Source organism: Chiloscyllium plagiosum, unplaced genomic scaffold, assembly GCF_037043375.1.
Source record: "Chiloscyllium plagiosum isolate Xiang-an unplaced genomic scaffold, Cpla_swu_hap1 HiC_scaffold_15, whole genome shotgun sequence".
NCBI lineage: Eukaryota > Metazoa > Chordata > Chondrichthyes > Orectolobiformes > Hemiscylliidae > Chiloscyllium > Chiloscyllium plagiosum.
This window is the reverse complement of record NW_028270153.1, coordinates 9,312,399-9,853,426: the sequence shown is the minus strand read 5'-3', so window position 1 is coordinate 9,853,426 and position 541,028 is coordinate 9,312,399. Positions and strand designations below refer to the sequence as shown.

At 44.0% G+C, this 541,028-nt stretch overlaps 2 protein-coding genes across 3 annotated transcripts; both read left to right on the top strand.

Moving 5' to 3' along the window:
- The first annotated feature begins 20,686 nt into the window (after nt 1-20,686).
- On the top strand, nt 20,687-44,369 carry sack1c (scaffolding CK1 anchoring protein C). The gene is made up of 4 exons (XM_043710868.2): nt 20,687-21,268; nt 25,933-26,100; nt 28,274-28,398; nt 41,654-44,369. Exons 1-4 carry the CDS (start codon nt 20,768-20,770, stop codon nt 42,489-42,491), a joined length of 1,632 nt encoding a protein of 543 aa, XP_043566803.2. The 5' UTR covers nt 20,687-20,767; the 3' UTR covers nt 42,492-44,369.
- A 223,861-nt stretch (nt 44,370-268,230) lies between these two features.
- unm_sa1614 (un-named sa1614) lies at nt 268,231-536,919 on the top strand. 2 transcript variants are annotated; one of them, XM_087994717.1, is made up of 28 exons: nt 268,231-268,517; nt 346,598-346,670; nt 348,698-348,843; nt 384,990-385,061; nt 385,931-385,980; nt 394,198-394,327; nt 399,577-399,662; nt 417,676-417,751; nt 426,675-426,761; nt 448,556-448,656; nt 455,657-455,726; nt 462,618-462,705; nt 464,154-464,202; nt 467,065-467,222; nt 468,121-468,254; nt 471,939-472,030; nt 479,019-479,205; nt 482,799-482,884; nt 487,546-487,661; nt 488,865-488,932; nt 489,981-490,088; nt 498,049-498,289; nt 501,365-501,562; nt 507,751-507,811; nt 508,892-508,950; nt 516,853-517,031; nt 528,278-528,400; nt 534,613-536,919. In XM_087994717.1, the coding sequence occupies exons 1-28, from the start codon at nt 268,392-268,394 to the stop codon at nt 534,685-534,687; spliced, it is 3,039 nt and encodes a 1,012-aa protein (XP_087850843.1). In that variant the 5' UTR covers nt 268,231-268,391; the 3' UTR covers nt 534,688-536,919. The 2 variants fall into 2 exon arrangements, with proteins under 2 accessions (XP_087850843.1, XP_087850842.1); XM_087994716.1 differs by having other exon boundaries at nt 268,232-268,517; nt 498,046-498,289.
- Nucleotides 536,920-541,028: the final 4,109 nt, after the last annotated feature.

Below are 541,028 nucleotides of genomic sequence, written 5' to 3'. Positions count from 1 at the left end.
CCTTGGGAGAGGGAGGCTGAGAGGAGATTAGACAGGTTTTCATAATCCCTAAGGGTCTGGGTAGAGTAGATCGGGCAACGCTGTTCCCCTTTGTAAAAGGATCAAGGTTTAAAAGTGATTTGCAAAAGAAGAAAGTGCAACATGAGAAAATACTTTTCCATGAACATGTTGTTCTGATCTGGAATGTACTACATAGCAAACTGGAGGCAGAGTCAACTGAGGCATTCGAGATGCCGTTAGATTTGAATAGAAACATTGCGCATGTGTCGAGAGAAAAGGCAGGAAAAGGTTAAGATGATCATTTGAAGAGCCAGTGCAGACATGATGGGCTGAATAGCCTCCTTCCGTGCCATGGCATTTCTGAGATTCTGAACTGTCCTTGGCCTCTTATAAACTAACATCTTTCAAATCAGCCATGTCATGATCTCCCTTTATAGCTGTAAAGATAGGGAGAGTGTACTCTCACACTGTTCCTCAGCTGTAATCACTAGAAGGAGAAAGTGAGGTCTGCAGATGCTGGAGATCAAAGTTGAAACTTTATTGCTGGAACAGCACAGCAGGTCAGGCAGCATCCAGGGAACAGGAGATTCGACGTTTCGGGCACAGGCCCTTCTTCAGGAATCTTCAGTAATCTTCTTCAGTAATCACTAGAAATCACGGATACGTTGGTGATTATTTTCCAGAGTTCGATAGATTCGGGATCAGTTCCTGCGGATTGGAGGGTGGTTAATGTTGTACCACTTTTTAAGAAAGGTGGGAGAGAGAAAACAGGAAATTAGAGACCAGTTAGTCTGACCTCAGTGGTGGGAAAGATGCTGGAGTCTATTATAAAGGATGAAATTACGACACATCTGGATAGTAGTAACACGATAGGTCAGAGTCAGCATGGATTTATGAAGGGGAAATCATGCTTGACTAATCTTCTGGAACTTTTTGAGGATGTAACTCTGAAGATGGACGAGGGAGATCCAGTAGATGTAGTGTACCTGGACTTTCAGAAAGCTTTTGATAAAGTCCCACATAGGAGGTTAGTGAGCAAAATTAGGGCACATGGTATTGGGGGCAAAGTACTAACTTGGATTGAAAATTGGTTGGCTGACAGGAAACAAAGAGTAGTGATAAACGGCTCCATTTCAAAATGGCAGGCAGTGACCTGTGGGGTACCGCAGGGATCAGTGCTGGGACCGCAGCTTTTTACAATATATGTTAATGATATAGAAGATGGTATTAGTTATAACATTAGCAAATTTGCTGATGATACTGAGCTGGGTGGCAGGGTGAAATGTGAGGAGGATGTTAGGAGATTACAGGGTGACCTGGACAGGTTAGGTGAGTGGGCAGAGGCATGGCAGATGCAGTTTAATGTGGATAAATGTATGGTTATCCACTTTGGTGGCAAGAACAGGAAGGCAGATTACTACCTAAATGGAATCAATTTAGGTAAAGGGGCAGTACAGAGAGATCTGGGTGTTCTTGTACACCAGTCAATGAAGGTAAGTATGCAGGTACAGCAGGTAGTGAAGAAGGCTAATAGCATGCTGGCCTTCATAACAAGAGGGATTGAGTATAGAAGCAAAGAGGTTCTTCTGCAGCTGTACAGGGCCCCGGTGAGACCATACCTGGAGTACTGTGTGCAGTTCTGGTCTCCAAATTTGAGGAAAGACATTCTGGCTATTGAGGGAGTGCAGCGTAGGTTCACAAGGTCAATTCCTGGAATGGCAGGATTACCTTACACTGAAAGACTGAAGCGACTGGGCTTGTATACCCTTGCATTTAGAAGACTGAGGGGATCTGATTGAGACGTATAAGATTATTAAAGGATTGGACACTCTGGAGGCAGGAAACATGTTTCCGCTGATGGGTGAGTGCCGAACCAGAGGACACAGCTTAAAAATACGGGGTAGACCATTTAGGACAGATATGAGGAGAAACATCTTCACCCAGAGAGTGGTGGCTGTGCGGAACGCTCTGCCCCAGAAGGCAGTGGAGGCCCAGTCTCTGGATTCATTTAAGAAAGAGTTGGATAGAGCTCTCAAGGATAGTGGAATCAAGGGTTATGGAGATAAGGCAGGAACAGGATACTGATTAAGGATGATCAGCCATGATCATATTGAATGGTGGTGCAGGCTCGAAGGGCAGAATGGCCTACTCCTGCACCTATTGTCTATTGTCAGTGCTAACTGACTCAGAACTGAAAGTAAGATGACTTTGTATGTGAGAGCATCTCATAATGAGATGTCATCTGGCAGTCTTAAATGTAATAACGTAAATGTTCCTGAGATCTGTGCTTGAAAAAGATAAGGAATATCAGACAGAAATGTTGGAATAGTCATGTGGAAAGATAATAAAGGTAATCAGAGTTTCAGCAGCAGATAGAGTCAGATCATGCTGTAGAGCTGGCAATAGATGCTCGTACTGATGGCATAAGGTCAAAAGCTTGTATTGGGATCAATGTAAAATAAAGATTGGGAACAGACTGGCTCTCCTTTAGAGAGGATTGCGGAATGGAGTTTGGAGCTGGAATCTAGAACTGATGGATTTTCTAATTGGAAGAAATTTCTTTCATCCAGTACCAAAGTAATCTAATTAGCAAAACTCAAGAAGTCAAGGGAAGTGGTAGTGTAGTACTTCGGGTGTCATTTGTGTACATGTGAAAACTAATATTGTCCCTTCAGATTGTGTCACTGAAGGAGAGTATGTAGATGGAGGATAGGAAGGATTGAGGATAGATTCTTGGAGAACACAACAGGATACGTTGAGAGACCAATCGGAGAAGTCATTACAAGTGATTCTTTGGCTATCATTAATTTACAAGAGCGTTCCCACCCAGTTGGACAATGGAGAGGTGTCAGTTAGGATGACTTGATCATTTTGTCAAAGGCTAAAGACACTGGCGATGAACAAGGAGGACAGTTCAGCCTTGTCACAATTAGATTGGAAGTAATTTGTGTCTTTAATAAGAGCTACTTTGGTACTATGGCAGAAGCAGTGACCTGATTGGAAGGATTTAACTGTAGAGCTTCAGAAAAGCTGGATAAAGATTTGAAAGGTGGCAAGTTATTATAGGACTTTGTTGAAGAAAAGGAAGTTGGAGAGGGGTCATATTTTGCAAAGGTGATGGCACTGAGCTTTTTTAAATGAATCTTTAGAGGTGGACAATGGTTAAAGAGAGAAGAACTATTAAAAATAACAGCTAACATGAAGACCCGGAAGGGAAGTTGGTTGATCAGCAGTTTAGTCCGATTGGATTGATTTGGGGTGGTACGGTGCCTCAGTGGTTAGCACTGCAGTCTCACAGCACCAGGGTCCCAGGTTCAATTCCAGCCTCGGGTAACTGTCTGTGTGGAGTTTGCACATTCTCCCCGTGTCTGCGTGAGTTTCCTCCGGGTGCTCCGATTTTCTCTCTCAGTCCAAAGATGTGCACGTCAGGTGGATCGGCCATGCTAAACTGTCTGTAATGTTAGGTGCATTAGGGGAAACGTAGAGAAATAAGAGATACGGTCAGGATTACTCTTCAGAGGGTCGGTGTGGACTTGTTGGGCCGAAGGGCCTGTTTCCACACTGTCGGGAATCTAAGTACTTGATTTATTATTGTCACGTGTACCTTGGTACAGTGAAAAGTTTTGTTTTGCATGCAGTACAGGTAGATCATACCATACAAAGATCATAGGATGATTGAACAGAGTGGGGAATACAAGTTACAGCTGCAAAGAAGATGCACAATCAACATTAGATTTGAAATTTGAGAGATCCATTCAGAAGTCCAGTAACAGTGGGGAAGAAGCTGTTCTTGAACATGTTGCTATGTGTGTTTAACCTTTTGAGGGAACAGAGCATAATCTCCTGGACAGGTGAAGCTCAGTGAGGTCTTAAGGTGAGTAGGGCAGTGACTAAAGAATGAGATGAGTTGAGAGGACAGGTGGAGTGTGAAAGGAAGCTCCGTCTTTAATTTTTCTTTTCAAGGGAATGCAGCCTGGTGTCAAAATATTACTCCTGTAATGTTCTGCCAAACTACTACAGTCTACTTCAAGGCAAATACTGAGGTACTGTGCCCAGAACGGAAAAGATTCCTCCAAATGGCATCTAACTGAGGTTCTGGATAACTTGCTCTGTATGGTGAGGCTACGTCAGGAGTACAGTGTACAATATCGGTCTCCTTATTTACCAAGGATAAATGAGTTGGAGGTAGTTCATACAAAGTATAGCAGACTAATTTCAGGAGTGAAGCATTTGTCTTATGGGAAAGACTGGTCTTGTGTCTGTTAAGAGTTTAGAACAGGAAGAGGTATTTGATTGAAATATGTATGATCCTGGGGAGTCTTGACAGGACTGATATGGAGAGAGTGTGGCTGTTATGGGAGAATCTAGAATTAGGGGCCATTGTTTAAAAATGAGGGGATGCCTATTGACAGCTGTTAGATTTTTTTCTCACAGAGTCATGAGTCTGGAGAGGCAACGGAAGCTAAGTCACAGCGTCATATAGCACCAAAACAGACCCTTCGGTCCAACCTGTCCATGCCAACCAGATATCCTAAATAAATCCAGTCCTATTTGCCAGCATTTGGCCCATAACCCTCCAAACCCTTCCTATTCAGATACCCATCCGGGTGCCTTTTAAATGTTGTAATTGTACCAGCCTCCACCACCTCCTCCGGAAACTTATTCCATACACGTACCACCCTTTGAGTGAAAAAGTTGTCCCTTAGATCCCTTTTAAATCTTTCCCCTCTCACCTTAAACCTATGCCCTCCAGTTTTCAACTCCCCTCCCCTCCCCTCGAGAAAAGACCTTCCTTGAGTATTTTTAAGGCAGAGGTGTGTAGGTTTTGTTTCATCAGGAAGGGGTGAAAGGTCATTATGGGGAGGAGGCGAGAATGTGAATTTAAAATTACTATCCGATCAGCCACGATCCAAGCTCAATGGGCCTAATGGCTTTGCCTTTCTTGTTCTGTGTATCCAATCCTGTCGGATGACATTCAGAGAAAGAAAGTAGAAGGTATGGGCAGGAAAAGAGGTGGAAATTGTGATGGGGATAGGTGTTCCACTCAACGAAAGAATTATGTTTTGTACACACTTCCAGTTTTCCATCCCAAGGCTCATTTTCCACCTTGTGGCTGATTGTGGTAATGCGGTGAAAATAACAAATGCCTCGAGGCAATTTAAAGTGGAACTTCAGCAGTCTCCTAGCTTTCTGCATTTGAAATACTGCAGAAGTACAGAGCAAACTGCATCCCAGGAAGAAAAGACAAATTGCCAATCGATCCCATAGAAAGCAAGATGGTTATGTGCTACTGGTCATTCACTATCTTAAACAGAAAGGCCACCTTATTCCAGACTTATCCCGTTTCCCTACTCCAAGTTACCTTCACTCCATTACAAGCACGTCAGTGTTGGAAGATTGTGGTCTGAGCCTGAATCCTGGATGTGATTGGTGTTTCTGTGCAGCATTGAAGGGAAGTTGCATTGTCAGGGATCCTCTCCTTTCACTGTTAAATTGTTGGAGAGGGTGGGGGGCAGGGACAACCCTTTGGCACTTTTCCCAGCTAGCATTGCTCCCTCAAGCACCCAGACCAATTTAATTGGCCATTGCTTATCTCACTGCTGTTAGCTACTGTCTTTGTTTAAATAAATAACAGTAGCTGTTGCTCAGCAAATAACTGAACAATTTGACATGAGGACTTTCTGAGAGGTGTGATATGCAGCAACAATAACTGGCATATAACAACAAGACACCCTTAATGTGTAATGTCAGAGCGTAATCAAACAAAATTTATCATCAAAGCATAGAAACGAATATCATGACAAGCTGCTGAAACCTTAATAAAAGGAAAGGAGCCTCACTGGTGTAATCATTCCCTACACATGGCAGCTTCTGCTGTGGCTGTATTCCCAAGTCTTGTTGACTCGGCTTCAACTCCATTTGGATGATTAAGACACACCCAGGGGACTCCAGACAGTAATGAAGCCAGACAGGTTTTCCATCCCTGAGCAGGTATTAGTCTGGCAATGCAGGAGTTTGGAAGACATATGATTGTGGGTTTGTTTATGAAACAATAAGCTGTTTTTAATGCCAGTGGGAGAATACTTTGCATGTCACACCTGTTCAATTCTGAGAAATATTTGACAATTCTGTTGGTTCTTTCAGGCAGCCCCAAAGGCTTTCCAGCCTACCCGGGTACAAGTGAGTCTTGGCGATAGTGAGGACTGCAAATGCTGGAAAGTCAGATTTGATAAAGTGTGGAGCTGGAAAAAGCACCTTGGGTCAAGCAGCATCAGAGGAGCAGGAGAGTCGACATTTCAGGTCGGAACTGTTCATTGGGACCCTTTAAAGGTTCAGACCTGAAACGTGGAGTCCCCTGCTCCTCTGATGCTGCTTGACCAGCTGTGCTTATTCCAGCTCCACACTTAATCACCTCGCAGTTGGTTCCTATTCAGGGGAAGAAGTTGGCTGTTTCATGGCTAACTGGTAAGTGGCAAAGTCAACATCCAATTCCAAAGGTTTAAACCAGTATAGGAATAGGGATAATGTTAACAAAGCAAGTGAAAAAGAGAAGTAAAAAATTGAATAAAATAACTAAGAGAGTTAATTAAAGCATGGTGGCTCAGTGGTGAGCACTGCTGCCTCACAGCGCCAGGGACCCGGGTTCAATTCCAGCCTCAGGCAACTGTCTGTGTGGAGTTCGCACATTCTCCCCGTGTCTGTGTGGGTTTCCTCTGGGTGCTCTGGTTTCCTCCCACAGTCCAAAGATGTGCAGGTCAGGTGGATTAACCTTGCTAAATAGCCCATAGTGTTCAGGGATGTGTAAGTTAGGCGCATTAGTCAGGAGTAAATGTAGGGGAATGGGTCTGGGTGGGTTACTCTTCGGAGGGTCGGTGTGGACTTGTTGGGCCGAAGGGCCTGTTTCCACACCGTAGGGATTCTAATTCTAAAAGCACATTAAGGCAGGTGATGTGTCATGGCTGTAGCATGTAGGCGCTCCTGGATGCCAGTCAAATCCTGGATAAATATATCTGCAGTAAATGCTTCCTGCTCCAAGAGCTTTGGCTCAGAGTTTATGAGCTGCAGACACTGGGATACATCAGGGAGGGGGCAAGGTTTTCTGGAGATTTTGTACCAGGAGGCAGTCGCACCTGTTAGGATAAAGTCTTTTGATTTTATCAGTTGTCAGAGAGAGAGGAGGTACAGCTGTAGATCTGAAATGTAAGGAGACCCAGAGGCAGAGGTGCAGGAGCCTCAGAGTTTGCAATTGACCGACAGAATTGAGGATCTCTCAGCTTGTCTGGATGAGAGTGAGAGCTCTAGGATGGATGAGCTAACTACCCATGGCACTGCGATACAAAAATCCAATCGAGTTGGGGGAACAAATTGTAATGGCAGTGAGGGACGGTATAGTGTGGGAGATTGCTGCTGTTCCTTGCAGCGAAGAGTGAGAGCACATGGGGGCAGTGTTGCTTGCTTTGTGCCGGGGTACAGGGTATCTGAGGAGGGTTATTTGACCTGAAACATTAACTCTGATTTCTCTCCACAGATGCTGCCAGATCTGCTGAGCTTTTCCAGCGATTTCTGTTTCTGTTGCAAGATAACTGCTCAGAGTGGAGAGGAAGTTAAACTGGGAGGGAGAGAGTCCAGTTGCTATAGCCGGTGTAGGTATCCACATCAGAGGCAGATCACAAAAAGGGGTTCTGCAGTCAGTGTAAGTAGGCAAAACATTAAGAAGCAGTACCTCATGGGTGATGATATCCAGATCTGAACTACAAGCAAATTAACATAGGGAAAATACGATTAAAACAATGAACATATGACTCAAGGGTTGGTGGAGGGAAAGTGAGTTCCAGTTCGAGGCATTGGCACCATTACTGGGAAAACTGGGGTCTGTGCTTTTAGGACAGCACTAAATGTTGCCAGGGTCAGTGTTCTAGTGAGTTACATAATGAAGGCAGTCGAGAGGATTTTCATCTAAATAGTGGGGAAAGGGTTCAAATCTGAAAAGATGTCATAAACCTAACAGCAGAGACAAAGCAAGAGAGGAAGGTGGGAAATGTTAACCAGCATGAAGTAGGAAGGGATAGGGATCACGGATCCAAATGTAAATCAACAAATTAGGCTGAAAGGTTTCAAAACCAATAATAGGTCCACACTAAAGGCTTTGTAACATAATGGATGTCGTATTTGAAGCAAGGCGAATGAACTGAGTGCAACTAGAAAAAAAAGGACCATATATATTTGTGGGAGACTCAAATTTTTTAGACTTTTTTAAGGTTAAATTTATCGGGATCGACTATTAAATAGATACTACTTTTGAGGGGCTGAAATTCATGCTACAGGCCAAAATATTGTATTATTAGCAGGAGCTCACTTGATCTCTAAACAAATGAAGATAAAACACAAAAGGAGGTTGTCACCTGACTCTGACCTGATGTGTCATAAACTTTCACGCCAAATTCTTCCATTTCCCTCCGTTTCCTCTCATCTACTCTTGCTTTAGTTTTTTCAAACTAACGTTTTAAGCCTTTATTTCTGCTATTAAAAAGTTATCAGACATTTGACTCCCACACTCACCAATCATTGTAGTTGTGAGAAATCATCAACAGCTGCACGTCCAATCAAATCCTGCAGGAAGGAAGGAATAAACATTTTGTAATGCTGTGAAACAAGAGCAAAGCTGTAACAATACAGAATCAACTTTTACACGAGTTATGTGGAAAACATTTGACTATTACTTGGGTATGTCCGGTACATTGGGGAGCCCTTGCTGCAGAATGATACATATTGGGATCTGAATTTTGAAGTGCATGTGTCCCTTAGGAGGAAGAGGAAGCTAGAAAAAGTATTCTCAAAATACAGAGGGCTGACCTAGGTTCAGGAAACCAGGACGAAGAAGTGGTTTGGGTAAAGAGACAAAATGATGTAAGCAAGAAGTGACTTATGTAAAGGCATCCTGACTTATCACTTATACAGGGCATTGCTGAGACCACATGTGAAGTACGTGCACATTACTGATCACTGATTTGAGGAAGGATGTAAATGCATCGGAGGCAGTTCAGAAAAAGTGTTGCTAAACTAATAGCTATAATAGAAGGGCTTGTCTTTTAATAGGAGAAAGTGAGGACTGCAGATGCTGGAGATCAGAGTCGAAACGTGTGGTGCTGGAAAAGCACAGCAGGTCAGGCAGCATCCGAACATCAGGAGAATCAACATTTCAGGCAAGAGCTCTTCATCAGGGCTCCTGCCCGAAACGTCGACTCTCCTGCTCCTCGGATACTGCCTGACCTGTTGTCCAATTCCAGCACCACACTTATTGTCTTGTATTAGGCCAGTTTGGTTTCCACAGGAGTTTGGAACATATGAAGAGACTTGATCCTGAGGGGTCTTAACCAGGTGGATGTGAAGAGGATGTTTCCTTAAGGGAGAATGTACAACTAGACGTCACCCATTTAAAGCAGAAATTAGATGATTATTTTTCATGGTGAGGTTTTGGAACTGCCTTCCCGACAAATTGGAAGCAGATCTTGGAATATTTTTGTGGCAGAGGTGGATGGATTCTTGTTAAGAAAGAGGGTGAAAGGTTATCAGGGCGAGACAGGAATGTGGATTTGAGACTGCAGTCAGATTGACCATGATCTTTCTGAGCGGCAAAGTAGTCTGAAGTGACAGAATCGTCTACTCCTGTTCCTTGTTGATACGTTTGATCAACTCTTGGCTTGATCTTCTGCCAATAATTTTAAATTTATAATTTTTAAAATTTCAGTCTTCAGGGAATTGAAAATCTTGTTTGTCTGCATTCTGTTCTGCCCTTTACTTAAGGGAGAGGAAAGATTTTGTGGTGATGCACTGTTGAAAACTGGCAAGTCATCATCAGCAAATATTTTTTATTGTGAGTGATGCAGTACATGATTTCTGTCAGTAGGAGGGTGTAGTGAGCTTCCATTAATGCCCAGCAAACACAGACTCTGGGGAAGGGAGAATGGGTAGAGCTCAACTCCAGAAATCACTTGCCAACCACTTCTTGGTAACGATGAACTTTGTGTTTCATGTGACAGCAATACATCTAATCAGCAATGCAAAACTCAAAATATTTCACTGACACCGAAATGCTTTGAATTTGAGAAAAGGACAAAATGTGCTTCTTGTCCCCAGTTCATCGCCTCCAAATGATCTTTAAAATGGGGAGGTGATGGCCCACTGGTATTATTGCTAGATTATTAATCTAGAAACTCAGCTTATGTTTTGGGGACCTGGGTTCAACTCCTGCCAAGATAGATGGTGGAATTTGAATTCAATAATAATCTGGTATTAAGAATCTACTCATGACTATGAGTACATTATCGATTGTTGTGAAAACGCATCTGTTTCACTAATGTCATTCAGGGATGGAAATCTGCCCCTCCTCATCTTGCTCTGGCCTGCATGTGACCCCAGATCCACAGCAACGTGGTTCACACTATAACTGCCCTCTGAAATGACCAAGCAAGCCACTCAGTTCAAAGGCAACTAGCAATAAAAGCTGACCAGCCAGTGATGCCCACATCGCATGAGTGGATAACAAAATAGGAGGAAGGGAGCAGGATGGGGTTAGGGTGGGAATTCCGGAGTTTAAGGTCAGGGCAGCTACAGACACAGCATGCCAAAGATAGAGTGAAGAGAACAAGGATAGCCAAGAGGCAGAGGTCAGAGGAATATCAGTGAAATGTGTCATTACAGTCCAATCTTAGCTGAGCTCCTTAGATCTTTTTTGTTTCTATGCAATTTATATTGAACTGGGTCCTGCATCTTTGAACAGCCTGGTTATTTTGAAAGCTTGGGAAGTTAAATGTTTCAAAGTCTTTAAACATGACTCTATAGGAACTGAGTAAATGTGAAGAGACAAAAGGAAAGAGGAGGTTAGGCCTCTGTTCTTCAGCCTCGAGAGATGAAAGGGCAACAGTGGATATTGATTTGAAATGAATAACCATGAGGTGGGGCCGGGGGTGTTTTCAGTGGGCAAGTTGAGGGCAATGGGCTTAGTGAAGATTTGATGGAATTTTTCCAAATTCTTGATATTTAATTGATAAGAATGCTGATTATACCAGTGACACACTCTGATCTGCAACAGAAACTCACAAAGGAAAGGCTGAGCAAATATTCCAATTGAGCTGCACATGTAGGTGGTGAATTTACACACCAGACCCAGGCAGGAAGCACTATGCATTGAGTACAGAGCTCAATGATCAGCCACTAAAGGTGAAGCAGGTTCAAGGAGTCAAACGGCCTGTCTTGATGTTTCCACGTTACATGGCGGGTGGTGCAAAATATTGTATTTGTGCTAAAGTGCGTCTACACTCTCAATTGTTGTTTGTTGCAGTCACGTTAAATTGTGTCTGTGGATTCTTGAACATTACTGTTGGGAAATAATCATAATTGCTTATTAAAATTCTTCAGAGATTTTGGTTTATTGGCATCTCTCTTTAAAAACAGTAGATAATAACATCCAAGCAGACCATGCCTCGTTTGTGACTAATATTACACACCACATGATTTCAGTCTCAGCTCGAACTCAGTCCAGACCAAACCATAAAATTTTCCAAAGCACTTTACAACCAATTAAGTGCTTCTGAAGTATAATGTGGGACAGTCAAAATACCAACAACAACATTCCTCAAACAGTAAATACTTCCTCAGGTCTTTTCTCCAGCAATCAATTCAGAGTCGTCATTAGACTCTTAACCCCAGGTTTTCATTAGGTTCAATTTCCATGGTAGGATTTGAACCTGGTCCACAGGATATTACCTGGGCCTCTGGATTAACAGTACAGCAATAATACCACTAGGCCACCATCTTCCCTAACAGAACATAAATGTTGGCAGTAAAACAGTAAATTAAACAATGGATTGACTCCCTTTCAAAAAAAGAGAGAATTCATATTGTAACTGTTTCATTTTCCATTATTCTTCCATTGGATAAAGTTAAAAATCACATAACAGCAGGTTCGAGTTCAACAGGTTTATTTGGAAGCACGTATCTCCCCATATCCATGGGTGATCTGTTTCAAGACCTACTGCGGATGCTGAAAACTGCAGATAGTAGTGAACCTTATCATTTAAATGAGAGACCCCTGGAATTATTTCTGGAATGTTCCATATAACATTTTCCGGCTGTGGTAAACTGCAGGTAACTGAAACAGCAGAAACCGAATCCATGGATACTCGGGGTTCTACTGTACTAGCTTTCAGAGCGCTGCTCCTTCATCAGGTAGCTGTGGAGCAGGATCATAAGATGCAGAACTTACAACAAAAGATCACAGTGTCATGCAAGCAACTGATACAATATATTGAACAAATGTAGATTGCTGTCAAGAGTGTGGTGCTGGAAAAGCACAAAAGGTCAGGCAGCTTCCGAGGATCAGGAGAATCGAAGTTTCGGACAAAAACCCTTCATCAGGAAGGCCCTGTCTCAACTGAGGGCCACACTCTCTCAGAACTGCAAAGGACCCCTGCTGTTTTACATCCTCGGGAGAATTCACACACTTATCAAAACGCTTTTTCTACACCATATCGAACATCAAAACTGTAGGTGCAGCAAACTTTTGTGTACCATGCCAATTTGGATCCAAACCTAGATTGCTGTCAAGTCTTTCATCTTTGAGAATGGGTTACAGGTTTCGGTTCGTTCATATGTTCAATATATCGTATCAGTTACAGGTATGTCACAGTGATCTTTTCCTTTACATTCTGTGTCTTATGATCCTGCCCCACTAATTACCTGATAAAGGAGCAGCGCTCTGAAAGCTAATACTTCCAAATAAACCTGTTGGATTATCACCTGGTCATGTGTGATTTTTAACTTTGTCCACCTCAGTCCTACACCAGCACCTCCACATCATGGCTTCCATTGGATAGGTATTTTTGGCAAGACCAACATTTTCAAAGTTTGTGAGAAGATTTGTAGCTCAGGTGCTCGTTCTTGTGATTCTGTTCGCCGAGCTGGGAATTTGTGTTGCAGACGTTTCGTCCCCTGTCTGGGTGACATCCTCAGTGCTTGGGAGCCTCCTGTGAAGCGCTTCTGTGATTTTTCTCCGGCATTTATAGTGGTTTGTCTCTGCCGCTTCCAGTTGTCAGTTCCAGCTGTCCGTTGCAGTGGCCGGTATATTGGGTCCAGGTCGATGTGCTTATTGATTGAATCTGTGGATGAGTGTCATGCCTCTAGGAATTCCCTGGCTGTTCTCTGTTTGGCTTGTCCTATAATAGTAGTGTTGTCCTAGTCGAACTCATGTTGCTTGTTATCTGCGTGTATGGCTACTAAGGATAGCTGGTCGTGTTGTTTCGTGGCTAGTTGGTGTTCATGGATGCGGACCGTTAGCTGTCTTCCTGTTTGTCCTATGTAGTGTTTTGTGCAGTCCTTGCGTGGGATTTTGTACACTACATTGGTTTTGCTCATGCTGGGTATCGGGTCCTTCGTCCTGGTGAGTTGTTGTCTGAGCGTGGCTGTTGGTTTGTGTGCTGTTATGAGTCCTAGTGGTCGCAGTAGTCTGGCTGTCAGTTCGGAAATGCTCTTGATGTATGGTAGTGTGGCTAGTCCTTTGGGTTGCGGCATGTCCTCATTCCATTGTCTTTCCCTTAGGCATCTGTTGATGAAATTGCGGAGATATCCATTTTTGACGAATACATTGTATAGGTGTTCTTCTTCCTCTTTTTGCAGTTCTGGTGTACTGCAGGGTGTTGTGGCCCTTTTGAACAGTGTCTTGATGCAATGTCTTTTGTGTGTGTTGGGGTGGCTGCTTTCGTAGTTCAGGACTTGGTCTGTGTGTGTGGCTTTCCTGTATACCTTTGTGATGAATTGTCCGTTAGGCGTTCTCTGTACCATCACGACTATTATAGGACAAGCCAAACAGAGAACAGCCAGGGAATTCCTTGAGGCATGACACTCATCCACAGATTCAATCAATAAGCACATCGACCTGGACCCAATATACCGACCACTGCAACGGACAGCTGGAACTGACAACTGGAAGCTGCAGAGACAAACCACTATAAAGGCTGGAGGAAACATCAAAGAAGCGCTTCACAGGCGGCTCCCAAGCAGTGAGGATGTCACCTAGACAGGGGGCGAAACGTCTGCAATACAAATTCCCAGCTTGGCGAACAAAACCACAACAAAGACCAACATTTGTTACCTGTCTGTAACTGCCCTCAAACAGAGTTTGAGGGCTTGCTAGGCCATTCGAAGTGCAGTTCAGCTGCGTGCCTGGAATCAGAATCAATTACAATATAATGGCTACCATTATTAAAACTGGTTTATCCTTTTAACTTCCAAGTTTATTATTGGAATTTAAATTCTACAAACTGCCATAATGTGTTTTGGACCTTATCACCTGCTTGACCTTTAGGATTATTCAATCAGTGACATCACCATTATGCAGCCACCTCCCCTACTGGTGAGTTACTGTTATTTGGGAATGAATAGTTCGAGGTCGAGGGGTGACCTTACAGAGTTTATAAAATCATGAAGGGCATGGATAGGGTGAACAGAAAAGGTCTTTTCTCCAGGTTGGGGAAGTCCAGAATTAGAGGGCGTAGGTTTAGGCTGAGAGGGGAAAGATATAAAAGGGACCTAAGGGGTAACTTCTTCACGCAGAGGGTAATGTATATATGGAATGAGCTGCCAGAGGAAGTGGTTGAGACTGGTACAATTGAAACATTTTAAGAGGCATCTGGATGGGTATCTGAATAAGAAGGGTTTAGAGAGATATGGGCCAAGTGCTGGCAAATGGGACTAGATTAATTTAGGATATCTGGTTGGTATTGACATGTTGCCCGAAGGGTCTGTTTCCGTGCTGTACATCTCTATGACTCTGTAATCAATTCAGAATCTAGCACTATCCAGTCAAGAGTAACGTATTGTGTCTGTGACTTTTCCAATGATTAGGTTTATTTCAATTGGTTTCAGTCTAGCTTCAGCTGCCTGCTGTGGATAGTATTTTGACTTGGAGGCAAAATGCAGTTGCAGTTGCCTCTGCAACCGTATCCTCAGCTTCCTGACCTCACAGACCACAATCAGTGAAGATAGACAATGACACCTTCTCCATGATAACACTCAACACTGGAGCCCCCGAATAATGCATTCTCAGCCCCCTACTGTACTCCCTGTACACTCACGACTGTATTGCCAAATTCCAAATAAATGCAATCTACAAGTTTTAGCGAGTTTTGAGAAGATTACCGTGCAAAATACCAGGCAAGGACTGTAACAAACACTACCTTGGACAAACAGGCAGAAAACTAGCCACCAAGATACATGAACATCAACTAGCCACAAAAAGATATGACCCTCTCTCACTAGTATCCTTACATACGGATGAGGAAGGACACCACTTAGACTGGGACAACACATCCATCCGAGGACAAGCCAAACAGAGACATGCACGAGAATTCCTAGAAGCATGGCATTCCATCCAGAACTCTATCAACAAACACATCGAGTTAGACCCCATCTACCATGCCCTGAGAACAGGAACAGAAGTGACTTCACCACAGGAAATAACATCACCACAGGAAATGACATCACCAACCCAAAGAAACCCAAACATATAAATAGAAAGCAGGAATTTTCAACAGGGCTTCGCCTGAGGCCCACTGAAGATGTTACCTAGGAGGGTGATGAAACGTCTGGAAATGAACCTTCCAGCTCAGCGAGCAAACCTACATCCAAAATCTACAAGTTTGCTAATGACATCACCATGATAGGATGGATATCAAACAACGAATGAGTCAGAATACAGAAAAAAGATAGAGGGCTTGGTGACCTGGTGCAATGATGTTATAAATCACATAACACCAGGTTATAGTCCAACAAGTTTATTTGGAAGCACTAGCTTTTGGAGCGCTGCTCCTTCATCAGGTGGTTGTGGAATATCAGAACTTAAACACAGAATTTATAGTAAAAGTTTACAGTGTGATGTAACTGAAATTATATATTGAAAAAGACCTGGATTGTTTGTTAAGTCTCTCATCTTTTAGAAAGGGCATGTTGGTTTCAGTTCTTTCAAATATAAATTCAGAAATTTCTTAAAGTTACATTCTCAAGTGAACTTTAACAACAGGTGCCAGATAATGCATTGAAAGTGTGAGGTGCCCTGTGTGAGACTGTCTGTGCCCCAATGTTCAGACTGATTCTAATCTAAAAAAGGGATTTACAGAATCTTACATGAATTCATGCTGTTTTTGAGCAAAATAAAATGTAATTCTGCAAGTACAAATTCACCCCACAAATGTACGTGTGTGTGTGTGTGTGTGCAGGGGGGTACGAGTGTCTGTGAGAGGGTGCGTGTGTGAGTGTGGGAGTGTATGTGTGAGCGTATGAGAGAGGGCTTGTGTATGTGAGAGGGTCTATGTGAGTGTATGGGTCTGTGTGTGCCTATCGTGTAGTGAGGTCACCTGTAGTGAGACAGGAACCCAAGGTCCCGGTTGAAGCCATCCCCATGGGTACCGAACATGGCGATCAGTCTCTACTCAGCCCTCTGCATTGTTGCCTATCCCAAAGTCTGCCTCGGAGACTCTGCTGTAGCATGGTGCAGTGGTGAGACCGAGCAGAGGCTACGGCAATGAATGAATGGGCACCGCACAACAATCAACAGACCAGAGTGTTCCCTCCCAGTTGGAGAACACTTCAGCAGCCTGGGACACTTGACCTCGGACCTTCAGGCGACAGTCCTCCAAGCCGGACTTCAGGACAGGCAACAACGAAAAGTGGCCGAGCAGAGGCTGATAGCTAAGTTAGGTACACATGGGAATGGCCTCAACCAGGACCTTGGATTCATGTCACACTACAAGTGACCCCACTGCACTACGCACACACACTCCTACAAGCCCTCTCTCATATGCTCACACATACACCCTCTCACAGACTTATACCCCTTTACACTCATACATATACACATACTTTCTCACAGACACTCATACCCTCCTGCACACACACAAGTTTGTGAGGTGAATTTGCACTTGCAGAATTATAAGTAATTTTACTCAAAAACAGCACAAATCCATGTAAGATTCTGTAAATCCCTTTTTTTAGATTAGAATCAGTCTGAACATTGGGGTATAGACAGCCTCATACCTTCAATGCATTATCTGGGGCAATATTGCGCCTATTGTTAAAGTTCACTTAGAGGTGTGCAGCATGGAAACAGGCCCTTCAGTCCACCATGCCCTGTAAATTTTCACCCCGATGGGACTTGAACCTACAATCCCTAGCTTAGGAGGCCAGTGCCTTATCCATTAGGCCACTGGGGCAGCCTTGAAAATAAAACTTTAAGAAGGTTCTTGAATTTACATATGAAAGAACTGAAACCAACATGGTCATTGTTATAAATTCTGTGTTCTGCGACCTTATACTCCACAACCACCTGATGAAGGAGCAGCGCTCCGAAAGCTAGTGTGCTTCCAATTAAACCTGTTGGACCATAACCTGGTGTTGTGTGATTTTTAACTTTGTACACCCCAGTCCAACACCGGCATCTCCACATCTTGGTGCAATGATTCTCTCTCTCTCAATGTTGGCAAAACAGAAGAACTGATCATTGAGTTCAGAAAGAAAGTTAAAAATCACACAACATCAGGTTATAGTCCAACAGGTTTATTTGAAAACACTAGCTTTCAAGGTGTTGCCTCTTCATCAGGTGGTTGTGCAGCTGGACCAGAAGACACAGACTTTGTAGCAGAAGGGTTACAGTGTCACAGAGTTGTCATGATATATTAAACAAACGTGAATTAAGTCTTGCATCTTTTAGGATTGGATATGCTGGTTTAGACTCTTTAATATGTACATTCGAGAACTCCTTTTAAGTTACATTCTCAAGGTGGCTTCAGTTTATCTAACAATAGGTGTTATCTTAGCTCAGACTATGTATTAAAGGTGTGAACTTAAAGTCTGTCCCAATGTTGAGTTTTATTTCTAAAGTGGGACTTACAGAATTTTACATGGATTTATGCAGTTTTTGAACAAAATAAGATGTAATTTCTGCAAATACAGATTCACCTCATAAATTTATATGTGTGTGTGTGCTTGAGAGACAGAGTGTGTGTGTGTATGTGAGTGTGTGTATGTGGGTGTGGGTGTGGGTGTGAGTGCATGTGAACAGGTGTGTGTGTGTGTGTGAGTGTGATGGGATATAAGCCTGTGAAAGGGTGCATGGGTGGATGTGAGTTTGGAACATGCATGTGTGTGTGCATGGGAGAGAGCCCGTGTATGACAGAGAGTCTGCGTCAATGTGTGAGTATGTAGGAGTGTGTGTGAGAGTATGTATGGTGCAGTTGGATCGCCTGCAATGTGACATGAACCCAAGGTCCCGGTTGAGGCCATCCACATGGGTATCGATCTTGGCTATCAGCCTCTGCTCGGCCACTCTGTGTTGTTGTCTGTCCCGAAGTCTGCCTTGGAGGACGGTCACCTGAAGGTCCAAAAAGGACAAAAATTCAGAGAGAGGGGAGGACACGCCTCCACCTACATCAAGGGAGTGGAGGTTGAGAGGGTAGAAAGCGTCAGGTTCCTGGGAATGATGATAACTGACAACCTGTCCTGGACTTGCCATGTAGGTGCAATGGTCAAGAAGGCTTAACAACGCCCCTTCTTCCTCGGACAGCTCAGGAAATTCGGCATGTCCACAAGGACCCTCACCAGCATTAGCAGATGCATCACAGAAAGCAATGTATCTGGGTGCATCATGGCCTGCTACAGCAACTGCTCTGCCCAGGACCGTAAGAAACTACAGAACATTGTGTGCACAGCCGAGACCATTACGGCATCCACCCTCCTATCCAGGGACTCTATTTACACAGCTCACTGCTGCAGAAAGGCTGCCAACATCATCAAAGACCCATCACACCCGGTAACGATCTCCTACAACCTCTTCCATCAGGTAGATACAGAAGCTTGAACCATGCACCAGCAGATTCAGAAAGTTTTTTCCCTGCTGTTATTAGACTGATGAATGGACTCTCTAACTTCAAATAACGTTGATCTTGTTAATGTTAAAAATCACACAACACCAGTTTGCCTAATGTACATCCTGTGCAGTGTAACCTGTCCAAACACCACCCCCCGCCCCATGATCTCCATGTCCTTGCTCACTATGATCTGCTGTACTGCTTGCAAACAAGGCTTTTCACTGGACATAGGTACATGTGACAATCAATCAAATCAAAAAAAGAACATTGTCAATCCAAATCCCACTCTAGTAACTCGAGGGTAAAATCAAAGTGGACAAAGGCGGTGCGATCTTGGGCTGACTGTTGCTTTGATAAAAGGTAAAGCCATCATAGTCCTCGCAGACCATGGGGCTGTTCTCTTGTTAAAGATAGACAACTGTTGATAGTTTAACCTGACAATCAGCACACCTCAGACAAGGGAGCGGTCAGGAAGAAGAGTCCTTCATGGTAACCTAAACCAGAGTGGGAATTAAACCCATGTTGCTGTTAGCACATTAACCAGCCAAGCTAAGGACAGCTATTCTCACTTATCTATCAGCATTCAGTGCTTTTGCCTGCTGCGGTGAGCTCATGAAGGGCTTTTGCCCGAAACGTCAATTTTACTGCTCCTCGGATGCTGCCTGAACTGCTGCGCTTTTCCAGCACCACTAATCCAGAATCTGGTTACCAGCATCTGCAGTCATTGTTTTTACCCTGTTTCAGGGAATGAACCAGATCAGCCACACATTGGATTTCATGATGATTGTGACCTCAATAGGAGGGAGAGTCAAATTCCTTCCCCAAAAATTAAACAGAAGTTGCTGGAAAATCTCAGCAGCTCTGGCAGCCTCTGTGTAGGGGAATCAGTTAACGTCTCGGGTCCAGTGACCCTTCCTCAGAACCTAAACATTGAATTCAGCCTCACATCTTGCCGCACTGGGATTTGGTACCATGACTTTTGGAATAGACCTCAACCAATTGCATTTATACAGCACCTTAACCATGCCAAGGTGCTCCACAGGAGGAGAATATCACAAAAAAAAAGAAACTGAGCTAAAGAAGGAGACATTTGAGCAGATGATTCAATAGCTTGATTAAGAGTAGGTTAAAGGAAGGGTGATTTAGGGAGAGAAACCCTGAGATCTAACCTGGGCAGCTGAAGGTGCACAGTCATTGGTGGTGTGACTGAGGAGTGAATGATGTGGAGAATGGCCCTTTGGGTCTATGCTTGCCAAAAACAAGGACCTACCTATTCTCATTCCATTTCCAGTACATGGACACCCAACCTTGTCACCTTGGCACCGCAAGAGTTCATTCAAAGACTTCCTAGTTGTCCTCAAGGTCCTCTCTATGAAGCGCAAACACCAAACTGCTGTTGGGGGAGGGGGAAGAGAATGTAAGAGAAATGAAGAACAAACCTGATTAAGGAGCGGCGCTCCGAAAGCTAGTGCTTCCAATTAAACCTGTTGGACTATAACCTGGTGTTGTGTGATTTTTAACTTTGAACATAATGTGATTTGCTCTGAAGAAGGGTCACTGGGCTCTTGTTTTCTCTGTTGCTGAGTTTCTCCAACAAACTCTGTTTGCTTTATTCCCGGGACTGAAAGGAAGATTTCGGGTTACCCTGGGAGGAATTTTGGATGGTTGTGTTCAGATCCGGTTGGTCGGCAGGTGAACAGGTGGGAGGTGTGGCTGAGGATCAGTTTCAGCCTCTAGGGAATGAGCTGTATTATTCAGTACTTGTTGCAGGGAGTGGGGAGAGAGAGAGACATAGTTCCCTGCTCCAGCACTGAGGTGGAGTGGCCAGAGACAAGGAGAGTTTGACCAAGATGATGAATGTGAATGGGAACTTACTGCCCAAAGGCAGTTCCCGCAAGCCCCTGGGGAAGCTGGCTCAGAGGTTGCTGGAGGTGAAGAGTTCCTATCGACAGAGCTCCGGCTTGGAGCTCAGTCACAGCGAGGTGGCCAGGCTGGCTACAGACGCGCTGCTGGAGTCCGGGCCCGCCGCTTACCGCCGGGCACTGGCTAGCGAGAAGGAACTGAGCTTCCTCTCCGAGCAGGAGATCGCCTACATCAGCCAGAGGGCCGGAGTGGCCAGGCTGGCCGAGGCCGGCTGTAGTGACTGGGAAGCCGGGGACACGCAGTCGGAGCTGGCCTCGGGCACCTACTTCCCCATGCAGTCCGACTCCGAGGCTCCTGTCCTGGACCTGGGCTGGTCCAGAGGCCACGGCAGTGTCTGTCTGCCCTCGGATACCCAGGTCATCTTCCAAAGAGACAAGACCCACAGCATCAAGGACACCATCCGGCAGCTGCTCAGCAAAGCCAAGTCGGTAGGTGCATTGTCTACTTTCCCCAAGATGTGGAGGGGTCAGTGTTGGACTGGTGTCGACAAAGTTAAAATTCACACACCACCAGGTTACAGTCCAACAGGTTTAATTAGAAATGCAAGCTCTGTATTCCCTGTTGGACCATAACCTGATGTTGTGCACTTTCAAGTGTTACAACTGAAAGGAAGTAGCAGATATTACCTTTAGCATGAAGCCCATTTCCCCCAGCCCCTTGTAAGACCCATTGATCCTACTCCCCTACTCTTTCTCCCTAACCCTGCATTCGTTAGCAAGTATTTATCCACTGTCCTTTGGGAAGTTTAGTTTTGGATTTTCTTCCACCTCGCTTTTCACCAAAAACACACTCCTGTCCACTATGGTTCTTCACTCACTGCCCTCTGGTTGCTGTTGAACCCTCTCCCTGGAAACAGTTGCTTTTGCTCTATCAACATTAGGATTTTGACCATTTCTGGTAAACCTTCCTTCAGCATTTGCAGAGACTAATTCTTTCCAAACTGTTTGTGTAACTGAAGTGCCTCAACCATCATGGATGGGTCCTAAGATCGAACATGGGCACAGAATGAGCTCAGGGTTTAGTGTGATGTTCCACCGCAATCAACATGGTCAGAAATCACACAACACCAGGTTATAGTCCGACAGGGAGTTGTTTAAAATTACAAGCTTTCAAGAGCAGCTGTTTCGTCAGGTGACGTGATTGTCAAAATGGACAGAATAAACAAAAGAGTCATCACAGCAGAATAAGCTGCTTCCTTCCTCCAGAGACAGTGGATTGCAAAATCTAGGCATATTTAAGGCAGAGGTTGATTTAGATTGTTGATGACCAAGAGGATTCTCGGGAATGTAGAATTGAGATTAAAATCTCTTTAGCTGTGATTTTATTGAATGGTGAAGCAGGGTTGGAAGGGCTGAGCAGCCTATTCCTGTTCACATATTTGTACAAATAGCCATGCATCTACTCCAGTCCTTCTCAGAGATGTACAGAGACATCCTTCTTGTTTCATTTAACGTTTCATTTGAGTCCTTTACAAACATCTGAGCTTCCTGTTTGAGGTGTTTACTTTTTGTTTATTAAGTGAAATGACATCCCAGGATCTGCTTCGCAGTCGGAACATCAACTTGTTGCTGAGTTTTCGCTCCCATTGGTCCCTTGCAATCCAATTGCCCAGCTTCCCAACCTGGTCTTTTTCACTCTTATTTCGAATTATGTTTAATTCATATATTATCAATCCATTTTATAGTTCACCCTGAATGCAGCAGCCCAGAAATGTGCATTGCAGTTGAATTGGTTAAACAGAATACATGGCGCTATAAGCACCTCATGCTACCTAAATGAAGATTAACTGAAGAATGTAAATGTATATAGATTGCCTATATGTATATTTGTATTATGTTAAACATATTACCTGTCTACCAAGCGCCAGTAACGTTTAGAACTCTTTGGTTGTTTGTTTGTGTTGAATGACTGAATGAATGAATTGAATTTATTGTCACGTGTACTGAGGCACAGTGAAAAGCTTTGTCTTGCGAGCAATACAGGCAGATCACAGCATTAAGTTGCATAGATAAGTAAATAATATGTAAACAGCGGCAAAAACAAAAAACACAGGCACAGGCGAATGTTAAGAGTTTGTGAGTCCATTCAGTATTCTAACAGTCGGGTAAAAAGTGTTACAAAACCGGCTGATGTGTGTGTTCAGGCTTATACTTATGCACATACTTAATGTCACAATTAGTTCATGTTACAATTTCGCAATTGGATTGAGATATGTAAGAGTGCAAAGTACTCAATTAAGAAACAGAATTTTTGTACATTATCCAAAGTCCACTTTAAAACAGTTAGTAATGTACTTCGAGGCATTTGTCAAAAAATGCCTTTCTGCAAAAAAAATTAAAATACGGCCTGTGTGGTTTTACTGGTTCCAATTTTTTGCTTTTTTAAAAAAAATTCTTTCATGGAATGTCAGCAAGTTGTTGCCCAAACATAATTTCCCTTGAATGGAGTGATTTATTCAGCCACTTCCAGTGACATTCCATGTCAAGGAGGCCAGGCCCATTTTTCCTGACCCCAGGAACATCTCCAACCTCAGCAGGTGAAGGCACCTTGAACCTGGGTATCAACAATGGACAACAGAAACATCACTGCCACCTGTTGGCGGCTGTTAAAGGTTGCCCTTTCACTCCTGTCCGTTTTTGACGTGTGTCCTGAATCGTATAACAGGACGTGCAGATGGTCCGACATGACTGTAAAAAGGTCAAAGGATCAGATGTCCCAGTTCTGGAGCAAATTACTTTGGCTAATGAGGCAAATCTTGGAGGATTCTGAGACAAAAAGGGGATCCTGATGGTTATTTCACCGCCGAGGGATCCCTCCCTTACTTCAGTTTTTGTAAAAGTATACCTTGTTCATAAACTGTCTAAGTATGTTACAAATGGGACTTTGAAGAAGATGAAATAAAACACAACTTTTCTCCATTGAACAAGTTGCATTCTTATATGCTTCAATCCAATTGCTGTACATGTGATGCTTGCTATATCCATTCAGTGACAAGTATTCAGCCCAAGAGCTATTTAAGAGGAACCAGCCTCTCAGTGTACTATCATTGACAGTAGCCTTTCCCCAGTGCACCCTCGCAGCAGCTTTCACAAGCTTTAGACTGTTCCTAGACCCTGGAATGTGCCTGTCTGCAACACATGGTTTCTTTGCATTGGAAAACCAGAAAGTATCAGATCGACCAAAGAGCATTTCTCATCAAGTTCACGATTCTCTAGGGATCTTGCTGTGCATCTTGGGAACAGACCAGAGATCAGAATCTTCTCCTCCCTTCATTAACCAAGTTCTCTACAGTTTACCAGCTCTAAGGAACTAAGGTTTAGTATTGGGCCCTGACTTTACAGATGCAGCAATTGTACATTTTGTGAACAAAATTCAGCACATATGGATTCCCAGACCAACTGTTCTGCGAATTCATCCCCTCCGGAAACTTCCTGATTACTTTACAATAGCTTTTAAAGGTACATCTCTGCAGGCACATTTTTCTACAATATATTTGCTTGAAATAAAATGTACGTCTAGCCTCAGGTTTGAATTCCTGTGAACTCTGGCTGATTTTTTTCAAAGTGATGGGTATTGGCTCATTGTTCATTTGTTCATCTGTGTTATTTGGTGTGACATTGGGCAGGGCGAGTAAATTAAAATGCACAGGCGGGAGTAGTTGCTGAAAACTGTGTGGTGAAGTCAGCGGCCAAAGAGCTGGCCCTCGTTGAGCATCGGATGACAATATTAGCCAGGTCCCAGATTGTGGATGTAAGTTTGCTCACTGAGCTGGAAGGTTTGTTTTCAGACGTTTTGTCACCATATTCGGTAACATCAGTAAGCCTCTGGTGTTATGACCTGCTTTCTATTTGTGTTTAGGTTGTTTAGGGTTGTTGATGTAATTTCCTGTAGTGATATGCCACATTAACTGCTGTGGGAAATGCGTAGGGACAGAAGTGGCATTGGGGTGATCCTCTCCATAATTTGGCTCAGATTGAGGAAGTGCTCGCTTGATTGCTAACGATGCCCCATTTAACTGGACAGTGGTGACACTTGTGAATGAATAAATTGGAAACCTGAATGAAGAGAAAAATTAGGAGGGGAAGGGGGGGAGAATTGGGTAGGATCTTGATAAAGATGAGTTAATGAGATTTTGGGACAGACTTCCAAAGCGTTAGGATTGACTGAAGCATGGCAGCCATTGGTGGGTCACGTATGAGCAAGGTCAACACGATGGAGCACAGTCAGAAGAACCAAGAGTTTAATAGGTTTAAAGGCTGAAGTATGTGAGGGATAGGGAGAAGGAGCTCATAGATCATGTCATCACTTTGGCTAAAATAATAAAAGGATTAACATTTTAAATTTGAGGTATTGAGGAGCCAGAAGAGGATGAGTGAATGATTGGGTATTGGTTTTAAGGATTTAGATAAATGATCGTTTATGGAGTGAACAATGGAAGATAATTTGAATGCTCCATGAACTGGCCACAGGCATAACTGATGGTTTCAGCAGCAGACACAGCTGAAAGGAAAAGATAGAGAAATAGTCACAAAAAGTATTAAATGGAAAGTTATTTTAAAATAAAAAAAGCTTAGTCGGAGAATGGTTGGATGTGGAATAGTCTGTCACAGAGTGTTGCTGAATCAATGTCTCTATATCTTTATTGTGGGAATTAGGTAATTGCTTGGCAGAGAGGGATATAATGGGGTATGGGAAGCAATGGAATAAAGGAGCTGAGGTGAAGGAAAGGACTGATGGTCAGTTTCTGGGTTGTGACAATGTATGATCTGATCTGCCTCAAATATAAAATTCACTGATCAGATTTTAAGATGTTTTGCCATCTGTCATCTCGAGCAATTTAAATTAATTGCTGCTTTTTCACTGTTCCATGCAGTTGCTTTCATTCAGGCTAATTATCTCCTGGTGCTCCTTCTGCTGTTTTAAATCCAGGGAGAAGGTTTGAAACTGTTCAAAAATTACTGTTGGAGCCACCTTCACGTGCTATAGTGTTTGTTTCTACTGTGTTTTCAACAAGTCCTTTTGAAAAAGTAGGAAGGATGTATAAGAATGGAATTGGTGTTTCTTAATTGTTCATGCCCTCTTTTCTTTGCAGCTCATTGCGATTATGATGGATCTGTTCACTGATGTTGACATATTTTGTGATTTGTTGGAAGCTTCTGCGAAGCGAGGAGTCCCCGTCTACCTACTTCTGGACGAAACTAACCTGGAACACTTTATGCTAATGTGTGATGAGCTTGACATTCAAAAGGATCACGTGACTGTAAGTGTTTCTTGCTTATCCAATCTTGTGTCAACAGGAAATGGTGATTCTTTTCTAAAACGGCAAGCTTCGTTTGTGGTAGACACCTATTGTCTCAAGGCACATCATAAGTTGCTGCAGAATCTTTGTTCAATATTATACCAAAATTCCCAATGCAAGAGGACTGTTGTCAATGGCTGCTCGGTGATGTTGTGTTAAACATGACGTCAGGTTAAACTAATCCTGATAGATAGAGCAGGCTCAAGGAGCTGAATGGCCTACTCTTCCTTTTTACTCTGTTCCGATGAAAGCAAGAAAACCAGGAAGCTATTCAATCCCTTCAGCCTGTTCTGTTATGTAATGAAGAGGACTGTGGGAGAAGGCAGGGCAATGGGATTGGAAATGGACTAGGAGAGTTGTTCTTGGAGAGAGCCAGCAAGTGGTTTGCAAGGTCTCCTGTCTTGCCATAACCAATCCAGAATTTTATCCTGATTACATCATTAGATAGAAATGGAGGCATGGCTTCTTTGGCAAGATGGCGGCAGTCAGGCAAATTCTGGAGCAGAGGCTGGCGCTGGGGGGAGCAGAGGGGAGTGAGTCCCGGAGTGAAGGCCAGGGCAGGGGGAGGGGAATGAGTCCCCGAGCGGAGACTGAATGCGGTGCGGGGGGGGGAGTGAATCCCTAAGAAAACTTACCTCTGAGTAGCTGAGAGTTGGTGTGGAGTGGACTGGAGGCTTGGGGATGGTTGTTGGACTAGGGCCTGGCGTGGGTGGTCAGACCACGTGTGGAAGCCCCTGCGCTGAGCTACTACAATGGTAATATTTATTTGTAACTTGTTTATCTGACTAACGTCTCTCCCAGAGGTGGGGAACCTCTTCATGTTGGAAGGCCACATTGTAATCTAATAAGACCACATCCAAGACTTACCAATAGCCCTTATGACTTACCAATTTTTTAATTGTGGCAGTCAGTCTGTGAGGATTATTTAGTTGAATTTTCTTTTACTCTCTGCTATTTTAAATACATTCATTTTAAGATTAAAATAAAAATAATAAAGGATGAAAAAAATTAATAAAAAATAAAAGATTTGTTCTGCAAAATTTGGATTCATTCAAAAGGCCACACACAATGGCCGAGAAGGCTTCATGCGGCCTTAGGCTGCAGGTTCCCCACCCCTGGTCTATCTTTTTAGTTATGTCTTTTGTATTTAAGATCTGTAACTGGATCCTTTGTACCTAAGATGGCACCAAAAGAGGCAACATTCTAAAACTTTTCACTCGCCTCCTGTACTTCTGTACTCGAATACACATGACAGTAAAAGGTATTCTAATGCCCAGGGTTGTGATACATCAGGAGAATGCATCTTGCATTGGAAATACCAACAGTGAGATCATAGTGGGCGGCACGGTGGCACAGTGGGCGGCACGGTGGCACAGTGGTTAGCACTGCTGCCTCGCAGCGCCAGAGACCCGGGTTCAATTCCCGCCTCAGGCGACTGACTGTGTGGAGTTTGCACGTTCTCCCCGTGTCTGCGTGGGTTTCCTCCGGGTGCTCCGGTTTCCTCCCACAGTCCAAAGATGTGCAGGTCAGGTGAATTGGCCATGCTAAATTGCCCGTAGTGTTAGGTAAGGGGTAAATGTCGGGGTATGGGTGGGTTACGCTTCGGCGGGTCGGTGTGGACTTGTTGGGCCGAAGGGCCTGTTTCCACACTGTAAAAAGTCTAATAGTCTAGTCTAATCAGTACAGATCTGTGAAAGGTGATTTGTGGCAGAGAAAGTAATGAGAGTACTGAGGAAATTGCCACTCTCTGGAGGACTGGTATCTGATGCCCTTCAGTGTGGTGTGGGCATTTAACATTAGCCACTCCAGTGGCTGATCAGGAAATCCATCAGTACTCTTTGGCTGGACTAAAATTAGATTGTGATATTGAACAAATAGAAACACTGTCTTAACTAGTAAATATTTTTCAGGAAACTTGGTGCGATTATAAAAATCTTTGGATGTCTACCAGACCCAGACCCATCTTAGTGGGTTTCTTCATTCTCTAACAATGGTGTAGAGTTGGTTTCACTCCGTACCAGGCAATTACAAAGTCAATTGTTGTTTGAAGTTCAAGTGGAGCACCAGAGGCTGAGTTTTACAGCTTGATTAACCTCTCTCCCAAATACTCATACAGTATATTTTCCTCTTCCAGAACATGCGGATCAGGAGCGTGGTGGGAGACACATACTGTACAAAGTCTGGGAAAAAGTTTAGTGGCCAAGTCCTGGAAAAGTTCATGATAATTGACCTGGAACAAGTGGTGGCAGGTTCATACAGGTAAATAAAGAGCACATGATTTACACTGAATATTTCAAATTATTGCCTTATCAATCTTCCCATGCTTTCTTCCTAACTGCTGTCATTTTAACATGTACTCATGCCTTTAATTTCTCCAAGTATTGAAATGATCAGTACTCTCTTAGCCAGACTTCCACCTTCTATTCTTCAGAGGAATCAGCTTATCCAAATTTCCTCCTTGTAAAGACTCTATTACATTCTCCCAGATTATCCATCTCTGTTACATCTGTTACAATGATGCCACCTTCCGGAAGGGGGGTTTCAGAAATGTCCAATTTTTTACCTCCACCTACCATCGTGCTTCACAGGACCCTCAGCCATGTTCAACTCATTTCCCTCGTTTCTGCCCTTGCCCTTTCTCTTCCCTCCCATAACAGTGACAGGTTCCTCACTTTCATTCCCCCAGCATCCACATCCAGAGAATCATAAGCCGCCATTTCTGCCACCTCCGACGGGATGCCACCACCAGACACACATTCCCCTCCCCTCCCTTGTCAGCCTTCTGCAGGGATTGTTCTCTCCAGGACACCCTGGTCCACACCTCCTCCTTTCCCAGTACCTCCCCCCCCCCCCCCCCTTACACCTACTTATACAATACATGCCCATACATTCCTCACTACCCAAGGTGAAGCAGTGCTATACCTGCACTTCACACAATCTACTCCACTGTATTTGCTCCTCGCAATGTGGTCAGCGAAACACACACTACGTTCTGTTTGCAAAAAAGACCCTGAGCTTCCAGTTGCCTGCCACTTTAACACCCCACCCTGTTCCCTGGCTGAGATCTCTGTGTCGTGTTTTCTGCAGTGCTCCAGCGAAACTCGGTGCAAGCTGGAAGGACAGCACCTTGTTTTCCACTTGGAGACCCTGCAGCCTTCAGGACTCAATATTGAGTTCAACAATTTCAGGGCTTGGGCATCTTCTCCCATGCCCTTACCCCAACCCCCATCCCCCACACCTGTTGTGACATAGAGTCATACAGCACAGAAACAGAGCCTTTGGTCCAACCAGTCCATGCTGAAGATAATCTTAAACTAAACTACCCCACCTGTCTGTTTTCAGTTGATTCAGCAATGGTCTGCATCCTGGTGAATCGCTTCTGCACCCTCTCCAAAACATCCACATCCTTTTGGTAATGTGGCGACCAGAACTATACGCTTTATTCAAAATGTGGCTGAACCAAAGGCTTACACAACTGTAACATTACCTGCCAACTCTTGTACTCAATACCCCGCCCGATGAAGAAAAGCATGCTGTATGCTGCCTTGACCACTCTACTGACCTGAGTTGCCACATCCAGGGAACAATGGACCTGAACACCCAGATCTCCCCATACATCAATTTTCCCCAGGACTTTTCCATTTACTGTATAGTTTGCTCTTGAATTGCATCTTCCAAAATGCATCACCTCACGTTTGTCCAGATTGAACTCCATCTGCCATTTTTCTGCCCAACTCTCCAATCTATCTATATTCTGCTGTCTTCTCTGACAGTTCCCTTCACTATCTGCTACTCCACCAATCTTAGTGTTAACTGCAAACTTGCTAATGAGGCAACCTACACCTTCCTCCAAATCATTTATGTATTTCACAAATAACAGTGGTCCCAGTGTATGTGAATATAGGTTGTTGTAATATGACACTTCAGTTCCCTAAACTCTATCTTTAATATTGCAGCTTAGCCTCAGTGTTAGGAGACTGTTTCAAAAGTACAATTTCACAGTTTCTCTCCCCTCCTTCCCAAATCAGACCGATCTGAAATCCGAATTGGCTGCACTCCACTTTTTATAGATTAGTATCAGGAGTGACATTGGCCTTGTCCCAAGAAAGGAACTCAACAAAGATACCGAGAAGGTGGAAGGGAGAGCGTGTGTTAGGCTTCCATTGACATCTGTGGCTATTTCATTTTAAATGTAATTGGATCAACAAAATTACTGAATTTAAAATATATCCCATTGGCTGTAGATACACTGACTAGACATTACTGGTTGATCATGATCAGGTTTTGGGGAAAGATGGAGTTAATCAGGATGACAATTTCCCACTTTGTACAGAGTATTGGTCAGAAGGTACAACTTGGCTTCTTACTACTGGTTAGCACTGTTACCCAGGTTCAAGTCCAGCCTTGGATGAATGTCTGTGTGGAGTTTGCACATTCTCCCCGTGTTTCCGTAGGTTTCCTCTTGTAGTTCAAAGATGTGCAGATTAGGTGGATTGGCCATGCTAAATTGCCCATAGTGTCCAGGCATGTGCAGGTTAGGTGGGTTAGCCATGGGAAGTGCAAGTTTACAGCGATAGGGTGGTGGGATGTTCTTTAGAGGGTCAGTGTGAATTTGATGGACCACGTGGCTCACTTATCCACCGTAAGGATTCTGTGATTCTTTTGGGCTTTTTTTTTTGCTGCTGGAAATCTTGTTTTTTTTAACTGAATGAATTAATAGTTTTTCCTTCATTTTACCCCACCCTTAGCCTGAGGTCATGGTGACTGAATGCATTACACTGTGTGGTAGTAAGGAAGTGAAAAAGGCCATATAGGGATGGGCATAATATTATGGCAGTGCTAGCAAATTAAGTTGAGACTGTTGTTTTCACATGTTCCAGCCAGGTCTCAGTGCTTCACCTCAGTTAGTGAAATGGGACTGGAAACCATTCACAATTACTGCTCTGAATTGTATTTTAGATTCTGCTGATTGTGATTTGCTGATTAGTGTCAAAGTTCAGTGGATATTTGAATGGAGAGAATCTGAGAGGGGCACTTATTGACCAAAAAACACTAAAGAACTGGCATTTTTATGTCTTTCAAAACCTCTGAGCTTTTTAAAAAAAATTATAGAATCCCTACAGTGTGGAAACAGGCCATTTGGCCCAACACGTCCACATTGACCCTCCAAAGAGTATCCCACCCAGACCCATTCCCCTACCCTACAACCCTACATTTCCAATGACTAATCCATCTAACCTGCACATCCCTGTACTCTATGGGGTATTTAGCATGGCCAATTCACCTTTTCTGCACATATTTGGACCGTAGGAGGAAACCAGAACACCCAGACATAAATGCAAATACACTCTGAATTTTGTATTCTCGTTAAAAAAATACCTATAGAAGTGGGGTTTGCTTGCTGTTATGTAAGAGGAGCAGATCAGTGAATATGCATTACTGAGCTGATATCAACTTTGTTTAGTGAATTGTAATTTTCAGCAATACTGTCCCCACTGTTTACAATCGCCATTTATAATGGAGCGACTGTCAATTAATTCCTGATGAAGGGCTTTTGCCCGAAACGTCGATTTTACTGCTCCTCGGATGCTGCCTGAACTGCTGTGCTTTTCCAGCACCACTAATCCAGACTGTCAATTAATGTAAAACACTACTGATCATTGATTGTCAATGTAAGAGTCAGTGCCTAAGTTGTTGCTTGTAATTAATACATTAAGTGGAGGACAATGCCAGGTCATACTCCATCCTTAGATACCTAAAAGGCTCTGTTAATTTCAGGCAAAGTCAAGCAGTTTCAATCAGCTGCTAACAGCTGATTTGGGTGGGATTCTGTCCGTGAAGTGTAACTGTTAATATCTTGTTAAAAAGAGACTGTTCCCAAATGGAGACTTTGCTACTTAAAACGTTGTTACTTTGTTGTGTCCATGACATTTAATGGGAACTGTACAGATAAGCACAAAACATCAAAGTAAAGCTTTGTGTCAGCCTTCAGGCTAAGATGTAAATCTGTGGATGGGCATTATTTAAAATAAACCTGGGAAGACCAGATCCTGTTGTGCTTGTTCAAAAGTGATGAGTCAGGTACGAGTCCTTTTTTTTAAAAAAAGGAAAGCAGTATTGTCTTTGGGTAATCCTTATTTTTAAATGAGTCATGGATAAATGAACTGTATTATTTGAAATAGTGAATGTTGTTGCCAGAGGTACTTTGCATTTTTAAAGAGTGGGAGAAATCCCATCAAATAGATTGCTGAGGCTGGGACCAGTGAAGGTGTCAATACTGAGGTCACCAGGTTTTTGTTGGTTATGTTGTAAAGGTGGGTCAGTTACCCATACAGCGGCACGATGCTAACATCTTTAGCTGAGTACTCCTGAAGTACTCCAGTTAATGATCTGAGGATGTGAGTTCAAATCTCGCCATAGCTGCTATAAGTGATGTTAAGCTTGAAAGGGTTCAGAAAAGATTTACAAGGATGTTGCCAGGGTTGAAGGACTTGAGCTACAGGGAGAGGTTGAACAGGCTGGGGCTGTTTTCCTGGAGTGTGGGAGGCTGAGGGGTGACCTTATAGAGGTTTATAAAATTATGAGGGGCATGGATAGGATAAATAGCCAAGATCTTTTCCCCCGGGGAGGGGAGTCCAAAGCTAGATGACATACTTTAAGGTGAGGGGGGAAAGATTTAAATGGACCTGAGGGACAACCTTTTCACGCAGAGGGTGGTGCATGTGTATGGAATGAGCTGCCAGAGGAAGTGCTGGAGGCTGGTACAATTACAGCATTTAAAAGGCATCTGGTTGGGTATATATATAGAAAAGATTTAGAGAGATATGGGTCAAGTGCTGGCAAATGGGACTAGATCAGCTCAGGATATTCAGTCGGCATGGAAGAGTTGGACCAAAGGGTCTGTTTCCGTGCTGGACAACTCTGTGACTTTATGCCAGCCAGTGGCATTCAAATTCAATTAATGCATCAAGAATATAAGATTATTGATAGTTGTTTAAAAACTCAACTGGGTTCATTAATGCCCTCGCAAGCCACTCAGTTCAAAGGAAGTTAGCAACAATTCAAGGCCTTGCTAGTGACACCCACAGTCCATGTGGAAATAAGGGAGGAAAAGTTGACTTTATCATATAGCAGTAAGGGACTGAGTCTTTAACATCCTGATGCTGTGTCCCTTACTGGAAAGAGTTATTAAGCCCAGTATTGTGCGATCTGATTGGTTACAGAGACTGTCACTGCCCTCAGTTGATTCGGATTTAATAACACACGTTGACTTGGCTCCTTTCCTCTGTCACACTCATTAATCCTCAAACAATCAACTCCCTGATGCAATCAGCACACCTTGCTTTAATGAAAAACATACAGCTGAACCCAACCACCCACCCAAACAAAAGGTACATTAAACATCAGGAGACTTTTTTTAAAAAAGCGTTAAAAATATACACCAGTCCTAATGCAGCTGGGAAGGAAATAAAAGTAAGGTTTCCTATATCTGCCTTTTACTGTAAATGCCAGTTTGTACAGAACTAGGATGATTTAGATTTCATTTTAACCTGATTTTAATAATTGATCTCCAACCACGCTATGTTTCAGTACTGAAAGAAGCCATTATGCCAGTGTGCCGAGCTGACATTTTGAAAGAGCAATCAAATTACTTTCACATATACCACCTGTTTCCCACGTAATCCTGCATTTTCCTCCATTTCAAGTATTCATCCGATCCCATTTTGGAACTTATTCTTCATAGAATAATAAAATAAGTGAATCTGCTTCTGAACAGTACATTCCTAATTCATTTCTCAATTCATTTCCCAATTCAATGCATTACAAAAAAAAACTTCCTGTCTTCCCCCTCCACACCCTCTGCTTGTTAATCAAATAATCTTCAATCCACACCCTCTCATTGCTGATCCTTTTGCCAATGGGAACCCACAAATGGTAATAGAAGCAAACATAAGTGAAGGAAATTTTGTCCCATCAGTGAATAATTGAGAAGTGACTGATCCAGTTACCAGTTAAAGGGACTCTGTGAATTGAGGACATTAAAGGTGTGTTTCATATGTGCTTTGGGGCTCGTGACACCCATTTTTAAAAGATGTAGGTAGCAATAAAGTTTCAAAAACAAAAACAGAAATTGCTGGAAAAGCTCAGCCGGTCTGGCAGGGTCAGTGAAGAGAAATCAGCATTAACGTTTTGGGTCCAGTGACCCTTTCTCCGTTTGATTAACTTTGATTTCTCTTCACAGATGCTGCCAGTCCTGCTGAGCTTTTCCAACAACTTCTGTTTTTGTTTATGATTTACAGCATCTGCGATTCTTTCAGTATTATTCAGGAAAGTTTCATAGAGGGCAGTGTATGGTTTTAAATGGTATATCTTCTGGCTACACATTTGAACAGGAGGTCAGTGCCTTTCACATTGTTACCCTCGGCGCAGTGGAACTGAAAGGTGGTGCGCCTATTATTGCCACCCCTTCTTGCAAACCCCGCCCCCACCACCACCCCCACTTTCCTCCCACACTCCCTGCAACCTATCATCAATAAATTTTATACGTGGCACAGGTCTAGCCTATTCCCAGAACCTGTGCCGCTGCAGTCACCCGGGCCATCTTCCAGTTTATATGGAGGTCAAAGATGGACCGGGTCCGAAGGGACTCGCTGTACAAAGATCTGGGCAATGGGGGAAAAAATATACCCAATGCCACCCTCACCCTGATGGCCACCTTTGTTTGTGGCTGCATCAAGCTGTGCGTGGATCCCCGGTACGCAAACACCAAGTGTCACTACGTACTGAGGTTCTACCTGTCCCCGGTGTTGCGAAGGATGGGCCTGGCCTCGCTGCCGCGGAACGCTCCGAGTAGTTGGACCGTTCCGTATCACCTGTCCTTTGTGGAGAAGTTTATGAAGAAAAACACCTTTGACCACAAGTCCATCAGGAAGTGGTCAGCACGTAGTGTCCTTGAGACCCTTCGGGAAAAGGAGAGGGCGGATCCTATTGAGCGGTTCCCTGAGCAGACTGTCAAAGCCATTTGGCAGAATGCCTCATCGCCAGAACTTTCCAACAAGCACCAAGACATGGCTTGGCTGGTGGTGAGAAGGGCTCTGCCTGTGAGATCCTTTATGCACGCCCGGACTCTCAGCCACACCGCACGCTGCCCTCGAAGCGGCTGCGGAGGGTACGAGACTGTCACACACCTCCTCCTGGAATGTGCCTACGCAGAAGAAGTCTGGAGAGGAATGCAGTGGTGTTTGTCGAGGTTCGTCCCGAGCAGCGCCGTGACGCGGGACTCCGTGCTCTATGGCCTGTTCCCCGGGACGCACACCGAGACGGACATCAACTGTGCCTGGAGGATCATCAACTCGGTGAAGGACTCTCTCTGGGCGGTCCAAAACCTGTTGATCTTCCAGCTGAAGGAGTTGACCCCGACTGAGTGTTGCAGATTGGCACATTCCATGGTCCAGGACTACGTGTTGAGGGATGCGCTGAAGCTTGGGGCAGCTGCCGCCAAAGCGCGGTGGAGAAAGACCACCATGCAATGTCTGCCTGCCTAAAGAAGAACAGGGGTCCCACGCAGTCATTTGGGCTCTGCTGACGCCTCAGCTAAAAATGTAATCGTACAGACCTGTAAATAGGAATGATTACTCTGTTTCGGTATGCAAACAAATGGAATGTTTACATATGTATGGCATGTCCAGTTGTATAGATCGTCAAAGTATTTTATGAATAAAATATATTTTTGAAATTAAAAAAATCATCAATAAATGTCAATCCTTGTTGGAAATGCACATATGCAGACGTTGGGTAAACATAGGGCCAGGCTTCAAGGTGATCCACTGCACAGCTAAGTAGAACTGCGGGAGTGCTCCATTACCTAAGATGCTGCTTTTGAAAGGAGTCATTAAACAACCATTGTCTCCAGTAGACATGAAAGATCTCTCAGCACTATTTCAAAGAAGAGCAGAAACTTCCTTCTCAGTTTCGTGGCCAATATTTACGACTCCACTGACACCTACACCAGACTGCCTGGCCATTGATACATCACTATTTGCTATATGCAAATTGGCTATGTTTCCGACATTGCAAAGGTTCCTCAGCTTCAACAGCATGTAATTGGCTTCGATAAGCACTTTGTGATATCCTGGCAAGGTGAAAGGTACTACATAAAGGCAGTGCTACCTTTCCATGTCCCAGACCTCCAAAAAGCTGAAGTCCCTTCACTCCATCATGTTTATGAACTGGGATCTGACAGAAAAGTAGATTTGTATTTTAACTTCCACAGCTCGGTATCTATCAAACTTTGACTGAAAATGCCAAAGCAATGTTGGGATTGTATCCTGTGAACTGTTTGTATGTCATACACAGGAACAAATGATTCATAGATCACAAGTTACTAGCAAAATGCCAAGAACCTGATCCCACACACTTACAGGCTCTCTGTTTAGATCTGATCTACATTGTGTTTAATTCTTCCTTAAATGATGCACGGGAACCCAGATTACAATCAACCTTACTTTTTACCTCCGGTGGGAGCCCACAGATTACCAGGTCTATTGCATTCAATTTACAAAAGCTGTGGTAGGATTGATCTCAAAATGTATTGGTTGCTAGTCAACCAGTCTAGCCACTGGGTTGCTGATTGTGACAGATTATAACTTCAAAGCAATTGAATAGAAAGTAGTTAAAAATCGCTCAACACCAGATTATAGTCCAACAGGTTTAATTGGAAGCACCAAACTTTCAGAGCGCCGCTCCTTCATCAGGTGGTTCAAGAAAGTGGTGCCTGAACAATTTGTTTATGTGTATCAAAAACATGTAGGGTCCCTAACCCACGCCTCCCCACTATAGGAAGGATTTTGTGAAATGTGAAAGGATTCAGAAAGGATTTACAAGGATGTTGCCAGGTTTGGAGGGTTTGAGCAATTGGGAGAGGCTGACTAGGCTGGGGCTGCTTCCCTGGAGCATTTGAGGCTGAGGGGTGACCTTATAGAAGTTTATAAAATCATGAGGGGCATTGGATAGTGTGAATAAACAAGGTCTCTCCCCTATTGTGGGGAGTACAAGTTTAGAGAGGAAAGATTTAAAAGGACTAATGGACAACTTTTACACGCAGAGGGTGGTGCGTGTATGGAATGAGCTGCCAGAGGATGTGGTGGAGCCTGGTACAATTACAACACCTAAGAGGCATCTGGATGGGTATATGAATAGGAAAGGTTTAAAGGGATGTGGACTGATGGGACTAGATTTATTTAGGATATCTGGTCAGCATGAACAAGTTGGACAACCGAAGGGTCTGTTTACGCACTGTACATCTTGTGGGCAGGAACCTCAAACCAATAGTCCTATAGCTCATCCACTTACTTTACACATGCCTGGACACTGCAGGTGATTTATCATGACTAACCCACTGAACCTGCTCATCCTTGGACTGTGTCAGACACGGGGAGAATGTGCAAACTCTACACAGACAGTCACCTGAGGCTGGAATTGAACCCAGGTCCCTGGTACTGTAAGGTAGCAGTGCTAACCACTAAGCTACCATGCTGCCCTTTACATCTTGAAAAGTACTTGATTTGGCTATAAACCATCTCATGCTGTCCTGTAAGAATCATTCCTTCTGCTCAGCAGCAACTATCAATGTCAATAAGAGATATCATGGAGTAATGTTCTGTGAACCAACAACTGTTAAAGTAGCACCCGTAGGAACTAATTAAATGCACAGAGGACATTGCTCAACACTTGAGTCATGATCGTTCATGAAAAGAAAATTAATTTGCCTAACAAGTTGAATTCACAGCAGTTGCTATTTTGACCTGGAGCATGGGAGCTGGCTCCCCTTCTCATCTGTAATTTGTCAAAGAAGCAACTATTTCAAAATGAAAAAGAGAAGTTTTATTGGGTGGCACGGTAACTCAGTGGTTAGCACAGTTGTATCACACCCTCGGGGCGTTTAGTTCAATCCCAGCCTTGGGTAACTGTCTCTGTGGAGTTTACGCTTTCTCCTTGTTTCTGCTGGGTGTTCCAGCTCCCTCCCAGAGCTGGTTAGGTTAGGTAGATTGGCCATGGAAATGTAGGGGGGAAATAGGTTTTTGTAGGATGCTTCTCAGAGGGTCAGTGCAGATTCAATGGGCTCAATCTTTCTGCACTGTAGGGTTTCTGTCTTTGCAAATAAAATGGCGTGTTGTCAATGAGCTCACCAGACTTATGTGGCTACAGTTATAATCCTGGGCCATCAACCCAGAGGTGGGGAGGTCATATCCTGTTGGGAAACTGAATTCTGTAAATTCTGGGCTGGCAGCAAAGGAACTAAATATGAAACCTGCAGGATTTTCTTAAAGACTCAATTAACCAACGGATACTTTGCAGAGGGGATACATGGTTTGTGTAATCCTTAATGCCCTCTCAGTGTAAGAAACATTCCCACCTTGGGGCAACTGGTGATGGTGGTAAATAAACACCAACACCACCAATGTCTAGGAAATCATTAAATGGTCAAAATAATGTGAAATCTTTGTTCTGTAACAATAGATGCTTTCTTTTACTGAACTTAGCTTTTATTCTGAAAAAGAAACCTTAAAAACCCATGAGATGCAAATCAAACGTCCCTCCACCACAGGAATGATGTTGGCGTTGTTTATTTTAGATATTGTTAATCTGATGGTAGCAGGGCCGTGCTTTCCTATCTCGGCATGTTGTAGTTTATAATAGATCATCCTAAAATGGGCGATTAGCTAAAATTCCCATGGCTATTAAAGGGGAGCTTAGTTTCGACACAGTCTTTGCAGGAGCTGGATTAGTGAATCATTTGGATCAATGTTGTGGAATTAAATGAAAAAAAATACAACATCATTTGCCCAGCATCTGAACAGGGGCCCAATCTCTCTGACCCAAAGTAGGTTATCCTATGAGGACAGGTTAAATTGGAAAGGTTTGTTTCTGCTGGATTTTACAAGAAGGAAGTGTGTCTTGATTGAAATGTGTAGAATGCTGAATGGCCTTAACAAGGTGGGCGTGGAAAGGATGCTTCCTATGGTGCAGAACCATTGGGCACTGTTTAAAAATTAGGGGTCATCCTTTCAGGATAGAGATGTGAAGATGTGTTATTTTCCTCGGGAGGGGAGTACGCCATTGGAACTCCCCACCTCAGAAAGTGACGTAGGCAGGGCATTGAATATTTTGAAGTCCGAGAGAGATTCTTGTTAATCAAGGGTTATCAGGGATAGATGAGACTGTGGACTTCAAAGCACAAATAGATCAGCCAAGAAGGGCAGAGAATGCTGAAGGGGTTGCATGGTTTACGTCTGCTCCAGTTTTGTATCTTTCTTCATTCATTCATGGTCTGTGGGAATCACTGGCTGGGTCAGTATTCATTGCTCTGAGAGCAGTTAAGAGTGAGCCACTTTGCTGTAGGTCTGGAGTCACATCTAGACCAGACTGGGTAAGGATGGCAATTTTCTTCCTGAAAAGGCATGAGTGAACCAGATGAGGTTTTCCCCCAACGATTATTTAGTGGTCATTATAATACTCTTCATACCAGATTTTTTAAAACTCAAATTCCACTATCTGCTATGGCAGGATTTGACTCCAGATTAACTCCAGAATATTAGCTGGGTCTTTGGATTAATCCACTACTGATAGTACCAATAAGCCATTGCCTCCCCTGTGAATCCTCTCCTTCCATTTTCATTTAGCCACCAATTTATACTGTTCTTCAATGTTGACACAGTCTGCTTTAAAAAACAATTTCAGCTCCACCACCTGACACACAACGCTGAGGGGGAAAAATGTACTGGGTGCCCTCAATCTCCTAAGTTTAATCATATTTATCTCACCCTGTGTGTGATTGCCTATTTTAGTAAGCAGTTCATGGGCATAAATTGCACAAGTCCCCAACTTGGATATAGGGACTGAGGCCTTTCTTTAATCTCTGTATGAGAGCAGGTGTCTATCAAGGTGAATAACTGTGCCAGCAGAAATCCAGGGAACTGCTGGAACAGGTGCCAAACAGGTGCTGAAGTGCTGACTGGTGGATATTGCAGCCAGTCAGCGATCAGCTCTGGTGAGAAGCTAGATGTCCCTTTGCAGGGGATCGTAGGGTGGGGCAAAGGTAGGCCACTGTTTCAGTTGCCACTCTCTACTCCCCATCTATGCCCACAGTTGCCTCCAGATTGAGGGAATTGGAGTACCACTCCTGCAGGCAGGGTGACTTGCTTTCCCTTTTGGGAAGGAAGGTAACTGGATAAGTGGCAGATTTAGGCTTTAAAATGATTATTAATTGGTAGCATTAAGGTGTTGGATCGAGAAGTTCACCCACGTACCTTCCTGTCAAAAACTTATTTGCTGAGGTGATGAGGAGTGGGTAGGTATCTCTCTGGTGCCAATCCACCCCATGATCTGGCTTTCCCTCTACTTGCCCTGTCATTTCTAGAGGGGGGAATGTTCTGTCCCAACAGGAGCCCAAAGAACTCTGTCATTGAAACCACAAAGAAGTGGTGTCTGAAGGTATGGAGCTCACTTCCTTATGGTGGGGATGTTGGATGGAGACACAACCCTTTATTAGGGCCAAATGAGTGCAAATGTCTTCATGTTCCTGCCTACTGCTACCCACACTCTCCTTTTAAAGGACTTTCCTTGGAAGTTAAAGCCAACAAAGTGGTATCCTGATTATGATGCTTTTTCACAGGAAGCTCATGTGGGACATGCATTAGATGTCTGCAGCTAGCTAATCTTGCCCTAGCTATGCCTATAGATTTCGGGCATGAATGACCGGTTTAGCCTATCTCATCTTTCAACCCCAACTGAAAGAGATATTCCGTCTAAACATGACATGTATTTGATAATCCAAGTGGAGCTAATACCAGCAGAAACATGCTTAAAAATGAAAAGATTTATGATGTTGGTAGTATTGTGACACTGGTAAGATGGTGATAACATTAATATCATTGGAAGAAAGTTCTCAAGGGAGTCTGGGTACCTCTCATATGGAAAAATGGAGTCTTCCTTACCTTTGCATACATGTTGCAAGCAGGTAGCTCTGTGTAGTGTTGGCAGAGGATTCAGACTAGATAGACCACATTTGACTACAAAGGTGGTGTGGTACAGTGGCTCAGTGGTTGGCACTGCTGCCTCACAGCAGCAGGGACCCAGGTTTGCTTCCAGCCTTGGGTGACTGTCTGTGTGGAGTTTGCACATTCTCCATGTGTCTGCATGGGTTTCTTCCAGGTGCTCCAGTTTTCTCCCACAATCCAAAGATGTGCAGGTTAGGGTGAATTGGCCATGCTAAATTGCCAACAGTGCTCTGGTGTATAGGTTAGGTGCATTAGTCAGTGGTACATGTCGAATAATAGGGTAAGGGGATGGGTCTGGGTGAGATACTGTTCAGAGGGTTGGTGTGGACTTGTTGGGCCAAATGGCCTGTTTCCACACTGTAGGGATTCTATGATTGTTTAATCAAAAACACCTAATCATCTACAAGGCTTTCATGTGCTGAAAGATAATTGACCATATGTTTCTTTCTTTCTAGCTTTACCTGGCTGTCGGGACAGGTGCACCTCAATTTTGTCACAGTATTGACAGGACAGATAGTGCAAGCATTTGATAATGAGTTTCGATGCCTTTACGCAGAGTCGAAACCCCTTGAACGTTTCTCCTCCTCAGCAGATGAAGATCTTTCTTATTATACATCCAGACTCCAGATTCTTCCAGAGCACCACATGATGAATGAGAGGCTGGTGGAACCTGTCCATTCCAATCCATCCAGCAGCCAATCCGGGAGTAGTCCTCGCAGTGTCATACAGTTGACTGCTTCAGCTACTAAAGCATTCTGGGAACGCCAGCAAATCAGCCCTTGTGCTTCCAATAACTCTTCCGACATTGATTGTAAAATCAAAGACAGTGGCAAATCAATCAATAATCCAGCCCATGACCCATTGGCTAGGCAAAGTGGGTTAGGCTTTTATGATGCAAATCCTAACAATGTGCACAGTATGCATTATCCAGTCAACTCTCACTTTCAAAGTCAAGGGGTAGATGTCCAGCAAAGAAGAACTCCTGTGGTCCCAACTCGAACAACTAAAATGCCAAAGGATGACTTCTCCGAAGCAAGAAAGCCAACCCCTCCGTCGTCCCCACGACTGCGGCTGGATTGCTCCCCAAGGCTCAATCAGAGAGAGACTGTTCGTCGAGCTGAAGAGTCTAATGACTCCAGCAAAGATTTATGCAAACCCTCCGGGGGATTTACACGGTCTGGAAATCGACTGACCCTTGGTCACAGTAAATTAGAAATGATGATGGAATATAATGATAAAATGAAGGCCAAAAATGTTTACAGCAGGTTTCAGTTAATGAAACACGGCCCTTAGGCTGGTGATGGTGGATCTGACAGCGATTTCTTCAGACACTTTCCTGCATAAACATTCCTTGATTGTCCAAAGTTGCTGTGTTGAGTGAAGAGCCAGTTTCCACCAAATTTCTTTTCCAATCTTGGGAGGTATGTGCTACGTGGTCAGATAGTGCCAACTCCATGGAATGAAGGCTTCACAGGGTTACCCTGATTTATATGCACGTGGATAGTGACAATGACAGGTGACATTGTTAATCCTTTAAATCAGTGTCATCACCAAAATAGAGGTCTTGCCTCATGAGGGGGTACCACTGATTCCAATCACTTTCCAAATGTGGGAGAGCACTTCTATTTCACTGACTACCCAATGACAGCCTCCCAGAAAACCAGCGATGCCTTTCTTTGGTTTGTATTTATTAGCAGAGGGATATTTGGGCACACACATTGCTCACTGCTATGCAATATTTCTTTCTCTTTGGGCTTCTTATTGTCTCAACATGTAGTATTCTCGCCTCCGACTCAAAGTTGTAGGTGGAAGATGCACTGCACACACCTAGACACATTATTTAGTCTGACACTCCTGGTGCATAGTTGAGGGAGTCTGTGTGCAAGTGAGTTGTCATGTTCCCTACCTGACAGTAGTGACTCCACTTCAAAACTGTAAAACACTTTGAGATATTCAAAGGATATGAAAATGCTGTATAAATGTAAGTTTTCTTTAAACCATGTACACAGTGTCAAATCTCTCATCTCAAAAGTATGAGAGCGTTTATTTTCAGAAATGTTAGCCTTTGAAATATGTGTACAATTTCAATACACGTTGTGACAAGAGATGCTCTTTAATAAGGATCACAAATATGATATTTCTGCCTGTAATCAGTAGGTTTTGTATATATTTCTTATTCTTGGATTGTATATTCCAATTAAAATAAAATACTCAGTAGCGAGCTCTCATGAGTTCAAAACCAAAGGTTATTGGTTCTCAGTTACCCTGAATTCATGCAATGTTGGTCTCACACTCAGTCTCATGTATAGATGAGTGCACACAAAGATTGGATACAGTAGAGATTGAGCACCTTCACAGCATTGAATTCAGTCTGTAATGTATGATCTCCAGTCTCTAATGTGATGGGCCTCTTTAAAGGGAATTAAGGGTCAGCCACAATGGTGTGAGACTGGAGTTCACATATAGGACTGAGAAATGACGATGGACTTCCTTCTGTAAAGCACATCAGGGAACCTGTCAGGTTTTTATGAGAAATTTGAAATTGAACTACACAAAATGAAACAGATTTGAACAATATATTGCTCTTCCTTCCCTCCTGTTCCTACTGAAGTCTGCAGGCTCTGACTTATCAAACATGTGCAGGTGTCAGACAGAATCGTTGAAACACAATTCTCTTTCAATTTAATTTCTATATTTTTCATCATCTGGAAATTCTAGCTTTGGAAGCCTATCTTCCTAGGAATAGGAGAAAGTGAGGACTGCAGATGCTGGAGAGTCAGAGTCGAAAAGTGTGGTGCCACACTAGGATTGTCTCAAAACTTAAATCATCATCTCTTTGAAGACCATGATTTTGCCAGACAATTCTTAATTGGGCTGGATTTATTTCAACATACCGACATTCCCCCTTTAAGTTATTTTGTGCTTGTTTGTACCTTTGTCCTTGTCTGGCTAGACCTGATTTATTACGAACAGTGTTTCCCAAACACTCCCACTAAAACATACTCCAGTTACTGCCCCACTTCTTCCTTTGTTCCCTAGAATGAGATCCAGTAGTGCTGTCTTTCTCTATGGAATGATCAAAAATTTCTTTGGTGCACATTTCAGGAATGCCTAACTTTGCCTTTGAACCTGTTACTGTCCCGTTCTATATTAAAATAAAGTCAATAGTGTATCATCTTGCTATTTGTGTTAACTTCAGACCAGAGAAACTTGTTTCTCTACTTGTTTCATGACTCAGAGCGTGTAGAAACACACACACAGAAACCTACGCGTGTATGAAACTGTTCCTCGAACTTCTATTTATACACAAGGAGCTGATCAAATATCCGCATTGAGTAAGCATTGTGATCGGGACAAAGGAAGTATCTTCGATCAAAAGCTCTTATCCCAGCAGCCGTTTCTAGTCAGACACTGATAATTGTTAGCTTTTTAGAGAATCTTACAACCAATATCTCCCACAACCATCTGCTAAAAGTGTGTAAATAATGGTAAAAGTTGACTCCTATAAGAAAGGAAGGAGTTGATCGACTAATTGACAGTGTTCACAAGTAATTTCACTTTATGTCATATGAGATAAAACCTGCTCATAAACTGGGTCATGGACATATCCAGAGACTTCCCTATATTATGAACAATGTTCCCTCTAAGCTCTCATCTGCTCCAAGGGAATTGAGAGATAAATAGCAGATAGGCCGCTCCACCCTCCCCACCGCCCTATCATAATTACCTCCCATCTGCACATCTGCATCCATCTATTGCCATCCCACCCACCTTTCCCCCCCCACCCACCCACCCACCCACTCCCAATCCCCCACTTATCTCTCAGCCCCCTTCCCCCTCCACATTCCTGATGAAGGGCTTATGCCCAAAACGTTGATTCTCCTGCGCCTCAGACGCTCTCTGACCTGCTGTGCTTTTCCAGCGCCACGCTTTCGACACTTAACATCTGTATGCAATTATTTATCATGGATTCTCCAAAATAATGTTAGAGCTAAATGGGTTAAATTATGCCTGAAGATTACCAAGATGTGGCTATATTCCCTTGAATATATAAGGCAAGTTAATTGGCATGTTTAAGAAAATTAAAGGATTTGATATGGCAGCTAAATAGAACCAATTTTTTGTTTAAATAAAGTCCAACAGACTGCTGGCCAATAAATTGCTGACAGAATTGTCAGAGTATGCAGATGTTTCTTGCCTCAGGGATTGCTAGGCTCGTGTATAAAGATAAAAAGGCAACAGGTTTATTAGCAAAAGGCTCAATTGGAATCAAAGGTTGGGGAGATCTTACAGCAGTAAACAGTTGAGGAGAAAGTGAGGTCTGCAGATGCTGGAGATCAGAGCTGAAAATGTGTTGCTGGAAAAGCGCAGCAGGTCAGGCAGCATCCAAGGAGCAGGAGAATCGACGTTTCGGGCATAAGCCCTTCTTCAGGAAACGTCGATCCATCAGGATTCCTGAAGAAGGGCTTATGCCCGAAACGTCGATTCTCCTGTACCCTGGATGCTGCCTGACCTGCTGCGCTTTTCCAGCAACACATTTTCAGCAGTAAACAGTTGGAGAGATATCTGGAACATTATCTGAAGCTGCACTCAAGGAAGAACACTGTCATGGACGAAATTCTGGAAAGCATAGAACACCTGCCTGTCTTTGGGGAGTTGGATGTAGAACCCACAGTGGAGGAGTTTAGCAAAGTTGTTGACTCAATTGCCATGGGTAAGTTCCAGGCATTGCTGTTTTTGTGACTATCTAAACTCATCAAGCATATGGCTCTGCTATAGCTTTTGAATCAACTTATGTCTCTGATGGAGACAGAGGGAAATGAGTAACGATAATACAAAGATTGTTCCTGCACAACAGGAAGAGCATGGGAAAGTTACTTGCCACGGTACATACCACTACCATGTACAACTGCACAAACCTCCTTGCACTGGAGGTCAGTATATCATTTGGCTTCCTACTTGCTTGCAGGACCTAAAACTAACTCTCATTGATTCATGAACACAGAAACCTGGGTTCCTTAGGATACCCACCCTCTCACCATTTAAGAAATGTTCTACCTTTCATGTTTTTTCTACCAAATCGAATAGCTTCATAACTATTCTCGTTATATTCCACCTGACAGGTTCTATGCCATTCACTGAGCCTGTCTAAGTATCCCTGAAGCCTTTTTATAATATCCACAAACTTAGCTTCCCATCCAGTTTGGTACCATCAGCAAGTTTGGAAATATTACAATTGGTCACATTGATATAGACTGTGGGCCAAACACCGATTCTTGTGATAATCTGCTAGTAGTAGCTGCTATCCTGAAAATGATCCTATAGTTATCAATTCTCAACCCCGACAAGTATTATTACCCAATTCCACATGTTTTAATTTTATTTACTCAGCCTTTGTCAACAAGATCCCTCCTGGTGGGCTTATCCAGAAGATTAAGATGTGTGGCATCCATGGTGACTTGGCTGCGTAGATTCAGAATTGACTTGCCCGGAGTAGGCAGAAAGTAATTTGGAAGGGTGTTTTTCAGGCTGGAGGCTGGTGACGAGTGGTGTTCTGCAGGGACCCATACTGGGACCTTTGCTGTTTGTGATATATTTAAATGACTTGGATGAAAATGTAGATGGATGGGTTAGTAAGTTTGGAGATGATACAAGATCTGTGGAAGTATGGATAGTGTCGAATGGTGTCAAAGGATACAGCCGGATATAGGTCAGTTGCAGATATGGGCAGAGAAATGGCAAAGGAGTTTAATTTGGGTAAATGTGAGGTGCTGCACTTTGGGAGATCAAATGTGAAGGAAACGCACACAGTTAATGGCAGGACCCTGAACAGTATTGATGTACAGAGGGATCTTGGGGTTCAACTCCATAGCTCCCTGATAGTGGCCCCACAAGCAGATAGGGTGGTAAAGAAGGTGCATGGCATTCTTGCCTTTATTGATCGGGGAACTGAGGACAAGAGTTAGGATGTCATGGTGCAGCATTATAAGGCTTTGGTTAGGTCACACAGAGTATTGTGTTCAGTTCTGGTCACTACATTACAGGAAGGATGTGGAAGCTTTGGAAAGGGTGCAGAAGAGGTTTCCCAGGATGCTGCCTGGATTCAAGGGAATGAGCTACAAGGAGAGACTAGAAAAACATGGATTGTTTTCTCTGGAGTGGGTTGAGGCTGAGGGGAGACTTGATCGAAGTCTATCAATTTATGAGAGGCATAGATAGGCTTGGCAGTCAGGATCTTTATCCCAGAGTTGAAATGTTTAAAACTAGGGGCATGTGTTTAAGGTGAGGGGGGAAAGTTTAAAGGAGATGTGAGGGGCAAGATTTTAACACAGAGAGGGGTAGGAGTCTAGAACACACTGCCAGGGGTGGTGGTGGAGGCAGATATGATAGGGGCATTTAAGGGACTTTTAGATAAGCACATGGACATACGGGGAATGGAGGGATATGGACCAAGGGCAGGCTGAAGGGATTAGTTTCATTTTGTGTCAGGTTTAGCACAACTCCATGGGCCGAAGGGTTGGTTCCTGCGCTGTAAATGTTCTAAATCCATGAATCTAAAATCCACTTTTGGTCCTTAATCAATGCTACAAGTAATATCTTCAAGAAACTCCAGCAAGTTTGTTAAATTTCCATTCTTCAGATTTACGACCCTATTCTCAGAAAAAAACTATAATTTATACAAACTTAATGCAAAAATCAATCATATTATGATCACTATTTCTCAAAAGCTTCTTTATTGCAAGGTTATTTCCAATTCTATTATTTGGAAAACTATTTCTCATTATACAGCACCAAATCCAAAATAGCCCAAACTCTAGTTAACTCTTCCATGTACAGCTCTAGAAAACCATCTGACACATGTGCTTTTGGTAGCTATGTGTATTAAGAGATATAATACTTAGATGGATGTTAATATATAAGAGATCCTCACTGCCTTCTCTTAAACATATTACCTACCTGTGTTTGTCTGTGTGTCTTTCCTTTCTTTCTATCAGGGTTAATACATAATAAAGTTCCTTTTTCTTTCTCTTAAGACAGTCTTGATAATTGGCTCCTTCATGTTCTAGAAAACTACTGTGACAAATGTATGTATAACAAACAATTTAAGAATTTTTTAAAATCCAAACAAGACTGGTGATAAAATAGGGGTCCAATTGCCCATTTTTACCTGATTATAACAGGGTAAGTTGAGTTTAATGGACCAGCCATGATACAATTGAATAGCAGTAAAGCTATCAAAAATTTGAAAGGTCTACATTTGTTATTGTGTTTATCCATTTAGAACAATGAGCTGTTTTATTTATCATTACCAAAACTGCTCTGGTGCGCTACAATCTATAGACCTGTCACCATCTCTTGAGATGGAGAGAAGTAAAAAGAAAGTCATTGAGAAAAACAGAAACACAAACAACTTTATGTGGGAGTAGAATATAACTGAGCAATAGATTAAACTTTGTAAATATTGTGTTTCCAAATGTTATGGCCACAAGTCACGGACTAAATCATTCCTGCTGAGGCCAGTCAATTGATGAAACCCTTCAATAACTCATTCAACAAGAGACCTGTAGTAACCTTTAGCATCCTACCAGCTATACCTGAAAGCTGAGCAGAATAATCCATGCAGCATTTTAAAGAAAATCAGTTCAGGTTCACATGTGGTTGCACTCCTGAATGTCTTATTAGCTCTGCATGCTGTTTTTTTAATCTATGATTGATAACAGTTGTATTTGGCAGGGATTTCTCATTGTCATGTAGGTGAATTGGATCCAATGTGAATTGTTTGCCTTAGAGCTAAGTGAATTAAGGGGTGAGCATTTTGAGAGAGTAAGTGAGGGGGAAAGGTTTCCATTGGAAAGAAACTCAGTAATTAGAAAACACAGAATTAAAATAATTGGGGAAAAGAAGCCAGGAGGAAAAATGAACTTTATATTTTAAAATTATAACTTTATAAGGTTTTTAAGATCAGGAATGCATAGCCTGTTAGGATGGTGGCACCAATTCAATAATAATTCTCAGGGGGGCATTGAATACATAATTACAAGCTAAACATTTGAATGGCTATGTGAGAGGAATGAGTAAATGGGGTCAGTTGGAGGGCTGCCCCACACAGCTGGCACATTGGGCTAACTGAGTTCCTGTGCAGGACATTTTCTGGTCACGTCTTTGCTGTCATTCTCAAAGTTGTATGGAGTTTGTTTTTATTCATTCACTGGATGAGGGTATCGCTGGCCAGGCCAGCATTTATTGCCCATCCCTAGTTGTCTAGAGTAAACCACATTTTTGTGGGTTTGGAGTCACATGCAGACCAGACCAGACCAGGTAAGGCCGGCAGTATCCTCGCTGGGTAGTGAACATGTGGGTTTTTCCAACAATCGGCAATGGATTCATGGTCATCATTAGACTCTTCATTCAGTTTTTCTTAATTGAATTCAAATTCCACCATCTGCCATGACGGAATTCAAATGTGGATCCCCAGAAGGTTATCTGTGCCTCTGGATTAACAATCCAGCAATACTGTCACTAGGCATCGCCTTCCCAGCTAATGACCTTACTGTAACTAAACAACAATCAAATGAATAATCATATATGTGAGTCCATAATAAGTCTTTAGATAACATAGTGCAGCAGAAATAAATACAACCATATTGCACCTTTCATTATGTTGCAGTACTATACTATCAGTTAACTACTTCTGAACGGTACATACCACTATCATGTAAAGTAAGTGATCACATTGTGTTGTTTAACTCGGCTGATGCATGTTAAGTAGCCATACAGCTCACCGGAAGATGAGAAGCAGCATTGACCATCTTGATGTGACTTTTTTGCACCATACGCATGTGCCATTCTTCACCTGCTTGCCAGAATAATGTGTAAACCATTTTCAATATGATTCCAATCTGCTCTTGCACAATGTTTCCATGCTCCAATTCTGCTAGAGATTACCAGTAATGAGCAGGCATAGAAACTGTTATGTTTGATTCAACATTTCTGTTTGTTTCTCCACAGATACTGCTGGGCCTGCATTTCCAGCATTTCCTGCTTTTAATCGCTGAAACTTTGTCTGATTTTTATCTCCTCTTTCTGTAGCCAGGAACCAAATCCGTTCCTAATGCTGTTCAGACTGAGCTTGCTTGACTGGGTCTAGACTGGAACAGCCCAGTGGTTTAACTTACATATTTCAAGCTATAACTTAACTGTGAATCACAGTCCTGGGTAATTCCTCTCTTTGTTAATAATACACCCAAGAAAAAAAAGTTTCACGTCATGGTTTATAAGGTTGCCAGAAGAGAATTATTACATTGCAGTTGTAGGTATATAAAGTAACAGTTAATAGGTATTCTTATTGACAATTCTGTCTTCAAAGATACTGGGCTACAGTAAATCTGCCTTCTGAAGACATTGGGATGTGCTGCTACTGTCAGAAGGATTTGCTGAGACACAATTCGATGGTGTAAGGCCATTTAACTTTGTCTAAAGTCAGTTAAAATCTTGTGAGTTAAGATCCCACTTAAGGTTTGTCACAGTAGTTGTCATGTAAAATTAGCAATTTTTTAATAATAAGAAATATGAAGCTAGAGGTCCAATTAATCACATAATTAATTTTCGACCAGACCTCTGACATCATCGTCCTCAGATTTGTTTTGAAACCTACGCAGATTTATTTCCTTTGATAATAACTTTAGTCTGGCAGTCTGAGGGAAAGCAGACAGCGAGTAGCTTTTCCATTTCCGATACTAGACAGAGACCCTGAGGGAAAAGACAGCGTAGCAAGACAGTTACCAAAAATCAGTGGGACAATAGGTCTGGAACAGAAACAGCAAATGCTGGAGATACTCAGCAGGTCTGTTAGCATCCGAGGACAGAGAGGAACTGAGTTAACATTTCGAATTAGTGTCCCTTTGTCAGAACTGAAAGCAGCTGTGAAATGGTGGTATTTATGACAAGGTGTGGCTGGAGGAATGATGAATAAATGGAGGAAGTGCTCAGAGAGAGAGGGAGAGAGGGAGAGAGAGAGAGAGAAAGGAGAAGCAGACAAAAAGGTTGCTGATGATAAGTCAGGACAGAAACAGATCACTTAAATTTGCCTCTGAGCTGAAGTATTTATCATGATATCAGCACTTCCCATTTTAGGATGTTCAATGTAACCTTAATGTAAATATAAGGGGAGGTGACGGCTGAGTAAAATTATTGCTAGACTGTTAATCCAGAGAGGTAAAAGCAGGTAAAAACAATGACTGCAGATGCTGGAAACCAGATTCTGGATTAGTGGTGCTGGAAGAGCACAGCAATTCAGGCAGCATCCGAGGACAGGCAAAATCGACGTTTCGGGCAAAAGCCCTTCATCAGGAATAAAGGCAGAGAGCCTGAAGCGTGGAGAGATAAGCTAGAGGAGGGTGGGGGTGGGGAGAAAGTAGCATAGTTAATCCAGAGACACAAGAAATGTTCTGGGGACCCATGTTTAAATAGTACGATAGCAGATGGTGGAAATTGAATCAAATACAAATTAGGGATTCACAATCTCATGATGATCATGAATCCATTGCCGATTGTCAGGGAAAGTCCATCAGGTTCAGTAATGTCATTTAGGGAATGAAGCTGTCACAGCTCCCTCACAAACACAGACCCTCTATATAGCAGCCCCTCACTATCACAGGCCCTCACTGTCACAGCCCCTCACTATCACAGACCCACACTGTCACAGCCTCTCACTATCACAGACCCTCACTGTCAAAGCCCCTCACTATTACAGACCCTCACTGTCACAGGCCCTCACTATCACAGTCCCTCACAATCACAGACCCTCACTGTCACAGTCCCTCACTATCACAGACCCTCACTGTCATAGATCCTCACTATCAGAGACCGTCACTGTCACAGCCCCTAACTATTATAGCCCCTCACTATCACAGCCCTCACTATCACAGCCCTCACTGTCACAGTCCCTCACTGTCACAGCCCCATACTATCACAGCCCTCACTATCACAGCCCTCACTGTCACTGTCCCTCACTGTCACAGCCCCTCATTATCACGGCACCTCACAGTCAAAGACCCTCACTATCAGAGACCCTCACTATCACGGCCCCTCACTATCACAGCACCACACAATCAAAGACCCTCACTATCACAGCCCCTCACTATCACAGCCCCTCACTATCACAGACCCTCACTGTCACAAACCCTCACTATAACAGCCCCTCACTGTCACAGATACTCACTATTGCAGCCCCTCACTATCACAGCCCTCAATATCGCAGCACCTCACTGTCACAAAATCTCACTGTGACAAACCCTCACTATAACAGCCCCTCACTGTCACAGACCAACACTATCACAGCCCTTCACTGTCACAGCCTCTCACTATCAGAGACCCTCACTTTCTCAGCCCTCACTATCACAGCCCTCACTGTCACTGTCCCTCACTGTCACTGTCCCTCACTGTCATTGTCCCTCACTATCACAGCCCCTCACTATCATAGCCCTCACTATCACAGCGCCTCACAATCAGAGACCCTCGCTATCGGAGACCCTCACTATCACAGCCACTCACTATCACAGCCCTCACTGTCACAGCCCCTCACTGTCACAGACCCTCATTGTCACAGTCCTCAATGTCACAAACCCTCACTATCACAGCCCCTCACTGTCACAGATCCTCACTATCCCAGCCCCTCACTATCACAGCCCTCAATATCGCAGCCCCTCACTGTCACAGAACCTCACTGTCACAAACCCTCAGCTATCACAGACCAACACTAGCACAGCCCCTCACTGTCACAGCCACTCACTGTGACAGACCCTCACTGTGACAGATCCTCACTGTCAAAGCCCCTCACTCTCACAGCCCCTCACTATCACAGCCCCTCACCGTCACATCCCTCACTATCACAGCCCTCACTGTCACTCCCTCACTGTCACAGCCCCTCACTATCACAGCCCCACACTATCACAGCCCTCACTATCACAGCCCTCACTGTCACTGTCCCTCACTGTCACAGCCCCTCACTATCACAGCCTCTCACAGTCAAAGACCCTCACTATCAGAGACCCTCACTATCACGGCCCCTCACTATCACAGCCCTCAGTGTCACCGCCCCTCACTGTCACAGCCCTCACTATCACAGCCCCTCACTATCACATCCCCTAACAATCAAAGACCCTCACTGTCACAGACCCTCACTATCACAGCCCTCACTATCAAACCTCCTCACAATCAAAGACCCTCACTATCACAGCTCCTCACTATCACAGCCATCACTGTCACAGCCCCTCACTGTCACAGCCCCACACTATAACAGCCCCTCACTGTCACAGATCCTCACTATCCCAGCCCCTCTTTGTCACAGCCACTCACTATCACACCCCTCACTATCAGAGACCCTCACTATCACAGCTCCTCACTACCACAGCCCTCACTGTCACAGCCCCTCACTGTCACAGCCCCACACGATCACAGCCCCTCACTATCACTGCCCCTCACTGTCAAAGACCCACACTATCACGGTCCCTCACAGTCACAGACCCACATTATCACAGCCCCTCCCTGTCACAGATCCTCACTATCTCAGCCACACATTGTCACAGCCCCTCACTACCAGAGACCCTCACTGTCACAGACCCTCACTGTCCCTCACTATCAGAGACCCTCACTATCACAGCCCCTCACTATCACAGACCCTCACTGATACTAACCCTCACTATAACAGCCCCTCACTGTCACTGACCAACACTATCACAGCCCCTCACTGTCACAGCCCCTCACTATCAGAGACCCTCACTTTCACAGCCCTCACTATCACAGCCCCTCACTGTCACTGTCCCTCACTATCACAGCCCCTCACTATTTACAGCCCTCACTATCACAGCCCCTCACAATCAGAGACCCTCGCTATCAGAGACCCTCACTATCACAGCCCCTCACTATCACAGCCCTCACTGTCACTGCCCCTCACTGTCACAGACTCTCATTGTCACAGTCCTCAATGTCACAAACCCTCACTATCACAGCCCCTCACTGTCACAGATCCTCACTATCCCAGCCCCTCACTGTCACAGCCCTCAATAACGCAGCCCCCCACTGTCACAGAACCTCACTGTCACAAACCCTCAGCTATCACAGACCCACACTAGCACAGCCCCTCACTGTCACAGCCACTCACTGTGACATACCCTCACTGTGACAGATCCTCACTGTCAAAGCCCCTCACTATCACAGCCCCTCACTATCACAGCCCCTCACCGTCACATCCCTCACTATCACAGCCCTCACTGTCACTCCCTCACTGTCACAGCCCCTCACTATCACAGCCCCACACTATCACAGCCCTCACTATCACAGCCCTCACTGTCACTGTCCCTCACTGTCACAGCCCCTCACTATCACAGCCTCTCACAGTCAAAGACCCTCACTATCAGAGACCCTCACTATCACGGCCCCTCACTATCACAGCCCTCAGTGTCACCGCCCCTCACTGTCACAGCCCTCACTATCACAGCCCCTCACTATCACATCCCCTCACAATCAAAGACCCTCACTGTCACAGACCCTCACTATCACAGCCCTCACTATCAAACCTCCTCACAATCAAAGACCCTCACTATCACAGCTCCTCACTATCACAGCCATCACTGTCACAGCCCCTCACTGTCACAGCCCCACACTATCACAGCCCCTCACTGTCACAGATCCTCACTATCCCAGCCCCTCTTTGTCACAGCCACTCACTATCACACCCCTCACTATCAGAGACCCTCCCTATCACAGCTCCTCACTACCACAGCCCTCACTGTCACAGCCCCTCACTGTCACAGCCCCACACTATCACAGCCCCACACTATCCCAGCCCCTCACTATCACAGCCCTCAATATCGCAGCCCCTCACTGTCACAGAACCTCACTGTCACAAACCCTCAGCTATCACAGACCAACACTAGCACAGCCCCTCACTGTCACAGCCACTCACTGTGACAGACCCTCACTGTGACAGATCCTCACTGTCAAAGCCCCTCACTCTCACAGCCCCTCACTATCACAGCCCCTCACCGTCACATCCCTCACTATCACAGCCCTCACTGTCACTCCCTCACTGTCACAGCCCCTCACTATCACAGCCCCACACTATCACAGCCCTCACTATCACAGCCCTCACTGTCACTGTCCCTCACTGTCACAGCCCCTCACTATCACAGCCTCTCACAGTCAAAGACCCTCACTATCAGAGACCCTCACTATCACGGCCCCTCACTATCACAGCCCTCAGTGTCACCGCCCCTCACTGTCACAGCCCTCACTATCACAGCCCCTCACTATCACATCCCCTAACAATCAAAGACCCTCACTGTCACAGACCCTCACTATCACAGCCCTCACTATCAAACCTCCTCACAATCAAAGACCCTCACTATCACAGCTCCTCACTATCACAGCCATCACTGTCACAGCCCCTCACTGTCACAGCCCCACACTATAACAGCCCCTCACTGTCACAGATCCTCACTATCCCAGCCCCTCTTTGTCACAGCCACTCACTATCACACCCCTCACTATCAGAGACCCTCACTATCACAGCTCCTCACTACCACAGCCCTCACTGTCACAGCCCCTCACTGTCACAGCCCCACACGATCACAGCCCCTCACTATCACAGCCCCTCACTGTCAAAGACCCACACTATCACGGTCCCTCACAGTCACAGACCCACATTATCACAGCCCCTCCCTGTCACAGATCCTCACTATCTCAGCCACACATTGTCACAGCCCCTCACTACCAGAGACCCTCACTGTCACAGACCCTCACTGTCCCTCACTATCAGAGACCCTCACTATCACAGCCCCTCACTATCACAGACCCTCACTGATACTAACCCTCACTATAACAGCCCCTCACTGTCACTGACCAACACTATCACAGCCCCTCACTGTCACAGCCCCTCACTATCAGAGACCCTCACTTTCACAGCCCTCACTATCACAGCCCCTCACTGTCACTGTCCCTCACTATCACAGCCCCTCACTATTTACAGCCCTCACTATCACAGCCCCTCACAATCAGAGACCCTCGCTATCAGAGACCCTCACTATCACAGCCCCTCACTATCACAGCCCTCACTGTCACTGCCCCTCACTGTCACAGACTCTCATTGTCACAGTCCTCAATGTCACAAACCCTCACTATCACAGCCCCTCACTGTCACAGATCCTCACTATCCCAGCCCCTCACTGTCACAGCCCTCAATAACGCAGCCCCCCACTGTCACAGAACCTCACTGTCACAAACCCTCAGCTATCACAGACCCACACTAGCACAGCCCCTCACTGTCACAGCCACTCACTGTGACATACCCTCACTGTGACAGATCCTCACTGTCAAAGCCCCTCACTATCACAGCCCCTCACTATCACAGCCCCTCACCGTCACATCCCTCACTATCACAGCCCTCACTGTCACTCCCTCACTGTCACAGCCCCTCACTATCACAGCCCCACACTATCACAGCCCTCACTATCACAGCCCTCACTGTCACTGTCCCTCACTGTCACAGCCCCTCACTATCACAGCCTCTCACAGTCAAAGACCCTCACTATCAGAGACCCTCACTATCACGGCCCCTCACTATCACAGCCCTCAGTGTCACCGCCCCTCACTGTCACAGCCCTCACTATCACAGCCCCTCACTATCACATCCCCTCACAATCAAAGACCCTCACTGTCACAGACCCTCACTATCACAGCCCTCACTATCAAACCTCCTCACAATCAAAGACCCTCACTATCACAGCTCCTCACTATCACAGCCATCACTGTCACAGCCCCTCACTGTCACAGCCCCACACTATCACAGCCCCTCACTGTCACAGATCCTCACTATCCCAGCCCCTCTTTGTCACAGCCACTCACTATCACACCCCTCACTATCAGAGACCCTCCCTATCACAGCTCCTCACTACCACAGCCCTCACTGTCACAGCCCCTCACTGTCACAGCCCCACACTATCACAGCCCCACACTATCACAGCCCCTCACTATCACTGCCCCTCACTGTCAAAGACCCACACTATCACGGTCCCTCACAGTCACAGACCCACATTATCACAGCCCCTCCCTGTCACAGATCCTCACTATCTCAGCCACACATTGTCACAGCCCCTCACTACCAGAGACCCTCACTGTCACAGACCCTCACTGTCCCTCACTATCAGAGACCCTCACTATCACAGCCCCTCACTATCACAGACCCTCACTGTTACTAACCCTCACTATAACAGCCCCTCACTGTCACAGACCAACACTATCACAGCCCCTCACTGTCACAGCCCCTCACTATCAGAGACCCTCACTTTCACAGCCCTCACTATCACAGCCCCTCACTGTCACTGTCCCTCACTATCACAGCCCCTCACTATTTACAGCCCTCACTATCACAGCCCCTCACAATCAGAGACCCTCGCTATCAGAGACCCTCACTATCACAGCCCCTCACTATCACAGCCCTCACTGTCACTGCCCCTCACTGTCACAGACCCTCATTGTCACAGTCCTCAATGTCACGAATCCTCACTATCACGGCCCCTCACTGTCACAGATCCTCACTATCCCAGCCCCTCACTATCATAGCCCTCACTATCGCAGCCCCTCACTGTTACAGCCCCTCACTGTCACAGCCCCTCACTATCAGAGACTCTCACTTTCACAGCCCTCACTATCACAGCCCTCACTGTCACTGTCCCTCACTGTCACTGTCCCTCACTATCACAGCCCTCACTATCACAGCCCCTCACAATCAGAGACCATTGCTATCAGAGACCTCACTATCACAGCCCCTCACTATCACAGCCCTCACTGTCACTGTCCCTCACTGTCATTGTCCCTCACTATCACAGCCCCTCACTATCACAGCCCTCACTATCACAGCCCCTCACAATCATAGACCCTCGCTATCGGAGACCCTCGCTATCACAGCCCCTCACTATCACAGCCCTCACTGTCACTGCCCCTCACTGTCACAGACCCTCATTGTCACAGTCCTCAATGTCACAAACCTTCACTATCACAGCCCCTCACTGTCACAGATCCTCACTATCCCAGCCCCTCACTATCACAGCCCTCAATATCGCAGCCCCTCACTGTCACAGAACCTCACTGTCACAAACCCTCAGCTATCACAGACCAACACGAGCACAGCCCCTCACTGTCACAGCCACTCACTGTGACAGACCCTCACTGTGACAGATCCTCACTGTCAAAGCCCCTCACTGTCACTGTCCCTCACTGTCACAGCCCCTCACTGTCACAGCCCTCACTGTCACAGCCCCTCACTATCACAGCCCTCACTATCACAGCCACTCACAGTCAAAGTCCCTCACTATCAGAGACCCTCACTATCATGGCCCCTCACTATCATAGCCCTCAGTGTCACTGCCCCTCACTGTCACGGACCCTCATTATCACAGCCCTTCCTATCATGGCCCCTCACAATCAAAGACCCACACTATTAGAGACCCTCACTATCACAGACCCTCACTAACACGGCCCTCACTGTCACAGACCCTCACTGACACAGCCACTCACTATCACAGACCCTCACAATCAAAGACCCTCACTATCACAGACCTCACTGTCACAGCCCCTCACTGTCACAGACGCACACTATCACAGACCCACACTATCACAGACCCACACTATCACAGACCCACACTATCACAGACCCTCACGGTCACAGATCGTCACTATCCCAGCCCCTCACTATCAGAGACCCTCACTGTCACAGCCCCTCACTATCACAGCCCCTCACTGTCACAGACCCACACTGTCAGCCCCTCACTGTCACAGCCCCTCACAATCAAAGACCCTACTATCAGAGACCCTCACTATCACAGCACCTCATTACCACAGACCTCAATGTCACAGCCCCTCACTATCACAGACGCACACTATCACAGACCCTCACTGTCACAGAACGTCACTATCCCATCCCCTCATTGTCACAGCCACTCACTGTCACAGCCCCTCACTATCACACCCCATGCTCTCACAGCCCTCACTATCACAGCCCTCACTGTCACTGTCCCTCACTGTCACAGCCCCTCACTATCAGAGACCCTCACAGTCAAAGACCCTCACTATCAGAGACCCTCACTATCACAGCCCCTCACTATCACAGCCCTCAGTGTCACCACCCCTCACTGTCACAGACCCTCATTATCACAGCCCCTCACTATCACAGCCCCTCACAATCAAAGACCCTCACTATCAGAGACCCTCACTATCACAGCCCTCACTATCACAGCCCTCACTGTCACAGTCCTCACTGTCACAGCCCCTCACTGTCACAGATCCTCATTATCCCAGCCCCTCTTTGTCACAGCCACTCACTGTCACAGCTCTCACTATCACAGCCCCTCACTATCACACCCCACGCTCTTACAGCCCTCACTATCACAGCCCTCACTGTCACTGTCCCTCACTGTCACAGCCCCTCACTATCAGAGACCCTCACAGTCAAAGACCCTCACTATCAGAGACCCTCACTATCACAGCCCCTCACTATCACAGCCCTCAGTGTCACCGCCCCTCACTGTCACAGCCCCACACTATCACAACCCCTCACTGTCACAGACCCACACTGTCACAGCCCCTCACTGTCACAGCCCTCACAATCAAAGACCCTCACTATCAGAGACCCTCACTATCACAGACCCTCACTATCACAGCCCTCACTGTCACAGTCCTCACTGTCACAGCCCCATACTATCACAGCCCCTCACTGTCACAGATCCTCATTATCCCAGCCCCTCTTTGTCACAGCCCTCAATATCACAGACCTCACTATCACAGACCCTCACTATCACAGCCCTCACTGTCACAGTCCTCACTGACACAGCCCTCAATATCACAGCCCTCACTGTCACTGTCCCTCACTGTCACAGCCCCTCACTATCACAACCCCACACTATCACAGCCCTCAATATCACAGCCCTCACTGTCACTGTCCCTCACTGTCACAGCCCCTCACTATCACAGCCCCTCACAGTCAAAGACCCTCACTATCAGAGACCCTTAGGATCACGGCCCCTCACTATCACAGCCCTCAGTGTCACCGCCCCTCACTGTCACAGACCCTCATTATGACAGCCCTCACTATCACAGCCCCTAACTATCACAGCCCGTCACAATCAAAGACCCTCACTATCACAGACCCTCACTATCACAGACCCTCACTATCACAGCCCTCACTATCAAAGACCCTCATCATCAGAGACCTTCACTATCACAGCCCCTCACTATCATAGCCCTCACTGTCACAGACCCACACTATCACGGTCCCTCACTGTCACAGACCCACATTATCACAGCCCCTCACTGTCACAGATCCTCACTATCTCAGCCACACATTGTCACAGCCCCTCACTACCAGAGACCCTCACTGTCACAGATCCTCACTGTCCCTCACTATCAGAGACCCTCACTATCACAGCCCCTCACTATCAGACCCTCACTGTTACTAACCCTCACTATAACAGCCCCTCACTGTCACAGACCAACACTATCACAGACCCTCACTGTCACAGCCCCTCACTATCAGAGACCCTCACTTTCACAGCCCTCACTATCACAGCCCTCACTGTCACTGTCCCTCACTATCACAGCCCCTCACTATTACAGCCCTCACTATCACAGCCCCTCACAATCAGACACCGTCACTATCAGAGACCCTCACTATCACAGCCCTATCACTATCACAGCCCTCACTGTCACAGTCCTCAATGTCACAAATCCTCACTATCACGGCCCCTCACTGTCACAGATCCTCACTATCCCAGCACCTCACTATCATAGCCCACACTATCGCAGCCCCTCACTGTCACAGCCCCTCACTGTCAAAGCCCCTCACTATCAGAGATTCTCACTTTCACAGCCCTCACTATCACAGCCCTCACTGTCACTGTCCCTCACTGTTACTGTCCCTCACTATCACAGCCCCTCACAATCAGAGACCATCGCTATCAGAGACCCTCACTATCACAGCCCCTCACAATCACAGCCCTCACTGTCACTGTCCATCACTGTCATTGTCCCTCACTATCACAGTCCCTCACTATCACTGCCCTCACTATCACAGCCCCTCACAATCAGAGACCCTCGCTATCAGAGACCCTCGCTATCAGAGACCCTCACTATCACAGCCCCATCACTATCACAGCCCTCACTGTCACTGCCCCTCACTGTCACAGACCCTCATTGTCACAGTCCTCAATGTCACAAACCCTCACTATCACAGCCCCTCACTGTCACATATCTTCACTAACCCAGCCCCTCACTATCACAGCCCTCAATATTGCAGCCCCTCACTGTCACAGCCACTCACTGTGACAAACCCTCACTGTGACAGATCCACACTATCACAGCCCCTCACTATCACAGCCCCTCACTATCACAGCCCCTCACCGTCACATCCCTCACTATCACAGCCCTCACTGTCATTGTCCCTCACTGTCACAGCCCCACACTATCACAGCCCTCACTATCACAACCCTCACTGTCACTGTCCCTCACTGTCACAGCCCCTCACTATCACAGCCCCTCACAGTCAAAGACCCTCACTATCAGAGACCCTTACTATCACGGCCCCTCACTATCACAGCCCTCAGTGTCACCGCCCCTCACTGTCACAGACCCTCATTATCACAGCCCTCACTATCACAGCCCCTCACTATCACAGCCCGTCACAATCAAAGACCCTCACTATCAGAGACCCTCACTATCACAGCCCTCACGATCAAAGCCCCTCACAATCAAAAACCGTCACTATCACAGACCCTCACTATCACAGCCCCTCACTATCATAGCCCTCACTGTCACAGCCCTCACTGTCACAGCCCCACACTATCACAGCCCCTCACTGTCACAGAACCTCACTATCCCAGCTCCTCTTTGTCACAGCCACTCACTATCACACCCCTCACTATCAAAGACCCTCACTATCAAAGACCCTCATCATCAGAGACCTTCACTATCACAGCCCCTCACTATCACAGCCCTCACTATCACAGCCCCTCACATTCAAAGACCCTCATCATCAGAGACCTTCACTATCACAGACCCTCACGATCACAACCCTTCACTGTCACAGTCCCACACTATCACGGTCCCTCACAGTCACTGACCCACATTATCACAGCCCCTCACTGTCACAGATCCTCACTATCTCAGCCACACATTGTCACAGCCCCTCACTACCAGAGACCCTCACTGTCACAGACCCTCACTGTCCCTCACTATCAGAGACCCTCACTATCACAGCCCCTCACTATCACAGACCCTCACTGTTACTAACCCTCACTATAACAGCCCCTCACTGTCACAGACCCTCACTGTCACAGGCCCTCACTGTCACAGACCCTCACTATCACAGCCCCTCACTGTCACAGCACCTCACTATCAGAGACCCTCACTTTCACAGCCCTCACTATCATAGCCCTCACTATCACAGACCCTCACTGTCACAGACCCTCACTATCACAGACGCACACTATCAGAGACCCTCACTGTCACAGCCCCTCACCGTCACAGCCCCTCACTATCACACCCCACGCTCTCACAGCCCTCACTATCACAGCCCTCACTGTCACTGTCCCTCACTGTCACAGCCCCTCACTATCAGAGACCATCACAGTCAAAGACCCTCACTATCAGAGACCCTCACTATCACGGCCCCTCACTATCACAGCCCTCAGTGTCACAGACCCTCACTGTCACATACCCTCATTATCACAGCCCTCACTATCACAGCCCCACACAATCAAAGACACTCACTATCAGAGACCCTCACTATCACAGCCCCTCACTATCACAGACCCTCACTGTCACAAACCCTCACTATAACAGCCCCTCGCTGTCACAGATTCTCACTATCCCAGCCCCTCACTATCACAGCCCTCAATATCGCAGCCCCTCACTGTCACAGAACCTGACTGTCACAAACCCTCACTATAACAGCCACTCACTGTCACAGACCAACACTATCACAGCCCTTCACTGTCACAGCCTCTCACTATCAGAGACCCTCACTTTCACAGCCCTCACTATCACAGCCCTCACTGTCACTGTCCCTCACTGTCATTGTCCCTCACTATCACAGCCCCTCACTATCATGGCCCTCACTATCACAGCCCCTCACAATCATAGACCCTCGCTATCGGAGACCCTCACTATCACAGCCCCTCACTATCACAGCCCTCACTGTCACTGCCCCTCACTGTCACAGACCCTCATTGTCACAGTCCTCAATGTCACAAACCCTCACTATCACAGCCCCTCACTGTCACAGATCCTCACTATCCCAGCCCCTCACTATCACAGCCCTCAATATCGCAGCCCCTCACTGTCACAGCCCCTCACTATCAAAGCCCCTCACTATCAGAGACTCTCACTTTCACAGCCCTCACTATCACAGCCCTCACTGTCACTGTCCCTCACTATTACAGCCCTCACTATCAGAGCCCCTCACAATCAGAGACCATCGCTATCAGAGACGCTCACTATCACAGCCCGTCACTGTCACAGCCCCTCGCAATCAAAGACCCTCACTATCAGTGACCCTCACTATCACAGCCCCTCACTATCACAGCCCCTCACTGTCACAGCCCCTCACAATCAAAGACCCTCACTATCACAGACCCTCACTGTCACAGATCCTCACTATCCCAGCCCCTCATTGTCACAGCCACTCACTGTCACAGCCCCTCACTGTCACACTCCTCAATGTCACAAATCCTCACTATCACGGCCCCTCACTGTCACAGCCCCTCACTATCAGAGACTCTCACTTTCACAGCCCTCACTATCACAGCCCTCACTGTCACTGTCCCTCACTGTTACTGTCCCTCACTATCACAGCCCTTCACAATCAGAGACCCTCGCTATCAGAGACCCTCGATATCACAGCCCCTCACTATCACAGCCCTCACTATCACAGCCCCTCACAATCAGAGACCCTCGCTATCAGAGACCCTCACTATCACAGCCCCATCAATATCACAGCCCTCACTGTCACTGCCCCTCACTGTCACAGACCCTCACTGTCACAGCCCTCACAGTCACTGTCCCTCACTCTCCCAGCCCCTCACAATCAGAGACCATCGCTATCAAAGACCCTCACTACCACAGCCCCTCACTGTCACAGCCACTCACTGTGACAGACCCTCACTGTGACAGATCCACACTGTCAAAGCCCCTGACTATCACAGCCCCTCACTATCACAGCCCCTCACCGTCACATCCCTCACTATCACAGCCACTCACTGTCACAGCCCCTCACTATCACAGCCCTCACTGTCACTGTCCCTCACTGTCACAGCCCCTCACTATCACAGCCCGTCACAATCAAAGACCCTCACTATCAGAGACCCTCACTATCACAGCCCTCACTATCAAAGCCCCTCACTATCATAGCCCTCACTGTCACAGCCCCTCACTGTCACAGCCCCTCACTGTCACAGCCCCACACTATCACAGCCCCACACTATCACAGCCCCTCACTGTCACAGAACCTCACTATCCCCGCTCCTCTTTGTCACAGCCACTCACTATCACACCCCTCACTATCAAAGACCCTCACTATCAAAGACCCTCATCATCAGAGACCTTCACTATCACAGCCCCTCACTATCACAGCCCTCACTATCACAGCCCCTCACAATCAAAGACCCTCATCATCAGAGACCTTCACTATCACAGCCCTTCACTGTCACAGACCCACACTATCACGGTCCCTCACAGTCACAGACCCTCACTATCACAGCCCCTCACTGTCACAGATCCTCACTATCTCAGCCACACATTGTCACAGCCCCTCACTACCAGAGACCCTCACTGTCACAGACCCTCACTGTCCCTCACTATCAGAGACCCTCACTATCACAACCCCTCACTATCACAGACCCTCACTGTTACTAACCCTCACTATAACAGCCCCTCACTGTCACAGACCATCACTATCACAGCCCCTCACTGTCACAGCCCCTCACTATCAGAGACCCTCACTTTCACAGACCCTCACTATCACAGCCCTCACTGTCACAGCCCTCACTATCAGAGACCCTCACTTTCACAGCCCTCACTATCATAGCCCTCACGATCACAGACCCTCACTGTCACAGGCCCTCACTGTCACAGCCCCTCCCTATCACAGCCCCTCACAATCAAAGTCCCTCACTATCAGAGACCCTCACTATCACAGCCCCTCACTATCACAGCCCTCACTGTCACAGCCCTCACTATCAGAGACCCTCACTTTCACAGCCCTCACTATCATAGCCCTCACTATCACAGACCCTCACTGTCACAGGCCCTCACTGTCACAGCCCCTCACTGTCACAGCCCCTCACAATCAAAGTCCCTCACTATCAGAGACCCTCACTATCACAGCCCCTCACTATCACAGCCCTCACTGTCACAGCCCTCACTATCACAGCCCTCACTATCACAGCCCCTCACTATCACAGACGCACACTATCACAGACCCTCACTGTCACAGGCCCTCACTGTCACAGCCCCTCACTATCACACCCCACGCTCTCACAGCCCTCACTATCACTGTCCCTCACTGTCACAGCCCCTCACTATCAGAGACCATCACAGTCAAAGACCCTCACTATCAGAGACCCTCACTATCACAGCCCTCACTATCACAGCCCTCACTGTCACTGTCCCTCACTGTCACAGCCCCTCACTATCAGAGACCCTCACAGTCAAAGACCCTCACTATCAGAGACCCTCACTATCACAGCCCTCAGTGTCACCGCCCCTCACTGTCACAGATCCTCACTATCGCAGCCCTCACTATCAAAGACCCTCACTATCAGAGACCCTCACTATCACAGACCCTCACTATCACAGCCCTCACTATCAAAGACCCTCATCATCAGAGACCTTCACTATCACAGCCCCTCACTGTCACAGACCCTCACTGTCCCTCACTGTCAGAGACCCTCACTATCACAGCCCCTCACTGTCACAGACCCTCACTATCAGAGACCCTCACTTTCACAGCCCTCACTATCACAGCCCTCACTGTCACTGTCCCTCACTATCACAGCCCCTCAGTATTACAGCCCTCACTATCACAGCCCCTCACAATCAGAGACCGTCACTATCAGAGACCCTCACTATCACAGCACTCACTGCCACTGCCCCTCACTGTCACAGACCCTCATTGTCACAGTCCTCAATGTCACAAACCCTCACTATCACGGCCCCTCACTGTCACAGATCCTCACTATCCCAGCCCCTCACTATCACAGCCCTCAATATCGCAGCCCCTCACTGTCACAGCCCCTCACTATCAAAGCCCCTCACTATCAGAGACTCTCACTTTCACAGCCCTCACTATCACAGCCCTCACTGTCACTGTCCCTCACTATCACAGCCCTCACTATCACAGCCCCTCACAATCAGAGACCATCGCTATCAGAGACGCTCACTATCACAGCCCGTCACTGTCACAGCCCCTCGCAATCAAAGACCCTCACTATCAGTGACCCTCACTATCACAGCCCCTCACTATCACAGCCCCACACTGTCACAGCCCCTCACAATCAAAGACCCTCACTATCACAGACCCTCACTGTCACAGATCCTCACTATCCCAGCTCCTCATTGTCACAGCCACTCACTGTCACAGCCCCTCACTGTCACACTCCTCAATGTCACAAATCCTCACTATCACGGCCCCTCACTGTCACAGCCCCTCACTATCAGAGACTCTCACTTTCACAGCCCTCACTATCACAGCCCTCACTGTCACTGTCCCACACTGTTACTGTCCCTCACTATCACAGCCCCTCACAATCAGAGATCCTCGCTATCAGAGACCCTCGCTATCACAGCCCCTCACTATCACAGCCCTCACTATCACAGCCCCTCACAATCAGAGACCCTCGCTATCAGAGACCCTCACTATCACAGCCCCATCACTATCACAGCCCTCACTGTCACAGCCCTCACAGTCACTGTCCCTCACTGTCACTGTCCCTCACAATCAGAGACCATCGCTATCAAAGACCCTCACTACCACAGCCCCTCACTGTCACAGCCACTCACTGTGACAGACCCTCACTGTGACAGATCCACACTGTCAAAGCCCCTGACTATCACAGCCCCTCACTATCACAGCCCCTCACCGTCACATCCCTCACTATCACAGCCACTCACTGTCACAGCCCCTCACTATCACAGCCCCACACTATCACAGCCCTCACTATCACAGCCCTCACTGTCACTGTCCCTCACTGTCACAGCCCCTCACTATCACAGCCCGTCACAATCAAAGACCCTCACTATCAGAGACCCTCACTATCACAGCCCTCACTATCAAAGCCCCTCACAATCAAAAACCCTCACTATCACAGACCCTCACTATCACAGCCCCTCACTATCATAACCCTCACTGTCACAGCCCCTCACTGTCACAGCCCCTCACTGTCACAGCCCCACATTATCACAGCCCCTCACTGTCACAGAACCTCACTATCCCAGCTCCTCTTTGTCACAGCCACTCACTATCACACCCCTCACTATCAAAGACCCTCACTATCAAAGACCCTCATCATCAGAGACCTTCACTATCACAGCCCCTCACTATCACAGCCCTCACTATCACAGCCCCTCACAATCAAAGACCCTCATCATCAGAGACCTTCACTATCACAGCCCCTCACTATCACAGACCCTCACTGTCCCTCACTGTCAGAGACCCTCACTATCACAGCCCCTCACTATCACAGACCCTCACTATCAGAGACCCTCACTTTCACAACCCTCACTATCACAGCCCTCACTGTCACTGTCCCTCACTATCACAGCCCCTCACTATTACAGCCCTCACTATCACAGCCCCTCACAATCAGAGACCGTCACTATCAGAGACCCTCACTATCACAGCCCCTCACTATTACAGCACTCACTGCCACTGCCCCTCACTGTCACAGACCCTCATTGTCACAGTCCTCAATGTCACAAACCCTCACTATCACGGCCCCTCACTGTCACAGATCCTCACTATCCCAGCCCCTCACTATCATAGCCCTCACTATCGCAGCCCCTCACTGTCACAGCCCCTCACCAGCAAAGCCCCTCACTATCAGAGACTCTCACTTTCACAGCCCTCACTATCACAGCCCTCACTGTCACTGTCCCTCACTATCACAGCCCTCACTATCACAGCCCCTCACAATCAGAGACCATCGCTATCAGAGACGCTCACTATCACAGCCCGTCACTGTCACAGCCCCTCGCAATCAAAGACCCTCACTATCAGTGACCCTCACTATCACAGCCCCTCACTATCACAGCCCCACACTGTCACAGCCCCTCACAATCAAAGACCCTCACTATCACAGACCCTCACTGTCACAGATCCTCACTATCCCAGCCCCTCATTGTCACAGCCACTCACTGTCACAGCCCCTCACTGTCACACTCCTCAATGTCACAAATCCTCACTATCACGGGCCCTCACTGTCACAGCCCCTCACTATCAGAGACTCTCACTTTCACAGCCCTCACTATCACAGCCCTCACTGTCACTGTCCCTCACTGTTACTGTCCCTCACTATCACAGCCCCTCACAATCAGAGACCCTCGCTATCAGAGACCCTCGCTATCACAGCCCCTCACTATCACAGCCCTCACTATCACAGCCCCTCACAATCAGAGACCCTCGCTATCAGAGACCCTCACTATCACAGCCCCATCACTATCACAGCCCTCACTGTCACAGCCCTCACTGTCACTGCCCCTCACTGTCACAGACCCTCACTGTCACAGCCCTCACAGTCACTGTCCCTCACGCTCCCAGCCCCTCACAATCAGAGACCATCGCTATCAAAGACCCTCACTACCACAGCCCCTCACTGTCACAGCCACTCACTGTGACAGACCCTCACTGTGACAGATCCACACTGTCAAAGCCCCTCACTATCACAGCCCCTCACTATCACAGCCCCTCACCGTCACATCCCTCGCTATCACAGCCACTCACTGTCACAGCCCCTCACTATCACAGCCCCACACTATCACAGCCCTCACTATCACAGCCCTCACTGTCACTGTCCCTCACTGTCACAGCCCCTCACTATCACAGCCCGTCACAATCAAAGACCCTCACTATCAGAGACCCTCACTATCACAGCCCTCACTATCAAAGCCCCTCACAATCAAAAACCCTCACTATCACAGACCCTCACTATCACAGCCCCTCACTATCATAGCCCTCACTGTCACAGCCCCTCACTGTCACAGCCCTCACTGTCACAGCCCCTCACTATCACAGACCCTCACTATCACAGCCCCTCACTATCACAGCCCCTCACTATCACAGACCCTCACTATCCCAGCCCCTCACTATCATAGCCCTCACTGTCACAGCCCCTCACTGTCACAGCCCCTCACTGTCACAGCCCCACACTATCACAGCCCCTCACTGTCACAGAACCTCACTATCCCAGCTCCTCTTTGTCACAGCCACTCACTATCACACCACTCACTATCAAAGACCCTCACTATCAAAGACCCTCATCATCAGAGACCTTCACTATCACAGCCCCTCACTATCACAGCCCTCACTATCACAGCCCCTCACAATCAAAGACCCTCATCATCAGAGACCCTCACTATCACAGCCCCTCACTATTACAGCACCTCACCGTCACATCCCTCACTATCACAGCCACTCACTGTCACAGCCCCTCACTATCACAGCCCCACACTATCACAGCCCTCACTATCACAGCCCTCACTGTCACTGTCCCTCACTGTCACAGCCCCTCACTATCACAGCCCGTCACAATCAAAGACCCTCACTATCAGAGACCCTCACTATCACAGCCCTCACTATCACAGCCCCTCACCGTCACATCCCTCGCTATCACAGCCACTCACTGTCACAGCCCCTCACTATCACAGCCCCACACTATCACAGCCCTCACTATCACAGCCCTCACTGTCACTGTCCCTCACTGTCACAGCCCCTCACTATCACAGCCCGTCACAATCAAAGACCCTCACTATCAGAGACCCTCACTATCACAGCCCTCACTATCATAGCCCCTCACAATCAAAAACCCTCACTATCACAGACCCTCACTATCACAGCCCCTCACTATCATAGCCCTCACTGTCACAGCCCCTCACTGTCACAGCCCCTCACTGTCACAGCCCCACACTATCACAGCCCCTCACTGTCACAGAACCTCACTATCCCAGCTCCTCTTTGTCACAGCCAACCACTATCACACCCCTCACTATCAAAGACCCTCACTATCAAAGACCCTCATCATCAGAGACCTTCACTATCACAGCCCCTCACTATCACAGCCCTTCACTGTCACAGACCCACACTATCACGGTCCCTCACAGTCACAGACCCTCACTATCACAGCCCCTCACTGTCACAGCCCCTCACTACCACGGCCCCTCTCAGTCAAAGACCCTCACTATCAGAGACCCTCACTATCACGGCCCCTCACTATCACAGTCCTCAGTGTCACAGACCCTCACTGTCACATACCCTCATTATCACAGCCCTCACTATCACTGCCCCACACAATCAAAGACCCTCACTATCACAGCCCCTCACTATCACAGCCCTCAATATCGCAGCCCCTCACTGTCACAGAACCTCACTGTCACGAACCCTCACTATAACAGCCACTCACTGTCACAGACCAACACTATCACAGCCCTTCACTGTCACAGCCTCTCACTATCAGAGACCCTCACTTTCACAGCCCTCACTATCACAGCCCTCACTGTCATTGTCCCTCACTATCACAGCCCCTCACAATAATAGACCCTCGCTATCGGAGACCCTCACTATCACAGCCCCTCACTATCACAGCCCTCACTGTCACTGCCCCTCACTGTCACAGACCCTCATTGTCACAGTCCTCAATGTCACAAACCCTCACTATCACCGCCCCTCACTGTCACAGATCCTCACTATCCCAGCCCCTCACTATCACAGCCCTCAATATCGCAGCCCCTCACTGTCACAGAACCTCACTGTCACAAACCCTCAGCTATCACAGACCAACACTAGCACAGCCCCTCACTGTCACAGCCACTCACTGTGACAGACCCTCACTGTGACAGATCCTCACTGTCAAAGCCCCTCACTATCACAGCCCCTCACTATCACAGCCCCTCACCGTCACATCCCTCACTATCACAGCCCTCACTGTCACTGTCCCTGACTGTCATAGCCCCTCACTATCACAGCCCCACACTATCACAGCCCTCACTATCACAGCCCTCACTGTCACTGTCCCTCACTGTCACAGCCCCTCACTATCACAGCCCCTCACAGTCAAAGACCCTCACTATCAGAGATCCTTACTATCACGGCCCCTCACTATCACAGCCCTCAGTGTCACCGCCCCTCACTGTCACAGACCCTCATTATCACAGCCCTCACTATCACAGCCCCTCACTATCACAGCCCGTCACAATCAAAGACCCTCACTATCAGAGACCCTCACTATCACAGACCCTCACTATCACAGCCCCTCACTATCAAAGACCCTCATCATCAGAGACCTTCACTTTCACAGCCCCTCACTGTCACAGACCCACACTATCACGGTCCCTCACTGTCACAGACCCACACTATCACGGTCCCTCACTGTCACAGACCCACATTATCACAGCCCCTCCCTGTCACAGATCCTCACTATCTCAGCCACACATTGTCACAGCCCCTCACTACCAGAGACCCTCACTGTCACAGACCCTCACTGTCCCTCACTGTCAGAGACCCTCACTATCACAGCCCCTCACTGTCACAGACCCTCATTGTTACTAACCCTCACTATAACAGCCCCTCACTGTCACAGACCAACACTATCACAGCCCCTCACTGTCACAGCCCCTCACTATCAGAGACCCTCACTTTCACAGCCCTCACTATCACAGCCCTCACTGTCACTGTCCCTCACTATCACAGCCCCTCACTATTACAGCCCTCACTATCACAGCCCCTCACAATCAGAGACCGTCACTATCAGAGACCCTCACTATCACAGCCCCTCACTATCACAGCACTCACTGCCACTGCCCCTCACTGTCACAGACCCTCATTGTCACAGTCCTCAATGTCACAAACCCTCACTATCACGGCCCCTCACTGTCACAGATCCTCACTATCCCAGCCCCTCACTATCATAGCCCTCACTATCGCAGCCCCTCACTGTCACAGCCCCTCACTATCAAAGCCCCTCACTATCAGAGACTCTCACTTTCACAGCCCTCACTATCACAGCCCTCACTGTCACTGTCCCTCACTATCACAGCCCTCACTATCACAGCCCCTCACAATCAGAGACCATCGCTATCAGAGACGCTCACTATCACAGCCCGTCACTGTCACAGCCCCTCACAATCAAAGACCCTCACTATCAGTGACCCTCACTATCACAGCCCCTCACTATCACAGCCCCTCACTGTCACAGCCCCTCACAATCAAAGACCCTCACTATCACAGACCCTCACTGTCACAGATCCTCACTATCCCAGCCCCTCATTGTCACAGCCACTCACTATCACAGCCCTCACTATCACAGCCCCTCACAATCAGAGACCCTCGCTATCAGAGACCCTCACTATCACAGCCCCATCACTATCACAGCCCTCACTGTCACAGACCCTCACTGTCACAGCCCTCACTGTCACTGTCCCTCACTATCACAGCCCGTCACAATCAGAGACCATCGCTATCAAAGACCCTCACTTCCACAGCCCCTCACTGTCACAGCCACTTACTGTGACAGACCCTCACTGTGACAGATCCACACTGTCAAAGCCCCTCACTATCACAGCCCCTCACTATCACAGCCCCACACTATCACAGCCCTCACTATCACAGCCCTCACTGTCACTGTCCCTCACTGTCACAGCCCCTCACTATCACAGCCCGTCACAATCAAAGACCATCACTATCAGAGACCCTCACTGTAACGGCCCCTCACTATCACAGCCCTCACTATCACAGCCCCTCACAATCAAAGACCCTCATCATCAGAGACCTTCACTATCACAGCCCCTCACTATCACAGCCCTTCACTGTCACAGACCCACACTATCACGGTCCCTCACAGTCACAGACCCTCACTATCACAGCCCCTCACTGTCACAGCCCCTCACTACCACGGCCCCTCTCAGTCAAAGACCCTCACTATCAGAGACCCTCACTATCACGGCCCCTCACTATCACAGTCCTCAGTGTCACAGACCCTCACTGTCACATACCCTCATTATCACAGCCCTCACTATCACTGCCCCACACAATCAAAGACCCTCACTATCAGAGACCCTCACTATCACAGCCCCTCACTATCACAGCCCTCAATATCGCAGCCCCTCACTGTCACAGAACCTCACTGTCACGAACCCTCACTATAACAGCCACTCACTGTCACAGACCAACACTATCACAGCCCTTCACTGTCAAAGCCTCTCACTATCAGAGACCCTCACTTTCACAGCCCTCACTATCACAGCCCTCACTGTCATTGTCCCTCACTATCACAGCCCCTCACTATCATAGCCCTCACTATCACAGCCCCTCACAATAATAGACCCTCGCTATCGGAGACCCTCACTATCACAGCCCCTCACTATCACAGCCCTCACTGTCACTGCCCCTCACTGTCACAGACCCTCATTGTCACAGTCCTCAATGTCACAAACCCTCACTATCACCGCCCCTCACTGTCACAGATCCTCACTATCCCAGCCCCTCACTATCACAGCCCTCAATATCGCAGCCCCTCACTGTCACAGAACCTCACTGTCACAAACCCTCAGCTATCACAGACCAACACTAGCACAGCCCCTCACTGTCACAGCCACTCACTGTGACAGACCCTCACTGTGACAGATCCTCACTGTCAAAGCCCCTCACTATCACAGCCCCTCACTATCACAGCCCCTCACCGTCACATCCCTCACTATCACAGCCCTCACTGTCACTGTCCCTCACTGTCATAGCCCCTCACTATCACAGCCCCACACTATCACAGCCCTCACTATCACAGCCCTCACTGTCACTGTCTCTCACTGTCACAGACCCACACTATCACGGTCCCTCACTGTCACAGACCCACATTATCACAGCCCCTCCCTGTCACAGATCCTCACTATCTCAGCCACACATTGTCACAGCCCCTCACTACCAGAGACCCTCACTGTCACAGACCCTCACTGTCCCTCACTGTCAGAGACCCTCACTATCACAGCCCCTCACTGTCACAGACCCTCATTGTTACTAACCCTCACTATAACAGCCCCTCACTGTCACAGACCAACACTATCACAGCCCCTCACTGTCACAGCCCCTCACTATCAGAGACCCTCACTTTCACAGCCCTCACTATCACAGCCCTCACTGTCACTGTCCCTCACTATCACAGCCCCTCACTATTACAGCCCTCACTATCACAGCCCCTCACAATCAGAGACCGTCACTATCAGAGACCCTCACTATCACAGCCCCTCACTATCACAGCACTCACTGCCACTGCCCCTCACTGTCACAGACCCTCATTGTCACAGTCCTCAATGTCACAAACCCTCACTATCACGGCCCCTCACTGTCACAGATCCTCACTATCCCAGCCCCTCACTATCATAGCCCTCACTATCGCAGCCCCTCACTGTCACAGCCCCTCACTATCAAAGCCCCTCACTATCAGAGACTCTCACTTTCACAGCCCTCACTATCACAGCCCTCACTGTCACTGTCCCTCACTATCACAGCCCTCACTATCACAGCCCCTCACAATCAGAGACCATCGCTATCAGAGACGCTCACTATCACAGCCCGTCACTGTCACAGCCCCTCACAATCAAAGACCCTCACTATCAGTGACCCTCACTATCACAGCCCCTCACTATCACAGCCCCTCACTGTCACAGCCCCTCACAATCAAAGACCCTCACTATCACAGACCCTCACTGTCACAGATCCTCACTATCCCAGCCCCTCATTGTCACAGCCACTCACTATCACAGCCCTCACTATCACAGCCCCTCACAATCAGAGACCCTCGCTATCAGAGACCCTCACTATCACAGCCCCATCACTATCACAGCCCTCACTGTCACAGACCCTCACTGTCACAGCCCTCACTGTCACTGTCCCTCACTATCACAGCCCGTCACAATCAGAGACCATCGCTATCAAAGACCCTCACTTCCACAGCCCCTCACTGTCACAGCCACTTACTGTGACAGACCCTCACTGTGACAGATCCACACTGTCAAAGCCCCTCACTATCACAGCCCCTCACTATCACAGCCCCACACTATCACAGCCCTCACTATCACAGCCCTCACTGTCACTGTCCCTCACTGTCACAGCCCCTCACTATCACAGCCCGTCACAATCAAAGACCATCACTATCAGAGACCCTCACTGTAACGGCCCCTCACTATCACAGCCCTCACTATCACAGCCCCTCACAATCAAAGACCCTCATCATCAGAGACCTTCACTATCACAGCCCCTCACTATCACAGCCCTTCACTGTCACAGACCCACACTATCACGGTCCCTCACAGTCACAGACCCTCACTATCACAGCCCCTCACTGTCACAGCCCCTCACTACCACGGCCCCTCTCAGTCAAAGACCCTCACTATCAGAGACCCTCACTATCACGGCCCCTCACTATCACAGTCCTCAGTGTCACAGACCCTCACTGTCACATACCCTCATTATCACAGCCCTCACTATCACTGCCCCACACAATCAAAGACCCTCACTATCAGAGACCCTCACTATCACAGCCCCTCACTATCACAGCCCTCAATATCGCAGCCCCTCACTGTCACAGAACCTCACTGTCACGAACCCTCACTATAACAGCCACTCACTGTCACAGACCAACACTATCACAGCCCTTCACTGTCAAAGCCTCTCACTATCAGAGACCCTCACTTTCACAGCCCTCACTATCACAGCCCTCACTGTCATTGTCCCTCACTATCACAGCCCCTCACTATCATAGCCCTCACTATCACAGCCCCTCACAATAATAGACCCTCGCTATCGGAGACCCTCACTATCACAGCCCCTCACTATCACAGCCCTCACTGTCACTGCCCCTCACTGTCACAGACCCTCATTGTCACAGTCCTCAATGTCACAAACCCTCACTATCACCGCCCCTCACTGTCACAGATCCTCACTATCCCAGCCCCTCACTATCACAGCCCTCAATATCGCAGCCCCTCACTGTCACAGAACCTCACTGTCACAAACCCTCAGCTATCACAGACCAACACTAGCACAGCCCCTCACTGTCACAGCCACTCACTGTGACAGACCCTCACTGTGACAGATCCTCACTGTCAAAGCCCCTCACTATCACAGCCCCTCACTATCACAGCCCCTCACCGTCACATCCCTCACTATCACAGCCCTCACTGTCACTGTCCCTCACTGTCATAGCCCCTCACTATCACAGCCCCACACTATCACAGCCCTCACTATCACAGCCCTCACTGTCACTGTCTCTCACTGTCACAGCCCCTCACTATCACAGCCCCTCACAGTCAAAGACCCTCACTATCAGAGATCCTTACTATCACGGCCCCTCACTATCACAGCCCTCAGTGTCACCGCCCCTCACTGTCACAGACCCTCATTGTCACAGTCCTCAATGTCACAAACCCTCACTATCACCGCCCCTCACTGTCACAGATCCTCACTATCCCAGCCCCTCACTATCACAGCCCTCAATATCGCAGCCCCTCACTGTCACAGAACCTCACTGTCACAAACCCTCAGCTATCACAGACCCACACTAGCACAGCCCCTCACTGTCACAGCCACTCACTGTGACAGAACCTCACTGTGACAGATCCTCACTGTCAAAGCCCCTCACTATCACAGCCCCTCACTATCACAGCCCCTCACCGTCACATCCCTCACTATCACAGCCCTCACTGTCACTGTCCCTCACTGTCATAGCCCCTCACTATCACAGCCCCACACTATCACAGCCCTCACTATCACAGCCCTCACTGTCACTGTCTCTCACTGTCACAGCCCCTCACTATCACAGCCCCTCACAGTCAAAGACCCTCACTATCAGAGATCCTTACTATCACGGCCCCTCACTATCACAGCCCTCAGTGTCACCGCCCCTCACTGTCACAGACCCTCATTATCACAGCCCTCACTATCACAGCCCCTCACTATCACAGCCCGTCACAATCAAAGACCCTCACTATCAGAGACCCTCACTATCACAGACCCTCACTATCACAGCCCCTCACTATCAAAGACCCTCATCATCAGAGACCTTCACTTTCACAGCCCCTCACTGTCACAGACCCACACTATCACGGTCCCTCACTGTCACAGACCCACACTATCACGGTCCCTCACTGTCACAGACCCACATTATCACAGCCCCTCCCTGTCACAGATCCTCACTATCCCAGCCCCTCATTGTCACAGCCACTCACTGTCACACCCCTCACTATCAGAGACTCTCACTTTCACAGCCCTCACTATCACAGCCCTCACTGTCACTGTCCCTCACTGTTACTGTCCCTCACTATCACAGCCCCTCACAATCAGAGACCCTCGCTATCAGAGACCCTCACTATCACAGCCCCTCACTATCACAGCCCTCACTATCACAGCCCCTCACAATCAGAGACCCTCGCTATCAGAGACCCTCACTATCACAGCCCCATCACTATCACAGCCCTCACTGTCACAGACCCTCACTGTCACAGCCCTCACCGTCACTGTCCCTCACTGTCACAGCCCCTCACTATCACAGCCCGTCACAATCAGAGACCATCGCTATCAAAGACCCTCACTACCACAGCCCCTCACTGTCACAGCCACTTACTGTGACAGACCCTCACTGTGACAGATCCACACTGTCAAAGCCCCTCACTATCACAGCCCCTCACTATCACAGCCCCACACTATCACAGCCCTCACTATCACAGCCCTCACTGTCACTGTCCCTCACTGTCACAGCCCCTCACTATCACAGCTCGTCACAATCAAAGACCATCACTATCAGAGACCCTCACTATAACGGCCCCTCACTATCACAGCCCTCACTATCAAAGCCCCTCACAATCAAAAACCCTCACTATCACAGACCCTCACTGTCACAGCCCCTCACTATCATAGCCCTCACTGTCACAGCCCCTCACTGTCACAGCCCCTCACTGTCACAGCCCCACACTATCACAGCCCCTCACTGTCACAGAACCTCACTATCCCAGCTCCTCTTTGTCACAGCCACCCACTATCACACTCCTCACTATCAAAGACCCTCATCATCAGAGACCTTCACTATCACAGCCCCTCACTGTCACTGTCCCTCACTATCACAGCCCTCACTATCACAGCCCCTCACAATCAGAGACCATCGCTATCAGAGACCCTCACTATCACATCCCCTCACTGTCACAGCCCCTCACAATCAAAGACCCTCACTATCAGTGACCCTCACTATCACAGCCCCTCATTATCACAGCCCCTCACTGTCACAGCCCCTCACAATCAAAGACCCTCACGATCACAGACCCTCACTGTCACAGAACCTCACTATCCCAGCCCCTCATTGTCACAGCCACTCACTGTCACAGCCCCTCACTGTCACAGCCCCTCACTGTCACAGACCTCACTGTCACAGCCCCTCACTGTCACAGACGCACACTATCACAGACCCACACTATCACAGACCCTCACGGTCACAGATCCTCACTATCCCAGCCCCTCACTGTCACAGCCCCTCACTATCAGAGACCCTCACTGTCACAGCCCCACACTGTCACAGCCCCTCACTGTCACAGCCCCTCACAATCAAAGACCCTCACTATCAGAGCCCCTCACTATCACAGCCCCTCACTATCACAGCCCTCACTGTCACAGCCCCTCACTATCAAAGACCCTCACTATCAGAGACCCTCACTATCACGGCCCTCACTGTCACAAACCCTCACTGACACAGCCCTCACTAGCACAGCCCCTCACTGTCACAGCCACTCACTGTGACAGATCCTCACTGTCAAAGCCCCTCACTATCACAGTCCCTCACTATCACAGCCACTCAATGTCACAGCCCTCACTATCACAGCCCTCACTATCACAGCCCTCACTGTCACAGCCCTCACTGTCACAGTCCCTCACTGTCACAGCCCCTCACTATCACAGCCCCACACTATCACAGCCCTCACTATCACAGCCCTCACTGTCACTGTCCCTCACTGTCACAGCCCCTCACTATCACGGCCCCTCACATTCAAAGACCCTCGCTATCGGAGACCCTCACTATCACAGCCCCTCACTATCACAGCCCTCACTGTCACAGACCCTCATTGTCACAGTCCTCAATGTCACAAACCCTCACTATCACAGCCCCTCACTGTCACAGATCCTCACTATCCCAGCCCCTCACTATCACAGCCCTCAATATCGCAGCCCCTCACTGTCACAAACCCTCAGCTATCACAGACCAACACTAGCACAGCCCCTCACTGTCACAGCCACTCACTGTGACAGACCCTCACTGTGACAGATCGTCACTGTCACAACCCCTCACTGTCACAGCCACTCACTGTGACAGATCCTCACTGTCAAAGCCCCTCACTATCACAGCCCCTCACTATCACAGCCCCTCACCATCACATCCCTCACTATCACAGCCCTCACTGTCACTGTCCCTCACTGTCACAGCCCCTCACTATCACAGCCCCACACTATCACAGCCCTCACTATCACATCCCTCACTATCACAGCCCTCACTGTCACTGTCCCTCACTGTCACAGCCCCTCACTATCACAGCCCCTCACAGTCAAAGACCCTCACTATCAGAGACCCTTACTATCACGGCCCCTCATTATCACAGCCCTCAGTGTCACCGCCCCTCACTGTCACAGACCCTCATTATCACAGCCCTCACTATCACAGCCCCTCACTATCACAGCCCGTCACAATCAAAGACCCTCACTATCAGAGACCCTCACTATCACAGACCCTCACTATCACAGCCCTCACTATCAAAGCCCCTCACAATCAAAAACCCTCACTATCACAGACCCTCACTGTCACAGCTCCTCACTATCACAGCCCAACACTATCACAGCCCTCACTATCACAGCCCTCACTGTCACTGTCCCTCACTGTCACAGCCCCTCACTATCACGGCCCCTCACAGTCAAAGACCCTCACTATCGGAGACCCTCACTATCACAGCCCCTCACTATCACAGCCCTCACTGTCACTGCCCCTCATTGTCACAGACCCTCATTGTCACAGCCCCTCACTGTCACAGATCCTCACTATCCCAGCCCCTCACTATCACAGCCCTCAATATCGCAGCCCCTCACTGTCACAAACCCTCAGCTATCACAGACCAACACTAGCACAGCCCCTCACTGTCACAGCCACTCACTGTGACAGACCCTCACTGTGACAGATCCTCACTGTGACAGATCCTCACTGTCAAAGCTCCTCACTATCACAGCCCTCACTGTCACTGCCCCTCAATGTCACAAACCCTCACTATCACAGCCCCTCACTGTCACAGATCCTCACTATCCCAGCCCCTCACTATCACAGCCCTCAATATCGCAGCCACTTACTGTCACAAACCCTCAGCTATCACAGACCAACACTAGCACAGCCCCTCACTGTCACAGCCACTCACTGTGACAGACCCTCACTGTGACAAATGCTCACTGTCAAAGCCCCTCACTATCACAGCCCCTCACTATCACAGCCCCTCACCATCACATCCCTCACTATCACAGCCCTCACTGTCACTGTCCCTCACTGTCACAGCCCCTCACTATCACAGCCCTCACTATCACAGCCCTCACTGTCACTGTCCCTCACTATCACAGCCCTCACTGTCACTGTCCCTCACTGTCACAGCCCCTCACTGTCACAGCCCCATACTATCACAGCCCTCACTATCACAGCCCTCACTGTCACTGTCCCTCACTGTCACAGCCCCTCACTATCACAGCCCCTCATAGTCAAAGACCCTCACTATCACAGCCCTCACTATCACGGCCCCTCATTATCACAGCCCTCAGTGTCACCGCCCCTCACTGTCACAGACCCTCATTATCACAGCCCTCACTATCACAGCCCCTCACTATCACAGCCCGTCACAATCAAAGACACTCACTATCAGAGACCCTCACTATCACAGACCCTCACTCTCACAGCCCTCACTATCAAAGCCCCTCACAATCAAAAATCCTCACTATCACAGACCCTCACTGTCACAGCTCCTCACTATCATAGCCCTCACTGTCACAGCCCCTCACTGTCACAGCCCCACATTATCACAGCCCCTCACTGTCACAGAACCTCACTATCCCAGCTCCTCTTTGTCACAGCCACTCACTATCACACCCCTCACTATCAAAGACCCTCACTATCAAAGACCCTCATCATCAGAGACCTTCACTATCACAGCCCCTCACTATCACAGCCCTCACTATCACAGCCCCTCACAATCAAAGACCCTCACTATCAGAGACCCTCACTATCACAGCCCCTCACTATCACAGACCTCACTGTCACAGCCCCTCACTATCACAGACGCACACTATCACAGACCCTCACTGTCACAGATCCTCATTGTCACAGCCACTCACTGTCACAGCCCCTCACTGTCACAGCCCCTCACTATCATAGACCTCACTGTCACAGCCCCTCACTGTCACAGATGCACACTATCACAGACGCACACTATCACAGACCCTCACGGTCACAGATCCTCACTATCCCAGCCCCTCACTATCAGAGACCCTCACTGTCACAGCCCCACACTATCACAGCCCCTCACTTCAGAAACCCTCACTGTCACAGCCCCACACTATCACGGTCCTTCACAGTCACAGACCCACATTATCACAGCCCCTCACTGTCACAGATCCTCACTATCTCAGCCACACATTGTCACAGCCCCTCACTACCAGAGACCCTCACTGTCACAGACCCTCACTGCCCCTCACTATCAGAGACCCTCACTATCACAGCCCCTCACTATCACAGACCCTCACTGTTACTAACCCTCACTATAACAGCCCCTCACTGTCACAGACCAACACTATCACAGCCCCTCACTGTCACAGCCCCTCACTATCAGAGATCCTCACTTTCACAGCCCTCACTATCACAGCCCTCACTGTCACTGTCCCTCACTATCACAGCCCCTCACTATTACAGCCCTCACTATCACAGCCTCTCACAATCAGAGACCCTCGCTATCAGAGACCCTCACTATCACAGCCCCATCACTATCACAGCCCTCACTGTCACTGCCCCTCACTGTCACAGACCCTCATTGTCACAGTCCTCAATGTCACAAACCCTCACTATCACAGCCCCTCACTGTCACAGATCCTCACTATCCCAGCCCCTCACTATCACAGCCCTCAATATCGCAGCCCCTCACTGTCACAGAACCTCACTGTCACAAAGCCTCAGCTATCACAGACCAACACTAGCACAGCCCCTCACTGTCACAGCCACTCACTGTGACAGACCCTCACTGTGACAGATCCTCACTGTCAAAGCCCCTCATTATCACAGCCCCTCACTATCACAGCCCTCACTATCACAGCCCCTCACAATCAAAGACCCTCATCATCAGAGACCTTCACTATCACAGCCCCTCACTATCACAGCCCTTCACTGTCACAGACCCACACTATCACAGCCCTTCACAGTCACAGACCCACATTATCACAGCCCCTCACTGTCACAGATCCTCACTATCTCAGCCACACATTGTCACAGCCCCACACTATCACAGCCCCTCACTTCAGAAACCCTCACTGTCACAGCCCCACACTATCACGGTCCTTCACAGTCACAGACCCACATTATCACAGCCCCTCACTGTCACAGATCCTCACTATCTCAGCCACACATTGTCACAGCCCCTCACTACCAGAGACCCTCACTGTCACAGACCCTCACTGCCCCTCACTATCAGAGACCCTCACTATCACAGCCCCTCACTATCACAGACCCTCACTGTTACTAACCCTCACTATAACAGCCCCTCACTGTCACAGACCAACACTATCACAGCCCCTCACTGTCACAGCCCCTCACTATCAGAGATCCTCACTTTCACAGCCCTCACTATCACAGCCCTCACTGTCACTGTCCCTCACTATCACAGCCCCTCACTATTACAGCCCTCACTATCACAGCCTCTCACAATCAGAGACCCTCGCTATCAGAGACCCTCACTATCACAGCCCCATCACTATCACAGCCCTCACTGTCACTGCCCCTCACTGTCACAGACCCTCATTGTCACAGTCCTCAATGTCACAAACCCTCACTATCACAGCCCCTCACTGTCACAGATCCTCACTATCCCAGCCCCTCACTATCACAGCCCTCAATATCGCAGCCCCTCACTGTCACAGAACCTCACTGTCACAAAGCCTCAGCTATCACAGACCAACACTAGCACAGCCCCTCACTGTCACAGCCACTCACTGTGACAGACCCTCACTGTGACAGATCCTCACTGTCAAAGCCCCTCATTATCACAGCCCCTCACTATCACAGCCCTCACTATCACAGCCCCTCACAATCAAAGACCCTCATCATCAGAGACCTTCACTATCACAGCCCCTCACTATCACAGCCCTTCACTGTCACAGACCCACACTATCACAGCCCTTCACAGTCACAGACCCACATTATCACAGCCCCTCACTGTCACAGATCCTCACTATCTCAGCCACACATTGTCACAGCCCCTCACTACCAGAGACCCTCACTGTCCCTCACTATCAGAGACCCTCACTATCACAGCCCCTCTCTATCACAGCCCTCACTGTCACAGCCCCTCACTATCACAGACGCACACTATCACAGACCCTCACTGTCACAGAACCTCACTATCCCAGCCCCTCATTGTCACAGCCACTCACTGTCACAGCCCCTCACTATCACACCCCACGCTCTCACAGCCCTCACTATCACAGCCCTCACTGTCACTGTCCCTCACTGTCACAGCACGTCACTATCAGAGACCTTCACAGTCAAAGACCCTCACTATCAGAGACCCTCACTATCACAGCCCTCACTATCACAGCCCTCACTGTCACAGATCCTCATTATCCCAGCCCCTCTTTGTCACAGCCACTCACTGTCACAGCCCCTCACTATCACACCGCACGCTCTCACAGCCCTCACTATCACAGCCCTCACTGTCACTGTCCCTCACTGTCACAGCCCCTCACTATCAGAGACCCTCACAGTCAAAGACCCTCACTATCAGAGACCCTCACTATCACAGCCCCTCACTATCACAGCCCTCAGTGTCACCGCACCTCACTGTCACAGACCCTCACTATCGCAGCCCTCACTAACACAGCCCTCACTATCACTGTCCCTCACTATCCCAGCCCCTCACTATCATAGCCCTCACTATCGCAGCCCCTCACTGTCACAACCCCTCACTATCAAAGCCCCTCACTATCAGAGACTCTCACTTTCACAGCCCTCACTATCACAGCCCTCACTGTCACTGTCCCTCACTATCACAGCCCTCACTATCACAGCCCCTCACAATCAGAGACCATCGCTATCAGAGACCCTCACTATCACATCCCCTCACTGTCACAGCCCCTCGCAATCAAAGACCCTCACTATCAGTGACCCTCACTATCACAGCCCCTCACTATCCCAGCCCCTCACAATCAAAGACCCTCATCATCAGAGACCTTCACTATCACAGCCCCTCACTATCACAGCCCTTCACTGTCACAGACCCACACTATCACAGCCCTTCACAGTCACAGACCCACATTATCACAGCCCCTCACTGTCACAGATCCTCACTATCTCAGCCACACATTGTCACAGCCCCTCACTACCAGAGACCCTCACTGTCCCTCACTATCAGAGACCCTCACTATCACAGCCCCTCTCTATCACAGCCCTCACTGTCACAGCCCCTCACTATCACAGACGCACACTATCACAGACCCTCACTGTCACAGAACCTCACTATCCCAGCCCCTCATTGTCACAGCCACTCACTGTCACAGCCCCTCACTATCACACCCCACGCTCTCACAGCCCTCACTATCACAGCCCTCACTGTCACTGTCCCTCACTGTCACAGCACGTCACTATCAGAGACCTTCACAGTCAAAGACCCTCACTATCAGAGACCCTCACTATCACAGCCCTCATTATCACAGCCCTCACTGTCACAGATCCTCATTATCCCAGCCCCTCTTTGTCACAGCCACTCACTGTCACAGCCCCTCACTATCACACCGCACGCTCTCACAGCCCTCACTATCACAGCCCTCACTGTCACTGTCCCTCACTGTCACAGCCCCTCACTATCAGAGACCCTCACAGTCAAAGACCCTCACTATCAGAGACCCTCACTATCACAGCCCCTCACTATCACAGCCCTCAGTGTCACCGCACCTCACTGTCACAGACCCTCACTATCGCAGCCCTCACTAACACAGCCCTCACTATCACTGTCCCTCACTATCCCAGCCCCTCACTATCATAGCCCTCACTATCGCAGCCCCTCACTGTCACAACCCCTCACTATCAAAGCCCCTCACTATCAGAGACTCTCACTTTCACAGCCCTCACTATCACAGCCCTCACTGTCACTGTCCCTCACTATCACAGCCCTCACTATCACAGCCCCTCACAATCAGAGACCATCGCTATCAGAGACCCTCACTATCACATCCCCTCACTGTCACAGCCCCTCGCAATCAAAGACCCTCACTATCAGTGACCCTCACTATCACAGCCCCTCACTATCCCAGCCCGTCACTGTCACAGCCCCTCACAATCAAAGACCCTCACGATCCCAGACCCTCACTGTCACAGCCCCTCACTGTCACAGACGCACACTATCACAGACCCACACTATCACAGACCCTCACGTTCACAGATCCTCACTATCCCAGCCCCTCACTATCAGAGACCCTCACTGTCACAGCCCCACACTGTCACAGCCCCTCACTGTCACAGCCCCTCACAATCAAAGACCCTCACTATCAGAGACACTCACTATCACAGCCCCTCACTATCACAGCCCTCACTGTCACAGCCCCTCACTATCAAAGACCCTCACTATCAGAGACCCTCACTCTCACGGCCCTCACTGTCACAAACCCTCACTGACACAGCCCTCACTAGCACAGCCCCTCACTGTCACAGCCACTCACTGTGACAGACCCTCACTGTCATTGTCTGTCACTCACAGTGACAGACCCTCACTGTGACAGATCCTCACTGTCAAAGCCCCTCACTATCACAGTCCCTCACTATCACAGCCACTCAATGTCACAGCCCTCACTATCACAGCCCTCACTATCACAGCCCTCACTATCACAGCCCTCACTGTCACTGTCCCTCAATGTCACAGCCCCTCACTATCACGGCCCCTCACATTCAAAGACCCTCACTATCGGAGACCCTCACTATCACAGCCCCTCACTATCACAGCCCTCACTGTCACTGCCCCTCATTGTCACAGACCCTCATTGTCACAGTCCTCAATGTCACAAACCCTCACTATCACAGCCCCTCACTGTCACAGATCCTCACTATCCCAGCCCCTCACTATCACAGCCCTCAATATCGCAGCCCCTCACTGTCACAAACCCTCAGCTATCACAGACCAACACTAGCACAGCCCCTCACTGTCACAGCCACTCACTGTGACAGACCCTCACTGTGACAGATCCTCACTGTGACAGATCCTCACTGTCAAAGCCCCTCACTATCACAGCCCCTCACTATCACAGCCCCTCACCATCACATCCCTCACTATCACAGCCCTCACTGTCACTGTCCCTCTCTGTCACAGCCCCTCACTATCACAGCCCCACACTATCACAGCCCTCACTATCACAGCCCTCACTGTCACTGTCCCTCACTATCACAGCCCTCACTGTCACTGTCCCTCACTGTCACAGCCCCTCACTGTCACAGCCCCATACTATCACAGCCCTCACTATCACAGCCCTCACTGTCACTGTCCCTCACTGTCACAGCCCCTCACTATCACAGCCCCTCACAGTCAAAGACCCTCACTATCAGAGACCCTTACTATCACGGCCCCTCATTGTCACAGACCCTCATTGTCACAGCCCCTCACTGTCACAGATCCTCACTATCCCAGCCCCTCACTATCACAGCCCTCAATATCGCAGCCCCTCACTGTCACAAACCCTCAGCTATCACAGACCAACACTAGCACAGCCCCTCACTGTCACAGCCACTCACTGTGACAGACCCTCACTGTGACAGATCCTCACTGTGACAGATCCTCACTGTCAAAGCCCCTCACTATCACAGCCCTCACTGTCACTGCCCCTCAATGTCACAAACCCTCACTATCACAGCCCCTCACTGTCACAGATCCTCACTATCCCAGCCCCTCACTATCACAGCCCTCAATATCGCAGCCCCTCACTGTCACAAACCCTCAGTTATCACAGACCAACACTAGCACAGCCCCTCACTGTCACAGCCACTCACTGTGACAGACCCTCACTGTGACAAATGCTCACTGTCAAAGCCCCTCACTATCACAGCCCCTCACTATCACAGCCCCTCACCATCACATCCCTCACTATCACAGCCCTCACTGTCACTGTCCCTCACTGTCACAGCCCCTCACTATCACAGCCCTCACTATCACAGCCCTCACTGTCACTGTCCCTCACTATCACAGCCCTCACTGTCACTGTCCCTCACTGTCACAGCCCCTCACTGTCACAGCCCCATACTATCACAGCCCTCACTATCACAGCCCTCACTGTCACTGTCCCTCACTGTCACAGCCCCTCACTATCACAGCCCCTCATAGTCAAAGACCCTCACTATCACAGCCCTCACTATCACGGCCCCTCATTATCACAGCCCTCAGTGTCACCGCCCCTCACTGTCACAGACCCTCATTATCACAGCCCTCACTATCACAGCCCCTCACTATCACAGCCCGTCACAATCAAAGACACTCACTATCAGAGACCCTCACTATCACAGACCCTCACTATCACAGCCCTCACTATCAAAGCCCCTCACAATCAAAAATCCTCACTATCACAGACCCTCACTGTCACAGCTCCTCACTATCATAGCCCTCACTGTCACAGCCCCTCACTGTCACAGCCCCACATTATCACAGCCCCTCACTGTCACAGAACCTCACTATCCCAGCTCCTCTTTGTCACAGCCACTCACTATCACACCCCTCACTATCAAAGACCCTCACTATCAAAGACCCTCATCATCAGAGACCTTCACTATCACAGCCCCTCACTATCACAGCCCTCACTATCACTGCCCCACACAATCAAAGACCCTCACTATCACAGCCCCTCACTATCACAGCCCTCAATATCGCAGCCCCTCACTGTCACAGAACCTCACTGTCACGAACCCTCACTATAACAGCCACTCACTGTCACAGACCAACACTATCACAGCCCTTCACTGTCACAGCCTCTCACTATCAGAGACCCTCACTTTCACAGCCCTCACTATCACAGCCCTCACTGTCATTGTCCCTCACTATCACAGCCCCTCACAATAATAGACCCTCGCTATCGGAGACCCTCACTATCACAGCCCCTCACTATCACAGCCCTCACTGTCACTGCCCCTCACTGTCACAGACCCTCATTGTCACAGTCCTCAATGTCACAAACCCTCACTATCACCGCCCCTCACTGTCACAGATCCTCACTATCCCAGCCCCTCACTATCACAGCCCTCAATATCGCAGCCCCTCACTGTCACAGAACCTCACTGTCACAAACCCTCAGCTATCACAGACCAACACTAGCACAGCCCCTCACTGTCACAGCCACTCACTGTGACAGACCCTCACTGTGACAGATCCTCACTGTCAAAGCCCCTCACTATCACAGCCCCTCACTATCACAGCCCCTCACCGTCACATCCCTCACTATCACAGCCCTCACTGTCACTGTCCCTGACTGTCATAGCCCCTCACTATCACAGCCCCACACTATCACAGCCCTCACTATCACAGCCCTCACTGTCACTGTCCCTCACTGTCACAGCCCCTCACTATCACAGCCCCTCACAGTCAAAGACCCTCACTATCAGAGATCCTTACTATCACGGCCCCTCACTATCACAGCCCTCAGTGTCACCGCCCCTCACTGTCACAGACCCTCATTATCACAGCCCTCACTATCACAGCCCCTCACTATCACAGCCCGTCACAATCAAAGACCCTCACTATCAGAGACCCTCACTATCACAGACCCTCACTATCACAGCCCCTCACTATCAAAGACCCTCATCATCAGAGACCTTCACTTTCACAGCCCCTCACTGTCACAGACCCACACTATCACGGTCCCTCACTGTCACAGACCCACACTATCACGGTCCCTCACTGTCACAGACCCACATTATCACAGCCCCTCCCTGTCACAGATCCTCACTATCTCAGCCACACATTGTCACAGCCCCTCACTACCAGAGACCCTCACTGTCACAGACCCTCACTGTCCCTCACTGTCAGAGACCCTCACTATCACAGCCCCTCACTGTCACAGACCCTCATTGTTACTAACCCTCACTATAACAGCCCCTCACTGTCACAGACCAACACTATCACAGCCCCTCACTGTCACAGCCCCTCACTATCAGAGACCCTCACTTTCACAGCCCTCACTATCACAGCCCTCACTGTCACTGTCCCTCACTATCACAGCCCCTCACTATTACAGCCCTCACTATCACAGCCCCTCACAATCAGAGACCGTCACTATCAGAGACCCTCACTATCACAGCCCCTCACTATCACAGCACTCACTGCCACTGCCCCTCACTGTCACAGACCCTCATTGTCACAGTCCTCAATGTCACAAACCCTCACTATCACGGCCCCTCACTGTCACAGATCCTCACTATCCCAGCCCCTCACTATCATAGCCCTCACTATCGCAGCCCCTCACTGTCACAGCCCCTCACTATCAAAGCCCCTCACTATCAGAGACTCTCACTTTCACAGCCCTCACTATCACAGCCCTCACTGTCACTGTCCCTCACTATCACAGCCCTCACTATCACAGCCCCTCACAATCAGAGACCATCGCTATCAGAGACGCTCACTATCACAGCCCGTCACTGTCACAGCCCCTCACAATCAAAGACCCTCACTATCAGTGACCCTCACTATCACAGCCCCTCACTATCACAGCCCCTCACTGTCACAGCCCCTCACAATCAAAGACCCTCACTATCACAGACCCTCACTGTCACAGATCCTCACTATCCCAGCCCCTCATTGTCACAGCCACTCACTATCACAGCCCTCACTATCACAGCCCCTCACAATCAGAGACCCTCGCTATCAGAGACCCTCACTATCACAGCCCCATCACTATCACAGCCCTCACTGTCACAGACCCTCACTGTCACAGCCCTCACTGTCACTGTCCCTCACTATCACAGCCCGTCACAATCAGAGACCATCGCTATCAAAGACCCTCACTTCCACAGCCCCTCACTGTCACAGCCACTTACTGTGACAGACCCTCACTGTGACAGATCCACACTGTCAAAGCCCCTCACTATCACAGCCCCTCACTATCACAGCCCCACACTATCACAGCCCTCACTATCACAGCCCTCACTGTCACTGTCCCTCACTGTCACAGCCCCTCACTATCACAGCCCGTCACAATCAAAGACCATCACTATCAGAGACCCTCACTGTAACGGCCCCTCACTATCACAGCCCTCACTATCACAGCCCCTCACAATCAAAGACCCTCATCATCAGAGACCTTCACTATCACAGCCCCTCACTATCACAGCCCTTCACTGTCACAGACCCACACTATCACGGTCCCTCACAGTCACAGACCCTCACTATCACAGCCCCTCACTGTCACAGCCCCTCACTACCACGGCCCCTCTCAGTCAAAGACCCTCACTATCAGAGACCCTCACTATCACGGCCCCTCACTATCACAGTCCTCAGTGTCACAGACCCTCACTGTCACATACCCTCATTATCACAGCCCTCACTATCACTGCCCCACACAATCAAAGACCCTCACTATCAGAGACCCTCACTATCACAGCCCCTCACTATCACAGCCCTCAATATCGCAGCCCCTCACTGTCACAGAACCTCACTGTCACGAACCCTCACTATAACAGCCACTCACTGTCACAGACCAACACTATCACAGCCCTTCACTGTCAAAGCCTCTCACTATCAGAGACCCTCACTTTCACAGCCCTCACTATCACAGCCCTCACTGTCATTGTCCCTCACTATCACAGCCCCTCACTATCATAGCCCTCACTATCACAGCCCCTCACAATAATAGACCCTCGCTATCGGAGACCCTCACTATCACAGCCCCTCACTATCACAGCCCTCACTGTCACTGCCCCTCACTGTCACAGACCCTCATTGTCACAGTCCTCAATGTCACAAACCCTCACTATCACCGCCCCTCACTGTCACAGATCCTCACTATCCCAGCCCCTCACTATCACAGCCCTCAATATCGCAGCCCCTCACTGTCACAGAACCTCACTGTCACAAACCCTCAGCTATCACAGACCAACACTAGCACAGCCCCTCACTGTCACAGCCACTCACTGTGACAGACCCTCACTGTGACAGATCCTCACTGTCAAAGCCCCTCACTATCACAGCCCCTCACTATCACAGCCCCTCACCGTCACATCCCTCACTATCACAGCCCTCACTGTCACTGTCCCTCACTGTCATAGCCCCTCACTATCACAGCCCCACACTATCACAGCCCTCACTATCACAGCCCTCACTGTCACTGTCTCTCACTGTCACAGACCCACACTATCACGGTCCCTCACTGTCACAGACCCACATTATCACAGCCCCTCCCTGTCACAGATCCTCACTATCTCAGCCACACATTGTCACAGCCCCTCACTACCAGAGACCCTCACTGTCACAGACCCTCACTGTCCCTCACTGTCAGAGACCCTCACTATCACAGCCCCTCACTGTCACAGACCCTCATTGTTACTAACCCTCACTATAACAGCCCCTCACTGTCACAGACCAACACTATCACAGCCCCTCACTGTCACAGCCCCTCACTATCAGAGACCCTCACTTTCACAGCCCTCACTATCACAGCCCTCACTGTCACTGTCCCTCACTATCACAGCCCCTCACTATTACAGCCCTCACTATCACAGCCCCTCACAATCAGAGACCGTCACTATCAGAGACCCTCACTATCACAGCCCCTCACTATCACAGCACTCACTGCCACTGCCCCTCACTGTCACAGACCCTCATTGTCACAGTCCTCAATGTCACAAACCCTCACTATCACGGCCCCTCACTGTCACAGATCCTCACTATCCCAGCCCCTCACTATCATAGCCCTCACTATCGCAGCCCCTCACTGTCACAGCCCCTCACTATCAAAGCCCCTCACTATCAGAGACTCTCACTTTCACAGCCCTCACTATCACAGCCCTCACTGTCACTGTCCCTCACTATCACAGCCCTCACTATCACAGCCCCTCACAATCAGAGACCATCGCTATCAGAGACGCTCACTATCACAGCCCGTCACTGTCACAGCCCCTCACAATCAAAGACCCTCACTATCAGTGACCCTCACTATCACAGCCCCTCACTATCACAGCCCCTCACTGTCACAGCCCCTCACAATCAAAGACCCTCACTATCACAGACCCTCACTGTCACAGATCCTCACTATCCCAGCCCCTCATTGTCACAGCCACTCACTATCACAGCCCTCACTATCACAGCCCCTCACAATCAGAGACCCTCGCTATCAGAGACCCTCACTATCACAGCCCCATCACTATCACAGCCCTCACTGTCACAGACCCTCACTGTCACAGCCCTCACTGTCACTGTCCCTCACTATCACAGCCCGTCACAATCAGAGACCATCGCTATCAAAGACCCTCACTTCCACAGCCCCTCACTGTCACAGCCACTTACTGTGACAGACCCTCACTGTGACAGATCCACACTGTCAAAGCCCCTCACTATCACAGCCCCTCACTATCACAGCCCCACACTATCACAGCCCTCACTATCACAGCCCTCACTGTCACTGTCCCTCACTGTCACAGCCCCTCACTATCACAGCCCGTCACAATCAAAGACCATCACTATCAGAGACCCTCACTGTAACGGCCCCTCACTATCACAGCCCTCACTATCACAGCCCCTCACAATCAAAGACCCTCATCATCAGAGACCTTCACTATCACAGCCCCTCACTATCACAGCCCTTCACTGTCACAGACCCACACTATCACGGTCCCTCACAGTCACAGACCCTCACTATCACAGCCCCTCACTGTCACAGCCCCTCACTACCACGGCCCCTCTCAGTCAAAGACCCTCACTATCAGAGACCCTCACTATCACGGCCCCTCACTATCACAGTCCTCAGTGTCACAGACCCTCACTGTCACATACCCTCATTATCACAGCCCTCACTATCACTGCCCCACACAATCAAAGACCCTCACTATCAGAGACCCTCACTATCACAGCCCCTCACTATCACAGCCCTCAATATCGCAGCCCCTCACTGTCACAGAACCTCACTGTCACGAACCCTCACTATAACAGCCACTCACTGTCACAGACCAACACTATCACAGCCCTTCACTGTCAAAGCCTCTCACTATCAGAGACCCTCACTTTCACAGCCCTCACTATCACAGCCCTCACTGTCATTGTCCCTCACTATCACAGCCCCTCACTATCATAGCCCTCACTATCACAGCCCCTCACAATAATAGACCCTCGCTATCGGAGACCCTCACTATCACAGCCCCTCACTATCACAGCCCTCACTGTCACTGCCCCTCACTGTCACAGACCCTCATTGTCACAGTCCTCAATGTCACAAACCCTCACTATCACCGCCCCTCACTGTCACAGATCCTCACTATCCCAGCCCCTCACTATCACAGCCCTCAATATCGCAGCCCCTCACTGTCACAGAACCTCACTGTCACAAACCCTCAGCTATCACAGACCAACACTAGCACAGCCCCTCACTGTCACAGCCACTCACTGTGACAGACCCTCACTGTGACAGATCCTCACTGTCAAAGCCCCTCACTATCACAGCCCCTCACTATCACAGCCCCTCACCGTCACATCCCTCACTATCACAGCCCTCACTGTCACTGTCCCTCACTGTCATAGCCCCTCACTATCACAGCCCCACACTATCACAGCCCTCACTATCACAGCCCTCACTGTCACTGTCTCTCACTGTCACAGCCCCTCACTATCACAGCCCCTCACAGTCAAAGACCCTCACTATCAGAGATCCTTACTATCACGGCCCCTCACTATCACAGCCCTCAGTGTCACCGCCCCTCACTGTCACAGACCCTCATTGTCACAGTCCTCAATGTCACAAACCCTCACTATCACCGCCCCTCACTGTCACAGATCCTCACTATCCCAGCCCCTCACTATCACAGCCCTCAATATCGCAGCCCCTCACTGTCACAGAACCTCACTGTCACAAACCCTCAGCTATCACAGACCCACACTAGCACAGCCCCTCACTGTCACAGCCACTCACTGTGACAGAACCTCACTGTGACAGATCCTCACTGTCAAAGCCCCTCACTATCACAGCCCCTCACTATCACAGCCCCTCACCGTCACATCCCTCACTATCACAGCCCTCACTGTCACTGTCCCTCACTGTCATAGCCCCTCACTATCACAGCCCCACACTATCACAGCCCTCACTATCACAGCCCTCACTGTCACTGTCTCTCACTGTCACAGCCCCTCACTATCACAGCCCCTCACAGTCAAAGACCCTCACTATCAGAGATCCTTACTATCACGGCCCCTCACTATCACAGCCCTCAGTGTCACCGCCCCTCACTGTCACAGACCCTCATTATCACAGCCCTCACTATCACAGCCCCTCACTATCACAGCCCGTCACAATCAAAGACCCTCACTATCAGAGACCCTCACTATCACAGACCCTCACTATCACAGCCCCTCACTATCAAAGACCCTCATCATCAGAGACCTTCACTTTCACAGCCCCTCACTGTCACAGACCCACACTATCACGGTCCCTCACTGTCACAGACCCACACTATCACGGTCCCTCACTGTCACAGACCCACATTATCACAGCCCCTCCCTGTCACAGATCCTCACTATCCCAGCCCCTCATTGTCACAGCCACTCACTGTCACACCCCTCACTATCAGAGACTCTCACTTTCACAGCCCTCACTATCACAGCCCTCACTGTCACTGTCCCTCACTGTTACTGTCCCTCACTATCACAGCCCCTCACAATCAGAGACCCTCGCTATCAGAGACCCTCACTATCACAGCCCCTCACTATCACAGCCCTCACTATCACAGCCCCTCACAATCAGAGACCCTCGCTATCAGAGACCCTCACTATCACAGCCCCATCACTATCACAGCCCTCACTGTCACAGACCCTCACTGTCACAGCCCTCACCGTCACTGTCCCTCACTGTCACAGCCCCTCACTATCACAGCCCGTCACAATCAGAGACCATCGCTATCAAAGACCCTCACTACCACAGCCCCTCACTGTCACAGCCACTTACTGTGACAGACCCTCACTGTGACAGATCCACACTGTCAAAGCCCCTCACTATCACAGCCCCTCACTATCACAGCCCCACACTATCACAGCCCTCACTATCACAGCCCTCACTGTCACTGTCCCTCACTGTCACAGCCCCTCACTATCACAGCTCGTCACAATCAAAGACCATCACTATCAGAGACCCTCACTATAACGGCCCCTCACTATCACAGCCCTCACTATCAAAGCCCCTCACAATCAAAAACCCTCACTATCACAGACCCTCACTGTCACAGCCCCTCACTATCATAGCCCTCACTGTCACAGCCCCTCACTGTCACAGCCCCTCACTGTCACAGCCCCACACTATCACAGCCCCTCACTGTCACAGAACCTCACTATCCCAGCTCCTCTTTGTCACAGCCACCCACTATCACACTCCTCACTATCAAAGACCCTCATCATCAGAGACCTTCACTATCACAGCCCCTCACTGTCACTGTCCCTCACTATCACAGCCCTCACTATCACAGCCCCTCACAATCAGAGACCATCGCTATCAGAGACCCTCACTATCACATCCCCTCACTGTCACAGCCCCTCACAATCAAAGACCCTCACTATCAGTGACCCTCACTATCACAGCCCCTCATTATCACAGCCCCTCACTGTCACAGCCCCTCACAATCAAAGACCCTCACGATCACAGACCCTCACTGTCACAGAACCTCACTATCCCAGCCCCTCATTGTCACAGCCACTCACTGTCACAGCCCCTCACTGTCACAGCCCCTCACTGTCACAGACCTCACTGTCACAGCCCCTCACTGTCACAGACGCACACTATCACAGACCCACACTATCACAGACCCTCACGGTCACAGATCCTCACTATCCCAGCCCCTCACTGTCACAGCCCCTCACTATCAGAGACCCTCACTGTCACAGCCCCACACTGTCACAGCCCCTCACTGTCACAGCCCCTCACAATCAAAGACCCTCACTATCAGAGCCCCTCACTATCACAGCCCCTCACTATCACAGCCCTCACTGTCACAGCCCCTCACTATCAAAGACCCTCACTATCAGAGACCCTCACTATCACGGCCCTCACTGTCACAAACCCTCACTGACACAGCCCTCACTAGCACAGCCCCTCACTGTCACAGCCACTCACTGTGACAGATCCTCACTGTCAAAGCCCCTCACTATCACAGTCCCTCACTATCACAGCCACTCAATGTCACAGCCCTCACTATCACAGCCCTCACTATCACAGCCCTCACTGTCACAGCCCTCACTGTCACAGTCCCTCACTGTCACAGCCCCTCACTATCACAGCCCCACACTATCACAGCCCTCACTATCACAGCCCTCACTGTCACTGTCCCTCACTGTCACAGCCCCTCACTATCACGGCCCCTCACATTCAAAGACCCTCGCTATCGGAGACCCTCACTATCACAGCCCCTCACTATCACAGCCCTCACTGTCACAGACCCTCATTGTCACAGTCCTCAATGTCACAAACCCTCACTATCACAGCCCCTCACTGTCACAGATCCTCACTATCCCAGCCCCTCACTATCACAGCCCTCAATATCGCAGCCCCTCACTGTCACAAACCCTCAGCTATCACAGACCAACACTAGCACAGCCCCTCACTGTCACAGCCACTCACTGTGACAGACCCTCACTGTGACAGATCGTCACTGTCACAACCCCTCACTGTCACAGCCACTCACTGTGACAGATCCTCACTGTCAAAGCCCCTCACTATCACAGCCCCTCACTATCACAGCCCCTCACCATCACATCCCTCACTATCACAGCCCTCACTGTCACTGTCCCTCACTGTCACAGCCCCTCACTATCACAGCCCCACACTATCACAGCCCTCACTATCACATCCCTCACTATCACAGCCCTCACTGTCACTGTCCCTCACTGTCACAGCCCCTCACTATCACAGCCCCTCACAGTCAAAGACCCTCACTATCAGAGACCCTTACTATCACGGCCCCTCATTATCACAGCCCTCAGTGTCACCGCCCCTCACTGTCACAGACCCTCATTATCACAGCCCTCACTATCACAGCCCCTCACTATCACAGCCCGTCACAATCAAAGACCCTCACTATCAGAGACCCTCACTATCACAGACCCTCACTATCACAGCCCTCACTATCAAAGCCCCTCACAATCAAAAACCCTCACTATCACAGACCCTCACTGTCACAGCTCCTCACTATCACAGCCCAACACTATCACAGCCCTCACTATCACAGCCCTCACTGTCACTGTCCCTCACTGTCACAGCCCCTCACTATCACGGCCCCTCACAGTCAAAGACCCTCACTATCGGAGACCCTCACTATCACAGCCCCTCACTATCACAGCCCTCACTGTCACTGCCCCTCATTGTCACAGACCCTCATTGTCACAGCCCCTCACTGTCACAGATCCTCACTATCCCAGCCCCTCACTATCACAGCCCTCAATATCGCAGCCCCTCACTGTCACAAACCCTCAGCTATCACAGACCAACACTAGCACAGCCCCTCACTGTCACAGCCACTCACTGTGACAGACCCTCACTGTGACAGATCCTCACTGTGACAGATCCTCACTGTCAAAGCTCCTCACTATCACAGCCCTCACTGTCACTGCCCCTCAATGTCACAAACCCTCACTATCACAGCCCCTCACTGTCACAGATCCTCACTATCCCAGCCCCTCACTATCACAGCCCTCAATATCGCAGCCACTTACTGTCACAAACCCTCAGCTATCACAGACCAACACTAGCACAGCCCCTCACTGTCACAGCCACTCACTGTGACAGACCCTCACTGTGACAAATGCTCACTGTCAAAGCCCCTCACTATCACAGCCCCTCACTATCACAGCCCCTCACCATCACATCCCTCACTATCACAGCCCTCACTGTCACTGTCCCTCACTGTCACAGCCCCTCACTATCACAGCCCTCACTATCACAGCCCTCACTGTCACTGTCCCTCACTATCACAGCCCTCACTGTCACTGTCCCTCACTGTCACAGCCCCTCACTGTCACAGCCCCATACTATCACAGCCCTCACTATCACAGCCCTCACTGTCACTGTCCCTCACTGTCACAGCCCCTCACTATCACAGCCCCTCATAGTCAAAGACCCTCACTATCACAGCCCTCACTATCACGGCCCCTCATTATCACAGCCCTCAGTGTCACCGCCCCTCACTGTCACAGACCCTCATTATCACAGCCCTCACTATCACAGCCCCTCACTATCACAGCCCGTCACAATCAAAGACACTCACTATCAGAGACCCTCACTATCACAGACCCTCACTCTCACAGCCCTCACTATCAAAGCCCCTCACAATCAAAAATCCTCACTATCACAGACCCTCACTGTCACAGCTCCTCACTATCATAGCCCTCACTGTCACAGCCCCTCACTGTCACAGCCCCACATTATCACAGCCCCTCACTGTCACAGAACCTCACTATCCCAGCTCCTCTTTGTCACAGCCACTCACTATCACACCCCTCACTATCAAAGACCCTCACTATCAAAGACCCTCATCATCAGAGACCTTCACTATCACAGCCCCTCACTATCACAGCCCTCACTATCACAGCCCCTCACAATCAAAGACCCTCACTATCAGAGACCCTCACTATCACAGCCCCTCACTATCACAGACCTCACTGTCACAGCCCCTCACTATCACAGACGCACACTATCACAGACCCTCACTGTCACAGATCCTCATTGTCACAGCCACTCACTGTCACAGCCCCTCACTGTCACAGCCCCTCACTATCATAGACCTCACTGTCACAGCCCCTCACTGTCACAGATGCACACTATCACAGACGCACACTATCACAGACCCTCACGGTCACAGATCCTCACTATCCCAGCCCCTCACTATCAGAGACCCTCACTGTCACAGCCCCACACTATCACAGCCCCTCACTTCAGAAACCCTCACTGTCACAGCCCCACACTATCACGGTCCTTCACAGTCACAGACCCACATTATCACAGCCCCTCACTGTCACAGATCCTCACTATCTCAGCCACACATTGTCACAGCCCCTCACTACCAGAGACCCTCACTGTCACAGACCCTCACTGCCCCTCACTATCAGAGACCCTCACTATCACAGCCCCTCACTATCACAGACCCTCACTGTTACTAACCCTCACTATAACAGCCCCTCACTGTCACAGACCAACACTATCACAGCCCCTCACTGTCACAGCCCCTCACTATCAGAGATCCTCACTTTCACAGCCCTCACTATCACAGCCCTCACTGTCACTGTCCCTCACTATCACAGCCCCTCACTATTACAGCCCTCACTATCACAGCCTCTCACAATCAGAGACCCTCGCTATCAGAGACCCTCACTATCACAGCCCCATCACTATCACAGCCCTCACTGTCACTGCCCCTCACTGTCACAGACCCTCATTGTCACAGTCCTCAATGTCACAAACCCTCACTATCACAGCCCCTCACTGTCACAGATCCTCACTATCCCAGCCCCTCACTATCACAGCCCTCAATATCGCAGCCCCTCACTGTCACAGAACCTCACTGTCACAAAGCCTCAGCTATCACAGACCAACACTAGCACAGCCCCTCACTGTCACAGCCACTCACTGTGACAGACCCTCACTGTGACAGATCCTCACTGTCAAAGCCCCTCATTATCACAGCCCCTCACTATCACAGCCCTCACTATCACAGCCCCTCACAATCAAAGACCCTCATCATCAGAGACCTTCACTATCACAGCCCCTCACTATCACAGCCCTTCACTGTCACAGACCCACACTATCACAGCCCTTCACAGTCACAGACCCACATTATCACAGCCCCTCACTGTCACAGATCCTCACTATCTCAGCCACACATTGTCACAGCCCCACACTATCACAGCCCCTCACTTCAGAAACCCTCACTGTCACAGCCCCACACTATCACGGTCCTTCACAGTCACAGACCCACATTATCACAGCCCCTCACTGTCACAGATCCTCACTATCTCAGCCACACATTGTCACAGCCCCTCACTACCAGAGACCCTCACTGTCACAGACCCTCACTGCCCCTCACTATCAGAGACCCTCACTATCACAGCCCCTCACTATCACAGACCCTCACTGTTACTAACCCTCACTATAACAGCCCCTCACTGTCACAGACCAACACTATCACAGCCCCTCACTGTCACAGCCCCTCACTATCAGAGATCCTCACTTTCACAGCCCTCACTATCACAGCCCTCACTGTCACTGTCCCTCACTATCACAGCCCCTCACTATTACAGCCCTCACTATCACAGCCTCTCACAATCAGAGACCCTCGCTATCAGAGACCCTCACTATCACAGCCCCATCACTATCACAGCCCTCACTGTCACTGCCCCTCACTGTCACAGACCCTCATTGTCACAGTCCTCAATGTCACAAACCCTCACTATCACAGCCCCTCACTGTCACAGATCCTCACTATCCCAGCCCCTCACTATCACAGCCCTCAATATCGCAGCCCCTCACTGTCACAGAACCTCACTGTCACAAAGCCTCAGCTATCACAGACCAACACTAGCACAGCCCCTCACTGTCACAGCCACTCACTGTGACAGACCCTCACTGTGACAGATCCTCACTGTCAAAGCCCCTCATTATCACAGCCCCTCACTATCACAGCCCTCACTATCACAGCCCCTCACAATCAAAGACCCTCATCATCAGAGACCTTCACTATCACAGCCCCTCACTATCACAGCCCTTCACTGTCACAGACCCACACTATCACAGCCCTTCACAGTCACAGACCCACATTATCACAGCCCCTCACTGTCACAGATCCTCACTATCTCAGCCACACATTGTCACAGCCCCTCACTACCAGAGACCCTCACTGTCCCTCACTATCAGAGACCCTCACTATCACAGCCCCTCTCTATCACAGCCCTCACTGTCACAGCCCCTCACTATCACAGACGCACACTATCACAGACCCTCACTGTCACAGAACCTCACTATCCCAGCCCCTCATTGTCACAGCCACTCACTGTCACAGCCCCTCACTATCACACCCCACGCTCTCACAGCCCTCACTATCACAGCCCTCACTGTCACTGTCCCTCACTGTCACAGCACGTCACTATCAGAGACCTTCACAGTCAAAGACCCTCACTATCAGAGACCCTCACTATCACAGCCCTCACTATCACAGCCCTCACTGTCACAGATCCTCATTATCCCAGCCCCTCTTTGTCACAGCCACTCACTGTCACAGCCCCTCACTATCACACCGCACGCTCTCACAGCCCTCACTATCACAGCCCTCACTGTCACTGTCCCTCACTGTCACAGCCCCTCACTATCAGAGACCCTCACAGTCAAAGACCCTCACTATCAGAGACCCTCACTATCACAGCCCCTCACTATCACAGCCCTCAGTGTCACCGCACCTCACTGTCACAGACCCTCACTATCGCAGCCCTCACTAACACAGCCCTCACTATCACTGTCCCTCACTATCCCAGCCCCTCACTATCATAGCCCTCACTATCGCAGCCCCTCACTGTCACAACCCCTCACTATCAAAGCCCCTCACTATCAGAGACTCTCACTTTCACAGCCCTCACTATCACAGCCCTCACTGTCACTGTCCCTCACTATCACAGCCCTCACTATCACAGCCCCTCACAATCAGAGACCATCGCTATCAGAGACCCTCACTATCACATCCCCTCACTGTCACAGCCCCTCGCAATCAAAGACCCTCACTATCAGTGACCCTCACTATCACAGCCCCTCACTATCCCAGCCCCTCACAATCAAAGACCCTCATCATCAGAGACCTTCACTATCACAGCCCCTCACTATCACAGCCCTTCACTGTCACAGACCCACACTATCACAGCCCTTCACAGTCACAGACCCACATTATCACAGCCCCTCACTGTCACAGATCCTCACTATCTCAGCCACACATTGTCACAGCCCCTCACTACCAGAGACCCTCACTGTCCCTCACTATCAGAGACCCTCACTATCACAGCCCCTCTCTATCACAGCCCTCACTGTCACAGCCCCTCACTATCACAGACGCACACTATCACAGACCCTCACTGTCACAGAACCTCACTATCCCAGCCCCTCATTGTCACAGCCACTCACTGTCACAGCCCCTCACTATCACACCCCACGCTCTCACAGCCCTCACTATCACAGCCCTCACTGTCACTGTCCCTCACTGTCACAGCACGTCACTATCAGAGACCTTCACAGTCAAAGACCCTCACTATCAGAGACCCTCACTATCACAGCCCTCATTATCACAGCCCTCACTGTCACAGATCCTCATTATCCCAGCCCCTCTTTGTCACAGCCACTCACTGTCACAGCCCCTCACTATCACACCGCACGCTCTCACAGCCCTCACTATCACAGCCCTCACTGTCACTGTCCCTCACTGTCACAGCCCCTCACTATCAGAGACCCTCACAGTCAAAGACCCTCACTATCAGAGACCCTCACTATCACAGCCCCTCACTATCACAGCCCTCAGTGTCACCGCACCTCACTGTCACAGACCCTCACTATCGCAGCCCTCACTAACACAGCCCTCACTATCACTGTCCCTCACTATCCCAGCCCCTCACTATCATAGCCCTCACTATCGCAGCCCCTCACTGTCACAACCCCTCACTATCAAAGCCCCTCACTATCAGAGACTCTCACTTTCACAGCCCTCACTATCACAGCCCTCACTGTCACTGTCCCTCACTATCACAGCCCTCACTATCACAGCCCCTCACAATCAGAGACCATCGCTATCAGAGACCCTCACTATCACATCCCCTCACTGTCACAGCCCCTCGCAATCAAAGACCCTCACTATCAGTGACCCTCACTATCACAGCCCCTCACTATCCCAGCCCGTCACTGTCACAGCCCCTCACAATCAAAGACCCTCACGATCCCAGACCCTCACTGTCACAGCCCCTCACTGTCACAGACGCACACTATCACAGACCCACACTATCACAGACCCTCACGTTCACAGATCCTCACTATCCCAGCCCCTCACTATCAGAGACCCTCACTGTCACAGCCCCACACTGTCACAGCCCCTCACTGTCACAGCCCCTCACAATCAAAGACCCTCACTATCAGAGACACTCACTATCACAGCCCCTCACTATCACAGCCCTCACTGTCACAGCCCCTCACTATCAAAGACCCTCACTATCAGAGACCCTCACTCTCACGGCCCTCACTGTCACAAACCCTCACTGACACAGCCCTCACTAGCACAGCCCCTCACTGTCACAGCCACTCACTGTGACAGACCCTCACTGTCATTGTCTGTCACTCACAGTGACAGACCCTCACTGTGACAGATCCTCACTGTCAAAGCCCCTCACTATCACAGTCCCTCACTATCACAGCCACTCAATGTCACAGCCCTCACTATCACAGCCCTCACTATCACAGCCCTCACTATCACAGCCCTCACTGTCACTGTCCCTCAATGTCACAGCCCCTCACTATCACGGCCCCTCACATTCAAAGACCCTCACTATCGGAGACCCTCACTATCACAGCCCCTCACTATCACAGCCCTCACTGTCACTGCCCCTCATTGTCACAGACCCTCATTGTCACAGTCCTCAATGTCACAAACCCTCACTATCACAGCCCCTCACTGTCACAGATCCTCACTATCCCAGCCCCTCACTATCACAGCCCTCAATATCGCAGCCCCTCACTGTCACAAACCCTCAGCTATCACAGACCAACACTAGCACAGCCCCTCACTGTCACAGCCACTCACTGTGACAGACCCTCACTGTGACAGATCCTCACTGTGACAGATCCTCACTGTCAAAGCCCCTCACTATCACAGCCCCTCACTATCACAGCCCCTCACCATCACATCCCTCACTATCACAGCCCTCACTGTCACTGTCCCTCTCTGTCACAGCCCCTCACTATCACAGCCCCACACTATCACAGCCCTCACTATCACAGCCCTCACTGTCACTGTCCCTCACTATCACAGCCCTCACTGTCACTGTCCCTCACTGTCACAGCCCCTCACTGTCACAGCCCCATACTATCACAGCCCTCACTATCACAGCCCTCACTGTCACTGTCCCTCACTGTCACAGCCCCTCACTATCACAGCCCCTCACAGTCAAAGACCCTCACTATCAGAGACCCTTACTATCACGGCCCCTCATTGTCACAGACCCTCATTGTCACAGCCCCTCACTGTCACAGATCCTCACTATCCCAGCCCCTCACTATCACAGCCCTCAATATCGCAGCCCCTCACTGTCACAAACCCTCAGCTATCACAGACCAACACTAGCACAGCCCCTCACTGTCACAGCCACTCACTGTGACAGACCCTCACTGTGACAGATCCTCACTGTGACAGATCCTCACTGTCAAAGCCCCTCACTATCACAGCCCTCACTGTCACTGCCCCTCAATGTCACAAACCCTCACTATCACAGCCCCTCACTGTCACAGATCCTCACTATCCCAGCCCCTCACTATCACAGCCCTCAATATCGCAGCCCCTCACTGTCACAAACCCTCAGTTATCACAGACCAACACTAGCACAGCCCCTCACTGTCACAGCCACTCACTGTGACAGACCCTCACTGTGACAAATGCTCACTGTCAAAGCCCCTCACTATCACAGCCCCTCACTATCACAGCCCCTCACCATCACATCCCTCACTATCACAGCCCTCACTGTCACTGTCCCTCACTGTCACAGCCCCTCACTATCACAGCCCTCACTATCACAGCCCTCACTGTCACTGTCCCTCACTATCACAGCCCTCACTGTCACTGTCCCTCACTGTCACAGCCCCTCACTGTCACAGCCCCATACTATCACAGCCCTCACTATCACAGCCCTCACTGTCACTGTCCCTCACTGTCACAGCCCCTCACTATCACAGCCCCTCATAGTCAAAGACCCTCACTATCACAGCCCTCACTATCACGGCCCCTCATTATCACAGCCCTCAGTGTCACCGCCCCTCACTGTCACAGACCCTCATTATCACAGCCCTCACTATCACAGCCCCTCACTATCACAGCCCGTCACAATCAAAGACACTCACTATCAGAGACCCTCACTATCACAGACCCTCACTATCACAGCCCTCACTATCAAAGCCCCTCACAATCAAAAATCCTCACTATCACAGACCCTCACTGTCACAGCTCCTCACTATCATAGCCCTCACTGTCACAGCCCCTCACTGTCACAGCCCCACATTATCACAGCCCCTCACTGTCACAGAACCTCACTATCCCAGCTCCTCTTTGTCACAGCCACTCACTATCACACCCCTCACTATCAAAGACCCTCACTATCAAAGACCCTCATCATCAGAGACCTTCACTATCACAGCCCCTCACTATCACAGCCCTCACTATCACAGCCCCTCACAATCAAAGACCCTCACTATCAGAGACCCTCACTATCACAGCCCCTCACTATCACAGACCTCACTGTCACAGCCCCTCACTATCACAGACGCACACTATCACAGACCCTCACTGTCACAGATCCTCATTGTCACAGCCACTCACTGTCACAGCCCCTCACTGTCACAGCCCCTCACTATCACAGACCTCACTGTCACAGCCCCTCACTGTCACAGATGCACACTATCACAGACGCACACTATCACAGACCCTCACGGTCACAGATCCTCACTATCCCAGCCCCTCACTATCAGAGACCCTCACTGTCACAGCCCCACACTATCACAGCCCCTCACTATCAGAAACCCTCACTGTCACAGCCCCACACTATCACGGTCCTTCACAGTCACAGACCCACATTATCACAGCTCCTCACTGTCACAGATCCTCACTATCTCAGCCACACATTGTCACAGCCCCTCACTACCAGAGACCCTCACTGTCACAGACCCTCACTGCCCCTCACTATCAGAGACCCTCACTATCACAGCCCCTCACTATCACAGATCCTCACTGTTACTAACCCTCACTATAACAGCCCCTCACTGTCACAGACCAACACTATCACAGCCCCTCACTGTCACAGCCCCTCACTATCAGAGATCCTCACTTTCACAGCCCTCACTATCACAGCCCTCACTGTCACTGTCCCTCACTATCACAGCCCCTCACTATTACAGCCCTCACTATCACAGCCTCTCACAATCAGAGACCCTCGCTATCAGAGACCCTCACTATCACAGCCCCATCACTATCACAGCCCTCACTGTCACTGCCCCTCACTGTCACAGACCCTCATTGTCACAGTCCTCAATGTCACAAACCCTCACTATCACAGCCCCTCACTGTCACAGATCCTCACTATCCCAGCCCCTCACTATCACAGCCCTCAATATCGCAGCCCCTCACTGTCACAGAACCTCACTGTCACAAACCCTCAGCTATCACAGACCAACACTAGCACAGCCCCTCACTGTCACAGCCACTCACTGTGACAGACCCTCACTGTGACAGATCCTCACTGTCAAAGCCCCTCATTATCACAGCCCCTCACTATCACAGCCCTCACTATCACAGCCCCTCACAATCAAAGACCCTCATCATCAGAGACCTTCACTATCACAGCCCCTCACTATCACAGCCCTTCACTGTCACAGACCCACACTATCACAGCCCTTCACAGTCACAGACCCACATTATCACAGCCCCTCACTGTCACAGATCCTCACTATCTCAGCCACACATTGTCACAGCCCCTCACTACCAGAGACCCTCACTGTCCCTCACTATCAGAGACCCTCACTATCACAGCCCCTCACTATCACAGCCCTCACTGTCACAGCCCCTCACTATCACAGACGCACACTATCACAGACCCTCACTGTCACAGAACCTCACTATCCCAGCCCCTCATTGTCACAGCCACTCACTGTCACAGCCCCTCACTATCACACCCCACGCTCTCACAGCCCTCACTATCACAGCCCTCACTGTCACTGTCCCTCACTGTCACAGCACGTCACTATCAGAGACCTTCACAGTCAAAGACCCTCACTATCAGAGACCCTCACTATCACAGCCCTCACTATCACAGCCCTCACTGTCACAGATCCTCATTATCCCAGCCCCTCTTTGTCACAGCCACTCACTGTCACAGCCCCTCACTATCACACCGCACGCTCCCACAGCCCTCACTATCACAGCCCTCACTGTCACTGTCCCTCACTGTCACAGCCCCTCACTATCAGAGACCCTCACAGTCAAAGACCCTCACTATCAGAGACCCTCACTATCACAGCCCCTCACTATCACAGCCCTCAGTGTCACCGCACCTCACTGTCACAGACCCTCACTATCGCAGCCCTCACTAACACAGCCCTCACTATCACTGTCCCTCACTATCCCAGCCCCTCACTATCATAGCCCTCACTATCGCAGCCCCTCACTGTCACAACCCCTCACTATCAAAGCCCCTCACTATCAGAGACTCTCACTTTCACAGCCCTCACTATCACAGCCCTCACTGTCACTGTCCCTCACTATCACAGCCCTCACTATCACAGCCCCTCACAATCAGAGACCATCGCTATCAGAGACCCTCACTATCACATCCCCTCACTGTCACAGCCCCTCGCAATCAAAGACCCTCACTATCAGTGACCCTCACTATCACAGCCCCTCACTATCCCAGCCCGTCACTGTCACAGCCCCTCACAATCAAAGACCCTCACGATCCCAGACCCTCACTGTCACAGCCACTCACTGTCACAGCCCCTCACTGTCACAGACCTCACTGTCACAGCCCCTCACTGTCACAGACGCACACTATCACAGACCCACACTATCACAGACCCTCACGTTCACAGATCCTCACTATCCCAGCCCCTCACTATCAGAGACCCTCACTGTCACAGCCCCACACTGTCACAGCCCCTCACTGTCACAGCCCCTCACAATCAAAGACCCTCACTATCAGAGACCCTCACTATCACAGCCCCTCACTATCACAGCCCTCACTGTCACAGCCCCTCACTATCAAAGACCCTCACTATCAGAGACCCTCACTCTCACGGCCCTCACTGTCACAAACCCTCACTGACACAGCCCTCACTAGCACAGCCCCTCACTGTCACAGCCACTCACTGTGACAGACCCTCACTGTCATTGTCTGTCACTCACAGTGACAGACCCTCACTGTGACAGATCCTCACTGTCAAAGCCCCTCACTATCACAGTCCCTCACTATCACAGCCACTCAATGTCACAGCCCTCACTATCACAGCCCTCACTATCACAGCCCTCACTATCACAGCCCTCACTGTCACTGTCCCTCAATGTCACAGCCCCTCACTATCACGGCCCCTCACATTCAAAGACCCTCACTATCGGAGACCCTCACTATCACAGCCCCTCACTATCACAGCCCTCACTGTCACTGCCCCTCATTGTCACAGACCCTCATTGTCACAGTCCTCAATGTCACAAACCCTCACTATCACAGCCCCTCACTGTCACAGATCCTCACTATCCCAGCCCCTCACTATCACAGCCCTCAATATCGCAGCCCCTCACTGTCACAAACCCTCAGCTATAACAGACCAACACTAGCACAGCCCCTCACTGTCACAGCCACTCACTGTGACAGACCCTCACTGTGACAGATCCTCACTGTGACAGATCCTCACTGTCAAAGCCCCTCACTATCACAGCCCCTCACTATCACAGCCCCTCACCATCACATCCCTCACTATCACAGCCCTCACTGTCACTGTCCCTCTCTGTCACAGCCCCTCACTATCACAGCCCCACACTATCACAGCCCTCACTATCACAGCCCTCACTGTCACTGTCCCTCACTATCACAGCCCTCACTGTCACTGTCCCTCACTGTCACAGCCCCTCACTGTCACAGCCCCATACTATCACAGCCCTCACTATCACAGCCCTCACTGTCACTGTCCCACACTGTCACAGCCCCTCACTATCACAGCCCCTCACAGTCAAAGACCCTCACTATCAGAGACCCTTACTATCACGGCCCCTCATTATCACAGCCCTCAGTGTCACCGCCCCTCACTGTCACAGACCCTCATTATCACAGCCCTCACTATCACAGCCCCTCACTATCACAGCCCGTCACAATCAAAGACCCTCACTATCAGAGACCCTCACTATCACAGACCCTCACTATCACAGCCCTCACTGTCACAGACCCTCACTATCACAGCCCTCACTATCAAAGCCCCTCACAATCAAAAACCCTCACTATCACAGACCCTCACTGTCACAGCTCCTCACTATCACAGCCCAACACTATCACAGCCCTCACTATCACAGCCCTCACTGTCACAGCCCCTCACTATCACGGCCACTCACAGTCAAAGACCCTCGCTATCGGAGACCCTCACTATCACAGCCCCTCACTATCACAGCCCTCACTGTCACTGCCCCTCATTGTCACAGACCCTCATTGTCACAGCCCCTCACTGTCACAGATCCTCACTATCCCAGCCCCTCACTATCACAGCCCTCAATATCGCAGCCCCTCACTGTCACAAACCCTCAGCTATCACAGACCAACACTAGCACAGCCCCTCACTGTCACAGCCACTCACTGTGACAGACACTCACTGTGACAGATCGTCACTGTCAAAGCCCCTCACTATCACAGCCCTCACTGTCACTGCCCCTCAATGTCACAAACCTTCACTATCACAGCCCCTCACTGTCACAGATCCTCACTATCCCAGCCCCTCACTATCACAGCCCTCAATATCGCAGCCCCTCACTGTCACAAACCCTCAGCTATCACAGACCAACACTAGCACAGCCCCTCACTGTCACAGCCACTCACTGTGACAGACCCTCACTGTGACAGATCCTCACTGTCAAAGCCCCTCACTATCACAGCCCCTCACTATCACAGCCCCTCACCATCACATCCCTCACTATCACAGCCCTCACTGTCACTGTCCCTCACTGTCACAGCCCCTCACTATCACAGCCCTCACTATCACAGCCCTCACTGTCACTGTCCCTCACTATCACAGCCCTCACTGTCACAGCCCCTCACTGTCACAGCCCCTCACTGTCACAGCCCCATACTATCACAGCCCTCACTATCACAGCCCTCACTGTCACTGTCCCTCACTGTCACAGCCCCTCACTATCACACCCCCTCATAGTCAAAGACCCTCACGATCACAGCCCTCACTATCACGGCCCCTCATTATCACAGCCCTCAGTGTCACCGCCCCTCACTGTCACAGACCCTCATTATCACAGCCCTCACTATCACAGCCCCTCACTATCACATCCCGTCACAATCAAAGACCCTCACTATCAGAGACCCTCACTATCACTGACCCTCACTATCACAGCCCTCACTGTCACTGCCCCTCACTGTCACAGACCCTCATTGTCACAGTCCTCAATGTCACAAACCCTCACTATCACAGCCCCTCACTGTCACAGATCCTCACTATCCCAGCCCCTCACTATCACAGCCCTCACTATCACAGCCCTCACTGTCACTGTCCCTCACTATCACAGCCCTCACTGTCACTGTCCCTCACTGTCACAGCCCCTCACTATCACAACCCCTCATAGTCAAAGACCCTCACTATCACAGCCCTCACTATCACGGCCCCTCATTATCACAGCCCTCAGTGTCACCGCCCCTCACTGTCACAGACCCTCATTATCACAGCCCTCACTATCACAGCCCCTCACTATCACAGCCCGTCACAACCAAAGGCCCTCACTATCAGAGACCCTCACTATCACAGACCCTCACTATCACAGCCCTCACTGTCACAGACCCTCACTATCACAGCCCTCACTATCAAAGCCCCTCACAATCAAAAACCCTCACTATCACAGACCCTCACTGTCACAGCTCCTCACTATCATAGCCTCACTGTCACAGCCCCTCACTGTCACAGCCCCACATTATCACAGCCCCTCACTGTCACAGATCCTCACTATCCCAGCTCCTCTTTGTCACAGCCACTCACTATCACACCCCTCACTATCAAAGATCCTCACTATCAAAGACCCTCATCATCAGAGACCTTCACTATCACAGCCCCTCACTATCACAGCCCTCACTATCACAGCCCCTCACAATCAAAGACCCTCATCATCAGAGACCCTCACTATCACAGACCTCACTGTCACAGCCCCTCACTATCACAGACGCACACTATCACAGACCCTCACTGTCACAGATCCTCATTGTCACAGCCACTCACTATCAGAGACCCTCACTGTCACAGCCCCACACTATCACAGCCCCTCACTATCAGAGACCCTCACTGTCACAGCCCCACACTATCACGGTCCCTCACAGTCACAGACCCACATTATCACAGCCCCTCACTGTCACAGATCCTCACTATCTCAGCCACACATTGTCACAGCCCCTCACTACCAGAGACCCTCACTGTCACAGACCCTCACTGCCCCTCACTATCAGAGACCCTCACTGTCACAGCCCCTCACTATCACAGACCCTCACTGTTACTAACCCTCACTATAACAGCCCCTCACTGTCACAGACCAACACTATCACAGCCCCTCACTGTCACAGCCCCTCACTATCAGAGACCCTCACTTTCACAGCCCTCACTATCACAGCCCCTCACTATCACAGCCCCTCACAATCAGAGACCCTCGCTATCAGAGACCCTCACTATCACAACCCCATCACTATCACAGCCCTCACTGTCACAGCCCCTCACTGTCACAGAACCTCATTGTCACAGTCCTCAATGTCACAAACCCTCACTATCACAGCCCCTCACTGTCACAGATCCTCACTATCCCAGCCCCTCACTATCACAGCCCTCAATATCGCAGCCCCTCACTGTCACAGAACCTCACTGTCACAGCCACTCACTGTGACAGACCCTCACTGTCAAAGCCCCTCACTATCAAAGACCCTCACTATCACAGCCCTCACTATCACAGCCCCTCACAATCAAAGACCCTCATCATCAGAGACCTTCACTATCACAGCCCCTCACTATCACAGCCCTTCACTGTCACAGACCCACACTATCACAGCCCTTCACAGTCACAGACCCACATTATCACAGCCCCTCACTGTCACAGATCCTCACTATCTCAGCCACACATTGTCACAGCCCCTCACTACCAGAGACCCTCACTGTCACAGACCCTCACTGTCCCTCACTATCAGAGACCCTCACTATCACAGACGCACACTATCACAGACCCTCACTGTCACAGAACCTCACTATCCCAGCCCCTCATTGTCACAGCCACTCACTGTCACAGCCCCTCACTATCACACCCCACGCTCTCACAGCCCTCACTATCACAGCCCTCACTGTCACTGTCCCTCACTATCACAGCACGTCACTATCAGAGACCTTCACAGTCAAAGACCCTCACTATCAGAGACCCTCACTATCACAGCCCTCACTCTCACAGCCCTCACTGTCACAGATCCTCATTATCCCAGCCCCTCTTTGTCACAGCCACTCACTGTCACAGCCCCTCACTATCACACCCCACGCTCTCACAGCCCTCACTATCACAGCCCTCACTGTCACTGTCCCTCACTGTCACAGCCCCTCACTATCAGAGACCCTCACAGTCAAAGACCCTCACTATCAGAGACCCTCACTATCACAGCCCCTCACTATCACAGCCCTCAGTGTCACCGCACCTCACTGTCACAGACCCTCACTATCGCAGCCCTCACTAACACAGCCCTCACTGTCACTGTCCCTCACTATCCCAGCCCCTCACTATCATAGCCCTCACTATTGCAGCCCCTCACTGTCACAACCCCTCACTATCAAAGCCCCTCACTATCAGAGACTCTCACTTTCACAGCCCTCACTATCACAGCCCTCACTGTCACTGTCCCTCACTATCACAGCCCTCACTATCACAGCCCCTCACAATCAGAGACCATCGCTATCAGAGACCCTCACTATCACATCCCCTCACTGTCACAGCCCCTCACAATCAAAGACCCTCACTATCAGTGACCCTCACTATCACAGCCCCTCACTATCCCAGCCCGTCACTGTCACAGCCCCTCACAATCAAAGACCCTCACGATCCAGACCCTCACTGTCACAGCCACTCACTGTCACAGCCCCTCACTGTCACAGACCTCACTGTCACAGCCCCTCACTGTCACAGACGCACACTATCACAGACCCTCACGTTCACAGATCCTCACTATCCCAGCCCCTCACTATCAGAGACCCTCACTGTCACAGCCCCACACTGTCACAGCCCCTCACTGTCACAGCCCCTCACAATCAAAGACCGTCACTATCAGAGACCCTCACTATCACAGCCCCTCACTATCACAGCCCTCACTGTCACAGCCCCTCACTATCAAAGACCCTCACTATCAGAGACCCTCACTCTCACGGCCCTCACTGTCACAACCCCTCACTGACACAGCCCTCACTAGCACAGCCCCTCACTGTCACAGCCACTCACTGTGAAAGACCCTCACTGTGACAGATCCTCACTGTCAAAGCCCCTCACTATCACAGTCCCTCACTATCACAGCCACTCAACGTCACAGCCCTCACTATCACAGCCCTCACTATCACAGCCCTCACTGTCACAGCCCTCACTGTCACAGCCCTCACTGTCACAGTCCCTCACTGTCACAGTCCCTCACTGTCACAGCCCCTCACTATCACAGCCCCACACTATCACAGCCCTCACTATCACAGCCCTCACTGTCACTGTCCCTCAATGTCACAGCCCCTCACTATCACGGCCCCTCACATTCAAAGACCCTCACTATCGGAGATCCTCACTATCACAGCCCCTCACTATCACAGCCCTCACTGTCACTGCCCCTCATTGTCACAGACCCTCATTGTCACAGTCCTCAATGTCACAAACCCTCACTATCACAGCCCCTCACTGTCACAGGTCCTCACTATCCCAGCCCCTCACTATCACAGCCCTCAATATCGCAGCCCCTCACTGTCACAAACCCTCAGCTATCACAGACCAACACTAGCACAGCCCCTCACTGTCACAGCCACTCACTGTGACAGATCCTCACTGTGACAGATCCTCACTGTCAAAGCCCCTCACTATCACAGCCCCTCACTATCACAGCCCCTCACCATCACATCCCTCACTATCACATCCCTCACTGTCACTGTCCCTCTCTGTCACAGCCCCTCACTATCACAGCCCCACACTATCACAGCCCTCACTATCACAGCCCTCACTGTCACTGTCCCTCACTATCACAGCCCTCACTGTCACTGTCCCTCACTGTCACAGCCCCTCACTGTCACAGCCCCATACTATCACAGCCCTCACTATCACAGCCCTCACTGTCACTGTCCCTCACTGTCACAGCCCCTCACTATCACAGCCCCTCACAGTCAAAGACCCTCACTATCAGAGACCCTTACTATCACGGTCCCTCATTATCACAGCCCTCAGTGTCACCGCCCCTCACTGTCACAGACCCTCATTATCACAGCCCTCACTATCACAGCCCCTCACTATCACAGCCCGTCACAATCAAAGACCCTCACTATCAGAGACCCTCACTATCACAGACCCTCACTATCACAGCCCTCACTGTCACAGACCCTCACTATCACAGCCCTCACTATCAAAGCCCCTCACAATCAAAAACCCTCACTATCACAGACCCTCACTGTCACAGCTCCTCACTATCACAGCCCAACACTATCACAGCCCTCACTATCACAGCCCTCACTGTCACTGTCCCTCACTGTCACAGCCCCTCACTATCACGGCCCCTCACAGTCAAAGACCCTCGCTATCGGAGACCCTCACTATCACAGCCCCTCACTATCACAGCCCTCACTGTCACTGCCCCTCATTGTCACAGACCCTCATTGTCACAGCCCCTCACTGTCACAGATCCTCACTATCCCAGCCCCTCACTATCACAGCCCTCAATATCGCAGCCCCTCACTGTCACAAACCCTCAGCTATCACAGACCAACACTAGCACAGCCCCTCACTGTCAAAGCCGCTCACTATCACAGCCCCTCACTATCACAGCCCTCACTGTCACTGCCCCTCAATGTCACAAACCCTCACTATCACAACCCCTCACTGTCACAGATCCTCACTATCCCAGCCCCTCACTATCACAGCCCTCACTATCACAGCCCTCACTGTCACTGTCCCTCACTATCACAGCCCTCACTGTCACTGTCCCTCACTGTCACAGCCCCTCACTGTCACAGCCCCATACTATCACAGCCCTCACTATCACAGCCCTCACTGTCACTGTCCCTCACTATCACAGCCCTCACTGTCACTGTCCCTCACTGTCACAGCCCCTCACTGTCACAGCCCCATACTATCACAGCCCTCACTATCACAGCCCTCACTGTCACTGTCCCTCACTGTCACAGCCCCTCACTATCACAGCCCCTCATAGTCAAAGACCCTCACTATCACAGCCCTCACTATCACGGCCCCTCATTATCACAGCCCTCAGTGTCACCGCCCCTCACTGTCACAGACCCTCATTATCACAGCCCTCACTATCACAGCCCCTCACTATCACAGCCCGTCACAATCAAAGACCCTCACTATCAGAGACCCTCACTCTCACAGACCCTCACTATCACAGCCCTCACTGTCACTGCCCCTCACTGTCACAGACCCTCATTGTCACAGTCCTCAATGTCACAAACCATCACTATCACAGCCCCTCACTGTCACAGATCCTCACTATCCCAGCCCCTCACTATCACAGCCCTCACTATCACAGCCCTCACTGTCACTGTCCCTCACTATCACAGCCCTCACTGTCACTGTCCCTCACTGTCACAGCCCCTCACTATCACAGCCCTCACTATCACGGCCCCTCATTATCACAGCCCTCAGTGTCACCGCCCCTCACTGTCACAGACCCTCATTATCACAGCCCTCACTATCACAGCCCCTCACTATCACAGCCCGTCACAATCAAAGGCCCTCACTATCAGAGACCCTCACTATCACAGACCCTCACTATCACAGCCCTCACTGTCACAGACCCTCACTATCACAGCCCTCACTATCAAAGCCCCTCACAATCAAAAACCCTCACTATCACAGACCCTCACTGTCACAGCTCCTCACTATCATAGCCCTCACTGTCACAGCCCCTCACTGTCACAGCCCCACATTATCACAGCCCCTCACTGTCACAGAACCTCACTATCCCAGCTCCTCTTTGTCACAGCCACTCACTATCACACCCATCACTATCAAAGACCCTCACTATCAAAGACCCTCATCATCAGAGACCTTCACTATCACAGCCCCTCACTATCACAGCCCTCACTATCACAGCCCCTCACAATCAAAGACCCTCACTATCAGAGACCCTTACTATCACGGTCCCTCATTATCACAGCCCTCAGTGTCACCGCCCCTCACTGTCACAGACCCTCATTATCACAGCCCTCACTATCACAGCCCCTCACTATCACAGCCCGTCACAATCAAAGACCCTCACTATCAGAGACCCTCACTATCACAGACCCTCACTATCACAGCCCTCACTGTCACAGACCGTCACTATCACAGCCCTCACTATCAAAGCCCCTCACAATCAAAAACCCTCACTATCACAGACCCTCACTGTCACAGCTCCTCACTATCACAGCCCAACACTATCACAGCCCTCACTATCACAGCCCTCACTGTCACTGTCCCTCACTGTCACAGCCCCTCACTATCACGGCCCCTCACAGTCAAAGACCCTCGCTATCGGAGACCCTCACTATCACAGCCCCTCACTATCACAGCCCTCACTGTCACTGTCCCTCATTGTCACAGACCCTCATTGTCACAGCCCCTCACTGTCACAGATCCTCACTATCCCAGCCCCTCACTATCACAGCCCTCAATATCGCAGCCCCTCACTGTCACAAACCCTCAGCTATCACAGACCAACACTAGCACAGCCCCTCACTGTCACAGCCACTCACTGTGACAGACCCTCACTGTGACAGATCCTCACTGTCAAAGCCGCTCACTATCACAGCCCCTCACTATCACAGCCCTCACTGTCACTGCCCCTCAATGTCACAAACCCTCACTATCACAACCCCTCACTGTCACAGATCCTCACTATCCCAGCCCCTCGCTATCACAGCCCTCACTATCACAGCCCTCACTGTCACTGTCCCTCACTATCACAGCACTCACTGTCACTGTCCCTCACTGTCACAGCCCCATACTATCACAGCCCTCACTATCACAGCCCTCACTGTCACTGTCCCTCACTATCACAGCCCTCACTGTCACTGTCCCTCACTGTCACAGCCCCTCACTGTCACAGCCCCATACTATCACAGCCCTCACTATCACAGCCCTCACTGTCACTGTCCCTCACTGTCACAGCCCCTCACTATCACAGCCCCTCATAGTCAAAGACCCTCACTATCACAGCCCTCACTATCACGGCCCCTCATTATCACAGCCCTCAGTGTCACCGCCCCTCACTGTCACAGACCCTCATTATCACAGCCCTCACTATCACAGCCCCTCACTATCACAGCCCGTCACAATCAAAGACCCTCACTATCAGAGACCCTCACTCTCACAGACCCTCACTATCACAGCCCTCACTGTCACTGCCCCTCACTGTCACAGACCCTCATTGTCACAGTCCTCAATGTCACAAACCCTCACTATCACAGCCCCTCACTGTCACAGATCCTCACTATCCCAGCCCCTCACTATCACAGCCCTCACTATCACAGCCCTCACTGTCACTGTCCCTCACTATCACAGCCCTCACTGTCACTGTCCCTCACTGTCACAGCCCCTCACTATCACAGCCCTCACTATCACGGCCCCTCATTATCACAGCCCTCAGTGTCACCGCCCCTCACTGTCACAGACCCTCATTATCACAGCCCTCACTATCACAGCCCCTCACTATCACAGCCCGTCACAATCAAAGGCCCTCACTATCAGAGACCCTCACTATCACAGACCCTCACTATCACAGCCCTCACTGTCACAGACCCTCACTATCACAGCCCTCACTATCAAAGCCCCTCACAATCAAAAACCCTCACTATCACAGACCCTCACTGTCACAGCTCCTCACTATCATAGCCCTCACTGTCACAGCCCCTCACTGTCACAGCCCCACATTATCACAGCCCCTCACTGTCACAGATCCTCACTATCCCAGCTCCTCTTTGTCACAGCCACTCACTATCACACCCCTCACTATCAAAGACCCTCACTATCAAAGACCCTCATCATCAGAGACCTTCACTATCACAGCCCCTCACTATCACAGCCCTCACTATCACAGCCCCTCACAATCAAAGACCCTCATCATCAGAGACCCTCACTATCACAGCCCCTCACTATCACAGACCTCACTGTCACAGCCCCTCACTATCACAGACGCACACTATCACAGACGCACACTATCACAGACCCTCACTGTCACAGATCCTCATTGTCACAGCAACTCACTGTCACAGCCCCTCACTGTCACAGCCCCTCACTATCAGAGACCCTCACTGTCACAGCCCCACACTATCACAGCCCCTCACTATCAGAGACCTCACTGTCACAGCCCCACACTATCACAGCCCCACACTATCACGGTCCCTCACAGTCACAGACCCACATTATCACAGCCCCTCACTGTCACAGATCCTCACTATCTCAGCCACACATTGTCACAGCCCCTCACTACCAGAGACCCTCACTGTCACAGACCCTCACTGCCCCTCACTATCAGAGACCCTCACTATCACAGCCCCTCACTATCACAGACCCTCACTGTTACTAACCCTCACTATAACAGCCCCTCACTGTCACAGACCAACACTATCACAGCCCCTCACTGTCACAGCCCCTCACTATCAGAGACCCTCACTTTCACAGCCCTCACTATCACAGCCCTCACTGTCACTGTCCCTCACTATCACAGCCCCTCACTATCATAGCCCTCACTATCACAGCCCCTCACAATCAGAGACCCTCGCTAACAGAGACCCTCACTATCACAACCCCATCACTATCACAGCCCTCACTGTCACAGCCCCTCACTGTCACAGAACCTCATTGTCACAGTCCTCAATGTCACAAACCCTCACTATCACAGCCCCTCACTGTCACAGATCCTCACTATCCCAGCCCCTCACTATCACAGCCCTCAATATCGCAGCCCCTCACTGTCACAGAACCTCACTGTCACAAACCCTCAGCTATCACAGACCAACACTAGCACAGCCCCTCACTGTCACAGCCACTCACTGTGACAGACCCTCACTGTGACAGATCCTCACTGTCAAAGCCCCTCACTCTCACAGCCCCTCACTATCACAGCCCCTCACCGTCACATCCCTCACTATCACAGCCCTCACTGTCACTGTCCCTCACTGTCACAGCCCCTCACTATCACAGCCCCACACTATCACAGCCCTCACTATCACAGCCCTCACTGTCACTGTCCCTCACTGTCACAGCCCCTCACTATCACAGCCCCTCACAGTCAAAGACCTTCACTATCAGAGACCCTTACTATCACGGCCCCTCACTATCACTGCCCTCAGTGTCACCGCCCCTCACTGTCACAGACCCTCATTATCACAGCCCTCACTATCACAGCCCCTCACTATCACAGCCCGTCACAATCAAAGACCCTCACTATCAGAGACCCTCACTATCACAGCCCTCACTATCAAAGCCCCTCACAATCAAAAACCGTCACTATCACAGACCCTCACTATCACAGCTCCTCACTATCATAGCCCTCACTGTCACAGCCCCTCACTGTCACAGCCCCACACTATCACAGCCCCTCACTGTCACAGAACTTCACTATCCCAGCTCCAGTTTGTCACAGCCACTCACTATCACACCCCTCACTATCAAAGACCCTCACTATCAAAGACCCTCATCATCAGAGACCATTCACTATCACAGCCCCTCACTATCACAGCCCTCACTATCACAGCCCCTCACAATCAAAGACCCTCATCATCAGAGACCTTCACTATCACAGCCCCTCACTATCACAGCCCTTCACTGTCACAGACCCACACTATCACGGTCCCTCACAGTCACAGACCCACATTATCACAGCCCCTCACTGTCACAGATCCTCACTATCTCAGCCACACATTGTCACAGCCCCTCACTACCAGAGACCCTCACTGTCACAGACCCTCACTGTCCTCACTATCAGAGACCCTCACTATCACAACCCTCGCTGTCACAGCCCCTCACTATCACAGACACACACTATCACAGACCCTCACTGTCACAGAACCTCACTATCCCAGCCCCTCATTGTCACAGCCACTCACTGTCACAGCCCCTCACTATCACACCCCACGCTCTCACAGCCCTCACTATCACAGCCCTCACTGTCACTGTCCCTCACTGTCACAGCCAGTCACTATCAGAGACCATCACAGTCAAAGACCCTCACTATCAGAGACCCTCACTATCACAGCCCTCACTATCACAGCCCTCACTGTCACAGATCCTCATTATCCCAGCCCCTCTTTGTCACAGCCACTCACTGTCACAGCCCCTCACTATCACACCCCACGCTCTCACAGCCCTCACTATCACAGCCCTCACTGTCACTGTCCCTCACTGTCACAGCCCGTCACTATCAGAGACCATCACAGTCAAAGACCCTCACTATCAGAGACCCTCACTATCACAGCCCTCACTATCACAGCCCTCACTATCACAGCCCCTCACTGTCACAGATCCGCATTATCCCAGCCCCTCTTTGTCACAGCCACTCACTGTCACAGCCCCTCACTATCACACCCCACGCTCTCACAGCCCTCACTATCACAGCCCTCACTGTCACTGTCCCTCACTGTCACAGCCCGTCACTATCAGAGACCCTCACAGTCAAAGACCCTCATTATAGGAGACCCTCACTATCACAGCCCTCACTATCACAGCCCTCACTATCACAGCCCTCACTTTCACTGTCCCTCACTGTCACAGCCACTCACTGTCACAGCCCCATACTATCACAGCCCTCACTATCACAGCCCTCACTGTCACTGTCCCTCACTGTCACAGCCCCTCACTATCACAGCCCCTCATAGTCAAAGACCCTCACTATCACAGCCCTCACTATCACGGCCCCTCATTATCACAGCCCTCAGTGTCACCGCCCCTCACTGTCACAGACCCTCATTATCACAGCCCTCACTATCACAGCCCCTCACTATCACAGCCCGTCACAATCAAAGACCCTCACTATCAGAGACCCTCACTCTCACAGACCCTCACTATCACAGCCCTCACTGTCACTGCCCCTCACTGTCACAGACCCTCATTGTCACTGTCCTCAATGTCACAAACCCTCACTATCACAGCCCCTCACTGTCACAGATCCTCACTATCCCAGCCCCTCACTATCACAGCCCTCACTATCACAGCCCTCACTGTCACTGTCCCTCACTATCACAGCCCTCACTGTCACTGTCCCTCACTGTCACAGCCCCTCACTATCACAGCCCTCACTATCACGGCCCCTCATTATCACAGCCCTCAGTGTCACCGCCCCTCACTGTCACAGACCCTCATTATCACAGCCCTCACTATCACAGCCCCTCACTATCACAGCCCGTCACAATCAAAGGCCCTCACTATCAGAGACCCTCACTATCACAGACCCTCACTATCACAGCCCTCACTGTCACAGACCCTCACTATCACAGCCCTCACTATCAAAGCCCCTCACAATCAAAAACCCTCACTATCACAGACCCTCACTGTCACAGCTCCTCACTATCATAGCCCTCACTGTCACAGCCCCTCACTGTCACAGCCCCACATTATCACAGCCCCTCACTGTCACAGATCCTCACTATCCCAGCTCCTCTTTGTCACAGCCACTCACTATCACACCCCTCACTATCAAAGACCCTCACTATCAAAGACCCTCATCATCAGAGACCTTCACTATCACAGCCCCTCACTATCACAGCCCTCACTATCACAGCCCCTCACAATCAAAGACCCTCATCATCAGAGACCCTCACTATCACAGCCCCTCACTATCACAGACCTCACTGTCACAGCCCCTCACTATCACAGACGCACACTATCACAGACGCACACTATCACAGACCCTCACTGTCACAGATCCTCATTGTCACAGCAACTCACTGTCACAGCCCCTCACTGTCACAGCCCCTCACTATCAGAGACCCTCACTGTCACAGCCCCACACTATCACAGCCCCTCACTATCAGAGACCTCACTGTCACAGCCCCTCACTATCACAGACGCACACTATCACAGCCCCACACTATCACGGTCCCTCACAGTCACAGACCCACATTATCACAGCCCCTCACTGTCACAGATCCTCACTATCTCAGCCACACATTGTCACAGCCCCTCACTACCAGAGACCCTCACTGTCACAGACCCTCACTGCCCCTCACTATCAGAGACCCTCACTATCACAGCCCCTCACTATCACAGACCCTCACTGTTACTAACCCTCACTATAACAGCCCCTCACTGTCACAGACCAACACTATCACAGCCCCTCACTGTCACAGCCCCTCACTATCAGAGACCCTCACTTTCACAGCCCTCACTATCACAGCCCTCACTGTCACTGTCCCTCACTATCACAGCCCCTCACTATCATAGCCCTCACTATCACAGCCCCTCACAATCAGAGACCCTCGCTAACAGAGACCCTCACTATCACAACCCCATCACTATCACAGCCCTCACTGTCACAGCCCCTCACTGTCACAGAACCTCATTGTCACAGTCCTCAATGTCACAAACCCTCACTATCACAGCCCCTCACTATCACAGCCCTCAATATCGCAGCCCCTCACTGTCACAGAACCTCACTGTCACAAACCCTCAGCTATCACAGACCAACACTAGCACAGCCCCTCACTGTCACAGCCACTCACTGTGACAGACCCTCACTGTGACAGATCCTCACTGTCAAAGCCCCTCACTCTCACAGCCCCTCACTATCACAGCCCCTCACCGTCACATCCCTCACTATCACAGCCCTCACTGTCACTGTCCCTCACTGTCACAGCCCCTCACTATCACAGCCCCACACTATCACAGCCCTCACTATCACAGCCCTCACTGTCACTGTCCCTCACTGTCACAGCCCCTCACTATCACAGCCCCTCACAGTCAAAGACCTTCACTATCAGAGACCCTTACTATCACGGCCCCTCACTATCACTGCCCTCAGTGTCACCGCCCCTCACTGTCACAGACCCTCATTATCACAGCCCTCACTATCACAGCCCCTCACTATCACAGCCCGTCACAATCAAAGACCCTCACTATCAGAGACCCTCACTATCACAGCCCTCACTATCAAAGCCCCTCACAATCAAAAACCGTCACTATCACAGACCCTCACTATCACAGCTCCTCACTATCATAGCCCTCACTGTCACAGCCCCTCACTGTCACAGCCCCACACTATCACAGCCCCTCACTGTCACAGAACTTCACTATCCCAGCTCCAGTTTGTCACAGCCACTCACTATCACACCCCTCACTATCAAAGACCCTCACTATCAAAGACCCTCATCATCAGAGACCATTCACTATCACAGCCCCTCACTATCACAGCCCTCACTATCACAGCCCCTCACAATCAAAGACCCTCATCATCAGAGACCTTCACTATCACAGCCCCTCACTATCACAGCCCTTCACTGTCACAGACCCACACTATCACGGTCCCTCACAGTCACAGACCCACATTATCACAGCCCCTCACTGTCACAGATCCTCACTATCTCAGCCACACATTGTCACAGCCCCTCACTACCAGAGACCCTCACTGTCACAGACCCTCACTGTCCTCACTATCAGAGACCCTCACTATCACAACCCTCGCTGTCACAGCCCCTCACTATCACAGACACACACTATCACAGACCCTCACTGTCACAGAACCTCACTATCCCAGCCCCTCATTGTCACAGCCACTCACTGTCACAGCCCCTCACTATCACACCCCACGCTCTCACAGCCCTCACTATCACAGCCCTCACTGTCACTGTCCCTCACTGTCACAGCCCGTCACTATCAGAGACCATCACAGTCAAAGACCCTCACTATCAGAGACCCTCACTATCACAGCCCTCACTATCACAGTCCTCACTGTCACAGATCCTCATTATCCCAGCCCCTCTTTGTCACAGCCACTCACTGTCACAGCCCCTCACTATCACACCCCACGCTCTCACAGCCCTCACTATCACAGCCCTCACTGTCACTGTCCCTCACTGTCACAGCCCGTCACTATCAGAGACCATCACAGTCAAAGACCCTCACTATCAGAGACCCTCACTATCACAGCCCTCACTATCACAGCCCTCACTATCACAGCCCCTCACTGTCACAGATCCGCATTATCCCAGCCCCTCTTTGTCACAGCCACTCACTGTCACAGCCCCTCACTATCACACCCCACGCTCTCACAGCCCTCACTATCACAGCCCTCACTGTCACTGTCCCTCACTGTCACAGCCCGTCACTATCAGAGACCCTCACAGTCAAAGACCCTCATTATAGGAGATCCTCACTATCACAGCCCTCACTATCACAGCCCTCACTATCACAGCCCTCACTATCACAGCCCTCACTGTCACTGTCCCTCACTGTCACAGCCACTCACTGTCACAGCCCCATACTATCACAGCCCTCACTATCACAGCCCTCACTGTCACTGTCCCTCACTGTCACAGCCCCTCACTATCACAGCCCCTCATAGTCAAAGACCCTCACTATCACAGCCCTCACTATCACGGCCCCTCATTATCACAGCCCTCAGTGTCACCGCCCCTCACTGTCACAGACCCTCATTATCACAGCCCTCACTATCACAGCCCCTCACTATCACAGCCCGTCACAATCAAAGACCCTCACTATCAGAGACCCTCACTCTCACAGACCCTCACTATCACAGCCCTCACTGTCACTGCCCCTCACTGTCACAGACCCTCATTGTCACAGACCCTCACTGTCCTCACTATCAGAGACCCTCACTATCACAACCCTCGCTGTCACAGCCCCTCACTATCACAGACACACACTATCACAGACCCTCACTGTCACAGAACCTCACTATCCCAGCCCCTCATTGTCACAGCCACTCACTGTCACAGCCCCTCACTATCACACCCCACGCTCTCACAGCCCTCACTATCACAGCCCTCACTGTCACTGTCCCTCACTGTCACAGCCCGTCACTATCAGAGACCATCACAGTCAAAGACCCTCACTATCAGAGACCATCACAGTCAAAGACCCTCACTATCAGAGACCCTCACTATCACAGCCCTCACTATCACAGCCCTCACTGTCACAGATCCTCATTATCCCAGCCCCTCTTTGTCACAGCCACTCACTGTCACAGCCCCTCACTATCACACCCCACGCTCTCACAGCCCTCACTATCACAGCCCTCACTGTCACTGTCCCTCACTGTCACAGCCCGTCACTATCAGAGACCATCACAGTCAAAGACCCTCACTATCAGAGACCCTCACTATCACAGCCCTCACTATCACAGCCCTCACTATCACAGCCCCTCACTGTCACAGATCCGCATTATCCCAGCCCCTCTTTGTCACAGCCACTCACTGTCACAGCCCCTCACTATCACACCCCACGCTCTCACAGCCCTCACTATCACAGCCCTCACTGTCACTGTCCCTCACTGTCACAGCCCGTCACTATCAGAGACCCTCACAGTCAAAGACCCTCATTATAGGAGACCCTCACTATCACAGCCCTCACTATCACAGCCCTCACTATCACAGCCCTCACTTTCACTGTCCCTCACTGTCACAGCCACTCACTGTCACAGCCCCATACTATCACAGCCCTCACTATCACAGCCCTCACTGTCACTGTCCCTCACTGTCACAGCCCCTCACTATCACAGCCCCTCATAGTCAAAGACCCTCACTATCACAGCCCTCACTATCACGGCCCCTCATTATCACAGCCCTCAGTGTCACCGCCCCTCACTGTCACAGACCCTCATTATCACAGCCCTCACTATCACAGCCCCTCACTATCACAGCCCGTCACAATCAAAGACCCTCACTATCAGAGACCCTCACTCTCACAGACCCTCACTATCACAGCCCTCACTGTCACTGCCCCTCACTGTCACAGACCCTCATTGTCACAGTCCTCAATGTCACAAACCCTCACTATCACAGCCCCTCACTGTCACAGATCCTCACTATCCCAGCCCCTCACTATCACAGCCCTCACTATCACAGCCCTCACTGTCACTGTCCCTCACTATCACAGCCCTCACTGTCACTGTCCCTCACTGTCACAGCCCCTCACTATCACAGCCCTCACTATCACGGCCCCTCATTATCACAGCCCTCAGTGTCACCGCCCCTCACTGTCACAGACCCTCATTATCACAGCCCTCACTATCACAGCCCCTCACTATCACAGCCCGTCACAATCAAAGGCCCTCACTATCAGAGACCCTCACTATCACAGACCCTCACTATCACAGCCCTCACTGTCACAGACCCTCACTATCACAGCCCTCACTATCAAAGCCCCTCACAATCAAAAACCCTCACTATCACAGACCCTCACTGTCACAGCTCCTCACTATCATAGCCCTCACTGTCACAGCCCCTCACTGTCACAGCCCCACATTATCACAGCCCCTCACTGTCACAGATCCTCACTATCCCAGCTCCTCTTTGTCACAGCCACTCACTATCACACCCCTCACTATCAAAGACCCTCACTATCAAAGACCCTCATCATCAGAGACCTTCACTATCACAGCCCCTCACTATCACAGCCCTCACTATCACAGCCCCTCACAATCAAAGACCCTCATCATCAGAGACCCTCACTATCACAGCCCCTCACTATCACAGACCTCACTGTCACAGCCCCTCACTATCACAGACGCACACTATCACAGACGCACACTATCACAGACCCTCACTGTCACAGATCCTCATTGTCACAGCAACTCACTGTCACAGCCCCTCACTGTCACAGCCCCTCACTATCAGAGACCCTCACTGTCACAGCCCCACACTATCACAGCCCCTCACTATCAGAGACCTCACTGTCACAGCCCCTCACTATCACAGACGCACACTATCACAGCCCCACACTATCACGGTCCCTCACAGACACAGACCCACATTATCACAGCCCCTCACTGTCACAGATCCTCACTATCTCAGCCACACATTGTCACAGCCCCTCACTACCAGAGACCCTCACTGTCACAGACCCTCACTGCCCCTCACTATCAGAGACCCTCACTATCACAGCCCCTCACTATCACAGACCCTCACTGTTACTAACCCTCACTATAACAGCCCCTCACTGTCACAGACCAACACTATCACAACCCTCGCTGTCACAGCCCCTCACTATCACAGACACACACTATCACAGACCCTCACTGTCACAGAACCTCACTATCCCAGCCCCTCATTGTCACAGCCACTCACTGTCACAGCCCCTCACTATCACACCCCACGCTCTCACAGCCCTCACTATCACAGCCCTCACTGTCACTGTCCCTCACTGTCACAGCCCGTCACTATCAGAGACCATCACAGTCAAAGACCCTCACTATCAGAGACCATCACAGTCAAAGACCCTCACTATCAGAGACCCTCACTATCACAGCCCTCACTATCACAGCCCTCACTGTCACAGATCCTCATTATCCCAGCCCCTCTTTGTCACAGCCACTCACTGTCACAGCCCCTCACTATCACACCCCACGCTCTCACAGCCCTCACTATCACAGCCCTCACTGTCACTGTCCCTCACTGTCACAGCCCGTCACTATCAGAGACCATCACAGTCAAAGACCCTCACTATCAGAGACCCTCACTATCACAGCCCTCACTATCACAGCCCTCACTATCACAGCCCCTCACTGTCACAGATCCGCATTATCCCAGCCCCTCTTTGTCACAGCCACTCACTGTCACAGCCCCTCACTATCACACCCCACGCTCTCACAGCCCTCACTATCACAGCCCTCACTGTCACTGTCCCTCACTGTCACAGCCCGTCACTATCAGAGACCCTCACAGTCAAAGACCCTCATTATAGGAGACCCTCACTATCACAGCCCTCACTATCACAGCCCTCACTATCACAGCCCTCACTTTCACTGTCCCTCACTGTCACAGCCACTCACTGTCACAGCCCCATACTATCACAGCCCTCACTATCACAGCCCTCACTGTCACTGTCCCTCACTGTCACAGCCCCTCACTATCACAGCCCCTCATAGTCAAAGACCCTCACTATCACAGCCCTCACTATCACGGCCCCTCATTATCACAGCCCTCAGTGTCACCGCCCCTCACTGTCACAGACCCTCATTATCACAGCCCTCACTATCACAGCCCCTCACTATCACAGCCCGTCACAATCAAAGACCCTCACTATCAGAGACCCTCACTCTCACAGACCCTCACTATCACAGCCCTCACTGTCACTGCCCCTCACTGTCACAGACCCTCATTGTCACAGTCCTCAATGTCACAAACCCTCACTATCACAGCCCCTCACTGTCACAGATCCTCACTATCCCAGCCCCTCACTATCACAGCCCTCACTATCACAGCCCTCACTGTCACTGTCCCTCACTATCACAGCCCTCACTGTCACTGTCCCTCACTGTCACAGCCCCTCACTATCACAGCCCTCACTATCACGGCCCCTCATTATCACAGCCCTCAGTGTCACCGCCCCTCACTGTCACAGACCCTCATTATCACAGCCCTCACTATCACAGCCCCTCACTATCACAGCCCGTCACAATCAAAGGCCCTCACTATCAGAGACCCTCACTATCACAGACCCTCACTATCACAGCCCTCACTGTCACAGACCCTCACTATCACAGCCCTCACTATCAAAGCCCCTCACAATCAAAAACCCTCACTATCACAGACCCTCACTGTCACAGCTCCTCACTATCATAGCCCTCACTGTCACAGCCCCTCACTGTCACAGCCCCACATTATCACAGCCCCTCACTGTCACAGATCCTCACTATCCCAGCTCCTCTTTGTCACAGCCACTCACTATCACACCCCTCACTATCAAAGACCCTCACTATCAAAGACCCTCATCATCAGAGACCTTCACTATCACAGCCCCTCACTATCACAGCCCTCACTATCACAGCCCCTCACAATCAAAGACCCTCATCATCAGAGACCCTCACTATCACAGCCCCTCACTATCACAGACCTCACTGTCACAGCCCCTCACTATCACAGACGCACACTATCACAGACGCACACTATCACAGACCCTCACTGTCACAGATCCTCATTGTCACAGCAACTCACTGTCACAGCCCCTCACTGTCACAGCCCCTCACTATCAGAGACCCTCACTGTCACAGCCCCACACTATCACAGCCCCTCACTATCAGAGACCTCACTGTCACAGCCCCTCACTATCACAGACGCACACTATCACAGCCCCACACTATCACGGTCCCTCACAGTCACAGACCCACATTATCACAGCCCCTCACTGTCACAGATCCTCACTATCTCAGCCACACATTGTCACAGCCCCTCACTACCAGAGACCCTCACTGTCACAGACCCTCACTGCCCCTCACTATCAGAGACCCTCACTATCACAGCCCCTCACTATCACAGACCCTCACTGTTACTAACCCTCACTATAACAGCCCCTCACTGTCACAGACCAACACTATCACAGCCCCTCACTGTCACAGCCCCTCACTATCAGAGACCCTCACTTTCACAGCCCTCACTATCACAGCCCTCACTGTCACTGTCCCTCACTATCACAGCCCCTCACTATCATAGCCCTCACTATCACAGCCCCTCACAATCAGAGACCCTCGCTAACAGAGACCCTCACTATCACAACCCCATCACTATCACAGCCCTCACTGTCACAGCCCCTCACTGTCACAGAACCTCATTGTCACAGTCCTCAATGTCACAAACCCTCACTATCACAGCCCCTCACTATCACAGCCCTCAATATCGCAGCCCCTCACTGTCACAGAACCTCACTGTCACAAACCCTCAGCTATCACAGACCAACACTAGCACAGCCCCTCACTGTCACAGCCACTCACTGTGACAGACCCTCACTGTGACAGATCCTCACTGTCAAAGCCCCTCACTCTCACAGCCCCTCACTATCACAGCCCCTCACCGTCACATCCCTCACTATCACAGCCCTCACTGTCACTGTCCCTCACTGTCACAGCCCCTCACTATCACAGCCCCACACTATCACAGCCCTCACTATCACAGCCCTCACTGTCACTGTCCCTCACTGTCACAGCCCCTCACTATCACAGCCCCTCACAGTCAAAGACCTTCACTATCAGAGACCCTTACTATCACGGCCCCTCACTATCACTGCCCTCAGTGTCACCGCCCCTCACTGTCACAGACCCTCATTATCACAGCCCTCACTATCACAGCCCCTCACTATCACAGCCCGTCACAATCAAAGACCCTCACTATCAGAGACCCTCACTATCACAGCCCTCACTATCAAAGCCCCTCACAATCAAAAACCGTCACTATCACAGACCCTCACTATCACAGCTCCTCACTATCATAGCCCTCACTGTCACAGCCCCTCACTGTCACAGCCCCACACTATCACAGCCCCTCACTGTCACAGAACTTCACTATCCCAGCTCCAGTTTGTCACAGCCACTCACTATCACACCCCTCACTATCAAAGACCCTCACTATCAAAGACCCTCATCATCAGAGACCATTCACTATCACAGCCCCTCACTATCACAGCCCTCACTATCACAGCCCCTCACAATCAAAGACCCTCATCATCAGAGACCTTCACTATCACAGCCCCTCACTATCACAGCCCTTCACTGTCACAGACCCACACTATCACGGTCCCTCACAGTCACAGACCCACATTATCACAGCCCCTCACTGTCACAGATCCTCACTATCTCAGCCACACATTGTCACAGCCCCTCACTACCAGAGACCCTCACTGTCACAGACCCTCACTGTCCTCACTATCAGAGACCCTCACTATCACAACCCTCGCTGTCACAGCCCCTCACTATCACAGACACACACTATCACAGACCCTCACTGTCACAGAACCTCACTATCCCAGGCCCTCATTGTCACAGCCACTCACTGTCACAGCCCCTCACTATCACACCCCACGCTCTCACAGCCCTCACTATCACAGCCCTCACTGTCACTGTCCCTCACTGTCACAGCCCGTCACTATCAGAGACCATCACAGTCAAAGACCCTCACTATCAGAGACCCTCACTATCACAGCCCTCACTATCACAGTCCTCACTGTCACAGATCCTCATTATCCCAGCCCCTCTTTGTCACAGCCACTCACTGTCACAGCCCCTCACTATCACACCCCACGCCCTCACAGCCCTCACTATCACAGCCCTCACTGTCACTGTCCCTCACTGTCACAGCCCGTCACTATCAGAGACCATCACAGTCAAAGACCCTCATTATAGGAGACCCTCACTATCACAGCCCTCACTATCACAGCCCTCACTATCACAGCCCCTCACTGTCACAGATCCGCATTATCCCAGCCCCTCTTTGTCACAGCCACTCACTGTCACAGCCCCTCACTATCACACCCCACGCTCTCACAGCCCTCACTATCACAGCCCTCACTGTCACTGTCCCTCACTGTCACAGCCCGTCACTATCAGAGACCCTCACAGTCAAAGACCCTCATTATAGGAGACCCTCACTATCACAGCCCTCACTATCACAGCCCTCACTATCACAGCCCTCACTATCACAGCCCTCACTGTCACTGTCCCTCACTGTCACAGCCACTCACTGTCACAGCCCCATACTATCACAGCCCTCACTATCACAGCCCTCACTGTCACTGTCCCTCACTGTCACAGCCCCTCACTATCACAGCCCCTCATAGTCAAAGACCCTCACTATCACAGCCCTCACTATCACGGCCCCTCATTATCACAGCCCTCAGTGTCACCGCCCCTCACTGTCACAGACCCTCATTATCACAGCCCTCACTATCACAGCCCCTCACTATCACAGCCCGTCACAATCAAAGACCCTCACTATCAGAGACCCTCACTCTCACAGACCCTCACTATCACAGCCCTCACTGTCACTGCCCCTCACTGTCACAGACCCTCATTGTCACAGACCCTCACTGTCCTCACTATCAGAGACCCTCACTATCACAACCCTCGCTGTCACAGCCCCTCACTATCACAGACACACACTATCACAGACCCTCACTGTCACAGAACCTCACTATCCCAGCCCCTCATTGTCACAGCCACTCACTGTCACAGCCCCTCACTATCACACCCCACGCTCTCACAGCCCTCACTATCACAGCCCTCACTGTCACTGTCCCTCACTGTCACAGCCCGTCACTATCAGAGACCATCACAGTCAAAGACCCTCACTATCAGAGACCATCACAGTCAAAGACCCTCACTATCAGAGACCCTCACTATCACAGCCCTCACTATCACAGCCCTCACTGTCACAGATCCTCATTATCCCAGCCCCTCTTTGTCACAGCCACTCACTGTCACAGCCCCTCACTATCACACCCCACGCTCTCACAGCCCTCACTATCACAGCCCTCACTGTCACTGTCCCTCACTGTCACAGCCCGTCACTATCAGAGACCATCACAGTCAAAGACCCTCACTATCAGAGACCCTCACTATCACAGCCCTCACTATCACAGCCCTCACTATCACAGCCCCTCACTGTCACAGATCCGCATTATCCCAGCCCCTCTTTGTCACAGCCACTCACTGTCACAGCCCCTCACTATCACACCCCACGCTCTCACAGCCCTCACTATCACAGCCCTCACTGTCACTGTCCCTCACTGTCACAGCCCGTCACTATCAGAGACCCTCACAGTCAAAGACCCTCATTATAGGAGACCCTCACTATCACAGCCCTCACTATCAGAGACCCTCACTATCACAGCCCTCACTATCACAGCCCTCACTATCACAGCCCCTCACTGTCACAGATCCGCATTATCCCAGCCCCTCTTTGTCACAGCCACTCACTGTCACAGCCCCTCACTATCACACCCCACGCTCTCACAGCCCTCACTATCACAGCCCTCACTGTCACTGTCCCTCACTGTCACAGCCCGTCACTATCAGAGACCCTCACAGTCAAAGACCCTCATTATAGGAGACCCTCACTATCACAGCCCTCACTATCACAGCCCTCACTATCACAGCCCTCACTATCACAGCCCTCACTGTCACTGTCCCTCACTGTCACAGCCACTCACTATCAAAGCCCCTCACATTCAAAGACCCTCACTATCAGAGACCCTCACTATCAGAGACCCTCACTATCACAGCCCTCACTGTCACAGCCCCATACTATCACAGCCCCTCACTGTCACAGATCCTCATTATCCCAGCCCCTCTTTGTCACAGCCACTCACGATCACAGCCCTCACTATTACGGCCCTCACTAGCACAGACCCTCACTGTCACAGCCACTCACTGTGACAGACCCTCACTGTGACAGATCCTCACTGTCAAAGCCCCTCACTATCACAGCCCCTCACTATCACAGCCCCTCACCGTCACATCCCTCACTATCACAGCCCTCACTGTCACAGTCCCTCACTGTCACTGTCCCTCACTGTCACAGCCCCTCACTATCACGGCCCCTCACAGTCAAAGACCCTCACTATCAGAGACCCTCACTATCACGGCCCCTCACTATCACAGCCCTCAGTGTCACAGACCCTCACTGTCACATACCCTCATTATCACAGCCCTCACTATCACAGCCCCACACAATCAAAGACCCTCACTATCAGAGACCCTCACTATCACAGCCCCTCACTATCACAGACCCTCACTGTCACAAACCCTCACTATAACAGCCCCTCGCTGTCACAGATCCTCACTATCCCAGCCCCTCACTATCACAGCCCTCAATATCGCAGCCCCTCACTGTCACAGAACCTGACTGTCACAAACCCTCACTATAACAGCCACTCACTGTCACAGACCAACACTATCACAGCCCTTCACTGTCACAGCCTCTCACTATCAGAGACCCTCACTTTCACAGCCCTCACTATCACAGCCATCACTGTCACTGTCCCTCACTATCACAGCCCCTCACTATCATAGCCCTCACTATCACAGCCCCTCACAATCATAGACCCTCGCTATCGGAGACCCTCACTATCACAGCCCCTCACTGTCACAGCCCTCACTGTCACTGCCCCTCACTGTCACAGACCCTCATTGTCACAGATCCTCACTATCACAGCCCCTCACTGTCACAGAACCTCACTGTCACAAACCCTCAGCTATCACAGACCAACACTAGCACAGCCCCTCACTGTCACAGCCACTCACTGTGACAGCCACTCACTGTGACAGATCCTCACTGTGACAGATCCTCACTGTCAAAGCCCCTCACTATCACAGCCCCTCACTATCACAGCCCCTCACCATCACATCCCTCACTATCACAGCCCTCACTGTCACTGTCCCTCTCTGTCACAGCCCCTCACTATCACAGCCCCACACTATCACAGCCCTCACTATCACAGCCCTCACTGTCACTGTCCCTCACTGTCACAGCCACTCACTGTCACAGCCACTCACTGTGACAGATCCTCACTGTCAAAGCCCCTCACTATCACAGCCCCTCACTATCACAGCCCCTCACCGTCACATCCCTCACTATCACAGCCCTCACTGTCACTGTCCCTCACTGTCACAGCCCCTCACTATCCCAGCCCCTCACTATCACAGCCCTCAATATCGCAGCCCCTGGCTGTCACAAACCCTCACTATAACAGACCGACACTAGCACAGCCCCTCACTGTCACAGCCACTCACTGTGACAGACCCTCACTGTGACAGATCCTCACTGTCAAAGCCCCTCACTGTCACTGTCCCTCACTGTCACAGCCCCTCACTATCACAGCCCTCACTATCACAGCCCTCAGTGTCACCGCCCCTCACTGTCACAGACCCTCATTATCACAGCCCTCACTATCACAGCCCCTCACTATCACAGCCCTCAGTGTCACCGCCCCTCACTGTCACAGACCCTCATTATCACAGCCTTCACTATCACAGCCCCTCACTATCACAGCCCGTCACAATCAAAGACCCTCACTATCAGAGACCCTCACTATCACAGACCCTCACTATCACAGCCCCTCACTGTCACAGACCCTCACTATCACAGACCCTCATCATCAGAGACCTTCACTATCACAGCCCCTCACTATCACAGCCCCTCACTGTCACAGACCCTCACTGTCACAGCCCCACACTATCACAGCCCCTCACTATCACAGCCCTTCACTGTCACAGACCCACACTATCACGGTCCCTCACTGTCACAGACCCACACTGTCACAGCCCCACACTATCACAGATCCTCACTGTCCCTCACTGTCAGAGACCCTCACTATCACGGCCCCTCACTATCACAGACCCTCACCATCAGAGACCCTCACTTTCACAGCCCTCACTATCACAGCCCTCACTGTCATTGTCCCTCACTATCACAGCCCCTCACTATTACAGCCCTCACTATCACAGCCCCTCACAATCAGAGACCGTCACTATCAGAGACCCTCACTATCACAGCCCCTCACTATCACAGCCCTCACTGTCACTGCCCCTCACTGTCACAGATCCTCACTATCCCAGCCCCTCACTATCATAGCCCTCACTATCGCAGCCCCTCACTGTCACAGCCCCTCACTATCAGAGACTCTCACTTTCACAGCCCTCACTATCACAGCCCTCACTGTCACTGTCCCTCACTATCACAGCCCTCACTATCACAGCCCCTCACAATCAGAGACCATCGCTATCAGAGACCCTCACTATCACAGCCCCTCACTGTCACAGCCCCTCACAATCAAAGACCCTCACTATCAGTGACCCTCACTATCACAGCCCCTCACTATCACAGCCCCTCACTGTCACAGCCCCTCACAATCAAAGACCCTCACTATCACAGACCCTCACTGTCACAGATCCTCACTATCCCAGCCCCTCATTGTCACAGCCACTCACTGTCACAGCCCCTCACTGTCACAGACGCACACTATCACAGACCCACACTATCACAGACCCTCACGGTCACAGATCCTCACTATCCCAGCCCCTCACTATCAGAGACCCTCACTATCACAGCCCCTCACTATCACAGACCTCACTGTCACAGCCCCTCACTGTCACTGACGCACACTATCACAGACCCACACTATTACAGACCCTCACGGTCACAGATCCTCACTATCCCAGCCCCTCATTGTCACAGCCACTCACTGTCACAGCCCCTCACTGTCACAGACGCACACTATCACAGACCCACACTATCACAGACCCTCACGGTCACAGATCCTCACTATCCCAGCCCCTCACTATCAGAGACCCTCACTGTCACAGCCCCACACTATCACAGCCCCTCACTGTCACAGACCCACACTGTCACAGCCCCTCACTATCACAGCCCCTCATTATCACAGCCCTCACTATCACAGCCCTCACTGTCACAGTCCTCACTATCACAGCCCTCACTGTCACAGTCCTCACTATCACAGCCCCACACTATCACAGCCCCTCACTATCACAGCCCTCACTATCACAGCCCCTCACAATCAAAGACCCTCACTATCAGAGAGCCTCACTATCTCAGCCCCTCACTATCACAGCCCTTACTGTCACAGCCACTCACTATCACAGCCCTCACTATCAAAGCCCCTCACATTCAAAGACCCTCACTATCAGAGACCCTCACTATCACAGCCCTCACTATCACAGCCCTCACTATCACAGCCCTCACTGTCACAGTCCTCACTGTCACAGACCCTCACTATCACAGCCCTCACTATCACAGTCCTCACTGTCACAGACCCTCACTATCACAGCCCTCACTGTCACAGTCCTCACTGTCACAGACCCTCAATATCGCAGCCCCTCACTGTCAAAGTCCTCACTATCACAGCCACTCACTGTCACAGCCACTCACTGTGACAGACCCTCACTGTGACAGATCCTCACTGTGACAGATCCTCACTGTCAAAGCCCCTCACTATCACAGCCCCTCACTATCACAGCCACTCACCGTCACAGCCCTCACTATCACAGCCCTCACTATCACAGCCCTCATTGTCGCAGTCCCTCACTGTCACAGCCCCTCACTATCACAGACCAACACAATCGCAGCCCTCACTATCACAGCCCCTCACTGTCACAGCCCCTCACTATCACGGCCCCTCACAGTCAAAGACCCTCGCTATCGGAGACCCTCACTATCACAGCCCCTCACTATCACAGCCCTCACTGTCACTGCCCCTCATTGTCACAGACCCTCATTGTCACAGTCCTCAATGTCACAAACCCTCACTATCACAGCCCCTCACTGTCACAGATCCTCACTATCCCAGCCCCTCACTATCACAGCCCTCAATATCGCAGCCCCTCACTGTCACAGAACCTGACTGTCACAAACCCTCACTATTACAGACCAACACTAGCACAGCCCCTCACTGTCACAGCCACTCACTGTGACAGAACCTCACTGTGACAGATCCTCACTGTCAAAGCCCCTCACTATCACAGCCCCTCACTATCACAGCCCCTCACCGTCACATCCCTCACTATTACAGCCCTCACTGTCACTGTCCCTCACTGTCACAGCCCCTCACTATCACAGCCCCACACTATCACAGCCCTCACTATCACAGCCCTCACTGTCACTGTCCCTCACTGTCACAGCCCCTCACTATCATAGCCCCTCACAGTCAAAGACCCTCACTATCAGAGACCCTTACTATCACGGCCCCTCATGATCACAGCCCTCAGTGTCACCGCCCCTCACTGTCACAGACCCTCATTATCACAGCCCTCACTATCACAGCCCCTCACTATCACAGCCTGTCACAATCAAAGACCCTCACTATCAGAGACCCTCACTATCACAGACCCTCACTATCACAGCCCTCACTGTCACAGACCCTCACTATCACAGCCCCTCACTATCATAGCCCTCACTGTCACAGCCCCTCACTGTCACAGCCCCACATTATCACTGCCCCTCACTGTCACAGACCCTCACTATCACAGCCCTCACTATCACAGCCCCTCACTATCACAGCGCCTCACTGACACAGACACATACTATCACAGACCCTCACTGTCACAGCCCCTCACTATCACAGCGCTCACTATTGCAGTCCCTCACTGTCACAGAACCTCACTGTCACAAACCCTCACTATCACAGACCCTCACTGACACAGACCCTCACTGTCACAGCCCTTCACTGTGACAGCCCCTCACTGTGACAGACCCTCACTATCACAAACCATCATTGTCATAGCCCCTCACTGTCGCAGCCCTCACTGTCACTGTCCCTCACTGTCACTGTTCCACACGATCACAGCCCCTCACTATCACAGCCCTCCCTATCGCAGCCCCTCACTGTCACAGCCCCTCACTATCACAGCTCCTCACTGTCACAGACCCACACTGTCACAGCGCCTCACTGTCAGAGACCCTCACTATCACAGCCCTCACTGTCACAGACCCTCATTGACACAGCCCTCAATATCACAGCCCTTCACTATCACAGTCCCTCACTATCACAGGCCCTTACTGTCATAGCCCCTCACTATCAGAGATCTTCACTGTCACAGACCCTCACTGTCACAGCCCTCACTATCACAGCCCTCACTGTCACTATCCCTCATTGTCACTGTCTCTCACTATCACAGCCCCTGACTATCACAGCCCTCACTGTCACTGTCCCTCACTGTCTCTGTCCCTCACTATCACAGCCCCTCACTATCAGAGACCCTCACTATCACAGCCCCTCACTATCACAGCCCTCACTGTCACAGCCCCTCACTGTCACAGACCCTCACTATCACAGCCCTCACTGTCACTATCCCTCACTATCACAGCCCCTGACTATCACAGCCCTCACTATCACAGCCCTCACTGTCACTATCCCTCACTGTCACAGCCCCTCACTATCAGAGACCCTCACTATCACAGCCCTCACTGTCACTGTCCCTCACTGTCACTGTCCCTCACTATCACAGCCCCTCACTATCAGAGACCCTCACTATCACAGCCCCTCACTATCACAGCCCTCACTGTCACCGCCCCTCACTGTCACAGACCCTCACTATCACAGCCCTCACTATCACAGCCCCTCACAATCAAAGACCCTCACTATCAGAGACTCTCACTATCACAGCGCCTCACTGACACAGACACACACTATCACAGACCCTCACTGTCACAGCCCCTCACTGTCACAACCCCTCACTATCACATCCCTCACTATCAAAGACCCTCACTATCAGAGACCCTCACTATCACAGCCCTCACTATCGCAGTCCCTCACTGTCACAGAACCTCACTGTCACAAACCCTCACTATCACAGACCCTCACTAGCGCAGCCCCTCACTGTGACAGCCCCTCACTGTGACAGACCCTCACTATCACAAACCATCATTGTCATAGCCCCTCACTGTCACAGCCCTCACTGTCCCAGCCCTCACTGTCACAGCCCTCACTATCACAGCCCCTCACAATCAAAGACTCTCACTATCAGATACCCTCACTATCACAGACCTCACTATCACAGCCCCTCACTATCACAGCCCCTCACTTTCACAGCCCCTCACTATCACTACCCCTCGCTATCAATGACCCTCATTATCAGAGACCTTCACTATCACAGCCCCTCACTATCACACACCTCACTATCACAGCCCCTCACTATCACGGCCCCTCACTATCGCAGCCCCTCACTCTCACAGACCCTCACTGTCACAAATCCTCACTATCACACACTCTCACTGTCACAGCCCCTCACTGTCACTGTCCCTCACTTTCACAGCCCTCACTATCACAGCCCTCACTGTCACTGTCCCTCACTATCACAGCCCTCACTGTCACTGTCCCTCACTGTCACTGTCCCTCACTATCACAGCCCCTCACTATCACAGCCCCTCACTGTGACAGAAGCTCACTGTCACAAACCCTCACTGTCACAAACCCTCACTGTCACAGCCCCTCACTGTCACAGACCCTCACTGACACAGCCCTCAATATCACAGCCCTCACTGTCACTGACCCTCACTGTCACAGACCCTCACTATCTCAGCCCTCACTATCACAACCCCTCATTATCAAAGACCCTCATTATCAGAGACCTTCACTATCACAGCCCCTCACTATCACACCCCTCACTATCACAGCCTCTCACTGTCACAGACCATCACTGTCACAGCCCCTCACTTTCAAAGCCCCTCACTATCGCAGGCCCTCACTCTCACAGACCCTCACTGTCACAAATCCTCACTATCACACACTCTCACTGTCACAGCCCCTCACTATCAAAGACCCTCTTATCAGAGACCTTCACTATCACTCCCCTCACTATCACAGTCCCTCACTGTCACAGAACCTCACTGTCACAGCCCCTCACTATCACAACCCCTCACTGTCACAGCCCCTCACTGTCACAGCCCCTCATTATCAAAGCCCCTCACTATCACAGACCTTCGCTGTCACAAACCCTCACTATCACAGACCCTCACTGTCACAGCCCCTCACTATCAGAGACCCTCACTATCACAGCCCCTCACAGTCACAGGCCCACACTGTCTCAGCCCCTCACTGTCACAGCCCCTCACTATCAGTGACCCTCACTGTCACTGTCCCTCATTATCACAGCCCCTCACTGTTACAGACCCTCACTGTCACAGCCCCTCACTATTACAGCCCTCACTGTCACTGTCCCTCACTATCACAGCCCCTTAATATCACAGCCCTCACTATCACAGCCCTCACTGTCACTGTCCCTCACTTTCACTGTCCCTCACTATCACAGCCCCTCACTATCACAGTCCCTCACTATCACAGCCCATCAATGTCACAGCCCCTCACTATCATATTCCACTGTCGCAATACCTCACTCTTACAGCGCATTGTTGTTTAAGCTGTCAATCACCTTCAGAATCCTGCATGTTTCAATGAGAGAATTTATCCACTGGAGGTGCCAGCATTGGACTGGGGTTGACAAAGTTAAAAATCACACAACACCAGGTTATAGTTCAACAGGTTTATTTGGAAATACAAGCTTTTGGAGCGCAGCTCCTTCATCAGGTAGCTAGTGACGTAGGATCATTGGACACAGAATTTATAGTAAAATATCAAAGTGTCATGCTACTGAACCTCACACCTTTACTCATTGTCTGAGCTGAGATATCACCCTTTTTTATAAAACCTTAAGTTATCTCAGGACTGTGACTTGAAAGAAGTTCTGGGATTTACACATTAATCAATCAAACCTGCATCCCCATTCTAAGTAATTAAAGACTTAACAGCAATCTAGGTTTGTTTAATAAATTACATCAGTTTATGACACTTTGATCTTTTACTATAAATCCTGTGTTCAATGATCCTATCTCACTAGCTACCTGATGAAGGAGCAGTGCTCTGAAAGCTTGGACTTCCAAATAAACCTGTTGGATTATAACCTCCTACTGTTTTCAAAGCATCTTAAAAAGTTACGTTAGAGCCCCCTCTTGTGGTTATGGGTACTAAATGGGAATACCCTGCTGCAGAGTTGAGATAATGTTTGACTGTGTTCTTAATATACTCTGAGTCAATAGATGTGAAGCAGGTCAAACAGCAACCGAGGTGCAGGAAAGTCAACGTTTCAGGCCGAAACCCTACGTCAGGACTGATGAGGGGGAAGGATTCCACAGTAAATACCGGGCGGGAGCAAATGGTGGGTTGGAGCGCGGAAAGGATGGGGCGGATGGTGATAGATCGATGCAGGAAGGGGGTAACTGTGGTTGGTCAGTGGGAAGGGTAGAGCAGATAGGTGAATAGGAAGATGGCTAGGTTAAGTCAGGTCAGGGAGGCGGGGAGGAGACGGAGGGGTTGATGGGACTTTGAAGCTGGTGAAGTCAATGTCAGGGTCATTGGGCTGTAAGCTCTCCAGGTGAAATACAAGGTGTTGTTCCTCCAGTTTCCATTTGGCCTCACTCTGGCAGTGGAGGAGGCCAAGGATGAATCTGTCGCTGGGGGAGTGGAGGGGGATTAAAATGGATGGTAACCGAAAGGTCAGGTTGGTTGATGCGTGCAGAGGGCAATACTCCACGAACCAGTCCCCAAGTCTGCCTTTAATCTTCCCGATGTAGAGGAGACCACAATCAGGAGCAACCGATACAATTGATCAGGTTGGATGAAATGCTGGTGAATCTCTGCTGGATCTGGAAGGATTGTTTGGGGCCTTGGATGGAGATGGGAGGGGACGTGTAGGGGCCGGTCTTTCAGAGCCTCTTAATATACTCTGCCCTGAGGAGAATGTTGGGTGCTACAGTGATTGCACTAGTGCTTCACAGCACCAGGGAGCCAGGTTCGATTCCACCCTCAGGTGACTGTGTGGAGTTTGCACATTCTCCTTGTGTCTGCAGGGTTTCCTCTGTGTGCTCCAGTTCCCTCCCACACTCCAATGATGTGCAGGTTAGGTGGATTGGCCATGAGAAATGTGGGGTTACAGATCTGGGTGGGATGCTCTTCAAAGGTCCTTGACGCCTTAATGGGCTGAATGACTGCAGGGATTTTTCTGCACTGCAGGGATTCTTTGATTCTCCAGTCTGTTCATATAACCATAATCCCTCAGCCCTGACCCCATTCCAGTAATTATCTTCTCTATCCTCTCACAAGTCTTCATGTGTTTAATAAAGTCTGAAACAAGAATGTAAAACCGAGACAAATCATTGGATATGCTGCCAAGAGAATATCATATTCAATTATTGGGCTCTCACTTTAGGAAAGAATTGAATGCAAAAGGATGTAAGAAGAATGTTTTATGTAAGCTACATTTTTAATTTGTTTATGATTCATTCATTACTTCCACCATTTCAGTTCTATAACTGTCTGTCAGTCTGCTTGTAAATTTTCAAAAACTAAAGGATAATTCCAATGAAGGAAGAATGGAATCATTTTTGGTGAAAATTCAGATCTGAACCCTGGAATTTTTAAAAGGATACATTAACATGAGGAGACAAGGAACATTGATGTTTTATTTTAAAATAGTGTGGCTTGTTTAATTTAGAATGTTGTTTATTGATTTAAAATGTTATGGGTTGTCTCAGCCACTGTGGTGCTACTCGGCGCAATTGTCACCATAAGGGCAGAGTTTTCAGAGCAGCTTGTTGGAAATGGGTTGGTCTGAAGCCTCCTCAGAAAGATGGAAGCGCCCATTAAAAAATATTTCCTTCTTTCAGCTTCGTTGTTACAGAGGGATGAATTTTACTAGAAATCGGATAAGCATCAATGCTGGGGAGTTTCATCAAGTGTATCTCTCTGCCAGCCCCACCATGCTTTCTTTTGTGATCTACCCAAATCCACCTTTAGAGCATGGTTCAATGGCTCATCTTTCTCCTGCCTGCCACTGAAAGTACTGACCACTACCAGGATTCCCAAGATTCCTAGGGCAGACTCCACCTCTGAAACTCAGCTATGCACTTGGTCAGGCTCTCTCAGTCCATAGTTGCCAGCACAGTTCCTGCCAGTTTCACCATGTCAAACAGAGGGACATTGAAACTCCACTTCACAGAGGAGAGCTTGGAGATCCCTGTAAGCAGGGATACATGTAGCTGTTACCCATGGAGTATGCCCTGGGATATTAGTGATTGGTGTCTAAGATGGAGGGCCAGAGGAGGAAATCTGGTGATCTGGAATTGTCATGTTGCTGCTATGACTTTCATGTCAGGAACTGTCACCATGTAGTTTCAATCCAATAGGAGGGTGAATGGAAAACTGCGTATCAATAAGCCTAGACGACATCATAATTCAGGGTGTTAATGCTGGTTAATGTATGCAGTTAGGCATCTCACTGCTCACTAGTGAGGATCTCATCTTGCCTTTCAACATTTGGTTGGGAAATAGGATTGTTTTCTCTCAACATCAGGATCCTCCCAACTTTCTTGCCATTGCCCACGTAGCTGAATGGCTGGGAATATTCTGGTGAAGCTATAGCATTGGACTTAATACATGCTAAACAATGGAAGCAACGTGCAATAGATAGGACAAACTGATCCTAGCACCAATGGATGAGGATCTGCGCTCTGCAGTCCTGCCACAGTGAGTCATGAATGATAGAACATAGAAAACATAGAACATAGAAAAATACAGCGCAGTACAGGCCCTTTGGCCCTCGATGTTGCGCCGATCCAAGCCCACCTAACCTACACTAGCCCACTATCCTCCATATGCCTATCCAATGCCCGTTTAAATGCCCATAAAGAGGGAGAGTCCACCACTGCTACTGGCAGGGCATTCCATGAACTCACGACTAAAGAATCTACCCCTAACATCTGTCCTATACTACCACCCCTTAATTTAAAGCTATGCCCCCTCATAATAGCTGACTCCATATGTGGAAAAAGGTTCTCATGGTCAACCCTATCTAAACCCCTAATCATCTTGTACACCTCTATCAAGTCACCCCTAAACCTTCTTTTCTCCAATGAAAACAACCCCAAGTGCCTCAGCCTTTCCTCATACGATCTTTCTACCATACCAGGCAACATCCTGGTAAACCTCCTCTGCACCCGTTCCAGTGCCTCCACATGCTTCCTATAGTATGGTGACCAAAACTGCACACAATACTCCAGATGCGGCCGCACCAGAGTCTTATACAACTGCAACATGACCTCAGGGCTCCGGAACTCAATTCCTCTACCAATAAAAGCCAGTACGCCATATGCCTTCATTACCGCACTATTTACCTGGGTGGCAACAGATCTCTATCTGTATACATGGACACCAAGATCCCTCTGCTTATCCATACTACCAAGTATCCGACCATTAGCCCAGTACCCCATCTTTTTGTTACTCTTATCAAAGTGAATCACCTCACACTTACCTACATTGAACTCCATTTGCCACCTTTCTGCCCAGCTCTGCAACTTATCTATATCCCGCTGTAACTTGACACATCCTTCCTCACTGTCAACAACTCCACCGACTTTCGTATCATCCGCAAACTTGCTCACCCAACCTTCTAGCCCCTCCTCCAGGTCATTTATAAAAATGACAAACAGCAATGGTCCCAAAACAGATCCTTGCGGAACACCGCTAGTAACTGCACTCCAAGATGAACCTTTACCATCAACTACTACCCTCTGTCTTCTTCCAGCCAGCCAATTCCTAATCCAAATCTCCAACTCACCCTCAATGCCATACCTCCGTATTTTTTGCAGTAGCCTACCATGGGGAACCTTATCAAACGCCTTACTAAAATCCATATACACCACATCTACCGCTTTACCCTCGTCTACCTCCTTAGTCATCTTCTCAAAGAATTCAGTAAGGTTTGTGAGGCACGACCTGCCCTTCACAAAACTATGCTGACTATCCTTGATCACATTATTCCTATCCAGATGTTCATAAATCCTATCCCTTACAATTATCTCTAAGACTTTGCCCACAACAGAAGTGAGACTCACTGGCCTATAGTTACTAGGGTTATCCCTACTCCCCTTCTTCAACAAGGGAACCACATTTGCTATCCTCCAGTCTTCTGGCACTACTCCTGTAGACAAAGAGGACATAAAAATCAAGGCCAATGGCTCTGCAATCTCCTCCCTTGCTTCCCAGAGAATCCTAGGATAAATGCTATCAGGCCCAGGGGACTTATCTATTTTCACCCTTTCCAGAATTTCCAACACCTCTTCCCTACATACCTCAAAGCCGTCCATTCTAATTAATTGTGACTCAATATTCACAATATTGATGGTGGACAATAAATGACAAACAGGAGGAGCAGGCTCCATACACCTCTCCATCCTCAATAAAGGCGAAGTCCAGCACATAGGAACTCACGCCCGTGGTAAGCTCTTCATGCGGCACGGTGGCACAGGGTGGCACAAGGTGGCACAGTGGTTAGCACTGTTGCCTCACAGCGCCGGGTTCAATTCCTGCCTCGGGCAACTGTCTGTGTGGAGTTTGCACATTCTCCCCGTGTCTGCGCAGGTTTCCTCCAGGTGCTCCTGTTTCCTCCCACAGTCCAAAGATGTGCAGGTTAGGTGAATTGGCCATGCTAAATTGCCTGTAGTGTTAGGTGTAGGGGAATGGGTCTGGGTAGGTTGCTCTTCGGAGGGTCGGTGTGGACTTGTTGGGCCCAAGGGCCCATTTCCACACTGTAAGTAATCTAATCTAATCTACTATGTAGGGAATCACAGTCAGTTCCTGGAAGGGTGTTCAGCTGCAGCTATTGACTCACTGTGTTTAGGAGCTGGACATGCAGGTGGACTCATTGTGGAGCATTTGTGTTGCTGAGATCATTGTGACAGTACATTCAATGAGGTGGTCCCACTGCAGATAAAGATTGCACAGGCAGGTAGGGATGGGTGACCACCAGCAGAGTGGTCTCTGCTTGACCATGCCCATCTTGAAGGAAATGCAGTTTTGGATATAGTTCAGGGCAATTTTCTCAGGGGGTAATAGCAGGAGCCAGGTCCACTGATGGCTCAGCTGCACAAGAAGGGAGGAAGAAAATTCACAATGCAATAGTGAAAGGGGAATCGTTAGTAAGGGGAGCAGACAACGGCTGCAGAAGAGACTCCAGGACGTTATCCAGCTCTGAAATAACCTTATTCCTGGTTAGATACTTGGAAACTGTCCCCATACCGATCACAGTAAAGATGGACTATCATATGCATCAATTGAATCATAGAATCCCAAGAGTGTGGAATCAGGCCATTCGGCCCAACAGGTCCACACTGACCCTCTGAAGAGCATTCCACCCAGACCCATTCCCCCACCCCATTGCTCTGCATTTCCCACGATAAATGCATCTAAACTACACATCCCTGAACACAATGGACAATTTAGCATGGCCAATTCAACCAACCTGCACAGTCTTTGGACTGTGGGAGGAAACCGGAGCACCCGGAGGAAGCTGACACAGACACAGGGAGAATGTGCAAACTCCACACAGACAGTCGCCTGAGGCTTTTTGACTTTATTACCTGAGAATTGCCGTGGACTATAAATGATTTTAAAAAAGGATGGTGATGACCAAAAATAGCTGCTGTGATTACTTGAAAACCTAGGCAACTTGCATCAAATATAGAAAACCAGCTGCCTCAGAATTACCGTTTCAATCAAATGACACAGAAACCCAGTGGGTCATCGAGAAAACTGCATCATTTGTTTTACTTAGAAGGGTATGATAACTGCACATGGTGAGAAATAAAAGGCAGCATACAACTGTCCAGCTTGAATTGAAACAATGACATGGACACCAGAATCCGTAAAGAAAGGATGTAGCAGCAAGCAACCTTTGAAGAAAAAGAAAGAAAAAGCAAAATGGCTTTTTCTCTCTCTCTCTCTTTGTCTCTCTCTACTGCAGATACCAGTCCTGGTGAAAAGGCACAAACCATCTGGAACTTCAAGCTGTGTAAAATTTGCCACTACCCAAGAAATTGGTCAATAGCTTAACAGTTGGACTCAGATCTTCATTCTCACAACCTTAGGCACTCTTAAAGGCTTATGTCCGAAATGTCGATTCTCCTGTTCCTTGGATGCTGCCTGACCTGCTGTGCTTTTCCAGCAACACATTTTCAGCTCTGATCTCCAGCATCTGCAGCCCTCACTTTCTCCACTCTTAAAATTAAGCCTAATTAATCTGGGCTTAATTCTTCCATCTATTTATATGCAGTTTCTTATTCGCTCCCACAATGGAGAGAAACATGATGACAACAATCCCTGACATGAAGTTCAGAGCAGGTACTTGGCAGTTCCACCTTGGACAGTAATCCCCAAAACCTCAGGGTATGGTCCATGGGCAGCGAAAGCTTGCTCCACTGTCCACAGAGATTGGCATCAGACGCATACCAGCTTCTCAGGGCTTGTCACTCACTCTCTTAGCACTCACTCACTGCACGTTCTTGGATGCTCAGAGCATCTCTGCCTTGATCTGCACTTTGCCACCTCATTCAGAACCGACAGGTTTAACAGCTCTTCTGTCTTGCCTTGCCTGTTAGTGCTGTTACAGAGTCAAACAACTTGTCGTGGTTACTATAGGACCATTAGAAATAGGAATAGAAGTGACAATTTTCCCCATTGAGTCAATAGGTCATGATTGTTCTGATATTCTGCAAAGCCACATTTATGAATTATCCGCATAATCCTTGATTCCCTTACTGATTAAAAATCTGTCTCAGCCTTGAATACATAAACCAGCCTCAACAGTCCTCTGCAATAAAGAATTCCAAAGATTCATAACTCTGTAAGAGAGAAAATTCCTCCTCATCTGTCTTAAAAGTGCTTTCCCTTACTCTAATATCATGCCCTATGGTCTGAGATTCTTCCACATGGTGAATGAAATTTCCTGCATCTAACCTTTCCTTATAAGACAGTCATCCATATCAGCATAATGAATCTTTTTTGGACGATATCCAATGCCAAGTCTATATTTCCTTAGATCAGGGTCCAGTTCACAGTATTCCAGCTGTAGCCTAACTACTGCCTTGTATAGTTTTAGCAAAATATCCCATCTTTTATATTCCTTGCCCTTTTGAAATAAAAGTCAACATTCCACTTGCCTTCCTTGTCACCCACTGAATTTGGATGCTAACTTTTTGTGATTCATGGACAAGGACGTCCAAGTCCCTCTGTTCTCTTGCTTTCTGCAGTTCTTTCTTCATTTAAATAATAATCAGCTCCTCTATTCTTCCAGCCAAAGTGTATTTCTTCACATTTTCTCACATTATATTCCATTTGCTAAGTTTTTCCTCTCTTATATAAACTGTCCATATCTCTCTTAAGATTCTTTATGCCATCTTCACCACTTGCCTTCCCACCTATTTTTGTGTCATTGTAAACTTGGCCATTTACTTTCCTCATGCAAGTTATAATATAAATTGGAGGTAATCATAGCCACAGTACTGGTCTCTGTAGTTAATCACTAGTTACAGGTTGCTATCTAAAATGCCCCTCTTATGCCAGCTCTGTTTTTTATTAATTGGCCAATCTTCTATCTATGCTAACATGCTTCCTCCAATGCCATGGGCTTTTATTTTATTAGGTAGCCTAATAAGTGGTATTTTTAGATTCCGTACAGTATGGAAACAGGCCCTTCGGCCCAACAAGTCCATACCGACCCTCTGAAGAGTCACCCACCCAGACCCATTTCCCTCTGACTAAAACACCTAACACTATGGGCAATTTAGCGTGGCCAATTCATCTAACCTGCACATTTTTGGACTGTGGGAGGAAACCGGAGCACCCAGAGGAAACCCACGCAGACACGGAGAGAATGTGCAAACTCCACACAGATAGCCACCCGAGGCCAGAATCGAACCTGGGACCCTGGTGCTGTGAGGCAGCAGTGCTAACCACTGAGCCACCATGCCGCCCAATATCTACTGAAAACCAAAATATATTGCATCGAGTGCTTCCCCATTGTCTATCCTGCTTGTTAACTCTACAAAAAATGACAGAACATTTGTTAGATTCCTGATGAAATGTTTATGCCTGAAATATTGATTCTCCTCTCCTCGGATGCTTTTCCAGCACCACACTCTCGATAGGAAATATATCAGGTATGATTTCCCCTCATGAAACCATACTGACTCTGCATAATGATTATTATATATATCGAAATATACTGCTATTAGATTCGTTATAAAAGACTCTAACATTCTTCCAGGAACAGATATTAAGCTAAATGACCTCTAGTTACCTGTTTTTAGTCTCATTCCCTTTTTGTATCAAAGTGTTACATCAGCAGTTTTCTAATCCTTGGGGACTTTTCCAGAATCTAAGGATTCTTGGAAGATTACCACAGTACATCCATGAGCTCTGCAGCTACTTCTTTTTAATGTCCTCGGATTTATCTCAGGAGGTCCTGACGCAGGTGTGTGTCTTTGCCAGGATTTGGGATATCTGCTGTAGACTGGAGAAGAACTTACACTGGGAATAGGAGGATTGTGGTCCACATTGGTACCAACAGCACAGATGGAACCAGGAAAAAGGTTCTGCTTAGGCAAGTGGACAGCTAGGGGCTAACTTGGAAAGCAGAACATCAAAGGTGAACTACAAGCAAATTGGTATAGGGTCTACTGGATTTGAGAGTAAAATGCATGGCTCAAAGATTAGTGTGGGAGAAATGAGTTTCAACTCATGGGGCACTGGCATCGGTACTGAAGAAAGTTGAAGCTGTACCATTGGAATAGTCTTTCCATGATAGATAATTGGAAAGACAAAACAGAGCAAGGCTTATATATACAATGGTAAGGTCCTGGGGAGTGTTACTGAACAAGGAGACCTTGGAGTGCAGGTTCATAACTCCTTGAAAGTGGAGTCGCAGGTAGATAGGATAGTGAAGGCAGCGTTTGATATGCTTCCTTTATTGGTCAGAGTATTGAATATAGGAGTTGGGAGGTCATGTTGCAACTGTACAGGACATTGGTTAGGCCACTTTTGGAATATTGCGTGCAATTCTGGTCTCCCTCCTATAAGAAGGATGTTGTGAAACTTGAAAGGGTTCAAAAAAGATTTACAAGGATGTTGCCAGGGTTGGAGGATCTGAGCTATAGGGAGAGGCTGAACAGGCTGGGGCTGTTTTCCCTGGAGCGTCGGAGGCTGAGGGGTGACCTTATAGAGGTTTACAAAATTATGAGGGGCATGGATAGGGTAAATAGACAAGATCTTTTCCCTGGGTTGAGGGAGTCCAGAACTAGAGGGCATAAGTTTAGGATGAGAGGGGAAAGATTTAAAAGGGACCTAAGGGGCAACTCTTTCACGCAAAGAGTGATGGGTGTATGGAATGAATTGCCAGAGGAAATGGTGGAGGCTGGTACAATTACAGCCTTTAAAAGGCATCTGGATGGATTTATGAATAGGAAGAGTTTAGAAGGATAAGGGCCAAGTGCTGGCAAATGGGACTAGAATAGGTTAGGATATCTGGTTGGCATGGACGAGTTGGATGCAAGGGTCTGTTTCCATGCTGTATATATCTACGACACTATGACTTACGTAAGTAGGTGACAACATAGCAAATGTAGTGTAATGTGGGAAACTTAAACTTACCTACTTTGGCAAGAAAAATAGATAAGTAACAAATTATTTAAATGAAGAAAAATTTCAGAACTCTGATGTGGGAGGATGTGGGATCCCTGGTGTATGTAGTTAGTATCCAATTACAGCAAGTGATGAGGAAGGCAAGTGGATTGTGTCATTTATAAGGGGAAAGAGAGTAACAAGTAGGAGGGTTTTGCTATAGTTGTACAGAGAACTAGTGAGGCCACATCTGGAGCACCATGTACAGTTTGAAGCTCCTTATTGAAGAAGTGATGGAAATGCATCAAAGGCTGTCCAGAAAAGGTTCATTCGCCTGATACCTGGGACAAAGTTGTGGGTTATCTTAAGAGGAAAATTTGTACAGTTTGAGTTTATTAGGAGAAAGTGAAGACCACAGATGCTGGAGCTCAGAGTCAAGAGTGTAATGCTAGAAAAGCACAGCAGGTCAGGCAGATTCCGAGGAGCAGGAGAATCGAATCAGGTTTCCTGATGAAGCACTTATGCCTGAAACATCGATTCTCCTGCTCCTCGGATGCTACCTGACTTGCCGTGCTGTCCAGCACCACACTCTCAACCCTGACAGTTTGAGTTTATGCCTATTTAATTTAGAAGATTGCAAGGTAACGTTATTGAAGCATATACAGGCTTGAGGATACTGAATGGATATTTTCAGTTGGAGGGGGAGACAAGAGCTAGGGATAGAGATGATTAGAATTTATACCTGTTAACATTGCTGTCTCTCTTTTATCACTATTATCACTGCCTGTGTATTTTGCTCTGGACACCCTCACTTCCTCTTCCCCTTCTTAACAGGATAAAAACCACCATTTTCCATCTACTTATAGTTCTCAAGAAGAGTCATGCTAGACCTGAAATATTAATTCTCTTTCTCTCTCCACAGATGCTGCCAAACCTGCTGAGCTTCTGCAGCACTTTCCATTATTCTTTCACTTAATGATCACTTGCCGTTTATGGGTCCTACTGTACAAAATATGAGTGCCACATTTCCGACATTAAAACAGGGATTATACGCCAAACATTTCATGGACTATAAACAGTTTGGGATGTACTGATGTCATGAAATGTACTGGATAGGTACCAACATTTCACTGAATATCTACCTAAGTTAGTTTTAACACTTGATCTAAAATGCAGTACAATACATACACAATACCGCACAGGATTGTTCTCCTGGTTTATTTATATTGCTTCAGTTCTTGAGTCAGTTATTTCTCCAGAGGTTCCTGGGAGCCTCTGAGTTAATGAGACTGCTGCTACAGGCAATAAGTCAGATTTATTATGTTTCATCTGTTTTGTCGGACAGTTGCCATCAGTTAACGATCTTCTCGTCCAGAGGACACACTTTGAATTTGATATATTGTCACAAGGCATCAATCAGAAAGCCACCCTGGCCAAGAGATGTTTTATCAAAATAGAGATCGAGAACACAAATGCTTGATAGTACAGGAACTCCAAAAGCTTTTATTTTAAAATTTGCCTGTTTGAAAATCATTATCCTCCTCTTTGTTGGATATCAGACACTTGGGTACCTGGGATGCAAGTAACTAGAATGTTGTGCTGATGTGACTATGCATTCCTTTTCCTTCTACTCTTTAAAAAGACCCATTTTCTGACTGAATTCATGATTATATTATATAATTCCATTTGTGACATCATCTTGCTACCATCAATAACACCATTTCTATCTATAGCACTTTTTATAGTTACAGAAGAAATCTGCTGCAGTACTGCTGTGTAGTATATTGCTGACAATATTGAGAACTAGGACCTGATAGTTTCAGTAGCAAACATTTCAGGCCTGTACTTAAATCAAGTAGCTGGGCCTGTAGGGGATGATTTGCTACAGTATGAATGGGAAGCCACACCTGTATAAACAGCCTTATGTATAACCAGATAGAGCTCTCATTTTGGCTAGGCAGAAGTGAGGACTGCAGATACTGGAAACCAGAGTTTAGATTAGAATGGGTGCTGGAAAAGTACAGCAGGTCAGGCAGCATCCGAGGAGCAGGAAAATCGACATTTCGGGCAAAAGCCTTTCATCAGCTTTTGCCCATAATGTCGATTTTCCTGTGCCTCGGATGCTGTGCTTTTCCAGCACCACTCTAACCTTGACTCTGATCTCCAGCATCGGCAGTCCTCACTTTTGCCTGTGAGATACGGGCCAAACACAGGCAAATAGGAATGGTTCAGTTTGGGATACCTGGTCAACATTGGCAAGTTGGGCCAAGCAATCTGTTTCCATGCTGTATGACTCAAAGACTCTAAGGCCACTCAACCCATAGTGTGGATGCCAGCTTTCTAATATCAACACATTATCTTACTTTTATTCATCAACCTCGAAGACCTTATTCTTCAGACAATGATCCAATTTCCATTTTCGAGAGCCTCAAATGAATCTGCCTCCAACAGATTCTCTGCCAGCTACATAAAATAAACTTCACCTCATATGCCTATGGCTCTTGGAGTCATAGAGATGTACAGCATTGAAACAGACCCTTAGGTCAAACTCGTCCATGCTGACCAGATATCCCAACCCAATCTTGTCCCATTTGATAGCACTTGACCCATATCCTTCTAAACCCTTCCTATTCATATACCCATCCAGATGCCTTTTAAATGTTGTAATTGTACCAGCTTCCACCACTTCCTCTGGCAGCTCATTCCATACAAACACCACCCTCCGTGCAAAAACGTTGCCCCTTAAGTTCCTTTTCAATTTTTTCCCCTCTCACCCTAAACCTATACCCTGTAGTTCTGGACTCCCCCAACCTATGAAAAAACCTTGTCTATTTACCCTATCCATGTCCCTTATGATTTTATAAACATGGTTACAGAGATGGTGCTGGAGGAAGGGTTTTGGATTCCTGGATAATTGGGGCTCTTTCTGGAGTAGGTGGGACCTCTACAAACAGGATGGTCTTCACACGAACCAGACGGGTACCAATATCCTGGGGGGGATATTTGCTAATGCTCTTCAGGTGGGTTTAAACTAATTCAACAGGGGGATGGGAACCAAAATTGCAGTTCTAGTATACGGGAGTTTGAGAGCAGTGAAGTCAGAACTAAGATTTCAAGATCGCAAGAAGGCACCAGCAAGCAAGAAGTTGGTTTGAAGTGTGTCTATTTCAACTCGAGGGGCATCAGGAATAATGTGGGTGAACTTGCAGCATGGCTTGTTACCTGGGATTTCAATGTTGTGGCCATTTCAGAGACATGGGTAGAATGGGGACAGGAATGGTTATTGCAGGTTCCGGGATTTAGATGTTTCAGAAAGAACAGAGAACAGAGAGGTGTAGCAAGGACAGTGTTATGGTTGCAGAAAGGATGTTTGAGGACTTGTCTACAGAGGTAGCATGGGCTGAGGTTAGAAACAGGAAAAGAGAGGTTACCCTATTGGGAGTTTTCAATTGGCTTCCAAATAGTTCCAGAGATGTAGAGGATAGGATAGCAAAGATGATCCTTGATAGGAGCATGAGTGACAGGATAGTTATTATGGGGAACTTTAACATTCCAAATATTGACTGGGAATAATATAGTTTAAGTACTTTAGATGGATCAGTTTTTATCCAATATGTGCAGGAGGATTTCCTGACACAGTATGTAGACAGGCCAACAAGGGACGAGGCCACATTGGATTTGGTACTGGGTAATGAACCTAGCCAGGTGTTAGATTTGGAGGTATGTGAGCACTTTGGTGATAGTGACCACAATTCAGTTATATTTACTTTAGCAATGGAAAGGGACAGGTATATACCACAGGGGAAAAGTTGTAGCTGGGGGAAAGGCAATTATGAAGTGATTAGGCAAGATTTAGGATGCATAGGATGGGGAAGGAGACTGCAGGGGATGGGCACAATTGAAATGTGGAGCTTATTCAAGGACTGGCTACTGTGGGTCCTTGATAAATATGTACCGGTCAGGCAGGGAGGAAGTTGTCGAGCGCGGGAGCTGTGGTTTACTAAGGAAGTTGAATCTCTTGTTAAGAGGAAGAAGAAGGCTTTTTTAAAATAAATATTTGAATAAATATTTAAATATTAAATAAACCTTTTTAAATCTTTTACAAAACATCTATATACAAAAAAAGAGCAATACCAAAAAACAGAAAGATAGAGGCAGTACGACAATGTCATATTATAATACAATTGGTAATGAACCACCTGCTATTCTACCAGAGCAAACCTATCTACTTAACTTAAACTAAACTGCAAACAAATTAAATTCACTGGATTCAAATTAATTTAAATTAAATTATATCTCACCATTTTATTCAATTTTACTCACTACACCTCCACTGAGGCTCCCATCCCCGGGAGCACCAGTAATTGTACCCATATTCTTTTCCCCCAGCACCCCCCTCTCAGAGTTCCATGGGCGTCCAGACTGATTCCCATGGCTATACCACGGCCCTAATTAATGTTGCTGATGCGCCTGGGTCAATGTAATTTAGAAAGGGCCGCCACGTCTCGTAAAACTGCTCCGTTTTGTGGTACACCATATTTGTGAGGTAGTCTTGGGGGGAAATGCTCCATCACCAGTCTACACCACTCCATAAGACCTGGTGGTTTTTCCAATGTCCAATTCATTAAAATGTTCTTCCCCACACAGTGGGTAAGAATGTTACACAATCTTTTCCTGTGTTCCCCCAGAGAGGGCAAATTTGGCAACCCTAGAAGAAGAAATACCGGATCCACATTAACTTCGATCCACAGGACGTGCTTTAACTCCCTTACTATAGCACTCCAGTATCTCTGGATCTTAGAACATGACCAGTAGCAGTGTGTAAGAGTGCATATATTAATTTTACAAGTGACACTCCTCTCTTGACTTTAGACAGCCTCTCTGGCGCCATATGAGCCCTGTGTAAAATCTTCAATTGTATGGCCTATGCTCTGCTTATATACTGAAATTTTCCTTCCATTTTCCCATATATCTTCCCATACTTCCAATGAGATATCCTCTCATAGCTCTCAATTCCACATCCTACAGACTCCCTCCATGTCCCCTAAGGCATGTACCTTCTGTAAATGATACAAAGTACTAACTGAAAAAGTGCCTGTACACTGGGGCACTCTTTTCTCTGCGTCTAACTTGTAAAAGTGAGCTGGGAGCATGGTCTTCCTCTCCTCCTTATCTGAAAGTCCTCGAAAAGGTCCCTATTGGACAATCCATATTTCTGACTTAGCTGGCTAAATGACATCAAGACCTCTCCATTGAATAAATCTCCCAGACAAGAGATTCCCTTATTCTCCCATAACTTAAAGCTGGAGTCCATTGTACTAGGTTTAAGTCCTGGGGCTCCTGCCAATGGGGTAGACAGTGAGGTTTTAAGCCAATTGCCCTCGTCTTGCCTCATTATCCTCCCGGCTTTCACTGTATTTAAAATGATTGGATTCTCACACTGCTCAGTCACGGATTTCATCTTATCCATAAATAGTAGATTAACTAGAGGACATCTCGACTGCGAGGCTTCAATATCAAGCCAAATCAACTCCGAATTCCCCCACCCAGTGACCAACATATGCTGACAGGGCACTTATTTGATATCTCTTCAAGTCCGGAAGATCCACCCCTCCCTCACCCTATGAAAGCTGCAATTTGGTAAGTTTAATTAGGGGGTGCATCAAATAAAAGAACCTAGCCAACCATTGAGCCTCCGTAAGACTTGTCTAGGTAGCAATAACGGGAGCATCCTCATGGAACGGTAATCCCTCCCACTGCTGCAAATCCTGTCTTATTCCTACTAATAGTTGTACATGGTTAGCTTTATACAGCTGGTGGAAGGCAGGGGTAATAAAAATCCCCAAATACAAAAAAACCTTTTGACGACCAGCTAAATGGGAACTGCATTCCATCCTTCAGATCAGGCACCTCCACTAATCCCCCCACCGGCATGGCTTCCGATTTTGTAAAGTTGATCCTGTAACCCGAGAAACCACCAAATAAATTAATTGCTTAAATCAATTGAAGAAGGGAGTCCTCCGGATTGGCCAAGAGCAAAAGGACATCATCAGTGTATAGGGTGATCTTATGCTCCCCCATTCCCACCCTTGGCACCACTATTTCAGGATCCCTCCTGATAGCCTCAGCTAATGGCCCAATCCCAAGGTAAATAACAGTGGTGAGAGAGGACACCCTGTCGACCACCTCTCCCAATACTAAAGTTATCTGACTTCGCACCATTTGTGATGACTGCTGCCTTAGGATCATTATAAAATACTGCCAGCCACCTGGCAAAGGCTCCCTCCCAAAGTGCTCTAGGACCCCAAACAGGTACGGCTATTCTATCCAGTCAAGCGTCTTTTCTGTGTCTAGTGAGACCACCAAACCCCGGGATCAATTTTTGTTGGCATACCTGCACTATGTTCAGTACCCTCCTGATATTGTTGGAGGAGCTATGGCTCTTAACAAAACCCATCTGATCTTCTTTTATAATATGGGACAACACCTTTTCCAACCTCAGGGTCAGCATCCTTGATAGAATTTTACGATCTACATTCAACAGTGAAGTTGGTCTGTATGAAGCACATTTTTCGGGGTCTTTCCCCTTCTTTAAAATGAGGGCGATATTAGCCTACCTAACAGAAGGTGGCAGACAATCCTGTGCATATGAATAGCTATACATCTCCAGAGGTGGCTCCATGAACACATTTATGAATTCCTTGTGAAATTCACTTGGGAATCCATCTGGCCCCGGTGCTTTGCCACCCTGGAGATGCGTTATTGCTTCCTGCACTTCCGTCATAGGCACATTCAACAGGGAAACCTATTCCGCGTTTATACTGGGGAGGTCCAGGTTCTCAAAAAAGGACTGCATTCCCATTGTACCATGTTCATCTCCCTCCGACCGATACAGCTCTGTGAAGTATCCCCTAAATCTAACATTGATCTTCTTTAACTGACGGGTAACCCATACCAGCCTTCTCTCTAACAGACATAATGGATTGGGAAGCTTTTTTCTTTCTAACCAGTTACGCCAGATATCTACCTGGCTTATCTCCAAATTCAAACAGTCTTTGTTTAGTGAAGGAGACTTCTTTTTTTTGCCACCTGTGTATGTAATGAGTCGAGAGCCGCGCGGAGGGCCCTGACCCACTGCATCTTGACCAAAGAGAGCCTATTAAAATACGTTTCCTCGGCTATCTGCAGCCAGGTCTCCAGCATCCATTGTTGCTCCTCCCTCTGCCTCTTTCTAGTCATTGAATCTGAAATGATCAGGCCTCGTAAATATGCCTTAGTGGTCTCCCAAAGTATTGCCAGATTACTGGCAGTATCCGAGTTGATACCCCAGAACACCCTGAACTCTCTTGTAAAGTACTTAACAAATTTGCTATCCCTTAACAGAATTGGGTCCATGCACCAGTGCAGTGCATCCATTCCACCACCCTTGATTTTAACTTCTAAATACACTGGCGCGTAGTCCAAGACAGTTATATTCCCAATTTTGCACACTAACGTTCTGTCCAAACAATCCAATGGCATGAAAAACATGTCAATTCGCGTATGGCACTTGTGTGGGTTAGAATAGAAAGTAAAGTCTCTTCCATTAGGGTAGAGATGCCTTCGCACATTCACTAATCCCAACTTCTCACACATGTCCACCAACTGTCTAGATTGTGTGGGCTTACCTGCTGGGCCCCTTGGCACCCTGTCAACCTCAGGATCTGTTAAGCAATTAAAAATTCCCTCCTATGATTGTGCAGTGCACCCCAAGACCCATTAATTTAGTGACTGCATCAATTAGAAATTTAAGAGGGTGTGCTGGGGGACAATACACATTCAGGATGGCATAGTCTTCTCCATGTATTAGAGCTTTAAGAATGATGGACCACCCATGTTCGTCCTTAATTTGCTCAGTTACCTGGAATGGGAGATTCCTTCTTACCAGTATAGCCACTCCTCTACTCTTGGAGCTAAAGGAGGAGAAGAATACCCGATCATAAACCCCCTGCTGCAGTTTCAGATGTTCCTTATCAGTTAAAGGCATCTCCTGCAACTGGGCAATGTCCACCCTTTCCTTCCGAAGGCTTGACAGCACCTTCTTTCTTTTAATGGGGGAATGGCTCCCTTTTACATTCTAGGTGCACCACCTGAATAAATCACTAGCCATGGCCATCCAGGCCACCCCTTGGTTTCCCAAGAGGAGGAAGGTTATCTGAGGTGCGGCGAGTGACAAAGACATTAACTCAATAAAGTCTAAAAACTACTACAGCTAATAAACTAATCACTACGTTTAACTTAAGCAAACACCCAAATAACCCCTAATTTACCAGAGATCTCTCCCCTTGCCCATTGGAGGCACTCCTCCCAATCCTTGCTACCACCCCAACTCCCTCTAGCTGAGGCCGTGCTCTAGCCCCAGACAATTCACAACGGAAGAAAACCTGTTATTTACATTCTGAGAGTTAACAATGGATGCCCATTCCCCCCTCCACACATCTTAACCACAGGTATAACCACCCCCCCAATCCAAAAACAAAAGGACAGCAGTTAAAAAAAAGCCTTAGATAATACCCAACCGACCGATATAAGAAATAATTTTACATCAAGGTAGTATGCATCAAGCCGATAACCACAAAAAAAAGTGAGAGTGGAGAAAAAAAGGGGCAATTTAAAAATTTTTTAAATCCCATACCATTGTCCATAATGATGCCCCTCCCCCCACCCCTACTCAAGTCCTTTAATTCAGAAAATTCACAAAGTCCTTTGCCTTTTCTGCAGAATCAAAATTATATACTGGCCCTCCATGAACGAAACGTAATACGGCTGGGTACCTCAAGGAATATTGAAAGTTCAGGTCCCTTAATTTTCTTTTAACTTCAAATGCCCTTCTCTTCTTAATTAGGGCTCCTAAGAAGTCCTGGAAAAACATTATTCTTGAGCCTTTGTACATTAAAGTCTTTGAATCTCTTCCCAGTTTTCTTGCTGTTTCAATCCCTAACTGTTTTTCTTTGTAATGCAAAAGTCGCATTAAGACAGCGTGGGAGCACGGGTCCAGCCCCAACTTGCGCATTGTGATCCAGTGGGCCTGCTCCACACTCAATAGGCCCGACTCCAACTCCAGCCTCAGGAATTTCGGGAGTCACTCCTCTAGGAAGTCGACGAGGTGCTCGCCTTCCTCGAGTTCTGGAAGACTCATGAACTGGAAGACACATGCTCCTGAAGGCCCCAAACCAGTGTTTGGATCCTTCCTCCCGAGACCTCCACCATGGTTTCCAATACCGCGGTCCTCTCCTCCACTGCCTCCATTCTTCAGTCCAACAATTGAATCTCCTGCTCATGCTTTCTCAGCATGGCAGATAGTAGTTCCACCGCTGCCTCAATCTTCTCTCGGAGTTTGGCAAACTCCGAAAACTAACTGCTGCTGCCCCATTAAATCCAAAGGGGCCACCCCGGGATTGAGCAATGGCTGCAGGCACCCCCGATGCAGTAGGGGAGTGCCCTTCCTGCTGTACTCCTTTAGGCCCCTTTCCTTTAGTTCCTTTCATTCTGGCCTTAAAGCTGTCGCACCACAATTTTAGCAGCTCCAGATGTTCAGCAAGTTTATATTGGCAGTTTTTTTTTCTCTGAGGGGTGGATGATGAGTGGGGTAAAGGTCCACCTTGCCAGGAGGTATGATACAGAGTCCAGCAGAGCAGACCATTCAGATCACCGCCATCTTGGATCTTCAGAAGAAGAAGGCTTATATTAGACTGAGATGTGAAGGCTCAGTTAAGGCGCTTGTGAGTTACAAGTTAGCCAGGAAAGACCTAAAGACAGAGCTAAGAGCCAAGAGGGGACATTAGAAGTCATTGGCGAATAGGATCAAAGAAAACCTTAAGGCTTTCTTTAGGCATATCAAGAATAAAAGATTGACTAGAGTAAGATTAGGGCCAATCAAAGATAGTGATGGGAAGTTGTGCGTGGAGTCAGAAGAGATAGCGGAAGTGTTAAATGAATACTTTTTGTCAGCATTCACACTAGTAAAAGACAATGTGGTTGAGGAGAATACTGAGATACAGGCTACTAGACTAGATGGGAATGAGATACATAAGAAGAAGGTATTTGCAATTCAGGCAAGTGTAAAAATAAGTCCCCTGGGCCGAATGGGATTTATCCTAAGATTCTCTGGGAAACCAGGGAGGAGATTGCCGAGCTTTTGGCATTGATCTTTATGTCGTCATTGTCTACAGGAATACTGCCAGAAAACTGGAAGATAGCAAATATTGTTCCCTTTTTCAAGAACAGGAGTAGAGACAACCCTGGTAATTATAGACCAGTGAGCCTTACTTCAGTTGTGGGTAAAAGTTTAGAAAAGAATAAGTTGATTATAGATAGTCAACACAGTTTTGTGAAGGGTAGGCCATGTCTCACAAACCTGATTGAGTTCTTTGAAAAGGTGACCAAACAGGTGGATGAGGGTAAAGCGGTTGATGTGGTGAATATGGATTTCAATAAGGCATTCGATAAGGTTCCCCACCATAGGCTTTTGCACAAAATAGGGAGACATGGGATTGAGGGTGATTTAGTGGTTTGGATCAGAAATTGGCTAGCTGAAATAAGACAGAGGATGGTGGTTGATGGGAAATATTCATCCTGGAGTTCAGTTACTAGTGGGGTACCGCAAGGATCTGTTTTGGGGGCCACTGTTATTTGGATGAGGCATAGAAGGATGGGTTTGTAAATTTGTGGATGACACTAAGGTCGGTGGAGTTGCGGATAGTCCTGAAGGATGTTGCAGGTTACAGAGAGACATAGGTAAGCTGCAGAACTGGGCTGAGAGGTGGCAAATGGAGTTTAATGCAGAAAAGTGTGAGGTGATTCACTTTGGAAGGAGTAACAGGAATGCAGAGTACTGGGCTAATGGTAAGATTCTTGGTCGTGGAGATGAGCAGAGAGATCTCGGTATCCAGGTACAGAGATCCTTGAAAGTTGCCACCCAGGTTGATTGGGTTATTAAGAAGACATACGGTGTGTTAGCCTTTTTGGTAGAGGGATTGAGTTTTGGAACCATGAGATCACGTTGCAGCTGTACAAAACTCTGGTGCTGCCAAATTTAGAGTATTGCGTAGAGTTCTGGTCACCGCATTATAGGAAGGATGTGGAAGCTTTGGGAAGGGTTCAGAGGAGATTTACTAGAATTTTGCCTGGTATGGAGGGAAGGTCTTATGAAGAAAGGCTGAGGGACTTGAGGCTGTTTTCATTAGAGAGAAGGTTGAAAGGTGACTTAATTGAGACATATAAAATAATCAGAGGGTTAGATAGGTTGGACAGTGAGAGCATTTTTCCTAGGATGGTGATGGTTAGCATGAGGGGATATAGCTTTAAACTGAGGGGTGATAGATATAGGACAGATGTCAGAAGTAGTTTCTTTACTCAGAGAGTAGTAGGGATGTAGAACACACTGCCTGCAACAGTAGTAGGCTCACCAACTTTAATGGTATTTAAATGGTCATTGAATAGGCAAATGGATGAGAATGGAATACTGTAGGTTAGATGGCTTCAGATTGATTTCACAGGTTGGCGCAACATTGAGGGCCGAAGGACCTGTACTGCGCTGTAATGTTCAATGTTCTATAAACCTCTATAAGGTCACCCCTCAACCTCCGATGCTCCAGAGAAAACAGCCTTGGCCTATTCAGCCTCTCCCTGTAACTCAAATCCTCCAACCCTGGCAATACGCTTGCAAATCTTTCTGAACCCTTTCGAGTTTCACAACATCCTTCCTATAGCAGGGAAACTAGAATTGCAAACAATATTCCAACAGAGGCCTAACCAATGTCCTGCACAGTTGCAACATGACCTCCCAACTCCTACACTCAATGTTCTGACCAATAAAGGACAGCATACCTCTTCACTATCCTATCTACCTGTGACTCCACTTTCAAGGAACTATGAACCTGCACTCCAAGGTCTCTTTGTTCAGCAACATTCCCCAGGACCTTACCGTTAAGTGTATAAGTCCTGCCCTGATTTGGCTTTCCAAAATACAGCACCTCACATTTATCTAAATTGAACTCCATCTGCCACTCCTCAGCCCATTGGCCCATCAGATCACGATCCCATTGTTCTCTGAGGCAACCTTCTTTCCTGTCGACTACACTTCTAATTTTGTTGTCATCTGCAAACTTACTAACTATCCCTCCTATTTTCACATCTGAATCATTTATATAAATGACAAAAAGCAGTGGACCCAGCATCGACCCTTGCGGCACACCAATGGTCACAGGCCTCCAGTCTGAAAACAACCCTCCACCACCACCCTCTCTGTCTTCTACCTTCGACCCAGTTCTGTATCCAAATGGCTACCCTAGAGTGGAGGATTTCAGCACTGGGGGCATATTTTTAAGGTGAGAGGAGAAAGATTTACAAAAGACATGAGGGGCAATTTTTTTATACAGAGAGTGGTTTGTGTGTGGAATGAACATTAAGGGAGGTTGTGGATGTAGGTACAGTTACAACATTTGAAAGACTTTTAGATTAGTACATGAATAAGAAATGTTTAGAGGGATAGGGGCCGAGTGCAGGCAGATGGGAGTAGTTTAATTGGGGATTCTGTTCGGCATGGGCTAATTGGACTGAAGGCTCTGATTCGTGCTGTCTGACTCTATGACTGTATGATATCCTTTGAAGCAGGTGGTTGGATGCCATCAACGAGTTCCTGCTTTGACTCCCATCTCAAGAATCCTTGGCATTTAGATTGTTGGTGCGGGTCGGTAAGATAAGAAGTTACATATTAACGCAACATGGTCATTAACAAAAACTGATCCCCCTTCATAGGCAACTCACTGCTGCCTCACAAGAAACTTGGCTCAACATCCCAGTTGCATAAGAAAAACAATAAGTTACTCCCAATGTCGAGATAGGCTTCCTGGATGTCTCTCATGATTCATCCACATTTCTTGTGATAGCCCACATCATTCAGGCCCCTATAAAATTCAACCCACAATCGTTTTTAATGACCCAATGATTTTTCACCAGGGGTGCCCACCGCAAGGCCCTGGAAATTGATCTCCATTTCCTGGCATATTCAAGCAATTCTGGTTGGTTGGCAACCCCTAGGTAATGGTGCAAATGAATGAAGCACAGCTGCTCGGGAGGTCCCACTGTCAGATTTATAAAGATGATTATACAACATCACAGCCATGCTCCATAATCTAAATTGCTGCTGCAGGCTGATTGCACTCTGTCACATTTTAGCTGCGTATGGGAGGGAGGATTTGGCAAGCAGACATTCACGTTGTAACTGACATAGGCAAAAACATTGTGTCACAGTACCATTTAGGGCAAATGTACACCACACTGTAAAAACGATGTAATCACCACAAATAACAGTTGGCCTTTTTTTAATAAGTGATAATTATATTCAGCTGTTTGAGTGTTCAAGGGTTGGTTGTGTTTAATGACAGATCAAATTGTTGCTTTATTATTATTGTGGCAGAGCGACCGAGCTAACTACCTGGTAACTGCATATCCATCATTCTGCCAGACACTTCTCTTTAATAACCCTCTTCTAATGGCCTGCCTGTCACTTCAAGGTTACTTTGATCTATTCAAAGCTAAGCACACAATGATCGCCCTGCTGGATTTGCCTTGGAAACAGGGTAATCAGTAAATGGATTAGTGTGGTCAGATTTAAGTTAAGAACTAATGATCGAATTCTGTGCTATTTTGTTAAACTAAAAGTCTGCAAAAGTGTGTGTGTAAAGGATCCTGCGACACAATGGTAGTGTCCCTACCTCTAAGCCAGGAGGCGTGGGTTCAGGTCCCAGCTGCTCCAGCGGTGTGTAATAATATCGCAGAACAGGTTGATTAGAAAAACCGTTCAGAGTGAGGACTACTTCACATTCACTGAAAGCAATTATTTTCATTTCCTTCATAAAATATTCCCCAGAGCTGTGCATAAAGACTCTTGTGGTGCTGGGGGTAGTGTCCTTACCTCTCAGCTAGGAGTCCTGGGTTCAAGTCTGATCAGCTCAAGAGGTGCGTCATAATATCGTTGAGCAGTTTAATTCAAAATGCTGTGACAGGAGTGTTCATGTGGTGCAGTGGTAATGTCCTTGCCTCTGACCCAGGAGGCCCAGGTCAATCCTGACCTGCTCCAGAGATGTATACGAATATTGTCTAGGATAATATGACTGAACAGGTTGATTAGAAAATATATAAATGCTGTTACAGGACACCAAGGTCACTGGCCAAATCCATTAATCATTTGATCTACAAAACAAGCTGGAAACATTCCACATGTCCAGGAAGAGGGCAAGAGGGTAACTAATGGATTCTTGTCTTCTGGAGGTGGTGAGCTTGGAGGCAAGAAGAGCACTTAACTAGGCAGAAGGTGACCTGCCCAGACCCCTTCCCAGCTCTTCCCAAATAAGGTTCAATGCAAGAATGCCTATGGTTGACCTTCCTGTCCCACCACCAATTAAGGTCCTGAAATGGCTAATTGAGGACCACAGACAGGTTTCAGCCCACCGCTGCAGGGGTTAATCTAGCTGCAAGCTATGCACAGTGCCCAACAGTTCAAGCAGTTCGGGCAGTTTGTGACTGCAAGCAGTCGGTTTCTTTGATCAAAGGCAATCAGTGGTTGATTGAGCAACTGCCCATGGAGCCATTTCCCTGCCCTGCTTTATGAACCCCTTGATCTACTCCCTGTGACCCTCCAACCTCCTCCCTTTGTGGAAGTTATGTTACATTTGATGGGCCTTCCCTGGAAGAGACAATGCAAGTCTCTCACTAAATCCCCACCCAATTGCCTCGACCCCTGATGCCTCAACAAGATTCCATCCAAAGTTTCCAGTCAAGGACCTTTCATTAGTTGTGACGAGAGGTCATCGCCCTGAAACATTGAGTGGACTCTCACAGGAGGAGGCAGATGTGAGCTCTGGTGAAATGTGTAGCTGAAGCAGACAAGAAGTCTAGTGAGGCCAATCTCAGCTTTTACATTTTTCTCAAGACATGTGGCAAGTTCCTCATTAGGCAATTAAAGGGGATTTATTGCCTGTTAAATACATTGTAAACAACACAACTTGCCTCAATAATATCAGTTTCCAAAATTACGAAACAAGCTAAGTGTTGAGAAAGCCTGATATGAAAAGCAGAGAAGGTGCCTGGCCAATTTAGTTTGTTGCTTGTTTCAAATGTCCTCCATGTTGGACACTGGCATCTCAGGGCACATTCCATGGGCTCTGCCACATATACCCTACACTCACAGATATTAGCAACTCATGATCAAAACTGGAGTGAAATCTCCAGCAAATTGCAGTTAGTGGAGTAGAGTCACATAGCATGAATTATGCACTTAAAATTAATTCTAGTCACATACAGTAGAGCTGAGGATTGACAATCATCTCCATCCTGGCCAGGTCTTGTTACGTCACTGTACATGCAGCCACATTTTATCCATCAGCAAGGTTTTGGAAGATCAATTATAATTGGGGTAAGTGATTTGATGGGACAATTACCACCTGAAAATTACAATGCAGTTATTGGGAAAATAACTAACCTCTCAGCTGCTTCCACAGAATATCTTGTTTCCAATCCCAATCAATTCTCTCCCCTTGCGGGTGCTTTAATTGCAATCAGCAGCTTGTTGTAATGTGTTGGTCTGCTGCCTCTTCTCAACCCATTGAGTGCAGAAGCAAGTTTCCAGCTGGTTAATGGAATAACAGACAGTCAGCTCAACAGAACAATTCAGCTCATCAGCAGTGTTTGAAAGACAGGGTTAATTTTCCTAGAATTTAAATGCACAGCAACTGTACAAACAGATGTTAAGGTAATCAGCAAACACTTCCTCCATTCTTAGGTAACTTGGCAGAAGTAAAATGCCAAAATTTTGAAACATATTACTGATTAAAGTAAATGTTTAGGCAAGTAAAGGACCCCTAACTTCATTAATTTGAAGATTGAAAGGTTTATACAATGGAAATGTTTTTAAAAATGTTTCTACTAGCATGTAGGTCAGTGACGAGAGGACACAAATTTAAGATATTAAAAAGAATCTCCACATCCCTCCTGCAATGTTTTTATTAATTCAGTAAGCTGTTAAGATCTGAAATGATTTTTTTTTATTCTTTCATGGATATGAGCATCACTGACATTTATCGCCCATCTGTAATTACCTTTGAGAATGTGGTAGTGACTAGTCTTATTAAATTGCTGCAGTCCATATGAGGCAGGTACACCCACAGTGCTGTTGCTTCAGGATTTTCAACAGGAATATTGATATAGCTCCAAGTCAGAACAATGTGTAGCTTGGAAGAGAACCTGCAAATAGTTGTGTTTCCAGAAGGTTGCTTTCTTGGTTTTTCTGGCTGATAGAAGGCATAGGAAAATGCCAGGCTTGTTACAGACGCTGTCACTCAGGCATATAAACGCTATTCCATCACACTCTTGTCTAGTGTCTATGATCCAGTTAAGTTTCTGTTCAAATGTAACCTCCAGAATGCTGATAATGGGGGATTCGGTGATGGTAATGCCATTTAACATAATAGGGAGATGATTAGGTTAGATTGGAAATAGTCATTGCCAGACATTTATGAGGCATGAATGTTATTTACCATTTATCAGCTAAGCCTGAGCATGGCCGAAATCTTTCTGCATGCAGACATGGACTGCTTTATTATTGGACAAATTGAGAACCTGTAAGTCAAGTGATAGGAATAAAAGGCGACATTTGCAAAGCTATAACAAAGAAAAGGATAACACTTTCAAAGGGGCCTCAGTTTAATATCCCATCTGAGAGAAAACATCCTCGACTGGCCAAATAGCTTGTTTCGATGTTCTATGATTCTAAAGTAGAAAAATCTGACCAAGGAATATTGCACTCTCAGATGAAAAATGTAGGGTTTTTTATTGGATTGTGTTTAGCGATAAACTATTTGTCCAATCTATAATAGAATCTGTATTCCACCTTCCAGCTCCCTAACCCTGTAAATTGATAATGAGGTGACCTCTTAATACAAAGACAATCCACACGGTCATACAGCTACTCAGAGATAGATAAAACAATTTCGGAATGTTAGAGCTGGAGTAGATCATTTAACCCTTCATTCCTGTTCTGCTACGAAATTATATCATATCAGACCTGCAGCTTATTGTATTGTTATATCGCCTTCACTAACCTCCGATGTGCTGAAAATACTTTTCTGAAGTGCAGTCACTGTTCTCATGCAGAATTCAAGACAGCCAATTTGCAATCAACAAGCAAGTGTGATAATAGCAAAATAATTTGTTAAAAATTAATTAAAGATAAATATTGACCAAGGTACCAGAGAGAACTTTGCAATTTTCCTTTGAAATATTGCAGTGCAATCCTTTATATTCAAGTGGGAGAGAAAGGATCTCTGTTTAATATCTCATCTGAAAGGCAATAACTCCTACAGTGTGTTATTGGTACCCATGAGGTACCCATGAGAATGGCCTCAACCAGCACCTTGGGTTCATGTCACACTATGACATGACCCACTACACTTTATACTCCCTCACACACACACACACACACACTTACATACACACACAGACCCTCTCTCATACACATGTTCTCTCTTACACACACAAATACACCCCTCACACTCACCCATGCATGCAACTTCTCACAGGCCTATGCCCCATCATACTCACACACACACTTTACCAAGCTTGCATAAACGCAAACACACACTCTCTCACGTGCTCTCATGTGCTCTCACACACATACACTCACATTCACACACTCTCTCTCTCTCTCTCTTTGTCTTGCACACGCGCACACATATAAGACTATGGGGTGAATTTATATTTGCAGATACATTTTATTTTACTAATTCTTAGAATGGGACTATGTGAGACAAATTGATCTTTTGGGAGGATCCTTCAATCATGATGATTCTGGCCAGGATACTCCCAAATGCTTATGTTCCAGGGTGAGGAGGGATGAACCTGCTCTCTTTCTTAAATCAATCCATCTCTAGTTGGTCACAACAAGGTTAACTTAAAAAAAACTTCCCTTATGAATAATTTTGTCCATCCAAATGTATTTGTTTTTAACGGAGTAAAATTGACCAGGATTTCTTGAGTTAAAGATAGAATGAGTTTATTAGCTAATAACTGCAAGGGGTGACAATCCATTGTTCCTTAAGGAGCTTTGTTAAACAGGCACTGAATTTATATCCGCAGTCATCTTTTGGACATATGACCTCTTTCGTAAAACATATGTTGTAATTAAAAATGTTTGAGACTGTAGCATGGAAGATGAAACTATGTAATATCCTATCACTGCTACTGCAACATTATCGATGCGATTTTTAGCATTTATTATCTGGATAATGTCCAATGGTTGATATAGAATTATGAAACAGTCAATGGGTTTGGACAATATCATAAATTGAAGTTCTGAGCCTAACAATGCCATGACAAGATTACTAGGAGCAATCCAATGGTCCCAAGTTATTGGCACAAGAAGTGGGCAATCCATTTTATCTGCTTTTACGATGTCTTTGACCTGCAGCTATGAACTATGAAATGGGCAACAAACGGTAATTGAGAGTCACCAATATTTCTCTTTGCAGACCTTAAGCCTACAGGACAGTTCGCAACCATAATTTACATCTTTAACGTGCCTTACAGGGGCCGAATAAGATAACCTTTAACACTGAGCCAAAGGAGGAAACATTAGAACTGGTGACAAAAACTTGTCTAAACAAATAGACTTTAAATTAGGGTACCAAAGGAGGGAAAAGCAGAGAGGCTGCAAGATTAGCGGCAGGTTTTGCTGCCTATGGTAAGATGAAGGAAGTGCTAGATGGACAAGAAGTCAAAAGGAATGAAGTGTTTCTGAGGCTTGTAAGGCTGAATAAGTTTGTAGAGTTGGAAAAAAAGACAATACTGTGGAGATTTTTGAGCATGGGGATGAATATTTAAATTCTAACTATAAAATAAAAACATTGTTGGGCTTAGAGCCAATGTAGGTGAATGAGTAGAGAGATAATGGATGAATAGCACCTGATACAAGTTAGAATACTTTAAGATAGTCAATAAATACAATTAGAAGACTTTGTTTTGCTTTCATCATCTGGACAGAGAGCAGACAGAACATTTCATCTTGCCCACTGTCGGAACACCCCAATTTAATTCATACTTTTATGGTATCTGTTCCAGAGCAAACTTTCCCCAGTAGCCATTATTGCTTCAAATGGAATATTCAAAGAAAAGCATTATTAACTCAGTATTTGAACCTGGCTGAACCCATACGGAATTATGCTACAAAGATCAAAGAAAGAAGGACAGTACTACTGATCCTTGAAGTTCCAGCAATTATTAGTCACTATATTTAGAGTCTGGTTCATAATTATATATTGCAAAGTAACACTGCATGTGTATGATTTCTCAGATATTATTTGTATTTTTAAAATATGGACATTTATATATTATAGTTGTTAAGTCTCAGAACCTTACAGCACAGATGGAAGTTGTTTGACCCATTGTATTTGCACCAATGATGATAGATGGCAATATGATAACAACATTAGTGATGTCTACACTGGCTCAGTCACGTTTGACATATGGATGAAGGCCATACACCCAAAAGTCTTTTTTATGGTGAACTGATCACTGGGTTATGACTCCTTCACTATATGTCAAGGGCACTGTGGCTTAGTGGTTAGTACTGCTGCCTCACAGCACAAGGGACCCAAGTTTTAGGCCTCAGGCAACTGTCTGTGTGGAGTTTGCACATTCTCCCCATGTCTGTGTGGGTTTCCTCTGGGTGATCCAGTTTCCTCCCACAGTCGAAAGATGTGCAGGTTAGGTGGATTGGCCATGCTAAATTGCGCATTGTGTTCAGAGATGAGAAGGCTAGGTGCATTAGTCAGGGGAAATGTAAAGTAATAAGATAGGGGAATGGGTCTATGGTGGGATACTCTTCAGAGGGTCAGTGTGGACTTGTTGGGCAAATGGCCTGTTTCCACACTGTAGGGATTCTAAATTCTTTAAAAAAAGTTCTAAATACCTGGATACCTTGCAAGTGAGATAAGAAGATTGTAGACATCAGGACAGACAGTTGGGAGACAGTCACTGATAATTTTGACATCTGGAAGCTGACTGTTTGGAAAGGCATTTGAAGAGTCAAGCAGAAATGAACAGATCAGCTGGCTGAGAGGGCCCAGGCAAAACTCAAGCCAGAGAATTTTGCTTCTTAGCCCAATGTCTTCCTCTGCAGCAAATATATCAGAAACTGCAACACCAGAGCAAGGTTCCTGAGACATACCAGGTGACACTTAACATAAATACCTAACACATGCAGGGCTTATGCCCAAAACGTTGACTCTCCTGCTCCTCAGATGCTAATTGACCTGCTGTGCTTTTCCAGCTCCACACTGTTCAATACTTAGCATGGAGTTGACCACTTGTATAAAATTGCAAAGATCTGAATGAGTTAACATCAAGGAGTGCCATAAGCACTGAAAACAAAAAATGCTGGAAATCACAGCAGGTTAGGCAGCATCCATGGAGAAAGAGCAAGCTAATGTTTCGAGTCGAGATGACTCTTCATCAGTGCTGACATGAAGTGTGAAGAGGGAAGCATTTATGCAATAGCATGGGAGGGTGCGGGGTTGGAGTGCTGGGGGAGCAAGGGTGCTGATAGTGCAGATTAAATGATTGGAATGTAAGAACGGCAGAACAATGGTGTTCTAACTGTCAGTTTGGAAATAACAGTCCCTCTGGAGTGGGAGGGGAGGGGGGGGAGGAGGTGAGAAAAGATGTGGTGACAAAGAATGTGACAAGTAAGCTCAAAGGAAGGGAAGTGCCTTAAGCATCATCCACTGTGGTGATATCATGTAGACTTGTGGGCAAAACAATGCTAGATTCCAGAGCAGTAAGACCGACTGTCCTGGTCCTCCTATAATCTCTGTGACAATGTATATCATTGTAAATGTAACTGGTAACTAGCTTCTAATATGTGGTAAATACTTCCTGTTCAATACAAGAGCCTCATCCAAGGTGTACACCATCTTATGAGAGAGAAAACTGTCACACCTGGTTCTTAGAAAGAGCTATCCATATCAACATCCAGCCCAAATCCTGCTGTGTTTCTCCATAGTCCTGTAAATAGAATAGAATCCCTACAGTGTGGAACCATGCCCTTCGGCCCAACAAGTCCACACAGATTCTCCAAAGAGTACCCCACGTGTACCAATTCCCCCTACACAATATTTATCCCTGGCTATTGCACCTAACCTACACATCCCTGAATACTATGGGCAATTTAGCATGGCCAATTCACCTGACCTGCACATCTTTGGACTGTGGGAGGAAACTGGAGCACCCAAAGAAAACCCACGCAGACACGGGGAGACTGTGCAAACTCCACACAGACAGTTGCCCGAGGCTGGAATCGAACCTGGGTCCCTGGTGTTGTGAGGCAGCAGGCACCACTGAGCCACATTGCCGCCCTGCTTTCATTTTCAAATGTACAACCAATTCCCTTTTCAATTTTACTGCTGAACCACCTTTTCAGGTAGAGCATTGCAGATCCTCAGAACTCATGGTGTCGGCAATTACACAGAAACAGCTCTCTGGTTTTATTACTACCAGTTCTAATTGCCTTGCTATTTAAAGTCTTCAGCAATCCTTAGGGTGCTTATGGGCAAAGAAAATTGAATGAGCAAGGATGTATTATTTTCCTGTTGAAGTGAAGGACTGAGTCCACAGTGTTGGTGATCACCAAGAATGGAAAGGTAGAAGAGAAAATCTAGGATATCCTTATGGGTGACAAGTTTGGATTGTGAAGCACTGTCCACTTTTCAAACATGAGAATATAGTCGAATGATAAGGAATTACATAGGCATAAGGTGCTCAAAATAACTGAATTATAATTGAATAAATCTGGATTTTTTTACTGTCAAGATGTAAGTTGAGTATGTTATTTACTGTAGGAGAAAAAAACGTTTGGATGAATATTAACAATAGCAGCATTGAATAAATAAATATTATTGAGATGTGTTTTTCTACACCAAGATCAATCAACATTTATTGTTCATACTTTCCAGTTCCATTGTCAGTGGATATAAAGCCAAGTAAATAACCTCACCAGGAAGTTATTTAACATGGTGAGGATTAGATTTGAGATGGTACGTGATGTGTGTTATAGCCTAATAAGTACTTCAGTGATAGCATTGGCTTAAAATATGACACTAGTTTTAAACTTGTGACATTAAAAAACCCTAAAATACACTGATAGGAAGGTAAGATTCAGGTTGTACTAGCTGAACGCAAGTCAAAAGGTTGTGTTATTGCAAGTATTTGTTACAGCTGAACTAAAGCACATTATACATTTCTGATTACTTGATCAAGGATGAATGGCATTGTCCTTGAAGGTAAGTTATAGTCATAGAGTCATACAGTACAGTAAAGGCCATTCAGCCCATTGAGTCTGCACCAACAATAAGCTAGCAATTATTATCAACCAAACTTATTGAGATTGTCTGAGATCAGAGTTGTGCAGAAGTTTAGGAAAGATAGTTTTGTTGTTTGTTGAAAAAGTACTTTGAAGCAACTCTATTGATATTTTCATGATTATGAGAAAGATTCTCAGTCAGTTCAACATTGTTCTCAGTGTTCAAAGGTTAGTAAAACTGAAAATCTGAAGTTAAGGTAATAAAGAAAGTCATTCAAATTTCATTAATGGTTCAGTAGGTTAGGTCAGTAAGCAGCTGAGGCAAGGAAGTCTCTAGAATTGTTTTTGTTCTCTTTTTGGTCAGCTGGGTATTTGTACAAGGAAACATTTAATAAGTTTAAAAGGCTTTGAAGTGAGCCACGAAGGTATCCGTAAGCTAAAATGCATTTGCACAATGTAATATCCCCACTGCTTCCCCAAATGTGCATAGGAATATGATTGAAATTTAGCTTATATCAAAAATACTATTCTATAAAATCAAAAATCCTTCTTGAGAAATAAACCAATGCAACTAACAAAAATCAACAAAATCTGCCCAAAATCTTTCTCCTAAAATGAGTAAGCACTACTTTAAGAAAACTCAATCACAAACTCTAGAAAGTAAATATTAAACATGCCTGTTTTTTTTAAAAAAAATCTTTATTATTATCCCACTTTTGGAAATACTTGACAAGTTAGATCTTTGCTATGCTGTGGCTTGACAGACCATAATATTTTTAATGAATAGAATGTTTGGAAGAACAAAGGGAAAGAAAATTGAAATTGAAAATCTTCATCATGTGAACCTGAACAAATTAAACACAAGTTATAATGACTAAATAGGTAAATCAAACAGGTCAGGTAATGATTCTGAACCCAATACATACCACATACAATTCTATCTCTCAGGAAGAAAATGAAAAACAATGTATTATCTGACAAATTGTGGTTGAAACCCCACAGACTGAGTACTAAATGGCTGATATGGAAACACCAATACAAAACCAACTTTAAGTGACACTGTGAGTCATTAACTCCCTCCAAAACTCTGTCTTCTTCACAAGGGATTCCAATTCTTCACTTTTTAAGATTAAACTTAGACTGTCCCCAAAGCCTCTCAAATTCAGACTGCCTCAATCACAGCTCATGTCTTGATAGCTCAGGCAGCTTGAGATCTTGTTCCTTGGGTTCCCAAGACTGCACCCAAGCTTATAATTATGTTATGACCAGTCCTGCCGTGAGCTTCCCCAATCCATTACAGTTCCAACAGGTTACTCCAAATCATTGGGCTCCCAGGTGAGGAGGGATGACCTGGCTCTCCCTCTTTAGGAGAAACTGAGGACTACAGATGCTGGAGGTCAGTCAAGAGTGTGGTGCGAAAAGCACAGCTGGTCAGGCAGCATCCGAGGAGCAGGAGAATTGACATTTTGTGCAAAAGCTCTTCATCAGGAACGAGGCTGTGAGCCAAGGGGGTAGAGAGATAAATGGGAGGGGGGATGGGGCTGGGGGGAAGGTAGCTGAGAGTGCGATAGTTGGATTCAGGTGGGGGTAATAGTGATAGATTGGAGAGGGGGATGGAGCAGATAGATGGGAAGGAAGATGGACAGGTCATGAGGGCCGTGTCAAGTTGGAAGGTTGGATCTGGGATAAGGGGGGGGAAGGGAAATGAGGAAATTGATGAAATCCACGTTGGTCCTGTGTGGTTAGAGGATCCCAAAGTGGAAAATGAGGCGTTTTTCCTCCAGGCATCGGGTAGTTAGGGTTTGAACATAGATCGTTACACTGCAGTACAGGCCCTTCGGCCCTAGATGTCGCATTGACCTGTAAAACCAATCTGAAGTCCATCTAAACTACATTATTCCATTCTCGTCCATATGCCTATCTAATGACCATTTTAATGCCCTTAATGTTGGGAGTCTATTACTGTTGCAGGCAGTGCATTCCATACCCTTACTACTCTGAGTAAAGAAACTACCTCTGACCTCTGTCTTATATCTATCACCCCTCAATTTAAAGCTATGTTGCCTCGTGCTAGCCATCACTATCCGAGGAAAAGGTCTTTCCCTCCATGCCAGTCAACATCCTAGTAAATCTCCTCTGAACCCTTTCCAAAGCTTCCATGTCCTTCCTATAGTGCAGTGACCAGAACTGTACGTAATACTCCAAGTGTGGCTGCTGCATGACCTCATGGTTCCGAAACTCAATCCCTCAACCAACAAAAGCAAACACACCATATTAACAACCCTATCAACCTGGTTTGGCGATGGAGGAGGCCCAGGACCTGCAGGTCCTCGGCAGAGTGAAAGGGGGAGTTGAAGTGTTCTGCCATGGGTGGTGGGGTTGGTTGGTGCGGGTGTCCCGGAGATGTTCTCAGAAGCATTCTGCAAGTAGGCATCCTGTCTCCCCAATGTAGAGGAGACCACATCGGGAGCAATGGATACAGTAAGTGACGTGTGGAAGTGCAGGTAACTCCGATGGATGTGAAAGGATCTTTTGGGGCCTTGCATGGAGATGAGGGGGGAGGTGTGGGCACAGATTTTGCAATTCCTTCAGTGGCAGGAGAAGGTGTTGGGAGGATGGGTTGGTGGGTGGCGTGGACCTGACGAGAGTCATGGAGGGAAGTGGAATACAGATAGAGGTGGGGAGGGAAATATACCTTTGGTGTTGGGGTCTGACTGTAGGTGGTGGAAATAATGGAGGATGATCCAATGTATCCAGAGGTTGGTGGGGTAGAAGGTGAGGACTGGGGGGTTCTGTCCTTGTTGCGGTTGGAGGGTTGGGATTCGAGGGCGGAGGTGCGGAATGTGGATGAGATGCGCAAGAGAGCATCATCGACCATATGGGAGAGGACATTGTGGTCTTTGAAGAAGGAGGACATCTGGTGTGTTCTGTGGTGGAAGTGATCCTCCTGCGAGCAGCAGAGGCAGAGGAATTGGGAATAAACGATAGGGTGAGAGGTAGTGTAGTCCAAGCAGCAATTTGAGTCGGTGGGTTTGCAGAAGATGTCCATGTTGAGTTGGTCACCATTGATGAAGATTGAGAAGTCCAGAAAAGGAAGGGAGGTGTTAGAGATGGTCGAGGTGAACTTAAGGTCAGGGTGGAATGTGCTGGTGAAGTTGACGAACTGTTCAGCCTCCTCATGGGAGCATGAGTTGATGCCAATACAGTCATCAATGCAGCGGAGGAACAGGTGGGGAATGATGCCAGTGTATCTGCAGAAGATGGACTGTTCCACATACCCAATATGTGGGTGCCCATGGCTACCCCTTTGGTCTGTAGAAGTGAGAGGATTCAAAAGAAAAATTATTAAGGGTGAGGACCAGTTCAGCCAAACTAATGAGAGTGTCTGTGTAGGGGTACTGATGAGGATGTTAGGATAGAAAAAAACGGATGGCTTGGAGGCCCTGGTCATGGTGTATAGGGACTGGATGTCCATGGTGAAGATGAGCCATTGGGGGCTGGGGAAACAAAAGTCTTGGAGGAGGTGGAGGTGAGTTCAGTGGGGCAGGAGCAAGCTGAGATGATGGGTCAGCCGAGGCAGTCAGGTCAGGCTTGTGAAGTTTGGATAGGAGATAGAACCAGGCGGTGCGGGGTCCGCAGACTATGAGGTTGGAGGCTGTGGATGGGAGATCCCCTGAGGTGATGAGGCTGTGTACGGTCTGGGAGATGATGGCTTGGTGATGGGAGATGAGGTCATGGTCAAAGGGGCGGTAGGAGGAGGTGTCTTTGAGTTGGTGCCTGGCTTCAGCGGTTTAGAGGTCAGTGTGCCAAACTACCACTGCACTTCCCCACCCCCCCACCTTGTGTGCTGGTTTGATGGTAAGGTTGGGGTTGGAGCAGAGGAAGTGGAGAGCTGTGTGTTGTAAGGGTGAGAGGTTGGAGTGGAGGAGGGGGGTAGACAGGTTGAGGCAGTCAATATCCTGGCAGCAATTGGAAATAAAGAGATCGAGGGCAGGTAACAGACCAGCACGGGGTGTTCAGGTGGATGGGGTGTGTTGGAAGCAGGAAAAGGGGTTCTCGGAGGGTTGGCTTGGTGGAAAAGATAAGCCCAGAGGCAGAGGTGGTGGAAGAAATGTTCGATGTCACAATACCAGATGGCTTCCTTCTTTAAAGACCACAATTTCTCCTCCCACATGGTCGATGGTGCCCTCCAGCACATCTCCTCCACTGCCCACACCTCTGCCCTTGAGTCCCACCCCTCCAACTGCAACAAGGACAGAACCCACGGTCCTCACCTTCCACCCCACCAACCTCCTGATACATCATATCATCCACCGCCATTTCCGCCACCTACAGTCAGAACCCACCACCAAAGATATATCTCCCTCCCCACCCCTATCTGTGTTCCGTAAAGAGCATTCCCTTTGCAACTCTCTTGTCAGGTCCACGCCACCCACCAACTCACTCTCCCCTCCTGACACCTTCTCCTGCTACCGTAGGAATTGCAGAACCTGCGCCCACATCTCCCCCCTCACCTCCGTCCAAGGTCCCAAAGGAGTGTTGCGCATCCATCAGAGTTTTACCTGCACTTGCACACATGTCATTTACCATATCCATTGCTCCTGATGCGGTCTCCTCTACACTGGGGAGTTAGGGCACCCACTTGCAGAACATTTCAGAGACCGTCTTCAGGACACCTGCAACAACCAACCCCACCGCTCTGTTGCCAAACACTTCAACTCCCCCTCTCACTTTGCGAAGGACATGCAGGCCCTGGGCCTCCTCCATCGCCAAACCCGAACTACCCGACGCCTGGAGGAAGGACACCTCATCTTCTGCCTTGGGACCATCCAACCACATGGGATCAATATGGATTTCACCAATTTCCTCACTTCCCCTCCCCCCACCTTATCCCAGATCCAAACTTCCAATTCAGCACTGCCCTTTTGACCTGTTCTACCCTTCCTACTTCCTTCCCACTATATCCGCTTCACCCTCCTCTCCAACCTATCACCATTACCCCCCACCTTCATCTACCTATTGCACTCTCAATTCCCTTCCTCCCACCTCCTCCCATTTATTTCTCCACCCCTGTGGCTCACAAGCCTCATTCCTGATGAAGGGCCTTTGCCTGAAACGTCGCTTCTCCTGTTCCTCGGATGCTGGTTCTCCCTCTTTATTTACTCCCCTTTTCTTAGTCATAACAGGATTAATTTGTCTTTTCTTGTGGGTACCTGTCTCCCAGACCAAAAGAATTGATGTTGTGAAAAGACCCTATTTGACTTGGCTTTTTTGATTTAACAAAATGTGAATCTATTCCGAACGTGAGAGAAATGATAATGCAACATGTAAAACAGAGATTAGGATAAATAGCAAGTTTTAAAAGATATCTGGATTAATTTCTGAATCATTGATGAATGAGAGTAAATCATTGTGGCCATTACATGAAACAGTATCTTGAAAGTTGAATTTGATTGTTGTAGTTATTTTGAAATTGCTGCTCTCACTGACTGAAATTCTTCAGCTACTTTCATTATGATGCTGTCTGGCTGATCACACAGAGGAAGAGAGTGTATTTTCCAGTTTTATCTGTAATGTCGGGATGTTTGATGGCTATTCCAAGTTGTAAGCTTCACAGCATAAATAATCTATAACATAGCATGATTTGGAGATGCCGGTGTTGGACTGGGGTGTACAAAGTTAAAAATCACACAATACCAGGTTATAATCCAACAGGTTTAATTGGAAGCACTAGCTTTCAGAGTGCTGCTCCTTCATCAGGTAGTTGTGGAGTACGTTGCTATAAATTCTGTGTCTTACAACAATGTACTACACAACCACTTGATGAAGGAGCGTCGCTCCAAAAGCTAGTGCTTCCAATTAAACCTGTTGGACTATAACCTGGTATTGTGTGATTTTTAACTTTATAATGTAACATGTCTGGTCACTAACACAGATGGCCAGCAGCAGTCAGTTTTTAAGTCCTTTTTTTGTATAACTCCAGAAGGGAAAAACACAAACATGTCTGCAGGAGATGGTCTTCCAACTGAGAGGGAATGTGGGTAGCCAGCCTGATATCAACTCTTATTTTTTACTCTGTTTGAAGGTTCCTTGACTCTGAACAAGTACAAAATTCCATTTTTCAACACAAGACTATCAGACTGAATTTGCATTGTTAAAAATCACACAACACCAGGTTATTGTCCAACAGGTTTATTTGGAAGCACTAGCTTTCGGAGCGCTGCTCCTTCGTCAGGTGGTTGGTACCTAAAGAAGGAGCCGCACTCCGAAAGCTAGTGCTTCCTTTGTACACCCCAGCCAACACCAGGTCCTCCACATCATGAATTTACATCCATTGCCATCTTTTGGCTCCAGTAATTTTTCTTTTAAAAAAAACATATTGGAATTAAAAATTCAAATGTCCATTTGCACATAGAGATTCTGGTTCATCATCATGACAATCACCAGCACAATTTCAGCTTTTGTCACCAGCAACATCGCTGAGCTGCCACTGAAATTATCCAATCGTTTTAGATTAGATTACTTACAGTGTGGAAACAGGCCCTTCGGCCCAACAATCTACACCGACCCTCCAAAGAGCAACCCACCCAGACTCATTCCCCTATATTTACCCCTTCACCTAACACTATGGGCAATTTAGCATGGCCAATTCACCTAACCTGCATTTTTCTTTGGACTGTGGGAGGAAACCGGAGCACCCGGAGGAAACCCACGCAGACACAGGGAGAATGTGCAAACTCCACACAGACAGTTGCCCGAGGCGGGAATTGAACTCGGGTCTCTGGTGCTGTGAGGCAGCAGTGCTAACCACTGTGCCACCGTGCCACCCGTGAACTGTATCAACTGCATCAGGTAAGCTCATGGGCTTCCCACACCTCTGCTCCTGACTGCAAAGAACTAACAATGACACCCAATATACTGATTGTAATAAGAGCATCCAGCTGGACCACATAGAACATGAGTTCCCTGATTGGGATTGTTAATCTGGTCCATTCAGGGAGCACTGGCTGACAGAGAGAACATAGAACATTGAACATTATAGCGCAGTACAGGCCCTTTGGCCCTCAATGTTGTGCCAACCTGTGGAACCAATCTGAAGCTTATCTATCCTACATTATTCCATTTTCATCCATATGGTTATCCAAGGACCATTTAAATGCCCTTAAAGTTGGTGAGTCTACTAATGTTGCAGGTAGTGCGCTCCATGCCCCTACTATTCTCTGAGTAAAGAAAATACCTCTGACATCTGTCCTATATCTATCACCCCTCAATTTAAAGCTATGTCCCCTCATGCTAACTACAACTATCTGAAGGAAAAGGCTCCCACTGTCCAATCTATTTAACCCTCTGGTTATCTTATATATCTCAATTAAGTCCCTTTTCAACCTTCTTCTCTCTAACAAAAACAGCCTCATGTCCTGATTTGGAGATGCCGGTGTTAGACTGGGGTGTACAAAGTTAAAAATCACACAACTCTAGATTATAGTTCAACAGGTTTAATTGGAAGCACACTAGCTTTCGGAGCGACGCTCCTTCATCAGGTGGTTGAGAGGGAGCAGCACTCCGAAAGCTAGTGTGCTTCCAACTAAACCTGTTGGACTATAACCTGGAGTTGTGTGATTTTAAACTTTGTAGCCTCAAGTCCCTCAGCCTTTCCTCATAAGACCTGTCCATACCAGGCAACATCCTAGTAAATCTCCTCTGAACCCTTTCCAAAGCTTCCACATCCTTTCTATAATGCAGTGATCAGAACTGTCTGCAATACTCCAAGTGCAGCCGCACCAGAGTTTTGTACAGCTGCAGCATGACCTTGTTCGTGGCTCCAAAACTCAATCCCTCTAACAAACAAAAGCTAACATACCATATGACTTCTTAACCACCCTACCAACTTGGGTGGCAACTTTAAGCGATCTATGTACATGGACACCGAGATCTCTCTGCTCATCTACACTACACTAAAGGTGGTAGGTGCCTGGAATGCATTGCCAGCAGAGGTAGTAGAGGCAGGCATGGTAGATTCATTTAAGATGCGTCCGGGCAGATGCATGAGTAGGTGGGGAGCAGAGGGATACAGATGCTTAGGAATTGGGCGATAGATTTAGACAGTGGATCTGAATCAGCTCAGGCCAGGAGGGCTGAAGAGCCTGTTCCTTGGTTGTAAATTTTCTTTGTTCTTTGTTCTACCAAGAATCTTACCATTAGCCCGGAACTCTTTATTCCTGCTGCTCCTTCCAAAGTGAATCACCTCACACTTTTCCACATTAAACTCCATTTGCCACCTCTCAGCCCAGCTCTGCAGCTTATCCAAGTCCCTGTGTAACCTGCAACACCTTTCAGCACTATCCACTATCCGCAAATTTATTAACCCATCCTTCTATGCCCTCATCTAGGTCATTTATAAAAATGACAAACAGCAGTGGCCCCAAAACAGATCCATGTGGTACCCCACTAGTAACTGAACTCCAGGATGAACACTTCTCATCAACCACCATCCTCCGTCTTATTTCAGCTAGCCAATTTCTGATCTAAACTACTAAATCACCCTCATTTCCTCGCCTCTATAGTTTGTGCAGTAGCCTACCGTAAGGAACCTTATCAAACACCTTATTGAAATCCATATACACCACATCATCCGCTTTACCCTCATCCACCTGTTTGGTCATCTACCCTTCACAAAACCATGTTGACTATCTCTAATCAACTTATTCCTTTCTAGATGATTACAAATCCTTTCTCTTATAACCTTTCCCAACACTTTACCACAACTAGAGAAAAGCTCACTGGTCTATAATTACCAGGGTTGTCTCTACTCCCCTTCTTGAACAAGGGACAACATTTGTTATCCTCCAGCCTTATGGTACTATTCAAAGGTTATGCATTCTCTTCCCTGGTTTCCCAGAGAATCCTAGGATAAATCCCATTATGCCCAGGAGACTTATTTATTTTCACACTTCCCAGAATTGCTAACACCTCCTCCTTGTGAACCTCAATCCCTTCTAGACTAGTAGCCTGAATCTCAGTATTCTCCTCAACAACACTGTCTTTTTCTAGTGCGAATACTGACGAAAAATATTCATTTAGCACTTCCCCTATCTCCTCAGACACCACGCCCAAATTCCTACTACTATCCTTGATTGGCCCTAATCTTTCTCTAGTCATTCTTTTATTCATGATATACCTATAGAATGCTTTGGGGTTTTCCTTGATCCCTATGTCCCCTCCTGGCTCTTCTTAGTTCTCTCTTTAGGTCTTTCCTGGCTAACGTATAACTCTTAAGCTCCCGAACTGAGCCTTCACATCTCATCCCAATATAAGCCTTTTCTTCCTCTTGACAAGAAATTCAACTTCTTTAGTAAACCATGGCTCCCTCGTTCGACTACTTCCTCCCTGTCTGACAGATACTTACTTATCAAGAACACGCAGTAGCTGTTCTTTGAATAAGCTCCACATTTCTATTGTGCCCAGCCCCTGCAGCTTCCTTCCCCATCCTATGCATCCTAAATCTTGAATAATTGCATCATAATTGCCTTTCCCCCGGCAATAACTCTTGCCCTGCTTTATATACCTAGCCCTTTCCATCGCTAAAATAAACATAACGTGGTCACTAACACCAAAGATAAAAAGGTGTGTGTCAGAGATACTAACACTCTGGTGCCTGATTCTGTATGCAGTCTATAGTCAAAAACTAGACGAAAATGAGGACTGCAGATTCTGGAGATCAGAATCGAGAGTGTGGTGCTGGAAAAGCACAGTAGATCAGACAGCATCCGAGGAGCAGGAGAATCAAGGTTTCAAGCATATGCCCTTCATTAGGCTTCCTGATGAAGGGCCTATGCCTGAAACATCGGTTCTCTTGCTCCTCAGACGCTGCCTGACCTGCTGTGCTTTTCCAGCACCACACTCTTGACTATCATCAAAAATTGTTCATGTGTAAATAAAAGATTACTTGGCAACGAGTTTCTGAGCTCTGTGGAGGTCTTTTTAGTCTGAACCTATTTCCACAGCACCAAAGCCCACTTCATAGACCACAAGATATGTGAGCAGAAATAGACCATCCACTCCATAGAGTCTGCTACGCCATTCAATGAGATCACGGTTGATCAGATAATCCTCAACTTCACTTTCCTACCTTTTCCCTGTAACCCTTGATCCCCTTTCTGATTAAAAATCTTTCTAAATCAACCTTGAATATACTTCACAACCCAGCCTCGACAACCTCGGGGGCAGGGAAATTATGATGCGGTGAGGCACGACTTAGGATGCGTGGCTTGGAAAAGTAGGCTTCAAGGGAAGAGCGCAATTGATATGTGGAGCTTGTTCAAGGAGCAACTATTGAGTGTCCTTGATAAGTATGTACCTGTCAGGCAGGGAGGAAAGGGTCGTGTGAGGGAGCCGTGGTTTAATAAGGAATTGGAATCCCTTGTTAAAGGGAAGAGGGCGGCCTACGTAAAGATGAGGCGTGAAGGTTCAATTGGGGCGATTGAGAGTTATAAGGTAGCCAGGAAGGATCTGAAGAGAGAGCTAAGAGCAGCAAGGAGGGGACATGAAAAGTCCTTAGTTGGTAGGATTAGGGAAAACCCAAAGGCTTTCTATAGGTATGTCAGGAATAAAAGAATGACTAGGGTAGGAATAGGTCCAGTCAAGGATAGTAGTGGGAAGTTGCGTGTGGAGGCTGAAGAGATTGGGGAGACACTGAATGAATACTTTTCGTCAGTATTCACTCAGGAACAGGACATTGTTGCCGATGTGAATACTGAGCCACAATTAATTAGAATGGACGGCTTTGAGGTATGTAGGGAAGAGGTGTTGGAAATTCTGGAAAGGGTGAAAATAGATAAGTCCCCTGGGCCTGATGGAATTTATCCTAGGATTCTCTGGGAAGCAAGGGAGGAGATTGCAGAGCCATTGGCCTTGATTTTTATGTCCTCGTTGTCTACAGGAATAGTGCCAGAAGACTGGAGGATAGCAAATGTGATTCCCTTGTTCAAGAAGGGGAGTATGAATAACCCTAGTAACTATAGGCCGGTGAGTCTCACTTCTGTTGTGGGCAAAGTCTTAGAGAGAATTGTAAGGGATAGTATTTATGAACATCTGGATAGGAATAATGTGATCAAGGATAGTCAGCATGGTTTTGTGAAGAGCAGGTCATGCCTCACAAACCTTATTGAATTCTTTGAGAAGGTGACTAAGGAGGTGGACGAGGGTAAAGCGGTAGACGTGGTGTATATGGATTTTAGTAAGGCGTTTGATAAGGTTCCCCATGGTAGGCTACTGCAAAAAATACGGAGGTATGGCATTGAGGGTGAGTTGGAGGTTTGGATTAGGAATTGGCTGGCTGGAAGAAGACAGAGGGTAGTAGTTGATGGTAAAGGTTCATCTTGGAGTGCAGTTACTAGCGGTGTTCCGCAAGGATCTGTTTTGGGACCATTGCTGTTTGTCATTTTTATAAATGACCTTGAGGAGAGGCTAGAAGGTTGGGTGAGCAAGTTTGCGGATGATACGAAAGTCGGTGGAGTTGTTGACAGTGAGGAAGGATGTGTCAGGTTACAGCGGGATATAGATAAGCTGCAGAACTGGGCAGAAAGGTGGCAAATGGAGTTCAATTTAGCTAAGTGTGAGGTGATTCACTTTGGTAAGAGTAACAAAAAGATGGGGTACTGGGCTAATGGTCGGATACTTGGTAGTGTGGATGAGCAGAGGGATCTTGGTGTCCATGTACACAGATCTCTGAAAGTTGCCACCCAGGTAAATAGTGCGGTGAAGAAGGCATATGGCGTACTGGCTTTTATTGGTAGAGGAATTGAGTTCTGGAGTCCTGAGGTCATGTTGCAGTTGTATAAGACTCTGGTGCGGCTGCATCTGGAGTATTGTGTGCAGTTTTGGTCGCCATACTATAGGAAGGATGTGGAGGCACTGGAACGGGTGCAGAGGAGGTTTACCAGGATGTTGCCAGGTATGGTAGGAAGATCGTATGAGGAAAGGCTGAAGCACTTGGGGCTGTTTTCATTGGAGAAGAGAAGGTTTAGGGGTGACTTGATAGAGGTGTACAAGATGATTAGGGGTTTAGATAGGGTTGACCATGAGAACCTTTTTCCACATATGGAGTCAGCTATTACGAGGGGTCATAACTTTAAATTAAGGGGTGGTAAGTATAGGACAGATGTTAGGGGTAGATTCTTTACTCGGCGAGTCGTGAGTTCATGGAATACCCTGCCAGTAGCAGTGGTGGACTCTTCCTCTTTATGGGCATTTAAACGGGCATTGGATAGGCATATGGAGGATAGTGGAATAATGTAGGTTAGGTGGGCTTGGATCGGTGCAACATCGAGGGCCAAAGGGCCTGTACTGCGCTGTAGTTTTCGATGCCTATGTCTATAACCCTCTGTGGTAAAGAATTCCACACACTCACTCCCCTCTGAGAGAAGAAATTCCTCCTCATCTCTGTCTTAAATGTGTATGATTATGCCCTTTGGCAAACCTTACCACATTTACCATGTCAAATTACCATAAGAACCTTGAATCCTGTTCTGAAGAAGGGTCACTAGACCTGAAATGTTAATTCTGCTTTCACTCTACAGAAGCTGCCAGACCTGCTGAATTTTCCCAGTAATTTCTGTTTTTGTTTCTGATTTCCAGCATCCGCAGTTCTTTGTGTTTTTTGGCCTAAGAATCTTTTAATGAAATCACCTCTCAGTCTTCTAAATTCCAATGAGTACAGGCCCAACTTACTCAACCACTTCTCAGAAGACATTCCCTCCATGCCTGGTTTCAATCTAGTGAACCTTCTCTGGATTGCCTCTATTGCCAGCTTACTGCCAGAGTTCCAAAACTGTTCACAAGATTCCACCTGTGGTCTTCCTTCTGCCGTTTAGAGTTTTAGCAAAATTTAGTCCCCCATTCCCTTTGAAATAAAGGTCAACATTCCATTTGCCTCCCCTAATATGTTCTAAATTTAGACACTAATTTTTTATGATTCATGGACAAGGACTCCCAAACCCCTCTGTTCTGTAACTTTCAGCAAATTTCTTCATTTAAATAATATTCAGCTTCTCTATTCCTGCTGAAGTGCATAACCTCTCATTTTTTGACACTATATTCCACCTTCAAGTTTTTGCCTACTCACATAACCTGTCTATACCCCACTGCGACTCCTTAAGTCATCCTCACCACTTATATTCCAACTTATTTTGTGCTATCTGCTGACTTGGCTATTTACTTGCTTCATCCAAGTTATTTACATCTGTTATAATTGTTGCCCTAACACTGATTCCATTAGTTACAGTTTGCCATCCTGAAAATGCCCCCTCGGATAGCTCATGAACCTTAACTGTCTGGAGTCTACTTAGAACTGCACTTGCTGCCTGGGGCCATTTTTCTTCAGCATTCTTCCAGGTCCAAATTGATACTAACTTCTTGCCCTCAACGCATCCGGAAATCACTGGAAACCAGAGAACTTTCTTCAGCTCAACCCGTCTCCATTATGACATAACCTGCCCTGAGCTGACCTTGACAGTTCACTGAATGCTTTAATGCTAATTCAGCTCTAATTTTCTCTAGACCTTCATTATTGTAAGCTTTGTAGACTACATGTCTCCAGTTAAGTAAGCCCACCTGCTTTTATGTAGCCCATCTCTCCTATTCTGATTCTATTAAACAAACATGGGTAACTTTCTGAACTGTCACTTTGTTTTAGGTAAAGACCAAAATTTTAATTGACTTTCCTTCCTAGGTGTTGAGGCAACGTGTCTCCAACATTTAAAGTGCTCTACAGACTTTAATGTGTTTCAGTTGACTATCTCATTTTCTGCTGTTAAATTTTAATTTCTAAATTTCAAAATTATGTACTAAAACTCATGAATCAGCAATTCACAACAATGTTCCTACTGTGATGTCTTTACTTCTCTGGGGCAAACCACATGAGTTAGAAGGCTGGGAAGCCCAACCCTTGCTAGCGTAAGACAGGAGCCTGTATGAAGCATAAGCTGCTCTGGCAATAAAAAGCCTTTAGCAGCAGCATCGTCATCAATGCCTATTGTAAGCTGCAGCCTCAGCAGACCTGTTCTTCTGACTAATGCAGGAATGTGTACAGCTGTCAGCTGATTCTGGAACAAAAACACTGGAACATGTTTACATGTAGCTTGAGGTTTCAACTCTTTGTACTTAACTTCTATGCCTCCTACGTCCTTATCAAGCGAAGCAATTGGAAGAGCTGAAGGAAAGAAACTAAGCCTTTGAATTTATAATATAACTTCCATAATGCTGCAAACTGCTTTCACACAATGCATTCACTGTTGTACTACAGGTGAAATGGCAATCAAATTGCTCACAGCAAGCTGCAATGCAATCATTACCAAATAAATTTTCCACTGATATTGGCTAGGGGATAAACGTGGGCGAGAACATCTAGGAGAACTCCCTTACCCTTTCCTGGCAGACAAATGTGAAAAGAGGCAAAACTGGGTGACTCCAACTTCTCATGAACACAAAAAGATTTTTTTGTAGGTTCTTTTCAGGGCCTTTGCTTTCACTCAGTAGGCTGTAACCTCAATTTTCATGTGTTTATGAGATTGTCGGAGTCAGACAGACTTCAACCATTCATGAAAACAGCAGTATGGTAAAGACTCATGGACACAAACAAAATAACAACTGTACCCAGTTTCAGTCTAATTCCCACCCAATCTGGCTTCCATATGAAGGCACTTATGATTTGCCCTAATGTGCCTGGCCTAATTGATCTGGTTAATTACAAAACTATATTTGCAATGCATTTTTATTTGTTGATGCTATTATTTTTGTAAAGTAAATATACAGTCTTCCATTATACTCTACCTGATTCAAACCTAAAGTATTATTGATTGCACAGAAATGAAAATTGAAAATGCAGAGCTAAATATAGGTTAATACTATCCTGGAGGCATTGCAATCAGGCCCATTTAAAGCTTTATTTTGACAAATAGGCTGAATATGCCAGCATGTCCTTGGTTTCAGTGAACCAAGTCACAGTTTTAAAGGATCATCCTGTTCAACATCATGGTGAGAAATTGCATTGCAAAAGAACAGAACGTGTTCAGACTTGAATAAGCAGTTAATGATGAGCACTCCAAATCCAGATCAATTTCTCATCATTTGTGGTGTTTTACCTGTACACTTGCATCCATGCTGCTACATTATTATGGCGCTTACATCCACTTTCAGTATGGTAGGATAATATTACCTGCTTAATTTTCCTAATGGAATTCCATTTGGTTCCCATTTATTGGGGTTTGCTACTAATGCCTATATCTAAATGAGTGACCACAAACTGCAGTAAATGTTCAGTAGCTTAGTCTCAGTTGTGGTTCAATAAGTAAAATTCTTATGTCTGGGCAGAAGGTGATGGGCTCCAGTCCGACACAAAGGCTTCAACACAGAATCTAGACTGACATTAAAATGTAAAATGGGGAAATACTGCAGTGGTGGAGGGCTAACTTTTGAATAAGATGTTAAACTAAAGCCCTATCCATCAACTCCGTAGACGTAAAAGATCCCATTTAATTATTTCGAAACACAGCAGTAAGTTCACTGCAGTTTCCTAATCAATATTTATTCGTTAACTAAGGTCACCAAAGGTGGAATATTGGGTGCATTACATTGTAATATTGCTAAATTACATATGTTACATTGCTATTTGTGGCACCTTATGCATTGATTGGCTTCCACAGTTTCTACATTATAATAGTGACTGCATTTCCAGAGTGCTTCATTGAGTGTAAGGCACTTGAGGATGTTCTAAGTCTGGGAAAGGTTATATATAAATGCAAATAATCTTTTTCTGTCATTTGATAGGGTGTTTTAGGCCTACATGAGATTTTAAAAAAGATACAGCAAACATTGGAATATAAAATCACACATTAATCCAATGACATCAACTTTCTTTTATACCTCTAAAGGGGTGAGGGGACTTTACCTGAAAAGCAGCATTTATTGCCTATCCAAATTGCTCTAAGATGCCGGCTTTTGTTTTAAAACTGTGCAGTCTCTGTTCTGACAGTGGTCATATAGTAATGTAGAATAGAGAATTTCAGCATTCTTGACTCAGTGACGATGCAGGTGTAAGTCTGGATGTGTGACTTGGATATAAATATGGACCACAATATCTGGATGTAGGTTTGCTCGCTGAGCTGGAGGGTTCATTTTCAAACTTTTCATCACCATGCTTGGTAATATCTTCAGTCAGCCTCCAGATAAAGCAATGCTGGTGTTTCCTGCTTCCTGCGAGCAAACCTACATTCAGAATCTCAACCTGAGCTACAGATCTTCTCAAAACTTGCTAGGACCACAATATTGTTGTTTTGAATAGATTTTCATCTTGATGGAAAACTCTGAGCAACTGTCAAAGTATTTTGGTAAGTTAATGTCATGCATGCTGTAGATTGTATAATCTGTAGCCATATTTTTCTGTGATTGATATTGTGCCCAGTGCTACGACACCAATCAGATGAGTTGTTCTTTACTGAGCTTTTGAAATTTTACTTTGCTTGCACCTAAAACCTGAAGGAGACTTTTTTGAAAGTTGTTTTGTGCGATGTCAGCATCGCTAGGTAAGCCAAAGTTTGTTGCCCACCCCTAAATGCAGTTTGACTTCTGGCATCTTTAACTGTTGGTAACCATCTCCAAATTTGCCTCCCCCCCCCCACTAAGATGTGTAAGCTAAAACAGACATAGTGAATGCAGCCGTAGAGAGAGAAAAACAGCTCATGTTTCAAGTCTGGTATAACCTTACTTCAGGACAGAATTCTGAGTTTTTCTTTAAAGTTTCACCTACATTCTCTGTGTTTCTCTCAGATTACCAGCATCTGCAGTATTTTGCCTTAATATGAGGTATGTTGGGTGTCTTGTTAAAAATATACAAGGCACTAGTTGGACTACTGTAAACAGTTTCAGTACCCTTAGAGAAGATATACTGGATGAAGGGACTGGGGGTGTTCTGGCGAAGTTCGCTGATGATACAAAGTTAGGTGGACAGGCAGGTAGTTCTGAGGAGGTGGGGAGGCTACAGAAAGATTTAGACAGTTTAGGAGAGTGGTCCAAAAAATGGCTGATGAAATTCAACGTGAGCAAATGAGAGCTCTTGCACTTTGGAATAAAAGAATACAGGAACGGACTATCTTCTAAACAGTGAGAAAATTCCTAAAGTCAAAGTACAAAGGGATCTGGGAGTGCTAGTCCAGGATTGTCTAAAGGTTCACTTGCAGTTTGAGTCCGTGGATACGAAAGCAAATGTAATGTTGTCACTTATCTTAAGAAGGTTGGAATGTAAAAGCAGCGATGTGCTACTGAGACTTTATAAAGCTCAGTTAGGCTCCATTTAGAATACTGTGTTCAGTTTTGGGCTCCACACCTTAGGAAGGACATGCTGGCACTGGAGTGTGTCCAGCGGAGATTCACATGGATGATCCCTGGAATGGTAGGCCTAACATACGATGAATGGCTGAGGATCCTGGGATTGTATTCATTAGAGTTTAGAAGGGTGAGGGGAAATCTAATAGAAACTTACAAGATAATGCCTGGCTTAGAAAGGGTGGACGCTGGGAATTTGTTTCTGTCAGGTGGGATACTAGGACCTGTGGGCACAGCCTTAGAATTAGAGGGAGTCAATTTTAAATGGAAATGAGGAGACATTTTTCTGCCAGAGAGTGGTGAGCCTGTGGAATTCGTGCCACGGAGTGCAGTGGAGGCCGGGACGTTAAATGTCTTCACGGCAGAGATTGATAAATTCTTAATCTCGCAAGGAATTAAGGGATACGGGGAGAGTATGGGTAAGTAGCATTGGAATGCTCATCAGTAATGATTGAATGGTGGAGTGGACTCGATGGGCTGAATGGCCTTACTTCCACTCCTATGTCTTATGGTCTTACACTGGCATTGGAGGAAGTCAAGAGTGATTTTCTGATGAAGAGAGACTGAGTACATTGAGATTGAACACATTTTTAGTAAAATGAGAAAATAAGAGACAACCTTATTGAAACATACAAAATTCTTAGGGGACCTGATAGGGTAGATGTGGTAAGGTTGTTTCCCCTTGTGATAGAGTCTAGGACCGAGGGCAACATCTCAGAGTAAGGAGTCACCCTTTTTAACACAGGGATGAAGAATTTTTTCTCTCAAAGGATAGTGAATTTGTGGATTTCTTTATTGCAGTGGGCAATCGAGATTGGGTTGTTAAGTATATTTATGACTGAGATTGGCAGACTTTTAATCAGTAAGAGAATCAAAGTTGAGGGGATAAGGCTGGAAAATGGAGTTGAGGATTATCAAATCATTGAATGAGAGAGCAGACTCAATGACTAAATAGCTTGTTTCTGCTCCTACAACAGAGTCTTATGGTGCATTGCCTCTCAGCAGTGAGTTTAGCCCTGAGCTGTACACTATGATAAATTATCTTAGCAGATAGCACTTATGTTCAATGCTCCCTGCATCACAGCAAATGAGTTAATCACATGTGGTGACCTCTGCACCCAATTTCAGGCATTTGCAATTTTTTTCCCCCAAAGATTATCTTATTATCTGAAACGTAATGGAACGTTTTTTCTTTTGTAAGCAAAAGGAGCATGGAGGTTGGCAGTGAAAATCTTTGGAAGGACTTTATAACAGGTCTCCACAGGAATCATGGTGTTTCACTGTCTATTCCAGCTAGCTAGTTAGATGCCATAGAAGCATAAATAAATATAACAACAATTATTTTCAAGTTTTCACCAAAGCAAGTAAATACATGTGACCATTTAAAATACATCAAAATATGGGGTATAGTGAGAAAGATTCCACTTTGAAATTTGAGTCTTATTTAAGCTTTCCTGAGTGATAAACTTAAAAGAGGTAAAGAATTCCTTGAATATTAAAATCTTTTGGAAAGGTCATGTCCAATAAAGTTGAGGAGTTTAGTATTACTTATGATTTGGAGGTGTTGGACTGGAGTGAACAAAGTTAAAAATCACACAACACAGATTATAGTCCAACAAGTTTATTTGGAAGCACTAACTTTCAGAGTGCTGCTCCTTCGTCAGGAGTTTTTCTTAGTTTAGTTAGTTTACTTAGTTTTTCATTAAATGAAAGGTTAAAGTCACTGGTTACTGTCATAGTTTTCTTTTGATTTATTTTTGTCATGAATTTTCCATTGAATAGGTGGAACTTCCAAACAGCAAGCCCTGGCATGCACTACCAAATACAGACATTTGTATATGTTGGAGCATGCTGCATTATGCTTGTGGTAGAGATCAGTAAACGTTTTTAATGTTAAAACGGAGGCTGGAGGAGCACACTGTCACTCTAGCCCCAAAATTCTGTGGGCCATAACATAAAATAAAAGTATGAAAAAGAATTGTGGATGCTGGAGATCTGAAACAAAAACAAAAATTGCTGGAGAAACTCAGCAGGTCTGGCAGCACCTATGGGAAGGAAGGTTTGAGAGTGTTTGGGGGAGGTGAGTAGGTGAGTGGATAGGTGGAGATGGAGCCCAGAGAGAGGCAGAGAGACGTGAAAGGGTTGGGTAAACAAGGAGATAATGGATAGCAGGCCAGGATGGAAGAAAATCTGAATAAGTGATAATAAGAGCCAAGTGTGAGAAAATGGGTTAGCTGAGCTGAATAAAATTCATTTTACATGATAATGGGCCCAGGAATTGGGGTGGCATGGTGGTTCAGTGGTTAGCATTGCTGCCTCATGGGAGCCTGGTTCGATTCCAGCCTTGGGCAAATGTCTGTGTGAAGCTTGCACATTCTCAACATGTCTGCATGGGTTTCCTCTGGGTGCTCTGGTTTTCTCCCACAATCCAAAGGTGTGCAGGTTAGTTGAATTGGCCATGGTAAATTGCCCATAGTGTTCAGGGATGTTGTCATAACAAGACTGAGTGTAAGGCGGATAAAAAGGATGGAATCAGGTTCTAAAGTTATTGAACTCAATGTTGAGGCTGCAGGGTCCCCAAATGAAAAATATGATGTTGTTCTTCGAGCTTGTGCTGAGGCTCACTGGAACACTGCAGCAAGACTGCGACAGACATTTGGCATGGGAACACGGTGGTGTATTGAAGTCGCGGGTAACTGGAAGCTTGGAGTCATTTTTGCTGATAAGGCATAGGTGCTCTGTAAAGCGGTAACCCAGCCTACATTTCATCTCGTCAATGTTGTGAATAGCTTTTGTTTGCGAAAATAAACATACTTTTTCCAGTTACCAACATGACTAATTAAATACCTTATCAATGTCAGTAATGCAGTAGTATAAATGTTTATCCCTATAATTATCCCCAAAACATATATCCAAACACCCAGACTTCAGGAAATTAAAACAGATTTCTCTGCAGAGATGGGATTTCTGAACAAACAAAAATCCAATTATCACTCATTAAAGCAAATGAAAGGAGTAGGATATTGTAGACTCTGTTACTCTAATGTTCTGGCTTCTGTTGTCAAATCATTAATCATGCATTGTTGTCTCTGAAGTCGTGAATAGTTTTCTCAGAAAATACATTTTTGAGATGTTCCTTCAATAATTCTTTCAAAAGAACAAATATGTTTCAACCTGAACCAATAAAGGACATTTTCTTTTCAGAAATGGGAGAAATCAGCTGAGCAGCTTGTTCACAGCAAGCTTTCCTCCAACTCAACTTGATCTTGGCAGGCTTTCCTCCAACTGAACCTGGGATAAAACATAAACCTTCTCCAAGCCAGGTACTATTCAAAGCAGCAGCAGCAGCCCCAATTCAACAGCAAAGCAAGCAATTATTATTAGTCATGTGATTTTGAAGAAGCATTGTTTAAAAAACTCCAATGTTTTCAGTATACTTTCAATGGCCTCTTTTAAAAAAACCACTATGTCAACAAAATTTACATTAAATTCCTTTATCCAGTCCTAAAAAATGCAAGTCCTCCAAGCCATATTAAATATAAAGAGCCTTCATAACATTTTTGAAATATTGCTTATTGACTAAAAGAATGAAACTTCAACATTCTGTGGTTTAAAATGAAGATGTTTTACTTTACCATGAGTCAAACAAAGCAAATGCTAAATACTATCTTAAATAGTCCCCCCAAGCTCACAAACCCAGAATCAACATAAGTTAAACGTGTGTCATTTTTTGAGATTTTCCTGGAGGTTTTCTCAACATGGACCATAGTGACTTTTCACATGCAAACCTCTGCCGCTCACTACATTAATTATGGATCCGGGCTCTGGGAAAATCTTCTCATTGAATTGTATGGTTACAGAAGCAGAATTATGGCTGGACCATCTGGCATTGATACTGCGGGCATAATATTTTAAACTACAGGTATGCTCCAGTTCAAATACTGCAATCCAGAAACTGTCATGCTAACTCTGCTGACTGACTGTTATTATTGAGGATAGGCAGTGAAAGGGGCATTGGCAGATTGACTTATTGACAGGGACCTGGAGGTCCCGGTGGACAGAGTGATAGAGAGGGCAAACATCCTCTATCCTCTGGACTGCCAAAGATGGCCATGGCATCAGATGTAGTTGATGGAACATGTTTATCTTGGTGTCCAGTTACTAGCGGCGTACCACAAGGGTTGGTGTTGGGTCCACTGCTGTTCGTCATTTTTATAAATGACCTGGATGAGGGCTTAGAAGGGTGGGTTAGTAAATTTGCTGAATACACTAAGGTCGGTGGAGTTGTGGATAGTGACGAAGGATGTAGTAGGTTGCAGAGAGACATAGATAGGATGCAAAGCTGTGCTGAGAGGTGACAAATGGAGTTTAACGTGGACAAGTGTGAGGTGATACACTTTGGATGGAGTAATCGGAATGCAAAGTACTGGGCTAATGGTAAGATTCTTGGGAGTGCAGATGAGCAGAGAGATCTCGGTGTCCCTGAAAGTTGCCACCCAGATTGACAGGATTGTTAAGAAGGCATACAGTGTTTTGGCCTTTATTAATAGAGGGATTGAGTTCCGGAACCATGAGGTTATGCTGCAGCTGTACAAAGCTCTGGTATGGCCTCACTTGGAGTATTGTGTACAGTTCTGGTCACCGCATTATAAGGAGGATGTGGATGCTTTGGAAAGGGTGCAGAGGAGATTTACTAGGATGTTGGCTGGTATGAAAGGAATGTCTTACGAGGAAAGGCTGAGGACCTTGAGACTGTTCTCGTTAGAGAGAAGAAGGTTGAGAGGTGACTTAATAGAGACATACAAGATAATCAGAGGGTTAGATAGGGTGGACAGGGAGAGCCTTTTTCCAAGTATGAGGATGGAAAACACAAGGGGGCACAACGTTAAAGCAAGGGGAGATAGGTATAAGACAGATGTCAGAGGTAGTTTCTTTACTCAGAGAGTAGTAAGGGTGTGGAATGCTTTGCCTGCAATGGTAGTAGATTTGCCAAGTTTAAGTGCAGTTAAGTCGTCATTGGACAGGCATTTGGATGTACATGGAATAGTGTAGGTGGGATGGGATTCAGATTAGTATGACAGGGCGGCGCAACATCGAGGGCCGAAGGGCCTGTACTGCGCTGTAATGTTCTATGTTCTATGTTGCCAGCCTGGACCGAAGAAGACACCCAAGTCATTACAGTGTCACTGAGAGAAGAAAGTTTAGGCAAAGTAGAAAGAAGGTTAACAAGCTTTCTTTGCTCCACAACAGTAAGTGCCACCATCATCACTCCACCAACTCCCGCTCACTGTAACTCTGCCACTGCACACACCTCCCAGCAAGGCAAATGGTCTATCCATCTGCAACATATCATAGAATCATCATAGAATCTCTCCAGTGTGTAAGCAGGCCATTCAGCCTATCGACTCCACACCAGCCCTCCAAAGAGCATCCCATCCAGACCCATACCTCTCACCTATTTCTGTAACCCTGTACTTCCCATGGCCAATCCATCTAACCTGCATATCGTTGAACTGTGGGAGAAAACTGAAGCATTCAGAGAAATATCACGCAGACACAGGGAGAATGTGCAAACTCCACACAGACAATTGCTTGAGGCTAGAATTAAACCCAGGTCCCTAGCGCTGTGAGACAGCAATGCTGACCACTTTTCATATCTTCATGACACCATAGAGATGTACTGCATGGAAACAGATCCTTTGGTCCATGCCGACCAGATATCCTAAATAAATCTAGTTCTATTTGCCAGCACTTGGCCCATATCCCTCTAAACCTTCCTAGTCATATACCCATCCAGATGCCTTTTAAATGTTGTTATTGTACCAGCCTCCACCACTTCCTCTGGCAGCTCATTCCATAAACACACCATCCTCTGCATGAAAACATTGCCCCTTAGATCCATTTTAAATATTGCCCCCTCACCTTAAACCTATGCCTCCTAGTTTTGGATTCCCCCACCTCAGGGTAAAGACCTTGTCTACTTATCCTATCCATGCCCCTCATTCTGGTACAATCTCCATGATATTGGCTTTATTCCCTTATGTTCAGTGTTCAATTTGATATCATCATCAAAAATGTTTAAAAGATCTCTTTAAACTCAAGGTCAAAGCTTCGCACAAAGCAAAAATCCTCTAAAGGAAAATTTTCTTTCATTCATTCACAGGATGTGGGTGTCATCGGCCAGACCAGCATTTAACACCATCTCTAAATGCCCAGATAGCAGTTAAGAGTCAACCACATTGCTGTGGGTCTGGAGCCAGATGTTGGTCACACCAGGTAAGGTCAATAGTTTCCTTCCCTAAAGGACATTAGTGAACCAGAGAGGCTTTTCCCAATAATCAGATAATGATTTTGTGGTCATCATTAGACTGTTAATTCTAGACTTTTATTGAATTCAAATTCCACCATGGTGGGATTTGAACCCGAGTCCCCAGAATATTACCTGGGTATCTGGATTCATAGATTAGAGTGGTGCTGGAAAAGCACAGCAGGTCAGGCAGCATCCAATAGGTTTTTACCTATCTGGATTCATAGTCTAGTGTTAATATCACTAGGCCATTGTCTTCCCATAATACCATATCTGTGTACATATGTTTAGGTAAATCACCTCTGACTCCTCAAAATTTGTCCACCATCTACAAGACACAAATTAAGAGTGTAATGGAAAACTCGCCACTTACCTGAATGAGTGCAGCTCTAACAACATTTAAGGAACTCAGAACCATGCAGTATAAAGCAACCTTCTTGACTGGTACTCAATCAATCACCTCCAACATTCCCCGCACCAATGATATACTGTGCTTGTAGTGTGTATAAGATGGATTGCAGCAACTAACCATGGCACCATCAGTAGTATCTTCCAAACCCTCTCGTTTGGGGTGCGAGAGGTCCCGGTTTAAAATCCTGGATAAGCCCCCAAACTGTTATGACAAGGGGTAAACCCTTCTGCTTATTTAAAACCAGCAACACAAAATATTTATTCTGTGCAGTAATATGTAAAACTTCAAGTGACCAAGGACCATTTAAAATAAAATTAACAACTTTATTTCTTAAAGTATAACAGAGAATAATTAACTAACCACTATTTACAATTTCTTTCTCTAATCTATCTTTTACTTTCCCTTCTATAATACTAGTCTGATAAAATTCTCAATTAAAATTTACAAAACAACATTTCTTATCTCAAAACCAGGCAGCTGTAGGTTCTTGGCTTCAGATCTTCCTGTGTCTCCTTTTCTCCTTATTAGGAATCTCTGTGTCACAGGTTACTGATCGAAACTGTACTTTTAAGGGAGAGATTTTTGCAAGCAGTCTGGTACATGCCAGGACATGGTCTCCTCTCTACTGTTCAATTTCCCCCTTGGTTCTTATACACCAGAACATCGGATTGTGTCATTGGCTTTTTAAGATTGTCAATATATTCAATTTACACTTGATTGGAAATTGGTATTTTTTGGGGAGTATAATTTAAATTGATTGGCCAAGTTCAAATTTGTATTTGTCACCAGGTCACTCAGCGAGTGCTGTTTGTTCTTAACCAAAATGTTACTTTGTAAATTCTCTAGCACTCAGTGTACTTGTCAAGTCCTTCACTGTCTTAAAGGTACACCCATATCTTCATAACAAGAAGGACAAGAGCAACAGATGGATGGAACACTACACTCAAGACTCCTTTCAAGCCATCCAGACTTGGAATTATGTTGTATCAAAATTTTGAAACTCCTTTCCAAACAGCACTGTCCATAGATGCCAGGGACTGCAGTGGTTAAAGAAGGAAGCTCACCTTCTAAAGAGTAATTAGGAATGGGCAAAAACTGCTGGCCTAGCCAATTATGTCCACATCCTATGAACAAAAAATAAAGCATTTAGAATTATTTTATGATTGTTATAAAGCATTTTCTAGATTTTTCACCCACCTTATGCTCAGAAGACACCTTAACTACTGGATTGCACTGGAAGTTGTTTGTGAGGTCTCCATGCTGTCTGTTTCTCCTTGCCACTTCTTTTTCTCACTGGAGGTGACAGTGTTGAAGAAGACATCCATCCAGCTCTACCATATTCAGCTATTCTGCAAAGGTCAAATTTTACCACCAATGACATCCCCAGCATTGTACAATTGATCAATGACTGACACCACAAATGTGGGTTCTGGTCTGGAACATTTTTTAAAATTGCACTTACAAGTGCAGCAAAGAGACTTTAGGACACCCTGTGCTGTAAGCAGCTTCCACAATCAAAAGGATCACCTGCAAAATAAGCTAGCATATCTGCAGATTCTAATTCTACCAACCCAGGAGTCCAGCAGAAAGAAGACACAACTTTCATTCATAGAGTGCCTTTTACAATCTCAGGATGGTCCAAAGCATTTTACCAATAAATAATTGGCTGACAAGGAAAAGTTCTATAAACAAAAACTCTCGGGTTATTTTGAACAGTTTGAAATATCCAATTTCTGGTTTTGTTATTGCTTTAATGTTCTAACTGGCTGTGGGTGAGCAAATTGGCATTGATTTAGCTGAGTTTGCTCTACCTTATTGATAGGTTTCAGTTTCATTTTTAGCTACTGGACTTTGTTCTAGAATATTACCTTTTTATGAATCAATATACCTAGTATATCATTTGTGGCAAAAGCCGTTGTCCTGCAGTAATGTTACACTGGAAATAACCTTTTTTGAATCAGTGTAGAATTTCGGAACCCAATGTGTAGGAGGTTCCACTCTAGAGAGTTGGGGGCCAATCATTCTGACCAGCAGCTCTGCAGTCTCAGTAATGCCAGGACCAAAATAGTAGCCACTGCTGGGATTATAGGCAGTCCTGGAAAAAGAAGCTTGATGGATCCTGGACTTGTTCTGTTTGGCAGACTTCAACATTTGGAGGGGAGGGAACATTTTTTACAGGCTGGGAGAGGATTTAAGTTGGGGGCATGATCTTTATGATGAGCATAGGGGACCAACAAAGGAGATATCTATGTATCTCATTCGCTCGTTAACAGGAATCCAGTTAATGAAATCTCAGGCTGTCTGCCTGTTTCTGTTTTGCCCTGAAGCACATATTATAATTGTAAAAGCAGAATTAAGCCCTGAATTGAGCATAATCAGCTACTTCAAGGTCTTCATTGCCCTAAGGATGGGTGGACTGTTTTACTTTCCCGCTGTAACATGGGGACAGGTCAGGGGTGGGCAGGAAGTTGGCCATCCGTTTAATTTTATGAGTTCCTCATCTGCATTTTTGTAAGATCTCGTCCTTTCTCTTAATAATTTCCTGTCGTTCACCTACATACACACAACATAGGTGCTGGGGAAAATAAGCATTGCCTCTGCTTGGTGGTATTGTGGAGTTATGGAAGAAAAGAAAAAATACGTATATCCACATATATATAAAAAACCAAGAGGTTTAGAACTTTCTAAAAAAAGCAATTCTCACTTTGAGTTTATTGACATAGAAATGCTCTTAAATACAGCTCCTTACCAATTCACTGACTAAAAATTGATTTTAATTTTTTGTAACAAACCCCTTTATAATTCTTTGCGCTTGTCAGATTTTTTACATAAAACTCAGTTTTCCATGTGCCTACTTTACAATATGAACACTCTTAGCTCTGATATTATCTTTATAGATCTATTAGAGTCACAGTCATACAGAACAGAAACAGACCCTTCGGTCCAATCAGTCCACGTCTAACATAATCCTAAAAGAAACTAGTCCCACCTGCCTTCTCCTGGCCCATACCCCTCTAAACCTTTCCTATTCATGTATTTATCCAAGTGTCTTTTAAATGTTGTAACTGTGCCCACATCCACCACTTTCTCAGGAAGTTCATTCCACTCACGATCCACTCTGTGTAAAATATTTGCCTCTCATGTCTTTTTAAAATCTCTCTCCTCTCACATTATTCTATACCTTATGTAAAATTGTAACACCCTTCCAAATGATCAGGAGTCTTCGTAACTATTAACTGCCAAATGATTCATACAGCATTACCTTTTGTTCTCAGTAGATTAGATTAGATTCCCTACAGTATGGAAACAGGCCTTTTGGCCCAACAAGTAGTTCTATTAATTTAGAAAATTAATAAACAAGAGCAAGTTGACAGTGATTTGCTATTTTAGTCATCTGAAAATACAGGAATAAACTTAAAGTTGTTGGCCACGTGGTGAGGGCAGATTCTGCCAATGCTGTGGAAGTGATCATGTCTGCCAAAAGCCCCGCCCCATCTCTAGAAGCTAACAAATGTCCCACTCTGAACACGAGGACATTTTACTTGACAGTCCTACCCCTCCCAACATCACAGAATTGCAGAGGTATTACAATGCAGAACTATGCCATTTGCCCCATCGTGTAGGCTCATTAAATAAGCTTCATGAACTAATGCCAATCTTTTGCTATTTTCCCCATATCCTTGCAGATTATTTCTTACAAATAATCATCCAATGTCTTCTTGAGTGGGATATAGACAAGTTAAGCAAGTGAACAAAATCTTGTGAGTTGGAAGACAATGTGGGAAAATACATAGTTATGCATTTCAACAGGAATAATAGAGGAGCTAAAGATTATTTAAATAGAGAAAGACTCCAGAAAGCAAAAGAACAAAGAGATTTGGCTGTCCTTGTCCATGAATCACAAAAAGGTAGCATCCAAGTTCAGTAGGTGTGGGGAAAACAGGTGGAATGTTGGTTTTTGTTTTAAGAGGAATGGAGTATAAGGATAGGGAGCCCTTCCTGAAGAAGGGCTCATGCCCGAAACGTCGATTCTCCTGCTCCTTGGATGCTGCCTGACCTGCTGCGCTTTTCCAGCAACACATTTTCAGCTCTGATCTCCAGCATCTGCAGTCCTCACTTTCTCCTATAAGGATAGGGAGATTTTGCTAAAATGATACAAGGTACTAGTTAGACCACAGATAGAAAATTATGAATAGCTTTGGGCCCTTTATCTAAGGAAAGTTATACTGCCATTGCAAGCAATTCAGAGACAATTCACTAGAGTTGATACCAGGTGTGTCTTACAAGGAGGGATTGAGTATGTTGGGCCTTTATGCATTGAAAATCTTAGAGGACTTGATAGAGTGAATATGGAAAGATTGTGTTTTTCTTTTGGGGAGAATCTATGACCAGAGGGCAAAATCTCAGAATAAAGGATTGCACATTTAAGACAGAAATGAGGAGGAACTTCTTCTCTCAAAGCGTAGAGTCTGTGAAATTCTTTACTACAAAGGGCTATCAATGCTAGGTCAATAAGTATATTCAATGATGAGCTGGACATATTTTAAATCAGTGAGGAATGAAGGGTTTTGGGGAAAAGGCAAGAAAGTGGAATTGAGATTTGTCAAATCAACTGTGATCTCATTGAATGGCAATGCAGATTTAATGGGCTGAATGGCCTCCTTATGCTCCTACATCTTATGGTCTGAACTGAACCTGTCTTCATCACACTTCCATACTATGTAGAACCAGTCTGACTCAAGGTTGGGATATAGACAGACTCACACCTTTAATGTATTGTCTGAGCTGTGATGTCACCTTTTTTTTTTATAAAACCTTAAATTATCTCGTGACTGTGACTTGAAAGAAGTTCTGGAATTTACATATTAATAAATTGAACCCTGCACCACCATTCTAAGTGACTAAAGACTTACAGCAATCTAGGTTTGTTGAATATAGTGCATCAGTTGTATGACGCTTTGGTCTTTTACTATAAATTCTGTGAGGAGAAAGTGAGGACTGCAGATGCTGGAGATCAGAGCTTAAAAATGTGTTGCTGGAAAAGTGCAGCAGGTCAGGCAGCATCAAAGGAACAGGAGAATCGACGTTTCGGGCATAATCAGCTACTTCCTGAAGAAGGGCTTATGCCCGAAACGTCGATTTTCCTGTTCCTTTGATGCTGCCTGACCTGCTGCGCTTTTCCAGCAACACATTTTTAAGCTATGAATTCTGTGCCCTATGATCTTGCCAACTGATGAAGGAGCAACTCTCCAAAAGCTTGTACTTCCAAATAAACTTGTTGGATTACAACCTGGCATTGTGTCATTTTTAACTTTGTCCACCCCAGTCCAACACTGGCGCCTCCACATCTTTGCCTCTTTAGCAGACCAATATGGGTTTGTGGTCAGTGATTATGACAAATTTTTGTCCATAAAGGTACTGGTGGATCTTCCTGACTCCAAATATGACCATCAGTCCTTCTACCTGGGCACATTTAGCCAAAGTCCTGGAAGCATAAGGATGACAGCCGTTTCTTTACTTCACTGAAAGGGCTAAGGCTTGTCTTTGCAATCATTTCCAAGGCTGACCCTTTTTTAAGAGTTAGTGCCAGGATGGAGACCAGGTTATGTATGAACTTTCCAGAATAAATTACCAGCCCAAGAAATGACCTGAGCTCCTGGACAGACATGGGAGCTGGGGCATTTTTGATTGCCCTGACTTTATCTTCCCTCTCTCACTGTCACCTTTGTTAACTCCACAAAGGGAGTTATCAAGTCACTCTTTACTTACAAATGAAAAGTTCTTGACTTTAGTATTGCCTCTTCAGAGTCAGTTATCAGAGAGTAGCAATATCTCTGACACTCCTCTTGTTATCTGTCAGCCAGAGATCCCTGATTAGACCTGATTAACAGCCACAGTCAGGGAACTCATATTCTATGAGGTCGAGCTGGCTGATCTCATTACAATCACTTCACATATTACTCCTTTGCTGCTGGTAAAATGCCAGTAGAGGTTGGATGATGCCCTTAATTAGCAGATTATGTGGTACAATTGGTCTTTGTGCTTTGGGTAGGAGGGCCTTTTGCCACCTTCCCTGCAACTGGCGAGATTGTAGAGGTAAAAACAATGACTGCAGATGCTGGAAACCAGATTCTGGATTAGTGGTGCTGGAAGAGCACAGCAGTTCAGGCAGCATTCAAGGAGCTTCGAAATCGACGTTTCGGGCAAAAGCCCCTCATCAGGAATAAAGGCAGTGAGCCTGAAGCGTGGAGAGATAAGCTGGAGGAGGGTGGGAGTGGGGAGAAAGTAGCATAGGGTACAATGGGTGAGTGGGGGAGGGGATGAAGGTGATAGGTCAGGGAGGAGAAGGTGGAATGAATAGGTGGAAAAGGAGATAGGCAGGTAGGACAAGTCATGGGGACAGTGCTGAGCTGGAAGTTTAGAACTAGGGTGAGGTGGGGGAAGGGGAAATGAGGAAACTGTTGAAGTCCACATTGATGCCCTGAAGATGAATTGTTCCGAGGCAGAAGATGAGGCGTTCTTCCTCCAGGCGTCTGGTGGTGAGGGAGTGGCGGTGAAGGAGGCCCAGGACCTCCATGTCCTCGGCAGAGTGAGAGGGGGAGTTGAAATGTTGGGCCACGGGGCGGTGTGGTGGATTGGTGCGGGTGTTCCGGAGATGTTCCCTAAAGCGCTCTGCTAGGAGGCGCCCAGTCTCCCCAATGTAGAGGAGACCGCATCGGGAGCAACAGATACAATAGATGATATTAGTGGATGTGCAAGTAAAACTTTGATGGATGTGGAAGGCTCCTTTAGGGCCTTGGATAGAGGTGAGGGAGGAGGTGTGGGCGCAGGTTTTACAGTTCCTGCGGTGGCAGGGGAAAGTGCCAGGATGGGAGGGTGGGTTGTAAGGGGGCATGGACCTGACCAGGTAGTCAGGGAGGGAACGGTCTTTGCAGAAGGCGGAAAGGGGTGGGGAGGGAAATATATCCCTGGTGGTGGGGTCTGTTTGGAGGTGGCGGAAATGTCGGCGGATGATTTGGTTTATGCGAAGGTTGGTAGGGTGGAAGGTGAGCACCAGGGGCGTTCTGTCCTTGTTACGGTTGGAGGGGTGGGGTCTGAGGGCGGAGGTGCGGGATGTAGACGAGTTGCGTTGGAGGGCAACGTTAAACACGTGGGAAGGGAAATTGCAGTCTCGAAAGAAGGAGGCCATCTGGTGTGTTCTGTGGTGGAACTGGTCCTCCTGGGAGCAGATTCGGCAGAGGCGGAGGAATTGGGAATACGGGATGGCATTTTTGCAAGAGGTAGGGTGGGAAGAGGTGTAATCCAGGTAGCTGTGGGAGTCGGTGGGTTTGGAAAAAATGTCAGTGTCAAGTCGGTCGTCATTAATGGAGATGGAGAGGTCCAGGAAGGGGAGGGAGGTGTCAGAGATGGTCCAGGTAAATTTAAGGTCAGGGTGGAATGTGTTTCCTGGACCATCTCTGACACCTCCCTCCCCTTCCTGGACCTCTCCATCTCCATTAATGACGACCGACTTGACACTGACATTTTTTACAAACCCACCGACTCCCACAGCTACCTGGATTACACCTCTTCCCACCCTACCTCTTGCAAAAATGCCATCCCGTATTCCCAATTCCTCCGCCTCTGCCGAATCTGCTCCCAGGAGGACCAGTTCCACCACAGAACACACCAGATGGCCTCCTTCTTTCGAGACTGCAATTTCCCTTCCCACGTGGTTAAAGTTGCCCTCCAACGGATCTCGTCTACATCCCGCACCTCCGCCCTCAGACCCCACCCCTCCAACCGTAACAAGGACAGAACGCCCCTGGTGCTCACCTTCCACCCTACCAACCTTCGCATAAACCAAATCATCCGCCGACATTTCCGCCACCTCCAAACAGACCCCACCACCAGGGATATATTTCCCTCCCCACCCCTTTCCGCCTTCTGCAAAGACCGTTCCCTCCCTGACTACCTGGTCAGGTCCATGCCCCCTTACAACCCACCCTCCCATCCTGGCACTTTCCCCTGCCACCGCAGGAACTGTAAAACCTGCGCCCACACCTCCTCCCTCACCTCTATCCAAGGCCCTAAAGGAGCCTTCCACATCCATCAAAGTTTTACTTGCACATCCACTAATATCATCTATTGTATCTGTTGCTCCCGATGCGGTCTCCTCTACATTGGGGAGACTGGGCGCCTCCTAGCAGAGCGCTTTAGGGAACATCTCCGGGACACCTGCATCAATCAACCACACCACCCTGTGGCCCAACATTTCAACTCCCCCTCCCACTCTGCCGAGGATATGGAGGTCCTGGGCCTCCTTCACCGCCACTCCCTCACCACCAGACGCCTGGAGGAAGAACGCCTCATCTTCTGCCTCGGAACAATTCATCTTCAGGGCATCAATGTGGACTTCAACAGTTTCCTCATTTCCCCTTCCCCCACCTCACCCTAGTTCTAAACTTCCAGCTCAGCACTGTCCCCATGACTTGTCCTACCTGCCTATCTCCTTTTCCACCTATTCATTCCACCCTCTCCTCCCTGACCTATCACCTTCATCCCCTCCCCCACTCACCCATTGTACCCTATGCTACTTTCTCCCCACTCCCACCCTCCTCCAGCTTATCTCTCCACGCTTCAGGCTCACTGCCTTTATTTCTGATGAGGGGCTTTTGCCCGAAACGTCGATTTCGAAGCTCCTTGGATGCTGCCTGAACTGCTGTGTTCTTCCAGCACCATTAATCCAGAAACTGGCGAGATTGTGTCATGGTAGGAAGACAAAGGGAATGCCACTCTTTGCCATCCTTTGATTTTTAATTGAGCACCCCAGCTCCACACTCCATTGTAAAGGATTGTAAAATCCAATTGCTATATCAGAAGTTGGTGTGTTTAAATGTTGCTCCAAACTTGAATATATACTCTAGATGTACAGTGAGTATCAAAGCAATGCTGCAAATGTTAAGGTGCTGTCTTTCAGATACACATTATCTGAGATTTGACAGTTCTCCACAGAGTTCTGGCCAATACTTATCTCTGCACTAACCTCATAGCAGTTAGTCTAACATTTAGATCATTGTTCTTGATTCATACAGTATTAGCTAACAGCTTTGCATGCATTACAAAAACAACTACACTTCAAAAGTACTTCCTTCACTTTGGAAATCCTGGGGTTGCAAAATAGCAATGATTGCAAATTCTATTTACTATCTGACTTTCAGTGAAATTTTCATTTCTCTTTGCGGAAAGGATGATAGTTAATTGATGTCAAAATCGTCTGAAATTTTTGTTTTTAATTTGCTGGTTAATTAATTTCTATTTCTTAAAATATATTTTTAACTTATAAATATATTGTTGTGTTTTCTCATAGTTTGTTCTTATTTGCTTTAGGGCTGTGCAAGGAAAGATAGGCTTCAGTATTATGTACCAGTTTTTAATGTGTTATATATTGTATTGGGGAAGGAGAGAGGAGATTGAAGGGATTAATGTGCCTCCCTTTTTGGAACTTACTGTTAAAGTATAACATCAAACAGTAGCTCAGTCTCCTCCTGGTGCTCCCGAGAAAATTAATTCCAAATGGAACTGAAAGCATTAAAACATCAGCCAGCCATCATGCATTAAATGTTTCTCACTTTTAAATTCATGAGAACTGAAGGAAGGTACTTGTCAGTTATTTGAGTCTCACTACAATGTTTGCTCAGGCTTTGCTTGTTAATGTTTAGTTGACAGCTTTTACAATTTGTACTGTGAATCTCATGTGAAAGTAAACAAAAAGCCTTGATAAAGCTAACTGCAACTTCACACTTCACTGTCTCACTCTGCTCAATGAAATGATAAGTACGACAGCTAGACACCAAATGGCAAGTGCTTTTATTTAAAAGAGCAAGAAATAAAGGTAATTAAAGGTAAGTGCACAAATTGTCACAAATCGGCAAAACACGAGATCAGGCCTTTACAGAGTAGCACGGCCATTTCTTAAAAAAAGGGGCAAAGATTGGCAGATAAAGTAAACCATTTGGAATATGGGATACAAGAATTATACAGTCCCATGGTAATCCAGTATCATTTCCTAAACTATATAATTCTTTAAAGGACAAACTGTGGTTTTCCAGGACTTGCAAGTTGCTCAAAGCCTTTAAAATAATTGGTAAATTCACCATGGCAGGGAGACCTGAGCTCTGATTAGGCTGGCATTATCAGGAGTCTGCCCATTGCCATTAAATAGTGGGGGTCCCTGTTTCACTGGGAACAAGACCGTGTTTTGAGAAGCTACAGTACTATTTACTGCCTGCCATTTAGGTCTGAGCCTCCTGAGAGACTGGTGCTCAGACATGATGACAGAGCTGATCGTCTGCCTGAACACCGAATGTTGGAGGTCTCACCTTCTTCCAGCTGGATCTCTGTGCCTCAGGAAGGGGCATTTGTCTAAAGAGAAGGCAAGAAGTGTAGGAAGGGTTTAAGGGATATTGGCCAAGTGCTGGCAAATGGGACTAGATTAGATTGGGATATGTGGTCAGCATGGAGGAGTTGGACCAAAGAGTCTGTTTCTGTGCTGTACATCTCTATGACTCTATGACTCCAGTCCTATTTATCAGCACTTGGCCCATATCTCTCTTGACCCTTCCTATTCATATACCCATCCAGATGCCTTTTAAATGTTGCAATTGTACCAGCCTCCACCACTTCCTCTGGCAGTTCATTCCATACACACACCACCTTCTGCTTGAAAAGGTTGCCCCTTAGGTCTCTTTTATATCTTTCCCCTCTCACCCTAAACCCATGCCCTCTAGTTCTGGACTCCCCCACGCCAGACTTTGTCTATTTATCCTATCTATGCCCCTCATGATTTCATAAACTTCTATAGGTGGCATGGTGTGGCAATTTTTAAAACATTTTCATGTAAAAGTACATTTGACAATAAATTTCTATTCTATTATTTCATCACTTAAGTCTGGATCTTTGTTAGCTATTGCTAACAAGTTTCTTGCAACACCTAACACACCATATGGACTGTCAACTTCAACTGTGAACTGTCTCCGGAAGATTTATGTAATACAATATTATGACACTGAATCAGTATTGTAATGGCATCAACTGAAAAAATAACTTCTGTTTTGCAGTTATAACACTCATAAGTTTATTATCCATTCTTTCTGAGCTCACTGATCTACATTGACATGTGATTTGGCAAGCTATTGAATTCAAAATTCTTAATTCAACCATAATTTGCATTTATATAGAGTCTTTAACCTATTAAAATGCAATAGGTCTTTGTGCTCAAATGCTACCACATCCCAAATGACTTTGAAATTGACCTTCTCTCAATCATTCAGATGGTAAATGTAAGCAAAGTGTGCTGAGACCAGGGGCTGAAAGTTTGCTTTGGGGTCAGGAAACAGGAACCTCAACTGTTTCCATATTTTGAACCTGCCCTTGAACGGAAACAGACATTCATCTATTTTTGGCATGGGTGCCCCTTTTATTAGACACTCCACCCTGTCCAATTATGAGCAGTATATGACCTCTTAAAACTGGGAGTCAATGGGAGGCTTTCACCTTGAGAGAGGCAACTCTCTGCTATAAGGGATAAATCACTGAGAAGGAGACTCAACATGGGGCAGCCCGCAAACGCTCACACACATTTTTAAAAATTTAATGAAGGAACAGAATAACAACCCGGGTTATAAACATGAATGCACCCAGTGGGCAACCAGTTGGACCCTGTAGATCTGCCTGCAGCACAAGCCTTCCCCACTTGGTTCCTGCCTCCAGTCAGTTAGATTGCCCCCTTCATTACATAAAACTGAAAACCAGAAAATCTCAAATGGCTTCCTTTAATTGCCACTAACAAGGCTCTTAATTTGGTGCCCGCTCCTCATGAGGCAGACTGCCTTCCAACCTGGCCTGAAAATACCTTGACAAAGCTTGCAGGTGCAGGGAACCGAGTCAGAAAATTGGTGTTTGCTAATTTTGGGTATTATTTGCTTCTACATTGACATACCCTGAAAATTTTGCCCTTTAGATTTACCTAATTGAACCTTTACAAAATCTCCTTTCTTAGTTAGCCCATGGTCACTTTCAAAAGGCCATGCTGTCCAAGTTTAAACCTTTGGCATTTTCATGCTGATGTGGAAGTTATCACATTACTTGCAGCATTATCCTGCAACCTTTATTATTATTAAATTCATTTCCTTGTATTGAGACTGTGGCAGACTGAAGCTAAGAGTACAGAATTATTTGAGACAATACTAAATTATGCAGCGCAATATTTTGCTATTTCACTTGACTTTCCATTTTATATTTGTATTTTGCTGCTTAAGTTGTTCCCTTTTTGTGGTTAATTTTTTTCAGTTCCTCTCATAAACATTTTACAGTCTCAGAACGAATTAGGAACTTTCTTACTAATTCCAAGCAGGGGATTTGATTTCCTGATTAAAAACTTCTGGTGAGGAACATTAGTCGAGAAATCTTCAATGCAAATTCCCAAATAATGTTATGTATTGCATTAATTTCATATTCTAGGCTGTCAGCATCCATCTACATCTGTGTGCCTTTTCTTAGGCTGTATTGCAATTTCTGCATCGGCAAGAGCAAATACAAAGCATACATCCAGAAAATTGTTTAAGGTTACATAGAAACAAAAAAAAATACTAGCAAGAGTAGTCCATTTAGCCCATCAAGCATGCTCCACCATGGCTGATCCTCTGCCTCAATGCCATACATCATTTCTCTCCCCATACACTTTGGCACTTCTGAACGCCAGTAATCTATTTCTTTCTTAAGTACATGCACTCACTGAGACCAGACCCCTTGTTCTAGGGCCCCTGGCAAGGCGAAACATCATCCTTGTATCTAGCTTGCCCAGCCCTGTCAGAGGTTTAGAGGAGGGAGAAAGTGAGGACTGTAGATGCTGGAGATCAGAGTCAAAAAGTGTGGCGCTGAAAAAGCACAGCAGGTTAGGCAGCATCTGAGGAGCAGGAAAGTCACTGTTTCGAGCATAAGCTCTTCATCAGGAATGTGTGGGAGTGGGGGTGCAAGGGGGTGGAGCGATAAATAGAACAGGACTGGGGCAGAGGTAGGTAGGAAGGCAATAGGTGGATGCTGGTGGGGGGTGATGGTGATAGGTCAGAGCAGAGGGTGGAGCAGATAGGTGGGAAGGAAGATTAACAGGTGGAGAAGTTCAAGAGGGTGGTGCCGCGTTGGCGGATTGGATTTAGGATAAGGTGGGGGAATGGGAGATGAGGAAACTGATAAAATCAACGTTGATGCCATGTGCTTGGAGGGTCCCTAGGTGGAAGATGAAGTGTTCTTCCTCCAGGTGTCAGGTGGCTAGAATTTGGAGATGGAGAAGGCCCAGGATTTGCATGCCCTTGGTGGAGAGGAAAAAGGAGTTGAAGTGGTTGGCCACAGGACAGTGGGGTTATTTGGTGCATGTGCCCCAGAGATGTTCTTTGAAATGTTCTTTGAAATGTTTGGCATCCTGTCTCCCCAATGTAGAGGAGAGAACATCGAGAGCAACTGACACAGTAGATGAGGTGTTTGGATGTGTAGGAAAATCTCTGCCAGATGTGGAAAGACCTCTTGGGCACTTGAATAGAGGTGAGCAGGGAAGGTATGGGCGCAGGTTTTGCACCTCTTGCAGCGACAAGGGAAGGTGCCGGGAGTAGATAGTGGGTTGGTGGGGGATGTGGACCTAACCAGGGCATCACAGAGAGAATAGTCTCTGCGGAATGCTGATAGGGGTGGGGAGGGAAATATATCTCTGGTGGTGGGGTCTGACTGTAGGTGGCGGAAATGGTGGAGGATGATGTATCCAGAGATTGGTTGGGTGGGAGGTGAGGACCAGGGTTTGGAGAATGACAATCAATATATCCATTAGTTCAATGTTTCCTTCCTAATAGACCCTTGTTTTCTGATCATTTATGTTATATTACTTGTATCGTCATCTGTGAAGTCAGAATTGAAGTAGGTATTTAATTGCACTGCTATTTCCTTGTTTTCCATTGTCAATCTCTCGTTTCAGATTGTAAGGAACCTACATTTGTCTTTGCTAATCTTTCTCTTTTCACATACTGATAGAAGGTCTTACATTCTGCTTTTATAGTCATTGCAACTTTACTCTCATACTCTATCTTTCTGCTTTTGATAAATCTCATAGTCTTCCTTTGCTTTAGTCCCAGTCCTCAGATTTGCAATTTTTTCTGGCAATTTTACACAACTTCTCTTTGGATCTCATACTATCCATAGATCATTTTGTTAATCATCATTGGGCCACTGATCCTGTTGTGTCTTTTGCCTGAAAGAAATGTATAACTGTTGCATGCATGCATTCATTTCTTAAACATTAATAATTGCCTAGCCACTGTCATGCCTTTTAATGAAGTTACCTGTCTATCTCAGCCAATCCCTCATACCTATTTTGTTTTCATTGCTTAGATTTAAGAAATATTTGACATTATTGCATACCTCATTTTATGCTTTGTGGAAGCACAGTGGCTCAGTCATTCGCACTGCTACCTCAGGGAGCCGGATTCAGTTCTAGCCTTGGGTGACTGTGTGGAATTTGCAAGTTCTCCCCGTGTTTGCATGGGTTTCCTTTGGGTGCTCTAGTTTCCTCCTGCAGTCCAAAGATGTGCAGGTTAGGTAGATTGGCTGTGCTAAATTGTCCATAGTGTGCAGGGATGTGTAAGCTAAGTGGATTAGTCAGGGGAAATGCAGGCTTGGGGTATGGGGTAGGTGAGTGGATGTTCAGTGCAGACTTGCTGGGCTTCTGCACTGTAGGAAATCTGTTTCACACATTTTTTATGCTTCAGTCCTATTTCATGCTAGCTGTATTTCCTCTATCTTCCACTTTAGCTTCCTACATTTCTATGTTTGTTCTAAATATCATTATTTCCTTCACTCCTGCCTCCCTGCTCAGGTTCCTGACACCTTACCTCTCTAATTTACGTTGTTCTTTAGGCTACAAATGCTTGGAGTGTTAAGAATGCATGGTGTAAGCTGGGGGCCTGAGGTTAACATACCTAGCCTTAGTTGTCATCAGCAAATTTCCAGCAAGCTTTCAGCATATTTTTTAAAGAAAGCTAAGTGGCCTATAAATTGGGGCAGGTTCTTTCCTCCCTCAAGCAAGTAATGGTAAGAAGAGCTAATGCAGGACAGCAGTAGTTGCTACCAGCACTGAGAAACTGGGAGTAGTAGTCATACAATGTAAATGTATGTATTAAATGTATTTAAAAAGTGTCTTTTTGTTGGCAACCATCAGTTAAGCTGTCAGAAATGCAAGAAAATTTGAGTGAATCATACAGTGTAAATCCACTCAGCACTGATCAGTGCAGGGCAGAGTTTGTAAAAGACTAATGCCTGATTTAAGTACCTGTCTGGATATCATCAGACCCCAAATAGAGCTGGATGTAATCCAGGCTCAATTGTGATATGGAATTTAGCTCCACAAAATGAGTCATTTCCCTTTCTATTAAATGCTCATATGTGAACCAGGTTGCAAATTAACATTGAGAATGAATTATCACACCAATCCAATGAAATATTATCAGTTTGGAAAAACAATGATACAGTTTAGAGGAAACATCTAAAGTGCTCCAATATTGATTTCAAGACCAACATTTCTTTTCTATTGTACAATAATCTTTTCCATCTTACTGTTTGACATTACACCAAAAAAAGCAACAACTACTGCCCAGTGCTCTTGAATTCGATATAAAATCTCACCCAAACATAATGCTCAAGTATTTGATTGCAATTATGTTCTTCATTCAACTGGTGAAATGTGAGAAACATATTAAAGTAAGTAGAAATGCCGAATTTAAATATGTAGCTTGAATGGGATACTTTTAATCTAATCAGCTATATAAGGAACTAGCATGATCAGATACGAACAGATGAAATTGATAGGTAGGAAATGACTAGTTGTTCCATTTAGTTTGCCCAACATAACCATGATGCCTGTAGCATCAATAATTAGGTACCCTTAAGGAGACATCTCCACTTGCCACCATTAGTTTTTAAAAGATCAGTTATAAAATCAGTGTACAAAATCCCATGCAAAGACTGCACAAAACACTACATAGGACAAACAGGAAGACAGCTAACGATCCGCATCCACGAACATCAACTAGCCACGAAACGACACGACCAGCTATCCCTAGTAGCCGCACACGCAGACGACAAGCAACATGAATTTGACTGGGACAACACTACCATTATAGGGCAAGCGAAACAAAGAACAGCCAGGGAATTCCTAGAAGCATGGCACTCATCCACAAACTCCATCAACAAACACATAGACCTGGACCCAATATACTGGCCACTACAGCGGACAGCTGAAACTGACAACCGGAAGCGGCAGGGACAGGCCACTATAAATGCCGGAGGAAACACCACAGAAGCGCTTCACAGGAGGCTCCCAAGCTCTGAGGATGTCACCTAGACAGGGGACGAAACGTTTGCAACAAAAACTTCCAGCTCGGCGAACAGAACCACAGCAACGAGCACCCGAGCTACAAATCTTCTCACAAACTTTGATCAGTTATAAAAATTAAACTTGGGAAATTCTTTCCGAACCAGGGTAAGAAATCAGATCGATCATGCATATTTTACCTTCATTTTATATTTAAACTAATCCTACTTTGCATTGACTTCAGTTAAGGTGAAATCTTGTAAGTGTCAAATTAATAGCAAATTTGATCAGGCAGATTCTTTTTGGAGGTTGAACGATAGACGATAGCAAGAATTCTGGGAGAATTACATGTGAAGTTGGGCAAGACCTGTCTCAGGGTTAGGAGTAACCTGTTGCATTTTTCAACAGAGCTGCAGGCGAGGAAATGAGATTCTTGCTTGTCAATGATGAGAGCAGACTCGATGGGCTGAATGGCCTAATTCTGCTCCTATATTTTATGGTCTTATTAACAGGGATTATTGCGTGTTGTCGGCCTGATTAACTGCAAATCATGTCTCATTGATGTGCAGCTTCCTATCCTACTACTGTTGCAAGCAAACTAGATATCCATGATACCAGACAGGGAAGTCAGAAAGGGACTTAGCGACTTCATCTCACCACTTACTCCTTCCAACCATCACCTTGAACAAGTGGCAAACAAAAAACCTCATGGCATACTCCAGGGCACCAGCTGCATGCCCCCCATATCTGTGGATACTGGCATCTGAAATATGACAGCCTCTGAGGCCCATCATGGTATGTTTCCTAACCACTTACAGAATCCTCTGCACTTAAAGGTGCACTTCAGAGTGCAATGAAATGCTACAGCAAGGACACTTTGAACACAGGGACAGGCATCCAGCTCACAGATTCATTCAGGTCACATCTCAGGATTATCCCTTGCTTTCTTATCTCTCACTCACTTTGGGCCTACATGGATGCTTGCTACATCCCAATCTTACCTTGCCTTTTAATAGTTTACCCCTCGGCCAGAGTTACCAGGCTCATAGCCATTGCCTTGCCATTTAGCAAAAACACAAAGCCAGGATGTTTGTCATGATTATTGGCAGTTATTAGTCAAGTTAAGGGAGGCAATCGTCAGTAAGGGAGTCCCTCTACATTAAGTCAAAGGCAATCTCCAATGTCAGTCCCAAGGCTTGGGATAGTCAGGGTCAGAATCCTCTCGTAGGGGTGAGGAGCTGAATGTTGACAGCATGCTACTTGTCTAGGTGATTTCTGCCCTCTTCTCCAGGAAGGATTGAATGAGGTGAATGGCAGTGTCAGAGCAATTAGTGCTGGCACAGGTGGGGCAAAACTGCTGAATCAGTAGGCAGCACTGAGGAAGAGGTGATATCAGGTATACTCATGTGTGGAGGAAGCCATTCTTCCCACATTGCTGGGCATTCATCCAGATATGTTGAGACTCCACTGGCTCACGTAGAGACCTCAATCCAGAACTGGCAGGGCATGGTATCATGGTCTCCACTGCTAGTCCTTTTGGAAGAGGATGGCCCTTCTCTGCATCACCCTGTGCTCAAAATCAGGTGCAACTTGCCCACCTCTCTGCCATGTTCAAGGCAAATATCAGTCACCGAGAGGGGAACTCTGAACTGACAATGCTTATCCAAACGTGTAATAGTCTTTTAAAGATGGTTCTAGCACTAGAGATGACAGTCTATCCTGGCATATTCCAGCAGTTGCAAGATTTTTCCAGTATGGTGAGAGGTAAAATTGGACAAGAGCGTCACCGTACGGGTGGGGTTGAAAGTTAATGAGGTGAGTTTGGACGCAAAATAGCAAGAAATCTCGCTGGGCCTCACAGAGAGAAACCCTCCATGAAATTTGACAAAATTGGAACTTTGTCAAAATATGACAAGACTCAGCCGTTTGTGTTAGTTGCTCAATCAGAATATTAAGTTAACATTAACCACTTCATAAAAGTGAATTTCTCATAGCGGTTAGAAATTTCTGGTTCTTTTCTGCATGGTTGTCATGGTGCATTTTGAATATCATAGTTCTAAAGTGTCAAAAAAGTTCTTTTGAAAATGGTTGATAAAATCAATGTGGAAGAGAAAAACATCATGCAAGGCACAGTTGTAGAATTCTAAAAGTTGATACTTATATTGTTTTTCTTTAATCTTAACAGTGATGAGTATTTCTGAATTTTTTTTGCAAGCAAGGCCTAATTAGTTTTCTCATCCTCATTAACCAAACTTGCCACATTACCTATCCAACCTGATGGCATCTCTCACATCTGACATCTTGCATCTGCTCATCTTACCACATGTCATTTCGCAACAACTCTCTACTCAGCAGATATCTACCTAGAGAGTCCAAAAGTGTGGTGCTGGAAAAGCACAGCCAGTCAGGCAGCATCCGAGGAGCAAGAGTGCCATTGTTTCGAGTATAAGCTCTTCATTACGAATATGTGGGGAACCCAAGGGGGCTGAGAAATAAATGGGAGGGGTGTGGGGGTGGGGGAAAGGTAGCTGGGAAGGCAATAGGTAGATGAAGGTGGGGTGATGGTGATAGGTCAGAGTGAAGAGTGGAATGGATATGTGGAAGATGGACAGGTAGGACAGTTCAAAAGGGCAGTGCCAAGTTGGAGGGTTGGATCTAGGATAAGGTGAGGGGAGGGGAGATGGGGAAACTGGTGAAATCCACATTGATCCCATGTGGATGGAGGGTCCCAAGACAAATGATGAGGCGTTCTTCTGCCTTGTACACCATGCCTAACCATTGGTTGCAATTCCTTCTCTCCTTATTGCCTTGCTGGTTCTGCTAGACTGCCCCTGATTTCAAACTGTAAACATAGTAATTGCGGTACATCACCTGATGATCATCTTACTGTGACAGCTCTGCAGCTGGCTACAAACAGCCTAGATAGCTGGACTTCAACCCCGACAGGTGATGACCCTGTGATGTCTGCAATTAGGAACTTCAATCCAATACACAAGGCGGAGCTGCAGTGGCAGTCAGGTACATGGGTAACAATGACCCCCACAGCCTCAGAAGCTGCATCAGTGCAGTGAATCCTGCAAGCATCTGGCTACCTCCATGGCAGACAGTATGGCAGACATTGTCTTTGTGTGCAGACAATAACTGCATTTTAGCATGTTCCAGCAGCACTTCATTGCTACATGTGAGACACCACACCTGGAGGTCAGCACTGAGAGCCTACTACACCATCTGAAAGCAGGGTGAACAATGTGCACACATGGCATTGGGTCATGATGACACTTCTGTCTCTCCTCCATCAACAATCTTAATGTTTGGTTCCCTCCATGTGCAAAGGTGATATCAAAGACATCAAAATGCTGTCCATTAGTGGCTAACTTAGAGCCTGCAACCCCTAGCCCTGAAGACTAATCTGCTGAGGCACACTCTCTTGGCAATGAGTGCACACACGCACACTATCCTGACAATTTGATGGATTGATGGTAGGGGAGTCCAAAACTAGAGGGCATGGAGTTAAGGTGAGAGGGGAAAAATGTAAAAAGGACTTGAATGTTAACTTTTCGAGCAGAGGGTATGTGTGAATGGAATGATCTGTGACAGGAAGTAGTGGAGGCTGGTACAAATACAACATTTAAAAAACATCTGGATGGATATATGAATAGGAAGGGTTTAGAGGGATATGGACCAAGTGCTGGCAAATGGGACTAGCTTAGTTTAGGATATCTAGTCAGCATGGATGAGTTTGACCTAAGGGTCTGTTTCCATGATGTACATCTCTATGACACAGTCTTGGTGGGCCAAAGGGCATGTTTATTGCTGTACTGTTCTTTGTTCAATGATCTCTGACCTGCCATTCACCTTTGCATAAATACATGGTTTTTACCCTAGGTTTGATGCTTTCCTTAACTTTACTAGGTCTTTCCCGAAGAATAAATCTTTAGTGTAGGAATATACTTATTCTGAAACATCCACCACTATGTCTCTGTAGTCTCAGTTTTATGCCCATATGGTTCCCCTTACTTTAAGTTTAACATATCCAGCCTTCTCCCTTTCAAATTGAATATAAATTTTATTTATACTGTGATCACAGCCACATCGGGGTACCTTTACTTTAGGTCAATAATTAAGCCTGTCAGCTTACAAAAATGTCTAGGATACGCCCCTGTTTGCTGGTTGGTTACAGAATGTTGGCAGCAGCAGGAATAACTTGCTAATGAGTATGACTGTCCACAGAGGAAATGCAGTGTCACTGGTTGTGGGTTCTGTGAGTCTATGTATGGCTCATAAGCCTGACCCTAGAGCTGCATCTCTGATCACACATATGGCAGGGGTTTCTGGGAGGTGGAATCGATCCTTGGCATTCCTTTCTCTGGTTCCTATTCCATTTCAAATAATTAAATGCTTTACACAGGACATTCCTCCAAGTTAAGTTCTTCTGAATGGGGGTCTCCCACACATTGTCATCTATGTCGTATTTTTAGAGAGAAATCTTCAGAATGTATTGCTCTAAGAAAACATTTCATTTTATGAACTCCTCATCCAGGTTACCTTTGCCAACCTGACGTTTCTAGTTTATATTTGAACTAAAATCACCCATTAGTGTTGCTGTCCCTTTACTAAAAGCACACAATATTCAATTTTGTACATTTCATTCTACATTGCATTTACTCATGAATCCTTGCCTGACTATTCTTCATCTCCACCCAAACCAACTCTGTATCCTGATTTTCTGGACCAAGGGAATCTCTAACTATTGCAGCAATGTCATCTAGTTGTGCGAACCCTTTGATCTTTATCTAGCATCCTATTCTTCTTGAATGTCATATAACCCTCAATATTCAGGATCCAATCCTTGTTACCCAGAAGCCATGTCTCTTCATGGCTATCCGATCGTATGTTTATTTCAAAATATATTATTAATTTATTGACTTTGCTATGAGAGCTAAGCATATTCGGATATAGAGCCTTTAGTTTGGTTTCTTTGTTATCTTTCTAACATCTAATCTTGACTGCTGATGTATTCTTAGGTTTATCCAATCTGTCCATTTCTGCTGTTCTCTGACCTTCATTATGACTTCATTATGACACCATTATTGTAGTATGTTACTATTTTGCTCTCCTGATTTAACTCTATGCTTCAATTTGCTATATCTACACAAGCTTGATCCTCAACATGTATAGTTTAAAGCCCACTCTACCACTGCTAGCTGTATGTTTCCAAAAACCTTGTCCCAGCACAGGTTACGTACGTAATGTTCCAATGGGGGCATACTGCACTCCCCACCTTCCCAAGCAGTGCTGCATGTACCCTAATATCCAGAGCCCACTTCTCCCAAATCAATTTTTGACTCACAAATTTCATTTGTCTTATGCATATTCTTCTATATACTTAGATAATCACTCAGACATTACCATTGAGTGCCTAGCTCCTTATGCTGGCTTGTCAAAAAGAAATACTTCAGCTGTGGAAATTTGGAAATTTCTCTTTCCAAAAGAAATACTTCAGCTGTGTCGCACTTTGGAATATCCTCAAGAATTAGAAAATATTACAAAAGTTAAAGTTCTTTATTTGGTTTCTATTAGTTCTGTTTCTGTACAAACTCCAAGTATTAAGATTTCCTTAAATTCTGACTGGATGTTAACCTTCCTGATCTCTGAATGGATTACTTCAGCAATTTTTTTCATTCATTTGTGGGACTTGGACATCGCTGACTGGCCAGCATTGATAGTCCATCCCTATTTGCCCTTGAGAAGGGGGTGGTGAGCTGTCTTTTGAATCGCTGCAATCCACTTACTGTGGGTTGACCCTCAATGCCAGAATTTTGACCCAACGACTGTGCAGGAATAGCGGTATATTTCCAAGTCAGGGTGAGTGGCTTGGAGGGTGATTTACAGGTAGTGGTGTTCCCAAGTACTTGTTGCCCTTGTTCTTCTTGATGGAAGTGGTCGTGAGTTTGGAAGATGCTTTTTAAGAATCTTTGGTATATGTAAAAAATCAGTTGAAATATATGGCAACTTCCTTAATTTATTTGTTGATTGTTCTGTCCAATAGTAAGCTATTACATACACTATAGTATACTCCCATTTACTTAGAGATTATTTATGACCAAATAAGCATCACAGACACACTTCGATTAGACTTAAGTCAATTATGGTTATAATATTTAAATGCAACCTTTCTGCATATAATGAAGTGTAATGAAGAATGGGGATCATTTTATTTATTCTGCATGTGACTTAGACTTTCACAATATATATCAAAATTAAATGGAATATAAAATAGGAATGTAGAAAATAGGAACAGGAGTAGGCCCTCAGCCCATTGAGCCTGTTCTGTCCTTCAATATGATCATGGCTAATCATCCTACTCACCACTTCTCCCCATACCCCTTGATCCCTTTAGCCCTAAGAATTATATCTGTTTCTTGAAAACATTCAAGGTTTTGGCCTCAACTGCTTTCTGTGTCAGAGAATTCCACAGGTTCACTATTCCATGGGTGAAGAAATTTCTCCTCATCTCAGTCCAAAATAGCCTACCCCTGCATCTTTCTACTGTGACCACTGGTTCTGGACATCCCAGTCAATGAAAACATCTTTCCTGTGTTTACCCTGTCTAACCCTGTTAGAATTTTATAGATTTCTCAGATCCCCCTTACATTTCTGACTAATCCATTCTCTCTTCAAATGTCAGTCATACCATTCAAGGAACGAATTTGGTAAATCTTTTTTTGCAATACCTCCATAACCAGAACATGCTTCCTTAGATAAGGAGGCCAAAACTGCACACAATACTCCAGGAATGCTCTCACCAAGGGCCTGTAGAATTGCAGGAAGATATCCCTTCTCCTGTATTCAAATCTTCTTGCTATCAAGACCAACATACAATTTGCCTTCTTCACTGCCTGTTGCATCTGCATGCTTATTTTCAGCGCTGGTGTACAAGGATGCTCAGGTTTCAAAGCACCTCCCCCTTTGCTAGTCTATTGCCATTCAGGTAATCCACCTTCCGGTTTTTGCTACCGAAATGGATAATCTCACATTTATCCACATTATACTTAATCTTCCATGCATTTGCCCACTCTCCAAACTTGTCCAAGTCACACTGTAGCATCTCTGTATCGTCCTCACAGTTCACCCACCTACCCAGCTTTATGTTGTTTGCAAACTTGGAAATATTATATTTAGTTCCTTTGTCTAAATTATTAATATAATCAATAAATAAATTCATGGTTGTACTTTAGGTAAATTCATTCAGGTCTGGTGTTAAAATATACCATCATAAAATACTGACAGTAGGTGGTTAGTACCATTGTGACAGGTCACATGTAATTTGGACACCTCCTGAACGTGCTACTGGGCTGAATTTGCCAAGCACTTGCTATCCCATACAAACTGCCACTCCAGCTCTTCTTTTTAACTGGAGAAACCAAAGAAAGGAACACCACATTTCTGAGACGAAATTCTGCTCAGGGCTGTCTCAGCAATGCAGAACCAAATCTGGCAACTATCTCACAGTGCAGAACTGTCAGAGAAAGGCAAACCACATCCACTTTTCACAGCAGTCAGTTGCTGTACTCTGAAATTTAACCATTCTGAAACCAACTTTAATGGCTGCTGTGAATCAATATGTATATAAGCTCAGAGTGATGTTAGAATGCTGTGAGGGTAGGGTGCCAGATGGGTAGGGAAATAGGGCACTGCTAAGTAGGATGCTGGGGTTAGGGTGCCAGCAGGGTATGGTATCAGCTGAGGACAGGATAGTGTGCCAGAAGTAAGACACCAGATACATAGAGGTTAAGATTCAAGTATTTACGGAAAACAGCAACATTCCCTCTAATTTTCCTTCTGGCTGCATGGGCCCCCGAGCTCCGTAACAGGACGTCAATGCTGCGCTTGTCATTCTGACACTAATTTCAGACACAAAGCTTGGAAGGAATAGAGATGAGTAAGGTGTCGGGTCAGTAGGATGTCAAATGGAAATGGGAAGCAATATCAATTGGTAGAATTCCATGATGCAAGGTGGCAAAGTGATGCAGTGTTTAGGGCAGATCAGGGTGGGTGAGGAAAAATGGGTTTGGCAAGAGGTGGGTGGGGTGAGGGTGGGGGCTGCAAGGAGAATCAGCTCCTGTGGAGGAGCGGGAAGGGATATCTGGCCAGGTCTGAAAGTCGTTGGGGGAAATGGAATTTTTGGGTCCGTTCCAGGATATGAGGGTTGTGTCGGGTCAAGTTTCTGTAGGACTGTCATCCAGTCTGGTATGGTCAGTTCTGGGAAGGGCAGAGATTGTGTTCAGCATCAGAAAGTTTCAGTCAGGTCAGGTCCGGCTGGGAAGGTGGATTGTTAGTTCAGCTCTGGTGGCAGTGAGTCAAGTCCAGTCTGGTTGGCATGGATTGGGTCCATAAGACATAGGAGCAGAAATTAGGTGATTCAGCCCGTTGGGTCTGCTCCGCCATTCAATCATGGCTGGTATGTTTCTCCAGCTTTCTCCAATTCTCCTGCTTTCTCCCAATAACCCTCAATCCATTTGATACTCAAGAACCTATCTATCTCTGTCTTAAATATCTGGCTTCCACAGGCTCTGTGGCAATGAATTCCATAGATTCACCACTCTCTGGCTGAAGAAGTTTCTCCTTATCTCTATTCTAAAGGGTCTTCCCTTTCCTCTCAGGCTGTGCCCTTGGGTCTTAGTCTCTCCTATCATTGGAAATATCTTCCCAACGTCTACTCTGTCCAGGCCATTCAGTATTCTGTATGTTTCAATTAGACTGCCCCCTCATCCTTTTAAACTCCATCGAGTATAGACCTAGAGTCTTCAAACATTCTCATATGTTAAGCTTTTCATTCCTATGACCATTTTTGTGAACATCCTCTGAACATGTTCCAGGGCCAGTACATCCTTCCTGAGATATGGGACCTAGAATTGCACACAACACTCCAAATGTGGTCTGACCAGAGCCTTATAGAACCTCAAAAATACATCCCTGCTTTTATATTCAAGTCCTTTCAAAATAAATGCCAGCATTGCATTTTGACTTCCTAACTACTGACTCAACCTGCAAGTTTACCTTGAGAGAATCCTGGTCTCGAACTTCCAAGTCACTTTGCACTTCAGACTTCCAAATTTTCTCCCCATTTAGAAAATAGTCCATGCCTCTATTCTTCCTACAAGATGCATGACCTCACACTTTGCCATGTTGTATTCCATCTTCCATTTCTTTGCCCACTCTGTTAACCTGTCCAAATCCTTCTTCATCTACCCGTTCCTCTACCTATCTTTGTATTGTCTGCAAACGTAGCCCGAATGCCCTCAGTTCCATCATCTCAATTGTTAATGTATAAAGTGAAAAACTGTGGTCCCAACACTGAGCCTTGTGGAACACCACTGTCACCAGCTGCCACTCTCTGCTTTCTGCCAGATAGCCAATCTTCTATTCATGCCAGCACATTGCCTCTGACACCAAGGGCCCTTATCTTATTCAGTAGCCTCATAGGTGGCACCTTGTCAAAGACCTTCTTGAAATCCAAGTAGATAATATCCATTGGCTCTCCTTGATCTAACCTGTTCATTACTTCCTCAAAGAATTCTAGCAGGGGTCCAGGGGTGCTAGGAAACATCTGCTATGGGAAGGGGAAGTGTCAAATTAGGTTTGGCAGCAAGTAGAGGGAAGGAAGTGGATGGGTCACATCTGGCAGCAGTGGAGTTTGAGTCAGGACAGATGCAGCTCAGGGTGGGGAGGTAGGGGTGGGATTTCAAGTCAGAGTGGTGGGGATGTTTGGTGCGGTCAGGTCAGGCTCAGTTCAATCTGGTCTGGAGGGCATAAGAGGAGTCAGATCCTGGGAATGTCAGGTTAATGTTTAAGGGGTATGTGGGATAGAGTCATAGAGATGTACAGCTCGGAAACAGACCCTTTGGTCCAACTCGTTCACGATGTCCATATATTCCCACTCCAATCTAGTCCCACCTGCTAGCACCTGACCCATATCTCTCCAAACCCTTCCTATTCACATACCCATCCAGATGCCTTTTAAATGATGATCTGATGAAAGAGTAGTTGCTATGTATGTGGTCAACATTGGGTCAGTTTAATAGTCACTCTAACTCTTTTTGAGTAACTATCTTACTTAATTTCATTGCAACCTTCTGAAATCTCTGATTTAAATGAAGTGTTTCAGTAGTTTCTAGGTTAGAAGAATTGTCCAATGGAAAATTTGATTTTCTAGACAATTTCTTTCGAGTGTGCTACAATAGGGATTCTGTGAATCTCTCTGTGCAACTCGTATTTATGCTGCCATAAAGACTCTCTGGCCAGCAGAAAGCCAGGTCACTAGGTTTGGATAAATACTTGGAAGAGGGCAATGGGATTCTTAATGAAGGAAATTCCAGAAAAAGATCAACCAACTTTTGAATTGTTCAATGGAATCCACAACCTCCAAACCCTAATGGATCTAGAGTGTATGAAAATGAAAGTGACTGTGGATGGTCCAAATTGCACCAGGGTTCAAGTCCATAAAGAAATGTGAAAGACAGCCACATGAAGTCTGACAATAATTGTCCATAAAATCATGAAATATTGAGGAGACTGAGGACGTTTGGCCCACTGGGTGGAATTTTCTTTTTTTGACAATCTTTGTGGAGGTGCACATGAGGTTCTCCCTTAGGCATCCAGGACCATATTCAAAAGGCATCTAAACAGCATTTTATTCGCTGTAACTCAAGAGAAATAGTGAACAGCTCTTCCATCCATCCATCCCCTGGAGATCTCACACACCTGCCAAAGACAGCCCATAGTTCAATGACATCTTCCTATGGGGACTCCCACAGGACATTTGTGGAGATGGGATGTACTGTTTCTCAGGAATGGCAATAGGAGGCTATCCCAGCTGATAAATGCAGCCTGGACGTGAGGAGTTTATGGAAGTCAGCTCCCATGGGAACCAAAGGATAGATTGTACATTGTGTCACAAGAAAATGAATGAACTGTGCACTGCCAAGGTAAGTGCCACTTTCTACTTAGTGCCTCATGCCTCTTTGAGTGTGAGACTGTATTGCAGGTTTGCCGCTGCAAAGGATTGCCACAAAGGAAATTGGGTCCCACACATCTCCGTGTTAGGAGAGGCATTAGGGGAGGCAATGGCCTAGTGTTGTTATCACTGAACTATTAATCCAGAAACTCAGTTGATATTCTGGGAATCCACGTTTAAATCCTGGCACAGCAAATGGTAGAATTTGAGTTTGATAAAAATAATCTGGAATTAAGAGTCTAATAATGACCGTGAAACTATGGTCAATTGCCAGAAAAACCCATCTGGCTCACAAATGTCTTTTAGGGAAGGTAAATGACCATCCTTACCTTGTCTGTGCTACATGTGACTCCAGACCCAAAGAAAAGTGGTTGACCCTTAAATGCCTTATGGGTGATTAGGGATGGCCAATAAATGCTGGCTTAGCCAGAGAGGCCTACATCCCATGAATGAGTAAAAAATGTGCAAAAAATATTTGTTAATTCATTACAACTACTGACGTTGCACTACCAGCAATACAGTACTGCCTCTTATATTAATGACTTCAAACACAAAAGGAGCTACAATACTCAGCATATCATGCATTACAAGCTCACTGTCTGTTTCCATGCTGTACATCTCTATGACAAAATGCTGCAGTGGGAGAGGGACAGGTTAAATGAATGGGAAAAACTTGGCAGATGACAAACAATATAAAAAATTCCTCTGTGGAAAAATGTACGGTTATGCTCTAGAATGATTTGGAGGTACTGGCATTGGACTGGGGTGTACAAAGTTAAAAAAATCACAATGCCAGGTTATAGTCCAACAGGTATAATATCACAGTGGCACAGTGGTTAGCACTGCTGCCTCACAGTGCTAGAGACCCGGGTTCAATTCCTGCCTCAGGCGGCTGACTGTGTGGAGTTTGCACATTCTCCCCATGTCTGCATGGGTTTCCTCTGGGTGCTCTGGTTTCCTCCCACAGTCTAAAAATGTGCAGGTTAGGTGAATTGGCCAAACTAAATTGCCCATAGTGTTAGGTGCAGGGGTAAAAGTAGGGGAATGGGTCTGGGTGCGTGCGCTTCAGCAGGTCGGTGTGGACTTGTTGGGCCGAAGGGCCTGTTTCCACACTGTAAGTAATCGATCTAATCTTATACTCCACAACCACTTGATGAAGGAGCAGTGCTCCAAAAGCTAGTACTTCCAAATAAACCTGTTGGACTATAACCTAGTGTTGTGTGATTTTTAGCTCGAGGATGAGAGGCATAATCTCAGATTGAGGTGTCATTCATTTAAGACAGATATGAGGAGGAATTTATTTTCTCAGAAAGCAATGAATCTGTGGAATTCTTTACCACAGTGGACTGGAGAGGTTCAGTCATTTAGTATATTTAAGGTATACTTCTTCTCATGCTATGTCTTATGGGTCCTCAATACCTTCAAGGAAGCAACTGCAGAATTTGCAAGTAATCAAGGGAAGCATGCCAATGCTAAAGGGGAGATTGGATATGTGCAGCCAGCTAGTGAGAAAGCCTCTGTTCAGTGGGTCTCACATCACACAGCAATGTTTTAATAAAACCTTAGGTAAGGGTGACAGCTCATGACTCTCCTCTGTAGCTTCTAAATCCCAGACAATGAAGATCTACTGGCCCCAGGCCCATTTTCAAGGGTGCCTGCAAATGTATGAGACTTCCATGAATTGTTGAGTATGGACAGATTTTACCCTGAGCATTGTAAGCATTAACTGCAAGAAGCAGCCTGCATATGGGTCTTCTCGTGAGCAGTTGTATGTGAGAAAACTTCACCCCTAACACTGGAATAAATTGATTGCAAAGGTGCATATGAACGAGATTTCCCATGATCTGAATGACTTGTGATGGCTTCACATAAAAACTACAAACATTTGTGCAAAAATAAGGCTAATTTCTGAAGAAGCTAAATTAGCACAACACATGTACTTACTAGAACTTTAAAAAAGTTTACCCCATCAAGCACAAGTCTTGTACATGTAGTTGTGTTTGCAAACACATATGTTTTCAGGTTTTGACTAACAAAATTACACCTGTGGGCTGTGGTGATGATGAACATAGAACATAGAACAGTACAGCAAAGTACAGGCCCCGATGTTGTGCTGACCTTTATTCCTATTCTAAGAGCAGACTAACCTACAAACCCTTCGTTGCACTATCTTCCATGTGCCTATTCAAGAGTCGCTTAAAAGCCCCTAATGTATCTGACTCTACTACCACTGCTGGCAGTGCATTTCATGCAACCACCATTCTCTGTGTAAAGAACTGACCTCTGACATCTCCCCGAACCTTCCTTCAACCACCATAAAGTTATACTGCCTTGTGGTAGTCATTTCCACCCTGGGAAAAAGTCTCTGGCTATCCACTCTACCTATGCTTCTCATCATCCTGTACACCTCTATCGAATCACCTCTCATCCTTCTTCGCTCCAGAGAGAAAAGTTCTAGCTCCCTCAACCTTTCTTCACAAGACATGTCCTCCAGTCCAGGCAGCATCCTGGTAAATCTACTGTCCTATAAAAACATTAGCCATGTTCAAAAGATTTTGTCCATTTTGTCTGTACTCGCCCTCTGAAGGAGTAATTCATTTGTTGCCACTCCCCTGACATTTCCCTGTAGATCTGCAATTTTTCCTTTTTCAGATAATGTTTAGAAAATTCTCTTTAGAAAGTCTCGACAGACCCTGCCTCCCCCACACTCTCAAACAGTGCATTCCAAATCCTAACCACTCACCATGTAAAATAAACATTATGTTGTAATGGAAGCGGGAAATTTAGTTCCCTTTTTAATGTCCTGTAAAAATACTTAGATGAAAATGAAGCAAGAAGAGAAAATTTTGCTGTTCAAATTATGACATCTACAGTCAGTCATAAGACAAACCAGAGTGATTATGACTGTAAACCTAATTTTTTTTAACATGCTTGCTTCATTAAAATGTTGCTGTGGGAAATAGTTAGGTGTGATTTTCGATATAGCTGTGCATGCACTGAGGAAATGAAAGCAACTCCCTTTAAGCATTTGCTACCCCCATTGAGTTCTGAAGCAAAACATTACTAAAGTTGAATGTATGCTGAATTGCCTAACTTTCATGCTTAATTGGATTAAACCAAACATATAATTTCATTTCACGTGAAATTCTAGAAACTCATATGCTACTTGAGGTCTTACTTGCTTGTGGAATTAAAAAATAAAAATAGTTTATACTTTTTTTGGAAACTAACTTAGTTTGAACTGAGTTCTGACTTCCTGTATTAAGCAATAGATGAGGAACTCCTCAGAAGAAGGCTGCCTACTGACATTTTGTAGAAGGCTGAATCACATTTTGCTAGCTGCCCAGTCATTACCACTTACTCTGACTGATGAAAATAGTGTTTTTTAAATTGAGTCCCTATAGAGTGGAAACAGGCCATTTGGACCATCAAGTCCACACCATCCCTCTGTAGGATGTCCCAAACTGACTCCTACCCCTACATTTCCCATGGCTAATCCATCTAGCCTAATATCCCATGGACAATTTAGCATGGCCAATCCACCTGATCTGCACATCTTTGGACTGTGGGAAGAAACCAGAGCACCTGGAGGAAACCCAAGCAGACACAGGGAGACTGTGCAAACTCCACACAGACAGTTGCCTGAGGCTGGAATCAAACCCAGGTGAGGCAGCAGTGCTAACCACTGAGACACTGTGCTACCCAACAGCTGCAGTCATTTCCTCCATCAGAAGAAAAATAGTCCTCATCAGGGTTTACTGCCACAGTTTTTCTTAATCTTTCCCATCAACAAGTCACCCTTTCTTTACACATGCATAATGCATGACACTGACCCAGCTAGCTCAGAGTTGGCTCCTAGAGTGAACAGAATCCCTGATAGTCCTGTTTATATCTTTCAGCCAGGGATCCCTGATTGGACCAGGTTAACAGCCCAATCAGGGAACTTATATTCCAAGAGGTCCAGCTGGCTGACCTTGTTCCAATTACAACATCCCTCCCCCTCTAAGTCCTGGGACGTAGGCCCTTTTTTTAACCTGTAGCTTCTCCTAGGGCGTTTTTGCAACTAGTCCGGTTCCTCCAACTCTGCCTCAGCTACTGACAATGTGAACTTGACCATGGCCCGACTCTTGTGCCCGGAGCATCTTGGAAGAAATTCATCTTTTTCTTCAGGTGGTAACAGCATCAAAACTGTGACATCTGCCACATCCATTTCATCCTAAGAGGTTTCTTTGATGCTCAGCAGAAGGGGAGATCCCACAGATTCTGCCAGTTTTGCCAGATGATCTGATGGGTTGGGTTTGTTTTGCTTCTGCCCCATTTGCAAGATTACAGCTTTCATGTGGTCCACATGCTTATTCAGGACTACCTCTCCTACCCAAAATTTGTACATCACAGGACCTGACCTTACATTGAACATGTCTCTTACCCATGCAGGGCCATTCTCGTGGTTTCGGCACCAAATTTCGTCCCCTGAAGTAAACTGCCTCTCTTGCTTGCAGACACACCATCTGTAGAGCATCTATAGGAGAGGCATCTACAGAAGAGGCAACAAGTACCTCTACACTTAGGCACAATTACTAGGACTTTAGGGAGCAGGTACATATACATCTGGACTTGTTGTAAAAACACCCCAGGAGAAGCTACAGGGGAAAAAAAGGTCCCATGTCCCAGGACTTAGAAGGGGAGGGATGTTATGATTGGAACAAGGTCCAGTATTGGCGTTCCTGACGTCGTTTTACATCTCCCATCCCATGATCAGGAAGATGAGGTTTAACCATTAGCAACTCTGCTGGAGAAGTCTCTGTAGTTGTGTGAGGAGTGGTCCTATAATCAAAACAGGAACCAGTACAGTTTGGCACTGAGTGAAGCTGTAGCTGTTCCTTTGAGTCTGCTCTTTCTGCCAGGCTATTGGACAATGGGTGGTATGGAGCTGTCCTTACGTACCAAATGCCAACTGGCTGTAGGAAGTACTCAAGTTCCTTGGTGGTAAATGATGGCCTGTTGTCTGTGGCCAACATCTCCAGGAGCTCATGTATTGCAAAAGATGCTTGTACCTTTTCAATTGTTGTCCCCATGTTTGACAAATGAATTCTATGTATATTCAACTACTTTGAATGGGTGTTCACAATGACTAAGAAGATAGAGCCCATGAAAAGACTGGTTTAGTCAATGCAAAACTAAGTCCAGGGTTTACTCAGCCATTTCCACAAGGGAGGAGTTGATGGCAGTAATTTTTGACCTTGTTGACACTCTGGGCAGTGCCCCAAAAATGTGGTTATGTTGGCATCCCACTCCCGTCACCACTGAAAACCATGAAGGCCGGTATCCCGACACGAAGTCACCCTTTATTTACATGTGCTTAGCTGGTGTTATGAAGGTGTAGGCATGGACTGCACCTTTAAGAGAGAAAGGAAGCTAGCAAGGACTGACTGGAAGCACAGAGAGTGCTGAACAAGGTAACAATGTAACACTTGATTGAAACAAATAGCTGGAATTGCATTGCCAAGGAACAAACACAAATTCAATTTCGGCCAATCGGTTTAAATTATGCTCCAGATACCAAACTCAAATTAAATTTGAATTTAGTGTTTTGATGACATCAAACCAATGAAATGATCCAATGTTTTGGGGGTATAAAACCGGACATTTTGAACAGTTAGAGGGAAAACTGCCAAGAACACCAACACGTATAGACTGCTAGCTGAAGAGCTCTCTGAAAGGTATCTCTCCATTAGACATTTGTACAGCAGAACACCGAAGCTGACCTAAAGAAATCTACTGAGGAAAATCTACAAAAGAGAATCTACAAAGCTGACTGGTTTTGAAGCGTGATGTTTTTTTTGTAAATCTTAATCGAGGGCTTTTTATTGGACTAGTATTGTAGAGTGGGAGGTAAAATACAGGTTTAAGAGAAAGCAGTTGTAAATAGTGGTTCTAATGTTCTCTTTTGGATTTAAAGAATAAAATTGTTAATTTTTACTTTAAATACTGAAATCTGGGATATTTCTTTGCCTATTGAAATTTAGCAGGTTACGGAGTGAGGTGAACTTCTCTGTGTGTTGAGTTTAAATTAGCAGAGGGGTTTACCCTGTGTCGTAACACTGGCTTCTAGAGTGTACAGAACCCCTGACATTCCTGTTTCTATCTGTCAGCCACGGCCCCCGATTGAACCAGGTTACCAACCCTAATTCCGAGGTCCACCTGGGTGACCTCATTCCAATCTCTACATGCTCAAAATGTTTCCCTATGATGGCAATAATGCAATTCAGTGTTATAACCTGCATCATTGGTTCTGTTTTGATTGTGTTTCAGCCACACCATTTGTAGGTGTTTAGTTGAACCTTCCTGTTGAAAGAATCTTGCAGGAAAGATGCAGTATTTTCTCAGATGCCCATGCCTGAAATCTCATGATATTTGCCACCTTTACTGGTATGTTGTATTAGATAAGAGTTGTTTGAGCCAATTTGCTTTGGCCTGGGCCTATCTAGTGATTAGTGGAAGAGGATAGGCCTATCTAGTGTTTACTAGGAGAAAATAGGCCATCTGTAGAGCATCTACAGAAGAAGCATTGTTCGCAGATAACAGAAAGATTTATTGCATGATAGCAATAAGTATCTCTACACTTAGGCACAATTACTAGGCCTTTAGGGAGCAGGTACAGATACATCTGCTGTTCATCAAAATTAGAATAGAATATCTTGTCTCCATCCACTATCTGTGTATAACATCTGCTAAGGCACACAAAGCTATAGGCCAAGTGCTGGAAAATGGGATTAGAATAGTTAGATGTTTGTTTCTAACCGATGCAGAGTTGATGGGTCAGAGGTGCCTTTGCCAATGCTATAGACCTCTATGACCTTCTCTGTAAAATGGGTAGAGTCAATTGAACATGAAATTACCCCCTCCAGAACCATTACTTTCTATAACATCTTCCCCAAGACTTTTTCTCCTTCTAAATAACATATTATATAATCACATATATTATACATGCATGTAATATATAACTATATTACGTTTAACACCACTTCATCTCACCCAAGTCTCTGGCTTCAGAAATGCAGGCAATCCGGTGATTTCACTTTTCTCAGACTTGGAAGAATTACACGTGTGTTGCCTGAGGACCGTTGATCCTGGTTCTGATTTGTGAACTATTTCTCCACTGGATATCCTTCACACAGAGGGTCCCTTATTTTATTTGGCAGACCTTTATATCTGCCTGGTCAGTTGACTTATTTCAACGTGTGGTATCCTGAATTTCGAGATCAGGCAATTACTTTCAATTTCCTTGAATGCATAGGCCAGGCAGTTTCTTCTTTTGTGCCTTGGATTTCAAAGAGAATTGGTCTGTTTCCAATGAAGTTATGTGCAGTTTATCTCTCAAATTGTTGATCAGGCTGGATGTTTTCAATTACCTATTCTAGGTCTGGTGAAATAAACATATTCAGATCCTCAGTCACCATTATCTCTGTCACTGTTCTGTTTTAGAAGATAGAGTCATAGTGTCATAGGATTGTATGGCACAGAAACAGACCCCTCAATCCAACCCATCCATGCCAACCAGATATCCTAAATTCATCTAATCCCATTTGCCAGCATTTGGTCCATATGTCTCTAAACCCCTCCTATTCATATATCTATCCAGATGCCTTTTAAATGTTGCAATTGCACCAGCCTCCACCACTTCCTCTGGCAGCTCATTGCATAGATGCACCACCATCTGTGTGAAAAAGTTGCCCCTTACCTCCTTTTTATATCTTTCCCTTCTCACCTTAAACTATGGACTAATTTTGGACCTCCCTACCCTGGGAAAAGGTTTTGGCAATTCATCCTATTTGTGCCCTTCATGATTTTATAAACCTCTGAAAAGTCACTCCTCAACCTCCAAAGCTTCAGGGAAACTAGCCCCAGCCTGTTCGGCTTCTCCCTATAACTCAAAGCCTCAACTCAGGTTGCATCCTTGTAAATCTTTTCTGCACTCTTTCAAGTTTAACAACATCTTTCCAATAGCAGAACTGGACACAGTGTTCCAAAAGTAGCCGAACTAGACTGGAGGTTGGCTAATGTGGTGCCACTGTTTAAGAAGGGTGGTAAGGACAAGACAGGGAACTATACAGCAGTGAGCCTGATGTCGGTGGTGGGCACGTTGTTGGAGGGAATCCTGAGGGACAGGATGCACATGTATTTGGAAAGGCAAGGACTGATTAGGGATAGTCAACATGGCTTTGTGCCTGGGAAATCATGTCTCACAAACTTGATTGAGTTTTTTGGAGAAGTAACAAAGAAGATTGATGAGGGCAGAGCGGTAGATGAGATCTATATGGATTTCAGTAAGTCGTTCGACAAGGTTCCCTATGGGAGACTGGTTAGCAAGGTTAGATCTCACGGAATACAGGGAGAACTAGCCATTTGGATACAGAACTGGCTCAAAGGTAGAAGACAGAGGGTGGTGGTGGAGGGTTGTTTTTCAGACTGGAGCCCTGTGATCAGTGGAGTGCCACAAGGATCAGTGCTGGGTCACTACTTTTGGTCATTTACATAAATGATTTGGATGTGAGCATAAGAGGTACAGTTAGTAAGTTTGCAGATGACACCAAAATTGGAGGTGTAGTGGACAGTGAAGAAAGTTACCTCAGATTACAACGGGATCTTGACCAGATGAGCCACTGGGCCGAGAAGTGACAGATAGAGTTTAATTCAGATAAATGCGAGGTGCTGCATTTTGGGAAAGCAAATCTTAGCAGGACTTATACACTTAATGGTAAGGTCCTAGGGAGAGTTGCTGAACAAAGAGACCTTGGAGTGCAGATTCATAACTCCTTGAAAGTGGAATCGCAGGTAGATAGGATAGTGAAGAAGGCGTTTGTTATGCTTTCTTTTATTGGTCCGAGTATTGAATACAGGAGGTAGGAGGTCATGTTGCGATTGTACAGGACATTGGTTAGGCCACTGTTGGTATATTGCATGCAATTCTGGTCTCCTTCCTATCAGAAAGATGTTGTGAAACTTGAAAGGGTTCAGAAAAGATTTACAAGAATGTTGCCAGGGTTGGAGCTACAGGGAGAGGCTGAACAGGTTGGGGCTGTTTTCCCTGGAGCATCGGAGGTTGAAGGGTGACCTTATAGAAGTTTACAAAATCATGAGGTGCATGAATAGGATAAATAGACAAAGTCTTTTCCCTGGAGTTGGGCAGTCCAGAACTAGAGGGCATAGGTTTAGGGTGAGAGGAGAAAGATATAAAAGAAACCTAAGGGGCCACGTTTTCACACAGAGGGTGGTACGTGTATGGAATGAGCTGCCAGAGGAAGTGGTGGAGGCTGATACAATAGCAATATTTAAAAGGCATTTGGATAGGTATATGAATAGGAAAGGTCTGGAGGGATATGGGCCGGGTGCTGGCAGGTGGGACTAGATTGGGTTGGGATATCTGGTCGGCATGGACGAGTTGGACCAAAGAGTCTGTTTCCATGCTGTACATCTCTATGACTCTAATGTCCTGTATAGCCGTGACTTGGCATCCAAACTTCTATTTTCAATGCTCTGACTAATAAAGTCAAGAGTACTAAACATCTTCTTCACTACCTGTCCACCTGTAACTCCATCTTTAAGGAACTGTGAACCTGCAACCCAAGAGATGGAATGTTTCCACCAATGGTGTGAAATTGTGAGTTCCTCTACATTGACAATGTTAAACAGCTCTTGTACATCTATATAAGGAACCTCATTGGATCGTTTCATGTGTTTGTGTTCTGCCAGGAGGCTGGTTGTCCCTTGACTGGTTGATTGTTCCTGGAACAGTGCTTGGACAGCTGCTTGTTTCTGGACTAATTGTTGATAGGTGATTGTCGATCTCCCCAATTGATGAAATTGTTGTCAAGGTATTCATGCAGGCTCAAAGGTGAAGTTGCTTGTATGTATGTATGTATGATTTTAATTTCAAAAGTGACTTGTAGCATTCTTATGTTTCTGGCAGTTATCCTGTGCTGTATATTCTTATCTCTATACATTGCAACTTCTGCTTTTTCAGCTATGGTAACTGGCCTGACAGAACAATGTCATTTGCTCCTGTATCAAGCAGAAAATCAACAGTCTATTGACATAAATAACTTCCGTCTCCTCTGGCCTGTCTGGATCAGCAATTTCCTGAGGAACATCTTGGCCATTTTCTCCAACTGAAGTAACTCATCGAATGCACACATTTTTTCTGATGATGGTAGGTGTTATACTATCTTTTATAAATGTAAGCATGAGTACTTACATTGTTCTGAATTCCAACAGCAATTCTGTCTCATATGAGTTCTGATGTCACTGTTTCAAATATCCATAATCACAGTTTTTCATTAATCTGTAGAGGTCGTTAATGAAATTGTTTGTGAATTCTTACAGAAGCTGAATTCTTCTGTTAAATCTTTCTTGTTCAAAACTTTTATTTGTTCTTAAATTGAAGCAATTGACAAATGTTTTAAGGCCATCTTCAAAAGTTTCTGCGCTCTCTTTGATGGTCTGCTTGTTATGACACCATCTGCAATCAGACCCACTAAATGTAATAGTGCATTCACCTGCTCAACTTTAATCTTGGTGTTTAATTTTGAAACAATGTAGTATCTTAAGAACAGTCACCTCCAAGCCCACATTTGTGTTCTGCATTATCCTTCATAGACCTTGAATCTGTTAGGCAGCATTACCTTTTTAATTTCTTAGTGTGATAATTTAGTTTATAATTGTAAAGGTATTTTAAATCCCTACCATTTCAATCTTACGTTAAATTTGCTGGTCTTTGAGCTAATATTCTTTTCCTGACCTTTCTTCCTTTGCCAGACTTTTAATCAGGTTTCTTTAACGTTGCTTGTACATTACACTCTAAGGCCTTCCTGATTCAGGAGCCTTAATCTAAATTTCCTTCCTGGCCCTTTCACTGTTTCTTGCAGCTGGGTCTCATGCAGCCAATTGTTGTGAGAAATGAGAACTCTCCTTTACATTTCCGTACATTCCTTTTTGGTCTTTTTGCATAAAATTATTCCTCTTTCTCCTTGGTATGTCTAACTTTTCCTTCTGGAGCCTTCAGTTATTTCTTGCAAAGCCTCCATCACGAAGGCATCTGTGCTTCCAAGTGGGATTAGCTTTTCGGTCTTCCTAGCCCACACTCATGCCCAGCGCTTCTTACCAGCTTCAGAATTAGGTTTACCTGTGAAAGTATTGAGCTTGCTTTTTGCTATTTCTTCAATTGTCATTAATTGCATTTCAGCTCTTAATTGATTTCCTCTGTCTTCTTTATAGAGTAATAAATACTCTTCAAGTCATAAACTCAGTTGCTAGATTTTGTTTTCTTCTGGATTTTGTGGATTTCTTCTCTTCATGGTGGGAGCAGATCCACATCACAACCAATGCAGAATTTTACAGATAACCACTCCTGGTATCATTTACTATTTGTCTGAGCTGGGGCTGGCAGAGGAAGGTGGTGGCGGAGGAGGGGGTGGTTCAGGCCTTCTTTCCAGGAAGGAGCTGAAAGATCAAAGACCATCTGACAGGGATGGACATGTAAAGGAATTGCACGTCCATGGTGAAAAGGAGGCAGCTCATGCCCACAAACTGGAAACCGAGAAAGTGATGTAAAGTGTCACACAAATCTCGAATGTCAGTAGGAAGGGACTGGACAAGGGGAGAGAAAATCGAGTTCAGTTAGGAAAAATAAGTTCCTCGGGAGAGGAATGGGTTGAAACAATGGATCTGTGCGGGCAGTCCTGTTTGTTGATTTTAAGAAGGAGGTAGAAGCAGGGTGTACGAGGTAAGGAGAAGAAGAGGTAGGAAGCTATTGCAGGGAGACCCCAGATGAGGTGAAGTTAGTGACGGTCATAGAACAGCTTGGATGTTCAATGGTGGGGTCATGGTCCAAGGGAGACCCACCACTTAACCTATGCTATGTAGAGGTCAGCACACCAGACAACAGCAGTACCATCTTTGTCAGAAGGCTTGATTATAAAGTCAGGGTTGGATCAGAGAATACAGAGAGCAGTAAGTTCAGAGGGAGACAGAATGGATAAGCAGAGCAGAAAAATTAAGGTGACTAATGTCATGTTGACAGTTCTCAATGACCAGTTTGAATACAGGTAAGAGACCAGGGGGTTCAGGAGAAGGGACAGTGTTGGAGACGGGTGAAAGAGTCTTTGGGATAGGGAGAGAATTCATGCCCACAGAAATGGGCATAGAAGTGAAGACTATGGAAGATGGGTTTGACATCTTGTCCTACGTAAAATTCATTGAGGTGAGGACAGAACTAAGTACTTTGCTGAGTACAGATCGTTAAGCATTGGAAGAGAGGAGGGCGAGAAGGTATGGTAAATACCCAACAAGAGGTGGAATTAGAGGAATGGATGGAGTCAAAGGGAACTGCAGGTGAGTAATTTACCAGAGGGCCATGGGTACCACCGAGTTGTTACAGTTTGTATTCCTTAATACTTGAAAGGAAGAAAAAACATTTCTTGTTAAAATTTTGTTCAAGACTTTGGTTTGGCCGCATTTAGAGTTCTGTGTACAGTTCTGGTCGCCACATTACCAAAGGGAGGTGGACGCTTTGGAGAGGGTTCAGAGAAGGTTTACGAAGAATGTTGCCTGGTATGGAAGGTGCTAGCTATGAAGAGAGGTTGAGTAGGTTAGGATTGTTTTCAATAGGAAAAATTAGATTGAGGGGGTACCTGATTGAGGTCTACAAAATCATGAAGGGTATAGACAGGGTAAATAGAGATAAGCTTTTTCCCAGGGTGAGGGATTCAATAACAAGAGGTCACATGTTCAAAGTGAGAGGTGAATAGTTTAAGGGGGATAGTACTTTAGACAGAGGGTGGTAAGTGCCTGGAATGCGTTGCTAGCAGACGTAGTAGAGGCAGGGACGTAGATTCGTTTAAGGTACATCTGGACAGATGCATAAGTAGGTGGGGTGCAGAGGGATACAGATGCTTAGGAATTGGGTGATAGGTTGAGACAGTGAATTTGTATCGGCTCAGGCTTCGAGGGTGAAAGCACCTGTTCCTGGGCTGTAAATTTTCTTTGTTCTTTGAGCTGAAGAATGAAGTTGAACTGAAGTGTTGGACAGCTTTGAAGTAGTGTGAGGCAGTACTGATGGGGAGGGAGGACAAGATTATGCATATGGCAGCAAAAATAGCACTGACTGCGGATCTCAGAATGCAGCAAGAACACCTTCCCCGGGTTACCCCGTCCATGTTTGAATCAAGGCTGTAATGAAGCCAATCAGGAGCTTAGTGGCAATCTTTGCCGTCAAATAAGAGGACTGTAGATTGTGAAGGAGCAAAGATAGCCTTTATTAGAGTGATATTCTCTTCCTGTCAGATGTGAGAGTTTAGGGAGAGTTTCCATGTTACTGATGATTATGTCTGCAGAAAGTGTCTTTGGGTGCAAATCCTATCACATCGCATGGATTGGTTGGAGCGGCAGTTAGAGGCAATGAGGAATTTACAAGAGCTAGAGGGTGTGATGAGTGGCAGTTAAAGGAAGGGAGAAAAGCCGCACATACAGTCAGGTAGATGCGTTAATTCCAGAAAAGTTAGAGGGATAGACAAGTAGTGCAGGACTCTTCTGTGGCCACCCCCATTTCAAACAAGTATGCTGTTTTGGAAAATATAGGGGGTGATGGACTCTCAGGGAATGTAGCACAAACAGCCAGGTTTCTGGTATCAAGGCAGGCTCTAATGTAATGAGGGGTATGTTGGGTTCCAAGCGATCGAGTGTGATAGGGGACTCTCTAGTCGGAGGCATGGACAGACATTTCTGCGGCCAGCAGCTAAACATCAGAATGGTGTGCTGCCTCCCTGGTGCCAGGTTCAAGGATAACTCAGAGAGGGTGCAGAATGTTCTCAAAGCAGGAGGTCATTGTATGTATTGGAACCAACAACATAGGAAAGGAAAAAGATGAGATTCTGAAGGGAGAGTTATGCAGGAATACAGAGTTATGCAGGAATTTTAAAAAGGAGGTCCTCGAGGGTAGTAATGTCTGTATTACTCCTGGTGCTAGGAGCTAGTGAGGGTAGGAAAAGGAGAATAGAGCGGATGAACGCATGGCTGAGGAGTTGGTGCAGGGGAGCAGGATTCACATTTTTGGATCATTGGAATTTCTTCTGGGATAGAAGTGACCTGTACAAAAAGAATGGATTGCACCTGAATTGGAAGGGGACTAATATACTGGCAGGGAGATTTGTTAGAGCTGCTTGGGAGGATTTAAACTAGTAAGATTGGGGGTGGGGGTGGTGGGACCCAGGGAAATAGTGAAGAAAAAGATCAATCTAAGACTGGTATAGTTGGGAAAGGGAACAAATCAAACAGTCAGGGCAGGCAGGAACAAAGCAGAAAACAAGGTAGGACTGATAAATTAAACTGCATTTACTTCAATGCAAGAGGCCTAACAGGTAAGACAGGTGAACTTAGGGCATGATTAGGAACATGGGACTGGGATACGATTGCAGTTACAGAAACGTGAGTCAGGGATGGACAGGACTGGCAGCTTAATCTTCCATGATACAAATGCTATCGGAAGGAGAACAAGGGGGCAACAACAGGAGGTGGAGTGGCATTTTTGATCAGGGATAGCATTACGGCTGCACTGAGGGAGGATATTCCTGGGAATACATCCGGGGAAGTTATTTGGGTGGAACTGAGAAATAAGAAGGGGATGATCATCTATTGGGATTGTATTATAGACCCCCTAATAGTCAGAGGGAAATTGAGAAACAAATTTGTAATGTGATCTGTTATCTGGAAGAATAATAGGGTGGTTATGGCAGGGAATTTTAACTTTCGAAATATCAACTGGGACTGCCATAGTGTTCGGGGTTTAGATGGAGAGGAATTTGTTAAGTGTGTACAAGAAAACTTTCTGATTCAGTATGTGGGTGTACCTACTGGAGAAGGTGCAAAACTTGACCTACTCTTGGGAAGTAAGGCAGGGCAGATGACTGAGGTGTGTGGGGCAGCACTTTGGGGCCAGTGACCATAATTCTATTAGTTTTAAAACAGTGATGGAAAAGCGAGTTTTGAGAAGATTTGTAGCTCAGGTTGAGGTTTTGGATGTAGGTTTGCTCGCTGAGCTGAAAGGTTCATTTCCAGACGTTTCAACAAAGAAACTTACAGACAAACCAATGGAACACCCATGGGATCTCTGATATCAGGGTTCTTAGCAGAGGCAGTAATGCAGAGACTTCAGCAAACAGCTCTGCCAACCATCCAACCCAAACTCTGGGTCCGCCACGTGGATGACACCTTTGTCATCACTAAACGAAACAAGTTAGAGGAAACCTTCAAGACCATCAATAATACTCTTACTGGCATAAAATTCACTAAAGAGGAGGAAAATATCAACAAACTGCCATTCCTAGATGTCACAGTAGAGCGAACAGCCAGTGGGGAACTTCAAACCAGCGTCTATAGAAAAACAACACATACAGACCAAATATTGAACAACAGAAGCAATCATCCCAACATCCACAAACTATGCTGCATTAGAACATTGTTTCAATGAGCCACCACACATTGCAGCACAGAGGAACTACACAGAGCAGAGGAAAATCACCTATACTGTGTATTCAAAAAGAATGGGTACCCAATGAACATAGTCTGCTGATTTCTCAGTAACAAACCCAAACAAGCAGACAAAACATGTCCAGAAACCTTAGCCACTCTCCTCTACATCAACGACATCTCGGAAATGACTGCCAGACTACTCAGACCCCTTGGCGTCATGGTAGCCCACTAACCCACCAACACACTAAAACAGCAGCTAATGAACTTGAAAGACCCTCTACAGACAATGAGCAAAACTGACGTCATTTACAAAATACCGTGCAAGGACTGTAACAAACACTACATCGGACAAACAGGCAGAAAACTAGTCACCAGTACACATGAACACCAACTAGCCACAAAAAGACATGACCCTCTCTCACGAGTATCCTCACATATGGATGAGGAAGGACACCACTTTGACTGGGACAATACATCCATCCTAGGACAAGCCAAACAAAGACACGCATGAGAATTCCTAGAAGCATAGCATTCCAACTGGAACCCTATCAACAAACACATCGAGTTAGACCCCATCTACCACCCTCTGAGAAAAGGAACAGAGGGTGACTTCACCACAGGAAATAACATCACCAACCCAAAGAAACCCAAACACATAAATAGAAAGCAGGAATTTTCAGCATTGCTTCGCATAAGGTCCACTGAAGATGTTACCTACTTCAGTGTAGCACACAAAATGTCTGGAAATGAACCTTTCAGCTCAGTGAACAAACCTACTTCCAAATGTGATGGAAAAGGATAGACCGGATCTAAAAGCTGAAGTTCTAAATTGGAGGAAGGCTAACTTTGACGGTGTTAGATAAGAACTTTCAAAAGCTGATTGGGGGCAGATGTTCACAGGTAAAGGGACAGATGGAAAATGTCAAGTCTTCAAAAATGAGATAACGAGAGTCCAGAGACAGGATATTCCTGTTCGGGTGAAAGGAAAGGCTGGTAGATATAGGGAATGCTGGATGACTAGAGAAATTTTGGTGAAGATAAAGAAGAAAGCATATATCAGGTATAGACAGGGGAGATTGAATGAATCCTTAGAAGAGTATAAAGGCAGTAAGAGTATACTTAAGAGGGAAATCAGGAGGGCGAAAAGGGGACATGAGATAGCTTTGGCAAATAGGGATAAGGAGAATCCAAAGGGTTTTTATAAAAAGATCAAAAGGGTAACTAGGGAGAGGATAGGGCTCCTCAAAAATCAGCAAAGCAGCATATATGTGGAGCCACAGGAGATGGGGAAGATACTAAATGAGTATTTTAAGACCATAAGACATAGGAGTGGAAGTAAGGCCATTCAGCCCATCAAGTCCTGAGGGACAGGATTTACATGTATTTGGAAAGGTAAGGATTGATTAGGGATAAAATCAACTCGGCAAAAGTGAGTAATGCAGATTAGAGTCAAGTGTGTGGTGCTGGAAAAGCACAGCAGATCAGGCAGCATCCAAGGAGCAGGAAAACTGACATGTCGGGCATAAGCCCTTCATCAGGAATGAGGCTGGGAGCCTAGGGGGTAGAGAGATAAATGGAAGGGGGTGGGGCTGGGGGAAAGGTAGCTGAGCGTGCAACTGATGGATGGAGGTGGGGTAAAGGTAATAGGTTGGAGGGGAGGGTGGTGCAGATAGCTGGGAAGGAAGATGGACAGATGGGACAGGTCATGAGGATGGTGCTGAGCTGGTAGGTTGGAACTGGGGTAAGGTGGGGGTGGGGAAATGAGGAAACTGGTGATGTCCACATTGATGCCATGGGATTGAACAACCCTGAGGCGGAAGATGAGGCGTTCTTCCTCCAGGCGTCAGGTGGTAAGGGAGTAACGATGGAGGAGGTCCAGGACCTGCATGTCCTCGGCAGGGTGGGAGGGGGAGTTGAAGTGTTTGGTCACAGGGTGGGAATTGGATGAGATGCGCTGGAGATCATCATCAACCATGAGGGAGGAGAAATTGCAGTCTTTAAAGAAGGAAGCCATCTGGTGTGTTCTGTAGTGGAGCTGGTCCTCCTGGGAGCAGATGTGGAGGAATTGGAAATAAGGGGTGGCATTTTTGCAGGAGGCAGAGTGGGAGGAGGTGTAATCCAGGTAGCTGTGGGAGTCGGTGAGTTTGTAGAAAATGTCAGTGTTGAGTCGGTCACCGTTGATGGAGATGGAGATGGAGAGGTCAGAAGGGGAGAGAGGTGTCAGAGATGGTCCAGGTGAATATAAGGTCGGGATGGAATGTGTTGGTGAAGTTGATGAACTGCTCAACCTCCTTGTGGGAGCACAAGGTGACGCTGATGCAGTCATCAATGTTGCTGAGGAAAAGGTGGGGAATGGTATGCATTCTTAGTTATACCCACATGCCAGTATAACTGCAGAAGATAGACTGTTCAGTGTAGCACACAAAGAGACAGGCATAGCTGGGACCCATGAAGGTGCCCATGACTACCCCTTTCATCTGGAGGAAGTGGGAGGATTCAAAGGAGAAATTGTTGAGGGTGAGGAACAGTTCAGCCAAACGGATAAGAGTGTCCGTGGAAGGGTACTGGTGGGTGTCAGGAGAGGAAGAAATGGAGGTTTTGGAGGCCCTGATCATGACGGATGGCGGTGTATAGAGACTAGATGTCCATGGTGAAGATGAGGCTATGGGGTCCAGAGAAACTGAAGTTTTAGAGAAGGTGGAGGGCGTGGATGGTGTACCGAATGTATGTGGGGAGTTCCTGTACCGGGGGGATAGGACTGTATCGAGGTATGTGAAGATGAAGTCAGTGAGGCAGGACCAGGCTGAGAAGACAGGTCGGCCGGGGTAATCAGGCTTGTGGATCTTGGGTAGGAGGTAGAACCGGATGGTGCAGGGTTCCCGAACTATGAGGTTGGAAGCCGTGTGTGGGAGATCCCCTGAGCTGATGAGGTTGTCTACGGTCTGGGAGATGATGGCTTGGTGATGGGAGGTGAGATCATTACCGAGGGGGCAGTAGGAGGAGGTGTTTTCAAGTTGGTTCCTGGTTTCAGCAGTGCAGACGTCAGTGCGCCAAACTACCGTGGGCGGCACGGTGGCACAGTGGGTAGCACTGCTGCCTCACAGCGCCAGAGACCCGGGTTCAATTCCCACCTCAGGCGACTGACTGTGTGGAGTTTGCACGTTCTCCCCGTGTCTGCGTGGGTATCCTCCGGGTGCTCCGGTTTCCTCCCACAGTCCAAAAGATGTGCAGGGTCAGGTGAATTGGCCATACTAAATTGCCCGTAGTGTTAGGTAAAGGGTAAACGTAGGGGTATGGGTGGGTTTTGCTTCGGCGGGTCGGTGTGGACTTGTTGGGCCGAAGGGCCTGTTTCCACACTGTAATCTAATCTTATCTAATCTAATCTAATCTAACCACTGCACCCCCATTGTCAGCTGGTGTGATGGTGATGTTGGGTTGGAGAAGAGGGAGTGCAGGATGCGCATTGTGAGGGTGAGAGGTTGGAGTGGGTGAGGGGATTGGACAGGTTGAGGTGGTCAATGTCTCAGTGGCAGTTGGAAATAAAGAGGTCAAGGGCGGGTAACAGACTGGCGCAAAGTGTTGTTCAGGATAGTCAGTATAGCTTTGTGCCTGGGAAATCATGTCTCACAAACTTGAATGAGTTTTTTGAAAATGTAACAAAGAAGATTATGAGGGCAGAGTGACAGACGTGATCTATATGGACTTCAGTAAGGCGTTCGACAAGGTTCCTCATGGGAAACTGGTTAGTAAGGTTAGATCTCATGGAATACAGGGAGGACTAGCCATTTTGATACAGAACTGGCTCGAAGGTAGAAGACAGAGGGTGGTGGTGGAATGTTGCTTTTCAGACTGGAGGCCTGTGACCAATGGTGCGCCACAAGGATTGGTGCTGGGTCTATTTCTTTTCGACATTTATATAAATGATTTGGGTGTGAATATAGAAGCTATAGTTAGTAAGTTTGCAGATGACACCAAAATTGGAGGTGTAGTGGATAGCGAAGAAGGTTTCCTCAGAATACAATGGGATCTTTAATAGATGGGCCAATGGCTGAGGAGCGGCAGATGAAGTTTAATTTAGATAAATGAGAGATGCTGAATTTTGGAAAAGCAAATCATAGCAGGACCTATAAATCTAATGGGTTGGTCCTGGGGACTGATGCTTAACAAACAGACCTTGGAGTGCAGGTTCATAGTTCTTTGAAAGTAGAGTTGCAGGTAGATAGGATAGTGAAGAAGACATTTAGTATGCTTTTCTTTGTTGGTCAGAGTAGTGAGGATAGGAGTTGGGAGGGGAAAGTGAGGACTGCAGATGCTGGAGGTCACAGTTGAGAGTGATGAACGGCTTATGCCCAAAATGTTGATTCTCCTGCTCTTCGGATGCTGTGCTTTTCCAGCACCCCACACTCAACTATTGGACTTGGGAGGTCATGTTGCGGCTGTACAAGACATTGGTTAGGCCACTTTTGGAATATTGTGTGCAATTCTGGTTTTGGAAGGATATTGTAAAACTTGAAAGGGTTCAGAAAAGATTTACAAGAATGTTGTCAGGATTGGAGGATTTGAGCTATAGAAATAGGCTGACTAGATTGGGGCTGTTTTCCCTGGAGCGTCAGAGGCTGAGGGGTGACCTTACAGAGGCTTATAAAATCATGAGGGGCATGGATAGGATAAATAGACAAGGTCTTTTCTCTGGGGTGGGTAGAGTCCAAAACTAGAGGGCATAGGTTTAGGGTGAGAGTGGAAAGATATAAAAGGGATCCAAAAGGCAATGTTTTCACCCAGAGGGTGGTGCATATATGGAATTAGCTGCCAGAGGAAGTGGTGGAGGCTGGTACAATTGCAACATTTGAAAGGCATCTGGATGTGTATGTGAATAGGAAGGGTTCAGAGAGATATGGGCCAAGTGCTGGCAAATGGGGTCAAATTAGGTTGGGAAAACTGGATGGCACGGACGAGTTGGACTAAAGAGTCTGTTTCCATGCTGTACATCTCAATGACTCTATGACCTCTACCAGAATGTGACACTGGGTAGATGTTGTTTGAGTAGTATGCTGTCACCAATCCTCCTTTGTTTTTCCTCTGTCTTGGATCTAACTGGTGGTAGGGGATACACCATCTAAAGTATATACAGAAGAAGCACTGTTCTGAGTTAACAAAAACGTGTACTGCATAATAATCAGAATTAGAACATAAGTATGACATCAGTAGAATGAATGTAGCTAAATTAACATGAGTATTAATCCCTTCAGAATCATTATTTAATTCAACAGTAGCTATATTAATCCATTAATAACTATGTGATAAAAGATTCTAATATAGTGGGTCGTATTAGTCATGTGATTCTATCAGTCTGTAAATGTTGGGGTTTTCTTACCTTCAACACGCTTTTCATTCATACTACGCATACAACGCATTAACTACACAAATGAAAATCGAAATTGAGGTGAGGTCAAATTTAACTTCAGTCACATTCCTCGAACTGGTACATGATGGAGTTTGAAAGCTCACAAGATCCTTCTGATGTTAATAGATGAGTCACAGTTAAATTTTAAAATTGGTCACTTGCCCAAAACAAGTGAGTAGAAACAGGAACTGAAGTGGGAGATTGCTGCCACTAGAAACCCAATGGAATAGACCCTGGCATGGGGTAAAAGATAGAGTTGGGCAACCAACTCACACAGATAAAGGGATGGCTAAGGATTGTTTCTGGGGCCTGAGCAAGTACTCCTATCCCACCCAGTCCCCATAATTTTTTTCTTATTTTGAGTATATCGGATCCAAACCTGCTTTCCCTCCTGGATATGCCCATAATGTAACCCTATTGACTTAAGTCAGTTGGGACATTAATTCAGTGACATATTTCCAAAATAAAATGAAAAAAAATGAAATGCCAGGAATGACTTCCCTCCACAGATGCTGCCAGATCTGCTGAGCTTTCACAGCAATTTCGTTTTTTGTTTCTGATTTCCAACATCCGCAATTCTTTTGGTTTTTATTTCAAGGAAAGGCTGTTTTTCAATTTGCACAAAAGAACATCTGGCTCATCATAGTCCTGCAAAAATGAACATGCTTGAGCTAATGTGAGCCCAGATGGTAATTTGATTTTAGAACTGCAAATTGCGTTCAGACCGTAACTATAGCTATATCATGCCCTGTCAAATTATAATATTTTTGTCATTGTATCCAGAATAAATGAGGGGATTGAGTGGTTTTGTACTTGCATATTTTTATGTATTCCCTGTATAATTGAAAAATAGCTGTGTTCATAAACAATATTTCACAAGATTCATGTTCTAAACATTCTTCCACTTACAAAACAAAACCTATCATAAAACAGGTTTTATGGGTTAGAGATATTTAAGTAGAAAAAGGGACTGTTATAATTCATTACCAATGGCAAAAACACATTTTTAACTTGAGATTCCAAGGTTTCAAAATAATTAATAAAAATGCACTCGTAGAGCAGTGGGATAGTCATCCAATACTTTTAAGGCAGGTGTAGATAGATTCTTGATGAACATGAGAATCAAAGGTTTGTGGTGGCTTATGTTGGTGCATGAATGTAATGTCACAGTCAGATCCTACGAATGGTGGTGCAGACTTGAGGGACTGAATGACCTCCTTTTTCAACCAATTTGCTCACATGTTAGTATGTAGTTTGGTTTTCATCTTCAGGTGGCTGGGTGGGGAAGCATCTGATGGAATGCTGTGCGGTTTCAAGATCCAAATGTGATTCCCATTTCACATGTGAACTGTACACCTACAATAGATATTCTGCTGCAGCTCCTTGCCTTCAGGTTGACATAATATCGGGCAACTGGAATAATAGGTAGGCTGATGAGTCAAAGTGGAAGAACATGGCTCCAGGCCTGGTCATCCTATCTCCTCAAAATATAACTTTAGAGACTGTTTCCAGAGTAGTCAGAAGAAATCCCTAATGGACCAATGCATAGACAGCTCAACACCAAGACGTAAGAAAAGACCATAAAGCCTGATGCTAGTTCTCTCATCTGCTCCTTAAAATCACAACCATGATCTTAACACAGAAACATAGAAAATATGAACAGGAGCAGGCCATTTGGCCCTTGATGCCTACTCTGCCATTCAATATGATCATGGCTGATCATCTTACTCAGTACCCTGATCCCACTTTTTGCCCATGCTGTTTGATTCTTATAGTTCTAAGAACTATATCTATCTCCTTCTTGAAAATATTCAATGTACAGTATTGGCCTCAACCATTTTCAATGGCAGTGAATTCCACAGGTTCACCACTCTCCAAGCAGAAACATTTCTCCTCACGTTTGTCTTAATTGGCCTACCCAGTATCCTTAGACTGTGACCCCTGGTTCTGCACTCCCCAGTCATCAGGAACATTCTTCCTCCGTTCACCCGCCCAGTTTTGTTAGAATTTTATGAGATCCCTACTCATTCTTCTAGATATATTATACAACTGTAAATTACATAGTAGAGGTTTACCACCAGATATAGCTGAGTGGGACAGCAACCAAGGAAGGTGGGGGGAGGGGCCAGAGCATTCCTTTAGATTTGGCATCTATACTATTATTAGTTAGTTTTACAATGCTGCCTGACCTTTAAATGTGAAGAAGATTCTTTGCAGCTCAGTGTGCCTTTGTAACAGCATCTTCTCAAACCTGTGATCTCAAGCTCGAGAAGGATAAGAACAGTAGATGCAAAGGAACATCACCACCTGCAAGTTCATTCCAAGCTATACATTATCCAGGCTTTCACTATTTCACTATTACTTGGTCAAAATCTGAAACTCTCATTCCAACGACACCAATGGGTACACCTACACAGATAAAGTGTAGTGGTTCAAGAAGGTCGTTCACCATTGCCTTCTGAAGGGAGAATTAGGATAAGAAAAAAATGCCGAATTTGAAAGTGAAGCCCATTTCACATGATTCGTTTTGTTATTCACATAGGCTGAGGAAGCAGTGACAGTTCAATGTTGATGTTTACAACACAATCAGCAGTTTTAGCTGATGCAATAGGAATGGTTGTAATGCCACCAGGAATCGATCTCTCGTGGCAGGAGTTCAGTATATGCGCAATGGTCTAACTTGTGTGGTTACATTCACAATTTGAGTGGTTCCAATAATTCATTTTGCGAATAAAGAGGCCACATTTTTCCTGGCCTATCCTCAAGAGGTTTATAGTTGATTGGTTTTTCTTTGGAAGGTTGAAACCTGGGACTTCACAACTTGATTGCCATGCTGTGTTAGGTGAAAGTGAGGACTGCAGATGCTGGAGATCAGAGCTGAAAATGTGTTGCTGGAAAAGCGCAGCAGGTCAGGCAGCATCCAAGGAGCAGGAGAATCGACATTTCGGGCATGAGCCCTTCTTTTTAGGTGATGCTTGCAGTCAGCCAGGATATGTGCCATCAAGTGTTAGGGCTGTCATCATCTTGTAGGATTTGGAATGTGTTTCAATAGAGACAAGATTTCAGACCAGTCTGTGTTTTTTTGCGGTCTTGTATCAATGTGAGTGCTTTACTACTGGTCAGCAAGCAGTATCTTTTGAAGAGAATGTTTTCTCTGCAGACATCAGGAGGTTCAATACGTGCAGGAAGCACTTGAGCTGCTTTTGCTTATAACATCCCAGAAGTAATCCTCACAACTTCCAAGATAGATATCGATGACATTGTGTATTGGTTCATGAAACAGGTTCAGCAACAGTGATTTGCTGTAAGGTGGGTCAGGGTAAGCAAAGCAGTGCATACTCCCAGGGTGGTAGACATCAATTTCTGTATGAGATTTACTTTTGTCTTTGGTGGCTTCTGTGTTTTGGTTAAAACTATGTGTTTATTGTGCAGACAGTTGGCACAAGATGTAAGTGTGAGATTGACATAGACTGTGCCATAGATCAAGATGTCCACCTATTGATCACTACCATCAAGCATGGCAAGCTGCCTGGCTCTGTGCCTGTCTAAACAACAAGTCAAGGCAGAAGTACCGTGAGCTTTCCAGCTCTGGCTAAGGCACCAATCTGCTATAAGGCATGGAATGCAAGACAAGTCAGCTGTGTGAATGCAGGTTGAGCTAAATGAATGAGTACTAAGATAGTAAGCAGATAGCCTGGAAATGTAGCCTGGTTCAGTCCATGAGCTGGGTGCATGATCCTAAGTGCAGTCTTCTCATTGCAGCATTACAATGGTCATTGTCATTGTGCCCTGTGGTGCACTATTGCACTACAGAAGCATACCGTATGTGGACTGGAGATACTATGAGGATTATTAAATGCTGACATGTCAGATGCAAAATCTGTGGCTCTGAGGTGCATGTACTCATTGATCAAAAGATGTGCCCAGTGGTGCTGATGCCTGGGTCCAACAGGGAGGTCCTTTGGAGCTGGAGTTTCCAAGTGCCCACTCTGACATCCATGTCAAAATTGTTTGCTTGTGATGGATAGCAGGATAGAAAACTGTGTATAAATGAGATGAGATTTGGAGTTAATAAGGTAGTTAACAAGCAAGTGGAACAGATTGTCAGGGCCCAGAGCAAAAGACAAAGCAAGTGCTGAAGTAGTAAAAGGGAATTAGGAAAATGAGTACAAACAAAGGTGTGAAAAGGAGAAAATACACCCTCTGTGTAAAAGAATTGCCCCTGAGGTCCCTTTTATATCTTTCCCCTCTCACCCTAAACCTATGCCCTCTAGTTCTAGACTCCCTCACCCCAGGGAAAATACTTTGTCTATTTATCCTATTCATGCCCCTCATGATTTTATAAACCTCTGTGATGTCACCCCTCAGCCTTTGATGCTCCAGGGAAAACAGTCCCACCCTCTCCCTATAGCTCAAATCCTCCAACATTGGCAACATCCTTGTAAATCTTTTCTGAACCCTTTCACAACATCCTTCCAATAGGCGAGACACCAGAATTGCACACAATATTCCAAAAGTGGCCTAACCAACGTCCTGTACAGCCGCAACATGACCTCTCAACTCCTGTACTCAATGCTCTGACCAATAAAGGAAAGCATACCAAACGTGGCCGTTACTATCCTACCTAACTGCAAGTCTACTTTCAAGGAGCTATGAACCTGTACTCCAAGGTCTCTTTGTTCAGCAACATTCCCTAGGACTTTACCACTGTGTACAAGTCCTGCAAAAATTTGCTTTCCCAAAATGCAGCACCTTACATTTATATAAATTAAACTCTAACTCCCATACCTCAGCCCATTGGCCCATCTGATCAAGATCCCGTTGTAATCTGAGGTAACCTTCTTCACTGTCCACTACACCTCCAATTTTGGTGTTATCTGCAAACTTACTAACCATACCTTCGAAGTTCACATCTAAGTCATTTATTTAAATGTCAAAACATAGTGGACCCAGCACCTATCCTTGTGGCATTCCACTGCTCACAGGCCTCCAGTCTGAAAAACAACCCTCCACCACCACCCTCTGTCTTCTACCTTTAAACCAGTTCTGTATCCAAATGGCTAGTTCTCCCTGTATTCCATGAAATCTACCTTTCATCAATGGGAAGGGGTTTCATTCCATAAATATAAAAGTTATCTTCACTTCTTCGAGCTTTGCACCCAGCACCCTGGGAACTGCCATGACTCATACATCCTAGGAAACTCTTGCATTCCTGCTGCATTTGAAAGTCCAGATGTCTTACAAGGCTGATTACTGGAGTAGAAAGGCTATCTACTACAACTAAGACCAGTGACACTGTTGCTCAACCCTCAACTGAGGCAGATCATAAAAACAATGCAGCCCAATCTTTGACCAGAGCCATGGTGGAGAAGACAATAGGCCTGCCAAAGATCCAGTTATCCGCTTGGACAGGTCTGATGGCCCCTGCAATATATTTCAGACAGGGTGTGCCCTGTCATTCCTCAATGTGCACAACTGAAGAGGCAATGAATGGATGTGGTGAACACTGTAGAACTGGAAGAGTGGAAACAGTCGACCACGGAGGAGATAAAGACATTGAGCATGGAGAACTTCATCTTGTGCATGACAGAGCACAGCGGTGTTTGACGCTGAAACCTGTAGAGGACTTAATTGCATCTCAATACAGCAGATGAGAGCTGAATGAAGTGATGACTCAGCAACTGTAAAATTGTTGCTTAACATGCAAGTAATTTATTGTGTTCTGGAATAGAAACAGCTTCTGGTTCTTTATTTTCTGATTGCTTTTGTGTTTGCAAATAAAAGATAATCTTCTGCGTTGTTTAAAGGCTTGCTTGCATGGGTTGGTTCAACATTGAACAATTATAAGATGCTTGTTTGATAGTGAAAAGAATAGTGGTGACTTAGAGAGGCTGGTAGTAATTCAGGACAGATGAGCTGTGTGGGCTGATGGTTAAACAGCATTGGGCCAAGTGATTGGGGCAAGAGAGTGGTATTTATGTGGAAGGACATGTTGGCTGTATCACCTCTGTGTCTTGAGCAAAGTTTTTAAGCTGCTGTGACACTACATTGCCAATGAAGAGTAACTCTGGAGTACCAACTCTTGGCTGGGTTGACTGATGTATAGCTGATGTTCCGTGATGGTGCCAGCACGAGGAATGCTGGTCTATTCCAGATATGTAGGCAGTGGCGATTTCTTCTGGCTGCTGTAAGTGATAGAATTCAGTTACCATCAGATGAGAGGGGTACCAGACCACTGGGGCAGTAGTTAATGAGGGGAGTTTGGAATGATAATATAAGAAAATTTGCTAAATCTTGTGGTCAGAAACCCTCCATTAAACTTGATGAAAATTACAGCCCAAATATGCTAAGACTCAGCCAGTTGTAGGAACTTTGCTAGCTACTTCCTTCCTTTTAATACTTTCTGGGAATTCTGTTCCTATCGACTCCTGTTGCTTTGTCTGGCTTGGTTGCTATTAAGGCATTGTCCATTTCTTCTTGGGTGTAAGCGCTTGAGAAGTCTTGGGGCAGTCTTGAAAATTGTATCACGACTTGTCCATGAGAGGATAAAAAAAAAGGCCAGTCTACCAATGCCATTTTGAGCCTCTAATTCAATTGTTGGCTCATTAAAACCAATCCGTAGTTGTTACTATTGACTGAGAATGTATAGACAGCAATCATCCAGTGTGTGCTGATCAGTTTTTGCAGTCAAATCAATAATGCCTCAACTTTAAAATTCTTGTAAAGTTTTCATTGTTGAATGATCTTACGCCTCTCTATTTCAGTAACTTCCTAAAACCCTGCATTTGTAAGGGAGGTCTGTGGTCCACCATTTCTGATTTTCATTGCCCCTCTATTGGTGGCTATGCCTTCACCTCCATAAGCCCATGCTCTGGAATTCCACTTATAAACTTTTACGCCTTTCTATCCTCTGACAATATGTAGTGATTGTAACAAGGTCAGCCAAGTGAACCGCATGGAATGGGAGTTCCTTGACTGGAGATGTTAATCTAGTCCAAACAGGGAGCCTTGGCCAACAGGTAAGAATAGATGCACCATAGAAAGCAATCTATTTGGATGCAACGCAGTTTGGTATGGCAACTACTCTGCCCATGACCATAAGAAACTACAGAGAGTTGAGAACACAGCCCGACGAAAGTGAGGACTGCAGATGCTGGAGATCAGAGTCAAGGTTAGAGTGGTGCTGGAAAAGCACAGCAGGTCAGGCAGCATTCAAGGAGCAGGAAAATCGATGTTTCGGGCAGGAGCCCTTCATCAGGAAATCATTTTCTGATGAAGGGCTCCTGCTCGAAACGTCGATTTTCCTGCTCCTCGGATGCTGCCTGACCTGCTGTGCTTTTCCAGCACCACTCTAATCTTGACTGAGAACACAGCCCATCCATCACGCAAGGCAACCTTCCATCCATTGACTCTATTTACACTTTTCACTGCCTCTGAAAGGCAGACAACATCATCAAAAACCCCTCCCACCCGGTTATAATCTCTTCCAATCTTTTCCATCAGTCAGAAAATACAAAAGTTTTAACAGATTAAAGAACAGCTTTTCTTCTCTGCTGTTATTGGCTTTGGAATGGACATCTCAAATTTCAAATCTAATGTTGATCTTGCTTTTTGTGCACCTTCTTTGCAGGCGTAACTATGTATTCATTGCTCTGTTCAATCACCCTATGATCTGCCTGTACTACATGTAAAACAAAACTTTTCACTGTACCTAGGTACATGTGACAATAATAAATCAAATCAAATCAAAACTCTTGGGATTTCGTAGGCACTATAAAAATCCAAGTTATTGATGTTAAGTGCTTCAGGCTGAAGAGTCTCTATTCTGGTGCTCCAAATGTAATTAGTGGTGTGTTTCAGGGATCAGAGCTGGGACTACAATTATTCACAATTTATATAGAATAGTAAAGGCGGGTATATGGAACTGAGACAAGGAAAAGATCAGGCTCAAAGGGCCAGATGATCTACTCCTGCTCCTAGTCCTTATGTTCTTAGAACTACTTTTCTTTTTCGTTCCTCTTTTTATATCTATGATTTGGAGATGCCGGTGTTGGACTGGGGTGTACAAAGTTAAAGATCACACAACACCAGGTTATAGTCCAATAGGTTTAATTGGAAGCACACTAGCTTTCGGAGCTATCCATCCTAAGTCAACCATCTGATGAAGGAGCGGCGCTCCGAAAGTTGGTGTGCTTCCAATTAAACCTGTTGGACTATAACCTGGTGTTGTGTGATTTTTAACTTTTTATATCTAAGATTTGTACCTAGGTACTTTGTACCCAAGATGGTGCTATAAGAGGTGACATTGTAAAACTTTTCACTCTCCTCCTGTACTTCTGTACATGAGTACACATGACAATAAAGGATATTCTAAATCTAAGAGTATTGTTCCTACTTGTAGCCAAAGTCAGTGCGGGCAGTCAGCAGTAATATCCTTCCAATTCCTAAATCTCCCCTTGAGGAAAGGCAGTTCACCTTTGATAGGAATGTTTGAGCTACATCATATGCCAGAAGCAAATGTTGTTAAGCCCATTGCTGAATGCTCAGGCAGTGACCAGATGTGCCTCTGCTTGGTCCATTACTATTCATTTCAATAAGGAGGGAGCACAAGTTTCCTTGCTTCCTACTCAAAGAAAAGAGTCATGGGCTTTGCATGCTGCCATATACGTTCAGACTGCTGCCATCATGGTTGAGGGTTTCAGTGCTCAAGTGGGCAGCAGGTTCTGACAACAATCTTGCAATCTGCTTTGCAACAGAAAGCAAGATTACTAAAGAACCACTCTACTAGAGTGCTAGTGACACCACCTGTTTTTGTCTCTCAGGATAACAGCACACATGCTCTCACTACTACACTGCCAACATTCGTCTTCTTGGTGTGTCTCTGCTAGCCAGCCCAAACTGCTGTAACCCATCCTAAGATAAAGCAATTAGAATGTGGAGCTTCAAGCCTCAAAGCTCTTCAAGGTGGAAGTCAGTTACCTTCTAGCAGTCACACTGCAAACATTGTGTTTGCACTCTGTCGGAGCACTTGGACAGGTAAAGGCACCTGCACTAAAGAATGAACTAGGCGAAATGTCCAATTTTGCTTTTACAATTAGGTGTATTGTTTATAAAGATAGGGCAAAGATTCTGTTGGTTCCTTTTATTTCAGGACTTTGGCAAGATAATGCTGTGATGAGACATTGCAGTTGGTTAGGAAACTGCTGTATAATAGAACAGTAAAGCAATGCTGCCGGAGGGAACCAGAATCCAAGTATGCCCTCATGGGCAGTCCATCACCAGTTTCGGTGTTGCAATTCCACCAATTCTTTGCCTCCTTCTGAAACCTCCAGCAAGTCTTGTCACCCCAATAGCCACTGCTTCTTTTGTGTTTTGTGGTCTACACTTTGATGTACTCCATTTATAGTGTTCAAACATATTGCATCCTTTGTGTGAACAGATAGTCATTTCGTCTACCCTTCTAAAATAATGCAATAACAGAAGCTAGTCTACATCATTCTATTTACCTGAATGTCTGTCCCTTTCAATAGTGCTAGTTTAGTTGGGGGTTGGGAGGGAATGTGGAGAGTGGGCTTCCTCTTGCAGCTGAATGCATGTCCTTTTGTGATTGGATAATGCAAGTGTTCAGTGGATCTGCATGGTCCAAATTTCAAGAACATGCCTCAAATTGAATGGGAAAAACTGCCTGACATCAAATATTTTGCCAGTGTGGATGGTTCCTACATTTGTATGAATTTTATAATCTGGAAAGCCAGTGTGGTGGAAGGTAAAATTACAGCCAATACTAAGCACACTTTTATTAGCATTTATTTAGAATTACACATTTCAAGCAAGGGCTGCCTAACTGACAAACTCAATGTCATATCTTTTTATAGGGGCACAAGGGTACTACTTAATGTTCACCTCCTGCATAAAATTAAACACAACATATATACAATTATCATGCAAGAATACTCTGCCTGGGAAGGTAATGGAGGCCGGAAACCTTACAAACATTAAAAAAAAATTGTCTGAGCACTTCAAATATTATAACATTTAAGGGAATGGGACAAGTGCAGGAAATTGGGATTAGTGTGTCTTCAGTGGTAGTTACATTGATACAGACTTGATGGGGCAAAGTGTCTTTTCTGCGCATCCAAAGTGTCCTTCCAAGCATCTACTGCCATGTGGCAGCATTGCTGGTGCCCAGAAGCACTGTGTGTGTCATTCTGGAGGCATGTGACATTTTTAACACAGGCTTTAGTAGTGCCAAGGGGTCAAGTTTCTAATCCAGTATAGTCTGTTGTCTTTTAATCTCATTTGTCAATGAAGGCCACTTTTGTCTGTCAAATGGAGTAACCTTTGGCCTCTGATGTTCCAGTAGAGACAAAGATTCAGTATCAAACAGTTTGGAAAATGCAACATGATTATATCCTGAGGGCATTATAAAAGGAAAATTGTCTCTTTCTGTAATGTCTTAAGAAGTTGCAATACTTCAGAATATAATAGAGTGGAATGGATTTACAGTGAACAATACCATAAGAATTGACAGCAGGAGCATTGTTGAACAGAACTGATCTTTAGTAAGTTCATTGGAAACTAGATTTGGGTAAAGTTTAATCATGACTTTTTAAAGATTAAAAAATGAATTCATTGCGAATATCAACCTGCTTAAAATTAATTAAAAAGTATGTAGATTCTTTTGCAAATCAAACCTTGAAGCTGGCTGAAAGGCCAAATTTATGCTTTCAATGTTTGCTAGTTCTCCTTCAGGTTTTCATTAACAGTCTTTTCCCTGTGACAAGACATTGTATTCTTCACTGTGGGTGTGCCCAAACACTTCGTTTCTAACTTCACAAGTCAAAGGTTTAAAATCACCTTTTGAAAGTTTCATTGATTTTTCTGGACCAATTTGTTTGCTTATGCTGGTTTACTGTGTTGACACGTACACAATCCAGTGAAGGCATTTCTGTTCCTGTAACATGCATTCTATGATGGAACACCAAACACAATATTCAAGTGTGTTCTAACCCAATGTCTTATATATAGTTTTTAAAGAGTTGCAGGCTAGAGAAGTTTGCAGAGATAGAGAAACGTATTCCCATGAAGGGATTTGAAAATGAGGGTAGTAATTCTATAGTGTGAGATATAGATGGGTCAAAAACCAATTCAAGTCAGTCAACAAAGGGATGATTGACATCTCAGTCTGGAAGTGGCTATTGGTATTAGAGTTTTAGATGAACAGTCATTTATGAAGAGTAAAGAGACCTTGGAGGTTGTTATCAGGCAATCAAAGAAATAGTTTTTCTGGGTGCAACTGATATTGTCACAGTTTCCTCAGTAGACTCAGCATATACAAAGTGTCAAATGCCTGTTCAGGCATGGAATTGTACAATGATTGTTTGCCTTTTCCCAATTTTGCAAGTGACAGATTTTCAACTGTAAAATTCAGATGCTTCTTACCACCATATGGGGTCTTAGAATGCTCTTGGCATTTGAAAAACATGGCTGAGAATGCTGAATTCATGATATTTATATATGGATGAAGCAAATTATGTTATGCTCCACACTTGTTGATACTCAGTGCTCAAAATCCAAAATCCATAGATGTATTGGTATGATTTTTTAAACTGTGTTGAAGGAGTAAGACTTAACCAAAATCAGTGATAAGTGATATGAAGGGTAGTCTGTGGACAGGTGGCACTGCTTAAAAAGCAAAAAGGAGATCTGTGTTTGGTGACTGAGGTTATAGCTGAGGTACTAAATCAGCATTTTGTATTTGCTCTCACTGGAGAAGAGGGAAACTAGACAATATATCAATCAAACACATGGTAGTAGCGATATTGGACAGAATAAAATTGGATAAGGAAGATATCAATCATTACAGTGCACATAGTTGAAAAATTGCCAGGTTCAGTTGGAACATATCCTGAATCACTGTGGAAAGTTGTGGTGTTTCTGTCTACTGGATGAAAGATGCAAAATATATATTATCATCTTTGGAATCTGAATTATTTTAAGAGAAGCAAAGGGATGTGAGTTAGTGCTGTAAAGAAAAGGTCAGAAAATCATTATGGAATAGTAACCTAAATGCACCAGTTCCAAGAGAACATATGATGGCAATCAAGGGCCTGTGAGAACCCCTGGAGTGTTAACGGAACAAAATGTTTTTTTATTTTTGAGTAGTGTAAATACACCAAGGCTTTAGTTTTGTTTTGATTTCAGAGTAGAGAACTCATAGAGAACTTACATGTTCGGTTGAGCAAAATCAACAGTTGAACTCAGAAGCAAGTTTTAGTTTCTCTCTTGGTAGGAATTGTTCAGCTCAGGGAAGTTAGTCAGCCCAGCAGAACAGTCTAGTTTTGTGAAGCTTCCAATGAGGAGTTTGAATGGAAAACTATGGTCATTGGATTTGTGAAAAGTTCATGACAGTAGAGTCAAAAAGCAGTCACCAAAGTGTCCCTACAGTTCACGTAGAAAAAAGTCCTGGAAGGAATCTGTTTGGTATAAACCTAGAGTTCAGACTGTAATTTCTATGGACCATAAGACATAGGAGTGGAAATAAGGCCATTCGGCCCATCGAGTCCACTCCGCCATTCAATCATGGCTGATGCGCATTTCAGCTCCACTTACCAGCATTCTCCCCGTAGCCCTTAATTCCTCTAGACAACAAGAATCTATCAATCTCGGCCTTGAAGACATTTAGCGTCCCGGCTTCCACTGCACTCCGTGGCAATGAATTCCACAGGCCCACCACTCTCTGGCTGAAGAAATGTCTCCGCATTTCTGTTCTGAAATGACCCCCTCTAATTCTAAGGCTGTGTCCACGGGTCCTAGTCTCCTCGTTTAACTGAAACAATTTCCTAGCATCCACCTTTTCCAAGCCATGTATTATTTTGTACGTACGTCTCTATTAAGTCTCCCCTTAATCTTCTAAACTCCAACGAATACAATCCCAGTATCCTCAGCCGTTTCTCATATGTTAGACCTGTCATTCCAGGGATCATCCGTGTGAATCTCCACTGGACACGTTCCAGTGCCAGTATGTCCTTCCTGAGGTGTGGGGACCAAAACTGGACACAGTACTCCAAATGGGGCCTGACCAGAGCTTTATAAAGTCTTAGTAGTACATCTCTGCTTTTATATTCCAACCCTCTTGAGATAAGAGACAACATTGCATTCGCTTTCTTAATCATGGACTCAACCTGCATGTTTACCTTTAGAGAATCCTCGACTAGCACTCCCAGATCCCTTTGTGCTTTGGCTTTATTAATTTTCTCACCATTTAGAAAGTAGTCTATGCTTTTATTCTTTTTGCCAAAGTGCAAGACCTCGCACTTGCTCACGTTAAATTCCATCAGCCATTTCCTGGACCACTCTCCCAACCTGTCGAGATCCTTCTGTAGCCTCCCCACTTCCTCAGTACTACCTGCCTGTCCACCTAACTTCGTATCATCGGCAAACTTCGCTAGAATGCCCCGGTTCCCTCATCCAAATCGTTAATATATAATGCGAACAGCTGTGGCCCAGCACCGAACCCTGCGGGACACCGCTCGTCACCGGCTGCCATTCTGAAAAAGAACCTTTTATCCCAACTCTCTGCCTTCTGTTAGACAGCCAATCCTCAATCCATCCCAGCAGCTCACCTCGAACACCATGGGCCCTCACCTTGCTCAGCAGCCTCCCGTGTGGCACCTTATCAAAGGCCTTTTGAAAGTCTAGATAGACCACATCCACTGGGTTTCCCTGGTCTAACCTACTGGTTACCTCTTCAAAAAATTCCAACAGGTTTGTCAGGCATGACCTCCCTTTACTAAATCCATGTTGACTTGTTCTAATCAGACTCTGCTCTTCCAAGAATTTAGAAACCTCATCCTTAATGATGGATTCTAGAATTTTACCAACAACCGAGGTTAAGCTGATTGGCCTATAATTTTCCATCTTTTGCCTTGATCCTTTCTTGAACAAGGGGGTTACAACAGCCATCTTCCAATCATCCGGGACCTTTCCTGACTCCAGTGACTCTTGAAAGATCTCAACCAATGCCTCTGCTATTTCCTCAGCCACCTCTCTCAGAACTCTAGGGTGTATCCCATCGGGGCCAGGAGATTTATCAATTTTAAGACTTTTTAACTTTTCTAGCACTATCTCTTTCGTAATGGCAACCATACTCAACTCAGCCCCGTGAGACCCTTTAATTTTTGGGATATTACTCATGTCTTCCACTGTGAAGACTGACGCAAAGTACTTGTTAAGTTCTCCTGCTATTTCCTTATCTCCCATCACTAGGCTTCCTGCATCAGTTTGAAGTGGCCCTTTTGCCTGTCATTTGTTTCTTATGTACTGAAAGAAACTTTTACTATTATTTCTAATATTACTGGCTAGCCTACCTTCATGTTTGATCCTCTCCTTTCTTATTACACTCTTTGTTATCCTCTGTTTGTTTTTGTATCCTTCCCAATCTTCTGATTTCCCACTGTTCTTAGCCACTTTATAGGATCTCTCTTTTTCTTTAATCCATTTCCTGACTTCCTTTGTCAGCCAAGGTTGTCTAATCCCTCCCCGGTTAATCTTTCTTTTCTTGGGAATGAACCTCTGTACAGTGTCCTCAATTATACCTACAAACTCCTGCCATTTTTGCTCTACTGTCTTCCCGGTTAGCCTCTGCTTCCAGTCTATTTTAGTCAGTTCCTCTGTCATGCCCTCATAATTACCTTTATTCAACTGTAACACCATTACATCTGATTTTGCCTTCTCCCTTTCAAACTCCAGACTGAACTCTATCATATTATGGTCGCTACTTCCTAAGGGTTCCCTTACTTTAAGATCTTTTATAGAGTCTGGTTCATTGCGAAGCACTAGGTCCACAATAGCCTGCTCTCTTGTGGGCTCCATGACAAGCTGTTCCAAAAAGCCATCCTGTAAGCATTCCTTGAATTCCCTTTCTTTAGATCCACTAACAACATTATTTACCCAGTCCACCTGCATATTGAAGTCTCCCATGATCAATGTAACCTTGCCTTTCTGACATGCCTTCTCTATTTCCCGGTACATGTTGCGTCCCTGGTCCTGACCACTGTTAGGAGGTCTATACACAACTCCAATTATGTTTTTTTTGCCTTTGTGGTTCCTCAATTCCACCCACACAGACTCCACATCATCCGACGCTATGTCATTCAATACCATAGATTTAATTTTGTTCTTAACTAACAAGGCAACCCCACCCCCTCTGCCCACCTCTCTGTCTTTTCGATAAGTTGAAAAACCATGGAGGTTTAACTGCCAGTCCTGACCCCCCTGTAACCAAGTCTCGTGATTCCATACTACATCATAATCATTCACTATTATCTGTGCCATTAGTTCATCGGCTTTGTTATGTATGCTACGAGCATTCAGGTAAAGTGCCTTAATGCTAACTTCCTTATCATTAGAGATGTTGGAAGTCATATGTCCTAAGTTATCCTTGCTTTTTACTGCATTCTCAGTCTGCCTCAATTTTAAATCCGCCTGGAAACATGCTATCCTGCTGCTTATCTTGCCATTTACCTCCATACTCCCTGTCGCTTTCACTTTCCCTTCCCCCCAACTCAGAAGTTTAAAGTCCTACTGACCACCCTATTTATCCTCTTCGCTAGAACATTGGTACCTGATCGGTTCAGGTGGAGACCGTCCCAACGGTACAGATCCCCCCTGTTCCAAAACTGATGCCAATGCCCCATGAAGTTTAATCTCTGTCATGAATAGTATTGGGAAATAGGCTGACTTTTGTTTTGCTGATTATGTTAAAATCATTTTTTAAGAATACACAGACAGCTTTAAGAGGTTACTGATAGGTTAATGAAACATAACAAGGGATAAATAGCAGTAGTTAGAGAACAGCACCAAGATGAGTTCAGCACACCAAAGAAGCTTCACCAAGAAGCTGGAAAGAGGTGCAGGAACAGTGTAGGCTAGGAAAAGAGAAAAGACAACTGAAATAACTGCACAGAGGCCAGTATCCCCTCACCAAGTTACCTTTAACTTATATGTCAAGATTGATTGAGTACAGGAGTTGGGAGGTCATGTTGCTGTACAGGACATTGGTTAGGCCACTGTTGGAATATTATGTGCAATTCTGGTCTCCTTCTTATCGGAAAAATGTTGTGAAACTTGAAAGGATTCAGAAAAGATTTACAAGGATGTTGCCAGGGTTGGAGGATTTGAGCTATAGAGAGACAATAGACAATAGATGCAGGAGTAGGCTATTCTGCCCTTTGAGCCAGCACCACCAGAGAGGCTGAATGGACTGGGGCTGTTTTCCCTGAAGTGTCGAAGGTTGAGGGGTGACCTTATAGAGGTTTATAAAATCATGAAGGACATGGATAGGATAAATAGACAAAGTCTTTTCTCTGGGGTGGTTGAGTCCAGAACTAGAGGACTTAGGTTTAGAGTGAGAGGGGAAAGATATAAAAGAGACCTAAGGGGCAACTTTTTCACACAGTGGGTGGTACGTGTATGGAATGAGCTGCCAGAGGAAGTGGTGGAGGCTGGTACAGTTGCAACATTTAAAAGGCATTTGGATGGGTATATAAATAGGAAGGGATTGGAGGGATATGGGCCGGGTGCTGGCAGGTGGGACTAGATTGGGTTGGGATATCTGGTCGGCATGGACAGGTTGGATCGAAGGGTCTATTTCCATGCTGTACATCTCTATGACTCTAGAGTGGTGCTGGAAAAGCGTAGGTCAGACAGCATCCGAGGAGCAGGAAAATTAATGTTTCAGGCAAAAGCCCTTCATCAGGAATCATTTCATTTACATATGCATTGTACAGAACTAGCCAGCTCAGAGCCAGTCTCTAGAATGAGGAGACTCTATTAATCTCCTGTTCTATATCTGTCAGCCAGGGCTCCATGATTGACCCATGTTAACAACCCCAATCAGGGATCTCATAGTCAATGAGATCCACCTGGCCCTCATTCCAAGCTACAGCAACCATATTGAAAACAAGACAGAGGCCTTAATAAAGGATGATAGGAAATGAGGAAGGCTCCAGGAATAATCGATATCCCTAGAGGAGGTGGAAAAACTTTACAAAAATGATGCAAATATCAGGAGGAGAAGACAAGGGAGTAATAGACAGAATTCTCTCCTCAAAAATAAGCTTTTATCTTATTGCTGTTCCTCATGGTGCCTACTCATGATAAGAAGGCAGAGAATGACAAACAGTTTGTTCAAAGGAATTACAGGAAGACAGAAAGTTAGCTAAGCATGTAAAAATGGATAGCAAGTATTTCTATAGGCATTTAAAAAGGAAATGAATAGGTAAACTGAGTATTGGTCCTCCAGGGAATGAGAATGGGGAGTTAATTGTAGATTATGAGGAAATGGCAGATAATATGAACAAGTATTTTGCTTCTGTTTTCACTACAGAGGATACTAAAAACATTCCCGTAAATCAGGAGGTGAAAGAGAGAGAGGAACTTAGGGAAATTACAATCACCAGGGAAGTGATACTGAATAAACTATTGAAGCTGAGATAAATGTCTGTGTCTTGGCAGACTTCATCCTAGACTCTTAAAAGGAGTGAGTAATAAGGTAGTCACAGAGATGTACAGCACAGAAACAGATCTTTCAGTCCAACTCATCTATGCCGACCAGATTTCCTACATTACTCTAGTCCCACTTGCCAGGATTTGGCCCATACCTGTCTAAACCCTTCCTATTCATATATCTACTTAGATGCCTTTTAAATGTTGTAATTATACCACCCTCCACTACTCCTCTCGCAGTTAATTCCATACACACACTACCCTTTGCACAAAAGAATTGTCCCTGAGGTCCCTTTAAAATCTTTCCCCTCTTGCCTTAAACCTATGCCCTGTTGTTTTGGACTTGCCTACCCTGGGGAAAAGACCTCAGCTATTCAGCCGAATCATGCCCCTAATGATTTTATAAACCTCTAGGTCACTCCTCAGCCTCCGATGCTCCAGGGAAGATAGCACCAGCCTATTCAGACTCTCCCTATAGCTGAAACCCTTCAAACCTGGCAACATCCTTGTAAATTCTTTCTGAAACCTTTCAAGTTTAACATCTTTCCTAAAGCAGGGAGACCAGAAATAAATGCAGTTTTCCAAAAGAGGCCTAACCAAACTCCTGTATAACTGCAACATACCCTCCCAACTCCTATACTCAATGCACGGACAAATAAAGGCAAGCATACTAAACACCTTCTTCACTATCCTGTCTATCTGCGACTCCACTTTCAAGGAACTATGAACCTGCACTTCGAGGTCTCCTTGTTTGGCAGTACTTCCCAGGACTTTACCATTAAGTGTATAAGTCCTACTTTAATTTGCTCGACAAAAATGTAGTACCTCACATTTATCTAGGTTAAACTCCATCTGCCACTCCTCGGCCTGTCAGCCATCAGATCAAGGTCTCATTGTACTCTGAAGCAATCTTCTTCATTGTCCACTGCACCATCAATTTTGGTGCCATCTGCAAATTTACTAACCATACTTCCTATGTTCACACCCAAATTATTTACAAAAACGACAAAAAACAGCGGACATAGCACTGATTCCTTCGGCACACTGCTGATCAAAGTCCTCCAGTCCAAACAGCAAACCTCCGCCACCACCCTCTATCGCCTATCTTCTAGCAAATTTTGCATCCAAATAGTTACCATATATCCTTGAGTAATAGTCAACTTTTTTGGACTACATTTTAATGTTTAATTTATGGGGTCGACTATTACATGGACACCATTTTTGAGGGGCTGAAATTCATGCCTGTCAAAATTCATAGCATATCATTAGCAGAAGCCCAATTAATCTCTAAACGAATAAAAAAGAATGAATTATGGTATTTCTGAAAACCCGGATGTAATACAACAGCCAGCAGACTGGAAGATTGGTAGTGAGCGGAACAACCAGCAGACTGGAAGACAGGGAGCGGAGCAGAACAACCGGCAGACTGGAAAGCTGGAGTGGGACGCAACAGCTGGCACGCTGACTCATAAAAATTGATCTGTTATCTTTGAAGAACTAGGGTCGACTTTTGCACGAGAGATACGGGAAATTACAGATTATTTGGCCAAAAATAGGGAGTCGACTTTTACATGAGATTGATTATTACTCGAGTATATATGGTAGTTATCCTGTATTCCATGTGATCTAATTGTGTCAATCAGTCTACCTTATCGAACACTTTACTGAAGTCCACATAGACAATGTCCACCACTCTGCCTTCATCAATTCTCTTTGTCACTTCTTAAAAAAATTCAATCAAGTTAGTGAGACACAATTTCCTACACACAAAGCCATGTGCAGGCATTGGTGTCCATTTTCCAAAATTCTCTAGAATTTCCAGAAAGCTTCCATCAGAACGGAAAGTAGCAAACATAGCTCCTCTATTCAAGAAGGGAGGGAGGCAGAAAACATGATACTGTAGGCCAATTGATTTTAAAAGAAATTATAGCTGCACACTCATAAAAACTGAAGATAGGAAGAGCTTGCACGGTTTCATGAAATGGAAATCATGTTCAATTTATTGGAGTTCTTTGAAGAACTGTTGCAGATAAAGGGGAGCCTGTAGATGTTTTAAACTTACATTTCTAGAAGGTGTCAGATCAAAGCTATTGTAGATAATATTGTGGTTTATATGGTAACACATTAGCATGGACAAAAGATTGGTTGGCTGCCAGAGAGTATACCTGAAAGATCAATGTCTGATTGACAAGATATGAAGAGTGAAGTCCTGGGGGCTGTCTGAAGTGAGACCTAACTCTTTACAATTTACATCAATTACTTAGATGAGGGGATCAAAGACATGGTAGTTAAATTTGCAGACCTCACCTAGATAGGTAGGAACGTTATGTTGTGAAGAGAAGATAAGGAAATTGCAGTCAGATATGAGTGGGTTGCCAACAATTTGGCAGATGGAGCATAATGTGGAAAAATGTGAAGTTGTTCACTTTGGCAGGGAGATTTAAAAAGGCTGTTACTTAAATTTAGATTGATTGCAGAATCCTGAAGCATAGAGGGATTTGGGAGTTTTGGTGTATGAGTCACAAAACATTAATATAGAGGTGTAGCATATAATCAAGAAGTATAATGACATTCTACTCTCTGTTATGAGATGAATTCGACATAAAAGGACGTTATGGTTTAGTTATACAGGGCACTGATGAGACCACATCTGAAATACTGTGGCCAAGTTTGGACTTATTACAAGGAAGAATGTAAATGCCACTGGAGGTTGTTCAGAGAAGGTTACTGGACTGATATCTAGAGTGAGCGAGTTGTCTTATGAAGACAGGTTGGACAGAGTGAGCGAGTTGTCTTATGAAGACAGGTTGGACAGGCTGAGCTAGTTTCCACTGGAGTTTAGAAAAGTGAGGGATGACTTCATTGAAGTGTAAAAGATTCTGACTGGTCTTGACAAGTTGGACAATGAAAAGATGTTTACTCTTGTGGGTGAGTCCAGAACTGAGAAGCAGTATGGTAAAACTTAGGGGTTTCCCTTTTAGGCCAAATTTGGGGGAATTTTTTTTCTCAGAAATTATGGAACTTTGGAGCTCTCCACCTCAGAAGGGGACAGGTGGAGAGGTCACTGAATATTTTTACAAGAGGTTGGTAGGGGAATTAAAGGTTATGGGGGGAGGTCGATGGGTAAGGAGAACTTTAAACACAATGAGATCACACATGTTCTCATTGAAAGATACAGGAAACTAGAACGAACTGTATTTTTGCTACAGCTCTGCCTGTTCACATGTAAATGCTATAAATTTGAACTAGTGTCATGCAGGCATGATGGACCAAGTGGCATTTTTCTGGGCAGTGGACTTTTTATAATTCTATAATTCAGCCTTAAATCCAAAAATAAAAATTGACAGTTGACATCAAGCTGATCCGTTGAGGCTGCCCCATGTAACATGGTTTTGGAAAAGCTGAAAGTGGGAAGAAGAAAAGTAAATATTTGCAAATTAGTTCAATTTAAAAGCAAACTGAACATTTGTAATATATTCCATGCTAATTTCCCTCCCCCTTCCTTCCTTCCCTCACCTCGGACACCTTGCAACGAGCGAACGAACTGACCACGCGACACAGGCGACGGTTTGTGCCATCGGGAGGCGCGCGGGCGGCGGTTTGAACCAGCGGGAGGCGCGCGCGCGCTAGCACGCGGACGGGCGGCGTTTGGGGGCCGCGGCGGGGCGAGCGCCGGCGGCGCGTGCACCGTCCTCAGCATTTCCTTCCCTGTGAAGCCAAGCACCGCCGGCAGAGACGGGCGGGCGGCAACAGGAGGTGTCACTGATCCTGGAGTCTCTCGTTCTGTCCCTTATCTGAAACTTCACCTTTCTCCCTCACCCCACTCCCCCCCCCCCCCCTCATTCCGGCGAGGGAAAACAAACCGACACTTGAAAACATGCCGGAGGTGATCTCTGTGCAAGAATTTATCCGCGAAACTCTGGAGGACCACAGCTCGCCGACAACCTCCTCCTTCACCACCAAAATGGCAAACTGCAGGAACACAGTGACTGCACTCGAGGAGGTAAAAGCTCCCCCTCAACCCCACCCCACCCCGGCTGACCGCTGCTCACTGATATTGTTTATCATTGTTATTTATGTGTCAGGCACGTCTAGCTGTCCAACTCTCCCCTGTCTCATTTCTCTCTGCTTTCCTGCATCTAAGATTTTTGAATGACAAACTGTGGCTCGGAACACAGTCTGTGTTGTCCAGCTCCGCAAATTCTCATTATCCCGTTCAAACAGCCCCCCTTTTGATATTTGAATCATAAATACCTATGTTTTCCTTTTGATTCGCAATTTCACCCCTCCCCTGGATCTATTCCTTTTGTCTTCATCCAACCTCACAATCAAGATGGCAAACTCTAAGAACACATTTCTGCCTTGTGCCCCTGACATCACATTTTAATCTTAACGCATATTTCGTATTCCCTCTTCGTTTGACAATTCTGTACCTCCTTTCCTAATTCTCTGCTCTACATCAGGACTCAAGTTGCCATTATTTTACGTTGTGTATTTTGTTCTCTGTGCAAGCTCTAGTGAACATTGCTGAAATCGTACTTTGAGCCCAGAATTTTCTTCACCTGTAGAAATTCATTGCATTAGTAGCAAACGGATCCCTAAATCTTACACGGATAAATGCGTAAAAATAACTGTTGGCAGAGCAAATTTACAAAGTTTCAAAATCAAATTGTGAATGTGGTGAATGTGGCTCTGTGAAGTACGGAGAGTACATATTATTTGGATGTTCCACTTTATAATAATTAATTATAGACAAATTAGAATAAATGATCATTTGTATTTGGAGAGATGGCTTTAAAACACAAACTGTATTTGATATTGCTTTTCTTTCTATGTAAAGCATGGGAGAGATATTGAACAATCTTTAAAGTTGTACATTGCCACATTTTTGATTGTTCCATGAAGTGGGACTTTAAAGCTTTTAAACTGATGAGATCATGTTTGCAATCTTGGATTTGTTTAATGCTGAACTGAATGAAGTGATGAGTAAAATATGATTTCTGCAGGAAGGAAAATAATTATTTCTCTTTTTATAAAATAAATGATATTTCATGGTTGTGACTTTTTTTATCTAATAAATTGAAGATGATTGCAACAACCCTGATTGGCAAAAGTTAAAACAGGATATTGGGAAAGGGAACTTTGAGGAATTCCCTCTGGAAGACTTGGTAAACTAATAGTGGTTGGTTGAGTAATTTCCCAAATAGGTCTGTCGCAGATTGTGTAAAATTTAGTCGTAGGCCAAGGAAACTTTCTTTAGTATTTTTCCATCTGTCTATACTAAACCAAGCTAAACGCTTTCACAGCATACGCCAATCCTACCACAAGAATCAGTTGCTAAAGGTACATGAAAACACCCAGTGGTTACTCTCGTAATTTTCTGTTTTCCTTGTTCATTGAAGGAAAGTATTTGGCTTCTATTTATTATCTCTCCACAGCAGAATGTATGAGTTTGTCAATTCAGCATGCAGAGAAATATGATTATAAAAGTTGCAACTTATCACTCTATAGTCATTTTATTGTGTCAGAATAGTTCATTTTGTAATGTGAAAAAAAACTACAACCTAACGGTTACCATTGGTAGTACAAAAACAGTGTCACAATTGAAACATGTTCCATTTTAAATTAGAAGAGTGTCTGCATGTGTGTTTATGAAAGATAACCTTGTCCAATTAAAAATGATATTGTAATTTAAGTTACATTGCCTTAGAATTAAACTCCACTTCAATGTTTGTTACTGGAATATCTTTACTAATTGTTGAAGTAAAACAAAAAGCTGTAAAGACCTGGAATAAGAACTAAAAGTAAAATGGTAGAATCATACAGGAGAGTCCCTCAGAATTTGTAAAATGAGCTAATTATCATAGAGTCATAGAGATGTACAGCATGGAAACAGATCCTTTGGTCCAACCCGTCCATGCCGACCAGATATCCCAACCCAATCTAGTCCGACCTGCCAGCACCCGGCCCATATCCCTCCAAACCCTTCCTGTTCATATACCCATCCAAATGCCTCTTAAATGTTGCAAATGTACCAGCCTCCACCACTTCCTCTGGCAGCTCATTTCACACCTGTATCACCCTCTGTGTGAAAAAGTTGCCTCTTAGGTCTCTTTTATATCTTCCCCCTCTCACCCTAAACCTATGCTGTCTAGTTCTGGAGTCCCCGACCCCAGGGAAAAGACTTTGCCTATAGGATACACTTTTTTCTATATTTGTTCGTAGGACATGGGCATTGTTGACTAGTCCAGCATTTATCTACCTTCCCTAGTTGCCCTTGAGAAAGTGATAGTGACCTTTTATTCTTGAACTGCTGCAGTTCATATACTGTAGGTGGACCCACAATGTGTTCAGGAGGTAATTCCAGGATTTTGACTTGGCAACAGTGAAAGAATGGCAATATACGTCCAAGTCAGGATGGTGAGTGGCTTGGAAAGTAACTTGCACCCATTGTTCCCAAGTATCTGATGTCCTGTCTTTCTAGATGGTAGTGGTCAAAGGTATGGACGGAGCTCTCGAAGCATCTTTGGTTTACTATATCATCCTCTTTCTCTTGCGTATCCCTATTCCCATGACTATATTTGAGGACTAGAAGCAGTCTAGATCAGTGAATATAAGCTTAGTGACTTTATTGTGGGATATTTTCCCCACCTTTTTGGAAGACTTGTGTCCTCACAGGTGGGTATAAATGATCCCATGACACTATTCCAAGAGTGGGTAAGTGCTTCTGATATGCTCAACAAGCTTTAATAAAACATTTTTTCGCAGGATATATGGTCATCCCAGCATGCCTGGAAGCATCTGTGAAGAGGAATCAGAGTTAATGTTTTGGATCCGGTGACCCTTCTTCAGAACTGAAGAACAGTTTCTGGTTTTGTTTCTGATTTCCAGCATTGCAGTTCTTTGGTTCTTTCTTTTTACCATATGTCTTATTGGCTTTATGGGACCTAGGTGTGAACAAGCTGATTGTTATGATTACTTGCATTACAGCAAAGATTAAACTTCAAAAATATCTCTTGGATGGAAACCCTTATCCTGAGGTTGTATACTTTTTTTTAACTTCCTCTATTACTTTCTCCTTTTGGCAGTGCAGAAATATATTTTTAAATATCTTGGCGCTATAAAGAGTTGAATATGGGAGACTAAGATCTGTTGTATGTTTAAAATTTCGAATGATTTTTTGCTGCATAGAAAGATTACCTTAATTTGTTCATTACTTACAATACCTTACCACAAAGGGCTTTCCCTAACTAAGAACAGACTATCATTAGCATTAAAATACTCTGCACCCTGCTGTTTGCACCATTGAGATCTGACAAATGAAATTAATTCTGTTTCTTACACAAGCAATAGTGAGTTGCAGTTCTGACAGTATTTTGAAGTAATTCATTGATGCTGTGAGTCAAAAGCATAATTACTATCACAAATATCACTATGAGTAGAGGCGTATAAATATTGGTTGCTTGGTGGTCACCTTCCAAGATTCTTCAGAGTCTGGAACAGTGCCTACAGATTGGAGGGTGGCTACTCAAAAAGGGAGGTTGAGAGAAAACAGGAAAGTATAGACCAGCAAGTATGATGTTGGTAGTGGGAAGATACTAGAGTCCATGATTAAGAATTTTATAGCAGAACAGTTAAAGAACAGTGTTAGATGTACTGAGCATGGATTTATGAAAGGGAAATCATGCTTGACAAATCTACTGGAATTCTTCAATGACATTACCAATAGAGTTGATCAGTGGAGCCAGTGTAATGTGCTTTATTTGGACTTATAGAAGGCTTTTGACAAGGTCCAACATAAGAGACTTATGTATAAAACTAAAATGCATGGGATTGGGGATAGTGTATTAAGATGGATAGAAAATTGGTTAGCAGACAGGAAATAAAGAATAGGAATAAATGGATCATCTTCTGAAAGGCAAGCAATGACTAACGGGGTGCCATGGGGATTGGTAACAGGATCCCTGTTATTCATAATGTAAATTATTTAGATGAGGGAACTAAATGTAATATCTCAAAATTTGCAGATGACACAGAGCTGAGTGGAAGGGTGAGCTGTGAAGAGGTTGCAGAGATGTTGCAGTCTGATTTGGATAGGTGGAGTGAGTGGCAGATGCATGGTGGATGCAGTATAATGTGGCTAAATGTGAGGCTATCCACTTTGGTAGCAAAAGCAGGAAAGTGGATTATTATTTAAATGGCTGTGGGAATTGAGAGTGGGAAATGTTCAACGAGACTTGGGTGCTAGCGTGTTTTGAGAAGATTTGTAGCTCAGGTTGAGGTTTTGCATGTAGGTTTGCTCGCTGAGCTGGAAGGTTCATTTCCAGATGTTTCGCCACCCTACTAGGTAACATCCTCAGTAGGCCTCAGGTGAAGCACTGAAAATTCCTGCTTTCTATTTATGTGTTTCTTTGGGTTGGTGATGTTATTTCCTGTGGTGGTGTCATTTCCTGTGCTTTTTCTCAGGGGTAGTAGATGAGATCTAACTTGATGTGTTTGTTGATAGAGTTTCGGTTGGAATGCCATGCTTCTAGGAATTCTCATGAGTGACTTTGTTTGGCATGTCCTAGGATGGATATATTGTCCCAGTTGAAGTGGTGTCCTTCCTCATCCGTATGTAAGGATACTAGTGAGAGAGGGTCCTGTCTTTTTGTGGCTAGTTGGTGTTCATGTATTCTCGTGGTTAGTTTTCTGCCTGTTTGTCCAATGTAGTGTTTGTTATGGTTTTTGCATGGTATTTTTGTAAATGACATTAGTTTTGCTTGTTGTCCGTACCGGGTCTTTCAAGTTTATTAGCTGTTGTTTTAGTGTGTTAGTGGGTTTGTGGGCTACCATGATGCCAAGGGGTCTGAGTAGTCTGGCAGTCATTTGAGATGTCTATGATGTAGGGGAGAGTGACGAGGGTTTCTAGGTGTATTTTGTCTGCTTGTTTGGGTTTGATGCTGAGAAATCGGCAGACTGTGTTCATAGGGTACCCTTTCTTTTTGAATACACGGTGCAGGTGGTTTTCCTCTGCTTTGTGAACCTATAACGTGTATTAAAAAAAAATGGGTACCCTATGAACACAGTCCGCTGATTTCTCTACAACAAACTCAAACGTGCAGACGAAACACATCCAGAAACCCTAGCCACTCTCCCTTACATCAAAGACATCTCGGAAATGACTGCCAGGCTACTAAGATCCCTTGGCATCATGGTAGTCCACAAACCCACTAACACACTATACTGTGGGTAACCTTATCAAATGCCTTACTGAAATCTATATACGCCACATCCACGGCTTGACCTCCATCAGCTTGTCTCGTCACATCCTCAAAGAACTCAATAAGCTTTCATTAACAGGGGGATTGAGTTTAAGAGCTGTAAGGTCTTGCTGCAGCTGTACAAAACCCAAAGACCACACTTGGAATATTGTGTCCGGTTCTGGTCACCCTATTATAGGAAAGCTGTGGAGGCTTTGGAAAGGGTATAAAGAGGAAGCTGCCTGGACTGAAGGTTTGTCTTAAGAAGAGAGGTTGACTAAGTTCTGACTTTACTCTCTGGAGAGAAGGAGGAAGAGAGATGACCTGATCGAGGTGTACCAGGTAATGAGAGGCATGGATAGAGTTGATAGCCAGAGACTTTTCCCCAGGGCAGGATTGACTGCCATGAGGGGCCATAGTTTTCAGGTGTTTGGCAGAAGGTATAGAGGAGACGTCAGAAGTAGGTTCATTACATAGAGAGTTGTGAGCGCATAGCCAGCGGTGGTGGAAGCAGAGTCATTAGGGACATTGGAGCGACTGCTGGAAATGCACATGGACAGTAGTGAATTAAGGGGTGCGTAGGTTAGGTTATTTTGTTTTAGATTAGGATTAATACACGGCACAACATCATGGGCCGAAGGGCCTGTTCTGTGCTGTACTTTTCTATCTAAGGCTTGTGAGGCACGACCTGCCCCTCACAAAGTCATGGCGAAAGTGAGGACTGCTGATGCTGGAGATTAGAGTCAAGACTAGAGTGGTGCTGGAAATGCACAGCAGGTCAGGCAGCATCCGAGGAGCAGGAAAATCGATATTTTGGGCACGAGCCCTTCATCAGACGTGGCTTTATAAAGCCATGCGGACTATTCTTAATCAAACTACATTTTTTGAAATAGTCATAAATCCAAGCTCTCAGAATCCTTTCCAGTACCTTGCAAACCACGGACGTAAGACTGACTGGTCTGTAATTCCCAGGGATTTCCCTATTCCCTTTCTTGAACAGAGGAACAATATTCGCCTCCCTCCAATCATCCGGTACTACTCCCGTGGAGAGTGAGGATGCAAAGATCATTGCCAGAGGTGCAGCAATCTCATTTCTTGCTTCCCATAGTAACATTGGATATATTTGGTCAGGCCCTGAGGACGTATCTATCTTGATGCTTCCCGGAATTTTCAGCACATCCACTTTTTTAATATCAATCTGTTCAAGTCTATGTTCGCAGTGTTCTCACTATCAACAAGGTCCATCTCTCTAGTGAATACTGAAGCAAAAAACTCATTTTGGGCCTCTTCAGACTCCAGGCACAAGTTCCCTCCGCTATCCCTGTTCGGCTCCACCCTGTTTCTAATCATTTTCTTATTCCTCATGTAAATGTAAAACACGTTTGGGTTTTCCCTAATCCTTCCTGCCAAGGCTTTTTATGTGCACCCTCCTAGCTCTCAGTCCATTGTTGAGTTCCTTTCTAGCTACTCTGTAATTCTCCAAAGATATGCTTGATCGGGCAGAGGGCGTGGGGTGGCCCTGTTGGTGAGGAATGATATTCAGTCCCTTGCAAGGGGGGGGGGGGGGCATAGAATCAGGAGATGTAGAGTCAGTATGGATAGAGCTGAGAAATTCTGTGTAGAAAGACTCTAATGGGAGTTATCTACAGGCCCCTAAACAGTAGCCTGGATGTAGGGTGTAAGTTGAATAAGGAATTGAAATTGGCCTGTTGCGAAGCTATTACTACAGTTGTTATGGGGGATTTCAACATGCAGGTAGACTGGGAGAATCAGAATGGTACTGGACCCCAAGAAAGGGAGTCTGTGGAGTGCCTCCGAGATGGATTCTGAGAACAGCTTGTACTGGAGCTTACCAGGGAGAAGGCAATTCTGGATCCAGTATTGTGCAACGAACCAGATTTGATCAGGGACCTCGAAGTAAAGGAGCCATTAGGAGGTAGTGAACATAATACGATAAGTTTTAATCTGCACTTTGAGAGGGAGAAGGTAGAATCGGAAGCGTCAGTATTGCAGTTGAACAATGGAGCTATGTGGGAGGAACTGGTTAAAGTTCAATACCCTAACAGGGATGGCAGTGGAACAGGGATGGCAGTGGAACAACAATGGCACGTATTTATGGATATAATGCAGAAGGTGCAGGATCAGTTCATTCTAAAGAGGAAGAAAGAGCCTAAGGGGAGGCGGGGGCGGCCATGGCTGACAAGGGAAGTTAAGGACTGTATAAAGATAAAAGAGAAGAAGTATAACATAGCAAAGATAAGCAGGCAGCCAGAGGACTGGGAAACATTTAAAGAGCAACAGAGGATAACTAAAAAGGCAATGTGTGGAGAAAAAATGAGGTACAAAGGCAAACTGGCCAAAAATGTAAAGGAGGATAGTAAAAGCTTTTTTAGGTATGTGAAAAGAAAAAAATTGGTTAAGACTGAAATTGGGCCCTTGAAGACAGAAATGGGTGAATTTATTATGGGGAACAAGGATGTAGCAGAAGAGTTGAGTAGGTACTTTGGATCTGTCTTGACTGGCGAAGACACAAGCAATCTCCCAAATGTAATAGTGGCTGAATGTAATGGGTGAACTGAAGGGAATTTATTTTAGGCAGGAAATGGTGTTGGATCAACTGTTAGGTCTGAAGGCTGATAAGTCCCTGGGACCTGATGGTCTGCATCCCAGGGTACTTAAGGAGGTAACACTGGAAACCATAGACTCATTGGTAATCATTTTCCATGTTCTATAGATTTAGGATCAATTCCTGCGGATTGGAGGTGGCTAATGTTGTCCCACTTTTTAAGAAGGGAGGGAGAGAAAAAACAGGGAATTATAGACTGGTTAGCCTGACATCATTGGTGGGAAAAATGCTGGAGTCAATTATAAAAGATGAAATTACGACTCATTTGGATAGCAGTAATAGGGTAGGTCAGAGTCAAAGCTTTTTTAGGTATGTGAAAAGAAAAAAATTGGTTAAGACTGAAATTGGGCCCTTGAAGACAGAAATGGGTGAATTTATTATGGGGAACAAGGATGTAGCAGAAGAGTGGATTTACAAAGGGGAAATCTTGCTTGCCTTATCTTCTGGAATGTTTTGAGTCTGTAACTATGAAGATGGACAAAGGAGAACCAGTTGATGTAGTGTATCTGAACTTTCCGAAAGCCTTGGATAAAATCCCACATAGGAGATTAGTGAGCAATATTAGGGCACATGGTATTGGGGGCAAAATACTGACTTGGATTGAAAATTGGCTGGTTGACAGAGGGAGGTCATGCCTAACAAATTTGTTAGAATTTTCAAACAATATGATCAAGTATGTGGATGAGGGAAGTTCAGTTGATGTAGTTTATATGGATTTTAGCAAAGCTTTGACAAAGTCCCACATGGGAAACCGATTGAGAAGGTTAAAGCACTTGGAATTGAGGGAAATTGATGAGATGAACCAGAAACTGGCTTAGTAATAGGGTAGTGCTAGAAGGCTGTTTCAGTGACTGGATGAGAGAGTATTTAATGAATGGCAAGACACTGGGTGGCTTAGAGGCACAGAGGGATCTTGGGGTAATCATTCACAGATCCTTGAAGTCAGCAGAGCACATGACCAATGGGCTGAGAAGTGGCAGATGGAGTTTAATTCAGATACATGCGAGGTGCTGCATTTTGGGAAAGTAAATCTTAGCAGGCTTATACATTTAATGGTAAGGTCCTAGGGAGTGTTGCTGAACAAAGAGACCTTGATGTGCAGGTTCATAGCTCCTTGAAAGTGTAGTCACAGGTAGATAGGATGGTGAGGAAGGTGTTTGGTATGCTTTCTTTTATTGGTCAGAATATTGAGTACAGGAGTTGGGAGGTCATGTTGCGGCTGTACAGGACATTGGTTAGGCCACTGTTGGGATATTGCGTGCAATTCTGGTCGCCTTCCTATCGGAAAGATGTTGTGAAACTTGAAAGGGTTCAGAAAAGATTTACAAGGATGTTGCCAGGGTTGGAGGATTTGAGCTATAGGGAGAGGTTGAACAAGCTGGGGCTGTTTTCCCTGGAGCATTTACCACAAGGATCAGGACTGGGATCCTTTTTGTTTGTAATATGCAATGTTAACCAAGTTTGCAGATGACACTAAGTTTGACAGGAAGGTTAATAGTGAAGAAGGTGGTTGTAGGTTACAGGAAGATATAGATGGGTTTGTCAGATGGGCAGATCACATCACTATGACTCTATGACAGGAAGCAAAGAGAAGTGATAAACTGGTCTCTTTTGGAATGGCAGGCGGTGACCAGTAGGGTACTACAAGGTTCGGTGCTGGGAACGCAGCTGTTTACAATATACATTAATGATATAGATGAAGGCATTAAAAGTAATATTAGCAAATTTACTGATGACAAAGCTGGGTGGCAGGGTGAAAGTGAGAAAGATGTTATGAGAATGCAGAGTGACTTGGACAGGCTGGTGAGTGGACGGATGCATGTCAGATGCAGTTTACTGTGGATAAATGTGTGGTATCCACTTCGGTGGCAAGAACAGGAAGGCAGATTACGATCTAAATGGAGTCACGTTAGGTAAAGGGGAAGGACAACGAGATCAAGGTGCTCTTGTACATCAGTCAATGACAGCAAGCATGCGGGTACAGCAGGCAGTGAAGAAAGCTAATGGCATGCTGGCCTTCATAACAAGAGGAATTGAATATAGGAGCAAAGAGGTCCTTCTGCAGCTGTACAGGGCCCTGGTGAGACCACACCTGGGGTATTGTGTGCAGTTGTGGTCTCCAAATATGAGGAAGGACATTCTGGCTATTGAGGGAGTGCAGAATAGGTTCAAGAGCTCAATTCCTGGAATGGTGGGACTATCGTATGTTGAAAGATTAGAGCGACTGGGCTTGTTTGCACTAGAGTTTAGAAGGGTGAGAGGGGATCTGATTGAGACGTATAAGATTATTAAAGGATTGGACACTCTGGAAGCAGGAAGCATGTTTCTGCTGATGGGTGAATCCAGAACCAGAGGACACAGTTTAAAAATAAGGAGTAGGCCCCTTAGAACAGAGATGAGGAGAAACATCTTCACCCAGAGAGTGGTGGGTGTATGGAATGCTCTGCCCCAGAAAACTGTGGAGGCCAAGTCTCTGGATACTTTCAAGAAAGAGATGGATAGAACTCTTAAAGATAATGGAATCGGGGGTTATGGGAATAAGGCAGGAACATGATACTGATTGTGGATGATCAGCCATGATCATAATGAATGGTGGTGCTGGCTTGAAGGGCCGAATGGTCTACTCCTGCACCTGTTGTCCATTGTCTATCTTTGCTTCCTCAACCTTGAGTAAGTTTCCTTCTTCCTCTTGCTGAGAAGTTCCTCTTCTCTTGTCACCCAAGGCTCCTTCACCTTACCATTTCTTGCCTGTTGGGTCAAAGTTATCCAACACTCGCAACAAGTGCTCCTTAAACAAACTCCACATTTCTGTTGTACGTTTCCCGTAGAACAATTGTTTCCAATTTATACTTCACAGCTCCTGTCTAACAGCAGTATAATTTCCCCTCCCCCAATTAAATACCTTCCCATACTGTCTGTTCCTATCCCTGTCCATGGCAGTGGTAAAGGTGAGGCAGTTGTGGTCACTGTTACTGAAATGCTGTCCTACCAAGAGATCTGACATCTGGCCTGGTTCGTTGCCTAGCACCAAATCCAATATGGCCTCCCCCTAGTCAGCCTATTTACATATTGAGTCAGGAATCTCTCCTGGACACACATGACAAAATCGGCTCCACTTGACAAAATCGGCTCTACTTGCTGCACTGAGGAGATTCCAATCAATATTGGGAAAGTTGAAGTCGCCCATAACAGCAACTCTGTTAGATCTATACCTTTCCAAGATCTGTTGTCCAATCTGTTTTTCCATCTCTCTGCTGCTGTTGGGGTGTCCATAGAGAAAACCCAGTGTGTAGTTTGTGGCTTTTGTGAGACATTTCTTTGTCAATATCAATGATTTAAAATGAAATTTATCTTTCAGTTTGTTAATTCATGTTTAATTTACATTTGTTTAGATATGTATTAAAGTAAAAGTTACAAAAAGTGAAGTCTTATTGGTAATTTCCTGTCTGTGGGTCAATTCGTAAATTTGGTTGTTTTGGATTGTGGTTTCCCCATAAGGATCATAACAGTTTTTACGACATGGCAGTGAACCTTTCTGCTAATTAAACCAAACATCCAGAAAAGCTCATCTCACCTCAATCTGTTAAACTGAGTGACCGAGAACTCCCAAATTGTATTATTTAATTTTTTAAAAAAAATTTATTCTTTTAAATCTAAAAGTGAATGTTTTACAACAACTATTTAAAACTCTTAAGTATCCTTTCTCTTAAATGCTTGTTATCTGCCTCCCACTCTATCACATGATACTGTCCCCATAAAATTACATCAACTTGAGTTTAAAACCATAAGCGGCTGTCGCTTATGGTGTCTTTCTTTCAGCTAAAGATCTCATTGTGTCATCTTCGATCTTTTGTTGCAAAGATGTTTCATGTGAAAATGTACCTTTTAATAAGGAGTGTTTTGTTGGCAGTTACTCTGGCATTGGTAGTTGATTGCTCTCTCTAACTGTCAAAATGTCTGCCTCTTTATACTGCAAACATTAGATCATCTCATTGGTTTGAGATTGGCAAAAACAATAAATTCAGATTGTTTGGGTTTTAGTATTCTGCCCCAGAATACTAAACTGATTTGGTTAAATCTGAACTATTTTGAAAACAGCATCCAAAACTCATGTCTTTGTTTCATAGCTAAATGTTACACATTTTCAATTTTCTGGTGCATTCTGAGACTGCTAGTCAGTCACATTGACTGGTGCCTGCAAGCTGTCAGTGCAAGACAGCTTTCACTCTCTTTTAAAGGTACAGTACATGCCTTCAACTTCATAGCATTAGTACTTTTGTGCATTCAGTAATTGTCATGACTCACTGAAGTAGTGCACTGGAAATTAAGCTCTGGTAATCCCAGATACATCACAAAAGTTAAGGATAAGACCATAAGAAATAGGAGTGGAAGTAAGGCCATTCGGCGCATCGGGTCCACTCCGCCATTCAATCATGGCTGATGGGCATTTCAACGCCACTTACCCGTACTCTCCCCGTATCCCTTTATTCCTTGCGAGATTAAGAATGTTAACATAACACACAATGTTCCTCAATTTAGCCAGCTTTCAGACCTAGCTTCATAGAAAACACTGATCACTGAACATTAACTACTATTTATTGACAGTGATTAGATTCTAACTGCAGGTAACAGTTATAAACCATTGCATATAACATCACAAATAACACACACACAAACAAACCCCAACAACTGGGCAGCAGTTTAGTGATTTCTGTTCAGAACATTGTTTTTCAGTTGTCTTTCTTTGGATGCTTCCACTGGTTTGCAAGAGATACAAAATGGCTGGTTAGCTTATAAAATATCTCCAACTTATCAATTAAAAAATCACAGCTTGCAATTACTACTGAAGAAAAATTGAAATTATTTTCCTTGGCTTTAAATGGAAAGAACACTCCTGTACCAGTGTAGATCAAAACTCTTCTCTGTATCATGTTCTTAGTCCTGAGCTGTTCAATTACCTGACAACCAATCATGTTGTTTTTGGCAAGCAAAATGCTCTTGTCATTGGTAGCTGGTTACTAGTCCAAGGACCAATCAATATCTTGTTGCCAAACAGAGCTTTATTTGAATGTAGAACATCTCAGTCCCAGATTTTCTGTAATCATTCCAATTACTGCTTGTTTAATCAGCTACTGTCAGGTCGCTTGCTTTCAACTCGGGTGCTGGGACTAGATTAGGTTGGGACATCTGGCCGGCATGGACGAGTTGGACTGAAGGATCTGTTTCCATGCTGTACATCTCTGTGACTCTATGACTTTTATGAATCATGCAGCCATCCTTTCAAAACAATGGTTTAAAACATAATAATAAAGAGATAATGGTATTTACACAGTGCATTTTTTTAACTTAACCCTGTTGCGATACTGATATGTTTGGCTTTAGCAACCTTCAAAATAAACTAAGTTAGTATGAAGTATATTCCACAATATGTTTGAAAAAGTAGCAATTGAATGATGTCTGACATACAACGGGCTGATCAAGCCAGTCGGTACAGGGGGAGTTGCTTTGTTTGATCACTTATTATTGACCTGCTTGTCTGTGGAACAGTGTGATAAAAGTGAAGGGCGGAAGTGCAGTTCAGGTTTTGTCATTCAAACGTGCAGATTAAGAAAGTTGGAACTTGCATTTCTGCAGCATCTTCACAACCACAAGTCATTACAGGACATCAAAAGGCATATCAGAAGCAATTAGACTTAGGTTTTATTGTCATAAATACAGGGAAACAGGAGTACAGTGAAAGACATACAAAGCTGCCATTTCCAATGTCATCATGATACAAAGATATCTAGATACAAAATCTTCAGTATAAATAAGAAAAATAAAGAAATAAAGTTAAAAGTCCAACAATACAGCCCTTCTAAAGTTGAGAAAGAGAGAAAAAAAGAGCAGATGGAGCAAGTGAGTCTGCGCTGGTCTGCAGCTTAGGTTATTGAAATTATGCTACTGTTGAAATGTCGGTAAGGCAAAAACCAATTTATGAATTGCAAAGTGCCATGAACAGTAATTAAATAAATGGCCAGCATAACTTTTTTTAGCTGTTACATGAGTGGTAGAAATCAACAAGACACCAGGAGGTAGGATCTTGGAGTCAAACAGCACAGAAATACTTCCTTTAGTTCTGAAGAAGAGTCACTGGACCTAAATCATTAACTCTGATTTCTCTCCACAGTGCTGCCAGACCTGCTGAGCTTTTCCAACAAGTTCTGATTTTGTTTTTGTTTCTGATTTCTGATTTACAACATCTGCAGTTCTTTTGGTTTTTTTTTTGAGGAGAGGTTCCTTGCTCCTCTTCAAATGGTCTCATGGAATCTTTTGCATCCACCTGAGCCTCAGTTCAACAGCTGAACTGAAAGATGGCACCTGCAATTTGCAACACTTACTCAATAATATTGAAGTGTCAATCGAAAATACAAAATGAAATATTTGGTGTGAGGTTCTGATTCAGATTAGTACAAAATTTCCCAGGCCCTATGGATATGGTGTTGGAGTTAGGGGTGCAGAAGGTTCCTGGAAAACATGGTTTAGTTGTGTCTGGATGGCTTTCTGCTACAATCCCCACCACCAAGGAGGTTTCCCGGGAGTAGACTGGAGCTTAGTTGATCCATGAAGGCTAGTTACCAATTTTTCCAATTAAGGCCCCAATTAGGCGTCACCTTGTCCTGACACTGATATTCTACTGAGATTGAAGCTTTATGTGCAGAGTCTATTCACTCAGTCAATGCTGCCTTCCAGCAAGAAACCAAGGGCACAAGGCCTCAGAGATGAAAGATTGCAGCCCCCGCTGTTCAGTCTGATGGCACTCCAACCCTTTAGATTTGCTTAATTAACATCTTGTAGGCAGTACCCATGTTAAGTTGCCCTCTTGTTCATCGCCTACCCAGGCAATGCCCACCTCTCCCACTGGGACCGCTAGCCTGACGTTGCTATGAGCCCTATAATCATGGGAGCCTATCTGAGGGCAGTGATTGTAGAGGCAGTCTGCAAGAGTGTATCAGTGGGCAGGTGGAGAACATGGGGAGGCTCAGGCCACTCATACACCCCTCCCGTGAGTTCCACTCAACTCCCAGGAACATGTAACCTTAGGATAGCAATATTGAAGTTGATACCATAAAATTCATGGCAATGTATATAATTTATCTGAGATACACATAAAGAAGCATGCTGAAATTAGAAATTGGTTTTCAAGTACAATGCTGAGCATATCTGCCAGTAAACCCATTTGCTGTCTTATGCTACACTGGTGGCATCAATGCTGCATCAAATCACTGATCCATTACCAAAAGGAGAATATGAAAATTGCAGTTGTGGGGAATGCAAGGATGACTTTGCATTTTACCCTTATCCAATATTTGAAGAGGAGAGGGGAATATTAGAGTCATAGAGTCAGAGAAGTATACAGCACAGAAACAGATCCTTCAGTCTAACCCATCCATGCCAACCAGATATCCTAAATTAATGTAGTCCCATTTACCAGGATTTTGCCCATATCTCTCTCAATACTTCCTATTCATATACCCATCCAGATGCCTTTTAAATGTTAGAATTGTACCAGCCTGTACCGTTCCCCTCTCAGTTAATTCCATACCTGAACCACCTGCGTGAAAAAGTTTCTCTTGGGTCCCTTTTAAATCTTGTCATTGTCACCTTAAACCTTTGGCCTCTAGTTTTGGAGACCCCCACGCCAGGGAAAAGACCTTGTCTATTTACCCAGTCCATGTCCCTCATGATTTTATAAACTTCTATGAGGTCACCCCTCAGTGCCCGACGCTGCAGAGAAAATAGCCCCAGCCAATTTAACCTCTCCCTGTAGCTCAAGCCCTCCAACTCCAACGACATTCTTATAAATATTTTTTGAACCCTTTCAAGTTTCACAGCATCTTTTCTATAGCAGGGAGACCAGAATTGCACACAATATTGCAAAAGTGGCCTACCTAACCAATGTCCTGTATAGCCACAACATGACCTCCCAACTCCTATACTCAGTGTACTGACCAATAAAGGAAAGCATATAAAATGCCTTCTTCATTACCCTATCTACCTGTGACTCCTCTTTTAAGGAATTCTTCTGATGTCCTTGTTAATATTTCTCCCTCGACCAGCATCATGAAAGTAAATTATGTGCTCATGTATTTGTAAACCATAAATTTGCTGTCAAGAGTGGGGTGCTGGAAAAGCACAGCAGGTCAGGCAGCATCCGGGGAGCAGGGGAATTGACATTTCAGGCAAGAACCCTTTATCAGGATATAAATTGGCTACCATTGTTCATGAAATTACAATAGTGATTTCACTTCAAATGTACTTAACTCACAGCAAAGTATATACAGTATTGAGGTGTCCCAAGATTATGAAAGTGCGCTATTTAAACACAAGGTTTTTCTTGCTTTTGATATGTTAATCAAAATCTGTTTTTACATCCAGTTAATTTCTGGTTTGTTTCTGGTCATGTCCCTATAAAATAGGGCTTAATTTTCTCATTTTTGGCTAAGGGTTATTCTTATAGGGTTTTGTGGAGGTTGTCCCATCACGGCTTACAGTGACTACTCCCATGCTGTCTTCTGCTCCTCACATCAGTAATTGTGCCTCTCTTATGCTCTTCTCATGTAATAACGTGGCTGGAGAGGTAAAATTCCCATTGCTGCTGATCTAGGCAGAGGCATCATATTTAAAACCTGGCTGTATTCTATATTAGATGCTGCAAGGGAAGCTGGCACCTACCTATCCAGAGAGGGATCTCAAAGCCCTGGTCAATGGGTAGTAATTAGGATGGTTATCCTGTACTTTGTGAACCACTAAAGGCAGTCAAGAAACCAAATGCAGCCAGCCTGGACACGGATAGCTGCCTCCATTAATGATGTCCCCAGTGTCAAATGGAATGCACTGCAGTACAGGAAAAAGGTCAGTGGACATCTGCGCCCTGCAAGGTTAAGTGCCATTATCTTATGCCTGTGACCTCACAATCGTTCTCACTCTGCTAATGAACATAAATCTCACCAACACATGAGCTACCAACTTGACCTTTGCATGCAACACCTTCACTCAATAGCTATCACCCACCTCATCTTCCTCAACAACTTAAACCTCCCTGCACTCCAAGTGCAAAATGAGTGAGTACTAAGGAATGAGACTTAGAGCTATAAAATGCGTCCTGTGTAAATACATGAGGTAGCCATGTATCCCTCTGGAAAGCAATCTAGCAGGAGCATGCGAGTCAAAAGTGTCCCTGAGCTTCAAAGTGAAGTCCTAAAGGGCTGAAGTGGATCCTAGGTTGGTGGCTATGATAATGGGGTAAGGGTTTTTAGTTTGCTGATGCCAACTTTGGTAGATGAAGGAAAACAATTGGTAAGCTGTCTGGATTTGGTACCATATGGCTTCTCAGGACAGAGGGGGAGGATTGCAAGCTGCATTAAAATGAAGTAAGGTTAGCTATTAATGAGATGCAAAAACATTAGAAATAAGGTAGCTGTGCTTATAGCAAGATTCAGAAATTAAAGAAAAATTGGAATTTGTTTTTCTTGATATCAAGAATCAGATTGTTCCATATTTTCCCAACTTCCTTGCCACTTAAGGGCTGGGAAATGTTTGCCCATAGTTTCCTCCTAAACCTGAAAGCGACATGTTCCTGTTTTCTTTCCAAAAATCCAATATTGAAAGTGTTCTGATTCCATCTGTTGTCAGATTGATCCATACAACACACAATGCCGTGTTCTGCATCTTTGCAGTATATACATTGCTGATCTTGGATACAATGTGTCATGTCTCAGAACCAACTTTTGAGCAAGAAAAAAATGAGAGCTGCAATTTTTTTTTAAAAGGACCTTGCATTATCTTTGTGTTATTGAGATGAGGGCAATATTCTTAATTGCAATGCTTCCTGCCACCTGCAACTACTTCAGAAACAAGCATGCACACTTTTCCAAACACTGTATATCATCACATGTATTTTACATGTGACATCATGTTCAAAAGCAGTATTGCAAATGTGTAGGATACGCTGCAATTTTGAAATGGTGGGGAGAGAGGATGCTGGATGGCAGAGGGAAATCGCTTGGAGCAAGGAGGGAAGATGGTCCAGACACTGTGGATCAACGGCAACAAGGAGGGTCCAGGAGCCAGAGTAGGGAGAGATGGAGTGGCAAGGAGGGCCTACGAGCCAGGAGAGAGGCTGACAAGGAGGGCCCAAACACAGGAGCCCCTCTGTCTCCCTTCTTTTGCAATTCCCCTGGCTCTCTCCCTTTGACGCTCACTCTGCTTCACTCCTGGCTCTTGACGTAGTCACCTCTGCTGTGTTGTGTTCTGATCTCCCCTCTCCCCAACTTCCCAGGTTCTGATCACCCCTTGCCAGCTAAAAAATAGTAACTGATAACTTTGTCACTGCTGTTTGTGGGACTTTGCTGTAAGAACATTTATTGTTGTTGTTGTTTCTCTATGTTTCAGCAGTTGACTACACTTCTAAAGGCTCTGAAATGTTTTTTTTGACCATCCGGGCTAGTAAAAAACACTTTATAAAAGCAATTGTTTAAAAATATATGTAATCAATTCGACTCTATGTTGAAATAAATAAAGAACTAATAATAATTTACATTTACATTGTAGTTTTAACATGAATTCCAAAAAATTCCAAAGAGATTCACAGAGGTACAATTTGTAAAAAAAAAAGTTTGGTCAAATAAATTACTTTGAAGAAGTTGTCTTAAGAGTTGAGTAGGCAGAGGAATTTGGACAGGGAATGACAGACTGTAGGATTAAGGTGATTTTGCAAAACACCTTCAATCTGTTGACAGGGTAGTCCTGATGAAGGGTTTTGCCCGAAATAACGATTTCGAAGCTCCTTGGATGCTGCCTGAACTGCTGTGCTCTTCCAGCACCACTAATCTAGAACCTAGAACTTCCAGTCATCTTGTCATTTCAATTCTGCACCTTGTTCCATTTGAACCTCTTCATTCTCAGCTTCCTGTACTGTTCCAATGAACCCACTAGAAGCTCAAAGAACAGCATTTCACCTATCAACAGCAATTTTTCTATTCAAATTGAGTATAATGGTTTCAGACTATAACCTCTGCCTTTTTTGTTTGCTTTTTATTTGTTAGTTTTTAATTTATTCACTTGCTTTTTTCTTCCTTTGTCTTTTGCATAGCTGTTGCTCATTCTGCTTTCATACATCTTCCAGGCAATTCTGTACTTGCCCAATTACCACTCCCTTTAGCCTTCCAACTCTTTTGTCATTTATTCTCTCCTGCTCTCCACCCTTTCACAGATGTAACAATTTGTTCAAGTTCCCATCCACTCTTCTTTCACATGCTTAAAGCCTATCACATTTCTAACTTTTCCCAGCTCTAATAAAAGGTCATTGACTGAAACATTGAGCTGGATTTTAATCAAAGGAGCAGGTCATAGTCATACAGCACAGAAACAGACCCTTCGGTATTACCAGTCCATGCCGAACATAATCCCAAACTAAACTAGTTCCACCTGCTTGCTCCTGGCGCATGTCCCTCCAAGCCTTTTGTATTCATTTACTTAGGTAAAAACAATGACTGCAGATGCTGGAAACCAGAGTCGAGATTAGAGTGGTGCTGGAAAAGCACAGCAGCTCAGGCAGTATACGAGGAGCAGTAAAATCGACATTTCGGGCAAAAGCCCTATCCTGATGAAGGGCTTTTGCCCGAAAAGTCAATTTTACTGCTCCTCGGATGGTGCCTGAACTGCTGTGCTTTTCCAGCACCACTCTATTCATCTACTTATTCAAATGTCTTTTAAACGTAGTAATTGTACCCACATCCACCACTTCCTTAGGAAGTTCATTCTACATGCAAACCACCCTCTGTGTAAAAAAAATTTGCCTCTTTTTTTTAAAAAGTTTTCTCCTCACCTTAAAATTATGCCACCCTCGTCTTGAAATCCCCCATCCTAGGGAAAAGACAATACCATTAACTCTACCTATACCCCTCATTATGTTATAAACTTCTATACACTCCAATGAAAAAGGTCCCAGCCTATCCAACCTTTCTTCATATTTCAAACCTTCCATATTCGGCAACATCCTGATAAATCTCTTCTGAATCCTCTTCAGCATAATAATATCCTTCCTATAACTGTGTGACCAGAACTGGACAGAGTATTCTAGAAGAGGCCTCACCAATGTCCTGAACAGCTTCAACATGACTTTTCAACTCTTATTCTCAAAGGTCTAAGCAATTATTGGAAGTTAGGAATTTTCAGAACTCCATGATCCCATTGAGAATCTGGACATGGGCTAGAAACATGCCAGCTCCCTCTGAAGTTGGAAGGATGACCGTGCCAGCAGGTTAGAATGTAAAGCTCTGTTTATTGGGACATTGGACCAGTTATATTCATAGCTGATAGACTTTGAGCCCTCACCACTCATCCACATGCTGTCTCTGTGCCCCCTCCTGTCTTCTCATAAGTCCCTCATATCTCCCATGCTCCTTCCATGTACCATGTTCCTTACATTCCAGCCTGTCCACATGCCCACTAACCAATATGTACTAGTATACAACCATGCATCATATATTAGCATTGGCAAGTCTTGAAATGTTTTTTAAAAAGATAATGTTCCTGAGATGACATTGACAGTTTTGGCAATCAAACTGAAAGTCCCATTTAGGAAACTTCTAACCCAATGCAAATTAATATTCAGACATAGAGAAACAATTTCAAACAAGATTCGTGTTATTCCAAGGTAATAAAACAACAAATCTCACAGTTCCCTCCAAGTTATTCCGCACTGAATGCACCAGTCAGACTTGAAGCTCAGCCGAGCCTTCATTTTCAAGGTGTCTGGCAAATGTATCAACAGGGGCAGGCTGAACTCATGAGCAGACTTTTTTTATATAGAATCCCCACAGTGTGGAAACAGGTCATTAGGCCCAACAAGTCCACACCAACCCTCTGAAGCGCATTCCACCGACACCCACCCCCCTGTCCCTGTAATCCTGCATTTCCCATGGCTAATGCACCTAACCTACACAGCAGGAGTGTTGAGAGCAAGGACTGGGGGCTTCTGGGAAGGTAAATTTCCCCCTAAAAGGACTTACCTTGAGAACCAGCAGCTTCCATTTTGCAGCAGCAGTGGGAGCAGTAAGAGCAAGGAGTGAGTGGGAGTGGTCGAATTGCGCTCTGGGAAAGTGAGTGAACTGATGCAGTTGGGCAGCGGCTGAACCCAAGACACTACACGTGTGGTGTCTCCCACCCGCTCTCCTCCTCTAACCAAAACAAAAGACTTTTTGGTGTATTGATAAGGTAAAGTTTTTCTTTTTTTTTTATTGTGTGATTGGTAAAATTTTTTTTTCTTTTTTCATTTATCTATTATTTGATATTATAGTTGGACTAAATTAAGTTTAAGATAGAAAATGGCAGGAGACCTCAGACCCATGTTACGCTCCTCTTGCTCATTGTGGGAGCTCAGGGACATGGCTGATGCCCCCGAGTCCTTTGCATGGAGGAAGTGTGTCCAGCTGCAGCTCTTGAATGACCACATGAAAATAGACAATAGACAATAGGTGCAGGAGTAGGCACTTCGAGCCTTCGAGCTGGCACCACCATTATGATCATGGCTGATCATCCACAATCCGTATCCTATTCCTGCCTTATCCCCATAACTCTCGATTCCACTATTTTAAAGAGCTCTATCCATCTCTTTCTTGAAAGCATCCAGAGACTTGGCCTCCACTGCCTTCTGGGGCAGAGCACTCCATATATCCACCACTCTCTGGATGAAGACGTTTCTGCTCAACTCTGTTCTCAATGACCGACCCCTTATTTTTAAACTGTCATCTGGTTCTGGACTCACCCATCAACGGAAACATGCCTCCTACCTCCAGAGTGTCTAATCCTTTAATAATCTTATACGTCTCAATCAGATCCCCCCTCATCCTTCTAAACTCAAGTGTATACAAGCCCAGTCGCTCCAATCTTTCAACATATGATAGTCCCGCCATTCCAGGAATTAACCTCGTGAACCTATGCTGCACTCCCTCAATAGCCAGAATGTCCTTCCTCAAATTGGAGACCAAAACTGCACACAATACTCCTAGGTGCGGTCTCACCAGGGCCCCGTATAGCTGCAGGAGGACCTCTTTCCTCCTATATTCAATTCCTCTTGTTATGAAGGCAGCATACCATTAGCTTTCTTCACTGTCCGCTGTACGACTCTGGAGCTGTGGATGGACTCACTTTGGAGCATCTATGATGCTGAGGAGATAGTGGATAGCACGTTTAGTGAATTGGTGACACTGCAGATTAGGATTGCTGAGGGAGAAAGGGAATGGGTGACCAAAATGTGGAGAAAGAGCAGGAAGGCAGTGCAGGTGTCCCCTGCAGTCATCTCTCTCCAAAACAGGTATACCATTTTCAGGGAGATGGCTCACCAGAGGAAGGCAGCAGTAGCCAGGTTCATGGCACTATGGCTGGCTCTGCTGTACAGAACGGTGGTAAGAAGAGTGGAAGGGCTATAGTCATAAGGCATTCAATTGTAAAGGGAGGAGATAGGTGGTTCCTTGGTCAAAAACGAAACTCACGAATTGTATGTTACCTCCCAGGCTGCAGAAAGTATATTCCTGTCAGGATGAACGGGAAGGCTGGCAGGTATAGGAAATGTTGGATGACTAAAGAAATTGAGGGTTTGGTTAAGAAAAAGAAGGAAGCATATGTCAGGTATAGACAGATAGATTGAGTGAATCTTTAGAAGAGTGTAATACTCTGAAGGGGGAGGGTAACAGCCAGATGTTGTGATACATATCGGCACCAATGATTTAGGCAAAAAAACAAAATGAGGTCCGACAAGCTGAATTTAGGGAGTTAGGAGCCAAGTTAAAAAGTAGGACCTCAGAGGCAGTGATCTCAGGATTGCTACCAGTGCCACATGCTAGTCAGAGTAAAAATGAAAGAATAGGCAGGATGAATCCATGGCTTGAGAGTTGGTGCATGAGGTAGGGGTTCAGATGTTTGGGATATTGGGACCGGTTCTGGGGGAGAAGGGTCTATTACAAATTAGATGGTCTATACTTGGGCTGGACTGGAACCAATGTCCTCTGGGTGCTTTTGCTAACGTTGTTGGGAAGGGTTTAAACTAATGAGGAAGGGGTGGGGTGGGAACCAAATGAAGTTAGTGGACAGCAAGGAGGTAGTAACTAAAGCCTGTAAGGAAGTAGATAATGAAGTCAGCGTGACTAAGGGGAAGTGTAAGCCACAAGTCCCCAGGTCCAGATGTGATCTATCCCAGGTTACTGAGAGCAGCGTGAGAGGAAATAGCTGGGGCCTTAACAGATATCTTTGCAGCATCCTTGAACATGGGTGATGTCCCAGAGGACTGGAGAATTGCTAACATTGTCCCCCTGTTTAAGAAGTTTAAGGTAATCCAGATAATTATAGATCGGTGAGCTTGACATCAGTGGTAGGGAAGATGCTGAGGGATAGGATCTATTCCCATTTAGAAGAAAATGGGCTTGTCAGTAATAAGCAACATGGTTTTGTGCAGGGAAGGTCATGTCTTACCAACTAAATAGAATTCTTTGAGGAAGTGACGAAGTTGATTGATGAGGGAAGGGCTGTAGATGTCGTATACATGGACTGCAGTAAGGTGTTTGATAAGGTTCCCCATGGTATGCTGATGGAGAAAGTGAAGTCGCATGGAGTACAGGAGACAGAGTAGTAGTAGAAGGGAGTTTCTCAAAATGGAGAACTGTGACCAGTGGTGTTCTACAGAGATTGGAACCACTGTTGTTTGTGATATACATAAATGAGGTATAGGTGGTCTGGTTAGCATGTTTGCAGATGACACTAAGATTAGTGGAGTAGCAGATATGATGGGGATTGTCAGAGAATGCAGCAGAATATAGATAGGAGAGTTGGGCAAAGAAATGGCAGATGGAGTTCAGTCCAGGCAAATGCGAGGTGATTTTGTAAGATCTAATTCAAGAGCAAACTATACAGTAAATGGAAAAGCCCTGGTGAAAATTGATGTACAGAGAGATCTGGGTGTTCAGGTCCATTGTACCCTGAAGGTGGCAACTCAGGTCGAAAGAGTGGTCAAGAAACCATATCGCATGCTTACCTTCATTGAACGGGATATTGAGCACAAGAGTTGGCAGGTCATGATACAGTTGTATAAGACTGATTCGGCACATTTGGAATACTGCGTACTGTTCTGGTCACCACATTACCAAAAGGATGTGAATGCTTTGGAGAGGGTGCCGAGGAGGTTCACCAGGATGTTACTTGGTATGGAAGGCACTAGCTATGAAGAGAGGTTGAGTAGATTAGGATTATTTTAATTAGAAGGATGGAGGTTGAGGGGGGACCTGATTGAGGTCTACAAAATCATGAGAGCTTTTGGATATAGGTTTGCTCGCTGAGCTGGAAGGTTCATTTCCAGATGTTTCTACTAGGTAACATCTTCAGTGGGCCTCAAGCGAAGCAAAGCTGAAAATTCCTGCTTTCTATTTATACCTTTGGGTTTCTTTGGGTTGGTGATGTTTTCTGTGGTGAAGTCACTTCCTGTTCCTTTTCTCAGGGGATGGTAGATGGGGTCTAACTTCAATGTGTTTGTTGATAGAGTTCTGGTTGGAATGCCATGCTTCTAAGAATTCTCGAGCGTGTCTTTGTTTGGCTTGTCCTAGGATGGATGTGTTGTCCCAATTACAGACCCTATAGAGACAACAAGCAAAACAAATGCCACTTACAAAATACCATGCAAGGACTATAACAAACACTACATTGGACAAACAGGCAGAAAACTAGCCACCAGGATACATGAACACCAACTAGCCACAAAAAGACAGGACCCTCTCTCACTAGTACCCTCACATTTGGATGAGGAAGGACACCACTTCAACTGGGAAAACGCATCCATCCTAGGACAAGCCAAACAAAGATCCGCATGAGAATTCCTAGAAGCATAGCATTCCAACCGGAACTCTCTCAACAAACACATCGAGCTAGACCCCATCTACCACCCCCGAGAAAAGAAACAGCAAGTGACTTCACCACAGGAAATAACATCACCAACCCAAAGATGTAAATAGAAAGCAGGAATTTTCAGCATTGCTTTGCCTGAGGCCCACTAGTAGGGTAACGAAATGTCTGGAAATGAACCTTCCAGCTCTGCAAGCAAACCTACATCCAAAACCTCAACCTGAGCTACAAATCTTCTCAAAACTCATCATGAGAGCTATAGACAGGTTGGATAGCAAGAAGCCTCTTCCCAGAGTGGGGGTCTCAATTACTAAGGGTCATGAGTTGAAGGTGAGGAGGGTAATGTTTAAGGGAGATATGCGTGAAAAGTTCTTTACGCAGAGAGTGAACGCGTTGCCAACGGAGCATCATTTAAGATGTATCTATACAGATGCATGAATGAACATGGAACAGAGGGATACAGCTCCTTAGAAAATAGGTGACAGGTTTAGATAGAGGATCTGGATTGGCACAGGCTTGGAGAGCCAAAGGGCCTGTTCCTGTGCTGTAATATTCTTTGTTCTTTGTACACATCCCTAAACACTTGGGCAGCATGGTGGATCAGTGGTTAGCACTGCTGCCTCACAGCCCCAGGGACCTGGGTTTGATTCCAGCCTTGTCGACTATCTGTGTGGAGGTTGCACATTCTCCCTATGTCCACGTGGGTTTTCTCTGGGTGCTCTGGTTTTATCCCACAATCTAAACATGTGCAGGTTAGGTGAATTGGCCATGCTAAATTGCCCATAGTGTTCAGGGATGTGTAGGTTAGGTGCATTTGTCAGAGTAATAGGGTAGAGGATTAGGTTTTGGTTGGGATACTCTTCGAAGGGTTGCTGTGGACTTGTTGGTCTGAACGGCCAGTTTCCACATTATGGGGATTCTATAACAATGAGTAATTTAGGACATCCAATCTACATAATTTGCACATCTTTGAATTTTGGGAGGAAACCAGAGCACCTTCCGGTGGAAACCCACGCAGACATGGGGAGAACGTGCAAACTCCACACAGACATCTGTTTTTCCAAATCAAATAGCAATTTAGTGTCACTTGTATTTATAAAAATACAGTGAAATGTGTATAAGTTGACACAATTCAGCATCATTTTATTTACAGAAGTTATAAAAAGAGGTAATTGAGACAAGGTTAGGACAAAGTTTATCTTTTGTTTCCTCCACGGCATCTGGGTTTCTGTGAGTGGCTATGGGATGCTGCTGCCGAAACTGTCCCTGAAGCCACCAAAGCATGGATTTCCGGACCGGGCACACCACTCTGCCATTGCTGAAGCTTTCAACGAAGGCACTGCATTGCCACCACAGCAAGAAGGGACAGACTCGACCCACCGCTTAAGTCACTGCCCAAAGCCACCAGGAAAGAAGCTAAAAATGCTGCATTGCCATAGGAGGAATGGATCAGACTCACTGACAATGAAGTGTCTGACGAAGCTGTGGCCATTATGGTCATGAGGAATGGACATTTGGATCTACCACGCTGCTGCCTCCGCAGTCGGCCCTTGCAACTGCCTTTCTCCACTGTAGCCACAGAAAAGAACAAAATGTTTACTTTGGTAAGAAAGAGAAATGAAGAAACAAAACAAACAAAAAAGAGACACAAAGCAGAATGTGGCCATCAGGTGTGCAGGAGCGGGAGTGTATGGGCACAGAGCCTCAACATTGTCTACCCTGCCATCACTGCCATCTTAAACACTTAATGGCCTCATTATGAATCTTTGCTGAACTCCAAGAATGACAAATTCATTCTTCACAATAGGGATACTGTATTAACAGTTACCAAGGTTTCTTCAATTCAACTTCCACTGAATATGCTTGATTGATATTTTTATGATAAGTTAAGGGAAGATATTTTTCTGATGTCACCAATTCTGATTAAATTGTTTCTTCTTTTTAGGGAAAAGAGAGGCCATGGAATGATTTTAACGCAACAATAAGAATTTTAAAAATGGGCATGATGGAATGGTAGCAATTTTAGGTAGGTTCGCAGAAAGGTAGTGGATAAATGGGACTTGATGTTGAATTTTGGATAAGCTTATGTTAATGAAAGAGAAGATAGAGCCTGGCATGAAAGGGTTGGAACTATTGTGATGATTCCCACCACTATTATTATTATTATTATTATTATTATGGAATTAGGGTTCTAAAGTGGAAGAAAAATGGACAATAGTTTTCAGTTCTGTGAATAGTTGATTTTTTTTGGAAGATTAGAAAGTAAATTTGAACATTGAGTTTAAAAAACAGCTTTTATAGAATCATAGAGTTATATAACACGGAAACAGACTATTTGGTCCAACTTGTCGATGCCAACCAGATATCCTAAACTAATCTAGTCCCATTTGCCAGCATTTGGCCAAATCCCTCTAAGTTCTTCTTATTCATATACCCATCCAGATGCCATATAAATATTTGTAATTGTATCCACCGTCTCCTTCAGCAGCTCATTTCATACACACGCCACCCTCAGCATGAAAACATTGTCCCTCGGGTTCCTTTAAAATCTTTCTTCTCTCACCTTAAGCCTACGCCCTCTAGTTTTGGACTCCCCTAAACCTTTGCCATTCACCCTATCCATGCCCATTAAACCATTTATGATTTTATAAACCTCAATAAGATCATCCTCCAGCCTCCAACACTCCAGGAAAAAAACCCCTGGCCTTTCCAGCCTTACCCGATAGCTCCGACCCTTCAATCCTGGCAACATCCTTGTGAATCTTAAGTGATGGAGGCTGGTACAATTACACTCAGCCAGATGCTTTTCAAATGTTGTATGAACAGTAAGGGTTTAGAGGGGCATGGGTCAAATGCTGACAAATGGAACTAGGTTAATTTAGGATAGCTGGTTGGCATGGACGGGTTGAACCGAGGGGTCTGCTTCCGTGCTGTAGATCTCCATTACTCTAAACAAAATAAAAAAAGTTTCTGAACCTTTCCAAATTTAACAACATCTTTCCTATAGCAGAGAGACCAGAATTGAACACCGTATTCTAAAAGTGGCCTCACAAATGTTCACTACAGCTGAAACATGGTGTTCCAACTCCTGTACTCATACACTGACCAATGAAGGCAAGCGTGCCAAATGCCATCTTCACTACCTGTGACTCCACTTTCAAGGAACTATGCACCTACACCCCTAAGTCTCTTTGTTTGCCAATACTCCCCAGGGCCCTACTGTTAAGTATATAGGCCCTGCCTTAAAAATCATACATCTCTCTCTTTTTTTCTCTCTGTGTCTCCAAATCATTATCTAAATTAAACTCCATTTGCCACTCCTTGGCCCATTAACCCATTTTCCAAGAAGTCCTGTGATTTTAGTTAAATGACTAGCAAGGCATCTGGGGAGAGAATTGATAAAGTGTTTGTTAACTTAAAGTTTTACAACCTAGAGAGAGAGAGAGAGAGAGAGACGCAGACAGATAGACAGGGAGAATACCTTAAACGGGTTCAGAGAGAAGAAATTCATAACAGCAGAAGTGTTGATGGTATCAATCTTCAAAACAAGGAAGAAAGTGAGGACTGCAGATGCTGGCGATCAGAGTCGATCAATGTGGTGCTGGAAAAGCACAGCTGGTCAGGCAGCATCCGAGGAGCAGGAGAATCAATGTTTCAAGCATAAGCACTTCATCAGGAATGAGCTTCATTAGCTGATGAAGAGCTTATGTTCAAAACGTTGATTCTCCTCTCCTCGGACACTGCCTGACCAGCTATGCTTTTCCACCACCACACTATTCGCCACAATCTTCAAAATAATCAGGGCTGAGGAGAAGTCCTGAGTTAGAAGAAATCTCCAGAGTCAGAAAGCACTAGCTGTCGGGCAATAAAACATCTTCGAAAGCTGTTTAAGACATACATTCCTTAAATGTATGTTAAGCAGTAATAGTGAACTGAGTTAACAGCTTGCTTAAAGGTCTTGGGGACAGACATTAATTGAAGAAAAAGGCATTGAGTAAATGCACAAAAAATTGCCCAGAACTAAAACGAACTATGCCAACTGAGCAAGAAGATTTAGCATGGAGACACTGATGATTCTTCACTGAATTTTGAGTGTCTAGAAAGTTTTTGCTAGGCTAAAAGGGATAAATTTTTCTTTCTGCTATTTTAAAGAGTTATTTTCAAAAGTTCTGTCTTGTGTAATAAACTATTATATATTCTTTTGTTAAATGTACATTGGCAGAAGTTGAGAGTTGTGAACTTGTTCAAGGACTGACCTCCACAACTCACAAAAAGCAAAAAAATAAAACTTATGATCTATCACGTTGGAAAGAGACCCTTCGGTCCAATGCGTCCATGCCGACCAGATATCCCAACCCAATCTAGTCCCACCTGCCAGCAATCAGCATATCCCTCCAAACCCTTCCTATTCATATACCCATCCAAATGCCTTTTAAATGTTGCAATTGTACCAGCCTCCACCACTTCCTTTAGCAGCTCATTCCATACACGTAGTACTCTCTATGTGAAAAAGTTGCCCCTTAGGTCTCTTTTATATCTTTCCCCCCTCACTCTAAACTTATGCCCTCTAACTCTGGACTCCCCCAGCCCAGGGAACAGTCTTTGTCTATTTATCCTATCCATGCCCCTCATAATTTTGTAAACCTCGATAAGATCATTGCCTGGCACTGTGTGACATGAATATGACTTGCCATTGTCTAAGCCTGGTTATTAACCAGGTCTTTCTGCATATGATGTGGATTGCTTCAGAATGAAGAGCCATGAATGATACTGACCATTGCGCAATCATCAGTGAATATCCACACTTTTCATTTATGATGGAAGGAAGGTTAATGATTAAGCTGCTCAAGTTGAGTGGCCTAAGACAATACATTGAGGAAACTGCATTTGATGTCCCAGGAATGAAATGAATGATTTCCATCAACCACAACCATCTTCCTTGTGTTAGGTGGGACTTTAACTAGTGCAGGTATTTTCCCCCAATTCCTATTGACTCCAGTTTTGCAAATTTTGTCAAGAGTTGATGCAGTCCTTTATCAAATGCTTCTCAAACACATCACTCTGACCTTGTCTCTGGGGTTGAACACTTTTGTCCATGTGGGACTAAGGCTGTAATGAGATCAAGAGCTGAGTTATCCTGGTTGAAGCCAAACTGAATGAACAGGTTATTACTGACCAAGTACTGAACCAATAGCTGATGAAGCCTTCAGTCACTTTACTGATGATTAACAGAGTCAAGAATGTGGTGTTGGAAAAGCACAGCAGGTTAAGCAGCATCTGAGGACCAGGAAAAATCGATGTTTTGGGCAAAAGCCCTTCATAAGGAATGAGGCTGGGAGCCTTGGTGGTGGAAAGATAAATGGGAGGGGTGTCGAGCTAGGGGGAAGGTAGATGAGAGTGCAATAGGTGGATGGAGGTGGGGGTAATGATAGGTCGATAGGAGGGTGGACCGGATAGGTGGGAAGGAAGATGGACAAGTGGGAAAGGTCATGAGGATGGTGCTGAAGCTCCCAGTCTCATTCCTGATGAAGGGTTTTTGCCCGAAACGTTGATTTTTCTGCTCCTCAGATGCTGTCTGACTTGTGCTTTTCCAGCACTACACTCTCAACTTTAATCTCCAGCATCTGCAGTCTTCACTTTTGCCTTGATGGTTAACAGAGACTGATGGGATGCTAATTGGTTGGTTTTGATTTGTCCTGCTTTTTGTGGATTAGACAACCTAGATAATTTACCGCATTGTTGTCTAGATGCCAGTGTTGTAACTCTACTTGTCTAGCAACAGAGTTAACTCCAGAGCTCATTTCAGTATCATTGCTGGTCTGTTATCAGAATGCTTAGCCTTTCAGTACCTTCAGCTGTTTCTCAATATCACATGGACAGAATCAAACTGTCTGAAGATTGACAGGTGTGATGCTGGGGACGTCAGGAGAAGGCTAGATGGATCATTCACTAGGCCGGAATGCTGAAGATGGTTCCAAGTGCATAATCCTGTCTTTTACACCAAAGTGTTGGGTTCCCTGTCTTTGAGGAGGATGTGAGGACTGCAGATGCTGGAGATCAGGGTCAAAAAATGTGGTGCTAGAAAAGCACAGCCAGTCAGGCTGCATTTGAGGAACAGGACAGTCAAGCGTGAGCTCTTAATCAGGAACACTTTTTGACTCCACATCTTTGAATTTGGTGATATTTGTGCACCCTTCTTCTCCAAATGCACTAGCAGGAGACTGATTATTTTATGGAGGTGAATCTAAACTGTCCAGCCATTAGGGAAGTATGGGATTAGAATCTTAAATTCAGGTTGGAAAAGAACACAGAGGTTGCTGGTTCAGATTCAGAAAGTGGCCAGGAGGAAGGGTGGAATTAACAGCTCAAGAATGGAGTTTGTATTGTGATTTTATTTTGTACAATTAGCTTGAATGAACACTGTGCATAAAATGACATGTTGTCAGCATTTCTACTGGTCTGTATGCTTTTGAAGTTTCACTTCATATTGTTGTATAACAAAAGTATTCTTGTTTATCATGAAAGTCAATTTGTGTAAAAGCTCCTCTCTGTTGTACTCACAAAATTCTGATAATGGGAAATGATGAATTTTTTTTAGTATTCAGTTATAATTTCCTGGTTTGACTCGCAAATACAGAAAAATCCAGTTAAGTTTAACATGTCACAGCAAGCAGAAGCAATGCAGTTTCGTAAGCTTGAGGAGTTATTTTGGCTGTCTAGATGGCCGCAAGCTTTTCAGTTTTTTCTCAGTATTGTTTAGTGACTGCTGGTTTTTTGACTTTTTGATCAGTGATATTTCATATAGAATGTTTACTTTTAAATATGTTTTGTGACAAAGATAAAGTAGGAAATACTTTCATCTGACTTTATGGTTATTCATACAAATTTGATGAGAGCAAGATTAATTTATGCATTTTTTGGATCATTTCTGGCCTAGCCCTTTAAGTTGGCGAGTCTGCTACTGTTGCAGGCAGGGAGTTCCTCGCGCTTACTACTCCTTGAGTAAAGAACCCACCTTTGACATCTGTCCTATATCTATCACCCTTCAAATTAAAGCTATGTCCCCTCCATCACCATCTGAGGAAAAAGGCTCTCACTGTCCATCCAATCTAATCCTCTGATCATCTTTATGTTTCTGTTAAGTCACCTCTTAACCTTCTTCTCTCTAATGAAAACAGCCTCAAATCCATCAGCCTTTCCTCATAAGACCTTCCCTCCATACCAGGCAACATCCTGGTAAATCTCTTCTGCACCCTTTCCAATGCTTCACATCCTTCCTAATAATGCGGCGAGCAGAACTGTATGCAATATTCTAAGTGTGGTCGCACTAGAGTTTTGTACAGCTGCAACATGACCACATGGCTCTGAAACTCAATCCCTCTACCAATAAAACCTAACACGCAGTACACCTCCTTACAACCCTATCAACCTGGGTGGCAACTTTCAGGGATCTGTGCACATGGACACTGAGATCTCTCAGCTCACTTACACTACCAAGAATCTTACCATTAGCCCAATACTCTGTATTCCTGTTACTCCTTCCAAAGTGAATCGTCTCACACTTTTCCGCATTAAACTCCATTTGCCAACTCTCAGTCCAGCTCTGTAGCTTATCTATGTCTCTCTGTAACCTGCAGGATCCTTCAGCATGATCCACAACTCCACTGACTTTAGTATCATCTGCAAATTTACTCACCCATCCTTCTACGATCTCATCCAGGTCATTTATGAAAACAGATCCTTGTGGTACACCACTAGTAACTGAACTCCAGGATCAACATTTCCCATCAACTACCACCCTCTGTCTTCTTACAGCCAGCCAGTTTCTGAACTAAACCGCTAAATCTCCCTCAATCCCATGCCTCTGTATTTTCTGCAATAACTTACCATGGGCAACCTTATCAAACGCTTTACTGAAATCCATATACGCCACATCAACCGCTTTACCCTTATCCAGTTGTTTGGTCACCTTCTCAAAAAACTGTTGATGAACATATCCCATCTCACTGCTTTTCTATAAGAGTCGGTTAAAATCAGATTTTGATAAATGCACAAGAATTTAGGGAAAATGTTCACACTTGAAATTAGCTTATTGGAGCATAGTAACCTGAAAGGTAAGGGTAAAACAATACCACAACAATTGCCAGTTATGGCAAAAAATGCCCCAGAGAAAAGTAACAGACAAGAATGGATGCTGTCAAGAAATGAAGTATTATTTAAAGGAGTATCTTGATAGAGGAGCTGGAGAGATGACATGATTATGTTGGAAGTGATTGAGCAGTGTGAGAGGAAGGAGTGTGCAAGGGCTAATGGGGAAAGAGTAAAGAGAAAAGGAGGAATGAGAACATGAGTAGGATGTGTGAGGGATGCGAGCATGAGTTTGGAATGCCAGGTTCACTATTCTCATAGAAGTTCCCCGTTATTTCTGTTTTACGTGTGCAACTCCTTATTTTGAGATTTACGCCTTATTGACCTGGACTCTATCATAAGGGTAATAACCTATCCACATCTACTCGTACAATTATTAGGGGATTTGATAGTGTTTCAATAAGGTTTTCTCTGATTCTTCTAAATTCCTATGAGTACAGACCATTGTGAAGTTTTGCACTTTCCTTCATGTGTCTATGCATTCCTGAAGAAACGTCGTCTATTGTGGGCTGGATTATAAAAGCTGCTCAAAATTAGAGCAGGATGAGCCTACGATTTCATGCCATTTGGCACCACATCCTGACATTAAATATCATTGAGAATGCTGAGTCTGAGTCAGATTAACTATGGTGGGAACTTAATTGAGGGCACATTGAATTAATTACAGACCCCTTTACAAGTGTCAACTTGGATTTACAATTTATAATGTGAGCAAGAGATTTAATCTGGACCATGCCAGCAATGACACAAAAATAGACAGGATGATAAATTGCAATGACGAAATAAGAACTTTACAAATGGATATAGCTAGGTTAGAAGATTGGACCAAAATGTGCCAGATTGAGTTGAATGTGGATAAGTGTGAGGTCATGCATTTTGGTCAGAAAAATGGGAAGGCAACCTGTTATCTAAATGGGGAGAGACTTTGGGGTGCTGCGATACAGAGAGATCTGGGTGTCCTTGTTTATGACTCACAGAAAGTTAACATGCAGGTACAGCAGATAATAAAGAAAGCGAATGGAATTTTGGCTTTTATAGCTAAACGGATAAAATACAAAGGTAAGGAAGTATTCTTGCAACTATACAAGGCATTGGTGAGACCGCACCTGGTATATTGTGCACAGTTTTGGTCCCCTTATTTGAGGAAAGATGTAGTTGCATTGGAGGCTGTTCAGAAGAGGTTCATTAGATTGATCCCAGAGATGAGGGATTTGTTGTATGAAGAGAGATTGAACAGTTTAGGCCTATGCACTCTGGTATTTAGAAGAATGAGGAGAGATCAAATTGAGATATTGAAGATGATAAAGGGTATGGATAAAATAGAGATGGAACGACTGCTTCCTCTTGTGGGGCATTCTAAGGTGAGAGGTCATAATCTTAAGATAAGGGATAGTAAATTTAAAACAGAGTTGAGGAGTAACTACTTCGCCCAAAGGGTTGTGAATCTGTGGAATTTACTACCCCAAAGTGTGGTGGATGCTGTGATAGTGAGTAAGTTTGAGGAGGAGTTATTCAGATTTTAAATGAGTTGAAGTGTTATTGGGAGAAAGCAGGAAAATGGGGGTGAGGAGCATATCAGCCAAGATCGAATGGTGGAGCAGACTCGATGCACCAAATGGCCTAATTCTGCTCCTATATCTTATGAACTTAGAACTTATAATACCATAGGAAAATGGAGAGGAAGAATGGAAAAAAGGATGGGAATCCATTCATTCTTGTGCTGCCAGACAACAAGACATATCTTGCCTTAGATCTGAAGGGCACTACAGCCTATGTAAAGGCATTTTACTCCACCTTTCTCTTTCCTGATCTGATTTGCCACAAATCAGCTCGGGGGATGCCAAAAAGCTCGATGCTCCTTTGAGCTCAAAGGAGCTGATTAGTAATCTTAACAAGCTCCCCAAAAATAAGTCCCCATAGTAGGACGTGCTGACCATAGAATTCTTCAGTGTATTCTGGGACGTTCTGGACAATGACCCTGCAATTCTGGGAAGAATATATCACAACTGGAGAGATGTCACCTCTTGGCACAGGGCAATAATTACTCTGCCCAAAGGAGGGGATTGTTGGAAAACTGGCAGCTGGTCTTCATCCTCAGCATGGATTGTAAAGACCTTGTCATGTTATTGTTTTCCTGCCTTGACTGAAACACTTGATTCACCCAGACTGGTCCAACACAGACCAGGCTGGAATATTATAGTATCACTATACCATAATGATAAATCTGGTATTGGACATATTTGAGCTTTTCCAGAGGACTGGTCTGTCTAAAGTCTTTCTCTCTCTTGATCAGAAAATAACATTTGACAGGGTAGTTCATGTATACTTACACTGGAGTTTGCAAGCTTTGGGTTTCAGGATACGTGTTGTCACCCAGATGTGACTTCTGTACACTACCACAGCATTTGTAGTGAAAGTTAATGGGCTCCTGATACCTTTTTGCTTTGCGAGAGATGTTCAACAGAGCTGCATTGAGCCATTTCTGCAACATGATTGTTCTGGGTATTCCCTTTCAGGGATCACAAATCAACTTATTGCCATAGTGTTGTGCCAGCTGGTCACTTCAGTTCCTTCCCCGTCTTTTGTAACAAACATACATATAAAACATTCAGAGTTTTTCTGCGACAAAACAAAAGCTTAGGACACTGCTAGAGATCCTGCTTAGAGATAGTTCATCAGGTGCTGGTGTGCCTTTGCACCCAGCTAGTGATTTTCTACCTTCAGCATTGAGCCTCCTCCAAGTTGGTGCATGCTGGTGATGTATTTCCTCTATCAGGTGCCTCAATTATTATATACTGTTTCACTTCATGGAATTGGCAAATCCTGGGATGTTCTTCCGAGAATTGCCTTCTTTTAGCTGGATTCTAGATTAGAGTGGTGCTGGAAAAGCACAGCAGTTCATGCAGCATCCGAGGAGCAGGAAAATCAATGTTTTGGGCAAAAGCCCTTCATCAGGAATAGCGGCAGAGTGCCTGCAGGGTGGAGAGATAAATGAGAGGAGGGTGGGGATAGGGAGAAAGTAGCATAGAGTACAATAGGTGAATGGGGGTGGGGATGGAGGTGATAGGTCAGAGAGGAGGATAGGGGAAGGTAGCAAATCAACCACACCGATCAACCAACACCGCCCTGTGGCCCAACATTTCAACTCCCCCTCCCACTCTGCCGAGGACATGGAGTACCTGGGCCTCCTTCACCGCTGCTCTTTCACCACCCGACGCCTGGAGGAAGAACGCCTCATCTTCCGCCTCGGAACACTTCAACCCCAGGGCATCAATGTGGACTTCACCAGTTTCTTCATTTCCCCTTCCCCCATCTCATCCCAGTTCCAAACTTCCAGCTCAGCACTGTCCCCATGACTTGTCCTACCTGCCTATCTTCTTTTCCACCTATCCACTCCACCCTCCTCTCTGACCTATCACCTTCATCCCCTCCCCTACTCACCTATTGTACTCTATGCTACTTTCTCCCCACCCCCACCCTCCTCTCATTTATCTCTCCACCCTGCAGGCACTCTGCCTCTATTCCTGATGAAGGGCTTTGAACTCAATATCGAGTTCAATAATTTTAGTGCTTGAAGCATCTTCTCATATGTACCAACCTCCACACACCAGGTCTTGTTATCATGTAGCCATGGACACCCGTATGGGCCCCAGCTATGCCTGTCTCTTTGTTGGCTAGGTAGAATAGTCCATTGTCCGTAATTACACCGGCACCACTCCCCACCTCTACCTCCGCTACATTGATGACTGCATTGGCGCCACCTCGTGCTCCCGCGAGGAGGTTGAGCAATTCATCAACTTCATCAACATATTCCACCCTGACCTTAAATTTACCTGTACCATCTCGGACATCTCCCTCCCCTTCCTGGACCTCTCCATCTCCATTAACGACGACCGACTTGACATCGACATTTTTTACAAACCCACCGACTCCCACAGCTACCTGGATTACACCTCTTCCCACCCTACCTCCTGCAAAAATGCCATCCCGTATTCCCAATTCCTCCTCCTCCCAGGAGGACTAGTTCCACCACAGAACACACCAGATGGCCTCCTTCTTTACAGACCGCAATTTCTCTTCCCACGTGGTTAAAGATGACCTCAAATACATCTCATCCACATCCCACACCTCTGTCCTCAGACTCCACCCCTCCAACCGTAACAAGGACAGAACCCCCCCCAGTGCTCACCTTCCACCCTACCAGCCTTTGTATAAACCATATTTTCTCCATGACTACTCAATCCACGCCTCGATATTCTGTCAGTTTCAATAAGATCTCCTCGTGCTTCTATTGAGTATAGACCTAGAGGCCTCAACCACTTCTCATATGACCAGCCCTTCATCCCTGGGATCAGTCTTATAAGTTTCCTTTGGAACTCTTCCAAGGCTAGTATATCCTTCTTTACACATGGGCCCCAAAACTGCTCACAATATTCCAGGTGCATTCTGCCTAGAGCTTTTTACAGCCTCAGCAGTGCATCTCTTGTATTCTAGAATACATCTTGTATTCTAGCCCTTTCAAATGAATGCTAGCATTGCATTTGCCATCCTAACTGCCAACTGATCCTGCTTGTTAACTTTAAAAGAATCCGAAACTAGGACACCCAAGTCCCTTTGTGCTTCAGATTTCAGAAGCCTTTCTCTGTTTAGAAAATAGTCCATTCCTCTAATCATGCTGCCAAAGTGCATAACCTCACACTTTCCCTCATTGTATTCCATCTGTCACTTCTTTGCACATTCTCCTAGCCTGTCCAAGACCTTCTGCAGTCTCCCCACCTTTGTGTCATTTAAAAACTTTGCAAAAGGCCCTCAGTTCCTTCGTCCAGATTGTTAATGTATAATGTGAAAATTTTGTGGTCTTAACACTGACCACTGCGGAATTCCACTAATCAGCAGCTGCCGTCTTGAGAAAGACCACTTTTATTTTGGTTTTCGAATATAGATCCTGTTCAGTTATTTAAAGGGCTGATTTGAAGTTTCTTGTTGCACTTCAGCTCCAAAATTCTGATCTATGGGCAGCCTGTATGGAGAGTGGCAGACAGGTTAGAGACCCTCCCCTTGGCCTGCTCCTCAGCCTGCCAAAATGGCTATCAACACATCCAGGAGGCAGGTCGGAGCAGCCAACAATCTGCCTCTTTTTTGAAGTTCTGTCTGTGCTTGGGTGTCTAGGAATAGTCCATCAGCATAGATCAGGCTTTCCGTAACATGTGTTCCTTGCAGAGTGCACTGTCACCTCAGGAAGTAGTATTCTAATTTCCCTTTGATAAGTTTCCTTTAAATTTCCATTAACCTTTTGATTTTGTTTTGTTCCAGTGCACTGTGGGATCTGGTTAACATGTTTAATTTCTTTTCTCTCTGACTTCTTTAAAAAGAATAGAAAGGAAGCTTAATGTCTTAATCTTTTTGTTAGAGTGGCCACTAGGGACAGTTTAAAATAGTTTTGTAAATTTTGTTTAGAATGGGAGAACACATGTGTGGAGTCAGACCTGGTAGCTCTGTTCCTGACCCAAAATTGAAAAGCTTGACTTTCTGTTCAAAATTACAAAGCACATGTGCTCACTGAGTTTTCATATTGTCATAGACAGAATTTGTGTGGCACAGTGGTTAGCACTGCTGCCCCTCAGCGCCAGAGACCCGGGTTCAATTCCCGCCTCAGGCGACTGACTGTGTGGAGTTTGCACATTCTCCCCGTGTCTGCATGGGTTTCCTCCGGGTGCTCCGGTTTCCTCCCACAGTCCAAAGATGTGCAGGGTCAGGTGAATTGGCCATGCTAAATTTTCCGTAGTGTTAGGTAAGGGGTAAATGTAGGGGTATGGGTGGGTTTCGCTTCGGCGGGTCGGTGTGGACTTGTTGGGCCGAAGGGCCTGTTTCCACACTGTAATCTAATCTAATCTAATCTAATTACCTGGGATTAAAGTTTTCTCTGCAGTTGTGGTGTGTATTTTACATCTTTGAGTGATTTTTCAATTTAACTGACTTCAGCAGCAGGATTTATAAATTAAAAAAGTAATCAAACACTTCCCTTGGAGATTTTAATTTGACATTTCACAAACTATCACACACATGAAGGTAATATTAGTTGCAGATGATGCAAATTGTAATGATTTCATTCTCTGTCATACAGGCCTGTAGCTTCTTAAATGAATTGATGTTATAACTGGAGTGATAGTTTTGTAAATGCAGGGGATTATGAGTAAGCTCAAGATTTATTGTAATTGAACTGTCGGAGGTTCACTTTCGGGGAAACTCGAATATGGAACGGATTGGTGGAGTTTTTTCCCCACTTTGAAAGTATATATGTTTTGTTCCCATTTGTCATTTTCAGAATGGAATGAGTTTGTAGAATTTCTCTACATAGATGTTCCTTTTTCTTTGATTGTGACAAGGATGTTGCTAAAAACATTTTAATAAAATAAACCATGAAATAAAATCAAAAACAGAAATTGCTGGAAAAGCTCAGGTCTTGGCAGCATCTGGGAGAGAAATCGGAAATAATGTTTCAGTCCAATGACCCTTCCTCAGAACTGATTGTAGCTAGGAAAAGGTTTTTTTTTTATGCAGAAGATAGGATGGTGGGAAGGATATACTGAGTAAATGATAATGTGGAAATAGAGCTAAGAGAAAGAAGAATCGATGGACAGACAAAGGAATTGATAATGATTAGCCGAGGAGAAAGAATAGCTACTAAAGGGGACTATTAGTAGCTAATGATGGATTGTGTGTAACAGACTACATTCTGGATTAGAGTGGTGCTGGAAAAGCACAGCAGTTCAGGCAGCACCCGAGGAGCAGGAAAATCGACGTTTCAGGCAAAAGCCCTTCATCAGGAAATCAGGCAGAGTGCCTGAAAGGTGGAGAGATAAATGAGAGGAGGATGGGGGTGGGGAGAAAGTAGCATAGAGTACAATGGGTGAATGGGGGTGGGGATGAAGATGATAGGTCAGAGAGGAGGGTGGAGTGGATAGGTGGAAAAGAAGATAGGCAGGTAGGACAAGTCATGGGGACAGTGCTGAGCTGGAAGTTTGGAACTGGGGTGAGGTGGGGAAAGGGGAAATGAGGAAACTGGTGAAGTCCACATTGATGCCCTTGGGTTGAAGTATTCTGAGACGGAAGATGAAGCGTTCTTCCTCCAGGCGTCTGGTGGCGAGGGAGCGGCGGTGAAGGAGGCCCAGGTACTTCATGTCCTCGGCAGAGTGGGAGGGGGAGTTGAAATGTTGGGCCACAGGGCGGTGTGGTTAATGGGTGCGGGTGTCCCAGAGATGTTCCCTAATGCGCTCTGCTAGGAGGCGTCCAGTCTCCCCAATGTAGAGGAGACCGCATTGGGAGCAACGGACATTGGTGGATGTGCAGGTAAAGCTTTGATGGATGTGGAAGGTTCTTTTAAGGCCTTGGATGGAGGTAAGGGAGGAGGTGTGGGCGCAGGTTTTGCAATTCCTGCGATAGCAGGGGAAGGTGCCAGGATGGGAGGGTGGGTTGTTGGGGGGTGTGGACCTGACCAGGTGGTCACAGAGGGAACGGTCTTTGCGGAAGGCGGAAAGGGGTGGGGAGGGAAACATATCCCTGGTGGTGGGGTCCGTTTGGAGGTGGCGGAAATGTCGGCGGATGATTTGGTTTATACAAAGGCTGGTAGGATGGAAGGTGAACACCAAGGGGTTCTGTTCTTGTTACGGTTGGAGGGGTGGAGTCTGAGGACAGAGGTGTGGGATGTAGATGAGATGCATTTGAGGTCATCTTTAACCACGTGGGAAGAGAAATTGCGGTCTGTAAAGAAGGAGGCCATCTGGTGTGTTCTGTGGTGGAACTAGTCCTCCTGGGAGGAGGAGGAATTGGGAATACGGGATGGCATTTTTGCAGGAGGTAGGGTGGGAAGAGGTGTAATCCAGGTAGCTGTGGGAGTCGGTGGGTTTGTAAAAAATGTCGGTGTCAAGTCGGTCGTCATTAATGGAGATGGAGAGGTCCAGGAAGGGGAGGGAGGTGTCCGAGATGGTACAGGTAAATTTAATGTCAGGGTGGAATGTGTTGGTGAAGTTGATGAATTGCTTAACCTCCTCGCAGGAGCACGAGGTGGCACCAATGCAGTCATCAATGTAGCGGAGGAAGAGGTGGGGAGTGGTGCCGGTGTAATTACTGTTCTACCTAGCCAACAAAGAGACAGGCATAGCTGGGGCCCATACGGGTGTCCATGGCTACATGATAACAAGACCTGGTGTGTGGAGGTTGGTACATATGAGAAGATGCTTCAAGCACTAAAATTATTGAACTCGATATTGAGTCCAGAAGGCTGTACAATTCCCAGGCAGAAAATGAGGTGCTGTTCTTCCAGTTTGCATTGAGCTTTGCTGCACCACTGCAGCAAGCCTGAGACGGACATGTTGGCCAGGAAACAAAATGGTGGGTTAAAATGGCAGGCAACCCACCATTTTTGAAGCGGTGTGTCATAGAACATAGAACATTACAGCGCAGTACAGGCTCTTTGGCCCTCGATGTTGCGCTGACCTGTCATACCAATCTGAAGCCCATCTAATCTACACAATTCCATGTATGTCCATATGCTTGTCCAATGACGACTTAAATGTGCTTAAAGTTGGCAAATCTACTACCGTGGAGAAAGTGAGGTCTGCAGATGCTGGAGATCAAAGCTAAATCTACTACCGTTGCAGGCAAAGCATTCCTTACCCTTACTATTCTCTAAGTAAAGAAACTATATCTGACATCTGTCCTATATATATCACCCCTCAGTTTAAAGCTATGCCCCCTCATGCTCGCAGTCACCATACTTGGCAAAAGGCTCTCCCTGTCTACCCTATCTAACCCTCTGATTATCTTTTATGTCTCTATTAAGTCACCTCTCAACCTTCTTCTCTCTAACAAAAACAGCCTCAAGTCCCTCAACCTTTCCTTGTAAGACCTTCCCTCCATACCAGGCAACATCCTAGTAATTCTCTTCTGCACCCTTTCCAAAGCTTCCACATCCTTCTTATAATGCGGTGACCAGAACTGTACACAATACGCCAAGTGCGACCGCACCAGAGTTTTGTACAGCTGCAGCATAACCTCATGGTTCCGGAACTCGATCCCTCTATTAATAAAAGCTAAAACACTGTAACAACCTTGTCAACCTGGGTGGCAATTTTCAAGGATCTGTTACATGGACACTGAGATCTCTCTGCTCATCTACACTACCAAGAATCTTACCATTAGCCCAGTACACTGCATTTTGGTTACTACAACCAAAGTGAATCACCTCACATTTGTCTGCATTAAACTCCATTTGCCACCTCTCAGCACAGTTCTGCAGCTTATCAATGTCTCTCTGTAACCTACAACATCCTTCGTCACTATCCATAACTCCACCGACCTTAGTGTCGTCTGCAAATTTACTAACCCACCCTGCTATGCCCTCATCCAGGTTGTTTATAAAAATGACGAACAGCAGTGGACCCAACACTGACCCTTGCAGTACACCACTGGTAACTGGAATCCAGGAAGAACATTTCCCATCAATCACCACCCTCTGTCTTCTTTCAACAAGCCAATTACTGATCCAAACTGCTATATCTCCCACAATCCCATTCCTCCGCATTTTGTACAATAGCCTACTGTGGAGAACCTTATCGAATGCCTTGCTGAAGTTCATATACACCACATCAACTCATTTACTCTCATCTACCTGTTTGGTCACCTTCTCAAAGAACTCAATAAGGTTTGTGAGGCACGACCTACCCTTTACAAAACCGTGCTGACTATACCTAATCAAATTATTCTTTTCTAGATGATTATAAATCCTATCTCTTATAACCTTTTCCAACACTTTACCAACAACTGAAGTAAGGCTCACTGGTCTATAATTACCAGAGTGTCTCTACTCCTCTTCTTGAACAGGGGAACCACATTTGCTATCCTCCAGTCTTCTGGCACTATTCCTGTAGACAATGCCGATTTACCGATCAATGCCAAAGGCTTGGCAATCTCCTCCCCGGCTTCCCAGAGGATCCTAGGATAAATCTCATCCGGCCCAGGGGACCTATCTATTTTCACATTCTGCAGGATTTCTAATACCCCTTCCTTTTGAACCTCAATCCCACCTAGTCTAGTAGCCTGTATCTCAGTATTCTCCTCGACAACATTGTCGTTTTCTAGAGTGAATACTGTCAAAAAATATTCATTTCGTGCTTCCCCTATCTCCTCTGACTCCACACACAACTTCCCACTACTATCCATGATTGGCCCTATTCTTACTCTCGTCATTCTTTTATTCCTTAAATACCTATAGAAAGCCTTAGGGTTTACCCTGATCCTATTCGCCAACAACTTCTCGTGTCTCCTCCTGGCTCTTCTGAGTTCTCTTTAGGCCTTTCCTGACTACCTTATAACCCTCAAGCGTCCTAACTGAGCCTTCACATCTCATCCTAACATAAGCCGCCTTCTTCCTCTTGACCAGAGATTCCACTTCCTTCGTAAACCACAGCTCCCGCACTCTACAGCTTCCTCCCTGCCTGACAGGTACATACTTATCTAGGGCACACTTGAGCTTTTCCTTGAATAAGCTCCACATTTCTAATGTGCCCATCCCCTGCAGTTTCCTTCCCCATCCTATGCTTCCTAAATCTTGTCTAATCTCATCGTAATTGCCTTTCCCCCAGCTGTAACTCTTGCCCAGTGGTATACACCTATCCTTTTCTATCACTGAAGTAAACCTAACTGAATTGTGATCGCTATCACCAAAGTGCTCACCTACTTCCAAATCTAACACCTGGCCGGGCTCATTACCCAGTACCAAGTTTAATGTGGCTTCGCCCCTTGCTGGCCTGTCTACGTACTGAGTCAGGAAGCCCTCCTGCACACACTGGACAAAACTGACCCATCTAGTACTCGAACCAGAGTGTTCTCAGTCAATATTTGGAAAGTTGAAGTCCCCCATGACAACTACCCTGTTTCTCTCACTCCTATTGAGAATCATCTTTGCTATCCTTTCCTCTACATCTCTGGAACTATTCGGAGGCTTATAGAAAACCCCCAACAGGATGACCTCTCCTTTCCTGTTTCTAACCTCAGCCCATACTAGCTCAGTTGATGAGTCCCCAAACATCCTTTCTGCAACTGTAATACTGTCCTTGACCAACAATGCCACACCTCCCCCTCTTTTACCATCTTCTCTGTTCTTACTGAAACATCTAAATCCTGGAACCTGCAGCAACCATTCCTGTCCCTACTCTAACCATGTCTCTGAAATGGCCACAACATCGAAGTCCCAGGTACCAACCCATGCTGCAAGTTCACCCACCTTATTCCGGATGCTCCTGGCATTGAAGTAGACACACTTCAAACCAACTTCTTGCTTGCCGGTGCCATCTTACGTCACAGAAACTTGATTTTGGACCTCCCTACTCTCAACCTTTTCTATACTTGAACTACAATTTTGGTTCCCATCCCCCTGCTGGATTAGTTTAAACCCACCCCAATGGCCTTAGCGAATTTCCCCCCCAGGTTATTGGTACCCCTCTGGTTCAGATGAAGACCATCCTGCTTGTAGAGGTCCCACCTACCCCAGAAAGAGCCCCAATTATCCAAGAATCCAAAATCCTCACTCCTGCACCATCCCTGTAGCCACGTGTTCAACTCTTCTCTCCCTATTCCTCACCTCACTAGCACGTGGCACTGGCAAGAAACCAGAGACAACAACTCTGTTCGTCCTAGCTCTAAGCTTTCATCCTAGCTTCCTGAATTTCTGCCTTAAATCCCCATCTCTCTTCCTACCTATGTCGTTGGTGCCTATGTGGATCACGACTTGGGGCTGCTCCCCCTCCCCCCTCCTTAAGGATCCCAAAAGCACGATCACAGTGTCCTGTGAAGCGATCACCACATCTACACTTCGTTTCCCCAATGTAGAGGAGACCACATTGTGAGCAGCGAATGCAGTAGTCTAGATTGAACACCACTTCACCTGGAAAGTGTATATGGGCCCTTGGAAACTGAGGAGGGTGGAAGTAAACGGGTAGGTGTTCCACCTCCTACAGTTGCAGGAGAAGGTGACATGGGACTTTGGGGGATCGTTGAGAGCGGAGGAGGAATGGACTAGGGTATCTTGAAGGGAATGGTTCTGGCGGAAGGCTGACAAAGCTGGGGGAATATTTGTCTGGTGATAGCATCCTGCTGGATGTGACAGAAATGGCAGCTAATGATCCTCTGCATGTGGATGTTGGTGGGATGATAGGTGAGGACAACGGGGATCCCGTTGCATAGGAGGGAAGGGAGTGATTGAGGCCTGAATCTCAGGACATGGGTGGGACCCGGCTGAGGGCCCTGTCAACTATGGTACTGGGGAATCTTCAGTTGAGGAAGAAGGTGGACCTTTTAGAGACGTCCTTGTCGAAGTTGGCATCATCAGAACAGAATTGACAGAAATGAAGGAACTGGGAGAATGGAATAGAGTTTACTGGAGACAGAATGTGAGGCTATACAGTCAAGTTAACTGTGGGATTTGGTAGGTTTGTAGTGGATATTGCTGGTCAGCTTATTCCCAGAAATAGAAACGGATGTCGAGGAAGGGAAGGAAGGAGTCAGAGATGGACTCCATGAAATCCAATAATTGGTTCTAATTCAAACTCATTCACATCTGGAGAACACCAGGAAAAGATAATTTTAAAATCAAGATAATTACTTACTCCTAAGATCTTTGTCTTCCGGTCTTGTCCTTTGAACAGTTGAATGGATGTCCATATCAAAGTGGTGATGCCCTCTGTAAATAACCATATTTGGATCTGTTGATTTTTCTCAGAACCAAATCCATAAATTTAGTTAGGCTAAGCAGGTGTATATTCTAATCAAGCAAGTGAATAGATTGTACATATAACTAGTTGCACAATATTGTAGTTTTGGACGAGAAATTCTGGAAATATTCAATGGGACTGGCAGCATCTGTAGAAAATTATCTTTTGGACGAGGAGGAGTGTTCCTTTAGGCTTACCAAGAAATCTTTAGTCTCATTTGCTCTAGACTCCCGTGTCATCTCATTTACTGGGATTTTGACTAAGTTCCCCGCTTAAGTTTTTGCTTTGTTTGCTGATCAGCTTTGAGCAGTCAGCATGATATTTATGATGGTAATGTAGCTCAACCTCTAATAGCTTTTAGTTTCCATTATGGAGTTCTGATCATGAGTTCCTTTTGAGAATTTTGATGACTAATTAAAGTGTTGTAATCCTGAGAATGAAATATTTCACTTCTTCATTTCATGTTATTTTCCTTTCTGATTTTTAGGAAATACATATTTCTTCTTTTTTCAAAGTAATTGTTGTTTCTTTGGATACATCAGTGATTTGACTATTTTTCTGATGAATTTTATCCACCAGTAAATAACATTGGGCAAATTGAACAGTAGACATGTATGGCATTGTTAAATGTGGCAAAGCAGATCAGGTTCAAATTTATTGAAATTTTATATTTATTTATTCATTTAGTGTAATTGGGCTGAATCTTATGTTTCTTTCAGAATAAATTGTGTCACCTTTTTGGAGGATTCTTGCAAGATTTATTGCTGAACCTTACTAAATGCGCCTCATTAACTATCTATTCTACTCGTGATGTCCCTCGTGTCCAATTCTAGCCCCATTTTACCATGAGCCATTCCCAGAACAACTCACCACTAATGGATTATCCGCTGAGAAAACAGCATCCCTTGCACCCATACGTTGTTTGAGAGGCTGCTGTGCACTAGAATAACTATTGGCAATCTGGCAGTGCCCTTCACCAACAGTGTAATACCACAGCAGACACAAAGCCAAGCTGCCATACATCAAGATGTCCCATTCTCCTGGGCAGATTCCTACTGACAAGCAGCCTGACTGTGTGTCTATGCAAAAAACCACAACAGTATAGTAGCACAGATAGCATCAGCTAGAGCTAGAGGCTAACAGCTGAAGTAAGCCAAGTCGGGGTGAGGCATGGCTGCTGTGAGCATGCAAGTAGGTGCTAAATGAGTGAGTGCCAAGAGAGCACGTGAACAACCTGGAGATGCAGCTTGATCCGACCAGTGAGCTGGTTGTCTGTCCCTGCTGCAGCTTATCACTGCAATGCCAGTCTGTGCTCCAAAAGTGGCCTACAGTTGGATCAGAGGGGTAAAATGATGGTCGTGAGAGATTGGCAAATACTGGATGCCATTGTCCATGGACGAGCTACTGATCATGCTACTGACGTCCTGAGATGCTGTTTGGTGTTGATCAACTTGAAGGCTGTTCACAGCTGGTCGTGAGCTGAAGTTGTCAGGCACCCGCTGTGATTTCCATGTCAAGATATAGACTTGTTTGTTGTGTTTGATAAGATAGGAAGCATAATATTAATGAAGTGAGTAAATAAGGTATTTAACAAGCTATAGTCCCCTTCATTGGCACTGTGTTGCTGCCTAGTAGCAAACATGCCTCACTGTTCAGAAAAATCATAAAAGATGGCATGAGATGCGCCTAATATTGAAATAGGCCTTACCGACTTCTCTTACGATTCTTCTACAAAATTTGTCATAATCCACATCACCCAGATCCCAAAAGATTATGCCCATTGATTCAACTGGTGCTTTGATAACAGTACTCAAAATTGCATTTTCCACTTGCAATGCTGTTTGCATCAATGCAAAAATAAAAGTGCAAATCTAACAAAAGTTAGAGCAGATACTCATTTATTCTTAAAAAAAAAAATCAGGCTGAGAATTAAGTTATACTCAGTTATTTGGAGATTTTACAGGTCTTAATGATAAAAGAATTTTGGAGATAAGTAAGCGTGCAATGTAAATACAAATGAAGGGGCATGTAAGTCCCTGAAATTCAATGCCTGTGAAGCAAGCTGAGGATGGGGAAATGAAGACATGAATCAAGCTTTATCTTTTGTGAAAATGCTACCTCAAAATTGTTGGGATGTGAAAGCCTTCAGGATTAATCATGAAGATAAAATGGTCAGATATTTATAATTATCAAACTTAAATTGCAATGTTTAAACTCTTTCAAATTAATATATCTGAGATTTCAATAAAATATTAAGCTTTCATTTTTGCTAAGAAAAAAAGAGTTGCTGATTGTAAATGAAAAAACATAAAGAACTGAAGATGCAGTTCTTCAGAAGGGTCACTGGACCCGAATCATTAACTGATTCTTCTCCACAGATGCTGCAGACCTGCTGAGCTTCTACAGCAATTTCTGTTTTTGTCACTGATTTAACTGTGCAATCCAAACCAAAAGATGAGGGGTAAATTTTTCTGTGTTAGGATTTTTTGAAAAGAAAAGCCGTTTAATTAATTTCATGAAGAAATATGTTTTTGTATTTGATGTCTTATAAATATTAAAATTGAATTGTGTAAAATTATTTGTCATCTCAAATTTATATTCAGTTTGCAACGATACACAGATTTTTGGTTCTTTAGGGAATCCAGCCTTAAGGGTAGTGAGCAGGAAAGTGGATGTCAGGCATAAGGTCAGATATGATTGCACTGAATAGCAGAGCAGGCTCGTGGAATTATACTTTTTTTTTGTTCATGGGATGTGGGTATCGCTTGTTTGCCAACATTTATTGTCCATACCTAATTGCAAGGTGGGCAGTTAAGAGACATTTCTGTGGAACTGGAGTCACATATAGCCCAGACTAGGTAAGGATCGCAGATTTCCTTTCCTAAAGGGCATTAGTGAACTACATGGGTTTTTGACAGTAATTGACAGTGGTCACATGGTAATCATTAGGCTAGCTTTTTATTTCAGGATTTTTTTAATATGGAATTCAAATTTCACCATCTGCCATTGTGGGATTTGAATTCATGTCATAGATTTATAGAGATGTACAGCACAGAAACAGACCCTTCAGTCCAACACATCCATGCTGACTCGTTATGCTAAACTAATCTAGTCCCATTTGCCAACAGTTGGCCGTACAATCTCTCTGAGTTTGTTTGTGCTTTATCACTAAGTAAGGTTCTTTAACTTCTAAAGTACTGTAACACTCCTTTATTTACATCTGTTCATGGTAGGTTCTCTAATGTAGCTCTTCAGTGTACTGTCTAAGCCCTCACTACTCCCAAGCTCATTCTATACTGATGTCTTCTCTCTTGCTGATGTCAGAGCCACGTGATCAGTTACAACATCATGATTTATATGAAAATATTATTTATTCCACATAAAATTATGGGGTTGAAAGCTCATTTTGAGATTTTGTAATTCACCGAGAAGGTCTAAAGGTTTGAGTTGGGAGTTGAAGGTGATGACTGTTGTCTTCTGACATTCAATGCTGAACCATGACTGGATGTTAGATAAGCAATTTGATGAAATAGTTATAATGGCGTGAGGTGCAAGGGAGTGATAGAGCCAGTCTGAAAGCTGACCCCGTGAGAGAGGGATTAGGGGTCATTTTCACTTTCAGCAGAGATCAGAAACTGACAGTGATGAATCAGCACATTCCTGTCCATTGATTTAAATTAAAAATAACTAAAAATGGGTCTTAAATGGTGTGTCTATCAATGTTTTGATTTGTTCCAGAATTCTGCCAAAGGAGAAATTCAGTAATTGTGCATCGGTGATGAGTACAATGGAAGCACTTTCATAATATACAACCAGTTACTTCTCCTTGGGGAATTGCTTTTGCAGGAATGAATACTGTTATCTAGTTAAAAATGACACAACACCAGGTTATAGTCCAACAGGTTTACTTGGAAGCACTAGCTTTCGGAGCGGTGCTCCTTCATCAGGTAGCTAGTGGAGCAGGAACATAGGACACAGAATTTATAATAAAAGATCAAAGTGTCATACAACTGATGTAATGTATTGAACAAACCTAGATTGCTGTTAAGTCTTTAATTACTTACACATGCCCACACGCGCGCGCACACACAATTCTATGGGGTGAATTTTCACTTGCAGATTTTTATTTGCAGATACGTTCTATTTTGTTCAAAAACCACACAATCTGTAGGTAGTCAGTCCATGTGACATTTTATGAATTCTTAGTTTGGAAATAGAACCAGTCTGACTCAAGGTTGGAATACAGATAGACTCTAACCTGATACCTTTAATGCATTGTCTGAGCTGAGATGTCATTTTTTTTATACTGAGAAAACCTTAAGTTATCTTGAGACTGTGACTTGAAAGAAGTTCTGGGATTTACATATTAATGATTTGAAACCTGCATCCCCATTCTAAGTGATTAAAGCCTTAACAGCAATCTAGGTTTGTTCAATACATCAATTGTATGACACTGATCTTTTACTATAAATTCTATATCCTATGATCCTGCTCTACTAGCTACCTGACAAAGGAGCAACACTCCGAAAGCTTGTTCTTCCGAATAAACCTATTGAACTATAACCTGGCGTTGTGTGATTTTTAACTTTGTCTATCCCAGTCCAACGCTGGCACCTCCACATCATTATTGAAACGAGAAGCGTGTTATCAAAGCTATTTGTCTTGCATTCAGCAGGACAAATGTAAGAATGCCAAATTTCAAACTATCTTAGCAGTTCATACTACAGCAGAAAAGAGTATTGATTGGTTGGCATGTCAACTCTGATTAATTGAAGTATTAGGCAGAAGTGGGTACTGCAGATGCAGGAGATTAGAGTCAAGTTTAGAGTAATGCTGGAAAAGCACAGCAGGTCAGGCAGCATCCGGCGAGCAGGAATGTCAATGTTTTGGGCAAAAGTCCTTCAGGAATGAGTGTGGGAGCCTGGGGGGTGGAGAGATAAATGGGAGAGGGCTGGGTGGGGATAAGGTAGCAATAGGTGGATGGAGGTGGGACTGAAGGTGATAGGTCAGAGAGGAGGGTGGAGTGGTTAGGTGGGAAAGAAGATCAACAGGATGGACAGGTCATGAGGACTGTGCTGAGCTGGAAGGATGGAACTGGGGTAAAGTGGAGGCTGGGGAAATGAGGAAATGGTGAAGTACACATTAATGCCATGGGGTTGAAGGGTTCCGAGGCAGAAGATGAGGTGTAAGGATTCTGAGAGAAGCAACAGGCTCATCAAGTTCCCAAGAAATGAAAACAGGCACAAGTTTGTTTAAAGACAATAGGTTCCTGTGTATGAATATGCGTGTGGTTCCCCAAGATATCTATCCTGTCAATTTAATCAAGAATACTAAAAATCTCAATCAAATCACAACTTAACTTGTGATATTCCAGGAAATGCTAGCCTAGTTTATGTAACCTAATATAAGATCATAAGGAATAGAAGCAAAATTGGGCCATTTGGCCTATTGAGATTGCACTACCAGTTGATGACCTTGTGAATCTGATTATGGCCTTATCTCCACTCTCCTCTCTGCAACCCCCCCCCCCCCCCACCCCACCTGCCCCCATTCCTTAACACCCTCATTGACCAAACATCTCTCCACCTCAACCTTGAATATGTTAAACAATCCAGCTTCCACTGCTGTCTCTAGCATTAGAATTCTCAACATTAGCAGCCCTCAACTACAGATATGAGGCTCACACATTGCTTCTGTCTCTTGCCATTTAGCACAGACGCAATGGAAGGAAGCTTGTTTTGGTTGTCAGCTGCCACAGTCAAGGCTCCCAAATCAGTACGCCAAGGGCAGATATTATTACCAGTCCAGGGGATTGGAAATGGTCAGCTGGCGACTTGGAGTGGTCAGAGTCAGGGTGCTGTCCATGTAAGAGATGAGAAGCTGAATGTAGGGCAGACCTAAACCCGTCTTGCTGCGAATTTGAGGCTGTTTACTCCTGGAATATATGTGAGAGAGAGAGATGGACAGGTATTGAGAGGTGAAAGAGGGTGGTACAGTTGTTTACTTTCATGCACATAGGGAGGTGACCCGAGTGAATAGTAAGGCAGTGCTGAGGGCATGCATAGTGGTATCAGAGTTGGGTGATAGCAAGTGAAGGAAGATGTTGCAGACAACTGTGATAATGGTAGAGGATGAGCCTTAGTGGGAGATAGTACAAATAGCTGAGATAGTGAGTGTGAGGTGTTGGGGAGAAGATGATGGCGCGAGCACCAGTGGAATGGAGAAAGTCAGAGACATTCTCTTTATAATGCTGTGCATTTTTCCAGACATTTGAGACTGCTTTAATCAAGAAGTAGACAAACAGGAGGTTGGAAGAACACAGCAAGCCAGCCAGCATCAGGTGGTGGAAAAGTCGACATTTTGGGTATAACCATTCTTTAGGAATGGCGGTGGGGAAGCTGTAGATAAAGAGAGGGCAGGAAGGGTTATGATGGGTAGAGGGGTGGAGTGGTGAGGTAAGGATAGGTGAATCACAGTAGTCTGGCAGTGAGAAAGGGACTCACTAAGTTCATGTCTGAGGGAGGCAAATAACTTCTTCAAAGTCAAAGGCAACCTCAAACCAGGCTGGTATCTTTTGGTGTCATGTTCTCCACTGCTGGGGAAGATAAAAACCCACTTTTCCCCCTCCAGCATGACCTCCAGGTCATTGGGCACTGGTTTTACTTTGTCTGCCATACCTGCAGCAAATGCCAGAAACTGTATAAGGCAGATCCAGAAGGACAATAGTTGTCCAGATGCACAATGACCTTCTAAAGTTGGTGTGGGTGCAAGGGATGCCAATGAATTCTGGGATATCTTCTGAGAGATGGTTGTTCTTGGGATGGTGCATGGCAAGATCAGACCTAACTGACATCAAAAGGGTTGGGTTACTAGTTAATATGGTGAGTTTAGTAAGATATGGTGAGAGAACTCACTAGGGATAATGGTGAAAAATGCTTCAGAAAAAACAAACAAAATTTGGTCTTCGCCGAAATAACGTAGGATTCAGCCTATAATCTTTTGTTATTGACAAGCATGGATATTGGGCTCTATAAAGCTATTGGGCTTGATCCTGCAGTCTCAGTGTTCGCTGTGATCCAGGGCTATAGTGGCAGAGGTTCAAGTGAGCCTACTAATGCTCAAATCATTTTTTTTGGCAACATGCTGATGATTCAACCGGGGCCTGTGATCTTGGAAACTTGTCCTTTACTTAATGTAGCTTTTGCATTTAGTTATTTAGGGCTGCTGCTAAATTAATGAGCTACGGATGCAGGAGCGTGTGATCAGGACCATATGTGCACAGGAGACCGGAGAAGTCATGTTCAGAATCAGGATGCCGAGGATGTTATGGGGAGGAAAGAAAGTGGTGAGCAGCAATGGAGGTATAGGGAGGAAGCATGGTGAACAATAAAAAAAGTTTTAATCAACATATTCAAACATGTTATATGTTCACACACACACACACACACACACACACACACACACACTGGACATTCTGACTAAGAGGAAAATAAACTATACTGTAAGAACACCCCTCTATGTGTTTGTGGTGTGGGCAGTTGGGGACATTGATGCTAATTTTGTATATTGAGGATACGCTTGTACAGTTGGAGGGTGGAAGGGCACTCATTAAATAATTAATTGTGTTCATTAATTAATTTGATTATCAATTGCTCAATAAATACAAAGAGTCGTTTATTGACTTTGGTATTGTTAGGAGGTATAAATTTGGAATATTGGGGCTCTTATGGTGCAATGGTAGTGTCCTTCCCTCTGAGCCAGGAGATGAAGATTCAAGCCTCACCTGCTACAGAGATGTGTAGCAACATCTCTGAACAGGTTTATTAGAAAATATTTACATTTGCAACATTCCTCTTTGTGAATTAACTTGAGAAGATTGACTTCTGGTCTCCTTTTTTCTGTTTTATCCAGAAGTACTGTTGCACACAATTGAACATTTGTTTTTATCCCATCACCAAATCACCCATCTCACCCTTTATTAACTGGCTATCTAAATGTTTAAGAGGTGAATAGAGCTGAGATGTGGATGGGGGTTTGAGCTGGGCTGATTAGATAAGGGGTAGTAAGCAGAACCGAGGTGACTGTTGTTTGGGGGCAGTTAGAATTAAAAGCTGACCATCGATAACATTAAGAGCACTTGTAAACACTTAGTCGTCATTCTGTTGAAGACACATTTCAAGAGGCTTCTTTTTAACTTATGACATCAAAAGAGATATGGCTTCACTAAAAATGTGCCTCACCTTTCATTCTACTGACTTGCTTTAGTAGTGGATCAAGTTGCAACCTTTCGTTGCCTACAAGAAAAGTATTTTTAAAATATATTTCAAAATGAAGTTAATGGCATAAGCCCCAGCTTCACCGCTAACAAGAAGATCCAGGCCAGCATATTGTCTAAATCATCAATATATGTCGTGAATAGTTGATGCTTCAACAGATCCTTTTGGAATTTGAAGGTCACTTCCTTCCAATTTGTACACGTCCATTATCACTAAGCTGTGTCTTCTATTATCCAACTATCCAGTGGGCGGCACGGTGGCACAGTGGTTAGCACTGCTGCCTCGCAGCGCCAGAGACCCGGGTTCAATTCCCGACTCAGGCGACTGACTGTGTGGAGTTTGCACGTTCTCCCCGTGTCTGCGTGGGTTTCCTCCGGGTGCTCCGGTTTCCTCCCACAGTCCAAAGATGTGCAGGTCAGGTGAATTGGCCATGCTAAATTGCCCATAGTGTTAGGTATAGGGGTGTAGGGGTATGGGTGGGTTGCGCTTCGGCGGGTCGGTGTGGACTTGTTGGGCCGAAGGGCCTGTTTCCATACTGTAATGTAATCTAATCTAATCTAATCTATTATCCTAACAAAGTCAAAAATTTGCTATCAATTCCTAGAGCTTTAATCTTAGCCACAATGAAAATACGTTCTCACTCTACCAAATCTCAGGTATGATACCCAATATGAGAATTAAACAGAAGTGGAAACAAATGTTAAGTATAATGAGAAAAGATAACTGCTGCACTTCTCAACAACTAAATGCATATTTCATTATACTGTATATTAATATTTTTCCAGTTCAATATCCTATTTCACGTTTATACTTTCTGGGCTGGAGAATATTTTGGGCTTAATTCATGTAATGGGTGGAATGATTTTATGAGACTAATTGTGGAGGTGCACATAAAACTGGGAGGGACATCCAGTGGAGGGTTGAGTTTTCCCATGTGGTTATGCTTAGTTCAGCTCATTTCAGATTCATGTGCAAGTAAAATGCCAACTTTTATAACTGGGCAGACGAGCTTTTCTTTCTCACCCCATGCCCTCTGCCAGGACTATCCAGATTCCAACTTTTGGGTGCCATATTTAAACTGCAGCAAGGCAGATTAAATTGCAACAGATTACCCTCTTTAATCCAAGAATACCACTCAATCTCGATTTATCCTTATTTGCTCCTGAGATATCAGAAACTAGGCAAAAGGTGGCGCCATATTTTGGCGACACCTTCCCTAGACATTCTCTAGAAGGCTATCCAAGAGAGAAAGGTAGGCCGGTTATCCATAGCTCAAAGCAAGAGGTCATCCCGCCTGGTGAAAGCAGTCTAAATGGAAATGCCTATGGAGGTAAGCTCCTGTTGGTGGCTCAAGAGAACCTGGCTGTAGTGCTGCAAGAGCATGAATGATCTGCCTCTGCCGGGGTATGTACCAGTGTAAGTCTTCAATGCTTCATTCTCCTAAAAATGAGAGTTTGTGTTATAACATAGTTACTGCAGAGGTTTGTTACACAGGAGGCTGAAAGACAAGCATCTCTGTCAGATGCCTCATGACAGTCAATGCAGCTGCTAATGTGCCACTCAAATAAAAGCAAAATACTGCGTATGCCAGAGGTGTGAAATAAAAATAGAAATTATTGGAGAAACTCAGCATTTACCAATATAGCACTACTAACATCATAGTGGTTTTCCCTCTCACTCAGTTGCCAGGACTCATAAGAAACTTTAAGGAGCTTTAACACACAATAGCTCAAGCACCCTCAGCTCATTTACATTTCATCACAACTCAGAGAATATATGTATCGGATAGCTTTTTCCTAATGGCTTTCCTGGGACAAGGACATGACCACAAAAAAATGGCTTTTTGAATTGAGCTCATTTAGCATCCAGTCCTAATTGCCTGCCCCCAGTCAGGTTGACTAGGCTCAGTTCTGAAGAAGGGTCACTGGACCTAAAATGTTAAGTCTGATTTCTGTCTTACAGATGCTGCCAGACTTGCTGAGTTTTTCCAGTAATTTCTGTTTTTGTTTTTGTTACTGGAGTCAGCCAGTGTGCTTGGGCAGGTTTGTTGACCTGGTCAGGTTCATCCAGAACATTTTAACAACAACAGCAAATTAGATTGTGAATGACTCCAATATTTCATGACCTGGAGAAAGTGAGAACTGCAGTTGCTGGAGATCAGAGTTGAAAAAGTGTGGCACTGGAAAAGCACAGTATGTCAGGCAGCATCCGAGAAGGAGGAGGAGAATCAATGTTTCAGGCATAAGCATTCCTGAAAAACATTCCTGATGAAGGACTTATGCCTGAAATGCCGATTCTCCTGCTCTTTGGATGCTGCCTGACCTGCTGTGCTTTTCCAGCACCACACTTTTCAACTCATGTTTTATGACCTGATCAACATGGACACAGTTAACATCAGAACATAACGGAAGGCCTACTAAAGTATTTGTACCACCAATAGAGAAGATTTCTTGTTCAATTTGGTAGCTTTGACTTGCGCTTCATGAGTCGTCCTTGAAGTACAGATTGAATTAGAGTCAGTGGTCTACTTGGCTCAGTAGACAAGGAATTTTGCAATTAAATCTGGGAAACTGACAATGTGGTGCCATTATTTAAGAAAGATGGCAAGGAAAAGCCAGGGAACTATAGACTGGTGAGCCTGAAGTCAGTGGTGGGGAAGTTGTTGGAAGGGATTCTGAGGGACAGGATTTACATGTATTTGGAAAGGCAAGGACTGATGAGGGATAATCAACATGGCTTTGTGCATGGGAAATGGTGTCTCACTAACTTTATTGAGTTTTTTGAAGAAGTGACAAAGAAGATTAATGAACGCAGAGCGGTGGACATTGTCCAGATGGACTTCAGCAAGGTGTTTGGCAAGGTTCCACATGGTAGACTGGTTAGCAAGGTTGGATCATATGGAATCCAACAAGAGCTAGTCATTGGATACAAAATTGGCTTGAAGGTAGAAGACAGAGGATGGTGGTGGAGGGCTGTTTTTTGGACAGGAGGCTGGTGACCAGCGGCATGCTGCAAGGATCAGTGCTGGGTCCTCTGCTTTTTGTCATTTATGCAAATGATTTAGATATGAATGTAGGAGGAATGGTTAGTAAGTTTGCAGATGACACCAAAATTGACGGTATAGTGGATAGTGAAGAACGTTACCTCAGAGTACAACAGCACCTTGATTAGATAGGCCAAGGAGTGGTAGATGAAATTTAATTGAGATAAATGTCAGGTGTTGCATTTTGGTAAGGCAAATCTGGGTAGAACTTCTACACTTGAGGATAGGGTCCCGCAGAGTATTACCAAACAAAGAGATCTAGGGGTGCAGATTTATAGTTCCTTGAAGACAGAGTCACAGGTAGACATCGTAAAGAAGGCATTTGATACGCTTGCCTTTATTGGTCCGTACATTGAGGATAGGAGTTGGGAGGTCATGTTGCGGCTGTACAGGACATTGTTTAGGCCACTTTTGAAATACTGCATTCAATTCTAGTCTCCCTGTTGTAGGAAAAACGTTTTTAAACTTGAAAGGGTTCAGAAAAGATTTACAAGGGTGTTGCTGGGATTGGATAGTTTGAGCAATAGGCAGAGACGAAATAGGCTGGGGCTATTTTCCCTGGAGCATTGGAGGCTGAGGGGTGACCTTATAGAGGTGTATAAAATCATGAGGGGCATGGATAGGGTGAATAGCCAGGGTACGAAAGTCCAAAACTAGAAAGCATAGATTTAAGGTGAAAGGGAAAGATATGCAGAGGTTGATACGTGTATGGAATGAGGTGCCTGAAGAAGTGGTGGAGGGTGATACAATATTTAAAAGGCATCTGGATGGGTACATGTATAGGAAAGGTTCAGAGGGATATGTGACAAATGCTGGCAAATGGGGCGAGATTAAGTTAAGATATCTATGCTGTACAATAGAAAGACTGCAACAGTGTGTTGAGTGGGTTCGTTCTTGATTATACCTTTTTGGAGATATGTCTCTTGATTAAACTTAAGACAAAAGCCATAACTATTAATTTAACCTGGGGCAGTGTTTTGTAGAGGAATAAGACGGTGTTATTTTCTGGGTTTGTAGATTGTGAAGGAGCAAAAATGGCATTTAATACAGTGATATGCACTTCTTGTCAGATGGGGGAGGTTAAAGAGAGTTTAAGGGTTATTGCAGATTATATCTGCCATAAATGCTATTGGATGTGAATCTTTTTAGGTCGAATGGATCGGTTGGAGAGATAGTTAGAAGCAATGAGGAATTTGCAACAGCAACAGTATGTGATGGATGGCAGTTATAGGAAGGCGGGAAAGTCTCAGATACAGTCACATTGATGGGTTAACTCCAGGAAAGGTAAGAGAGGTAAGCATGTAGTGCAGGAGTCTTTTGTGGATATACCCATTTCAAACAGGTATGCTGTTTTGGAAAATGTAGGGGGTGATGGATTCTCAGGGGAAACGTAGCACGAACAGCCAAGTTTCTGGTATTGAGACTGGCTCTAATGCAACGAGGGGTACGTCGGCTTCCAAGAGATCAATTGTGTTAGGGGATTCTGTAGTCCGAGGTACAGACAGACATTTCTGTAGCCAGCAGAGAAAAAGCAGAATGGTGTGTTGCTTCTCTGGTGCCAGGATCAAGGATGTCTGAGAGGGTGCAGAATGTTCTCACGGGGGAGAGGTGCCAGCAGGAGGTCATTGTCCACATTGGAACCAACAACATAGGAAGGGAAAAGGTTGAGATTCTGAAGGGAGATTACAGAGAGTTAGGCAGAAATTTAAAAAGGAGGTCCTCGAGAGTAGTAATATCTGGATTACTCCCAGTGCTACGAGCTAATGGGAGGGCAGGAATAGGAGGATAGAGCAGATGAATACATGGCTGAGGAGCTGGTGTATGGGAGAAGGATTCACGTATTTGGATCATTAGAATCTCTCTTGGGGTAGAAGTGAACTCTACAAGAAGGACGGATTGCAACTAAATTGGAAGGGGACTAATATACTGGCAGCGAGATTTGCTAGAGCTGTTCGGGAGGTTTAGACTAAGGTGGAGGGGGGGTGTGGGACCCAGGGAGATAGTGAGGAAAGAGATCAATCTGAGACTGGTACAGTTGAGAACAGAAGCGAGTCAAACAGTCAGGGCAGGCAGGGACAAGGTAGGACTAATAAATTGAACTGCATTTATTTCAATGCAAGGGGCCTAACAGGGAAGGCAGATGAACTCAGGGCATGGTTAGGAACATGGTACTGGAATATCATAGCAATTATAGAAACATGGCTCAAGGACTGGCAGCTTAATGTTCCAGGATACAAATGCTACAAGAAGAATAGAAAGGGAGGTAAGAGAGGAGGGGGAGTGGCATTTTTGATAAAGGATAGCATTTCAGCTGTGCTGAGGGAGGATATTCCTGGAAATACATCCAGGGAAGTTATTTGGGTGGAACTGAGAAATAAGAAAGGGATGATCACCTTATTGGGATTGTATTATAGACCCCCTAATAGTCAGAGGGAAATTGAGAAACAAACTTGTAAGCAGATCTCAGCTATCTGTAAGAATAATACGGTGGTTATGGTAAGGGATTTTAACTTTCCAAACATAGACTGGGACTGCCATAGTATTAAAGGTTTAGATGGAGAGGAATTTCTTAAGTGCGTACAAGACAATTTTCTGATTCAGTATGTGGATGTACCTACTAGAGAAGGTGCAAAACTTGACCTACTCTTGGGAAATAAGGCAGGGCAGGTGACTAAGGTGTCAGTAGGGGAGCATTTTGGGGCCAGCGACCATAATTCTATTCGTTTTAAAATAGTGATGGAAAAGGATAGACCAGATCTAAAAGTTGAAGTTCTAAATTGGAGAAAGACCAATTTTGATGGTATTAGGCAAGAACTTTCAAAAGCTGATTGGGGGCAGATATTTGCAGGTAAAGGGATGGCTGGAAAATGGGAAGCCTTCAGAAATGAGATAACAAGAATCCAGAAAAAGTATATTCCTGTCAGGTTGAAAGAAAAGGCTGGTAGATATAGGGAATGCTGGATGACTAAAGAAATTGAGGATGTGGTTAAGAAAAAGAAGGAAACATATGTAAGGTATAGACAGGATAGATCGAGTGAATCCTTGGAAGAATATAAAGGAAGTGGGAGTTTACTTGAGAGGGAAATCAGGAAGGCAAAAATGGGACATGAGGTAGCTTTGGCAAATAGAATTAAGAAGAACCCAAAGGGTTTTTACAAACACATTAAGGACTAAAGAGTAACTAAGGAGAGAATAGGGCCCCTCAAAGATCAGCAAGGCAGCCTTTGTGTGGAGCCGCAGAAAATGGGGGAGATACTAAATTAGTATTTTGCATCAGTATTTACTGTAGAAAAGGATATGGAAGATATAGACTGTAGGGAAATAGATGGTGACATCTTGCAAAATGTCCAGATTACAGAGGAGGAAGTGCTGGATGTCTTGAAACGCGTAAAGGTGGATAAATCCCCAGGACCTGATCAGGTGTACCTGACAACTCTGTGGGAAGGTAGAGGAGTGATTGCTGGGCCTCTTGCTGAGATATTTGTATCATTGATAGTCACAGGTGAGGTGCCAGAAGACTGGAGGTTGGCAAACCTGGTGCATTGTTTAAGAAGGGTGGTAAGGACAAGCCAGGGAACTATAGACTGGTGAGCCTGACCTTGGTGGTGGGCAAGTTGTTGGAGGGAATCCAGAGGGACAGATGCACATGTATTTGGAAAGGCAAGGACTGATTAGGGATAGTCAACATGGCTTTGTTCATGGGAAATAATGTCTCACAAACTTGATTGAGTTTTTTTGATGAAGTAACAAAGAAGATTGATGAGGGCAAAGCGGTAGATATGATCTATATGGACTTCAGTAAGGCGTTTGACAAGGTTCCCCATGGAGGCCTATGACCAGTGGAGTGCCACAAGGATTGGTGCAGGGTCCTCTACCTTTTGTCATTTCCATAAATGATTTGAATGCGAGCATAAGAGACACAGTTAGTAAGTTTGCAGATGACACCAAAATTGGAGCTGTCGTGGACAGCGAAGAGAGTTACCTCAGATTACAACAGGATCTTGACCAGATGGGCCAATGGGCTGAGATGTAGCAGATAGAGTTTAATTCAAATAAATGCGAGGTCCTGCATATTGGGAAAGCAAATCTTAGCAGGACTTGTACATTTAATGGTAAGGTATTAGGGAGTGTTGCGGAACAAAGAGACCTTAGAGTGCAGGTTCATAGCTCCTTGAAAGTGGAGTCGCAGGTAGATAGGATAGTGAAGAAGGCGTTTGGTATGCTTTCCTTTATTGGTCAGAGTATTGAGTACAGGAGTTGGGAGGTCATGTTGCAGCTGTACAGGATATTGGTTAGGTCACTGTTGGAATATTGCATGCAATTTTTGCCTCCTTCCTATCGGAAAGATGTTGTGAAACGTGAAAGGGTTCAGAAAAGATTTACAAGGATGTTTCCAGGGTTCGAGGATTTGAGCTATCGGGAGAGGCTGAATAGGCTCGAGCTGTTTTCTCTGGAATGTCAGAAGCTGAGGGATGACCTGATAGAGGTTTACAAATTTATGAGGGGCATGGATAGGGTAAATAGGCAAAGTCTTTTCCCTGGGGTCTGGGAGTCCAGAACTAGAGGGCATAGATTTAGGGTGAGAAGGGAAAGATATAAAAGAGACCTAAGGGGCAGCTTTTTCACACAGAGAGTGGCATGTGTATGGAATGAGCTGCCAGAGGATGTGGTGGAGGCTGGTACAATTGCAACATTTAAGAGGCATTTGGATGGTTATATGAATAAGAAGGGTTTGGAGGGATATGGGCTGGGTGCTGGCAGGTGGGACTAGATTGGGTTGGGATATCTGGTCGGCATGGACAGGTTGGACCGAACGGTCTGTTTCCATGCTATACATCTCCATGACTCTAGTGTCAATCAGTTTAGCAATAATTGAAAAGTGAAGTACACCAGTACCAATGTGGTAAAGTTTACATGTTATTTTGTATTGAACATATAAAAGATTCAAATCTGATAATTATCGTAATTAATGGAACAGTAAGTTTAGTTCATTAATGATTCGCTTCATCTTAGTAGTGTTCCAGTTGATGGGAGGAACACGTGGAACCAAATGTAAGATCACAATACCAAGTATTCATAACGAGTGTTCTTGTTATTTCACCATTGGTGGTAAAGATATTGTCTAGATCACAGAGCACACATGGCCTTTGTACTAGGGTGTTAGGTAGAAATGTCTTTCAGAAACAGAAATTTGTAAACCTGTGCTGTATCAGAATCTGTAATCCATGCACAGTCAGCACTTGATCATGTGTGTATTTGCACCATGTAAATTCTAAGTTAACCAGTTGCTGAAAAAACTGGTTTAATGTTTACAATGGTCTAATGCCAGCGTGCAAGAAAGATGCATTGGATGATTATCTGGATCAATCACTATTTCCTCTTCTCCCTTTATTGCCTAAGCCTCTGTAAACATTTAATTTGTGGCCAATGCACAGACTAGATTTAATTTCACATTTTTCAAACATAAATGTTTGTTTATATTACACATTCTTCAACTTTGGAGAATGCCTCAATTTGTGAATAGTTTTCTTACTGAATTGTTAGTGATTATCTAAGTGTTGCTTAGTCAGTGGATGTAGTGGATTTTTAAATCATCAGTTGCTTTTGCTCCCACCTGAGTCAGAGGTACTCTTCACTGCCAGCAAGAACAACAACAACTATTACATTTGTACACATTTCTCTTTTCCATTTACATTATTTCTTTTATTTTTCACAATAGTATTTGTCTTTGCTCCAAACTCCCTTAGCCTAACTGCACTTCCTGAAAGAACCCTATTCTGTCTCTTGTCACGCCTCTAACTAAGAGGAAGGCAAGATGATCCATGGCAATTTCTTGATCTAACACCAATTAAGTCCTTAAATTAATGACTCTTAAGCGTTTCAACCTCCATCACCACCTGTTTCCCTGGCAGGCATGAAACTTAGCCAACCTTCCAACTGGGAAATTTGCCTTTGACCCTTTTGACCCCAATCTCCCTTTGACCCCACCGTGCAAAAAAAGAGTATAAAATGATCTTAACTTCTCGCCACTAGAGTAAGCCTCAATTGCCAGAATATAGGACTCAGAAACTGCTGGCCTCTGGCTTCTGATGACTTGAGATGCCAGTGTTCAGTGATTTGCTGAGAAGCTCACCAGTCAGCTCTTAGTGGCCTGATTGATTGGTGATACAGTGAGTTATTTTGGCTGTGGGGGTGGTAAATTATCTACCAACTCACATACTTTCCTTCAGACCTATTAAAAAAAGGGAAAATTTCCCCAGAATGTTAAAAGTTCCAGTTGGATTGCTTCACTAATGTCAGCAGCACTTTTACTGCATACAGATTGAGTGATAGACTCATAGAGATGTACAGCATCGAAACAGATCCTTCAGTCCAACTCGTCCATACCAATCAGATATCCTAAATTAATCCAGTCTCATTTGCTAGCATTTGGCCCAAATCCTCTAAACCCTTCCCATTCATATACCGATCCAGATGCCTTTTAAATGTTGTAATTGTTCCAGCCTCCACCATGTCCTCTGGCAGCTCATTCCATGCATGCACTACCCTCTGAGTGAAATAGTTGCCTCTTTCGTCCCTTTTAAATCTTTCTTGTCTCACTTTAAACCTATGCCTTTAAGACCATAAAGGCATACGAGCAGAATTAGGCCATTCAGCACATCAAGTTTGCTCCGCCATTCAATCATGGCTGATAAGTTTCTCAACCTCATTCTGCCACTTTCTCCCCATAACCTTTGATCCCCTTGATACTCAAGAACCCATCTATCTCAGTATTAAATATACTCAATGACCTGGCCTCCACAGCCTTTTGTCACAATTAATTCCATAGACTTACTACTCTAGTTTTGGACTCCCCTACCATGGGATGAAGACCGTGGCTATTTGCCCTATCCATACCCCTCATGATTATTTAAACTTCTATAAGTTCACTCCTCAGCTTTTGATACTTCAGGGAAGGTAGTCCCAGCCTAATCAGCCTTTCTTTATAGCTCAAACCCTCCAACCTTGGCAACAACCTTGTGAATCTTTTCTGAACCCTTTCAAGTTTCATAACATCTTTCCTATAGCAGAGAGACCAAAATTGAAGGCAGTATTCCAAACGTGGCCTAACCAATATCCTGTACAGCTGCAATATGACCTCTCAACTCCTATGTACAGTGCACTGACCAATAAAGGCAAGAGTGCCAAATGTCTTCTTCACCACACTGTCTAGAATTAGAATTAGTATCCCTACAGTGTGGAAACAGGCCCTTCAGCCCAACAAATCAACACCGACCCTCTGAAGAGTAACCCACCCAGACCCATTCCTCTACCCTATATTTACCCCTGACTAATAGCCTACACTATAAGCAATTTAGCATGGCCAATTCATGTAATTTGCACATCTTTGGATTGTGGGAAGAAACCGGAGCACCCGGAGGAAATCCACACAGCCATGGAGAGAATATGCAAACTCCACACAGACAGTCACCCGAGGTTGGAAGTGGCGTTGTGAGGCAGCAGTGTTGCCCGTGCTGCCCTTGTCTACTTGTGATTCCACTTTCAAGAAACAATGAACCTGCACCCCAAGGTCTCTTTAAGGGTATAAGTTCTGCCCTAATTTCCCCTACCAAAATGCAGAACCTCACATTTATCTAAATTAAATTCCATCTGTCACTCATCAGCTCATTTGCCCATCTGTTGTAGTCTGAGGTAGTCTTTTTCTCATTCTCCTACACCATCAATTTTGGTGTCATCTGCAAACTTATTAACCATAACTCTTATATTCACATCCAAATCTTTTGATAATTTGATCAGATAATAATGTTCAAGGAAAACAGGCTTTCCTTGTAATTTATCTATCAAAACTGAGTAATTCTAGTTTTGTCAGGCCACAGGCCATTTTTGAGTTTGGCCCTGGTTTTATTCATCAAATTATTTTTAATTAATTTTAATTTACTTTTAGTTTTTTTTAAGTTTTAAGTTTTTGTGCATAATTTTTATGCTTCAGTTTTTGCATTTTTAAAACTGAACCCATCTGCTACATTGAAAGGACTTTCAATTGTTTTATAATATTCTTGGGAAATATTTTGTATAAACGTACTGGGGAACAAAATGCATAAATCAAAGTATGCACTTGGCAAGTTGGATGCAAAATTGGCTTAGTGACAGGAGATGGAGGGTGGTAGCAGAAGGCTGTTTTGTGTGACTGGAAGCAGATGTGCAGTGTTCCATAGGGATCAGCGCTGGGTCCCTTATTGTTTATGATATTATAAATCTTGTTGATGAGAATGTGGGAAGATGATAAATGGGTTTGCAGGTGACACAAAGATTGTCCAGGTGGTTGACAGTTGGCTTATGAGGAGAGATTGAGGAGACTGGGGCTATGTCATTGGAATTTAGAAGAATGAGGGGGGATCTTATAGAAATGTATAAAATTATGAAGGGAATAGATAAGACAGAAGCAGGTGGTTGTTTTCACTGGTGGGTGAACTAGGGGACATAGACTCAAAATATTAAGGGAACAAATTTAGGACTAAGTTGAGGAGGAGTTTCTTCACTCATAGGATTGTGAATCTGTGGAATTCCCTGCCCAATGAGGCAGTTGAGGCTGTCTCGTTGAATGTTTTTAAGGCAAAGATAGATTTTGAATAGTAAAGGAATTAAGGGTTACGGTGAGCAAGTGGGCAAGCAGAGCTGAGTGCATGAAAGGATCAGCCATGATATTATTGAATGGCAGAGCAGGCTGGATGGGCCAGATGGCCTACTCCTGCTCACATTCCTTATGTCCTTATGCCGTAATGAATAGCTGCTAATGGGGACTTGCAATGTATTGTGTGTAATAGCAGGCTATGTGATAACAAGGCCTGGTGTGTGGGGGTGAAGAAGGTACTCAAGCCCTAAAATTGTTGAACTCAGTATTGAGTCCAGAAGGCTACTGAGTTCCCAAGCAGAAAATGAGGTGCTGTTCTTTCAGCTTGCACTGAGCTTCGCTGGACACTGCAGCAAGCCTGAGACAGAGGTGTTGGCCAAGGAACATGGTGGTGTACCTGTTGCCTGCCACTTCAACGCATCACCATGTTCCCTGCTAACATCGCTGTCTCAGGCTTGCTGCAGTGCTCCAGCAATTTCTGTTTTTGTTTCTGACTTCCAGCATCCACAATGCTTTCGATTTCTATATTTGTGCAGTGATATAATTCTGGATCAGGACAAAGTGTGGCTTGAAGAAAAACTTGTAGATGGTATTTCCATTTATCTATTCCCCTTATCCTCCTTGAAATCCTGGTGGACTTCAGAGGTTTAGAAGGTGCTGCTGATGAAACCATGGCAAATTGCTATAATGTAACCACTCACCATGGTACACCATACCTTCTCATGACCAATTAAACATGGGCAACAAATGCTGAACAGCCAGCAATATGCACAATCCATGAAAGAACAAAAAAAAAAGGCGGGAGCTAAGGATAGGAGCGTTACAAACACCAGAAACAATGCCCTTTAGAGTGGAGAGAGAAACCATTATAGGTCATTCTCTGTCTAAAAATAAATAGGTAAGAATGGATCCAGGCTTGTGCTGTTAGGGAGGGAATTGCAGGACTTGGAGCCATCGACAGTGAAGGAACGACAACGTATTTCCAAATTAGGATGGTGGGTAGCTGTGAGGACAACTTGCAGTGATGATATTCTCATATTCCTGCTGCCTTTGTCTTTCTAGGTGGAAGTGGTCATGGATTTGGAAGGATCTTTGCTGAATTTCTACAATGCATCTTGTCGATAGTACACATTGCTGCTGCTGAGTGCAGTGATAGAGGAAACCATCTCACAGTATCTTTTCTATGAGGTCTCTTCAGAATATCTGTTTATGAGATTGCTTTTAGTTCTTCCTGTTTGATTTTCACCACAAGTAATAATTACTGTCTTGGTAAATTTTGAAAATCTTTCCTTTACAAAACTTTGAAATTTGCATAACCACAAGTATATTTTTTAAATTGGCCAGCTGGTAAATCTTTACTTACTTTCTAGCCAAATGTCAGACACTTGATTAGATTTTTTTGTTAACATTACAAAACATGTGGCGAACTTTGTTCTTTGTCACAGTTATGATTATAATACCACATCTGCTCTGCAATTGATATTGTTTGCACATTGGATGATTTTTTTTCTTGATGACCGTGCTTCTCAATTCTGGATTGATTTCTCATGATTTTTTACTATGTATGTAAACAAGTTCTAATTTTGCATGGAAATAGTGATATGAAGATGTGGGTGTACTGTACCTTTAAGCCAGTTGAAAGCTAGAAACAAAACTACCTGACAACACTAAGTGTTCTGATAAAAGATACAGTGTAACATGTGGTCCAGCTACTGGGGCTAGCAAAGGTAGCTGGTTGCCTGGAAATGACAAAACAAATTCGAATTAGACAAATCAATTTAAATTATACCCCCAAAACTGCCAAACTGCAATCCAGGTTGACTTTAGTATACTGGCAATCTTAAAAACCAATGACACAATCCAATACTTTGGGGATGTAAGAGCAGGGAAAGTTGAACAGTTGAGAGGAGAACTGCCAAGCCAACGACATTTGCATACTGCCCAGAAAATATACCTCTCTTAAAAGATACCTTTATCGATCAGTAAACTGTGAAGCAGAACCCCCAAAAAGAAGAAAAAGCTGGGAATACAGAGAAAACTGAAAGCTGCCTGATTTTGAGATAAGAAGTTTTCTTTTGTAAATCTTAATTGAGAGTTTTATTGGACTGGTATTGTAGAATGGGAAGGTAGAAGATAGGTTAGAGGAAGGACTTGTAAATAGTTGTTAGTTAATTATTAAGAAACAAAGTTGTTAATTTTTACTTTAAATAGTGTTTGGCCTCTTAAACTTTCACAGATTACTGCACGTGATAAATCTTTTCTCGGTTGCAGATTTAAATTAGCAGAGAGATTTACCCCGTGTCATAACAATAATTCTAGTATATTTGGGAGGATGCCTCACACTTCTAACTTGACTTGATATTTCTGATGTTAAATATTATTCATTCAGGACACTACAGACATTTTGTTGTACCTCTAATGGGAATTTGGTTAACACATTGCTTTTTATGGTAGTTCTGTTGAACTAAAAAGTGCAGAAAGTAGACACTAATACCAACTGAGGAAATGTTAAATTCTTTCTGTTGCATTTCATAGTCTTATGGGATTTCTTGCAAAGGGTTTTAGGGCATATTTTTCCATATATGGTGATAAAGGTCATATGGCACAGAGCCAGCCCACATTATTAGACTTTCTGCTGAAGCCACGAAGAGTTCAAATTGAAGACAGTCTTTATTCCTCTGTTGTTTAATAAATGCCTCTGAATCAAAATCCATAATTTTTTATGGACCCCAATAATTTCCCTAGATTATGTTCTCTGAGCTCTGTTTGTCTCTATGACAGACTGTTGGTTGGAGTGTAGATGAACTTCCTTTTTCTTTTTCCCATTTTTTATTGCTACCTGATGTTTTCATAATTTGAAGCGGCAGTTGCTGGTTTGCTAATGTCATTAATGACATCTGTATATACACTATTAGTGAGATACTTTACTAAACAATAATGTAATTGACAGAAAACCTGACAGCAATTGTGTTAAATTGTGAATTTCATTGTGAATTGAGAATGTACAGAATTTTGAAAAGAATTAAGTTGCTTTACTAAGTACATTTTTCACATTGCTCTTAATTTAATTTCAGCCTTTTTCAATAACTATTGTCTTACCACAGAGAGTACAGTTAGGCAGAAAGTTTTGCCCCTCAGCTATTTCTTGTTAAATTAATAGTGATTAGCTTAGTCTACAAGGGAAAGATAAATCCATATCTTACCTTTCAGTCAAAAAGAATAATTAAATGATCTTTATTTGAAAGTTGATCATCGTTTTCTCACTTTTCTAAAATAGTTTTTCTAATGTCACAACACACGAGAGTTATATAAGTCTTCAGATATCTTATCAGAAAAATGCAAGAACATAGAAATTCAATGGCATGTCTAGGATACTGCTTTCCTCCAGAAATTGAAATCAATAATTTTAAGTTAATGCTATTACAAGATAGTATTGGAGCAGAAAGGAGACTGCAGATAGACAGTCCAGTTGTAAAAATGAATAATTATCCATTCCCTCAAGTAGTAATTTATTTTTTCCTTGCAAGTGCCACCCTGAGCAGGTTGCTCCACGCATGCACCATTCGCTGTATAAAGTAATTAAATTTGAGGTTGTGCACTTGCTATCTTTGAAGGGTCAAACTGCAGAGTTGTAGTTTTTTTTCCCATAGTTCTGCAGTTGGAATTCAGCCTAGCACCCTGTTCTAGCTGTAACCTTGGCACATTTTCTTGGGTTGGAAGTTTTTGTTTCTTCATGGTGATCTCCCAGAAGGACTCTGCAAAAAGAAGAAAGTTTTCCCAGCAATTTCTGCTTTTATTTCTGATTTCCAGCATCTGCAGTTGTTTGATTTTTCTGGAATGGGGTCTGGAGCTCATTGGCCCTGGCGGAATCCAATTTGGGCATCAGTGAGCAGTTTATCACTGAGCAGGTGCTGCTTGATAACACTGTTGACAACACCTTCCACACTTTACTGTTGATTGAGAGTAGACTGAAGGGACGGTAATTGTCTGGGTTAAATTTGTCCTGCTGTTTGCACACAGGACATAACTGTCAATTTTCCACATTGTTGGGTGGGTGTCAAAATTGGCAACTATATTTGCACAGCTTGGGTAGGGGATTGGTGATTTCTAGAGCACACGTCTTCAGTATTATTGCCAGAATGTTGTCAGGCCCCATAGCCTTAGCAGTATCCAGTGACTTCAACTGTTTCTTGATGTCACATTGGCTGAAGACTGATAACTATGATGCTGAAACCACTCAAGGATGCTGAGATGGATCATCCATTCAGCACGTTTCTGGCTGAAGATTGGTGTGAATTCTTCAGTCTTGTCTTTTGCACTGATGTGTAGTGCCTTTCCATTATTGAGGATGGGGATGGGAATATTTGTGGAACCTCCTCCTTCAGTGAGTTGTTCAATTAATCACCACGATTCATGACTGGGTGCAGCAGGACAGCAGCACCTAGCTCTGATGCATTGCTTGCGGGATTTCTTTGTTCTGTCAGTTACTTGCTGTTTATGCTGCCCTTGAGGTCGAAGCTGGAATCCAAGGTAGACAAACAAGAGGCAGGAAGAACACAGCAAGCCAGGCAGCATCAGGAGATGGAGAAGTCAATCTTTTGGGTGTGACCTTTCTTCAGGACTGGGAATGGGTATAAGGGGAGCTGCAGGTAAGCGGGGGTGGTTTAGGGTAGGGAGACGGGTAGAATGGTGAGGTAGTGATAGTTGAGCAATTCCCATCCCCAGATTCTGTTTCCAGCCCCTTCCCCTCCTTTTCATTCCTCTGACTGACTCTTTCTTACAGCTACCAGCTGGATTCATTTCTCCCATCGACCAAACAGGTTGTACCCTCTACCTGGGTTCATCTATCATTCACCATTGCACTCCTCTTCTCACCCTAAACACCCCACCAACACTGCCCCTCCTCTATCTGCAGCTCCCCTTACACTCATCCCCAGTCCTAAAGAAGGGTTACACCCAAAATGTTGACTTCTCCACCTCCTGGTGCTGCCTGGCTTGCTGCGTTCTTCCAGCCTCCTGTTTGTCCAACTTCAGGTGGTGGTGAGCTTTCATCGAGTCATAGAGCTGTACAGCATGGAAACAGACCCTTTGGTCCAACTCATCCATGCTCTGTTATCCTAAATTAATCTCGTCTCATTTGCCAGCATTTGGCACATATCCATTTAAACCCTTCCTATGCATATATCCATCCAGATACCTATTAAATGTTGTAATTGTACTAGCCTCCACCACTTCCCCTGGCAGATCATTCCATATATGGACCACCCTCTGCATGAAAAAGTTGCCCCTTAGGTTCCTTTTAAATCTTTCCCCTCTCACCTTAAGCCTCTGCCCTGTAGTTTTAGACTCCCCCACCTGGGGAAAAGACCTTGGTTATTCACTGTATCCATGCTTTTATAAATTTCTGTAAGGTCACCCTTTAGTCTTTGACACTCCAGGGAAAAAGCCCCAGGCTATTCAGCCTCTCCCCATAGCTCGACCCTCCAATTCTGGCAACACCCTTGTAAATCTTTTCTGAACCTTTTCAAGTTTCACAACATCCTTCCTATAGCAGATATCTTCTGCCCAATGGAAGAGGTTGAAAGGGATTATAACTGGGGTGGGATGGGTCTCCAATGATGTTAGCTGCCTTCTTGAGGCAGCGAGAAGTATACACGGAGTCAATGGATGGAAGGTCGGCTTGCGCAATTGATAGGGTGTGTTCACAACTCTCTGCAGTTTTTTACAGTCTTGGGCAGAGCAATTGCTGTACCAAGCAGTGATGCATCCAGATGCAACACTTTCTATTGTGCTTCTATAAAAATTGGTAAGTGCCATTCTGGATATTTCCTTAACCCCCTGAGGAAGTAGAGGCATTGTTGAGCTTTTTTGACTGTAGCATTAATGTGAGTGAACCACGTCAGATTGTTGGCGATCATCACTCCTAGGAAATGATGCTCCTAACCATCTACAACTCAGCACCATTGATGTAGACGGCCTCCACCTTGCTTCTTGAATGACCAGCTCTTTCGTTTTGCTGAAGTTTACACCACCCACCAAACATTCTATCTCTTTCCTGTATTCTGACTTGTCATTGTTTGAGATCTGGCCTAAATTGGTGGTGTCATCAGCAAACTTGTCTTCTTGAATATTTTATGACTGTATTATGTTCCTTTTCCTTGTTTTGATTTTAGACTGAATTAGAATAAGGATTACAGATAAAGGAATGAGGAAGGAATTGCTGCTGGATTTTTAAAAAAACAAGTTATTGAAACTCGTAAGTTTGTTTAAACGTTTCAAGCAGTTGAGGAAGGTGTAAGTAGATGGCACAGCAGCAAGGCGTGTGTACAAATTCGGTATCAAAGTCAGTACAGATATCAAAGACAGTACAGATATCAAAGACAGTACAGATATTTTTGATAAAGTATTAAAAGCTTTTAATGAGCATCTTATTTTGAAAACTAATAAAATTATTGAATGAGCCCAAATTTGTAGAGGAGTTCAGCTTCCAGGGTAATCTGAACGTAATATCATTAATACGTAATGATTAATACAGATTAGTAGAAAACTGTGACTATGGAGTTTGAAAGCAGAAATCATAAGAGACAGAATTGTTATTGAAATTTTTAATGAATCTTTATTTGATTTCTGAGGATAAGAATGATTTAATTTTAGAGTATTTATGTGGGTCATGCTGGAAACAAAAACCAGAAAGACACTCAGACAGATCTTGAGAAAAGAAAGCCCCACCTCCAGAGAGTAACAGAACCCATTCACTTTATAAGTTATTGACATTGTAAAGAGATATGTTATAATCTAACACAGTAAGTAACCCAAATGGCAAATACTCAGAGTTAGTGCTAATGCTGTGGAACACCATAGCAATGCTCAGTCTATGAAAGAATGCTGCATCTGCGAGACTGTAGGTCATGCCAGAAGATGCGTAGACATAGGATACAGTGAGAGTTGCAAAAATGGGGTAGTCATACAAACACAGAGAAGTTAATGCAATAGAGTAATCCCATGAGAAGGAGTATCTGCATTAGATGATATACCTCCGTTAGACAATATACCAGAGTCAATCTTATGGGAAATTAATGATTTAACAAACTCAAATTCCACATAATCTGTTCGAGTCAATGAACATCCTGATATTTTTTAAACTTGACATGGGAACAAGTATCTCTATCCTGTTATATCAGATATCATGGCTAAATAAATGGAAGCTACAACCTTCAAAGATTAAACCACATGGTCCAGATAGAACAAATCCCAGTATTTGGAAGTGACTGGACTTGTTAGTGATAGGCAGCATGGGGACAGTCATATTAGCGAGTTTTGAGAAGATTTGTAGCTCAGGTTGAGGTTCTGGATGTAGGTTTGCTCGCTGAGCTGGAAGGTTCATTTCCAGACGTTTCATCACCCTCCTAGGTAACATCTTCAGCGGGCCTCCGGGCGAAGCCCGCTTTCTATTTATATGTTTGGGTTTCTTTGGGTTGGTGTGGTCATTTACTGTGGTGACGTCATTTCCTGTGGCAATGTCATTTCCTGTTCTTTTTCTCAGGGGGTGATAGATGGGGTCTAACTCAATGTGTCTACCATCTACCACCCTGAGAAAAAGAACACGAAATGACATCACCAACCCAAAGAGCAAACCTACATCCAGAACCTCAAACATATAAATAGAAAGCAGGAATTATCAACAGTGCTTCGCCCGGAGGCCTGCTTAAGATGTTACCGAGGAGGGTGACAAAACATCTGGAAATGAATCTTCCAGCTCAGCGTGCAAACCTACATCTGGAAGGTCATGTCTCACCAATTTGATTGAGCTTTTTTGAGGAGGTAACAATCAGAAGATTGATGAGAGAAGGACAATGAACGTTGACTTTAGTAAGGCATTTGATAAGGTACCTCATGGCAGGCTGGTACAGAAGGTAGAATCTCATGGGATCCGGAGTGAATGGCTCATGAAAACAAAACTGGCTTGGTCATAGAAGGCAGAGAGTAGTGGTAGAAGGGTGCTTTTCCAAATGGAGATCAGTAACTAGTGTCCACAGCGATCAGTGCTGGAACCTTTTTTCCCTTGAAATATATATAAATGATCTGGAGGAAAATGTAGGTGGTCTGATTATTAAGTTTGCAGATGATGCCAAGATTGCAGATAGTGAGGAATATTGTCAAAGGATATAGACAGATAGCAGATTTAGGCAGAGAAATGGCAAATGAAGTTTAATCTGGACAAATGTGAGGTGATGCATTCTGAATGATCAAATTATACAAAAAATGGCAGAACCCTTAGAAGCATTGACATACAAAGGGATCTGGTCGTACAGTTCCACAGATTCCTGAAAGTGGCAACACAGGTGAATAAAATGGATAAGAAAGAATGCCTTCATCAGCTGGAGCATCGAATATAAAAGTTGGCAAGTTATGTTATAGTGGTATAAAAGTTTAGTTAGGTCACAATTGGAATATTGTGTGCAGTTTTGATTGCTGTGCTACCAGAAGGACATAGATGCTTTGGAAAGGGTACAGAGAAGCTTCACTATGATGTTGCCTGGTCTGGAGAGTTTTAGTTAGGAGGAGAGTTGGGGCAGCCTCATAGACATCTACAAAATTATGAGAGACATAGATAGGTTGGATAGTAAGAGGCTTTTTCCCAGGTTGGAAAGATCAACTACAAGAGAGCACAGATTCAATGTGAGAAGGGGAAATTTTAGGGGAGAAGTGTGCGCTAAATATTTCACACAGAGGGTGGTGGGTGCCTGGAACACACGGCCAGTGTAGGTGGTGGAAGTAGGCATGTTAGCAATGTTTAAAGTCTTGATAGACGTATGAACATGAGATGAACAGAAGGACAGAAACCACGTAGTAGGTCTAAATAAGGATTAGGAGGCGTGGCTGGCCCAAATGGAGTCCCCAGCCATGCACTCGGATCCTGTGTGGACCAGCTGGAGGGAGTATTCACTGAAATATTTAACCTTGCCTTGCCACAATCTGAATTCCCCACCTGCTTCAAGGATAGATCGAGTGAATCCTTAGAAGAGTATAAAGGCAGTAGGAATATACTTAAGAGGGAAATCAGGAGGGCAAAAAGGGGACATGAGATCGCTTTGGCAAATAGAATTAAGGAGAATCCAAAGAGTTTTTACAAATACATTAAGAACAAAAGGGTAACTAGGGAGAGAATCAACAAGGCAGCCTTTGTGTGGAGCTGCAGAAAATTGGGGGAGATACTAAACGAGTATTTTGCATTAGGTTCATAGCTCCTTGAAAGTGGAGTCGCAGGTAGATAGGATAGTGAAGAAGGCATTTGGTATGTTTTCCTTTATTGGTCAGAGTATTGAGTACAGGAGGTAGGAGGTCATGTTGCGTCTGTACAGGACATTGGTTAGGCCACTGTTGGAATATTGCATGCAATTCTGGTCTCCTTCCTATCGGAAAGATGCTGTGAAACTTGAAAGGGTTCAGAAAAGGTTTACAAGGATGATACCAGACTTGGAGGATTTGAGCTATCGGGAGAGACTAAACAGGCTAGGGCTGTTTTCTCTAGTGCGTTGGAGGCTGAGGGGTGACGTTATAGAGGTTTACAAATTTATGAGGGGCATGGATAGGGTAAATAGGCAAAGTCTTTTCCCTGGGGTCGGGGAGTCCAGAACTAGAGGGCATAGATTTATGGTGAGAGGGGAAAGATATAAAAGAGACCTAAGGGGCAACTTTTTCACACAGAGGGTGGTACGTGTATGGAATGAGCTGCCAGAGGAAGTGGTGGAGGCTGGTACAATTGCAACATTTAAGAGGCATTTGGATGAGTATATGAATAGGAAGGGTTTGGAGGGATATGGGCTGGGTGCTGGCAGGTGGGACTAGATTGGGTTGGGATATCTGGTCGGCATGGATAGGTTGGACCGAAGGGTCCGTTTCCATGCTGTATATCTCTATGACTCTGTTTTCTTCTTCATCTCTATTCCTTAACTATCCTTTTGCTCTTTATATACTGGTAAAGCATCTTTGGGTTTTCTTTTATTTTACTTGTTAATATTTTTCATGCTGTCCCTTTGATTTCCTTATTTCTCTTTTAACTTGATCCCTGTACTTTCTATAGTCCTGTAGGCTATCTACAGTGTTGAGATTTTTGTGATTGTCATCCGCTTTTTTTTTCTGTTTAATCTTCCCCATTTTTTTTTTAGATAACCATGTGGTCTAAATTTGGCAATGCCACTCTTATATTTTTGGAGGGGACATATCTGCTTTGAATCATAAGGCTCTCACTTTTTAGTGCCTCCCATTGGTTTACCACTGATTTATCCTTTAGCAGTTCTGTCCAGCCCATCTCAACCAAATGATTTATCAGTTTTATAAAATATGCCTTCCCCCAGTTTAAAACTTCTATTCCTGATTTATCTCTGTCCTTTTCCACAATAATACTAAATCTAACCAAATTGTGATCACTATCCCAGATATGGTCACCCACTGTTACTTCACCCACTTGTCTATCTTCATTTCACAGAACTAAATCCAGAATTGCATATCCTCTTATTGGGCTTCTCATGTATTGGTTAAAAAAACATCTTTTTATTAAAATTATGCAGAACATGAGGAAGTGATGTCCAGATTTACAAACAGGATTAACATTGGCAGTGTTATTTTACTCCTGCATTATAACTTTGGTGACCAAAAGAAACTCCAAATGGATACCGCTAAGATTGAGGATTAACATAAAAGGGTAGCAAACAATGTCAGCAAATGTGAGGTTATATTTCAAATGAGGTAAATTATATGTTCTAGGAGCGCAGAGAAATTTTGGAGAGATGTGTTCACATGATATTTACAGCACACTATGTGGATGAGATCACTAAGATAATGGAAAACTAGGCTTTGAAAAGGGATGTTGAATAATAAAGTGTAAATCCATATGCAATCTTAGTCAAGCCATAATTGGAGCATGTATTTAGTAGCTACACTATAGGAAGGCATTGAAGCAATTACAGTAACTGGCCAAATTTACAAGGATGCTATGACTAGTATGAGAAAATATGAATATGAAAAATAAACTTGAAAAATTTGTTCTGCTTTTCTAGAACAGAGAATAAGTTATAATTTGGTGAAGGTTGTGAAGGAATGGGATAGAATAAAAAGAAACTGTTTCCAGCTGTTGCAGTGTCTACATTATTAAAAGTAAACTATATGAAGGAGGGTAGAGGTACTTCTTCAAATAGAATGTTGTGAGGCTGTAGAAAGCACTGTTGTAGTTAGTGATTGAAACGGAGTTCATGTTATTGTTTAAAAAAAGATTAAATACATGGCTTGACTGAATGGGGAAAAAAGGGATATAGGAATTGTCACAGCACTTGCAATTTGAAATATTGCTCATGTGGAAGATAAATGAATGCATACTTAAAAGTGAAATGTTTTGCTTCTGTGTTGCAATTCGTGTAATTTTATATATTTCTAACCCCATATCCATTCTATCATTAGTATCGCCAACTTCTACCTCTTTAATATTTCTTATTTCCATCCCTACCTTACTCTGTTGTTAGGCCCTTAACTATTACTTCAAGTTTTGAGAAGCTCAGGTTGAGGTTGTAGATGTAAGTTTGCTCACTGAACTGGAAAGTTTGTTTTCAGATGTTTCGTCACCATACTAGGTAACATCATCAGTGAATGAATGTCACCTAGCCACAAAAAGACATGACCCACTCTCACTAGTATCTTTATGTACAGATGAGGATGGACACCACTTCGACTGGGACAAAACAGCCATCCTAGGACAAGCCAAACAGAGACATGTACGAGAATTCCTAGAAGTATAGCATTCCAACCGGAACTCTATCAACAAACACATTGACTTAGATCCCATTTACCAACCCTGAGAAAAAGATCAGGAAATGACATCACCACAGGAAATGACATCACCAACCCAAGGAAACATGTGACTTCAAGATTGAACTGTTCCAATGCTTGCTTGCCAACCCCTAATATTTCACTGTTCAATAACTTAAGGTCATCCTGAATGATACTTCTCATATCTAAAGTCACACTATCACCCATCAACCCTTTGAGCGTGGCCCTGCTTTGGCTTTGTATGCCTTAATCAGTTTCAAAATTTTATTCTTATATCAAAATCCCTCAATGGCCTTCAACATACCCTATCTCTGTAACCTCCTTTCTGTTTCCTAGGTCCATTGCTCATTTGAAACTAATTTACAGTAGGAATGTGCCAGAAGGTCGATGGAAATTCTTGCTCATATCTGAGTTACATGGATTATTACAAGTTTAGTAATGAGCAAACTGCTCAAGCTTTGCTTTTCATCACTCCTTTATTCACAACATTGCTCATATATAATCCACAATTGAAGAATAAAAACTGTTGTTGACAATACTAATATTTCAGTCGCCTGATGTTTTCTCCTTGTGTTTTTTTTCTCTCCTTAGAGTTTAGACAAAGACAGGTCTGTACTCCAGAAAATGAAGAAAGCAGTCAAAGTGAGATATACCTCAGGTCAAGGTAAATGATAAGTCGAAGTGCATTAGCTGTCCTTACAATCAAAAAAGGTTAATGGAATAGTTGTTATAACAGATGCCACTATCCCACCCACTACTCTGCACTTACACCATCCATACCAATTTACCCAAAATCCACCATGGGCAGAAATCAGAAGTCACACTAAGTTGAAATAAAACAAAGTTATAATGCCGATTTTTAATTCTAACAAAGTCAGTTATAAAATCCCATTCAAACATTTAAATCCCTTCATCTACTTAATCTTCTATACAACCAAACATTTCAGTGAACTACTTAATCTCTTACGAAAACATATATTTGTACTCCTAGTCCTACATCAAAGACTTGATATGAACATGCTAATTAGTAGCCTGAGTGGGCCACTTAGTCATTCAAACCTGTTCCACCATTGAACAAGATCATGGTTGATTTGATTTTAACTTCACCTTCAAATTCCTGCCTACCCCCAATAACCTTTCAACACTGTGCCTGACAAGAATCCATCTACCTCTGAATATAGAACTATTCAAAGGTTCTGCCTTCATTGCCTTTGGGGAAGGGAATTTTAAAGACTCTCAACCCCTAGAGAGAAAAAAATCTTTTACCTGCCTTAAATGAGCAACCCCAAATTGTTAAACAGTGACCCATAGTTTTAGATTCTCCTATCAAAGGGACCATCTTTTCTACATCCACCCTATCAAGTTCCCTTAGGATCTAGTATATTTCAGTCAAGTCACCTCTTACTCTTTTAAACCTGAACAGATTTGAGACAAGCCCGTCTAGTTTCTCCTTGTATGACAAATAGTCCATTCCACTTCATAAAACTATTAGTCCATTCCAGATGTTAGTCTAATAAATCTTCTCTTAACAGCCTCAAATGCATTTGCGAAATGGATACATTGAGCAGTATTTTGGATGTATCACAAATGCCTTGCGTAATTGAAACTTACCTCCTTTTTGTATTCAATTCCCTCACAATAAGTAATAATGCTATATTAGTTTTCCTAATTACTTACTGTACCTGCATACTAACCTTTTACAATTCATGCAACTTGGAAACCCAGATCGTTTTACATCACCGAGTTCTGTATTCTCTCACCACTGAAAAAACGTTCGTCAGAATGGGCAATTTCACATTTTCATATTTTTTCACGATACCGAATTTTTCAGATTGTTTTCCACTGATCTGAGCTATTTATTTCTGATTATAGCCTCCTATGTTCTCTTCACAATTTATTTTCCTACCTGTCTTTGTGTCATCAGCAAATTTAACAACTGTATGTTTAATCCCTTCTAGTAATTTATACCGATTGTAAACAGTAGAGTTCATAGCATTAATCCCTGTGCATACCACTTGTTATTTTGTGCCAAAAGAATTTGGCACATTTGTGCCTTCTCTGTTGGTTAGCCAATTTTGTATCTGTGCCAGTATGTTACCCCTGCACTATGAGTTTTTATTTTCCATAATAACCAATGATGTGGCATCTTATCGAATGCCTTATGAACATCTAAGTGCAATTCATTCACTGGATCAACTTTACCCACAATATATGTTACTTTTTCAAAATCTCCAATAAGTTGGTTGAACATGAGTTGCCTTTCATAAAACTATGTTGACTCTGCCTTATTACTTGGAATTTAGGTCAGTGCCCTATTATGACATATTTAATAATAACTGCTAAGAATTTCCCTCTGGGTGATGTTAAATTGACTGACCTATATTTTGCTCCTGTCTTCCTCCATTTTTGAATAAATCACTTTTGGAATTACGTTAGCTAGTTTCTGGTCTAATGGAACCTTTCCTGAACCTTGTGAATTTTGAAAAATTAAAACCAATGTATCGTCAATCTCATAAGTTAATTTAACTTAAAACTCTTGGATGAAAACTACCAGGACATGGGGAATTGTCAACCCACAGTCCCACCAATTTGCTAAGTCTTACTTCTATGTGATTGCAATTTTCTCAAACTCCTATTTGTAAGTCGTTGTTGTCTTGAAATAACTCTAGTTTTTCCTATCTACTTTTGCAGAAGACGTTTCCCTTCAGGAAACATTCATTAATGAGCTGGAAAAACTTGTAGCTAATTTCCAAAGTAATGAAGAGTCAGTACTGGCTGAAGCTTTCAGTAAATTTGCAGAGTCTTCCAAAGAACTGCTGACACCAATGAAAAACCTGGTAAGGCCTGCATTGTTTCTGTGAAAGTAAGCTCTGTAAAAGTCACTGAACCCGAATTAAGCCAGTGCAGTACTGTTAAAGGATGTTTTTCACTGAATATAACTCTTAGAATAATCCTTTTCAAGAGCTCAGTTACAGAGCACCATATTCCTGACTGTGGAGTAGTTTAGAATAGGGCATATAACCACTATAATTTTTTTTAACAAATGCTTCAATGACTTTTGTAATCATTTTAAAAAAAAAACTGGAAATGATTGGAAAACAAACAGACATAACATTTCTAAATTGTTCATGGCATCTCATTCGCAAGTGCACGATTTTTCATCTGTTTGCCAACAGTTAGTAAAGATTATCAGCAGATTGTTTTAGGACACTGATAGTGTGTCCAACTGTTGATCAATTTGAATTAAATATTCCTGGACAATGCCAGCATCTTCCATATAGCAATTTTTTAATGTAATAATGAATGATGAGTACAGATATCTCAGGTGGTTGTAGGGCTGGAGGAAATTACAGAGATAGGGCAACATGAAGCGATGGTCAGATTTGAAACGAGGTCACGAGTCTTAAAATTGAGGTACTAGAATGATGGTCTATGTAGGTGAGCAAGCAAAGAGCCATTTATTCCATTTCTCTAGGTGTTCCACTAAATGTGCACTAACATTACAATAGATTTGGGGTGGCATGGTGGCTCCGTAGTTAGGACTGCTACCTCACAGTAGAAGGGACCTGGGTTCAATCCCACCCTAGGGTGACTGTTTGTATAGAGTTTGTACGTTGTCTGCATGGGTTTCCTCTGAGTGCTCTGGTTTCCTCCCACAATCCAAAGATGTGCAGTCTTGGTGGATTAGCCATCCGAAATGTAGGGTTACAGGAATAGGGTAGTAGGGTGGGTGAGTGGAATGCTCTTCAGGGAATCAGAAGGCCAGATGATTTGCTTCCCTGTTGGGATTCAACGATAGGGTAGCTGCAAGATTACAGTCACAAACAGACATTTCAGTTTGTTTTCTTCAATTCACCAATTTTGGTGAAATGCACTTCTTTTACTCTAAAAATGTTGGAAAAATATCATTTGTCAAATACAAAATAATAGCTTTATTTTGACATAATGTTAATTTGACGTCTGAGTTTGTTGCTTGTGAGCCATCTTGACTTAGTAATTTTGCTGTAGCTGAAGCTTTGCTCTTCAATATTTTTAGTGCTTTAAAAAAAATTATACAAATGACAGCACCTAATGGTACAAACCATTACAGCTGTTTCACATAACTGCCAAGGACGAAACTCTGTGCAATTGCTCTGGTCTGCTGACCAGTAGCGAAGTCAGTGTAATGTTTGATCATGATGCATGTATGCTAAAGCACAAGTCTGCCTGAGCATCAGATTATCATGAAAGGTAAGTGCTTAAAGACAGGCAGTACCAATACATGAAGCATGCATGTATGTGACACAGCAGGTTTTCATTTTAAGATTGAGCCAACATGAAGGTCAGTAGAATAAGAGCCAAAAGAAGGTACAATGTTTTTCACAAATAGTGAGGCTGTTTTGGCTGGAACATTATTTGTTGGAGAGATATAATTATAAATCAGCTTGATTGTTCTTACTTCATTGCATCCATACAAGAAACGTCACTAATGAAAAAGGCTATGGTCAGACTGGTTTACATCTTCTAATTTCATTAGTTGAGTTGCAGAACACTGTGCACAGCCATCTCACTATTACATTGTTTAAAAAAAGGCTCCCTTATTCTCCTAGCAGAATTAAAGATACATGTTTTTGTGGGTCTAAAGTTCTGTTGTTGGAATAAAGGAAGAACCTTCAGTGCTGGTAGCATGTAAATGTAGCCCTTACATGATGTAGCATTAGAAAGCAGAATTAACCAAGCCTTTAGCCAAACTATTCCAGTACAGATAAAACACAAGCATCTACTTGACAGTGCAATTTGAAATCGGCAGGTATGATGCGGTGGGCGTAACAGAGACATGGTTGCAAGGGGATCATTATTGGGAGCTGAATATTGAAGGATATACATCCTATCGAAAAGATAGGCAGGTGGGCAAAAGGGGGTGGGGTTGCCTTATTAGTAAGAAATGAAATCAATAGCAAGAAGCGAAGTAGGGTCAGATGGTGTAGAATTGAGCAACCACAAAGGTAAAAACACCACAGTTAGAGTCATGCATAGGCCTCTAAACAGTAATTAGGAGCTGGGACACAAGATACACCAGGAAATAGAAGAAATGTGTAGGAAAGGCAAAGTTACAGTGATCATGGGGGATTTCAATTTGCAGGTCGACTGGAAAAATCAGGTTGATAGTGGTTCACAAGAAAAGGAATTTGTGGAATGTCTATGAGATGGTTTTCTGGAGCAGCTTATGATGGAGCCTACAAGGGAACAGGCAATACTGGATTTAGTGTTGTGCGATAAGGCAGACTTGATTAGGAAGCTTAAGGTGAAGGAACCATTAGGAAGCAGGAATCATAACATAATCGAATTTACTCTGCAGTTTGAGAGAGAGAGGATAGAATCAGAGGTAACGGTATTTCAGCAATGGCAGGCGTTTCTGGGAGCAATTTTGGAGACATAGCAGAGATTCATACCGAAGAAAAAGAAGCGTGGTACAGGGAGGATGAGGCAACCATGGCTGACTAGGGAAGTCAGGGACAGCATAAAAGCAAAAGATAAAGCATATAAAATAGCAAAGAACAGTCGGAAACCAGAGGATTGGGAAGCTTACAAAGACCAACAGAGGGCAACAAAAAAAAAGGAGGGAGAAGATTAAACATGAGGGTAAGTTAGCCAATTGCATAAAGGAGTTTATTTCGATATATAAAGGGCAAACGAGGTAAAAGCAGACATTGGGCTGCTGGAAAATGATACTGGAGAGATAGTTGTGAGGAACAAGGAAATGGCCAAGGAACTGAACAATTACTTCACGTCAGTCTTTACAGTGGAAGACATGAGCAATTTCCCCAAGATTACAGAGAGTGAGGGGGCAGTGCTGAGTATGGTGTCCATCACCAAGGAGAAGGTGCTAGAAAACTGGAATGGCCTGAAGGTGGATAAACCACATGGACCAGATGGACTACACCCCAGAGTTCTAAAGGAGCTAGCTGAAGAGACAGTGAAGGTGTTAGTGGTGATCTTTCAGGAATTAGTAGAATCAGGGAGGTTCCCAGAGGACTGGAAAACCACTAACGTGACACTCCTGTTTAAAAAGAGAGTAAGACAAAAGACAGAAAATTACAGACCAAATAGCCTAACCTCGGTTGTGATTAATATCGTGGAATCCATTGTGAAGGATGAGATATCTGAATACTTGGAAGTGAATGGTAAAATAGGGCAAAGTCAGAATGGTTTCATCAATGGGAAGACATACCTGACAAATCTGCTAGAATTCTTTTGAGGAAATAACGAGCAAGTTAGACCTAGGAGAGCCAATGGATGTTGTCTACCTAGACTTCAAGAAGGCCTTTGACAAAGTACTGCACAGGAGGCTCCTGAGTAATTTAAGGGCCTATGGTGTTAAAGACAAGGTGCTAGCATAGATAGAACCTTGGCTGTCTGGCAGAAAGCAGCGTGGCAGCCGGTGACACGTGTTTTGCAAGGCTCAGTGTTACGACCACAACTTTTCATTTTATACATTAACGATCTAGATGAAGGAATTTAGGGTATTCTGGCTAAGTTTGTAGATAATACAAAGATAGCTCAAGGGACAGGTAGCATTGAGGAGTTGGGGAGGCTGCAGAGGATTTGGACAAGAGAAGGGAGTAGGCAAAGAAGTGGCGGATGGAGTACAATGTGGGAAAGTGTGAGGTCATGTACTTTGGTAGGAACAGTAGAAGCATGGACTATTTTCTAAATGGTGAAAAAATTCAGAAGTCTGAAGTTCAAAGAGCCTTGGGAGTTCTACTCCAGGATTCTCTCGAGGTAAACTTGCAGGTTGAATCAGTGGTTAGGAAGGCATTTGCAATGCTAGTATTTATTTTGAGAGGACTTTCTTATAAAAGCAGGAATGTACAAAGAGATCTGGGTGTTCAGGTCCATTGTTCCCTGAAGATGGCAATGCAGGTCAAGGGAGTGGTCAAGAAGGCATACGGCATGCTTTCCTTCATCGGACGGGGTGTTGAGTACAAGAGTTGGCAGATCATGTTACAGTTGTATACGACTTTGATTCGGCCACATTTGGAATACTGCGTACCGTTCTGGTTGCCATGTTACCAAAGAGATGTGGATATGTTGGAGAGGGTGCAGAGGAAGTTTATTCAGATGTTGCCTGGTATGGAAGGCACTAGCTATGAAGACAGGTTGAGTAGATTAGGATTATTTTAATTAGAAAGATGGAAGTTGAGGGGGGACTTGATTGAGGTCTACACAATCATGAGAGGAACAGACATGGTGGATAGCAAGAAGCTTTTCCCCCAGAATGGGGTACTCAATTACTAGGGATCACGAGTTCAAAGTGAGAGGGGAAATGTTTAGGGGAGATATGTGTGGAAAGTTCTTTACGCAGAGGGTGGCGGGTGCCTGGAACGCGTTGCCAGCAGAGGTGGTAGAGGCGGGCACGATAGCCTCATTAAAGATAGATTGTGAAGGAGCAAAAATGGCCTTTGCAATGATATGTACTCCTTGTCAGATGTGGGAGTTTAAAGAGAGTTTAAGTGTTACTGCGGATTATATCTGCCATAAATGCTGTTGGATGCGAATCGTATCAGATCGAGTGGATCGGTTGGAGAGACAGATAGAAGTGATGAGGAATTTGCAACGGCAACAGTATGTGATGGATGGCAGATACAGGAAGGGGGGAAAGTCTCAGATACAGTCACATTGATGGGTTGACTCCATGAAGGGGAAGAGAGGTAGGCAGCTATTGCAGGAGACTTTTGTGGATATACCCATTTCAAACAGGTATGCTGTTTTGGAAAATGTAGGGGGTGATGGATTCTCAGGGGAACGTAGCACGAACAGCCAAATTTCTGGTGTTGAGACTGGCTCTAATGCAACGAGGGGTACGTCGGCTTCCAAGAGATCAATTGTGCTCAGGGATTCAGTAGTTGGAGGTACAGACAGACGTTTCTGTGGCCAGCAAAGAAAAAGCAGAATGGTGTGTTGTTTCCCTGGTGCAAGGATCAATGATGTCTCAGAGAGATTGCAGAATGTTCTTACAGGGGAGAGGGGCCAGCAAGAGGTCATTGTCCACATTGGAACCGACGACATTGGAAGTGAAAAGGTTGAGACTCTGAAGGGAGATTACAGAGTTAGGCAGAAATTTAAAAAGGAGGTCTTCAAGGGTAGTAATATCTCGATTACTCCCAGTGCTACGAGCTAGTGAGCTCAGGAATAGGAGGATAGAGCAGATGAATACATGGCTGAGGAGCTGGTGTATGGGAGAAGGATTCACATTTTTGGATCATTGGGATCTCTTTTGGGGTAGAAGTGACCCGTACAGGAAGGACGGATTACACCTAAATTGGAAGGGGACTAATATACGGGCAGGGAAATTTACTAGAACTGCTTGGGAGGATTTAAACTAGTAAGGTGGTGGGGTGGGACACAGGGAGATAGTGAGGAAAGAGATCGGTCTGAGACGGGTACAGCTGAGAACAGAAGTGAGTCAAGCAGTCAGGGCAGGCAGGGACAAGGTAGGACTAATAAATTGAACTGCATTTATTTCAATGCGAGGGGCCTAACAGGGAAGGCAGATGAACTCAGGGCATGGTTTGGAACATGGGATTGGGATATCATAGCAATTATAGAAACATGACTCAGGGATGGGCAGGACTGGCAACTTAATGTTCCAGGATACAAATGCTACAGGAAGGATAGAAAGGGAGGTAAGAGAGGAGGGGGAGTGGCATTTTTGATGAAGGATAGCATTACAGCTGTGCTGAGGGAGGATATTCCCGGAAATATATCCAGAGAGGTTATTTGGGTGGAACTGAGAAATAAGAAAGGGATGGTCACCTTATTGGGATTGTATTATAGACCCCCCAATAGTCAGAGGGAAATTGAGAAATAAACACGTAAGGAGATCTCCGCTATCTGTAGGAATAATAGGGTAGTTATGGTAGGGGATTTTAACTTTCCAAACATCGACTGAAACTGCCACAGTGTTAAAGGTTTTAGATGGAGAGGAATTTCTGAAGTGTGTCCAAGACAATTTTCTGATTCAGTATGTGGATATACCTACTAGAGAAGGTGCAAAACTTGACCTACTCTTGGGAAATAAGGCAGGGCAGGTGACTGAGGTGTCAGTAGGGGAGCATTTTGGGGCCAGCGACCACAATTCTATTCGTTTTAGAATAGTGATGGAAAAGGATAGACCAGATCTAAAAGTTGAAGTTCTAAATTGGAGAAAGGCCAATTTTCAAGGTATTAGGCAAGAACTTTCGAAAGCTCATTGGAGGCAGATGTTTGCTGGTAAAGGGACGGCTGGAAAATGGGAAGCCTTCAGAAATGAGATAACAAGAATCCAGAGAAAGTATATTCCTGTCAGGGTGAAAGAGAAGGCTGGTAGGTATAAGGAATGCTGGATGACTAAAAAAATTGAGGGTTTGGTTAAGAAAAAGAAGGAAGCATATGTTAGGTATAGACAGGACAGATCGAGTGAATCCTTAGAAGAGTATAAAGAAAGTAGGAGTATACTTAAGAGGGAGATCAGGAGGGAAAAACGGGGACATGAGATAGCTTTGGCAAATAGAATTAAGTAGAATCCAAAGGGTTTTTACAAATATATTAAGGGCAAAAGGGTAACTAGGGAGAGAATAGGGCCCCTCAAAGATCAGCAAGGCGGCCTTTATGTGGAGCCACAGAAAATGGGGGAGATACTAAATGAATATTTTGCATCAGTATTTACTGTGGAAAAGGATATGGAAGATATAGACTGTAGGGAAATAGATGGTAACATCTTGCAAAATGTCCATTGAGGAGGAAGTGCTGGATGCCTTGAAACGGTTAAAGGTGGATAAATCCCCAGGACCTGATCAGGTGTACCTGAGAACTCTGTGGGAAACTAGAGAAGTGATTGCTGGGCCTTTTGCTGAGATATTTGTATCATCGATAGTCACAGGTGAGGTGCCGGAAGACTGGAGGTTGGCAAATGTAGTGCCACTGTTTAAGAAGGGAGGTAAAGACAAGCCACGGAACTATAGACCGGTGAGCCTGACCTCGGTGGTGGGCAAGTTGTTGGAGGGAATCCTGAGGGACAGGATGTACATGTATTTGGAAAGGCAAGGACTGATTAGGGATAGTCAACATGGCTTTGTGTGTGGGATATCATGTATCACAAACTTGATTGAGTTTTTTGAAGAAGTAACAAAGAGGATTGATGATGGCAGAGCAGTAAATGTGATCTATATGGACTTCAGTAAGGTGTTTGACAAGATTCCCCATGGGAGACTGATTAGCAAAGTTAGATCTCATGAAATACATGGAGAACTAGCCATTTGGATACAGAACTGGCTCAAAGGTAGAAGACAGAGGGTGGTGGTGGAGGGTTGTTTTTCAGACTGGAGGCCTGCGACCAGTGGAGTACCACAAGGATTGGTGCTGGGCCCTCTACTTTTTGTCATTTACATAAATGATTTGGATGCGAGCATAAGAGGTACAGTTAGTAAGTTTGCAGATGACACCAAAATTGGAGGTGTAGTGGACAGCGAAGAGGGTTACCTCAGATTGCAACAGGATCTGGACCAGATGGGCCAATGGGCTGAGAAGTGGCAGATGGAGTTTAATTCAGATAAATGTGAGGTGCTGCATTTTGGGAAAGCAAATCTTAGCAGGACTTATACACTTAATGGTAAGGTCCTAGGGAGTGTTGCTGAACAAAGAGACCTTGGAGTGCAGGTTCATAACTCCTTGAAAGTAGAGTCGCAGGTAGATAGGATAGTGAAGAAGGCGTTTGTTATGCTTTCCTTTATTGGTCAGAGTATTGAGTACAGGAATTGGGAGGTCATGTTGCGGCTGTACAGGACATTGGTTAGGCCACTTGGAATATTGCGTGCAATTCTGGTCTCCTTCCTATCGGAAAGATGTTGTGAAACTTGAAAGGGTTCAGAAAAGATTTACAAGGATGTTTCCAGGGTTGGAGGATCTAAGCGACAGGGTGAGACTGAACAGGCTGGGGCTGTTTTTCCTGGAGTGTCAGAGGCTGAGGGGTGACCTTATCGAAGTTTATAAAATTATGAGGGGCATGGATAGGATAAATAGACAAAGTCTTTTCCCTGGGGTTGGGGAGTCCAGAACTGGAGGGCATAGGTTTAGGGTGAGAGGGGAAAGATATAAAAGAGACCTAAGAGGCAACTTTTTCGCGCAGAGGGTAGTACGTGTATGGAATGAGCTGCCAGAGGATGTTGTGGAGGCTGGTACAATTGCAACATTTAAGAGGCATTTGGATGGGTATATGAATAGGAAGGGTTTGGAGGGATCTGGGCCGGGTGCTGGCAGGTGGGACTAGATTGGGTTGGGATATCTGGTCGGCATGGACGGGTTGGACCGAAGGGTCTGTTTCCACGCTATACATCTCTATGACTCTATACATGAATGGGCAGGGTGCAAAGGGATACAGACCCTTAGAAAATAGGCGACAGATTTAGTTAGAGGATCTGGATTGGCGCAGGCTTGGAGGGCCGAAGAGCCTGTTCCGGTGCTATAATTTTCTTTGTTCTGAGGTTCTGTAAGGCTCTGATCAGGCTACATTTGGAATATTATGTGCATTTTTGGGCCTCCAGAATGAAAAACTTAACATATGAGGATGTTTGGGTACTCTGTGTCTATACTCAATTGAGTTTAGAAGGATGAGAGGGGATCTAATTGAAACTTACAGAATACTGAATGGCCTGGACAGAGTGAATGTTGGGCAGATGTTTCCATTGGTAGGAGAGATTAGGACCCAAAGACACAGCCGAGAGTAAAGAAAAGACCTGTCACAACAGAGATAAGAAGAAACTTATTCAGACAGAGAGTGGTGAATCCATAGAATTCACTGCCACAGAAATCTGTGGAGGCCAGGTCATTGAGTATATTTAAGACAGAGATAGATAGGTCCTTGATGGTAAAGGGGATCAAGGGTTATGGGGAGAAAATGGGAGAATGGGGCATGAGAAACTTATCAGCCACAATTGAATGGTGGAGCAGACTCGATGAGCTGAATAGCCTCATTTCTGCTCCTACATCTTATGGTCTAATATGCCCAGGTATATCCTGTCCACACAAAGTAGGACAACTCCAATCTGGCCAGTTATTATCACCTATTTAGTCTCCTCTTCAGCATCTGCAAAATGACGGAGAGTTTCATTGACTGTGCTATAAACCGACATTTACACAGCAACGTCCTACTCACTGCTCAGTTCGAGTTCCAGTAGAACCAGTTGATTCCTACCTCATTATAATCTTGGTCTAAACATGAGGAAGAGAACTAACCTCAAGGAAAGAAATGAGTGTGACATGCATTGATATCAAGACAGCATTTAACAGAAGGTTGAATCAAAGAGTAAAGCTAAAGGCATCAGGAATCAAGGGGAAAACACATCTCTGGCTGGTGTCATATACCTAACACAAAGGAAAATGGTTCTGGTTTTTGGAGACCAATAACTTCAGTCATAGCAAATGCTGCAGGAGTTCCTCAGAGCAATGCTCTAGTCCCAACCATCTTCAAAATTGCTTCATTAATCACCTCCCTTCCATCACAAGGTCGGCAGTGAGGATATTCACTGATTATTGTGCAATATTCAGCACCATTGGCAACTCCTTGGATTCAAAAGCAGTCCATATCCCTGATGCATCAACATTCAAACTTAGTCTCATAAGTGGCAAGTAGCATTTGTGGAGAAAGTGAGGTCTGCAGATGCTGGAGATCAAAGTTGAAACTTTATTGCTGGAACAGCACAGCAGGTCAGGCAGCATCCAGGGAACAGGAGATTCGACGTTTCGGGCACAGGCCCTTCTTCAGGAATGAGCAGAGAGTGTTCAGCAGGAGAAGATAAAAGGTAGGGAGGAGGGACTTGGAGGAGGGGCGTTGGAAATGTGATAGGCGGAAAGAGGTCAAGGTGAGGGTGATAGGTCGGAGTAGGATGGAGGCGGAGAGGTCAAGAAGAAGACTGCAGGTCAGGAAGGCGGTGCCGGGCTGGAGGGATCCGGCTGAGACAAGGTGGGGGGAGGGGGGATGAAGAAACTGGTGAAGTCCAAGTTCATCCCCTGCGGTTGGAGGGTTCCCAGTCGGAAGATAAGACGCTCCTCCTCCGACCGTCGGGTTGTTGTGGTTTGGCGGTGGATGAGTCCAATGACCTGCATATCCTCGGTGGAGTGGGAGGGGGAGTTGAAATGCTGTGCTACAGGTTGGATGGGTTGGTTCGTCCGGGTGGCCCAGAGGTGCTCTCTGAATCGCTCCGCAAGTAGGCGGCCTGTCTCCCTAATATAGAGGAGGCCACACCGGCTGCAGCGGATGCAGTAGATGATGTGGGTGGAGGTGCAGGTGAATCTGTGGTGGATATGGAAGTTTCCTTTGGGGCCTTGGAGAGAAGTGAGGGGGGAGGTGTGGGCGCAAGTGTTGCACCTCCTGCGGTTGCAAGGGAAGGTGCCGGGAGTGAAGGTTGGGTCGGTGGGGGGTGTGGATCTGACAAGGGAGTCGCGGAGGGAGTGGTCTCTACGGAAAGCTGATAGGGGAGGGGAGGGAAATATATCCTTGGTGCTGGGGTCTGTTTGGAGGTGGCGGAAGTTACGGCGGATGATGCGCTGTACATGGAGATTGGTGGGGTGGTAGGTGAGGACCAGTGGGGTTCTGTCCTGGTGGCGGTTGGAGGGGCGGGGCTCAAGGGCGGAGGAGCGGGAAGTGGAGGAGATGCGGTGGAGGGCACCGTCGACCACGTCGGGGGGGAAATTGCGGTCCTTGAAGAAGGAGGCCATCTGTGTTGTACGTATTTTGAACTGGTCCTCCTGGGAGCAGATGCGGCGGAGACGAAGGAATTGGGAGAATGGGATGGCGTTTTTACAGGGGGCAGGATGGGATGAGGTGTAGTCCAGGTAGCTGTGGGAGTCGGTTGGTTTGTAGTAGATGTCCGTGTTGATTCGGTCGCCTGAGATAGAAACAGAAAGGTCTAGGAAGGGGAGGGAGGAGTCCGAGACTGTCCAGGTGAATTTGAGGTCGGGGTGGAAGGTGTTAGTGTAGTGGATGAACTGTTCAACCTCCTCGTGGGAGCACGAGGTAGCCTCCTCCCTCCCCTTCCTAGACCTTTCTGTTTCTATCTCAGGCGACCGAATCAACACGGACTTCTACTACAAACCAACCGACTCCCACAGCTACCTGGACTACACCTCCTCCCATCCTGCCCCCTGTAAAAACGCCATCCCATTCTCCCAATTCCTTCGTCTCCGCCGCATCTGCTCCCAGGAGGACCAGTTCAAAATACGTACAACACAGATGGCCTCCTTCTTCAAGGACCGCAATTTCCCCCCCGACGTGGTCGGCGGTGCCCTCCACCACATCTCCTCCACTTCCCGCTCCTCCGCCCGCCACCAGGAAAGAACCCCACTGGTCCTCACCTACCACCCCACCAATCTCCATGTACAGCGCATCATCCGCCGTCACTACCGCCACCTCCAAACAGACCCCAGCACCAAGGATATATTTCCCTCCCCTCCCCTATCAGCTTTCCGTAGAGACCACTCCCTCCGCGACTCCCTTGTCAGATCCACACCCCCCACCGACCCAACCTCCACTCCCGGCACCTTCCCTTGCAACCGCAGGAGGTGCAACACTTGCGCCCACACCTCCCCCCTCACTTCTCTCCAAGGCCCCAAAGGAAACTTCCATATCCGCCACAGATTCACCTGCACCTCCACCCACATCATCTACTGCATCCGCTGCAGCCGGTGTGGCCTCCTCTATATTGGGGAGACAGGCCGCCTACTTGCGGAGCGATTCAGAGAGCACCTCTGGGCCACCCGGACGAACCAACCCAACCAACCTGTGGCACAGCATTTCAACTCCCCCTCCCACTCCACCGAGGATATGCAGGTCATTGGACTCATCCACCGCCAAACCACAACAACCCGACGGTCGGAGGAGGAGCGTCTTATCTTCCGACTGGGAACCCTCCAACCGCAGGGGATGAACTTGGACTTCACCAGTTTCTCCATCCCCCCCTCCCCCCACCTTGTCTCAGCCGGATCCCTCCAGCCCGGCACCGCCTTCCTGACCTGCAGTCTTCTTCTTGACCTCTCCGCCTCCATCCTACTCCGACCTATCACCCTCACCTTGACCTCTTTCCACCTATCACATTTCCAACGCCCCTCCTCCAAGTCCCTCCTCCCTACCTTTTATCTTCTCCTGCTGAACACTCTCTGCTCATTCCTGAAGAAGGGCCTGTGCCCGAAACGTCGAATCTCCTGTTCCCTGGATGCTGCCTGACCTGCTGTGCTGTTCCAGCAATAAAGTTTCAACAAGTAGCATTTGTGCCATATTAGTGCCAGGCAGTGACCATCTGCAACACAAAAGAATCTGAACATCTTCTCTTGTAATTCAATGGTATTACCATTGCTGAAACCCCATTACAACATTCTGGAAGTTGCTTTTGATCAGAAACTGAATTGGTCCAGTCATATAAATATCGTAGCTGCAACAGTAGGTAAGAAACTTGCAATTTGGTAGTGAGTAATTCATCACCTGTCTACGAAACGTCATCTTCAGTGCACAGATCAAGCATGTGATAGATATTCTCCACTTGCTGAGATGAATGCTACTTCAGTAACTCAAGAACCTCTATCATTCAGATCAAAACAGGCCATTTGATTAGTGATTCTTTTCATCAATTTAATCATTCATCTCACCACCACCAATACATGGTGACAACAGTATGTATTATACAAACGATCTACTGTGGCAACATGTGAATTCTACTTCAATAGCACCTTCTCGACCTATGACCTCCTCACCTAGAAGACAAAGGAAGCAGCTACATAGAAATCGCCATCTGTGAGTTCCCCATTAAAACACACTCTGTTGTGAATTGGAAGGATATGGGTGTTGCTTCGCTGTTGCTGAGTCAAAATCAGGAACTCCTAATTGCACTGTAGGCGTATCTACACCAACTGGATCTGCAGTAGTTTGATGTTGACCAACAAAGTCCATATACCATGAAAGAATTAAAAAATGCATTCATATTGAATTTAAAAATAGGAGATTTTTATTCTCATAAAAATAGTAAATCTGTGACACCATAGTACTTGAAAGCTTAAGGTCATTGCTGGAAATAAGTAATTTTAAGCATAAATGATTTTAGATTATTTATGTTTTTGGCAAATTTGTTTGCAAGTTCCTTGTTGATTGAAATGTTCATTCTGTTTCACCTGATTCCAGCTGCAAATCCTAAGCTGTTGCTGTGTCAAATATGATGGTACCACTTTGTTTTCGGTCTTTTGTGTTGTTTATCATAGTGATGTATAAACCTTGATTTCATTTTGCCTTTGCTTTCTCCAGTGTGCAAAATGAGACCATTTTAAAAAAAAATACATCATTCAGGATTTGAGATGTAGTCTCTTTTCTTTGATATTACAAATTCCAATTATGCTGATTTTATTTTGCCAATCTGTCTTCATTGGAGCCTAACCAGGTAGCGAAGACCGTCCTGTTGTGAAATTAAATGGCTGATAAGCATGTTACCACCACTGGAATAGATTGAACATGGAGACTTAGTGTCGTGTGTAATAAACTTCAGTTACTTCAGTTCGTGATGACAAATGCTTGCTGAGATATTTGTATCATCGATAGTCACAGGTGAGGTGCCAGAAGACTGGAGGTTGGCAAACGTGGTGCCACTGTTTAAGAAGGGTGGGAAGGACAAGCCAGCGAACTATAGACCAGTGAGCCTGATTTTGGTGGTGAGCAAGTTGTTGGAGGGAATCCTGAGGGAAAGGATGTACATGTATTTGGAAAGGTAAGGACTGATTAGGGATAGTCAACATGGCTTTGTGTGTGGGAAATCATGTCTCACAAACTTGATTGAGCTTTTTGAAGAAGTAACAAAGAGGATTGATGAGGGCAGAGCGGTAGATGTGATCTATATGCACTTCAGTAAGGCGTTCAACAAGGTTCCCCATCGGAGACTGGTTAGCGAGGTTAGATCTCACGGAGTACAGGGAGAACTTGCCATTTGGATATAGAACTGGCTCAAAGGTTGAAGACAGAGAGTGGTGGTGGTGTAGGGTTGTTTTTCAGACAGGAGGCCTGTGACCAGTGGAGTGCCACAAGGATCAGTGCTGGGTTCTCTATATTTTGTCATTTATATAAATGATTTGGATGCAAGCATAAGAGCTATTGTTAGTAAGTTTGCAGATGACACTAAAATTGGAGGTGTAGTGGATAACAAAAAAGATTACCTCAGATTACAACGGGATCTTGATCAGATGGGCCAATGGGCTGAGAAGTAGCAGATGGAGTTTAATTCAGATAAATGCGAGGTGCTGCATTTTTGGAAAGCAAATCTTAGCAGGACTTATACACTTAATGGTAAGGTCCTAGGGAGTGTTGCAGAACAAAGAGACCTTGGTGTGCAGGTTCTTAGCTCTTTGAAAGTGGAGTCGCAGGTAGATAGGATAGTGAAGAAGGCGTTTGTTATGCTTTCCTTTATTGGTCAGACTATTGAGTACAGGAGTTGGGAGGTCATGTTTCAGCTATACAGGACATTGGTTAGGCCACTTTGGAATATTGCGTGCAATTCTGGTCTCCTTCCTATCGGAAAGATGTTGTGAAGCTTGAAAGGGTTCAGAAAAGATTTACAAGGATGTTGCCAGGGTTGGAGGATTTGAGCTATAGAGAGAGGCTGAACAGGCTGGGGCTGTTTTCCCTGGAGCGTCGTAGGCTGAGGGGTGACCTTATAGAGGTTTACAAAATTATGAGGGGCATGAATAGGATAAATAGGCAAGGTCTTTTCCCTGGGGTGGGGGGAGTCCAGAACTCGAGGGCATAGGTTTAGAGTGAGAGGGAAAAGATATAAAAGAGACCTACGGGACAACTTTTTCACGCAGAGGGTGGTATGTATATGGAATGAGCTGCCAGAGGAAGTGGTGGAGGCTGGTACAACTACAACATTTAAAAGGCATTTGGATGGGTATATGAATAGGAAGGGTTTGGAGGGATACGGGCCAGGTGCTGGCAAGTGGGACTAGATTGGGTTGGGATATCTGGTTGGCATGGACGAGTTGGACCGAAGGGTCCGTTTCCATCTATATGACTCTATGACTTTATAACATATGAAGAAATGGCAAGAAAGAAAGAAGGCTGTAGTAGAGTGAGGAGGATATGTCAGAGACGGGCAGGATTAATGCTTGGAAGAGTGAAAATGGACAATTCGCCCAGAAATTGATAAGAAGCAAAGTCCAGCTGGTTTTAATTGATGGGCTTCATTTTAGTATTTGAAATCATTTTCCCTGTTGAAGCTGGCAGAGAAATGGCTAGACCAGAAATGTTAGCTTTTGTATGGCATCAGGAAAATAGCTCGACATTGTGATTCAAATGTTTCTGGGCCAGTGGAGACTCAAGAATTGTTTCTGGGCCTGGAGCACCATTCTGCTCCCCATTTTGGCCAATAATCCTCTTGAAAAATGAAGTATATTACATAATTGGCATTTTGTAGCCATTTTGATGGATTCCTTTCGACATGTAATTGTCCATTTTACCTAGAATGTCACGCACAATGTTTTCTCACTTCCATAGAATCCCTACAGTGTGGAAACAGGTCATTCGGCCCTGCTAGTCCACACCGACCCTCCAAAGAGTACCCTATCCAAACCCATTCCCCTACTCTATTACTCTATATCTACCCCTGACTAATGCACCTAACCTACACATCCCTGGATACTATGGGCAATTTCGCACGATTAATTCACCTAACCTGCACATCTTTGGATTGTGGGAGGAAACCAGAGAACATGGAGGAAACCCATGCAGGCATGGGGAGAATGTGTAAACTCCACACAGTCACCTGAGACTGGAATCGAACCCGGGCCCCTGGCACTGTGAGGCAGCAGTGCTAACCACTGAGCTATCGTGTCTCCTGGTGTTCTTCATGGATCTATTATTTGCCCCTTCCTTTTTCATAGCTACCATCTACCCCTGAGCAACAACATCCAAAATTGTGGTATTAGATTCTGCATGTATTTTGACTTGTCAGCTTGTACTGGTTGACTGCTTGTTCAATAACCAGAAGTGAAAGACAAGATATGTCCTGCTATTAAGTGTAAGACCAGCCATTGTATTCAGCCCCTGTTGCAAAATTCATTCCCTTGCCACTAACTCCTGGCAATTTTTAGAGTCTGTTACTATTTGTAATCCTGATGTTAAATTTGACTTCAAGATCAGCTTCCTCCAAAGCTTCTCACCATCATTAAGGCTCCCCATGGCCCAACTTCAACGTTTTCTGAAGTTAGCTGCTGCTGGAACCCTTACCCACACCTTTGTTACCTCTAAATTTCATTCATTAACATACTCTGGCCAGTTTCCTATGCTCTGCTTTCTGCAAACTTGAAGCAGTTCAAAATTCTGCTGCCCATGTCTTAAAACACACCAAATCCCAATCAACCAACTCTGCGGAGCTCACTAATCTACACTCTGAGAAAGCGAGGACTACACCTGCTGGAGATCAGAGTCGAGAGTGTGATGCTGGAGAAGCACAGCTGCTCAGGCAGCATCCGAGGAGTATGCCAAATTTCCTTAGCCTCCTGAGGAAGTAGAGCCATTGAGTACTTTCTTGACTGTAGAGTCAGCATGGGTGCACTAGGAAAGATTGTTGGTGATCATCATTCCTGGGAACAGGACCCTCTGGAGCATATTCACCTCAGCTCCATTAATGTAGGCAGGGGTGTGTCCTCCACCTTGCTTCCTGAAGTCAATGACCAACTCTTCTACCTCACTAGCATTGAGGAAGAAATTGTTATCATTACACCATTTCAACAAACATTCTATCCCTTTCCTGTATTCTGTTTCATCATTGTTTGATATCTAGCCTACTACGATGGTGTCATCAACGAACTTGTAGTTGGAGTTAGGATGGAATTTGGCCTCACAGGGATGAGTGTACAGGGAGTATGAGAATCGACATTTTGGGCATAAGCTTTTCATCCTGCTCCTCAGATGCTGCCTGACTGGCTGTGCTCTCACTAATCCTAGTCAAGGGATGTCTCAAATTTAAAATTCTTATCCTTATTTTCAAATCATGGCCTTGGACTTGCCTTGGCCTTGGCTTTGTGCTCTGCAAATTCTGCCCATTTGAGTATTTCTAATTTTAATTGGTCCATCATTGGTGACTCTATCATCAGTTGCTATCACCTTCGCACAGGAATTCCTTTCCTATGTATTTTATAAATTGCTCCTTGAAACTTTTTTCTTTGGCCAAACTTTGAGTCATCTGGTCTGTTATTTTTAATATGGCTCAATCTTAAACTTTGTTCCATTGAATTGGCTTGGAATGTTTAATAAAGCTAATGGTAAATGAAAATGGCTAAGAACATTTTTAAACCTCATACGTTTAACATTACTGTTCTTCCTCAGTAGAGAATAGGAGTTTATACTATAAACTGAAGTATCTTTGACATGGTAGTTGAACCTACATCCTTGTTACTCAAAAGCATGAATGGCTGACATCTACATATAGTGAGTTTGCAGATCAACCAGTCTATCAAAAAGGAAGTACATTTTTTATAGGGCCAAATCAATACATGCATAACTCTAACTCTAACCCTAAACCTAATCCTGATTACAGAGATGTACGGGGTTATGGGTATGGGATAGGTAAAAGGCTTTGAAATATTCAATCATATTTGATCATACTGATGAGACAGGTATGATGGGCTGACTAGAGTACTCTTGTTCCAAGCTATCTTCTAGCAATATCTCATAGTCAGTTATTGTAGTATTGGGAAAAATTATAGGGTTTGATGTATATTTGTCAACTTATCTAGGCAAGAGACAAAGCAATCTAAACAGTAGCGTGGCATTTAAGCCTCCGATTCCTTCCAGAAATTCCTTGAGTAGTGTTACAACATGGCGGTGTCTATTAATTAAACTAGATACCCTGAAAAGCTCACCTTGCCTCGTAATCTGTTAAAATATGAGTGACAGAGATCTCCTAAATTCCACTATTTAAAGAAAATTAACAATTTTTTTTAATCTCTAAAAGGGAACATTAAACAGCAACTATTCACAACTCTAAGACCGCCCTTTCTCTTAACTGCTTATTATCAGCCTCCAACTCTATAACAATATGCTGTTCCTATAAGACACTTATTAAAATTACACCAACTTAATTTCAAAACCAAACAGCCGCTGTCACCTTTGGTGTCTGTCTTCTGGCTGAAGATCTCCCTGGGTCACTTTTTTTCTTTTTACTGCGAATATGTTTCATATGAGAAGGTATCTTCGATAGAGAGTATTTCCTAATTTCTTGGGTCTCTCTTGATGGCAATTGCTGTGTCTCTGCAATTTTCAAAATGTCCACAATTTTATATCCCCATCATTGGATCGTCTCACCGGTTCGATGTTAACAAAATAATAAATTCAAACTCAATTGGGTTTTAGTTTCCTGGGGCATAATTTAAACTGGTTAATCAAATTGTTGCCAAAACGGCAACCAACTCAGACATCCATTTCACAGCCAAATATTACATATTTTCAATTTTCCAGTACGCTCTGCCATCTAGTCATATACGCAGTTGCTTGTAATCTCAGTTCAGAACAGCATTCACTCTCTCTTAAATGTACAGTACATGCCTTCAACTTCATAACAGTAGTAGGACTTCTGGGTTTATCTGGTTTGTCAGAGTGACTATCAGCAGAACAGAGTTGAGGCCTTCTCTACCAGGGAGAAGGCAAATTGAAGTGCTAGTCTGCCCTAATCACTGCAGTCTAGATCTGAACATAGCAACACCAAAGAAGTTCAAGATGCTGAATGTTTGCAATAATCAAATTTATGCTATTTCTGATCTAGGAATATACATTTTCAAGAAATCTCAATATCCTTGTCATAGCAAGCTCATAATTCAGTCCCACACCAAAAACAAAAAAGAATAAGTTTAATCATCTTGCAGTCAAAATCAGTTCAAATAAACTTTAAAAATTGTAACTAGCTTTAATTTGTACCAAAATCTGAACATTGCTTGATTGAAACAATGAGATGTTATGGATTTAGTTTTTATTCAAGCTTGGAGATTGTGTAGCGGAAAAGGATGAGTTTGAATCCAGGAAATGAAAATTTCACAACTGTTGGAAGAGGGGTGGGGGTAGAATGGGGAAGAAAACCATGCTTGTGGCTAGATACTATGGAATGGAAGTTTAAATAAGAACATAATAAATAGGAGTAGCAGTAGGCTATTCAGCTCCTTCTAAAGGGCTGAGAGATTCATGTGGACAATGTTCAGTAATTAGCAGATTCCAGAAGACCTTCACTTCAGTTTGAATCGTTTAAGGTGAAGATGCCATCTCTGCCAGTCGTCACAGATTTCAGCCCATATGCAGAAACAATGAATATGAGAAAATGCAATTGGAACTGTACTGTCACAGTATATTGAAGGAAATAAGTGACAAAATATGAAATGCCATGTCGACTATGTAAAACTGATGCAGTTAAAAATATTACATGGTTAAAAATGCTGCACTGGAGAGCAGGATGCATTGACCCTCTGTGCTTAATTTGTACATGTTTCTCTCTGGCAGAACATTCCCTTTCCACATCATCCACAAATGTTAACTGTATTGTTAGTTACATCGGGATCTGGCCATCAATCTATACATCTGCAGATGGCTTCAGTCTGGCCTCAGCAGTAAGCCTTTCAGATTGTGTGTCTTGAAGGTTTGCATAACTAAGTAGCCGACATGCTGATCCAGATTACTATCACAGATAGCATTAGCTATTCGCAAATTTAGTTGAAATGTGGAAGACTATGAATCTGGTGATTACATATATAACCTTGATTCTTGTTGTGCAAGAAGTGTTGAAGGCAGAATAGGCAAAAGATAGACAGAGTAAGCCAGTACATATAAATGTAATAATTTAAGAACTAGGAGCAGGAGTAGGTCATCTGGCCCATGGCTGATCTTTTCGTGGTCTCAGCTCCACTTAGCCATCCTCTCACTATAACCCTTAATTCTTTTACTGTTCAAAAACATTATCTATCTTAGCTTTAAAAGCATTTACTGTGGAGGCCTCAACTACTTCACTGGGCAGGGAATTCCATAGATTCACAATCCTCTGGGTGAAGAAGTTCCTTCTCAATTCAGTCCCAAATCTGCTCCCCCTAATTTTGAGACTATGCCCTCTTGTCTTAGTTTCACCCGGCTGTGAAAACATCCTATATAGATCTATCTTATGTATTCCCTTCATAATTTTATATGTTTCTATAAATCGCCCCCCTCATTCTTCTAAATTCCAATGAATATAATCCCAGTCTACTCAGTCTATCATCATAACCTAACCTCCTCAACTCCGGAATCAACCTAGTGAACCTCCTCTGCACCCCCTCTAGTGCAGGTCCATCCTTTCTCATGTAAGGAGACCAAATCTACATGCAGTACTCTAGGTATGGCCTCATGAGCACCCCCTGCAGCGGCAACATAGCCTCCCTGCTTTTAAACTCAATCACTTTAACAATGAAGGACAAAAATTCATTTGCCTTCTTAATTGCCTGTTGTACCTGGAGAATTTAGATCAGAGTGGTTCTGGAAAAGCACAGTAGGTCAGGCAGCATCCAAGGAGCAGGAAAATAGACATTTCGGGCAAAACCCATTCATCAGGAATAGAGGCAGGAAGCCTCCAGGGTGGAGAGATAAATGGAGGGGGGATGCTGGGAATGAGGTAGCAAAGAGTACAGTAGGTGAATGGGGGTGGGGATGGAGGTGATAGGTCAGAGAGGAGGGTGGGGATAAGGTAGCAATGAGTACAATAGGTGAATGGGGGTGGGGATGGAGGTGATAGGTCAGAGGGGAGGGTGGAGTGGATAGGTGGGAAGGGAGATTGGCAGGTAGGACAGGTCATGGGGACAGTGCTGAGCTGGAAGGTTGGAACTGGGGTAAGGTGGGGGGAGGGGAAATGAGGAAATTGGTGAAACCCACATTGATGCCTTGGGGTTGAAGTGTTCCGAGGCGGAAGATGAGGCGTTCTTCCTCCAGGCGTCGGGTGGTGAGTGAGCGGCGGTGGAGGAGGCCCAGGACCTGCGTGTCCTCGGCAGAGTGGGAGGGGAAGTTTAAATGTTGGGCCACGGGGCGGTGGGGTTGATTGGTGCGGGTGTCCCAGAGATGTTCCCTGAAGCGCTCTGCGAGGAGGCGTCCAGTCTCCCCAGTGTAGAGGAGACCGCATCGGGAGCAACAGATACAATAAATGATATTGGTGGATGTACAGGTGAAACTTTGGATGTGGAAGGCTCCCTTGAGGCCTTGGATGGTAGTGAGGGAGGAGGTGTGGGTGCAGGTTTTGCAATTCCTGCAGTGGCAGGGGAGGGTGCCAGGATGAGAGGTTGAGTTGTTGGGAAGTGTGGACCTGACCAGGTAGTCACGGAGGGAACGGTCTTTGCAGAAAGGGGTGGGGAGGGAAATATATCTCTGGTGATGGTGTCCGTTTGGAGGTGGCGGAAATATCGGCGGATGATATGGTTATTGTGAAGGTTGGTAGGGTGGATTAGATTTGGGTTGAAACTTTATTGCTGGAACAGCACAGCAGGTCAGGCAGCATCCAGGGAACAGGAGATTCGACGTTTCGGGCACAGGCCCTTCTTCAGGAATCCTGAAGAAGGGCCTGTGCCCGAAACGTCGAATCTCCTGTTCCCTGGATGCTGCCTGACCTGCTGTGCTGTTCCAGCAATAAAGTTTCAACTTTGATCTCCAGCATCTGCAGACCTCACTTTCTCCAGGGTGGATTAGATTACTTACAGTGTGGAAACAGGCTCTTCGGCCCAACAAGTCCACACCAACCCTCCGAAGAGCAACCCACCCAGCCCCATTCCACTACATTTATTCCTTCACTTAACACTATGGGCAATTTAGCATGGCCAATTCACCTAACCTGCACATCTTTGGATTGTGGGAGGAAACCGGAGCACCCGGAGGAAACCCACGCAGACACTGGGAGAATGTGCAACCTCCACACAGACAGTTGCCTGAGGCAGGAATTGAACCCGGATCTTTGGCGCTGTGAGGCAGCAGTGCTCACCACTCTGCCACCGAGCTGACCAAAAAGTGGAAAGTGAGGATCGGTGGGGGGGTTCTGTCCTTGTTATGGTTGGAGGAGTCTGGTTTGAGGGCGGAGGTGCCGGATGTGGATGAGATGCGTTGGAGGGCATCTTCAACCATGTGAGAAGGCAAATTGCGATCTCTAAAGAAGGAGGCCATCTGGTGTGTTCTGTGGTGGAACTGGAACTCCTGGGAGCAGATACGGCGGAGGCGGAGGAGTTGGGAATACAGGATGGCATTTTTGCAGGAGGTAGGGTGGGAAGAGGTGTAATCCAGGTAGGTGTGGGAGTCGGTAGGTTTGTAAAAAATGTCAGTGTCAAGTCGGTTGTCATTAATGGAGATGGAACGGTCCAGGAAGGGGAGGGAGGTGTCAGAGATGGTCCAGGTAAATTTAAGGTTGGGTTGGAATGTGTTGATGCAGTTGATGAACTGCTCAACCTCCTCGTGGGAGCATGAAGTGGCACCGATGCAGTCATCAATGTAGCGGAGGAAGAGGTGGGGAGTGGTGCCGGTGTTACTACGGAAGATGGACTGATCTACGTAGCCGACAAAGAGACAGGCATAGCTGGGGCCCATACATGTGCCCATGGCTACCCCTTTGGTCTGGAGGGAGTGGGAGGATTCGAAGGAGAAATTGTTAAGGGTGAGGACCAGTTCAGCCAAACGAATGAGAGTGTCGGTGGAAGGGTACTATTGGGGACGTCGGGAGAGGAACAAACGGAGGGCTTGGAGGCCCTGGTCATGGCGGATAGAGGTGTAGAGGGATTGGATGACCATGGTGAAGATGAAGCGTTGGGGGCCGGGGAAACGGAAGTCTTGGAGGAGGTGGAGGGCGTGAGTGGTGTCTCGAACGTATGTGGGGAGTTCATGGACTGGGGGGAATAGGACAGTATTGAGGTAGGTGGCGATGAATTCGATGAGGCAGGAGAAGGCTGAGACAATGGGTCGGCCGGGGTGGTCAGGCTTGTGGATCTTGGGAAGGAGGTAGAATCGGGCGGAGCGGGGTTCCTGAATTACGAGGTTGGAAGTTGTGGGTGGGAGATATCCTGAGGTGATGAGGTTCTGTATGGTCTGGGAGATGATGGTTTGGTGATGGGGGGTGGGGTCATGGTCGAGGGGGCGGTAGGAGGAGGTGTCTTCGAGTTGGCGTCTGGCTTCAGCGGTGTAGAAGTCAGTACCTGCAGACCAACCTTCTGTGACTAATGCACAAGGCCACAGAGGTCCCTCTGCATAGCAAGGTGCAACTGCCAACAAGAAAAGCACTCAATTATCCCCACTCTTTGCTTCCTGTTAGTCAACCAATCCTCTATCCATGCTAATACATTGCCCTTAATGCCTTGCATCTTTAACTTATGCAGCAGCCTGTTGTGCGGCACCTTGTCAAAGGCCTTTTGGAAATCTAGACACACCACATCTACTGAGTCCCCATTATCCACTGTGCTCATATTGTCTTCATAGAATTCCAGTAGATTAGTTAAGCATGACCTGCCTTTCATGAATCCATGCTGCGTCTCCCCAATGGGACAATTTGTATCTAGATGGCCTTGCTATTTTTTCCTTGATAATAGACTCCAGCATTTTCCTCACAACTAAATTAAGCTAACCGGTCTATAATTCCTCATCTTTTGTCTACCTCCTTTTTTAAACAGTGGCATCACATTTGCTGTTTTCCACTCGACTGGAACTTCCCCAGAGTCCAGTGAATTTTGGAAAATTACCACAAGTACATTTGCTATTTCTCCGGTCACCTCTTAGTATTCTAGGGTGTATTCCATCAGGGCCAGGAGACTTGTCTACCCTTAACTCCATTAGCTTGCATAACACTACCTCTTTCATGATAATGATTATTTTCAGGTCCTCACCTACCTTTGTCTCTTTGTCAATTACTGGCATATTATTAATGTCGCTGAAAATGTGTTGCTGGAAAAGTGCAGCAGGTCAGGCAGCATCCAAGGAGCAGGAGAATCGACGTTTCGGGCATGAGCCCTTCTTCAGAAATGAGGAAAGTGTGCCAAGCAGGCTAAGATAAAAGGTAGGGAGGAAAGGTAGGAACCAGGACAGAACCCCACTGGTCCTCACCTACCACCCCACCAACCTACATATACATCGTATCATCCGTTGTCATTTCCGCCACCTTCAAACGGACCCCACCACCTATCAGTGTTCCGAAAAGACCCCTCCCTCCTCGTCAGGTCCACACACCCCACCAATCCAACCTCCACTCCCGGCACCTTCCCCTGCAACCGCAAGAAATGCAAAACTTGCGCCCACACCTCCCCCCTTACTTCCCTCCAAGGCCCCAAGGGATCCTTCCATATCCACCCCAAATTCACCTGCACCTCCACACACATCATTTACTGCATCTGCTGCACCCGATGTGGCCTCCTTTGTATTGGGGAGACAGGCCGCCTACTTGCGGAACGTTTCAGAGAACACCTCTGGGACACCCGGACGAACCAACCCAACCACTCAACACTTCAATTCCCCCTCCCACTCCACCAAGGACATGCAGGTCCTTGGACTCCTCCATCGCCAGATCATAGCAACACGACGGCTGGAGGAAGAGCGCCTCATGTTCCGCCTAGGAACCCTCCAACCAGAAGGGATGAACTCAGATTTCTCCAGTTTCCTCATTTCCCCTCCCCCCACCTTGTCTCAGTCCCAACCCTCGAACTCAGCACCACCTTCCTAACCTGCAATCTTCTTCTTGACCTCTCCGCCCCCCACCCCCACTCCGCCCTATCACCCAGGCCTTATCACCCTCACCTTAACCTCCTTCCACCTATCGCATTTCCAACGCCCCTCCCCCAAGTCCCTCCTCCCTACCTTTTATCTTAGCCTGCTTGGCACACTTTCCTCATTCCTGAAGAAGGGCTCATGTCCGAAACGTTGATTCTCCTCCTTGGATGCTGCCTGACCTGCTGTGCTTTTCCACCAATACATTTTCAGCTCTGATCTCCAGCATCTGCAGTCCTCACGTTCTCCAATGTTATTAATGTCCTCCACTGTGAAGACCAACACAAAATACATATTCAATGCCTCAGCAATTTCCTCATATCCCATTGCTAAATCTCCCTTCTCACCCTGGAAAAGGACCAATATTTACTTTAGCCACATTTTTTTATTTTATATATTATACGAACTTTTGCTATCTGTCTTTATGTTCTGAGCTAGTTTATTCTCGTAATCTACCTAACTTTCCTTTATAGCTTTTCTTGTGGTTTTCTGTTGACCTTTAAAGCTTTCCCAATCTTCTAGTTTTCCGCTGATCTTGGCCACTTTGTGTATCTTCTCTTTCATTTGATCACCTCCCTTATTTCCTTAAACACCCACAGCAAATTACCCCTTTTCCTAGAGTCTTTCCTTTTCACTGGTGTATACTTTTGTTGAGCACTTTAAAAAATTGCTTTGAAAGTCCTCCACTGTTCGTTAACTGTCCCACCAGCTGATGCAGAGAATATTATGGTATCACCCAAGGGCTTGAAGTGGCATCTTTACATGGTCCAAGTAGTAAACTGGAAGAGTCTTTGCTTCAAGGCTACTTTCACCAACTCCATCTACATCCTATTGTAGTCTCCTTTGTTTAAGCCCAGGATCCTGGCATTGGATTTTAGTTTTGCACTTTCCATCTGTATTCTGAATTTTGACAGATTACATTAAGAGGTCACTCTGCTTGTTGACAACTATAGAACGTACAGGATTCGAGCACCTATTCTGAAAGTGGTAAAAGTAATATGAACTATTTATTGCCCATGAAGGATATTGTTAAGATGAAACAATGGTTTTGTGAAGTCTGGTGACCAGACATTTTCATCAGCAATCACTCACTGACAAATATGATTGCCTACCTCGGAAAGTCTATGTCACTGGTCATGGGTTCTGTGGATCCATGTGTGGCTGATGAGCCTGATCCTAGAGCCACGCCTCCGACCATAAATTTGGCAGGTATGTCCGGGAGGTGGAATTGGTAATTGGCCTTGAGATTAGATTAGATTAGATTACATTACATTACAGTGTGGAAACAGGCCCTTCGGCCCAACAAGTCCACACCGACCCGCCGAAGTGAAACCCACCCATACCCCTTCATTTAGCCCTTACCTAACACTACGGGCAATTTAGTATGGCCAATTCACCTGACCCTGCACATCTTTGGACTGTGGGAGGAAACCGGAGCACCTGGAGGAAACCCACGCAGACACGGGGAGAATGTGCAAACTCCACACAGTCAGTCGCCTGAGGCGGGAATTGAACCCAAGTCTCAGGCGCTGTGAGGCAGCAGTGCTAACCACTGTGCCACCGTGACGCCCACTTTATGGTGCTAAACTACCTTGCCAGACAGCAGTAATATAAGCCAGTATCTAAAAATGAGAGGGCAAAGTGGGAAAAAAAGCAATGCAAGTCAGGCACGCTATGAGTATCCAGGTAGGGTAAAACTGAATAAGCACTGTGTCAATGGACGATGAGTCGAGAAATACAGCCTGGTCCCTAATAAATATGAACTAGGACCCTATGATTCCTGCAGGGCATACCTTTCTCTGGTTCCCTTTCCATTTTGCCTCTTACAACCGGATGTTCTCAAAATATTGCATCCCTTCATAGAGGAGTTTCCTCTGAGTCAGTTTCTGAATGAGGGTCTCCCACACATTGACATCCATATTGTTTTTCTTGAGGGAAATCAGGGAGTCTTTGAAATGCTTCCTCTCTCCTCTCATTTGAGTGCCTTCCTTGAACCAGCCAAAAAAGATTTGCTTTGGTAGTCAGAATGCATGGTCCCCCAGCAGATTTGGTTTTGGATGAAGATATTATTAGCTGCTTCAGTGATGCTGATGTTAGTATGCATGTTGCCCAAGCTGATGCAGAGAATCCATCTCAAACAACGTTATGGTATTACCCAAGGGTCTAGAAGTGGCATCTTTACGTAATCCAAGTTTCAGAACCATATAGAAAAATTGCAAGGATGACTGCCTTATATACAAGGATCTTGTATATAAGAGTAACAAAAAGATGGGGTACTGAGCTAATGGTCGGATACTTGGTAGTGTGGATGAGCAGAGGGATCTTGGTGTCCATGTACACAGATCTTTGAAAGTTGCCACCCAGGTAAATAGTGCGGTGAAGAAGGCATATGGCGTACTGGCTTTTATTGGTAGAGGAATTGAGTTCCGGAGTACTGAGGTCATGTTGCAGTTGTATAAGACTCTGGTGCGGCCACATCTGGAGTATTGTGTGCAGTTTTGGTCGCCATACTATAGGAAGGATGTGGAGGCACTGGAACGGGTGCAGAGGAGGTTTACCAGGATGTTGCCTGGTATGGTAGGAAGATCGTATGAGGAAAGGCTGAGGCACTTGGGGTTGTTTTCATTGGAGAAAAGAAGGTTTAGGGGTGTCTTGATAGAGGTGTACAAGATGATTAGGGGTTTAGATAGGGTTGACAGAATCTTTTTCCACGTATGGAGTCAGCTATTACAAGGGGGCATAGCTTTAAATTAAGGGGGGGTAGGTATAGGACAGATGTTAGGGGTAGGTTCTTTACTCAGCTAGTCGTGAGTTCATGGAATGCCCTGCCAGTAGCAGTGGTGGACTCTCCCTCATTATGGGCATTTAAGCGGGCATTGGATAGGCATATGGAGGATAGTGGGCTAGTGTAGGTTAGGTGGGCTTGGATCGGCGCAACATCGAGGGCCGAAGGGCCTGTACTGCGCTGTGTTCTTCTATGTTCTATATCTTAGTATCTGTGCAGATATCATGGTTGTCAAAGTCTTTCATCCTTAGGTGTCTGGAGGCAATGCTTGCAATGTTGAATCTCTGCACCAATGTCAGCCATATGTGGCGCAGATTAGGGGTCCTGACAGCTCAATCTTAGCGATGGCATTGGCAGCAGCAAATGAGCCCAGCGTTGCTTATAATGGCGAGGATGTCAATTGAGGCAAGATGGCACTGAAGATTAATGACTCTTCTTCCAGCAATGGTGACACTGCACGGGGACTCAAGGCTGGCCCCAGGGCTGTGGCAGAGCACTTGACAAGAAGGACTGTAAATTTGAACACTGTTTCTTTATTTCTTTATTTTCTGCCTTTGTGTTCTATGTCTTGATTTTTTTCTGTGTTTTAAGATGACATGGAGAGTGGCAGCACTGTACAACACTTTTCACTGTATTTTGTTACAAAATGCATGTGACAAAAAAAAACAAATAAACGAAAGGTAATTTCCCAGGTATGGGAAATGTTACACATTTGGGAGGATTTCTTCATTGATTTTAATCAAGGGATAGACCAATTAAGACAGAACGTGACCTAAGACAAGTTGGTCAACAATTTGAGTCATCTTGAGGTAGAGACTGAGACCAGTTCTTCGGTTCGCTCCTACAAAGACATTAACAGAAGCTTGAAGATTCTCTTCCGAGAGAACAGAAATGACATTGTCAGCCATATACTGAAGTTTCACAAGTGAGGTCGGTGATGTTTTCTTCTTGGATTTCAAACAGTTGAGATTGAAACATTTTCTATCCATCCTGGAGGCAGTGTCCACACCACTGGGAAGCTTGTTCTTAATAAAATGAAGAATGGTTGGTGATGAAGATAGGGATAAGAGTAGAGGTGATGACACATCCCTGCTTGACCTCAAAGACTTCTGTCATATTACCATTGGAGAGGTCTGTCGCTGACATTTTATTCTGGAGAAGTACGATGTTGATGAATTTCACTGGATAGCCAATCTTTGACAGGATCTTCCATAGAACATCCTGATTGAATCAAAAACTTTGATCATGTTAATAAAGGTCATGTAGAGTGGTTGGTGGTGGTCCAGGCATTTCTCTTAGAGTTAATGAGCAATGAAAATCATGCACATAATTCCACAGTTTGGTCAGAAGCCACACTGACTTTCCGGAATGATTTCCACCGAGGTTGGGAGAAGGTGCCCAGCAGGAATGCAAGTGATAATTTCTAGACGATGGAGAGTAGGAAGATTCTTCAGTCTTTGTTTCTTTTCATGAAGACATTAGCACTGGCAGCATCTCTGAGATTGGTAGAGATTTCTTCTTTGTCTCAGGTTTTCAGGAACAGATGGTGGAGATGATAGGTAAGCTGTGTTCATCCAACTTTGAAAATCTCTGCTAGAATCCCATCTGGTAGAGGCTGGGACAATTACAACTTTTAAAAGGTACAGGAAAGGTTTAGATGGAGAAGGGCCAAGTGCTGGCAAATGGTTCTAGATTAGTTTAGGATATTTGTTTGGTACGGATGAATTGGACCGAAGGGTCTGTTTCTGTGCTGTACACCTCTACAACTCAATGATTCTATAAACCACACAAATTCTATGCCTTCTGACTCAATATCACTACTTGCTATTGATTTATTTTCTTCTTTCTAACATAGCAAACCAGCCCCATTGCCCATCTGCCTGTCATTTCGATAGGACACGTATCCTCCGATAGTTAGTCACCCCTTACAAACACCTCTGTGTTATACCCACAACACTGTACCACCAATTTCAACCTGCGCTACAAACTCAGTTACCTTGTTTGTATATACTACGTACATTTTAGTATAACATGCTCAATCCTGCTCTCTGTCTCATAATTGTCCCTTTATCTATTGTATCTGAAGTGAGATTCCTGAGTCATTCCATAATCTCTGCCCTATACTTGTTCTGGTGAGCTATTTTTTAACTTTTTTCATAATTTTCCAAGCAACTGACCCAGACAACTGATTTTCCAGCCCATCCAAAGGAATCATATAGCTGTTTGGACCTAGGAACTGTTTCCAGGGTTGATATACCCAACTGCATCCATAAAGTGAAAACTATGCAATTTCAAGTACTCTAAATTTAAACAATTCTGCCAAGTCAGCACATTTCCCAATTTAAGCAACTGACCTCTGCCTGTTGGAACTGTTTTTGTATTCTAAGAAATGATAGTTATTCTGTACATTGATTCCAATTAGCCAGATGTATTCTGTGTTTATTCATTCCAATCTTGAAAATTTTAATTAAAAATATAGGATTGAAACTTACCTTTGTCCACTAATTCTGACTTGCATTGAGTTTTTAGGCCTAGCGAACTGTCTCACTCTGTGTTACCAAATCTGTCTTATTATTTATCTACCTGACTCCTATATTGTCTTTTATGCCTGATGTTTTGATTTATTATTGTCACATGTACTTAGGTACAGTGAAAAGTTTTAGTTTGCATGTGGTACAGACAGATCATACCATACAAAGTGCATTAGGATAATAAAACAGAGTCATGGTTGCAGAGAAGGTTCATAATGAATGAGGTGATCAGTGTTAAATTCAAAATTCGAGAAGTTCATTCAGATATCTAATAATAGCGGGGAAGAAGCTGCTCTTGAATCAGTTGGTACGTGTGTTTCAGCTTTCTGTAATTTCTTACGGTCCTAGGTAGAGCAGTTGCCATACCAAGCTGTAATGCATCCAGATAGAATATTTTATATGGTTCATCAAAAAAAACTGCTAATGTTTATGGATATGCCAAATTTCCTTAGCCTCCTGAGGAAGTAGAGCCATTGAGTACTTTCTTGACTGTAGCATCAGCATGGGTGCACCAGGAAAGATTGTTGGTGATCATCATTCCTGGGAACTGGACCCTCTGGAGCATATTCACCTCAGCTCCATTAATGTAGGCAGGGGTGTGTCCTCCACCTTGCTTCCTGAAGTCAATGACCAACTCTTCTGCCTCACTAGCATTGAGGAAGAAATTGTTATCTTTACACCATCCCAACAAACATTCTATCACTTTCCTATATTCTGTTTCATCATTGTTTGATATCTAGCCTACTACGATGGTGTCATCAACGAACTTGTAGTTGGAGTTAGGATGGAATTTGGCCTCACAGGGATGAGTGTACAGGGAGTATAGTAAGAAGCTGAGTACGCTTCATTGCAGGGCACCAGGGTTGAGGATTATTATGGAGGAGGTGTTGTTGCCTATTCTCACTGGCTGTGGTCAGAAAGTCAAGGATCCAGTTGCACAGGGCAGAGAAAACCTTAGAGTTTGGAGATTGATTGGAATTATGGTGTTGAAGGCAGAGCTGAATTCCATGCTCCAATCACTTGCCATTTGTAGAACAACTTGCCTCTCAATAGATATCCCAGAATTCACTGGCATCCCTTCCATGTTCAAAAGCTCCGTGTGCACCAGGACAAGTACTCTCATTCCACAGGAGACTTGCATAGTTGCTGACATTTATCTCAGATATGGCAGAGAGGGGAAATTGTCACCCAGCTTTATGGGTAAGGTCCTGGAGGTCCGGATGGATGTGGTGGTTCACAGGCAGGACTTCCTGTATCTCTCCAGGGCCGGCAGAGGAGGCCATAACATGAGACCATGCTAAACTGGTGTGAAGTTACCACTCATGTTGAAGCAGTCTCAGCAAATTGGTGGAACTTACAGCATATAGGAAGAAGGTCAATGTCCTTCTCTGCTCAGCCAGTTTAAGTGCCAATATCTTCTCTCCAATACCTCACGCATATCTGTCTTTGCTATTGTATCCACTCCCAACAACCACTCTCATTGTTTTATAAAATAAAGATCAGTACAGCAAAGGAATGGGCCCTTTGGCCCATGATGTTATGCCGAACAAGACACCAAATTAAACTAATACCTTCTGCCTGCCCTTGGTCCAGATCCCTCCATTCCTTACATCTTCATGTGCTTAGCTAAAAGTCCCTTAAACTCCCTAACATATTTGCCTCTACTACCACCCCTGGCAGCACGTTCCAGACTCCTACCACTCTGTGCGAAAAACTTGTCCCTCATATCTCATTTGCATTTTCTGCCCCTCACCTCAAAGGCATGACCCCCACCCTTGTACATAACATTGCAACTCTGGGGAAAAGATTCTGACCGTCAATCCTACCTATGCATCTCATAATATTACAGACTTCTATCAAGTCTCCCCTCAGCTTCCACCACTCCAGAGAAAACAACCTGAGTTTTTTGAGCCTCTCCTTATAGGTCATACCCTCTAATGCAGGCAGCATACCAGTAAATCTCTTCTGCACCCTCTCCAAACCCTTCACATCCTTCCTGTAATCTGACAGCTAGAATTGAATGCAATACCCTAAGTGTGGCCTAACCAAAGACTTATAAAGCTGCAACATGACAACCTGGCTGTTGTTCTGAACTCCCTGACCAATACAAGCAAGCTTGCCATAAGCCTTTTTTATCATCCTATCTACTTGCATGGCAACTTCCTGTGAACTATGGACTTGAATCCCAAGATCCTTCTGTACATCAATGCTGTTCAGGATCCTGCCATTAACAATATACTTTTCCTTAACATTTGATCTCCCGAAGTGCAGTACCTCACACTTGCCTGGATTAAACTCCATCTACCAGTTTTCTACCTGTGTCTGCAACTGATCTATATCCCGCTATATCCTTTGACAATCTTCGACACTATCCACAACTCCACCAATCATTATATTGTCTGCAAGCTTACTAACCCCCACCCATCTACATTTTCACCCAAGTCATCTAAAAATATCACAAACACTAGAGGTCCCAGTATACATGCTTGTGGATCACCACTAGTCATGAGCCTCCAACCAGAGAAACACCCTTCAACAATTACTGTCTGCCTTGGCAAGCAAATTCTGAATCCATGTGGCCAAGTCACCAATGATCCCATGCATCTTAAGCTTCTGGATGAGCTTACCGTGAGAGACTTTGTCAAAAGCCTTATTAAAATCCATGCAGACAACATCCACTGCTCTACCCTCGTTACCCTCGTCACCTCCTCAAAAACATTCAATCAAGTTTCTAAGACATGATCTGCCCTGCACAAAGCCATGCTGACTGTCTATAATTTGGACATTCTTTTCCAAATGCGCATAAATTCGATCCCTAAAAATTCTTTCCAATAGCTTGCCTACCACCAAGGTGAGACTCACCAGTCTGTAGATTCCTGAATTATCCCTATTTCCCTTCATGAACAGAGAAACAACATTAGCTACTTGCTAGTCTTTCAGGACCAGTGGCTCGTGAGGATACAAAGTTCTTGGTCAAGGTCCCAAATGGAAAGAGTTCAGAAGAAATTTTCAAGGATGTTACCAAGTCTGAATTATAGGAAGAGGTTGGACAAGCTAGGACATTTTTCTTTCAAGTATAGGAGACCGAAGTGGGGCCTCATAGAGATGTGTAAGATCATGAGAGGCATGGATAGAGTGAATACACTCAGTCTTTTCCCCAAGGTTGGGGCATCAAGGACTAGAGGGTATCAATTAGGGTTAGAGAGGAAAGAATAAAAGGGAACCTGAGGGGCAACCTTTCTACATAGAGGGTGGTACGCATATGGAACAAGCTGCCAGCGGAAGTGGTTGATGTGGGTACATTAACAACATTTAAATGGCATTTGGACAAATATATGGATATGAAAGGTTTAGAAGGATATGGACCCATTGCAAGGTAATGGGGTTAGCATTGATGGACATTTTGTTGTCGGCATGGATCAGTTTGGGCCAAAGGGCCTGTCTCCATGCTGTAGGACTCTATGCCCATCTCAAATTTAATGCAAACTCTTCTCCACTTGCCCTCACCCAACCCAAGCCCTGACACCACTAACTCTACAAGGCTTGTACACGGTCTGCTAATTTGTTCTGGACATCTCACTCATGGACATCCATTTTCGTCTTCCACAGTATCTGCCTCTTTTTCATTCCAAGGGGAAAACATCGCACAATTGGGCAGAAAGAGCCAAATTGGATCTGTAGGAGACAGTAAGGACTACAGATGCTGAAAGCCAGAGTCAGTAGATGTGAGGCTGGAAAAGCACAGCGAGTCAGACATCTGAGGAACAGGGAAGTCGATGTTTCAGGCTGAAACCCTTCATCAGGGCTGAGTAGTGGGAGGGAGCCTCGAAGTACATAGAGTAAAGGGGGACGGGGCTGGGGTAAGGGTACGTGAGAAGGTGATAGGTAGATGTAGATGGTGGGTTATTATGATTGGTCAGTGGGAAGGGTGGAGCGGATAGGTGAGTAGGAAGTTGGACAGGTTAGTACAGGTCAGGAAGGCAAGGAGGAGGATGGAGCTAGACATGGAATAAGGCTGGGGGAGGAGGGAATTTGAAGGTGGTGAAGTCAATGTCAAAGCCATTGAGCTGTAAGTTTTCCAGGCAAAATATGAAGTGTTGATCCTCCAATTCCTGTTTGGCTTCATGCTGACATTGATAAAGGTGTTGCTGGGGAAGTGAAAGAGGGAATTAAAGTGGATGGCAACCCGAATGTCAGTTTGGCTGTGTGATGTGCTGCCCATCAATTTGCTCCTAAGCTTTTATGAGGAGATGATCCTGTCTGCTTGGAGAAGGGCTTCATTCTGGTATTAGAGGTTCTTGACTTACTCTGTTTCACAACTGACCAAAGCCTGACCCCTTGACTGAGGCCTGCTGACAATATGGCAAACTTCCTGACTTTAGATTAGATTAGATTACTTACAGTGTGGAAACAGGCCCTTCAGCCTAACAAGTCCACACCACCCCGCCGAAGCGCAACCCACCCATACCCCTACATTTACCCCTTACCTAACACTACGGGCAATTTAGCATGGCCAATTCACCTGACCTGCACATCTTTGGACTGTGGGAGGAAACCGGAGCACCCGGAGGAAACCCACGCAGACACGGGGAGAACGTGCAAACTCCACACAGTCAGTCGCCTGAGGCGGGAATTGAACCCGGGTCTCTGGCGCTGTGAGGCAGCAGTGCTAACCACTGTGCCACCGTGCCGTCCACTTTATGACTGTGCTAAACTACCTTGCCAGACAGCAGTAATATAAGCCAGTATCTAAAAATGAGAGGGCAAAGTGGGAAAAAAAGCAATGCAAGTCAGGCACGCTATGAGTATCCAGGTAGGGTAAAACTGAATAAGCACTGTGTCAATGGACGATGAGTCGAGAAATACAGCCTGGTCCCTAATAAATATGAACTAGGACCCTATGATTCCTGCAGGGAGAAGGATAAATCAAGGAGCAGCACATCCTGACAGGCCAAAAGGATCATCTCCGTGAACCCTGTGAATAGGGATCATTGACTGCCTTGCCAATCTTTCCCTCCTTCCATAACACCCATTTTTTTTCCTGTCTGTATTTATAGGGGTAGTTTATAATGCGGTCATAGTTTTAGCTAGTACAGTTGTATGTCGCCAGTGAATTAGTAAATTTCACATGTATTTCCAGAACCTTTAGTTTTTGTGACAACTAGGAGAAAGTGAGGACTGCAGGTGCTCGAGATCAGAGTTGAAGAGTGTGGTGCTGGAAAAGCATAGCCGGTCAGGCAGCATATGAGGAACAGGATCGAGCATAAGCTCTTCATCAGGAATACATGCTACTTGTGCTTCTCCTTATCTTGCCAAACTTGTAGCCCAATTCTTCAAGCATCCAGTCATAACCCGTATCACTTGGACTCCGATGAGATTCCACCCATAGATTTTATTTTAAATTATATGGAGCAGAAGAAGAGAGTGGGCTGTTTTTCCTTTCATTACCATTTTAAATTCCTCATCTACTGTACTCAGGTTATATTTTGTTATCTTCTGCTGCCTACTCAGAGCTATGATTCTTTTGTAAGCTTTGGCAGGCCATTTGACTGCAAGAGGAATGACTAAACCAAATTCCATCCTATCGCCCTATCCAAGTGACTAAGTTTTTAGTTTAATCCATTGAGTATTGCTGAGAAACATGAACCCTGCGAGATTCTCCCTTCCAGAACTCTTCAACTACCCAAATTAGAGCAAATTGGGATTGAAGCTGGACTCTTTTTATCGATGCAACCACTACTTAATAAGATCTCTGGATCATCGGTGGATAACATTAATTCCATTCAAAGTACATAACTTTACATTTGTCTTTTACATTTGCCCATTTTGTTTATTTGTTCTACAGTATCAATGCTTTCTCTGTATTGATTGTATTTTCTTCACTTTTAGATGCAGAGTGTGAATCACATTGTCTTTTTCCTGAACTCACTGCTGAAAGGAGAACTAAAAGGAATTAAGGGGGTGAGGCAATATTGACTATGTTTTTACAAAATAAATTTTAAGTGGGAAAGCTGTGACAGAACAATTAATATTGAGTTAATATCTTGGTTTACAGTTCTTTTGATGGTAGTTGTTAGTCATTACTTATACAAAAAACCCACTTCTTTAAAAGCTGTATTGCAATACTAAAGCATGCAAGTTGAAAGCAAATTTCCAGTGTAGACTGAATTTGCCAAATTCAGGACAGCAATTGAGACACTAAATCAGCTTTAGCACCTTGATTGAAACGTAAAAAACAACTTTGACAGTAATTTCCACACTTGCAACTATTACTGAGTCACAGAATAGTAATGCCAAAAGAAAGAATACAGCTTAAATAGTGCATCCAACATATTAAGGATAGGCTCAGTAGATTCTTAGCTCCAGAATTTGCAACATGATATGGATCAGCACATGCATTTCAACTAATATAATCCAAATCACATCATTGATGTGGGGGTGGTACAATGGCTCAGTGGTTGGCACTGCTACTTCACAGCACTAGGGACTCAGGTCTGATTCCACTCATGGGTGACTGTGTAAAGTTTGCACATTCTCTCTGTGTCCACATGGGTTTTCTCCAAGTGCTCTGGTTTCCTCCCGCAGTCCAAAGATGTGCAGGTTAGTTGGATTGGTCATGCTAAATTGTCCATAGTGTCCAGGGATTACAGGCTGGATGGATTAGCCATGGGAAATACGGGGTTACGGGGGGCCATCTGGGTGGAATGCTCTTCAGAGGGTTAGTGTGGCCTTGATGGGCTAAATGGCCTGCTTCCACACTATCGGGATTTTGATTGTTATGTGAAATAATTCAATTTCCTCCTTTTTACTCTTTTTCCACTTTTTTACAGGATTTAAAGAAGCCCTTTGAAAAAGCTTGGAAAGATTATGAAAACAAATTGTGAGTTTCAAATCTCAAATGCACAAAAAGAGTGGAAATACAGTTTATATTCTCCTCTTCACTCTCTTTTGTTCCATATCACAGAATTACATAAAGCAGGAGACCATTCAGCCCAATCGTGCCCATGCCAGAGCTATGAAAGAGCTATCTAATTAGTCCATTCCTCAATAGCCTTCATATTTTTGAGTTTCAATGCCTGTACACAGTTCCTTTTTAAAGGTTACTTTCTAACCCCACTTTCACTAATCTTTTAGACAGTGCTTTTGACATAACAAATCATTTCATAAAACAGAATTGTCAATCATAATCAAATGCTAATGCTAGTTATGTAAAGGTTATGTTAAATTCAGATCTTGAAGAATTCCCCAGAAGAAATTTGCAAACTAACGTACAATGCATAGTAGCTGAAGGTCCTCTAGAAATTGTTTTCCTTTTTTGCCAACAATCAAAGAGGATCAGCTTATATCTATGTCCACATTTTCTTGTATGATGCTTTAATTATCCTACAAGAGCAAATCTGACCAGTGTTTCCATTTGCAGCATTTCGATACCATATTAGCTACAGTGTAATTTATGTCTTTTATTGACCAAAGACATTAAGAATTGCTAACCAGATATTACTTTGCTTGGTTGCATCTGTTATAACAGTCCAACTTTATACTGTTATGAGGTTTAGATCAGCAGTTACAGGAAAAAAAGTTCTTTAAAGTTAGTTACTCTTACCGTAGATTCAAAAAGTCCAATTTACCATTAACAAAACAACTTAAATTTAAGGATTGGAACAGGGCAATCACAGTAATGGAACTAAATGACATTTGGGGTGTAAGATTGTAGAGGGCATTCTTCAAAATTAAGCTTTTAATCTATTGTGCAAGATAACACGTTATGCTTTAAAGGGTGGCTTGCCTCCACCAAGTGGACTTTAGCTATTCAGCCAGCAGAATATACTGACCAGCTGACGGACCTGGAGGAAACCTGGTCCGTTTTGAGCATCAGACCTCATAGTTTGAGTCAGCAGACCGCAGCAAAATTGAGATTTGGCCAGCCCCTGTGCCCAAAGAAGGCACATAGAGTGTAGAAGTAGGATTTGGGGAGATCCCCTCATGCAAACAGGGTGGCAGACATGGAGCAGCCACACAGTAGCCTGACTTCGTGCAGTCAAGACAAGTACTCTTACCTTGGTTTCACACTGGTAATGAGCAACTATTGTTCGCAATCTTCCATCAGATCAGTCCCACATTCCTTACAAAACCATTGATTTGTAATCTTAAATATATTCAGCACCATTCGTGGTAATTTGGCCAATCGTAGGAAGAAAATATATTGTTTGTCCTTCAAAGTGAATGTGACCATGTTTAACATCTGGTGTTCTGAAGAAAGGTCACCAAACTCAAAACATTTTTCTGCTTACTCTTCATTAATGTGGCCAGAGCTGCTGAGTTTTTTCAACAATTTCTGAGTTTGTTTAACTTCTGGGGTGTTTAGTAGGGTTCCAGTGGGTGCATAAGTGACTGCTAAAACTGATCTGTGCCCAAAAGATTTTGCTGTAAATAGGACAGGATAGTTTTGAACAAGATGCTGACTTGGTTTTCTTTGCCTTGTATTTTCAGTTTCACTCTGATGTGCAATTGCTTTCAAAGGAAGTCATGTAATTTTAGTTGATTGCATCGGATGCAGAGATTCAGGGTGTATTTCTCCCAGTATTATAAACAGTGATAGTATTGCGAAACCAAATCAGCTTCACTATCACTGGATTTGTAACACGGTGAAATTAAAACATTGAATGACCATCAAAATTTCCCAATTGTTCCTAACCAAACTTTACAAATAACAGATCTTTAATACCAATTTTTTTATTATTAGATTCCCTACAGTGTGGAAACAGGCCCTTCGGCCCAACCAGTCCACACCAACCCTCCGAAGGGTAACCCATCCAGACCCATTCCCTCTGAATGATGCACCTAACACTATGGGTAATTTACCATAGCCAATTCACCTGGCCTGCACATCTTTTGGACTGTGGGAGGAAACCGGAACACCCGGAGGAAACCCATGCAGACACGGGGAGAATGTGCAAACTCCACACAGTCACCCGAGGCTGGAATCAACCTGGGACCCTGGTGCTGTGAGGCAGCAATACTAACCACCGTGCCACCGTTAACTTAAACAAAAATTCACAATTTATTATTAATAATGTAACTTTGGCAGAATACAGAAAAACAAGAATGTCGTGATTGCAACAATGTCAGCCAGGTGTATCTCATAAAATATGAACTCCCTGATTAGGGCAGTTAATCTAGTCCAATCAGGGACCCCTGGCTGACAGATAAAAACAAGAATGTCAGACATCCTGTCACTCTGAGAACTGGCTTTGAGGGGATCTACTTTGTGTTACACACCACCCATAGCCAAGGAATCTTACTTGGTGCTAAAATGCTGCAGGAGGAGCTTAAAAAAAAATCAGCCAATGTCCTTGGATTCAAGAGGCAAAGGGATGTAGTGACTGCAATGAGGTCAGCCAGGTGGGCCTCATAGAATATGGTTTGCCTGATTGGAGCTATTAATCTGGTCCAATCAGAGAGCCCTGGCTGACAGGTATAAACAGGAGTGTTCTGAAGGAAAATAAAAATAAACAGGAGTATCAGACATCCTGTCACTCTGAGAGGACCTCCCACAGGTAAATAAAAGGTGACTTGGTGATGGCATACCAGCCTCTGTGGAGTAACTGCAAAGGTAATTAAATTATTTCTATGATCTAAAGCCTGATCATAGCCCTCACTCATACAGACAGGTAGAGACAGTTAAGGAACAATTTAGAAAAAAAAAGTGATTATCATTTGTTAGTTTAGTAAACTATTTCAAGTGATAGATACTTCACCTTCATGAAATCATTTAACAATTGTTTGTTCACAGGCAAGCAGAATTGTATACCTTGCTTGAATTCTGAAGTTACCAGCTAGTATGGACAGTTTCAGCAAACTTCTATAAATGTAGTTACTTATTTCTTATAGACTGGGATATTTTTCTCAGATCATTCAACAATTCAGTAACTAGATAGAAAACTAGAGAGAGCAACACATAACCACAGTCTCTGGAAGTTTTCAAAACTCACTCTCCCTTCTGCTAAAACCCAGTCAGAAACAGTTCACTTTTTAAAATGTTCAATCAGCATTCTCTGTGATTGGCAAGTCCTCCATTGATTGACCAGCATCCAACCAATTGCCAGCCTTGAGTGGAGCAACCACTCAGTGCAATTTGTCCAGTGTCCTTCGTATAGTAACTAACTTCCATGCCAGTTCCAACAGCAAACATTTTTCTTTGTTCTCTTGTTCTTTGAAACGAGCTGCTGTTCTTAATCTCAACTCTCAGTTCTAAACCAAACTAAATAAAAAGAATAAAATATAATGGTGAGGACCACTACACCAGAATTCAGAGCAGATGTCTGAAGAAAATATATTTGCATAAATTAAAATGTCATTTAGATGTACCACCCTCATAGAATCATAGAGTTTTAGAAATGTACAGCACAGAAACAGACCCTTCGGTCCAACTCGTCTATGTCGGCCAGATATCCCAACCTAATCTAGTCCCACTTGCCAGCACCTGGCCCATGTCCCTCCAAAGCCTTTCGATTCATATACCCATTCAGATGCCATTTAAATGTTGTAATTGTGCCAGCCTCCACCACTTCCTTTGGCAGCTGATCCCATACACGTACCACCCTCTGCATGAAAACGTTGCCCTTTAGGTCCCTTTTATATCTTTCCCCTCTCACCCTAAACCTATGCCCTCTAGTTCTGGACTCCCCCACCCCAGGGAAAAGACTTTGTCTATTTATCCTTTCCATGCCGCTCATGATTTTATAAACCTCAATAAGGTCACTCCTCAGCATCCCACACTCCAGGGAAATCAACCCCAGCCTATTCAACCTCTCCCTGTAGCTCAAATCCTCCAACCCTGGCAATATCCTTGTAAATCTTTTCTGAATCCTTTCAAGTTTCACAATATCCTTTCAGATAGGAAGGAGACCAGAATTGCATGCAATATTCCAAAAATGGCCTAACCAATATCCTGTACAGCCACAACATGACCTCCCAACTTCTGTACTCAATGCTCTGACCAATAAAGGAGAGCACACAAAATGCCTCCTTCACTATCCTATCTACCTTTGACCTGTCTTTCAAGGAGCTATGAACCTGCACACCAAGGTCTCTTTGTTCAGCAACACTCCCTAGGACCTTATCATTTAAGTGTATAAGTCCTATTAAGATTTGCTTTCCCAAAATGCAGCACCTCGCATTTATCTAAATTAAACTCCACCTGCCACTCCTTAGTCCATTGGCCCATCTGATCATGATCCCGTTGTAATCTGAGGTAACTTTCTTCACTGTCCACTACACATCCAATTTTGGTACCATCTGCAAACTTACTAACTATACCTCTTCTGCTCAAATCCAAATCACTTATATAAATGAGGAAAAGTAGTGGACCCAGCACCAATCCTTGTGGCACTCCACTGGTCACAAGCCTCCAGTCTGAAAAACAACCCTCCACCACCACCCTCTGTCTTCTATTTTTGAGTCAGTTCTGTATCCAGATGGCTAGTTCTCCCTGTATTTCATGAGATATAACCTTACTAACCAGTCTCCCATGGGGAACCTCGTTGAACGCCTTACTGAAGTCCGCGTAGATCACGTCTACCGTTCTGCCCTCATCAATCCTCTTTGTCACTTCTTCAAAAAAAACTCAATCAAGTTTGTGAGACATGGTTTCCCAAGCACAAAACCATGTTGACTATCCCTATTCAGTCCTTGCCTTTCCAAATACATGTACATCCTGTCGCTCAGGACTCCCTCCAACAACTTGTCCACCACTTATGTCAGGCTCACCGGTCTGTAGTTCCTTGGCTTGTCCTTACCACCTTTCTTAAATAGTGGTACCACGTTAGCCAACCTCCAGTCTTCCGGCACCTCACCTGTGACTATCGATGATAAAAATATCTCCTGAAGAAGGGCTTATGCCCGAAATGTCGATTCTCCTGTTCCCTGGATGCTGCCTGATCTGCTGAGCTTTTCCAGCAACACATTTTCAGCTAAAAATATCTCAGCAAGGCGTCCAGCAATCACTTCCCTAGCTTCCCACAGAGTCCTAGGGTACATCTGATCAGGTCTATGTTCTATGTTCTATTTGATCAGGTCCTGGGGATTTATGCATTTCAAGACATCCAGCACTTCCTCCTCTCTTATATGGACACTTTTCAAGATGTCACCATCTATTTCCCTACATTCTATATTTTCCATGTCGTTCTCTACAGTAAACACTGATGCAAAATACTCGTTTAGTATCTCCCCCATCTGCTGCAGCTCCACAAAGGCTGCCTTGTTGATCTTTGAGGGGCCCTATTCTCTCCCTAGTTACCCTTTTGTCCTTAATGTATTTTTAAAAACCCTTTGGATTCTCCTTAACCCGATTTGCCAAAGTTATCTCATGTCCTCTTTTTGCCCTCCTGATTTCTCTCTTAAGTATATTCCTACTGCCTTTATACTCTTCTTAGGATTCACTCGATCTATCCTGTCTATACCTGACATATGTTTATTTCTTTTTCTTAAACAAAATGTCAATTACTTTAGTCATCCCAGCATTCCCTACACCTACCAGCCTTTCCTTTCACCCTAACAGGAATATACTGTCTCTGGACTCTTATGTCATTTCTGAAGGCTTCCCATTTTCCAGCCATCACTTTACCTGCGAACATCTGCCCCCCAATCAGCTTTTGAAAGTTCTTGCCTAATACTGTCAAAATTAGCCTTCCTCCAATTTAGATCTTCAACTTTTAGATCCGGTCTGTCTTTTCCCATCATTATTTTAAAACTAATAATTATTGTCGCTAGCCCCAAAGTGCTCCCCACTGACATCTCAGTCAGGATTAGAGTGGTGTTGGAAAAGCATAGCAGGTCAGGCAGCATCCAAGAAGCAGGAAAATCAACTTTTCGGACAAAAGCCCTTCATCAGGACTGACATCTCAGTCACCTGCCCTGCCTTATTTCCCAGGAGTAGGTCAAGTTTTGTACCTTCTGTAATAGGTACATCCACATACTGAATCAGAAAGTTTTCTTGTACACACTTAACAAATTCCTCTCCATCTAAACCCTTAACACTATGGCAGTCCCTTTCAATGTTTGGAAAGTTAAAATCCCCTACCATAACCATCCTATTATTCTTACAGATAACTGGAATCTCCTTACAAATTTGTTTCTCAATTTCCCACTGAGTATGAGGGGGTCTATAATATAATCCCAATAAGGTGATCATCTCTTTCTTATTTTTCAGTTCCACCCAAATAACTTGCCTGGATGTATTTCCAGGAATATCCTCCCTCAGTACAGCTGTAATGCTATCCCTTATCAAAAGTGCTACTCCCTCTTCTCTCTTGCCTCCCTTGTTTTCCTTCCTGTAGCATTTGTATCCTGGAACATTAAGCTGCCAGTCCTGTCCATCCCTGAGCCATGTTTCTGTAATTGCAATGATATCCCAAACTCATGTTTCTAACCATGCCCTGAGTTAATCTGCCTTCCATATTAGGCCTCTTGCATTGAAATAAATGCAGTTTAATTTATCAGTCCTATTTTGTTCTCTGCTTTGTCCCTGCCTGCCCTGACTGTTTGAATCACTTCCTTTCTCAATTGTACCAGTCTCAGATTGATCTCTTTCCTCTCCCTGCATCCCAACGACCCCCCCCCCGCTTGCTAGTTTAAATCCTCCCGAGCAGCTGTAGCAAATCTCCCTCCCAGTATATTCATCCCTTTCCAATTCAGGTGCAATCCGTTTTTCTTGTACAGGTCACTTGTACCCCAAAAGAGATTCCAATGATCTAAAAATGTGAATCCTTCTCCCATACACCAGCTCCTCAGCCAAGCTTTCATCTGTTCTATCCTCCTATTCATACCCTCACTAGCTCATAGCACTGGGAGTAATCCAGATATTACTACTCTCGAGGACTTCCTTTTTAAATTCCTACCTCACTCTCTATATTCTCCCTTCAGAATCTCATCCTTTTCCCTGCCTATGTCTTTGGCTTCAATGTGTACAATGACCTCCTGCTAGTCCCTCTCCCCCTTGACAACATTCTGCACCCTCTCTGAGACATCCTTGATCCTGGCACCAGGGAGGCAGCACATCATCTGATTTTTCACTGCTACCCACAGAAATGTCTGTCTGTGCCTTGGACTAGAGAGTCCCCTTACACAATTGATCTCTTGGAACCCGACATACCCCTCATTGCATTACAGTCATCTCAATACCAGAAACTTGGCTGTTCATGCTACATTCCCCGAGAATCCATCACTCCCTACACTTTCTAAAACAGCATACTTGTTTGAAATGGGGATAGCCACAGAAGACTCCCGCACTACCTGCCTACTTCTCTTACCTTTCCTGGAGTTAACATATGTTTGTGACTGTATCTGAGACTTTTCTCCTTTCCTATAGCTGTCATCCATCACACCCCCTTGCTTTTGTAAATTCCTCATTGTCTCTAATTGTCGCTCCAACCAATCCATTCAATATGATAGGATTCACAACCAACGGCATTTATTGTGGATATAATGCTCAGTTTCACATAAACTCTCTCTGAACTCCCACATCCAATAAGAAGAGCATATCACTCTACTAAGGGCTATTTTTGCTTCTTCCAATGTACAGACCCAGAAAATAGTACTGTCTTATTCCTCTACAAAACACTGCTCCAGGCTAACTTAATACCTGTGCCTTATATTTTTAAGTTTATACAAGAGACATATCTCAAATAAAAGATTGTCTTGGAATTTTAAAATATTTGAGGAAATCTGTGATTGAGAAAAATTATTTCTTAGTATCACTGGACAGACTCTTCTGATCCTGTACCTTATTGGCTTCCTCAGTTTAATTTCCCAAATAAAAATGCTACATTTGCATTTTCAACAGGTAGGAATGTTGATAGCATTTTATATATTACTGAGGCCAATATAATATGTGCTGTTGACAGCAAGAGTAATTTTATATTTATGACCATTCTTTCATGTTTCAGTAAATTGTAGTATTAAGTACTCTGAGGGATTAATTGGTGGCCACAACTAATATTGATATGTAATTCTCTCATAATTTGTTTTAATAGCCCATACACCAAGCTGGCAAATGGGTTAGCTGGTTGAATGCTTTTTCACATTTTATTTTTGCCAGCACTAAGATTGAAAAAGAGAAAAGAGAACTTGCAAAGCAATATGGAATGGTACGAATTGAAGTGACTGGAGGTGAAATAGCAGAGGAGATGGAAAAGGAACGGAAGATGTTTCAGTTGCAGATGTGTGAGGTATGTGACAGTTTCTGATTTATTTTCTTCCACATCAAGCTTTATTTGTGTATATGTGTTCATATCAATTTTAATAAATTGCTGTTGATTTATTATGCCAGTAAGTCTTTTTTATTAGTCTATTGCATACTCATCAAGTTGAAGGATTTACTTTTGGAAAATGGAACAGTTCCCCATTTTTCACCTACTATTATGCTACTCCAAGGTCAGGTCTAACTTGGTAGGCTACAGAAGTGAAACTCCTTTGACCCTGCTCCAACATTTTTAATCCTGAATATCAATTCAACACCTTCTACTATATCAGCATGATAGCTTTAATGGGTACCCTAGTCATCTTGAATTGTGTGGTTCAGGCTGACATTTTACTTGGATCTGTATTTATTTATCCTTTCATGTCTTGTGAGCTTCACTGCCTAGGCCAACATTTGTTGACCATCATTAAGTGCTCTTGAACTAAGTCGTTCTCTAGACAATAGACAATAGGTACAGGAGTAGGCCATTCTGCCCTTCGAGCCTGCACCAGCATTCATTATGATCATGGCTGATCATCCTCAATCAGTATCCTGTTCCTGCCTTATCCCCATAACCCTTGATTCCACTATCCTTGAGAGCTCTATCCAACTCTTTCTTAAACGAATCCAGAGACTGGGCCTCCACTGCCTTCTGGGGCAGAGCATTCCACACACCCACCATTCTCTGGATGAAGAAGTTTCTCCTCATCTCTGTCCGAAATGGTCTACCCCTCTAGGGAAATGTTTGTTCCATATTTTTGCTTGTAAATGTAGCATTGTTTTCTATTTAATATTCGTTAGTAAGGAATTTCAGGGGACAGTTAAGTCATGCATATTATGTGGGTCTGAAGTCACGTTCAAGCCATATTAGAACGGAATGGTCGACATTCTTTCCTGAAGGACAGCAGTCAGCAAAATGATAGTTTTGGAGTCACCATTACTTATATTCCAAATTGATTAAATGGTGAATATTGAATCCTTGTCCCCAGAACTTTACCCTGAGCTTCTGGATTGCTAGTTCAATGACATTACAGCCATGCCTCCATCTTCCCAAACTGGTTGATGCTGCCCAAGTTCCGCAACTAGACAAAGTCATGGATTTGTTTGCCAAGCTGGTGTGTTTTTCTGCAAATATTTGTCAGCTCACTAGGTTACATCATCAGTTCGTCTTTGATAAGGTGTTCGTGGTCTGTCACCCTGGTATTTACATGTCTCTGTTTGCCTGTGCTAGGATGGTTGCATCGTCACAGTTGAATTTGTGTCATTCATTGTTTGTGTGGTTTAAAATGAAAAACCTAAACCCATCACAGTCAGAGACTTTCATCTCATGGTCTGGATTGAATACATACTCAGATTCAAGAAGCAAAAGTATATTATTTCACAAAGTCCCTTTCCCTCCCTCCATCTTGTAACATCATTGTCAAGGAGCAGATAACTTCAGAAAGGAGGTGCCTCAGCTGACAGATTACAGTGGTTTCCACATAGTCATTATAAAATAGAAACAAATTAATATACACACTTGTATAGCTTGAGATTAGGTCCATCATAAAAAAGATTAAGGCATCTTTATACATAAATATGAAAAGTTTGCACTTAATGTTTGTTCCATATTTTTGCTTGTAATGCTAGCATTGTTTTCTACTTATTGTTTGTTAGTAGAGAATTCCAGCTGTGATGAGTCTTTATTATGTTACTATCAGTTGATAATGCCACTTTGTGTAAGATACATGAATGATGTACAAATAGCATTATTTCAATACATATTTTGAAGAAAATTACATTGAAGTATTGGTATAGGAGGTCCACTGCCTACCTGATGTTTCTTTCTATATGTGGTAGTTAAGTTAGCCAATGCCAAAATACGTTCTGACACAAGTTGGGTTTGATTTACAGCAGAAACAACTATTACTCATGGTGGTGTTCAACAGTCTGAAATACTACCGATCTGAGAGACATTTTTTATAATGAATCCCTTTTTGAGATCTGTCAGCTCTTCACACAAAACAGCTGTCATATTAATCATTTTATCAGTTATGAAAGATTTCACAAGTGACAATGGCATGAAAATCATCCAGTGTGTTATATTGCATTTTTGAGCTCCTCCTTCAGATTAAAAAGGATTTCATGAATAATTCACATTCTTTGCTTCATGGTTTTATGGAATTGCTGTCTACCCTTTTGAATATTCTGGGAAAATAATAAGTTCACAACCTTGGCTTATTGTAATCAATAAGCAAAAGCATTAATTATGGGGAGAGGGACATATGCTGCAAGTTGCAAAATATCACAAATTGCTAGATGATTTCCACTACTGTTGTTTGCTTCACAAAAATGGAATCTGTCCATCTATCTTCCCTTAGGCTTCAATAAATGGCTGTGTTTGAGTCATAATTTGCTGAATAAATGTAAGCCCGGCACATAATGGCATAGGGAAACTTTTAAATGATGATATTTATGTTCCTGCAATGCCATTTAACTTTGGAAGCCCCAAAAGAGAAGACTGAAATTGATGAGTCTCACGCCCACTAACTGGCTCATTAAAATTTATTGTATTTTAAATTTTACAATTCTACAAGTTTTCATACTGAAATAACTACAGAGGATGGTATCCCATCATCAAGTGTCCCTTTACATGAGCACAGTAACTGGCTATGGCTAGCCTGCTCAGAGTCCGTCCCTGAAATAAGGAGACTCGGAATTCCCTGTTTATATCTGTCAGCCTGATTGGCCCAGGTTAACAACCCTAATCAAGGATCTCATAGACAATAAGATCCACATTGTTCCAATCACTACTTCTATTTATTCTATCTTCTGCTCTAACCAATATTTTCCTCTCTTTATCAATATTGACTTATTCACTCTATTTTCTTTTCTGTTGTTGATCTTCCTTTCTCTGTCCTAAAATTCCAATGATGCCATTGTTCACCAAGATTCAAAATGAAGCTGGATTATTACCAATTCACATTTCTAGAGATTTTTGAACTGAAGGATGAGGGAAGCTTACAACTCCTAAAGAAAACTGGAAGGTTTCCTGTTCTTGCCAATTTTGGCCCATTGTATTACAGCAATATTAGACCCTGGCCCATATCCCTCTAAACCCTTCCTATTCATACACCCATCCAGGTGCCTTTTAAAATGTTGGGCGGCATGGTGGCACAGTGGTTAGCACTGCTGCCTCACAACGCCAGAGACCCGGGTTCATTTCCTGCCTCAGGCAACTGTCTGTGTGGAGTTTGCACATTCTCCCCGTGTGGATTTCCTCTGGGTGCTCCAGTTTCCTCCCACAGTCCAAAAATGTGCAAGTTAGATGAATTGGCCATGCTAAATTGTCCGTAGTGTTAGATGAAGGGGTAAATGTAGGGGAATGGTCTGGGTGGGTTGCTCTTCGGAGGGTCGGTGTGGACTAGTTGGGCCGAAGGGCCTGTTTCCACACTGTAAGTAATCTAATCTAATATATTACAGTAGAGTGTCTCAAATCCAGATATCCAAAAACCAAGCATTTCTTTTTAAGCTACCATCACCTGACTTTTCTTCTTCACTGTCATCTTTGGTCTAACTGTTACAGTTTACAGCTTACAGCTGCTCCCTGTCCACCCCTAACACGTTGTTGAAATATACAGAAACCCCGTTTACTTAATTAAACAGACTTCTGGCACATTTCTGAAAAAGTAAAGGTTATGGATCTGAAGCATCTCCAAAGAATTGTCAGGCTTATCTTGTAGCATTGCCTCAATTTCTTTTAACATTTCCCTTTGCAATCCTTACTTGACCTATGTCCTCAACACTTTAAATGCAAGACAATACTGACTTGGTTCAAACTGGGAGAAAGTGAGGACTGCAGATGCTGGAGATCAGAGTTGAAAAATGTGTAGCTGGAAAAACGCAGCAGGTCAGGTAGCATCAAAGGAGCAGGAGAATCGACGTTTCGGGCATAAGCCCTTCTTCATTACGCCCGAAACGTCGATTCTCCTGCTCGTTTGATGCTGCCTGACCTGCTGCGCTTTTCCAGCAACACATTTTTCAGCTTTGGTTCAAACTGGTCAATTCAAAATCCAACAAGATCTAAAATCCAGCATGGGTTTGGTTCCAAGGCTGTCAGTTTTTGAGACATTCTACCGATGTTATTGTCTTTAAATCTTGCCACCAGCAACTGGATCTATATTCGCCTGCACAACCTGCTGTTTGCAATATCTGCAACTTCTAATTTGCCTTGCTCAGCCAGTAACGCTAATTCCTCTATGCCACTAATGTGCTTGTATGCAGGAAACCTATTCGGTATTTCTGATGAAGGTGAAATAGTAGCTGTCTGGTGAGTGCAATTTGAGTGTGCATAGTGCAGATATTGTTGCAGCTGCTGGTAAGTTCTGACTTGCAGCTATGCCAGAAGATCAGGCATGTCCATAAACAGATGAAATTAATGATGCTGAAAGAATGTCATCCTATCTAGAATCTAGCATAATCACAGATATTTTACACTCTCCTCATATCTTCCAGGTGCCACAATTTCACCAGTGTCTGGCAAGATAATTTTCATCTCAGTATGTTCAGTACTATTTCAGGCTTGGAAGCTGAACTTCTCTTCTTTATCCTTGATAATTGTTTAGTTTTCTACCAGTTCAAAATCTTCTGTCCAAAGTTAATTTTTCTTTTCTAATCCCCTTTTATGAAAATGTTACCAGGCATCTCTCTAAGAACCATTTTTGTGCGGCAGATACAACATTTTACTGCAAATAATTATTACATTTTTCCTTTCCTACCGAAAGATTTGATGATTCATCGTAGACATTTACTGTTGCTAACTTTGCTGTCCTTTCTTTTACTGAACCTGCCATTTCTTTTTTCTATTTTTGACATTCTGCTCCAATTTCTAAATGTATTACTGGCTGAAAATATTTGTTATTTTAATTAGGATGAAATATCAAACGTTTCTGTGTTATTCAGCTTATGATTTGTGGCTTCTTCAATGTGATTTGGGCTTCTTAGTTATTGTAATATAGTGAGACATCCTGAACAGATGATACTTTCTTAAGTGCATTTTTCAAATTTCAAAACAGTTTTCTACCTGCAGTATTAATGGTTTGCCAGTTGAATCTTTGAAGAAATCATTTATGTTTATGAGTCCCTTTGAAATATTTGACTTATAAGAATCCTAAATCATAGCCACTGAGAAATTGTACTTTTTTTAGTGTGAGGGATGTATAATTTACCATACAACTTTGCTTTTGTTTTTTCTTTTAGTATCTGATCAAAGTAAATGAGATAAAGACAAAGAAAGGAGTGGACTTGCTACAAAATCTCACCAAGTATTATCATGCACAGTTCATGTAAGAGTTCTCATCTGCTTTTATTTTCTTGATTTTAACCTGTTCCTGGCCTGATCAAATTTTCAGCTATGAGATTTATTGGTTGTACTGTGTCGTGAATTGGATATCATCATTATTGTACACTTAACTGGGCATCTGGGAATATCCAATCTAGGCTGATGATGCAAAACTTCCTTGGCTGTTGTTTACAAGAATTCCACATCAAGCATATTTCAATCTGGTCCATCGTGACCTGGGCCAATATTAGTCATATAATCTTAGAGTCATATAGCTGTACAGCATGGAAACAGACTCTTTGGTGTAACCCGTCCATGTTGACCAGATATCCTAAATTTATCTCGTACCATTTGCCAGCATTTAGCCCATATCTCTCTAAACCCTTCCTATGCATATACCCATCCAGGTGCCTTTTAAATTTTGTCATTGTACCAGCATCCATCACTTCCTCTGGCAGCTCATTCCATACATAATCCACCCTTTGCAGGAAAAAGTTGCCCCTTTTAAATCTCTCCTTTCCCACCTTAAACCTATGTCCTTTAGTTTTGGACTCCCCCACGAAGGGGAAAAGACCTTGTCTATTCATCCTATCCATGCCCCTCATGATCTTATAAAGCTCTATAAGGTCACCCCTCAGCCTTTGACGCTAAAGCAAAATTAGTCCCAGCCTTTTCAGCCTCTCTCTACAGCTCAAATCCTCTAAACCTGGCAAAATCCTTGTAAATCTTTTCTGTATCCTTTCAAGTTTAACAACATTCCCCTATAGCAGGGAGAACAGAATTGCATACAGCATTCCAAAATTGGCTGAACCAATTTCCTATGAGAAAGAGAGGACTGCAGATGCTTGAGATCAGAGTCGAGAGTGTCGCGCAGGAAAAGCACAGCAAGTCAGGCAGCATCTGAGGAGCAGGAGAATTGATGTTTCATGCATAAGCCCTTCATTAGGAATGTGGCTTGTGGGCCGGGGAGCTGAAAGATAAATGGGAGGGGGGGTGGGTGGGCTAAGGTAGCTGAGAACACGATAGGTAGATTAAGGTGAGGGAGAAGTTGATAGATCAGAGAGGAGGGTGGAGCTGATAGATGGGAAAGGTGATGGGACAGGTCAGGAGGGCAGTGCCAAGTTGGAGGCTTCGGATTGGGATAATGTGGGGATAGGGGAAATGAGGAAACTGTTGAAATCCTCATTGATCCCGTGTGGTTGCAGGGTCCCAAGGCAGAATATGAGGCGTTCTTCCCCCAGGCATCAGGTGGTAACGGTTTGACGGTGGAGGAGGCCCAGGACCTACATGCCCTTGACGTAGTGGGGGGAAAGTTGAAGTGTTCGGCCACAGAGCGGTGGGATTGGTTGGTGCAGGTGTCCCAGAGATGTTCTCTAAAACGATCTGCAAGTAGATGTCCTGACTCCCCGATGTAGAGGAGACCACATCGGGTGCAATGGATACAGTAGATGACATTGGTGGAGGTACAGGTAGATTTCTGTCGGATGTGGAAGGATCCTTTGCGGCCTTAGATGAAGGTGAGGGGAGTGGTTTGGGTACAGGTTTTCCTGTACAGTTGCAACATGACCTCTCAACTCCTGTACTCAATGCACTGACCAGTAAAGGCAAGTATACCAAATGCCCTCTTCACTATCCTGTCCACCGGGGACTCCACTTTCGAGGAACAATGAACCTGCACTCTTTTTGTTCAGCAACACTCCCCAGGACCTTACCATTATGTGTATAAGTCCTGCCCTGATTTGCCTTTCCAAAATGCAGCACGTCACGTTTGACACATCGATCAAGGTCCACATTATACTCTGAGGTAACTGTCTTTGTTGTCCACTACACCTCCAATTTTGGTGTCATCTGCAAACTTATTAACCGATCCTCCTATGTTCACATCCAAATCATTTATGTAAATCCACCGCTGATCTCAGGCCACCAATCTGAAAAGCAACCCTCCAATACCACCCTCTGTCTTCTACCTTCGAGCCAGTCTGTATCCAAATGGCTAGTTCTCCCTGTATTCCATGTGATTTAACCTTGCTAACCAGTCTACCATGAGGAACCTTGTCGAACGTCTTACTGAAGTTCATTAATCACGTCCACTCTGCCATCTTCAATACTCTCCGTTACTTCTTCAAAAAACTCAATCAAGTTTGTGAGACATGATTTCCCACGGACAAAGCCGTAACCAGTTGACTATCCCTAACCAGTCCTTGCCTTCCCAAATACATGTAAATTCTATCCCTCAGGACTCCCTCCAACAACTTTCCCATCACTGATGTCAGGCTCACTGATCTTTGGTTCCTTGGCTTTTCCTTACCACCTTTCTTAAATACTGGCACCACCTTAGCCAACCTCCCGTCTTCCTCACGTGAATCTTTCGATGATACAAATATCTCAGCACGGGGCCCAACAATCACTTCCCAAGATTCCCAAAGAGTTCTAGGATTCACCTGGTCAGTTTCCAGGGATTTATCCATATTTATATGTTTTAAGACTTCCAACACCTCCTTCTATAATATGGATATTTTTCACTATTTATTTCCTCACGTTCTCTACCTTCCATATCCTTCTCCACTGTTAATTAGTTAACATAATTAATTAATCTCCAATTGCCAGTGATGCAATTGCCCGGCAGGCTTAGAAAATGGCAAATTAATGCTCCACTGTGTATTTGGAAAGCAGCTGCTGAGTAAGGTGATCAGTTTGAAATGCAAATAGAAGCATGAGAAAGTGCTAGCTGCTCACTTAAATGATCAAAATTAGGACTGAGACCCAATACCATGTCAATCTGAGATAAACCAGAATATGTTGGAGAATCTCAGCAAGTCTGGCTGTATCTGTGGAAAGAGAAACAGTGTTACCATTTCAAACCTGATATGACTTCTTCAGAACAGAATGGGGCTGGAAAATTGTAATTTTTAAACTTTTGTTGACACAAGGAATGAGCTATCAGCAGAATAGAGGATGCCAAGAGCAAAATACAATGACCATAAGATATAATTAGGCTATTTGGCCCAGTGAGTCTACTGCACCATTCAATCACATATGTTATGTTTCTCAATCCCATTCTCCAGCCTTCTCCCATTCTCCAGCCTTCTAACTTTTGATCCCCATGCTAATCAAGAATCTATCTTTGTTTTGGCCTCCACAGACTTCTGTCGCAATGAGATTCATGGATTTAACCACACTCTGTCTGAAGAAATTCCTTTACTGTGTGCTTAGGTTCTAGTCTGTCCTACTAATGGTAACAACTTCTCCATATCTATTCTATTCAGAATTCTCAGTTTTCCGTACATTTCAATGAGATCACACTCTTATCTTTCTAAACTCAACTGAGTACTGATCCAAAGTCCTCAACCACTCTACAGTGGTGGTAAAGGAGCATTAGAGATATGAAATGGACATAAGTGAAGGTATGAAAAGGAGAAAATGTGTCTACTTTGCTGAGAGCAAAGGCAACAAGGCATAACTGGGGAGGCTGGGTCACCTTTGTCTAACAGCATTAAAAGCCCAATTTTCTAGCCCCTGTTAATTCTGAAGAAGTCATTATCAGACTCAAAACTGGATGGAATGGATGGAATATTACCAGACTGTGAGAGATGAGTGGTCAAATCAGGTGTGATGGTCATCTCAATGTCAAGATCATGTTGCCACCACTTCCCCACTTTGCTAAAGTGGCATGGCAAGATTCTCACCAGAGAGCAGACATGATTGAATGGTGCAGCAGACTCACCACGAACTTTGTAGTGAATGAAATCTTTGAAGAGCAGGTGTGCATGCTGGAATGGATAGAGATAGAGATAGAGGAAGCTGATGTGCTGAAAATTTTGTCAAACATTAAGATTGACAAGTCGCCAGGCCGGGACCAGATTTATCCTCGGCTGCTTTTGGAAACAAGAAATGCAATTGCTTCGCCGCTTGCGAAGATCTTTGCATCCTCGCTCTCCACTGGAGTTGTAACTGAGGACTAGAGAGAGGCAAATGTAATTCCTTTCTTCAAGAAAGGAGATAGGGAAATCCCCGGCAATTACAGATCAGTAAGTCTCACATCTGTCGTCTGCAAGGTGTTAGAAAGGATTCTGAGGGATAGGATTTATGACCATCTAGAAGAGCATGGCTTGATTAAATGCAGTCAACACGGCTTTGTGAGGGGCAGGTCATGCCTCACAAACCTTATCGAGTTCTTTGAGAATGTGACTAGAAAAGTTGATGAGGGTCGAGCTGTGGATGTGGTGTATATGGACTTCAGCAAGGCATTTGATAAGGTTCCCCATGGTAGGCTCATTCAGAAGGTCAGGAGGAATGGGATACAGGAGAACTTAGCTGTCTGGATACAGAATTGGCTGGCCAACAGAAGACAGTGAGTGGTAGTAGAAGGAAAATATTCTGCCTGGAAGTCAGTGGTGAGTGGTGTTCCACAGGACTCTGTCCTTGGGCCTCTACTGTTCGCAATTTTTATTAATGACTTGGATGAGGGGATTGAAAGATGGGTCAGCAAGTTTGCAGACGACACAAAGGTTGGAGGTGTTGTTGACAGTATAGAGGGCTGTTGTAGGCTGCAGGGGACATTGACAGGATGCAGAGATGGGCTGAGAGGTGGCAGATGGAGCTCAACCTGGATAAATGCGAGGTGATGCATTTTGGAAGGTCGAATTTGAAAGCTGAGTACAGGATTAAGGATAGGATTCTTGGCAATGTGGAGGAACAGAGGGATCTTGGTGTGCAGGTACATAGATCCCTTAAAATGGCCACCCAAGTGGACAGGGTTGTTAAGAAAGCATATGGTGTTTTGGCTTTCATTAACAGGGGATTGAGTTTAAGAGTCATGAGATTTTGTTGCAGCTCCATAAAACTTTGGTTAGACCGCACTTGGAATACTGCGTCCAGTTCTGGTCGCCCTATTATAAGAAAGATGTGGATGCTTTGGAGAGGGTTCAGAGGAGGTTTACCAGGATGCTGCCTGGACTGGAGGGCTTATCTTATGAAGAGAGATTGACTGAGCTCTGGCTTTTTTCATTGGAGAAAAGGAGGAGGAGAGGGGGGCCTAATTGAAGTATACAAGATAATGAGAGGCATAGATAAGTCGATAGCCAGAGACTATTTCCCAGGGCAGAAATGGCTAACATAAGGGGTTATAGTTTTAAGCTGGTTGGAGGAAAGTATAGAGGGGATGTCAGAGGCGGGTTCTTTACACAGAGTTGTGAGAGCATGGAATGCGTTGCCAGCAGCAGTTGTGGAAGCAAGGTCATTTGGGACATTTAAGAGACTGCTGGACATGCATATGGTCACAGGAATTTGAGGGTGCGTACATGAGGATCAATGGTCGGCACAACATCGTGGGCTGAAGGGCCTGTTCTGTGCTGTACAGTTCTATGTTCTATGTTCCACATTGATGCTCTTTATTGCTTGTTTAACAACTTATCAAAGGTCCAATTTGCCCAGGTTGTGATATTATAAAACCTACCATATAAATTAACCGTTGTAAAACTCAATCTAAAACCAGAGCAATTTCTTGACAGGTTCAACTTCCCACTTGTTCCAAACAATCTCCATGTGGACACCTGGCATCAATGTCTCAGGCATGCTGTAGGGGCATCTATGGATGTTGGCATACAACATTTTCCACTTCTATGAATGCTCGTGGCACAACTTTAATCCACTTACAGGACCTTTGTGCACTTTACTGTTCTACCCTAGGCTGCACTGACAATGATCATTGTAATGCTGCAGCACAGAGACTCTGCTCACACACCCAGCTCATAAACTGGACCTAACTGCATCTCTGGGCTTTTCATTTCCTCGCATAGTGCTCACTCACTCTGAGTTTGTGAATGCTTACAGTTACTCTGCCAGAATAGTGAAGGACATTGATCTTCTTCCTACTGTGTTGGGCATTTCTTAATATGGTTGAGACTGCTTCAATGTGGATGGCAACTTCAGATCTCACTGGAATGGTCTCCACTGATGTTCCTAGGGGAAGAGGAAGACTTACCTGTGCACCACCTTGTCCAGCAGGATCTCTAGGTCCCTGCCCACAAAACAGGCAAGGATTTTTCCCTATCTGCCACATCTGAGGAAAATGTCAGGACCAGTGCAGGGCAGTTCCAGACTGACATGCTTGTCTGGGTGCACACCAGCCTTTTAAATATGACACTAGTGCCAGGGATGTTGGTTAATTTCAGGATCCCTGATGAAGGGCTTATGCCCGAAACATCGATTCTCCTGCACCTTGAATCCTGCCTGACCTGCTATGTTTTTCCACCACCACACTCTCGACTCTAATTTCAGGATCTCCAGTGAATGGTGAATTGTTCAGTGATTAAGTGTAGTAAGATCGGGAGGAAACAGGACATGATTCTCAAATGGCAATTAGAGCAACCAAGAAAGTCTGTTTGGTCTCACAGCAAGAATCATTCACCAGACTTGACTTGACTCCCAGGAGGACCAATTCCAATACCGAACAACCCAGATGGCCTCCTTCTTCAAAGACCGCAATTTCCCCTCAGACGTGGTTGACGATGCTCTCCACCGCATCTCCTCCACTTCCCGCTCCTCTGCCCCTGAATCCCGCCCCTCCAATCGCCACCGGGACAGAACCCCACTGGTCCTCACCTACCACCCCACCAACCTCCAGATACGTCGTATCATCTTTCGTCCTTTCTGCCACCTCCAAACAGACCCCACCACCAAGGATATATTTCCCTCCCCTCCCCTATCAGCGTTCTGGAAAGACCACTCCCTCCGCGACTCTCTCATCAGGTCCACACACCCCACCACCCAACCTCCACTCCCGGCACCTTTCCCTGCAACCGCAAGAAATGCAAAACTTGCACCCACGCCTCCCCCCTCACTTCCCTCCAAGGCCCCAAGGGATCCTTCCATATCCATCACAAATTCACCTGCACCTCCACACACATCATTTAGTGCATCCGCTGCACCCGATGTGGCCCCCTCTACATTGGGGAGACAGGCCGCCTACTTGCGGAATGTTTCAGAGAACACCTCTGGGACACCCGCACCAACCAACCCAACCGCCCCGTGGCTGAACACTTTAACTCCCCCTCCCACTCCGCCAAGGACATGCAGGTCCTTGGCCTCCTCCATCGTCAGGCAATGGCAACATGACGCCTGGAGGAAGAGCGCCTCATCTTCCGCCTAGGAACCCTCCAACCACAAGGGATGAATGCAGATTTCTCCAGCTTCCTCATTTCCCCTCCCCCCACCTTATCTCAGTTCCAACCCTCGGACTCAGCACCGCCTTCTTGACCTGCAGTCTTCTTCCCGACCTCTCCGCCTCCACCCCCTCTCCGGCCTATCACCCTCACCTTAACCTCCTTTCGCCTATCGCATTCCAACGTCCCTCCCCCAAGTCCCTCCTCCCTACCTTTTATCTTAGCCTACTTGGCACACCTTCCTCATTTCTGAAGAAGGGCTTATGCCCGAAACGTCGATTCTCCTGCTCCTTGGCTACTGCCTGACCTGCTGTGCTTTTCCAGCAACACATTTTTCAGCTCTTGACTCTCACTTAGCAAATGGTAAAATTCCAACCATAAACTCTGTTTCTCTCTCTCTGGGGATGCTACCAGACCTACTGAGTTTCTACATTACTTTCTGTTTTTTTATCTCATGTCTCCAGCATTCACAATATTTTGTTTTTATTTCATGTTAGCTTGGGCCTCATGGTTAGGTATGTATTGTTTGAAATCAAATTATAGCCAAGTTTTAATGCTGATCCCTTATTACTATTGCAAGATGTTACATGCCATCTCTTTGTACTCCTTTGCTCTGACGTACCTAGAATGATATTAGCTGGCTGTGTTGGCAATTCAACTATCATAATGTTATTAGCCTAGGAATCTATGCACACCACTATTAGTCTGGGGGGTGGGAGGTCATGGATTCAAATCCACAGGTAGCTGGTGGAATTTTAATTAATTTAATAAACTCTAGATATATAAAATTAGTCAAGATGATGACCATGAAACTACCATTGATTGTTGTAAAAACACATCTGTTTCATTAATGTCCTTTCGAGCAGGTAATCCATCCTTCCCTGGTCTGGGTGACGTGTGACTTCAGATCTACAGTTTAGTTGTCTTCTGAAATGGCCTAGCAAGTCACTTGGTTCATGGACAAGCATCCCATTAAAGAAAGAATTCCAGAATTTTGACCCAGTCAGGCTGGTTGATAGGGAGATTGGAGGTGATGGTTATCTTGTCCATTTTCTTTTGATTCCACCTGGACAAATCAGATCCCAGACTGAAACCTGCTTTGACATCTCATACTTGTGTTTCTTTTTTGTTTTAATAATGTGGTTAATTGAAACACAACACAATGCAGCAGTCTAACAATGAAACATATGTTTATTACACAGAGGAAATGAAGATAGAATGGAACAAACCAAACTATTTGCATGTAACAGAATTTTAAAGACTTTCACACAGAAGGAGGTCATTTGGTCCTTCATGTCAACATTAGCTCTTCAAACAAGTATTATTACATAGTATCAATCTCTGGCTATTTCCCCTTGCCTTTGCACATTATTTCTATCCAAGTAATCATCCTCAATTGAACGTGCCTCCACCACATTTTCAGGCAGTGCATTCTATACTCTAACTATTTGCAGTGTAAAAAAAAAAAATTTCTCACCTTGCATTTGTCTCTTTTGCAAATCACTTTGAATCTGTGCCCTCTGACTCCTTATGCTTTTACAAACAGGAATAGTTTCTCCTTGTCTACTCTGCCCAACCTTGTAATGATTTTGTGAACCTTTAACAGATCTCCTCTTAGCTTTCTTCTGTCCAAGGAGAATAGTCCCAAATTCTTCAATCCATTGTTGTTACTGAAATTTCTCACGCCATATTGATAAATGGGTCAAATGTATCATGTGGGTCAACCTAGAGCATGCAGACTGCAGTGGCAGCTCACCACCAACTTCTCAACGGCAATTAGGTACAGGCAATAAATGCTGGTCAGCCAGTGATGCCCACATCGCACAAGTGATTAAAAATAAAATGCTGCACTATCTCCATTGTGTTCATATTCTTCCTATAACGTGGCGTCCAGAACATAATACTGCAGCTGATGACTAACAATTACCTTATACAAGTTCAATATCACCTCTTTGCTCTTATACTTTAAACTCCCAATTAATGAAGTGTACTTTATAGCTTTCTCTACCAATTTCAGTGACCTTAGCATGTATATATCTGCTCTTGCACCCCTTTTCGAATTGATCCCCTTTTTTATTGTCTTTCAGTGTTCTTCCGACTAAAATGCATCACCTCACATTTAATTCATTGAACCTCCAAAATTCAGAGCTCAACTTTATGCTACTGAAACCACCTCCTGAACATGTAGTTGTCTAGGACACTAATAGGATCCATGACTTCCCACATATTGTTGGTCACACATTCCGCTGAACTGACCTGTGCTGCCATATCTTAACCGTAAACCTACTTAATCTTACTGATTTATTTCATCTTAAAGTCACTTCCCTTATGTTAACTTCACTCTACTTCCCTTACCCTACTTTGCCTACTTATATTACTTTGTTATATTAGCCTTGACCTTCACTTATTCCTGTTGTTTCTTAGTTAATCCCTTCTTACAATTAAGTATACATTTCTTATCAGGAACCAATCACTTCCTTTTGGCAACCAATAATTTCCTGTCATGTCATTGTTTGATTTTCTTTCCCTCAATCTGTTGTTCTCCCAAAACTGTAGCTGTTGAACTATGCATCCTGTCTTGTTGCTGTGTTGAGGTTGAAGAAACTCATGGTAAAATATGATTCTATTAACCTGAAAAACTTTCTTTCTATGTTACATCTGTAAGGCTTAATTTAACTGTGGCTTCAATGCCCCATCCTGAAAATCAAACAGTCTCTTCCTGGGACGTTTATATATCCAAGCTTAGACTTCTTCAGCTTAAAATAAACCTTTCTGTGATTTAACCAAACACTTTGGGTCTAGTAATTTTAAATTCCTTAAACTGTGGTAACCTCATTTTAACAGTCATAATCGACCTCCCTTTCTTGGAGCTTCAGCCAAGATTTCTGCAAAACCGTCCAACTGAAATTTAAAAACTTTTTCTCCCCAAGCAATGCATGTTTCCATTAAGCCCAAAAAATAAATTCCAGAATCTTCTATCCAAAAACATGGTGTACTACACTATTTACTTTGTTCACTAATGAGCTCTCCCAATGTAAACAGATGCCCTGAACACTCATTTTGCTTTAAATAACACAAATACCTCAAACTTAATCATTTAGCCCCTTCTCACACACGGAAAATCCATATGTAGCTAATTCAAAAATCCAATATGCATGATATTAAAATGTACATATAAATTAAAGTAATCTTGATGAGTTACTGAATGGCATTCTTTAAAACAGCTACGTACCGTTGTCACAGTGCTCCAGTAGTTTAGTCCAGTTAAATGAGTGACTGCTGTTTTCTTTATGGTGTTAACATTTTAAAGGCTTTTGTAACTACATCCATCCAACCAATAATAGATATCTCATCACCACTTCTGAGTTGAGTTGTCCAAATAATGAAGTAGCTTTAAGGGATAGGAGGTAGGTAACCTGTACCCTGATGTTGTCATGATGTTGTTGGTATTGCCAGACAAGCAAAGTATCTAAGGTAACTCCCAGGATGTTGATGTTGGGATACGAAGAAATGGCAGTCAAAGATCAGTCGAAAACACTTGAATATTTCTTTATTTGGAGATGGTCCTTACCTTGTGCTTATGGAACAAATATCATCTGCCAACCCATTATGTTGTTCAGGTCCAACAATGTCGTAGCATGGCACATTCATTATTGGAAGAATAAAGCTGCATACTTTACTGTTGTTATCAAAGAGACCTGTTCTTAACTCTATGATGGACGGAAAGGTATTGATGAAGAGTTGGATGTTACATTTCCATATTGGGTGTGTTTTGACTAAGGATAGTGGGGGTTTGATATTTTGCACAGTGCCACTTACTAATCAGAGGCGCCACCCAAAACGATAATATCTGCCCCTTCTTACCTGTCTGTATCATACTATGATAGGCAAACTCTGCCTATCTAAAGCCTTGACTTGCCTGAATCTGGAGTCCATTGGGCCTCATTAGTGGATCTGCCTGCAGTCCTGGGGGCATTCACTATGTGGCTCTGGCATTTGCTGGGACTGTTGGAATTGCTAGTTAATCAGAAGGTGAGAGTTCCTGCCACTGAAAGGCAGAAGTTTAATTGGCCCACAGTGCTTTATGATTGTGAGGCAAAGTTGTTCTGTCCTTTGGCTTGCCATTGACTTTTCTTCAGTGGCGGTGGGGAGAACTGTCTGTGTCCCCGTAAATATCTGCTCAAAGTGATTCCGACTGAACCCAAACTGTATATCAGTGAGGAGGAAACGGATGAAACAGGCGTTACTTGACAGCATTGTTGATGATCCCTTCCCTTGGTTAGCTGCTAAATTATATACAAGATTTGTACTTCCTATCTTCGTTGATGAAGTAAGATAAAATATTATTCTGGCATTATGGGATATTTATTAATTTTTTTAAAATTTGAATGAAAGGTAGATATTATGCCAGCTGCAATGGCTCTGGGTAAACAAAACAACATTGATTTTACAGCATTTTGCTGAGATGTTGTCAGGAAAGTTGGTAACCACGAGGAATATTGTAAAACTGGCATTAACTGAGCAATGAAAACGTTACTGAAAAAGTATAATATTGTAGCATCTGAAGAAGTTGATACAAACTTGGGTGATAGATTTAAGACAGATGTCAGAGGCAGGTTCTTTACGCAGAGAGTGGTAAGGGTGTGGAATGCCCTACCTGCCAATGTAGTCAACTCAGCCATGTTAGGGAGATCTAAACAATCTTTGTATAAGCACATGGATGATGCTGGGATAGTGTAGGGGAACAAGCTGAGAATAGTTCACAGGTCGGCGCAACATCGAAGGCTGAAGGCCCTGTTCTGCGCTGTATTGTTCTATGTTCTAAACTGGAAATCTCTATTGGATTTGCACAAATTTAGATACAAGATTTCAAATTTTGATCATTTATAATTGTCAAAAGAACTGAAGTGGATGGTCTGTGGTATGCTTAACGCAAAGTTTGTGTTATGCTGCAGATTAAAATCAATATGGCGCAAATTTCAAGGCTTTATTGCAGAAGTTAAATCTGATTCGATGTGAGTGAAGCTCGGAGACAAAGCTATTTAATGAAAAATTTGATTCTGTGCCGTGATGCAACATATGATCTGATAGCAAAAGCCATACCAAAGAATACAGGCTGACCTATGTTACATTGCCAGTTATAATTTTATTTTCTGCTCATCAAAAAGTTCTACATATGCACATTAGGATCTTGTAACTGGTATTCGGCCATTGTGAATATTAGCATTATCACAGAGAAGACAGTCACACTGATGATAAACAAATTTAGGCTGAAACATTTAAGGCTTGCTTTAATTGCAGCTATTGTAAACAGTTTTCCATTGAGTTAAACTGTCAAGTATAATTAGCCTAAAGCTACTAGAGTTGATAAGGCTGCTACTATGAAAGAATTGATACGATCAACATAGGAATTAATTTTGATTCTAATTCTTGATAAGCTAAACAAGCCAATGACAAAAAATATAGTGAGTTTTAACTTCCATTTTCATGGCTCACTTTGCATAGCTTTATAAATAAACTAAGATTTTCTGCTTTGAATAGATAGCTTTTCAAGATAATTTTTGTTTTCATTAGAAAGAAGTAACTTTCCCACCATCGCAAAAGCAAATACTGAGGTGCAGCAATCTTGAATTGTGGAGATTGGCATCGTGAGAACACATTTTACGTAATGAATATAATGGCAGTAGGAGTGGGAAATCAGGCTAATGAATTAGCTTTGGCAAATAGGATTAAAGAGAATCCAAAGAGATTCTACGAATACAGTAAGGGCAAAAGAATTAGTAGGGAAGAATAGGGCCCCTGAAAGATCAACAAGGCCGACAATGTGTGGAACCGCAGTAGATGGATGAAATAGTAAACAAGTATTTTGTGTCAGTATTTACTGTGGAGAAGGATATGGAAGCTAGAGAACTTGGAAAAATAAACAATGATGTCTTGAAAAATGTCCATATTACAGAGGAGGAGATGCTGGATGCCTTGAAACTCATAAAGGTGGATAATCCTTGGGACCTTATCAGATGTATCCCAAAACTTTGTGGAAAGTTAGGGAAGTGATTGCTTGACCTCTTGCTGAGATATTTGTATCATCAATAGCCGCGGGTGCTGGAAGACTGGAGGGCAGCTAATGTAGTGCCATTATTTAAGGGAAGTGACAAAGAAATGCAAGGAATCCAAAGGTCAGTGAGCCTTACGTCAGCGATAGGTAAGTTGTTGGAGAGGATTCTCGGGGACAGGATCTACACGTATTTGGAAAGGCAAGGACTCATTAGGGATAGCCCACATTGCTTTGTGCACGGGAAACTGTGTGTCACTAACTTGATTTGAGTTTTTTGAAGAAGTGACAAAGAAGATTGATGCAGGTAAAGCGGTGGATGTTGTCTATATGGACTTCAGTAAGGTGTTCGACAAAGTTCTGCATAGAAGACTGGTTAGCAATGTTAGCTCACATGGAATCCTGTAAGAGCTAGCCATTGGATATAAAATTGGCTTGAAGGTAGGAGATAGAGCATGGTGGTGGAAGATTATTTTTCAGACTGGAGGCCTGCGACCAGTGGTGTGCCACAAGGATCAGTACCTCGATCAGATGGGCTGAAGACTGGCAGATAGTTTAATTTAAATAAATGTGAGGTGTTGCATTTTGATAAGGCAACTTTACACTTAAAAGTAGGGTGCTGGGAACTGTTGCCAAACAAGGAGACCTTGGGGTGCAGATTCATACTTCCTTGAAGGTGGAGTCACCTATAGAAAGGTAGTGAATAAGGCATTGGATACACTTGCTTTTATTGGTCAGTGCATTGAGTATAGGAGTTAGGATGACATGTTGTGGCTGTACAGAATATTGGTTAGGCCACATCCGCATTCAGTTCTGATCTCCCTGCTATAGGAAAGATGATGTTAAACTTGAAAGAGTGCAGAAAAGATTCACAAGCATGTTGCTGAGGTTGGATGGTTTGAGTATGGGAAGAAGCTGAATAGGCTAGGGCTATTTTCCCTGCAGTGCCGGAGGATGAGGAATGACCTTATACAGGTTTATAAAATCATGAGGAGCACATATAGGGTGAATAGCCAAGGTCTTTTTCCCAGGGTAGGGGAATCCAAAGCTAGAAGTCTTAGTTTTAATGTGAGAAGGGAAAGATATGAAAGGGACCTAAGGGGCAACTTGTTCATGCAGAGAGTGGAGCGTGTATTTAATGAGCTGCCAGAGGAAGTGGTGGAAGCCAGTGCAATTACAATATTTAAAAAGCATCTGGATAGGTACATGTATAGAAAAGGTTAAGAGAGATATGGACCAAATGCTAGCAAATGGGACTAGATTAATTTAGAATATTTAGTCGGCATGGACAGGTTAGACCGAAGTTCTGTACAACTCTGGGATTCTATGAATATATTTAACAATTTATTTGCAGTGTGCCTTGGATAAAACTAGTCTGATCTACTCATGCCTAATATGGTATTACCAACTTCAGTGCAAGTATGTTTTAAATTCAGTGTTTGATGTACCTAGCACAATACAGGGGCTGACATAGAAGAACAGATCATGCTTCATTAATATTAGAACTGTCAATATCCATTTATCTTTCATCTCTGACAGAGCAGTGCACAGAATGGCATTCATCTGCCAAATAAAGAGAACACAGTTTTTGAACAGATGACTCTGCGATTTTTGTGGTGGCTAGTTTTTCTTAAATATGTTTGCTGTAACAAAATGGAGCTTCTTTATTAAATGTGCCTGACTTGTCTATCATATTTAAAATAATTGGGTTGTGATAATGAATTAACTTGTGAACTTATAGAAAGAAATCCATAAATGAATGCTGACTACTTTAAAAAAAGTATATATATTTCTGATCAGTGAGCTCATGCATAACTGTTAAACAGTCAGGAAGTTGAATGCACAACTCATAACGTGACAGTGGGGAAGATTACTTACAGTGTGGAAACAGGCCTTTCGGCCCAACAAGTCCACACCGACCCGCCGAAGAGCAGCCCACCCAGACCCATTCCCCTACATTTACCCCTTCACCTAACACTACGGGCAATTTAGCATGGCCAATTCACCTAACCTGCACATTTTTGGACTGTGGGAGGAAACCGGAGCACCCAGAGGAAACCCACGCAGACACGGGGAGAATGTGCAAACTCCACACAGACAGTTGCTGGAGGCGGGAATTGAACCGGGTCTCTGGCACTGTGAGGCAGCAGTGCTAACTACCATGCCACCCACAGAAGTTATTCCATTCTGATGAGCTCCACTTATTGGCTAGGACCAGTTTCTTGATAAATGATATAATTAGAACTATAAAAGTTTGAACTGAAAAAGAGTGAGAGGCTTTTTATAAATCTAAAGTGAAAAGACAAACCAACAAAGCAAAGTAGAAATTTTAGAGGGATAGAGTTTATTGTTAATTGTTTAATATTGACGATTGTCAAATCAGTGGAAAATGCTTAAAAGTTAATCTTAAAGCTGCTTCATTTGAATGTACAAAGCATTCCTACCTAACGGGGTAGATGAATTAATAGCCCAACATGAGATAAATAGGTTTGATCTACTAGCCTTTTATAGTAACAGAAATAAAAATTGCTGGCAAAGCCCAGCAAGTCTGGCAGTGTTTGCGTGGATAAAGCATGGTTGATGTTTCAAGTCTGGTGACTCTTTGCTTGAAACATTAACTTTGGTCTCTCCTGTCAGACGCTATCAGAGATGCTGACTTTCGCCTCCAATTTCTGTTTTTGTTTCAGATTTCCAGCATCGGACCTTTTTTTTTTAAACAGTTCCTGATATGTACGTCTGAGCAGATACCTGGCAGTTCCAGCTTGGTGTTTAGTTCTCCAAGCCTCCATCTTGTTTAGCATTTCCCATCATCTCAGGGCACACTCTATGATCAGCAATTGCTTTGTCCACAGAGACTGGCATCAGAAGCAGTCTAACTTATCACATCATCATGGCACATCTCTGACTCACTCAGAATACAATTCATCAGTTCACTTCACTTTGGAATGTAACAACATCTATCATTGCAATGCAGCAGCCAAACCATTTTGCGCACAAAGATAGAAAGCACAGTTGGATTCTCACTGTATCTCTGCTTTGCCTTGTCTTTTTGCACATTGCTGCCTGATTCAGAATTTACAGCCACATCATACTTCTGCCTTATAGTACAGACACAAAAGCGGATAGCTTATCATGTTTGTTAGCACCGATCAATCAAGCTGGTGAATATATTGCTGTATGGCGATGTGCCTCAGCAGTGTCGCACCTACAACGTATGCCAATAACTTACATGTCAAGTATACTGAGTATGCTTTAACCAAATGCCCTTGTCTCAAAGTCTAAGCAGTCTAGTCCTTAGTCAGGACAAGGAACCTATCCACAGTCAGGGGGTCCCAATAAAGTCATTCAAGGCCAGCATCTGGTGTCAACCCAGGAGCTTGAACATTGTCAGTCAGCCACTCAGATGGTCAGGGGATCCATACCATCTAGGATTTGGGTGACCATCCATCCTACAGGCCAAAGCCAGCCAGTCAGGGGATTAATGGCAAGTCAATCAGAAAGCTGAATAGCTATCAGTCAGGGCTATTATTTCAAGTTGATCATGCGGGAGGGCGACAATTTGTGCCAATTAAGGGGATGCAACCAATTGCCCCAGAGGTATGTTCAGACCAAGCAACAGACCAACCTTTGGTATCTCTACATAGGGAAGATATAATTGCCTTAGAATCTGGGCAGTGAAGATTCACTAGATTAATTGCTGGGTATGAGACGGTTACCCAATGAGAAGAGATTGAGCAGAATGGGTGGAAACTCTCTGGAGTTTAGAGGAAGGAGATTGATCTCTTAGAAACAGAAATTCAAGGTGGGTTTGACAGGCTAAATGTTAACAGATGTTTGAAAGGTCAAGAATTGAGGTAAAGGAATGATCATATTAGACTGGGTTGAGAAGAAATATCTGCATTCAGAGTTACTGAGTGTTTGCAGTTTTGTAGCTCAGAGGGTTCTGAATGTTGAATTGTTGAGTATATTCAAGACTGATATCAAGGGACTTTGGGAACATAGAACATAGAAGAATACAGCGCAGTACAGGCCCTTGGGCCCTCGATGTTGCGCCGATCCAAGCCCACCTAAACTACACTAACCCACTATCCTCCATATACCTATCCAATGCCCTCTTAAATGCCCATAAAGAGGGAGAGTCCACCACTGTTACTGGCAGGGCATTCCATGAACTAACGACTCGCTGAGTGAAGAACCTACCCCTAACATCAGTCCTATATGTACCCCCCCTTAATTTAAAGTTATGCCCCCTTGTAATACCCGACTCCATACGCGGGAAAAGGTTCATACTGTCTACCCTATCTAACCCCCTAATCATCTTGTACACCTCAATCAAGTCACCCCTGAACCTTCTTTTCTCTAGTGAAAACAGCCCCAAGTGCCTCAGTCTTTCCTCATACGATTTTCCTTCCATACCAGGCAACATCCTGGTAAACCTCCTCTGCACCCGTTCCAATGCCTCCACATCCTTCCTATAGTATGGCGACCAAAACTGCACACAATGTTCCAGATGCGGCCGTACCAGAGTCTTATACAACTGCATCATGACCTCAGGACTCCGGAACTCAATTCCTCTACCAATAAAAGCCTATCAGTGGAATGTAGGGATTGAGTAGAGCAGTAGTGTTAAGATTGAGGAACTCAGTAAATGGCAGAGCAGGCTCAATAATCTCTATTATGGTCTACTTCACCCACTATTTCTCATGTTTTTATTTCTTCCTATGGAAGTTGAAGTGGTACAAAAACTTACGATATTGGTTTTAATTGCATAATAATGATGGAGTTTTGCTGCTCTATTGCAGTTTCTTTCAGGAAGGCTTGAAAACAGCTGAGAAGATAAAGCATTATGTCGAAATGCTTACTGCAGATTTACAAAATGTGAGTATAAAACTGTTTACCTCAGGATTGTTGGTAAAAATGATCAGACATTTTGAAAGATTAACAAAGGAGACTCAAGTGGAGCATAAACTTTGGCATGGCATGGTTGGGCCATTGGCCTGTGCCTGTGCTGTGCATTGTACGTAATTCATATAGTTAAAGAATAGTAAAGAAAGAAAAATCAACTTGTGTAGCATGTTTCTAACCCTCATAATATCCCACAGTACTTCATAGACTGTGATTTCTTTTTGATGTACAGTCTCCTTTGTTATTTAGTCAATGTTGTATGTGAGTATGTGCAATACAAAGACACCCAAACACATGTGAAATGAATGACCAGATGATCTGTTCTATATTAATGATTGAGGAATGAATGCTGCCAACAGTGGTCAGAGAAATATCTATCCTTTCTTAGAAAGTATTGTAGAATCTTAGGGGATATGTTTACCTGTCCATTTTCTTTACAGGTGATTTGTAAATGGATTTTCAAAAGGCATGCAGGCTGGTTAAAAAGATTAAAAGACACTGAATTAAAGAGACTGGCAAAATGGACATAGTATTGGTGACAGAAAGCAAAGAGTAGAGGTGAAAGTTGTTTTTTAGATTGGACGCAACTATACTGTGTTATTTCCCCATAGGTTGGGATTGTAAACCGTTGATATTGGTTAATGACCTGAATTTGGTAATTAGGCACATTTTCAAAACTTTCAGGTAAAAAACTCTCAAGTTTAATAAACAATCTAGAGAATAGTAAAATTTTTCAGGAGGAAATAGACCAGCGAAATGAGTAAACAGGTGCCAGATAAAATTTAATATTGTGAGACATTCTTATAGGAAAGAGGAGCAGTAAAATCGATGTTTCGGGCAAAAGCCCTTTATCAGGAATACAGGTAGAGAGCCTGAAGGATGGAGAGATAAGTGAGAGGAGGGTGGGGGTGGGGAGAAAGTAGCATAGAATACAGTAGGTGAGTGGGGAGGGGATGAAGGTGATAGGTCAGGGGCGGGGGGAGGGTGGAGTGGATAGGTGGAAAAGAAGATAGGCAGGTAGGACAAGTCATGGGGACACTGCTCCTCTTTCCTCTTGCCTATCCACTCCACCCATCCCCCCCTAACCTATCACCTTCATCCTCTCCCCCACTCACCTATTGTATTCTATGCTACTTTCTCCCCACCCCCACCCTCCTCTCACTTATCTCTCCATCCTTCAGGCTCTCTGCCTTTATTCCTGATGAAGGGCTTTTGCCCGAAACGTCGATTTTACTGCTCCTCGGATGCTGCCTGAACTGCTGTGCTTTTCCAGCACCACTCTAATCTAGACTCTGGTTTCCAGCATCTGCACTCATTGTTTTTACCTATTCTATAGGAAAAACAAAGAGAGAAAAATGAAATAATTAGGACAAGATTAAAGACATTGCAAGAGCCAAGATACCTGTTGTATATGTTTTTAACCAACTTGTGACCCACTTTCTTGGCAGGTGGGTCTTGAATATGGATCAAAAGATAAGGACAATACTATTGTGTCATAAAAAGTGGAGAATGACAGAATTATAACCGTGCAGAAGAAGACCGTTTGACCCATCATACCTGCATCAGTTGGATTACCTAGTGCCAATCTCCTGCCTTTTCCTCTTATCCCTACACACCATTTCTATCCAAGCAATCATCCAATGCCTCAATTGAACGTGCCTCCACAGCAGTTCGAGCTAGTGCATTCCATACCCTAACTCTTTGCTATGTGAAAAGTTTTTTTTTCCCTCACTTCACCTTTGCTTCATTTGCATATCACTTGAAATATATGCCCCCTCATCCTTTCTAATTTTAACAGACGAAAATTTCTACTCTGTCCAGTCTTTGATACATGATTTTGAAAACCTATTTCTAAGCCTTCCTTCTAAGGAGAACAGGAGAAAGTGAGGTCTGCAGATGCTGGAGATCAGAGCTGGAAATGTGTTGCTGGAAAAGCGCAGCAGGTCAGGCAGCATCCAGGGAACAGGAGAATCGACGTTTCGGGCATGAGCCCTTCTTCAGGAATGGGGAAAGTTTGTCCAGCAGGCTAAGATAAAAGGTAGGGAGGAGGGACTTGGGGGAGGGGCGTCGGAAATGTGATAGGTGGAAAGAGGTCAAGGTGAGGGTGATAGGTCAGACTGGGGTGGGGGTGGAGAGGTCGGGAAGAAGATCTCAGGTTAGGAAGGCGGTGCTGAATTTGATGGATTTAACTGAGACAGGGTGGGGGGAGGGGAAATGAGGAAACTGGTGAAATCCGAGTTCATCCCTTGTGGTTGGAGGGTTCCTAGCCGGAAGATGAGGCGTTCTTCCTCCAACCGTCGTTTTGTTGTGGTCTGACGATGGAGGAGTCCAAAGACCTGCATATCCTTGGTGGAGTGGGAGGGGGAATTGAAATGTTGAGCTACAGGGTGGTTGGGTTGGTTGGTCCGGGTGTCCCAGAGGTGTTCTCTGAAACGCTCCGCAAGTAGCCGGCCTGTCTCCCCAATATAGAGGAGGCCACATCGGGTGCAAAGGATGCAATAGATGATATGTGTGGAGGTGCAGGTGAATCTGTGGCGGATATGGAAGTTTCCTTTGGGGCCTTGGAGGGAGGTGAGGGGGGAGGTGTGGGCGCAAGTCTTGCACCTCCTGCGGTTGCAGGGGAAGGTGCCGGGAGTGGAGGTTGGGTTGGTGGGGGGTGTGGATCTGACGAGGGAGTCACGGAGGGAGTGGTCTTTACGGAATGCTGATAGGGGAGGGGAGGGAAATATATCCTTGGTGGTGGGGTCCGTTTGGAGGTAGCGGAAATGACGACGGATGATGCGCTGTACATGGAGATTTGTGGGGTGGCAGGTGAGGACCAGTGGGGTTCTGTCCTGGTGGCAGTTGGAGGGGCGGGGTTCAAGGGCGGAGGAGCGGGAAGTGGAAGAGATGTGGTGGAGGGCATCGTCGACCACGTCGGGGGGGAAATTGCGGTCCTTGAAGAAGGAGGCCATCTGGGTTGTGCGTTTTTGGAACTGGTCCTCCTGGGAGCAGATGCGGCGGAGTTGAAGGAATTGGGAGAATGGGATGGCGTTTTTACAGGGGGCAGGATGGGAGGAGGTGTAGTCCAGGTAGCTGTGGGAGTCAGTCGGTTTGTAGTAGATGTCCGTGTTGATTCGGTCACCTGAGATGGAAATAGAAAGGTCGAGGAAGGGGAGGGAGGAATCTGAGACTGTCCAGGTGAATTTGAGGTCGGGGTGGAAGGTGTTGGTGAAGTGGATGAACTGTTCAACTTCCTCGTGGGAGCACGAGGCGGCGCCGATACAGTCATCGATGTAGCGGAGGAAAAGGTGGGGGGTGGGGCCAGTGTAGTTGCGGAAGATGGATTGTTCCACATATCCTACGAAGAGGCAGGCATAGCTGGGGCCCATGATATTAACCGCCACCTGAACTCCCCCACCCCACTCACCCACTCCAACCTCTCACCTTCGGAACGCGCAGCCCTCCACTCACTCCGTTGCAACCCCAACCTCACTATCAAACCAGCAGACAAGGGAGGCGCGGTAGTAGTTTGGCGCACCGACCTCTACACCGCTGAGGCCAAACGCCAGCTCGCAGATACCTCCTCCTACTGCCCCCTTGACCAGGACCCCACCCCCCACCACCAAACCATCATCTCCCAGACCGTCCATAACCTCATCACCTCGGGTGATCTCCCATCCACCGCCTCCAACCTCATAGTCCCACAACCCCGCACCTCCCGCTTCTACCTCCTGCCCAAAATCCACAAACCTGACTGCCCCGGCCGACCCATTGTCTCCGCCTGCTCCTGCCCCACCGAACTCATCTCTGCGTACCTTGACACCGTCCTGTCCCCCTTAGTCCAAGAACTCCCCACCTACGTTCGGGACACCACCCATGCCCTCCACCTGCTCCATGATTTTCGCTTCCCCGGTCCCCAACGCCTTATTTTCACCATGGACATCCAGTCCCTGTACACCTCCATCCCCCATCACGAAGGACTCAAAGCCCTCCGCTTCTTTCTTTCCCGCCGTACCGACCAGTACCCTTCCACTGACATCCTCCTTCGACTGACTGAACTGGTCCTCACCCTGAACAACTTCTCCTTCCAATCCTCCCACTTCCTCCAAACGAAAGGAGTAGCCATGGGCACCCGCATGGGCCCCAGCTATGCCTGCCTCTTCGTAGGATATGTGGAACAATCCATCTTCCGCAACTACACTGGCCCCAGCCCCCACCTTTTCCTCCGCTACATCGATGACTGTATCGGCGCCGCCTCGTGCTCCCACGAGGAAGTTGAACAGTTCATCCACTTCACCAACACCTTCCACCCCGACCTCAAATTCACCTGGACAGTCTCAGATTCCTCCCTCCCCTTCCTCGACCTTTCTATTTCCATCTCAGGCGACCGAATCAACACGGACATCTACTACAAACCAACCGACTCCCACAGCTACCTGGACTACACCTCCTCCCATCCTGCCCCCCGTAAAAATGCCATCCCATTCTCCCAATTCCTTCGACTCCGCCGCATCTGCTCCCAGGAGGACCAGTTCCAAAAACGCACAACCCAGATGGCCTCCTTCTTCAAGGACCGCAATTTCCCCCCCGACGTGGTCGACGATGCCCTCCACCGCATCTCTTCCACTTCCCGCTCCTCCGCCCTTGAACCCCGCCCCTCCAACCGCCACCAGGACAGAACCCCACTGGTCCTCACCTGCCACCCCACAAATCTCCATGTACAGCGCATCATCCGTCGTCATTTCCGCTACCTCCAAACGGACCCCACCACCAAGGATATATTTCCCTCCCCTCCCCTATCAGCATTCCGTAAAGACCACTCCCTCCGTGACTCCCTCGTCAGATCCACACCCCCCACCAACCCAACCTCCACTCCCGGCACCTTCCCCTGCAACCGCAGGAGGTGCAAGACTTGCGCCCACACCTCCCCCCTCACCTCCCTCCAAGGCCCCAAAGGAAACTTCCATATCCGCCACAGATTCACCTGCACCTCCACACACATCATCTATTGCATCCTCTGCACCCGATGTGGCCTCCTCTATATTGGGGAGACAGGCCGGCTACTTGCGGAGCGTTTCAGAGAACACCTCTGGGACACCCGGACCAACCAACCCAACCACCCTGTAGCTCAACATTTCAATTCCCCCTCCCACTCCACCAAGGATATGCAGGTCTTTGGACTCCTCCATCGTCAGACCACAACAAAACGACGGTTGGAGGAAGAACGCCTCATCTTCCGGCTAGGAACCCTCCAACCACAAAGGGATGAACTCGGATTTCACCAGTTTCCTCATTTCCCCTCCCCCCACCCTGTCTCAGTCAAATCCATCGAATTCAGCACCGCCTTCCTAACCTGAGATCTTCTTCCCGACCTCTCCACCCCCACCCCAGTCTGACCTATCACCCTCACCTTGACCTCTTTCCACCTATCACATTTCCGACGCCCCTCCCCCAAGTCCCTCCTCCCTACCTTTTATCTTAGCCTGCTGGACAAACTTTCCCCATTCCTGAAGAAGGGCTTATGCCCGAAACGTCGATTCTCCTGTTCCCTGGATGCTGCCTGACCTGCTGCGCTTTTCCAGCAACACATTTCCAGTTCTAAGGAGAACAGTCCACCTTCTTCAAACTAAGTTTCTCATCTTGGAATCCAAAAGTTGTTATAAGTTTCCTATTGTACATGTATGTAAATCTTTGAACGTGGAATAACGAGTTAAAAGTGTATTTTTAAAAAAAATTTGGAATCTATTAATTTGTCTAAAGAAGGATTCATGTATAGAAGCAAGAATGTTAGGCTGAAAAATTCTAAAACAGTGGTTGGGCATCCATTGGAATATTCTTTTTAATTCTGGGCTACAAACTGCAAGAAGGATGTGGAGAAAAGATTTATTAGAATTGTAGCAAACATGTGGAAGTTCCATTATGTGAAGAGACTGGAGGAACTACATTATTAACTTTAGAGAAGATAGTAACAAGGGAATGTAGTATTTGTTACAGTATAAAAGAAGAAAATGTTTTTGAAGCTGGTACCAAAAAATTCAGAGTTGAAGTAATTTGCAAAAGAACCAGAGATGTCATGAAGAAACATTTTTTACATTGTGGTTGTGCTCTCAAAAAAATTCACAGGACCTCAGAAGAAAGCAGAGGAGGGAAATTAATTAGATCTACCAAAGAAGGAATATATGAAAACAAACATAATCAAATAGTCAATAAATCATTGCACTAAAGTTTGCATTCCTCTAATAAGGCATTTCTGAGTGGGGGTGTTGGGGAGTGTATATAAAATCCAGTGAGTGGCCTTACCACCAGCTACTTATCTGTCTCAGCTTGTATAGGACTGCAGAGGGTAGACAGGTGGCCCACTCATCCTTGAACTTTCAAGGCACATCACTGTCTAATGACCGATTAATGGCCTCAAAAAACCATCACTAGTATCTTAACTAATAGAAGGAGGCCAAGCAGTATTAGCTGTACAGGCTAGTGTCAAGCGAGATGGGGGACATCTACTTTGCAAACTCCTGACCAAATAGATGCACCAAACACTCTATCACCCTGAAGGTCATGCCCGCTGCCCTTCTTCCCCTTTTAACCTTCACCCCTTTTTCCCCTCAACTTCCTTTCTGAGATCCCATACTCAGGATTTAGGTGGTGACATCTTGGAAGATGTCCATATTACAGAGGAGGAAGTGCTGGATGTCTTGAAATGCATAAAGATAGATAAATCTCCAGGACCTGATCAGGTATACCCTGGAACTCTGTGGGAAGCGAGAGAAATGATTGCTAGGCCCATTGCTGAGATATTTTTATCATCGATAGTCACTGGTGCCAGAAGACTGGAGATGGGCTAACGTGGTCCCACTATTTAAGAAAGGTAGTAAGGACAAGCCAGGGATCTATAAACCGGTGAGCTTGGCGTCAGTGGTTAGCAAGTTGTTGGAACGAATCTTGAGGGACATGATGTATATGTATTTGGAAAGGCAAGGTCTGATTAGGGATAGTCAACATGGCTTTGTGCGTGGGAAATCATGTCTCACAAACTTGATTGAGTTTTTTGAAGAAGTAACAAAGAAGATTGATGAGGGCAGAGCAGTAGATGTGATCTATATGGACTTCAGTAAGGCGTTTGACAAGGTTCCTCATGGGAGACTGGTTAGCAAGGTTAATCTCATGGAATAAAGGGAGAACTAGCCATTTGGATACGGAACTGGCTCAAAGGTAGAAGACAGAGGATGGTGGTGGAGGGTTGTTTTTTGGACTGGAAGCCTGTGACCAGTGGAATGTCACATGGATTGGTGCTGGGTCCACTACTTTTTGTCATTTATATAAATGATTTGGATGTGAAAATAGGAGGTATAGTTAGTAAGTTTGCAGATGACACCAAAATTGGAGGTGTCATGCCCAGCGAAGAAGGTTACCTCAGGTTACAACGGGATCTTGATCAGATGAACCAATGGTCTAAGGAGTGGCAGGTGGAATTTAATTTAGATAAATGCGAGGTTGTGCACTGTGGGAAAGCAGATCTTAGCAGGACTTAGACACTTAATGCTAAGGTCCTAGGGTGTGTCGCTGAATAAAGAGACCTTGGAGTACAGGTTCATAGCTCCTTGAAAGTGGAGTCACGGGTAGATAGAATAGTGAAGAAGGCGTTTGGTATGCTTTCCTTTATTGGTCAGAGTACTGAATATAGGAGTTAGGAGGTCATTTAGCGGCTGTACTGGACATTGGTAAGGCCACTTTTGGAATATTGCATGCAATTCTGGTCTCCTTCCTATCAAAAGCATGTGAAACTTGAAAGAGTTCAGAAAAGATTTGCAAGCATGTTGCCTGGGTTGGAGGACCTGAGCAATAGGGAGAGATTGAAGAGGCTGGGATTGTTTTTCCTGGAGCATCGGAGGCTGAGGGGTGTCCATTTAATTTTCTGGTGGCTCTAAGAAAGGACATGAAGTATTACTCTAAAGAAGTGACACTGATCCCAATATTAAATTGCTATGAGGCAAGCATCAGCGTCATGCTTTGTCTCACTCATAATTTTTTTTATCCCAAGGAACATGTATTGGTCACCCTTAAAATACAAAATAGAATCAAATAATACATAGAAGCACTGAAGCACAGAGAGAAGATCATTAAGACTTTACTAGCCTATTCAGAGCAGCATGGTTATTTCTGTTTACCCTTCTTTCCACCAATCCCTACAGTTTTTTTTACTAGCATTTATTCAATTCCATTTTGAAGTCAACAATTGAATCTGTATCCACCATGCTATTAGGCAATGCATTCCAAATCCCATGCATAATTTTTATTGAAACATTTGCCCTTGAATAAAGTCTAGTCCTTTTGCAAGTCACCTTCAGTCATTACCTTCTGGTTATCAATCCTTCTGCCGTTGAAAACAGTTCCTCCTTATTTACTCTATCTAAGCATGCACAAATTTAAGCATCTCTATTAGATTTAATCTTAGCTTTTCTATATTCTATGCCTCACTTTATAAATCCCAGGATCTCAAATGCTTTGTTACTCTGACTTGCCCACCTTCAAAGATTTTGTGTGCAAAAAATTCCCCAAGTCTCATCCTTTATCGTTTTTAAATTCTACTATTTAGCACTCATTGCTTTTCCTCATCTTCTTACCTAAATGAGTTATCTAACACTTCCTTGCATTGAATTTTGTCCTTTATTTGTACATCTGTTTCACAGGGGAGTCATATCTGATTCTCTCCCCTGATGCTGGCAGACTTGCTGAGTTTTTCCATAATTTTCTGCATCCTCAGTATTTTGCTTTTATTTAGGAGTTATTTGTTAATAGGTTTAAGTAATTTGACATTATGAAAGAGCTCATCTAGGAAATTCCTTTCAAAATGTGTGGGCTCAACTCCTGAGAAGCATTTTTAATTAAAATTTCTTTCCTGGCTTTGTTTCAGATCAAGCAGAACCAGGATGAAGAAAAGAAGCAGCTCTGCAGCCTTCGTGATCAGCTCAAACCAACATTACAGTTGGACCACAAGGAGGTGAGTCTCTTTTATGGTTGTCAAATATTCTGGACGTAGGCTTTTGTGTGATACAGTTCATGCATAGTTCAATCTGTGATTTGACCATAGTGCTCAGAACATAATTAACTTTGCAGCTTTCAAGGTTTCAGAGGAAAAATGTTTCATTTACACATGGGAAGCTAATTTATTCACACTATTCAACTTTTATATGTATTATATGTACTATCACAATGTGCTGTAGTTTTCCGGTATCTTCATGATTTGTGTTTGAATGCAGTTCTATTTCCGTAAATATTAAAAATGGAAAATACCCCTTGTCAATGGAGAAATGTGAATTTATGACCTCAGAGTCCTGTAAACAAACAACAGACTCATGCTCAAAAATAAATAACAAGCTTAAGCAGAGCATTTAGTCAGGACGCCTTTAAATACATTGCCCAGATATGAAATTTAGGGCTAAAATAGCCAATGCTAGGTTTCTTATTGCAATAATAGCTAGTTTATAGATAAATGCTTTCACCTCATTATTTAACGATAAATTCTCTATCACTTAACGTATAGAGGTAAAATGGGAAAGTGTACCTGGCATCTTCAAAATAGGCATTCAGTTCAGAGCTATCTGCCTAGATTAGACAAGCATACTAGCAATCTCTTCCAGGTGCATCTGTGTGATGTGTGAAGGCAAGCTGTTACACATCCAAGCCTGTGTTGCTATATTCTGTGGCTGAGCCTAATATGGAGAATACTTGTCACGTTTTGCTCTTGGAAAGTAACAATCTTCTAACCATTGTAAATAATTTAGAGAAATCCAATCTTTGATGGTTTCATTTTAAGAAATGATCCTTCATCTGGATGCAATCATAGCATAATATGTATTAAAAGGTATTGTGATTGCAGCAATGTGTTCAACCTATGTAGCAAGTGACTTACAGAACTTTTCTCTTTTTTATTACCCAGAGAATCATTGATTTACCATGCTTTTTTTTGGTTGAGAGATTAAGTGCTGCCTTAAAAAGGTGCACATCTGTTGTTATGGTCCCAGCTGAAGGTAATATTTAATAAGTCAGATCCCAGAATAAATCTGGCTTGATAGGTTATGTGTTTAATTTGTGCAGTTGGTTAATGTGATGGTTAGTCACTTGAGGCTGCAGATGTTCTGTATCAGAATGTAAGTTTATCAGGTAAAAGAAGAAATATACAAAACTATATATAAAAGACAGAAAGATCTTAACACAAACGTCAAAATGAATTTTCAACATATTTCCCAACACCATCTGTGCCAGAGTCTCAGTCCCAGCGAACTACCCCTCCTTCCTCACCTTTTAAAATATTTATTTAATTGACGCTTTTCAACTTCTTTCCCTTCGATTGTTCAGACTGTTGTTTTTGTTTTTAGCAATTCCTTCCTAGATCTACTGGTATGAATCCGATGGCTAAATATTTTCAGTTCTAACATGTTGAAGATTTCAGTCTAAACTCTCGATCCTTAGAAGTTCCACTGACTAGTAACCACTTCTGCTGAACTGACTGGTTCCTCTGAACTGACTTGATTCTCCTGTTAGGAGAAACAATTCTACCCTCTGAATTGAACTCCACATACTTCTGAAGGAAAGCTTTTAACTTTCTGTTCTGAAGTCAAAATTAAACTAATTGCCGTAATGTGTTTACTCTGTCATAATCTATTCTGGTCCACTCATGTTGACACTACGGACCACGCCTTGGACAGCAATGCCTTTACTTCCTCAGGAGGCTAAGAAAATTCGGCATGTTCATAAAAACTCTTACAAATGTTTGTAGATGCACCATCTTATGTGGATACATCACAGCATGTTATGGCAACTGCTCTTCCCAAGACCAAATGAAACTACGGAGAGTTGTGAACGCAGTCTAGTTCATCACACAAACCAACCTCCCATCCATCACACAAACCAACCTCCCATCCATTAACTTCATCTAAACTTCCCGTTGCCTCAGAAAGGCAACCAGCAGACCCCTCCCACTTAGTCGGCCAGAAGATATAAAAGTTTGTATGCATGAATGCACAATTCAAGAACAGCACCTTTCCCACTATTATCAAACTTTTGAATTAACCTCTTTAATGTTAATGTGATCCCTCTCTGCACCTTCTTGGCACCTGTAACGTGGTATCCTGCACTTTGTTGTGCTACTCTAATGTAGCTGTATAGTATTTTCTGCCTGTAAAGCACATGTGCCAGCACTTCTCACTATTCCTCAGCGCACGTGACAATAATATACTAAATCAAATCAAATCATAAACCCACAGTAGAGACATTTTATCCGTTGTTATATCAGAGGGATAGCAAGTCACACCAGTCAGACTTGTTAACACTAAATATTGTAGCACATTTAAATTAAAATATTCATTTCGCTTCAAAATGCCCAGTTGTACCTTACTGGTTTATTAATGTCTGAGATTTAAACCCAATCTTTGATCAAGACCCCAACTCTCTCACACAGACTGATAGACACTGTTAAGAGATAATGTAAAAGAAAAATTAGAGTTCTATCTAGCTAGATCACTTAAGCAGTTTTGAAACGTTTGCTAAACCTTCATGCAATTCTTAGATAATGAGTTGTTCATAGACATTTAGAACTGTATATCTTGCTTGAATTCCAAAGGCACCTGTCAATTCAAACAGCCTCCACATATCTCTGAAGACCTTTACATATATCTTAAAACTGGTGTTCTTCTCTCAAAACTTGCAATAATTAGATAAGTGGAAGATAACTAGAAAGCAACCAAAATTCCTTTCAGCAACTTTCACAGCCACACTCTTCTGCCCAAAACACAGTCCAAACCAGTTTAATCTCTTTCTTTCTTTTTCAATATTTCAATGCTTTACCTGATAAAGGAGCAATGCTCCAAAAACTTGTGATTTCAAATAAACCTGTTGGACTATATCCTGATATTGTGCAACTTCTGATTTCTTAGACTAATAATCAAGTCATACAGAAAAAGGCCCTTTGGCCCATCTCATCGAAGCCAGTCAAAAACAATCACCTAACTAATCTAATTCCAACCTACTAAAGTTACACCATTAATAATAAATTGTTAATTTTTGTTTAAACTTTAACCTTGGAGTCTGGTATCTCTTATTCCCTAATTAACCTACAATTAACTTTCCAGGTCAGTTCCCATTTACAAAAAGCAGTTTGTTTGCTTTTTAAACTTTCTTTAAAACAAACTGCTGCTCAAAGTCCAAAATTCAACTCTCAGCTTCAACTCAGTTCCAAACTAAAACTGAAAAAAAAATGACAGAAAAACATTTCCAACACTATTAATACTATAGGCATTCTACAGCAGTCACAGGCTTTCTTGAGATCAATGTTTCTGACCTTTTCAGAAACAACCGTTCAAAGAATCGATTCACATGAACCTGCCTTTGTTTTGAATTTGAATTCAAAAAAGTATAATTTATATACTACACCTTTTATAATGCTATTATTTGATATCTTGAAAATTTTAGGAAAAGCACTTTTAATGTAATTCAATTTTTTTGTCGAACTTTCCAAAGGTTATATTTCTTATTCATGTCATTCAAATTTTAAATTGCAATCAGAGACCTGAATCTGCCTATTTTTATTGGTTTTAGATTATATGTTGATTGCTTTTAATACAATTTATACAGAACCATTACATTGCAGTAATACTGTCAAGTGCTTTAAGGCACAAATGTTTCATGCACCACAGACTTAACTGCACCAGCTTAGACAAATAATTTGGATGAAAGGATTCCATTCTGTCTTCAACTTCTGTCAGTTTTCTTCGGGGAAAAAAAAAATTATTGTATTAGCTTTAATACATACATCAAATTTGAATTCTACTACAGGATTATCTTCGTGAGAGATAACACTAATGAGGGCAGTGCATTAAATTAAATATGCAAATAGAGTTTGCAGGTGAATTTGCAAACAAGCAAACAGATGGGAAATAAATGTAATGCCAATGAAGGTTGAATAATGTGCAACTGAAGTACATATTTAATGTAATAGAATGAATACAAGGTACATATCACAGTCGAGGAAGTGTTGGACGTATTGGCATGTATGAAAGTGGATAAATCTGATCTTGACCAGATATTTCCAAGAACCCTGCAAGAGGCTAGAGAAGAAATTGCAGAGGCCCTGCCTGAAAGTTTTGCACCATTGTTAGCCAGTTGTGAGGTCCTGGAAGACTGGAAGGGAGCTCTTATTCAAGATGGCTGCAAAGATAAACTTGGAATTATAGACCAGTCAGCTTAAAATCTGTAGTAGGTAAATTACTTGAGAAAATTCTGAGGGATAAGTTAGACATGCATTTGGAAAGACAGGGTTTGATTAAAAGTAGTCAGCATGGTTTTGTGCATGGGGGATCATGCCTCACAAATTTGTTAGAGTTCTTTGATGAAGTGACCAGGAAGTTTAAAGAGGGCAGGGTGGTAAATGTAGTCTATATGGACTTCAGTAAGGCCTTTGATAAGGTTCCACATGGTAGGCTGCTCTGGAAGGTTAGATCGCATGGAATCCAGGGCGAGCTGGAAAATTGGATACACAATTGGCTTGATGGTAGGAAGCAGAGGCCACTGACTAGTAATGGACCTCAGGGGTTGGTACTAGGCCCATTGCTGTCAATGATTTGGATGAGAATGTACAAGGCATGATTAGTAAGTTTGCAGGTGACACTAAAATAGGTGGTATTGTGGTCAGTGAGGAAGGTTTTCAGAAATTGCAGCAGGACCTTGATCAGCTGGGGAAGTGGGCCAAGAAATGGCAAATGGATTTTATATAGATAAGTGTGAGGTCTTGCATTTTGGAAAGTCAAATCAAGACAGGAATTTCATGGTGATTGATAGCACCTTTGGGAGTATAGTGGAACAGAGGGACCTTGGAGTTCAGGTGCATGGTTCTCTGAAAGTGGAGACACAAGCAGACAGGGCAGTGAAGAAGACTTTTGGCACATTGGCGTCCATCAGTCAGGGCATTGAGTATAGAAGTTGGGAAGTTATGTTGCAGTTGTACAGGATGTTGGTGAGGCCACACTTAAGAGTATTGTATTCCGTTTGGTCACCTTGCTGTAGGAAGGATGTTATTAAACTGGAAAGAGTGCAGAAGAAATTTACAGGGATGTTGCCAGGGACTGAGTTATAGGGAGATGCGGGACAAGCTAGGACATTTTTCTTTAGTGAGACTGAGGGGGGAATCGTATAGAAGTGTATATCATGAGAGGCATGGATAGGGTGAATACACTCAGTTTTATTCCCAGGGTTGGGGAATCAAGGACTAGAGGGCATCATTTTAAGGTTAGAGAGGAAAGAATAAAAGGGAACCTGAGGGACAGTGTTTTTACACAGCGGGTGGTATGTATATAGAATGAGCTGCCAGCCAAAGTGTTTGAGGCGGGTAGATTAACAACATTTACAAGGCATTTGGACAGATACATGGATAGGAAAGGGCCAAGTGCAAGGAAATGGGATAAGCATGGAGGGACATTTTGGTTAGTATGGACCAATTTGGGTCGAAGGGCCTGTCTTTGTGCTGTAGGACTCTATGACAAGGTGACTTGGAAAGAGATTGGCAGACAAATCATTAACTCGACCATCGTGTGGTGTTATAATTTAAAAAACTACACTAAAATTTCAGTGAATAAGTAGAATGCAGAAATACACTTTAGTCAGGTTAAAAAGTATACTGGTTGGGCCAGGTTTAGAATAATGTGAGCAATGGTCATTCATCATCATTCAACTAAATTGCACAGTCCAAGTAAAGGATACAGGAAAGAGTGACAAATATATTTTGAGCGTAGAAGGGTGACCATGTTTGAATGGTTTCAGAAGTTAACTTCTTAAAGGCTAAAGAAAACACAAATAAAATGTCTCATTTAAGTGTATAGTACAAAAAAAATGGCTTGGACAAATTCAATCCTGTATATCCATATGATTAAAAGTATGGCTTAACCTTGATTTGGCTGTCCAAATTGTGTTGCCACCATGAATACTTTGTTGCTGCTTTTGTTCCCAGCTTGTAATTATTTTTCATACAGGTTCATTAAGTTCTTTTATAGGATTACTAATTTTTTATTCCCTGTATACACCCTTCTGATCAGTGAACTCTCTTTAGACTCCACAAACTGCCATTTTTTAACCTGCTGTATTTATTCCCTAATTTATTTAATTGTTTTATTTAATTTATTTTCCAGTTGGCTACTAAATTAATTTAAATTTTAGTTTGTTGTACTGTTCAGTACTTTATAATTCAATTAGTTATCTCTTATCTGTTATATCCATTGTTACTCATATGTTAGAAAGCTTAGATATAGGGCACATTTCTCATGAACATCAATTTTATTTACCATAATCTTATTTTCAGATGAATTTGCAAACAAACTAACAGATGTGAAATAAGCATAATGCCAAAAATAGTTGAGTAATGTGCAATTGAAGTACAAATTTAATGAAAGAGAATGTATAGCAAACAAGTGGTTGCAAATGTATTAAGAGCAAGAATTGGCCATTTGGCCCATTGAGTATGCTTTGTTCTTCAATAAGATTGTGGATAATCGAAGTGTGGCCCTGCCTGCACTGGAAAACATTTGACTTGCCTGTCAGTCAAAAATCTATCTATCTCTGCATTAAAAATATTAGGGACCCTGCCAACATTGTTCTTTGAGAGCGTTCCAAACCCTCATGACACTCTGGGAGAGAACAAAATCCTTACCATCTCCATCTTAAATATGATACCACTTAATTATAAACTGCGTCCCCTGAGTTTTGAACCTCACAAGGGGAAGCATTGTCTCAGCATCCACATATCAAGCCCCCTCAGTTCTGCCAAGTTTCCACAATACTGGGGCAGACTTAATTTGAAGTACTGTTTGGAAACATAACAATGAACCAATGAGAGAACCTGTCTCTGCAATAGAGAAGAGTTGCAAGAAACATATACAAGAGCTCTCAAAATCAGAGAGCAAACAATTGGGAAATTGAGTGACCACTTCAAGTGCCTAGACTAATTTGGAGGAGGGCTTTATTCCACTTCTATATTGTTTGGCCAACTATAGTGGCTTTCTATGCACTGTGCAATTTCATTTGCCAAAAAGGACTATGTTGAGGCCCATACTGGGGAAAAGCCTATTGCTAGAGCGGCTGAAAGATCCAGAATGGTTCCATAAGAAAAAAATTGAATCAGAGGAGGCTGCAGTCCTTGAAGCAAAACAAAATGTAATTATTATCAAGGAAACTTCCAAGGTTTTCATGGAACAAGAGGATGGCCAGACCGAAGGTAGGGCCAATCAGGGAAAGTGGAGGGAACTTGTGCTTGGAGGCGGAGGAGTGGAAAAAGACATGGAAGATATGGAGTGTAGGAAAATAGATGGTGACATCTTGAAAAATGTCCATATTACAAAGGAGGAAGTGCTGGATGTCTTGAAATGCATAAAAGTGGATAAGTCCCAAGGACCTGATCAGATGTACCCGAGAACTCTGTGGGAAGCTAGGGTAGTGATTGCTGGGCCTCTTGCTGAGATATTTGTATCATCGATAGTCATGGGTGAGGTGCCAGAAGACTGGAAGTTGGCTAACGTGTTGCCACTGTTTAAGAAGAGCGGTAAAGACAAGCCAGGGAACTATATACCAGTGAGCCTGACGTCGGTGGTTGGCAAGTTGTTGGAGGGAATCCACCACCCTCAGCAACACTCCCGAGGACCTTACCATTAAGTATATAAGTCCTGCTAAGATTTGCTTTCCCAAAATGCAGCACCTCGCATTTATCTGAATTAAACTCCATCTGCCACTTCTCAGCCCATTGGCCCATCTGGTCCAGATCCTGTTGTAATCTGAGGTAACCCTCTTCACTGTCCACTACACCTCCAATTTTGGTGTCATCTGCAAACTTAATAACTGTACCTCTTATGCTCGCATCCAAATCATTTATGTAAATGACAAAAGGTAGAGGACCCAGCACCGATCCTTGTGGCAGTCCACTGGTCACAGGCCTCCAGTCTGAAAAACAACCCTCCGCCACCACTCTCTATCTTCTACCTTTGAGCTAGTTCTGTATCCAAATGGCTAGTTCTCCCTTTATTCCATGAGATTAACCTTGCTAACCAGTCTCCCATGGGGAACCTTGTCGAACGCCTTACTGAAGTCCATATAGATCACATCTACTGCTCTGCCCTCATCAATCTTCTTTGTTACTTCTTCAAAAAACTCAATCAAGTTTGTGAGACATGATTTCCCACACACAAAGCCATGTTGACTATCCCTAATCAGTCCTTGCCTTTCCAAATACATGTACATTCTGTCCCTCAGGGATGACAATGGAGGAACAATGGCAGATATTTCTGTGTATAATGCAGAAGATGCAGGATCAGTTCATTCCAAAAAGGAAGAGAGATCCTAGGAGGAGGCATGGGTGGCCGTGGCTGACGAGGGAAGTTAAGAAGCATATAAAGTTAAAAGAGAAAAAGTTTAACATAGCAAACATAAGTGGGAAAATGGAGGACTAGGAAGCTTTTAAAGAACAACAGAGGATTACTAAGAAGGAAATACGCAGAGAAAAAATGAAGGTAAACTGGCCAAAAATATAAAGGTGGATAGTAAAAGCTTTTTTAGGTATGTGAAAGGCAAAAAAATGGTTAAGACTAAAATTGGGCCCTTGAAGACAGAAACGGGAATATATTATGGGGAATTGAATTGATACTTCAGATCTGTGGTCACTGGGGAAGACACAAGCAATCTCCCTGAGGTAACAGTGGCTGAAGGACCTGAGCTGAAGGGAATTTATATTTGCCAGGAATTGGTGTTGGAGAGACTGTTAGGTCTGAAGGTTGATAAGTCCCCGGGGCCTGATGGTCTACATCCCAGGGTACTGAAGGAAGTGGCTCGAGAAATCGTGGATGCGTTGGTGATTATTTTCCAGAGTTCGATAGATTCGGGATCAGTTCCTGTGGATTGGAGGGTGGCTAATGTTGTACCACTTTTTAAGAAAGGTGGGAGAGAGAAAGCAGGAAATTATAGACCAGTTAGTCTGACCTCAGTGGTGGGAAAGATGCTGGAGTCTATTATAAAGGATGAAATTACGACACATCTGGATAGTAGTAACAGGATAGGTCAGAGTCAGCATGGATTTATGAAGGGGAAATCATGCTTGACTAATCTTCTGGAATCTTTTGAGGATGTAACTCTGTATATGGATGAGGGAGATCAGTAAATGTAGTGTACCTGGACGTTCAGAAAGCTTTTGATAAAGTCCCACATAGGAGGTTAGTGAGCAAAATTAGGGCGCATGGTATTGGGGGCAAAGTACTAACTTGGATTGAAAGTTGGATGGCTGACAGGAAACAAAGAGTAGTGATAAGTGGCTCAATTTTGGAATGTCAGGCAGTGACCAGTGTGGTACCGCAGAGATCAGAGCTGGGACCGCAGCTTTTTACAATATATATTAATGATATAGAAGATGGTATTAGTAATAACATTAGCAAATTTGCTGATGATGCAGGGTGAAATGTGAGGAGGATGTTAGGAGATTACAGGATGACCTGGACAAGTTAGGTGAGTGGTCAGATGCAGTTTAATGTGGATAAATGTATGGTTATCCACTTTGGTGATAAGAACAGGAAGGCAGATTACTACCTAAATTGAATCAATTAAGGCAAAGGGGCAGTATAAAGAGATCTGGGTGTTCTTGTACACCAGTCAATGAAGGTAAGCATGCAGGTACAGCAGGTAGTGAAGAAGGCTAAAAGCATGCTGGCCTTCATAACAAGAGGGATTGAGTATAGAAGCAAAGAGGTTCTTCTGCAGCTGTACAGGGCCCTGGTGAGACCACACCTGGAATATTGTGTGCAGTTCTGGTCTCCAAATTTGAAGAAAGACATTCTGGCTATTGAGGGAGTGCAGTGTAGGTTCACGAGGTCAATTCCTGGAATGGCAGGACTACCTTACGCTGAACGACTAGAGCGACTGGGCTTGTATATCTTTGAGTTTAGAAGACTGAGAGAGGATCTGATTGAGACATGTAAGATTATTAAAGGATTGGACACTCTGGAGGCAGGAAACATGTTTCCGCTGATGGGTGAGTGCCGAACCAGAGGACACAGCTTAAAAATACGGGGTAAACCATTTAGGACAGAGATGAGGAGAAACTTCTTCACCCAGAGAGTGGTGGCTGTGTGGAATGCTCTGCCCCAGAGGGCAGTGGAGGCCCAGTCTCTGAATTCATTTAAGAAATAGTTGGATAGAGCTCTCAAGGATAGTGGAATTAAGGGTTATGGAGATAAGGCAGGAACAGGATACTGATTAAGGATGATCAGCCATGATCATATTGAATGGTGGTGCAGGCTCGAAGGGCAGAATGGCCTACTCATGCACCTATTGTCTGTTGTCTCAGGATTCCCTCCAACAACTTGCCCACCACCGAGGTCAGGCTCACCAGTCTATAGTTCCCTGGCTTGTCCTTACCACCCTTCTTAAACAGTGGCACCACGTTTGCCAACCTCCAGTCTTCCGGCACCTCACCTCTGACCATCGATGATACAAATATCTCAGCAAGAGGCCCAGCAATCACTTTTCTAGCTTCCCACAGAGTTCTAGGGTACACCTGATCAGGTCCTGGGGATTTATCCACCTTCACCCGTTTCAAGACATCCAGCATTTCTTCCTCTGTAATCTGGACATTTTGCAAGATGTCACCATCTCTTTCCCTACAGTCTATATCTTCCATTTCCTTTTCCATAGTAAATATTGATGCAAACTATTCATTTCGTATCTCCCCCATTTTCTGCGGCTCCACACAAAGGCCGCCTTGCTGATCTTTGAGGCCCTAATGTCTCCTTAGTTACCATTTTATCCTTAATGTATTTGTAAAAACCCTTTGGATTCTCCTTAATTCTATTTGCCAAAGCTATCTCATGTCCCATTTTTGCCCTCCTGATTGCCCTCTTAAGTATACTCCTAATTCCTTTCTACTCTTCTAAGGATTCACTCGATCTATCCTGTCTGTACCTTACATATGCTTCCTTCTTTTTCTTAACCGCACCCTCAATTTCTTTAGTCATCCAGCATTCCATATACCTACCAGCCTTTCCTTTCACCCCGACAGGAATGTACTTTTTCTGGATTCTCATTATCTCATTTCTGAAGGCTTCCCATTTTCCAGCCATCCCTTTACCTGTGAACATCTGACTCCAATCAGTTTTTGAAAGTTCTTGCCTGATACTGTCAAAATTGGCTTTTCTCCAATTTAGAACTTCAACTTTTAGATCTGGTCTATCCTTTAGCATCACTATTTTAAAACTAATAGAATTATGGTCACTGGCTCAAAGTGCTCCCCCACTGACACCTCAGTCACCTGCCCTGCCTTATTTCCCAAGATTAGGTCAAGCTTTGAGAAATAAGGCAGGGCAGGTCCTGGATGCTGCAGTATGTTGTGGCCTGTTTAAGTAATGTCCTGATGCAACTCCTTTTGTGGCTGTTAGGATGATTACTTCTGTAGTTGAGTGTCTGGTCTGTATGTATGTGGCTTTCCTGTAGATGCTGGTCTGCAGTTCTCCATTAACTGCATGATTATGTTCCACTGTGACATCTAGAAAAGAGAGTTTGTTGTTCTCCTCCTCTTTTGTGAAATTTATGCCACTAAGGATGGTGTTGTCGATGTTGTAGGTTTCCACTAATTTGTTCCGTTTTGTGATGACAAAGATGTCATCCACATAGTGGACTCAAAGTTTGGGTTTGATCATGGGGAGGGTTGTTCGTTCAAGTCTCTGCATTGCTGCTTCTGCTAAGAAGCCTGATATTGGTGATCCCACGGGTGCTCTGTTGATTTGTTTGTCGGCCTTGTCATTGAAGGTGAAATGGGGCACAGGTCTATTAGCTTGCGGATGTTGTTCTTGCTGATGAGGTTGTGTCGTCTGATGTTTGTGTCCTTCGTTCGTCTAGTCGCACGATCAGTGTTTCTTTGGCCAGGCTGATGTTAATTGGTCTGAATAGGGCTATTACATCAAAGGAGACCATTATTTGATGTCTTTGATGTTCAGGAATTCTTGGGTGGAATGGATGGAGTGGCATGAGTCGTCTACTAGGATTTCAGTTTTCATTGGAGTTCTTTTGCTAGTCTGTTTATCGGTGTGCCAGGGAGTGAGACTATGAGTCTGAGGGAGGCCTCTGGTTTGTGTAATCTGTAGAAACAGTGTGTGTTGAATCCATTCGGTTTCATTTTTTGGAGATCTGTCTTGTTAATTTTGCCTGATTTATGAAGCTTCTGCAACGTAGCTGTGGTGCAGTTTTCAGGCTATGGAGTCGGGTTTATCACCACCTGTTAGCAAGTGTCAGTATCCGCAAGCAGTGCGTTCATCTTTTCACTGTACTGTGTTCTGCTGAGGTTGACGGTCATGCGCCCTTTGTCTGCAGATAGGATTACAACGTTTCTGTTTTTTGAGTCCTTTTAGGGCATTCCTTTCCTGTATGTTGAAGGTGTTCCCTTCCTTCTTGGTGCAACTGTCTGTCCTTTGGTCTGCTGGTTTTATTCTGTGAGTCTGTTGTCTTTCAAGGTAGATTCTAATGCTGCTAAGAAGTCCTTTTTGTCGCGCCTCTGAAGTTGTGGTTCATCCCTCTTACTAGGACGGCTTTTACCGTGTCAGTTAGTGAGTGGTCCGATTGGTTTTTAATCCAAGCTTCTGAATTGTCTGTGTTGTTCTTTTGTGTGAGCTTGTCCAATTTCTCTTGTAGGGATAGGTTTTTTCTTTTTCTTGGTCTGCTGTTGTTTGATGCTGATGGCTCGTTCTCGTGTGCTTGTCCATTCAAGGTCTCTCGCATTGGTGTATAAAGTATTTTGGCACGAAATTTCCCGATTGTATTTGTGGAGTCAGTTGTAGGCATTGTTAATCATTTCTCTCAGCATTCTGTGGCTGTCTTTTCTGATATTCCTCTGCCTTGTGGGGTGTTGAGCAGTGGTTTGCACTTCAGACATTTTGGTAATACCGATTTCCTGAGGAAATACAGTTGTGCGCAAGTGGAGCTCAGAAGGATGGCGTTGGTTCCTATCTTCGGGCTAGTTTTAGCATATTGTGTCCATAGGTATTGATGATTTTTGAGATTTATAGGTGTTGGTAGGTTTGTGGGCTATCATGATGCCAAGGGGTCAGAGTAGTGCAGTAGTCATCTCCAGGATGTCTTTGATGCATGGTAATGTGGCTAGAGTTTCTGGGCGGGTTGTGGTTTACTTGTTTGGGTCTGTTGTTTAAGAATTGACAGACTGTGTTTATCGGGTACCCGTTCTTCTTGAATACACTGTCTAGGTATTTTTTTGAATACCTTATACCACCAACCAGCAAAACGAATGTAATTTACAAATTTACCTGTAAGGACTGTAATAAACACTGCATTGGACAGACAGACAGAAAACTAGCCATCAGGATACACAATCACCAACTAGCCACCAAAAGACTAGTGTCCTACATACAGCTGTAGAAGGACACCACTTCGACTGAGACAACACATCCATCCTAGGACAGGCTAAACAGAGACATGCACAGAAATCCCTTGAGGTCTGGCATTCAAACCAGAACTCCATCAATAGACACTTCAATTTGGACCCCATTTACCTCTGAGAAAAAGATCCAGAAATGAAATCAGCCACCTTAAGAGACCAAGACTCATAAATAGAAAGCTGGACAAAACACCAGCGCTTCACCAGAGGCTCACTGATGATGTTACCTAGCATGGTGACGAAACATCTGACAACAAACCTGCCAGCTCAGCGAGCAAGCTTACAATCTAAACCTCAACCTGAGCTACAAATCTTCTCAAAAATCACAGGGTTTTCCTTGTAAATTCTCTCACCATCTGCTGCTGGCCCATTGTAGCAGTTATGCCATTCAAGTCTTGGTCAGTTCAACCAGGAATAATGCTGCTGAGCCACTTCCAATGGATGTTGAAGTTCCCTAAACTAAGTATATTTGTGTCCTTGCTTCCTACAGTTCTTCAAAATGACAGTTAATGTGGAGAAGTATTGATTCATCAATTGTATTAAGGTAATAAATGGTAATCAGCAAGAGGTTCTCTGGCCCAAGTTTGACCTGCTCCTATGAGACATCATCAGGCTTGGAGTCAACATTGAGACTTCCAGAGTCATTCCATCCTGGCTGTATGTCACTGAGCCATCATGAATTAGGAGCAAGTGTAGGTCGTTGAGCCCCTCGACCCTGCTCCTTCTTTCAGTAAGATTATGATTGATTTTATTTTAATCTTAAATCCAAATTCTCACTCTTGCTTTCCAAGAATGTATCTACCTCTGCCATAAAAATATTCAAGGACTCTGCTTCTATCACTTTTTTAGGAAGAGTTCCAAAAACTCATCTCTGAGAGAGAAAAGGATTTGTCTCATCTCTGTTTTAAAATAGTGACCCCTGATATTTAAACAGCAACCTCTAGTTCTAGATCCTCCCAGAAGAGGAAACATCCTCTTCACACCTGCTGGTCAGGATCTTACTTTTTCAGTCAAGTCACCTATTTCACTTATCAACTCTGACTGGTTAAACCAAGTCTGTCCGATCTTTTCTCAAAAACAAACCACCCATTCTGATGTTGTATAAACTGTCTCTGAACTGTCTTAGAGTAGTTTACATTGTAATGATTCGCAGGTAAAGGAACGGCTGGAAAATGGGAAGCCTTCAGAAATTAGATAACAAGAATCCAGAGAAAGTATATTCCTGTCAGGGTGAAAGGGAAGGCTGGTAGGTATAGGGAATGCTGGATGACTAAAGAAATTGAGGGTTTGGTTAAGAAAAAGAAGGAAGCATATGTCAGGTATGGACAGGATAGATCGAGTGAATCCTTAGAAGAGGATATAGGAAGTCGGAGTATACTTAAGAGGGAAATCAGGAGGGCAAAAAGGGGACATGAGATAGCTTTGGCAAATAGAATTAAGGAGACTTCAAAGGGTTTTTACAAACATATTAAGGACAAAAGGATAACTAGGGAGAGAATAGGGCCCCTCAAAGATCAGCAAGGCGGCCTTTGTGTGGAGCCACAGAAAATGGGGGAGATACGAAATGAATATTTTGCATCAGTATTCACTGTGGAAAAGGATATGGAAGATATAGACTGTAGGGAAATAGATTGCGACATCTTGCAAAATGTCCAGATTACAGAGGAGGAAGTGCTGGCTGTCTTGAAACGGGTGAAGGTAGATAAATCCCCAGGACCTGATCAGGTGTACCCGAGAACTCTGTGGGAAGCTAGAGAAGTGATTGCTGGGCCTTTTGCTGAGATATTTGTATCATCAATAGTCACAGGTGAGATGCCGGAAGACTGGAGGTTGGCAAACGTGGTGCCACTGTTTAAGAAGGGCGGTAAAGACAAGCCAGGGAACTACAGACCGGTGAGCCTGACCTCAATGGTGGGCAAGTTGTTGGAGGGAATCCTGAGGGACGGGATGTACATGTATTTGGAAAGGCAAGGACTGATTAGGGATAGTCAACATGGCTTTGTACATGGGAAATCATGTCTCACAAACTTGACTGAGTTTTTTGAAGAAGTAACAAAGAAGATTGATGAGGGCAGAGCAGTAGATGTGATCTATATGGATTTCAGTAAGGCGTTCGACAAGGTTCCCCATGGGAGACTGATTAGCAACGTTAGATCTCATGGAATAAAGGGAGAACTAGCCATTTGGATACAGAACTGGCTCAAAGGTAGAAGACAGAGAGTGGTAGCGGAGAGTTGTTTTTCAGACTGGAGGCCTGTGACCAGTGGAGTGCCACAAGGATCAGTGCTGGGACCTCTACCTTTTGTCATTTACATAAATGATTTGGATGCGAGCATAAGAGGTATAGTTAGTAAGTTTGCAGATGACACCAAAATTGGAGGTGTAGTGGACAGCGAAGAGGGTTACCTCTGATTATAACAGGATCTGGACCAGATGGGCCAATGGGCTGAGAAGTGGCAGATGGAGTTTAATTCAGATAAATGCGAGGTGCTGCATTTTGGGAAAGCAAATCTTAGCAGGACTTATACACTTAATGGTAAGGTCCTAGGGAGTGTTGCTGAACAAAGAGACCTTGGAGTGCAGGTTCATAACTCCTTGAAAGTAGAGTCGCAGGTAGATAGGATAGTGAAGAAGGCATTTGGTATGCTTTCCTTTATTGGTCAGAGTATTGAGTACAGGAGTTGGGAGGTCATGTTGCGGCTGTACAGGACATTGGTTAGGCCACTGTTGGAACATTGCGTGCAGTTCTGGTCTCCTTCCTACCGGAAAGATGTTGTGAAACTTGAAAGGGTTCAGAAAAGATTTACAAGGATGTTGCCAGGGTTGGAACATTTGAGCTACAGGGAGAGGCTGACAGGCTGTGGCTATTTGCCCTGGAGCATTGGAAGCTGAGGGGTGACCTTATAGAGGTTTACAAAATTATGAGGGGCATGTAGGATAAATAGATGAAGTCTTTTCCCTAGGATCGGGGAGTCCAGAACTAGAGGGCATAGGTTTAGAGTGAGAGGGGAAAGATATAAAAGAGACCTAAAGGGGCAACCTTTACAGGCAGAGGGTGGTACGTGTATGGAATGAGCTGCCAGAGGATGTGGTGGAGGCTGGTACAATTGCAACATTTAAGAGGCATTTGGATGGGTAGAAGAATAGGAAGGGTTTGGAGGGATATGGGCCGGGTGCTGGCATGTGCGACTAGATTGGGTTGGGATATCTGGTCGGCATGGACGGGTTGGACCGAAGGGTCTGTTTCCATGTTGTACATCTCTATGACTCTATACTGAACTATTCGATCCCAAAATGAAATCTGGCTCAGTAGATTATATTTTGCTTTTTCTGAATGTCGTATGGCAGTTTTTCAGTGAAACATTGCACATAAGGCCATGGATTTGGTTTTAACAATAAGACAGATGTTTATTATATAAAATAAATAAAAATAAAACAAACTAAGCTATATACATATAACATATTTGCAAAGATTTCTAAACAGAAGCAAAACAAAATCCCATCCACTTGCCAACACCATCATATGAAAGGTACTCAAAAATCCAAAGAACCTCCTTCCATTTCAGGTTGGATGTTTGATTTAACTGCTTCTACTCTGTTCCAGTCCTGAGTTCATTGTTTTGCTTACTCTCACAGCTGAGAGTTTAGAGATTTTCAGTTTTTAATAATCTGCAGAGCCCTAAATAAACTGTCCTCGTCTGGAAGTTTCATAAATTTTACTCTTTCACTTAAGCAATTTATTTCCTTAATTACTCTGAAAAATATCCTTTTTCTAGAAGAGATTGTACTTGACTCTGATCCCACTCAATTGTCCTTTGAACTGCCCAAAAGCATCTCAATTGTTTTTTTTTAACAAGTTTGTTTATCTTGGACTGTGCCATGCTAATGTCTTGATGTTTCTCTCTTATATTATAAACTACCCATAATATCAACAAATTCTATTAACACTCCAGAAGGCCTTTACTGCTTTAAGATCATGATTCCGAAAGGAATTACTTCATTATTTTTTCAACCCGTTGAACAAAAATAGACCAGCACCCATATGCCAGTAATTTAAAATTCAAACACTTTAATAAAAGTTATATTAAAGTTTAAACATCACACACCTTTCAACACAGCATCCTTCCTGAAAAAAGATGACCAAATCTGTGCACAGTATTGCAGACATGATCTCATCACTGCCCTGTTTAACTGAAACAAAACCTCACTCTTCTGTATTCAATTCCCCTTGCGATAACTGATTACATTTTAACTTTTGAAATAATTTGATACTCTCCATATTAGGCTTTTCTTTGACAATTCATATGCAAGGACATCCAGATCCCTCAGGATCTGAGAGCTCTGAAATCTGTCTTATTTCAGAATGAAAAATGAACAATTTCACTTTACCACAATATTTTCTATTTTTGCTCACTGACTTACCCTATCTATATTTTTTGTAGCTTGTTGCTTTCTTACTTATATTTGTGTCATCAACAAGTTTGGCTACCACACTTTCCATTCCTGTAGCACACCACTTGTTGCATTTTGTCGATCTGAAAAAGACACGGTATTACATGATAACTCTACACAACAAGCTTCTATTTTCTACAATAACCTTTGATGAGGCACCTTATCAAATGCCTTCTGATAATCTAAGTACAGTACATCTGGTGGGTCTCCTTTATCCACAATATATGTTCCATTCTTGAGGAATTCTTGTAGATTGGTCACACATGATTTCCTTCTTTTAAAACGCTACTGCCCTGTTCAATTCCCTTGAACCTTTCTAAGTGCCTTGCTACAACTTATTTAAAAATAACTTTTAACATCATACATAAGACCATGTTAAGCCAACTGGCCTGATGTTTCTGCTTTCTGTCTCCCTTTTTGAATAAAAGTAAAGGTAAGGTCGCCATTGTCCTACAGGACCATAGAACTGCTGATGTTGTTTTTATATGAGGGTCACCATGCCTGAGGAGAAGGGAGAGGTTCAGAAGGAGTGTTTTTCATGGTAGCCTCAATCAGTATAGGAGAAAGTGTGAACTGCAGATACTGGAGACCAGAGTCAAAAGGTGTGGTGCTGGAAAAGCACAGCCAGTCAGGCAGCATCCGAGGAGCAGGAGAGTCGACGTTTTCAACATAAGTCCACTTATCTCTCGGCCCTCTTGCCAGTTTCCCCCTCCCCCCACATTCCTGATGAAGAGGTTATACTTGAAACATCGACTGTCCTGCTCCTCGGATGCTGCCTGATCTGCTGTGCTTTCCAGCACCATACTTTTTCACTCAGCCAGTGTAGGAATTGAACCCACAGTGTTGCCATTGTTAACTACCCATCCAGCCAACTAAGCTTACCCACCCTGTTCCCTTTCTGAATAAATGTGTTGTAATGCTGACTCCCAAACTAATGGGACCAGTCTCAAATCTAGGGAGTTTTGGAAAATTAAAGCAAATGCGCTAACAATCTCACTAGTCACTTATTTTAAGACCCTAAAGATGAAGTCCATCGGGACCAAGCACTTGTCGGCCTGCAACTCCAACAGTTAACTTACTACCAATTCTTGTGTGATTGGATTTTTCCCAAGTTCCTCCCTTCTTTCCATTTCCTGATTTATTGCAGCTATCTTCTTAGTTACTTGTATATTCTATAGTGAGGACAAATGCAAAATACCTGTTCAATTCATCTGTCATTTTCTTATTTCCCAGTATTGATTCTCCAGTCTCCTTTTCTATTGGATGAACACTAACTTTTTACCTCTTTTTTTTATATAGTTATAAAAAGTCTTTACCTGATTTTATATTTCTGGCTAGCTTTCTCTCATACACCAAATTTTCCATCTATATTAATTTTATGGTCATTCCTTGCTATCTTTTATATATTTTATCCAATCTCCTGACCTGCTATATGTCTTCGCATAGTTAAGTGCTGTTTCTTTTAGTTTGGTACCATCACAGGTAGAAAAGATAGTGAAGAATGACATTTGGTATGCTTGCCTTTACTGGTTAGTGCATTCAGTATAGGAGTTGGGAGGTCATGTTGCGGCTGCAGGACATTGGTTAGGCCACTTTTGGAATTACTACTTTTTATTCTGGTCTTCCTGCTATAGGAAGAATGTTGTGAAACTTGAAAGGGTGCAAAAAAGATTTACAAGAAGGTTGGAGGGTTTGAGCTATCGGGAGAGGCCGAATAAGCTGGAACAATCATTCCTAGAGCATCAGAGGCTGTGGGATGACATTATAGAAATTCATAAAATAATGAGGGGAATGGATTGGTTGAATAGTGAAGGTCTTTTCCCCAGTATAGGAGAATCCAAGAGTAGAGGACATAGGTTTACGATGAGAGGAGAAAGATTTAAGAGGCACCTAAGAGGCAACCTTTTCATGCAGAGGGTGGTGTGTGTATGGAATGAGCTGCCAGAGGAAGTGGTGGAGGCTGGTACAATTACAGCATTTAAAACACATCTGGATAGGTATATGAATAGGAAGAGTTTAGAGGGATATTGGTCAAATGCTGGCAAATTGGAACTAGATTAATTTAGAATATCTGGTCAGCATGGACAAGTTGGTTCGAAGGTTCTGATTCCATGCTGTACATCCCTATGATTCTATGACTCTGTCCTTAACATTTCTAGTTAACCATAGATGGTGTGTCTCTTGGAATTTTTCTTTAATCACTGAAGCAGATCTACTCTGTACTCCAAAAAAGTCCTCTTAAATGTATGCCTCTGCATCTCTGTCGACCAGTTCTTTTGTCTAATTTGACACATCATGATGCCCTGCTAATGGAACAAAAGACACCCTGGAATGGCGATAGGTAATACTGAGATGATGACTACATATATGCTTCTGCGAACAGGACTTAGCCAAGCTATTGTTTGACTCTCCGTGAACAACCTTCCCAGTGTTGGCGCAAGTTCCCAGATATTAATTGAGTAGATATTGGATAATTAACAGGATGGGCTGTAACTTTATTTAAATTTTGTAAGAATTCATTCACAGTACGAGGGAATTGCTGACTAGGTAGCATTTATTCTCCCTCTCTAGTTGCCCTTGAGAAGATGATGATAAGCTGCTTCTTGAACCATTGCAGTCAATTTGATGTAGGTACACCCACAATGCTGTTCGGGAGGGAGTTCCAGAATTTTGACCCAGTGACATTGAAGGAAGGAAGATATATTTCCAAGTTAGCGTGGTGTGTGGTTTGAAACAGAACTTACAGGTGATGATGTTCCCATATGTTTGCTGGCCTTGTTATTCTAGATGGTGGTGGTTATATGGTTGAAAGGTGTTGTGTAAGCAACGTTGGTAAATTTCTGATGTGCATTTTACAGATGATGCACTTTGCTGCTACTGAATATTGGTGATGGAGAGACTTGTGGATGCGGTACCAATCAAGAGGGCTGCTTTCTTGAGCATTTTTGGAACTACACTTATCCAGAAAATCAGAGAGTATTTCTATCACACTCCTGACTTGTATCTTGGTGGGTAGGCTTTGAGGGAGTCACTTGCTGCATGATTCCTAGCCTCTGACCAACTCTTAGAGCCTCAGTATTTTTATGACTAGTTCAGTTCACTTTCTGGATATAGTAACCTCCAGGATGGGGGATTCAATTATGATGATGTCATTGAATGCCATGGGGCAGTGGTTAGATTGTCTCATGTTGGACATATTCATTGTCAGGGACTTGTGTGGCACAAATGTTAGTTGTCACTTAGCTGCCCAAACCTCAATATTGTCTGGGTGTGACTGAATTTGGATTGCTTCAGTATCTGAGAAGATATGAAAGCTACTGAATATTGTGCAATAATTAGAGAACATTCCCACTTCTGACCTCATGATGGAAGAAGGTCATTGGTGAAGCAGCTGAAGATCATTTTCTCCAATGCCTAGGCATTGATCAAATGCTCCTTCTGATTTTATTTTTTATTATTTTTATAGAAGTTAAATACAACTAAATGGCTTGCAAGGCATTTTAGAGGACATGTAAGAGTCAGTCATGTTTCTTTTATTCTAGGTGCACATCTCGTCGAGACTGAGTAAGAATAGCAGATATCCTTCTCGAGAAGCCAACAGTGAACAAGATGAATTTTTAACTATAATTCTATAACAATAACTATAATAGATTATGGTCACCATTACTGATAAATAACTTTTTGTTTCAGCTTTATTTAATGGATTTGAATTGATAACTCTGAGTCATTTGTCCAAATTACTGGATTAGCAGTTAAGGAACATTACCACTATGCTACTGTTCCCCCTAATAGAAACTTCACTTTAAAAAGAAAGAGTTTTGTGCAGTTACTGTATAATCACAGATATTATCATTCCTTTATATTTTCTGTTCCTGTAGGATTCTGTGAGTCGCCAGTCCGTTTACAGCATGCACCAACTCCAGGGTAATAAGCAATATGGCACTGAGAAAACTGGAATCCTGTATAAGAAAAGTGATGGGTTCGTACTGCTCTTTTCAGTCACTTTAAGATTGTTGGTATCGAGCATTTGCCTCCAGTGGGATATGTCTTCTGTGAACCCCTGTTTCTTTTGGGATTTGGAATGGCTGCATTCTATAGCTAGCAGATTATGTATTTACCGAATTGTAGCCATGGAAACTAACTATTCAGTGATTCAACAGTAAGCAGTACTCAATCTGTTTTGCTGTAAAGATCAAGTAGCCTAAGGCACTGACTCGTCTTTTCTGAAACAGAGGTCTATGCAAAATGAGCTTTTATGTTTTATTGTCTGCTTTATTTTTGATGTCATGTAATTTTAATACTCTTGTGCAAAGTAATGTAACAAAAGCCTTTTCCACTTAAAATATTGTCTTTTACTACTATTAGAACAATATGGTAAGGTTGATCTTAGAAACTGTTGAAACTTTATTGCTGGAACAGCACAGCAGGTCAGGCAGCATCCAGGGAACAGGAGATTCGACGTTTCGGGCACAGGCCCTTCTTCAGGAATGAGCCGAGAGTGTTCAGCAGGAGAAGATAAAAGGTAGGGAGGAGGGACTTGGAGGAGGGGCGTTGGAAATGTGATAGGTGGAAAGAGGTCAAGGTGAGGGTGATAGGTCGGAGTAGGATGGAGGCGGAGAGGTCAAGAAGAAGACTGCAGGTCAGGAAGGCGGTGCCGGGCTGGAGGGATTCGGCTGAGACAAGGTGGGGGGATGAAGAAACTGGTGAAGTCCAAGTTCATCCCCTGTGGTTGGAGGGTTCCCAGTCGGAAGATAAGACGCTCCTCCTCCGACCGTCGCGTTGTTGTGGTTTGGCGGTGGATGAGTCCAATGACCTGCATATTCTTGGTGGAGTAGGAGGGGGAGTTGAAATGCTGTGCTACAGGGTGGTTGGGTTGGTTCGTCCGGGTGGCCCAGAGGTGCTCTCTGAATCGCTCCGCAAGTAGGCGGCCTGTCTCCCCAATATAGAGGAGGCCACACCGGCTGCAGCGGATGCAGTAGATGATGTGGGTGGAGGTGCAGGTGAAACTCCTGCACACAGTGTTTTTTCAAAAAAATCTCTTTTTATTTTGCTTTTCTCTCTCCATTTCGCTATTGTGAGTTCATTCCTTATAAGAAACAATATGTACCAGTAAACCTTTGATCCTTTATTCAAACTACTATTGTTCACCAGCACAAAAACAAAATATTGCAGATGTTAGAAATTTGAAATAAAATTTTGAAATGCTGGAAATACTCAATGTGTCAGACAACATCTGTACAGAAAGAAACAACTAAAATTTAAGGTAAATGATTTTCAATTGAACTGGAAGTGTTAGTTGTGTAACATCTTTTAAGCAAGTACAAAGGTTAAAGAGGAAACGAAGAACAAAAGAGGAAGTTTGTGATATGATGGAAGAAAATGAGATTAGAAGACTAAAGCAATGATAGTACAAGGTAAAAGGAAAGTTAATGGAACAAGGAAAAAACAAAAGATAGAGCTAGGAGATGCTTAAATCAGAATTGCAATATCATTATCAATTGCTGCTTTCTGAAAAAGATGAGGTCAGAAGTTATGATTTGAATTTGTTGAACCCAATGTATGATTGTTAAAAGTTACAGAATTACTAATTGCAGCATAAGATGCTCTTCCTCAAGCTTCATTGAAATGGTAGTCCATTAAGGTGAAATTAGGTGATTGATTATAATGAAGAAAGGGGTTTTGAGGAGACAGTCAGGTGCCATCGAAGGCAATGGCCCTGTCAAGAAAAGGAAGGATGAATGTATTTGGTGGTGGAATCATAGAGGAAGTGGCAAAAAATGAACTGCAGAAAGTGGAATTGATGATGTCAATGAAATTCTATTGTAGTCTGGAGGGACTGGAAGTTAATGAGAGAAGTAAGTGGAGTTGTAGGTAGATAGATAGTGAAGAAGGCATTTGGTATGCTTTCCTTTATTGGTTAGAGCATTGAGTATAGGAGTTGGGAGGTCATTTTATGGCTGTACAGGCTATTGGTTAGGTCACTGTTGGAATATTGTATGCAATTCCGATCTCCCTCCTATCGGAAAGATGTTATGAAACTTGAAAGGGTTCAGAAAAGATTTACCAGGATGTTGGCAGGTTTGTAGGATTTAAGCTATAGGGAGAGGTTGAATAAGCTGAGGCTGTTTTCCCAGGAGTGTCGGAGAGTGAGGAGTGACCTTATAGAGGTTTACAAAATCATGAGGGGCATGGATAGGGTAGATAGACAAGGTCTCTTGCCTGGGGTGGGGGAGTCCAGAACTAGAGGGCATAGGTTTAGGGTGAGAGGGGAAAGATAGAAAAGGGACCTAGGGGGCAACTTTTTCATGCAGATTATATGAATAGAAAGGATTAAGAGGGATATGGGCCAAGTGCTGGCAAATGGGACCAGATTAGATTCGGATATCTGATCAGCATGGACAAATTGGACCAAAGGGACTGCTTCCATACTGCACATCTCTATGACTTTAAATGTGAGAAATGGAGCAATTGCGCCCAAGGCCCCAGCAACCAAAGGGACGGGAATTCAGAATTATACGCTTCCTCTGCAACAGTCTAGTTCATTCTTCAAGCAATACCAACACCTACACCCCTTCCTTTACAAGCACAGGTGATGCAATTTAGCATCTTCACTGTTTAGAGTTCAGTCATTCTTTCAAGATAGTACAACAATTTAGTTGTACTTCTTCTAGTTTGTATTTGCTACTGATGATGTAGTGTCCTGTCCATTGGTATGACAAAATGTACATTGGGTTACACTTTGCAGAAAACTTTAATTCTTCCTTTTGCCTGTCATTTTAAATCTTTCTCCAACTCCAAACCTGGATTTTTCATCCTCAAATGCCTACAATGTTCCAGTGATGGTTAAAGGTTAAGCCCAAGGAACAATGAGATACTTTACAAACTTCTGTCTTGAATTTGAGTTAATCAATTTCAGACTATAATCCCTTCCTCCATTTTCTGAACAACTGTTAGCACTGATTCTGCTATTCCTACATTCCTCCTCCTGTGGTATAGTGGTAATGTCTTGACCTCTGAGCCAGGAGTCCTAGGTTCAAGTCCCACCTGTTCCAGATGAATATAATAATATTTCTGAATAGCTTAATTAGAAAATATCTATATTCTTGCACTAGACCAAGGTTTTGTTTCTTTACTTGTCCCATCACCATCTCCTTTTGCCATACACCATCATTTCTGTTATCTTTTAATTCCTTCTGCTTCCCATGACATCAAGGGGCTTCCCTTTAAACTTTTACCCTGAATGCCATTTTCCCCTCCTTTGTTTTTGCTTCAAACTTGTTATGTCTCTAACTTTTGGTGAGAGGTCACCAACTTGAAACATTGTGGAGAACTTTCCCAGGGAATTGGAGATAGGAAGAGCTAATAAAATCATTGAGAAGTGGAGTTTTGCTGGTTCTGAATGTGTTCCATCTCCATGGACTGTTCGTGGTCCTTGCTTTGCTGTGATGACAGCAATTCACCGGGCGGCACTGGGAAGCCAATTAAGGCTTATAAGCAACTAATTACCTGCAATTGTCTGGTGCAAGTAGGACTTTATTGGTTTCAGAGTTAAAGAGTATGGGGCTGGAAAAGCTCAGCTGGTCAGGCAGCATCCAAGGAGCAGGAGAGTCGACTCTGATCTCCAGCATCTGCAGTGCTCACTTTCTCCTTTCTTGGTATCACACTAGATCTCCACTGTAACTGCAGTTTGTCAGATAAAAGAAGTCACATTTGGAGTTGAGTGATGTGACAAATTAATGAAATCTACCACTGTCAGATGCAAATTGGGGAGGCTCTTGCGGTGGAGAGATACAGTCCCTATCCCTAAACCAAGAAGCCTGGCTTCAAGTACCAAGTACTGTAGAGGTATGTAATAATATCTCTGAGCTGGTTGATTGGAAAAATAGGTTAAAATTTTTAAAAATGCCAATTAGCATGTCTGAGATTGTCTACAATTTTCTTCCAGTCTGTTGATTGCAGTAAGTAGTCTCTAATTGAATTACATTCCTGAACAGGGGTCTCTTAATTGGACACTTCATAACAAGTTATCCCACAAGCAGCACTGCTGCTGAGAATTAGGTCAGGACCCAAAAATGGTCTGGAAGGGTGGTGCAGTGATAGTCTCCCTGCCTCTGAGCCAGGAGACCTGGGTTTAACTCTCACCTTCTCCAGAGATGTATAATAACATTTCTGAGCAGGAATAGTGTCCACACTCCTAGATCAAGAGACCCAGGTTCAAATTCCCACCTGCTCCAGAGATGTGTAGTAACATCTCTGAACAGGTTGATTGGAAAATTAGGTTAAATTTTTAAAAGAATTGTCCCGGCTACTGACAATATTCAATGTCTGAATGATTCAGCACCTAAACTTGGTGCTTCTCTCTACAATTGCTGCCTGACTTGCTGGCTGTATCCAGCGTTTTCTGGTTGTATAACTCTTATTCACATGTTAACTTGATAATCAATGTCATCAGATGTCTGTCTTTGGGGTATTGCTATATCTTTGTTGAAAGTACAAAAGTGTGTACTTCTAACAACTGCTAAGAATATCATCATCTCTCCCAGTGCCTCATCTGAGTGGCATGAGAACTCATAACTCAGAACAGATATCAAACTTTCAATTGTTTTGCTTTCTATGCTCTGCAACTCTTTAGACAAGCAATAAACCACAACTTGCATTATGGAGCAACTTAATTCCAGTGGAACATTTCAACTTGCTTCACAGTTGGGACTCTGACCTGATCAGAAATAGGCAGGAGGTTACCTGAAGGTGTTGTGAAGTTAAGGTTTTTAAGGATCCTTTTGATGCAGGGGAATGACCTATCAAGGTAGGTGGAAACAAGGACTTAATTCCAGAAAGTAGGGGCTAAAGGCTCTGTCACTGATTGTATTACGCAAAAAGGAGAGAATACAGATTTTTCAGAAGGAATGGGCAGCAAAGTTAGCAGAGGAATCAAGGCTTTGGAGAGCTTTGTAGTTGAGGTCAAGGATACTGATAGACCTAGGGTTGACAAGCCAATGTAGAGAGTTGAAAACTGCAGTGCTGATGATGAGCGAATGAAGAGTTCATGCTTGAAACTTTGACTCTGCTGCTCCTTGGATGCTGCCTGGCCAGCTGTGCTTTTCCAGCACCACACTTTGTGACTCTGATCTCCAACATTTGTCGTCCTCACTTCCACCAAGCTAATATAGAGAGTCAAAAATAGGAGACATAGGTGTATACGTTTTAGATACTATGTTGTGGATCATGATAGAATTTATGAAGGTATATCTTAAGAGATCGATGAGGGTAATGTTTAAAAAATAAAATCTGGGGTTGACAAAAACATGGACAAGAGCTTTGATGGGATTTGGCGACAGTGGGGTATTATAAGGATAAAGATGTGATATGGGTGTCCTTTGTACAATCGCCGAAAGTAAGCATGAGGGTGCAACAGGCATTGAAGAAGACAAATAGTACATTGGCCTTCATAACGAGAAGATTTTGAGTAAAGGATCAGGGATGCCTTGCTGCAGTTGTACAGAACTTTGCTGAGATTACACCCAGAGTGTTGTCATGCAGTTTTGGTCTCCTTGTCTGAGGATGTTGTATTCTGGCTATGGAGAAAGTGCAAAAAGGCTTACCAGACTGGTTCTTTGGATTGTCAAGTTCATGTATGAAGAGAGACTAGATTGATTAGAACTATATTCACTAGACTTTAGAAGATTGAGGGGGTAACCTCATAGAAACTTTAAAAATTCTAAAAATACTAGATAGTTTCAACACAGGATGTTCTCAATGACTGGGTAGTCCCGAACCAGGATAACAGCCTAAGAATGAATATGAGGTAGGCATTTCTTCAGCCAGAGAATAGTAGAATTTTCTGCCACAGAAAGTGGTTGAGGCCAGAACAGTGCAATGTTTTTAGGGAACAGTTAAATATTAATTAGCAAGTTTTGAGAAGATTTGTAGCTCAGATTGAGGTTTTGGATATAGATTTGCTCGCTGTGCTGAAAGATCCATTTCCAGATGTTTCATTACCTTACTAGGTAACATGTTCAGTGGACCTCATGCGAAGCAATGCTGAAAATTCCTGCTTTCATCACCACAGGAAATAACATCACCAACCCAAAGAATCCCAAATATATAAATAGAAAGCAGGAATTTTCAGCATTGCTTCGCATTAGGTTACCTAGTAAGGTAATGAAATGTCTGGAAATTAACTTTTCAACTCAGCGAGCAAACCTACATCCAAGATATTAATTCTTTGAGCTAAAGGATTCAAAGTTTGTGGGGTGAAAGTGGGAGCAGGGTACTGAGTAGGATGATCAGCCATGACCTTGTTGAATGGCAGAGTAAGCTTGAAGGGCTGACTGGCCCACTCCATTCCTATTTTCTAATGTTTCTATATTTCAGAATTGAAAGAAGACACCCTTGGGTTGACTGAGAGGTTTTAAACTCATTTAGATTGCACACCTGAAGAATATAGGGATTAGAGACAAGGACACAAAGTTTCTGAAATGTTGACGTTGTCCGTGTTGATCTGCAAGAATTTCTTTCTCATCCTTGTGTCCCATTCAATGTTGACACTACTTTGACCACCTCATACAATTATTATACAGAATTAATTCAGAACCATCTCTGACTGGAGGTGCTAGCAAGAGTGCAGGTGATACAGATTGCAGTTCAACTTAATTGTGAAATCAGAACAAGTGGTGGCACAAAAGTGGAATACAGGAAAAGAGGGACTAGCACAGTCTTCTGCAGAGTCCATATTATCCAAGCCTTTAACAGCCAGTTGAGTAAAAAGAACTAGACAAAGCAATAAGGTGAATGTGGTTTACTACAGTTGGTGTTTGTTATCATGATATTAGAGCCAAGGAGGAACCTAGACATGAGTGGTTATATAACGAGAGTATGAATTCCAAACAGTGCATTGCTGTTACAAAGTTTATTTGCGAATATTTTCAAGGTGAAATGCTTTTTCATATAATATATTATACACATTTTCTCCTATTTAGGTTGAGGAAAGTTTGGCAGAAGAGGAAATGCATCATAAAGAACTGTTACCTGACCATTTCGCATGGAACTGTGAGTTCAGTATGAGAATGAGATTGGAGCATTATTTATTGATTTTGTTTGACAGAAAATGCAATTCATTTTACAATCATCTGACTGAATGACATCTCCTTAGTTTCTTATATTTAGCAAGACTATTTTCCAGAGAACAACAAAGATTTAATTAGGAGGAAATATGGAAAACATTAAAGAAATTTAAAAGGAAATTGCTATTGTGAATAAGCATTTAGAATGGCTGTATACAGGGTGTAGATTTTAATTCAGATTGGTTTTCAGCGTGTTACCTTTCTGCCCATCAGAGGCAGCAGAAAGTCACTGCAATGCCTCCTTCAAATGAACTGAGTCCACTTTCTACCAGGAATAGACTTAAGAGTATAACAAATGGCTGCTGGCAGACAAAGATTAGATAATGCTATGGTTGCTGATTGGCATCCAGCTGGCAGGAAGAGGTCCTGCCAGAGAATAGGGATGGATTTTAGGAACAAGGGGCACTGGTGTTTCTTGAGACAATCAGAAATTTTGGTTCCCACAATTTTATACTTAACATCAGTGCCTGTTGCCTCAGGGGACCAGTTGCAAACTTGCTGTAAAGTTGAGATGCTTGCTCTCTTTGGCTTTGATTATGTGTATAGGACCCTATTGACATAGTTTGCTCAAGTGTGTGAGGCTGCCACGTAACAATAAAATCTAAAATCTAAATTTGCTTTAATAAGCACTTCCTTCCTATGCAGAATTCAATCTTTAAATATCAGATGTGGACAGGGTTTCAGCAGGTTAAAAAGTTCCTCTCTCTAACTGATCACCTGACCACTTTTCGCTCCTTCAATTTTGTACTGAGGTGAAGTGTGTTGAAATATATTAAGATACCACAGAATTCTCTGATGATAATTATGGGACACTTTTCTGCGTATTCTCCATATGCAAACAAGCACTATTCACATAGTTATATTGTTTCTTGGCTTAGGCAAAATCCAAATTAATAAATACATAAATGAAATCCAAATTAATAAGTACAAAAATAAAATTTTACACACCTGACCATATTAGAGAGCATGCCAAAAGTACATTTATTTTTAGTATTAACCACCTACCCTTTTATACCTATCCCAAATAAAATTGAGAGGACATTGTGTAATGGCAATTTTATTTCTGGCTGAAGATAATTCTTCAACCAACAGTAGCAACAAATCGGCGTCCCTAAGTCTTAAAGTCAATTTTGAAGTGTAGTGTTTTACACCATTATTGCATAGACCGTTTTAGCATCTGAACTGTGTATAGCCATATCATGAATAACCAGCTAATTTGTTTTGTGTGGTGTTAATTGAAGAACACTGTTAAGAAAACTTAGTTGCTCTTTTTAACTAATATGAAGGGTTGCAGGGATAGGGTTGGGAGGGTGGGATGCTCTTCAGAGGGTCAGTGTGGACTCAGTGGGCTGAATGGCTTGTTCCCACACTGTAGAGATTCTATGGATTCTATAATAAATGGAGTGGAATCTTGGGTTCATAAGTCACCTGAAAGATGGCACCTTTAACAATGGCATACCCTATAATTGCTGTGCAAATAGTTACCTTAGATAATAGAACATAATCCTGATGAAGGGCTCCTGCCCGAAACGTCGATTTTTTTTTTTTTGCTCCTCGGATGCTGCCTGACCTGCTTGTCATTTCCAGCACCACTCTAATCTTGACTCTAATCTCCAGCATCTGCAGTCTTGTCCGTATGTCTATCCAATGACCATTTAAATGCCCTTAAAGTTGACATGTGTGTTCCATGCCCCTTCTATTCTCTGAGTAACGAAACTGCCTCTGATATCTGTCCTATATCTATCACCCCTCAATTTTAAAGCGATGTCCCCTCGTGCAAGCCATCACCATCCAAGGAAAAAGGCTCTCATTATCCAACCTATCTAACAATCTGATTATCTTATATGTCTCAATTAAGTTACCTCACAACCTTGTTCTCTCTAATGAAAACAGCCTCAAGTCCTCAGCCTTTCCTTGTAAGACCTTCCTTCCATACCCGGCAACATCCTAGTAAATCTCCTCTGAACTCTTTCTAAAGCTTCCACATCTTTCCTATAATGCGGTGACCAGAACCGTACGCAATATTCCAAATGTGGCCATACCAGAGTTTTGTTCAGCTGCAGCATGATCTCATGGTTCCGAATCTCAAGCCTTCTATCAATAAAAACTAACACACCATGTACCTTCTTAACAACCCTGTCAACTTGGGTGGCAACTTTCAAGAATCTATATACCTGGACACTGAGCTCTCTCTACCTCTTACCATAAGCCCAGTGCTCTTTGTTCCTATTGCTCCTTCCAAAGTGAATCACCTCACACTTTTTCATGTTAAACTCCATTTGCCACCTCTCAGCCCAGTTCTGCATCTTGTCTATGTCTCTCTGTAACATCCTTCGTCACTATCCACAACTCTACCGGCCTTAGTGTCATCTACAAATTTACTAAACCATCCTTCTATGCCCTCATCCACATCATTTATAAAAATGACAAACATCAGTGGACTCAAAACAGATCCTTGTGGTACCCCACTAGTAACTGAACTCCAGAATGAATATTTCCCACCAACCGCTACCCTCTGTCTTCTTTCAGCTGGCCAATTTCTGATTCAAACCGTTAAGTCACCCTCAATCCCATGCCTCTGTAATTTAGAATAGATTAGATTCCCTACAGTGTGGAAACAGGCTCTTCGGCTCAACAAGTCCACACCGACCCTCCGAAGAGTAACCCACCCAGACCCGTTTCCCTCTGACTAATGCACCTAACACTATGGGCAATTTAGCATGGCCAATTCACTTGACCTGAATGTCTTTGGATTATGGGAGGAAACTGGAGCACCTGGTGGAAACCCATGCAGACACGGGGAGAATGTGCAAACTCCACACAGACAGTCACCTGAGGCTGGAATCGAACCTGGGACCCTGGTGCTGCGAGGTAGCAGTGCTAACCATTGAGCCACCGTGCCACCCAATAGCCTACCGTGGGGAAGCTTATCAAACGCCTTATTGAAATCCATATACCCCACATCAACTGCTTTACCCTCATCCAACTGTTTGATCACCTTCTCAAAGAACTCAAAGGCTTGTGAGGCACGACCTACTTTCACAAAATCCATAAGACCATAAGGCATAGGAGCGGAAGTAAGGCCATTCAGCCCATCGAGTCCATTCCGCCATTCAATCATGGCTGATGGGCATTTCAACTCCACTTACCCGCATTCTCCCCGTAGCCCTTAATTCCTTGTGACATCAAGAATTTATCAATTTCTGCCTTGAAGACATTTAGCGTCCCAGCCTCCACTGCACTCTGTGGCAATGAATTCCACAGGCCCACCACTCTCTGGCTGAAGAAATGTCTCCGCATTTCTATTCTGAACTTACCCCCTCTAATTCTAAGGCTGTGTCCACGGGTCCTAGTTTCCTCGCCTAACGGAAACAATTTCCTAGCGTCCACCCTCTCCAAGCCATGTATTATCTTGTAAGTTTCTATTAGATCTCCCCTTACTCTTCTAAACTCCAATGAATACAATCCCAGGATCCTCAGCCGTTCCTCATATGTTAGACCTACCTGGGATCATCCGTGTGAATCTCTGCTGGACACGCTCCAGTGCCAGTATGTCCTTCCTGAGGTGTGGGGACCAAAACTGGACACAGTACTCCAAATGGGGCCTAACCAGAGCTTTATAAAGTCTCAGTAGCACAACAGTGCTTTTATATTCCAACCCTCTTGAGATAATTGACAACATTGCATTCGCTTTCTTAATCACGGACTCAACCTGCATGTTTACCTTTAGAGAATCCTCAACTAGCACTCCCAGATCCCTCTGTACTTTGGCTTTACGAATTTTCTCACCGTTTAGAAAGTAATTCATGCTTCTATTCTTTTTTCCAAAGTGCAAGACATCGCATTTGCTCACATTGAATTCCATCAGCCATTTCCTGGACCACTCCTCCAAACTGTCTAGATCCTCCTGCAGCCTCCCCACTTCCTCAGTACTACCTGCCTGTCCACCTAACTTTGTATCATCGGCAAACTTCGCTAGAATGCCCCCAGTCCCTTCATCCAGATCATTAATATATAATGTGAACAGCTGCGGCCCCAACACTGAACCCTATGGGACACCGCTTGTCACCGGCTGCCATTCCGAAAAAGAACCTTTTATCCCAACTCTCTGCCTTCTGTCAGACAGCCAATCCTCAATCCACACCAGTAGCTCACCTCGAACACCATGGGCCCTCACCTTGCTCAGTAGCCTCCCGTGTGGCACCTTATCAAAGGCCATTTGGAAGTCTAGGTAGACCACATTCATTGGGTTTCCCCGGTCTAACCTACTTGTCACCTCTTCAAAGAACTCCAACAGGTTTGTCAGGCACGACCTCCTCTTACTAAATCCATGTTGACTTGTTCTAATTCGACCCTGCTCTTCCAAGAATTTAGAAACCTCATCCTTAATGATGGATTCTAGAATTTTACCAACAACCGAGGTTAGGCTAATTGGCCTATAATTTTCCATCTTTTGCCTTGATCCTTTCTTGAACAAGGGGGTTACAACAGCGATCTTCCAATCATCCGGGACTTTCCCTGACTCCAGTGACTTTTGAAAGATCTCAACCAACGCCTCCACTATTTCCTCAGCCACCTCCCTCAGAACTCTAGGATGTAACCCATCAGGGCCAGGAGATTTATCAATTTTAAGACCTTTTAGCTTTTCTAGCACTTTCTCTTTTGTAATGGCAACCATACTCAACTCAGCCCCCTGACTCCCTTTAATTGTTGGGATATTACTCATGTCTTCCACTGTGAAGACTGATGCAAAGTACTTATTAAGTTCTCCTGCTATTTCCTTATCTCCCATCACTAGGCTTCCAGCATCAGTTTGAAGTGGCCCAATGTCTACTCTTGTCTGTCATTTGTTTCTTATGTATTGAAAGAAACTTTTACTATCATTTCTAATATTACTGGCTAGCCTACCTTCATATTTGATCCTCTCCTTCCTTATTTCTCTCTTTGTTATCTTCTGTTTGTTTTTGTAGCCTTCTCAATCTTCTGATTTCCCAGTGCTCTTGGCCACTTTATAGGCTCTCTCTTTTTCTTTGATAGATTTCCTGACTTCCTTTGTCAGCCATGGCTGAATAATCCCTCCACGGATAATCTTTCTCTTCTTGGGGATGAACCTCTGTACAGTGTCCTCAATTTTACCCACAAACTCCTGCCATTTTTCCTCTACTGTCTTCCCTGCTAGGCTCTGCTTCCAGTCTATTTTCGTCAGTTCCTCTCTCATACCCTCATAATTACCTTTTATTTAACTGTAACACCATTACATCCGATTTTGCCTTCTCTCTTTCAAACTGCAGACTGAACTCTACCATTTTATGATCACTGCTTCCTAAGTGTTCCCTTACTTTAAGATTTTTTATAAAGTCTGGTTCATTACATAGCACTGGGTCCAGAATAGCCTGCTCCCTTGTGGGCTCCATGACAAGCTGTTCCAAAAAGCTATCATGTAAGCATTCCATGAATTCCCTTTCTTTGGATCCACTGGGAACATTATTTACCCAGTCCACCTGCATATTGAAGTCTCCCATGATCACTGTGACCTTGCTTTTCTGACATGCCTTCTCTATTTCCCGGGACATGTTGCGCCCCTGGTCCTGACCACTGTTAGGAGGTCTGTACATAACTCCCACTATGGTTTTTTTTGCCTTTGTGGTTCCTCAATTCCACCCACACAGACTCCACATCATCCGACGCTATGTCATTCAGCACCATAGATTTAATTTTGTTCTTAACTAACAAGGCAACCCCGCCCCCTCTGCCCACCTCCCTGTCTTTTCGATAAGTTGAAAACCCTTGGATGTTTAACTGCCAGTCCTGACCCCCTGATCATGTTGATTATCCCTAATCAAGTAATTATTTTCTAGATGATTATAAGTCCTATCTCTTATAACCCTTTCCAACACTTCACCCACAACCGAAGGAAGGCTCACAGGTCTATAATGTCCAGAGTTGTCTCTACTCCCCTTCTTGAACAAGGGAACAGCATTTGCAATCCTCCAGTCTTCTGGCACTATTCCTGTAGACAATGACGACATAAAGATCAAAGCTTGGCAATCTCCTTCCTGGCTTCCCAGAGAATTTGGAGATAAATCCCATCCAGCTCAAAACCTGTAGTGGAGTTTGAATCGTCAGACTCCGAGCCAATGCTGACACTTAAATGGAAACAACCATTTTCTTGAGAATTAAAATATTCCATATTTAAAAATTCCATATTTAACTTGCAGACAGTAGGCCAGAGCTAAATATATTATGATAAATATGGTTAATACCTTAATATTGCTTTAGACAATTGTATGACAGGCTTGCTTTAATGGCTGTGCTTTTAAATGTGGAGTGCAGAATAGCCAAATCTGATTTCATGTTACACATGTATGTTTCCATTGAAAGACCTTGAGCAGCAATCAGTATTGGCAGGTTGCTAGATTTTATTTTCCTTTCTACAGTCCTCAGATCAATCTTTATGCCAAACACTCATTAGTTATTTTAATAACCTGCTCAGATGTGCAATGACACATCTCCAGGGCAGGTGGGATTTCAACATAGGCCTTCTAGTTCAGAGGAGGGATACTACCATTGCCCAGTACTCCCTAAGCAGTTCAAGGACTAGAATTGAGATGTTCCAATTGCCTTCAATGTTGCTGCACTAAGGGTAAGAGCGCATTGAGAATATTCTTATTGAGAAGTATTTGCCTACTGCGATATTAAGATACATCAGATACAATATTATGTTATTGGATTTGATTGTCTTCTAAGTTTTGTCTTGTCAATTAAATTGTAGAATGTGTCATGTTAAAATCTTTTAATTTATTTCTGTTTCACCCAGCCCAACCGACAGCCAGCAAAGCTCAACCTGCTGACCTGCCAAGTGAAACCCAGTTTGGAAGATAAAAAGTGCTTTGACCTTATTTCACGTATGAACTATCATTTTGATTTTCCTTCCCCTGTTTTAGTATGGTAATTATTCATTACTTCATGATTTATGTTGATTAATGCAATGTATTTGTGATCAGGGTTTGTCTCTTTTTGCCTTTTAGTAGTCAGATGTTGCAATATAGATACAGTTATCAGAGACAGTCATCCATGTTATTTGCAACATCTGTGTTTCCTTATTGTACTGTTGTGGGAACCCCAACACTCAGCCAGCTCAGTCAGTATGGTACTACCAATGATTCATCCACTGAGGGATGTGCAGTATATGGTAATCAACAGGAGGTCTTTGTCCATGTTTGATCGGATGCCATGTGACTTCATGGAGTTGGAGTCACTGTTGATGTCACGTAGGGCAACTGTGTCCTCACTGTGCTACCAGCTTGCGATGGTAATGGTGGTGTCTCGGACATAGTCATTCTCACAGAACCATATCTTGGGAAAATGTCAAGCTTTTACTTGACTGATCTGTAGGGCTGCTTTCCTAATTTTGGTACAAAGCCTGAGATGTTTGTAGGGAGGAGTTTGTAAAGTTGACAGGGCTGAGCTTGCTATTGCCATTTTCTCTGCTTTGGTCATTGCTCGGTTGTCCATATAGTTTCCTTCCTTTTATCAGACTTTGTAGAGATTAAACACAACTGAATGGCTTGCAAAACCAACTAAGAGGGCTTTTAAGAGTCAACCACCTTCCTGTGGATCTGGACTTGCACAGCAACCAGAACCAATGATCAGCCAGACCACATGGCAGATTTTTCCTTCCCTAATGGATACTTACAGCAATCTACATTGGTTTGGATCATCACCACTAGACAAGCTGTTAATACCAGACTTAGTAGTTGAATTAAAATTTCATTATCTGGTGTCTGGGGATGTGGATATGTGGATTACCATGCCATACAAATTCTCATAATATACACACCAGCAACTTTGATTACACACCCAGAATGCAGGTTATGTAATTTTCCATCCATTTTAATTTTGAGAGAAAATCAGGTAGACCACAAAACAAGAATATTAAACTTTACTCTTAGTGCATATGCTTGTGAAACTCAGCCCTGATTATACTAATTCAGAAACTACCTCACAAGTTGTGAAGTTTTTCTCTTTCTGAAAGAGAACCTCAAGTGAAAATAATTAAAGGATATTTGTGACATAATTTGAATTCCACAGTGAGGCAACTATTTAAATTAGTAAAGCTTGGATTATGGACTTTCTAACAAGTATTGAGTTCCCAATACCTAGTAAATGGTGATTCACTACGTAGATGAGCTTTAAACCCATTTGTGCAGAGATCAGTGCTTGTTGAACCTTAATTAAATAATTTTCAGTTTATGCCTGCAAACTCAAATTCATATTCAGATAGTGCCCTGAGATTGTCGCTTTATATCTTTCAGTTAATCTAATTTAATGTTATTTTGTGTTTTGCTTTTAGATAACCGCACATATCATTTCCTTGCAGATGATGAGCAGGATTGCATGGCGTAAGTAGAGAGTTGTCCAATTGTGGATTGTTGTATGTAGCTAATAGATTGCAGAAAGTGTTATGAAGCCATAGCTCCATAGAATGAGATGATGCCATAATTGACAGATCCAAGTTTGGATTAGTACAGTTATATACACTTGACTGTGTATTATTGATGTGAATGTAAACTAATCATAAATTATGAAATATTCAGTATATGCATTGATTTCATATCTCTGAACATGTTCTAAAAAGCTTTTTTCAATTCAAGGTAAAGGAAGCCTTCTGCTAATTACTACACACTACACTTCCCTTAATGGATGAATCCGTTTTACTCCAAGTTGAACACCAGCTGGAGGATACATTGCGGGAGGCAAGGGCACAGAATATACTGGGTGGCTGATGTCAATTTCATCACCAAGAGTCACTCTGTAGTCTCACTACTGATGGAGCTGGCCCAGTCCTCATTAACATAGCTGCCAGGCTTGGCCTATGACCAGATGATAAGGGAACTGATGAGGTTTTAAAAAAAACTTGACCTTGGCCTCACCAGTCAACCTGTACCAAATGCATCTGTCCATGAAAGTATTGGTTGGAGCAGCCCCAACACAGTACTTGTGGAGACAAAGTAATAGATTTTGAACAAATCTAGCAACTCAAGACTAGGCATCCATGCTATGGACTATCAGCAGCAGTAGAACTGTATTTAGCCATAATCTGTAACAGCAACGTATCCCTATTCTATTATTCCTATCAGTTTTCTTACATTTAATGTAATATTTATTTAGGCCATATGTAGAAAACCTAGTTAACAAATCTGTGAATGTATGGCAATATTGCATTGTTTATATTAATCACCGATCAGTTGGAAGGGATTTTATACGTTTGTCCTCTCATCCCTAATTTTTTCATGTCAATAAGCCTAAATCCCACAGTAGTTATTTCCAGGTAAACTTTGCCCAGCTTTCTTCTTTCACCAGTCACATTTTTGGTTTTTTTAACTGTTGAAAAGAGGCGAATACTGATTCAGCTCAGCAAAACAGACTATGCCTTAGCTAATCCAAGTCACCCTACCTGGTTTAAAAGGCAAACAATATTTGCTATTTAACTATCAATGAGAGGGGAAAGATATAAAAGAGCCCCATGGGGCAACATTTTCACACAGAGGGTGGTGTGTATATGGAATGAGCTACCAAAGGAAGTGGTGGAGACTCGTGCAATTACAACATTTAAAAGACATTTGAATGGGTATGTGAATAGGAAGGCTTTGGAAGGATATGGGCAGGGTGCTGGCAGGTGGGACTAGATTGGATTGGGATATCTGGTCTGCATGGATGAGTTGGACCAAAGAGTCTGTTTCCATGCTGTACACTTCTATGACTCTATAACTGCTGCATCCTCCTATGGCAATGCCTGTACCAATCAGAGTGTTGTTCCTCTTACATTGGTAATTGTTACAAATTACCCTAATGACTGCAAAATGAAAAGCTTTGACAAAATGTGTATATTTTACAGCAATGCTTAGTGTATGTGTAAAGTCAATAGAAGAAATATCAGAATGAATGTGTAATAGTCAGCCACTATACATGCTTTTGAGTTTTCCTAACCCCCAGTTTAGTAGCTGGCTATTTTACCTATTGCCATCTGTCAGAAGCTAACTGAAATTAGGGGATATTACATGCCCCTTCTGTGTGTCTTTTGTGCAGATCGAGCAGCATGTCATTTGGGCCGGTGGCTAGCCAGTCTCCCAATTCCCAACCAGTTGCCAACAGCACCAGCATCTAGCTCCCAGATCTCCGTGAATGTGGCCTCCTGGATTAGCCTGCCTACAGTCACAGGATGCTTACAACACAGCTGTTGCACTGCTGGGATTGTTAGATCTACCAGCTAAGTGGAATTTCATCCCAGTGAGGGGTTGAAATTCCATGAGTTTGTTTAAGCTGAACATAGCACTTTATGCCTTTACAATGTGCTTCTATTTGGCCATTTGGCCAGCCACTGACTTTTCTTTTGAAGGGGTAGGGATGAGCAGTTTCTCCTGTCCTAAAATAATTTTACATCCACAAAATGCTCAATTCTCACAGCTTTCATCATCTCGAATTTGGTATGCCTTTCAAATTTTTGATATTTTTGTCAATTGCTTGTAAAGATTTTCACATCAAGAATACCCAACAATAACCAGTTATTTCCCCTCTTGCATTAAGATGTTCAGCTGTTTGATGCTCCTGCTCCTTTTTTGTGCTCTAATGATCATGCATTCTGTTACAACCAGAACTTTTACATCTCCTGTGTATGAAGAAATACAGAGTAAAGTTTAAGAAAAGCTAGGAAATAACTTATTGGCCTCACAAGGACTTAGAAAAACATCAAAAGTCCATTTATCTTAATGGATCTCTTCTCAGTATGCATCCATTTAACCTGTAGGGGCACCAGTTAGGATTACAGACAGATCATGAGACTTCAAATGATCTCAATCTGCATATTGAAAAAGCACTTCAGTTCTGCCAAAGTTTTAAGCTCTCAGATAGGCATCAATATTGGTGCGGGTAAGTTGCATGGGCCCTTATTACTGCCTTCACACTCATTCTATCAAGTAGCAGGGTTAAAAATTAGCACTCATAATGTCATTGGAGGGCCAGACAAAATTAAAGATCTTAATTTTCAATCAAATAATTAATGTTCTATATTTAGATCTGTAGCTTTATATCTTTCAATTTATCATGTAGTATTGCATTTTCTGTATATTACTGTTTTCTGGACATCAGGATCGGGATAGCAATATCTATCTCTTTGTTGACAATTTAGTAGCTAGGTAAATATTTCATGTTGCCAGTATATTAGTGGTATGTGTTTAATGTTTGACTCTTGTTATTATGTGAAGGTGGATCTCAGTTCTAACCAACTGCAAGCAAGAAGCGCTAAATGTGGCTTTTCACCACAGTGGTGGAGAAAACAGTATTGAAGATCTGACTAAAGCCATCATTGAAGATGTCCAACATATGCCAGGGAATAACGAGTGCTGTGACTGTGGGGCAGCAGGTGAGAAAAATGCTGCTGAAGAAGCAATGGAGATATTAATGTACTGATTTATGTTTCTCAAAAAGATTTCAGAAATTTAAATTAAAATATTATATTGCTGCTGCAAAGATTTCCTCTGAAATTTTGATTTAAATGCAAAGCAAACATTCTATTAATTTTGATCTGTACCGAACTGAGAAGCAAAGCTAAAAGATATTACCAGTAAGCACGTGTAAATTGGAAAGGAAAAAGAGGAAGAAATAAGGGAAAGATACAAGAGAAGAACTAGAATGGCCTATTAAGTGTGTAATTGCAGGACAGCTAAAGGTTAAATGGGAAAAATTATATTAATATCAGATAATGAGAGAAATTAAAGCTATTTACAAAGCACCAGACATATTAGCTTTTTTTTCCCCAAAGGATTTATTTCCTCTTGGTTATCTCTTCCACCATCCCTAATATCAGCATTGATTTCTCCTGGGCCTCCTGCAAGAATCACAATGGGAATATGCCCCGAAGATCACCACACAAAGCCATTGTATACTATTCCACTAGTTCATCCAGTCATGCAAACAGTAATATAATTTGGTGTATTTTGTGTTCAACTCTTGCCAATGTATTTACCTGGAAGAAGCAGAAAAGATTTGGCATACTTCGAAGAATACAAATCTGAACAAATGAGTTGCATATTGAGAATTGTCAAATAATAGGATTCAATTAAATAAAAGTAAATTATAGGAGCAGGAAAAGAAAATTAGTTGAGTTTTCTTCTTTCTCAGGGCTATTTTAGGAGCATTGCTGATGTGAATGCATGCTGAACCCCTGATCTGTACAGTGCACTAGGATTCATATTGAATCATTTTGAGTTGGTTGTGTAATATGAGAATTAGGTGCTTATAATTCTCACATTTTTCTGCAGGTCCAACTTGGCTTTCTACGAATCTTGGAATATTAATATGTATAGAATGTTCTGGAATTCACCGAGAGATGGGTGTACATTATTCCCGGATACAGTCCCTATCACTAGACAAGCTTGGGACCTCTGAACTCTTGGTGAGATTCTTTCTAGTTTTATTTTAGTAATTTTAATGCACCGTTTATAAGTATGTATCGCTGAATGTAAATAGTATTCTACCGATCAATTACTATGACCCCAGAATTTAAAGGGAGAATGCAGGGAGAGGAGGCATAACAGACCACCCAGAAGTACTGGTTCCCACAGTCCTTGTCAACTTAACAAGTATTTTAACTGCACATCTTCAGTGTTGCTAGGTCAAAATCCTGGAATTCTCTCTCTAAAGTTATTATGGATCTACTACAACGCATGGACTACAGTAGTTCAAGAAGGCAGCGCACTAAAACAACTCCACAGAGGCCGTTGCCAAGTCCCTTTTTATTTACACATGCTCAGCCCTTGACTATAGTACTGCCTCATTCAAAGTCAGGCACCAGAGTATTCGTATCTCTGATCTTTTTTATCTCTCACTCTTTTTATATATCAGGGAGGCGAAAGTGAGAACTGCAGATGCTGGAGATCAGAGTTAAGATTAATCTTTTTATATATCAGCCAGGGATCCCTGATTGGACCAGTTTAATAACCACAATCAGGGACCTTATATTCTATGATGTCCAGCTAGCTGACCTCATTACAATTACTGCAATCACTACCTCTCAAAGGCAACTAGGGAGATGCAATAAATGCTGACCAGCTAGCGATGCCCATGTTCCACACATAAATAAAGAAAGGCTCCTTTTAAAACCTGAAGTGGCCACGTTGGAGGCAAGTTAGCACCAGATTTTCTATTTTCAAAACTTTAACAACCTCTCTTACATCTACACATTTCTTGAAGGTTAAAATTGAAATAACTCCAGAGAAGCCGGTATCCCGTTACCAAGTCACCCTTTATTTACATGTGTGTAATACTTAACACTGGTGCGGCTTCCTCAGTGCCAGATCTCAGAGTGAACTGTACCTCTGACACTCTCCTGTTTATATCTATCAGCCAGGGCACCCTGATTAGACCAGGTTAACAGTCCCAATCAGGGAACTCATATTCTATGAGGTCCATCTGGCTGACCTTGTGACAATCACTACAAAATGACATCCTTATCCCAAATGTTATAAGATCAGATATAAATGTACATGCATTGGTGGTTCAGCAAACAAAATGTTACTTGTTCCTAATGAAATGCAGTCAGTTATAAAAGTGGATGATCAAGATTTTTTGTATTTTATCCAACATAATGCAATGCTAATATTCTTATATTTTTGCTGACTACTCTGGACCTAGGAACATTTTGAGGTTTTTTTTTGTCTATTGTATTTGGAATTTTATCCCTTCCAGGATATAATTTCAGAGAAATTTGATGCATTTCCATGATATTCCCCATGCTGATAACTTCCAATCCTTAAAGAGCTTTCAGGGCAAATCAAATCCAAATGTTGAACTAATGTGAATCTTCTTTAGCATGATCTCCCTGGTTCCCAGTATGTTAAAAAAGGAATCAGATTTGGGGTAGAGATTTCAGTTTAACATGTTGCGTTACAGAATAATAGGATGCAAACTGAGCTACAGAATTGCGTACACCGTGACATTAGATGGAAAATTTAAGAATTGCCTTTATTTATGCAACACGCTATCACATCTTTGAAATGATTTAAGGCTTCTAATTGAATTTTTCTACTTAAGCAATTGTCTACATATTGCCATGTTTTTCTTCAGTTGCTGTTATAGAATAGTTTGAATGAGCTGAAACTTACAAAGAATAAAAGATAGAATGTTGGCCATGAGACTATTAAAATAGTCAATTTTTGGGTGGTATCTAAGGCATGATTACTATTTCAGCAGTAAATGTGTTGAGATAAGGGCAAAGGCAGGTGACACCACACAGGTGAAGTTGGACATCAGAGATAGAGGGATTAAGAGGTCAGAAGCTGAGTTCATTGCTAAATAGGACACCACAGTTCCTAACTATTTTAGTTTAATGGCAGTTGTGAGGAACAATATTTCAGTTGATGTTAATAATAATTAATATGCAAAATACTTTGTGATCCTAAGGTCTTATCAAAGTGTACCTTAAAGGTATGTGTCTGGACTTTTCTTTTCCCCCAAATGATAGTGTTCCCTGACAGCTTAAAATAGACAACTGAAAAATTGAATGATATTTCAAATTTTAGTCAAGAATTGCTTGACAAAATGTGCAAGTAAAGACAATTTAATATCTTGGCAGAACCTTTCATCAGTTAAGCAGAGAATCTTTTGCTATTCATCTCCAGAATTTTCTACTTTAGGTTCGGAATTTCAATCACCCATGGGGATGGGGAGAGGATCAGCTTTGCTTGACCGTTGCACTTCAGATTGATCTTACTGTGCTGATGCCTCTAGGATGCACAGGAATGAGGCAAGGCCAGGGGGGTAGTGAAGTTGGAAACCTGCTTGTCTCCAGTTTTAACACCTCAAGGAGTTTAATAGGCTGTTTATTACTAGGCTGGGGAGTGTCAGACATTGAAAATCACCAAGCCTGGAATGTATGATGCTCATTAGTGCATGTGGAATAATTAAGTTTTTTTTTAATTATGAAAGTTTCTTAGCACTAGGGTGTTTTATTGTGGAATGGGCGCGATACCTTTTTAGTTGACCATTATGCTGAAGCTTCTGGCCATCCGATATGCTACTTCCTCTTTTCAGCAAGGTAGTGGGCAGGGCCCATTGTGGTTGTTCCCTATCTTTGATGTACTAAACTGGTAGCTCCCACCTCCTGGGATAGCTCAGCACCACGAGCTGGACATCAAACCCACCACTTTACCAATTAGGACAACACCATTTGAAGATTGTATTTTTGTCAACGATGGAATGCAATGTGTGGTTCGGACCTTTAAAATCATCAAGTCCTTACTTTGATATTCTATTCTTCGCACTCTCCAAAATGATATTTATTTCAGTTTATTATCAAGCCTAAGATCATTGGCAATAAATGTGTTTGCTCATAACTTAAAACGACAGACAATTTCACCCTGAATTTAAAAGTAATATCATGTTATTTGGCAGATTATTTATCATCAAAACTAAGATGAGATGCAGTGAAATGAACTCTACTTCAGCTTCAGGGATCCCTATTTACATCCAGAGATGATTGATAACATGAGTGTTCCTATGTGAAATGAGTTTAGATAGTCTCAACCAAGTTTACATCATTGACGATCTAAAACACACAAATTAATCATAATTTGGCACAAGGTTGATAGTCTGCTTCAGGCTATAAGGATGCTTCATGTGGAAAATGGAAAAGTAATCATAGTGAAACATTGGTATTTCTTAAAAATGGAGATTAAGATAAAGTGTAGGGGAGCTTTTGACTGAACCTAAATGGGGTTATAAATGCTCTGCATGAGCTCTGTGCTTACATAATGGTGAGTGGATAAAATTTCCAATTGATAGTGCTGGCATAATCACAGCCCAGTTGGGAATTAGCCCTTAAGCAATCCCTAGCTGATCAATATTTGACCAGTTAAGGGACTTAATTGGTGACAGAATGGGAAGATCATGCAGAGGTCTTTCCATACGAAACTTAATTCCAAGGGAGGCAAGAATGCAGAGAGTTCTGATATGCCACTGATATGCCACCAAATAAAGTTGTCTCCCTGCTTCAAGCCTAGAAGACTTCACTTGAGAAGGAAGGCTCACTTCATGAACTTTGAAGAGGAATTCTGTTTTTGATGCATATATTGTCTTCCAGGTTGTAAAAAATGTTGGAAACTCCAGATTTAATGAACTTCTGGAAGCTAATCTCCCAAGTTCATCAGTAAAACCAACAACTGACAGTCCTATGTGAGTAAAAACCAACAGGAAATTGTATATTGAAAAGTAAAATGAAAACACTGATACCAAACTTTTTCAAAGATAACACTAAATGCATTCTTTCAGTATTTATTCTTGTGCCTGTAAAGTAGTTGCCTCAGTGGAGGCTCCTGTCTTATCATTCTCTACAATATCCAAGACTTCTTTCTGTAAAATTGATATCCATAAGGCCATAGCAACAAGTGTTTGTGGATTGTTAGTCCAGTTGGGACACTGTATATTTACGCAGAATTACAATTATACAACCTGAAAATTGTCCATATTTTTGACATTTCCTCACCTGATCAAGTCTGCGCATCCGATAAGATATGCATAAGAGCCAAGGAAGAATGAAAATACTGCATACTGCCTTTGTGACCTGCTAATTCATCGTGCAAATACAGGGGACAGACACAGAATTGTTCAATTTATATGTCCAAATTTTTCTATTTTTTTTTAAGTTTAGGGGTGAGTGCATTAGCTGGTAATTATTTCACTTCCCTCAAACCGAGAAAACACATTGTATCACCTGCCAATCAGCCCACTGAAAGCTAACCAGCAAACATTGGTGGGTTTATCAGCAAATCACAGGTGTTGACATTGGCATCCTAAGTTGCAACAAGTTGATGGCAAATCAAAGCTCCTAGCTACTGACTCCAAAACTTCTGTGGTTGAAGCTTACTCCTCAGAGGGACCAGTTGTGAAAAGCTAAGTACTGTTTATACTCTTCCATTAAAATTGTGGTCACGTGGTAGAGAGGTCAAGGGCAGTGGAGGCAAAGGAAGGAGGTGGCTTTCAGAGGCCACTCCCTTACACCCAATGGTTTCAATTATCCTGAGAATGATTAATTCCCAGTTGGGAAACTAGCCACCATTCTTGCACATTGGTAAGGCAGGTTATCAGTGAGGTGGTGAGCTGAGGGTCTTATTCAATGAATAATTGAATAGCAAAGATGATTCTCGATAGGGGTGAGAGAGGCAGGGTAGTTGTCATGGGGGACTTCAACTATCCAAATATTGACTGGGATCACTACAGTACGAGTACTATAGATGGGTCAGTTTTTGTCCAGTGTGTGCAGGAGGGCTTCCTGACACAGTATGTAGACAGGCCTACAAGGGGCGAAGCCACTTTAGATTTAGTATTGGGTCGCGAGCTTGGCCATGTGTTAGATTTGGAAGTAGGTGAGTACTTTGGAGACAGCGATCACAATTCTGTCAGGTTTACTTTAATGATGGAAAGGGATAGGTATACTCCACCAAGCAAGAGTTACAGCTGGGGGAAGGGAAATTACGATGCAATTAGGAAAGATTTAGGAGGTGTAGAATGGGGAAGGAAACTGCAGGGGATGGGCACATTAAAAATGTGGAGCTTATTCAAGGAAAAGCTCCTGTGTGTCCTAGATAAGTATGTACCTGTCAGGCAGAGAGGAAGATATAGAACGCGTGAGCAGTGGTTTACTAAGGAAGTGGAATCCCTGGTCAAGAAGAAGAAGGCTTACGTTAGGACAAAATGTGAAAACTCAGTTAGGGCGCTTGAGGGTTACAAGGAAGTCAGGAAAGACCTAAAAAGAGAGCTCAGAAGAGCCAGGAGGGGACATGAGAAGTTGTTGGCAGATAGGATCAGGGTTAACCCTAAGGCTTTCCAGAGATATGTCAGGAATAAAAGAATGACGAGAGTTAAATTAGGGCCAATCAAGGATAATAGTGGGAAGTTGTGTGTGGAGTCAGAGGAGATAGGGGAAGCACTAAATAAATATTTTTCAACAGTGTTCACTATAGAAAACGAAAATGTTGGCGAGGAAGATACAGAGATACTTGCATCTAGACCAGAAGAGATTGAGGTTCATAAGGAAGAGTTATTAGAAATACTGTAGAGTGTGGGCGGCACGGTGGGCGGCACGGTGGCACAGTGGTTAGCACTGCTGCCTCACAGCGCCAGAGACCCGGGTTCAATTCCCGCCTCAGGCGACTGACTGTGTGGAGTTTGCACGTTCTCCCCGTGTCTGCGTGGGTTTCCTCCGGGTGCTCCGGTTTCCTCCCACAGTCCAAAGATGTGCAGGTCAGGTGAATTGGCCATGCTAAATTGCCCAAAGTGTTAGGTAAGGAGTAAATGTAGGGGAATGGGTGGGTTGTGCTTCGGCGGGTCGGTGTGGACTTGTTGGGCTGAAGGGCCTGTTTCCACACTGTAAGTAATCTAATCTAAAAAAAAGTGTGAAAATAGACAAGTCCCCTGGGCCGGATGGGATCTATCATAGGATTCTCTGGGAAGCAAGGGAAGAGATTGCCGAGCCTTTGGCATTTATCTTCAAATCATCATTGTCTACAGAGTAGTGCCTGAGGACTGGAGGATAGCCAATGTGGTTCCCTTGTTCAAAAAGGGTAGTAGAGACAACCCTGGTAATTACAGACCAGTGAGTCTCACTTTAGTTGTTGGTAAAATGTTGGAAAAGGTTATAAGAGATAGGATTTATAACCAACCAGAAAAGAATAATCTGATCAGGGACAGTCAGCATGGTTTTGTGAAGGGTAGGTCGTGCCTAACGAATCTTATTGAGTTTTTTGACAAAGTGACCAAACAGGTAGATGAGAGTAAAGCGGTTGATGTGGTGTATGTGGATTTCAGCAAGGCATTCGATAAGGTTCCCCACAGTAGGCTATTATACAAAATGCAGAGGAATGGGATTGTGGGAGACACAGCAGTTTGGATAAGTAATTGGCTTGCTGAAAGAAAACAGATGGTTGGAGTTGATGGAAGATGTTCATCTTGGTGTCCAGTTACTAGCGGCGTACCACAAGTGTCGGCGTTGGGTCCACTGCTGTTCGTCATTTTTATAAATGACCTGGATGAGGGCTTAGAAGGGTGGGTTAGTAAATTTGCTGACGACACTAAGTTCGGTGGAGTTGTGGATCGTGACGAAGGATGTAGTAGGTTGCAAAGCGACATAGATAGGATGCAGAGCTGTGCTGAGAGGTGACAAATGGAGTTTAACGTGGACAAGTGTGAGGTGATACACTTTGGCCGGAGTAATCGGAATGCAAAGTACTGGGCTAATGGTAGGATTCTTGGGAGTGCAGATGAGCAGATAGATCTCGGTGTCCATGTACACAGATCCCTGAAAGTTGCCTACCAGATTGACAGGATTGTTAAGAAGGCATACAGTGTTTTGGCCTTTTATTAATAGAGGGATTGAGTTCCGGAACCAGGAGGTTATGCTGCAACTGTACAAAGCTCTGGTACGGCCACACTTGGAGTATTGTGTACCGTTCTGGTCACCGTATTATAAGAAGGATGTGGATGCTTTGGAAAGGGTGCAGAGGAGAATTGCTAGGATGTTGCCTGGTATGGAAGGAATGCCTTACGAGGAAAGGCTGAGGGCCTTGAGGCTGTTCTCGTTAGAGAGAAGAAGGTTGAGAGGTGACTTAATAGAGACATACAAGATAATCAGAGGGTTAGATAGGGTGGACAGGGAGAGCCTTTTTCCAAGTATGGGGACGGCAAACACGAGGGGACGCAACTTTAAAGTGAAGGGAGATAGGTATAAGACAGATGTCAGAGGTAGTTTCTTTACTCTGAGAGTAGTAAGGGTATGGAATACTTTCCCTGCATCGGTAGTAGATTCGCCAAGTTTAAGTGCATTTAAGTTGTCATTGGACAGGCAAATGGACGTACATGGAATAGTGTAGGTGGGATGGGCTTCAGATTAGTATGACAGGGCGGCGCAACATCGAAGGCCGAGGGGCCTGTACTGCACTGTAATGTTCTATGAATACAAAGTAGTGTAGTGGTAGTGTCAATGGACTCGTAATCCAGTACTCCAGACTAATCTGCTAGGGACATGGGTTCAAATCCTACTATGGAAGATGGATAAATTCAACGTTAATAAACATCTGAAATAAAAAACTAGTCAAATGGCGACGATTGGCAGAATCTTAGAGTTTGAGCAAAGTGGCCTATGCAAGATGTGTGGCCAAATAAAGTGATAAATGCAACAAGGCCCATTTCAATTTCGAGACTATCTTGCTTCACTTTTATGATTTTCATGTGTGGCGTAGCAAAATTCTCACTAGGTCATAATGAGATGCCAATTGACAGTCATGATTGATTATTAAATCAGACTACCTTTCACCCAAACTCGTCACATAAGCTAGATGTCAAGAAAATTCAACAAAGAAAACAGAACAAGCATCTGATATATTCAGTTTGGTACTTGGTCTAAGCAACCTCCATGTTGGAAACCAGGCACGAATATCTCAGGATACAGAACATAGACATCAGCCTCATGCACCTTATGTTTACAACATTGGCATCTGACATGTGACAGCCTTTAAGACACATCTTGGCGCATCTCCAGTTTACTTATAGGTCACTTCTACACTTCAGTACTGTATTTCGGGCTGCACTGGCAAATATCATTATACTTCTGCACCAAGGATACTTTGTGCTCAGGGACATGCACTCAGTTCATGTACTGAACCAGGCTGCATCCCTGGACTTGTCATTCGCTATCATAGCACTCATTCACTTTGACCCTACCTGGATACTCAAAGCATCCCTGCACTGCATTGCCTTGACTTTTCTTTTGCACTTTGCCCCCCCTCAGCCAGCGATACCAAGTTTATATTGCTGTTTAGCATAGACTGAAAGCCAAGGAGCTTGTCACTATTGTCAGCAGACTTTCACTTGGGGTTTTCTGCACAAAAAGGCAAGGGCATCCTCCTGCACCAGTCCAGGCCCTGGTTGAGGCCATCAGAGTCAGCATCCTCTCATAAAGGATGAGGCGCTGAATGATGGGCAGGATATCGCTTGTCTTAAGTCTTTAGCTTTATTGTGGCCAATTTTCCTCATTGAATGAGAGAGGTATGTAGGCTAAAGTGAGTGGTACAGCTATTACTTCTGGTGCATGCGGGGACATTTTCTGAGAGTGTGAGTAAGCAGTGCAGAGGGCATGCAGGGTTAGTGGTTAGGGGGGTGAGGTGAATGATGGCAAGTGAGAGAAAATGTTGCAAGCAATAGTAAGTGTCATTTTTGTGACAATGTTCACCCAGCTGGGAAGTTGATTTGCAGACATTTCGTCCCCTGTCTAGGTGACATCTTCAGTGCTTTGGAGCCTCCTGTGAAGCGCTGCTGTATTGTGTCTTCTGGAACTGATTTGGTTCTGTTCCTGCTGCTTCTGGTTGTCGGTTCCGGTTGTTCGTTGTAGTGGGCCGGTATATTAGATCGAGGTCTATGTGCTTGTTGATCGAGTCTGTAGATGAGTGTCATCCTTCTAGGAATTCTCTGACTGTCCTCTGTTTGGCTTGTCCTATGATCACTAGGTTTCACGTTAAGAATCTCTCCAGAGAAACTCAATGCAACTCGGATTCAGACAAAAGAAATGTAAGATTCGACGCCATCCACTCACTGACAATTATTATTAAAATTTTATCTGGTTCACTAATAGAATACCCTTTCAGGGAGGAAATTTATTATCCTTGTATGGGATCCCAGAGCCAAAACAGCGTAGTAGACTTTGAACTGCCTTTGGCCAATTAGGGATGGACAATAATGCTGGTCTAGCCAGAGCTGCCCTCTGCCTGTAAACAACAAAAAAAACTTAAGGGCCTTAATTGCTGACAAGTCAAGGAAGAAACTCATGAATCTTTTTGCCTAATTAGTGAGGTGTGAAAAGTGAGTGAGTTTCTCTCTCCAGGACCAACTTGCCTCATTGCCTCCTCTTGTTGTCTCTCTTGCCACCTCCAGGGAGATGAAAATCGTAGTCAATTTTAAAAGAAGCCAAACATTGCATGCGCAAGACCTTTCATTTACAGTTCCATGTAAAACCATTTCCTGCTGTGCAAAACATCTTACATAGATAATTCAGTACTTTTTTCTTCAATGAGCATTTCTTACGTATGCTCATTATACTGGAACTTCACGTTGACTGCACCATAGTATGGTAGTAATGGACTGCTTTTAAATATGGTTTATCTGTTATAACTGTTTTCATTCCTGATTTTGCTCTTAGGGGAGATGATGGGCTAGTGGTATTATGGCTAGATTATTAATCTAGATACCCCAGGTAATGTCCTGGGAACCTGGGTTTGAATCCTACCACAACAGACAATGGAATTTGAATGCAGTAAAAATCTGGAATTAGAAGTCTAATATAGACCATTGTCAATTGTCAAGAAAAACTCATCTGGTTCAGAATGGTACTCTAGGGAAGGAAATTGCCATTCTTACTTGGTCTGGTCTCCATGTGACTTTAGACCCACAGCAATGTGGTTGACTCTCAACTGCCCTGTGGGCAATTCAGGATGAGCAAGAAATACTGGCCGAGCCAGTGATGCCTACATGTTGTGAATGAATTTAAAAACATATATTTGAGTGTAGTGAGCACCATCTTGTCAAGGTCAGCCACTCATAAGTCCTCCTTAGTATGACACCTACATCCCCCAAAAAATGTTGATATTCTGTAGCAGAAGTACCTCACAAACGGAATATTGTTCATCGTAGTGATCCTGATTTGCATGATTACAAATGTTTGTCGTCAGTAAAGACTACAAATTTATTTGGTGGGAAGGAATGCAACGTATATGCTATATGGCAACAATTAAAAAATATTTAAGTTGCATGTTAGTCAACATGATTTTGAAATTTTTACATTCTTTAGGTCTCCAATATATGACTCTGTCTCTCTCTGCCAATAATTTTCCATAGCCAGCCTAAGGTGTGACTGTGTACTGTGTAACCTCTAATGTTTAGTTCTCTTTCTGAGGGTTAATACAAGTTTTGCACCTCTCAATTTGCCTTTAGTTAAATTTGGAACTTCATATGAGTAAATTACAAACCAACATTATTCTGTTTCTCACTGCATTCATTTCATCTTTATTTTAATTACAATTTTCACCTTTACAACAGGGCATATCAACAGTGGTCTTTCATTTGGACAATGTTTTGCCTAAATCTGAACTGATTGACATATTTTGTTATTTTAAAGGACAATGAGGAAAGATTACATCATATCAAAATACATAGATCGTCAATATGTGAAAAAGAGCAATAGTACTCCTGTGACAAAGTTGAATAATTTATGCACTGCTGTAACATGCAAGGATATATTTGCATTGATACAGGCCTATGCTGAAAAGGTCAACCTTAGTGAATCATTGCCATCTTATGCACAGGTAAGAGGGGCACTGGTCAGACCAAACTGACTTTAGTTTACTGAAGGAAAAATAACTTTCTTTTGTATTGTACTTTCTTAAATTTTGGTGAAGTTATCAAACCTATTCAGATATAAGGATATTTGGTAGAACAATAAGTATGTTATTTAGACAAATATAGTAATAATCAGTAAACTGGAAAGAGATGACTGATCAGTTAACTTGGTTTTCTGTGATGGTGGTTGTGGGGGAATGCCGTTCAGGTCACCAAAGTACTCCTACACTTTGAAACGTGTTTTGGGAATCTTTAATGTTCTCCCACACCGACAGATGTGACTTTGACCCTGACGTTTATTGTGGGTGTGGGGCTGGTGGACAGTGCTGAAAATATGCTAACCTAAAGTCTGTAAAGAATTTAAGGGCAGAATTTCATTTAAGATGTATATCTTTATTTCCCAGCCAGCAGTCAGTTCAAAACAGTTTATGAGGATATAGTGATGTTGTGGAAACATAACTGGTCTAGTGCCCAGGCTAATGCTAGGGGACATGGGTTCAGATATCACTATGGCAGCTGGTGGAATTTGAATTCAAGTCTTAATAAATCTGTAATTGAAACCTAGCCTCATTCAGGGTAATCATGACAGCTGCTATTGATTGTTATAAAAGCCAATTTGATTCACTATTGCCCTTTAGGGAAGGGGGTCTGCCATCCTCACCTACTCTGGCCTATCGATCCACAGCAAAGGTCTCAATGCTGAACTGAAATGTCCTAGCAAGGTGTTCCTTTGCTGTCACTGGGTCAAAATCCTGGAAGTCTCTCCCACTCAGCAATGTGGTCTATCTACAGCACATTGACTGCTGCAGTTCATGAAGGAAGCTCAGCAGCACCTTCTCAAGGGCAACTAGAGATGAACAGTACATGAATAAAATAAAGAACTGCAGATGCTGAAAATCTGAAGCAAGAACAACTTGTTGGTGAAACTCAGCAGGTCTGGCAACATCTGTGGAGAGGCAGCAAAGTTAGCATTTCAAGTTTCAAAGGTTCACAGGGCTCAAAATGTTAACTCTGCTTTCTCTTTATTTTTATGGATCCCTTCAAATATATCAAGGAGCTGGCCAAATCCTTGCATTTCTTATTTAAAGGAAAGTGTCAGGTGCTGTGTTGCAAATGTGATTCATTTGGTTATGGTACTCGGTTTTAAGCAAAACATACTTTATACTTAAACAAAAGCAGAAATTTCTGGAAAAGCTCAGCACATCTGGCAGTATCTGTGGAAAGACAGTCAGAGTTAATGTTTTGGGTCAGGTGACCCTTCTTCAGAACTGATGGTTGCTTGGAAAAGGTTGTGTTTTATACAGAAGGCAATGTGGGGGGGAGGTCAGTAATAAATGATTGGTGGAGATAAAGCTGAAAGCAAGAGAAGAACAATTTGATGGACAAAGAAATGGATGACAATCAGTCGAGGAGATTGAATAGCTGCTTAGGACAATTACGGGCTAACAGCAAGCCCTGTGATAACAAGGCCTGGTGTGTGGGCGTTGAGGTAAGTACATGGGACAAGTTGCCTCAAACCTTAAAATTTTTGAACTGGATATTGAGTCCAGAAGGCTGTGGAGTTCCAAGCAGAAAATGCTGTTCTTCCAGCTTGTGCTGAGCTGCACTGGAGTCCTGCAGCAATCCCAAGACAGAAGTTAGCCAGGGAACAAGGTGATGAATTGAAGTATGTTGTTCCTTGGATGACATCGCTGCAGTGCTCCAGTGAAGCTCAGTGCAAGCTGGAAGAATAGCACCTCCTTTTCTGCTTAGGAACTCCATTGCCTTCTGGAGTCAATACAAGTTCAACAATTTTAGGGCTTGAGGCAACTTCTTCAATGTCCTTCACCCAACCCCTATATACCAGGCCCTGTTATCACATGGGCTGCTATTATACACCACCCATTGTTAACCACTAATAGTCCCCTTTAGCAGCTATTCATTATCCTAGGCTGACTGTTATCCACTCTTTTGTCTGCCCAACTGTTCTTCTCTCTCTTTGGACTCTATCTCCATCTATCATTTATCCCTTGCCCACTCCCCTTACCCTATCGTTTGCATAAAAACTTCTTCTAAGCTACCATCCATTCTGAAGAAGGGTCACCTGAGCTGAAACGTTAACTCTGATTTCATTTCTCTCCTTAGATGCTGCCAGACCTGCTGAGAGTTTCCTGCAATTTCTGTTTTTGTTTCTGATTTCCAGCATCCACAGTTCTCTCAGTTTTTACACTTTATTCTTACTGCACAGTTAAATTACAAAGGAAATAAAGAACAATTGAGCTAACTTTAACTCTATTGGAAAAATAACAGAATAATAGATTATTTAAATATTAAACAGCAACTCTTTCAATATAATAGCATTGTATAAACACACACTTGGCAAAAGTAAATTTAGTAGAATAGATTGTTTCACATGCAATGTTTCTCCAGTCCAGGAGGAAAGAACATCAAGAGAAAATTTTGGCAGTGGGAGAAAGAACACAAGTATTTTGCTGTAGCAGGGAGAGATGTATGGCAACCCCAACAACTCCTGAAATCTTGCCTCTGTGGGAGCCTCACTCCACCCTTTCATGCTGCCTTTACTTTTACAACTTTTTTTAATAACAAAACGCCAAGGCCTCACAACTGTTTACTATGTTGGCTTGGAACAGACCACCATTCATCTCTGTCTCTCTCTTTAAAAAAACACCAAGAAAAAAATCACCTGTTAAAGCCAGAGTGTCATCACATTACAGAGAACCAGAGAAGCCCACCAACTGAGTTTAAGAAAAAACCCACAGTACTGCAGGGGCGTGTTTCATGTGCATTAGGCATATTCCACAGATCGTAAAGTTTTTATATCTGATAAATATTTGTGACTCCTCTTTCTGATAGAAGCCAGTGTAGTTGTGTGTTATATTACATCACTCCTTGATTTGAATCTACATTCTACATAATAAAAGCCCTTTTGTTCATAGTAGTTACCCAGTGTTTATAGTAGTTACCCAGTGTTAAGTAATACGTAAGTATCTGAAATGGCAAGTTTTACCCAGCTCTCAATGAGCTTTAACTTACAACATGCAACTAACTGTAGGAGCAAGTTACTGCAGATGCTGGAATCTGAACTGATAACAAAAAGTGCTGGAGATCAGAGCCAACCAGGCAACATTCATGGAGAGACAGCAAGCTAACGTTTTGAGTCTAGATGACTCTAGCTTGCTTTCTTTCCATGGATGCTGCCTGACCCACTGTGAACTCTAGCATTTATTTGTTATCAATGCAACTAACTGTAGTTTGACTACCTAAGCTAAATAACTTGCATTAAATCAGGCAATGGGAAATGAAGCAACAGAAGAATTGTGACTTTGCAACTTCCTGAAAGTACTTGTTATTGATAACAAATACCAATGACGGAAAGTGTTCTGCTTTTGAAAGCTAAAATTCTTTATCTTGATGAGCATGAATAGTCCACCAAACATTATAGATTTGATGAACGAAAGCAAAGAAAAAGGATTTAAAATCATGAATAATTGCAAAGGTATCAATTGCACTCTCACCTTATTTTAAACGTTTCCTTTGTGTATTTGTATCTGATTGGCAGGAACCAGGAGAGACTGCTCTTCACCTCGCTGTACACCTTGCTGATCTCACCTCCCTTCACATTGTGGACTTCCTTGTGCAAAACTGGTACGTTACAATTCACACACCTTTCCCAAGAGCAAATGCACTTAGAATAGTAATAAATGCTTGCAGTAAAACTACTGTGCTGTTTGTCTCAAAAGCACTTTCTCTATCCACCTTAACTATAACAAGGCTAGTGTGCAATGCCAAGTAGAAGATTTACTTTGGATATAAATGTCATATAGGCTAAGTATGTGTAAGAGTAGTGATATTGGATCGTTTTTCATTCTGGCCTGAATTAAAATCAATGCAAAGACCTGATTATCCCAGCTAACATATTTTTGAAGAATTATTACATTAGATTAGATTACTTACAGTGTGGAAACAGGCCCTTCGGCCCAGCAAGTCCACATCGACCCTCCAAAGAGCAACCACCCAGACCCATTCCCCTACAATACCCCTTCACCTAACATTACAGGCAATTTAGCATGGCCAATTCACCTAACCTGCACATTTTTGGACTGTGGGAGGAAACCGGAGCACCCGGAGGAAACCCACGCAGACACGGGGAGAATGTGCAAACTCCACACAGACAGTTGCCTGAGGCGGGAATAGAACCCGGATCTTTGGCTCTATGAGGCAGCAGTGCTAACCACTGTGCCACCGTGCCACCCATGGATTAGATTTGGAAAACTTATCTAATTGTCTAATGCCTAAATAAAAATCTTAATCAGTGGTAGCAACCTGGGGCATTTTACCAGCCCTCATATCAGACTCTTTTTCAGGTCATATCAGACTTGAAATGTTAACTCCATTTCTCTTGTCACAGATGTTGCCTGGCCTGTTGAGCTTTTTCAGCATTTTCTGCATATGTTTCAGATTTTCCAGCCTCTGTACTCTTTTGCTTTTATTTCCTTTGATATGGTTCCTGACTTGTAAACAGAGAAAATAGGCATGATTCGGAGATGCCGGTGTTGGACTGGGGTGTACAAAGTTAAAAATCACACAACACCAGGTTATAGTCCAACAGGTTTAATTGGAAGCACACTAGCTTTCGGAGCGACGCTCCTTCATCAGGTGATCAACCCTAACCCTAACCCTAACCTGATGAAGGAGCGTCACTCCGAAAGCTCGTGTGCTTCCAATTAAACCTGTTGGACTATAACCTGGTGTTGTGTGATTTTTAACAGAGAAAATAGGAGCTGTATTAAGCCATTCCACCCTTTGAGTTTGCTGTATCATTCAATGTAATCCTGGCTGATCATTCAACTCCAATCCTGTTCTGCTTTCTTTCCCATTCTATAGAACAGGCCATTCAACCCCTCAAACCTGTTTCTTTATTCAATGAGATCAAGACTGATATATAGCCTAACTCCATATTATCTGCCTTTCACCAATATCCCTTAATTTTTACTCAACAAAAATTTATCTATCTCTAATTTTAAATTAATAACTGGTCCAGTATCCATTGCTGATTTGTTCCAAAGAGAGTTCCAAATATCTATCACACTTTGCGTTTACAAATGCTTCCTCACATCTCGCTTAAATGGTCTGGACCTAATTCTCAGACTATGCTTCTAATTTTAGAATGTAGTTTATCCTTGTCTTGTCCTGTTAAAATCGTCAAGACTTTGATCTTATCACCTTAAGCTTCTAAATTCTAGAGTAAACAGACCTAATTTGTATAATCTCTGAAGTCCAATTACACCTGAAGTCCAGGTATAATTGTTGTAAGCTTAACTTTTCTCCCATTATTCATAATACCTCTGTGATATGATTCTTGTCACCTTCTAAACTGTCCAAGCTGCACAAAAATTGTGAAAGTCTGAAATGCCCACTGTTGCCAGTAACACTGAGACATCACTGTGCAGACTATCTGTCTGCCTCCTTATCTATACTGATAAAAATTGCTGGTTCTGGGAATGCCAATGAGTTATCCACATTCAAGTCCCACATGTCCTGTTTGAAACCCACCCATCACTCTTCAGCCCAATATCTAGTCTGCCTTTTGATCAGATTATTTGTCAATATTTGTCCTGCTCCTCTGTCAGTTTCATGACAGTACTAAATGTGTGAAAAGTATTTGTTAAGAATTATGTGTTCTCATTTTGGAGTTCATTTCGAAGGAGGTGATTGTTATGACATGGGGTAAACTCCCCCTGTTAATTTAAACCAGCAACACCGAAAAGATTTATCACGTGCAGTAATCTGTGAAAATTCAAGAGGCCAGGAACTATTTAAATTAAAATGTAACAATTTTATTTCTGAAAGTATAACGGAATAATTAACTAACAACTATTTACAGCCCCTCCTTCTAATCTATCATTTATTTTCCCTTCTGTAATACTAGTCCAGTAAAACCACCGATTAAGATTTATCAAAATTCAAATTTCAAAACCAGCCAGCTATCAAATCTTGGTAGCTTCCTCTGTAGATTTTCTTCTTCTTAGGGATTTCTGTTTCACAAGTCACTGATCAATAAAGGTATCTTTTAAGAGAGCTATTTTTCGGTTAATCTGTACACGCTGGTGGCTTGGCAGTTCTCCATTGACTGTTCAAGTTATTCCTGTCTTATACCCTCAAAGCATTGGATTGTATCATTGGCTTTTAAGCTTGTCAATATGCTAAATTCAAACTGGATTGGAGTTTGGTATTTTGGGGGTATAATTTAAACTGATTGGCCAAATTTAAATTTGTTTTGCCGTCTCCAGGCAACCCGGTTAATTACCTGTTTGATCAAATGTTACATTGTTACCATATTCAGAATACTTGGTGTTGTGTCATGTAGTTCTACTAGCTTTTAACTCTCTTAAAGGTACAGTACCCCTTACACCTTCATAACATAACCAACTGAATTAGTTGTTATGCTTGAATTCGAACAGCATATTCACTAATCCGTGCGGAGAAAGGATGGAAAGAATGCCCAAGTACATTTCCAGACAATAGTCCAGTACAGCAAAACTGTGCATGGATAAGAAACTTAATCCGGTCAAAGACTTAACTAGCTTAGAATCCCTACACTGTGGAAACAGGCCATTCAGCCCAACAGGTCCACATTGGCCCTCCATAGAGCATCCCACCTAAACCCACCTCTTACCTTGTAACCCTGCATTTCCAAAGAACAAAGAAAATTTACAGCCCGGGAACTGGCCCTTCGGCTTTCCAAGCCTGAGCTGATCCAAATCTACTGTCTAAACCTGTTGCCCACTTCCTAAGCATCTGTATCCCTCTGCTCCCCACCTACTCATGCATCTTAAGTGAATCTACCATTCCTGCCTCTACTACCTCTGCTGGCAACACGTTCCAGACACCCACCTCCCTCGGTGTAAAGTACTTGCCACGTGTATCCCCCTTAAACCTTTCACCTCTCACCTTGAAAGCGAATCCTTCACCCTGGGGAAAAAACTTATATCTATCTACCCTGTCTATACCCTTCATGATTTTGTCAACCTCAGTCAGATCACCTTTCAATCTTGTTTTTTCTAATGAAAACAAACCTAACCTGCTCAACATCTCTTCATAGCTAGCACCTTCCATACAAGGCAACATCCTCGTAAACCTTCTCTGCACCCTCTCCAAAGCATCCACATCCTTTTGGTAATGTGGCGACCAGAACTTACACAATATTCTAAATGTAGCCGAACCAACGTCGTGTACAATTTTAACATGACCTGCCAGCTCATATACTCAATACCCTGTCCGATGAAGGGAAGCATATCATAAGCCTTCTTGACCACTCTATCCACCTCTGCAGCCACCTTCAGGGTATAATGGAACTGCACACCCAGATCTCTCTGCTCATCAACTTTTCCCAAGGCTCTTCCATTCACTGTATAATTCGCTCTAGAATTAGACTTTCCAAAATGAATCACCTCACATTTGCCTGGATTGAACTCCATCTGCCACTTCTCCGCCCAACTCTCCCGTCTATCTATATTCTCCTGTATTCTTTGACAGTCCCTTATGCTTTCTGCTACTCCACCAATCTTCGTGTCAATCTTCATTCCATGACTAACCCATCTCGTCTACATATCCCTGAACTCTATGGGTAATTTAACATGACCAATCCATCTAACTTGCACATCTGTGGGAGAAAACTGGATCACCCGACAGAAACCCACGCAGACACAGGGAAAATTTACAAACTCCACACAGTCGCCCAAGGATTGTTTCAAATCTGAGTCTGTGGTGAGGCAGCAGTGCTAATCACTGAGCCACTGTGCCAATGCAAGAGTTGTGCTTGCCTAATTTAAGGATCCTGGCATCATGCCAGCTGCATGGACTGTGTGATTAAAATGAAGTAAACATCATTTACTTCTTACAATAAATTATAATGCAGACAATTTGAACTTGCCTTTACAAGTTGTAGGTACTCACCCAGAATATGGGAAAAACCAACTAGGAGAAAGGGAAGACTGCAGATGCTGGAAAAGCAGAGAAGTCAGGCAGCATCCGAGGAGCAGGATAGTCAATGTTTCAGGCATAAGCCCTTCATCAGGAATGAACCCCATTCCTGATGCAGGGCTTATACCTGAAACGTCAATTCTCCTGCTCCTTGGAAGTTGCCTGATCTGCTGTGCTTTTCCAGCACCACACTCTCAACTCAGAATACGGGAAAGTCAAGTACGCTTTTTATCAAGGTCCTAGTTTTCTCTGTTTTGGAAAAGTAGACAACCTATAATTATTATAAATTGTGTGACTGATTTTTTTGTATATATACATTCTAGTGGGAACCTTAGCAAGCAAACCATGAAAGGAAATACAGCTGTTCATTACTCCTGTCTATTCAATAAAGCAGAATGCCTCAAACTACTCATGAGAGCCAGGGCCAACACCATTATTTGTAAGTACTGCAACAGTCATCACTGAAATATTGTCCAATACCTGTCACCAAAACAACTAATAAGTTGAATGTAAGGAGCTTCAGGCATCTTCATAGGTTATAGTTCTCATCACTTACAGTCAGAAACTTGTGTTCTTTGACAATGACTGCAGTGGTGTGGAGTCCAATTGCAAACCCATTCACCTCTCCAGTATAGCTCACCCCATTATTTCTATTTTGATCAGAAGCAGCAAAAACCTAAAAACACTGAGCCTCTGAGTACCTTGGCTAATCTCTCAGGCAGCCTCCTGTCGCTGTCAAGGAATATAGAGAAATTCAGCTCCTGGTTGGTGTTAGGTATGGTGTAGAGTTGGATCTCCTTGTTGTGCTGAAGATTCAGAGGCAGTGCCCTTTATCTGTTGCAGGTGGATGGGTCACCTCCTCCTCTATCCTACTTACAAGATACATCGAGTACTCATTGGCAAATCAAGGAACTCACCATAACATGTACAATAACACTCCAGAATGCTTACAGATACTTGGTGAAAGAAAAGGGTCTTAAAAATTTCCTTCATTGGAATTTGGATGCTTGTATAGAATACTTTTAAGTAACAGTTATGCAGGATCCATCTTGCAACAGAGCATTTGTTTATTTACTTTTTTAAATTCACTTGTAGGATATGGGCATCACTGGCTGGCCAGCATTTATTGCCTGTTCCCTCATTGCATTGAGAAAATAGTCCTGAGTCGCCTTTTTAAACCACAACCACGATATATTTCCAAATCAAGATGGTGAGAGGGTTGGAGGGAACTTGTTTGCAGAGTAATTACTGAATTCAATACAGGACTTGTGCGTGCCTAATTTAAGGATCCTGGCATCATAGCTGCTTGGACTGGGTAATTGAAAGCATGTTGAGGACATCCCTGTATGCACCCTTCTCTTGTAGAACACCATTGCAGAACACAGTAAATGGCTGACAGCCTAGTACTGGACTCCATGGAGCCACTTACGGCAGTCTCAAGCAAGGTGATTTCAAACCCACAACATCTCCTGCTTCATTATTAAGTTTTCTGAAAGTTCTTCTTACCAGCATGGGTTTGTTGTAATGCAATTTTTTTGATAATTTTACTGAAACTCAATGATCACCATTCAAAGTTAATAAACTTTACTTGACAAAATTTGACTTAAATCTTTGTTGAAATTTTGCTTTTCATTTTTGATAGTAAATGAAAATGGAGAAACTGCTATGGATATTGCTCATAGACTGAAACACCAATATTGTGAAGAACTGGTAAGAAATTGACAAGTTCAGAAATCTTTAATCACTCAGTTTACAAGGACTGGCTATATAATAATCAGTTTGTAATTTAGTCATGAATCAGCCTCCTTGTTATAACTGTGTCTTAGAACTGAGACACAAAACAGGACTGGGAATATATCAACCAGTTATTAATTGTGGTTAGCTAGTTATTAGAATTGATGACAAAAAATGGTTGCCTCTGTTAATATTGATAAATTGTGGAAACCAGTTTCTACATTGTTTGGAGAATGTTTTGAATTTGTGCCAGATTTTAATCTGATTTTCTGGCTTATTTATACATGATATTAAACAATGCTAGAATTAAACAAAATTAGAAGAATTGCGTTTGTTGATCTGTTTAAACCACATATTTATTGAAAAAAGTGATTTTTTTCGAACTATTTATCAACTTGATTGAAATGAATTATGAAAATAATTGAATTATTATTTTTACTTATTGTACATAAACAACCTAAATATTTTAAAAAAACATCTGAGATCACTTCACACAGCAAAATGCCTTTAGAAGTGGTGTGAATAGTTCTGTAGCAGGGCAATTGAGCAGAGAGAACAGGAAGAGAGAAAGAAACAATCACCCTTGTAATGTGGGAAAGTTGGCAGCGACAGAAAGTCCCTCAAAGAGCAATGTGATAACAATCAGATAAACTATTTTATAATATTGGTTGAGAGATAAACATTGACAAGGGCATCAGGCAGTGTTCTCTTGTTTTGTTTGTAACAGTTCACCTGAGAGGGGATAATGATATTTCATTCAAAAGATGACACCTTTAATAATCCAGCACTCTTAGTCCATCAGTGGCCTCCACAGTCATATAATCCAGAATAATGTTTTCTTTCAATGAGAAATATTCAATGGCATATAAACAAAGAAACACACCATTCTTCTTCATTGCTTTCAGCTGAGGAGAAAATTGCGAGGGGAGAATATGAAAAGTTTTTATTTATTTGTGTATTCCTTCCTTGATGCTCTAAAATATTAATAATCTAATATTCCTAATCTTCCTTTATTTATTGAAAGCTAACTCAGGCAAAACTAAACCGGTTTAATCTACATACAAATGTGGAATATGAGTGGCGACTGAGACAGGATGATTATTATGAGAGTGATGATGATCTGGATGAAAAGGTCAGTTTGTTTCTGTTTTTATTTTTAAGAAGTCATAAAATAGAATCGTAGTATAGTTATGGTGCAAAGAAGGACATTTGATGTGTTGTGTCCAATGTGCCTCCATGCAAAAGCTTCTCAGTTAGCCCCAAACCTCTTCCCATTTCCATATCCCTGCAAATTAGTTCTGTTCAAATGCTTATCCAACTTCCTTTTGAAGACACATTTGACACTACGTCAATGTTTCAGATTATCCTAACCACTTGCTTTGTCAAAAGGGTTTTTCTTGATGTTGCCATTCATCTTAAATCGTTGTCCTCCGATACGTGACCCTTTCACCAATGAAAACTGTTTATCCACTCTGTCTTGATCCCTCATGATTTTGAACACTTGGCTCAACTGTTCCTTTCCTAAGGAGAACAACATCACTCCTCCAAATCTATCCATGTATTTGAAGTTCCTCATCTCTGGAACTATTCTGGTAAACCTTTTCTGCATCCTCCATTAACAACAGTTCACCACTATGCCTTGTAGAAGCAACTTACTGCAGACTCTGGAATCTGCACTGAAAACAAAAAGCACTGATGAAGAGTCATCTAGATTTGAAACGTTAGCTTGCTGTCTGTCCACAGATGCTGAAAATGTGTTGCTGGAAAAGCGCAGCAGGTCAGGCAGCATCCAAGGAACAGGAGAATCGACGTTTCGGGCATAAGTCCTTCTTCAGGAAGGGCTTCCTGAAGAAAGTCTTGTTGACTTTCCTTAATTAATCCATACTTGTCCAAATGCACTTTCAGAGTGCTAGTTGAGATAACAACTAAGTCCTTGTTTTTCATCTCTGTAACTAAAAGAGTCCTTTTTTTACAAACACACACATTCCCTCAGCTTTTTTTAATTTCAAAAATATGCTTTATTCATTAAAAAATCTTTGTATATATACATTGTCACAAAGGCAGTTCGGTTCTGTACAGTTGCATATCAAGTAAATAAACAAAACATTGAACTTAGACTGCATCTAAACAATCAAATACTTCTCTTACACAGACTATACTAGTATTTACATATATTTAAGGCACTAGGAGGGTCCAATAACTGAACAGACCCCCATTTAACTTCAGCATGAAGACCTCAGATAGTGGTCTTTCCCCACTGCACCTTGGCAACAGTTGACCCAAGCTGTAGTGCATCCCTCAGCATGGAGTCCTGGACCTTTGAATGTGCCAGTCTGCAACACTCAGTTGAGGCCAAATCCTTGTTCTGGAAGACCTACAAGTTTTGGGCAAATCAAAGAGTGTCTTTTACAGAGTTGATAATCTTCCAGATACAATTGCTGTTTATCTCGGTGTATGTCCTGGGGAAACAGACTGTAAAGCACAAAGTCCCACATTGCAGAGCTGCTCAGATGAACCTCAACACAAGCTACTTCATCTTCCTCTAGACTTTGCAAAGGCACATTCCAGAAGGAGATGTGTGACAGTCTTACAGCCATTTCGAGGGCAACATGTGATGGCACAGACCAATCAGGCTTATTTATTGCACTCATCATACATGATGGAGTGTCCTTTTCGAGTTTTCATGTCGCTCGTCGACAAAAGACAAACCCCTATCCAGCGAAACCACAGCTGAATGATCTAAAATGGGGACGATTAAAAAAAAAAGGTAAAAGATTAAAATAATAATGCGAAGCAGAATCTCAAGCAAGGACAAAGATGAGCCAGGATTATTCACCGTATTGACTAGGTTACCACTCATCATTTGCTGTGTGTGGCGTGCCCTATTAATCAACTAACACCAAATTACCCATCACCAATTACCTAAGTGATCTAAAATACCACAACTTTATTATTAAAACAAAGAAATTTAAAATATTAAACTAAAAATTAGTTAAAACCAGCTAATAACTATAAAAACAATAAAAAAACCTTAAAATTCAACCTAAAACTTAAATACATCAAAGGGAGTTATTAAGAGTCCATAAAAGTCCGCAGGAGCTCGAGGGTCAATGACAAAGTCAAGTTTGTGACGTTCTGCGCGAAGGATTTAAACTTCGCGATCCCGAGGGTCTTCATCAAGTCTGAGTTCTTTAAAAACCACTTCCCTCGGGCTCCCATCACAAACCCGTAGAAGGATACCTTTCCTTTACCCGTAAGGACCATTATCTCTTTCTCAAGATGTTGATATTTCTTCGTCTTTTCGTCCCAAGCCCCTTCGAGGGAGTTTATTTGGAGATCAGACCTAACTGTTACATCTATAACAATTATCTGCTGCTCCTTCGTCACGATGAGGTCCGGTATCCAGAGTTTCCCGGCCTCATCCTTAATCCTAGGTTCCACATATATTGTCCACCCGTATTTCTTGATATATTTAACTAACTCCTCAACTATTCTGTTGTGTCTCTTGATCCTCATATTTTTTACAGAGGGACACCAACCAGAAATATGTGCTATTGTTTCTGAAGGATCATTACATCTTCGACAACTTTTGATGTTGAATGGCCTGCTATACGATAATGTCGCCCTTGTTGGATACAAATTCGTTCGTAGTAACAGTGAATTAATCACTTTGGACGTTTTCATAGAGTCTGTCCTCTTCAACCAATTATTGGAGATGCTATCATTCTTATAGTAATGTGCCCCTGCCCCTTGACAGGGGAGGGCCATCCACTTCTGTAATTCTATAGTCCTCCAATTTGCATAGTTGGAACTCGCAAATTCTTCCATCTCTTCATCTTCTTCCATAATAGTATCTCCAACATTCGACCCTTGATTGATACACGGATTCCAGATGTTCTCCAGTACCTTTAGACTACTCATTTTCCGCATCTTCTCCTTCATGCTACTGCCTTCAAAATGAAATGAGGCATGTAATATTTCATCCGTCGATTTCTGTAGTGTACCATACTTCCTCAGGATCGAAATCGGTATGAATACTGACAGACAATTTAATGCCAGGCCACCATCACGGGCTTTTGCGTAAAGCACCCCGTCCGTAAAAGATTGAGGAAGATGTAAGATTTCCTTCACCGCATTTTTAATAATATTGTTCAGTTTACTAAGATAGTTAAGAGAAACTTCCGCTAAAATTAGATAAAAATACAGTCGAGGGATAAAATATGTTTTTAAAATTTCAAATTTCTGGCCTGGTTTTAGAGGAGACCCTTTTAAATTCCTCAACCATTCCTCTAACTGTTTTTCCCATTCGGTGTTAATGACTCCCACCCATGGGTCAATTTTGGCCCCAAGATACTTGTCAGTAGCACCCGGCTCTATAAACTGTATAATCCCCCCGTTAATACTCCAATTTACTACATCGTTGTATATAAAAGTTTTATTTCTATGGGTAAGATAAAAGCCCTTAGTTTTATTAATATTAATCCCCATTCCGGTATTATTACAAAATTTCTCCACTATTTTCAAATTGCACACCATCCCCTCATAAGTTTCGCTAATCAAGGCAACGTCATCTGCGAACGCAAGCGTTGCGCAATGACAACTATATCCGTCCTCCCCAAGAAATATTCCTTTTTGTTTCTCTTCAATTGTGCAAAGTAATGGGTCCATAACTATATTAAATAAAATTGGTGATAGAGCATCACCCTGTTTTACCCCCCGTAAAATGGGAATATTCCCGGTTTTACAGCTAGAACCCTCTACCTGAGTAAAATTATTATCATATAAATTTATTATCAATTTAATAAATAATACCGGAAGATGAAGCCTTCTTAACACAGTAATAATTAATTTATGCCCTATCATGTCAAAAGCTTTCGCCAAGTCTATAAAGACTACAGCTAAATTTTTCTTCCTCTTCTTGGCACCATTCATAATATTCTCAAGGATTTTAATATTTTCCTCACACCCTGAGATACCAGACATAAAACCTTTTTGACGTTTGTTTAAAACTATTACCTTATTAAGCCTACCCGCCACGATTTTAGTAAAAAGTCTGAGCAGGATTGGCCCGATAGTTATTGGCCTCCAATTATCTATATCTTTAAGTTTATCCTCACTGCTCACTTTTGGGATTAACACTGTTCTACTAGTTTTTAACCTATCTGGGATCCTACCACTTTGTAGCCAAATGCTATACACCCTAGGCAGTATTAAATTATCTTTGTTAAAACCTTTAATAATCTCCCTTAACGTTACCCCATCTGGTCCTGCGGCGGTGTTTACGTCCATCGCCCTTAAGGCCTGATCGATTTCTTCCACCGTCACAGGACCAGATAGAGCAGCGTCCAGGGATTCCTCTCCTTGATTTTTGTATTTGGCAAAACCCCTTAAACTATTTTTCTCATTTATAGTCATTAATTTCTCTTTAAAATATTCCTCCAATTCCTTCTCGCTTAGGGGACATTTACTATTAACAGGGGCTTTAACTATTAAAGTTCTTGCCAAATACTGCCTTTTACTTCTATATAAGACTTGTGCCTCCTTAAATTTCCCTTTTTTCCCACTGTATCTCTTTAAAGCGTTGTTTACCATCCTATTTTTCTTTCGTCCATTATCCTTGGCTTTAGATTTTATTCTATTATTATCGCTTGTTTTACTCTTCCTACCATCCTCCTTCCTCTTTCCTAATTTACCCACAATCTCCCCCATAATCTTATCAAACTCTTTGCAACCTTTTTTACCCTTCTTCAGATCTTCTTCAATTATTTTTATCAAATCTGTAATTGAGCCATTCGGGCATTCCCTAACATCCGTACTATCCTGATTTTCATCTTCTACGCTCCTGTCGGGTATCAGATCACTTCCAATTCTATCTTTATCCTCTCCTTCATCTTCATCCATACTATTGGGGAGCTCATCTAAATTTAAATCCTTCTTACTAGATTTATTTTTCTTATTTAATAATCGTCTCTTGTCTGAAATTTGTTTTGCAGTTTTAGACCCCATCCTATCCGCTATCAATTTATTTATATTTCTGCAACCAATAAACTCAGATTCCAATTGTTGCAGCATTTCAGTTTCCTCTCTAGACCATACACCCCTTTTATTTCCACCATTATTCTCTATTTTGTCCGCCTTACCCCCTTTCCTTTTCTCATTTCTCAAGTTAGGGTGTGCATGCCTTTCATGCTGTCCCAATCCTCTAGCCGATTTAAATTTTAATGAGCAGAGCTGACATTGAAAGGGTTTCTCTAAATCTTCCTCCACATTCCTATCGTTAACGTTACTACAAGCACCTATACTACCATCCCCATCTCTTTTACATTTTGGATAATGGCACGCTACTGCCTGGTAGCTACCCTCCCATGTACATTTGCTACACCTTATCCTGACCGAATTAATCCCTCGACATACTTTTAAGTGTTTCCTAAATACCCCCGTAGTATTGTAGATGTTATTACAATAACTACATCTAAAATCTTCTATAGGGTAATTGATTATAATTTCTAATTTATTAGTTTCTCTATTGGACGGGTGTATAATCCTACCCTCATCCTCCCTCTCTTGTCTCTCTAAAACTCCACTTCGATTAAAATTAAAAGGCCCTTTAAAATTCGAATTATAAATTGTCCGGCTCTTAGATGGACTTGGCTGTAGAGGGGCTTTCTCTCCCAGCATTGTCTTTCGAATTTTGTCACTATTCTGGACTATATTAAAGGTTTCCTCGTGCCTGCCCGAGGACAACCTTGCCGGAATAATTCTTATGGTCTCATCCGTCTGTGTCTGAATTGAGACGGATTGTACAGTCCGATTTTGGCTCGCACACTTTACACACGGAGCCGCCAAAAGCCACCGTGCGGGACGGTTGTTCACCCGGTCTCCCATCCAACCGGATACTTTGGTATCAGCCATAACGCCTTCGCCAAAATTTTGTTTCCCGTAGACCGACAGGTCACCAGCCGTCTCGTATCTTTTCTACCAGGTCGTATTAGCCGGACTATATCGAGTACTGCTCAGACAACGGTTAAAACGATCAAGCCGCCGTGGCGCAAAGCACCAGTAAATCAGGTTAAAACCAAAGATAAAATCAATGGTAAAACACTGATAAAACTAGACTAAAACGCCACTAAAACAGCTAAAATCACCCCCGTCAGGAGCTTCCTCGTATAGGCCGTTACCAGGGGGAACCACGAGGAGGTTCGACCTAACTTTGCACTCGGTAAAATACGTAAAAACGAATGCAAAGGCGACTACGCAGGCACTGGTCTGAGACCAAAACCATAAAAACACTGTAGTCACACAGGTAGTGCCCTTCTCACACCAGCCAAGCTATGTCTTGGTGCTTGTTAGAAAGTTCTGGTGATGAGGCATTCTGCCAAATGACTTTGACAGCCTGCTCAGGGAACTATGCAACAAGACCCACCCTCTTCTTTTCCATCAGGTTCTTGAGGGTATTGCATGCTGACCAGTTTCTGATGAACTGATGGTCAAAGGTGTTTTTCTTTGCAAATTTCTCAATGAAAGACAGGTGATATGAAACAGTTCACTACTTTGGAGCGTTCCGCGACAGCGAGGCCAGTCCCATCCTTCACAATACCTGGGGCAGGTAGAACCTCAGTATGTAGCCTGCATGTCTCCTCAACACTGTCTCTCCTTCCATTATTGTAATACCGGAATTCAAACAGTACAGATTGCCCATGCCAAAGAAGCAGAAACCTCATTTAAATGACACTGTCATTTCTTAATAGCAGTCTAAGAGTATACACCCTGTTTTAACCATGCTGTTCAACTATAACCTGGAAGATTTCTGACTTTCCAGAATATGCTGGCAGCAGAAATAGGACTTGCCAAAGTAAATGACTGTTTAACAAAATGTTCATTGTGTGTTAGCACCTAGCCTGATCCTTCTGGCCCCAAGAGTGATTTTGGGCATCTTCCGTCCCAAAATGTTTTCCTTTCAGATTAGAGATTTGACAAACCCTTCCACTTCTCCACTCCCAATCTGCTTCTCTTACTGAGATTATAACTAGATCATTGGTAGTAGCCTGATTCCATACCAATTTTGACATTGCCAATTATGACATTATTCATGCCATCGTAGGCAGGAGACAAGAGTATGGACAAACAAATGACGCCAAGTGTTAAAGGTCTCACAAGCCTCATGTTATGGGCAGCCAAATGTTTCATCTTCTGCTCTGGCCCACAGTTGTAACTTCCATTAAGTTAAAATTGGCTTTTAGACATCCACTATATTGTGATCAGAGGGCGGTATTTTCTGTCAACTGACAGTAGCAATAGTAGACCTTCCAGGACCTCAGCAAAGAATTACACCTATATCCATTAGAAAATGTTTGCAAGACAACATTTCTCACTTATAATAGTAACACAGTAGACTTTTACTTTGTATGATGGTGTCAAACAGGTGATCATCAATCTAAAGTCAATAGAAATTAAAATCAACAATGCTGTAAAATGTCTTTCCAATTCGCTGTCATCTATTTAATATTAATGCACAAAATCAAAATCTACATGACAAACATTTAAGTGAGAATATTACTGGAGACCAGTTTAGAAGCAAAGCAACGTTTCCCATCTGCATGCATGTAGTTTTTCTTTATTTGTTCACGAATGTAGCATTGCAGCTATTTATTGCCCATCTCTAATTGTTCAGAAGGTAATTAAGAATTAGCCTTTGCTGTGGGTCTGGAGTCACATGTAGACCGAACCGGGTAGGGATAGTAGATTTCCTTCGCTAAAGGACAGTAGTGAACCAGATGGGTCTTTATGACATAGTTACCATTGGGCTAGATTTATTTGTATTGCCTGTTGTAGATACTATATTATGTAGTCTGTTAAGATGTAATAATATCATTAACTGATGTTATTGGTGTTCATTTGCATAGAGTAAGCTTGACCAAAATATTACGGGCAGATTATTCTGCTCCTCAACTTACTGGAATCCCTCATGTAGTACCTCGGGCTAACATCCATTACCTTCTCTCTGAAAATATATTATTACTTTCAATCTTATTTTATTTACAAAATGATTGGCAATTTTATGTAAGATTTCTGTTTTTCTGTTCAAAAAGCAGGGACCTATTAAAAGGGAACGTTCTCTTAGGCCATACAGCTGTTACCAGCCAGCTGGCAAACATTCAACAAGTCTAGAGAAGCCTAACACAGTGGCTATCAGCAAAGACTCTCCCTGTATATCACGAGAGCACCGACGTGAACAACCCTGTGGATTGACCAATCAGTCGCGAAGTACAGAATCTCAGTCTTTATCCCCTGTATCAGAGGGGCCTCCTATTCCACCCAGAATCCCTATCAAAGGTTTGTATTTACTAACAGCACCATTAGCTATTGTGTAGTGTTTTCAAATGCAATTACTTCTGAAACTTAACTGTTAAGAACAGAAAACAATCTGTAATATATGGTTTTTCAATCCTATGTATGTCAAAGGTGCACTTTTTAAAATTTACTTGAGACATGGGCATCACTGGCTGGCAATCATTTACTGTCTCTCCATAGTTGCCCTTGAGAAGTTGATGGTGAGCTACCTTCTTGAACCACTACAATCCACAAAGCTCTTGGGGAGGGAATTCCAGGATTTTGATCCAGCGACAGTGAAGGAACGGCAATAGTCAGGATGGTCAGTGTCTTGGAGGGAAACCATCTGCTACCCTTGTCCTTCTAGATAAAAGTGGTCATGGGTTTAGAAGGTGCTATCTGAGGATCTTTGGTTAATTCTGCAGTGCATCTTGTAAATCATACACAGTGGTGTTACTGAGCGTTGGTGTTGGCGAGAGTGAATGCTTGTGAATATTACACTAATCAAGCAGGTTGCTTGCTTTGTCATGGAAGGTGTCAAGTTTCTTGAATGTTGTTGGAGCTGCACTCATCCAGGCAAGTGGGAAGTATTTCATCAAACTCCTGACTTGTGTCTTGTAGATGGTGGATTGGTTATAGTGACTTACTCACTGCAGTATTCCTAACCTCGGGCCTGCTGTTGTAGCCAGTGTTTATGTGATGAGTCCAGTTGCGTTTCTAGTCAATGGTAATTCCAAAGATGTGGATAGTAGGGGATTCAGTTATAGTAACACTATTGGCTGTCAAAGGGCAGTGATTAGATTATCTCCTATTGGAGATGGTCAATCCCTGTCATTTGTGTGGTGCGAATGTTACTTGCCAATTGTCAACCTAAGTCTGGATGTAATCCAGATCTTGATGCATTTGAACATGGACTGCTTCAGTCTCTGAGATATTGCAAATGGTGCAATTATTGGCGAACCTCCTCACTTCTGACCTTATCATGGAGGAAGGGTTCTTGATAAAGCAGCTGAAGGTGGTTGGAACTAGGACTCTACCCTGAGGAACTCCTGCAGAAATGTCCTGGAGCTGAGATGATTGACCTGCAACAACCATAACCAACTTATAGTGGAGAGTTTGCCCTGATACCGATGAATTCCAGTTTCGCTAAGCCTCTTTGATGCCATACTCATTCGAATGCAGCCTTGCTGCCAAGGGTTGTCACACTCACCTCGCCTCTGGAATTCAGTTCTCTTCTCCATGTTTGAACCTAGGCTATGATGAAGTCCGGTGCTGAGTGGCTCTGGCAGAATTCAGACTCGGCATTCTGAGCAGGTTCTGCTTGGTAGCTCTGTTGATGACTTTACTGATGATCGAGAGTAGACTGATGGCTTGGTAATTGGCCAGGTTGGATGTTTGTATACTGGACGTACCTAAGCAATTTTCCACATTGTCAGGTAGAGGTCAGTGTTGTAACTATACTGGACAGCTTGCCAAGGGGAGCAGCAAGTTCTGGACACAAGTATTCAGTACTATTGGTGAAGTGTTATCATGGCACATTATCTTTGCAATATCCAGTGTCTCCAACTGTTTCTTGATATCACATGAAATGAATTGAATTGGCTGAAGACTGGTATCTGTGATGCTGAGGATGACTGGAGGAGGCCAAGATGGATCATCCACTTGGCACTTCTGGCTGGAGATTGCTGTGAATGCTTCAGCCTTATTTTTTGCACTGATGTGTTGGGCTATCTATTGTCAAGGATGGAGGTATTTGTAGAGCCTCCTCCTCCAGTGAATTGTTTAATTGTCCACCGCCATTCACATCTGGTTGTGGCAGGACTGCAGAGCTTCGATCTGATCCATTGGTTATGAGATCACTTGCTGCTTAAGCTGTTTGGTTGCTTCACTTAGGTTTACATCTCACTTTTGGGTATGCTTGGTAATGCACCTGGCACATCCTTCTGCACTGTCCATGGAAGAAGAGTTGATCATCTGGCTAGATTTTAATGATTGTGGAATATGCTGGGTCATGACAGAACATATCCAGGGATGATGATGGCAGCATCTGGGACATTGAATTTCAGTTTTATTTATTGTTGTCACATACTGAGATACAGTGAAAACTGTTGTTTTGCATGCTATACAGGCAGATCACACCATACAAAGTGCATTAGAATAGCAAAACAGAGTACAGAATACAGTGTTGCAGCTGCAGACAAGGTGCAGAGAGAGATCAGAATTAACATTTGAAAGATTCAAAAGTCTAATAACAGCAGGGAAAGGGTTGTTCTTGAGCCTGTCTGTATGTGTATTCAAACTTTTATATCTTCTATCTGACAGAAGAGAGTGGAAGAGAGTATAACCGGTGTGGGAGGAGTCTTTGATTAAGTTGGTTGTTTTACCCAAGGCAGTGGGAAATATAGATGGAGTAAATGGATGGAAGGCTGATTTATGTGATGACTGGGCTGTATTCATGACTCTTAGTTTCTTGCAATCTTGGGCAGAGCAGTTGCCATACCACATTGTGGTGCATCCAGATAGGTTGCTTTCTAAGGTGCATCTATGAAAATTGTCTGTCAAGTATGATTCTGTAAGTATTGCTATGTCAGCTGTTGCTTTACTAGTCTGTAAGACAACTCTCCCAATTTTAGCACTATTCCCTAGATGTTAGCAAGGAGAACTTTGCAGGATGGTTACGGCTCTTTCAGCCACTGTCATTTCCAGTGCCAAGTAGCCTGTCCAGTTTCATTTCTTCGTTGAGATTTTACAGTAGTTAGTACAAATTAGTGATTTACTAGGCCATTTCAGATGGCAGTTGAGAGTCAACCACATTACTGTGGGTTTGGAATTAAGGTAAGTTTCTGGATTAATAACCCATCAATAATACCACTTAACCATCACCCCTTTTTTTCTGTAAAACCATAATTGCTTGGAATAATTGAATCTTAGCTAAGGTTTCTGCTATGAAACTGTACTATTGATTGTATATGGTTTTCAAGATGAGTGAATGATAATCAACTCAATTTTGAAAAATTATTCAACAGAAACAAAATACTTATGCAAAGTTAATTTACATTGATTTTATTGCTTTTTTAGCTCCAAGTGTCCCACCACCACCACCACCATTTTCTGTCAAGAGTCCTCCTTCTGGAAGTGCCACCTTTACCTCGGACAGCCCGTCAACTAAGAAACGACCGCCTCTACCCCCACTGACAACTAAGCATAAACGGACATTATCTGAGCCCACACCCAAAGTACCTCATAGCCCGCTAAATCGCAAGCAATCCTCATTTGGTATGTTTTAGAAAGTAGTAGAATATTCTTAGTTTTGCCTACACTGGTAATTTAAAGAATAATGTGAGAACAAATAAATAATTAAATGTACTTTTGAAAACTTAGAGAAGTATAGGAAGCACAGGAGTGAAATGAACAGACATTAGGAAGCAAAAAGAGGATATGGCAAAATATTGGCAAGTAAAGTTAAGGAAAATCCAAAAATCCAAATCGGGACATTATGGATGATTAAGGAAATGGTAAGAACAAGAGGATGAATAAGGAAAGATTGGGCCTAATGTCTGCTTGAATGCAGAAGATGTGAGTGTGGCTCTAAATGAGTATTTTGTCTTTGTTTTCACAAACGAGAGCGATGATGCGGAGGATATGAAAAAATAGATAAAATGAGCAGGGAAATATTGGAATGACTGACCTTGAAGGCGAATAAATCACTGGGACCTGATGAATTGTATCCTGGTCTGTTAAAGGAAGCCAGGGAGGAAATAACAGCTGCTCTGATGATCATTTTCCAATCATCGCTAGATGAAGATGAGGGTCTATTGAATTGGAGGTCTATGAGCACATTCAAAAAGGGTGTAGGGGTTAGGTCAAATAATTATAGGACTGATCTTGGTGGTGGACAAATTATAAGAATCAATGCTAAGAAACAGGATTAAATGTTACTTGCAGAGACACCAATTAGTTCAGAATAGTCAGCATGATTTAAGTTAATTAAATTATGTGAGGAAGTAATGAGGAGGATTGTTGAAAGTAATGTAATGGATGTTGTCTACACAAATTTTCAAAAGGCATTTGACAATAACAGACTGTCAGAAAAAAACTAAAATAAAAGCAAAGTGTTGGAGAAACCAGGAGATAGGTCTGGCAGTATCTGTTGAAAGGGTATTTTTGCAAGAATGAAGTGGTTTCCAGTGTTGTTTCACGGGGCTCAGGATTGGATCCCTTGCAGTCTGTGGCATATTGTAATAGTTTAGACTTAAATGTGGGAGGTGTGATTTGGAAGTTTAAGGATGATAAAGAGATTGACCAGGTAGGTGATAACAAAAAGGATGGCTGTCAACTGCAGGTAGATGTCAACAATTTAGTTGAGTGGGAGGGAAAGTGGCAAATAAAATTCAGTTTGGAGAAGTGCAAAGTTATGCATTTGGGGAGGGCAAATGAAGCTAGGGAGTACAGAATAAACAGGGGATATTGAGATTTAGAGTAAGAAGCCTTGGCATGCATGTTCACAGATCCCTGAAAGTATAGAAAATATATGGGGTGCTTTCCTTCATTAGGAAAGGGACTGACTGTAAGAATAGGAATGTAAGACATGAACTATATGACATGCAGTTGAGGAATTTCTGCAGTGCATCTTTTAGATAGTTCATGCTGCTACTGAGCATCAGTAGCAGAGCAACTGGATATTTATGGATGTGATGCTAGTCAATTGGGCTGCTTTGTCCTGAATGATGTTAAGCATCTTGAGGGTTTTTGGAGCTGCACCCATCCAGGCCGTGGGGAATATTCCATCACACTCCTGACTTGTGCCTTGTAGATGGTGGAGGCTTGTTGGGCTGAAGTGGGATTAGATAAGTGACTAGTTTATTTAGTCAGTACAAACATGACGGCTAATTACCTCTTTCTGTGCTATATCTTTTCTGTGGTTCAGTATTTAAATTTAATACCTATCTGCTAAACATCAGAAGTACTGTTTCATGTTTTCTTATCTGGATCAACTTCACATTTTAGTCACACTTGTTGCTTCTGGTGATTTTCCATGTGCATTCAGTTGAGAATAGTAATTTCAATGCACATTTTTATGCCAGTATTGTTGAAAGAAGACATATTTTGTTGAAGCTTTTTGACTTACACTCTCCAGAACATTTTGCAAGAATGCCAATTCAAGGGGCAAACCAACATTTATATTTCATGACAGGAATTTGTTTCTTGGTCGGCAAGTTGACTCAGGTAGAGTAGTTGCCATGGACAATGCACAACAATGTTGATTGACAGTTAAGTTCTAGATTTTGTTTAAATTTTAAACCAGAGAGGTTGACTGTAATTGTCAGGACAGTGCCCTGAGAAATGAACCAATAAATGACTGTTATCTGTTTTATTGATTTGAAACAAGTACATGTAAATGTTCTTGTTGTTTGCAAAACCAAGACCTCCTTTATTAATATTCTAGTTTCCATATGAACTACATATAACTTTCATAATAATAGATGTAACTATCCATGAAAACCAATCTTCAATGAAATGGCACCTAACCTCCTACCTGTTGGATATTTCTTCTATTTAGATGATGCATTTGCTAAATTTTTATCTGTAATTGCATTTAAAATTTTCCTTACATGTCTTAACGTATTCCTTTCTGACTCAAGTTCATTTATGAAATGGAACAGATTAACAAGCTCCCTTTTCTCCATATCTTAGTTGCGAAATCAACCAAAGCGGTCTCTACTACTACCTACCACAAACCTACCTTCACTGGTCAGAATTGTATTTCTGCAGTTCCATGCCCTATAAATTGGCCTTATCAGCAACCTTCCCTCTAAGCTACTTGACCATGTGTAGCTGCTCCAAGGTTCCGCGCATGCCACACAGGTCAATGCATTGAATTCCAGTTTCAGAAGTTGATGCCTCAGTATTCAAAGGTTTTCTCATCAAAAAGAAAATTAGAAGCTGTATTACTCATACGTAATGCCCATGCCATGCAAACCTAATGCGAAAATAGGTTTCAACAAGCCAATCTGTTGGATAACAGCTATCTAATCAGATTGTTTCTTGCTGTATATTGCACAACTCATGAAGTATCCACACGTGGTCGCTCTTGTTCCTGAAAAATGGCCAGTCCAATTCAGATCACCCTGGGAGAGTAGGGTACAAGCTAGCTGTTTGTCACTGCTACAATGCAGCAACAAGAATTGTATTCGCCACCAACAGGACGCGATCATCAAGCTAAAAAGACATTCTATCATACAAATGAGGAACGTGATACAGTCAGTTCTTCTATAATGTAATAGTTATGTTCTTGTGCAACCCCGTTAATTGGAAAATCGCTCTTTAGAAAGTGCTTTAAGTGTTGGTGCTGTAGTCGTGTTACAGCCAACACACATTTTAAAAGTTCATGCTGTAGAAAGTGTCCCCCAATTTGTCAATTGCGTTCCAGCAAATTTGTGTTGACAAAGCACATGTTATAACAGAATGACCTGTATATGAATTTTATGCCAGTTTGATGTCAGTAATATAGTCAGTATAGTCCAAAGACTTGTGGATCATTTCAACAGTATGCCCCTGCCATTGTTTGCAACAAGCAAAATACTAACTGCAGCCAACCAGCCTATGCTTGCAAAACTCTTAATATTACATATGATTCTGCAATTGAACAATATTTACTGGATATAGTTGGCAATCAATTCAGGATTGTCAATCGGGCTCATTGTGTAGTGCACTTGTGTGTACTGGAAGCTACATATATTAATACATAGATTCTGTTCTTTGCAGACAGAATAAATATGTTCATGCACTGCACACATTCCAACTTAACAAAATAAATGCCAACCAATCACTGATTTATTTCTCGGGACATGACAGTTAACCTGCCTTGATTAGAATTAAAGCAAAACCCAGCAGTTAACTGTCAATCCACATTAATGAGTGCGTTCTCCATGGCAATGTCTCTATCAAACTGAGTCCACTTATGTAGTATAAATGTTGGTTTTCCCTTTGAATTGGTTATCTTGTAAACTATCTTAAGAATCCAAGATGAAAAGCTTTGAAAGAATGTCTTTTTTCAGCAATGCTCAAGCTCTGTACTCATGATCAGTTTGCAGTCAGGTAGAATAGAGCAAAAGGTGTGCATATGTCAACTTCAAAGGTATGTAAAATTGAAATGCTTTAGTGCCATTGCTATCCATATTTAAAGGCTAGATTTTAAGCAAGTCCATCTCAGTGAACCTGTTTTAAGCAGTTTGAGCACATTAACAATATTGGATGGCTTGCCTACTGTCTTCCTGCCCATGATTGTCCCATAATACAGGGGATATGTGAGGCAACCATTACGCTGCCTGTCATTAGACCTATTCAAGCCTTTAAATAGTTATTATTGCCTACTCAAGACCCTCAGTCAGCCTCTACTGCCATAATGCACTCAACCATGAGAAATGGAAAGGACAGTTTTTTAAATACATTTAGTTAAATGTGGAAAGGGAGTGCCAGGTTATATTCATCAATGGGTACCCAGTGTGCATCAGGGTCACTCCCCCCCCAAAATGTCATCTCCCTCAACCCTCCATTTTGCCCATCCACTTTGTTTTTATTCATTCACCAGCTGTGGGCATCACAAGCATTTATTGCTCATCCTTACTTGCCCAGAGGGCTGTTAAGAGTCAACCACTTTGCCATGTTTCATCTGGAGGTACATGTAGGCCAGACCAGTTAAAGATGGCAGATTTCCTTTAAGAATTACTGAACCTGATGGATTTTTATGACAATCAAGAAGAGTTACGCGGTAACCACTCAACTAGTCTTTTCATTCCAGAATATTTTTATTCAATTCAAATTTAATTCTGTAATGATGGGATTCAATTGGGGTTCTGTATTATTGCCATTAGCACATTGTCACTGCCTCTCTGGCCTTCAAAGTGCACTCTCACAACCACTTCAACCTACACACCCCCTTCCTAGCTTGTCTGATCCCTCTCTGTCCAAAACATCCCAGATTTACCTGGGTCCAGTGTCTATATTTGATCTTTATGAGACCTCAGTGATCTAAGTCCCATCCTGTACTGTATTCTGGCATTGCTGGAATTGCTAGGACTGCTGGAAATCAGTCTGAGCAGCAGCTTTTGAGAGCAAGAATTCCTCTCATTGAGGAGACCCATTCTTAATGCAAGGCTCCCTTAGCAGAACAGGCCTTGTTAAAGTCAATCAGATTCCAGCCAAACTCTCTTCCAGCAGCCAAACAAAACCCTCCTCTCCAGGTGAAGTCCAACTGAAAAGCCTAAAGGCCAAGTATCTTCATATTTACAGGCAAACTAGCATTTTGATGCCTTTTAAGATATAATCTATTAAGACATTTTGAAGCAGCAGTGGCTTGCTTTACGAGTGAATAACACAGTTCTTTCTGTTGCTTAGCTGCAAATGGGAGCTCAGTCCCCTATAAAGGACTAGGAGGAAGTTTCACTCCTATAACACTGTCAAAAATAGTTTGATGTGTTGACCAGCTTAAAATAAGATTTACATTTGAGAAACTCACACTATCAGATGCTCCCTTGGCAATTAACTGAGTTAAATGACCCCAGTGAAGGCAACCATTTTGACTGGAACAACACACACATCCTTGGACAGGCGAAACAAAGACACGTACAAGAGTTCTTAGAGGCATATCATCCTAACCAGAACTCCATCAATAAGCACATCGATTTAGATCCCATCCACCTTCCTCTGAAAATAAGAACCGGAAATGATATCACTCCTCTTAAGAAATCAAGACCTACAAATAGAGAGGCAGGACATAACCACCAGCACTTCACCAGAGACTCTCATTGATGATGTTACCTAGTATGGTTGAAAAAAAAGCTTCAAGCTCAGTGAACTAACTTAGATACTTATTGTAAATAATATAGCTTCAGTGAAAATAATCTAGATTATTACATAATGGCTATTAAAATGTGCATTATATATAAGTGGGAAATTGTGTTCATCCGAACACACTCACTATACTATAAGGAATATAGTCTCTAATTGGAAAGAATTAGAAATATAAATGTTTTAATGAATTTATTGAAGCTTATGTTGAAAATGTGTTGCTGGAAAAGCGTAACAGGTCAGGCAGCATCCAAGGAGCAGGAGAATCGACGTTTCGGACATGAGCCCTTCTTCAGGAATGAGGGGAATAGATAATATCTATATTTATTTGTTATTTACTTGAAAGTTGGTATTTTTAATTTCTTGACAGTCCAAAAAGGGGAATGTTGGGCAAATATAGAAGGCCTCATTCCTGAAGAAGGGCTCGAAATGTCGATTCTCCTGCTCCTTGGATGCTGTCTGACCTGCTGCGCTTTTCCAGCAACACATTTTCAGTTCTGATCCCCAGCATCTGCAGTCCTCACTTTCTCCTTGAAGCTTATGTTACCAATGTGATAATTTAAACTGTAGACCTGTTCATAAATTGATGTTCCTTGTTATTTTCTAATGTTTAGAATCTACCCCACCATCTAGTCCGCCTCCTCCAGTGGTGGATAGATCTTCACCAAGGCCAAGGTTAGATACTCCCAAGGTTTTTCTTACTTTACTGTTTTATTAAAATATCACATTGTTTGGTTTTAACATGTGAAATGTTAACAATCCTGCTGAACTTAGATTGAATTTTGTTATTCACAATGACCTTACTTTTTATATGTAATTACAAAAAAGCTGCCAGCATTCGTCATGATCACTATATGCAAAGAATAACAGGGAAATCCAGAGTCTTGGTTCTCCATAGAGTGCACTGCAGTATTCCTATAGACTGATGTCTCCCTTGTGATGATGAATTGACAAAAATATTCACTCCAACACTGCTACCATATTGTAAAAACTCTGGAAAAGGTTACTTTTTTGAAAGGGTATGCTAGATTTTGAAAGATGTACTGACTTTATAATTACTGTGAAACACCCTTATTGGTACTGAAAAGTATGTTTATCTTTATTTTAGCTTCTATCTCAATATAGTCCTATGTTTATTTTACACTCTGAAATTTTAAATTAGAAGTGCAGTTCTTTGAATTACTGGCTTCTATGTGTCAATATTTCAATATGATTAAACGTCTACCTACTTGCTGACATTTTTCTCAGGACGTGAGTGTTGCTGGAAGATCAACATTTATTGTCTGTTAGCAGGTAATGATGAGTCAATTGCTAGGTCAGTTAGGATCCAACCAAATTGGTCTAGTAACATAGCCATTCTGCTATTATCTCTCATGTCCCCTGTCCCTGAGGACAGATTCCTGTCAGATTGATTGACCTTTGCAGATAGCTTTCTTTCTAGGCAGTTCATTTTGAGCTGAGCACAAAATTCAGATAATATCTATATTTATTTGTTATTTACTTGAAAGTTGGTATTTTTAATTTCTTGACAGTCCAAAAAGGGGAATGTTGGGCTTTATTATAAAGATCTGAAGGTTAAGTAGTTTTCTTCACAGACTACTTGCATGAAGTACATTTTATATTGCAGGTAAATTTATAAAAGTAAAGGAAATTATTCAAATTTTCTATTAAAATCCACAAATGAATTAAATTAATAGTTCTTCGTTCCATTAAACTTATTTCATTAAATTTTTTTTTCCCCAATTTGTGTTTCAGCATGCTGTCTCCAAAGATAACACATGGTCTTCATGCTCTCCCAGAATTACCAGAGACTGGTAAGGAAAACACCACATCATTGAACTTAAGTTTTACAAAGATATTCTTATATCAGGTGCAAACGTCGAACAAGATTGTTACTATTTGTAGTCCGCAACTTGAAAATTTTCTGTATTTTGCAGTGCTCAATTCTCACATTTACTGAGTTTCACTTCTTCCTTAATACTTTCAAAGGAGCAGAATAGTTAATTAGGGGAGCAAATGTGGTTCCTTTATTAAAGAAAGGCAGCAGGGATAGGCCATGTAATTACAGACCAGGTGGTCTGATGTCAATGGTAGGGAAATATTTGAAAACAGTTCTGAAGTACAGGATTAATCACGACTTGGAAAGGCAGGGATTGATCAGGGATAGTCAGCATGGATTTGTTTGAAGGAAACCCTACCCTACTAACTTAATTGAGTTTATTTTTAAAAAGGTGACTAAATATATTGATGAGGGTAGTGTAGTTGATGTGGTTTATGTGGACTTCAGCAAGGCCTTTGACAAGGTCGTATATAGAAGGCAAATCCAAAATGTAAAAGCCCTGGGATTTGGCAAACCAGATCCAAAATCGGTTTATAAATAGGAGGGAAAGGGCGATGTTGGAGGGTTGTTCTTGTAATTGGAACCCTGTGACCAGCAATGTACCACAAGGATTTGTGCTGGGACCCTTGCTGTTTGTCATGTACATTATCAACTTTAATGTGAATCTCGAAGGTTTAATTGGTAAGTTTGCAGATGGCACAAAAATTAGTGTTGTTGATAGTGAGGATTGTCTCAGGCTACAATCTCCTATCGATCAGTTGGTAAATTGAGTAGACCAATGGCAGATGGAGCTTAATCCCGATAAGTGCAGAGTGATGCGTTTTGAGAGGTCTAATAAGCGAAGGATATACACAATGAATGGTAGATTCCTAAGGAGTACTGAAGAACAAAGGGACCTTGGTGTGCAATCCCTGAAGATGTCAGCACAGGTAGACAGGGTGATGAAGAGGTGTATGGGATGCTTGCTTTTATCAGCTCGGATGTAGAATATACAGTCGGTTCTGCTACAACGCGTGCTTCTTCAATGCGAATCAGCTTTACCGTTATTTGTAGAAAGCAAACTTTCCTTACCTGTATTCGCTATAACGTGGTCCTGGCCACGTTAATATAAATGGCGTGGCTATTGCACTAAATACTTTTAATGCGAGACTGCACAAAACGGAATTATAGCGTTATATCAGAACTGACTGTAAGAGCAACAAAGTTTTGTTTCAACTTTATAGAACATTGGTTAGGTCACAAATGAAATATCATGTGTAGTTCTTCTTAGCACATTATCAGAAGAATGTGATGGCATGAGAGAGGGTGCAGAGGAGATTCACCAGGATATTGCCTGGGATGAAAGAACTCAGTTATGGAGAGAGACTGGATTTCCTGGGAGTAGAGGAGGCTGAAGGGGATCTCATTTAGACATACAAAATTATGAAAGGGATAGATTGTGAGAATCTTTTCCCCATGAAAGACAGCTAAGACCAGAGGATATAAATTTAAGGTGAGCAAGTGGTTGGGATATGAGAAGAAATTTTTCCATCCAGAGAGTGGTAGAAATATGGAATATGCTGCCTAAAAGGGTGGTTAAGACAAGTATCTCGCAACATTTAAAAAAATATCAGGATCGGTACTTAAAATAGCAGGGCATAGTCGACTATGAAACAAGCGCAGATAAAAGGGATTAGTGTAATTTGGTGTTTGTTGGTCAGTACAGAAATGATGGGCTGAAGGACCTGCTTCTATGCTCATTAACCTTGTAACAGAAAATTATCGTAGATGAATTACCTAATTCAAGAATAGCTTCTTCTCTGCTGTAATCAAACTTATGAAAGGACCTCTCATATATTAGAACTGACTTTTCACTGCACTTTGTCTGTAGCTGTAACACAATATTCTGCATTCTGTTTTATTACCCTGATGTACTTGAGTAAGGTATCATTTGTCTGGTTAGCACACAATACAATACTTTTCATAGTATCTGTGTACATGTGACAAAATCAAATAATTCTGCTCCTATATTTTATGGCCAGAGAACAGAATGAAAATGCAATTTAAAACCAAGAGGAATAAATAAGTTTCAGAGGAAAGATGAAAAGAAAATAAGAGAAGCAAAGAGGAATGATGGGAATAGACTAGCATAAAAGGATGTCCTAAAATGTTCTATCGGCATATAATTAGTAAGAGGAGTAGGGCCAATTAGAGACCCAGAAAGTGCGTTTGTATGTAGATGCAGCAGGCATGGCTGAGGTGTTAAATGAAGACTATTCATCAGTCTTTCCAAAGTTGGAGATGCAACCCAGACCAGAGGGTGGAACTAGAAAGGTTCAAAATTGACATGAAAGAAGTGTTGGATAGACTGTTGGCGCATTCCTGATGAAGGGCTTATGCCCGAAACATCGACTCTCCTGTTCCTAGGATGCTGCCTGACCTGCTGTGCTTTTCCAGCACCACACTTTTTGACTCTCTTTGTACTTAAAGTTGGCAGAGCACTGGGACTGGATGAGATACATCCAAGGATTTTGAAGGAAATGAGAGTTGAGATTGCAGGGGCACTGATTATAATCTTCCAGACTTCCGTAGATTTGGGGAAGGTACCAAAAAACTGAAAAATTGCAAAAGGTTTTTGAGAAAGGTCATAAGGATAAGCTCAACAAGTACAGATTAGTCAGTTTAACTTCAGTTGTGGAGATAGAAATAGGGTTAGGGTTAGGCCACAAATGGAATACCATGTGCAGTTCTTGTTGGCACAGTAGAAACAATTATTCAGGGTCGAATTAGTAGTCACGTGGGAAAAGGTGGGTTGATTAATAAGAGCCAGCATTCATTTCTAAAAAGGAAATTAAGTTTCACTAACTTGCTGGAGTTTTTGAAGAGGTAAAAGAAAAGCTAGAAGCTAATGCTATGTATGCGGTCTTGCAGATGGCATTTGCTCCAGTGCCACACAACAGACTTCTGAGGAAAGTTATTGGTCATGGATGAAATGGACAGTAGCAACATTGGTACAAAATAAATTGAGTAATAGGAAACATTTAGTCATGATCAAGGGATAAATTTTTCAGGTTGGAGTAAGGCTTGTGGTGAGGTTTCGCAGGGATCAGCATTGAGATTGCTGCTTTTCCTGATATATATTTGTGATCTAGCTCTTGATGTATCGGGACAATTTCACAGTTTACAGATGACATGAAACTTAAAAGAATTGTAAACTGTGAGGAAGACAGTGTTTGAACTTCTAAAGAACATAGACAGGTTGGTGGAGTGGGTGTATAAGTGGCAGATGAGGTTCATGCAAAAGGTGTGAGGTGATGCATTTTGGTAGGAAGAATTTTGAAAGACAATATAAATTAGGGATTACAATTCAAAAGGAGTGGCAGGAGCAGAGGGGCCTGGGTGTATATGTGCAATAGTTACTGAAGGCGGCAGAACAGTTTGAGAGAAATAATAAAGCATTCAGTATTCTCAGCTCAACTCATTGGAGCATAGGGTATGTAAGCAAGGGGGTGACATTGAACTTGTATAAGACACTTGTTAGACCTCAGCTAGAATGTTGTATACATTTCTGAGCATCAGTTATTGGAAGGATGTGACATATTGGAGGGAGCGCAGAAGTGGTTTCTAAGAATGATTCCAGGGATGAGAAATTTCAGTTGATGATAGATTGAAGAAATTGGGACTGTTCTCCTTGAAGAGTAGATGGCTAAAAGGAGATCTGATAGAAGTTTTCAAAATCATGAGGGGACTAGATAAAGTAGATAGGAAGAAACTATTACTGCTTGTAAAAGGATCAAGAACCATGGGCACAGATTTAAAGTGATTTGTAAAAGAAGAAAATGCAAGGTGGAAAAGAAGATTTTCAAATAGCCGATAGTTAGGGTATGGACTGCACTGCCTGGAAATGTGATGGAGACATATTGAAGCGTTCAAGAGGGTATTAGATGATAATTTGGATAGAAACGATATTCAAGTTTATTAGGAAAATGACAGAGATTGGCATGAGGTAATGATACTCATTTGAAGAGCCAGTGCAAACATGATGGGCCAAATGACTTACTTCTGTATCCTGAAATTTCTGTGATTCCATAAACTTTTTATCCATTTTGAGAATGCTAAGCAGTTCTTAGGCAACACAGCTGATTTGAACTTTCTAAAGCGTGAGCAGGAACACTGAGAATTTATATTCTGTTCTATTGTTGGGGCATTGGCATTCAAACTGTCCTTGTCCAACTGCCAAAATGCATACCTTCCAAAGGGATTGGGTGATAGAGGGGTACCACTGGTCATTGATCAGTCGGATATTTTCATGTCTCTAGTTCCTGATTGTTGAGGCCATTGAATATCCACTACCATGGATATGCATGAGCTAGATTTTTAAAACCTGTCAGGATCCAGATTGGAGACATTTGCGCATGTAACTTGTCATCACTGGACCATGATGATTCTCCGACACGATTCCAGCTTCCAAGTCGTTTGGCTGCCTGTCCAAACAGGAAGCAGCCAATTTAGCTCAATTAGAATTAATTTCAGGATCTGTGATGACCTAGTTCTCCTGCCAACTGGGATTTCTGGTTCACAACACAAGCAGCCCATGTCTAGACCAATTTGGCAAGCTCCAGGTTAGAAATGTGGGAAGCACAAAGGGTCACGTGAGAACTCTCACAATTTCCCAGTGTCCATAGTAAACATTAGGCTTTGGGTGCTCGAGCTGGCTGTCCTCCGTCAACCTTCTCTCCTCTCTTCTCCCAGGATCATGGCCAAGCAACAGTGATATTGGGATCCAGTGAGACTTAATTGGATTTACCCATAATTTCTGAAGCATATTGGATCACAGGCCTATTGGTGGCTACCAAAGATTTTTTCCCCCTCTTCACAGAAGAGGCACCATTCCATACATCTCATGCATTTAGGGGAGGTGATGGCATGTGGTAATACCACTGGACTGGTAATCCAGAATCCTAGACTGATCACCTGTAGATATGTTTAGAATCCCACCATAACAGATGATGAAATGTGATTTCAGTGAAATCTGAAAATCAAACAGATCGTCTAATGGTGATCATATAACCATTGCCGATTGTCGTAAAGTCACATCTGGTTCACTAATGTCATTTAGAGAAGGAAACTGCCATCCTTGCCTGATATGCACTATATGTGACTCCAGACCCATAATGATATTAACTCCTAATAGTCCTCTGAAATGGCACAGAGAACCAATCAGTACAAAAGCAATTAGAAATGGGTGATCAAATGCCAGCCTTGCCAGTGACACCCATGTCCCATGCAAGGATATAAAATAAATCGAAAATGGTGGTCATTGCAAGGCCAGGGAAATTACTCAATGACCTAGACAATTTCTACTCACGTTGCCTTGCTCTCAGTAACAAAATTCTTCTAAACACATTGAGTCCCACCTTGGAAGCAGCAATATGCACAACACCAACCTTCCCCAACATAGTCCCAAACAGAACTGAACTGGTCCGAGCAAATCCTAACACTGTCAGCACATACAGCTTACAATAAGGCCTGAAGATAGGTCCCATCTTTGTTGACTGATCCTACGCCCATGATAAAATATGGTGTACAGGCATGCTGTCACTGCTCTTCAAAATTATCCACTGTGAAAACCCAACAGATCGTCAAATCTGTGCTCAGTGTGTACCGTGGAAATCAAATTCACCTCCCACAATGAACAGTTGAGTCTCACAGAGATCAGTCCCCTCATTGCTCTCTTCAACATATCATAGAATCCCTACAGTGCAGAAAGAAGACATGTGGCCCATTAGATCTGCACTGACCATCCAAAGAGCACCCCCCCCATTCTCTATTTAAATAACCCATTTACCATGGCTAATCCAACTAGTCTGCACATTCCTGGTCACTACAGGGCAATTTAGCATGGCCAATCCACCTTATTTGCACATGTTTGGGAGGAGACCCATGCCGACATAGGGAGAATGTGCAAACTCCCCACAGACAATTGCCCAAGACTAGAATTGAACATGGGTCCCTGGTCCTATGAGGTAGCAGTACTAACCACTGTGCCACCCACAACATACATTTTAATGCTAGTAAATTCGCTCCCAAAGGTCCATGGCTCTTCACATATGCTGACTACTTTGCTCTGGCATTCAAAGCTAACAAATGTGAGGAAATTGAGAAAACATTCACTGAAAATCTATTCTCTGGAAGCCTACATCAGCAAATTAAAAGTTAACCCAAACACTATCAAGACTATTGTTTTACCTGAACAACTCAAAGGACGGGGAAGAACGTCATGTCCAGTTCTGTGGTTGACCACTCATCCATGATCCAAACTCAAAATATCTTGGTATCACTTTTGCCAGTATATTGATTTACCTGCAAAACTATGAGAAAACCAAAACCCAGGTCAAGGCAAGAAAATGAATGTTACATAGGGAGATTGGCAAGTACAACCTGCGATAGCAGAGCCAACAGACCACATGCTGATTCACTGGCCTTGGTCTACCCAACAGTAGAGTGCTGCTGCCCAACTTGGAACCACCACACAAATGCTGTAGATATCCATCTCTGGGAAGTCATTAAGATTATTTCTGGGGCATTGAAATCAACACAGCTCAAATGCTTCCAGTGCTGACACATACTGAACTTCTGATACCCACTGGGAAAACATCCTCCTCAAAGAATACTACCATGTATCAGCTGATGATGCACCCTCATTGAAACAGGACTTATTAAAAAAATACACACTCTTGAGAGTTGCCTTGTGCCTACTGCTTTACAAGCTAACATAAGCCTCCCTTCTTGATCATGCGCCTCCAAGTTGACTGCGTATATCTACAAATACAACTTGTTAACTGACCTGAATGGTGAAAGTCACTGGTTTCAATCTTCCACAAAAAATCTGGACAACCCTCAGCTGTCGAAAGGGTTAATACTAAAGACTGCATTAAGTTCCACCCAATTTGATGATGCCATGAGAACTTGGGTGATGAAAGGCAGAACATCTGAAAATTATCCAGGGAACAGACTATTATGCCAGATATCACTATAGTCTTAGTAATAACGTCTTACTAATTTAGCTTATACCTGATTGTAGTTGTGCAATAAACTGCATCCTGATTAAATTGCTGCGTTTTCTGATTAGACTACCTAATGGGTTTCCTCTACCATTTCAGACCAACAAAGTCCTGTAAGCCAAGTCAGAACAAGAGAATGGTGACAACAATCTTTGCAGCCACATATTAGCAGTTGAGTAGTAAGGGTATGGAATGCTTTGCCTGCAACGGTAGTAGATTCGCCAACTTTAATTACATTTAAGTCGTCATTGGACAAGCATATGGATGTACATGGAATAGTGTAGGTTAGATGGGCTTCAGATTGGTATGACAGGTTGGCGCAACATTGAGGGCTGTAATGTTCTATGTTCTATAAAGATCAGCAGCTTCCCCTTCAACCAGTGAGACTGACAATCATGTAATGCTGAAGCGCTTCTGTGGCCATTCAGCAAGTCCAGTTGCTATTCTTTAACTGACTGGAGTATCTATCATGTCCAGCACATGCCATTGGGAGCTATGATGTGAAACTAGCTGCCATGATTAAAGATGTATCTCTGTCTAACTCAGTAGAGAGCAACTGAACCTGATTTGTAAGGCTAAGAATCACATTGGGTGCTCCAATTAAACTTTGAACTTTACAGCAGCCTAAAGAAAGAATTATGAATGCAGATGTTTTTGGAGTGTGGACAGGTTACAAAATACTTTCTGTTTGGTTCCTCAATGTGTATTTGTCATCACTTCTTCGGCTGCGAGTACAGTCTTCAGTCAAAAATCTGTTGCTTCTGCTAAAAAGTTGAAAGTATTGTGCAACTGATTTCCTTATTTGAACTGTTTGGATGTATTATTTTCTATAGATCAAAAGAAACCTGAACAACTCTACTCCATACCCAAAAAATCCAAAAATGTTGCAGAGGTTAGCCAGAGGTCACCATGGCCTGTTACTTCACCTGTAATGTCTTCCTTTGCTGAACCAAATAACGATACGTATGCTGTGCCTGGAAACCCAATACCACTTCCCCGGAAAATGAATATGGTAAGAAATGAACACCTTTTTACAATTGGGAATGCATGTTTAGCAATGAGATACAGTACTAGTTTGTTAATGTAATGAAATTTTGTAATTTAATGAAGCATATTACTGAACTAATTATTAAAAAGGATGAAATTTATAAGATAATTGATTAGGAATTGGTGAAAATATTAAGTCTTCTGTTAAGCATGAATTATGGTAAATCTTATTAAAACCATCAGACCATTGCTAGAACAGGCCATTTTCGTCCTCATCAACAGTAGTTTACTGACCTAATTTCAATACATTTCTGAAAACCAAAACTTCTGGCTCATCACCCTAAGATCGAGAGAGTTATTTTGGTGGTAGAATCAAATCAGACACTAAGTGAGTATTGATGTAATAAGATGTATCTATTTGAGAGTCTGTATTTAGCATGCAATTTTAGTCCTAATGATTGATTTACTATACTTTCAATTTGCCTGAAGTTGCTAAAATAGGCATTTGTAGATTTAGCACTGAAACAATGATTGGAAACAGTTCTTGTGGAGCAATGTATATGGGTTCCATGCAGCTACTTGTACTGAGTATGTGGAGTGCACAGGCTGACGCACAACCACAGGTTTCAGGATAGGTGAGGATGATGGAGAGAAAACACAAGCTCATTGTAATAGACAGGCAATCCTGATAGAGGAGGACCAAAGGAAGAGGCTTGTTCTAAATGGAAGGAGTTTTCTCTTTCCTATCTCTCTCATATGCAGTAGGTAGTGTTGCTCATCATATCCTTCGCCTTCTCTTCCTTCATCCTGCAGATCTGTAACCAGATGCCGTACCTAACAGGTAGTGAGAAACTGAGTTAGCATTTCAGGTTGAGATGATCGCTCCTTAGAATAATGCGGAGAAGCACAGTTCTCACAGTTCCCAGATGAAGTCCTCAGAATTTCTAGAATAAACATTGTTCAAGGATTAATAATCCTTGATAAATGCCAGTGAGAGAATGGGCCTTTAAGTAGCTGATGAATTCTTCAGTAACAGCTTATTCACTCTTATGTAGCTAATGTTTTTAGATTAGTGTGGAAACAGACCCTTCGGCCCAACAAGTCCACACCGACCATCCGAAGAGCAACCCACTCAGACCCAATCCCCTATATTTACCCCTTCACCTAACACTACGGGCAATTTAACGTGGCCAATTCACCGAATCTGCACATTTTTGGACTGTGGGAGGAAACCGGACCACCCGGAGGAAACCCATTCAGACACGGGGAGAATATGCAAACTCCACACAGATAGTAGCCTGAGGTGGGAATTGAACCAGGTCTCTGGCGCTGTGAGACAGCAGTGCTAACCACTGTACCGCCTAATGTTGCGAGACATTTGGTCAAACCCTTTCCACCAAAAAGGCATGTAGCTTTTTAATGTGCTCTAGCAGTCAATTTAACTGGCAATCAATGACATGAAAATCCTCTCAGTGGTTTAGATAATGTTTCATGCTAAAGTAGGGCGAAGCCAGCATTTAGTTCAAGGTTCCTGATTTTGGCTGTCTTGCAGGCTGTTTAGCCCCTAATGGACCCAGAGGAAATTTCCCAGTAAGCGTATTACCAACAGTACACCTGCGGTTATAAATAATGACATTTTCATGATATCTGTTATCCTGTACACAAAGCTCTGACAGAAGTTGTCAAGAATCCAGAGAAAGTATATTCCTGTCGGGGTGAAAGGGAAGGCTGGTAGGTATAGGGAATGCTGGATGACCAGAGAAATTGAGGGTTTGGTTAAGAAAAAGAAGGAAGCATATGTCAGGTATAGACAGGATAGATCGAGTGAATCCTTAGAAGAGTATAAAGGAAGTAGGAGTATACTTAAGAGGGAAATCAGGAGGCCAAAAAGGGGACATGAGATAGCGTTGGCAAATAGAATTAAGGAAAATCCAAAGGGTTTTTACAAATATATTAAGGAAAAAAGGGTAACTAGGGAGAGAATAGGACACCTCAAAGATCAGCTAGGCAGCCTTTGTGTGGAGCCACAGAAAATGGGGGAAATATGAAATGAGTATTTTGCATCAGTATTTACTGTGGAAAAGGATATGGAAGATATAGACTGTAGGGAAATAGATGGTGACATCTTGCACAATGTCCAGATTACAGAGGAGGAAGTGCTGGATGTCTTGAAATGGTTAAAAGTGGATAAATCCCCAGGACCTAATCAGGTGTACCCAAGAATTTTGTGGGAAGAAAGAGAAGTGATTGCTGGGCCTCTTGCTGAGATATTTGTATCATCGATAGTCACAGGTGAGGTGCCGGAACACTGAAGGTTGGCAAACGTGGTGCCACTGTTTAAGAAGGGAGGTAAGGACAAGCCAGGGAATTATAGACCAGTGAGCCTGACCTCGGTGTTGGGCAAGTTGTTGGAGGGAATCCTGAGGGACAGGATGTACATGTATTTGGAAAGGCAAGGACTGATTCGGGATAGTCAACATGGCTTTGTGCTTGGGAAATCATGTTTCACAAACTTGATTGAGTTTTTCAAAGAAGTAACAAAGAAGATTAATGAGAGCAGAGCAGTAGATGTGATCTATATGGACTTCAGTAAGGTGTTCGACAAGATTCCCCATGGGAGACTGATTAGCAAGGTTAGATCTCATGGAATACAGGGAGAACTAACCATTTGGATACAAAACTGGCTCAAAGGTAGAAGACAGAGGGTGGTGGCGGAGGGTTGTTTTTCAGACTGGAGGCCTGTGACCAGTGGAGTGCCACAAGGATCAGGTGCTGGGCCCTCTACTTTTTGTCATTTACATAAATGATTTGGATGCGAGCATAAGAGGTACAGTTAGTACGTTTGCAGATGACACCAAAATTGGAGGTGTAGTGGACAGCAAAGAGGGTTACCACAGATTACAACAGGATCTGGATGAGATGGGCCAATGGGCTGATGAAGTTTAATTCAGATAAATACGAGATGCTGCATTTTGGGAAAGCAAATCTTAGCAGGACTTGTACACTTATTGGTAAGGTCCTAGGGAGTGTTGCTGAACAAAGAGATCTTAGAGTGCAGGTTCATAGCTCCTTGAGTCGCAGGTAGATAGGATAATGAAGAAGGCGTTTGGTATGCTTTCCTTTATTGGTCAGAGTATTGAGTATAAGGTCATGTTGTGGCTGTACAGGACATTGGTTAGGCCATTGTTGGAATATTGCGTGCAATATTCGGAAAGATGTTGTGAAACCTGAAAGGGTTCAGAAAAGATTTACAAGGATGTTGCCAGGGTTGGAACATTTGAGCTACAGGGAGAGGCTGAACAGGCTGGGGCTGTTTTCCCTGGAGCGTCAGAGGCTGAGGGGTGACCTTATAGAGGTTTACAAAATTATAAGGAGGATGGATAGGATAAACAGACAAAGTCTTTTCCCTGGGGTCGAGGAGTCCAGAACTAGAGGGTATAGGTTTCGGATGAGAGGGGAAAGATATAAAAGAGACCTAAGGGGCAACCTTTTCACGCAGAGGGTAGTACGTGTATGGAATGAGTTGCCAGAGGAAGTGGTGGAGGCTGGTACAATTGCAACATTAAAGAGACATTTGGATGGGTATATGAATAGGAAGGGGACTGAAGGGTCTGTTTCCATTTTGTACACCTCCATGACTTTATGACTCTACCAAGATTTCCAAACTCCTTTTATCCTCTGCTTGCTTTTCTTGTCTTTGCATTCAGTGATGCCCATCGGACTTGGTCACCTTGATGGGAAGATCAAAGCCATTCTTCAACCTGTTATGTGGTATTGACCCATAATAAATGAGAGTTTTGCTAAATCTCCAAAAGGGACCTCCAGGAATTATACCTGACCAGAATTAGGGAGAGAAAAAACAACCAAAGAAGTAGAATTGAAGTTTGAGTCTGCTGTAAAACAATCTTCATTGCGTTTGGTTACTGAGATAGGAAGGCAGGGGGAGACCAGATAAAGAGGTACAGAGCAACTTGAATTCCATATTCCTTTTTTTGTTGTTTTTAATGGAACAGGATTCAGGCAGTTTTTTTTTAGAAGACTGTCTGCTGTACTTGGTTAGCACTGAACTGGAAAAGTTAAAACTTTTCCCAAAACTTTTACCCAGAGTTATGTTTCTGGGCAGAGTTTTCAGATCCTAATGTGGGGAAAAAAGACTGGGTCTAAAAATACCAGCATCAGCCAGCATGCAGGCACCATTTTCTGGACACCATTACTAGTGATGGCTGTATTAAGTGCAACTGGTTCAGGGTCCAGAAGGTCTTATCAAGAACATGTCAGTGATAGTTACAGGAGACCAACAGTGATTTTTTTCCAGTCAATTTCCAGTTTCCCAGCACAACAGGAAGCAGTTCATTTCTTGGAAATGGGCACCCAATGACAAACTAGTGTGAATCAAGCCAAAAACTATTATTTAGGTGGAGTGCTGCTCCCACAACAAACCCACCTCCTGAATCTGGAGGTCTTTGATTGTCCCTCTCACTTTAAGGGCCCATAACAGGGAAACTGTCTGTATGTCAATTAAAAGATGACCCAGTCAAAATTCCTGTGAATCGCCCACAACGGCAGATTTTATATCAAAAACAAAGGGAAAATCTAACCCTCTGATTTAAATTTTAATCTTGCAATCCGAATATTGGTGGTGTAGCTAATTTTCCAGAATACATAAGTACCGTTCAGTCAACTCCAATGATACAGTTTATCCTAATATCTAGCAGTCTCCACTTAAAAGATTTTTGTTTTCAAATTTCTGTCTAAGAAAACTAAACGGCAAATATCAGTATTTTCTCAGTGGTTTCTTTTTAAGAGATGTGTGTGGGGATAATGTGCACGCTTGAACAGAGACAGCTTGAACATACCTGGGAAAGGAATGGAAAACTGTTGGAGCCTACAGAAATGCAAATATTAGTAAGAGATAAGGGGGAGAAAATGACATTTTAAATAACCATTCTGATGGAGAGACCCTAGATTTAGATTGTCTACAGATGAAAACAATGGAAATGCTAACTTTAACATTCTAAACTAGCAGGCCAAAATGACTCAACTGTTAGCAGAGAGAAAAAAAAAATGCAGATCCAAAATAAAATCTCTCTCCAGCCAAGATGAACAGCTGAGATGGTCATATCATGTCTTGACAGCTGTTTGCAGTAGCACAGCCTAAGATGACATCAACTCCAGTTAAATTTCCAGAACCACAATTAAGATGATAAAAGACTCACATCCTCAAATTCCTGTGAGAAAGCCAAATGTGGCTGTATGAGATTCAGAATTTTGGCACATTGTCAAGATAAACTATTCAAATCACAGATTCATAGTCTCATGCGAAGTACCTCAAATTAGAAAACTACCTCCAGTGTCAAAGCTGTAAGGGATTTGAAATACTTTGCGCAAAACAGAAAGTGATCAGCCATTGAGCATTTTAATTGTCTTTGAATGACGTCCACAACTCAAAATTGTTCATGTTAACTACGCAAGGATCAGGCTTCAAAAATGAAACCTAAATTCATATTTTTCAAGATAATTGTTTGCATCAAGACTTGTCGATAAAGTTGTTGATTCCAGTAGTACCTCATGGACCAAGCTGTAGAGTGCCAATGGTGTGAAGGGTCAGAGTCATTGTCATCTTTGATTTTCTCATTGCCACATTGTTCACACAATTGCAATTCACACTGGATAAGTAAATGGAAAGATTTATTTATTGTCATTACCTAGCCCACAGAAATTAAGTCTAGTTGTACACCCCTCACATAAAAGCAAACTATTGCAGATGCTGGAAATCTGAAATGAAAACAAGAAGAAATTTGGCAGCATCTGTAGAAACAGAAACAGATTTGAAGTTTCAAGTCTAATATGACTCTTCCTGAGACCTGAAAGAGGGTGGAAAACTGTTTTTTATGCTATTGACAGAGGGGGGAAGAGAAGAAGCAAGTGCTACAGATTGTTTGGGTACCTAGAGCAAAAGACAAAAGCTTTGTTAATGGTGGTGAAGGAGTGATAAGGATGTAAAATTGATGTGAAAAGGAGAAAATAGGTCCACTCTGCTAAGAGAAAAATCAATAGGACATAGATCATACACAGCTGGGGTGGGGGGAGGGGCAGTAGGAAAAATGGAATACAGAGGTCATGCTCTGAATATTGAGTCCTAGAGACTGTAAAGCGTGTAAATCAAAATGATGTGCTGTCTGTGAGCTTGCATTAACCTTCGTTGAACACTAGCCCAGAATGGAAATTTTAGCATGGGAACAAGGATATTAAAATGCAAAGCACCTGGAAGATCAGAATTATTCCTCGAACAAAGCAGTTACCAAGTTTGTGTTTGGTCGTCTCAGTGTAAAGGAGTCTGCTTTGTTGGCAGTGAATGGAATAGACTAGATGAAAATAAGTGCAAGCAGAACACTGCTTCACCGAGAGAAGTGACTGGGGTCTTGAACAGTGAGGAGGAAGAAAGTAAATGGGCAAGTATTACATCTACATTCCTGAAGAAGGGCTTATGCCTGAAACGTCGATTCTCCTGCTCCTTGGATGCTGCCTGACCTGCTGCGCTTTTCCAGCAACACATTTTTCAGCTCCAGTATTACATCTACTTGATTGAATGGGAAGGTGCTAAGATGGGAGTGGGGGTGGGGAGGATGAGGAAGTATTAGGAGTGATTGGCCATACTAAGTTACTGTGTAGTGTCAAGGGATGCACAGGATAGGTGGATTAGCCACAGTAAATGTGGGGTTACATGGATAAGGTGGGGGACCTGGGTCTGGTTATGATGCTGTTCAGAAGTGTGGACTTGATGGGTCAAATGGCCTCTTTCCACACTGTAGGGATTCCATGATTCTATGATAAAGGAGTGATCCCTGTAGAATGCTGACCGTGGAGGGGAGGAGGAAATGTGTTTGATGGTACCCTGCTGGAGGTGGCCAGAATGGCAGAGGATGATATCCTGAATTTGGACACTGGTAAGATGGAAAGTAAGGACAAGAGAAACCCTATTATTATTCTGGGATAGATGGAAAGAGGTGAGGGCAGAAGTGTGGGAGATGGGTCAGACACAGTTGAGGGCCCTGTCAAACCAGAGTGTTGGGGACTGCTCAGTTGAAGAAAAATTACTGTCAGAGGTGTCCTGGTGGAAGATGGCATCATCAGAACATGACAGAGATGAAGAAACTGGGAGAATAAATAGGAATCCTTGCAGGAAGGAGTGTGTGAAGAGATGGAGTCAAGGTAACTGTGGGGCATGGTGGATTTGTATTAGGTATTGATGGAAAGCCTAACCCTAGAAATGGAAACAGTAAAGTCAAGGAAGGGAAGGGAAGAATCAGAAATGGAGCAGGTGAAGGTGAGAGAAGGATAGAAATTGGAAGCAAAGCTAATTAATTTTTTTTTCAATTATAGAAGAGAGAAGAACATAGCACTGACAAAATCATCACAGTAACTGAGGAAGAGTTATGGGTGGGGGCCCGAATAGGACTGGAACATTCCACACACCCCATAAAGAGACAGGCATAACTGGAACCCATCGTCACACCTTTGATTTGAGAAAGTAAAATATGTTCTAGAAAAAGTTATTCAAAGTTAACCAAGATAAGTAAAATCTGTGTTTTGCAAGAGGCAAGCTTGAATTTTTAGATTTACTGTAATGAAATCAAAACAAATATTTGATCTGTGGAAATAGAATGCAACACAGTTATTTTCTATCCAATACGAAGAGTGATAAGCTGTGCCATAGCTAACACGTTGTATAAATGTCTTAGGCCAAGGCAATTCTTCTTCTAATTTGAGATTTAGGATACATATGGTTAGGAAAATCTTGTAGAACAAACATGAACATTACTATGTCCGGAAATATATTTCCCCAACCATGCTCTGATATGGTATTTTAAGAATGGAGGGGTTAGGTGTCAGGTAGCCTGTTCATCCTTATGCCAGATGAAGTTGCTAAGTGGTCACTTTACTAGCCACTTAAGGTCCTCTTCCCACAGCTGGCATTTTGCCTTTGGCAGATGGACATCTCAGCAACTGGGAAAACTGCTCAATAAACCTGGTGGCATCCCTGCAAGCCAGAGGATTCCCACTGAAAATATCCTCCCCATTCTCATGATCAGCCCTGTTTATGTTTTACCAAGTACTTCCGGCTAATGGTTGTGTAGAGTGCTGTCACTGATTCTTTCTATAATATGTGTATAGGCCTGTTTGTTTAATAGTGGCAGAGCATAAACCAATTGTGAGTCTTAACACAAACAGACACGTATTAGTTAAGTTATAAATGTTAGAGTCATAGAGATTCAGAAGGACAGACAGGAAGGTAAGGGAGGTGGTGTAGCTCTGATTTTCAAGGACGACATCAGGGCGGTGCTGAGAGATGATATTGGTTATATGCAGAATAAGGTTGAATCCATTTGGGTAGAAATTAGAAATTCTAAGCAGAAAACGTCACTGGTAGGCATAGTCTATAAGCTACCAAATAATAACATCACATTGGGGTGGGCAATATAAAAAGAAATAACTGATGCCTTTAAAAATGGTACGGCAATTATCATGGGGAATATTAATCTACGTGTCGATTGGTCGAACCAACTCAATCAGGATAACCTTGAGGAGAAATTCATTGAGTGAATCTGCGATAGCTTTCTTGAACAGTATGCGATGGAACCGATGAGGGCGCAAGCTATCCTGTATAATGAGACAGGAATAATTAATGATCTCCTAGTTAGGGATCCTCTTGGAAGGAGTGATCACAGTAATTTTGAATTGAGAATACAGATGGAGAGTGTGAAGATCAAGTCTGATATCCAGAGTCCTGTGCTTAAACAAGGGAGACTAGAATAGGATGTGGGTGGATTTGGCTAAAGTAGACTGAAAACAAAGACTTTATGATGGGATAGTTGACGAGCAGTGAATGACTTTCAAAGCGTTCAGCAAAATATATATTCCAGTGAAAAGGAAATACTGTAACAAAAGGTTTAATCTGCCATGGGTGTCTAAGGAAATAAGGGAGGTTATCAAATTGAAAGTGAAAGCATACAAAGTGACCAAGATCAGCAGGAAACTAGAATATTAGGAAAGCTTTAAAGGTCAACAGAAAGCCACAAAAAAAAGCTATGAAGGAAAGTAAGATAGAACATGTGAAAAAACTAGCAAAGATAGCAAAAGTTTATATAAATATATAAAACAAAAAAGAGTAGCTAAAGTAAACATTGGTCCTTTAGAGGATGAGAAGGTGCATTTACCAAAGGGATATGATGAAATGGCTGAGGCATTGAACAGGAATTTTTTGTCGGTCTGCACAGTGGAGGACACTAATAACATGCCCGTAATTGACAAAGAGACGAAGGTAGTTGAGGACCTGGAAACAATCATTATCAAGAAAAAGGTAGTGTTGGACAAGCTAATGGAGTTAAGGATAGACAAATCTCCTCGTTCTGATGGAATGCTTTCCAGGGTACTAAAAGAGATGGTAGGAAAAATAACAAGTGCACTTATGGTGTTTTCCAAAATTCGCTGGACTCTGGGGCAGTTCCAGCAGATTGGAAAACAGCAAACAAGGATCAATGCTGGGTTCACAGCTTTTCATAATTTATATAAATGATTTGGTTGTGAACATAGGAAGTATAGTTAGTAAGTTTGCAGGTGACACCAAAACTAGAGGTGCAGAGAACAGCGAAGAGGATTATCTCAGAGTACAACAGGATCTTGATCGGTTTGGCCAATGGGCTGCGGAGTGGCAGATGGAGATTAATTTAGGTAAATGTGAGGTGCTGCATTTTGGAAAAGCAAATCAGAGCGGGACTTGTACACTGAATGGTAAGGTCCTGGGGAATGTTGCTGAACAAAGAGAACTTGGAGTGCAGGTTCATAGTTCCTTGAAAGTTGAATTGCAGGTAGATAGTGAAGAAGATATTAGTTAGGCCACTTTTGGAATACTATGTGCAATTCTGGACTCCCTTCTATCGGAAGGATGTTGTGAAACTTGAAAGGATTCAGAAAAGATATACAATGGTGTTGCTCGGACTGGAGGATTTGAGCTATAGGGAGTGGTGGAATAGGCTGGGGCTGTTTTCCCTGGAGCGACAGAGGCTGAGGGGTGACCTTAGAGGTTTATAAAGTCGTGAGGGGCATGGATAGGATAAATAGACAAGGTCTTTTCCCTGGGGTGGGGGAGTACAGAACTAGAGGGCATAGGTTTAGGATGAGAGGGGAAAGATTTAAAAGAGACCTAAAGGGAACGTTTTCACGCAGAAGGTGGTGTGTGTATGGAATGAGCTGCCAGAGGGAGTGGTGGAGGCTGGTACAATTGCAACATTTAAAAGGCAAATGGATGGGTATATGAATAGGAAGGGTTTATAAGAATATGGACCAAGCGCTGGGAAATGGGACTAAATTCGTTTAGGATATCTGGTCGGCGTGGACAAGTTGGACTAAAGGGTCTGTTTCCGTGCTGTACATCTCTATGACTCCCACTCATGTTCTCAAAATGCTAGGTACTTGCTGATTTTCATGTTGTGTTGTCTTGACATTTAGCTTGTTTCTTGTTTGTTAAGCTAATCTGAATATTACTGAGGGATGTTGGGCCATTAATCAAGCAGTCTCTTAACTGGCAACTCAGTGCTGCCTTATGAGAAATCCACCATATTGCTCAGCAAATGCTTACAAGTTGGAGAGAGAAGCTCCTTACAATCAAGATCGGCCTCACCAGACATCTCACCCAATTCTACCAGAAATTTCACCCTCGCATACATCACTCAGTCAGATATAAGATTGCACCCTAAATTTTGATTTTAATCCCTGCTGTCAGTTTAAAAACTGTAGATATGGTGAGTACGTGGGATTTTTTTTAAAAATTAAAGTCAATGTTTCCACTTTTGTCAACTGGATTTGCATAAAACAGTCACTCATGCATTGTTGATATTCTTAATTCAGGATTTGCCATAAATGCTGTGAAGAAGGAAGGCTGTTCTCTCTGAGGGTTGAGAGTCTTTGGAAGTCCTTGCCACAGTGGGCTGTGAGGGCAGAGTCCTTGTGTATATTTAGGGCTAAGACAGAGAGATTCTAGATCAGTCAGGGATTCAAGGGTTTCAGGAGAATGCAGGAAAGTGGATATGAGGAGTGTTGGATCAGCTATGATCCTATTGAATAATGGAACAGGCTTGAGGGCCAATTGGCTTATTCCTCTTCCTATTTCTTATATTCTTATGGTGTTAATGCAGTTAGTAGAAAGGTAAGATGGCTAAAGAAAAGAACTGGTTAATAAACTCTGGCTTTGCATAATAATTTATTTTACAGGCAAAACCCAAAATTCGTAGAGGAAGAGCCATTTACAACTGCACAGCAGATCACGCTGATGAGCTTACATTCACGGAGGGAGAGATTATAGTAATTACTGGAGAGGAAGATCAGGAGTGGTGGGTATGTATCTATCTAATGGCTCATTATTATACTGCCCTGAGGAGGCATTTTGATTAGATTAGATTCCCTACAGTATGGGAATGGGTCCTTCGGCCCAAGTCCACACCGACCCTCCGAAGAGTAACTCACCCAGACCGATTCCCCTACTCCATATTTACCCCTGATTAATGCACCTAACATTATTGGTAATTTCCCATGGCCAATTCACCTGACCTGCACATCTTTGGATTATGGGAGGAAACCGGAGCACCTGGAGGAAACCCACACAGACACTGGGAGAATGTACAAACTCCACACAGTCACCCAAGGCTGGAATCGAACCTGGTTCCCTGGCGCTGTGAGGCAGCAGTGCTAAACACTGAGCCACCATGCCACATTCTTCAACCTTGGCCTGTTGGGTGTTGATATTTGCTTTTCTTTGTTGCTCTTAGAAATGAATAATAACTCCTTTCTCAACCTCTTCTTAGTTGCGCAATGCAGAAGTCAGAAATTCAGCCATTATTTAAACTCACTGCTGAACAAGTGCATGATCTTGGAGCTGGCATTTAGGATATCCACAAGACTAGTTTGGTGACCCACATTAAACATTAAGTTAACAATCACACAACACCAGGTTATAGTCCAACAGGTTTACTCGGAAGCAATAGTTTTGGAGCGCTGCTCCTTCATCAGATAGCTGTAGAGCAGGATGATAAGACACAGAATTTATAGCAAACGATCACAGTGCCATGCATGCAATTGATACGAAATATTGAAAAAAACCTAGATTGCTGTTACTTCTTTCAGCTTTTCAAATGGGTTGCAGGTTTCAAATCACATTCTGAAGCTAACTTAAGGTTTTATTTTTAAAAAGTGACATCTCAGCTCAAACAACGCATTAAAGATGTGAGGTTAGAGTCGGTATCCCAATCTTGAGTCAGACTGGGACGTTCAGCCTCTGATCTTAAGATGACCATCCTCCAAGGCAGACTTTGGGATACGCAACAACGCAAAGTGGCCAAGCAGGCAGGCAGACACACACACACACACCCCCCCCCCCGCCCCCCCCCCAACCAAGAGGTGCACTTTACCATGCACTGTCACTCACTCTCCACACACATGCAAGTTTTACAGAATTGTAATGGCAGATATATTCTATGTTGTTCAAAAAGCACACAATCTGCAGTCAATAAAGGCAATCAATCCATGTAACATTTTATAAATGCTCAAGATTATCATCAGCTGTGGAATTCTTTTGAAAGGTAGAGAGCTGTGCTGGAAAACAGGCTTCAGCTTAGATAAAGTAAATGCATGTTCAGTACTCCAGTGTATTTCATCCTGCTGTAATTTCTTGAAATTGTACTGCTGTGAATACTGAAGGAATCATACAGGATGTGAACTTACCCTTGCTATCATAGATCAGTATGGTTCAGCTCATCGTTACCCTAAATTACAGATTGTGGAGACTTTGATAGTAAAGTATCTTACTAAGAAGACTGCAGTGCCAGAGGAATCATACTTTGTTTTATACTGAGGCTTTGTCTGCCAATTGAGATGAAAGTTAACATTCGCATGCTCATCCAAAAAACAGCAAACAATTCTTTTAGTGATTTGATCAAAGTTCCTCTCAACCAGTGCCACTAAACAAAGATTAAATGGTCATTCCTTTCGCGGCTATTTATGCAACGTTTCAAGAGCAGAATTATTGCTAAATAACATGTAATGGGAAGTTCTGACTGTGCGATTAAGCAATATGGAAATACTGTAAACAAACCAGTAAACATATCTGTCTTTCTCAGGACATGATAGACTGCATCAAAGTATATGTCACTTCTCTATTCATAGAATCAAAGAATTGTTACTGTGCAGAAGGAGCTATTTGGCCCATTGTGCTTGCACTGGCTCTATTATCAAGTCTGGCTCTACTATCCAGTGCCAATTCCTGTCTCTTTCCCATTTCCCTGCACACACATACTATCTAAATAACCATCCAATGCCCTCTTGAATGCCTCAATTAAACCTGCCTCCATTGCTTTTCCAGGCTGTGTGTTGCATCCCCTAACTACTCGCAATTTGAAAACTTCTTTCCTCACAACACCCTTGCTGCATTTGCATATCACTTTAAATCGGTCCCCTCCTGTTCTTGTTTATTTTACAAGCAAAAACAGCTCACCCCATATATCCAGCCCATTCATAATTTAAAAAGTCTGAGTCAGATCTCCTCTTAGCCTTCTCTCCAGAGAGAACACTCCCACTTCTTCAAAATATCCTTGTAGCTGAAGTTTCTCAAAACTGGTAATGTTTTAATAAATTGATTCCGCACTGTTCCCATCTTCTATAATGTGGACCCCCACGTGTACGAAATACTCCAGCTGAGACGTAAAAAGTGTCTTGGACAAGTTCAACATCACCTCCCTGTTTTTAAACTCTATGCCTTTGTTAATGAAGCCGAGAACACTATGCTTTACTTACTGCTGTCTCTCCAAATGTCCTACCACATTTCAATGATCTGTGCATGAATATCCCCAGGTCCCTCTGCTCCTGAAATACCTTTAGAATTGCGCTTCCTATTTTACATCATCTTTCAGTGTTATTCCTACAAAGTGCGTCATCTCACACTTCTCTGCTCTGAACTTCATCTGCTTTCTATCTGCCCATTCCATCAACTTGTCTATTCCTTTAGGAGTTCCATGCTATCCTCCTCACAGTTTACAATTCTTTGAAGTTTAGTGTCATCTATAAACTTGGAAATTATCCTCCATGCACCAAGATCCAAATCATTAATATAAATCAAGAAAAGCAAGGACCCCAATACTGATCCACAGGGAAGCTACAAAGATTCTTCCAGCCTGAGAAATATCCACTGACCAGTGCTCTGCTTTCTATAGTACTACCAATTTTTTAATTACATCGTCACTGTCTGTTTTAAACATAACTTACAACTTTCTTCAAATGCCTCCTGGAAATCCATGTATACCAAATGTATGTGTTACCATCAGCAATCTTTTCTGTCACCTCCTCAAAAACTATTGAACACTAGTTATGCCACTGGCTGATTATATCGAGAGTGTGCTTTCCAGCACCAACTCTAATCTCCAGCATCTGCAGTCCTCACTTCCTCCTACTGGCTGATGTGTGAGTGGCAATCTCTTCTGCAGCTGGCACAGTTGAATAGGATTGGCCCAAGGCTGGCTTATATTTTTTTCATTTTGTAGGGTCTCTTTTCCATCATCTGGACATTTCTTTAGTCCTCCCATTTTTCCATGCCAGCCTTAACAGTTTGTCTCCAGTCACTCCGTTCAGCAACAACAACCTCCCATTCATAACTCTGATCCTGGTCAATTTGAGATCTCGATTATAGATTCCCTTGTCTTGCAGATGCAAGTGACTTGTTCCTCTTGCACCAGTAGAACATATTTTTGGGAATGTGGCTGCAATTCATTTGGCACAGATGGTCCAGCCAATCAAATCACTGCTGTCTCAGCAGCACAGGAACAAACTTTGAGGATCCCAACATGCAATTTTATATTCTTCTTTGATAGTCTGTCATGCAAGATGGCCAGTACTGTCTGAGTCATCAGAGGGGAAATGGCTCAGACACTTTTCTTGGCTTGCATATGTTTCTGAGAACACAATTCTGGTACAACAAGCCCCTTGTGTTTTCAGTTATTGTTGTACCACACTTTATTTCTCAACTTTGACATGATAGGATGAATTTATTTTTTTCACCTAGGACTCTAGCAAGCAGCCTATTTTCCACAGCAGCATTTCTGTTAGCAAATTCAAAGGCCTTAGTGAGGTGTCTGAAAGGAATGTGAAGTGGTCTGTGTTGTTCAAGGTATTTCTGCTGCATGGGGGTCAGCTAGCTCATTTGTTCAGATTGACACCAACAGTGTGCGTTCGGTTCCCACACTGGCCTAGGTTACCATAAAGGACTTTCCTCAATCTCTTTCCATGCTTAAGGCATGATGAACCTCAGGTTAAGCCTCTACTAGTCTGGTGTCTCTAATGATACAGCAACCCTACAACCTTGTAAGACAATAGCAACTTTACCTTATACTTCTGCAGTAACTGCCAAAGTAAGAAAGTCATGTCAGCTGCCAATCTGTCAGCTTTGAAGCTGCACTGAGACTATGATATGTAATGTCAGGATCTGCCATCTGGTCAGAGCAACTTGAGTAAATACCTTCCCCACTTTACTTATCAAGGAAGTGTGTCAATAATTGTTAAACATACAAGTAATCCTTTTGTCACTACAAACCTGCTCTGCCATTCAATAAGACCACAGCCGATCTGTTGTGTTCTGAATTCCACATTCTCACCAACCCCTGCTAAGGTTTGATTCCCTTGCCTAACAAGTGCCTTACAGAATTAGTCATTAAGATGTACAGCACTGTCCAACTGATATCTGACATTAATCTAGTCCCATTTGGCCCATGTCCCTCTGAACTCTTACTATTCATATATGCATCCAGATTACTGTTAAATGTCATAATTGTATCAGCCTTCACTACCTCCTCTGACAACTCATTCCATACAGGCATCACGCTCTATGTGAAAAAAAGTTGCTCCTTAGGTCCCTTTTAAATCTTTCCCCTCTCACCTTAAACCTATACCCTCTAGTTTTGGATTCCCCTACCCTGGGAGAAAGACCTTGGCTATGCACCCTATCCGTGTCCCTCACGATCTTATAAACCTCTATAAGGTCACCCCTCAGCCTCAGATGCTCCAGCGAAAATAGCCCCGGCTTCTTTCCCTGTTAGTTCAAACTCTCCAAACCTGACAATATCCAGTTTCACAACATGTTTCCTATAGCAGAGTGACCAGAATCGAATGCAATATTCCAAAAGAAACCTAACTAATGTCCAAATTAGCTTCAAGATGACCTCCCAACTCCTATGCGGAATGCACTGACCAATAAAGGCAAGTGTACCAAATGCCACCTTCACTATCCTGTCTACCTGCGACTCTACTTTCAAGGAACTATGAACCTGCACCCCAAGGTCTCTTTCTTTAGCAACGCTCCCCAGGACCTTAGCATTAAGTGTATAAGGCCTGCCCTGATTTGCCTTAACAAAATGCAGCATCTCACATTTATCTAAATTGAACTCCATTTGCTAATTGATCCTTAACATCTGGGGTGAAGGCAAGTGTTGAGACATAGATGCTCATGAGGGTAACTGGATCCCATACTTGTAGATAAGTGAAGATGAATATCTGGAACAAGCACATCATCCTATGAGGAAAGGCTATATAGACTAGGGCTGTATCTTCTGGAAGAAACAGAGGTAACTTAATTGAAACATGTAAGATCCAGAAGGGACTGGGTGGATATTAAGAGGATGTTTCTTGTGGGAGAATCTATAACTAGGGGTCACCCTTTAAAAATAAGGAGGCGGCTACTTAAAACCGAGACAAGGAAATATTTTTTCTCTTAGGGGTTGTAAATCTTTGAAATTCCCTTCCTTAAAAGACATCAGATGCAGAATCTTTTAAATATTTTTTAGACACGGCTAAATAGACTTTTGAGGAATAAAAGTTCTTGGGAATATGCAGGAATGTAGAGTTGAAGATCAGATCAGCCATTATTTTATTGAATGGGGAGCAAGCTTGAAGGGGCAAATGTTCATATGTTTGTAAGAAGACAAAAAATCTCTGTGCTTTTTGAAGGGTTCAGTTTCAGAGGTTGTGTGGTTTTCCTGTAAATGAGCTGGAGGAATGTGTAATATTGCACTTTTGAACAGGCCCAGGTTCTTGCAGCCTGTATCTCCATTTCTAACTTTGTAAGTTCTTTATCAGTCGCAGTTATCTTGCTGGCATCATTAATCTCCACATGGTCATTGCTAAAGCCTAAATGTGTAATGACTGAAATTCAGAGTATCTAGGTCGTGATCAAAATTAAAAACATTTCTCCGACCCAATTCCTACTCCTTCTAAATATATGGCAGGAAGGAAGGGATAGATTGTGTTGATTACTCTCAGCTTATAATTGTGAATGCCTGTAGGGTTCTCAGGGTGAGCTTTGAACCAACAACGTTCTGACTCAGAGTACTGGATGGAGCTTACACAATGTTCAGAACTTTTAATTAGCTTAATTCAATGCTGTGAAATAATAGCACATCTTGCATGTTATGTTGCACTAAGTCAATAATGGGAATAATGAGTGTTCTGAAACACCTCTGAATGTTGACTGGATTTAAATGACTATGTTCATTTTTTTCTCTTTCTGGCAGAATGGCTATATAGAAGGGCAACCTCACAGAAAAGGTCTTTTCCCAGCATCTTTTATCCAGTTACAAACAAGCTAACAGATCTAATCCTTCAATCTGAGCAATTAAAGTGAGAGAAGACCAACATCATTCGCTTCATCTGTATCATTTACTTCTTGGAGTTTGAAGCGTCTATCAATTTTACTGAAAGGTAGTCGTCATTTGAAAATTGTTTCTAATGACCATGAACAGTGAACCAGTTCTTCTAATGCAGTGGCCCTTCTGAGGGAAAAAGCTATACTGATGCAGCAGGCAGTTTGGTAAAACCCGAATACAATGTTTAACTTCAGGAAAGATCCAGATTGCTGTTTGAAAGCAGGTGGCTGTTTAATTTGTTGCCCTAAGTGTATGCCTTACTGTACAATGCTAATGTATATGTTGGTATTTTAAAAAAATTGTTTCCAATTAGTGATATTATTCAGTTATAAATGTTTAAAGATTTAAAATGGTCATCATAAAACCACTCGAGAATTAGCCATTATATATAATATATATATTTTTTATATATGGAAAAATCCTATCTTTAGAAATATTTGTGCTTGGAGAGGTCAACACCTGACCACACTGCCTGGTGGCAAGCATTTACTGAGGATAAGGGAACATCTCTCATACCAGGCTCTGCTTTCTTTGTTGCCACTTCAGAACTTTTATTTTGAGCAACAAGCAATTATGACAATCCATGATGGGGAAATAGCCTCCAATAGGCTGTGAAAGAAGAATGTGTGAAAATTATGGAAGAGTCTATGTATTTTTATTTTTAAAGATGGCAAGTAATAATTTAAAAATGCTAAGTGTTCATGTTAAAACATTTTAACAAGAAAATAAATCCCTATATCTTATTTAAGATATGATGGTCTCTGGACTATCAAACTTAGTTTGGATTTGTGTTTACCATGTCGTAAATGTGCTTATGTGTAATGACTGAAATTCAGAGCATCTAGATCATGATCAAAATTAAAAACATTTCTCCTACCCCATTCCCACTCCTTCTAAATATATGGCAGGAAGGAAGGGATAAATTGTGTTGAATGACCTTAGTTTATAGTTGTGAATGCCTGCACAGATTTTTAATTAATGAATTTATACCGAGTGAACTACCTCTTTGGAGTGTGAAATAAAACAGAAAATGCTGGAATTATTCCGTAGGTCTGGCAGCATCTATGGAGAGCATTAGAGAGTTGATGTTTCAAACCAAATATAACACTTCTGTTCTCAAGAAGAGTATTCAACTCGAAACTTTAACTCCCTTTCTCTCTTTACCAGTGATGTCTGATTTCAGCACTTTTTAATTTCAGATTTCCAACATCCGCAGTATTTTGTTTTCATTTTTGGAGTGTGAAATACTTTTCCTTTTGAAATTGGAACAAATCTCAGCAACAGAATCAGGAATGCATCAGCACCACCTAGAGTTTGAACAAAGCAGTCATGAAGGCGACTTTACACATTGCAGCCAGTTTGCACAAAATCATTCTTCTGTATCTGCAAATTTTTTTTAGATTAGATTTCCTACAGTGTGGAAACAGGCCCTTCGCCCCAACAAGTCCACACTGACCCTCCAAAGAGTAACCCACCCAGATCCATTTCCCTCTGATTAACAGTAAACTTCCTCTCAATTTGTCTCAAGCATAAATTGTGACTTACTATTGCCTTCCCCTTGTCCCTCCTCCAGGCTTGATTTTGGCATCATAAAAATGAACAGTGTTTCTTAGTGGTAAATGTATTATTAAACAATTAAATCAAACTGTCAAATCATCCTCATTACTGCCAGGTTAACTGGTAACAGTGTTATTTGCAATGTGGATTTGTTCAGTTTTAGCTCACTGTTGATCTGATCTGAAAAATAAAAGGAAAATGAAGGGCTGATGAGCTGACTTATTCTAGATTGGGACCACATAAGAAAGCATTGATACTTTGGATGGTCTATTCATAAGGCCTCTGCCTACTCTTCCCAACACCACCACATGAAATATCTATTACTATTACCGTAATTGTGTAGATACTGCAGCGAGATTCACAATCACTTGCTTTGTTCAAGAGATTATGAATAAAAATAGAAAGCAGAGTTAAGATCAGTACGATTGGAACATTGTAATCTGATATGAGGAAAAGTATTATTTTTTTATTTTTAATTATGCTCAATGAAAGAAATCATTTCAGAATTCTCATTCCTATTCTTGACTACTGTGTGATTATTCTCTTTCATGTACTTTAAAGGTGTATACCATCTTAATTATCATTGTGAATAAATGGCAAACTTGGTTAATTACTTAATCATTGTGTCTAGTTTTATTATATGGGTCTTCTTGTAATTTTTGCACTTGCAGAAAAACACAGTTTTAATTAATAGGCATGTGTCTCTAACAATCAAAAAGACATTTGTTGTAATGTTTTGCACAAGTTCTTACACAGGCACTCCTACATATTCAAACTGCTGAATCACCATATTATCAGGCTTAAACCGAAGTCAAATGTATTTACAACTTTGGTCACATATTTGACCCTGTGCTGAGTTTCCAATGATGTACTGAAATGAGAGCTAAGACTATGTATTCTCAACGCCACATCCCCAGTCAGCTTTACCACTACATCAGCTATACCTGTGAAAACCTCACCATAGGAGCAGGAAAATCGACGTTTCGGGCAAAAGCCTGTATTCCTGATGAAGGGCTTTTGCCTGAAACGTCGATTTTCCTGCTCCTCAGATGCTGCCTGAACTGCTGTGCTTTTCCAGCACCACTCTACTCCAGAATCTGGTTTCCAGCATCTGCAGTCATTGTTTTTACCTAAAACCTCACCATACCTTTGTGATTTGTAAATTTAGGATTAGAATTAGGTTTATTGTCACATGGACTCAAGTTACAAAAGAACATGAGTAAAGTGAAAAGTGTACAATGTTCCAAATACACGGTGCCATCTCAGTTGCATGTCTTAGGTACAAAAACATAGAAAAAACAAAGGAAAAAAAATTAGACTACATTACAGATATGCAAGTTGGGAAAATAAGAAATAAAGTTAAAATGTCAGACATTACAGTCTTTCTCTCAGGGATTGTACATGGTCTGACCAGACTCCACTGGTTCCCAACCATAAGTTATCATTGTTGTGGGCAGTTACCCATCCCCATACGCCTCCGGCTCAGTACCCGTTTCCACACTCCTCCAACCCACTACCCATCCTCTTCCACCCCCCTCCGCCTCCGGGCCATTACAAATCCCCACACCCCTCCAGGTCCCTGCTCGTCTCCACACCCCTCCAAGCCGTTGGCCACTTCCACACCCCTCCAGACCACCAGTCGGCCCCATACCCCTCCAGGCTATTGGCCATCCCCACATTAGTCCAGGCCACTGGCTAATCTACTCGACTGGCTGCTGGCCACCTTCTGGGCCACTTGCTGCTGCCCTCACTCTGCTGGTCACCCCCACTCTTGTCCAGGCTGTTGGCAGAAGAAGAATAAGACAGAAAAGAAAACCAGGGAGAGAGAGAAAAAGGAACGAACGGAGTAGATGAGTTCCAGTTGGAGCAGTTTACTCTGCTGCCATCTTGGATCTAATTTCACCTGACTAAAGCTTTCCATGATTTCACCTCTCCCAATGACGGTAATCTCCTCAAGGCCTACAATCCTCTGGATTTCTGCACTCTTCCACCTTTGGCCTCTTGAACATGCCTGAATTTAATCCCACCAACCAGTGGTGATTGTGCCTTCAGCTGTTAAGACTCTAAACTCTGGTGTTTCCTCACTATACTATTAGACCACTCTTCCTCCTTAATCCCTCCAAGATTCTAATTAAAACACACCTCTTTGACCAAATGTTTGAGGATCTACTCTAATATTTCCTTGTGTGGATTGATTTGTGAAAGTTCCTGGAATATTTTACAAGATAAGATGAGGTAAATTCCATTATCGTATGATTGTGATTGGAAGCTCAAGGCAGGCTCCAATATGCAATCAAAGTTGTGACCAACCTGGAAATACATTTTACCTTATTATCAGGGTTAAACAGCAGTAATATAATTTATGGCACTACACAAATACAAGGTGTTGTTGGCAGCCATCCAGAACAGGCATTGCATCAGCCAATGAGCGTCCCATCATCTGTTTCAAGACCCCAATCTAAAATCTATTGTCCAGTGACCTTCAACACTGCTGCTATTATCTTTCCCCATTCACCTTTCGCTCTTGTCCTTACTGACTGACAGGAGTTACCAGAATATCAAAGTCTCAAGTTTAAACCCTTGAATCCACAATCTCCTCCAGCTCCACAGCCCCGATCTCTCTGCACCTTTAATGCTGGTGTTTTGTATGTTATCTCACTCCCCTCTTTCCCTCACCATTGACAGCCCAGCTTTTCACCACCTAGACTGAATACTCTGGAATTCCTTACTGATCATGCCTTCTTGCCTCCTTCAATTATCTTAAGACATCATCCTCACTCAGCTGCCATCAGTAAAATCAAGAGGGCAAAAAGGGGACGTGAGATAGGCTTAGCAGATAAGGTAAAGGATAATCCGGAAGGATTCTACAAGTATATTAAGGTCAAAAGAGTAACGGGGGAGAGAACTGGGCCTCTTAAAGATCAATGATGTCATCTATGTGTGGAACCACGTGAGATTGTTGAGATCCTAAATGCTTATTTCTTCTTGATATTTACATTGGAGAAAGACATGAAAGCGAGGGAACTCAGGGAAATAAATAATGGATGTCTTGAAAAGAACCCACTTTGCAGAAAAGGAGGTGCTGGAGGTCATAAAGTGTAGAAAGGCAGATAAATTCCTGGGACCTCATCAAGTATATCTCAGGACATTGTGGGCATTTAGGAAAGAAATTGTGGGGGCCCCGAGCGGCGATATTTGTATCATCAACAGCCATGGTTGAGGTGCTGGAAGACTGGAGGGTGGCTGAGGTTGTGCCATTATTTAAGACAAATTGCAAGAAAAAGCCAGAAACCAGTGAGCCTAACATCAGTGGTGAGTAATTTGTTGGACAGGCATTCTGAAGACAGGATCTGCATGGATTCAGAAAGGAGAAAGTGAGGACTGCAGATGCTGGAGACCAGAGTTGAAAAGTGTGGTGCTGGAAAAACACAGCAGGCAAGGCAGCATCCGAGGAGCAGGAGAATTGATGTTTCGGGCATAAGCCCTTCTTCAGGAATGATGCATTCAGAAAGGCAAGGACTGATTAGGGATGGTCAGTGTGGCTTTGTGTGTGTGGGAAATCTTGATTGAGATTTTGAAGACATACATAGAACAGTACAGGCCCTTTGGCCCTTGATGTTGTGGCGACCTTCTATCCTACTCTAACATCAGACTAACCTACATACCCTTCATTGTACTAACTTCCATGTGCCTATCTGAGTGTCGCTTAAATGTCCTTAGCATATCTGATTCTACTCCCACTGCTGGCAGTGCATTCCACGCACACCTCACTCTCTGTGTAAAGAACCTACCTCCTACATCTCCCTTAAACCTTCCTCCAATAATCTTAAAATTATGCCCCTTCATGATAGACATTTCCATCATGGGTAAAAGTCTCTGGCTATCCACTCTATCCAAGCCTCTCATCATCCTGTACACCTCTATTAGGTCACCTCTCATCCTTCTTTGCTCCAATGAGAAAAGCCTTAGCTTCCTCAACCTTTCTTTATAAGACATGCCCTCCAATCCAGGTAGCATCATGATAAATCTCTTCTGCACCCTCTCTAAAGTTTCCATATCCTTCCTATAATGAGATGACCAGAACTGAACACAATATTCCAAGTGTGGTCTAACCAGGGCTCTATAGAGCTGCAGCATAACCTCGTGGCTCTTAAACTCAATCCACCTGCTAATGAAAGCCGACACACCATATGCCTTCTGAACAACTATATCAACTTGGGTGGCAACTTTGAGGGATCTATAGACAGGGACCCCAAGATCCCTCTGTTCCTCCACACTGCCAAGAATCCTGGATTTAACCCTGTACTCTGCATTCAAATTCAACCTTCCAAAGTGAATGACTTCACACTTTTCTAGGTTGAACTCCATCTGCCACTTATCAGCTCAGCTCTGCATCCTGTCAATGTCCCGTTGCAACCTACAACAGTCCTCCAAACTATCCACAACTCCACCAATCTTGGTGTCATTGGCAAACTTACTAACTCACCCTTCCACTTCCTCATCCAAGTCATTTCTAAAAATCACAAAGAGCAGAGGTCCCAGAACTGATTCCTACAGAACACCACTCACCGAGCTCCAGGCTAAATACTTTCCATCTACCACCACCCTCTGTCTTCTATGAGCCAGCCAATTCTGAATCCAGACAGCCAAATTTCCCTGTATCCCAGGCCTCCTTACATTCAGAATGAGCGTCCCATGGGGAACCTTATCAAACACCTTGCTAAAAT

Bases quoted from the DNA above. Each gene is read 5' to 3' on its own strand.
- sack1c (XM_043710868.2), top strand. From the start codon at position 20,768: ATGATGAATGTGAATGGGAACTTACTGCCCAAAGGCAGTTCCCGCAAG. The intron at 21,269-25,932 runs GTAGGTGCATTG...TTTTCTTTGCAG, and splicing joins TGCTCAGCAAAGCCAAGTCG to CTCATTGCGATTATGATGGA. The intron at 28,399-41,653 runs GTAAATAAAGAG...CTTTCTTTCTAG, and splicing joins GTGGTGGCAGGTTCATACAG to CTTTACCTGGCTGTCGGGAC.
- unm_sa1614 (XM_087994716.1), top strand. From the start codon at position 268,392: ATGCCGGAGGTGATCTCTGTGCAAGAATTTATCCGCGAAACTCTGGAG. The intron at 501,563-507,750 runs GTATGTTTTAGA...TCTAATGTTTAG, and splicing joins TCGCAAGCAATCCTCATTTG to AATCTACCCCACCATCTAGT. The intron at 528,401-534,612 runs GTATGTATCTAT...TCTTTCTGGCAG, and splicing joins AGGAAGATCAGGAGTGGTGG to AATGGCTATATAGAAGGGCA.